The sequence below is a fragment of the Aotus nancymaae genome, unplaced genomic scaffold, assembly GCF_030222135.1.
Source record: "Aotus nancymaae isolate 86718 unplaced genomic scaffold, 86718_ANA_hifiasm-v0.15.2.pri h1tg000048l, whole genome shotgun sequence".
In the NCBI taxonomy this organism is placed as follows: Eukaryota; Metazoa; Chordata; class Mammalia; order Primates; family Aotidae; genus Aotus; species Aotus nancymaae.
Window position 1 is genome coordinate 16,876,973 of NW_026988462.1, and position 576,716 is coordinate 17,453,688.

Sequence of the window (576,716 nt, forward strand, 5' to 3'; positions counted from 1 at the left end):
TTCTGTCTCCTATGCAATGGTTTTTGTCCATTTTCTTTCATGGAACTTCAGGCTTATTTTATAAATATCATCTAAGCCAGCAATTACACATACATATACATAATTATTTATAATTTACACACATAATTATTTTACATATATATGCCTGCAATTATTTTAAGAGGTTGCTTTCTTAAGCTAAAGACATACATAACAATGCTTTTTAGGTTCATGAAGGATTTAAAGAATATATATTAATAATCTTATAAATAATGCAAATGAAATATTTTCAATTGTTTATTTGGGAAAGCACAAAGACAAGGAAACATAATCTGCTCAATATAGTGATAAAAAGGAAGTAAACTCCACTTTGAAAAATCATCAAATTTACTATCTAGTTGATATATTCACTAATTTATTAAATTTATGTTATTATTTTATAAATTATTAGAATATATAATGATAAATATATATTATTATTGTCTGGTCCTAATAACCATTTTGTACACTGAAGAAACACAATGAGACTGTAGTCTTTCAAGTTCCAAATCTGAAAACAGGAATAACAACATAGCAGAAATGTTATTAGAAATTAGTGTTGTTATCATAATCCTATAAATTCATCCAAAGTTGATTTTTAGTGGTTAGATCCTTAAAGAATCTAAATAGAAATAGAGAACTTGCTCATTTTAATGTGGGGAACTTTTTATCAGAAACAGGTTACTAACAGAAGACTTCTCACCTTGACAGCTTTAAGGAGAGGCCAGACATCTGAGAGAATTTCCTTTTCCCAAGGCAAACAGGCAGGAGTTAAAATAGATGTAAGTAAGAAGAATAAGCTGTCTTCTTAATACTCTTCCAGAACATGATTTTTCTGTCTCTTTTGTAAGAAAAGACAGGCTTGACTAAGATAGGACAAAATCTGAAAGATATTTATGAACCACATCCTTACAATCACATAGAAAATGGATGGATAGGCAGAAATTGAATGTATAACAGGTTATGAAAATAGAAATTTATATATACATGTAATTATACATATAAATATGTTTAATATTTTTAAAAGATGCATTCTTTTAACTTTGTCAATATGTTAAAATTAAACTGTGTTGAAAGTTACTTAACAGTTGACAGGCACACTTACAGAGTTACATATAAAAAAATTTTCTACATGATCGAACGTATGAAGGGTGTGTTTCAGTGGAGAAATATTATTCTGAGGCCACATAAGCTGCAGTATTACCAAAAGATGGAAAACAGAGATTTTTTTTTTTTTTGTGGACAAATGCATCTAAATGAGAAGAAATAAACACAAGAGAAAATTTGATTCTCTAAAAAAAAGAGCATAAGGCTTCCAAGTAAGAAGAATAATGAATCGACTTAGTTTGTTCTTTTTCTAGTTCCTTGACGTGTAATATCCAAATCATATTCAAAGCATTGTTAACTAGAGAGTTGAAAGATTAAGACCCACTGGAAATATACTAAAAAAGTAATTTATTACTGTTGTAGGAAGTTGTATAGTATTAGAATGTATAATGCATATATATGTGCATACCTCACCGGTATAATTATATATGCAATTTTAATATGTAAATTTTCTGCAGCAATAGATTAAATGAGTATTTGTCCTGTTTCTACTAGTCCTTTCTATTGAAAAATAACCAAGGTTGATGGAAATAAAAGCCAAATATAAATGTTTATTTACACAACTGTGATGCCAATCTGTCGAAATATTAGAAAAGAATTATGAGTAGAATAAAAAAACTATAAAAATCCAATGATATTGATATCAGTTCTGATCTTGTTTCTCAAAAGGCAACATAATCCACTGATGACTAAGGACGTCTTTCTTTCATTGCATGCTCTACAAGTACAGCAGTACTAAGAATTTAATTTCAGTGTGGAAACAATTCACAGACCTGTTAGAAAAATACAATTATATCTAAATCTTTACAGAGGAGTTTATGGATGATATTTACCTCAGCATCTATGTGCTATTCTAAAGAAATCGTTATTTTTTTACCATTGAAAAAATCAGCAACGACTGCAATAACATTACTAAATTTGTAATTGGTATTCAGAAAAAGACATGCAGAGGGCATTTGCTACAAGGTCGGTTGAGTCAAACAGAGAAGAATATTATGGAAAAGTTAAATGTATTAAAGGATTGACATGTTTTAGTAATGAGGAATGGTTTTATTAATTGCTCCATTACAGTAAGCACAGAAAGTTCAATCAAATATTCTATATCAGTGGTTCGGGGATTTTGTAGAAAAGAGGATCTTTTTTTTCCCCCTCATTTTATTTATGAGTTTAATTTTCAAAGTCGGCTGGAAGGAAGAATAAAGAGCCTAGTATCTGTCCTCTTATTTCTTAATAGGAAAATGGTTAATGCAAGATTATTTCTATTACCCTTGGACTCAAGATATCATGGCACTAGGATATGAATTCCACTATCATTCAAATATAAAGCAAAAGTTGGCTTACACTCTCTAAAAGAAGGTATACAATTACTAGTGGTCAAATGATGAAATTATTGTGCCATGGCAATCATGTAGTTACAAGTAAAATTTTCAGTTACCAAAATGTGGCATATACACTTTGGGAAAAGGGATTCCTATATTTATGAGTGAAGAGTAATTTTGAACATGTATCAAACAGAGGAATTGGGATAGATATATTCACTAAAACAAACAGATAATTAATTTAATCATCACCCTTGACATACCCTTGTTGAGATTGTGAAGATAGAAAAGTACATAATCTATAGTTTAGGTAAAGCAAATGCTTACACCTTAGACTAGGAGCTACAGTATGTAATTAAGTAACATTCAGTCTACCTAATAAAGCAGCAGAGGTTCAAAATGACTGCTATTCACTATTACTCCATTTGTGTAATGCCAGACATATGACATAAATACACAATGAATGCATGCTGAATATAACTATAAATAATATTTAAATTATGTATAATACCAACTTATTTTCTTATTTCATAATCTGTCCTATACACTTTTAAAATAATTATTGTTCATCATGCCAATATTTCTTCATCAAATAAAATTCTTTAGAAAATGTATATAGATACTTGGGTCATCTCTCCACAATTAAATTGGACAGTACTGCAGACTGTCTATAGAAAATCAAAGTAAGTTTCTTACTGTTACACTTGAGGGACAGCATAAACTAACCACAGTTCAAAAACCCAATGGTTTTGTTTCTTCTTCCTTCTCCTTCACTGAAGCCAATGTTCTAAATAAATTCACTTACTTTATAGTTCACCAAATTATACTTTCTTTTTCTGCCTTTAGCAACTTTGCTCATATTGTTTCTTCATAATTACATGCTTATTTGTCATATAGCTAAGTATTCTAAGCAAATTCTGTATGTTTTTCAGAAGCATGACCATATACCACCCCTTTCTGATCTTCCTTGATTATCCTGGTGAGCATATATTTACCTGTTTTAAGCTATGTCGGGAAGAAAAGATTAGCAAGAGAGTGAGGGTGTCATTAGTTCAGCCCAACTGGTTTAATGAAAAGAAGCCTCAGAAGGTAGTATCTAATTCATCGAATTCTCCAAAGTCCACGTTTTGACCTTATAGGTTCAGAAATACAAACTTGCAATACCTCAGAGTTAATTGGATTCAGGCATATTATCCAAAACTAACAAAGCTCATAAAAATGGATTTAAAACCAGTGTTATGGTTTAATTTACTGTGTGAAATATGGGTGTTAGGCAGATAGTAATTTTGTGAATTTGTGCCTACTATCTCCCCATAGCCCATGACATGTAGAGGTAAATTATCTGAAGAATGGGCTGGTGAGCATGTAATCAAACTAAAGTAAGTTATTTTATTTGAATATCCACCAGTACCAGTTTCTAAAAGGCTGCTGCATTTATTATAACAAGAGAAATATGTGTAATATGAATTAAAAATCCAAGCAATCTGATTATCTAGTCTCCTCTTAGATTGACCCTTCAATGTTCCTTTCTGTGGCTTTCTATTTTTCTTTACCTTGAAGACCATTTTATTTTCTAATACATATATTATTTAATTCATAGGTTTAAAACAGTTTTTCTAAACCTTGTTCACACCATCCGCATTTGAATTTCTTGAGTATTTTGTTTAAATTGTGGATCACTGGGCTGTCGTGCAAATTTACCAGAATCTTTGACTGTGGTGGGGTTTGGAAAGGCATGTAAATACATGTAAATATGAAAAGAAGGAATTGAACTATCTCACTTCACTTATGATATGATATGAACTTAGAAAACCCTAAGGGTTCCACAAAAAGTCTCCTAGAATTGTTAAACAATTTTAGCAAGTATTAAGAATAAAAAATTCAATGTACAAATATTGGTAGAATTTTCTATACACCAATAGTGTTCAAGGTGAGAGATAAGTAAGGAATACAATCCCATTTACAACACACACACACACACACACACACACACGATTCCTAGGATGACATCTAACCAAAGAGGTAAAAATTCTCTACATGGAGAACTACAAAACACTGCTGAAAGAAATTAGAGATGACACAAGTAAATGGAAAAATGTTCTATACTCATGCATAGGAATAATTAATATTGTTAAAATGGCCATACTGCCCAAAGCAACTTACAGATTAAATACTATTTCAATCAAGCTACCAACTTTATTCTTCACAGAATTAGAAAAAACAGTCTTTTCATAGGAAACCCCAAAAGAGCCTGAATACCCAAAGCAATTCTAAGAAAACACAAAACAAAACAACCAAGAAACAAAACAAAAGCAAAGCCGGACACATCATACTACCCACTTCAAACTGTAATATAAGGCTGCAGTAACCAAAACAGCATGGTAGTGCCAGTACACAAACAGACACATAGATCAGGCAGACTAGTGGAACAGAGTAGACAGCACAGAAATAAATCTGTATATCAATAACCCACTAATCTTTGAGGAGGCCAATGAAAGGAAGAGATAGGGAAGAGTCCCTTTTCAATAAGTGGTTATGAGATAACTGGGTAACCATATGCAGAGTAATGAAATTGGCCCTTACCTTTCACCATGTACAAAAATGAACTCAACATGGATTAAAGATTTAATGTAAGACCTTAAACTATAAAAATCCTAGAAGAAAACCTAGGAAATACTGTTCTTGACATGAGCTTTGAAAAATAATTCTTTGGTATAATGACATGGTTTGGCTGTGTTCCCACCCACCACATCTTGAGTTGTAGTTCCTATATTATCCCTACATGTCCTGGGAGGGACCCAGTGGGAGGAAATTGAATCATGGGGTGGTTACCCTTGTGCTGTTCTCATGACAATGAATGAATTTTCACAAATCTGATGGTTTTATAGAGGCTTTTCACCCTTTTTGCTGGGCACGTCTCCTTGTTGCCACTATATGAAGAAGGAAATGTTTGTTTCCCCTTCCACCATAATTGTAAGTTCCTGGAGGCCTTTCCAACCATGCTGAACTGTGAGTCAATTAAACCTCTTTCTTTTATTAATTTCTCCATCCCACATATGTCTTTATTAGCAGGGTGATAACAGAATAATACAGGTAAGCCTCCAAAAATAATTTCAACAACAATGAAAATTGACAACTGGGGACTAATTAAACTAAAGAACTTCTGTACAGCAAAAGAAACTATCAACAGAGTAAACAGACACCCTACAGAATGAGAGAATATTTTCACAAATTATGTGTCCGACAAAGTTTTAAGGTACAGAATTTATAAGGAACTTAAACAAAAAATAAATAACTCTATTAAAAATGGGCAAAGGACATGAGCAGACACTTCTTAATATATACAAGAGGTCAACAAACATAACCAAAGCTCATCAACACTAATTATCAGTGAAAAGGAAATCAGAGTCAAAATGAGCTACCATCTTGCACCAATCAGAATGACTATTATTAAAAAGTGAAAAAAATCACAGATGCTGGCAAGGCTGTGGACAAAAGAGAATGCTTATATTGTGCTAGTTGAGTGTAGATTAGCCCAGCAAGTGTGGAAAGCAGTTCAGAGTTTTCTCAAAGAGCTTAAAGCAGAACTACCATTTAAATCATCAATACCATTGCTGGGCATATACCCAATGAAAAAGAAATCATTATAACATAAAGGTATATGCACTTGTATGTCCAGTGTCATGCTTTTCATGCAGCAAAGACATGGAATCAACCAAGGTGCACATCAAGTGTGAATTGGATAAACAATATGTGGTTACACCATGAAATACTGCACAACCATAAACAAGAATGAAATTATGCCTTTTCAGCAATATAGTTGGAGCAGGAGGTCATAATCCTAAGCAAATGCAGGGCCAGAAAGCCAAATACTGTATATTCTCACTTTGAAGTGGGAGCTATATATTGGTACACCTAAATAAAAACACAGAAACAATAGAAACTGTGGACTGAAAGAGAGGAGTGAAGTGTGGATTGAAAAACACTATTTGGGAGTCTAAGTCTCTGTAGGTCCTTAAGAACTTGCTTTATGCATCTGGGTGCTACTGTATTGGGTTCATATATATTTAAGATCGTTAGCTCTTCTTGTTGCATTGATCCTTTTACCATTATGTAATGCCCTTCTTTGTCTCTTTTGATATTTGTTCATTTAAAGTATATTTTATCAGAGACTAGGATTGCAACTCCTGCTTTTTTTTGCTGTCCATTTGCTTGGTAAATCTTCCTCCATCCCTTTATTTTGAGCCTAAGTGTATCCTTGCATGTGAGATGGATTTCCTGGATACAGCACACCAATGGTTTTGACTTTTTATCCAATTTGTCAGTCTGTGTCTTTTGATTGGGGCATTTAGCCCATTTATATTTTAGGTTAATATTGTTATGTGTGAATTTGATCTTGCCATTTTGATGCTAGCTGGTTGTTTTGCCATTAGTTGATGCAGTTTCTTCATTGTGTTGATGCTCTTTACCATTTGGTACATTTTTGGAGTGGCTGGTACTGGTTGTTCCTTTGTGTTTAGTGCTTCTTTCAGGAGCTCTTGTAAGGCAGGGCTGGTGGTGATGAAATCTCTGAGCAATTGCTTGTTCATAAAGAATTTTATTTCTCCTTCGCTTATGAGGCTTAGTTTGGCTGGATATGAAATTCTAGGTTGAAAGTTCTTTTCTTGAAGGATGTTGAATACTGGCCCCCACTCTCTTCTGGCTTGTAAGTTTCTGCCGAGAGATCTGCTGTGAGTCTGATGGGCTTCCCTTTGTGGGTAACCCAGCTTTTCTCTCTGGCTGCCCTTAGCATTTTTTCCTTCATTTCAACCCTGGTGAATCTGATGATTATGTGCCTTGGGGTTGCTCTTCTTGAGGAATATCTTTGTGGTATTCTCTGTATTTCCTGGACTTGAATATTGGCCTGCCTTGCTAGGTTGGAGAAGTTTTCCTGGATCATATCCTGAAGAGTGTTTTCCCACTTGGATTTATTCTCTCCGTCACATTCAGGTACACCTATCAAACATAGAATAGGTCTTTTCACATAATCCCATATTTCTTGGAGACTTCGTTCATTTCTTTTTGCTCTTTTTTCTCTAATCTTGCTTTCTCATTTTATTTCATTGAGTTGATTTTCAATCTCTGATATCCTTTCTTCTGCTTGGTTGATTTGGCTATTGAAACTTGTGTATGCTTCTTGAAGTTCTTGTATTGTGTTTTTCAGCTCCATCAATTCATTTATATTCTTCTCTAAGCTGTTTATTCTTGTCAGCATTTAGTCAAACCTTTTTTCAAGGTTCTTAGTTTCTTTGCATTGGGTTAGAACATGTTCTTTTAGCTCAGAGAAGTTTGTTATTATGCACTTTCTGAAGCCTGTTTCTGTAAATTCATCAGACTCATTCTCCATCCAGCCTTGTTCCCTTGCTGGTGAGGAGTTCCCTTGCTGGTGAGGTGATCCCTAGTTTTGGGTATTTTGATACTTTTTGCACTGGTTTCTTCCCATCTTTGTGGATTTATCTACCTGTGGTCTTTGTAGTTGGTGACTTTCGGATGGGGTCTCTGAGTGGATGTCCTTTTTGTTGATGATGAAGTTATTTCTTTCTGTTTTTTAGCTTTCCTTCTAACAGGCAGGCCGCTCTGCTGTAGGACTGCAGGAGGTCCTCTCCAGACCCTGCTTGCCTGGGGATCACCTGTTGTGGCTGCAGAGCAGTTAGAGTTGCTGCCAGTTTCTTCTTCTGTTATCTTTGTCCCAGGAGGATAACCGCCAGATGTCAGCCTGAGCTCTCCTTTATAGTGGGAGACTTTAACACTCCACTGTCCATATTAGACAGATCAATGAGACAGAAAACTAACAAGGATATCCAGGACTTGAACTCAGATCTGGACTGAGCAAACCTAATAGACATTTACAGAACTCTCCACCCCACATCCACAGAAAATACATTCTTCTCAACACCACATCACACCTACTCTAAAACTGACCACATAATTGGAAGTAAATCACTACTCAGCAAATACAAAAGACGGAAATCATAACAATCAGTCTCTCAGACCACAGTGCAATCAAATTAGAACTCAGGATTAAGAAACAAACTCAGAACCACACAACTTAATGGAAACTGAACAACTGACTCTTGAATGTTGACTGGATAAACAATGAAATGAAGGCAGAAATAAAGATGTTCTTTGAAACCAATGAGAATGAAGACACAACATACCAGAATCTCTGGGACACATTTAAAGCAGTGTCTAGAGGAAAGTTTATAGCAATAAATGCCCACATGAGAAGCAAGAAAAGATCTAAAACTGACACCCTATTGTCAGAATTGAAAGTGCTAGAGGAGCAAGATCAAAAAAACTCAAAGCCTAGCAGTAGACAAGTGGCAACCAACAGAATGGGAAAAAATTTGTGCAATCTACCCATCTGACAAAGCACTAATATCCAGAATCTACAAAGAACTAAAACAGATTTACAAGAAAAAAACAAACCCATTCAAAAGTAGGCAAAGGATATGAACAGACACTTTTCAAAAGAAGACATCAATGAGGCCAACAAATGAATGAAAAAATGCTTATCATCACTAGTAATTAGAGAAATGCAAATCAAAACTACATTGAGATACCATCTCACACCAGTTAGAATGGTGATCATTAAAAAAAAAAAAAAAAAACAGATGCTGGAGAGGATGTGGAGAAATAGGAACACTTTTACACTGTTGGTGGGAGTGTAAATTAGTTCAACCATTGTGGAAAACAGTACAGCAATTCTTCAAGGACCTAGAAATAGAAATACCATTTGACCCAGCAATCTCATTACTGGGTATATATCCAGAGGATTATAAATCGTTCTATTAAAAAGACACATTCACATGTATGTTCATTGCAGCACTGTTTACAATAGCAAAGACCTGGAACCTACCCAAATGCCCATCAATGATAGACTGGACAGGGAAAATGTGGCACATATACACCATGGAATACTATGCAGCCATAAAAAATGATGAGTCTGTGTCCTTTGTAGGGACATGGATGAACTTGGAAGCCATCATTCTCAGCAAACTAACACAAAAACAGAAAATCAAACACCACATGTTCTCACTCATAGGTAGGTGTTGAACAATGAGAACACATGGACACAGGGAAGGAAGCATCACACAATGGGGTCTGTTGAGGGGGACTAGGGGAGAGACAGTGGAGGGTAGGGAGTTGGGGAGGGATAACATGGGGAGAAATGCCAGATATAGGTGATGAGGATGGAGGCAACAAACTACATTGCTGTGTATGTACCTATGCAACAATCCTACATGTTCTTCATATGTGCCCCAGAACCTAAATGCAATAAAATATATATTAAAGTAATAATAATAATTAAAAAAAGAAAAACACTATTTGGTAATATTCTCACCAGCTGGTTACACTATACCTATGTAACAAACCTGTACTCCCTATATCTAAAGTAAACATCAAAAAGTTTAAAATAAATATAAGGAAGAGAAAATATATTTAGAGTACTGTATTTACTGATACCATAAGTTTACATCATCTGTTTACAAGATGAATTGTCTATCTGAAATGGTGGGTAACCACAGCTGCAGACATCAATCTATGGTGCAAATGAAGCAATTCAACTTTTTCTTGTTAAAAAAAAAATTACTGAAATGTATCTTTCATGGTATTATGTATGTTAAATAATGTAAATAATTGGTCATTTTATTTTATACTGATTAATTTTACTCACTTAAAGTCTTAATTTTATTGGGGTATATTTGTTCATGACTTCCTGAGCAATAGTCGAAAGAAATCAATTATTAAAACTTTGCTTATCTCAAAATAATTTATTATTTCAACTTGATACTGTATGAATATCTTTATATTATTTGAACTTGTCTAGAATTCAAGTATTAATATTATCTTACTCTCCAGTGTAAAGTTTTGATGCATTGTCTTCTAAATTCCAATGTTGTTATTTGAGAGTCCAGTGTTATTTGAGTATTCATAGGTTTTATATACATTTTTTTCATCAGGAAATGTAAAAATATTTATTTTGTCCCTGTTGTTATAAAATGCCATGATATTTTACTTTGCTCAAATCTATTTATTTTTATTTTTATTACACTTGTCTTTAAATGAGGGAGACATTCTTTCTAGGAAAGTATCTTGTTCTATTTTTTTTTTGAGATGGAGTCTCACTGTGTTGCCAGGCTGGAGTGCAGTGGTGAGATCTTGGCTCGCTGCAACCTCTGCCTCCCAGATTCAAGTGATTCTCCTGCCTCAGCCTCCCGAGTAGCTGGGGCTACAGGTACGCACCACCACACCCAGCTAATTTTTTGTGTTTTTAGTAGAGACAGGGTTTCACCATGTTGGCTAGGATGGTCTCCATCTCTTGAACTTGTAATCCACCCACCTTGGCCTCCCAACGTGTTGGGATTATAGGCTTCAGCCACCGTGCCCAGCCAGCTTTATCTTTCTTAACACCTTATTATTTGGCTACTAGATACCTTCCAGTAATTTTTGGACACTCATTCCTTTTTCTGCTACTGGCCCATGATCTCTATATTTGCTTTACATACATTCCAAAAGCTATGTTATGTTATCTGGCTGATATTATTCATAATGTTTTCTTCTTACTGTATCGATCCATATGTTCTCACCTGTTATTGATAGTATTAATTACACTTCATAGAAAATCTTTGGTTTCTATGATGGTCTCTGTTTCTACTTTATTCTTTCAGAATTGTTTTGATTTTGCTTTTTGTATAATTTTTTTCCCTGAATATCTGGTCAATTCTGACTCTTGATTATTTTTATAAGAGAGGAGAAAAGGCTGTAAGTATGTGCGAAGAGCTGATTAACAAATGGTCTTGTGGTGATTTCATTTGAGAGCAACTCCAGTCTTCTAGTGGGATACTTCTTTACCTCTGTCCAAGAAAAGTCTGTGTAGAAATCATAATATTACTGTGACTGCTTAAGGTCAGTCATAATTTCAGCCTTGGGATCTTTATGTACTCTATGACTAAATTAGGCAATTTGATCAAGGAAGGAGGTGAGGTGCAGGGAGAATGGCGTTTGTTTGGCAACACTCTCTTGCACCAAACCCAGACTGCTTAATTTTGAATTGCTCCTTTTGTGAGATAAATAATCTTATTTCTGAAATCCAATTTGGAATTTCTGTTTCAGTACTGGGTGTTCAACATGTTCTTGAATGATAAGCCACCCTAACTAAAATAACTGTACCATTTTCTTTGTTATACAGGCTTATCATTTCTATTTTTTAATATTGCATGCTCAATATGTAAAATAGTGTGCAAATACATATTTTTAAAATTTGTTGTGTGTTTCACTAGATGAAGTTATAGAGGGAAAGAGTTTTGGCCTATTTCACGACTGAACCATCAACTAGTGAAATCATGTTGGCAAAGTTAGATCTTCAGTAAAAATGTGCTAAGTTATTTAATGGAAATATATGTGATATATTGTTAGTTGGAAAGAGCTGCAGAATGAAAAGCAGGCAAGACTTATCGGCCACATGAGCCACCTTGTTTGGCCATCAAAATTGCTATTCCCTTAGGAGGAGCATAAAGTTTTCCATTTGTGATAAATGACCAGCCCTAAGACTTTATTGATTTTGATTATCTTCTTCCTCAGAGGCATACATATGTGGTCGAATTTCTTGCCTCTAGGTGATAAGTCTCTACATAAGTGGCAAGTACATTTACTTTTCAATATTTTCCAATTTTCATTTATTGTTTGAACTATATATCTAGGTATACGCATTATTTTAAAGTAAATAAGGATAATTCACAGAAAGTTGTGTTTTTATATTACCATGCTATCTTGGCTTTCTTAAAGAAATAATTCATTTGAGTCTATAATTCATTCATTCAAATATATTCTTCAAATATATTTGAATAATACTAGCAGAAAAAGATACTATTAGCTAAGATACACTTCTTTGAAAAGATTGTGAGTATAAACTGTGTAGGGAAAATAATTAAAATGTTTTTGGATATTTTAGTTTATTTGGAATAATTTGGTATTTATTTCTTAATATAGAAAATAATATAGCTAATTCAACATCTATCATTCATTATGTGTTTTTGACTGAATTTTATAAAATAAAGGTATATTATTTCAAATACTCAGAGCTTAAAGAGGATTGTTGATTGGTGTATACGTAAATATAGGTGGTTTGATTTGACCTAAATTTTCTCTTTTCAGTTACATTCTATTTAATAAGTTGTTCTATAAACCATATATTTCATTTTCTCCCAAATGATGTATGATTGTGAATATAACTATACAGTGATATGAAATATGCCTTTTTATTTTATTGTATTTTGGCAGTCCAGCATTACTGACTAAAAATCTGAGCTAGATTCTTTTTAATATAAAATTACTGAATTAAATATTGGATTAAAGAATATTAAAATCTGTTCAACGGTTAATTCAATGGTCCCCACTGAAATAATCAACACTGGCTTAACATGAAAATAAATTGTTTCAGTTTTTTTTTATAGTTATAATGCCATGTGAAGCTCTGAATTTTTGAAGAGATATACATTAATAGCTTGAATATCTTTTTATTGTAACCAAATGCTTTTAAATTTTAATAATACACTCTCATTAAATGTTATCATTCAAGTTTCTCCTTGCTTAAGGATGATGGTAAAGTTCCTTTTGCCCTTCATTTACTATAACTTGGATCCTGCTTTGTGAAAAGGGTTAATCTAATTTTAATTAAGTTTATTTAATTAAATTTCAACCTGTTTTTAATAATTGAATATTTAATGGAAGTCACAGTTGCAGAGAACCAAATCATTTTTGCAACTTGTAGTTCTTAATTGGAAATAATGTAACATTCCTATAATGAAATATTGTTAGAGCGATTATATCATATGCTGCATGAAACACATTTAGATCAGATATCAAAGGAAGTTTTTACTTTTAAAAAGCAAATTACGTGGTTCATGAAAAAAATTGATTTTATTAGGATAAATTTTAATAATTTAAAATTTTATTTAGAAAGAAACAAAGGGAGACAGGTGAGAAGAAAGCCAAATGATGTGAGCTATTTAAAGACAACAAAATGTTACTAACGTGATTCAATACCGATAGCTGACAAATGTTACTGAAAATTTTAAATCAAATTTTGTTTTAATGTTTAATAAGTGTAACAAGTGACAACTCACTTAATCTTTTCAACAAATTTCTTTCAGCTGTTTCTTAATGTGCAGATTTATCAAACCTTCCTAAATATAAGTATTGATTTGTTTCATCTTTATTCTTCTGTATGATAAAGCCAAACAACAGTATATCAACAGTCATAGAATTATTTTAGTGTAGTAATTCTTCAAATCTGAGTAGATTTTATTTCACTACATATAAAATGAGGTTTGCTAATCTGAATCGGAACATCTATCTGGTTAGTTGATGCAAATGTTCAGTAGACAAAGTTTTGAGAATTGTTTCCTAAATAGAAGGCATTTTGAGTTTCTTGAGGTACCACTATTTAACAAGAAGTGGATACATTTATAGCAAGGAAGTTAATTCTCTTCCCCTGAAAACAAACATATAGTTACAAAGCTTATCTTGCCTTAAAAGAAATCTCTACTTTAACAATTTACCAGATCTCCTGATAGATAAGAATGTTCTACTACAAAACAAATCATTAAATTTATGTTAGAATTATTTTTGTAAAACTCAGGTTCTATATTTCTGAAATATACAAACATTATAGTTAATCTAAGTATTCTATATGATTTAAGATATTCTATATGCATTTAGTATTAATTCTGGACTAGTTCTGGATTATTCATGCCAATACATTTTTATTATTTAAAATACAATTTGGCCATCTTAAAAGGAAAATTGAAAACCTTCATAAATGCTGGTAGTCAATATTAACGATGGAAAGACTATTACAATTGAGTTGTATACTTCATATTAATGATAATTGTTGATAGGAATACAATAGAAATCTATGTAAAATATCTGTATCACATTTGGGAGGAGATTATTATTTTTAGAATAATCATTCTTTTTTAATATGATGACAGGGTTACAATTTTAATTTTTTTCTATTTAGAAATAATGTACAATACTTTCATAATATTACTTTTTAAAATTATAGTACATATCTATTCCAATTTAGGAATTTATAAGTATTTCACATGTTTAAAGTAGTATGCTACATGACATTTCTTGGAAGCATACTATCATTTTAATACTGGTGATCATTCTAAGACATAAAGGTTATTGCTTTTAATTGAATTATTTTTAGTTATATGCGATTTCTTCATTATTAATGCAATCTTTATAATTTATGCATTAAAATGATATTTTGAGAGGTTAAGTGGCTTGTAAAGTATAAAAGGAACTAAATTAAATCAAGACAGAAGATTAAACTCAAGTACCAGATACCCAGGCCATTTCTCCTCTCTTACATATTTTCTCTCAAAGAGATAGGATGTCAGTCAAGTAAAACCCAATTACTTGCTAACATAGCAACTAAAATACTGTATTTTAAATATTGTATTTGAATTTAAAAATATTTAGAAACATAACTTGCTTTGAGAAATACACTAGAACTTCAATCTAGTATAATTTGGAGTCAATGTAATTGTTATAAGTAAATTTTAAGAGGTCTTTCTTATATTGATTTAATTTTGTCTGAATGTGGTTGAGTAAATAAGACTGAACAGAACAACAGGACTTTCAATCTATGTTTCAGTCACTCTAAGCAGTATTATAAATATCCTTACAGCAAAGATTAAATTCAGAATTTCAATCAAATGCAAGCAAAAGGGATACCTACATTTTGAGAGAGACATTTCACATCCGAATGACAGAAATATGAAAAGTCACAAAATAAATGTAATCATAAAAATCCTTGATAACCGGATGATTTTAGTTAATTTTTAAATAAAATATGCAGTATTCACTGAATTTGGGGTTTTCATTTTAATTGACAAATAACAATTGTATATATTTATGGGGTACAATGTGATATTTTGATACATGTATATACAGGGTGAAATGATCAAACCAATCTAATTAGCAAATCTATCACCTCAAATACTTATGTCGCTGTAGTGAGAACATTTAAAATCTACTCTTGTAGCAATTTAGAAATATATGTTATTATTAACTATAGTCATGATGCTGTGCAATAGATTGCTAGAACATAGACACTTCTCGTCTCCTTTTTTATCCCTAGGCATTTTGCAGACTGGGAATTGGACTTTTACTTTATTCAACTATTTATTCAGCCTTTTCTTATTATACATGATCATCTTGCAAATACACCTCTCTCACAAAACACCCCACCCCCACCAGGCGTTGAGGGGAGAAGCATAGAGGAAAAAAATGGAAAATGTTGGTAAAAGGGTACAAAACTTTAAGAAATGATTACTCTGCCATATTAGAATAACTATTTATATGCTCTTGAATTTGTTAAAATATTAAACTTTACCAAAGAAAATTATGGAACTATATTTGGTTTGTCATTATGCAGAGTAATCATTATAACTTAGTTTAACACATAAATATTTTAGTCTTTTTTTCATATTTTCTAATGATTGGAAAAGATGTAGGATGTAAAATGCATTTTGTTAATCATTTGGATTAAAGACTATTCCCAAAGTTTTCCGTGTGAACCATTTCTCGATATTACAAATATTATTATTTCTCATGTTGTGATATAATATTTTTTCCTCATATACAATGTTCCAGTTCAAATAAACCTGGATGAAAAAGTGGCTGGATGTGCCATCTGGCACAAAAATGGTAACCAGTCAATCATTCAACCATCTGGGCCCAACATAGTCCTGACTGAGTTTTTGTACCTTGAACCAAAGGGGACCAGCTCAAATATTATAATTAACAGTGGGAAGAGAAGCTTGTGTTCCCATGTTGCTCCCTATTCTGGGCTATTGGCCATCAACCTAAAGCACAGGCTTCCTCAGCTCAATTTACATTCAGAACTTCTAGCTATTCACAGATAATAGAATTTAGTTTAAGTAAATTATATCTCTGGTATTTTCAGTGTATTGTTCAATCGTGACCTCCAAACCTGGCTGTACTTGGTATAATTTTCTTTTAAGAGGAAAATCTGTAGATTTTGGCAGCCACCAGAAAACACTTAATATAGTAAAGGTATTCTGGAGATGTAGCTGCATATTTTCCAGAACAGGTACTGGCTGGAAGGCAGTCAGGTCCACCCCTTCCATCTGTGCATAGTACAATTCTCCTATGGATTCCCTCTGCAACTTTCTTTTTAAATGTGACTTTAGCATGTAGCTTTTCCAATTTTTAAAGTTATGAGGATATTTACTGACACATCCTCACACAAATTTAGTCATATTTATCTTGCATTTAGCCTTTAACAGTGTTAATATAGAGTTTTTTTTGAATATTCCAGTGACCTTGAAATGGTAGAAGCTGAGAGGCTCTCACAGAATACTGAACCTACCTTATAGACACAAATGTGAATTTCTATTGTAAATTTTATGTTTATTTAAAAAATGAGAGCTTTACAGTCTACTGGTATTTGAATTTAAATGATCTAATGGTGTCCAGATATCAGCAACAAATTGAAATTTCAGATTTCTATAGAATTAATCAAAGTTTTAAAGTTATTGTATCTAAGAAATGTCATGGTAATAATCAAATTAATAATTTGCCCTTAAACTTGCATTTCTATATCAGATTCTTTATAAGAGTCAATATCAAGGCAATAGAAAGGAATATCTAAATAAAAAAACATTTTATTTAAATTATAAGATGCTTAACTCGTAGTTGTTATTAGCATAGATATTGGAGACAGTCTGCCTGAGTTTAAATCTCAGGTCTGCTACTTACTAGTTCTGTGCCTTGAGCAAATCTCATCTCCATGCTCAATTTCCTTTTCTTTAAAAATGAGAGTTATAATTATATACACCCAAGGGTTTATTATAAGAATTAAAGGAATTATATGTAAAGTCATCAGAATAGATGTTTATTAATACACAGCCAGGAAACAGTAGGCACTCTTCTCAAAGGTCTCTGTAGTGAAATGCTGCCAGGGTGTAGGAATGTCAGAGAATAGTGTAAAACCAATGATGTATAAAAGTAAAACATTTCCCAGAGGAGTTATGTTGTGCGTGATGCTGAAAGAGGGAAGAGTTCAGCCAAACTGGAAAGATACCTCTCAGATATGCTGTAGGGCGTGATTCTACCTCAAAAGAGAGGTAAGACTAGTAAGTTAGTCAAGGTTCTTCAGAGAAATAGAACCAATAGTCTAATAGGAGATGTACGTGTGTGTGTGTGTGTGTGTGTGTGTGTGTGTGTGTCATCTTCCTTTCTATATGTATTTTCTCTCTCTATGGAGAGAAAGATTTACTGTAAGGAATTGGCTGGTGCAATTATGGAGGCTGAGGTGCCTCAAGATCTACAGTCAGTGAGCAGGAGAGCAGACGTTATTATTTCCAATCTCAGTCCTAGGGTGTGAGAAGCAAAAGGCTGACTGTGTAAGCTCCAATCTAAGTTAGAGTCTGAAGGCAGAAGAAGACCAATGTTTCAGCTCAATGACAGGCAGAAAGGTAATTTTTTTTTCTTACTGAGTTTGTATTCTATTCAGGCCTTCAGTGGATTGGAAGAGCCCACCCACATTAAGAAGAGCAATCAGTCTATAAATTGAAATGTTAATCTCATACAGAAAGACCTACGCAGACACACCCAGAAATAATGTTGGACTATTGTCCAAGTATCCCTTGGTCCAGTCAAGTTGGCACATACAATTAACTATCACAACCAGTATGTCTCTAAAATTTCAGTTGACACCAAGATCTAATAAAACATTTTTTTTAAAAGGTAACTTCTTTTGAGTTTATTTTAAATGAGTTTTAAAATTCCTTGCATTGGAGTATTTTCACAGACATAATTAATTTGATGCATTGATTTATGTGCACATTCCAACCATACATTTCCAAATTTCAAGTTGTTCAGAATATATAGGCAATTTTCTACCTATTTTAAAATATTTTAGCATGATATCAATAATTATGACTATCATATTTAGAGATAAATATTAATATGTTAATTTACATTAAGAAAACTAGATATTTCTATACCCATTAAGAAGCATTCATAGTTTTTTTATTATTTCTTTAATATTGGCTGAAATCAAAGCTCTTTTGACATAGGCTAAATGTGCACTTTTCCTGATTTACATTTATCAGTGTAAAATAAAACTCAAATCCTTATTTTCATGTGGGTATTCAGCCTAAGCATTTTGATTTGAGACAAGTACTCTGGTTAGTTTCTGGGTTATGTCACTCCAATAACTGCAGGGAAATGAACTTGAAGTCGTGCCAGTATCTTACTGGTATAATTTTTAAAAGGCAACACTTTTGAGTAATAGGTGCATGGCCATGAAACTAAACCTAATTAAAGCCTTGTCAATAACAACATGTCCTGTCCTGATCTATAGAGTCAGAAAATACAAGATTTACAAACCTGAACGAAGTCAAGAAGGTGTTAAATCCTGACTTAATATTGACCAAGATAGAGAAAGGTGCTCATTTTTTTTTGATTATATAAAAAAGATCTATCTTATTAAGATAACATATTTTCTATTATATAGTTTTGGAAAAGTAGATGGTTATCATGGGTGTCTTTTTTGTAAATTAAAGCTAAAAACTTGAGATATAGCTATAGACATTTTACCAATATGTAAAGAGGAAGTGGAAAAATAAAGAAAAATTTCTTAAAATTAAAGGTGGAAAAATCTCCTTGTATATCCTGTATACTTTAAGACATAGAAATAGGTATTACATGTACTTTTATGTTTATTTTAAAACTATCATAATAATTGATCTTTAATTTTAAACAGTTAAACTTCTTTATGTTATATATATTTATGTATAAAAGCCACTCTTAGATAAGATTCCCAGAAGGACATAAAACACTGTTAAGGAAATGTAATACATAAACACCATGGAATACTGTGCAGCCATAAAAAGCAGTGAGATCATGACCTTTGCAGCAACATGGATGGACCTGGAGGTCATAATCCTAAGCAAACTAATGCAGGGACAGAAAACCAGATACTGTATGTTCTTACTTACAAGTGAGACCTACAATGGGTACACACAGACATAGAGATGGGAACAATAGACACTGGGGATTACATGATGGCGGAAGGAAGGGGACAAGGGTTGAAAAACTAACTATTGGGTACTATGCTCACTAGCTGTGTGATAGGATATATTGTACCCCAAATATCAGCATCACGCAATATACCCATGTAATACATCTGCGCATGTACCGCTTGAAGCCAAAGTACAATTGTAATTATTAAATTAAAATCATGAGTAAAAATGTTATTTCCAAATTTTATTTGGTGCTATATTGTTGTACAAAGATAGGTACTATAGTGGGCCACTCTTCCTGGGCATCATAAGTTATTAATACTTACATGATACTTTTGGAAACTCAGATTCATGATCAATGTAAGTAATATTTACATATGTATATGCATGATATGTGTAAGCACATAGGAAACCTTCTGAATATATCAAATGGCATGTTTCTCCTTCTGGTTTTTGGATCTAGGATGTAAAATATAAAGAGAACACTAGGAAAGTTCACACTACAACAGGAAACACTCAACCACTATCACAGGAGAATTGTCTGTTTGGGCCTCTGAATTCATAGCACCTATCCCAATACCCAACACAGCTGAGGTATTTATTGCACCTTTGTTATCTGAAGGAATTGAGTATAGTCTTTAGTATTCTTTTTTAGAATATGATCTGGGAATGAGAATAATAAACAATTCTTGGGATATAAGATTATAATTATATTCTTTTTTTGTAATTCTACTTGCAGACTAAAAGAAGAAATAATTTTTGAGAAGCTAAAGATGCTACTGTGGTCCTTATCAATGATCAGTATATATCTATCAAATTTTGGTCATAGTAGTAAAGACTTTAGAATTTTAAATTCACAATATAAAATTGTTAATTTTAAAATTTAATCCATTCACAAATGAAAAAAAGTTGTTTGTTAAAGTATTAGGAGCTTTGAAAAAATTATTTACAATTTATTTTATAATGAACTTATACAAACAAGAAACTACTTGCAAATTATGATTAAATGAAAAATAAGCTGTATGTTATTTTTCCCAATTTTTCAACTTTAAGCGTATGTTTCTTTAATTTTTTTTTTAATTTTAAGATACCTTTTACTGGAGATAATTGGTTAGATTTATAAATTAGTTTTAAAAATTATGAGAAAATAATTCTTATTTTTCTAAAAAAGCATGTAATTATTAATAAAGCATATTTTAATTTTAATTGCTTTTGAAATTTTATGATTATTGGTTTAACATTGTACTTCTGTAATTATTTTTGCCATGTCCTTTGTCTGCTTTTTCCTTATAAATAATAATAGTTTCTACTATTTTGAGTGATCTGAAATTTTTATCCTGTCAAGTTTACTATTCTTAGCTTTTATTCTTTTTTTTTCCTGTATTTATGCTTAGAAGTGTTGTTCTCAACTTAGAAATCGCAAACTTTTTAACTTACTCCCTCCTGTGCTTATTTATTAGTTTTATATTAGTCTTTGTAATCTAAGTTTCTGTAATAAAGTTTCGTGTAATACACTTGATTATTACATGATTACTTTCCAAATATTTAGTCAATTTTACTACTAGCTGCTAAATTATGCATCTATTCCTTATTAATAATTTTTTCTAAAATAAGTTTTTTCTAAAATTAACCTTTTAAAAGGTATAATTTACCTGTGAAAATGCATCCATTTGAGTGTAAAATGCAGAGAATACATATGTCTGATATACATATGCTTGAGACCATTACCACAATCAAGATACAGAACATTTCTATCACCTTTAAGAGTTTCATGGGTACTCCAGAAAGTAGTCTGCAGGAGACATGTAGTCTACTTCTTGATGTCAAAACAATGTTTTCAAGGGTAGAGAGGGATGGTCACTCCATATTTTTTTTTCCGCTGTCATTAGTTTATGTATTTTTATTGAAGAGTAGTATTCCAATGTATGGATTTACAAAATTCTGTATATCCATTAGCTATTGATAAATATTTGACTATATCCACGTTTTGATTATTATGAATAATTCTACTCTGAACATTAGTTTAAATGTCTTTGTGTAGATATATATTTTCTTTTTTATTTAGCAATACTTAAGAGTGAAATAGTTAGAATTTACTATAGATGTTGTTATACCATTTAAGAAATTGCCAAACTGGTTTTATGAAGTAGCTAGACCTTGTTATTTTTTTGCCATCAGTCTGTGAGAGTTCCAGATCCTCCATGTCTTTTCAGACAGTTGTTATTACCAGAGTTTTTATTTACCTATTTCAATGGGAGTATAATGTCATGTCTAGTAATCTAGAACATGCTTCCATGTGCTCATGAACAATTTCATATTATTTGTAAGGTATCTAGTCAAAATTATAGCTCATTTTTAAACTGGGTTATTTGTCTTATTGATTTCGAAAAGTTTTATGCAAAAGAGTGGACATAATCAGGAAAATAAAAATGAAAACCACAAAGCAATATCACTTCACACCCAATGAAATGGCTATTAGCAAAAAGATTGAAGATCACCCAGTGTTGGTGAGTATGTGGAGCAAAGGAAACCCTTGCACACTGGTGGGAAAGTAAATTAGTACAGCTATTGTGGAACAGTATGGAAATTCCTGAAAACAATAAAAGTAAAAATATTGTATTTTGGAATGTTTCATACTATACTGGGTATACTATTTACTACTGGGTATATACCCAAATCCACTATGGGGTATATATCCAGTGGAAAAAATATTAGAATGTGGAGATATTTGCACTCCCATGATGATTGCAGTATTATTCACAATAACCAAGATATGGAGTCAGTCTATATTTGTACTGATGAATGAGTGGATAAAAAAATGTGGTATGCATACACAATGGAATACTATTCAGCCACAAAAAATAATGAAGTCTCGTGGTTTGCAACAACATGGTTAAAGCGATAATTATGTTATGTAAAATAATCCAGGCATAGAAAAAAATACCTCATAATCCTACTTTAATCTCACTTACATGTAGAATTTTTAAAAGTTGAACTCATAGACATGTATAGAGTAGAATTGTGTTATCAGGAGCTAGGCAGCAGTGACGGTGTGGATGTTTGAGAAATGTTGGTGAAAATATACACAATTTCAGTTAGACAGGAGGAATATGTTCAAGAGATCTAATTTACAATATGATGACCTTGTTAATGATAATATATCATATTCTTAAAAAATACTTAGGGTAGGCCAGGTGAGGTGACTCATGCTTATAATCTCAGCACTCTGGGAGGCTGAGTTGGGCAGATCACTTGAGGTCTGGAGTTTCCAGAGGAGCCTGGCCAACATGGTGAAACCCCATCTCTAAAAATAAAATAAAATATAATATAATAAAAAGCCAGGTGTGGTGGCTTGCACCCGCCTATCATCCCAGCTATTTGGGAGGTGGAAGCAGGAGAATTGCTTAAACCAGGAGGCAGAGGTTGCAGTGAGCTGAGATTGAGCCACTGCACTCAAACTCGGGTGACAGAGTGAAACTCCATCTCAAAAAAAATAAAATAAAGATTCTGAGGGTAGATTTTAAGTGTCCTCGCAACAAAAATTGCAATGTTCAGAGATAATGTATATGTTAGTTAGCTCAATGTAGATATTATTCAATGTGCATATTTCAAAACCTCATGCTGTAACTGATAAATATATGCAATATTTTTCTTTAAATAATAAAAAACTAAAAAACCTGATAAATGTCCTTTTGCAACAGATGTATGTTAGAGTTGGTTTCTATCTGTCTTTCCACTGCCTTTTAAATTTATATAAAAATATCTGAAAGTTGTGACTGACTTTGGAACCAAGAAATGAATGAAAATCCTTAATTGCCATTAATGGATTTTTTATTAGAAATCTGGACTTCGAGGATATTGCTATTAAACCCTGAAAAGGAAGTTAAGAATATGGTATTGAAAAATGGAAGAAGAGATCCTTTTATGTAGTAAAAGAAAATTTGCCAATACTATTTTGTTTGGTAACATGGAAAAACATACACACTTAATGAACTGTGTTATCTAGCTAAGGAGATTTCTTAGCTAAGTTTTGAAGTTGTTATTAGATTTCTTCTTTCTGCTTGTAGTAAAATGTGAAAGGAAAGAGATACATTGATGTAAGACTTTTTTTTTTTTTTTTTTTTTTTTAATGAACCTGGACTTGATGGTTTTGAAATTGCTGAGCCTCTCAAACAGGCAGGAGATTGTAACATTAACAAATTGGTTCTGAGCAAAATTGAAATCCAGGACATGGTCCGGAGAAAGAGCTCTATATTGAAGCTAAGACTATTATTCTATAACTCTACGATTTTTTTATTTTTCAGAAACATCAAAGGTTTTATTTCCAAATAACTTTGCTACAAAAAGAGTCATTTGTAAAGAATAAGGACATGTCTCAAAGATACTCTTAGTTCAGTAATAAGGCATCTAGTAATCTTAAGGCTGTTGTCCAATAGCCATTTCAGGAGCAGCATAAGGTAAAAGAAGGGCTTATAGCAAAGGTATTTGTGTGAGTGTCTTTTGCCTAACTGACTCAACTTCAGTAAGATTCATAGGTGCCTTATAAAGTGTCTGAAATCATTATATTAGTTAGTAGATTCTTGGTTTAGCGTGAAAGTGACAGAGGCAATGTGAAATTAAGACACTATTGCGCTCTAGAAATTTCACTGGCAGAAACCAGCCTGAGAAAATGACTTAGCTCCCAACATATACTACATTTCATAGAAAAGGAAGACTTATTCCAAAGGCAGAAAACAGAGCTCAGAACCATGGAGAGCCATGACTAGGCCTTGAGATCTTATCAAGATATTTATAACATTTGCCTGAAAAGATTGCTATGAATCAATGACTCTTTTGTGCCTTCAGTTTTCGATCTTTGGGGAAAGAAATGCTTATATTGGTCACTCTATGTCTGTTCTGACATTGTATTCTGGTTGTGAAGATGGGTAGATAATTTGTATTTTTGGTTTCATGATTTACAAATTAAGAGGAACTGTATCTGAAAAACTACACATAGGAAACATGCCCAGAGTAGCTGGGCATGGTGCCTCATGCCTATAATCCCAGCACTTTGGGTGGCCGAGGCAGGTGGATCACCTGAGGTCCGGAGTTCGAGACCAGCCTGGCCAACATGGTAAAACCCCCATCCCCACTAAATACCCCCAAATTAGCTGCGTGTGATGGTGCACACCTGTGATCCAGCTACTCAGGAGGCTGAGGCAGGAGAACCTCTTGAACCTGGGAGGTGGAGGTTGCAGTGAGCTGAGCTCACACTCACTCCAGCTCTGGGTGACAGACTGAGACTCTGTTTTAAAAAAAGAAAAAGAAATACGTCCAGGGAGGCTCGACCACACCTTGATTTTATTTAGATGTAAGGATCCTCAATTTTAAACTGCCGGCGTAATTGGAAAAGATGATTAGGACCATGGGAAAGGAAGAAGTGTATTTTGTATGTGGGGATACATAAATCATGGCAGGTCAGAAGATGGACTGTGATGGGCAACCTCTGAAATAGCTCCCAGCGATCTCTGCCTGCTGTAACTCTTGAATTAGTAGAAAACATTCCCCTCAATTGTAGGCTGGACATAGTGAGTCATTTACAATGAAAAGAATAGCATAGAATAATAAAATGTCACTTCTGAGATTAGGCTACAAAAAACTTTCTTCTCTCTTTTTCTATCTGTTTGTCTCCTTGAATGCTTAATTTGTATGGGAAAGCTTCCATACTCTAGTTCTGTGTAGAACTCTCTGTATCAAGAAAATGATGTCTCAAGCCAGCAAACAAAAAGGACCTAAGACCTACCCAAAGCTAACAACTTAGAAGCATATTTTAACAATATTACCATGGAAACATCATTGTCTCTTTATCATTTCATTGACTTTCACTCTTAGGGTTACTCTTTTCTTTGTGTCGTTTTTGTGTGTGATTCCTTTACTCTTTTTCTAATTTTCAAGGATACTGATTTGAGACCTTTCTTGTTCTAGTACAAGCAAATGAAACTAAAAATTTTCTTGTAAGATTTTATCTTCTTCCCTCAAATGTTATTTATATTACATTAGAAGTTAAAATAAAAGAAGGTGGTTTTCTTCGTGTTATTTTTTTTTTCTCAGCAAGCTCTAGCTTGGCGAATAAACACCAGAAAAAATGGTCAGTCTAGAGTTATTGGGAGTAGTGTGCCAGAAATGTCAGTTACATCAGTGTGGTTGAGAACATTGTTAAGATTCTACAAGTATTCGCTGATTTTTGTCTATTTTCTCTATGAAATGATGAGAGAGGGGTGCTATCACTTATATCATGACTGTGGAATTCTGTTTCCCCAACTAAATCTAATTTTACTCCATGTATTTTGCAGCTGTGATATTAAATAGATACACTTTTGCAACTTTTCTGTCTTTCTCAGGAATTGAATATGTTCACATTATGTATACTTCTTCTATTTCTCTGATACTTTTTCCCAAGATTATCTTATACTGTATTAATATTGCTATATTAATTTTTTATGTTCAATGCTTTGTATCACATTAGAATTTACTTTCAACTTATTGGGGTATTCATATTTACAGCACCTCTCTGAAAACTGCAGAGTTTGGTTATGCTTTATTTTTTATTTAAATAATTCTGCATTTTAATTAGAGCATTCAGTTCATTAACATGTAACGTCTATATAGTTGTATTTTAATTTTACCATTTTTTATTGTGTTCTCTTTCTCTTTGTCTTCTTTTGTCCCTTTTGTTGTTCCTTTTTTCTTGCCCTCTTTTATTAATAATTGCTTTGATGATTTTAAAATTCGCTTTTAATTATATTTTAGCTTTCGTTACATTGCGTTTTGTTTTTTAATTTTTATTTTTAGTGGTGTTTGAAGAATTATAAAATGTATTCTTAAATGCCTCAGTCTACTAACTGTAAATATATCCATACAACAATATAGGTTGGCATGTTTGCTTTATAATATCTTCCAACAAATCATCGGAGTCCTCTTTTTTTATTTTTCAGTTCTGTCTATCTCTCTTTCCCTTGGCTCAGGTGATATCTACATCTATATATATATATCTTCAGGTTCAGTGATGTTTCATTTTTATCACAAAGGAACTGTGTTTCAGATTTTTTTTTATTTAAACATTTCCATTTTGGTCTGTTTTAGGGTTTCAATTATTTCTCTGCTGAGACATATGCTTACAATTATTATGAGAATAATATGCTTTAGCTAATTGAACATATTTATAATAGCTATATTAGGTTCCTTTTTGAAAATTCCAGCATGTGTGCTATTTCATATTTAGACCATGCTTATGGTCATTTCCCTTTAAAATGAGTAACATTTTCTTGTCTTTGCATGCCTTATTATTTTGTGCTTTCTTCTGTACATTGTGAACACTATGAAATGGAATTTGCTCTCTCTCTTTCCTCTAATGAGTATTATGGATACTCATAGAGGAATACTCATAGTATTATGGATAGACCCAAATATAAACTCTGTTTCCTTATAAAATTAATTTTATTGTGCATATTGAAGGTATACAATATGATGTTATAAAATACATATATACAGGAAAACGGTACTATAGCAAAACAAATTAACATATTCATCAGCTTACATAGTTACCCATTTATCCCCACGCCATCACCTGACTCCCTGTCCTGTGGAAAGACAAGCTATAATCTACTCATTTAGCAAAAGTTCTGAATATGATACACTATTATTAATATAGCCCTTACGTTGTACACTGGATCTTTTGACTTGTTCATTCTGCATATTTTCTACTTTGTATCATTTGATCTACATCTACTTATTTCTTCACTTTCTCCCTGACCCTGCTAACCACTGTTCTATTCTTTATTTCAGAAGGACAATCTTTCTTAGATATCAGTTCCGTTCTTTTTCTTTTTCTCTCTCTTTCCTGAGTTACCCTGTTTGCACCCTGTTGCACACATATATTATTTAGACATGAGCAGAAATCTTGCAGAGTTTATAAATAGTACTGAGGCTCATCTTCTTGCGTACTCATCCTTTGGGATTTTCCCCTCACTTCCCGGGAGCTATTGCCAGTGCAGAATCTGTTAGTGTCAGGTCGTAAAAACAGCACGTTTTCTATTAGTCTTTGGTCACAATAACCTTACTGTCAACATTATCTCAAAGACAGGAAAATCATTCTGTATTTGCCAGTTCCAAATTTTGGCTGTCCTCCAAAATCTGTCTTTGTTCATTTCCCTCATCTTTCAAATAGTTAGGCAGCTGCCTTAGTATTTGGTCAAGAGTTACGTTATCCACAGAAAGAGCTATCTTCAGTAATTTTTTTCTCCCAACTCTCAGTATAAATACTAGTTTTTAAATTTATTTATTCTGCTTCTTAATGTAAAGAGTCTAATATGTATTATATTAGCTTTCAAGGGTATACTCTTCAGTTTATTCTTCTATTAATGTTTATATAAACACTAAACAGTTTAGATTATGAAAATCAAAATACTGATTTAACATCTAGTAAGATAATTTCCTTCTTCTTTCCCTTTTCTTCTTATTACCTGTAATGAGAAAGACTTTAGTTGCTCATCCATATACTCATTTTGACGTATCACTCAATAACAAAGCCCTGAGCAATGGAATGGTGTGTGTTGGGGTGTTTGTGTGTGCATGTGTGTGTATGCTGACCTCAAAATTTTCAACCTCATGCTCTGAAAATACAGATTTGATAGCTTGGATTTAGCACCTTGATTACATTATGAGGAACCATTCAAGAGAAAAGCTATAAGATGATGAAAAATAATAGAAAGATCCTAAATCTTTAATGATCGTGGGGCAAACAAATTAACTTCAGAGTGCCTATTTGTGGAGTTATAAAAAAACTTTAATCAATATGTGTTTCTTTCATTTCATTAAAAATAAAGTGTTTAATGTGGTTAGAATCACAGTAAAATAATGATTTCTTGAGTTAATTTATTTTCAATATTTGTAAAACCAGATATGAATCTCTACTAACTCTAAGCTTCTTCCAAATCTTGGGAACTGCTTTATTTTTTTTTCATATGGGCTCAGTATATTTTTTGTGATATTTATTCCTATAAGTATTATATTTGACATGTTAGTGTTTTTTTTAATGGGGTAATTTTTTCCCCCATAGCAATGAAAACAAATGCAATCTTATCTCATATTGTCCCCATTAAACCCATCCTGTATTTCTCTTTGAGGCTTTTGATTGAAATATATGTATTTTCTATATCTTATGTCATATGTCTACCATAGGTATACCTGTGAAGAATAAAAATATTTTTAAAAAGATGTTAAACCTTCCCCCATTTAAGGCATGTCCGTGTGATAATACTTGTGTTTTTCATTGTAAATTGTTTGTGGAGTAGCGTAGATTGTAATTAAAAGTAATTGTGCACTAATTTTTTTGCATATGTCACCCACCAAACAACGAAAAACTTAAAATATGAACCATGTATAGCGAAACTTTTTGTTCAAAAGCACCTAGTATACTACTGTGTAATTATTTCTATGTTCATACAACATACATGTAACAGTAAGACAGCCTGATAGCAAGCTATTAATAAATCTCTTTAATATTTTCTCTTTCATTCATACTAATTTATTTTAAGTGGTAACTCATTTACGTGTCCTCATCTCTCTTTCAAAAACGAAAAGAATTTTAGTTGGTCTGATGCATACCAATGATAGTTCCCTTTTGAGAATTTGAGTAGTTTTATGTTCATATTTTTTTTCAGTTCTTTTTAACTTTGGTCATATAAAACGGTTGGATGTGACTATGATACATTTGGCAACATAGAAAATGGAGAAATATATAAAAGTCAGTTGAAGAAATAAATGTATTTCAGAGCTCTGATGCTGTATAATTTTATAAGAAAAAATATCTGGCTAATGAAAGGGAATTGTTGCACATAAAACAAAATTTTTTATTTTCTCATAGTTTAACCCTTGACTTAAATTAGTGTCCTTATTTTCAATATGTGTGTGTCATAGATGTATATGTTCTGTATCTCTACAAGAGCTATAAACAGGAGGAATATATGGCAGAAGTTTTGCATTTACTGAAGCCTACAAAGATTTTTCTATAGAAAGATGTTTATGGTTACAAAGGGAAGGAAATTATTTCATGTAAATCAATGTGTAAAACAGTGTCTTAAGAATTAAGCCAGCATAATTAATAATATAATACAAGCAATAGTTATAATATTTGTAATAACTGGCCAGGCACGGTGGCTCATGCCTGTAATCCCAGCACTTTGGGAGGCTGAGGCAGTCAGGTCACCATGAGGTTGGAGCTCAAGACCAGCCTGACCAACATGGAGAAACCCCATCTCCACTAAAAATACAAAATTAGCCAGCGTGTGGTGGCGCGTGCCTGTAATCCCAGCTACTCAGGAGGCTGAGGCAGAGAATCACTTGAACCAGGGAGGTGGAGGTTGTGGTGAGCCGAGATTGTGCCATTGCACTCCAGCCTGGGCAAAGAAGCAAAACTCCATCTCAAAAAAAAAATATATATATATATATATTTGTAATAACCAATATTATAATTGGTTATAATACAGTGCAATTTCTTAAATTTCAATTTTAAGAAAAAGCAAGTTAAAAATAATGCTTTTGTAGACCCCAATTTTTTTTTTAATTTAGAACTTTATCTTCAGGATAAATATGTATGTATATAATAATACATAAATACATAATAAATGTATTATACATATAGTAATATATAAACATATTTACAATTATATTTTCTCAGGTATCCCTTATAATGAAACTGTGAGATGGGCTAAGTTTACTAATGTGCACAGCCAATCATTTACATTTTTTAACACCTCAATCTTAAAAATATATATTCAAATTTTTTTTACATATTAGATAACTGCAATGAATAAAAATGATAGTAACATTAAAGAATAAATGTAAGATAAAAATACAGTTAAGATTATATATTTTTAATTTTTAATTTGGTTTAGGCACTTAGTGTATGTCTAGGTTTCTGTCATTATTAAATTTGATCTCAAAAAAAAGTCATGCACGAGGTGTGCCTAATTTATTTTTAATTATTTGCCAGATGAAGGAGCTGAAAGATTTTACAGAAATTTCAAGTTAAACTTTACAGCAGAGAAAACATTTACATTAATGCATCTGTGTGCACTCCTGACACTTGCAAACATCCCAAGATGACTTCAATACTGCATGAAATTTGCACACTGCTATAAGCAGTATAACATAATGCCTAAAGGAATAGCTTATTAGCTGGTGAAATAGGTCAAGTCATTACTCATATTTAGTTAAATATGAATAGTTCAATGAAAAATAGTCCAATAATTTTATTCAAGATAAGGTGAACCTTTTACCCTTTAAACTTTTTTATTAGAAACTAAGACTTATGCATCCACATTAGCTGAGGCCTACACAGGGTCAAGATCATTAATATCACTGTCTTCTGTCACCACATCTTGCCTTGTTCCACTGGATGGTTTTCAGAGGAAACAAAATGCATGGTGCTGGGAAGTCTGATATCAAGATGCCAGCATCTTGCAAGGTCTTCTTACTATGTCATTATATGGTAGAACACAGTCTGAAGGTATTCTAGAAGTGTGTGTGTATGTGTGTGTATGTGTGTGTGTGTATAAAAGGGGTACACTCTAAAGTAACAATAAAAAAGTATAGTATAGTAAATTAAATGCATACTGGTAAGGATAGTCTCCTAAATATATATATATATATATATATATATATATATATATATATGTATATATATCTCCTCCTAAAGATATTCTATGAGTGTGTGTGTGTGTGTGTGTGTATATATATATATAATCCATACATAAAAATCATAGTATAGTAAATGCATAAACCAGTAACATAGTCATTTATCATATTTATCAATAATTATGTACTTGACATAATTGTATGTGTATAATTTTGTTTGACTGGTAGCACAGTAGGTTTACACCGGCATCAACACAAATACTAAATAATATGTATACGATGACATTATGATGGGTATGACATTACTAGGTGATAAAAATCCTTCAACTTCATTATAATCTTATAGGATCATCATCATACATGCAATTTGTCATTGACCAAAATGTCATTATGTAGTACATGACTGTAATTTTAAATATTAGATTGATTATACGGAAAATGTTCTAGATATATGTGAAGGAGTATGTTTAGTGTACTTTGTGTTTACTATAAGAGAATACTACAGACTGAGTAATTTCCAATGCACAAAACTGTATTGGCTAACATTTCTGGAGGCTAGGAAGTCCAATATCGAGGTGCCAGCATCTTGCAAAGTCTTCTTACTAAGTCATTATATGGTAGAATGTTGAAGGTCAACAAGAGAAAACCTGTGCCAGGAAAACTCCTTTTTAAAAATGTTGAAGTTACATGTAAGCACAAAGACCTCATGGCCTAATAATCTCTTTAAGGCCCCACCTCCCAATACAATTACATTGGCAATTAAATTTCAACATAAATTTTGGAGGGGAAAAGCATTCAAACCATAGCAGAGAGGATAAGAACTTTAAACAGACAGATATGGATATAAGATGCTAAGATTTAGGTTTTTTTTTCTTAACCATAAGTAATTTCAGAGTCAGTATCTAATATAACTGTTTTCCTTTTATTACCATATTTACACACACGCACACACACACACATATATTACACAAGATGTGTACATTTTATAAGAAAATATATATAATACTTTTCATCAATGATTTTATTATAATCCATACAATAAATTAAAAGTCACTACTGCTTGTATACGTTAATACAAACAAATGTAAAGAAAGAGATAGGATAGTTTCAGGAATATACATAATCAGTGACTTTGTGATACTGATGGTGTTTGGTGGAAAGAACAGGAAATTGCACTGAATTTAAACTGAAATTAAACACATCTAATTCATCTGAAATTAAACTCATCTAATTCATCTCAAATTTCTTTCATAATCAGTTATTCAACTGAAAATATCACTCCATTTCAGAATTTTCCACATCCTTTGTGTTCCAGATTGTTCATGATTTGTGGTAACTCATCAGATTATGAATAACATTATGCCATGTCATATGCATAATTTTGAATATGTTAAAAGGACAAATAAGAAAGAAAAAAGAAACATTATATTTTAAATAACAATTTAAAAATACTACTGATTCATTGCTACTTTATTTTAAAAGCCCATTATTTTATGACTTTCTGTATGAATTATCATTATCATTGAGAATTTTAAAAAATATTCCAAATTCTATTTTCCATTCCCCGCATGCATTGTGTATTATTTTAGTGAGTTTAACACAGCTAACCTCTGATGTGGTTGCTGTACCTATGATTCTAAAATTTTCAAAAGGGTGAAAGATAATTGTGTTCAATTATTAGAGTAATAAACTCAGGTGACACACACACAACTATATCCTTTGGCTCCTTTAAAATTTAAGTTAATTACTTGTTGTTCATTAAGGAATTAATATTTTTTATTTATTTTGTATTTTTTTGGAGAAAGGGTCTTGCTCTGCTGCCCAGGCTAGAGTGCAGTGGTGCCATCTCACTTCACGGCAATTTTTGCCTCCTGAGCTCAAGAGATTCCCTCACCTCGGCCTCTTAAGTAGCCTGGACTACAGGTGTACTCCACCAAGTCCAGCTATTTTTATTTTTTTTTATTTTCTAATTTATGTGGACACAGGGTCTCACTCTGTTGCTCAGGCTGGTCTCGAACTCCTGGGCTCAAGTGATCAGTCTACCCAGGTCTCCCAACGTGCTAGGATTATAGGCATAAGCCACCATGCCTGGCCAGATTAATCTTTTTACATGAGATCTATATGAGTTATATTGATATTTTTTATTAGATATTTAATCCTGTTATTTGTGTTCTTAAGCTGGCAAAATAGAACAATTGAACAACTGTATCACTCCCTTGTTATTCAATAAACAGATTAATATGGAAAAATCACATTGCTTAGTGAATGACTAAATATTAAAGAAACCTTGATGTGCAAGTAGCAAAAACTGTAACAAACTTATCCAAAACATTTTTACTTTGCTCACATTACTAGATGCTAGTAGATAACAGCTAGTTGTATTCTAGCAGATCAGGAAGGGGATGATCAGAATATGCCTCTGTGTGTAGCTTGGCTTTTCCCTTAAGGTCACAAAAGAACTGCGTGGCTACAACAACCGCAAATGCTACATATTTACACCACATTTAGCACAGAGAAAGCTGTCTCAGGAAGAGTAGAAGTACTCTGGCATTCTGTGTTCTTTTCAGGAAGTAAAAGTTTTCTCAAGAGCTCTTAAATATATCTACTTAACATTTTACCCACTAACCTGCATCAAAGACAAATTCCTATTGCAGGGGTTGGACTTCCTGAGACTAAAGTATTTCTTCTCAATACCTCAATAAAATCTTATTCCTATTAGCATCAATAAAAGAGAGTAACCATTCTGGGACTCGACACAGAGAGTGATATCCTAAGATATGGATATGATACCTGTGTGTGTGCTCACAAATGCATTTATAGACAGAGCCTTAGAAGCTTATGTATCATGAGTGATGTTTGTGCTACTAGGTAAGCCTAGACAAGAAAGGCAGGATCCATTTAACAGAAGAAAAGTGAGTGAAGATTTGAATGAGCATTTTGTATTAACATTCAAGAACACTACCCACCAAATGGTAGACTTTTAACTCCTTTTACAGCTATGAATTTTTATTGTAATTATAATTATTCATGTCCTCAGTCATGTAGAGATAGCCATAGGGAAAGAAATACAAGATGATAATATTTTAAAACCACAAATGATTATACCACTGATGTTTTTTCACTATATTAGATTTCTTTGCTAAATTTGGTAGCAATGTGTAATAAAAAATTGAGAAATAAAACAGTATGAGGTAAAAGGTGATATTCACTTAAAGTAACATATAGACAAAGAGTCTTGATGGGATTAATAACATGTAAGTTTACAATATAAAAATAAAAATGATTTTGTCAGTAATTGGAAAGAGAGGTTGATGAGTAAATACTCTTGTCTTTCACAGTAGGGAGGCAAATGATACTCTATAGTTATAATATTGATTTAAAATGATCTCAATGCCTCTTATGTAGTCACTTTATTAATTTTAGAAGAATCTTTAAATATCTTCATTCATTATAATATTTTGGGAAATTGTTTTTGAATTATTCTTAACAGCTTTATTTATGTGATATTTGGGTTTTAGCTAAATACACAAAATATTTTAGATAGAAAAAATTGAATATTTTAAATAACTTTAATTAAAGAAGAAATATTTTACATGGAAAGTTAAGCAAATGCATGCAATTGATAGAGAAAATGTGATGTGTTTATCACATCTATTTTCACAATTCTCCCTCATCTGTCATTCAGAAGGTATTTATAATTTTAGTTATAAAAATATAAAAATACAGACTTCTTGTTATCACTTTATTTTGTCATTAACTGAATAAGTAACTTGAATATTATATATCTCTTAAAAGTACATGTAATACAGTAAGTCAGACTGTTTTTTGTCTGTGTCCCTATTTTATTTTCCAAAGAGAAGCATAATTACTATTTTACTTTACTTTTATTGTATTTTCTGTGATATGCTATTAAATCTATTTGCTACTTAGCATTGAAATATACTGGTGTATTAGACAGGGCTCTCTAGAAGGACAAAAATAATAGGATATAACATATATACCCTATTTTCTTAATCATGGAAGCTGTTATATACTAAGCACTGAGAATACAAAGATGAATAAAATAAGATTAGTAATGCATTCACTTTGATCATAATACTTCATATATGTATATATATGGGGGAGTTTATTAAATCATGTTGACTCACATAATCACAAGGTGAGGTCTCACAAAAGGCCATCTGTAAGCTGGAGAGCAAGGAATCCAGTCCAAATCCCAAAGCTGAAGAACTTGGAGTCCTGTGTTTGAAGGCAGAAAGCATCCAACACTAGAGTAAGGTGTAGGCCAGAAGACTAAACAGCCTAGTCTTTGTTCTTCTGCCTGCTTTTATTCTGGCTGCACTGGCAGCTGATTAGATGGTGCCCACCGAGATTGAGGGTGGGTCTGCCTTTCCCAGTCCACTGACTCAAATCTCCTCTGGCAACAGCCTCACAGACACACCCAGGAACAATACTTTGATTCCATCAATCGGATCAAGTTGACACTCAATATTAACCATCACAACTGGTCAATTTTTAAAAGCATTTTATATTTTCATACACTTAGACCTTGTAAGTAATTGCTTCTCTGCCTTTTGGCTAAAATCAAGTATAGACCTTGTAAGTGTAAGATTTAGAACATGTATTCTTTAGTTTATCAAGAAATAATTGGAAGCTGTTATATATTAAGCATCAAGAATACAAAGATGAGTAAGCATAATGCATGGACTTTAAGTTGCAAAAGTCTAACCGTGACTTTGGCAATATAGTTTGATAGCTAAGAATATACGCAGTATGGTCTTCAGAAAGAGGAGGTAGTGGTTAATTTGCTGAAGATGCTTAAAAACATCTTGGCTCATAGGTATGTTTATTTTGCTCTGTAATTGGAAAGAGAGAAAAAAAGAAGGTCCAGTATGAGACATGGAAAGCATGACTCGCACAGCTACATCATGGAAATGCACGCAGTTAAGAATTACTAGATGTGAGTGCCAGAAGGATAACAGTTGGAAAAGACCATGTGATAAAGCTCTGGTATAATGTGATGATAAAGAATACAGTGTTTATTGATTAGGCTCTGAAGAGCAAAATTTGTATTTAACTAGGGTAATGGCAAGGGGAAAACTTTTTTTTTATAAAACTATAGAGGATGCCTTCAAGAAGAAAGAATATGGAGATAAAATGTGAGGTTACTCTAATAACTTAAGTAATAAGGGTCCGAATTAAATTTATCATGAAGAAGGAAATAATTCAGAACCTAGAAAGAGTCAAGAATAAAAAAACCAAAGATGATTACTTGGTTTCTATTTTGTGCAAATGGGTAAAAACAATAAGTGAACACAGGAAGTTGCACAGCCTATTGGTGGAAATACTATTAAATATCACTTACAGAGTTTGAAAAGTAATGAGACCAAAGATGTTTCATGAAAATGGTTGATTTAAGATTGGTTGCTACAAAAATGAAATCTGAATCCCTGAGAAGACATAAACTAAGAAATTACTACCATATAAATAGTAACCTAGAAAAAGAGTATCGTGAGAAAAATGGTAACTAAGAATTCATCATTTGCACTATAAAATTTTATGAAACAACAAAAAAAGAAGCATGGCCATTGGAAAAGTTTGCATGGGATTGACCATCAGTACAGAAGAAACAGCTGAGGATGATTTTGAAGTAAAGGAAAGAAATGATAGTAGAGAAAAAAAATCAACAGTGCTAAATATGAAGTCAAGTTTAAGTAAAATAAGATTCATCATGTAGTCACTTGTTTGATCGTGATACTTCATTAGAGATCTTTAGCAGAGTAATTGTTTTGGGTTTGGGGGCAGATGGAATATTGCTATGAGTTGAGAAGCGAACATTGCATTAGAGAGTAGATATAGCACAGATAGAATGTTTAAGAAAATGCCTCTGAAGGAACATTAAAAGAAATTTGGTTGCTAAAGATGATATGGTATTTGTCTGTGTGTATGTAAAGAGAATGAGTTGTTTTTGCTTAAAAAAAAAAGAAATTTGGTTGCTAAAGATGATATGGTATTTGTCTGTGTGTATGTAAAGAGAATGAGTTGTTTTTGCTTAAAAATGAGTAAATCTTAAACTCATTTATAGGCAGAAATAAAAAGGTATCCAAAATTATGCTAATATTTATTGTTAAAAGTAAATTCATATAAAAGTGAGATAACAGTATCTAAAAATATCTTGCTAAAATCAGTAAAAATATTCCCAATGTTTTATTTTACAGTTTAAAGAGAATTAGACAATTTTATATCATACAAGGCATCTTCGGCTTTTAAGTACATAAAGTGATGGTAATATAACTCAGTTACATTTTGGTATCTTGAGAGAGTGTATAGAAGAAATAATCTTATTGCCTCTGTAATTGTGGAAATTTACAAAAGTGTTTATCTCTTGAAATTCAAGTTGCTGTTGAATTTGCTTTGTTCAGTTCTCAGTGACGTGGACTACCTTAGTGAGCACTTAAATACCATATGGTTTCATAAAGTTGACAAGTACAACTGCTTGACAATTTTAATCCCAGTTCATCAAAGGAATCATAATACTATATAAAGTGAATGAATTAGGAATTTTATATTGATTGAATGTTTAGGAAAGTTCATTTAAAGGAAAATAAACTCTGATTTGCAGTTTCATCCATAATATAACAAAATACCGAGTCATGGATAGTTGCTTTACTGGTTATCTGAGTATAAAATTGTACTCTGAGGAATTACAAGTAAGATTTCTTCTTTTATTTTAATTTTATAGGTAAGTTTTATGACCTTAAAATTAAGACTTTTCTGTTTTTATGATATATTGTGTAAATATTGGATATGTCATTTCCTTTTATTCATGAAACTTTGTGTAATTACTAGTTCCAGCTTCCAACTAAGTCATAAACTCCAGTATCACCACCTCCAGCCTGATGACTAAACATCAATTGAGAGATTCTCTCCAGCCTCATTTAAAAAAAGGTCTTTAGCATATATTGTTAACTAATACTTGTGCTATGAAGCTGCAGGGCTTTGACTCCTGGGTACACATATCTCATCTAAAAATGAACACTGACTTCTACTAACTGTTAAATGTCAACATTGGTATCTGGCACCAAATTCAAGTTCACCAAAGCCCTATCTTCAGACCTGGGAGAAGATGACAGTCAAAGTAAACTGCTTTCATGGGACACTGGAACAGGCCTGTATATGAAGGGATACTCATTGAATAGGCCAGGTACAATACCTGATGCTTGTAATCTCTGAGGCCTGTACTTTAGGAGGCTGAGGCAGGAGAATTACTTAAGGCCAGGAGTTTGAGATCAGCCCTGGCAACATAATGAGATCATGTCTCTATGAAATTTTTTTCTTTAAAATTAGCCAGGTGTGGTTGTATGTGCCTGTAATTCCGGTGACTTGAGGGGCTGAGGTGGGATCATCACTTGAACACAGAAAGTCTGAGGCGACAGTGAGCCATCATCATGCTGTGGCACTCCAGCCTATGCAAAAATGCAAAACTCTGTATCAAAACAAAACTCATTTAATACATTTTCTTCTATACAAAGTAATGTAATTTGTTCTATGCCTTAATACTGAATCATTTAAATATTTAGCTACCTATGACATTCCTTCCTTTTCCATGGTCAGACCTAGGCAGAGCTTATGTCCTTTTTGTTTAAAACATTGGTAATTCTATCTGTAGCTTACAAAATTGGACAAAACCACAAAGATTAACTTTCTCTCTCTACCTGATATCTTCAAAATTTAAAAACCATTTAGAATCCCACTGGGCCTGATCTATTTTCACTGCTAATGCCCTGCTGCAAAATCTATATAAGCAACTTCTCAGACTCAATTGCAAAATAGGTGGGCATGTGAGATTTTAAGGGTCAATTTTGAGGGATAAAATTAATTCAGATTCTCTAAATCAAGGAGGCACACAAATGCCTAAACATAGAAACAAAATAAGGGGCTTTTTCTCCTGAGTCCTTACTTGGCTCCTAAACCCACCCCCATGATACGTAATATTTGCTAAATGGGAAAGGGCCATTTTTGTGTGGAAGGACAACAAAATAATACAGTAGAATTCTACGACTTTTTCTGTAACAAAATCTCTTAAACTTCTATTTTAAGTTTAGGGGTACACGTGCAAGTTTGTTACATACATAATTTTGTGTCATGGGGGTTTGTTCTAGAGATTATTTCATTGCTCAAGTATTAAGCCTAGTACCCATTAGTTATTTTTCCTGATCCTCCATCTCCTCCAACCCTCCATCCTCCAAAAGGTCCCAGTGTGTGTTGTTCCCCTCAATGTGTCCATGTGTTCTCATTATTTAGTTCCCACTTATAAGTAGAACATGCTGTGTTTGGTTTTCTGTGCCTGCATTAGTTTGCTGAGGATAATGGCTTCCAGCTCCATCCATATACCTGCAAAGGACATGCTCTTTTTCATTTTATGGCTGTCTAGTATTCCATGGTGTATATGCTTACAATCATGGTAGATTAATAAAGGCTAATGGAATATATCAGACAAATGTGAGGTTTTTCCTCTTTGCAAGATGCAATGCATTTCAAAATATTTTGTAAGACAACTGTCTAGAGACAAATGTAAGTACAGAACAAATATTAGTAAGTCTAATACCTAAAAAAACTTTAAAAAGTAATTTTAATTATAAAAGGACTTTAGAAAAAAGAATAAGAAAGCATCAAATCAGTATGAAATACCTGGTAGCAACAAAGTGGAATGAAATGTGCAGAAAGCAGAGACTGGACCCCTTTCTGACACCTTACACTAAAATTAACTCCAGATGGATTAAAGACTTAAACGTGAAACCTAACACCATAAAAACCCTAGAAGAAAACCTAGACAAAACCATTCAGGACACAGGCATATGCAAGGACTTCATGACTAAAACACCAAAAGCATTGGCAACAAAAGCCAAAATAGACAAATGGGACGTAATTAAACTCCAGAGCTTCTGTACAGCAAAAGAAACAATCATCAGAGTGAACCGGAAATCAACAGAATGGGAATTGTTTTTTGCAATCTACCCATCTGACAAAGGGCTAATATCCAGAATCTACAAAGAACTAAAACAGAAAAAATGCTCATCATCACTAGTCATTAGAGAAATGCAAATCAAAACCACATTGAGATACCACCTCATGCCAGTTAGAATGGCGATCATTAACAAATCTGGAGACAACAGATGCTGGAGAGGATGTGAAGAAATAGGAACACTTTTACACTGTTGGTGGGAGTGTAAATTATTTCAACCATTGTGGAAAGCAGTGTGGCGCTTCCTCAAGGACTTAGAAATAGAAATTCCATTTAACCCACCAATCCTATTACTGGGTATATACCCAAAGGATTATAAATTGTTCTATTATAAAGACACATGCACATGTATGTTCATTGTGGCACTGTTTACTATAGCAAAGACTTGGAACCAACCCAAATGCCGATCAATGATAGACTGGATCAAGAAAATGTGGCACATATACACCATGGAATACTATGCAGCCATAAAAAATGATGAGTTAGTGTCGTTTGTAGGGACATGGATGAATCTGGAAATGATCATTCTCAGAAAAGTAACACAGGAACAGAAAATCGAACACTGCATGTTCTCACTCATAGGCAGGTGTTGAACAAGGAGAACACATGCACACTGGGAGGGGAGTATCATACACTGGGGTCTGATGGGGGAGGCAGGGGAGGGACAGTGGCAAGGTGGGGAGGTTGGGGAGGGATAACATAGGGAGAAATATCACCCAGATATAAGTGACAGGGGCATGGAGGCAACAATCCATATTGCCATGTATGTATCTATGCAACAATCCTGCATGATCTGCACATGTACCCCAGAACCTAAAGTACAATTAAAAAAAAAAAAGAAAACAGATTATGAGGAATGTTCATTTCATGATTCTATTTTTAATGCATCATTATCCATGATTTTTATAAGATGATGGTAAATGCCAAAGTAAAATTAACTAATGTTTTGAATCCTTTGCCTTATTTATTATGGTTCACCTGGCAGATAGCTAAGTATATTAAATTCACTTGTGATGGTCTCCTTTGCTAACATTGTGAAGTGGTCATTGTGACTGATGATACCTAATCTTGCAGCTTTTATCAGTCATATTCTGCATTACTTTACCCTTTCTTAGAACCCAATGATTAAATTTTAAAAGTAAAAAAAAATGCATGAAACAGTCTTATATTACCACATATAATCTAAAGGGTCTTATATGCATGTGTCCTAGAAGAAAGTATATGGCTACATTGGAACTGTTAAAGAATATGAGTATTTACTGCAAAAGTTTCTGCATTATCAAATACGCAATAAATGATAAGAATTTTCAGAACATAGCAAACAGAAATAACTGATTTTAAAATAGGTATTTTACTAGGAGTCTTTTTAAAACATTCCCCTTTTCATTTCTAAAATATGATTGGAGAAAAAAGAAAAATATGCAGCTATTTAAGCTCCAAGGTCCACACACCCTTACCCTCACACACATGCACATATACAAACACTAGTAAATATGAAACTGAGTGCAACTCATTTACTGACTAAGCCATGATATTCCACATCAAATGAGATAATTTTAGTCCCATACAAGAGCCAACTATAATCAGAACTCCCCATAGGCTTTATTAGCTGAATTCTTGTCTGAATCTTCCCCTTTGCTCTTTTCTCTTTCCATGGAGATGCTTTGATGAAGTGTTTCATTTAAATAATCAAAAATTCCTGTGGCTCAGTTCTATGTTCAGAAGAGCTCTGTGGGAATGGGCTAGAAGTACAGAACATGTGAACAGGGAAACAACTAAGAATGAAAAACAAGTTTAAACTCACCTAAAATCTGTCTTTAATGCTAATTGGAAGGAACACACACACATGCTCACATGCACACATACACGCACTCACAACACTTCTCCTCCTTCAGGCTAGGAGCAGGTTTCTCACAGTAACATTTCTCATTTGATCCACAGGGAAACTGGGATTTGGTATTACCAGTGTCTACATTGGATTTGAGGAAAAGAACTTCAAATCAGCTATGCAAACTAACCCTGGACCCACATTGAATAAGCCACACAGCAGGTTGTGAGATCTAATTTGTCCCTATTCCCCAGTTAATTTATCCTCTAAGGCGTTTTACAAAATGCATTTTATTATGACATTTTATTTCACTTGGAGTAAAGAGAGGCTTAGAGTTTTATATTGCTTTACTAAACTTTCAATGTGAAAAAAGTGAGAAAATATTACTATATCATGATCAATAGTAATTTGCAACTTTGTGGCATATATTCTATTTATTACTAAGTCATTAATATTAATACTTTGTTATTTTTATTATTAATAATAGCATAGAGAACAAAGTGTCTGCTTATGAATGTCAGCAGTGCCTCCATTCGAAGAGTGCAATCTTTTATTGATAATGAGTCCTTTGAATGAGAACTTCCTTCTACTAGGTTAAGTAAGATTTTCTTTTTTCTTTCTTTCTTTCTTTTTTTTTGAGAGAGAGTTTAGCTTTTGTTGCCCAGGCTGGAGTGCAATGGTGTGATCTCTCTCTGCTCACTACAACCTCTGCCTCCTGGCTTCAAGTAATTCTGCTTCAGCCTCCCAAGTAACTGAGATTACAGGCATGTGCTACCAAGCCCAGCTAATTTTGTATTTTTAGTAGAGATAGGGTTTCACAATGTTGGTCAGGCTGGTCTCAAACTCCTGACCTCAGGTGATCTGCTCATCTCGGCCTTCCAAAGTGCTAGGATTACAGGCATGAGTAAGATTTTCTAAAGAATGAAATGACTCCCCTACCCTTTCCTCTGTCCACAGTCAGAACCAGTTTGGGAATAACCACAACCAGTTCCCATTCTCCCAACTGTGAATATCATCTTCATTAGTTCTACTTGGTCAGCAGAGATCCTACCTCAGCACAGAAAGTCCCATGTAATAATATGAATTTTGGTTATGCTTTTACTGAAAGCATAGAGAACTTTATAATCATAAAGAAAATATGTTTGATTTGGTTGGATTTTTCATGTAAATACTCTGACAAGAAAACAGGTCCAGTAACCTTCAGCTTTTTTCACTTTTCCAGCATGAAAGGACATTTGCACTGAAAGAGTTTGTGTCATGTTGTTGATTTTGTGCCAGTGAGGTTCAGATTGATCTCAGCACATTCTGTGCCTTTATCTTAACCAGCGGCAGTGTTCTTTGAAAACCCCAGAATGTGTCTAAGTTACTGTGAGTCCTAAGCTTTATTCTATTAACCTTTAATGAAATCAATGAATCATAAACTTCTGAAATTATTGTCACAAAGAAACCATTGTGTAACTAAAGCTATTATGGATCCATGAATTATTCTTGTTGGCAAAGAAAATGTAATTTTGTTTTTGTATATCCTTAGCATCTGAATATTTAATAGACACACAGGAAGATAGTTTATCATTAAGCAATCTAGATCTAAAATGTGACCTAAAATACTATTTCTTTTTCTCCCAGGGCCTCTTTTCAAGTTTTTAAAATAATTTTCCAATAATGCATTTTATCAAGCCATACTCTGAAAAATTGATGTTTGAATCAATCTTACTTATGAAACAACCAGAGCAAAAATTAATCAATTCTTGGTATTAGAAAGTGATTATGAAACTTAAGTTTTAAAATATTGGCCGGGCGCGGTGGCTCAAGCCTGTAATCCCAGCACTTTGGGAGGCCGAGGGGGTTGAATCACGAGGTCAAGAAATCGAGACCATCCTGGTTAACATGGTGAAACCCCGTCTCTACTAAAAATACAAAAAATTAGCTGGGCACGGTGGCGTGTGCCTGTAATCCCAGCTACTCAGGAGGCTGAGGAAGGAGAATTGCCTGAACCCAGGAGGCGGAGGTTGCGGTGAGCCGAGATCGCGCCATTGCACTCCAGCCTGGGTAACAAGAGCAAAACTCCGTCTCAAAAAAAAAAAAAATTGTTAGGCAAATATATGATACACTTATCTTGTTGGAGATTGGTTCTTTAACATGGAGATCAGGTTTCTGTTCTGCTGTCTTTAGTGGTAGTTTTCTTGCTTAAGATTAAATTCTGTATGTTGCAGTTTTAAGTTATTTTATATGTGTTTTATTTAAAAATTTATACATGGCTTGGGTGGTGGTTCACGCCTATAATCCCAGTACTTTGGAAGGCTCAGCTGGGGGGATCGCCTGAGGTCAGGAGTTAGAGACTAGACTGGCCAACATGGCGAAACCCATGTCTACTAAAAATACAAAAACTAGCTGTGCCTGGTGGTGCGCCATGTAATCCTGGCTACTCGGGGGGCTAAGGCAGGAGAATCGCTTGAACCCGGGAGGCGGAGGTTGCAGTGAGTTGAGATCGTGCCATTGCACTCCAGCTTGGGTAACAGAGCAAGACTCCATCTCAAAAATAAAAATATAAAAAAATCTAGATTCACAATGGTTGATACTCAGCTCAACTTGCAACAAATCCTACTACTATTTATTCATACTTCCTCAAAATTGCACCATTTTCTAAATCATCATCAATGTATCAGCGCGAGCTCAGTCAGAGAAGCAGAGACAGTATAAGTAAAAATGAGAATTGTTATAGAAATTAAACCTTTCACAGCAAGGAGATAAACTGTGGAAATGAAGTAGCTGCTATAATGAACGAAAGCACATTGTGCTGTAGTATTATGTAGAATAGGCTTCAAATAAGTATGTTGAGTAATAAAGTGCTTGTGTCAGCAATATTTAAATAAATACTGGGAGGAAATAGAACCCGTGTAACAACTTAGATGTATACAAAATATGCTCTCATTTTTTTGAGACAGAGTCTGACTCTGTCGCGCAGGCTGGAGTAGAGTGGTGTGATCCCGGTTCACCACAACCTCTGCCTCCTGGGTTCAAGCAGTTCTCCTGCCTCAGCCACCCAAGTCACTGGGATTACAGGCATGTGCCACCACATCTGGCAAATTTTTATATTTACAGTAGTGATGGGTTTCACCATATTGGCCAGGCTGGTCTGGAACTCCTGGCCTCAAGTGATCTGCCTGCCTTGGCCTCCCAAAGTACTGAGATTACAGGAATGAGCCATTGCATCTAGTCAAAATATGCTCTCTTTCTGTTGTATTCTCTTTACAGATAACATACTAAGCAGTAGGAAGACTAGAGGAAATAAAGCCTCTAGAGACAGAGGTTTTTTTGTTGTTCTTTCTCTCATCAGTTTTGTTTCCCACCAAGAATCTCCCTACAATTTCCTTGAAGGACATGTTGGCATGCATTTTGCACACTGAAAGGTATGTGGATTTGTATTCTGCACAGATAAGATGTTAAGATTCTGCATAATAAGATGTTATTATGTGTCACATCTACAAGTCAGCCTGGGGAATGCAGGCTAAAAGAATGGGATTTGGGGTTACTTTTATTTTGTTTTGTTCTGTTCTGTTATGTTTTTGAGGTGAGGTGAGTGTGAGGCATGAAGGTAGTTGCTTTGAATGCACTGGACCTATTGGTGAAAGTTTTACCAATATAATATTGTTAACTGCCTTAAAACATGTTACAGGTTATTTTTTGAAATGTAGTTGTTTGATTTTTTTTAACAGTGAATTTTTTTCAGGTCAGAGGGAGCGATGGACATCATTCCTTTAATTATAGATAGCACTGTTTCCTGCACCAGGAAATGACTTGAATATCAAAAGCATCTTCAATACAAAGTTCAACATTTCTGTTTGCTTCTTCCTGTACATTTTTAAAGCTGGTTTCTAGGTTTCTGGAATAAAATAAAAGTATGTCAAGGCAACAACATCCTGAGAAGCAGCCTGAACTAAAGCTTCAGATGAATTCACTGAACTGTTACTTATAAAACACACTTATACCTACGTAAAACAAATATTTTATTTACTCTTTAAAATTTTCAGTTATATTTCTAATTTGAAATATAAATTATGCAACTAGATACTAATATGATATTTCTAATCACTCTTTACTATTTGCCAGTACAAAAGAAGCAATTTAAACTATTTCTGTGTCTTGAAACCTAAAAATAATACTTCTTAAGGAACATTGGTAGACCATCATTACAAAGACATCATAAAACTCTTTCCAACTCCATGACATTAATTCACAATTATTGCCATAGTCTTATTGCCTAAATTCAGCACCATTTCATCATGGAATGACATGACATCAAAACTATAATATGGTAATACATCAAGGAAGAAAGCATAGTACAGTGATATTCACCATATGAAAGACATATGCTTCTGAATCTGCATTTATCCAAGAAGAATTAATACAAAATACATTTGGTTGGAGGCATTGGGAAATTTACAGATTGAGAGAGTAGCTGTCAAATGAAAGGCAGTCCTGGCAACTCATAAGATGATAAAGCATAAAAAATTGACTATGAGCCTGTCAAGGCAGCAAGGGTTTGATGAACTAATATTTTAAAGAGAAACAAGGGAAAAAGAAGTATGTTGTCCATTCATTGCTTCTCTTATATGCCAATTATTTCTGTATCCATGATCTTCCCAGAAGTGGTTGCTAAGAAATGTAAAAAAAAAATGTAATGGAGTTTTTGGAAGTCTCCCACCTTGGGGAGAGAGAAGAATTGAGTTCAAAACTTCTAAAAAGCAGAGGCAGGGGTAAACACCATATATTCTCTGTTGAGATTCTTTAAAGATTACATACTATTAGTGAAGGCCAATCAGAAAAAGCATCAGTCTTTAAAAATTGAAACACGTGCAGTCTCTGACTGAATTGAGATCGGCCTGCTATTGTATATACCTATTAAAGCATGGGGTTAAGATTGTATTGTATATACCTATTTTATATGCCTGTTAAAGCATGGGATTCTTAAGAAAAACATCCTCTACTACCTCTAAAATTTCTCACAAAATATTTCTGGGCATTCCATTCAAAAGTTATCAACAATCAGTAAATTCAAATTAGACAATATAAGCAGAGTTGTATAAGACCACATTTTAAGAGTTAACAAATAAGTACTTTAAAATAGCTTTGATAAACATTTTCAGGAGAAATAGAAGACAGTATAAAAATTTTCCCAGAGAACAGGAAGTTATATAAAAATAAACCAGTCATTGAAATCCTAGATATTAAAAATAAAGTGATTGAAATGAATTACAGAATATTTTACATAGATAAGCTGAGTATTAGTTGACTAGAAAAACATTAGTGGACTGAAGCAGAGATTTTTAAAAGAAGAAAAAAAATCTATGAGATATAGAAATTATACTGCAAAGATCTAATATCTATCTAATTAGAGTCCCAGAATTGGAAGAGATAAAAAGAACACATCATAAGTACTGATGAGATATCTTGTCAGAGATATAAAAATCACTACATCTTCATCATAAGAAAAATAGATACAAAGATAATCTCACTTAGATATTGCAATATAACTACTAAAAATAAAAGCCAATATAAAATGCCAAACAGCACCAGAGAAAAAGACATATTAACAACAAAAGAATAAACAATTAGACTGACATTTGAATTTCAAGAGTAATTATGCAAGTCAGAATATGATGAATGGCAGAATTAATATAATGAAATCATTTAACTGTCCATCCATAATGCTATAAACATTGAATGTATTCCTCAAGATGGGAAAATTAACTAAATGCAGGGAAGAATTATGAACAATATCAAGGGTGAATATGTAATATATAGTAAGTCTAATTCTAAAGATGTTGAAGAGTTTGTAATGTTATATTATGGGATATTATGTACCAAAAATTTAAAATAAGTGGAAAAACACTAGTAAGACACAAATTATCAAAAAAATCACAAAAAAGTAGAAATTCGAGTAACCTTAGAAATCAAATATGTAATTAGGCGTTTCTGAAATTTATCTTCCACCTTTTGGCATAAAATTGTCTAGCAAATTATATAAAGTAGTGTCTCCTTCTTGTTCACTAGGTCCAGTAAGATTAATAGTATCAATGTAATGGACCAGGATGGTACTATATGAAAAAAAATTGGGGGTACCTATGGACTCGATTATACCATAAAGTTAGAGAACTGATATACTGCTAAGGTAGTAGGAGAGTGGAGATATAATGCTGTCCTTATTTGCTGAAAGTGAATTGCTTTTGGTGGTCTTTTTTAAAAAGGTACAGAGAAAAAGTATTCCCCAGATCAATAACCAAGTGTCATAAGATTTATCGATTTACTCCTACAATGAAACCACAATTGGAGCAGCAATTACGACTGGGGTCACCACCTGATTAAGTTTACAAAAATCCTCTGTCATTCTCTAAGATCAGGCTGTCTTCTGCAGAGGGCAAATAGGCTAATTAAATCAGAATATGATGGGAGCTCCACTTCTTCCTCTTACAAATCCTTGATGGTGGCACTCATCCCTGTAATCCATCCAGGAAAGTGATATTACTTTTGGTTTACCTGTTTTCCAAGTTGGAGAAATTCTTGTGGCTTCCACTTATTCTCTCCTGTCAGGACTATAGAACATCTCTTTCCAGCAAGGATGAAAAGATTCATCGATAAGAAAATTTTAGGAGACATCCACATTCAGAGTTATGCTGTATCTCTCTATATTGTGTGCTCTAGCCTCCTCTCTTACCTTGCCCTAATCCTAGCCCTGCATAAAGTCTTTATTCCATAGTTATTCCATAGACTAGGCTGCCATTTTAGTTTTACAGAAACCACGATCAACTTACTAACACCAAAGATATCTCTGTGAGATTTTTTTTTTTTTTTTTTTTTTTTACTATTTTGAATTGCTACTCATTAAGGTATTGATGCTTCCCTTATCTTTGGTGACTGTGATCACAGTTGGTCCTTTTTACCCAGTGATCCCATCAATAAATAATAATAGTTATTAACTTTACTAAAATATTAATGTCATATTAAAGTTTTGAAGTTGATAGCCACAGGCCACAGTTCTTTTCTGGTACACATTGCACAAGTATGAATTTGTTTACAACAAAGAATCAAGAAGAAAAAAATACCACCTGCTTAATATTTAAGCAAAGATTCACCAATCTGTACAATCTGGGGAAAAAACATTTGATGCGTCTTGATGAGAAACCTGAATTAAGAATCATTTTGAAAGCATATTGTTTTTATTTTAAACAAAATAATTAGAAAAATCATACTACTCTGCTGATTGCTAGTGATCCTGAGTGCCTTAGTTTTAGTTACAAGTAAACAGGTTTATTTTTCTATTATCAAGATAACTTTTTGTATTTTATTTTATTACATTGTTTTTAACATGCAAATTATAAGTCACACTGCCCATACACACACACTTAAAATAACACAGAGGCAGAGGCATATGTTATAAAGGAAATGACCACCTTTAATGCAGCTTGGGAACACATGGATACATACTTTTATATAGTTAAATTATAAAAACCGAAATGTCAGTGGCTGCAGCCTTAATTAAACATATGGAAATGTTGTCCTTAGAGTAAAATTTTCTACTAAAGCTGTTTTCCTGCCAACTTTTTTTATGATTTACTTTTCATCAGCGTTTTGTTAAATGAACATTTTTATTAAAATAAGTTGTAAGAATAACTCTGAAATAAATCTCTGTAGCTTTTAAGACTTTCCTAATTAACTCTGACATTCAAATTTAAAATAGTATTTTTCTGGAATTATCTAAATATATTAAACCACATTTTGATGGTTAATATTGTGTGTCAATTTGATTAGACTGATGGGTGTAAAGTATTGGTCATGGGTGTGTCTGTGAGGGTGTTGCCCAAGGAGATTAACATTGGAGTCGGTGGACTGGGAGAGGCAGACCCACCCTCAGTCTGGGTGGGCACAATCTAATCACCTGCCTGCGAGGCTAGAATAAAAACAGGCAGAAGAATCTGGAAAGACTATACTGGTTTAGTCTTCCGGCCTACATCTCTATCTCATGCTGCTGCCTCTAGAACATGCCTCCAAGTTCTTCAGCTTTGGGATTCGGACTAGCTTCCTTGCTCCTCAGCATAAACTCCCCCTTATATATGCATCTAAACTATTAGTTCTGTCCCTCTAGAGAGCCCTAATACAAACATATATTTATCTGAATTTAAAATAATATTTTCTTGAATTATCTAAAAATGTTATATCACATATATTTATACTGTAAGTACATCTAATTTTTAAATTTAATTTTATACATTAAATATATTTCTCATAATATTAGGTACAAATTTATCATTGAGAATATTTCTTATGAGTAATTTAATAACTTTCACCATAGTTATTCATAACTTCAAAACTGTCAGAACATTGACATTACATAAGCAAAACTTAGGTAATGATTAAATTGATTAAAATGCAAACTTGCAAACTTTTATCAGTGTATCCATGCAGGTAGTTCATGTAGTCACAAAGCTAAATGATACATCATTTTTATCCCCTTATAGCATGTATTTAATATGAGACATGAGCCCCATTTTAGTCATATTCTATAGGAAAGAAAGAAAGAAAGAAAAAGAAAGAAGAAAGAAAGAAAGTGAGAAAGAGGAAGGGAGGGAGGGAGGAAGGGGAAAAGTAGGCAGAAGGAAAGAGAAGAAAAAAAGGAAGGACATAAGGAATAAAGGAAATAAAGCAAGTTGTGGCATTTGTTCTTACAGTACAATATTTAAAATCTAACACTGGCTCAGTTTTCTCAGATTTTATGAGATGTTCCTGACATACAGAGGTATGCACAATTTCCTCTCCAGCACATCAAATTACAAAAAACAAAACAAAACAAAAACCTGTGTTGATTTACATTGAAATAGAAATCCAAATACAGATTCTAAAATAAAGCTTATTATTTTTCTTAAGTGACAGTACATTTTGATGTGGCCATGAATACATTAAATAGGCACCCACAAATCCACACTTAACCATCAACCTGCTCAGTCAGTGAGAGAAAATACATCCTAGTTAAAATGTAATGCAAATAAAATACTTCCAGTATGATAAAACCCAGGCAGTTTGTATATTCAGGATTGTTGAAATAGAACAAAAACAAAAGAAGGTATAGATCTCACAGGAGACACACACACACACACATACACACATACACCACACTTGCAATCTCTAATTATATCACCTCAGATCTTCTCCATCAACGGTTTTAAAGTCAGTTGTCTGTTTTTGGTATTTTCATAATATTTTCTTGTATTAATTAAAAATGATCACACATGACAAAATATGCAATTTTAATTTTTCAGGGCTTCAAAACAACTGTCTTATTTTTTGTTATAAATGGGTGTGGTTGTTTCAAAATAACAGGAGATTAGAAAATAGTGAACATAAGATAAAGGTCTGTTTCTGGGCTCAACAATTTTATCATCCTTAACAAGTCATTTTGCCTGGTGGAACTTCAATTTCTAAATATAAAACAGGAGCAAAATTGCTTTGTAAATGTCTATCTTAAAGGGTTTCTGTGAAACTCAGTTACGGATGCTCAAGACCCCAAAGTTATTTCCTGATTCGTATCCCAGGACATGGTGACCAAAACACTTTTATGTGGTGTTCTGAGGTCATCTTCTTAAATGTGTGGGCTCTAATCAGCACTATTGCCTAACTTAATTCTCTCCTTTGTTTTTTTCTGGTTAAAGACATTATGTCTTTTTTGTTTCCTGTTTTTCCTTAGGATCTATTTTGAAAATGTGTTTGACACATAATTATATTTTCCCAAGTACTATGTTCAGTGCATATTAGTTTTTACCTCTTAAGAGAATTCAGACTATACCTTATACTCATTTTTATTCCTTGTAGCTCAAGGGTAAGCTGGGCACCCACTCACAATAAATATAGACAGAACTGAACTAAATAGTGTATTTTAGTAGTAGATATTTTACACAATATGAATGCTGACATGGGTTTACATTAAAAGTTATTCCATGTATTTAGTATTAATTAAAAGTCATTCTGTGTACTAATATACTAAAAATATTAATACCATGCATACGTTTTGCTAAAGCCTGCCTGGGGACAATTCTGTATGGGTCTCACATTTTCTGCCTATCTTTTGAGCAGAGGTACTGACTGTGTTTTTCTGCACTATCTTCCAATGATATTTGTGTAGTAAAAGCCTTTGAAGACCAAAATAAAGTTTCTCTTTGGGGAAGCATGTGTATTGCTGGTCATAATTATTTTCTTTTAAATTAGGGTTTCTAAGCTTAGGTTTCCTCTTTGTCACAAAATCCCCTGTCGACCCGGTCTTCTTTGTATCACCCTGGGGAAGAATAATAAATTATCATTTGTTTCTATCCCAGGAGTCTCTTGTATTGCATCAGTATCAACAAAATTGTGACAACTTATCTCAATAGCTTATAAGTAGGCTCAAAATATGTAGCCTTTCACAGCCCTTGACAAAGTCTGTATTCATAAGCTACTTCTTAGTAAGAAAAATCAAATATTTTTAAGATGGGGTGGAACAATTAGAACTCAGTTTCAGAACTGCCCCATATCATAAATGAAAACGTTATATATTAGAACTTAACTGACTTTCTGAAGTTCATTGTATGTTAATGGAAGGGCATAGACCAAACCCCAGATTTCGCAGTTACTATAAATGGCATTTCTCCCAAATGTTACAGAATGATATCTAATAATACACATTCGAACTTCTTGAATAACACTCTATATACCAGCTTCTTTCTTTTCACTTTTTCAGAATCAGTTTGTGAACACTATATTAGCTTTGACCGATTGATGCTATATAACAAAAAATCTTAACTCACTGAGTATATGTATATGTAGAGAGAGGCAGAGAGGGAGGGAGGGAAGGAGGGAGAGAGAGAGAAAGTTGAAGAAATATATATATGTAATTTAATCTTCATGGCTGTAGTGGAACAGTTGTGACTCTGATGTGTTTTCCTGGCCTTCAACCTGATTTGGCTTAGTTCAGATTTCTCAGGCTCACCTTGGTTTCACTGGACTGAATTTGACCCTAGCTTTCTTGGCCAGGCTGAACTTTATGTATCTTCTCACTTTTACTTTATGATCCAGGCTAAAAGGGAGTTCTCCATGTGAGACATGCTGTTGTAGTAGAGAATAAGTGAATGAGTGCCCCAAACAAGCTATTAAAAACACATATCTTTTGTTAGAAAATGGCAAATGTCGTATCTGCTTATATACTGCAGTTCAGCACAGTTCACAGTCAAGCTGCAGAGTCAAGGGGATGGGCAAGCTTAGAAAGGGTAAGGAGAAACAAAAAATTGTAAAAATTATGTGAAAATAATAAAAACTACTGTCTATGCCCCTAAGACTTCAAGTTCAATGTTAAGTGCTTACATACATATTACATATGGTATATTTATATATACAATATTTATATACTCAAGTGTTATATGTGTAAAATAGGCCACACATATCTGCTGACCACTGTTGTCATCCAAATACAACTGAATTTTTTTTCTTCCAAAGGATCCTGGTTTTTTTCCTAAATTATCCATTCTGTTTCCTAATTATAAAACTGAGGAAATGGTTGTACAATCCTCTGAATCCTATCCCTAAAAGCAACCTTTGCCAAGTGCTTTTAACCATCAGTTTATTGAGATATAATTTATGTACAAAGAAATGTGTCCATTTTAATGTATATTTACTTTAGTTTTTACAATTAGCGCACCGGGTAGGCTAAAAGCATGGAAAGTTCATTTGACTGAATTGCAAGCATACATCTTTCATGTTTCCGCATGACTTGTGATAGGAGCAGTGCCTTTTTCTTCCTTCCAAACCATTTTTATGAGGATAATTACACAGCAAAAGGTGTTTGTGCATTGTCTAGTATTATAAAGATAATTACCCTCTGGGCAAATGTCAAACTGATTAACTAGTTATTATGAAAAATAATTTTTCCAAAGCATGTGGTTGTACTCTTTTATTTCAGCTCTATGCAGGTATCAGATTGTCCTATTTGCCTCACCCTGTGGATCTGTGGCATGTCGAAAAAGCACAAATACTGATGTTCTGACTACTGTTATTGTTGTGACTAATAAACTGTTGTGTCTGACCCAAGTTTCTCACGTTTGCTGCTATCACCTATGAAAATGTGACAGATTACCTTGTTAGTGTGAAATAAGGGTAAAATCTCAAATGCTTCACTGTTCTTGACAACTGAAAACGTCTCTTTAAATTCATGACTCTTGTTCCTAACAATTCACTAAGTGTCAATGCAATCAGAGGGATGATAGTATGTTCTTTCAAGCCTGCACTATTTCTAAGATGCTGTACTCTCCACATAGTTAAGAATTCTTTTTTTCCACTCATTTTTATGCTCAGCAGATAAGCTCACCATCTATTTTTAGAAAATATAACCACTGAAAGATTCAGTTTGCTTCTTAGTACTAAATCTATCAGCCAATCTTTTCTCTTTTCCTTCTTTCTTTTCTGTTATGTTCAAATGAAATAAATGTCTCATTTCCTCTGTTCTTCAGGTCCTCTTCCTGTTCTTTCTCAAAAGCATACACATTTTCAAAAAAATATAAATTTAGAATTCTAAATTCTAGCAATTTGAACTACGGAATGAGATGGAAACATGATTCCTGAAAATTAACAACAAAAAAAGATAATTCCTGCACTTGCCATTCTAGCTACTATCCTTATCTATAGAAATTTTCTTCACACTCATCAGTAGGAAAAAGTGGATTAATTTGCTTTTGAATTTTATTATCTTTCATTGATTCTTCAATCTGCCCTCACTATTACAAGAAAATTAACATTAATAACTTATAGGATGTTATAACCAATTCATACACATAATTTATAATTTTTCTTTCTATTGAACATTGACAGTTAACTACTGCATCTTCAGAGACTTTCTATTTGCATCTTTTAGATGTCAGATCATACTCATATCTCTGCTACCTCAGTGGCTGTTGTTTCATTAGATTTGGTAATATTTTAATCTTCCTCTGAACAACCATTTAACATAAAGATTTTCAAATCATAATCACTTACACTCTTCTAACTCTGTCCTCTAAAGGTGTAAATATCCCAATTAAAAATAAAGATTGGGGATACAACGCAGAGCAAGATAGTCAAATAGCACCCTCCAGTGATTCCTCCCAGCCCTCAAGAATACCAACTTGAACAACTATCCACACAAACAAGAGCACCTTCATAAGACACAAAGATCAGGTAAGTGACCACAGTACCTGGTTTTAATATCAAATCAGTGAAAAAGGCACCAATGAGGGTAGGAAAGACAGTCTTGAACTGCCTACACCAACCCTCCCTCATCCTCTGGCAGCAACCATGCCATGTGGAGAGAAAATGTGTGTGCTTAGGAAAGAAAGAGCAGGGATTGTGGACTTTGCTTTAGAACTTAGTGCTGCCTTGTAAGAGCAGAAAGCAACACAGGGCAGGATTTGGCCAGTGCCCACCAAGGCAGTAATGAAAACAGCCCTAGCAGGGGAGGAATTATCCATCCCAGTAGTCAGCCACAGTGGGATCATATATGTTGAGATTAAAAAAATAATGTACCAGTGTAAGTTCCTTAGGATGTACTTTGAAAAGACAAAGAATTATCCTGGAAAGAACACTTGAGATAGAAGAGCAAGGATGGGAAAAATAAATACAAAAGCCAATAATCTTTAAACATGTGGATGAATGTAAATAAAGTAAGCTCTATCTTTACAACATGATAATGATGATATTGATGATGCTATCTAATGCATATGAGGGAAAAGTACAATACAAAGTACCGTAAACAAACAACACCCAAGGAAGCTGAGGAAGACTGGTATGAACCTTTTTGATAACCTTGTGTTTTTTAGAATGATAGTTAATATAAGTTTGCATTTTTTTACATATTATGATAGCATTTTCATAAACCCTATGGATAAACTGAAGGAGACCAAATTAACATCCAAACCATTAAAGGGAAAAAGAATATATTTTTAAAGAAAAAATAAATTGCATACAGAAAGATAGAATAATTAGAAGGTAAAAAATAGCATAAAATAAGAAAACATTGTATCTAATCACAACAAACATAAGGACTAACCACACCAATTAAAAATAGATTAAATGTAAAAAGTAAAAAAAAAAAAATTCATTTTAAAAGGGCACTATTAAAACACAAGTTTGTAAAGTACATTCAAGTAGTGAGGATTGAATTGGGTATTATTGCTTGGGAGTTTGTTTGCATGCATATGCAAAAGTAGACTGTGATAGATACATATGTAACTTCGGTTACCAGTTGGTCAATTCTCATGATATTGAGCTTTAAATATACATTTCTCAATTTATGATAGGTGAAGCAGACAAAAATTTAGAAATATAGAAAGCTTCAATATTGTAATCAACAAAACTTATTCATGTTATATAGAACACCACAATTGATGATTTAAATGGCACCTCTGATTATATATATTTTGATTTCAATTGAATACAATATTTATAAAAATGGACAGTAGAAATAGCTACACAGCAAATCACAAAAGAATTTCAAATACTTGCTATTACCTATTTTTTTTATATATTATGTTTAAGTTCAAATTTCATTTAAAGACTAAAAATAATAAACATATGTTGTCAGTTGAAGGGTGTCTCTTCTAAAAAATTGTTGAAATCCTGACACCAGGTGTCTATGAATGTGACCACATTTAAAAGTAGGATCGAGCTGCTATAAACAAGTTAAGAAGAGGTCATACTGGATTATGGTGAGCACTAATTCAATGACTGTTGTCCTTATACGAAGAAAATTTGAAAACAGACAACCGCAAAATAAGATAATGTGAAAAGGTAGTCACACAGCAGAAAGCATCATGAGAAGACAGACGTCAAGACGAAAGCTACAGATCTACAAGGCAAGAAGCCACAAGCATTGTCAGCAAACCATAGGAACCAGGAGAGAGGCATGAAATAGTTTCTCCCTCAAAACTTCCAGAATGAGCCAACTCTTCTGACATTTAGATTTTGGACTTCCAGTTTTCAGGACTGGGAGAGATATTTTTTTTTTATTGTTTTAAACCACCCAGTTTGTGATAATTTGTTATGGCAGCCCTAAGAAAGTAAACACAGTACTTTTGAATATTGAAACAAAACACTGGTAAGTGATAGCTTGGAGAAAAAAATTGAAAGTTTAAACACATATAACCAACAATTGTTTAACACAATTTAATTGCACATGGAAAATTCACCAAGGAAGACAATATAGTAGAACATGAGCAGATTTTCAATAAATCATAAAGGATCTTAAAGATCCATATATCTTATTTGACCACAACTAAATTAAATAAAAATATGTAGTAATAAGATATCTATGAAAACCTCCAATTTTTGAAAATTAAACAAGTCTTTTCTAAAGAATACATCAATTATAGAATAACATGCACCATTTACTGGGTTATGTTAAAAATACAGTGTATCAGAATTTTTGCTCCATCTTACAATTCTGTAGAAGAAAATCTATATTTGTAAAAGTTCATGTAACGTGGGGAAAGAATCTTAACATTGGTTATCTAAATACCTCCTTAAAGCATTAGATAAAGAAAAATAAAGCAAGGAGTAAGCAGAAAGTAAGAAAGAATAAAATAAGGGCAAAGAACTGACAAGCATTAGAGAATGCCAACTAAGCAAAAAGTTGGTTTTTTGCAAAAAGGAAAAAGAACAAATTTACCATATAATAAAAGAGGAAATAGCACTACATATCTCACAGGTATTAAAAGGAGAATAAGAAGAATGTGTATGTTTACAACCCATAAATTTAAAATGAGTAAACTGTAAAATTCTAACTTACCAAAATTAACATTATAAAAAAATGAAAGCTCTGAATAGCCCTTACAGATTCAATGAAGAGAATTTTTGTTATAAAATTTCACACAAACTAAACTATTGGCTCAAGTACTTCACTTTCACCAGTGAATGTAATCAAATATTTTAGGAAGAAGATTGCTTACTTAGATTTTGACATTTTCAAAAAGTTTATGAAGGATGCTATTACATTCATATGCTAATACTTTTGTGAGAATAATAATAGATAAGAATAAGGGCAAATGTGCTTTTTTCTCAGGAATATCTGGATGGACACAGAAAACAAGGAATGCTTCAATCCAACAATGTTGTTTAGAATATACATCTTCTATCCCGCTTGTTTAAGAATCAGGATAAACCAATAGATGAGGGGAAAAGTGAATTTAAATAATGTGATATTCAACAGAAAATAATATAAATAGCTACCATACAATCAAATTGAATTTAAAAAGTAACATTTACTCTATATTCTCATGCCAGAAAATGTTGGATTTTTTTTTTTTTTCTCAAATACAATTTAGCCTTACGCTGTGGGGCAGAGTAATAAGATATAAGAGAAAGTGTTTGACAAAATATAATGTTACGTTCCATAACAAAAGTTTTGAACTTTAATTTTCTCATTTTGATACTCATTTTTTTCGTGGGTATTTGGTGATTAAAATTAAATAAGATATAAAATGCAAAGCATTTAACATGTTATACAGTAGGTTATTAAGATGTATTTTTAAGTAGCTACATCTAAGAGATTGTCAAAAGAAAAATGTGTATTCTATACAAATTCTAAATCACCATCTGATGATAATTGGCTTTCCAACTATTTTACATTTTTGACTATTGTTTTATTTTTGCATAAATAGTATTTTGTTGATTCTTCACATCTCATCTTATCCAAATACTTTTTCTGTTCCTGTTTATATTCCATCAGTATTTCTTGGACTTAAAGAAATATGTTCCAGATATCTGTCATTATTAGTAACACAATCTCAGACACTATTTTTTCCTTACTATATGACACATAATATTACCTCAGATAAGTATATTTTAATGTATACTTTCAAAGGACAAGTTAGTTCTCACAGTTCCACACCATGAACTGTTTACCTTTTGCATTTCTGAAGGACTTTTGTGATTTTAAAGAAGTTTTTTTTTTTTAGATTTTCATCATGCTTTTTATCGTGTTAGCATAATGTGTGACTTACCAAGAAAAGGAATACAGATTTCAAGATTTCCAAAAATCATTTAAGCTTTAAATGTTTTGCATGGAACACTCATTACTGTGTGACAGAACATTAGCATTCTTTATATTGGAAATAATAATTGCAATTGCTCAGCTTTTATTTTCTATCATGAAATCATGCTATTTTTAACACTTAAATGTTAATGTTTTGGCAATAAACCATTTCTGCTTCATTAGCAGTTCCTCTGCAATATATTTTTACTTCCCCTTTCAAACTATTTGAGCCCTAATTGCTCATAGCAAGCCCTCCAGGACGTCTTTTTCACTTGCCTCCTAAAAACCCACCCACTAATGCATTTGCGGCTTTACCCTCTTCCTTTACCCCTTCCTCTGAATACTGACTATAAACGTCTTGGGAGGAGCTCCCTGAAGTGCTTATAGAACTGTTCTTTGTGTAGAGAAGGAGTTGAATTAAGAGAATTGTATCCCTTCTGGGTTCATTGGAAGAGAAATTAAAATTGATGAAACTCAGATCAGGCATCCAGAGTTGAGAGAAAGATTGGTTCTAAAAACATATCTCAAAGGATGTGAAGCCAGAAAGAAGTAAGTTACTGAAACTTTACCAATCTTTTTATGTTAATTGAGAAAAAAAGAAAAAGAAAAAGAAAAAGAAAAAATAAACTCTGCAGTACACCACTGAAATCCAAAGAAGCTGTAGATAAGGTAATGGTTACAGTGACATTTTATAGTCTGTCATTTTCTGTTTATGTCAAATAATTAATTGCATTGATTTTAAAAAATACGTTCTGAGAGTTATTAAACAAAACATAAGTAATAATATAGGCATTTTGGAAATTACACCAAAATATATAGTGAAAACATTATTGCTGTTTTGATCTTGTGTGAATACCTTTAAACAGTTCATGAGTAAATACATTATCTGCAGTACAGTTACATTATTTATAGCTACCAGAAATTCTATATAATGCACAGTGCCGAATATTGGTAGATATTTGATAACTTCAACAGCCTTAGAAGAAGGCATTTGTTTACCAGAATGCCTTAAGAAAAATTACTTCCTTCTCCTCCATTTCTCTGATCTACTGCCAGAGCATCTTGTGACTAAAATAAATGAGAGCCAGAAAGCATTGCAGAACTGTCAGTCCATGCTTCTGAGAACCCCGGATCAGAGTACAAGTTGGAATTGGTGCATAATTTATCTGGGGAGATAATAGCCAAATATTCAGTACAGTACTACGTAAAATTTCAGGGTCCTCTTGAATATATTTTCTAGATTAAAAGTTTGTGTTCCAGACTGAAAGGATGACCAAAACCATATTAATGTATGCTGATGTTTGCTTAGCCATCTCCTCACCTGAAAACTGAACGTTAGCCACACATACTGGTTTTCATATAAGAGAGTGGAGTAAAATGGAGGTGAAAATAATAAGTGAGTAACAGAGAATAAGATTATAGTTCCCATATTGTTTCTACCCCTGATGTTGATGTAAAATTAGTTGTGCCCTTTATGTTTACAAATTCCATTTTTGCCTTGGCATCTCCTAACACTTTGACTGTAATATCTACTTTACTTGATCATGTGACCTAAATCCTTATTCCCACAGCATCATATTTCTTGCAATCTTGTCTCCATTGGATTTCTGGTTTTCCTTTGACTAATATTAATGAGCAAGAGTATAATAGAAGAAACCCTAGTTAATATTTGGTCACACCATTGTTATCTATACCGAAGTACAAAAATGTTGAAAATTATTCACTTCTTCCCAACTGCAGATAACTTTCCATTGTAATGTTGTTGCTCCTTCCATAAACAATTTGAGTCCTTTTCTTTATCCCTTAACTATGGGGTAGCCTCTGGATTTGCTTTGGCAATAAAATACATTGGAATTGACATTGTGTGAGGTTTGAATCCAGACCTCAATATTTATAAGTTTCTGCCCTTATTTAAGAAATTTTGTTGAGCTGCCATTTGCATTGCTATCTAAGTTACAGATAATATACCTTAACTAGCGGACTGTGCATTGGCCAAATAGATGAGTTAAAGGGAGATATGGTGGAAATTAGCAACCGCGTATCTCTGAAGACTCTAATTGGTTGAGATGGGGCACATGGATTGGGTTCAGTGTATACTGCTCGGGTGATGGGTGCACCAAAATCTCACAAATCACCTCTAAAGAACTTACTCATGTAATCAAATACCACTTTGTCCCCAGAAACCCATGGATAAAAACATTTAAATTAAAAAAATAAAATAAAAATAAAGACTTTAATTGGCATTGATTTCTGCAACTCCTGCACAAGTGTGACATTACTTTCAGCTTACTATTTCAGCTGAAAGAAAGAGAGACTCAAACATAGGACTTCCATTTGGGCACATTTGCCCAGAATGTCCCTCACTCCATGGGTTAAGAAATCTAAGTGAGCATTCTGTTGTACATCAATTATGGAGGTTCCAGGTATCTATTTCAGAATTGGAGAAACAATTCAAGGAAGCAATTGCCTCACTAAAACTACTTTAGACTCAGAGCAAGAATTCCTTTACCAGATAACTGCTACAAATCTTTACTCTGGGTGAAAACTACAGTAGTAACCAAAAATCAGCTCCTATTTGGAGTCTATATCTAACAACCCCTACCTGACTATTAGACTAGCTGTTACTGTAGTCAAGTTAGTTTTCTGCTGAGTAGATTTCAGTAGACATAAAACAATTTTTGCTACATTAAGTAAGCAGTACTTTTGGAAGCTGAAATTCTATTTAATATTTAGGAACTCTGAGATCATTTAGTTATTGTCACAAATCATTGAGCTTAAAAAACACCTAATTAAATTTATGCTAATGTAGCTTAATTGTGGTAATTGTAACCATGCTGGCCCTGATGGTTAATTATTGACAACTTGCCTCTACATCTTTAGATCCTATTATGCCAATGACATCAGGCTACGTGTGTCCAATGTATTATCACTCTAAGTCATCTCCGACATGCAGAGCTCTTCAAGGTCAAAATGCTCTTCTTAATATTTGGTAATGGAAAGTCCTGTTAGGAGATATTCTTAGGAGCAGCTGAGCAACATGTACATAATAGACCAGCTTTACATTTCAATATTAACTTTTCAGACTCCACTCTCTTTAACATACAAGGAAATTCCAGCATTTTCATGTTATTAATGTTACTTTTTAGTATAGCTTTCAAGAGCACAACCAGTAGATTATTATTACTGTCTGTGAATCTGGTCAATATTTTAATGCTCAAATGATATACTCTATTTTCAATATATTTGATCAAAACAGGTTTTTATGATGTTTTTTTTTGATGCGTCATGCTAGAATCACTTCCATAAATGCTTCCCAGGCTTATAGGTCTTTCAATGTCGAGGCGATTTTCTCATGGCTCAAGACTTGCACTTCTCTATCAGAGCTTTGTTGTGTTTGACTCTCATTAGGAACCTGAAGGAATGAAAGGCAATGTGGGCACGTCTAAGAATATTTGACTTCAGTTTCTGAGTAAAGTGCCTGACTGTAGCCATTAAAATATTTGTATTCAGAGATCATATCCCTGGATAGGGGTAGGAGCAAAGGAAATTCAGGAAAATGTAGAGTTTCAAGGTTCTTAAACTTATCAATATATTTCCCCTAAATCTCATCCTTTCTCTTAGTGGGGTATCCTGCTTTTGTCCCCACGAGAGTAAAGTAAGTACTTTAGCACAAAATGTCTAAAATGATAGTGCATTCAATTTTGTGCTGCAGCTCTGCAAGATGTATATAGATTCTCATATTAAAAGTCCTTCCCTGTTATTACAGAAGCTGAGATTTTTTTTTGAAAAGCAGCTTTGCTCTGTCACCCAGCTAGAGTGCAGTGGTGCCATCTCGGATCTTGGCTCACTGCGACCTCCACCTCTTGGGTTCAAGAGATTCTCCTGCCTCAGCGTCCTGAGTAGCTGAGACTACAGATGCCTGCCACCATGCCTGGCTAATTTTTTATTTTTATTAGAGACAGAGTTTCCTCATGTTGGCCAGGTTGGTCTTGAACTCCTGACCTTTTGATCCACCCTCCTTAGCCTCCCAAAGTGCTGGGATTACAGGCATGAGCCACTGAGCCAGGTCACTGAAAGAACTTTATAAAGCTTACTTTTCTAGGTGCACACTTAATTGGATATTGATAACCCCTTTCTTTTCCCTGTGTCTGTTCTCTAGAACTGTACAAAGAAAGATGATTCTAGTATCTTTGTAATCACTCTAGTTGCTATAGTAACTAAATACCACAACCACTTTCTCTCTGAATATTTTATCTTCTACCTATAATTCATTCTATGTTACTACCGGTGACAATATGAGAAATTGTTATACCCATTATGCTATGGATTAATCCTAGGTGCCAAGAATTTGGCTTGAACATGCATTTGCCTTTAATGTTTGAGCCAACCAACCCTAGAATCCTATTATGAGTTCATATTTTCTGGGATAATTCTAATATAAGTTATTTTCAAAGCTACAACTATATAAATACAATATAATCAAATTAGGATAATTAGAATAATTACGAAGGACTATTTTATGAAGGTATAGGTTAGATAAGACTAACCATAATGATTAGCACAGGAACCGTAAGCTGGAAGAGGGTAGATTATCAGCGCCTGCAAGTCTGAAGGAACAACGGGAAGGTGAGCTTCCTAGAATTCATAACGAGTCAGTAAAATGAAGTAAGTTACCTTGAGAGACGCAATGACCTTCTGTCCAAGTGACACAATAAATCCAAGTTAACCTCACAAGAGAGAAATTAAGGAAATAAAAATTGGTACAAAGAAGAAAGAGGACACAGGAGCCTTCTGATGTTACTAATCATAACGGTCTCCTGCGCAAGATGAGTAAAGGAGGATGGTGGGTCCACAAGACAGAGAGGATTCAGGATGCCTTTATAATACTCTTATTCAAAATAAAATAAATAGAAACAGATCAGTCTATAGAATGATTAATATCCTATGGGAAAATTTAGGGAGCTAGAGTTAATTGTCCTTTAGATAAGATGGAATGATCATATTTTCCATAGGCCCTATGGGATATCATTACACACACACACACACACACACACACAGAGATACACACACCCAGACATACACACCAATACACATATGTGTGCATGTGTACTTTATGTTATTTATTTATTTATAAAGTTAACAAAAGATATATTTTCAGCACCCACTGCCCAGGATTAAGTTCCATAGAGGTAACACTATTTGTTCTACCCAAAAGGCTAACCTTGTTACAACATTAAAGGTAAGATCACAATGTTTCTCTAAACCTATTTCCACAGCTAATCAATTGGTCTTAACGAGCAACATTGATCAGAGGCAGACAGTTGGCTAAAAACATGTCCTTTATGAGACAAATACCAGAAATTTAAGGAATGTGGGAAATGTTTAAGTAAACATGCATTCTGCTTTCAGAGCTTCTATACCACTTCCCTATGGAGTAATATTTTCTTATTCTCTCTCAGGACTCCACTCTTTTAAAGCATTTTTAGTTATCAGAGTCTGTTAAATACTACTGGTTTGCATGGTGATACACAGATATTTAAAAGGCTGACAATCATTTAAAACCATTGCATTCTTTAGCACTGTAAGTCCAGGATTACATTTTCAAGCTGATAGACCGTTATCTATTCAAAATATTTAATGAATAGCCATGAGCTATTCGTTTATAACTCTTGTTTAGAGTTTAAAAATAATTAAGTCTGTCTCAAGATAGTAACAAAGCATGCATTTATTTATTCCGGTGATTGTCTTATTAATTAACTTAAAATATTAGCTGAATATAAACTTAATATCAGCTACTCTTCTTGGGAATGATGAGATAATAGTGACAAAAACAATAAAAATCACTGCCTTTGTGAAGTATATATTTTCATGAGTACCTATATTCCATTGAAATGGAAGAGAATCTGATATTAAAATAGCTACACATACATTGTCAGCTGGGGCACTTCACATGAAGAAGGTATACAAACAAACTACTGGGCAATGGAGCGTAATGGAGAGGAGGAATCAAAGGGGTAATGTGAAATTAAGCTTCTACCAAAAAGCACATAGAAATTAGAGAAGCAGCATTTAATAATAGAAAATAATTAGAAACTTACAGTAAAATATTGTTTTAAAATGTTCTACTTGTCCACACTCAAATATTGATCTATTATTATTTACATTTTAAATTTCTGTATATCTATATTATATATTTTTATAAATATATATTTATTTTCTTAATTTGTCTCTTGTGAGTAACATTTTGATACGTTTTGTCACTTGGACAGAAGATTACTCTTGCTCTCAAGGTAACTTACTTCACATACACATATACATGTATAATAATATATTATATAGATAGATAGCAATTCATCCAATTATATATGCAGTAGAGATACACACTTTGTCAACAAATGGCAAACAGACATCAGAATATGAACAAAAGATACAGAAATAGCAATATCAAAATTTCTTCCACAGGACTTTGCTTTCAAATCAAACTGGAAGAATTACCTTTTAATTAATTCTCACTCTTACGGTGAATATTTTATAGGTTTTTTAGCTGCTTCCATTTGTAGCACTGACTTTTCTGAGGGTCACTGAGTGTCCTCAGAACATTATATTTATTTAAATCATAAGAAAATGGTAAATAAGCACTTAATTTTGTCTCTTCATTGAGATGATAATTTAAAGGTAGCAAACACTACTTACTTGTGAGAAGCCTTCTAAGTTATATTTTTAAAGCATTAATTATTTCCTTGCTAAAATAATTCATCATGATGGTAAAGAAAATGAGACTCAGAAAGTTAAGTAATTTACTCATCAGATTTTCATCAAAGAGAATTGGAAGACTGACTTAATTTAGATTTTAGTGGCTGTGCTCAGTCCTCTTAATTCCATCCGTGTTTAATGCTATGGTTTCTAAGGAAACAAAAACAAAACTGTATACGTTACTACTACTAATTATTATTTTACATCTCACAAGACTGTACACTAAATGAGAAGAGAAATGACTGCTGAACTCACAAAGCTTTGAACAGTACTTGGTACATATTACTGAGCAACTTGAACCAAAACTATTTATTGAAATGACCCTCAATACACATTGCAGCGTTAACCAATGTAAATAATACAAAGTTTTCTTTAGAATGAAATTGAGTTTGTGTCTATGTGTATGTGTAAATGATATACAATTGCACTCAGAAAACCTGAGTTAAAGCTACAGCCCTTACAAGCTTCAAATTACATGTACCTGGTGGAACAATAATGTTTTTCACCTTAGCAATAAAATAATAGCAATAAATCATTTAAGAATGTAGTTGAGAATAGCAAAGTGGGATAATGGGAACCAAAGTGGTTGATGAAATGTGAATTAATCTATATTTTTGGTGTAATTATTGCTATATCTGTGTTTTAAAAATAAAAAAATAATTGTAGCCAGCGAATTATCCTAAAGGTGACAAGAGTTGTATTTGTCAGGAACAAAGGGCTGTTGAAAAGGGAGTGGGAAAAGTCTCTCTGTAGGGAATTTTCAGCAGTGCTAGAAGATAACATCTGTCTAATATTCAGAAGAGTCATACAGCCTGGCAGAGAATAGCAAAATGAATGAGTTTGCTAATTAGCACTAATTAACCTGTTTGGGTGGAAAATTTGGTTTAATTCAGCGGATCTACCACATGCTGATATCAGGCTGAATTTTAACACCAAGTATGACTCTTGCTAATTTAATTGATCAAAGTTTGAATCTCTAAGCATTTATTTGATCATATCTATACAGATTCAATAACCAGCTACAGCTCTAAAAAATCAGAAAAATAATTTTATTGTTGCTGTAGTTATTGTCGATACACATAGTAAAAACATTTATTTTTACAATTTATAAGGACTACTAAAATTCAATTCAAATAATTCCTGGAAAAATGAAAATTGTTGTTAATTCTATCCTCACAGATATAAACTATACTAGCAATTAAATACATGTATTCAGGCGTATTAATTTTATACGCTTAATGCAGTGCAACTGTGTTACAAAGTAAATCATCTACTTAGCTTTGTGAGTTTTCAAAAATTATAAAATATACACTGAATGGCAGTTTTAAAGTACCCATAATTCAATATTTTAATATAAAATGTACATTAAGAACTTGTCTCAGTTCACATGGGCAGCTATAATAAAGCAATAATACCTTAGACTAGGTATTATATAAATAGCAGAGATTTCTTTATCACAGTCCTGAATGCTGGGGAGTCCCCGTCAAGGTACCAGTAGATCTGGTGAAGCCTCACTGTCTGCTTCGTAGTTAGTGCTTTGCTGCTGTGTCCTTATGTGGTAGAAGGACAAAAAGGAGCCAAACACATTCCCTCAACCCCTTTTACAAGGATAGAGATTCGTGACTTTATCATCTCCTCTAAGTGCCTCTTTGTAATACTATTGCATTGGGGATTAAGTTTCTACATGAGTTTTGGAGGAACACAAATATTCAAACCATTGCACTACTCCTACAGGTAAGTACCAGCAGAAATTATTACAGTAATATATCCTTACTTAATTTTCTCTAAATTTATAACAAAAGGCACCAATTAGTTTAAAACAAGAAAGCAACCATAGTTCAAAAGTTTTAATTCAATCTTGTGCAAACATACATGAGAATATTACTGTACATCTCATAGAAAAAAATACTTTTTGTTTTTAAAATCTTTTAAATTCAGGAATATATGTACAGGGTTTTTATGTAGGTAAATCTATGTCCTGGGGGTTTGTTGTACAAATTATTTCACTACCTAGGTATTAAGCCTAGTACGCATTAGTTATTTTTCCTGATCCTCTCCCTCCTCCAGCCTCCACCCCACAAAAGGCCCCAGCGTGTGTTGTTCCCCTTTATGTGTTTGTGTGTTCTCATCATTCATCTCCCACTTGTAAGTGAAAACATGCAGTATTTGGTTTTCCGTTCCCATGTTTGTTTGTTGAGGATAATGGCCTCCAGTTCCATCCATGTTCCCACAAGAGATATGATCTCATTTTTTATGGCTGCATAGTATTCCATGGTGTATATGTACCACATTTTTCTTATCCTCACCTCTGATGGGCATTTAGATTGCTTGCATCTCTTTGCTATTGCAAATAGTGCTGCAATGAACATTTGTATGTATGTATCTTTATGGTAGAATGATTTATATTCCTCTGGGTATATACCCAGTAATGGGGTTGCTGGGATAAATGGTAGTTCTGTTTTTAGGTCTTTGAGGAATTGCCACACTGCTTCTTACAACAATTCAACTAATTTACAATCCCACCAACAGTGTATAAGTGTTCCCTTTTCTACACAACCTCACCAGCATCTGTTATTTTTTGAATTTTTAATAACAGTCATTCTGACTGGTGTAGATGGTATACCATTGTGGTTTTGATTTGCATTTCTTTAAGGATCTGTGATGTTAAGTTTTTTTCGTGTGCTTGTTGGCTTCAATCCTTATTCAGCAAGGGAGGTATAATTCAAATTCATTGTTCAGAGCTTTTATCTTTTGTTTTTCCTCAGGATTATAAACTTGTTGGGGATGCAAGCAGTCTTTGTTTATAAAGACACCAAGTATCCTTCCTTTCATCCTTTGGGTATAGAATTTTTTTTCTATTTTAATGGAAGTCGGGTACATAGAAAACATTCTGTAGCTGACATGTCAATCTGACAATGGAAACTTAAATTGCTGGGGGCCTTAGGGTGTAGTAAATATATATATATACACACACACATTCCTCCTTCGCTCCTTCCCTCGCTCCCTCCCTCCTTCCCTCCTTTCCTCCCTCCCTCCCTTCCTTCCTTCCTTTCTTGTTTCAAAACATTTACTCTGACATAATAGGAAATTAAGCTAATATGACTGAGAAGGATAGTCACCCTTACTTCATAACTTTTACTTCAAGTTGCAAAAAATTCTTTCTGTCTTTGGGAAGATAATATTTACAAACTCTGAGAAATTCAAGAGAGTATGGATATCTCCTGATCCCAGCTAAGAATTGTCTATATTTTGCTCTCTGATTTACATTCCCAAGAGATTAATAGTGAAAAAAAGCTCTCTAATACTTTAGATCAGTATCACAGTTTTCCAAAGAGAAGGCATAAATGAGAATGCTAGTCATTGACTAGTTTCCTATACTTGTCTCTCTTACAACACAAGGCTACATCAATTTTTGTCTTATTTCATAGTTGATGATACAGAATACCCTAAAATGCAGTTATCAGTAATTACTATGTTCTAGAATTCCACAACATTTTCACAATATTATATCTAAATGTTCTTCATTTTCATAACTAAATATAGTAGTGTCCCTATTTTTGTTTTTTATTTTATGACAACCACTAACTACAGCATTTTGAGTCCATTCTTCTCTTTATTAAGTTTTTTTTCTTTTCACTGCACAAACCCCCACTTAGTTTCAAATTTACACGTCTTTGGGTAGAAGGTATAGTTGACTAAGAAATAAAATTCAGCAGAAATGATTTAGTGAATTCTTAAACTATAATTACCTTTGAGGTATATACTTATTTAAAATAGAATCTGATAGTTATTAATCTTTATTGTGTCAAACTGCCAAATAATAAATAATAGTGCTCCTATATTTTCTTGGGGATACAGGAGCCATTTGATTTCCTGTGTGAACTTTCTAGATGTCCAGGAGCAAATTAAGAATTTTTAATCTAGGAGCTTGAGTCAATTAAATAAATTTGAATTTCTCAGGGGCTGACTCAAACTCCATCATCTGATATGAATCACATCCAGCCAAAATTTCATCTTACTCACTGCCTAAGCGGTGACATTATTCCAGTCCCAGAGAGTTGCTTTCCTGACACACATAATTTGAAAACTCGAAATAGGTATTGTAATTTGTATTTGTTTTTGAGTGTGTTTGTTTTTAACCGTACTCACCATCTTGGTAGCTAACTTCCCATTGCTTTGCCTGTGATGTTTGACGATATTGCTGTTCTTGCTCTTGGTTTTGCCATCAACTGAGAGGAGTTGTGACTAAGTTAGACACATCAGAATTTGTTTTTCCAGTATTCTCATAAACTTCCACATGAACAGATACAGTGCTTTCTTTTTGTCTTTTATGTATCACAACATTTAAAAAATAATTTATGATTTATTCATATATTACTGCATAGAGTGCTCATGTTTATATTTTGACATAAGGGGGTCTGAAATTATTGTATTGACAAAACACCTTAAGTCTCTTTATGCAATTTAAAGAATAAAGTATACATTTCAATTCAAAAATATAATTCAGAAAAACTATACTGTAATTGTAGAACTAAATATTTACATTTTAATAACACTTTGTATAGATCTACTTCGTATATTCAGATGGCAAAATATGTCCATTTTATGACTTAAATTTCAATATCTGGTAAGACTAGTTACATAAAGAAAATTATTTTTAAATAAGCACATAGACAATTTACATTTATGTTTTAAGAATTGCTTTTGTTTAGAAATGTCAGTTTTTGTTTTCCTTAATACTGTATTATTTGTTGCCATTAGACAACTAAAGAAAACAATAATTCTGCCTCGTTTGAACATTTCAGGAGTAATTAACATTTTTAAAATATAATTGTTTTAGATGTCTAAAAAATCTTTACAAGGTGTTTTTTCTCTTATAATTGCTGTCATGTTTCAATTTTACAAGAAATATAAATTGTTTCTTACAATATTTTTCATAATTTCTAAATAAAGTAAATACATTATATGCTTACCCTTTGTTTTTAAAAATGGAGTTCTCTAAAACAAGCAGAATTTGTTATCACTTTTTCTTGGGTCTCTATGATAATAGCTTTTTATTTGTTAAGTAGTAATATATGCAGGTTTTGGAATTTACAAGAAAGTTTGGTTGCTCCTGGGCTGAGAAACTTTGTAACTACCCACCTTAGTTACATTTTAAATATTCTGTATTTGAAATGTCTGACTTGACCTCTTTTTTGTCTTTTTGTGTAAATGGCATTTTGATTATTTTAATAAATTCTTATGTTATTCTACAACAAACACTCTTATTTCCACTTGTATCCACTGCCTAGATCAATAAGTGGCATGTACCATCCACTTTAGAATCTATTTTGATTTTTTCATATCCTTCCCTCTCCTCATAAACAACTTTCTTATTTGCATTTGTATATTTTTAAATCTCTCAGATATTACAATTAGGCACTATAGTTTTGCCTATTTTTTTAAAGTAGGTATTTTACATTCCTTTTAATCTGTGGCACCCCGGTCTCCTTCTTTTTCTTTAAATCAATCTACTAATGATTTTAAGATATTTGTATTATAGTATTCTCTGCACTCTGCATTTTGCTGACTGCATTTATTGCTGCAGCTCAATATATTTCTTTTTTTTCTGTATTTCCCAGCAAACTTGCACCTGCTTCCAGAGAATAGATCAATCTTAGATTTAATATTCTTGGCAAGACTCAAACTCTGACTATACATGGCCATGCAATACATAGTATATGCATATGTATATGTATCACGTACATATGTGTATCCACACATATGCATATGTGTATCATACATATGTGTGCATCACATACATCATATATATGTATCACCTATATATGTGATATATATGTGTGTCACATATATAGGTGATTCATAGTAGGACATACATATGTGATACATAGTAGGACAACAAAAGGCAAATAATGCCTAACTTTCTCTAATCTGTGATGTTAGAAGCCATTGATGCTTAATACTTATTTCAATTTATTAATATGTAGTTTGTATCTATTTAATGTATTCACTATGATAGTGTTATGATTTTATAATTTCTTTTTTATTCATTTATTAGTTGATATTTTGCTATAAAGGGATGCTTCCTTCATGTAAAATTTGTTTTCAGGTATTATTTGGTACAGTTTATGCAGGAAAGTCAAGACAAATGCTTGCTCTTTATTCTATTTATTAGTTTGCAAGATGTTGATTTGCTATCATTTCCCGAAGGTGACCACATTATTTTAATTTTTTTTTTTTTTTTTTGAAATAGAGTCTCACTCTGTCGCCAAGCGCCAGGCTGGAGTGCAGTGGCGCGATCTCGGCTCACTGCAACCTCTGCCTACCGTGTTCAAGCAATTCTCCTGCCTCAGCTACCCGAGCAGCTGGGACTACAGGCGCATGCCACCATGCCCAGCTAATTTTCGTATTTTTAGTAGAGACGGGGTTTCATCATGTTGGCCAGGTTGATCTCGATCTCTTGACCTCCTGATCTGCCCGCCTCAGCCTCCCAAAGTGCTGGGATTACAGGCGTGAGCCACTGTGCCCAGCCAATTTTAAATATTTTTATAAACTCATTAATTTAACTGTATTATGTTAGTTCCAATCCATTATAACTGTTGTCATAATTAAAGCTCAAAACTTCACATCTCTACCTAGTGGAAACTTTCTAGGTACCTTCAACAATATCCCTAGATGTCTGCAAAATATCTCTTGAGATATAAATGACATCATCTTGTATATTTTCTTCTTAATGCCTGAAATAAGCTATTTCCCCAAGATGCCTGAAATCTTCTAGTGAAGAAAGTCATTGCAACACCACAGTCTTGAGCGTGGATGCTCATTTTTGGTTAGCAACCATTTCTAGAACTTTTTGAGACAACTCATTGATTCAAATGATGTTTAATTCAAGTTGAAGACAACAAGATGTTCATTAAAATATATTCTTAATATACCGCTGTCTCTTTTCTTTCATACCAACATTCCTGATTCTCAGGCATACAGGGATAATAAAAGTATATCATTCTATGATTATTTACTATTTTTTCCTACCTTCAAGCTCATTTCCACAGCAGGCAAAGGGCCTGTGTGAAAGTTTCTCTAATTCATATTGATTGTTTAAATTATATTCATTAGTAGAGTTCTCAGGAAGAGCCCATGCATAAATCAAAGCTTTTGCTTTTTGGTTGAATTAGTTGAAAGTCAGTTTGGCTGGATATATAATCGTTGCCTTATATAGTTGTTCTACCATAAAGTATTCTTATGGATAGTTTTGAAATTTATCAAATTTTTATTTCTCTTATAAATACCATGCTGTTTTCTCCTGTATATATTTACAGATTGTGACACTAGGACTGGCATAATTGATGAGGCCTGGTGCAAAAATGAAAATGTGGAAACAATTATTCAAAAATAATTAAGAATTAAAGATAGTGATGGCAGAGCATTAAACCAATTCCGGGACAAGCAGAAAGTGACATGTCCTTGACGCAGTCTCTGTCTGGTGACATGTAGGTCTGACTCTCTTGGTTTGTCCTCAGTCACTGGTGTTCTGTCTTTCACAGAAACATGATCAGTTAATTTTCTTTTAAGTTTTGCCCATGGAATTTAGTCTTGTTATGTTTTGTCTTTTGTAAAGTAAAAATTATTCCGGATTGAAAAACTATGGTCACTGTCATCTTCTCACACACCTTCTATTTAAAAATAAATAAATAAAATAAAAAATCCCACTAAAAACAAAATTTTTGAATATTAAAGCCCTATTTACCTGAAAATTAAAATTGTCTATAAGATTTAAATGAATATTGGAATTTTTTTATATAACAAAGTTTGCATTCTACTTTATTTTATGAAAAAAGTTGGTCCACCATTTTAAGAATTACCAGTGCATCTAAAATATAGAAGCATTTTTGTTTATACTAATGTACTACACATCTGTGTAACTGTAGTTTAATAGTTCATATCTTTAGCATAAAACATCCAATTTTCAGTAGCAGAACAAAATTGAATCTTACTTCTTGCTCAGATTACAGTTGAATGCAGTTAGTTTGCTCAGCAGTTTAAGTGGCTAGAGTCAATAGAAACTGTGAGGGGTTTGGGCTGAGAGAGGACCTTCTCCCGTAAGTGTCTCACAAGATTGCCCTGCAAGCCTATAAAACCAGAACAGGAAAGAACATAAAAAACTGAGTATATATATATATATATATACACTTCTGTCACTAGGTGATTAGAAGGATATATGTGTGTGTGTGTGTGTCTGTGTGTGTATCTATATATATATATGTATATCCTTCTGATATCTATCTATATATATATGTGTGTATCCTTCTGAGATATATATATATATATATATATATGTCCTTCTGATCACCTAATGACACTCATTACTTATGTCACTTAGCTGTAACTCTGCTAAGTGGTCAAAACCAAGATAGTCTGATAATTTTTCTCCAACTGCATGGTTCCCCACCAAATTACACAGATTTAATGAAAAGTCGATGTTTTAATTTTCTAGAGTTGCCAGAACATATTACCATGAACAGAGTGGATTTACAAACATAAATTTATTCTCTCATAATTCTGGAGGCTGGAAGTTTGAAATCACGGGGTCACCAGGGCCATGTTCATTCCACAGGCTCTAGGGAAAATCCTTCCTTGCTTCTTCTAGCTTCTGATTGTTGCCCATGGTTTTCGGCATTCCTTGGTTTGTGAAAGCATAACTCCAAACTCTGCCTCTTTCCTTACAAGGCCTTTTCTGTGAAACTCTCTGTATCCCTGTGTCCCCAAATCTCTCTCAAGGACACTAACCACTAGAATCAGGGTCCACCCTAATCCAGTATGATCACAACTTTATTAAATCTGCAAAGTCCCTATTTACAAATAAAGTCTCATTCAGAGGTACTGGGGATTAGGGGCTAAACATTATCATTTATGCAGGACACAATTCAGCCCACACCAGTCAGATAATCTCTGCCCCACTCAGTTGTGACTTCAACTTTAAGGCTTTTTCACATGAGTAACATAAACTCTTTTCAATTTAAAAAGAGAAAACAAAGATATTACTTGAATAATATCCTAAAACATTTTTAGTTGTAGATATTATCTTCAATATACTGAAGTTGTGATTTTATCTTTTTATAAAGACCATGTTGGCACATTTTGTAATCTCATGATGTCTAAATAGTATGTGATAAGCTCTTTTCCTTGTCCATTAATGTCCTGCCAAGAGAATATGAATATTTCAAAAGTTGAAAATTGTAAGAGAAATCAATAGAAGCAGTATTTGTTCACTGATAAAGTGATATCGTCAAGGACATCTTGAAGTCCAGCATCACATTTCTGAGGTTGTAAAAAAAAACAGTTTTAAATTTTTAGTAGACAATAACCGAGTATTATGCTGGATATTTGAGGAATGGCATTACTCAAAATGGTTCCACCTGGCAGCTATTCACCAGGTAATGCCTTTTTCTTTGGTCTTTAAATAAACCCTTAATAACATGACACCATGCTTACAGTATGTAGTCTTTTCTTACCCTCCAGATTAACTAGGTTAATCTTTTGTCATTACTTTTTAAACACAATGTATTATCTTTTTCTTGCCAGTTATAGAGCAATTACCAGATGAAAAATTTAAAAAACAGTTATTAATATGGGTTTTTAGGAATACTTCTCAAGTGGCCTATAAACAGACAGAGTAACATTAAAATAAAACAATTTCTAAAATATCAATTTCTGTATACTTTGTATATTATACCTTATATGTTAAAATGTATATGCCAGAGAGTAAATTTGTGTTTAAGGTGCTATATGGCCTCTTTCTCCACTTTGTACAAATAAACATCTGCGATTTTCCGTAACAAAGTTATCAACTACTCTGAATCTCACTGAAATGAACTGTACCTGGCAGAGAACAAAGAACATTTAAATACTGGTTGTCATATTTAAAAAGTTACACTATTAATTGACTGAGTAAACCCACCTGTTTGTACTTAATGTGTTTTCCAGTTACTTACTTTCAAAAATCCTGAAGAAAGATATAATTAAGTTGTAAAATAATGAATAATTTAAAAAATACAGTTGACTATATAATTTTTGCCCAGAATTTGAAAGGAGCTCAAGGAAACAAATTTCATTCTTAAAACATCTTCTATTCTTATGATCTTATTTATTTGAGCAAAGGTTTTCAGAATTCATACTTACTAAAAATGAAAACGAAGAATTAAGTATATACTAAAAAACTGTTGCATTCTAAATTTTAAGACATAGTGAGAGTCTGAAATTTACAAAGTATTAAAATAAATAAAGCAAACCTCAAATTTTCACCTAATGTGGATGTAGGTTACAAATAAGAAACAGGGATATCTATTTTTATGTTGATTGTACAGTCTACACCAGTATAATCTGGTCTGGATTTGTCATCTGTAAAGGTGAGATCACCTTAGTATTACCGGACATCAGTGAAAATGATGGAGTAAAAACTCCACCTCTCCATAAAGGCAATTTAAAAACGGACAAAAATCAGTGAGAATCAAGTTTTTAGAGAACTAGAAATAACCAAAAGTATGCAGTGTAGGAGGACTTTTTCAAGAAAAGAGTTAAATTTCTGTTTAAATAAACAGCATATGCTATGGTATTTTAACTTACCAAAGTCCCATTTTCCACTTTCCAGCTCAGTAGTAGCTGTGAAGGAACAGCCTGCGCTTCCAGCAGCAGTATCAGATGAAACATAATGGACCTCATTTTTAAAGAATTGCAATTTCTGTTTTGACCTGTTTGGTGACTCCTTGGAAGACTGGCTGAAAATGCATGTATTTGTCTTGTCATAGTAGAACAGGCCCGGTGACGAAGCTTCTATCCAGTGGGTAATTGAAGAAAACCTATGTAGGCAAATGCTTTAGTCCTGTCTAAGGCAAAGAGTTATAGTTGTGGCAAACAGCAGAATAAAAAAAAGCTTAAGAGGAGAGATTGAAGAACGAGATGTTTTCAGGAATAAGGGCTTTGAGAAGATCTGACGTATTCTTGAGAATTTATAAGGCCAAGTGCATGCCCAGAATTGTGCACATGTTCAGGAGACTGGAGGAAGCACTAATGTCTAACTCCTTCTTCTTCTTTTTTTTTAAACTTTTAGTCTCTGTGAAAGTGGGAAATAAGGGTAAAGTGAAGCTATAAATGATGTGGCTTCATGCTGGAGGTATTTCCAACCTACCACAGTCACTCTGCGGAAGTGGGGAGATTTTATAGTTGTCCAAACACTAAAGGAAATTTCTTTCCAATCATTAGATGACCAGTAAGCTGATGGAAAAAAGACACCTGTAACCATATGCAACACAGAATATATCCCAAGCCAGTAGGCGGTGGGATGAAATATTCAAATTTCAGAAGGAAAAATACCTGCACAATTTCAACTAATAATTCTATTTCTTTCAAAAACCACTTTTCAAAAATGGAGGAGATAATACTCATCCCTTTGAATATGGGTGGAACCTATGAATATAATGAGATCTTACTCTTGTGATTACGTCACATTGTGTAATACAGTTGACTTTAAAAAAGGGAAATTATTGAGGTGTGCCTATCCTAATCAGCAACAACACAGCTAACATAATCCCACAACTACAAGGAACTGAATTCTCCCAACATTCCAAATGGTCTTAGAAGTGATCTTGCCAATGTAGAACCTCCAGATAAAATGGCACAATCACTCAACGTCTTGATTTCAGCATTATGAAATTCTGAACAGAGAACTCAGTTAAAGCATCCAGACGCCTGACACGAGGGAAATGCAAGATAATAAGCATGTGTTGTCTTGAGCTGCTAAGTTGGTGTTTGTTGTTGTTGTTGTTACACAGCAATAAAAAACTAAAATACCATGTTTTATGAGTTCTTCTTGGGATTAGATGATTATAATTGATAGAGCTTTTAGTCCCCTGAACTCCAAGGGATTTATTCCTCAGGTGACACTTTGACCGAAGCATGGACAGAAGACCATCCTTGTTTTTTTTTTTTTTGAGATGGAGTTTCGCTCTTGTTACCCAGGCTGGAGTGCAATGGCGCGATCTCGGCTCACCGCAACCTCCGCCTCCTGGGTTCAAGCAATTCTCCTGCCTCAGCCTCCCGAGTAGCTGGGACTTCAGATGTTCACCACCATTCCCAGCTAATATTTGTATTTTTAGTAGAGATGGGGTTTCACCATGTTGATCAGGATGGTCTCGATCTCTTGACCTTGTGATCCACCCACCTTAGCTTCCCAAAGTGCTGGGATTATAGGCGTGAGACACCACGCCAGGCCTCATCCTTGGTTAATTAATGTTGAGACTATTTGGCATACATATACTTTTCTTTTTATGTATTTAGGGAGGATATTTTTTAATCTATTTAAGTTTGCAAATATGTAATTTAGTTGAGCCTAGGTATCCTGGGGTTTTTGTTTCAGGAACTCCTGTGGATACCCAAATCCATGGATAGCCAGAAAAATGGTGCTGTATTTGTTTATAACCTATAAATGTCCTCCCCTACACTTTAAATTACTTACAATACTTAGTTACACTGTATTACTCAGGGAATAATGACAATGAAAAAAATGTCAGTACATGTTTAGTACAGACACAGTCATCCTTTTATCTTCCTAAATATTTTTGATGTGTAATTGGTTGAATCCATGAATGAAGAACCCAAAATAGAGAAGGTTGATTATACATATACATGGGTCAGAAATCAAATATTTGACAATATATTTAGTGAGAACTTTCCCAGCCATTGTTATGGTCATCTGCACTGTTCTAATCTGTCTCCTCTTCAAATAACCAGTGCTTTCAGTTTCTGTTATTCTTTTAGAGTTATTTTAAAATGGATACCTGTGAGAAAGACTATTAATTATTACCAGTATTCATTCTCCTCTTCTTAAAAATTAGTAGAATTTTTGATTGGGCACATGACTGAAAGGAGTAAAAACTACATTCTTAAACAGCTACATCACAGTTAGATGTAGCCAGGTCGAATATAAACAGAAGCATATGTGGCAGCTTCCAAGAACATTCCTTGATATACACCCTTTGCCTCTTCTGTTTCTCTATCCTGCTTTCTGAAAAGTAGATGGTAGCTTGGATCAGAGGACAAGACCATATTCTAATGATGAGCTGGTGAATTTGAAGCAAACTGGCTCCAGAAAGTCTCATAGAACAGAGCCAAAAAGCCTATCATAGTCTACCTGCCCCCAGACATTTACAAAGGGAAACAAAGCTATGATTAAAAAAGGAGAAATTAAGACTTCCCGACATGTGCAAAAACTGAGTTAGTTTATCACTGGAGGACCTGTACTACAAGACAAGCTAAAGGGAGTTATTTAGGCTGAAACTTAACTTTATGCTACATAAAAACTGCCAGATACACAAGGTCACAGAGTGTGTGATTCCATTTATGTAAAATTTTAAAAATAGGCAAATTCATAGAGACAGAGAGTATATTAGTGGTTTCCAGAGGATGAAGTGAGAGGAAAATTAGGAGTGCAGGATTTCCTTTTGGAGTGATGAAATTGGTCTAGAATTAGTAATGATGGGTGCACAAGATTGTATGAATATAGTATAAAAAATAGTTATATATTTTAAATGTTTTAAATGGTAAATTTTATGGTATGTAAATTGTTAAGTAAATTAAAAACTGGCACTATTAACTTCCTTATCTATATTCAGTGTCTGTGCGTGATGTCTATGTGAAGATAATACACACAAATCGCTAATGATAACAGATCATGTTCAAAATAACGTATCTCTAACCATTGTAAATATGGCAACTATGGAATTTTCTGTAATGTGGGAATATTTGTTGTGAAGATATTTTCTTTCAATTACTATTTCTTTCTTAAGGAAATTCATGGAAGGATAGAAAAAAATAGAAAATATTTGATGTCATCAGATCATTCACTGAAAACAAATTGTCTGTTGTCTTTTATGTGTCAGAAAATATTTCAGGACTTTGGAATACATCAACAAACAAGCATAGATCCTTGTCCTCAATAATCTGATAAAGAAAAGAAGAAACAATGAGTGGTGATAATATGAGACAACATGTAAGGTGTAGAATTGAATAAACTGACAATTGCTCTGGAATAAAAGAGAAAAATAAAATGTTTACGGATACTCGGAAAACTGGCTTAGTAGATAAATTAGGCAAGGGAGAAGCATGAAATTTTGTACTTTGTTTCTGTGTGGTATGGTCGCTCACATGAGCCTCAGAAGTGTCCTCTTCTGGCGTACCTTATGTTGCTTCCCCAGCTCCTTGCTCAAGGATATTGACACCAATATCTAAGTTCTAGTTTATCAAGTTTGATATGTTGATGTCACAATTGATTCTTCACTGTCTCTCTGCGGCCACGTATTTACTATACCCTCCATAGCATGTGTATATATACCTGTTACCTCACTTTATTCGAGTAACCGAAGATGTGCAAGAACATCCTGAAATGTCTTCCTGTCTCTAGGCTCAATGCTTGTTTTGTTTCTCTGTCTATATCTTGCAGTCAGATTGAATAAAAAAAGACAACTTTTATCTGACTGTGTCTATTTAGTTAAAAAGCATCCAGTGGTTCTAAATCACCCAGATCAAGTTTTAAGTGGCTCCACACAGCACCTGTGCCTTTACTTCATTTCTTGTCACAACATATTTCAAACTCTCTTTCAATTACCTCGTGCTACAGCCACATCAAATCCTGTTATTTAATCTGTAACAAAGTCTCTTTTGTCTCGTTTTAGTACCGGGCAATGTATTTTTTCTTATACTTACTCTGATGTATTTTTTCTCTGTTTTTGCTTGGTAATTGTAACTAAGGTCACATTCATTCATATAAAAGGGTCACTTTAAATATAAGTTGTAGCTAAAATCATTTTATATTCCCCTCTCAGTTCAAGAACTAAAATGTCAAAATGTAAATAAATAAATAAATCTCAGAAGTTCTCAGTGTTTTGTTTCCTTGTCACAAACTTTCAACTCTTTCACTCAGGTAAAAACTATTTTAATGTTTTAATAGTCTTGATACATATATAACGTCCCTATACAGTATGGCCTGACGTTGCTTATTGTTGGCTAGTGTATACATAAAAATCATATTGTGTGCATCATTTTACAAAATGTCATTCTCACCCAATTATGTGTTTGTGAGAGTCATCTGTGCTTTTACATGTAACTGTTGTTCATTTATTTTATCTAATATTGAATCACTATGAATATGTCCACATTTATTCTTCTATTTAATCTTGATAAACAATTGAGCTGCTTCCCTTTTTTGTTTATTATGAACCATGTTAATATCGATTTCTTTATTAAGTATATTGTAGAATCCTAGAGATATTTGCATCTGTTTCTCTCGGTTATATACCTAGGAGTGGAATTGCTGGGTTATAAAGTTTGTGTATAATTAAGGATTTTCCAAAGTGGATGGACCGGTCTATATTACAGACCACGAGGAAGAAAAGATCTCATTGTTTTTGCATTCCTACCAGAGCTGTTGTTAGCCATCACTGGCGTTTTCTACAGTCTGGATTTGTAATAGTATTGCACTGTGGGTTTTTAAACTGCTTTATTTGTATGTAATCTACATACTATATGATTAAGTCATTTATAGTATACAATTCAATGGTCTTTGTTACAGATATGTGCGACCATCACCACAACTTTAGAATATTTTCATCACCTCAAAATAAACTTAGCACCTCTTAGCTATCACATTCCTAATGCCCCTAATAACCCTAAATTCACCCCTAAGCAGCTACTAATCTATTTTCTGCCTTTATAGTTTTCCCTATTCTGGACTTTTATCTGAATGCAATCATAGAATATGTGGGTTTTTGTGGCTATTTAAAAAATCTAGAATAATATTCTCAAAGTTTCTCCACATTTAAAGCATATCGTAGGATGATTATTTTTTGTGGCTAAATAATATTCTATATGATGGAGCTATCTCATGCACACATTCATGGGCGTTTGGACCATTTCCAATTTGTAACTATTATGGATAATGCTGCTATCAATATTGATTTACAAGTTTTTGTAAGAGTATATGGTTTTATTTCTCTCAGGTGTATATCTAAAAGTGAATTTCTGGGTCATAAAGTAACTGTTGAATTGTTTGATGAACTGCTAGAGTTTTTCTCTACATGGCTACAACTTTTTCATTCTCACCAATACTACATGAGGGTTCCAATTTTTTACAGTTATACTAGTGGAAATGATACCCAAACTAGTTATTATCATTCATTTTAATTCTAATTATGATATAAGGTGTAAAGTGATATCTCACTGGAATTTTATTTTTTATTTCTCTGATAACTATGACATTGAACATCTTTTTATGTACATATTGGCAATTTGTTTATCCTCCTTGGAGGAATATCTATTCAGAATTCTAATTTTCACTTGAAATATTTCTCTTTTTATTCTGAATTGAAAGATCTAAAGATCTTAGATCTGCATATTCTAGATACAAGTCACTCATCAGATACATGATTTGCAAAGATTTTTCCATCCTGTGTGCTATCTTTTTCCTTTCATTTTTATTGATATAAAATAATTATACATATTTAATAGGGATATATATGATATTTTAAAAGATGCATAAAATATGTAATGATCAAATCGGGTATTTTGGATATTTGTTTTTTTATCATTTGTGTTACATTTTAAATATTCTCTTCTAACTGTTTTGAAACAGAAAGAAATTATTGTTAACTATAGTCATTCTCATTGCTATTGAATGGTAGAACTTATTGTTTCAATCTAACTTTATTTTTGTACCCTTAACCAATCTTTCTTCATCCTCCAATCTTTCCTAGTCTCTAGTATCCATCATTCTACTCTACCTTCATGGAATCAACTTATTTAGCTCCCGCATATGAGTTAGAACATGCAATGTTTGTCTTTCTGGGTCTGGCTTATTTCACTTAACGTAACACCTCCAGTTCCATTCATGTTGCTGCAAATGATAAGATTTCATTTTTATTTACAGCAGAATAGTATTCTATTGAGTATATGTATTTATTTTCTTTATCCATTCATTCATCTGATGGACAGTTAGTTCCATGTCTTGTTCATTGTGAACGGCACTGCAATAAATATGGAAGTGGAAGTATCTCTTTAATATACTGATTTCCTTTCCTTTGGATAAATTCCCAGCAGTTAGATTGCTGGGTCATATGGTAGTTCTGTTTTTAGTTTTGTGAGACACCTCTGTACTGTTTTCCATGTGGTTGTACTAATTTACTTTCTCACCAACAGTGTATTAGAGATCCCTTCCCTCTGAATCCTCACCAGCATTTGTTAGTTTTTGTCATTTTGATAATAGCCATTCTAACTTGGGTAAGACAGTATCTTATCATGGTTTTGATTTACATTTTGTTGATGATCAGGAATGTTGAGATTTTTTTTATATACCTGTGGGCCATTTGTATGTATTCTTTAGAGAAATGTCTATTAGTGTTCTTTGACCACATTTTAACGCAATACTTTATTTTTTTGTTGTTTCCTTGCTTGAGTTCCTTAGATATTCTGGATATTAGTTTCTTACTGGATGAACGGATAAAAAATATTTTCTGCCATTCTATAGGTTGTCTTTTCACTCTGTGAACTGTTTCCTTTCCTGTGCAGAAAGTTTTTAGCTTAATACAGTCCCACCTGTCTATTTCTTAAAATTTTAATTTAGAGACATGATCTCTCTTTGTTTCTCAGGCTGGAGTACAGTGGCGCAATCATAGCTAACTGCAGGCTTGAACTCATGGGCTCAAGTGGTTTTCTTGTCCCAGCCTTTCAAGTAACAAGGGCTACAGGCTTGTGCCACCATGCCAGGCAAAGTTTCCAATTATGTTATAGATATGATTTTGCTGTGTTGCCCAGACTGGTCTCAAACTCCTGGTCTCAACCCCCACTCCTTGGCCTCCCAAAACACTGAGATTACAGTTGTAAATCACCATGCCTGGCCCCCATTTGTCTATTTTTGTTTTTGTGGCCTGTGCTTTTGAAGTCTTAGCTGCAAAATATGCCTAGACCAATGCCCTGAATAATTCAATCTATGTTTTCTTCTGGGAGTTTTATTGTTTCAGGTCTTAAGTGTGAGCCTTTAATTTATTTTGAGTTGATTATTATATGTGGTTGGAGATAAAAGTCTAGTCACAATCTTTTACATATTGATATCTAGTTTTCCCAGCAACATTTATTGAAAAGGGTGTCTTTTCCCCAATGTATGTTCCTGACACCTTTGTCTAGAATCACTTGGCTACAAATATGTAGATGTATTTTTGAGTTATCTATTCTGTTCCATTGGTCATTGGTGTTTGGTTTTTATTTTAATACTTGCTATTTTGGTTACTATAGCTTTGTAGTATATTTTGAAGTCAGGCAGCGTGATGCTTTCAGCGTTGTTCTTTTTGCTTAGGATTGCTTTAGTGATTTGGGGATTTTGTGGATCTATATAAATTTTAGATTTTTTCTCTATTTTTGTGAAAAAATGGCATTAGTGGGATTGCATTAAATCTGTAAATTACCTTGGGTAATTGTAAATTATTATTTATAAAGTAAGTGCAAATTACCTTGGATAGTATATTCAATATTAATTTTTTCAATCCATGAGCATGAGATGTCCTTACATTTATTTGTATCCTCTTCTGTTTCTTTTTTAAGTGTTTCATAGTTTCATTGTAAACGTCTTTCACTATCGTGGTTAGATTTATTCCTGGGTATTTTATTTTTGTGGAGCTGCTGTACATGAGTTTGCTTTCTTGATTTTTTTTTCAGCTAGTTTGTTATTGGTGTATAGAAATGCTATTACTCTTTGTATATTGATTTTGTGTTCTAAAACTACTGAATTCATATATTAGTTCTAAGAGCTTTTTGGTGGAGTCTTTAGGATTTTCTCCATAAAAAATTATGTCGTGCAAAGTGAGGTTATTTGGCATTCTGTTTTCAAATTTGGAAGACTTGTATTTATTTCTCTACCCTGATTGCTCTGGCTAGGACTTCCAGTATTTTGTTGAATGGTAGTTAAAGTGCACATCCTTGTCTTGTTCCAGTTCTAAAAAAAAATTCTCAGTCTTTCCCCATTCAGAATTATGTAAATTGTTGGTCTGTCTGTCATACATGGCCTTTATTATTTTGATATCCTCCTTCTTTGACCAGTTGATTTTATTGAGGGATGTTAAACGTTATCAAATGCTTTTTCAATATGTCTTGAAAAAAGTCATATGGTTTTTGTCTTTCATTCTGTTGGCGTGATTGTTATGTTTATTGATTTGCATATGATGAAACATCATTGCATACCTGGAAAAAATCCCAGCAATGGGATTTGATTGTGGGAACAATGGGCTTTAATACTTGATAATGAGGAATTATCTTTTTGATGTGTTGTTCAATTTGGTTTGCGAGTAAAACTTGGAGCATTTTTGCATCTATGTGTATCAGAGATATTTGAGAGAATCATAAAGAATGATTCTCTTCTGACCAGAAGACATCAACTCACTCCTCTATAGAGAAATACAGTTAAAAGCATGACTCTGTGTAACTAGGCATTATCATAATATTGATATAATTTTATTGGGTATTATAAAGATTAATTCTTATAAAGCTCTACTTTTTTTAGAAAATGTATGAACACTGTTATGTCTCATATTATCAAAGACAAAAGTATACAAAATAGAATTGGGAAATAGGATATAATTTCAGGTAGCATCTTAAGCAAACATAGAATTTTGTTTTGAAATTTATGATCGCTTAAGAAACATCATTTGAGTATTAGGAAAAGAACATTGAAGATTTATTATTTGATTTGCTTGAATACTTCTTTTCATAAGGCACTGCTACACATCTGTTAAAATGACTAAAAGATGGAAATTGGCAATTCCTGTTGCTGCTGCTGATGATATGAACTCTTGTTCATAGCTGGTGGGAATGCAAAATGGCGCATCCATTTTATAAGATACTTTGATAGTTTCTAACACAGCTAAGCAGTCTTGCCACACAATCCAGCAATCACACTCTTAGGTGATTTATCTTTTTGGAAAACTTATTTCTACATGAAAACCTGAAAATAAATGTTTATTGCAGCTTTAATTATAATCACTCAAAATTGTAAGCAACCAATATGTCCTTTAAAAAGTGAATGTGTTAAAAAACATGGTACATTCACACAATAGAATAACATTCAGCACTAAAATGAAATGAGCTATGTAGTTATGCAAATACCTGCATAAATGCATGCATATTGCTAAATAAAAGGAATCGTGAAAAACCTACATATTGTGTGATTCCAATCACATAGCATTCTATAAAAGGCCAAACTATAAATATAACAAACACATTGATGTTGCCATGGGACATGTTTGTGTGTATTTGGCAGGGGGAGTTTGAGTAGGTAAAAAAGTGAATTTTAGGTTAGATGAAACTATTCCATATCTTTCTGTAATGATGATACATTACACTGCATTCATCAAAACCATTGTATTTTATAGCAAAAGGGTGAACTTTAAAGTGTATATGTATATATATATATACATACACACATGTGCATGTAAGTATATAATATATATACATATATAGCATATAATGCATACACATACATACATATCCATGTATATATATGTATATACATACCCATGTATGCAATATATGTATGTATATTGGTGAATATATGTGTACATATATATGTGTATATATACTTTTTTTAAACTTGTACTTTAAGTACATGGGTGCTTGTGCAGTTTTGTCACATTAGTAAATGTGTGTCAGGGGTGTTTGTTGCGCAGATTATTTCATCACCTAGATATTAGGCCTAGTACCCATTAGCTATTTTTCCTGATTCTCTTCCTCCTCCCACCCTCCACCCTCCAAAAGGCCCCAGTGTGTGTTGTTCCTCTTTATGTGTCTGACTTTTCATCATTTAGCTCCCATTTATAAGTAAAAATATGTGGTATTTGGTTTTCTCTCCCTGCCTTAGTTTGTTAAGAGTAATGGCCTCCAGGTCCATCCATGTCTCTGGAAAGTACATGGTCTTGTTCTTTTTTATAGTTCCATAATATTTCATCTTGTATATGTACCATACCTTTTTATCCAGTCTATCGTTGATGGGCAGTTAAGTTGATACTGCATCTTTGCTATTGTGAATAGTGCTGCAGTGCATAGATGCATGCATGTCATGTGTCTTTTAAATAGAACATTTTGTATTAGTCTGAGTATATAGCCAGTAATGGGATTTCTGGGTCAAATGGCATTTCTATTTTTAGGTCTTTGAAGAATCACCACACTCTTCCACAATGGTTGAACTAATTTACAGTCCCACCAACAGTGAATAAACACTCCTTTTTCTCCACAACCTCACCAGCATCTGTAATTTTTTGACTTTTTAATTATAACCATTCTGACCGACGTGAGATCATATCTCATTGTGGTTTTGATTTGCATATCTTTAATGATCAGTGATGTTGAGCATTTTCTCATATGATTGTTGGTCACATGTACATCATCTTTTGACGGCTGTCATGTTCTTTGACCACTTTTTAAAGGCGTTTAAGAGATCAAGGGAACCTAGGGTAGAATACAGAGTATGACGAGATAATCTAACTGCGTTTTAAATGTATGAAACAATCTTACTGAGGAAAGATGGCAAGGAGCAGTGCCGACCTAAGTTATTTTCTAAATGGATACTATAACGCTAAAGGTAAAACAAACTGCACAAATGATCATACTCTAATTGACAGTGTTGTTTCCCACAGAAGTACAGAAGACAACTATAATACTGCTCTACATGTATAAAACTAACTAAATTAATTGCAAATGTTGAGAAACAATTTCTTATATTTACAGTGGGATATTACAGATAATCAATGAGAGAATGGATAAGCCATGTTGTAATGGATTAAAGGAATATCGGTATGAACTCATGTTCTGCTTAGTGTAGATATGGATAATTATATAGACATATTTTTAGGTGTGCGTTCATACACAATTTAGTATACACACATATATTTCACTTCTGTGAGTTAAAATGGTCTAGAAGTGATAGCATTTGTTATGGCTAGGCTTTGTGTCCAAACTCAAATCTCATCTTGAATTATAATCCCCATTATTGCCATGTGTCCAGGGAGAGGCCATGCAGAGGTAATTAAATCACGGAGGCAGTTTTCCCCATGCTTTTCTTGTGATAGTAAGTTCTCATGATATCTGATTGTTTTATTAAGGACCCTTTCCCCTTCACTTGGTGCTTGGGGGCTTCTCCTTCCTGCTGCCTTGTGAAGAAGTTGTCTTGCTTCCTCTTCACCTTCTCTCATGATTGTAAGTTTTCTGAAGCCTCCCCAGCCATCCTGAACTGTGAGTCAATTAAATCTCTTTCCTTTATAAACTATACAGGCTTAGATAGTTCTTTATAGCCGTATAAAAACAGACTAATACAGTAAATTGGAACCGAAGTAGTGCGGCATTGCTCTAAGGATTCCTGAAAATGTGAAAGTGACTTTGAAACTGGGCTACAGGCAGAGGTTGAAACAGTTTGAAAGACTTAGAAGAGAAACAAAGATATGGGAAAGTTTGGAACTTCCTAGAGACTGATTGAATGGCTTTGACTGAAATGCTGATAGAGACATAGAAAATAAAGTCCTGATGAGGGTGGTCTTAGATGGTGATAAGAAACTTCTTGGTAACTGGAGTAAAGTTTGCACTTGCTATGCTTCAGCAAAAAGACTGGCAGCATTTTGCCCCTTCCCTAGATAACTGTGGAACTTTGGAACTTTGTACCAGAGAGATATGTTTTAGGCTATCTGGCAGAAGAAATTTCTAAGTAGCAAAGCATTTAAGAGCATTCTTATACGCTTTTAACAGCATTAACAGGTGCTCTTAACAGCATTCAGTTTTATGCATTCACAAAAAGATTGTTTGGAATTAAAACCTATGTTTAAAAGGGAAGCAGAGTACAATATTTTGGAAAATTTGCTGCCTATGTGAAAGAAAAGAAGAACCTATTTTCTAAGAAGAAATTCAAGCCAACTGCAGAAATTTGCATACATATCCAGGAGCCAAATGTTAATCATCAAGACAATGGGGAAAATGTCTCAAGGTCTTCATGGCAGCTCCTCCCATGGTTAGAGGAAAAGAAGGGATAAATGGTTTCCTACACTGGGACCAGGGCCTTACTGCTTTGTTCAGTCTCGGAATTTGTTGGCCTGTGTCCCAGTCATGGTCAAATGGGCCGAAGTACAGCTCAGGCCATTGCTTCAGAGGGTGCAAGCCCTAAGCCTTGGTGGCTTACACATGGTGTTGGGCCTCTGAGTACACAGAAGTCAAGAATTGAGATTTGGGAACCTCTGCCTAGATTTCAGATGATGTATGGAAATGCCTGGATATCCATACAGAACTTTGTTTGAGGGGTGAAACCCTCATGAAGAACCTCTGCTAGGGCGGTGCAGAAGGAAAATGTGGTGTTGAAGCCCCCACACTGAGTTCCCACTGGGGCACTGCCTAGTGAAGCTGTGAGAAGAGGGCCACTGTCCTCTGGACCTCAGAATGGTAGATCCACAGACAGATGCACCGTGTACCTGGAAAAGCTGCAGACACTCAACACCAGCCCATGAAAACAGCTGGGATGGGGGTTGTATTCTGCAAAGCCACAGGGGTGGAGCTTCCAAAGATCATGAGAACCCACCTCTTACATCAGTGTGACCTAGATATAAGACATATATGGATATAAGACAAATAATCAAGGGAGATCCTTTTGGAGCTTTAAGAGTTGATTGCCCTGCTTGATTTTGGAGGTTCATAGGCAGAAGGAACTTACTTTGTCTCAGATGAGACATTAGACTTGGACTTTTGGGTTAATGCTGGAATGAATTAAGACCCTGGGGTACTATTGGGAAGGTATGATTGGTTTGAAGTGTGATGGTGACATAAGATATTGAAGGCAACAGGGGCAGAATGATATGGTTAGGCTTCATGTCCCCAGCCAGATATAATATTGAATTAAAATCTTCATACTCCCTACATGCCAATGAAGAGACCAAGTGATTGAATGATGAGTTTCCCCCATGCTGTTCTCATGAGATCCGATAGGTATATAAGGTGCTCTTCCCGCTTTGCTTGACACCTCGCCCTCCTGCGACTTAGTGAAGAAAGTGCCTTGCTTTCCCTTTGCCTTCCACCATGTTTGTAAGTTTCCTGAGGCCTCCCAAGGCATGCTGAACTTTGAGTCAATTAAACCTCTTTCCTTTATAAATTATCCAGTCTCAGGCAGTTATTTTTAGTGTTATAAAAATGGACTAATAATACTCATTGGTAATGAGAACATCTAGCAGCCAGATTTTGGTTTTGAATATTATTATTCAATAAAATAAAGTTTTTGAAGAAATGGCTGAATCTATCACAGGAGAAGGAATCTACAGGATTAGCCTGAAGTATCTAATAGTTGTAGAAGTTAGCAAAGTCCACAAAACACACACACAGACTCTTTCTGTCTTTCTATATCTTTCTTTCTTCTTTCTTTTTTCTTTCTTTCTTTCGTCTTTCTTCCTTTTTTTCTTCTTTCTTTTTCTGTCTTTCTTTCTTCTCTCTTTCTCTCTTACACACACACACACACACACACACACACATACACACACATACAGGGGATATGTCAAAAGGACACCTGCCGACTGAAAGATTTTTCAATAAAAAAAATTTCTGGACCAAATTGAGCAGAAAATACATATTTTGGCATTGGAATATATATCTACATTTAAAATAACTATCCCAAATCCACACAGATATAAAATAAATGACTGAAAAATAAGTAAATGGAGAGAATACTCAAATCCCATTTCCAGAAAATTCCAAATAATTTTTGTACCTTCTTCTTCAGTGTGGTAGAATATAACTTCCCTATCTTTAAGTGTGATTGCCAACATGATGACATACTACTGAAGAGCTTTCTTTCATTTGCAGTTGGTGATTGTGTGTGTAATTGTGTACTTTGACAACATAACAGAATTACAGAAATTTTAAATAGAAACAGTTCCCCATAATTTATGGACTTTATGGTTTTATTGAAATCATACATTGCTTCCCATTTCTTTTGTCATTAAGGAATTTTCTGGCTATTTAAAAGAACATTCTTGCCTACAGTGTGAAAGTTCAAATAATATAACTGTTGTTCCATTTTTTATTTAAATTTATGTTCCAGGGTGTTCAAAAAATGTTTTAAATGTGCCACTTATCTTTATCAAATTATTATTGAACAAATAAACAGAACAACTGATAATGCTACTTACCTATCTTTGATTTTTTTCTTATTCTTTATATCTTTATTATTCTGAAGAGTAAGAGATAGAAGGAAGAAAGGAAGGAAGAAAGGAATAAAGATTTTTTTTCACTCATGTCTTCCAAATCTGCTGTTCCTTTTCTATCTGCTGAATTATTATAAAAACATTTCAATCAATTCTTTGTGTTTGATGTAAAGAAAATTCACATAAGGTGATGTTCATGGAATTATTTAACAGATTTTTTTTTTCTCCATAGAAAGTTTAAGGAGTTAAATGGTGCTAACTTATGTATAAATATATCTTACTTTTAGAGATACCAGCACAATGCTGAACATTCAAACACAACAAAGCAAATAAATCACACACTTTTAATACCTCCATGATATACAATGTTCCCATGATAATTCATAGCGAATTAAAGGATATGCTCTCAGTGTCTAGCTTTCTTTATTGCCTGAGTTTCTAATGCTACTGTCATAAATGTTAAGACTTATGAAGTCTCTTGACTTTAAATGTACCTGTGATCTTTTCACAGGCAGAAGTAAAATGAATTCCAAGGACTTTTTCCCTTGCATGATCTATCAAAGACCAGTAATAACTGCCAAAAATTAATTCACATTATTCTGATCTAATCTTTGTATAATTAATTGCTTCTAAATCATTGAATACATTCATGCTCCTTACTCATCATTAAAGTAGACATTTTGTAATAGAAAAAAACAGTGACCTCTCCTTTCACATCTTAATTGAAATTCTAGTATATTTTGGAAAATGTATCAAGTGCTAGGGGTGGAAGGAACAAGAGCCCATATGCATTTCTAAAACATAAATGATTAAGTCATTTTTAATTATATGGAATGATGTGGCCATATCACAAATATTCTACAAAGTCACATAATTGATGTCCTTGCTCATGTAAAAATGCAAGTTTCTGGACTGCCAATCTAATGTTCTACCCACTGAATTAAACTCTCACTGTATTATTTACATTAGTATACCTGTTTCAGATTTATTAATATTACATCTTCTGATTGTATGCTCTTAGGGAAAAAACAAATAACAACCATATAGGAAATTTGTCTAAACAGCCAAATGCTTAGTTATGGGTCTTTGTAGGAAATGAAAAATTCAGGCTACTACTAATGTATGGAGAACAAATCTCTAAAATCAAAATTAGGTCTATTGACTCGTGTTATATTGATGGAATTTGGAAATAAAATAAAATAATTGTTTTAATTAGCATACATAAACTTTTGTTTTGACAAAATCATAAGATTATTCCCATGCTTTTAATGGGATGTATTTGTATCCTTGTCATCCTGTGTGTGTTCAGAAACTAAGGACTTTACGTTGGTGTCTCCTTCTCTGTCATTTTTCTATAATGTATCCCTTTTATCTCTGCTAGAATGGTTAAGTTTTCTCTCACACATGCTCTTTTTCTTAGTTTCTGACATGAATCTTATTTTGCATGTCTACAGTGCACTGAAAGCCATTTTAAAATAATATCTATAAAACAGTTTAACTCCAGTGCTTATCTTTACCCATCAAGCTTGTAGACACTCTACTAGTTTCAAAAAATGACATTTATAAAAGGTGACTTTTATTTCATCCAAGTGTTCCTTCAAGCTAGAAGAAATATGTTAATATTTGTTTAATACTTTAAGAAGAGTTTGAATAAGATTTAATATCTAGGGAATATCCATAGATAAGAAACTAATCAGGGCCTTCAAAGATTCTATATGTTTTTAAATGCATTTTAAACACAAATATTTCATAGAGAGAGGATAATTTCTGCAGTTATTTTTTTCCAATAACAGAAAATGTGGTACTTCAGTGAAAAATAAACATAAAATTGATACTTTTTTCTTTCTGTCCCATGTTATTTTTCTTCTTGTTTTCTTTCTACCAATATTGCATGGAATCACTAATTTGGAGATACCGTTTGATTTAACACTTGACAAAGGAAAATAAGATACAAATGCAAATAAAACAGCATATTATCAAAATAATTTTACAATTCATATATTTTATAATATTTTTGAATAATTTTTAAATAATTGGATATTTCCTAATGGTATATGTACAATTGAAAGCATAAAGTCTAAAAAAGAATTCATCCTTAGGTAGCAAGTGTATACAGCACTAAAACTTCAACTCATATCATACATACATTTTTACAATAAAACTCCTATCATATGATTTAGATAAATAATATGTATTCATTCTATTTATTACTGTGGCTGGCACCATGAAAAGTTGCAAATATATTGGAACAATATTTCTGGAGTCATATTCTAATAATGTTTTCAATACCCTAAACTTAGTATTAAATTATTTATGGCAATTCTTCAGTAAGGTTCAATAGATATGTGAGCTCAAATTAGTTTAAATGTTACTTGCACGGTTTTACTGGCAACAAGAAATTCCATAATACTACATAATTCATACTATTTCTAAAAGCAAACAAAGCTGCATTTTATAGTGGAGTTGGAAATGTGGTTTCTGTTCATTGCATGGTTCAAGGAGTGGTGTCGTTTTGTAACATTAGTATTGATTCAAGATAACACATCCTTGATGGATGCAAATCCTAAATCCATGTCACTTGCATATTGACTGTTCTGGCTATAACTTTATATTGGTTTAATCCATAAATATTTTCTATTTGGTGAGCACTGGTGCAGGTTTTAAAGGAGAGTTTTCAGTGTTAATGAGATTATTGTAAAAATAAATGTAGAAATAATTCTTTTTTACAGTCTTATTTTTTACAGTCTGAAATATAAAAAAAAATCTTCATTCATTTTTACAGTCTGAATTATCTACCTGAAAATTCATTTTATCAGGTAGTAATATTTTAAAAATTGTGCTAATAATAAAATAGATTTTTTTTTCAATAGTATATTCATAACTTTTTTTCTTTTCTTTTTTTGCAAATAGTATATTCATAACATTTTGTCTTCTTGCTATTTCATGAAATGAGAAGATAAATTTTAGTTTCAAGTATAACAATGTTCTTTGGGTAATATATTACCAACTATTTTGTCTTATCTTTTATCATAAAATTTTATGTTTATATTTCCTTAATTTTGAGGATAAAAAGAAAAGCCTATTCTATGTATGACATTTTCATTTAAGGAAGTAGAGAAATTATGAATTTATAATTATGGTGTTATTTATTAACATCAATTAGATTAATGGAGATGAAAACTATTATTTCCATTTCAGATCTGACTTAAAGACATAGTGTAATCAGTTATTTGGGAACACCTAATCATAGAAAGATTGGTATATAACATTGTACACTAATTTTTGACAATCAATGGTCTGTTTAATATATTTTAAAAGTTCTAACAATGTATGTCAGGTCCAGAAAAGTCCTAAAGTCCACACGCTTTACTTTATAAAGGCTTGGTTGCCATTTAATACTATCATTTTCTTTCCCCACATTTCAAATCTAAATTAGTTAACTTATTTCAATTAATTGAAAATGGTTTAACTTGTTGCCCAAGTTCATTGACAAGTCAACTTAATCAAATAAATGTAACAATTTGCAACTAGTTTCTGACTAGTCACTTGGTAAAAAAATATATAATTAGTTTTTGTATTGACTAAGAATTTGTATTTTTCCAGAAACTAAACTGGAATATATAAACACTTAAGTGTACTCTAAAAATGTAAATAAGGAGAATCAAGTTTCTGTGGTTTGAACGTGCCTCCCAAACTCTATGTGTTAAAAACTTAATTGCCATTTTAACGATGTTAAGTAGTGAGGATCTAATAAGTGATTGAACAATGAAGGTGAAGCCTTCATGAATGGATTAATGTTGCCACAACAATAGACGAGTTACTGTGAGAGTGTGTTATAAAGCAGGTTTGGCCACTGGTACTTCTCTCTGTCCTTTATGCTTGCTTTTGCCTTCTGCCTTTCCACCATGGAAGGATCTTTACTGAATGCCACTGCCATGCTCTTGAACTTCTCAGCCTCCAGAACCATAAACAAAATAAGCTTCCTTTATAAATTACCTAGTCTGTTACATTCTCTTAAAGCAACAGAAAACAGAAAAAGATGCATGGTTTATTTATTTCCATTACATTAAAGTTTTGACTTGAGTAGGTTTGGGACTACAAACGTTTCCTTCATTATTCACTTTAAAATTATACCAAAGATCAGGTTTCCAAAACAACCAATTGTTATTTCCAAGCACTCATAATATCTTACAGAAGTAAATAATAATGTGTATGGTGTATGGAATTTTTAAAAAGCAAGGGAAGAAAATAATATAGAATAGATTAACATCAACTTTCTCCTTCTGCCATTACTCTTTCATATCATCAGGAATGAAATCAATATTGAAAGTTTTAGCTGTGCTCCTTTATATCACTTGCTGAGCCCATACATTAATTTTTATGTGTTTACAGGTAAACATAAAGTCATTCTTTGATGTAATTATTTCCAAAAATATAACTTACTACACACTTTTTAAAATCTTCCTTTTCTCATCCAGCAATGCATTGTAAAATTATCCCAAATGTACTAGTGATAATAATGACTAATAATAAACTAGTCTACTTAATGACTGTAGTATTTCATGACAAATAAGTAGCATACTTTAACAGCTTTTTAAAATATTGATTTTCATTTTTGACCTTTAAATAGAAAGTATTTTAATAAATTATTCAGTCTATTCTGGTAACATTTGTTTGCTACATAATATAAAATATGTAATCTTAGAATGTAAGAACTGAATAATACTGATGAGTTGTTGAAATATTTTAAAATTTTAACACTGGTTTGCATATAGCTTTCTAAATTTGTTAATAACTTGTGCCATTTCATTCAGCAATGTATAAGATTACCCTTTTCCCTCACTCCTGCCAAAAAATACACCTCTATGTAATGTATTACATAGTTATATTATAATTTGATACTTGTATTATTCCAAAATTATATATTATTGTTGATCTAATTTTCATTCCTCATCAGTAAATTTGATCATGTTTCTATGTTTGCATTGACTGTTTGAATTTGCTTCACAGTAGGATTCCTCTTCATATTTTTTCTCTATTTTTCTATTGGATTTGGCTATTTTGTTTCTGTCAATATTCAAATAGTTTAATTGCCTACACTTTATGATCTCTGTTAGAATACAAAATTTAAAATTTATCTCATTACCTTTTATGTAAAACTGAATTTTAAATAACATATTTTACTTTTCCATAGTTGACATCCTAAGGGGTATGTATAATACCTATTTTATTGTTTCACCCACTCTTTTTAAATATTTTGAAAATGAGAGAAAACATCTCCTCTTGCAATGTCATCTCCAACCAAGGATTGCCACATTGCAATGTTGACTATTTATTTACTCTAGGAATATGTCTTAAAGTCAAACAGATGTTGACTCTAATTGAACATGCTGTTAGATAGCTTAGCCCATTCTCTGCATCAGAGATTAAAAAATATTTTTAATATATGCCTCTGGTTATTGTTCTCCCCATTAATCACAAAAACGTCTTAGTTATCTGATATTCTTTATCCTTAATCCAGGGAATAGCTCTCAGGGTCTCATATTAGCATGTGAAATTCAGGTCTCTTCAATTGATGTGCTTCATTATTTTCAAAAGATCAGTTGAATGATCTCAAAGATGACGCAATCTATTAAAAGAATTTTAATTTGTGCAACATTTTAAAAAGTGTTTTTAAATCACATTTTTTGTCACTGTAAGCATAAATTTGCTAAACTATGGACGCTTATCACTTCTTATAGGAAGACCCATGTTAAAATCACTTAATTATTTATTTTCTATATTTACATAATAAAATTTAAATTGTTGAATATGATTTTTGGAAATCCTTGCAAACAGTTGTTTGGCCAAATGTACTTAAAAGTACATAGTTGTGTTTCAGTAAAGAAATATTAGCCCAATATGAAAATATATAACATACCAATATATCCCACCATGAGTGAGATGTTAGAATTAAGGTAGAACTGTTCAAGTAAAAAGCTATTTTGTCATACGTAGAAACCCAATATCAATTGAGGAAAATTATTAAATATGTTAATTTTATTAAGTTTGAAAGTATTGAACTCCATGGACACCATAATAGATATGCAACCTTAACCTCTAAAAGAAAATATATTTAAACATGATATGATATAATATGTGTCAAATTGAAGATAACAAGCAATATTGTCTCTATGAAGTAAGAATGTCTCAAATACACATACACAAAAAAATAAAGACACATTAGATTTATGCATTACCTATATTTATTTAAATTTATTGAATAATATAGTACTTTTAGAAATAAGTTAACAAATTTAGAGTGACTTAAGATTTAAACAATTATTTTTATTTCCTGAATTTTACTTATGTACTAATATTCATAACAGACAAAAAGTAGCCAGAGATTTACTTCCAGGCATGGAATTATATGGGTGTTTTTCTACAAAACTATAATAATCTAATCCAACAGATTAGTTATGAAAATTAATTCAAGTAGATAAAAAATTAGTGAAGTATTAATTTTTTATTTTGAAAATAATTCTTATTAAAATTTAAAATAAAAATACATTCTGATTCCAATATATCTAAAATTTAAAATAAATCTTTATTTCAGGAAATTTAAATAAATTATGGATAATTATCTATATAGAGTTACCTATATATGTAATTAGTTTATATAGATAATTATGGATAATTATATAGTTATCCATAAACTAATTATATATATAGGTAACTCTATATAGATAATTATGGATAACTATATAATTATCCATAATTATCTATATAAACTAATTATATATATAGGTAACTCTATACAGATAGGGTGACATTTTCAAAAAAATGTACAATATAAATGTTATGTCCAAGGTTCTTCTAATTATTTAATCACTATATAAATGGAAATTTAACCTCCTTTATAATTAGCTATAATATAAATAAGTCATATCAAGAATAAATAAAATTTGAAATTGTATTCTACTTTGGTATAAAACCAGAGACTTTAACAATAACAACAAAAGAATATAAGAATATTTTCAGAGTAGTAATATATTTCCCTTAGATCTCTGGACTAGAAATAGAGGACACAGGTGTCACTCTGGGAGCAATTCTGTCAACGGGATAGTGAAAATGACTAATGCCAGTGCCAATCAAGTTTAATCTTATACAAGCAGAATTTAATTGTATCAACACACTGTGCTTCAAAAATCATCTGTGAGGTAAATCCTTTCAATTAAAATCAAATAGAGACACTGAAACAGACTCCTGGTAATGGCAATTAAAAATGTATAGTCATGTTTAGCTTCGAATCCGTAGATATATTTTTTCATGAAATATAAATGCTCTCATATATCATCTATTTTGAAACAATTTTGAACGTCTACAAGCATCTGAGAACCAAGATATGGTAAATACATACGTGTCAGAACTGTGCTTAGGAATATACACACCTAAATTTCATGAGCATCTATTACTGTCATTGTGCTGTGTGTTATATGTGTATGTTTGTATATGTGTGTATGTAAATTTACCACAGCTGTTACACAATATACTAATATACTATATTTAGCTTATTTGAACAGATGAGGAATGCCTGGCTCAGAGATTCAAAGTAAATTCTACAAGAATACATAACTTGTAAGAGCTAGGGTCAGGATTTAAACTCTTCTTCCCACCTGTAGTGATGGCTTTTTTTTTGCATTGTGATAAAATACAAAATAAGTGGAAAAGAAAATATGAGAAAGGTGAATAAAAGGGGATTTGACAATCTTAAACACAATTTTCCCCCCTTTCCAAAATAGAAAAACTTGCACACACTTATTTATGTATCCTACAAATAAATCTAGAAATAGCAAACTATTCCTCACGGATGATGATAACGTTTATATATATAGGTAACTCTATACAGAGTTACTATTTAAGTAAATCTTTTATTTTTTTCTCAACTCCCATCTAAAATACATTACTGTTTTCATATACATTTCTGATCTTCTGTCTCTAAATCTTGAAGAGAGATAAAAACTTTCCTGTGATAGCACACTAGCTCACGTATCTGCATTTCTTATATGTTGGGTAATTTGCATCTGTCACAATTCCCATTGTAGGCATCTCCTTCATGAGAAATACACTAAAATAACACTATACACTATATATAAATATGTAAATGATTAACATTTGTAAATTTACCAAACAAATCAATATTACATTTTTATAGGTTTTATTACATACATTTAGATCCTGTATTTTTTTTAAATGATGTCTTTTCAAGAAATTCTCTGTTACATACATATCTTAAAATCTCTGACCTAGAAACCACAGCTAAGAATTCAAAGAATAAATCAGCTTGTGCATACATCACTTCAAAGATAAATTCTATCAGGAAAAAATGTCTTTCATTTATGCAACTCTCCGGCTCACTATGTGTGGCATTCTCAAATACCTACATCTTAAAATGGCTGTAAAAGAAAAACCTGAAGATTTAATATAGGACACTGGCAATTTGCATAAGAGACAAAATTATGTGCTTATGTAGCATTAGGATGAGGACTGAGTGACTTTGTAGAGAGGCTGAAAAATCTGCTCTGATTTCCCATCACTGGGAGATTACACAGTAACTTGTTCAATTCTGATGTCTGTCTGGGAATTTTCAGTATGTATGTCCTCCGTGGAATTAAAAAGAATCTGCTTTAACAAAATACACTCTACTCCCTATTTACATTCCTTAATTTTCAAACTATTTCTAACAAGTAAGGATGAATGGTTAAATAAAACAGATAAATGTAATTCTTGTGACTTGTTGAAACCACATTTTATTTTCTCAACTATAGCTCATGACAACTAGATTATGAATTGTTCTGTTTCATAAAGATTCATCTTTCATTGTCAGAGCTGACGGTACAATATTAAGTAGCATAGTTTTAGAAAAGTAATACCTAGAAGATAATAAAATCAAAATTCTAAAATGTAAATCTGAAAGAATTCTTGGAGATATCTAGTCTATTACTCATTTTAAACATAAACAAGTCAAGGTGGGCCCTGCTTGGTATAACTGACAACTAGGACACATACTTGTTTATATAAATGTCCTCATCCTTTATCCTTATTTAGTCTAACTGCTGAAGTGTTAATATTATCTTAGAAATGATTGAGGCATTTTTTTAATGATGGGTTTATTTTGGGAAAAAAGAAACTATTAATAGGAATATTAATACTATCATTCCGCAAGCACGCTACTTTAAATTTTTCTCAGGAATGTGAGTAAGACTATTTTTTAGGGATTCTTACAATAAAATAATATAGTCCTTCAGGAAAATAAATCTGCAAAGCACACTAACAATATTTCTGAATTACATATCAACTTGAGTAAATGAATTAAGGTGTACGTGATTATGAAACATTATTTCAAACAAAGTTCTTCTATAATTAGAATTATAAGAGAATTGTAAGAGATAAAACTAATGTGTAGTTGTGCCATTTTTTTTCTATTAAGTCTTTTGCTTCTCTGAAAATCAGTGTCTCCAAGAGTTTTATGAGAGTTAGATTAGATGATACATGCCCAGTGTGGTAGAAACTCAGTGCCTGTGGGCTCCACTAGAGAGAGAATTCAAGAGGCTGCTGAATCAACATAGAGCATTTCAATTCTACTTGTCATTTGAGGATTTATTTGCAGGCTTAGATTACTTCATATTTCACTTTTCTGGCTTTCCATATTATGGGAGGAAAAAAATCAAGAATGACATCTTATTGTATTGTTCAAATATATTACCAAGTAAAACCAAAAGAAAAAGTCATTCAAATAAAAAATGACAATGCATTTGCAGAAGCTATCAACTAAGATAATACACTAATAATTTTGAGAAAACAGAATTGAATTAAATCAATAATACATTTCTTTCATGAATCTATGGACATATTTGGATAAGTAAAATCATTGATAATTGGCATAGTCCATATGATTCTGCCAACACAATGTGAGGAATTCAGGTAACAGGTATTAATGGACAGTGAGCATTTTTATACTATCCCAGGCCATTACAGAGTAATAAATTTCATAATTCCATCCTGTGAGTATTTTGGACTTAATTTATAAACTCCTCAATGTATCAATATAATATTTTACCACCAGCGATAGATGCAAAATTAAAATTTTAACACTAAAGTCACTCAAGTTTACTTATTTTTGAGCTAGTTTAGTTGATTCTAGAGAACAAAAAATAAGAATAGGGATTTCCTACTCAAGGATAAGTTCAACTTTAATAGACATTAATCATACTATTTGAGAGGATATGTAATTGTTAAGTATAAATCTAAAACTGATAATTTTGAGAATACCTAAAACATCATTACAATCTCTGGGGAAAATCTGAAAGGTAGAACCTAAATGGGATGATGACTTTCTTAACCGAACCTGATATTTTCTTCTCTGAAAAAAGATTGTGAAGTGAATGAGGTGGCAGTGAGTGAGCATAACAAAATGAAGCTATTCAGCCCTTTGTTAGCAGTAGATTTCTGACACTATTAAATGAAAACATTTCCTGGCTCATGTGGTCAGTAATTACGGTCTCTGGGGCTGGGCATGGTGGCTCATGCCTGTAAGTAATCTCAGTACTTTGGGAGGCTGAGGCAGGTGGATCACCTGGTGTCAGGAGTTCAAGACCAGCCTGACCAACATGGTAAATCCACACCTCTTCTAAAAATACAACATAAGCCAGGCATGGTGGTTCACACCTGTAATTCCAGCTACTTGGGAGGCTGAGGCAGGACAATCGCTTGAACCGGGAAGGCAGAGGTTGCAGTGAGACAAGATAGCACTACTGCACTGAAACCTGGACAACGAGAGCAAAACTCTGTCTCAAAATAATAATAGTAATAACAATGGTCTCTGGAATGGTCATATTTCTTCTGTAGAGAAGAATGTATCAGGATATTATAAGTTGATTATACTGGTTGATTGACTCAATATGGATAAGAAATTGGTCTAGTGCAGTTTTAACCTCTAAAACAACTGCATATGTAGATACTACTATAATCATCATTGTACAGCTGAAAAATATAAAACACTGAGCAGTGAAGTAACCTGCCCAAGGTGATATAGTAGTTTTCATGTTGGAGTCAGGATTTGCATTCATTGTGACTGGTTCAGTGTTCATGACCTTCAGCCATTATGTGTATTGCATCTATAACTGCTTCTCATGCTTTTGAATCACACCACTCTCCTCTCTCATTTTCAATTAATGATTACCTAGTACTCTTTTATTCCAGTGTGACTTACTGTGAAAATGTGCCATTAGGCTATAGTGTATCTATAATTCCAATTTAAATGTCCTGGTCATTGTGATATTAGCATTTATTTAATTTATAATTTGGAGGTAAGGTAGTAAGTAGCATTATTGATTTCCTGCACCAGCACATTAAAGTGGATATCCCAATTTCTTTAGTTAAATAAACCAAACAATCAATATTTGGATGGACAAAACATAAAATGAAAGGAAAATAAGAATATTATAATTGGCCAAGGTGCACGCCTCCTCTGTCTCTCTGCCAACTTCTTGAATTTAATATTGACTAGATTAATCATATATTTTTCACTACTTCAAGGGAGTGATCAAGTATTTTAAAAGTTAAACATCTAGTTTTTATAAAGTGAATGGCATCTTTTAGGTGGACATATATATTAATTTTAAAAACATATATCTGCTCAGTTAATTAGTTACTGAGAAAGAGCTAATGTTTTATTGCTATTAACTCGCTTTTCCATATTTACTCTAGTAACGTGTTTTCCATACATGCTAAGATGGTAACCACTCTACGAAAATTTTATTTTTTAAAATCTTTTATTTCATAATGGTGGACAATTGTCTGAATGGTCATTTCAATGTGAGATACATTAAAAAGAGAGAATGTGTACAGGTTCTTGCACACATATCATGGTTGTCTTATCCTTCTACACTTCCTGGAGTCAAATATATCAAAGTCAGGAAAAGAAAAGTATCAAAACATGTCCTAACCTGGGCAAGGATGGCAGAAATTTCTGAGGCTTCCTTAGCTTGGGAACTAGGAAAAATATTAAGGAGTTCAATTCTGGCACAACAAAACTATAATGGAATTTAAAGACTGAAAGATGGAATTAAACATAGGGTAGACCGTATTTCAGGACTTAGAAGAGGCTGATTCAAAACAGCGAGAGAAATGGAGTATAAAAACAGGAGACAAAAGGTCTAAGAAAGTGAATTTTGCTCTTGGGAAGCCTTTCATAAAAAACTACCGGGCCGGGCACAGTGGCTCAAGCCTGTTATCACAGCACTTTGGGAGGACGAGGTGGGCAGATCACCTGTTCGAGACCAGCCTGGCCAACATGGTGAAACCGTCTCTATTAAAAACACAAAGATTAGCTAGGTATGGTGTGTCGGGCACTTTTAATCCCTGCTACTCGGGAGGTTGAAGTAGAATTGCTTGAATCCAGGAGCGGAGGATGCAGTGAGCCGAGATCGTGCCACTGAACTCCAGTCTGGGTGGCAGAGCAACACTCCATCTTAAAAATAAATAAATACAATAAATACACAAATAAATAAAAATACATAAAACAGCAACCACCAGACAGATGGTATATTATTGAAGGATAAAGATCCTATGGCTATTGTACAATTCATCAGATGCACTCACTATGATAAACAGCATAGTATAACTATTTTCTTAAACTCATTTTCTTGTGGAATCTGCAATGCTTCGAAACTTCATCAGATCTCCAGATTTAAAGACAATTTTGCATATTTTTTGAGTGTGTGTGTCTGTGTGTGTGTGTGTGTGTGTCTTACAGAAAGATCATTTATGATCAGGGACACCACCCTCCCCTGACACTAGGTTATATCGCATTGCAGTACTTTCAGAAGGAAGCTAGGCTTTTTGCCAAAGGACTATTAATGGCACAAATAATCAGCCAATTCTTGGTAACTGGATACATTTCCGATAATGATCGTAATCTCATGATCATTCAAGGTAAGAGAACATTAGTAATGTAGTACAAAATTATTCTGAAATTTAGTAGATTTTACGAAAAAAGTCAAATATATCACAGAGATTAAAAGTGAGATACAGGTTAAGGGTAACTAGAATTGTTTTGAGAATATTTGTAAGTGCATAATAAAAATTCTATGATTCTCTTCTCATTCAACCTTCATCACAATCTCGGATCGAAATTTGGACTTTGTTCTATTGATTAACAATCTGTACTATTGTTATAAGTGATCATACATTCTACAGCATGACGTTGTAGTATGAAGAAAATGTTCCATACATTCTCACTGTGCCCTTCTTTTCTTCCCTTCCTACTCTTAGCACCGCCTGTGCTATGATTTTCCCAAATGCTCAGATCTTTACATTGTCATGAGCTTTTATTTCCACTTTGAACTATTTTTGTAATTATGTGATTCTACAAAGGAAGAAATGGTCTTGTGTAAGAATTGCCATTAGCAGCTATTTTCAAAACAATATACTGCAGAAAAGGAAGAGGAAGACAACAGTGACCTTTGAAAAGGCTTACTGTTTTTTTTCCATTTTTTCCCATGAATATCACATATATTTTTCCAATCAACGAACGTGTAAGGAAATTAGGTAATCAGTTCAGCCTGGCTTTATATTTAGTGATAAATTTGAAAGGGAAAATATGTACAATTTTCTTGCAATAAGCAGACCTCTACAAATTCTGGGCTATTAGATCAGCTTATTTATTCTCTTTTATTTTTGTTTTCTTGATCCTGTATTGCTGGCAGGTAAAGATAGGGAAGACTTTTAAAAAACTTTTATTTTGTTTGGGAGATCAGAACCTGTATTCTGTCTTTGTCCATATAATACTGTGAACCTTGTTATAATCATGAATGAATGATAAATAGCTACAGATAGCCACAGGATAAGTTGAAGGAACATATTTGCTTATTCTTGCTCTTTGTTCATTTTTCTGTGACACTGCTTGGTTTGTCTTTGATAAATGTTTATTATAATTGCCATAGTAAGTCATGAAAACTTTGATCTTTATAAAGAAATAATTAACCCATTTATGCCTGAGGTTGCATTTTTTTTGTGTGAAAATATCAGAACTTGGTGATGACCTTGAGCAGTAGGATATAAATAAAACTCCCACATGCTATTTTCTTGTTTCTTTTCAGATCGTATAAATAAAACTCCTACATTTAGCATTCCAGTAATGGAACACTAAGCATTACTGGACTAAAGACCTGCAAGTAAACCCTACAATATTGGAAATCAGGTGAAATCAAGTGACTAAGTAAACAAGAAAAGGAACAACTATTTGGACACAGCAGCAACATCTACACATTTTTTTACATAGGCAGTGGAGGCTACTTTATCATCATTTGTCAAAAAAAGCCTATTTTATTTTATTTTTAACTTTTAAATTCAGGGCTACATGTTCAGGATGTGCAGACTTGTTAAACAGGTTAACTTGTGTCATGTAGGTTTGTTGTATAGATTATTTCAGCACCCAGGTATTCAGCCTAGTATCCATTAGTTATTTTTTGTAATTCTCTTCCTCCTTCCACCTTCCACCCTTGGGTAGGTCCCAGTGTGTGCTGTTCCCTCTGTGTGCCCATGTGTTCTCATCCTTTTGCTCCCACATATAAATGAGAACATGTGGTGTTTAGTTTTCTGTTCCCGTGTTAATTTGCTAAAGGTAATGACCGCTAACTCCATCCATGTTCAGGCAAAGGACATGATCTCAGTCCTTTTTTTGGCTGCATAGTATTTCATGGTGTATATGTGCCACATTTTCTTTATCCAGTCTATTATTGATGGGCATTTAGGTTGGTTCCATGTAATTGCTATTGTAATTAGTACTGCAATAAACATACATGTCCATGTGTCTTTATAGTAGAATGATTTCTATTCCTTTGGGTATATACCCAGTAATGGGATTTCTGGGTCAAATGATATTTCTGCCTCTAGGTGTTTGTGGAATCACCACCATTGCTTTCCACAGTGGTTGAACTAATTTACACTCACACTAACAGTGTCAAAGCATTCCTTTTTCTCCACAAGCTCACCAGCTTCTATAATTTTTTGACTTTTCAGTAATAGCCATTCTGACTGGTGTGAGATGATGTATCATTGTGGTTTTGATTTGGCTTTCTCTAATTATCAGTGAGGTTGAGCCTTTTTTCCTACAATTGTTGGCATAGAACATAAGGACATAGGACTTGTCTTTTAAGAAGTGTCTGTTTATGTCCTTTGCCCATTTTTTAATGGGGTTGTTGGGTTTCTTTCTAATAAATTTATTTAAGCTCTTTATAGTGGTTGAATATTAGAACATTGCAGAGATTGCAAAAGTTTTCTCCCATTCTGTAGGCTGTTTACTCTGTTGATAGTTTCTTTTTTGTGCAGAAGCTCTTTAATTAGATTCTATTTGTCAATTTTTGCTTTTGTTGCAATTCCTTTTGGTGTCTTCATCATGAAATATTTGACTGTGCCTATGTCCTCAATGGTATTGACTACGTTTTCTTCTTCATAAATTATCAATTAAAATAATAAAATAATGATGATAATAAAAGAGATATAGCGAATAAGGCAATGGAAGGTATAGAAGAGAATCCTAAAAATAGTAAGGAAGAAAATGAGGAACATAAAGAGAAAGGAAATATCAAAGTAAATAGCCAAGTGACACACTAAAAGCCAGCCCTACCTATAATTGTGTTACGTATGAAATAATCTTTTAAATTAAAAGATGGATATTATCCTGATTTGGTATTACAAAAAATCCTCACAGTCCTAAGCATATGATGTTTTCAACAGATGCAATGCAAATATAAAAGTAAAGATGACATAAAAGTGAAATGATGAGAAAAGAGATGTTATACAAATGCTAATCATAAGAAAGTTCAAGTCATTATATTAATATTACAAGTAGTATGATTAAAGGTTATATATAATGAATACAGTAGAATATTTCATAATGAGGAAAAGTTTAACTTATCTGTAAGACATAAAATTTCTTAATATGTGTGTATCTGATAATGGAAGTTCAAAATACTTAAGCCAGTCTTAAGTGACCTAAAGTATAAAAATACAAATTTACAGTTACAGTTAGAAATTGTAACATTCTCAGTAACAATAGAGCAAATCTATAAGTTTTGTTCTAGCTAGTAATTAACAGATTTACACACATATATTTGTGTACGTACATATCCATCTATCCTACACCACACAAACACACACACACACACAGAAGTATATAAAAATCTGAATATTATCAAACAACTTACCTTAATTGACACTTATGAAACACTACCTCGACACCACCAACATACACATTAGTTCAAAGTTTACATAAAGCAAGTAACAATATTTAGCATAGATTATAACTACCATTAAAAAAGTCAATACATTCCAGAATATTGACATAATTCATGGTCTATTCACTGACCACCACAGAATAAATTTAAAAATGATAATAAAAAGTTACATAAAAATATTTGAAGCTAGCTTGAGTCCAGTATTTTTCTACCCTCATTCTTCCTTTTTATATGTCTGCAACCTAGGGAGAGATAGGTAAGCTCACTTAAGCATCCTGGTCTAAAACACCTGTTCAAAACAAATTGCCAAAACACCTACTCGTCATGAGGCAGAGACCTCACTTGCCTAAGGGTAAATACAATTTCACTTTTTCTTTAGTGATTACCTTTGTGTGCACAACTCTCTGAGCTAGAAAACTTGGGGAAGTGTAGTAGAATTCAGGTATGAAACCTACTTGGAATTAGTTCCAAGATCTTATTACCAAATTAATTTTTCAAAAATTTAAAATTAATATCTTCTGCCTCTCCCTATCTGACTTCAAACTATACTACAAGGTTAAAGTCATCAAAACAACATAGTACTGGTACCAAAACAGAGATATAAATCAATGGAACAGAACAGAGACCTCAGAAGTAAGACCACACATCTACAACCATCTGATCTTTGACAAACCTGACAAAAACTAGCAATGGGTAAAGGATTCCCTGTTTAACAAATGGTGTTGGGAAAACTGGCTAGCCATATGCAGATAGCTGAAACTGGATCCCTTCCTTCTACCTTATACAAAAATTAACTCCAAATGAATTAAAGATTTAAACATAAGACCTAACACCATAAAAACCCTAGAAGAAAACCTAGGCAGTAGCATTCAGGACATAGGCATGGGGAAGGACTTCATGACTAAAACACCAAAAACAATGGCAACAAAAGCCAAAATAGACAAATGGGATCTAATTAAGAGTTTCTAGATGGCAAAAGAAACCAGCAACCAACAGAAATAGAGTAACCAACAGAATTAGAGCAAACTGGCAGCCAACAGAATGGGAAAAAAGTTTTGCAATCTACCCATCTGACGAAGGGCTAATATCCAGAATCTACAAAGAACTTAAACAAATTTACAAGAAAAAAACAACTCCATCAAAAAGTGGGCAAAGGATATGAACAGACAGACACTTTTCAGAAGAAGACATGTATGCAGCCAACAAACATATGAAAAAAAGCTTTTCATCACTGGTCATTAGAGAAATGCAAATCCAGTTAAAATGCAGATTGTTAAAAAATCAGGAGACAATAGATGCTGGAGAGGATGTGGAGAAATAGGAACACTTTTACACTGTTGGAGAGAGTGTAAATTAGTTCAACCATTTTGTAAGACAGTGTGGTGATTCCTCAAGGATCTAGAAATAGAAATACCATTTGACCCAGCAATTTCATTACTAGGAATATACCCAAAGGATTATAAAACATTCAATTATAAAGACACATGCACATGTATGTTTATTGTAGCACTGTTTACAGTCCCAAGGACTTGTAACCAACCCAAATGCCCATCAATGATAAACTGGATAAAGAAAATGTGGCACATATACACCATGGAATACTATGCAGTCATAGTATTGGTTAAGTTCATGTCCTTTGCAGGGACACGGATGTAGCTTGAAACCATCATTCTCAGCAAACTGACACAAGAATAGGAACCAAACACCACATGTTCTCTCTCATAAGTGGGTGTTGAACAATGAGAACACATGGACACAGGGAGGGGAACATCACACACTGGGGCCTGTTGGGGGGTGGGGGTGCTAGCAGAAGGACAGCAGGGGGTGGGGGATTAGGGAAGGCTAACATTAGGAGAAATACCTAATGTAGATGAAGGGGGGATGGATGCAGCAAACCACCATGGCACATATATACCTATGTAACAAACCTGCACTTTCTGCACATGAACTCCAGAACTTAAAGTCTATTAAAAAAAAAGCAATATCAGATTTGGTTGAGTCTAGGAAAGAAATTTAAAAGATAATATTTAGTAATTCTTGTAATATAAATTTTGTCCCTGCAATTTGTTTTTCTTCTTTTTTGGTCCTTAAACAGATTAGTCAGTAGTCCTATAGTAATGTCAACATTTATGTAATTGGATAATGATATTTCTTTTCTGGCTTTAATTTTATCATCAAATATTCCTTAAGTATTATGCTAATGAAAAACTCAGAATACTTCTAAAGGTAGATAAAATCTTTTTATATAAATAACAGATGAAAATGTCAATTGGATTTTTCAATTGCTAGAAAAAAACATATGGTATCATATTAGAAATTAACACAAATTAAAGACATATTTATTTATTTTTAACAGATTTTGAAGCTTATTAAGCTGAATTATAGGGAGGATCAAGGGAACATAAAAATTAAAACAAAAAGACAGTATACTGCCTATTTGTTTTATTATTAATTTGAAAGTAATACTGTTTCCTTTTCAGATAAAAATAAAATATATGCAAATTATTAAAATAGGTAAGCTATTGCCTATCCATTCTTTTATTATTTAGTACTATTTTAACAAAATGTTTTTAAAATTTTGTTAAAGTTGTTAAATGTTTAGAAGTCTAACAAATAAGAAATCTTATTCAATTTGTTTACCATGTTTCTTCAAAAAAAGTACAATATAACTTTCTTTGTCAACATAAAATTATAGTCATTTAGATGTGGCTAAAGAAATGATAAGAAGTCACAGAAATAAAATAAGTCATTGCTTGCATAATAAGAATTCAGTATCTTCCTTGGCAAAAATAGAGATTGATAAAATGCTTTGATTTAGGGCTTGACTGTGATGTCAAGTTCAGACAATAAATTAAGAGGGAATCTTATAAAAATAAAGAGATAAATAGAAAAACACCTAGAAAGATAAAAGGTGTCATAGAAGATGTTATTAAAATCCCATTTTATAAATCCATTATTTTTATAAGATTTTTGCAATAACATATTTCATAAAACTCATAAGCAGAGAAGAAAAATTGTGGATTGCTGGTATAGTTTCCAAATCTTTCTACATGTATTGAAATAGGTAGCTATGGTCATATGTACTTGGTTATCTTGATATAGTCCCATCACTACACTGAGCTACAGTATTTTCTAGAAAAAGGCATGGCCAATTTACCATCTCAGTATTTATGAAAACTCTAGTTAACACTGCAGTTTCTAGAATGGTGCTCTTCAACTCAATATAAGCCTGGAATGAAATAAACATTTTCTCTAATTCACGTGAAATGTTGCTCTTAATTATAATACGGATATGGAAAATTACTTTCATGGAAGAGAATAACAGTGCCTGAGAATGCCAGTGCAGTTGGCTCTCCCAACTGGAAGAAATCCAATTGTACACAGTGAATCACAATTATAGACAAACATAAACCAGAAGCCAATGTGAGCCACAATCCTGTAGCCAGCTTGACTGAAAGATCACTTAGAATTTGTTTTATTCCATTTGAGTATGTTCTCTTAAGCCACTCAATGGCCAAATATTGTATATTTACTCATTTTTAAAACATATTTAGTTTTAAAGCACATATTTGCTTTTCCTGTGTTTTATGTTTCAAGATATAAATTTCATATTAAAAATAAGTATAATTTAAGAATAGAACATGACATAAAATTGCTGTTGCAGAAAGAATTATTTGCAACAGAGGGAATATAAGCAATATAAAGGTGGGAAAGATACTACATTTATCGAGTGAAAATGAAAGATTTAAAGAAAAAATTTTAAAAGAAATTGTTATGGATCAACAAGACAAAAAGCAGCAAAGTGGTGTAGGGAGAGAGAGACAGAGAGAGAGAGAATAAGACTGAACGGGGAAACTAGGAAGAGGGGTGGAGTCATTTAGATTGTTTTGTTTTCAGCACACAAATGTGGGTTGCTAAGGTCCTAACGTTATTTCTACCAGATAGAATTAAAGCCTGGGCCAAGCTGCCGTATTTTACTTCTTATTGTTTTAGCAATAAAATCTACACTTGGTGATAATAAAATTACAATGTAAAAAACTGCATGAAAAAAAAGAAAAGACAACTGTAATTTGATCATTAGCTACATATAAGCTGGTGAGTTGCACAACAACAGAAGGTGTGAAAAGAAATGGTACAGTTGAGTTTTTCTACATAATCTGATGTCCTTCTATAACATAGGAAAAGGACTTACGTTCTTAAATGTGTTGGCTTGAACCTGTGGGCCAGGAGAGATCTTCTAAGTCAGGCTGTTCCTACTCTTCTCCTGCCTTGTCAGGGCTTTAATCAGGGCGCTAGGTTTCTCGTGTTTCTTTCCCCATAAGTAAAATCTCGGTGTTTTTGGGTTTTTTTTTCAAAGCCTTACTCTGTCACCAGACTGGAGTGCAGTGGCCTGATCTCGGCTCGCTGCAACCTCCGTCTCCTGGTTTAAACGATTCCCCCCCTGAGTAGCTGGGACTGTAGGTGTGCACCACCATGCCCTGCTAGTGTTCTGTATTTTAGTAGAAACAGGGTTTTACCATGTTGGTCAGGATGGTCTCGATCTCCTGACCTTGTGATCCACCCGCCTCAGCCTCTCAAAGTGCTGCGATTACAGGCATGAGCCACCACACCCAGCCAAAACCTCAGTGTTTTAGTCTCTTTGTGCTACCTTAATAAAACACTCATGACTGAAGCAATTTATAAATAATAGAAATTAATGTCTCACAGCTTTAGAAACTGGGAATTCTAAGATCGAGTCACTGGCAGGTTCAATGTCTGGTGAGAGCTCCATTGGTGCTTCCAGGATGGCACCTCTTGTTGCATCTTCATGGGGCAGAAGAGACAGAAGGGCAACGGGGCAGGAGTGGAGAACAGCTTCCTCACACCTCTTTTTTACAGGAACTAACCGCGTTCATGAGGTCTATTGTCCTCCTAAGGGTTCTGCCTCTTAATACTATCACATTGGGATCAAATATGCACATTTTGGATCACAATACTCAGATATCAGAAATGCGCAATGAGAAACCATGGATGTTCCCTCTTCCAACATATTCTGTAAGGCAGGAGTCCCAAAGCCCTAGGCCACAGACTGGTAGCAGTCCCCGGCCTGTTATTAACAGGGCTGCACCACAGAAGCTGAACAACAGGCAAGCAAGGGAAGTTTCACGTGTATTCACAGTGGCACCACACTGCTCAAACTACCACCTGAGCTCCTCCTCTTCCTGTCAGATGAGCAGCAGCATTAGAGTCTCAAAGGAGTGCAAATCCTATTGTGAACTGTGAATGCGAGGGATCTAGGTTGCACACTCCTTATGAGGATCTAATGCTTGAACAAGCCCAGGCCTCCCAGTGATTCTAGGTTATGGTGAGTTGTATAATTATTTCATTGTATATTGCAATGTAATAATGATAGAAATAACATGCATAGTAAATGTAATGCACTTAAATCATCTCCCACTATTCCCCAGCCACTGGTCCATGAAAAAACTGTCTTCCACAAAACCAGTCCCTGGTGCCAAAAAGGTTGGGGACTGCTGCTCTATGGGGCTCAGAGTAATGTACATAGCCTTTAACTCAGAAAATTCTTCCGCTTTTACTTTTACTTTTACTTTAAAGGGGTGGGCCTACTCATAAAGAAGGTGTAAATAGGGAGTCAATAGCTTTAGGGAAGTCCACAAACATGTGATGATCTAGGATCTGTGGAGCTAGAAAACCAACCTGTGCTGATGTCCATATAAATGTACTCTGTGAGTGAACAGCATGATTTCCTGGGGTGTAATTTCATTAGATTGTGCACCTAGGTCCAAAACTTCTTATTTTATTGCAGGAGTGTTTTAGAAATAGCAGAGATCCTTGTCTCTCAAAGAAATATAGGGAAGAGGTGGTGAGTTAGTAAAGAAAAAAAAGAATTTCATCAAAGGAGAAAAATACACCTCAAAAGTGTGGGTATCATGAAACAGTTTCTTACAGAAGATATAATCATCATGATATCTCAAAAGATAAAGCAAAAAATAGAAATGGAGATGATATCTATAAGATATGAAGATGGTACAGCCAGGGGCTGAAAGATAAGATAAAACAATTTTTAAAAATCTTGTCTCTCTAGCACCTAGAATAGGTATAATACAATAAAATAGGAGGTTCTTAACAAGTATTTGTACTGAAGAGAATAATGGGACAAAAAACCATCTTTGGTTCCTATTTTCCCCTGATTTTATAGTTTACTAAATTATATAGGATACTCTTCATTTACTGTGTTTTTAATTTGCATAATTTTTACTGTTATAATATAAATTTTGTAAGTTAGCTGAACAGAATGCTTGCTTTGTGCTGATTTTATTTCTTAACAATATTTTTTAGTAGTCACTAAACTTTATCTCTTAACAGTCTTTACATATAAAAGACTTTCTCCCTGAACACCACTTTCCTCTCAATAGTTCTCATAGTAAAAATAGTGATATCAATACTAAGAATAATTATAAATTGTATGAAAAGATATGAGTATACCTAGTAGAAATAAAATTTTGTATTTTCAAAAGTTATTTTTTAAATATAACCATTATAAAGTACACATATCTTAAGAGTGCAGTAAAATAAATTTTGCAAAACTAAGGAACTCATGCACACCTATTATATTTTTATTCACCCTGTATTTGTTGATGTTTTCCCTCTTAGTCATTACCTACCCTCAATATCATTATCTTATTTTGTTATAAATCTAATAACCCCGAGATATTCCTTTGTGTCTGGTGTTGCTCAGCCAATATTATGTGTGAGATTCATCTAACTTTTTTTTAATATATCAGAACAACATATAATTATAGGAATAAACCTGTTATTGTTTTTTTCTCCTATTCTAAGGTTGATAGGAATTTGAATTGTGTCCAGTTTGAGGTCTTCATCTGTATTCACAGATGTGAATATTGCTGTTAACATTCCTGTACATGTCTTTTCTGCACATATTTATGAACTTATCTTATATATGTCTCTGGGAGTGATTTTGTTGGCTATAGGTTATGAATATGCTAGCTTTCAACAGTTGCTGCAAAATGGCTTTCCAATGTCTTTAACAATTATATTTCCAGAACACTTAAGACAGTAATCGAGCTATTTTTGTATTTTTCAACCCATTGTTCAGAGTTGCATATTAATTTTAGCCATTCTGGTGGGTTTTTATTGATAATAAATTTTGAAGCTTGTAAAATAAGATGCATGAAGAATAAAAATAGTTCCCATATTCTAAAATAGATATTGAGATTTGTCTTCAAAGCATAATTTTTCCCTCAGTAAATGTGATTTGCTGGGCTGCTAATCATGAAGAGCAATTCATATGGAAGTCATAAGTCATAAATATGGAGATATGATAAAATTTTAGTGCTTCAGAATGAGGTGTTTTTCAGTATTCTATTTTGTAATATTATTTGAAAAATAAACAAAAACAATAGGAATATACTCTGAAAAGTAGGAGAATCTCTTCCACTTTAAAATAATTTATTATATATGTACATATATTATATATATGTCCTAGAACAACCACTAAATGTATATGTGTATGTGTGTATGTGTATGTGTGTGTGTGTGTGTATATATATATATATACACTGCTAAAATTAATATACAACTGTCTAATGACTTAATACTTGAAACAGCTGGATTACTGCTTTAAGGGTTCCAGGAATATAATTGTTAAAGGTACATAGGAAACCCATTTGTCAGTTACTATTAAATATATATATATATATAAAATATATATTTACATATACACATACACAGTTGTTGCTCTAGGACTTATCATTGTATGTCTTAACACAATCTAGTTTTATATTACAAGCAATCCCACAGAAATGCAAAAGTTCTTCAGAGACTGTTATGAACACAAATTAGAAAATCTAGAGAAAATGCATAAATTCCTAGAAACATAAAATCTTTCAAGATTGAATTAAGAAGAAATTGAAACACTGAAGAGACCAATATTGAATTCTGAAATTTATTCAGTAATTAAAAAAAATACCAACAACAAAAAAGACAAAGATGGATTCACAAATTCTACCAGACTTACAAAGAAGACCTGGCACCAACTCTACTGAAACTACTCTAAAGAATTGAGGAGGAGAGACTCCTCCTCTCTAATTCATTCTAGAAAGCAAGCGTCACCCTGATACCAAAACCTGGCAAATACACACACACAAAATAAGGAAATTACAGGCAAATATCTCTGATTAACATAGATACAAAAAATTCTCTACAAAATAACTAGCAAATCAAATTCAAACAACATGTCAAAATTTATTCACCAAGAACAAGTAGGTTTCATTCCTGAGATGCATATTTGGTTTAACATACAGAAATCAATAAATGTGACTCATCACATAAACACAATTATAAGCAAAAAACATATGATCATCTGAACAGACACAGAAAAAAAAGTTATTATAAAATCCAACATTCCCTAACGATAAAAACTCTCAACAGACTAGACATCCAAGAAACATACTTTAAAATGAGTCTTCTATGATGAAACCACAGCCAACATCAGACTGAACAGGCAAAATTGGGAAGCATTTCTCTTGAGGACTGAAAAAAGACAAGGGTGTCCATCTCATCACTCCTACTTAACATAGTACTGGATGTGCTTGTCAGAGCAATAAAGCAAGAAAAAGAAATAAAAGGCACTGAAATAGGAAAAGAAGAAGTCAAAGTGTCCCTGTTCATGGATGAAATGATTCTATACCTAGAAAATCCTAACAACTCCATCAAAAGAGTCCTGAAAGTGATAAACAACTTTAGTAAAGTTTCAGGATATAAAACCAATGTGTAAAACTTAGTGGCTTTTCTGTACACCAATAACATTCAAACTGAGAGTCAAGTCAGAAATAGTCTCATTTACAATAGCCACACACAAAAAATAAAATACCTCCAAACACATCTAAACAAGGAGGTAAAATATTCGACAAGGATAACTACAAAACACTGCTAAAAGGAATCAGAAATGATATAAACAAAAAGAAAATCATTCTATGCTGATGGATTGGAAGAAACTGTGTCATTAAAATAGTTATACTGCGTCATTAAAATAGTTATACTGCCCAAATGAATCTACAGATACAAAGCTATTCTTATCAAAATACCAAAATCATTTTCACAAAATTAGAAAAAAACTATTTTTTAAAGTTCATATGAAATCAAAAATTATCTCAAATAGTCAATGCCATCCTAAGCAAAAAGAACAAAGTTGGAATCATCACGTTACCTGACTTCAAACTACACCTTAAGGCAACATTAACCCAAACAGCATGGTACTGGTACAAAAACAGAAACATAGACCAACAGAACAGTATAGAGAACCCAGAAACAAAGCCACACATCTACAGCCACCTGATTTTTAACAAAGCTAACAAAAATAAGCAACAGGGAAAGTATTTTCTATTCAATAAGTGTTGCTGGGTCAGCTGGCTAGCCATATACAGTGGAAAGAAACTAGACCCCTTCTTTTTACCATATACAAAAATTAATTCAAGATGAATTAAAGATTTAAATGTAAGACCTCAAGCTGTAAGAATCCTACAAGAAAATCTAAGAAAAATATCATCCTAGACATAGGTCTTGAGAAAGAATTTATGACTAATTCCTCAAAACCAATTACAACAATTGACAAGAAGGACCTAATTAAACTAAAAAGCTTCTGCACAGCAAGGGAAGCTATCAGCAGAGTAAACAGACAACCTAGCAAAATGAAAAAAACAAATACTTGCAAAATACACATTCAACCAAGGCCTATATCCACAATCCATAAGGAACCAACAAGCAAAACCCAAATAACTCTGTTAAAAAAAATAGGCAAAAAAACTGAACACTTTTCAAAGGAAGGCAAGTGGCCAACAAATCTGAAAAATGCTCCATATTGCTAATTGTCAAAAATCTCAATTCAAAACTGCAATGAGATACCATGTCATACCAGTCAGAATGGCTACTACTAAAAAGTCGAGAAACAGCAGATGCTGGCAATGCTGTGGAGTAAAGGAAATGCTTATATGCTGCTAGTGGGACGGTAAATTACTCCAGCCATTTTGAAAAGCAGTTTGGATATTTCTCAAAAAGTTAAAACAGAACTACTATTTAACACAGCAATCTCACTACTGAATATATAGCCAAAATAAAACACACCTTTCTAACAAAAAGACTCCGCACTCATATGTTCCTCATAGCACTACTCACAATAACAGACATGAAATCAAATTTGATGCCAATAAACAGTGGATTATGAAAAGTAAATACGATACATACCATCATGTGATACTATGCAGTCATAAAAAAGAATGAAATTATATTCTTTCCAGCAACATGGGTGCAGCTGGAGACCATTATCCTAAGCAAATTAACACAAGAACGGAAAAGCAAATACTGCATGTTCTCCTAAGTTAGAGCTAAAGACTGAAAACACATCTACATAAGGACGGGAACAATAGAAGTTGAGGACTACTAGAGGAGGGAGGGGAAAGAGAGGAAAAAAGTCTTAAAAAACTATCATCTATCGAGTTGTATTTTCAGTACCTAGGTGACAAGGTTATTTGTACCCTGAAACTCAGCATTATGCAATATAACCAGGTAAACAATGAGTGTATGTACCACCTCAATCCAAAATACAATTAAAAAAATAAAAAGAATTATAATTAATCTACTCTGCCTGTGCTCTAAAATGGAACAGCAAAGTCTGGATAACAGCACATTGATGTACAGCACGGTTGACTCAATATTTTGAGACCTGCTGCCCAAAATAAAAGATTCCTTTCGAAATATTATTGTTCGTTCACGTCACCTGGAAATATTATTTCACATCACATCGAAATATTATTGTTATTTCACAACAGCTGTGATGCGGATGTACGAAGAGATCGATGCTGTTTTCATGCCAGCTCCCACAACCAGTTATTCCATAGTCCGTGGATCAAGGAGTAATTTTGATGTTCAAGCATTATTTTAGAAAGACATTTTGTATGCCTATGGCTGCCATAGATAGTGATTCTGCTGACATAACTAGGCAAAGTAAATTGAAAATTTTCTGGAAAAGATTCACCATTCTAGATGCCATTAAGAACATTGGTGATTCATAGATGTAATTCAAAATATCAATATTGACAGGAGTTTGGAAGAAGTTGATTCCAACTCTCACAGATGACTTTGGGGTATTCAGGCTTCAGTGGAGAAAGTGACTGCAGATGTGGTGGAAATAGCAAGAGAACTGGAATTAAGAATTAGATTCTGAAAATGTGCCCCATTGGCAGCAATCTCATTATAAAATTTGAAATGACAAGGAGTTGCATCTCAAGGGTGAGCAAAGACAGTTAATTTCTTGAGATGGAATCATCCTGATGAGGATTTTGTGAACATTATTAAAATAACAACAAATGATTTAGAGGATTACATAAACTTCATTGAGGAAGAAGTGCAGAGTTTAAGAGGATTGATTCCAATTTTCAAAGAAGTTCTACTGTGGGTAAAATGCTATCAAACAGCAGTGCATAATAATTTTTCACGAAATGAAGAGTCAGTCAATGGGGCAAACTTCACTGTTTTATTTTAAAAATTGCCTCAGCCATTTCAACCTTCAGCAATCACCATCCTTATTAGACAGCAGTTGTCAACATTGAGGCAAGTCCTACACCAGTGAAAACTCAGTACTCACTGAAGGCTCAGATGACCATGCTTGTTAGCATATGTTTAGCCATAAAGTAATGCTATTGCACACTTAATAGACTACAGTATAGTACAAACCTAAGTTTCATATACACTGAGAAACAAAAAAACTGTGACTATCATTATTGCAATATTTGCTTTATTGCTTTATCTACAGTCATCCTTCAGAGATACTGCATCCAGAACAATATCTCTGAAGTATGACTATAGTTTTCCATTTGTTTTCCTCGTCTTTATTTCAAGAAGCTAGCATTGAGAAATTCAAACTCAAACCGTTCCTTTTTTATGTATATGTATATTTTATACCATAAATGATCTCCAAAAGCATCAAACAGATAAACATCAAGGACTCTATGTTTTACCTAAAGAAGATAATTACCTGTTCAAAGTTTGAATAAGAATTTTAAGGCCTAGTTTATGTCTGACAATGATGATGTTCACTAAGCACTTTGAGAGAGGAAGAACAAATTGCAGGAAAATCAGTACAAATTAGTGTTTATATTATCAGTATAGGTGATATAATTCCTATATAAAAGAAGAAAATTGGAGAAGAAATTCAAATACAAGGTTTTTTTCAAGTTAGAAGAACAGATGAGATTGCTCTATGCCCAGTGACAGGCTTATCTTCTCAACTGTTTCATGATAATCACATGACGATTAGTTCTAGATTCTTGTGATTCTCTACAAAATTCTGTTCCTCATCCACATGGTATTTTGTTAAGCAAAGTACATTATTTGCTTACTGTATTTTGACTAAAAAATGTAAATCACCCAAGTTCTTAGCATAATTGCTGAGCAGGAAGCAATTGACTTTGAATTTGGGGGAAAATATGCTGCCTGTTTGACACAAATGCTGTTTAGTTTTTAAACTTTAGGGTTCTTTTTTTTTTTCCATTGTGCTTACATCCGTATTCATTGTTGTATAGAGAATGAAAGAATGTAAGTGGCAGGGTAATTTTTTTTCAGTTCTTCCAAATAAATGTCTTCATTACAAACATTGTAATATATTGAAGGAAGAAAAAAATAATGGAAAAAAAGGAAGCCACTGGTGCTACCTGAGTGTAAAAATAACTAATTGGATTCTTTCTTCAGCAACATTTAGTACAATTATTAATATAATTGGATATAGGTCTATCTTTTTAGTATTTGTGTGTTCTATTTATTCACTCTAATTTTTATTCTACTTACCTGTCTCTTTTGAATTACATGATTTTCTTAGAATTTAATTTTAATATATTTATTGTTTTAGTTATGTAAGCTAATTTTTGTGATGCCGTAGACATATCAATAATAATTTTTTTTTTTTGAGACAGAGTTTCACTCTTGTTGAGCAGGCTGGAATGCAATGGCACTATCTTGGATCACCACAACCTCTACCTTCCAGGTTCAAGCAATTCCTCTGCCTCAGCCTCCAGAGTAGCTGGGATTACAGGCATGCGTCACTGCACCCGGCTAATTTTGTATTTTTAGTAGAGGCGTGGTTTCTACGTGTTGTTCATGCTGGTCTCAAACTCCTGACTTCAGGTGATCCACCTGCCTTGGCCTCCCAAAGTGCTGGGATTACAGGCATGAGCCACCACACCCAGCTGCATGCATAACTTTTTACAGTCTACTTAGAGTTAGTATTGTATCACTTCACTTAAAACAGAATACTTTCCATCATTCCATTTCCCATGGTCTTAAAAATGTATTAACATAAGCTTGTTTTTGGATAGATGGGTTTCAAATATTTTCTCTGTCTTTATGACCCTGTTTTATATAACTTTGGTTGCTAATGTCGTATTTCAATGATAATTTCTTAATTTTAATATGCCAGACTTTTAAATTATTTCATCTGTAGTATATTTTGTGTTCTATTTAAGAATCATTCTTAACACAGATATAATTGTTATACACTCATCTATTATCCACCACACATTTGCTTCTTTTTTCCTTTCACATATACATCTACACTCTGCTAGTCTGTTTACTGTTCTTGACTTTGTGATGAAAGAAAGGTCATATTTTTTCATGTTTTTCATATAGATATTCAATTCTTTATTGAACTTTTATTGAGCCAGAATCCTTAATTGGAAAGAATAATGTTAACTTTGTTCTGAAAGTCTGGCTTACTTTAAATAATTAGGTATATTTACTTTGTTCTGCTTTAAGACTCAACTCTGTTTCATTGTCTTTTTGTTTATCCTTGTATCAATGCCAATTGTCTGAACTTATTTAATACATGTCTTAGAATAAGGTAAAGTATGTTTAACTACCATGTGCTTTTCCAAGATTGCCTTGGCTCTATCTGGCACTTTGTATTTCCATATTTATTTTAGAACCAACTTAGGCATTTTTACAAAAACACTTGCTGGGATTTTAATTGTGGTTGCATCATATTTATATACAAATGTGGGGAAATTTTCACCTTTACATATTAATGTTCTAATCAATAAACAGAGTGTACGCCTGTAGGTGTACACTCTGGTATTCAAAAACTACTCTTAATAGCTTTAAATTTTACTTTGTAGAGATTTTACACAGATTTTATTAAATTTATTTTCATTCATGTGGTGATTATAATGTTTCAGTCATGTGGTGATTTAAATATTATTGTTTTAAGCTTTATTTTTGAGTGGTTTATATTTGCTTTATAAAAATAAAATTAAATTTACAAAGTAAGCTTAAATCCATTACAGCTGAAAAGTTTTAAAAAATTCTAGCAGCTTAATTGTAATCTTATCAAGTTTACTTACTTTAATTAACAAGGAACAATTACAAACCTCTACTCATTCCGTTACTCATGTCTGATGCATTTGTTTTAATCCCTGTGCCATCATTCCAGTTGAAACCATTTACATGTTATCTCATCTTATCGACTGCACTAGGATAATTCTACATTCTCTGATTTCTTCCAATTTCTCAGCAACATAGCAAACAGGCTTATTTTTTTTCAAATCATCTGATTTTTTGTTGTTGTTGTTTAAAATATTTAATAGTATCTATCACTGTTTTCAGTTGAATATGTTTTCTTTCTGGATGTGTCCCTGCACAACCTCACATCTGGTTGGATGAGTTGCAATGGCTTTGCCTTCATTGCCATACCAGGAGGGTTACCATACAATATACAAGATGCCCAGGTAAATTTGAACAGTAAATATTTTCATATACTATTCCATGGGCCATGATTATATTTTAAAGTATTTGTGGTTTATCAAAAATAAAAGTGCAACTAGGCATCTTTTCCCCCTAAATATGATAATTCTACCCCAAAGTAATCTCATGGAGTCCAGTAACAAATCCGATGAACTTGACCCCTTGAAACCAATTATTGATGCAGAAATAGACCTGTGCCCTATGATGGGACCAGATTCACCCTGGACATAATCCTACCTCAGTCTATACCATACGTACTTTTTTCTCTGCAGTTTCCTTCTGTAGCATGGTATAAACCTTGATTTGCTTGTGGACATCTTTACCTTATGAAAGAAAATAAAATAGAGGCAGTTTGATCTGGAAGATGGATAGAGAGAGAGAGAGAGAAGGAGCAAGAGATGACGAATAGCTTCTGTGAGGCTTTGAATTTAGTTGTGGAAATAAAGACCAACCAAATGAGAACAAAACCAAAGCTATTTATTGTGAAATTGTTGTAGCAAGATAGTCAGCACCTTCACTTGCATTTCAGCAGAGACTCAAAGGTAGGTAGAGAAGTGGGAAAGTTTTGTCATAGGAAAAAAGGGAAGGCTTTAGTATGCCCAAGTTGGCTGCTGTTGGCATATGAAAATGTAGGCAGGCTAATAGCAGAGAATTCTGTTTGTTAGGGTATTCATTGAAGTGCATGTTTAAAGTTCCCTAGTTCATTTTAAACTGGAAGCAGGGACAAAAATTAGGGAAGTTGCTAGTGACTCATGAAGTCTTGACTATTTGGAGCACGTTGCTACAGGGATTATTGTTTGGCTTCCTAGATTGTCAGTAGAGATGAGAATATGGCTCTCTGCAAAACTTATTGCAGGCTGGCCTCCTGGGCTGGTGACTTTAAATAAAGGGTTTCCTGGATAGATAGATGCAAGTTATAGGGCAGAGTTCTATTTTTATATATGGTCTGGCTATTGTCCATTTGTGTATTCAATCTATCACAATAAAATACAAATCATAGACTTTTCAGTATGTGAGTCTATAAATTCTCTGTACACTTAGTTTGAGGTGAGTTTGAGTCAGCTCCCTGAAGAACTCTGACTAGTATGAAATCGTCCCCCACATTGTTCTTAGCATAAAGCATAAATTATCAACATGCCCTGTGGTCCCTTGAATAATTAGCTTCTGCCTCTCTAGTCTATTCCAGCATCACACTATCAGCAACTTACAGGCATTCAACTGCCATATTGACTTTCATTCAATTCCTGTAATAAACAGAGTATTTTTCTTCCTCAGGGATTTTGCTTTTCAACTTTGTTTTTCCAGGATTGTTGTAACACGTCTGCTTCCCTTACCCAATTAATCACTATCATTTTTTAAGTTAACTCTTTCACTCTCTTGAGCTTTCAAAGTAAATCAACTTTCCTTAAGAGAGCTTTTCATTGACCTTTAGGATAACTTCAGATCCCTATTATACACTGTTTCATGAACTTAAACTTTTCTGATATTTATAATATCACACTTGTAATCAAATACAAAATGTTTAATTGATTATTAAATATTCATCCATCCTGCTAGGGGTGAAGCATCTTGACATGTTGTTAATGCTATCCATTACATAAAACTTGGCTAAAGACAGTGATTATTAGGTATTCATTCAATAGATGAATGTAAGTTTTTCCACATATTTTCTGAAAGTACATAGATTATATAATATGTCGCAAAATGTTTAACTATATACCGGACCTTAGTGCCTATAATTCCAATTAAATATCAGACTATCAGCTGTAAAATGAATATTTTCCTTATATAGTAACTTGTTAAGTTGATAATGTGGGGTTTTTGATATAAATTAAAATAATATTTAACAGAGAACTGAATTATGTTCTGAGTTTGGCCTTTCTGTTATTTATATATATGGTGTTACTCTATAAATCAGTTATCTGGGGATTCTCCTATATGTTTAGCAGTAAAACAAAACCTTGTACTTTGTTTTTCACAAGTATATATTCAATTTTAAGTTGAAATGTCTCTTCAAATTATCAAATATGTCTGAAATTGCATGGTTCTTTTCTATCATATTTCTATACTATCTTATTTTATATTTTATTTTTGACAATTTATTAATTCCTGTATATTTTTCTAGCTTGTTACCAGAATTCAGTAATTCAGCATTTTTGATGTTACATTGAAAGAAGAAAATGGGCAGAGAAAGAAAAAGAAACAGAAATAAATAGCTAAATCTACCATTTTTGTACTGAGTTATGTTGAATTATAATTTACAATAGAGCCAGGGAATATATCCAATTATGCATGTGGAGGAAGATAATATAAATTCTGCTTATGCAACTTCTTGTCTGTTATTTAGTTCTGTGGTATGAGACTTATGGTGCTGTCTTATGTCCTATAATTTTTTCTAGTTTATAAACAGTCATTTTCATTAATCTAAGTTTAAGGAAACTGCTGCTAGAGTGATAAAAAGGACATCTTACACTTTTCTCTTTTTTATATAATGGAGAAAAAAATTATTTGTATTAGAACTTGCACTAATCTTGACTCATAAGAAGTGATACTGTGTCCAGTGGCAAAATAGTCACTCACTATTGAATTTTCTAGTTCTTGTCTTTAGTCATAAAGTAGTTAGTAAGCTAATTGCAACAGAAATCAATTAATAGCAACAATTATAATTTATATGAAGCTCCAGACTTCTCTTGACAAATTCCCTTTGATGATAAAAAAGAAAAAAGTACTTGACATTTTGCCACAGAAAAGTTAATTGCTCTACAGTTCCAATTAGAATGACACATAATTTGAACTGAATTGCTTAATGGGTTGTTCTAAAAAAACAAAAAGACATATAACCTAAAGTGACCATGATTTAGTAGTTTAGAGCCACAATCCACACAGAGGTCAGTAAAACTAGAAATTTCCTGTCTGATATGACTAGTGATGTCATTCAGGGTATATATCAATTTCTTTTGATGCCAAAGTTCAAGAAGCACCATGTGTTCTAATGTTGACTAATATGAGTTTTGGGGGAAGTTTCCTAATTAAAGGTTCGGACAGTGAGCCTTAACATTTAGCAATAATAATAATGACAGTGCTAAGAAAGGAGAGGAAAATATAAAATATGATTTCATTTTTTTCACAAGATTTATTCTTAATGATTCTTACCTTAGCTAATTACAAAATATATTCCAAGACAGCAGCAAGGGCTATAAAAAACTAAGAAAAAGATCAGCATAGGCTGACACATGAGAAAACAAGAATTTGACCTGGAAATTGAAAGATAAAAGAAAACAAAAATATAGCAAGGCTTATTGAGTGACAATGGCAAATGGAAAAAAAAATAGCATACTGATCCTTAATAACAATTATAAAAATTAATCACATAAAGTTTTATAATTTTTGTAATTGAGCTTTTATGTTCCACAAAAAGAACTGATAACACTTTATTGAAACTGATAATAAACTTTTTTATTTTATATATATACATATATTACTGATGTGTTTTCATATTATCCGCTTACATAAATAGTACAAATCCAATAGTAAGTAAAACAGCTGGCAGAATAGAAGAAAGGGTGAGGCAGAAATTTGCAGAAAAGGGACCACAGACGGAACTCCTAGACTTCTACTGTGCAAAGAGATAGGACAGGTGGCCCTTTGAATCTCACAGGCCCAGCTGCTCAGGATCTGATGGAGCAAGAGAGCGGCAGTGGGACAGTGGGACAGTGGGAGGGAAGAGCCCTCATCTCTTCAGCTCACTTTTGAAAGGCAGTGGCATGGATCTTTTCACACAATCCATGGCGTAGAGTGTTGGCCCTGGATTAGCAACAAAGCTAGGGAAAGTATCCTAAAGAGCATCCTCTGAGAATGACTCAGTCACCTTTCCATCAGAGAGCATGTATGACGGAAGCTGGGATATGTCTCAATGGGTAAAGCTACTACCTAAGACAGGCATGGAGTCACACTGGGTAGAATGAGGCAGAACAGTTCTAGCATCGTCAGAAACCAGAGGGAGAATTGGCAAAAGGGCAGAGTGGGCAAGAACAGGAGTGGTCGGTGGACAAGCGGGCACATTTCTATGGTGAGAGGACTAAGACTACTGGCTATTCAATCTTTCTCACTACCTTTCCCCTGCAGATCATCAACATATACATAATGAACATCTGAAAAGGCAATACTCAGTAAAAAGTGGGTTCATCCCCAGGTCCTTTCGCCCAGGGCAGTGAGGCAGATTTGCCATGGCTCTCTGTGCTGTATTAACTTTTTCAAAAGCAAAGTTTAATTCAACTTTTAATTTTAATAGCATTTTTATATTTTTAATACATTTCAAATAATGTCTATCTCTGAAGAGATGTTATGAATCTGACCAAAAAAATCTTGTATATATATATATGTAGGAATAATTTTTGTGTTTTATGGAAAGTAAAATATTACATCCAAAAGATGTGTTTTGACATTAAAAGATTGTAAGTATAAAAATGTTAAAAGTTCTAATGCTGTTGTCTTATCTTTGGAGTTATTGTCCATGAGAAAATTATTTTGAAAGCTGTCATTTAAATAGAAAACTCTAACTTTAAAAATAATGAATGAATGTTTCTTTAACAAAAAATTGAATTTTTTTTTTTTTTTGAGATGGAGCCTCTCTCTGCCACCCAGGTTAGAGTGAAGTGGTGTGATCTCAGCTTACTGCAACCTCCATCTCCCGGATTCAAGCCTCCCTAGTAGCTGGGACTACAGGTATGTGCCACCATGGCCAGCTAATTTTTGTGTCTTTAGTAGAGATGGGATTTCACCATATTGACTAGGCTGATCTCGAACTCCTGACCTTGCGATCTGCATGCCTTGGCCTCCCAAAGTGCTGGGCTTACAGGCATGAGCAACCGAGCCTGGCCAGAAATTCTTTCTGCTTATGATTTTGTACTTTTTTTAAGAAAATGAACATATACAAAGGTATGTAAACAAAAGTTTTGATGAGTTTATTAGTTAAATAACCTCTGAGCAACTTCAAATAAATAGTCAATCCCCCAACTCATTGATAATTATTTTTTATTAGATTGACTAAGTTAAACCCATGGTTTTGTAAATCTCATTCAAAGGACATGGCACAAAAACAATCCTACTTTAACTTTTCCTGTGTTACCATTTTCCTTGTTCACTGTTACTTTTCAAAGCAAATCCAAAAACAAGTTTCAAGTTCTAACGTGTACAAAAGAAATTAATGTAAGAAAACTGTTTTTTAAAAACATTTTCATTGAGCATATTAATATGTTAGCTGAAAATGCTAAGATTGGCATAAAGCATCACATTCACTATTCAAACTGTAAACAGATCCATCTCAGATTCCTGGACATATTGCCTCTGATTTAAAGAGGTAAGTTGCAAATTGTACAGTTACTGTATCAAATTAATGAGGTAAGAGAGAAGAACAAGAGAAGGGAAAATATTAGAATACAACTTAGAAAGGTTGTGTTTGTGGCAGAGTGGGAAGGTATGTGTGTAAGAAAGAGAACTGGTTTACAATACACTGGATTTCATTTGGTTTTGTTGTTGTTGTTCTGTTTTGATTTAATGTGAACTTTGGTGAAAATATTTTGAAAGCCTATGATAGAAAGTGGTTTACAAAGGTGAATCATAGAAATTCCTCAGGGATTATCCTTCAGAAATGAGATTTGTTTGCTTATTCTTCTCTGGAGATGTTTTCTTTAAAAGAATGTGGATAATTTTGTGCCTGTATTGTTGATGAGACCAACTTCTTTGTCATAGGCAGGTAAGTTTGGTGACCTCTCACAGGACTTTTACCATTTTTTTTTCTATTATACTAATTTTGTATTTACATTAGAAGAATACTGTATATTCACATAATTATATACTTAAAATTAGGTCCTCTTAGTGTAAGAGGGGGAGCGGGGCCCTCCAAAGATTCTCCCAATTCCCCAGTTGGAGATTTGTAGCCTCTCTTATCCAGAATAATGGGGAAAGGGGCTCCAGAGGCATGGTGAGTTTGCCATTCAAATAAATATTGTGGACTCAAAGAGTTTTTCAGAGAGCAATTTATTAGACAGAGAGAGAGAAAGAGAGACAGCTCCCACACTGCCATGGGAGGGGATCCACAGAAGGATTCTGTATAGAGAGGGAGCAGTGGGATTATAACCCTTGAGCTATTCCCTCCCCATTCATGTTCATATCCAATGAGAAGAGTTCTTTCAGACTTCCTCTGGAGTGACTGATTTTTGATTGATACCAGATTGGCTGCTCGGTCCACAACAAAGCCCCTTCCTCACAGAGCTTGCTTTGGGCTTTTTGGACAAAGAAGCCCACTTGGATTTTTCCTCCTAGCCCATGCAGGAAACATAGATAAAGAACTTTACATTTGAAACCCTTCTGGTTCCCGGATGGAGGGTGGAGCTGGGAAACTCATGTCCCTGGTGGACGCAGGAAGAGAAGTTTCTCTTTAACACAGTCCCTCAATAGGAGAGAAGTCAAGAAAATTTGGCATTTACTTTTCAGCAATACATGATTCAAAGAAATGGTAAATACATTAACATTAAAAGGAAAAATTTATTCACATTTGGGAGTATGTTTTTATCTCAATGGTTCCATGTTAGTCAAATGGCACCACAGTAAAAACACAGTGGCACAACTTCCACAATGAAGAGCAGAGTGCCTTGCTATTCACAATGGTTTAATTTTTACACAGGTACATAGTTCTGGATTTTGTCTTTTATTTAGAAAATGTGATAATTTGGTAAACATTTTTCAATCACCTGAAATGTAGGTTCAAACAATGAGATTATTTGGCTGCAATACGCCTTTATTTTTCCAAAGAAAGCAACAAAATATAATATTTAATTGTCTTGTTCAAAATCTGTACATTCAGAATTATTTCAATATTTTAGTGCATCTCCTGGGAAATCATTAATATTTTACAGCTTCTAAATATTATTACGTTTTTGTAATGTTCCAAATATTTTGATGTTTAATAGAACAAAGTAAACTTTAAACTCTTAAAATAATGTGGGCAAATAAAACATGTTTGGAACGATGCAAATTCTTAAGAGTAAGTAATTAAAGACTAGAAAGCAAAAGAGATACAAAGAATAGTAATAGAATAGAATATACAAGGCCACAAAAAATATATTTGCTAAAAATCCTAGTTAGACAAGTGTGGTTGACTAAATAGTAGCCCTGAAAACCAGAACTCTGAGAAAATAACTAATTAGTGCTCAGTACAAATTAACTAACTAATGTTCAGTACAGTTAGAGGAAACCAAAGTGAATGTTTCTTCCAGTAAATCACACTTTCAAACCACACTTTCGTAAGAAAGCTTTCTCCTTTTAGGGCTAGCTCTAAACATTGAGTACTGAGAATTGTAAGAGCCCTTCTTTGATATCTGTCAGGTCTATGTTCATGTTCTGTTGTATATAAAATGAGGATAAAAATATACTAATTATTGTACATGGGAGCTCAATTAAATGATACACCTACAAAGTCTCTAGTAAAGCTACTGACATAAAGTAACAACTTGTCTGCACCTGAAATATACTACTGCAACTGATTTACATTTCTAATGTTCCTGTTCTTTGCTATTCAACCCTTCAATAAATCAATATATTGTACAATATTCTGCCTAGGTTGTCAGTGTTACTCTCTTTCTTTTTTTTTTCAACAGTCCCAAGAGATGACATTATTAAGAAAATAAACCTGATACAATTAGAACATTGTCAATTTCCTGTTTAGAGTAAAAAAGTAAACTACAAATTAGGAATTTCTAGATGGAAATTGGATTAAAAGTATTCATCAAAGAAACTGAAGAGTAAAGCTGTTTTTATAAGATTTATCCCAAGATTGCAGTTTTTTCATAAAATTTACCACTATAGAATGCTATTCTGGGAGCTTAAAAATGTGTGACTGATCTTTATGTGCAATATGGGAAATATAAAAAAATAAGACTGGAAACCTAGACAGCCAAATGAAAAGATTCTTTTCCTTGAAAGTTATAGAAGAGTTTCTCTTTTCTAGTTTATGAAGACATTTGTACTCCCTTTTCTTTATTCATTTATTTTGACTCCCAACATGTGGCTTCACAGTATGCTTGTTAGTATAGAAAGATGTCTGATAAACCCTTTCTGGGGTATGAGGAGAGAATCTTTAATTAAGAATCAAATATAAACAGTCTGTCTGTCCATATTTGAGGTGCACTATTCAAGAGTTCATAATTAGTTCCCTGGGGAATATGAAGCATTATGCCATTATTTTCCTAAAACATTATATTCGCCCAAATTTTCTGTCCATTTTTAGTATTTTTATTATTTTGCATGATGGAGCACAGAACTTTTGACATTTTCAGCCCTTTCTAAAACTATGCCTTTTGTGTTTTCTCTTTTCATTGCAAGTGTTCCTCTGTGAACAAATGTATAATCCTCTCCAATTAGTAAACAAACAACCCTCCTCTACTTTCCTGGATTAAAGAGAAAGCTGATAAACCTCAGCATAAAATACCCATACATTTTATTCACAATTTTTGGTCACATTTAATACAGCTTAATGATACAATCTTTGTTAAAATAGCATGTCAACATAGTCTGAATTGAACCAATTTCTTTTAAAAGCAGTTTATATTAGAAGTTCAAAAGCTGCAGTAAAATTCAGGATGAAATTCTCATTTAAACTGTATTTTTTTCCTCTGAGTTTTTTTTTTTTTAATTGCATGGGTGTCACTCCCAATATAATGCTTGAAAATGTTATTGCTTCTGGGAACAACAGTATAAATGCTGATGACCTGCAATTCCTCAAGCCATTACTCTTATGCAGCTGTTGCTAGTTCAGCAAAGTTTGAATATATGTTTCTACTAATTCAATTCCACATTTGTTTACATCACATGCTTGGGGATATTGGCTGGGATAACACTTCTGATTAACACATTTCTGTGTTCACAATATAAAACTAGAGTCATCCAAAATATGTCCACTATAAACATGAAGAATACACCACGTCCTTTCTACACATTTCCCTCATCTGTGTTTCTTAATTTTATTCCCCAAATGTCTAACATATTTTATTATGAGAATCATTTTTTTGTGAGATGCAAGTAAAATTGTCTTCAGAAAACTTCAACTGAAATACACAGTAGAAATTTGCTTTTCATTTTTTAGCTAAGAAATCTAACTACCTTTCCTCATCCTAACCTTCCTGAATTTTGTATATATTTCCATCAACTAACAATTTCCACTTTCAGTGAATAATTTTTTCTGTCTGCTTTTCTCCATCTTTATCTTTTATTTCTTCGTCAGTTGACTAACTGACTTCTCAGACTTTTCATTCCTTTCTTCTTCCATCATAATTATTTTTATTTTCTGTAGGATTGTGTCCTGTGTCCATTTTATTACTACATCTCATGTTAATGTCTCACATTACAACAATGCTGATTTTCAACACAGAGCATCTACATCCCAAGGTTTATCATCATCTTTAGAAAATTTCTTAAATTCAAATTCTGCATTCCCAAGTCTCTTGTGATAATCTGTGTGATTTTATTTGATAGGATCTCACTTTAGCCATATGGAGAGAAATCTGAGAGTCACCTTTATATCTCACTTTCCTTAGACTTTACATAAATTACTAACTGCCTTCTGCTAAATCTATCCTTTTTAGTGGTTCCTACATTTTCTCTCTTGTATTTCCACTGTAACCATCTTCAGTCAAGTCATCAGCTTTTTTTCTCCTGTATTGTTGTTTTTATAGGCATATATTATACTTACCTTCAAAACGTAATGGCAAAAATTATTTACTTCCACTTCGTTTCTCAAATCATGGACATGCTTATTCTCTGTCCCACTCTTGGCTCTGATTGAGAAACGATTCTCCTGAGGGATATGATTATGGGAGAAAGTGGATTCCTAAGAAAAATAAAAAGTAAAAAAACAAAAAATAAAACAAATTTTGTGATAAAACAAAAGGGACAGTAAATGAACCCTTAATGGCAATTAATGGTGGATAATATTGCTGTCCATTTCCCTGTCATGATGATTAGAAAATGAAATTTAACTAAATTAATTAAACTAAACATCAAAATGACCAACTATATTTTTCTGACTTTGTAAGTCTTCTGAAGAATGAGTATGATTTTCAATAATGATTAATATTGAGGGAAAATGCAGTGTAATATTTTTTGTATCTGTTACTTTTTTATGGAAAACATATACAATTTACATGTACATATATGTGAAATTTTACCTCCTTAAAGATTTCTGCTTCTACCTTATGAGAACATTGACTTGAAGAAATATAGTTGGGAAGAAGTTAGGAAGATGTGAATAGCATATTCTTCCACTCTGGCTTTCCCATAGGCATATAGTATTTGATATTAGTGATGCAGTATCTTTTGTTAGTTCAGCTAAAATCCAGGTTCTTGTCTCATGACAAGGAATAATTAGGCAAGCAGACCCGCTGAAAGATGAGGAGGGCAGATTTTATTAAACAAAAGAAAAGCTCTCATCAAAAAGAGAGTTTCTGTAACAGATTTTCCTCCTCACAGAATTGAATACCAGAACACCAAACACGAGCCGAAGAGGCTAGGCTCTTGCTCAGCATAAGGCATGAATTCCGCATAACTTTACCCCATTCTTCCAGAGCACATTTGGGCTTTTACTCTGAACTGCTCCACATTGATTTGTTTCCCTTACTGTACTTGTGTTAAGGATGAAATTTTTCACCATGGGCATGTTCAGGCAAGCCCCCTGTGCACAATGACCTAGGGGGTTGGAGGTTCTCCAGGGACCCTTCCTCATCTGCCTAAACATTTGGCTGTCTCCTGCCTCTATCATTCCCCACTCTGAAGAAGCACATCTAATTCCCATTAGGATAATGATAAGGATAGAGATAAAAGGATAAGGATAAAAATAAGGACTATGCTTATCTTAACTGCTTCCTGCTGACACGGGGTGCTGTTTAGTAAAATGACAGTCAGATCTCCCTCAGAGGCCTACCTAAGGGTCCCTGGTTAAAGGAGGTAATTATTAGAGGCTCTGGTAGCATGACTTTGGATTTCAATGACCTAAACATGACCTAAACCAGGTTATTAGAATGACCTAAACGTGACCTAAACCAGGTTATTAGAATAAATGTGTCAAAATGAAACAAGGGGTGGGTGGGTAAGGATAGCTCAGAAATCCTGAGGCTGCCATCAGGCCCAGGTAATCTGGTGGCTATACTTGGCTATACTTTTGCTAAGCTTAGTGTCCATGGGACTTGGCTCTTGTTAGCTCTCTTGGTCTTATTTTCTCAAAAAATAAACCTCTGGGTTATGGGCACCCTATTTATTCCTATCATCTGGCAGAGTTTATAGGATAATTGTCCAAAACTAGAATATTGATCCAAATTTTACATTACCCATCCCATTTGTTTCTTCTGAGCTGCAGTCAGAGATCACTGGTTGGTTCACAGGAATAAACAGGATAAGTCTAAAATGTAGGACAAAAACTTAAAAACAGCTGAGTCTAGAATTTAATGACCAACGTGTAAATTTTGAAACATAATTTCTCTCCAGTCGTCATTTTTTTAAATAGCAAATCATGATATCACTGAGTGGTTTGCAAAATAAAATTGAGTCTTATACTTGACCTACTTATTGCATGAAGTACAGCAAGAATAATTATTTTTACATAGGGCATTAAATTAACTTTGATAGAAGTCTTTACCACAAGGAACCTTAGATAAGATCTTTTAAAGCCAAGCCCAGCAATGGGATTGTACCCTCAAATACCTATGAGTTGAGTAAACTCCTCTCTTTTTGAGGTCCCAAGAACATGCGGTTCCTGGGCCTGTCAGTCACATTCTTTACTCATACAGGTTAGAAACCTTATACAGAGACTGTGTAGACAAGGTATGAGGTCAGCTTTCCCAAGAGGCTTTTATTAGCTCTGCAAATTTGATTCCTTAAAGGAAAACACACCCTTCTAGTCAAAGCCTTGGTAAAACAACCACTTTCTCCAATTGTAACCTGTTGCCAAAGAAAATGAATTCTTATTGCACTGATGCAAATAACTATATTGCCATAAGTTCAGAATACTCACTGATAGTTTCCAAATTCTAAAGGAAGCAGGCACAGAGAAGCAAACATGCTCAAACTTTTGTTTACAGGAATATACTTTACTCAATTATTAAGGACTGTAAATAACTCAAAATAAAAGTTGCCTTGACTCTGAAAAGCAAAACAAAGATTAGCAATGTTTTAAGCAAAAGTTAAAAAAAGATTATCTCAGTTTTCTATTAGTTCACTCCATTCAGTCAACTCTTGTTGTGCTTGATATTTATAAAAATTGCAGCTCTTCATGAGTCCTGCATGTTTTTCTTTTATTCCAATGTCAAAATCTCTAAAGTTATCAGAAACCTGCATTTGAGAGTATCTGTCAAAATTCTGTAGCTGATTATAAACCATTTTTTGAAGAGGATAAAAACAAGACAACAATTGTCTGCAAATAAAAAAAATGTCCAAGGTAGTTACAATCAAAAACACAATTGACAAAGAAATTTGGTTATCTCTGTGGTTTACAATAACTTAACACCCTTAATTGTGATTGATAGCATATGCTCAGACATTAGAATTTTAGAAATCCCATACATTTTGGAATATATATAAATATTATTTACTAAAACATAGCCTGAAGAATATTAAATATCATTCTGGCAATCCAAGCAACGGAACACATCAGGTAATCTTAGTTTACCTCTTTTCTGTATGCTTCAGGTGTTCAGGATGCATTTGAAACGGGGACAGACTGCTCATAAATGGCTACTCATCTAGAAAGAGGGGAGCCAAGAATCCCTGTTTCCTTTCTCTTCCTAGTGAATACACAGAGTATGTGAGGGGGAGAAGGAAAAGATATCCTCTTTCCTTCCTGCATTCTTATATCCTTGAGTCTCAGCAAAATCAACAGGGTGTTGCCCATGGGTGCCCATGCGGCTTTCACCCAGGCTAACAGGGGGCCTAGCGGGTGCAATTATCCACTCTTACCCATGTGCTGCCTTTCTCCCTGCTGTCAGTAGCTTTCTAGTTTCCTAGACCTCATTTATGCCATGGATACTAGCATGACCTTTATCCATGAAATGGGAGGCTTGGCTTAATCCGCAGGAATTAGCCATGCTCAGCTGTGCTGTACCTATTAATTTCTGTTGTCTGCCTCTGGATCCCTCAGATCCAGTTTTCTTTCACAGGGCTTCCACCTGAAGCTTGGAATTTAGTTTAGGACAAAAGAATTGCCTCAGGGGGGTGCACGGATATATCAAGCCCCAGGTGTCTCTCATCAGACTGCAGCCAGCAGCCAGCAGCCAGCAGCCAGCAGGGTTGCTCCTTCCCTGCCTCCTAAACACGGGAGAGAAAGGGTGTCTTGTGAATAGGTGTCCTGGCCTAATAAGACACTTTCCAAAAGAAAAGAAGGAGAAAAAAAAACCCTCCAGCATAGTGAAGGGGGCTGTGTTATTATGTTGGTGCAAAAGTAATCGAGGTCCCTGCCATTCTTATTAATAGGAAAAAACACAACTACTTTCTTACCTGCTCAATGACTCCTGACCTGGTGGAGAAAAAAACAAACAAAAAAGAGCTTAAATGCAGGGCCGTGTTAACTCCTGACAGGATGGAGAAAAATAAAACAGACAAACAAAAAAACCACCTTAAGTACAGAGCTGTGTTAATTGCTGACAGATTGGAGAGAAAAAAAAAAAGAAGATGCCTAGAAAAGAAATCTCTTATTCTTATGCAAATGGGTTTCTCCAACGGGAAGAGAAAATTTTAATTGCTGTCAGACTGAGCTGGATCCTGGATCTTTCAGCTTGGAAAGGGGAAAACACTGTAGACAATGGCAGTGAATGCTGGCCAGCTGGCCATGTGGAGCATGGGTCCCCAAGGCCATCTGTGGCTCATTCCTGCCCTGTGTAGCCATTGGACGCTGTATGCACATGTGGCAGGAACAGCCCTGTTCCACAGCTGGGAGGGAAAGGGGATGGGGAGCTGCCCCTTGCCCATCCATCCACTGTATGCACTTGTGGTCAGTGTGGTTGGGGTGGAACATCCCAAATATTGTAAAAGAAAAGATGGGTGCCATTATATTCCCCAAAAAGAAGTAAAATGCCATAGAAAAGACTGAGTTGGATCAAGGCCAACATTCTCGACCTCTGAGAGGGACACTGGTGGGGGGTACAGTTTCCCCTGCCCTCAGAAAATGTCTGTGAATGAGAAAGCTCAGAAACAAAAGGGAAAGAGATTTTGGGGTCCACATTTTACTCACCCTTCCTCATGTCCCCATACAAGCCACCAAAATGATGCAAGATTTTTTTGCTCCTTAGGTTCAGTTAAATCTGGATTCTCATCTCATGACCAGGAAAAATTAGGCATGTGGACACCTTGAAAGAGGAGGAGGGCAGAATTTATTAAGTGAAATGCAAACTCTCAACAAAAAGAGCGATCGTGCACACAGGTTATCCACTTCACAAAACTACCACACAGGAGCTGAAGAGGCTATGCTCCTCCCCAGCATAAGGTGGAATTCCTGGTGGTTACACCCCATTCTTCCAGTGTGCATGTGTGCCCTGAGTCTGAGCCATTACTGCACATTTGTTAAGGAACAGAAGTTTTCACTGTGAGCATGTTTAGGCAAGCCCTGTGTGCACCATAACCTGGACAACATTTGGCTGTCCCCTGCCCCTTATCACTAGTGCAACTCTTCCTTTCCTTAACTCTTTACAGGAATTACTATGTGCAGTCACCCAGTTAATTCTAGTTATTGCTGGTCATTTAAAGACTTAAGAATGGGATTTAGAGAGTATGTATAGTCAGGGGTCTTGGCACACACCTGTGGTCCCAGCTACTCAGGAGGCAGAGGCAGGACAATTGTCTCACCTCCACTAGGAGGTGGAGGTTGAAGTGAGCTGCGATCATGCCACTGCACTCCAGCAGTCTGGGCAACAGAGTAAGATTCTGTCTCAAAAAACAAAAACAAAACAAAAAAAAGGAGTATTTTATTTCAGCCAGGAACTCAGTTATAAAACTTAGGTAGGGCCTTGGAGTGGACAATATTGAAACATATGTCAGTACTTTCTTTCCTGGGTATTTTTGCTCCTGGTGTTACCACAGCCATATCAGTACTTTGTCACTTTGTCACCACTATTATTCCTGAAGAACCCACTTCATATTCCTCTGGAATAAATAATGTTTTCAACATACCTTGGACTGTCACTGTAGTTTGCCGGTTAGCAATTTCTTCACTTCCTAATATTGCGGCTTCTATAAAGGTATTTTTAGTAGGACTTGCAGTTATATCTAAGATAAATATGTAAAAGTGATAGCTTTAAATTATTAATTTTCTTTTGGGTTTTCTTCCGTATGAGTTAAAAAGTCAAACCTAAATTCTTGCATAAATCATACCATGTTTCAGTAAGGTATTTAATGGCTATTTATTTTTTCATTCGTAATATATACTTAGTAAGCTATATTGAATTAAAAAAATATTTTTCTATATAAAAGTAAAAACAAAATTAGCTGGGCATGGTGGCACTCGCCTGGAGTCCCAGGTACTTGGGAGGCTGAGGCAAAATTGCTTGAACCCGGGAGGCAGAGGTTGTAGTGAGCCGAGATCACGCCATTGCATTCCAGCCTGGGTAACAAGAGCAAAACTCCATCTGAAAAAAAAAAAAAGTAAAAATGAGTATATATAGATAGATAGATATAATAAACTGAAATAAACTAAAAATAAAAAACTATATATACACCCATTTGTGTATATATGTATATACACTATTATCTATAATTATATACACTATACGAGTGTGTATATATAGATTTTTTTTATTTTTAGTTTATTTCATTTTAGTGTGTATATATATGCTAAAATTATTTAATTTATTTCCTTATAGTGTATATATAGATGGTGGAGGTATACACACACCAAATGTCTATATAAATGTGTGTGTATACACATATATACACAAATATATATATATATACACACTTATTTATTTAGTAATAGTAAGTGCAAGGGCCTGTCTAGTCACTTTTTCTCTTGACAATTATCTCAATTAACAATAAGCCTAATGAAGGTAAAAATGATTTTAAGGCTCATTTATGGTGCAAAGTTGAGTTCATAACTGACCTTTGCCAGTGTTGAGGCTACAATGTTATGGAAGAGACTAATACTAATAACAAATAAACAAAAGTGTTATTTCAAGGAAGTTCATAATGCAGTGAAACCTCTTTTAGGGGAAATTGATTCAGTCAAGGAGGATAAAAAAGTCTTTCCTGAAAATGAGATGGTATATCATGCAATGAAGATGGATATGTTTTAATTTAGATGAAAGGAAAGATAGTTCTTGAGGTAATTTAGAAATGTGCTGGAGATCGGGAGACTGAAAGTATATAGGCAGACTAGACAGCAGGTTAAGGGAGATGTCTACCTGACAAATGACAGTAGTTCAGACCAACAGAGGATGGTGTGGAAAACTTTGAGGTATAGTTGAGTGTGAAAGGTAATTTGGGGGCTCAGATGGCAGGGATTTTATGGTTGTCAAAAGTAGAAAAGGACCTCCCAATCTCCTTAACTCAGTCTTTAGGAACTGATAAATCAATGTCTCTTTCCCGTTAACTAGTTATTCTTTCTTACTCATCTCCGTATCAATCAATTAATTTAAAGGGTGGCATTCCACTGTGAAATGTTTGCATTGTGATATTCTGTTTTTCCTTAGAGCCTCATGTGTCTTATTCTTGGTAAGTGCTCAATGTTCACTGAACTAAATTTAATTTACTTTATTTTTTATCAAAAATCATTATTACTATTGGCCAAAAAGCATGGTTTGAAAGAATCTGATAATTGTTCTTTTATCTCTAGAGTCCTGTGGGTTATGGTACAAATACAAATGAGGAGGAATCTGTGATTATGAATACAGAATACATGCTTTGATAAACTAAACCTTTAAGCTGTACTAGGACTTGGAATCAGCCTAAGGGCATTCAGCTAATTATCTAGACATGAGATGGCTTGACCATCTTGAACCAATGAATTGTCCCTGAATGTGTCATAGCATAATCACATCATATTAAATCACAAGATAGTTGTTAATTCTTTTTACATATATTCAATTGAAAACATTCCTGTATTATCCTTAAAATAAGGCTTTCATAATTTGTGTTTAATGATGTTCCACTATCTTTTACAACATTGCTAACGGAGATACTAATGGAAGTACCAAATCTACAATTGTATAGTAGATGAGTAGTTGAGTTCTTATGGATCCTGCCATAAGAAAATCCAGCAATAAGAAAATGCTAGGTAGTATGTTAGCTGCTTTTTTGGTATCAGGCCACTTTATATTTAATCTACTACTAAAATTTAGACCTAGAAAAGCCTATTCAAATATATGGGCCAAATGTGTATTTAAAAAAGCATACTTTTTTTCTGGCATGACGAAACATAGGAATAACTTTTTTTTAGATATTAATGGCTTTCTATGTATGTAGAGGAAAAGTAATATCGCAGTTTGAACAATGTTTTAATTTGCTAAGGTCTTTCTCATCAAAATTTTAGTCTTAGTACTTAATATATGAACTCATCTACTATGCAATTGCAGATTTGGTTCTTCCATTAGTACACACACACACACACACACACACAAATGAAATAAACTAAAAATCAAAAAATATATATCTATATATACACAATCATATAGTGTATATAATTATATGTAATATAGTGTATGTACATATATACACACACTAACAGGTGTATATATATATAGTTTTTAATTAATATGGCATCTTAAGAATACCAATTAATAAGAAATCAATATGGTATCTTAGGTATTGTGGGCCTTTTCATAATTCACATAGAAAGCCCAAGATTATTCCCTGCTAAATTGCAGATAAGGAAGAATAGTGTTTATTTAATGAGTATTAACGGAATAAATGACTTTGAAATTGTAATTGAAACATTTGTTATGCAATTTAAGTTTTGTGAAGTATTCAGAAACCAATATGTGGGATATTTATTTGTTGTCTCTAAAACAGCTTTAAAATATATTTTCTTTTACTGATAACAATATTGGCAATTTCCCAAATGTTTGCATAGTGTATAATTGTGTTATCAGTAATGAAATATAGCAGCCAAATTAAAAAGTTTTATGCTGTAGCACAATTTCTGATCTCCAAAATACACCATATTAAACCCAAGTTTTTAATCTGGCTATTAGTTCTCTGTTTTAAATTCTGCTTTTAAGCTAATTCTTAATAGCAAACAAATGATTTCACTCCCATTTTTTACTTCTATTATATGCTTTCAACCTAAAGTAAAATATTTTATTCTGCATGTAGATAGATAATATCTACTTGCATGTGTGTAAATAATAAATATTAGCTACCTATTTTTCTAATGTGACACAGTTTTCTCAATCTTGTTTGATATCTTCACTGTTCAGTTATTTTCCTGTAATCTTAACTTCTTAGACATTTGATGAAAATGATTAACTTTTCCTTCACTAATCCACAAACACAATAATATTTTCATCAATACTCAACTCCAAATTCGAAACCTATTTTTTTCTCTCATTTCTAAATGAATAATAGAAGATAACAGGTTCTGATAGAATTCACAATCTCATAAATATCTTTACCATTTTTCCTAAATAAGAAGCATCTGAATTTACTTGGTTATTTTTTCTTCTCTCAGTTTTTGGTTTTAAGCTTTCAAGCCATACATGAGAAAAGAAAAAGGGGAGTCGGGTTAAGGGATGGTGGTCACCTCCTAGATATTGAAGTCCAACTGGCCTAAAGATACATCCTTTCTTGCCAATACTAGCTGTTTAAAATTGGGGAAATATTTCTGCTTAACACTTCAGTATTTTTCTATCTAAGATGCAGAAAATATCTGGCTTGAAGTATTGTTGTGAGGATTAGAGGTAATTTATTCTCATATACTTAGCAAAAAGCTTGGCTAAGAGAAAGTGCTCAATAAATGCTTGTTTTCTGTGTGTGTTTGTTTTCTTAAGGAGCTCTTCCACCTTGGAAATCACTCACAGTTTTATTGCCATTTTGGAGCAAATTTAATAATATATGTATATGATGAAAGAATCTACTTTAACAGCTGTCTTCCTTTTAAATATAACTAATTGGGAAAGATCATGAATAATATTGCTAGTCAGAAAGCAGTGTGTTAATGCTGCTGTATGTATGCCATAGTGGCAGAATGTTATTTAGTATTCAGCGTGGGGATGACAGCTGTGGGGATTGCTGAAAAAAGGTTTTTTTGAAGTTACTGTTTCCATGTAAGGCAAGATAATTATTCCCAAGTTTTAAGTACCTTTGAAATATAATTTTTAAGAACACATTCATTATTTTGAATGTAAGAGCTTTCCTTTTACTTTTCTAAAATATTAAATTATAATATTATATACTTTATTGTCATTTCTTTAAAAATATTTTGGACATTTGGTTGAATAAGATACCACAAAAATTAAAATAAAGAATTTTAAAAATGGAAAGACTGATATAATAAAGAATCATAGTTACATTTCAATTTCAAAATTTGTTCTTGATTGGATTAATAATTTTTTTACTTACAATCTTCAGTGCAAAAATAACTTTTCATTTCTAAAGGTTTTAAGTTGGTTTTGGTTTTCAAAATACAGTGACAAACTTCCCTAATTGTTATTGAATTTGGGAGACCATCCAAACTGAAAACAAAGAACTATAGTTTAGACATTATAAGTAAAATGAATGGAACAGTATTCTGTTTGAAATTAAAACTAATCCCTTTGTTTTGCCTTTCAGCAGAAGAACATGTTTCCTCATAAGAATTTGATGTACTTTGACATATATTTTGAAATGATAATTTATGTTTCTTTAAATTAGTATCTTTACTAAAATTGTCACACATTTTAAGGAAATGTTTTGAATTATATACAAATATGATGAAATTGCTGTTTTATAATTTGTTAATATTGACTATTTTCATATTTATTATTTTTAAGGACATTGAAGTTTCAAAGCTCATTTTGGCTATTTATTTTAAAGTTATATATTTGGAGAAAGGGAGAAGAGAAATCTGATTAAAGAGTCTGTAACACTTTAGTCATCTTATTACTCCTTTACTCAATCAAAGTTCCAATTTATACTTTTAGTGTTTGCATAAGTGTGCTTAAACAATTCCTATGTTTATATTCAATTCCTCACACTGAGTTGCATGGCCGTTAATTTTATCTTTCTCAATGGGGTTTGTAATTATAGCGATTAGATATTGTTGACATGGTAACACATTCAATAACTATCATTTTTTTCACTACTAATTCCAAAAGCAGTCTAGACATAGTATTTGTTATTTTTACTTTTTAATTTTTTTCTTTGTGAAATATCATTATTGAAATATAACTTACACAAGATGTACTTGTTTTAATTGTGGAGTCCCATTTGTTTTGACAATTGCTTTGGATAAATAACCTTTAATCACCACAATAATAAAGATATAGGATATTTGCACTATCACCAAAAGTTTACTTTCGAGTCAGTCCTCCACATCTCAGGCTCAAGCCATCAAAGAACTGCTTTTTGTTAATTTATCATGATTTTGACTATTCTAAGGTTTCATATAAATGGAATAAAGAAGTATTTGTTAATTTGCATAAGGATCCTTTGATTCAGAATGACACTGTTGAGATTAATTCATGTTGTTGAAGAGATCTCTAATTTATCTTTTTTAATGCTTAGTTTTGTTCCATATTGCAAATACATAGGATGATGATCTCTCATTCATCAATTGATGAAGGTACGGTTTGTCTTTCCCAGTTTGGGGCCATTATTATAAACACCTGCATTCAAGACATAGAGACGCTACTTTTTTTTTTTTTTTGTCTCTCCTGAGTTAAGGATTCTTATTTTTAAATGGTAAAGTTTTTTTCGTAGTCTCATTTCTTTTATTTTTGTTTGCAATTGACACAACGTTATACATATGAATGGGGTACATTGTGGTGTTTTGATATGTATGATCAAATCAAGGTATTTAGCATATTCATACATATATGATTTCTTTGAGGTGATAATATGTAAAACACTCTCTTCTAGCTATTTTGAAATGTAAGGTACAATATTATTAACAATTGTCACCCTACTGAGCAGTAGAACACCAGAGCTATTCGTCTATCTAACTGTAACTTTGTACCTCGTAACCAATCTCTTCCTCTCCCGTCCTGTCCTCTACCCTTCTCAGCGTCTTGTAATCACTGTTCTACTTTCTCTTTCTATGGATTCAAGTTCTTTAGATCCATATATGAGTGGGATCATTTAGTATTTGTCTTTCTCTGTCTGACTAATTTCATTTAACATAATGTCCTCCAAGTTCATTAATGTTGCCAAAAATGAGAACTTTCATTTATTTTTATGACTGAACAGTATTCCTTTGTGCATGCTTACCACATTTTCTTTATCATGTTGACATCTAGGTTGATTTAATATCTTCGCTATTGTGAATAGTTCTGCAATGAACATGGAAATGCAGATGTCTTTTTGACACACTGATATCATTTCTTTTGAATATGTAGTGGGATTGCTGCATCATATGGTAGTTCTATTTTTAATTTTAGAGAAACTTCCCTACTGTTTTCCATAATGGCTGCACTAATTTACGTCTCCGTCAAAAGTGTACAATAATTTATCTTTCTCCACATTTGTGCTAGTATTTGATTTGAACAATTTTAAGTGCACCTTTTGAAGAATATATTTTAATTTTAAGAAAATATGTGTATAATTTTGAATAATTTCTCACACAGACTTGGAGGACATGTTGATAATACATGTATCTGAAAAAAATTGGTCTTAGAATATATAGAGAAATCGTACCACTAAATTATAAATCATCAATAAAGCCATAATGCACCTTTACATTTTCTTAGCTCTTTCAAAGAGCAGAAGGTTCTTTTTTGTATGCATGTAATATCATAAAGCTTTGCTTATTTTAAGGTAACTAAAATTTTCTCCTATGTCAGATTCTAGAAAGTAAACATTTTCATTTAGATTTATAAGTAATATCTTATTGATTTTGTTTATTATAAGTAAAAACAATTGACATTCATTTTGCTCCAAGTGGATATTGATTTGTTCTGGCAATATTTGTTTAAAACGCTTACCTTAGTACTTCTGTTAATTAAAAGTTGACTATATTTTTGGGGTCTATTTCTGCATCATTTATCCTGTTATGCTGTCTTATGCATATGATTATACCAAAAACATACTGCCTTGAGTACTAAAACTTCAAGTCTTAAAACTGAGTAATTACTCCAACTTTGTCCTTTTTTCTAAAAGTTTTTGACTACTCTAGTTGTTTCTATTATACACATTACTTTTAGAATCAATTTGTCAATTTCCACAAAATTAAGTTGGAGCAGATATTACTGACATCTAAACTATAGATTTAATCTTGGAGAATGCATTGTAGATTGGTGGCAGGAGAAGCTGCATGTAACCTCTCTCCAGCCAAACAACCATCACTACACGTGAATATAACAATAAAACAAATTAAAATATCTGGAAATCCTATTGTTCCACAGAAAATGAAGAAACATTTATTCAAGAATGTACACTAAATTGGGAAAGAGCATCCAGCGTCTATGTCACTTGAGACAAGATCTGTTCTCTTTTGCCACAGCTCAGTGTGATGAACTTCCTCTATAGGTTGATGCAGATAAGAACAAAGGCCTCACTCTGTTCACAGGTGTCATTCTAGCAGTACAATATGTCCCTGGGAAAGATGGGCCACCAAGATTTCTCACATTCCCCTAGTTTTAAATTTCAGAACCTTTATAGCAGGAAAAAACAGCTGGGAGTTCTGGGGCTTACTTCCTCTATCCAGCCCACCTTTCTCCATAAAAGCTCTGTCCCAGGCATGGTAGGCAAATAATACTAGAGTGCTAATTGTCCTCTCACATTCTCATTTTAAAGGGAAAGTCTCATGCCCAAATAGAAAACCCAAGAGTTAAGAGGCTACTGCTGCAATTCAGCACTCTGCTTATAAAACAGGGTTGTCAGTCTGAGATAAGTGTGCCACCACCCTCATACTCAGCTCTGGAATGATGGTACAGAGGTTTTGCTCAGGGGAGGGGAAACATGAAAACCATAAGCTCCAAAGTCCTCAGTATTGTCAGTCTGAGATAAGTGTGCCACCACCCTCATACTCAGCTCTGGAATGATGGTACAGAGGTTTTGCTCAGGGGAGGGGAAACATGAAAACCATAAGCTCCAAAGTCCTCAGTAAAGGAACTGTGTTTATTTGAAGATCATGGAGAAATTCACACCTACCTAAGTGTGGTGTGGAAAACAATAAGTGTTTTCTTGATAATCAATTAAAAGGAGGCTTATAGCAATGTGAGAGTTAGAAGCTAAACCCTAAACTGTTTAGACACTTGACAGAGACAAGCAGGGAAAGAAATAGATGAGAAGAGCCCTGCTGGGATCTGAAAGAGAACAGACCTAATATTTATCTCTGCAAAGAGGACTGCATTTAATTGGAACAGACTGATGGGAAATTTATTCCCCCAGAGTATTATTATTAGTAGTAAAAACAATAGAACACTCAACTGGAAATGGCTATCAGATGGGTGTGATAGCAACAGGAGAGACACTGTTACAAATAAAATCAGAGAAGCAAACAAACCAAAAGAGTTCTGCTAAGACCACTGTCATCCCAAGGAAATTGTCCACATGCTCAAGGCTGTGCCTTTAAGAACATCAGAGTCTGCATAGTCTGGAGACATCACTGATATAGTCCCTCTAAGAAACTGAAAGTATAAACAGTCACCAAAAATAATAAGATGTCTTGGAGAAAAGAGGATCAGTATACAGAGTAGTTACAAAGCAGTATTTAAAGGGCCAATTGTCAACACAAATTTGTAACAAATACAAAAAGAAAAAAACCTGAAAAGTATAAACCATACACAAAGAAAAAGATATAGTCAACCCTATGACCGAGAAGTCCTAGTTGTCAAATTTAACAGACAAATGAATATCTCAGAAAGCTATTATGTATAAGTTAAGTTAACTAAAAGGAGCCATACTTAAAGAAAAGGTACAGTGGCAATGTGCAATTAAATGGAGTATATTACCAAAAGAGATGGGAATGATAAAGAAACACTAAATTAAAACTCCAGAGTAATAAAATTTAAAAAAATTTAAAAATTAGAGAGGATTAACAGTAGAATGCACTGGCAGAAGAAAAAACCAGCAAAGATTAAGACAGATTAATAGAAACTATACAATCTTGACAACAAAGAGAAAAATAAACCAAGGAGTATGAAACAGAGCCTTTGCAAAATATGGTACTTTATTAAGCACACTAATATAACTGTTCTTGGAGTTTCATAAATAATGAAGAGAGCAATAGATCAGAAATGTATTCAAACAAATAGACAGAAAATGAACATCTGATGAAAAACATTCATCTGCATACCTAAGAAGTTCAGTGATCTCCAAGCAAAGCAAAAAGATCCAAACTCAGATATATCTGAGTGTGGAAATGTTGAAAGTGAAAGGCAAAGAAAAAAATCTTGAAAGCATGAAGTCAACAGTCACTGATCCCATAAAAGTTAGGCCAATAAAACTTACAACTAACATCTCATCAGAAACAATGGAAGCTATAAAAGGTAAGTTGACACACACAGAGTTTGGAAACAAACAAACAAATAAACAAAAAACCCCAGAAAAACTGTATTTCAAAGATGGGAGCAAAATAAAAACACAACCAAATTTTGTTGCTGGTAGATCTCCCTTACAAAAAATACTTGACAAAATTCTTCAGGCTAAAATAAAATTATTCACGGCTGATCAATTCCATATAAGAAAAGAAACATAGCATAACACTAGTAAAGACAATTTTGTAATAATAATGAAAGCCAGTATAAAGGTATATTTCTTCTATCTTTAATCAATTTCAAAAGCAATTGTATAAAATAATTCATACTGAATGTATTATTAAGTCTATAATATATAGGCACACAATGTATTTAGCAAAAACAGCACAAAGAAGGTGGTGGGAGTAAAACTGAATTAAAGTAAGGAAATGACAGTGTTTGACATATTGACTCAAATATGCATGAAGAAATTAAGAGAAACATAAAAGTAAATATTAAAAGTGAATTTAAAAAATATTGTTTCTAATTTGAGCTTCTTTAAATGGCATAAAATTTTACAAAGTAATAATCATAATGTAGTTTTGAATTTGCCATGACTATAAAAGTTTTGTATATTTATAGGTAACTTTGGTATCAGTAGAGGAAAAAAGACATAGAGCTATATAGAATTAACATTTATACATTTCACTGGAATTACGTTAGTATAAAACTAAAACAGAAACTGATAATTTACAATGTATATTTTAAGCTGAAGATCAACTACTAAGAAAAAGATTCAAACAAAGATAGTGAAATATAATTTAAGAAATTATGATGATACAACAGAATATATTATTTTAAGGAATAATAAAGCAGTAAAATAATAGAAGAACAAACATGATATAAAGATACCACCAAGAGTCAATCCTGATATAAACTGTGGGCTTTGGGTGATAATTATGTGTTTATGTATATTCATCAATTTTAACAATTGTACTATTCTGGTGAAAGATATTTATAATGGTAGAGGCATGCATGTGTGGGAGTATCAGGTATATGGGGCATCTCTGTACCTTCCTCTCAATTTTGCTGTGAAACCTACAACCACTGTAAAAAATAAAGTCTTATTAAAATAACATGAGGTATAGAGAAATCAAAGATAAAAAAAGCAAAGTAAACTCACATATATCAATAATATTAAATGCAAATGTTTTAAGAAATATAACGAAAAGTAGAGATTTTGAAATTGTTTCAAACAACAAATAAAGACTAGAGTATGTTTCAACCATATGCTACAGGAGCCACACTTCAGATTTAATTAAACAAATATGTTCTAGGTGAAAGGATGGGAAAATGCATAATATGCAACATGGAACCAAAATAAACAAAGTCTGTGTACAGTGGCTCATGCACGTAATCCATGTACTTTGGGAAGCCAAGGTACATGGATCACGTGAGCTCACCAATTAGAGACCAGCCTGGGCAACATGGCAATACCCTGTCTCTACCAAAAATACAAAAAAATTAGCCAGGATGATGGTGCATGCATGTAGTTTCAGCTACTTGGGAGGCTGAGGTGGTGGAATCTCTTGAGCCTTGGAGGTGGACGTTGCAGGGAGCTGAGATTACACCACTGCACTTCAGCCTGAGTGACAGAGCAAGATCGAGTCTCAAAAAATAAAAAAAAGTAAATAAGAAACCCAAAGAAACCTGGAATGGCTGTACTTATATCAGAGTCTTAAAGATGAATATTGTTACTTGAACAAAGAAAAACATCTTAAAATGAAAAAAGATATGTTTATCAACAAACTTATATGCACCTAGCAATAGAACTCCATAATACATAAAGCAAAACTGACATAAATAAAGGGTGAAAAGAATAAGGCAACAATAGTAATTGCAGCCTTCAATAATAATACAGGAATACCTCCATTTATTAAATTTGATTAACTGTGCTTCACAGATATTGCATTTACTAAAAATTGTTTTGCGGCAACTCCTGCATCAAGCAAGTCTATTGGAGCCAATTTTCCAACAGCATGTGCTCATTTCCTATATGTATTAGCCTATTTTCACACTGCTAATAAAGACATACCTGAGATTGAATAATTTACAAAGAAAAGAGGTTTAAATGACTCACAGCTCCACAGGGTTGGGGAGGGCTCAAAAAACTTACAATCGTCATGGAAGGGAAACTAAACATGTCCTTCCTCACGTGGTGGCTGGAAGGAGAAGTGCCAAGCCAAAAGGGAGAAAAGCCCCTTATAAAAGCATCAGTCTATGAGAACTGTCATGAAATCAGCATGAGGATAACTGCTGCCAAGATTAAATTGCCTCCTACCAGGTTCCTCCTGCAACATGTGGGTACTATGGGCACTAAAATTCAAGAAGACATTTGAGAAGAGATGAAGCCAAACCCCATCATTATGCTTCTGGCCCCTTTCAAATCTCCTGTTTTCACATTTAAAAATACAATTATGCTCTTCCAACAGTCCCCCAAAATCTTAACTCATTCTAGCATTAACTCAAAAGTTTAATCTGAAATTCTCATCTGAGACAAGGTGGGTCTGAAACCCAATAGGGCAGTCATTAAATTTTTAAGTTACAAAATGATCTCCTTTGACTTCATGTCTCATATCTAGGTCATGCTGATGCAAGAGTTGTGCTCCCACAGCCTTGGACAGCTCTGCTCTTGTGGTTTTGCAGGCTACAGCCCTTCTGCTGGCTGCCTTCATGGCTGGTGTTATCTGCAGCTTTTCCATGCACATGGTACAAGCTGTTGATGGATCTGCTATTTTTGGGTCTGGAGGATGGTGGCCTTCTTTTCACAGCTTCACTAGGCAGTGTCCCAGTGGGGACTCTGCATGGGGACTCCAACCCCATGTATCCCTTCCACACTGCTTTAGAAGAGGTTCACCATGAGGGCTCCACCCCTGCAGTACATTTCTGCCTGGACATTCAGGTGTTTCCATACATTATCTGATCTAGGCAGAGGTTCCCAAACCTCAGTTCTAGTTTTCTGTGCACCTGAAGATCCAACACCTTGTGGAAGCTGCGAAGGCTTGGGGCTTTCACCCTCTGAAATAATGACATTAGCTGTACCTTGGCCCCTTTTAGCCATGGCTGTGAAGTTGAAGCAATGGGATGCAGGGTACCATGTGTTGAGGCTGCACAGAGCACGATGGGGAAGCCCTGGACCCGGTTCACCTCACGAAACCATTTTTTCCTTCTAGGCCTCTGGGTCTATGATGGAATGGGCTCCCATGAAGGTCTCTGATATGTCCTGGAGATGTTTTCCCATTGTCTTAGTGGTTAAAATTTGGCTCCTCATTACTTACAGAAATTTCTGCAGTCAGCTTGACTTTCTCCCCAGAAAGTGATTTTTGTTTTTTCCTGTTGCATCATCAGGCTGCAAAATTTCCAAACTTTTTTTGCTCTGCTTTCTCTTGAACATTTTGCCACTTAGAAATTTCTTCCACCAGATAACCTAAATCATCTCTCTCAAGTTCAAAGTTCCACATATTTCTAGGGTAGGGGCAAAATGCCACATTTCTCTTCACATAGCAAGAGCAACCTTTATTCCAGTTCCCAGAAAGTGCCTCCTTTCTATCTGAGACACCTCAGCCTGGACTTCATTGTCCATACTACTGTCAGCATTTTGTTCAAAGCCATCCGACAAGTCTCTAGGAAGGTCCAAACTTTCCTACATATTCCTTTTTCCTTAGCCTTCTAAGTCTCTAGGAAGTTCCAAACATTCCTGCATTTTTCTGTCTTCTTCTGAGACCTCTAAACTGTTTCAACCTTTGCCTATTCCGAAGTTGCTTCCACATTTTCAGGTATTCTTATAGCAGCACCCCACTCTATCAGTACCAATTTATTGTTTTATTCTGTTCTCATGCTGCCAATAAAGACATATCAAAGACTGGGTAATTGTTAAAGGAAAGAGGTTTAATTGTCTTACGGTTCAGTATGGCTGCAGAGGCTTCAGGAAACTAAAAATCATGGCAGAAGGGGAAGCAAACATGTCCTTTTTTACAAGGTGACAAGAAGGAGAATTGCTTTACTGAAAGGGGGAAAAGCCCCTTATAAAACCATCAGATCTTGTGAGAACTCACTATCATGAGAACAGCATGAGAGCAACTCCCATAATTAAATTGCTTCCCACTGGGTCTTTCTCACAACATGTGGGGATTATGGACATTACAGTTCAAGATGAGATTTGGGTGGGGATACAGCCAAGCCATATCACTAGTTGTGTGACACATTTTGTAATTCTTGAAATAGTTTGAACTTTTAAATTATTATATCTGTGATGATGATATGTGATCAGTGATCTTTAATGTTACTACTGTAATTGTTTTGGGAAGCCTCAAACCATGTCCATAAATTTAATAACAAGGCAAGGTTGTCTCTGCTTTCACAAGTGTTAGCCAAAATCTTTTTGGAGGTTTACAACAAGGCAATTCAGTAAAAACATGAACTAAAAGTTATCTAGATTGTAAAGACACAAAATAGCTCCATTTCCAGATAACATAATCTTGGAAGTAGAGAATGTTAAATATCAACTAAAATTCTATTGGACTTAATACATGAGTTTAGGAAAGGTCACAAGGTACATGGTCAATATAAATAAGCCAACTGTATTTCTACATACAATGAACAATCTGAAAAAAATTAAGAAAACAATTTTGTTTATAATAGCAGGACAAAGAGTAAAGTAACTGTGGATACATTTAATCAAAGAATCCCAAAACATATAATCTGCAAAATAGAAACATTGTGGAAAGAAATTTAAAAGGTATTAGCTATCAAGGAAATGCAAATCAAAATAAAAACCACAGTAAGATACAACCTCATACTCACAAAGATGGCTATTATCAAAAGAAAAGATGTGAAACCCCGTCTGTATTAAAAATAGAAAAATTAGCTGGGCATGGTGGTGGGTGCCTCTAATCCCAGCTACTTGGGAGGCTGAGGCAGGAAAATCACTTGAAACCAGATGGTGGAGGTTGTAGTGAGTGGATATTGTGCAACTGCACTCCAGCCTGAGTGAAAGAGTGAAACTCCATCTCCAAAAAAAAAAAAAAAAGAAAAGAAAAGGAAAGAAAAAGAAAACTGTTGCTGAGGCAGTAGATACACTGAAACTCTTATGCACTGTTGGTGGTAATACCAAATGATGCAGTCATTTTGGGAAAATAATTCTGGCAACAAATCAAAAGGCTAAACTTAATATATCATCCAGCAATTCCACTCCTAGGTATATACCCAAGATAATTGGAAAAAGTTACCCTTGACATTTGTACATGAATAATCATGGCAACACAATTTCTAATGGTTAAGTGAATAAATACATAAAGTGTAGCATATCCCTAAAATTGAATATTTTTAAAAAATAAAAAAATGAAGTACTGATATAAGAAACTACATTGATGAACCTTGAAAACATTGATTAACAAATATCCAGTCACAAAAAAAATCAAATATTGTATGATTTCATTTACATGAAATGTACAGAATAGGCAAAATTATAGAGAAAGAGAGAGATTAGTAGATTAGATTAGATTACTGGGACTATAAAAGGGGGTAAGGAACAGTTGGGGTTATGAAAAATACAGAATTATTGCTAATTAATGTGAGATGATAAAATAATCTAAAGTTAATTATGGTGGTATATTTACAAGTCTATGAAAATTTGGGAAACCATCAGATTGCACTTTGTAAATGTGTCAGTTCTATGGTATGGAAATATACCTCAATAAAGTTGTTAAAAATGAGCCTTCTAATTCATTAGCATTGTATATCTCTTCAATTACAATCTTCTTCAGTTTCTTTCAGCAGTGTCCTGTAGTTTTCAATGTATAGAACTTGCACACATTTTATTTGTGTGTGTGTTTCCATTCTCAATATTATTTCAGTAGCAGACAATATTATTTCAATTTCCAATTATTAATTACCAACATATGGAGATGCAATTGACTTTTTAGTGTTCACCTTTTACATTGAATATGTGCTAAATTCACCTTTCAGTCACTTTTTTGCTTATTAGTTTTTTCTACAAAATATATTATTATACATAGACACACTTTAAAAAATTATTGTAGATGTGTATGTAGCGCATTTATTTTCATTACCTTATTTCACTTTCAAGGACCTGCAGTACAAAACTGAACAGAATATTAAAAGCAGGCAAGTTGTCTATTTTTAAATTTTAGCGGAAAAGTGATAAACCTCTCAACATTGTATTTTTAATCAAATTGGGGAAATTTCTTATTGGATACTTTAGAATCTGACTTTTAAGTTTCTTCAGGTGTAGTTAGAATAGGTTTACCTTTTTATTGTGGAAATTACATTTAACATGAGATATATTATCTTTAGAAAATCTAAGTTTACAATAGAGTTCTCTCTCTGTTGTTTTATTTTATGATTGACATATAATCGTACATAATTGTGAGGTATTTTTCATATTTTGATATATGCATTTATTGTTTAAAAATCAAATAAGGGTAATTAGCATATCTATCATCTTAAATATTTATCATTTATTGGTAACAAGAACATTCAAGAACCTCTCTTAAAGCTATTTTGAAATATACAAATAGCTATTTAGTATTGTATAATCATATTGTATGAGTATATACAATATAATTAAATCATGTGTATGAGTATACAATATGATTTTACAATACTAAATTGTATGACTGTATGATTGTACAATACTAAAATTGTCTTGTACGTTGTTTGTTTTATTGTATATTGTATTGTGTATTGTATGATTATACAAAACTAACATACAATATACCACATTCTTTACTCTAGTCATCCTGCTATGGAATGGAACACCAAGACTTATTTTTCATATACAACTGTAGCTTTTTCCTGATGACCAATCTCTCCTCTTTCCCTTCTCTTCTCCATATTCTGGTAACCACTATTCCGCTCTTTACTTTTTTGAATTCAACTTACTTAGATTTCACATATAAATAAGATCATGTGGTATTTCTTCCTCTGTGCCTGGCTTATTTCACTTAACGCAATGTCCTTCAGGTTCATTTATGTTCCCACAAATGCCAGGATTTCATTTATTTTTGTGGCTGAATACTGTTCAATTGTGTAAATATACCATGTTTTCTTTATTCATTTGTTGATGGACTCTTAGGTTGATTCCATATCTTGGCCAATGTGAAAAGTGCTGTAATAAATATAGGAGTGAAAATATCTTTTCCATATAGTGATTGTGTTTCCTTTGGAGAGATACCAAGAAGTAGGATTGCTGGATCACATAGTAGTTCTATATTTAATTTTTTGTAGAAGCTACATAGTTTTTTCCATCGTGGTTATACTAATTTTCATTCCTACAAGCAGGCAGTGAGTAAGGGTTCCCTTTGTTAGTATGTCCTCTCCAATATATGTTTTGTTGTTTTTTTTTGATTTTTCAAAAGTAGTCATTCTAACTAAGATAAGGTGATATCTCATTATAGTTTTGATTTTCGTATCCCTAGTGATTAGTGATATTGAGCATTCTTGTTTTCATATATCCATTGGCCATTTGTATGTCTTCTCTTAGATGTATCTATTTGAATCTTTTGCCCATTTTTAATTGGATTGCTTTGTTGTCGTTGTTTTGTTGCTTACCTATTTTGAATATTAACTGCTTATCAGATATAAAGTTGACAAATATATTCTCCCATCCTACAGGTTGTCTCTTTGCTCTGTTGAGTGTTTCATTTGCTGATGTAACCCCATTTGTCTATATTTGCTTTTATTGCACCTGCTTTTGGAGTTTTATACAAATAAGTATTTGCCTAGACCAATTCCATGGAACTTTACTACTATGCTTTCTTCTAATAGTTATGTAGTTTTTGATCTTACAGTTAAATCTTTATTCCATTTTTGTTGACTTTCATATGCAGTAAGAAAAAAGGGTCTAATCTAATTTTATTTTTCTGCATGTGGATATACAATTTTCTCACCATCATTTATTGAAGTGGTTTTTCTCTCTCCATTCTGTATATTTAACACTTTTATCTAAACTCAGTTGCCTGTAAATGCATTGATATATTTAAAGATTTTCTATTGGTCTATGCATCTCTTTCTACGGAAGTACCATTATGCTTTTGTTGTGATAGCTTTGTAGTACGTTTTAAAATCAGATAGAGTGATGGCAACAATTTTGTTATTATTGCTTAAGATTGCTTTGGGCATTTGGGGTCTTTTGCAGTTCCCTATAATTTTAGTTTTCATTTTCTATTTCTGTGAAGACTGTCACTGGTACTTTGATAGGGATAGCATTAATACTAGATCATTTTGTTGACTATTTTATATAAATGGAACCGTTCACATACGTCTGGATAAATCACCCCTTTATTCTTCTGTGGCTGACTTGTGTTACTTTGCATACTGTCCCCAAAGTTCATCCATGTTGTAGCATATGGTACAATTTTTTCATTTTAAGGCTTAATAATATTTAACTGTATTTTTATACTACTTTTCTTTATCCATTCACCCAGTATTGGACATTTAGGATGTTTCTGTACCTTTGTTGTTGGCAATAATGCTGCCATAAACATGGGAGTACAGGTATCTCTTTGAGATCCTGATTTTAATTATTTTGGATTATTGCCCATAAGTGGGATGGCTGGATCATAAAGTCATTTTATTTATAATTTTTTAGGAACCTCCATACTATTTTACATAGGGGCAGCACCATTTTGCATTTCCAACAACCATATACAGTAGTTCCAATTTTTATATATCCTCATAAACACTTTTTATCTCTCTCTCTCTCTCTCTCTTATTTTAAAATAACAGCTATCTTAACAAGTGTGAGGTGATATCTGATTGTGGTTTCTATTTGCATTACCCTGATGATTAGTGAGGCTGAACATCTTTTCATACACATGTTGTCCATTTACATGTCTTATTTGGAGTAAGTCCTTTGCCTGTTTATAAAAAAAATTGATGATTTTTTATTTTACTGTTGATTTAGAATAACTCTTTATATATTTTAGATATCAAATACTCACCAGATATATGGTTTACAGATATTTTCTACCATTCCATATGTTCCCTTTTCACTATTTTGATTGTTTCATTTTCTGTGCAGAAGCTTTCTATTTTGATGTACTCTCTCTTGTTTATTTTTGCTTTTGTTGTCCGTGCTTTTGGTATTGTATCAAAAAAATCATGGCCAAGACCAACATCAAGAAACTTTTTTCCTATATTTCTTTTCTAGGTGTTTTATATTTTAAGTCATGCAAGTAACTAATTCATTTTGAGTTGATTTTTGAGTATAGTATAAGCTAAGTATTCGCTTTCATTCTTTTGAATGTAGACATCAAAGTTTTCCAACATCATTCATTGTAGAAACTATCCTTTCTCCATCCATTGTGTATCTTAGCACCCTTGGCAAAGTCCAGCTGTCTGTATTTGTGTGGGGTTATATTTTGAAATCATGGAGTACAATGCCTCTGACTTTGTTCTTAAGAACAAAGTTTAATCATAATTATTATTTTGATGCTCTTGTAAATGAAATCATTTCCTGAGTTTCCTTTCTGCATAATTCACTGCTAGGGTATATAAACTCAACTAATTCTTGTATGCTGATTTTGTATTCTGTAATGTTACTGAACTTGTTTATTACCTCTAACAAATAAAAGATACACAAATTGGAAAGGAAGAAGTAAAATTATGGATGCTTTCAGATGATATTATCACATATTTAGAAAACCTGAAGCACTCTATGAAATAGCCTTAAATTTAAGGCTAATTAACCAGTACTATAAGTGTGACCTTTTTCAGTTCTCTACTAAAACTTCCAGGTTTTAACAAAATCTCTCCATGCTGCACAGTCATAACTTGTTTGTCTCCCTGTCCTACAAGGTATCTGGGATTTTTTTTAGCTTTTCCTCACTGGTACTTATTCTTCCCCCATTGCTGTTTTTGCCTGGCCTCGTAAAATATTACCTTACATACTTCCATTTACTATGAGCCAGAGACACAAGCTGTCCTCTATGCAGATGTCTCAAGTTCTTTCTCAGAGTAGCTCCCTCCTGTCTGGTATTCTGCCTTCAATTTCCAGCCACCTTAGATCCCTTGAATTCTGACCTCTGCATCTCCTCATCAAAACTATGTTGCTCTGCTCAATTCCCCATCTGTGCACTGAAATCTGAAGAGTGTCCCCAGGAAGAAAGCCAGAGTGACTCTATAACTAACCCTGATTATTCTTTTTATGGATCTCATAACTGACCCTTTTTCCCTAATGTGTGTAAAAATTGTTTCATATATTGTGTCCAGGTTTTTTTTGTTGTTGTTGTTGCATATGGTGGGATGACAGTCTAGATTTCATTATTCTATAATGGCTGGAAACAAAAGTATTTTCCATACCCAAAGTTTGTTGTCTAAAGATTCTTATAACTTTGCCCAGACATGTTCATATAGAAGTATAAAAAGGACTTACCCTTACATCAAAATAGTGACAAATGTAAAATGTATTAGAGGGAAATATAAATTCAAAATCTATCCCTGAAGTTATTTTATGTATTGAGTCTTATACAATGTTCTACAAATAGTTGTTCTATAGCTTTTAATCTGCAAATATACCTAGAATTATTATTTTTTTCAACATGATAATCAACAATTTATAGGATACCACATACATTTTCAAGATTGAAAAAATATCCAAGCACAAGAAGCATGAAGAATTTAAACAAAGCACTCATAATAAAATGAGGAGTCATATATGATTCTTCTTTCAATTATGATAAAACATACATGTTTATGTTTTAAACGTGCACAATCATATGCACAAAATACTTCATTCATTAATATCCTGTGCAAAAAATAAATAAATAATGAGAGTTCTTAGTTCTCTATCATCATTTTTTTATTTGCTCAGTAAAGTTAGTCAACTGGTAATTATTCTATCAACACATTTTACTGTCAATCTGGAACATTTCTCCAATGACACTGATTTTCAAACAAAGCCATCTGCATTTCCTTCTACCAGGATGCATATTTTATCAGAATTATTTTAGTGTAAAGTTTCAATAATAACAAGGCTTAGCATGACGCATCTATATACCCAGTGCTATTTTGGCTTTGGTTCTTACCCAGTGTGGTCCTTGCGGTGGTGACCACGAGGTTGCTTGTCTCACCTCTTGCACAACCCCAAGCAGTTCAGCATGGAGAGAGAGACTCCATTTGTTTGGAGGATAGTAAAAAAAAGAAAAAAAAGAAATGGATTTTCTTTCATGTAATAAGATGGCAAGCAATAATAAGCAGAACCTATGAAGAAGAAGCTGGACAAGCAAGGGGAAAATGACCAGTGGAGTCAACAGGGGCTTTTGTGGCCAGCTGATTCTTAAAGGAAGCTGATAAGGGAGCCATATTTCACTTTTTTTGTGAATCTGCTCAATCTTGGTTTAGATGCTTGTAGGAAAGACAGAGGCTGAGTAAAGTTTGGTCAAGACAACCTAGTTGGTAAGAAATGGACAATTGTGAGTACCTGGTCAATGTGTTGTTTGAGAAATTTGATAATATGGGTACATAATGGAACATCACTAGAATTATTTCTAAAGGAGAAAAGAGGAGGAGATCTAGCTTAGAAAAATAAAGGATGACCTTTGCAAGAAGCCAGTTCATTTCATACAGGAAAAGAGTTTTTTGTTTTTATTTTTCTTATTAAATTTAGCTGTGATTCTCTTTCTTTCTGAAATGTACTTTGTTGAATTACCTACACTTTTTCATGAGAGCTAGTATTAAGTATTTTATATCATAAGCCCTAAGTGATCTTATACCCTAATTTCCCAAAATGATTTTTAATGTTCTCTATGTTTTTATTTTGATGTACAAATATAGTGATTTTCTTAGTTACAAAAATGCTCCTTTAGGTACTTCATTCTCAGATGAAGAAATTTAAAATATTCAATCTCATTGTATGTTTAAGAAGAAAAAAGAGAAACAATTTGAACATTCAGTACATTTACATATTTAGGCCTTTTCAAAAAATTTTCTAAAGAGGTATAGTTTACTTTTGATATTGCTAATATCTCATTGTTTTCAGCTTTGTGAATTACTATTTATGTTTACTGATAAAGTATATATATTAACATCATAAAATAGCTAAAAAATGTCTTATAAGTCTGCTATTTTGTTAAAAATGTCCTATCATCTAATTTAGATAGAAACAGACATGTAAATGGAAAATAATGATTTCTCTCCATTAAAGTGCTATTCTAACTTTAATAAAATCTTATTTGCTTCTCTAGTATTTTTAAGATAAAGTAAAATATAATAGCTGATGTAGCTCCTCTTGCGAGACTTTATTTTCTCACTTAGTAATTGTTTTGTTTTTCTTTTTCCATCGCATTTCCATTTTTGCCATTTTTTTCCGTGGGTTTGACAATTATAATACACTTCTTTGTCTCAGATTCACTTATGTAATTCACACACAATTGAACATATTAGTTTAATATCGTAGTCAATGTAATTAGTCTAAAGGTATGCCTCTCCCTGGGGATTGTGCATAGAGGAATCAATGACTAACATGGGTGTATAAATCACCACGTGGAAAAAGTGGAGCAATAAGAGAAAATGAATGCAGGGCAAATATGGAAACTGTTCCTAATTTTTGTTTTCTTAGCTATGTTAACCAAATTTTTAAAATTAGATTTATTTTGTTTGAGTTTGTTGTTTTCAATTGATTGAATACTTATTAAGCCAACATTTTGTATACATTGTTTTTTCTATTTGTAGAACTCTACTTGGACTATAATTAAAATCTTGGTTTTCTCACTGATCTTGTTTAAAACAAATGGATATATGGAGTTAAAATTATATATTTACGTTAAGGACTATTCCATAATTAACTAAAGTTCACAGGATTCACCATATTTCAACAAATTACTTGAAGTTTTCAAGATAGCAAGGTTTCTGGATATATTAGCAGTTTGCCAATTTAGTCAGATATGTTGTCTAAATATTTTGTTTTATTTATTTTCCTATTACTGAGGAATACTTCCTATTATTTTCTGCTTACTTTAAACTCAAAACACCAATTCAAAGTCAGTCTTTTAATTTCAGCTTTTTTGAAGTAAGTTTTACAATTGGGTTGATTATTTGGCAAAGATAATCGAAGCTAGCAGTTGATAATCCATTCAAAACAGTCTCTCTGTAATATGCTTGTAGCTATATTCAAAAGGAAAGAAGACAAAGTCATCTTGCAACTTATAAGCACATTAACAAAGTGTGGCAATTTTAAAAGCCCTAGTCAAGGTCATTTCAATTTTCATAGTAGTAACACAATTTCAAAGATCAGACTCTTTTCCTCAGTGTTACTAGACTTTACAATATAGCATGGTAAATATCCTTGTTTGTGAGTCTATCACATCTATATATTCTAACACATTACTAATAGTGCCAGAAAAGGAAGTTGACTGTATTCTAGATGGTCTAACTTATTTTTAGACTAATATGCTCATGATTTCTGTGATTTTTTTCCTTATAGGAAGCTTTCGGAAGACATGTTTACACTAAATAAATGTATCACTAAAAGATAAATTTAACTGTAAAGTTGAGTTGTTTGGATAAATACATACACATATTATATATACATATATATGCATATAAAAGTTATTTTCATATTGAATATAATATAATAATTGAATGATAAAGAAGTATTCAGAATTAACCTAAAAGAAGTGATGCTATTTAAACTTTACAATACAGAATGAAGTGACTAATTACATATATATTCAATTTCATAGTCCAAAACATGGAGAAAGATTTCTAGAGAATGCCTGGAGGAATCTGCTTCTAAGAGTAACATATTTCATAGTTTTAATTGCTAAAGAAGCAAAGAGAGATGGATTGAAGATTCTAATAACAGAACTCACAGGCTCTTTCTTTCCTAGAAGTCTGTAAAATGCTATTTGTTTTTAGATTACTATTTAATTATTGCCTTTATAATGGTTCTTCTCGTCATTTTGCTTCTATACTCAACAAATTGTAATTATATTATTTTGCAGACTTTCTGAGAGCAAGCCTTAATCCCATTTTTAACAAATACTGTATTAAAGCCTGATCTTTTGTTAGTTATGAAGGTGAGTGTTTTAGATATATCCATTTGTTATTTGCAGTTATGAGGAATTTCTAAGGTTATACAATTATAACTACACTTTGGTAAGATTTTTACTCTTATTGGACTTCCCACATTTCCATTTTTACCAAAATAGTAAACTTTTACTCATCGCTTATGTTATAGTTCTGGTTTTTAGATAATTATTTCTGAGAGCTAATTACAATTTAATTGACCAGTTTGATCCATTACCACAGCAGAAAATAACAGCAGTAAAAAATTTGTAAAATAAATATTGTTAAAAATTAGAGTAGTAGTACTAATGGTAATTCTTAAATATTCTTACTGTAGAATGATAGTTTAGATAATCCATAGACCAAGAAAAATTCTGAAATTTAAAATAATAAATCTTACAACTTTTAAAGTTTCAGTGAGGAAAGAAAACATTGCTTAAAACAGTACTTTTAAAAATAAGACATGGACACAGGGAGGGGAGCGTCACACACTGGGGTCTGTTGTGGGGGAATGGGGAGGGACAGTGGGGAGTTGGGAGTTGGGGAGGGATAACATGGGGAGAAATGCCAGACATAGGTGATGGGGGATGGAGGCAGCAAACCACATTGCCATGTATGTACCTATGCAACAATCCTGCGTGGTCTGCACATGTACCCCAGAACCTAAAGTGCAATAATATATATATATATATATATATATATAAAGACAGTTTTAAAGGAGCTTAAAGCAAATTTAGTGTCCCATAATATCATAAATTAAACAGTATCCTCTGTTATTTTCAGCAGAAAATTATACATATTACATATATCTATATTTCTGTTTGTATTATAGTAATTATTTATGATATATAATTAGCCTTTTAACATTATACTAATTAAAATAAGTCTTTTTTATTTTCTAAAGTCATGCCCCATATCTTACATTTGGTTCATATTCACACTGTTTTGGTTACATTTTCTTCTCTGAGTATAAAAAGATTTTTACTGCTTCCAAAGATCATCAAAAAGCTAAATGTGACATCAAATAATGCCTCCAGGTTTTTGTGATGTGTATGACATCAATCTGATTATTATTTAACAACAACATTCATAGCATGATAGCTTAATTAGCCATATATTAACTTATTTTGGAATTTCTGTAAATATTTATCTAGCTATCTTTATGTCATTAACTTTAGAGAAGTGATTTTTTCCAACTTTCTAGGAGCATAAGGGTCATACTGCAGCAATTCTAACTGACTTGAATACACTTCATTTTAAACCTGTGCCAATTTCTCCTCATGATTTTCACTCTATTTTTTAAAATAAAGTGTGAAACTTTTCATTGTATAGTGTGACCAAAACAATAAGAAAAATAAATATTTTTTTTCCAAACTGTATATGTACCATAATCTGTTTGGACACCAGGGCCAAGGTTTGTCAATACTTCAGTCTCCTCTTCCGCTTGCAAAACTCTTAGCAATACTCCTTACTTATGTCTACTATTCTATAGATACAGATGGAATCATGTTTATGAAAGAAGCTCTTATAGAAAGATGTGGCTCACTGATCTTGTTTGAAACAAATATATAAGAATAATATATGTACATTAATGCATATATTAATGGGGATACAAATGGGGTCTTCATGGTGTTTATTTTTCTCCCAGAAAACTATAACTGTAAGAGAAAGATGTTATACATAACTATCAATATCATTGCCAATTACAGGTTTAACAATTATTGAGAACTTAATTACCTGCAAAGTACAGCTTGAATTACTTATGCATATTAACTCAAGCATGAGATTCTATGAGGTAGGTACTATTATTATTGTAATGGTATAATTAAGATAACTGAGCCACAGAGAAGATTAATTATGTGCCCATATTCACAAAGCTAAGAGGTAAGAAGCCAGAATTGTAATTGAAGTGTGTGCCAGAGACTGCGTCATCAAAGATAAAACATTGTAAACATTTGTATTTCAAGTTAATGTTTTTTTAAAAAAATTGTTAATGTTGGACTTTTTGAAACAAGCTATTTGAAATAGCCCCCAAGTTGTATAAGACTTAAAAAGAATACCCCAAACTCCAATTTTCCTCATCTAAATTTCCTCCTTAGAGTCATGCACTTTCAACCTTTATGCTGTTTTCTCTACCTCCATCTGTAGCTGCTATTGCTTTCATGTTCAATGTGAAGTAAATCAATTGGCTTTCTATCCTTTTTCTTCGTATGAACTTCCTTATATTTTCCTACTTTGCATGACTAGCATGCAATTCATCTGCATGCTATTTACATTCTTTCTAAAAGTCAAATGACTGAGGGATTAGACTTGATAATACTGGTTAGAATCAAGTGTCATAATTAAAATTATACTTTCAACCTGTAAAAATACAAACCCACGTGTCCATTGACATCTGATAGTGTGAAGTCAGTTGAGTTGGAGGCACTGAGACTGTTTTACTGTCTATATTTCTTAGTAATTTGTCATTACAGCATTATTTCTATCTTTGCATATGACAAGACAGTACTGAATATATTAGTGTCTAGGCTTAGAAGTCTGCTTTATATGATCTAATGACTAACCAACTAAAAAGTTCCTATATTTTTCCCATAAAAGCATTTTCTCCTATTTTCAAAAAATTTTTGTTACTACAGCTGTGGAAGGTCCACACTCAAGCGACTGAAACATCTTTCATGGACCTGCATGTAAATCATTCTCCTAAAATTGTCAAGTAATAATGTATGTTACAACATTTTGGACATTACAAATAGCTCCTATGTAGTTAATAAAGCTTATCCCTGATAGGAATAATTTATCAGTTTTCATGATTGCTTCAGGACTATTTATGAAGAAGATGTATTATCTATATTTATTTATTGGCTTAACAATGCTCCACCATCTTGAAAATGTGACCTCCAAAGTTGCTTTGTGAATGAGATAACAAATAAAGGCATGGAAGCTTTTTGATAACAGGGCTGGAAAGTGAAATACATCATTCCTGCCCACATTCCATTGCCCATTAATTGGTCATAACATTAACCACACCTGTAAGAGTTACAGAACAAGTAAGACTGGAGAGGAGCTAGCTGTCTCTGTTACATGATTTAAACTTCTTTTTTTAAATATTAGGTTAACTAATTTGTTTCTATGTATATGACATAACGATTGTACTGGGGCATATTATATCACATTATGCCTTTTATTTCTCTTGTATTGTTTTTCTCTGAGCCTTTGACTTGATCTCTTTGTTTTTTTCTGAAACATAGTCATTTATTTCTGTATTTACTAAGGTTTTTTTTTGCGTTTTATTATAAAGTTATATGATACCTTTAATATTATGTTTATGTAGGCATAATCTATAATTATCACTGAAGATCATTATATTCTTTTCCATTACCTATGTTTTATCAATAATAATATACTTGTTTTTCTTTCCATGGTTCTATATGGTAATACTGCTACTTTGCTTGTCAGCTTTAATACTTCTGACACTCAGTTATTACAAAGCAGGCAATTACAAAACTTATTATAGTACCCAAGTTATTTTATCTTCTTCAATACAGGGTTTTAGTGAGTTTCCAAAAAAATTAGAGCTTAAATATTTACATTTTTGCTCAATAATTTTAACTCCCACATTATTATACTTAAGTATTATACTTAAATATTATTATACTTAAATATACGTGATTAAACATATACAGAGTTCAAAGCCAGTATTTCTGTCCTGGTATCATAGTAACTACTTGGTTGCCTAAACTATATCTGGAATAATTTCTTCAAAAAGAGTTAATAGGTAAAATATTCTTGACGTTTTCTATGAAAAAAGAAATGTAAATTATAAGCCATTTTCTTTTAGCATATTAAAGATTTGACTTCATTGTTTAAGAACTTCCATTATGTGGTAGTTAGGAGACATTATTCCCACTAATTCACATGCTTTCTGTGTAGAATTAGACATCCACAAGTTTTTGCATGTGACTTTACAATTTCCCCCAACTGCAGTAGGCAAACTATACTTTCCCAACTATTTAATGCAGATCTCCTTTAGCCAATCGAATGTCAGCCAATAAGACTACAAGTTAAGCTTTAAATACTTGTGCGATTTGGCTTGCCTCAATGGTCCATCATAAGAAGAGGCTGCTCCCTGTAGCTGCTGTTGCTTCTTACAGGGATCCAGAAAGAACACAGGGCATAGATCTTACCTGTCTGCAAGTCTTTAATCCACACTGGTCCAACAGATAAGCCCTGCTGAGATTAGGTGAACTGCAGTTGATTTACAAGACACAGGAAATGAAAAAATAAAGAATGGTTGCAATAAACCACTGAGATTATGAAATGGTTACATACCAATATTTCAAGGAAAAAACTAATATATATTTTTAAAGTTCATCTTCCTGTTCTATAGTCCTTTAAAGATTTTTTTTCTGACTCTTTATAAGATTTTTTCATTGTAAATATCAAAAAAATTAACCGTTTTCTGTCAAATGTCTATGAGCTATTCTCTTTATATTTATCCTTACTAAGGCAAGGGTATATAGGATTTGTTGATGGATGATTTTCACTAGCATTGAAAATTTACACCCATGATCTCTTTGGCTACTTGTTAGTTCCCAATTCTTTTTTTTTCTCTGTAGTGTTCATTAGAAATATATTAATCATCTTTCATAGTGTTTTATATTTTTCTTTTTTACATGTTTTTCTATTATAATACTACTCTATGCTTAAATCTGGACTTTTTCTTGACCTGTATTCCATATCACAAATTTCCTTTGAATTATTTTCTAAATTTTGCCAATTCCATTCAAATAATGCTGAATTTCAGTTTTTAAAAATCGATTCTTACAGAATCTCCTGTAATTGTTTATAATATCGAATGTATCTTTCAAAAAATGTTTCATTCACAGTTATTTTAATCTACATGTCTGGCCACTCCAATATCTACATCTTCTATGGTTTTTAGTTTTATGCTAGTCTCTGAAATTTTTTATTAATTGCTTCTTCTTTTATGCTTACCTACTTTTGCTCTGAGTGCCAGACATTTGATATGAACATTTGTAGAGAGAAGTTATTTCATAATATGAATCTGTGTATGTGTGTGTGAGTGTGTGTGAGAGTGTGTGTGTCTGTGAGTTGTGTGTGTGTGTACCTGGTGGTACTGTTGGGATTGTCCTTGTCCTTCATCTCCTCCTTGCTCTTTCCTCTTCTTTCTCATCTTCCAGAAGAACTCCCTTCCCTTTCCCCTTCCTCTTCTCCTCTCTTCTTCTGTTTTTCTCTTGTCGCTCATTTTTGTTTACTTTGTTTTCAGCATGAATATTTCTCTTTTACAAACCACTCCACTGCTTGAAGTAAAGCTTCTCTTTAATTCTATTCAACAATTTCACTTAGTCCATTTATCTAAATTGTTCTTCTCTTTCATATTTTCATTTCTCACAGTATCTTTCTCTATCTACATTTGTCTTGCCCTTCTTATGATTAACACTATTTTTTCTAATGCCACTTAATTCTGTGTACTCACTTCTAATCCCCTTTGTCTCACTAATTCTTTGCTACATTCATGTTCGTCTGCTTTGTAATTTTTCAGAGAGAACATTACGTTATTAACTTTAATCTAAACCTATTAATGGCAACCTATTTCAACAAAACTAACATTTTGTGGTAATAGTTCAGCATTTTTCTACTGTGTGTTTATGATTTACAGGTACGATTTAAAATTTGTTTTTCCTTATAATGTTACTGTATCTGTGTACTAATTTTATCTTACTTTTTACTAACAAATACATAAAATAGATTCTTTTCAAAGTAGATATTTGAAGGCAATTTGGGATAATCATGAAGAGGAAGAGGCACAGTAGCCTTTCAGTATTAATAATCCAAAGGCAAACTCCTTCCGAATTACAGAGTCAAACAGACTACTTTTATTTGAGCTACCTTGTCTGAGTCATTATTAGTATAAGGCTGAATTATCTGTTATCTAACCAAAGAAGGTCCCAGGAACATTCTGCTGGTGTTCAAATTCACATCACTTTTCAACTTCTTTCAAAAAGAGGAATTAAAAGATCATTTCATGACAAGATTTTACCTTCATAGAGTATATTTTGTCTGGTTCTTTCTAAAATTCATCACCTTTGGGTTTTTTAAACACTGTAACATATTTTCTTTACTTCTTCTTTCTGAAATTCTACCTGATCTTAGCTCTTTCTATAATCTTTACCAAAATTTGGAGTATTTGATTTTTCTGTGTTCTGAAAACGTTCTTTTATTTTCTTTTGTCATTTCTCTTGTTGCTTTTGTAATGGTATAAGGTGGTGACTGAAAGATTGTATTCAAATCAGAAATCCTGCTAACAACCACTATTAGAGCTTCAAGAATTTTTTTCTACTCTATGCTTAAGTTTGGATTAATAAACATTAAACCAGCTAATTCAAAGTACAGAACTAAAATTTTAATAGAAGTCTGAATGAGTTTCGAAGTCAAAGGCAATGTAACATTAAAACATATATAATTTACACATTTCTTACCCTCAACATTACATTTTTGTAATTCTATTCTTTAAAGTTACAAACAAAAGACACACTTCCGTTCTCTTCTTGATGGACATTTTAATTGATATATAATAGACAAATATTTTTGGTGTACATGTGATATTTCTCTACATTCACATAATGTGAAAGGGAATATATGTTGAGGCTACTAAGGGAAATAATGCAGTGAAGAAATCTTTCTCCAGTGCAAACTTCAGATATCCTGGGTAACTGAATTTCTCCTTACAATGCCCTGTCAATAATATGCCATAATTGAGATGTAGTTTACTCAGACCTCTGCTTGTCTTCTCCACAATTCAACTAGTGATGCCTTTCCTACTCTCCATTTTACCTAGGAATGTTTGATTACTGAGGATTCTGACTACAGTTTCTCTCTCACTATTATGCTGCTTCCTGTCTCCTGGCTTCTGACCTTCTGCTGCCTCAATTTTCTGCTGTATATCGCCTATTAAGAAGTTCTCCAAAAACCGTTGTTATCAATTATCTTATTCAAACATTGTCATTACCCTTTAAGAGACAAAAAAACAGACATTTTTGTCCTCTATTTACAGATGAAAAATAAACTCATAATCATAACCCTAGAATGTAGTAACCTAAAATTGAATTTTGGCTTTGTTAACATTAGCCTTATGACCTTTAGCCTTCTATGCTATACACTCTAAGGCCATCTACATTTTAGTGCAAGAATCATACAGTTTGCAAAACTTAAAATGTATATATTGAAAGAATGTGATGAATTTTCATTTTATCAGCTGTAAGATCACATTGAACAAGTCAGAGGTACAAATACAAAAATGTAGCATTTATCATTTTCTTTAACTTCTTAAAGCATTCCAGGTATACTAAGTTATAAGAAGTATTTAATATTAACCAGTAAAAGTACAAGCTCAGCTACACCATAAAGATATTATCTCCCTTCAGTGATTGGAGAGAATGATGACCTGTACTTGGATTAATTGTTTTTGCTCTAACTTACTACACACAAGGTGACAAGCACTTCAGAAATGTACGACAAAGGTATATAAACAATTGAGCTGACTAAGTTTGTGCTTTTTTTTCCTAAGTATTTTCCATTTTAATGACCAGTGTAGTCTGTAGGGAGTGAGAAAACCCAAGATGAGAAAGGCTGATACCAGAGGCTTCTGCTTCTTCTGCGGTGTTAAGTTGAGGTGGGAGCACAGAATCCCTCAAAGAATCCACCTGTGTTTATGCAGCTCCAATGCTGCACCAGCTAAATGATTCTAGATTTGATTTCTTTGTATTATCAAATGTACAGCAGTTGTGGACAAGACTTAACATAATGCATCCCCATCTCTGTCAAATAAACAGAATCTCTTTAAGGTAAGTTAAGTGTGTTACAGAAACTAATGAACAAAGAATACACCTTGATATAATCTGTGTGTGAAGGATGTCTATACGTCTTCATGACAGCAATTTTGAGGGGAAGGATCTTTCTTGTTTATGCTCATTTCTCCTGATGTTGTCTGGTCTTTGGTTGTGCTGCCTTGTCATCCTTGTTTCTCTGAACTTTAACCTATGTCTTAATTGACTCTACTGATGATCATAATAAGTTCCATTCAGCGTCTGCATATGTACCTGTATCTCCTGCTCTCTCAGCCTGAGTTCTTGGTGGTGAGATTTCACTTTCTGGATCCCCCATTTTCGGATCCCAGGCTTGTTTATTTGTCTCTTAGCTCTCTGATAACTCCCTGTGGGTATGTAGGAAAATATTGGTCTCACGCACAATAACTGCACCATTATCCTGTTTTGTAGAAATCTGTCTTGATTGGTGCCATTCTATTGTGTTTGTGGTGGATGTTTGAGTATTAGGAGCACAGAGAGCTAAACTGAACTGAGTGATTCAAAAAGTGCCCCTTACCTTGCCTCCTCCTGTGATTCTTACCCTGTTTTTCCTTTGCACTCATCATCTCATTAGAAGGGGTATGTTGGCTTCTTATGAGAGGGAACACTTTATTTCATATTTTAGATTTTTCTGCCTTTTGCCTATTATAACACTCTATTATCCAAGTTGTCCAAGTGTATCCAGTAACATAAAAGGAGTTGTTGAAATTTAGAAAATCGATTTCTCCAGTTCTAGTTGTCTACTGCTGTATAACAGTTTACCCTAAAATTAAGTAGGCTAAGACAAGAACTACTTCTTATGGATGACTCTGTAGGTTAATTAGCCCCGCTTAAGCAATTCTTCTGCTCCAAGTGTTGTTCAATGAGGCTGCAATCGTCTGGAGGCTCAACTGTGCTAGAATGATCAAGATAACTTTGAATATCACTGTCAGGTGATGCTAACCATAGGCTTGGAACTGAGCTAGGGCTGTTGACCAGAGATCCTTGTTGTTTTCCTTGTGGCCTACCATGTCTTTTATGCTTTTTTTAACTTTAAAGGTGGGTTCCAAGCATGCAAAAGTGGAAGCTTCATCTTTCTTAATGGTTCAGAAGTTAAACAGCATCACTTTTGCGATATTCAGTTAGTCAAAGTATGTCACAAGTCCGGCCCAGATTTAAGGAAAGGAAAAATATTTTTCATTTCTTGATGAGAGAAGTGGCAAATAATTTGTTTTCATCTTTAATTCCCAACCACCCTAATAAAACCTATCTGCAAAGACTGCTGAATCAGCCTGGACCATCCCCAAAGCTAATCTCCCGGCCAACACTCAGCAACAAGACTGTGGTTTGAATCTACTTTTTTGAGAAGCTGTAACATTTTAGTTCAGCATATTTGTATTAAGATTTAGGAGTCATAAAACATGTCTGTGTATTCTTCAAACATATTATCTTGTTGGAAAAAAATGAAAATTAAAATTATACTTTGGGCATGGTGGGGAGGCTCACGCCTGTAATTCCATCACTTTGGGAGGCCAAGGCGGGTGAATCACGAGGTCAAGAGATCGAGACCATCCTGGTCAACATGGTGAAACCCCGTCTCTACTAAAAATACAAAAAATTAGCTGGGCATGGTGGTGCGTGCCTGTAATCCCAGCTACTCAGGAGGCTGAGGCAGGAGAATTGCCTGAACCCAGGAGGCGGAGGTTGCGGTGAGCCGAGATCGTGCCATTGCATTCCAGCCTGGGTAACAAGAGTGAAACAAAAGTGTAACAAGAGTGTTCCTTCTAATTTCACACTCAATAGGAAATTGTGTAAGCAAGAAAAGTCAACATTTCCCATCTGTCTTTTGAAAACATTCAGGGAAGCTCTCTTTTATAAAATCCAAATTATTGGAAGGACAAAAGCAGAAAAGAATAATGGCAATGTAATTTAAAAATAATAATTAAGTCTATTTCTAATATTGATCTTTTAAAATGACATTTTATATTTATTTTATTAAATAAAAGTTAATTTTAGAAATTATGAGTGAATATTAATTAATATAGGTATCATACGACATAAATCTCTTGAAAATGGGCTGAGTAGAAGAGGCTCACACTTCTAATCCCAGTGCTTTGGGAGACAGAGACAGGAGGATTGCATGAGGCCAGGAGTTCAAGAACTACAGGCAACAAAGCAAGACCCCCATCTCTGCAGAAAATAAAAATAAAAAATAAGTGAGGCATGGTGGTGAATAGATCATTGGAGATTTTAATATTGAGGAAGCTTTTACTGCTACAAACCTCAGAACTACTTACAATACCACTGCTACACCTATACTACTTCTAGGTTTACATAAGCATTAACTGCTTTTAAAAAATCTTAAAACTGGGCCGGGCGCGGTAGCTCACGCCTGTAATCCCAGCAACTTTGGGAGGCTGAGGTGGGTGGATCACGAGGTCAAGAGATCGAGACCATCCTGGTCAACATGGTGAAACCCTGTTTCTACTAAAAAAAAAAAAATACAAAAAATTAGCTGGGCATAGTGGCACGTGCCTGTAATCCCAGCTACTCAGGAGGCTGAGGCAGGAGAATTGCATGAACCCAGGAGGCGGAGGTTGCGGTGAGCCAAGATTGCACCATTGCAGTCCAGCCTGGGTAACAAGAGCGAAACTCTGTCTCAAAAAAAAAAAAAAAAAAAAAAAAATCTTAAAACTATATTACCTTTTCTAAAATCTTCAAATTAACTTCTTAGGTTCTTATTTATACCATAATTTTTTAAATTCATGTAAATGGAATTATACACTATGTCACATTCTGGTATTAAACTTTTTCACTCAGCATAATTCTCTGATGAGTCATTCACGTCTAGTATAAATTATAGCCAGTTCCTGTATTATTATTGAGATGTATTTCATGTTATAGATTTTCACCAGTTTGTTTAGGCATTCACCTGTTGAAACGACATCAAGGCTGATTTCAGTGTTTGGTTTTTATGAATAAAGCTGCTATGGACATTTGTGTACAGGTATTTGTATGAACATGAGTCTTTATTTCTTTGGGATAGACATGCAAGAGTGCAAATTTGAATTAAAGTATTTTCAAAAATGTTGAATGTGATGGCTGATTTGTTTTGGCATGATAATAATTGAGTTTGTAGATAATTGTAATGAGAATTCTTAGGACATTTGAACTTATTTGATATATTTGTCATTGCATTGATTTATGGCATAGAATATTTTGCTAAGAAATTTTAAATAATTATGCCATCCAAAAAAGTTTTTGAACAGTAATCAAAATGGATTCTTGAAACTCAATAATATTTATCATTACTTTCTTTACATAAAATGACTTAGAAACAAAAAAGTAATTCCTGTAATAATTAGGTTGACCTTGAACAGTGAATAGGGGTCATACTATTTAGAAAGATGCAAAAGGTAATTGTATAACAAAGTATATATTAAAGCCTTAATTATAATTAGAGTTGATTCAAAAACATAAATAATGATGCATGCAATTCTTCCAAAAAGCTTATGGGTTCTGTACAGGTAAAGATATATCAAGTAGAATTTTTAAAAATACAAATTTAAGTATAGAAGCATTATTCTTAGTAAATAAAATGTAATCAAGAAATCAGACTCAAGCTGGAATAATTATAAATTTAATTTTCTTTATGAATTATTTAATTGTGTTTCCAATGTTTACTGTATATTTTTCCAGTCTGCAATAGATAATCAATGTAGCTATATTTTTTTGAATTTAAATGGGTGCCTACAAATAATTAATGATTAAATTATATGATGACATATCTTGTAAAAAGTGTAAATGTATCTGTCAGAAATGTAATAATACCTAGCTAAGAAGAGACTATATGTTTTATGTGATAGCTGGTTTTAAAATATAATGTCAAGGGACCCAAAGCTAAAGGTACACACTAAAATTGGCTAAATTCTACCACCTTTTATAAATATATATGCACATATTTATATGCAAAGTTTTTTAAATGTAAGCAGTTTTATTCTGCTAACTAAAACTATGTGTGTGTATACACATACTCACATGCTTACGTATGTGCCTGTGTACACACTCTGGCTACTTTTTGGCTGTGAGTAATAAATAGTCTTTTATCTTCTATAGTGGTCTGGTGTTTCTATAAAAAACAAACATTTTATTACACAGAGCACGAAAACAAGACAAGATAGTATTTGTCATTAGTTCCCCACACCCAATTTCCAACAGAGTAACAGTGAGGATGAGTGGTTCTTCAGCATATGTATTGGGTTTGTATATAAAGGAGAAATTCCAAAATCATGAGATTCAGAGCTAACATAGGAGCTGCTGGCATATCTGTCATCATTTTCTCTGGAAATATATGAAAACCTTATCTTTACTTCTATAAACTAAACAAATTCTCTTTGGTGAGTCTAGGGGGAGGTCTCTAGTTTCTTACAATCCTGAAATGCAGTTCCAAAGAGTGTGTGGGTAAATGTTTTCTATCTTTATTATAGTTTGTCAATTTCCTCTGCTCAGAATGCATGGAATATGAGAAACCCAAGGAGAATTCTCTCTCCAAATGTCCACTTCCTGGTTTTACAATGCCCTGGTTCTTGGCAAATTTTTCTAATTATTTCCCACTCCCTCTGCTACTCTAGTATAATTCGCTCTGGCTGGTACCAAATCTGTTCATCAGCTTGTCTTGTGTAACACTTATTTAAGACTAGTGTCAAACTCATACTATTGAACTCAACCATGTCAAGGGGCCTTGATATAGCAAGTGAACAAATACCATACACCTTCAGGGTCAACTTCAGAAATCCGGGTAGTTTTCCATATAGATTTCTGTAATGACTTTTCCAACTTGTTTGAGGCATTAACAAAGTCATAGCATGATAGCTACTTCCCTCTTAATCTTTTGGTTGGAAGGTGAGAATGTTGTTATCATTCATAATATTTCTGTCAAATGAGTTGAAGATGGTTTAAATGCCTTCCATGGCTAGGAGGGTGTCATCGATCATTCTACCTAAGTCCAGACACATTTTATAATATCCTTTATAACTGAATGACTCCCATTGTAGTTAAAACTGCCCACATAGTACAAGTAATTAGTCTGGTACTATGTGGGGAGTTCCCTGAATATCTGAGCGTAGCTTCATTTTTGAGAGACCTCTGCAGTTATCTGAAGGCTACATGATCCATTTGTACATTTTCTTTAGATAATCCAATGTCACTAACATGCCCTAACATACAAATCACCATGTCTCTTGTGAGGGAAGCAAGTCAATACCTGGCTCTCATACAAGAAGGGCAATCCCAAGGATATATGTGGTGCCTCTGGAAATAATTATTCTTTATAGTTGTCTCCTCCTTCTATCCAAGTGAGATATTCATCAGTCCATATCCACAGCTTAACAGTGCCATTCTCATGCTTCCAGTGGTTTTTTTTTTTTTTTAGCAGGGTATCATCTAAAAGCAGTCAGTTCAATGTGTCCTTCTTGTCCAGTACACCAACTTATTGACCGGCATGGAATAGCTAAGCATGAAGATAGGAACAACGTAGAGATATTGTTGGTGCAGGACAGGCTGTTTTGTTATCAGTGGCATCTGGTTATGAATGAGAAACTCAGTGGAGAGTTTAATCCACAGGTCTCCACAACAGTTTGCAAGAGTACCACCACACTGTTTTCCTTTGAGAAGAAGGCTCCAGAGGGGGTTTAAAAAGATTAAAAGAATTAATTTCTCCCCTTCCCCATAATTCAAAAATCTATGATAATCCTTCCCAAAGTGCAAAGGATTTTTCTGCATTTCCATCTGTACAAATTCTGCTGGTATCATTTTAGTAACTGTACCTGCTCCTCTTTTAGAATCATCCCAAACTTTTACCTAGACCTTTCATCTGGAATGGCTGAATAAAAGAGGACCAAAAATATTTTTAGATGATTTAACTGGAATTAAGTTTAAATCCCCTAAGCCCTTTTTAGTCAAGCTATGAAATAGCTGGGTTTAGATTTGCCTCTAAGATAAAAAATGGCAAATGATGCTCTGGAATGGTTAGGACTAAATTCTGAATTTTCACATAAGTCATTATAAATCAGACTTTTATGATCCCGATCATTATTCAGTAAACAGCTTAGAAAAGATCACCTCTTTTGGGGGACGATTTCATTTAATGACTAAGCTGCCTTAATCATTCCTGGTAGTCTGTGTTAACCAGGAAAATGCATAGTAAGTATAGACAGATATAATATTGGGTGAAATTTTGAGGCAGCATTCCAATGCTCAATAATATCTTATGTCTGTGAATAGTAAGGAACATAGAATATCTATTGAATACCTTGACTTTCAGCCTAAGGTCTTGAGTGGCTTTTATTATAAAATAAACATTCTTGACAGACTTCCAAGAGTTTAGAAAGCTAAACTCATAACATAGTTTTCAGAGCTGCAATAGTGCAACTATAGTCATGTGTCTGGAGCAGGACAGCAATTTCACAATCCAAAAAGGCGTTAACAACAGCAACATACCACCAATAGCCCTGAGATGGGAACAATCTGATGTAAGTAGTCTGCTCAAAATGAGCGTGTGTGTTAGGGGGTAGTCACACTATCTGGAATGTGGCCTCTCTAACCTTGGGATAACCAGGCAAATTGTTGGCAGGAGACACAAGTCTGCCAGGCAGTGGTAGCCTCTGCATCAGAAACATAGAGTCTATGATGGTGGAGAGGTTGCCATGTCTAGTACAGTGATTAATCCATAGAATGATCATGACAATCTGGACAGCACAGGCTGAAAGCTATCAATTCCACTCAATCTCATCAGAGAATGGGCCCTTCCCATGGTCATTTACAAGAGTAACCCAGATAGTCCGATCAGCAATCATGATGTTTCATGGTTCATAGTCTAAGGAAGAGGTGTCTATAATTTGCAATAATCCGACTGCCTGAGTTCTTCCCATTAGGAATTACAATGACCGCCCTCTTACATCCCAGCATAACTGGTGATGAGGCTGAAACAGCTACAGCAGACACCACTGGGCTTTGATTTAGCTTAACATCCTTAAACAAAACACAGGTATGAAAGGCACCCTTCTGTGAACCTAACATCTTATTGAGCTAGTGGTTTTGCTTTAGACAGTGAATTGGGAGTCATGTTTTACCCAGAGAAATAGCTGCCATTTTTTCTTGCAAAGTCATTATTTCCCTGGGGATTAGGTATCCACATTCCTCAGTTATTCATGTCCATTTGACAATGAGGCTTTGGGGGCCGTTCCTGTTTTACTAGTCACGAAGAACTAACTAAAGCAACCCCCAAGTTGTCAGGTCTTTATAAGTCAAGTGCTGCTTTTCAACAAGAGCACTGTGGAAAGTCAGGAGTTGCTTTTAAAGTAGCAGATCTAGTAGCCATATCAAAACCCTAAGTTCCAAAAGTCCAAGAAATTATTTCTCTGAAAGCTGTCTTGTTTGTTCAGAGATAAAAATCAACAAAAATTATCATCAGTTAAAAGAAAATTGCGGCCGGGCGCGGTGGCTCAAGCCTGTAATCCCAGCACTTTGGGAGGCCGAGGCGGGTGGATCACGAGGTCAAGAGATCGAGACCATCCTGGTCAACATGGTGAAACCCCGTCTCTACTAATACAAAAAAATTAGCTGGGCACGGTGGCGCGTGCCTGTAGTCCCAGCTACTCAGGAGGCTGAGGCAGGAGAATTGCCTGAACCCAGGAGGCGGAGGTTGCGGTGAGCCGAGATCGCGCCATTGCACTCCAGCCTGGGTAACGAGCAAAACTCCGTCTCAAAAAAAAAAAAAAAAAAAAAAAAAAAAAAAGAAAATTGCTGGATCTCCAATACCCCAATAATTCAATAAGGTCCTAAGCCTCCTTTTTAATAAAGGAACAAAGGCACAGCAGTATTTTCTTGACTTGCAAGAACATCAGTGACTTGAGTCAACTGCTGTAAATATAAATTGTCTCACCAGTGGGAAATCACTGGGAGGTCTGTCCCAGGAAGAGAGTTCTTTACCTGTAGACTTTTTTTCATTGAGATAATTCCCTGAGAACTTATGAGAAGAAGAATTAATAGCACTTATTATCCATTTCTACCATAGATTTAAATGTAGAAGCAAATAACCACCCAATACATTAAATCAGCCTAAAGGACTTTGATCACAAAATAACTTTAACCATTTTGTTTCATTCACTGCAAGTTTTGCTCAAACCCTAGAGGCTGAATTTGGCATTTCAAGGGCTGTCTATCATCACAGCTGCCGGAAGATCCCAGTGTTATCTCTCATCTGGGGCTTTGAAGCAAAAACAGACACAGAGTGGTAAGGCTAAGTGATGGGAGTGTGGGAGGAAGACCATGAACTTTCTTTTCGGTATTTTGTTCTCTATTTTCTTCGGGCATCTGGGGTTGTATAGTTGGTGGGGGGCTCTCAGGGTCAGAGACTCTTCCTTTCTGTCCTTTACCTGCCAACAGTGACCTGCTATACATTCTTTAACATCTTCATTCACCCATATACTCAGCACCTCTCCCCAGCAGAATTTGACCTGATGGTGATATGGGCACATGTTTGCAACACAGAGTCCCTCCTGTCCCTGAGTTCCACAGCATATTCAGATGGGTGGAAAAACTTCCAGTTTTCCTTTGCTATAGTGAGACTAGGAAATCACCACGAATCCTTCAGGCAATTGGGGTTTGAATAGAGGGGGAAGAAAGGAACGGGTAAATGCACAAGAGTCTTCATGCTAATAAGTAAGTTAGGTTAGAGCAGTGCAATGACTATTTACGGTTCAACTACCAATGTTCTTGGACAGTCTTCAGCTGTACAAGAGCTCTGGAAGCTAATGATCCCTTTCTGTTCTTGTATGGTAAAGAGAGCAAAGAACAAAATAATTTCTCACCAAAAGCCTTATACAAGCTTTGGAAATTCCTTGACCTTTTCTCCCCCTGATCATTAGGGCTTCCCATTCACCTATTTCAACCCTACCTCTGGACCTGGGCCTTCAATAACCTTTCCTTATTAATGGACAGCAAAGAGAAAGCCTGGTTTTACCTAATTGAACCTACAGTTGGTCAACCTGTCTGCTGCTGATTCTCATTGACTTTTGTGGTTCTTGTTTTCCTCTACAAAGGTCTCCAATGTTGTATCAACCTCGGTTTCAAAAATTTTGACTGAAATTGTGAAAGATCTGAGATTTTAGCCCACTTACAAGCTAACAAGTTAGCCTGCCAGTTTTGTACCACATATGTTGGGAGAAATACCATACCTCTGGATCAGAGAGTGAACTGTTTATAACTCACAGGAAAACAAAAACAGATAAAACATCCACTGTAGTATCTTGTATTGTTTCCCACGCTCTAATTTCAACAGGGCAACTGAAAACCAATTTTCATGTGTATGTGCACATAAGAAAATGAAAAGAAATTTCAGTTATATATTTAGAGGCAGGATCTCACTCTGTTCCCCAGGCCAGAGTACAGTGGCATGATTATGGCTTGCTGTAGCCTCAACCACATGGGTTCAAACAATCCTCCAATCTCAGCCCCTAGAAGAGCAGGGAGCACAGGTACATTCCACGGTGCCCAGGAATTTTTTTTTTTTTTTTGTAGAGTTGGCATCTCACTGTGTTGCCCAGGCTGGTTTCAATCTTGGCCTCAAGCAATCCTTCCGCATGGGGTTCCCAAAGTGTTGGGATTACAAGTGCGAGCCACTATGCCTGGCTGAGAAATTTCTTAATACAATATATTGTAAAATGCTGTCAGATATCTAGACCAATTTTCACTTAAATTATCTTTTATAGCTCTTTTAATTTTATTCTTTCTCAAAGTCTAATCAAGTTTATTCATGCTATAATTTTAATTTATAGTCAACCTTTTTTCCCCATAATGGCAAATTTTTAGAGTAAACAAGTAGGGTGACATATAGAATATATGGGTCATATATGACATATAGATTACATCAGCATGTATTAATCACTAGTCTTTTTAATTTTCTTAGACTTTTATTTTCTGATTAAAACTGATTAAATCTCTGGCTAAGCAAGGTGACTCCCAGCACTTTGGGAGGCCAAGGTGAGAAGATTGCTTGAGGCCAGGAGTTTAAGAACAGTCTGGAAAACAGAGTGAGATCTCATCTCTACAAAATAAATCCTAAATAATTAGCAGTGTATAGAGGTAGACACCTCCAGACCAAGCTACTCAGGAGACTGAGGTGGGAGGATCACTTGAACCTGGAAGGTTGAGGCTGTAGTGAGCCATGATCACACCACTGGACTCCAATCTAGATGATAGAGCAAGACCCTGTCTCAAAAAAACAAAACAAGACAAAAAACTGGTTAAAATTCATGATTCATGCTCATTAGATGTATTTTATTAGACATCTTCACTTAAATACTAATGAAGTAATTTGAAAATGACTTTCTTTAGGACTTTATTTTCTTTAAAAGGTAATGTGACATTTAATGGGTATAAAAATAAAATAGAGAATGAGAAAAGGTAGGATATCATATAGAAATCATGAGATTGGTTTGCTAATTTAACAGCCAACTGCTCAGATACTGGTTAACATACTTTTATCTAGCAAAAATACAAAATTTAACATATTTTAAAATTTGTTCCTAAATGTCAAGAATTATGGGTGGTGAATGCAGGATTTTCAAGAGTGTGTATTATAAAAATGCTCAAACAAAGATCTTAACATCCTTTCATGTATTTAGTCACAAATGATTGTTCATCAAAACAGACATTTTCCCACCCTCAAGAGTTACTTAATCACTAAAATGTTTATCAGGAATAAAGCATTGAAGCTTTCAGATGACTTGTAGGGGAATTCAAATATAAAGGAAAAGAGAAACAGACGGAGATTTTAAATCTGTAGCACCTTTAGTATCTAAACAGTAATTGATTGATCACAAGGCAGTAATTAGTTGCATAGTAAAATGCATAACAAGTTGACACAAGGCAGTGAGATTTTACAATTTAAAACAATCATGAAAATGTTCAGAAAATATGTTCTACCAGAAGAAGGCTAAATTGTGTGGAGAGTACAGTGAGTGCAGCACAGAGGAATGAACTTGCATAGAGCTAGAAAAGCGAACCAGAGAGGAGAGGAGCCATCACTGTCAATCTCAGTCGCTGAAAAATTTAAGAGGCCCTGAAAGTGCCTGTTGCCCAAATGATAAACTGAAAAAAACTGTGATATTCCTAGAGATATTTTTATACAACTAAGTTACTATATACCTAGACAAATGAGCAAATTTGGTTTGGTTGTTGCTTCTGTAGAATCGACTTTTCTCTTCTTTTTCTGGATAAGAATTGGATGATACATAAAATAGTAGGTGACTTCAAAACAGGATAAAAAAGTAAAAGGGTTGTAGTATGTCGGGAAGTCCTGGCACTGAGGAAATGTTGAATTAATTGGTATAATATATAAATGATAAAGACACAGATCTCTTATTTTAAATTATTTATTTAATAAAAAGTTTATTGAAAACTCAACTGGTAAATGATTTCTTCAAGTGTAACTGAGTGTGCAGAATGACAAGTTAAAGAGGAAAAGAGAGCCGGGCGTGGTGGCTCAAGCCTGTAATCCCAGCACTTTGGGAGGCCGAGGCAGGTGGATCATGAGGTCAAGAGATCGAGACCATCCTGGTCAACATGGTGAAACCCTGTCTCTACTAAACATACAAAAAATTAGCTGGGCATGGTGGCGCGTGCCTGTAATCCCAGCTACTCAGGAGGCTGAGGCAGGAGAATTGCCTGAGCCCAGGAGGCGGAGGTTGCGGTGAGCCAAAATCGCGCCATTGCACTCCAGCCTGGGTAACAAGAGCGAAACTCCATCTCAAAAAAAAAAAAAAAAAAAAAGAGAAAAAGGGAGTAACTAAAGGTACTTACTCCATGACAAAATCCATCTAGAAACACGATCAAAATTTTTTCTTCTTCAAAATTAATTTTTTAAACATCATAAGATTTGCTTGGGAAAAATGTGCTATTGTATAATAAAATATGGGTTCTGAGTAATGAATCAGATGAAAATGATTTTTCATAATAGGGAGTATTAGAAAATACACTAATAATACTAAGCTATCATTAATACTGGATGAACAACATTTCCTCCTAAGTTTGAAAACATACCACCGGATTTTTCAGTAATACTTATTTAAGCTGAATGTATTCATATTATGCAGAAAAAAAAACTCTACTATTTTTAATAAATGAAAATGAAATAGTCTTTCCCAAATTGAAGCAGAAAGAGAGCAAAGCAGCATTTTTGTAATTTGCTCCTTTTTAAGCTCCTTTGTTAAGCAGCATGTACTTTAGTGACCTCACCCCTCACCTTTACATTTTATGTTATTGTATTTTAGGCTTTTTAAAAACAGATTATTCCATTAGTTTTAATTATGTGTAATTTTCTATTTCATAAATTTATTTTTAAAGATGAAACAGAGGAGTGCTGTTTTGCCTACATCTAGATTACTCCTACAAATAATACCAGCTGACAAATTTTTAAATACAAGCTCCTTTAATGTTATATATTCAACCACTTAGGTTTTCTTTATTTTGTTCTCATTGCTGGCTGTCACCAATTCACCTTGCAGAAATAAAATTGATAAATTATTTTGAAATATTATAATTTTTAAAAAACTCTTTGTTTTTGACATTGATTAAAGTAAATTAAATCATAAAAAGTAGTATTAGCATTACCTCAGTGTAGACAGATGAGAGTGATAGTTTTTCTAATAGGATTTATCTGTGTCTCAGAGTATCATAAGATATTTAAATAAAAAGCTTTGTCAAATATTATCATAAATAAGAAAAATGGGATTATAGTGAAAACAATTTTTCGTGTTATTATACAGCTTTACTTTCCCAGAACACAGTCTGCACATTTGTCATCGGGCAAATTCCTTCCTATTTTTAAGAATCAATTCATACATAACTAACACACGTTGCAAAATTTTTCCTGATTATATCAAGTTGATCTTTCTATTCCTGCTTTGTCATCCAATCCAAGACGTGTCACATTCACCTTTATATCTCAAACATTTGCTGAATGAAACAAATATGAGTTAATAAAAGAGGTAAATGGAATGGCATTTGTTTAATTTAAGAGTACCTTGTTATTATACATAAGATCTTCAATGAAGGGAATAAAATAAAAAGAAAATTCTACTTTATTAATATAATATGAAAAAACATTGAATATAAGAAAAACTCAAACATATAATAAAAGCACAAATGCCTGACATAATAATGCAATTGGATGATCTGAACTGCAAATATCCTAAGTTAAACACATAGTACAATGATACAATATAAGTGATAGCTCTTTCAAATACCTTTTCTGCATTCCCAGACTGACTACCTAGTCTCAGACTCTATAACAATTTTTAAATATTTTCATCCTAACATATAAAACAAAATATTGTAATTTTTTCTTCTTTTCTTCCACATTTGGAGATAAAGTCTTAAAACAATGGGACACTTCAAACTTATGGTTTTATATTTTTATTTCCAGCATAAATCTACTTATTTCATACCCACACTTAATGCTGAGTGAATAAAATAATAAATTGATTCATTTAAACTTTATTGCTAAGTAATAATTACTTCTACAGACATTAAACTGTAGAGTTTCCTATGAGAATTCCTAATTGAAAAGGTGAGAACTCAAAATCCAGAACACTGACAACACCAAAGGGTGATGAGATTGTGGAGCAAGAGGAACTCTCCTTTGCTGCTGGTGGGAATTCAAAATGGCAGAGTCATTTTGGGGGACAGTCTGGTGGATTATTGCAAAACTAAACATACCTTTACTGTATGATCTAGTAAGCATGTTCTTTGGTATTTACCAAAAGGATTTAAAAAGTTATATCCATACAAACCTGCACATAGATGTGGATAGCAGCTTTATTTAATCATCTAGTATGTGCGTCCATGAATGGATAAATTGACTGCCATACATTCAGACAGTGCCATATTATTCAGCACAAAAAAATAAGAGTTATCAAGCCATGTAAAGCCATGGAGACAATTTAAATGTATATTACTCAGTGAAAGAAGACAACGTGGAAAGGCTAGGTACTGTATAATTTCAACTGTGTGATATTTTGCAAAGGCCAAAATCATGAAATAAAAAGATCAGTGGTTGCTGGATTTTTGATGGGGGAGGGCACAGTGACGAGGCAGAACACAAGGGATGTTAGTTCCGCAAAAATGCTAAAAGGAAAATTCCAGAAATAAACCATTCATCAGTTTTAAATTGTGCATTGTTCTGAATAGTGTGATGAAATCTCCCAATGTTCCACTCTGTTCCTTCTTCCTCACAAGAGGATGAAAAGTAAGCACAGCATAAGATAGTTGGAGAGGGAGAGAAAAACCTTATTCACATAACTTTTATTATAATACAGTTATGTTGTTATAATTATTCTAACATTAGTTATTGCTGTTAATCTTTTGTTGTACCTAATTTATAAACTAAATTTTACCATAGGAATTTATGTATCCTAAAAGGTATAAGGTATACCTATAAGGTATAATTTATGTATCCTAAAAGGTGGAACATGTGATATATAAAGTTCAGTACTGTCCCCTTTCAGGCATCCATTGAGACTCTTAGAGCATACCCCCATTGTATGAAGGGAGACCACTGTACCCTGTAAACTAGTGCAACACTGGATCTAGGTCACCATAAATCTGTCTAATCACATGGAATGTACAATAGTAAGAGTGAATCCTAATGTAAACTATGAAATTTTGGTGATGATGTGTCAATGTAGGCTCATCAACGTACCACTCTGGGGGGCTGGGCAGTGAGGGAGGGTTGGTAGCGGGGAAAGCTATGTAACTATGGTTATAGGAAGTATTCATATATGGGAAAACTCTGTACCACTTTCTTAATCTTGCTGTGAATGTAAAACTGCTCTAAAAACTATTTTATAAAAAAGAAGATGAAAAGCCAAATAAATTGACCTTTGTCAGCCCACTTAAACAAACATGGTGTTTTAAATTCATTTTTAAACACTTTTTTAAAATAAACTTTAATAATAAACACTAATTTAATAAACTACATGAATTATGGGTTTAGGATAATATCATTTGAGTTATATAGAATATACTTGTGTACATATGTGTGTGTGTATGTATAAAGAAAAAATGAAAGCAGCATTTTGTGGCTTCTGAGAAGAGTTATGATTCTTTATAAAATGATGGGTATGAAGTTTTTTCTGTTAGTTTATACTTGACTATTATACATTTTATCACTGAATATATTCCTTGTTTGCTTTCATAACCAGATAGTTAACATGCAAATATTGCCTCAACACTAAGAATTATAATTTAATGTGGGCTGAGAATGCTTTTACCAAGATCTTTTTTTTCTTTCTTAATCATGTAGTCTTTTAACCCATAACTATACTTCTGATTATTATTATTAGTTTTTAATTGTATGCCTCTTTCTATGCCAATGTAGATCGTTTAGAGGCCAAGTTAGTTATGTGAAGGTGAGAGTAGGTTTTCTTAGCCAATATGTTCTGTTTAAAGCTCATAACTGTAAAGTGTACAGTAAAATATCAATATATTCTTTGAAGTTGTTATACTGTTTATTGGCACACATAGGAATACCTCTTGTTTCCTTCTTCTAGGTTTAGAATCTCAACTTCCTTTGTCACAGATGCAAGACATTTTCAGGGTCCTTTCTCAGTAATACATGAAGAAACCATTTACCTTGCCAGTTTTTGACTTCCCGGGATAGAAGAACCCTAGATGAATTTGCCAATGAGAAATCTGCTTAGTCATCTAATACAGACATCTGTATTCTTGGACCTGAACTAAGACTTATTTTTGGCTGTTCAGAAATTTTGCCAAACTGATGAGTAATTTGCTGTCTCATTCTTCTGTGATTATTTTCCCTTGGCAAAAGCAACTTCCTATTCCTTTAACATTGAAAAAGTTTCCAGGAAAGGGTCTTAAAGTATAAGTGAAATAATTAAATGGATGGTGGTTTACATGGGGCCTATTTGTTGACACTTCATTCTTCACCATACCACAGCATTTCATTAGTCCCTTACAGGAGATATAACTTATAGTTTTAACCACTAAATGACCACAAGCATGTATTTTTTGCCCTAATGGCCTGGTAGAAAAGCCTGTTAATAAGGCACAATAACCTTGGCACAGAAGCCTCAGAGATAGCCCAAAAATTTTTTAAAGCAATCTGTGTAAAACATGAATTTGATAGTATTCACTGAACTCTTCTGTGACTTGGGTAATGACTGTGTTCTTTAGATTAGTTGTGCATCCTGGATGAGTTTAGAAACAGCACCTGAATCTGGTCATTAGGTGAAGACTGTGTGCCATGTGTGTTACTTTCCTCAAATCTGTGGCCTTCAAAACTTCAGCAGCCTAAATCCCAGACTCCATAAGTTGTTTTTAAATCCAAATATTCACCCAGTAGACAGCTACGCAGAGACCTCCATCTCTTCCCCACTTGATAGCAACTGAAATGTAGCTGTGAGACCTAATTTCCAGCCAAAGAAGGAGGAACTTGTGGTTATCTTGAGAAGCAGTGTCAATTATATAGGAGCTCCATGTTGAGATTTAGAAAACTTCATTGGACTCACATGATTAGGACACTGAGGTAAATAAGCTATTTAATAAGAGGGACCCAACTTTTGAAACTTCATCTGCGCCACTAGGAAGACAGAAATATCTATGCTCTGAGCAACTGCACAGCTCTGAGAGATACATGAGTACTGAAGAGAAGGTGGTATTATCACAGCCGGACAGCTGGGGTGCTTTCTCGCAATTAAGATGTAGTGGTTCTTGTTTAATTGTATCTAAATCTGCTAGGCTTCTATATGTTGCAGATGTTTGAAATGGTTACTTTGGTTTACTCAAACCTACATGATCTAGTATAGAGAAATAACTACTCTTAAGGGGTGAACTGCAGCAGGGAAGTTTGAGAGACACAGTTGACAAATACCAGAATTAGGGTTTACATGTAGGGCTGTCTGGCTTGAAATTTTATGCCCTTTCTATATATATATATTTAATTTTTCTGATATATTGTCACGCTAATATATTCCCATGCCTAAAATCTATAATTTTGACACTGCCAGATATTATACAACTCTGTGAGACTATAAGGCCAATTTGACAAGAGGGATGATTCTGGAATGGTTATTTTTCAAATAAGGTATTGTTGCCTCTTTTGTGAAAAACAAAAGTAGAAGTGTGTATTTGGTGTGTGTTAGCATGTGAAAATATTTAGGAAATAAAATGGGAGCCATTATATTTCTAGATGTGATACAAACAGGGTTCTTTTAATATTAAACCATTTGTCTCTGATACCATCTCTGACAACATCTAACAATTTAGAACCAACAGGATAAAAGAGCTGGGGGCTAGAAAGACAGTGGATCTTATTTCTGTAAGATTCTATTTAGAAACCTGTCCTAAAATAAGCCACTGAATGTGACTCAACACAGCTAGATCACGGAGTGGCGCAACTATAGGTTCATCCTGTTATTGCCATATTTGCATATACAGAAAGAAAAACTTCACGAAGGCATTTGAAACTGACACCTGAAAGGAAGAGAGTAGTAGATAAGAGTTAGTTCCATAAAGACACATCTATGTCTAACCATGAAATTCCAGACTCTTAAGACTAGGCTGAATATTTATGTGATTTTTGTGTTTCATCTCTTAAAAAGTGTTTGCATGAATTTTGTGTGGAGAAGAGAAATAACATGTAGATGGTATGATAGTGAAAATCTGTTTTGCCCCACACTGTATGTAAGCCTAATTGAAATTAAATAGGGTCATGTGAATTAAGGATTGCAGGTGTGTTTCCTATCGAACTAAGAAGTGGTCACGTGACTTGCTTTGGTCAATTAAATGTGAGCACTTCTATGCCAGTTTTTACAGGCCAAGTTTAGTTTTGCCAAGTTATTTTCTCTTTGCCACAAGACCAGTCTGAACCAAATTGGGACTTTTCTGTTAAACTAATACTCAGTGTAAACACACACTACAGAGACATTCTTGACCCTCAACAGACATGTAACTTGAGTGGGAAATAAACTTTTATTTCATAAGCCACTGCTACAGTAGGGTCATTTGTTATAGGATAACTTAAGCTGAATGAAAGAAGAATGAAAGATGAGTAATAAGAATACCAAATATATAAAAATAGTATAAAAACTGCTAACATTTTTTATAACACAGCCATAGAAGAAAAACACTTTAATAAAAATTCTTATTAGTAAATAAAAAAAATTCAGTTTTGGGTTTGTACATTATACGTAGAAAGTATTGAATTGAGATTGTAAGAAATAAAATCATTTTTTTTGTAGCTAAAATTAGTAGCATTGCCTAACTCTATAACTAAATATATGTTTATCCTTAATGCTGATTAATGCAGTTTAATAAACCCATGAAAGATATAAGACAGACAAGCACATTATTAAAAAATGTTAGTTAATTCAATCTGCATATTATGTGATTTCACATAGGTACTTGTATATATGAATATATTTAACTCATGATTAATTTAATATAGCAGTTAACATATCTATAACTAATGCAATGCCATTACTTTTTAAAGTGTTATATTCTAAAAATAACCTTATAAATTTTATTTCTGTATGTGAAACCTGCATGTAGAATATGATTTTTCCATAAAAATAATGATGATAATAATAACAGTAAATGAATATAAAAATTTCTAAGAGCTTCTTCTGTTGCAGTCTGTGTTCTGAGTCCCAAATGGAAAATTATGATTATCATTTCTTAACAAAAGGGAAACTGGGTCAGGAGATTACAGAGTCTAGAAGACAGTGTAGGGATTTGGACTTAAGTAGTTTTCTTCCAGGTCAATATTTACTGAATATTCTCTCCCCCCACACATATGTAGAAAATTAATATAATTTTAGCTATGCGAGTGTGTGCATATACATACACATATATACATATAACTAATCAATCTAATTTTAGCCTTCTAGAGAGAAGGATATTTTCTTAGCCAGGATTATTCATTCCCTGCATTCTCTAAGAAACAGATTCTGAATGAAAAGTTTATGTGCTATCACTTTCTTCAAGTGGTGCAAAACAGAGAATAAGACGGAAAGGAAACAGGTAACTAAAGTAGGAATTGGGGAGAGCAAATAAAAATAAATGTTACTGAGCTGGACATTGCAAGAATTCAAATCTGTTAGCCTAATCACTTGAAACATCTCCACAGAAGATGCATGAAATCATTTTGTGCTGGAATAATCTATCTTGAGAAAAGGGGATATCAAATAATTTTCCAGTCTCCCATTGGCCAGAGTCCACTTTTTGGGCTTCTATGTGACAGTCCCTGGATAAGCCAGAAACTTCATATGTTCAGTCTAGTGAGGGTATGAGCAAAGTGGTCTCTCCTCAATCGGTAGGAGAGGTGCTGGTGACAACCAGCGCTTTACCTTCATGAAATAGTGTAAGCTATTGTGAGGGCTCTTCAAGTCTGGATTCAGGGCAGGTGGTGAAAACCTGTATCGTCTTTTATGACTGAGCATAGAAAATCACATAGTGTTATTTCCAACGCATTATATTTATAGAAGTAGTTACAAAGGCACATCCATATTAAAAAATAGAGGACATAGATTCCATTTTCTCAGTAAGCTATGGCAGTGGCTGGAAAAGCATGTGCAATTGAAAATATATTTATAGTCATTTTGAAAATTAAACTTGCCAATGTCTTGGTCAATTTTATGCTGCTGTACAAGAATACCCGAGACCAGGTAATTCATAAAGAACAAAGATTTACTTCTTATACTTCTGGAGGGTTGGAAGTCCAAGGTCCATCTGGTAAGGACCATCTTGCTACATCATCCAGTGGCGGAAAACAGAAGGAAGAGCAAGAGAACACAAGCAAGTGAGAGGTGGCCAAAATCACTTTTATAACAAACCCATTCTCGTGATAATGAAACAACTTCTGCAATAATGATATTAACTCATGAATGGGAGCAGATCCCTCATGACCTAATTACCTTTTATTAGGCCCCATTCCACCACTGTTGCTTTGGAGAGTAAGTTTCCAATGCACAAACTTCGCAGAACACATTCACACTGTATCAGTCACTGTCTTCTGGACACACCAAAAACAAAAAATACATTTCTCTTATTTGCAAAATACAGTCACCATTGTTCCCAAACCCATCAACGTTTTACCCCTGTGACATCATTGGATTAGCTTAGTGGCTTGAGAATTTTGTTATCTGTGTAAGATCCAGGTATAGACGATTCTTCTCAGTCTCATATTAGGATGTCTCAGTGTAACTCCTTTAGTTTATCAACTTTCTCATTCAGAAAACATGCAATATAACAGAACAAGCATTTTCCACACACACTCCCACCATACGCTGCTGGACTAGGTATAGTATACCTGCCATATGCTTCCCAACATAAAGGAGAAATATAACAGAAACACTATAGTCAGTGACTTGACCACGACAATTCTGAAATTCGGTCAGATGTATGCTGTCAGTTCCTTGATTACTGTATAGTGCTATGGAGAATTATAGCATTGGAAAAATTCTCCAAATTCTTGACTCAACCCTCTGGACCTCTCTTTTATCATCTCAGTTGCTCTTTATTTTATATAAAATTATCCCCTAGTTCATAATTCATTAGTTTTATCATCCCTCTTGTTGCCCACAGAAATTGGAGAGTCCAAAAGCTTCTCCCCATTTTGTGCTGTACTGGTCCTGTTAAATCTAGCTAATACAGTTCATTTGAAAACTGTTTGAGTTGTTTATGAACGAGTGAATAATCTGTAAAAGGAGTTAGCATTTTTTTCTGTAAAGGTCGGAAAAGAAATATTTCTCTTTTTGCAGCCATATGGTCTCTGACACAATTATTCAGCTCTGTGGTTTTAGCACGAAAACAACCATAAACAGCATGTAAATGAAGGTGTGTGGCAATGTGTGAATGAATTTTTACCTACAGAAATATTCAGTGAGCTTGATCTGGCCTTTTGTTTATAGTTTGCTGATGCCCTCCTCCACCCCTAGCAATTACATTAGACATAAGTCATTTCCACTGATTTCTTATTGAAATAAGTCTCTTCCTGTTGACATTCCTGTTAAACTGCTGTATGGCAATGTCCTTAAATCCAAAGGAGCTCTTTTATTTAAAAGAGAGGATTTGCAAAGAACAACTCTGTGATTCTCAGAAGGCCTTTTGTCTGTTTGGAAGAGTCTTTTGTATATTTATAAGACAGTCTGTGAACCACTGCCTTAAATATTTCTGAGTTCCTGGCTAAAGGTTTTGAGCAATAACCTTGGCTTCATTTGTCTGTACCACTCAAATCAACGAGAGGGAGCATGGCCTTGGATTTGGTTTTGTGTAAAAGTAATTTCTTACTTATAGCATCATTTACCTTTTTGAAAGGCAGGAATTGCATTAAGTGTTTACTTTTCTATCCTAGCAATTTTGGGTTCCTTTATATTTAATAGTTTTATCTTCAACATACTTTTATTTATTGGTTTAGTTTGCCTTGAAAGCCAGTCAACATATGGTATAAGTTTTGAGGCTACATTGAGAAGCCACATCATGGTGTTTTCAGTGACAGCCTCAGCTAATGTCCCTACTGACAACATCAAATCCCTGGCCAAATAATTAAATATTTCCTGTCCCTGGCCTTTGAGGCCTCCAGGTTTTGCAGAATAGAGCAATGATAGCCATGCCTACTGAATTCCTACCAAATTGCATATTCATTAGTAAAATAAATGTTTATGTCATTAAATTTTGGTGTTGTATTTTTTTAAGCTGCAATAGATAAGTAGACCAATATCTACTTTAAAATATCTGTAAAGATCTCCTCATCAATTTCTCTGAATGAATTAATATTGACAAGCTGTAAAAAAATGAAGTTTCCTAAAGCACAAATTCTTCAGGCAATTAATCATTACAATACAAAAAGTTACATCTTCTAAGAAAATATGCTTCCATGTGGAAACTGGAATATTCTTTTATTAGCTCTCAGGAAATTATGCATGATTCACTCACTCAGTAATGTGATATCAACTGACTGAGAGATTTTAATAGTTTCTTGATTGTAACATACTGAGCACTATCATGGGCCTTAAACATTTTAAAGTTAACTTTGTGCTTTATAGATGATATGTTCCTAAATTTTGAAAGAGTTTTCTCCAATGGGTAATTTAGCTAGCTTATTATTTTTTACTGTTTAAACTTGTAAATCTGTAAATTGTTACTCTGTAGGGTAGTTATTTTTGAAACTGAAATAAACCTATGTCCTCTCCAAGGAAATTTTGTTCCTCACAGAAAGAATATGTTAGAGTAAAATGATCCTTTAACCTTTGCCAAATTGTATCAAGAAAACTATCTGCACTGATTTTTTTTTTTTTACATTTTTACATTTCAATGATGGCTGCGATTTTCTCTTTGACTTACAAGATGTTATACAAAGTAGAATTTATTTACATTACTCAATTTAATTCAGAAACTAAAAAGAACAGGACCAGGAATGAATCACAGATAATAATTATTGAAAACAATTATAAAGTCCTCATTTTTTCCTGGGAATTATTCTGAGTCCTTTATATCTATTTAGAATATTTAATCCTCAGCAGTTGCTTATGAGATTGGTTCACTCATGATCCCCATCTGACTGATGAGGAAACACATATATATATATTTCCTCACTTGCCACTTGCTACTTCCTAGTCCAGTGACCTTTTATGTGTTTCTCGGTGTGTGTGTGTGTGTGTGTGTGTGTGTGTGTGTATAAAGTGGGAAAATCAACATTCAGACCATATTTTCACTGATTTGAGGGTTCATGATCTTAATCACCTAAGCCTGCTTCTGTAATAGTCCTTGTACTTGCATCTATATTATGTCATATGGTTTGGGTATGTCCCCATCCAAATCTCATTTTGAATTGTAGCTCCCAAAATTCTCATGTGTCATGGTAGAGACCCAGTGGGAGGTAGTTGAATCATGGGGGCAGGTCTTTCCTCTGCTGTTCTTGTGGTAGTGAGTAAGTCTCATGAGATCTGTTGGGTTTATAAAGGGGAGTTTCCCTCCACAAGTTCTCTTTCTCTTGTCTGCTGCCATGTGAGATGTGCCTTTCCTATTTCACCATAATTGTGAGTCCTTCACAGTTAATGGAACTGTGAGCCCATTAACCTTTTTCTTCATAAATAATCCAGTCTCAGGTATGTCTTTATCAGCAGCATGAGAATGGACTAATACATTATGGTTTACATTCTTTTTTTTTTTTTTTTTTTTTTTTTTTTTTTTTTTTTGAGACGGAGTTTCGCTCTTGATACCCAGGCTGGAGCGCAATGGCGCGATCTCGGCTCACCGCAATCTCCGCCTCCTGGGTTCAGGCAATTCTCCTGCCTCAGCCTCCTGAGTAGCTGGGATTACAGGCACGCGCCACCGTGCCCAGCTAATTTTTTGTATTAGTAGAGACGGGGTTTCACCATGTTGACCAGGATGGTCTCGATCTCTTGACCTCGTGATCCACCCGCCTCGGCCTCCCAAAGTGCTGGGATTACAGGCTTGAGCCACCGCGCCCGGCCGGTTTACATTCTTTAAACATTTCTCATTATTTATTTTAATTAATATTTTAAAATAATAATTCTCAAGTTATAACTTGAAAATTCCAATATCTTATCTGTAGAATAGTATGGAAATTGAGGCTCACAGTGAATTTTTCACAGCATTGAATAGTGAATCTTGCCTGTCAAACCAGTTCCTGGTTTAGCCATGTCTTCTTTTAACACATTCTCAGATCTGAGGTTATTATGTTATTCTTTATTCAGATTATTGTTAAGCATTACTTTCCTTCTTCTTACAAACCATACTTAAATATACTAACATCGCTTACTTGCACATGCACACTGCATTTCATGAGCTTTTAAAAGAGAAAAGTTTCTCTTTATTACACAAGTCTTGATGAATCACAAAATGCCTTTGGCATTTATTATCAAAACTCATCTTTATGACACTTTCTTGTTTTCACTTGACTCTCATAAAGAAGGGTCACCATGTGTTTGCTACTTAATCAGTTATAAATAATCTCATCAAAATCTCCTTCTAGCTGTCTACATATTTCATTTATGAGATGATCTTTAAGTGAGTTACACATTTTGTCATGCTACTATTTATTCAATGTTGGTTTAATTAGAAAATATTAATGAGTTGTACATATCATAAAATTATGTATTTGATAGCTTACATTTAAAAGCCACATGAAAATGTTTTGTCTGACAGCCATGGTTAATGTCCCTACTGACAGTCAGGACCAACTTCCTGACCAAGAGTTGAGATGATTCCAGCATCTGGCTGTTCTGGTGTGGGCTCAGACAGAAAGGAGGAGAACTGGAGTGAAAGCTTTCATCTTCTTAGAGAGTATTTAAGTAATCATGAACAAACTGTTGATAGAAATATAGACATTTAAGCCCATTTTGGTGATGTAAATGCAGGAAATGAAGAACATGTTAGTAGACAAACGTCACTTCCACTGATCTCTTTGAAATGAGTCACTTCTTGTTTGCATCCCTGTCAGGATGCTGTAAGGCAATGTCCTTAGATCCAAACGATGCCTATTATTTAAAAGAGACAATTTGTAAAGAACAGCCTTAAGATTCTTAGAGAGTTTTTTGTCTGTTTGTGACAGTCCTTTCTCTATGTGATATGGTCTATGAAGCACTGCCTTAAATCAGTATTTCTGAACTGTTGGCTAAAGATTATATAATAATAACCTTGGCTTCATATTTGTACCACCAAATCAAGGTGAGGAAACAATGCCTTGGATTACATTTTGTTTAAAAGTACTTTTTTTAGACTATAACATCATTTGCCTTTTTAGAGGCAAGAAAAAGAGTTAACTTTTCCATCCTAGCAGTTTTTGACTCCCTTATATTTAATAGTTCTGTCTTTAACTTACCTTTATTTTCTTGCCTTCAAAACCCACTTAACATACTGTGAGAGAAATTTGAGGATACACTGAGAATTAAAAAAAACATGGATTGGAATTATGGTAGAAATATGGACACTGAAAGCTAATCTGAGGAGATTATAAATGGCAATTAAAAACATGTTATTGGAAACTAGGGAAACAGTGATCTTTGTTATGAAGTTACAGAGAACTTGACTGAATTGTGTTTATGTTCTAGCATTTTGTGGAAGGTAGAACATGTGAGGAATTAAATATTTAGCTGGGGAAATTCTAAAATAAGTGTTTCAGAAGTGGCTTGGTTTCTTCTGACTGCTAATAGTACAATGTGAGAAGAGAGAGGTTAAGTGGTTCTATTTTAAGTTATTTGAGAAGTCTGGTATGAGGTGGTACCTTATTGTGGTTTTGATTTGCATTTCTCTAATGATTAATGACATTGAGTACTTTTTCATGTGTTTCGTGGCCACAGAAATGCTTTTTATTGAGATGTGTTTCTCATGTTCTTTGCCCATTTAATAGAGTGTTTAGCTTATTAATTGTTTAGATTCCTAATAGATTTTGAGTATTAGACCTTTGTTAAAGCATAGTTTGCAAATATTTCTCCCTTTCTATAAGTTGTCTGTTTATTCTGCTGATAGTTTCTTTTGCTGTGCAGAAACTCTGTAATCAGATCTCACTTGTCAAGTTTTGTTTGTTTTACAGTTGCTTTTGGAGTCTTAATACATCATAATATCTTTGCTAGGGCCCATGTCCTAATAATATTTCCTAGGTTTTCTTACAGGGTTTTTATAGTTTTAGGTTTTACAGTTAAGTTTTTAATGCATCGTAAGTTGACTGTTGTATATCGTAAAAAGGAGTCCAGGTTCAAACTTCTGTATATATCAACCTATTATCCCAGCACAATTTATCGAATAAAGAGCCTGTTACCCATTGCTTGATACTATCAATTTTGTAAAAGATCAGATGGTTGCAGATGTGTGACTTTATTTCTGGAATGTCTACCCAGTTTCATTGGTCTATTTGTATGTTTTTATACCAGTACCATAATGTTTTGGTTATTATCGCTGTGTATTTTAGTTTGAAGTAGAGTTGTGTGATGACTAGCTTTTTGCTTTCTATTTATGATTGTATTGGCTCCTTGGGATCTTTTGTTATTACAAATAATTTTGGAATCATTTTTCCCAATTTTGTGAAAATATCATTGGTAGTTTGATAGCAATATCATTAAATCTTTAAACTGCCTTGGGCAGTGTAACCATTTTAACAATATTGATTCTTCCTATTAATGATCATGGAATACTATTCCATTTGCTTGTGTTGTCTCTGATTTTTTAAAATTATTATTAGTGTTTTCTAACTCTCATTGTGGATATATGTCATCTCCCTGGTCAGGTATGTTCCTAGGTCTTTTATTCTTTTTGTGACTATAGGGAATGAAACTGTTTTTTTGATTTGGCTCTCAACTTGGATGTTCTTAGTGTATAGAAATGGTATTGATTTTTTACATTGATTTTGTGTGCACTAAAACTTTGATGAAGTTTTTTTTTTTTTTCTTTTTTTTTAAATTAGGTTTGGGAGTTTTTTGAAGACTATGCACTTTTCAGGTGTAAAATCATATTGTTTGCAAATAGAGGAAGTTTGATTTTCTTTCTTTCTATTTAGATACCTTCTATTTCTTTCTTTTTACAAATTGCTCTGGCTAGAACTTCCAGTACTACATTGAGTAGGAATGATAAGAGTGAGCATCGTTCTGTTGTTTCAGTTCTCAAAGGGAATGCTTCCAGTTTTTGGTCATTCAGTATGACATTGGCTGTGTCATAGATGGCACTTACTATTTTTAGGTACACTCCTTAAATGCCTGGTTTGTTAAGGATTTTAATATAAAAGGATATTAAATTATATTTAAAGTATTTTTTGTGTCCACTGAGATAATGATGTCAGTTGTATTTTTAGTTCTGTTTATGTGATAAATCATATTTATTGATTTGTGTATGTTGCACCTACCTTGCATCCCAGGAATAAAGCTTACCTGACTGTGATGGATTACCTTTGTGATGTGCTGCTGGATTTGGTGTGCAGTCTTTGAGAATTTTTTCATCTATATTTATCAGGGATATTGGCCTGAAAGCTTTATTTTTATTTTTATTGTGTCTCTGTTAGGTTTTGGAATTCAAATGATGCTGGCCTCAGAATGATTAGGAAGACCCACTCCTCATTTTTTTGGAATAGTTTCAGTAGGACAGGTACCTGTTCTTTTTATACAACTGTTTAAGTTCAGCTGTGAATCCCTGTGGTCCAGAGCTTTTTCAGGTTGGTATTTTTTTTTCTGATTCAATTTTGGAATTCATTATTGGTCTGTTCAGTTTTACCATCTTTTTCCTGGTTGAATCTAGTACATTATTTTCTTTAAATTTTTATTTTTGGAGACTGAGTCTCCCTCTGTCACCCAGGCTGGAGTGCCATCTCATCTCATTGCAACCTCCTCTGCCTCCTGGGTTCAAGTGATTCTCATGCCTCAGCCTCCTGAGTAGCTGGAATTACAGGCATGCACCATCATGCCCAGCAATTTTTATTATTTTCAGTAGAGATGAGGTTTCACCATGTTGCCCAGGCTGGTCTCAATCTCTTGGCCTCAACTGATCCACCCATATTGGCCTCCTCAAATGCTGGGATTACAGGCATGAGCCATCATGCTTGGTGCAATCTATTTCTATGCTCTTAAAGGACAATTTTGCTGGGCAAAGTAGTCTTAGTTGGCAGGACTTTTTAATTTAAATTTTAGTGCTTTGAATATATTATCTCACTGTCTCCTGGCCTGCAAGATTTCTGCTAATAAATTACTGAGAGTCTAATAGACATTACTTTGTATATGACAAGTTATTTTTCTCTCACTACTTTCAAAATTCTCTCTTTGATTTTAGAAATTTAGTAATAACATGTTTCAGTGTAGAATTTTTTTGAGTTCAACTTATTTGTAGATATTTGGGCTTACTAAGATTTTGATATCCATTTATTTGCCTTGATTGAGACATTTTCGGTCATTATTTCTCTACCTGCTTTTTCCTCCTTCTCTGATTTACTTTTGGCACTTCTATAATGTTATATTAGTCTGCTTTATGGTGTCCAATAAGTACTGTAGCATTCTTTACTTTTTTGAATTCCTTTTGTCTCTGTTTTTCTAATTGAGTAGTTTGAAAAGACCTGTATTTGATTTTGTTGTTTTTTTCTTCTGCTTAATAAGCTCTTCTATTGAAACTCTTTTGAATTTTCTAGTTTAGTCATTATATTCTTTCATTCTAGGATTTCTGCTTTTCTTCTTCTGATTTCTGTTTCTTCTTGAATGTTCAATTTTGTTCATATATCTTTTACAATATTTTCAGTTGTCTGTGTTCTCTTGCAGTTCATTAAACTTCATTAAGATGATTATTTGTTAAGTACTTCATGGGTATCCATTTCTTTAAGGATCAGTTCTTGAAGATTTATTCATTTTCATTTGGGTGTTGTGTTTTATTGACTCTTGATGATTCTTGCATTGTTTCTGTAAATTTAAAGGAGAAAACTTTTCTTTCAGTTCTTATAGACTGGTTTTGGCAGAAGAGGATCTTCTGTATTAAAGCAGGGCTGGCCCTGGTCATGTAGTAGGTCTTCAGTGGGTGAGCCTGTTAAAAGGGGTATAAATAGATGAGGCTTCTGCCATGTCCAGTTTGCACAGTACTTCCTCTGGGACCATAGATATTTGGAACTGGAGCTGAATCCACAAGCAGAATAGAGATGCTTCCAGGTTTGGAGCCAAGTCCCTGGTGGTTGACCCACTACTGGGGCATGAACTTGACTTCTCAAGAAACTTTTCTTGGTCTTGAACTTCAGTGGGTTTTGACTACCTCTTACTTAGGTCAAAAAACTTTCAAAAGTTTCTACTTTTGTCTGTGGATAGTTGCCAAATTGTTGTTTATGTAGGTTGGTAATAACCTGGCTTGTCCTTATCTGTCATCTTGCTGACTTATTCTCATTTTTAAAGATTATTGGTTTTTAAGCTATTTTTGGGTGTGTATAAGGACTTCAAGTGCTTGTAATATGTCTTGTGTGGCACCAGGGATACTAGAAAAAATTCTAGATATTTAAAAATTCTCCAAGTTAGTGTAAATATTGAAAGCTAAACCATGAACATTGTCAGCAAATTAAAGACAAACGCTAAATATGAGGGTATGCATGGGTGTTGACTAATTTTTTCCAAAAAATTTGGGAAAAAATTCAGAAACAATGTAACATTGAAAATTGCACTGATATGTTTTTAGTAGACTTTCATGTTGAAAGAATAACATTCCATCAAGACCAAAAAAAGTTAATGTATTAAAGTGAATGGCTTTTTGGAGTATGGTAAGATAAATTAAATATGGATTAGATGATAAGAAAGAGTAATTTATGTAGCAAGTTTTGTTTTAAGAGAAACTATATAGCATCTTTCATTAGTTTTGAGTATTTCGTTTGTAAAGCTCAGCTTGAAGAAGGATCCAAATTCTAGAAACTTGTTACAGTAAATTGAAATTATGTCTTAGAATGTCACCAGGGTTTCCTTTTTTTGCTTTTTCTCTTCTTTCTTTTTGTTTCAAGTTTTCATCATTGTCTTCAAATATGAATATCTGTGATTTAAACTCCAGAAAAGCTTATTCTATAGTGTAAAGTGAAGTTATCAGGATCATTTTGGTAGACAAAATAATGTCCCACCAACGATTATCATGTCCTGTACTCTTCCACCTGTGTCTGCATTACCTTACATAGTCAAATGACTTTGCATACATGGTTTAGTACCTTTAGGAAAATTGTTCTGGGATATCTGAATAGACCCAATGTAACCAAAAAGGACATTATAAAAGGTAAGCAAGATGGGCAGAGTTAGAAAAAAATAATTTAATTAACAACGTAGGATAAATTTGGAGATTCTACACTGCTGGATTTGAAGATGAAAGAACATGTAACAAGGAAAATAGGTGTCCTTTAGAAGCTAGAAAAAGCAAGATTCTCCCCTAATGCCTCCATTAAAAGAATACATAATCCTGCCAACACTTTGATTTAAAAAATATGAATTTCATAATTTAAAAAATTACATATTTGTGTTATTTTAAGCCAACGATCTTGTTATACTTTATTTCAGCAACAATTAGAAACTAGTATAATAATTATTTTTAATAAGTCCAACCCCATGTGATCCTTATGTACGTGCTCTAAAGACCATTCTAAGAATCAGTAAAAAAGAATAAAACATTCTCATAGGTCAGAAAATCAATTCCCAGAGACTGGTCCCACTCGAAACAATAGTAAGCATACTAATCACAGGGTTTCCAATACAGCACCAAAGATATATAAACAACTTTGACTAGTTTAGAGAATTATTGAATCTTGAATATTTATATGCAAAAATTCATTATTAAATCAAAAATTAGTTCTCGTTTGAGCAATATGAAGCTAGCAATCAAAGCTAGATATTGATTAAAAGCTGGAAATGGTAGAAGGTAAGGCACTATTAGCAGAGTTCAAGAAGGTCTGAGGCTAGCATTAGTGATAAGTATAACTTAGATAAAATGCATTTGAGGCTGGGTATGGTGGCTCATGCCTGTAATCTCAGCACTTTGGGAGGCCAAAACGGAAAGATCATGAGGTCAGGTTGAGACCATCCTGCCTAATATGGTGAAACCCTGTCTCTACTAAAAATACAAAAAATTAGCCAGGCATGGTGGCAAGTGCCTGTAGTCCTAGCTATTCTGGAGGCTGAGGCAGGAGAATCGCTTGAACCTGGGAGGCAGAGGTTGCAGTGAGCCTAGTTCATGCTGCTGCTCTCCAGCCTGGGAAACAGAATAAGATTCTCTCTCAAAAAAAAAAAAAAAATGCATTTGATCAAACATTCTAAATTTCTATTAAGCCCTGGATCAATTAATTGGTTGAATAAAATGTAATCAAGAGAAACAGAAATGACTTTTAGCTTTGTGGTTGCAATTGCTGTATAGCTAGTGAAGGTTTTGACAGAGAAAGTATATGTGGGAGAAAAATTAGGCTTTTAATTTTTATTTTTTGTATTCTATTAGGTAAAGGTATAATTTAATCAAATGATGTGCATGAAAAATTTGAATTGCCTAATGTTATAAAAATCTTAGTGTCTATTTTAAAATCAGAACCAGTGAACCACATCAGAGAGTTCTGGAGTTAAACATTTAAGAGTTTGTTTGGCAAAATATTGATTGCCTTTTAGTAAGTTAAAAATATTATTTTATCTCTTATACCTTTACAGTTTTGGATAAACAGATGGTGAGGAGGAATCTGGCAATACAAAAAAAAAAAAAAAAAAAGATGCTGGGAAATGATTACTTGGGGCATATTTAGTAAGAAAAAAATATATTATGTAGGCTCATTTCTAAGATGGAAAAATATTTAAATAATATACACAGTGTAAGTCAAAATATAACAATGAATTATATGGAAGTATAAACATTTTTATTGCACACTAATTAATTCAACAATATAATTAGGAGACCTTGGAATGTTTTGGCTAACCATTTATTATTGATCCAGAGAAAGATAAATGGAGATGTATATTCCCACAAAGCATTCGACATTTATTATCACTTTAGCTGACAAAGAGTATGCTTAATTTGCAAGGCATCAGAGTTCAAAATTAGTCATATATTTTTATCTATACATTATATTAATGTTTATTGGCATTGCACATATTGACCTTGAAGATTAAAGAAAACTCCATATGTTTATACATATTTTAACGGGTCTGAGTGAAGGAACTGAATACAAATAATTGCATATAACAGCAAGCAGCTGCATTAATTCAAGATAATGTCTGTGATTCACTCTGCATTATCCATTTCTATGCTTGTCAACAGAGCAAATTATAGGCCTGCGGCCAATTCATGGTTATGCATTACTTTCCACGCTATTATTAATGCAGAATTCCACAGTGCACATACTACAGATTTTGTTATTAATGAAAGAGAATAAAATGAAGACATTTATTATAATTTATATGATTATGACTTATAGCATATATTTTTAAGTTTATGTTGATGGGAACTACTACAAACTCATGGGAATTTTAGTGGTGCTATCTCTGATACAAGTATTAACTAATGTAGACCACATATTTTATTCTTTATATTCCCAGTGCCTAGTCTTTAATTTCAGAGATAGTAAGTGCTTAATAAATGTTTGTTTAATGTATGCATTTATTCTAACTGGAGATTGAAAATGTGTAATTTTTGAAATCCTTTGGCACTTCCTGAGAAAATGATACAAGTTTTCATTACTCTCCCTTTCTGCCTAAACAATCTTTATTTCTCAGATGATTGCTTTAGACATGACTGGAATTAGGCGTATGATATGAACTCTGATCTGAATCCCTAATTTGTACCTCAACAACCCTCCTGCATCAGTTAAGTGTCTCTTGTATCTTTAAAAATAAAAGCTTAGCCTGCTCTGATTGCCACTTCTCCAGTATTTTTCATTGTTGCAGACATGTCCTATCTCTACTCTTTAATAGTTCTGTCAGTGCCGCACTAAACTTCTACAAAGCTCTCCTTGACTTAAGACTACCTAGTACATTGGTCTTCATTCAATTTTTTTTTTTTTTTTTTTTTTTTTTTTTTGAGTTGGATTTCGCTCCTGTCTCCCAGGCTGGAGTGCAGTGGCGCGATCTTGGCTCACGGCAACATTCACCTCCCGAGTTCAAGCGATATGCCTGCCTCAGCCTTCGGGTAGCTAGGATTACAGGCGTCCGCTACCATATTCGGCTAATTTTTGTACTTTTAGTACAGACAGGTTTCACCACATTGGCCAGGCTGGTCTCGAACTCCTGACTTGAGGTGATCCACCCACCTCAGCCTGCCAAAGTGCTGGGATTACAGGCATGAGCCACCGCTCCCGGCTCATTTCATTTCTAAAAACACCAAGCACAGGAACATGGCATGTACAGATTCCACAGCTGGAAACGTTCTCCCTACAGCTCATTCCACGTTTGCCTTCAATGTTATCTTTTAATTTTCAAGCTGTGTCATTGTTTTCTGTGGTTTGAATGTGTTCCTTCAAAATCATGTGGTGGAAGAATAAGGACTCTACTGTGAATGAAATAATGCCATTATCTTCAGATAGGATTCCTTATAAAACAGTGAGTTTGGTTCCCTTTTCTCTCTTTCCCTCTCTTACTTTTTCACTTTCTGCCATGGAATGCCACAGCAAAAAGGTCCTTACAAAATGCTGGCCTCTCAATCTTGGACTTCCCAGACTTTAGAACTGTGGTAAATTTCATTTCCATATACATTACAGAATAACAGCTGTATGCTGTTATGGCAGCATAAATCGGATGAAAATAATGTTCCAGAGAGATTTCTGTTAACCATCCATATAAAAGTAGAATTTCATTTCTCAAAGTTTTGCATCCTGTTCTTTTCGTATGCTTTAGATTAGGTATTAATATACAAGCTATGCTATTAATTTGTGATTTGACTAATGTATTTTCTGATAGCTCCCAACTTTCATGTAAATTCCATTAAACTACATTTATTATACATATTGTTTGCCACTGAATCCACAGTTTTTGTAATAGAATCTGACTAAAAGTAGTTCTACGGTAAATATTTCTGGAATGAATACACCTCAGGAAGACATCATGAATCTTGCTACATATTCACATTTCTACCTTATTCGTATAATGCATAGGAATCATATAGTAGTAAGATAAGAAAATGTTTTTAAGACTGTGTGTTGGAAAATCCAAATATGCTTGGACCAATCCTCTCTATTACTTATTCATAGGTGGTTATTCACATTCTACATGGCTAAATCATGTGACTAGAAACTCACAACTTTATGAAAATATTCCTTTTATCACTATTTACAAATCTCTTTGAAGAATAGAGGCAATCTACTCCTAGAGATCTGACTTCTGACTTCCCCTAAATACTAGAAAAAGAAAAAAAAAAAGAAACCTCTCACAACATATTCATGTTTCACATCACTCTTGCAGCACAAGTCATGATAATAAAGCCTTTTTACCCGAGGTCTTGCAATCATTTTCATTTAAATAATTTTTTTTTTTCAAATCTAGGTGTTTTCAAAGATACCCTCCCCTTTTCACTTCTAATTTTTTTTTTGTCTGTTTGCAGAGAGCTGTACTTTTTGTGGAGATCTTGTCCACTTCTATCACTGGCCACTGTCATTTACAAATAATTTGACAGTTAATACATCTTTTGAGTTTTCCTCATGAAATTCTTTTAAGTTTTCTTATATAATAGATTTTTAGGAATTCCAACTTGAATGTCTTGCTAGCATTGTTCAAAATTCTTAGTAAAATAGCTCCAGGATTATTAGAACAAATAAATTGAAGATAGTAGAGCATAAAGTTAACTACTTTTGTATTTGGAAAACCTAGTCAAAAGAATTTACTCTAACAATAACAAATGGAATTTAAATGGGTATAATTGCCAATTATGAATAACTATGTAGTATATGCCCTGAACTCTGTCAATAAAAGAATTCAACTCATTAGAGACTCTGGTATCACAACTAATAAACCTTGGTAGCTCATTCATTAGATATCAGAGTGGAGTAATATAAACAGTCAAATTGTCCCTGCCATAAGTTTCCCTCTATATATCCATCAACCTTGACTTCCTCCTATATACTTGTCAAAATAGAATTTAATTTACCAAAATTTCTGAAGTGGATGCTTCTTTTTGTGATGTATTTAAAATTATACATTATATAGTGAGAATTATAAAAACACTATGTTTTCTAAAAGTTATGAATCTTAAAAATAGTCTGGTTTATGTTTCAGAAAAAGATTTTGTTTTAAAGGTGATTTGACAGCAATGAAAAAAGACAAAAAATAGATCAGGAGAGAAACATGTGCTGAGAGACACAGGAAAAAAAGATACGATGCTGAAAGAACCTTTAGAAGTAGTTCATTTTCATAGAGTGATTTCCTTTCTTTTGTTAACTCAAAAAATATTCAAGGTTTCTGGTATTACATGAGTGTTTAGAGATTTTGTTAGGCAAGAACAGACCTCAAAATGGCCCAGTATTATTCCAGTTACTTTTGAGTCACTGTTATTTCCAGAACCACCACCTCACGAAAGCCATCGTTATCACTACTTCCTTCATCTGTTGCAATTCCAGTTTCCCTGTACCCAGTATCTTTTCTCCAACTCCCCATAAATAAATAAATAAACATATATATGGGTGTATATATACATTTCTATGTGGATATATATCTGGCTTAATGTCCTTTAAGTGCTATAACATACTTTATTCTCCTGTCTAAGCTATTGATTCATTACTTCATTTATTTTTTACCTAATTATGTCACTTTTAAGCCAGATACTCAGGACAATATATAATACATCAACATCCCAGTATTATTTCCTGCTATTCCGCTGTGGATAACACATCACTCAAAGCAAGCTAGTTACAGTTACATAGGTTGCTAATTCTTTCAACACATTTGACACTCTCTAGTATTTCCTGCTGTTTTTTTTTTCTATAAGGTCTTCAATTACATCTAAAATACCATTTCCTTATTAACTCAAGTACATATGAATTCTGTACATTTTGAAAACATAACAGAAAATTTTGTAATTTTTATAAGAACTATTAAAAGTTTCCTGATGTAAGTTTATTTCTGTGTGTATTTTCTTTAATAGGTTGTAAGATACTTGGGATAAGTAATTAACTAATGTGCATTTATTCAAAATATTTATCCATAACTCAATGTGAGCAGAAAACTATAAAACATATTTCAGTAATAATTTCATACAAAAGGCTCCTCTTATCACATAGTTTATCAACCATTTTTGGAGCTTATAATGAATATATTAATCCATTGTAACATCAGATACAATGTCATGAGCACAGTGAGAATTATTACATGTATTATTTTGAATTATTTGTTTTAATTTATACATTAAAATTGAAAAATAATTTTGATTGCAGAATTTTCCATTTCCATAATTTTATTTTCTGCCTTACTTCAGTGTGTACTAAGCTTTTAAAAAAATATTTATTTCCAAATAAAATATTCATATTGTAGAATACAAGAAAATTATCCAGTAAAGCAAAGTCGTATAACAAAATTAGTTAACCCCTCACATGTAGCAACCATATTTAAGAAAGTTGCTAAGTTCAAAATATTTATGGATTTTCTTGACTGAGTTAGGCTTTAAACCTATTCCTTCTCATTCATAAATTTTATTCATGGCATTTGAGAAGAGATTTTTTTTCAAATTGCAGTATAGAACCTAGGTAAATGCATACTATTTAGAAAAATGGATTATGCCTAAAAGTGTTCAGATAACACATACTTCTAAAATGATAATTTACGGAGTTTTGTGCAATCCTCATATTTTTAGCTGGTCTATGACTCTGCTGCCAAGTTGTCTGTAATGTAACCTCATGGAGAGTTAAAAGGTAGGAGAAATGGCACTGAGGTGTGTACTAAAAGAAGCTGTTTCTCCTTTGGCAGGTACTTTGTAAAACTGTGCCAAGCACAGATGGTAAAGATGTTCCTGGCTTCTTCCCACTATCCTGACAGTCCAAACGCAGTCAGAGATCAGTGGAAAAGGGTAAATGCCGCACCTCCCAGCTGAGGCAGCAAAACCTCTAGCCGCTTCCTAAATGCTTTCTTCAGAACATCAGGTTCTTGTCCATTTGATTTTTGTTAACTTGCTGACAAAATAAATTGAACAGAAGTCTCTGAGTAGGATGAAAAGAAGGTGGGAGAATAATCTCAACACTCTTAGCAACAATTGTGTTGTAAAAATCACCATGGTATCTTGGCACATTCATATAGCTGAGGGAATTATTTATTTTGAATGTACATTTTATTCCATTCTCTATCCAGTCTTTAGCAAGATAGATTAAAAATAAGCTTTATAAATTAATAACATGCTTTTTATAATACTAAAGAAGTTTATCTCTTTAACCAAATGAATTCTATCCAAATAAGAGCATTCAAAACTGACACGCTAAGGTCACATTAAATCAGAAATCAAGTGTGGTATCTAATTTACTCACTAAGGAGATGAGACAAGCAGACGAATGGCAGAAAAAAAAGAAGGAATTAATTGTTTTTTCTTAATTTTCAAAACAATAGCCATGACTCAATACAAAATAATTTTATGAGGACAGGTTTAATGAAGATCAAAGAGTTCTGGATTAGTAGGGTTAATTACAGTTCCTAATTCAAAATTATTTTTCATCAAAAAGACAAAGTGGAACACATGTGATAAGTAGTCTTAATATAATATAGTCTACTTACCTATTGGATTTTTTTCTAACTATATTTCAGTCTGAATTAAACTTTATTGAATTAGCTCTTGATATAAACATCTTAATGCCTTTGATATTTTATTTGGGTATGCAACTTTTTTAACTTGGTAGGCAATAACACACTTTCTCTTATGTTTCTCCCAAGCAAGGGAATTTGAAGGATATTTTTGACTCAATTTTCATTATTCTATGTATTCAAATTGATTGATTAAAACATTTATCTCTTATCTCTCCACCAGTTTACACATGTAAGTCCTTGCATAAGCATATTTCGTATTTGTATTACTAAAATCCTTTTCTGCCAAAATCTCCCACTAAAAGCCCTTTAACAAATTGTGAATGCACAAAATTATCTTCAGTGTCTATTAATTTCATTGCCCAAAGTCACAATCATTGAACATATTTCTAAAATGACACTCCACACTATTTCATGATATGAATTTTGTGGACAGAGAAGTGCATTGGTTGGCTTATTCTGATTTTGAAACAGGAGGGTTCCCTGATTCTTCTTGCAGGGCGTGAGACAGGGGTGTGACTTGCTTGTTCACTCTTTGCCACTGCTCACACCCCTTGCAGGAGTTGGGGAACGCAAATGGGCAGGTTCAGATGCTGGGGCAAGCGCTTTGGGCTCCAGCCCCATGGTAGTGTCTACGAGTGGGTGCCTGCAACCCCAGTGTTACAATGCTCTCTTAGCCTTGTCATCTGTAGATAGCTTTAAGTGTTAATCAGCTCAATGAATGCTCTGCCTTTTTGCAAAGGCAGAGGGCTAGTGTTGACAGCTTTCTGTATCTTGAGCTCTTGCCCAGCATCCCAAAAGAATAGGGTCACACGGGGGTTTGAAGAATGAATGTGAGATTTTATTGCATGGTGGAGATGGCTCTCAACAGGATGGATGGGGAGCTAGAAGGTGGATGGAGTGGGAAGATGATCCTCCTGTGGAGCTGGGCAGTCCAGTGACCAAACTCCTCTCGGACTATATCCAGTCGAACTCTTCTCGGTGTTCAGACATTCCCCCTCTTCTCTCTTTCTCTGCCATGTTTTCTGCCATTTGTCTGCTTGTCTCATCTCCTCATCTGCTGGTCTGCTCTGGAGCCTGGAGTTCGAGGTTTATATGGGTACAAGTTAGGAGGCATGTAGGCCAAGAGGAAACTTTTTGGGCATGAAAAAGTAATGCCTGTTCTCATTTAGAGTCGCAGCTATCCTGGTTGAGAGTGGGGCGTTTCCTGGGGAACTACCCTCTTCTATCAAATGTTCCTGTCTCCTATCCGTATCAATTTGATAATTCAAACACTTTATTTTTAATAAAAACGTCTGCTGGGATATTTTAAATTATCCTTAGATTACTTATTATTTGAGTTCTTACATTATATATTAAGTTCACAGTTACATTTCATACATTACATTAGCAATAAGATCTATATTTACAGTCCTCCATGAGTTCTCTACTCTGTACCACAAATGTCTCTTTTCAATAGTTCTATGACCCTAACAATAACTTCCAATTAATAGTAATAAATACTATTTACAGCAATTACAGCAGAACAGTTATTGCATTAACAAATCAATTACAACAATGTAGTTCACTGAATCCGTCATAACTGCTTCCATTTGACCAGTTATTTAAGGTCAGATTCCAAATTGGTAAACACAAAAAAGAACTGCAGCTGGAATTCGTATAATATGTCTTTTATCCTGAGGAATTACTTTATTAATCCAGATTTAATGAGTAGATGGAAAAATGAATTCCTAAAGGATCTGGAATCTGAAACTTTGCAGTTGAGGTGAGGAGAATATTGAACAGGAGGGAAATGTCTTGGTGATATCCACTTTCGTATTCATAGCTTATCTTACAGTTGAGAAGGAGTAAGTAGTGAAGAACAAAATCTAATTTTATAAATTACAAGAATGAGAGAAAGGTTCTCTCATACCTTCTTTTCCTATGTGCTAGGAAACTATACAATGTTTGCAACCTCCATCAATCCTGTTGGAGATCTGTTGTTAATGTTTAGCATAAGGATGAATGGCAAAACAATTCAAAGGTGATTTTGGAAAGGTTATTCTTCAATTGTGCTGAGTGAAGTGGTAGAGGGTAGCAATATCAAAAACAGTTTTTTTACTATTTGAATTCATTTCTATTCATTTATCTTGGTCAATAAACTTAAAAAAATCTATATTTGTACTGAAAATAAATGGTAAGCCTCAATATAAATCAGAAGGTGCAATATGGTGCAATACGGTAATATACTTATGGCATAAAATATAAATAATTTGAAATGACTGAGAATTACGTGTACTCATGTATAGATTACTAGGCATATTTGTGAAAATAAAGCAATTTTTAAATTACTTTCAAATCATCATGCACAAATGTTTTATCTTCATTTTGGAAGATTATATACAAACATCTACACATATATAGACACATACATATCTATATGTATAAATATTTATAAGTATGTATAACATTAAATGTTTCATATTACTTTATACTGAATGCTTATGTATAGAAGTGCATGAACACACACACACACATACACACATTCTTTCAGCTTATCCATTAAAAAAAGATAGAGGTTGGTAGTTAAAAGCAGATTTTATTCTTAACTGCAATGTTTTATTATTCTAAAAGGTGAAATGTATTTGTTAATTATTAGTGTGTGAATGTAAAAATAACCAAATTATTAACTAAGATTATATATATATATATATATATAAAGACTGAGTATTTATTAATACAGGATTGGTACCAAATCATTAGTAGTATTATTTGAGGAAAGTCCTTAAAAATATTTATCTTCTTCTTTTACACAACTCTTTAAAAAAAAAGTTTTTTTTCCTTTCTGAGAGAAGATCTCTCTCTGTAACCCAGGCTAGAGTGCAGTGGAACAATCTCTGCTCACTGTAACCTCAGCCTCCCAGGTTGAAGCAATTTTGGTGTCTCAGCCAACAGAGTAAGTGGATTACAGTCCCATCCTACCACGCCCGGCCAATTTTTGTATTTTTAGTAGAGATGGGGTTTCACCATGTTAACCAGGCTGCTCTTGAACTCCTGACCTCAAGTGATCAACCCGCCTTGTCCTCCCCTCAAATTCTGGGGCGATCCACCATGCCTGGCCTCTTAAAAGTATTTAAACCACCATGCAGTTTCAACTTTTCCTAAATACAAAAACTAACACTTCATCTACATTTTGAGTTTGTGAATTTACATTAGAGTAATATTTTACATTTAAGTTATTGCAGTTTTTAAAAGTCATTAGCACACTAATCTGTATCTAGATATAAATGGTCTTGAAACCACATTATAAAATAATAAAGCTGAAGAACATTTAGTGTTGACAACTAAGGCTGATTAGATCAGATATAGATACAAGTGTGTCCATACATTTAGTTGAAGAGAAATATAGAAGAGAAATAAGATGTAGTCAGCATGTTTAAAAACTACATATAAGTCCAAGTTGAAGTTACCCAGGAAAAAAAAACCTGGGTATTTTCTATAATTCTCCCTCACATCCAATTAATCAAGCTTTTCATCATTCTCCTAAATTTTTCTCAAAAATTTGGATGTCTATTTATCCTTTCTTCAAATACACTCATTCCAGCTCCCACAGTCATCCTGTTTACTAATTTTACCCAATTCCTGTCCTGTTTCTCTCCTGTCAGTTTTCCACACTGCAGCAAAAGTAATGTTCCAAACAGTGATTTTCATTATTTCATTGTGTTGCTCAGTATCTTTTAAAGTCCTGATAGTTTTCTTAGAATAAAGCCCTAACATTGCCCACAATAGCATTTCAAACACAAATGCTGAATGATGCATCCTCATATTCTTTTTAAATTTAAATTTAAATTAAATTAAATTAAATTTGTATTTCTTTCTTTGAAAATTTAACGTTAAGTTCTGGGATACATTTGCAGAACGTGCAGGTTTGTTACATAAATATACATGTGCCATGGTATCCGTCATCAGGGTTTTAAGCCCCGCATGCATTAGGTATTGGTTCTAATGCTATCCCTCTCCTTGCCCCCACCCCCTGACAGGCCCCAGTGTGTGATGTTCCCCTTCCTGTGTCCATGTGTTCTCATTGTTCAACTCCCTTTTATGAGTGAGAACATGCAGTGCTCGGTTTTCAGTTCCTGTGTTAGTTTGCTGAGAATGATGGCTTCCAGCTTCATCCATGTCCCCGCAAAGGACAGGAACTCATTCTTTTTTACTGCTGCATAGGCATAGGCAAAGACTTCATGACTAAAACACCAAAAGAAATGGCAACAAAAGCCAAAATAGATAGATGGGATCTAATCAAACTAAAGAGTTTCTGCATACCAAAAGAAACTATCATCAGAGTGAACAGGCGACCTAGGGAATGGGAGAAAATTTTTGCAATCTACGCATCAGACAAAGGTCTAATATCCAGGATCTACAAGGAACTTAAGCAAATTTATAAGAATAAAAACAGACAACCCCATCAATAAGTGGGCAAAGTATATGAGCAGACACTTCTCAAAAGAAGACATTTATGTGGCCAAAAAGCATCCTCATATTTTTATGAATGATAAACACTCTGGCTATCCTGAGTCTTTTACTTCTTACTTAAATCTATGAGTTGTTCAACTTTGGCCCTTTGTGGATCTTGTTCTTTTTACATTTTATCTTCACCTGAATAAGCCATAGTCTTCATTTGAAGTCTGCTTTCCCAGAATAGTTTATGAGTTAGTTGGTGAGTTTTCATTATTAAGTGTTCCTATGTCATTACATATTTCTGTTATAGCCTATATCTCATTATTGGCACATACTTTTCTTTATTCCCTGTAATGCAAAAGTTATATCATGGTCACTATTATATTTCAGACATAGTACACCATGACATGAAACAAGGATTCAGTACTCTAGCATGGCAAAATAGAAGCATTCAAAAGGGATTAATTAACCAATCAATCAATCAAGTTATGGTAGCAAGGTGGCAAACCTTAAAAGGAAATAAAACTTTCTATCAATTACACATGCACAATCACTTTCAATGAAGTAGCGAGTTTTATGCTACCTTTAGTGTCCAAACAAAGGTAGCTGTCAAATTATGTGATTTTTTTAGCCTACATTAACTTATTAGTATTTTGAATAACTTAGAGTCAAACAAATTGTTTCTTTTCAATGGTGAATACCTTAATTGGTACTAAAAACATTATATATTTTATTGAGTATGATTATTTTCTTTGTTAAAATTTAATTTTGTTTTGATTTGATTTTGTTAGTGTTTATACATACTATGGTTTTTTTTGTTTTGTATAATGATGTCAGAATTGGAATGAGCCTTACATTTTAATATTATGTCAGTTAAAGCATTTGAGCAAAATGAGGTTATTGCTTGGATAAAGTAATAGTAAAATGCAATGGCCAAAACCAGAAATAGTTGAGCAGGATAATATATAGATGAGGAAAAGTTTTTATTATAAGGTGAAAGCAGGACATTAAAAGTAGCGTCTGATGTTCAAATGTGTTTTATTGAACCTAAGAGGACCATTAATATTCCACCGTTGTCCGTATAAAATATTATGACATTGCAACATTTTATTTTTAAAAATTGAAACGTGTCTGTGGTACAATTTGATGCTTTGATACATATGTTGCATAATGATCAAATCAGGGTATTAAGCATATGTATCACCTCATAGGTGTTTCCTTTTTTACGGTAAAAAAAATTCAAAATTCTCTCTTCCAGCTATTTTGTAATATACAATGCTTACTGTTATTGATCATCACCTGCTGTTGAAAAGTCACCAGATTTTACTCATCCCATCTAATTGTTTTGAATGACTTGGTACCAATTGACCAACCTCTCCCTGCTATCCCTACCCTTCTCCCCTCCCCAGACTCCAGAATATTGTTCTAATATCTGCTTCTATGATATCAACCCTTTATTCTTTTTATAATTCCACATGATTAAAATCATTTGGTATTTGTTTTTCTGTATCTGGTTATTTCACATAACATGATGCCCTATAGGTCCAACTATGTTGTTGTAAATTGTAGAATTTTATTGTTTTTCAATGTTGAATAGTATTCCATTGTGTTAAATATATTACGTTTTCTTTATACTTTTATAATTGTTGGACACAGGTTGATTTCATATCTTAGTTATTGTAAATAGTACTACAGTAAACATATGAGTGCAGATATCTCTTTGACATACTGATTTTTTTTCTTTTTCCTTTTGGTTATATATCCAGTAGTGGATTGTTGGATCATATAGCAGCCCTCTCTGTAATTTTTATTAGGAATCTCTATGCTGTTTTTAATAGTTGCTGTGCTAATTTACTATCCCACCAACAGTGTGTAAGTGTCCTTCTTCCTCCAAATCCTCACCAATACTTGCTTTCTTTCGTCTTTTGATAAATAGCCATTCTAACTGGAGTGAAGTGATATCTCATTGTGATTTTAATTTGCATTTCCCTGATCATAAGTAATGTTAAACATTTTCCCATTAACCTGTTGGCAATTTACATGTCTTCTTTTAAGAAATGTCTGTTTTGTCCACATCCTCACTCATGTCTGTTATTTTTTGACTTGTTAGTAATAGCCATTTTGACTGGAGTATAATGGTATCAGTGTGGTTTTAATTGAATTTTTCCGATGGCTATTAATATTGAACATTTTTTTCATATGCATTTTGGCCATTTGTATGCCTTCTTTTGAAAAATGTCTACTTGTGATTTTTGCGCATTTTTAATGATGATTTTTTATTACTGTTGAATTGTTTTAGTTTCCTGTAGATCCTGGAAACTAGTACTTTGTTGGATGCATAGTTCACAAGTATTTTCTTCCATTCTGTAGGTTATCTGTTTTCCCCACTGATCATTTCTTTTGCTGTGCAGAAGCTTTTCAGTTTAGTTAAGCCTCATTTATCTGTTTTTGTTTTGTTGCATTTGCTTTTGAGGCCTTATTCATGAAATCTTTGCTTAGGCCAATGTCCAGGAGTCTATCTTAAAATTTTTTACAACATTTTAATAATTCCAGGTGTAGTATTTAAATTTTTAACCTATAATGGGTTAATTTTTGTATATGGTGAGAGGTATGAGACCACTTTAATTCTTCTGCATATGGCTATGCAATTTTCTCAGCCCCACTTTTTGAATAGGGTATTCTTTCTTCAGAGATAATTTGATTTCCACTTTTCCAATTTGGATGCCTTGTATTTCTTTCTCTTGCCTGATTGCTGTGTCCAGGACTGCCAGTTGACTGGGAGTAGTGAAAGTGGAAGTATTATTTTCAATTCTTAGGGAGAATGCTTTTAACTTTTTCCCATTCAGGAGGCCATTGGCCGTGGGTTTGTTTTATGTGGCTTTCATTATATTGAGATAGTTTTCTTCTATGACTAGTTTGTTGAGGCTTTTCATCATGAAGGAATTCTAAATTTTATCAGATGCTATTTCTGCATCTACTGAGGTGATCATCTGGATTCTGGTTTTTAATTCTGTTTATGTGGTGCATCACGTTTATTAATTTGTGTATATGTTGAACCGTCCTTATATCTTTGAAATAAAATCCAGTTGACTGTGGTATATTATCCTTTTGATGTACTGGTAGATTTTTGTTTAATGTCAACCAGTTTGGGTACAGAAAGCAGTTCTCTTTCCAAGTTGGGTAACTTGAGGCAAGTTATTTAATTCCTCTAAGTCTTAGTTTCTAATGAAGACAATAAAATCTTCTAATTCAAATTCATAAGGTTTCCAGGAAGAATAATTGAGTCAATATATATAAAATTCAGGTAAATAAGAATTTAATACATGTTAGCATTGAAACTGAATTGCACTGCACATTGTTTATCCATTTGTCTTAACTAAAATTTCTGAACAAATAAATAACTCTTCTTAAACTGTATAAACATCTTAACTTGAAATTATTACATTGAAAGTAATGTATTCTATTACCACTTCAGAATTATGACACTAATTACACAAAGGCAATTTCATATGTCTATGGAAATTTTTCTATTAACGTCCATGGGCAAACATTTAAAATATTTAAATTATCAACATTATAGAAGTTAATTAAAAATAATTATTACTGAAGTTTAAATTTTGAAGCAAAATAAAATGTACATATTTATTCACTTTGCATCATTTCCAGAAATAATCACTTCTTTTTAATATTGTTTGCCACAAAAATTAATTTAATTGTACTTCCATTTTCAAGAACTTCCTTTAAGTATAATTTATTTACCTAAAAAAGCATATTTTAGGTAATAGCATTGACTTTCTGGAAAAATGTAATATGGCTAGCTTTTACATAATGAAATATTTCAGAGTGCTTTGGAAAAGACACCAAGATATTTTTGCAATTTAGCTACTGAACCAATTTACCCAAAATAATAGATTTGTTTTTCTATAAATCAAACAGATGCTGCCTTAATTTTAAAATTTCACCAAGAAATAATTAAATTCATGGAAGTTTTAAAAATACATACTTTAGACATACAAATTCAAATAACATTTAATAACACAGAGAATAAATTTGTGTACAGTTACTTTGTTGAAATCAATGTTTTAAATTGAGGTATAGCAAACATAAAAAAGAGTGCACAAATCTTATGTGAGAAGCTCAGTGAATTATCAAAAAGTTAATATAAGTATGCAATCACCACATAAATTTAGAAAAAATAACAATATTAAGACTATACATATTTAATCACATTTTCTCAATATAACTATAATACTTAATTATACTTTTATGGACTCATTTTCTTTCTTTTGAACTTTATGTAACTGGAATAATCTAGTATCTAACTTTTGCTTCTGGTATGTTTTAATTAATATTATGTTGTTTCATATAGCAACATTCCATTTATTTTCAATGTTATATAAAATTATATAAGTATAAGGCAATGCATTTTTTTTCAATTTCCTATTGACTATTTGACTAATTTCCATTTATAGTATGATTAAACACATCTACACATTACTTTTAATGCATTGATGTAAAGGTTACTGTTGTGTGTATGCCTATGAATGGGGGCATTTTGATCAGTTATGTAGACTCAAAGTAATTTACCCTAAACAGGAGAGTTACAATATTACCATTATTTCATGTCTGTGCAACCATTTTAAGCCATTCTAGTGTATTTTCAGTGAGATATTAATTTTATCTTCTTAAGAATTAATACGTGAGAACTTTTAATATATTCTACTTAATTGTCTTATTTGTGACATCTCTGGTGTTGTCTTTTGCCCATTATACTCTTAGACCTCTGTTTTTGTTATACATTTATAGGGTTTCTTCATACCTCAGAATAAACTCACTGTAAATTATGACAATTACAGATGTCTTCTTATATTCCAGGGTTGTACCCTTACTTCCTCAATGGTTTCAGTGGACAGATACTAAGGTCACTTCCAATGATTATTCAGCCTCCTGGTGTCCATGCCTTTGGGTTATCCTACCCCTAACTTATTTTTAACAGGTAGAAAATAGTAAAGCAGAAGAAATGTTACTTATTTGATTAAGTCATATTGCATGGAATTGAGATCTCTCTCCTATGATTATGCTGTTTTGTAAGACCCTTTGATTAAAATGGAATCAAAATTCTTATTAGCTTGATGAAGTGAGCAGTCATGTTAAAGAAGCCCACGGTGCAAGGAACAGTAGGCGGCTTTTGTGACTTGAGAGAAGTTTTTATGAGTTATCCAGAAAAAAGCCAGAGCTCTCAGTCATGTGGTAGAAATAATTAATTTTGACAACAATCTGAATGAGCTTGTAAGTGGATTCTTCAAACTTCTTCGTATGCCAGCAGCCCAACTAATATATTGATTGCAGCCTTGTAAGTCGCTGAGCACAGCAATTAAACTATGCCTGAACTTCTCATCCACAGAGATTATAAATATGCATTTTGTTAAGTCATAAGGTTTTTAGTAATTTATCATATAATGATAAAAAACTAATACGATTATGTTTTTTAAATACTAGCAAGTCTTATTTTTAATTCAGGTCAATATATCTATAGTGCTTCCATTATTTTTCATGTTCTGTGTCCTATTTAAGACATTACTGGCTATTTCAAGATCTTGATTCTTTTTCTCCTGCTATTTCTAGTAGCTGTATTCTTTTGTCTTCTATTTTAAAATTACAGTCTATTCAGAATTGGTTTGGTGTATGGTTGCTGGTAGCATTTATAATTTATTGTTTTTTTTATATAGCTATAGATTTGATTGAACACCATGACTTTAAAAGACTGTATATTTTAAAGGGCTAACTTTTCAGTACATGAAGATCCATTTTATATAGGTCTCCTTTTGGAATCCTGAATTTGTTTTATTGATTAAATTGTGTATTCTTGGACCTATAGCACTCTGGTTAATTCAGTATCTGTGTATTAATTATAAATTAATATATAGTGGACATTCTTCTTTATACTTGTTTTGGCTAATTCCCTAACTTTCATTTCTATATAAATTTTAGATTCATCTTATGAACTTTCATAATCATATACACACAATATGTACATTTATACATGATACAGATACAGCTACTTCCAATATGTTATGCATCCATAGCAATGGGAAATGCATGTTCACTTTTGATAACATACAGTAATTTGCTCTTAGTCATAGATACAAAGTTAGTCATTGTTCTAACTGAAGGTTTTCTGATAAACAGAAACCTTAAACAACGATAACAACAACAAAACTCAAAAACTACATGGAAAGAAAAAAATTGCATAGAATAAGAAATAATGAAATTTATATATTATATTTTGTCCTAAAGCAGAAAAAAAAAGAAAATAGCTTCAAAATGACTAAGTGACACAAATGAAATTTCTGTAAGAAGTCAAAGTGTGGTTTATTCAGTCTCAGAATCTAGTTGACACTAAGTAAATTGAAACAAAGGTATTGCTTCTCTACTATTCACCAGGTTTTATTCACAGCCATTGATTCTTTTGTATCTTATACCTAGAAATTCCTACTTTTATGTGTCTCAGAAGTATTCAAAGGTTCACCAAGGGAGCAGAGTAGAACAATTTTCTTAAGGGCACTGCCATGGATTGATGTTAGTTATCTAATTTAGAGAGTAGAGGGAGCAGAGTAGATGTGCTAAATAATATTTCTTTTCAGCCTAACATTCTTCTATTTGGCAACACAACTGTTTTATTTGAAGTCAGGTTGATTGAAAATTAATTTTGTTTTTATCACTGTATTATCAGTATGACTCTGGAGAGATTACTAAAATTCTTGCATTTGAGGTTGAACCTGTGCTTTCTTCTTCTGAATCTGAGTGGGATCTTATGTCTGCTTTGACCAACAGAATATGAATGAAGTTATAATTTTGTCAGTTTTGAGGCCCAGAACTTAAGAGACTCGCAGTGTACACTTTCCTGTATGTTGAAACAGCCTCTCTGCTCTGAGAAGTCCATATATACCAGTGAAGATGCTTTTGAGTTTTCAGGTGATGTCTGAGCTGGTAACCAATGAAACCTGCCAGCCACTGAGTGGTTGGTAAACCACCTTCAATGTCCACCCTCTAGCTTCAGTCAGTCTTCTCACCTGATGTCACAAAAAGAAACGGAAAGAGCCTAATGTAATATTTGTTCAAATTTTGACCCCTATAACTGCTACTTTAAGCCACTAAGTCTTGGCATAATTTTTAATGCAGCAATAAGTAAACAAAACAATTAATAGTACAGAATTTTCTAATTAAAGTGGAGGATATTCATTGTTGCAAATAATTGGACTACTAATGGGGAAAAATCAGTCTATACTATCATTTCCGGCATAAGGATAATTTACTACTCTCAAAAATATGTCCAAATATTTTGTACAATATGCTTTAAGGTATTGGGGATATTTATTACTAATTGAGGAACAATAATAATTATAAATCTGTGTGTTAGTCTGTTTTCACAATGCTGATAAAGACAAGGCTGACACTGGGCAATTTACAAAAGAGGTTTATAATGAACTTACATCCACATGGCTGGGGAAGCCTTACAATCATGGCAGAAGGCAAAAGGCACATCTTACATGGCAGCAGACAAAAGAAGAGACATTGTGCAGGGAAACTCCACCTGCCCTTTTTCTTAACATTTAATCCCATAGGTCTTTTTTTATGGTTTTTAAAAAAATTATTATTATTGTTATCTTTTAAGTTCTGGGGTACATGTGCAGACTGTGCAGGATTGTTACATAGGTATACACATGCTATGGTGGTTTGCTGCATCCATCCCCTGTCATCTACATTAGATATTTGTTCTAAGGTTATCCTTCCCCAATCCCCCCACCCTCTACTGTCCTTCCCCTAAGCCTGCAACAGGTCATGGTGTGTGATGTTCCCCTCCCTGTGTCCTTGTGTTCTCATTGTTCAACACCTCCTTATGAGTGAGAATATGCAGTGTTTGGTTTTCTGTTCTTGTGTCAGTTTGCTGAGAATGATGGTTTCCAGCTTCATCCATGTCCCTGCAAAGAACATGAACTCATCCTTTTTTATGGCTGCATAGTATTCCATGGTATATATGTGCCACAGTTTCTTTATCCAGTCTATCATTCATGTGCATATGGGTTGGTTCCAAATCTTTGCTATTGTAAACAGTGCCACAAGGAACATATGTGTGCATGTGTCTTTATAGTAGAACAATTTATAATCCTTTGGGTATACATCCAGTAATGGGATTGCTGAGTCAAAAGTTATTTCTATTTCTAGATCCTTGAGGAATTGCCACACTGTCTTCCACAATGGTTGAACTGATTTACACTCCCACCAACAGTGTAAAAGTGTTCCTATTTCTCCACGTCTTCTCCAGCATCTGTTGTCTCCAGAGTTTTTAATGATCACTGTTCTAACTGGCATGAGATGGTATCTCAATGTGGTTTTGATTTGCATTTCTCTAATGACCAGTGATGATGAGCTTTTTTCATGTTTGTTGGCTGCATAAATGTCTTCTTTTGAAAAGTGTCTGTTCATATCCTTTGCCCAATTTTGAATGGGCTTGTTTGTTTTTTTCTTGTAAATTTGTTTAAATTCTGTGTAGATTCTGGATATTAGCCCTTTGTCAGACGGGTAGGCTGCAAAAATTTTTTCCCATTGTGTTGGTTTCCAGTTCACTCTAATGGTAGTTTCTTTTGCTGTGCATAAGCTCTTAAGTTTAAACTCCCCTTTTTAAAACCAACAGATCTTATGAGACTCATTCACTATCAGGAGAACAGTACAGGAAAGATCCATCTTATAATTCACTTACATCTCACAACATGTGAGTATTGTGGAACTTACACTACAAGATGAGATTTGGGTAGGGACACAGCCAAACCATATCATTCCACCCATGGCTCCTCTCAAATCAAAACCTGTCATGCCTTTTCAACAGTCCCTCAAAGTCTTAACTCATTTGAGCATTAACTCAAAAGTGCACAGTCCAATGTCTCAACTGAGACAAGGCAAGTCCCTTCCACCTATGAGCCTGTAAAATAAAAAGTCAGTGAGTTACTTCCTAAATACGATGGGGTACAGGCATTGGGTTAAAAACAGCTGTTACAAATGGAAGAAATTGGCCAAAACAAAGGGGCTGCAGGCCCTATGCAAGTCAGAAATCCAGCAGGGATGTCAAATATTAAAGCTCCAAAATTATCACCTTTGACTTCATGTCTTGCATCTGGGTCACACTAATCCAAGAGGTGGGTTCCCATGGTCTTGGGAAGCTCCACCTCTGTGGCTCTGCAGGGTACAGCCTCCCTCCTGGCCGCTTTCACAGGCTGGTGTTGAGTGTCTGTGGCTTTCCCAGGCATACAGTGCAAGCTCTCAGTGGATCTACCATTCTGGTGTCTGGAGGACAGTGACTCTCTTCTCACAGATCCACTAGGCAGTGCCCCAGTAGGGACTCTTTGTGAGGACTCTGACCCCGAATGACCCCACATTTCCCTTCTGCATTGCCCTAGAAGAGGTTCTCCATGAAAGCCCTGCCCCTACAACAAACTTCTGCCTGGGCATCTAGGCATTTCCACACATTTTCTGAAACCTAGGAGGAGGTTCCCAAACCCCAATTCTTCTATGTGCTCACAGGCTCAACACCACATGAAAACTACCAAGGCTTGGGGCTTGCACCTTCTAAAGCCATGGCCCAAACTTTATGTTGGCCCCCTTTCAGCCATGGCTGGAGTGGCTGGGATGCAGGGCACCAAGTCCCTAGGCTGCACACAGGATGAGGAACCTGTGCCTGGCCCACAAAACCACTTTTTCCTCCTAGGGCTCCAGACTTGTGATGGGAGGGGCTTCCATGAAGACCTGTGACATACCCTGAAGACATTTTCCCCATTGTCTTGAGGATTTACATTCAGAATCTCATTATTTATGCAAATTTCTGCAGCTTGTTTGAATTTAACCTCAGAAAATGGGATTTTTCTTTTCTATGACATTGTCAGGCAGGCTACAGATTTTCTGAACATTATGCTCTGCTTCCCCTATAAAATAGAATGCCTTTAACAGCACCCAAGTCACATCTTGAATGCTTTGCTGCTTAGAAATTTCTTCTGCTGGATATCCTAATTCATCTCTTTCAAGTTCAAAGTTTCATAAATCTCTAGGGTCAGATCAAAATGCCACCAGTCCTTTTTCTAAAACATAACAAGAGTCACCTTTGCTCCATTTCCCAACAACTTTTTCATCTCCTTCTGAGACCACCTTAGCCTGGACCTTATTGTCCATATTGCTATCAGGCTTTTGATCAAAGCCATTCAGCAAGTTTATAGGAAGTTCCAAACTTTCCTACATTTTCTTGTCTTCTTCTGAGCCTTCCAAATTGTTCAAACCTCTGCTTGTTACCCAGTTCCAAAGTCACTTCCACATTTTTAGGTATTTTTTCATCCCACCTGACTTCTGGTACCATTAGTCTATTTTCACGCTGCTGATAAAGACATAACTGAGACTGGGCAATTTACAAAAGATGTTTATAATGTAGTTACAGTTCCATGTGGATGGGGAAGCCTCACAATCATGGCAGAAGGTAAAAGGTTCATCTCACATGGTAGCAGACAAGAGAAGAGAGCTTGTGCAGAGAAACTCCCCTTTTTAAAACCATCAGATTTTATGAGACTCATTCACTATCAGGAGAATAGCACAGGACCCAACCCTATAATTCAATCAGCTCCCACAACATATGGGAATCGTGGTAGTTACAATTCAAGATGAGACACAGCCAAACCATATAAATCTGCATTATGGTAACTTTAAAAATATTAATTACAGAAATTTTAGAATTTTTTTTTTTTTTGAGATGGAGTTTCACTCTTGTTACCCAGGCTGGAGTGCAATGGTGCGATCTTGGCTCACCGCAACCTCTGCCTCCTGGGTTCAGGCAATTCTCCTGCCTCAGCCTCCTGAGTAGCTGGGATTACAGGCACGCGCCACCATGTCCAGCTAATTTTTTCTATTTTTAGTAGAGATGGGGTTTCACCATGTTGACCAGGATGGTCTCGATCTCTTGACCTCGTGATCTACCCGCCTCGGCCTCCCAAGAAATTTTAGAACATTTTAAACATGGAATATAAGAAAAGAATAAAAAAATTGGCCTTATTCCTATGAATTCATTAAAAATTAAATAAAATATAGATGAATAAAATAACACTGTAAACTATTTGTATTGCTAAGATTAATTTTGATAGGATAGTAGAATAATAAACATTATCTTAGGGAGAATATAATAGGTAAATTTCAGCAAATTCCCACATTTTCTATAGTAAAACTCTTTAGAAACAAATTTTTTTTTCATCAAAAAGCAATTTACTATTTGAATGGAAGAAAAGTATAAGGTCAGCTATTACTTAGTTACATTGTCCTTTAAGTTTGAGAATAACAACAGGTATTATTGGAAACCACTTTCTTTACCCTTGTTGAGGAGATAACACACATTTTCTTTATCACCTCTGTCTTTAGTGACAAATTTTCTCTCTCTGGCTCTGAAAGAGTGATACCTAGATTCTTTCATTTTTCTCAAACATGGCTAACAACTTCATTCTGCCAAAATACTTTTATTCTTCTATGATTTTATTTACATTAAAGGTCATATATTTCCATGTCTTTTCTTTGGGTGTCACAACTCAACATTAGATTCCACGAATACAGATATTTCTATTAACGCTGTAGGGTATTCCTTGCACTTAATCCGTGTTATGTATCTAGTAAACCCTAATGTTAATTTGTTCACAATTTATAATTTGGTTACTCATTTGGCTTTCCTAATATAAATAAGATGATTTTTGCTTTAAAAGTTGTTATCATTGCCAGATTTACAAAGTATATATAATACATAATTCTGTTTTCTGAGATATTAACAAAAAATAGAATAAAAGTTATTTGTAAAATAAAAAAACAAATAACTTTATTTTAAGCAAATTCTTTAAATATTCTTTAAAGTAATCAGTTTGAAGACAGTACATATTCCTTGCAATAATAACAGTATTGCTCAAAATATTTTAGATCTACTATTTTAGAAATGTTCTTGTCTTTTTCTGAGCCTTCCAAATTGTTCAAACCTCTGCCTGTTACCCAGTTCCAAAGTCACTTCCACATTTTTAGGTACTTTTTCATCTCACACAACTTTTGGTACCATTAGTCTGTCTTCACACTGCTGATAAAGGCACTGAAGACTTTAAGAATCTTTTTATTAATATGCAGGCCAAACTGGACTATAATAGTAATGGCTAAACATGAACAGTGATTATAGCAACAGGAAGCTTTTATTGGTGATGCTGAAGACAATTCAAAAGTAGAGGTGTTCATTTATAATTTATAGAAAAATTGTCTACTTTACGTTGAATATAATTTATTAAAGAAGAAAACTATACATAGGAGAATGATACAAAATTATCCTTTTAAGTGTAAGCAATGGTAGCAACATTTTTCACATTCAAACTTATGCTTGCTGAAAGCCAACTAGAAGAAAATGAACAGATTCTTCAAAAGGATAAAAATGAATTAATGTCTTTTTTTAATCAGTTTTTTTCAATTAAAAGTTTTTATTTTCTTCCAATTGATTTCAGATGAACAGAAAGCACATAGATACCTGATGTTTCTGAAGATTATCAAACCCCAAATGTGATCTGAAACTGCATTCTGAATAGCAGGTTTAACTTAAGTGCCAGACTCAGATCTCTCATTTGAAAATCCCTTTGGCTGAATCTAAAGGTAGTGGCTGTCATGTGAAACTGATGTTTGAAAAATGCATTAAAATTCTGCCTGCAGATGTTCTCTTTAAAAACTCTTATATCCATATTTCACAAGAAATGTCCTATTGCCTCATGAATATTTTTAAAATGAGTAATATCCTTTGCTTAACTACCTGTTTATTTGGAGATATGGTAAGTTTAACTTCCAAAAAAGAAAATCTGGGGATGTTTGAATGTAATTAAAACTGTTTCTAAGTACAAATAAAAATTATAATTAAGTAGATGGTCTTAAAATAGTTTTAGATGTGTGCATCACATACTTGTGAAAAATTTTGCTATTATAAAGTTCTATACCATATGTATGGCTTTCATATCTCTTTCAATATTACATGAGAAATATATTCCTATAAACATAATGCCTCATAATTTAAGAATTTAGAAACCAAATTTATTATAAAACAAGAAAGGTAGATGGGACATTGTTAACAAAACTAAAGAATATGTCCCTAATTACTTGATACTATACTGGGTATATGAGTGCTCGTTAAGATCTTGTCCCACGTATCAACTTATCAAATTAAATAAACTATCAATCACAATTCAAACATGTAAGAATGGAATTGTTTTCTAACCACATTTAACCAGTGAAAAATATTATTTTGAGATTAGGAAGAAAGTATTAGTATTTATAGGTAAATAATAACATTTTAATATCAAATATGATGATGGGACATATGTTTCAAATCCTTTCTTTTTAACCTCCTAGTTAATGTGTACTTTTGATGGCAGCAGTAGCCTGTCTGGAGCAGCCACTGCGAGGATGCTGGCTGCAGCAGGTAGGGCGTGGCCAGGGCTGTGTGCTTTGCAGAGCCAGCGGGAGCCAGGAATGGGTGAGAGCCCTGCCCCCTACCGAGTTGGCAGGGTAGGAGCCCATGCTCCCGGGAGCACAGCCACAGCTGCCCAGCCGGGGCTCCAGATTCCAGCATCCCTGTGCTCTCAGAAGCCCAGAAAGCCCCTACCCCCACAGGCTTGAAAGTACCTGCTCCCACTCCCTGGCCTCTGCCTGCTCCCAGCACCTGCTCCAGGGCGGAGCAAAGTTGTGGCAGAGCCAGGGCACTGTTGCAACCTGACCAGGTGTACGTGCACTTGGGGTGGCGCTCATGTTTCAGCCTGTACGGGAGCCAGGGGTGCTGAGGAAAGTTCAGGCTAGGCCTGCAAGCGACTCAGCATGGACAGCTTGGGTGCTGCGGATGGCATGTTAAAGGCAGATAGGTTCTTAGGTGGGAAGGGGCAGGACCCTGGTGAAACCTCACTTTCAGGCCAGGGAAGGTATGAAGCCTGGGGGCCAGGCTGCCAGTTCCTGGGGAAGTTCAAAGCTTAGAGTGAGAACTTCGTTGATGACAATTTGATGATGGTGTTTTTTTCCAGGCTTACCTGTGGCCACCCATGGACCAATCAGCACGCACTTACTCCATTCTGAGCACATAAAATCCCCAGACTGAGCCAGACTCACTCACCTGTTGGGATAACCTGCCTGTAGAAAGGAGTTATTCACTGCGGGTCTCTGCTGAACTGTCCTGTTACTCAATAAAGCTCCTCTCTGCCCTGCCCATGCTCCAGTTGTCTGTCTACCTCCTTCCTGTATGCAGGACAGGAACTTGGGACCCGCTGAATGGCGAGACTAAAAGAGCTGTAATAAAAACAGGGCTGAAACCCGCCCCCTCCCCTCCTGCTCACCACATTGCAGGTGACCAGAAGGAGAGAAGAGCTGTGGCCTTTCAGGCAGCCCAGACCTACCCTCTCCCACCTCCCCGCTGAGCCAAGGCTCTTACACCCTCTTTTGGGCTCTCAGGTTTCTGGTGTCTCCAAGCTTCCCAGCACCACTGCATACCCCTTGTCCAGATGCAGGTACCCACAGCAGAGGCCACTTGCAGTACATCTGATCCAGCCATAGCCTTGCATGGTGCAGGCACCTGTGCTGGCACCTAGAGCTGCCTGCCCCACAGCCGCAGCTGGCGTGCCTGGCTGTCGCACAGTGGCTGGACCCCACATTCACTTGCACATACAGCCCTCACTGCTTCACACCTGGCTCACCCTTGGAAGGCTTGGGATCCAGGCCAGTAGCATGAGCCGAATGTGGCCTGCTGAGTGAATGGAAGGAACCCAGGAGGCCCCAGCAAATTCGGGAAAAGGCGCCACTGTCAACAGTGGTTTCGTTTCCAGCTGGAGAAAAGACACCCTAAGGATCCTGTGACACTTTCATTCATATATTCATTAGGTCATTCAATCAGTGAAATGCTGTCAATCATTAGATAACACACATGAACACAAACACGCACACACATATATGTAAGCACTTTTGTAACAGTTAAGTAAAATAAAGTTCCTGTATCTGATAAACTGATAAACCAATATAATTATTTTATTTTTGTTTTAGTATGGACATAGTTATAAAGTAGAACCTGCTAGTTACACCCAACGTATCATATGAGAAAAAGTTTTAACAAAGACTATGTATAATGAAAATAATCACCACAAAAGAAATGAAAATGAAACATCATTTGTTCAACGAATACAAATTTGCCACACTCCTTCCCGTCAAAATTAAGAAGTATATACCAGGAATAAGAGACAGCATTAGCAAAGACACAGATAAATTAAAAGAATTATGTACTCAGTGATCCAGAATAAGAACACACTTGAAGAAGTGTCAGGAAGTCATTGCATTTATTAAAAGCCCATTATGAATTAGACTATTTAGTCTTTCACATGAATAACTTAATTTAATCCTCATAAAACTTTATTTGGGGATAGACATGAAAATCTTTCAAAAAGTAGAAGGAAAAAAATCAGAGATGTTGGGTGACTGGAGAGTAGTCATTTTCTCAGGTAAGTTTTAATTATTGGTACGCCTGGATAAACTCTCCTTTCTACAACTCAGTGCTTCCTCTAAAGAGATAGGCCTGCAAATTTGAGGCCTGAGCACAAATGCTGCTATTGCCTGGTGAAGGAATGGGCTTGAGTGTAGTGAGCAAGCTACATTTTAAAAGAGAAGTCCAGAAGACAAGTTGGTAGTTGGAGAGTAACTGTCCTAAATTCAAAGAAGGGGGGAAAAAAAGGCATTCAGAGAAAAAAATGAGATGAGCGTTAGTAAACCTTGAATAATGGCAAAGACAGTGATGTTGGTTAGAAAGCTAGAGTTCTAGATAATTAGATGGAAAAAGAAAAGGATTTTCCTGCTCGTATGTAAAGATGTAAGATAATAAAACTAAAGGATAAAATAGGATTTTTAGATTAGTCAAAAATAGTATAAGGAAAATGGCACATCTAGCAAGAGTGATTTATTTTAAGTGTGAGTAATTTCATATAAGTTGGATGATTATACGTATATATTTAGCAAGAAGTAAATTTTTATTGCTTAAATCATTAATATTCAGATGTGTTTGCTAGTGCACAATAAGCCTAGGCCTACCTGACTGATACAGAAATAGATATAATGGCTATAAAAATGTGTGTATGTATGGTTTATAAATTGCACTGTAAGTCTAAAGAAAAAAAAGTGGCCTTTATATGATTGTCATTTCTAGTATAAAAAGGTATTTTCAAAGGAGTAATTTATTGTATAAATAACACAGTGTTGCTGTTGCCTCAATTTTAAAAACAATATTATAGATAAATCCACTTTTAAAATAGGTACAGAAAGATTAGCAAAATGTTAGTAAAATAAGTCCGGTGATACAGAAGAGAAGATGAAATATCAGTATAATGTGAAGTGACGTTTATGCTAGTTGTCAAATCAGATTAAAATTTCAAAATAAATTAAGGTAAGAAAAGTCATATCATCATCTCGATAGATACATAAGAATCATGATAAAATCTCTTAGAAAACTCAATACAAGTTTATAGTTTTAGCAAACATCCTACAAAGGAATCATCAAAATCTTTTCCTCTTATTGTAAATAAGGCAGGGATGCTTGCTTTCAGAACTCCTGGAGCACATTACTTAAGTCTTGTAAGGAGGAACAAGACAGAAGAAAATAATAGGCATAATGCTGTTATGTCTATAGCAAATAGACATAATATTGAAAAAAATGGAATTTTTCACAAATGAGATGAGAGTATACTTAAAAAATTGGAAAAGAATAAATTGAATGCATAAAATTAACTAAATGAAGAAATACACCATGTGAATAAAGTAAAACATTGGATGCAGTTGACATGTTATTTCTCCCTAAATTAATCTATACATTCCATACAATTTAAATCAAAATGTATGAAAATTGATAAAGTGATTTATATGGACAAAGAAAGAGCCAGCATTCATTAAGGCAATTTTAATAAAGAAGATTAAGCTGTAGGTTACTAGATTTCAAAAACAATTTTAATACTATATTAATTCAGACGTTGTGGGTTGGTATGAGGATCTAGGAAACACAAAAGAATCCAAAGACAGGCTCACACATACACAATCAGCGGAATTATGACAAAGGTACCAATGAATTTGTGTGGAGGGAAGATGAATTTTTTAATACATGGCTGTGGATTAATTAGACATCCATATAAAAATAAAATGATTTCTACCTCATACTATAAGTACTAAATTCTTGATAGATTTTGGATATTATTGTGAGAACTAAATTAATAAAGATTTTAGAGGATAATGTAAGGGAACACAGTTGCTAATTTATCAATGATTTCTTAAGCGAGACACAGGAATAATATATTGAAACTTTGCAGTATCATAATTAAAATCTGTTTTTCAAAAATTAGGTTTAAGAGAGTGAAAAGTTGATGGTATCACAGACACATGGACATACACAGTACAGCATAATTAAAAATCAGAAGAAGACAGTAATAAATACTCAAAACATGGTATTCTTAGTGGCCATATAAAAATATGCTTAAACTCAGTTGTAAGGGAAACACAAATTTAGGTACAGAGTACCATTACTCTTTTACCCAAAATGAAAAACAAAGGCTAAAAATGTCAAGTGTTTACCAGTAAGTAGACTTACTAGAACTTTCATACACTGCCAGTGAGAGTGTAAATGGTACAATCACTTTGGAAAATTGTTTTTAGTAGGTATTAATGCTGAATAAATACATTCTCTATAACCCAGAAACTCCTATCCTTAGCAGATAAGCTATAGAAGAGTATTTAAATATTCAAAAAATGTTATGTGCAAGAATGCTTATGGCAAGTCTAATAAAATAGTAAAAATTCAGAATATCCAATATGCACCAGCATCAAAAGGGATAAAGTGTGATATACATATACAATAAACTATTATTCAGCAATGAGAATGAACAGTTTAATCTACATCCAGCAATATGAATAAATCTCCCAAGATAGTGTTGAGCAAAAGAAACCAAATACAAATGAGTACATATTATAGGATTTTCTTTACATGAAATATAAAAACATGTAGGACTGTTCCACAACATTTAAAGTTAGTAATGACGTCATTGAAGGAATGTTAGGGGCTGGGCGCCAGAGGGCAGGTGGGATGGATGTATAGTGCTGGGAATATTGTTTATTTATCTGGGTGCTGACAACAGTGGTATGTTTAGTTTATGTAAATCTACAGAACCAAACATTGATTATATGTGTAATTTTCTTTATGTTTCTTAGATTTCAATACAAAGTTGAAAAATTACAAAATAAATGTCATGGCAATTCACATGCAAAGCTTTAACCCAGCTATTTGAGTCATGTTCTTTCTGTGACTAATAATCATAAAACTGTGAAGCTAACTAAAGAAAAGAAGAAACTCAGAATAAAAAGACTATATATACGTAAGCAGAGGATGGCGTCTATTGCCTTCAGATAAATTCACATCTGTATTTTGTCTGTAGGCATTTGGCAGAATCTTGTTTAAAAGAGAAAAGTTATCACATATTCTATGGTGCTATGTATCTGAGATATGTACTGAATGTAAACTTGAATTAGGTTTTACTCAGAGGTTTATAGTTATAACATATCCTCTATACAAGAGTAAATGTATATAAAAATGAAAAATTACAATAGTTTTTTGAAGATGACATGCATAATAAAAATACGTTTACTTTATTCAGTCTATTAAAAAAGCTACTTCACAGTGGCAAAAAATATTTTGGTTCTAAAATGTTACTATGATAATATCTCAGGTTCCAGTCATATTCATACACCAAATACTGTATTATATTATCAAATAATTAAAAGTTGATTTTGTCTTCTATATAATTGATGCTGATACTTAAATAAAAGTAGAAAAATAAGAAGAAATTTTTTCATAAAATGCATGTTGCAGTAGCTAACTATGGCATGTATTCTTGATACACTCAGTTGAAACTCCCTCTTCTTGATCTGCTCAACAAATCGTCAAAAAGTTTTTCCCCACAATATGCTGCTATAAGCTATTTATCTGAAGAAATTTGCTTACAGACTCAAATAAAGTAAGTATAGAAATGAGCGTGATAAATCCATAAACACAAACTCTTTCCTGTACTTCTTCTTTTCTCTAAGTGATATAAAGAGAAGAGTCCCAGAGACAAGCTAATCTTAACATACCACAAGAATTACTGATGACATTTCTACTCCCCTCACCTTAATTTCCCCAACCAAGAAGTGCCTTCCCCTTAATACTTACATATATTGTACACAAAGTTCATAATTTCCTTTATGAGAATTTTCTGAACTTTTTGTAAAACCGTGTCTCACTTTCATAGGTATCTTGATCACTGTCACCCTATTTTACCATTTAAATATATATATATATATGTATTTTTCTATTTCTATTTTTGCTATTATTATATTTTCCTTCAAATCTATATCAAATAGGAAAATAAAAGTTGGGAAAAGTCATTTAAATAATTAAATGTCATGCATTTTCTTGCTAGTATCTGTATCATCTCCTATATTATTAAATTATATTTTTACATAAAATTTTTCAGTGATCTATATTTTGTAAGAGGTCTATATTCTAAAATGTTTGATTGTGCATAATTTGATAAAATAGTATGAATTCTAACCTAAAAGTGTCTTAGACAATATTAATCTTGAAATAATTGTGTAAGACATAGGGGCAGATACAGTGATCTACATTTCTTTTTAACCTTTAAGTTCGAAATAACCCAGTTTTACTAACATGGATTTGCCATATAATATGCTCTTTTATAAGGATGAATATTATCTTAAATATTAGTCCATGTAAGTCAAGGAATAACTATCAGAGAATGCCTATGCAATTCATGAGTTTGTGTGTAGAAGGTATGGTTTTACTTTGGACTCATGTCTTTAAACTGAATTTTGTTATAGCAAAATATGATCACTAATAAGAGTTGGAAGACATTGATGTCAACCCTCATGGATAACTTTGAGGGGTTCAAGACTTAAGCAGAGAAAGTAACTGCAGATGAGGTGGAAATAGCAAGATAACTAGAATAAGAAATTGAGACTGAAGATGTGACTGAATCACTACAATCTCATGTTAAAATGTGAATGGAATAGAAGTTGTTTCATATGAATTAGCCAAAGAAGTAGTTTCTTGACATGGAATCTTCTCCTAGTGAAGATGATAACAAAGAATTTATACTATTCTATAAACTCAGTTGATATGACAATGGCAGGGTTTGAGACGAATGACAAATTTTGAAAGTTCTACTGTGGTTAAAAAGCTATCAAATAGCATTGCATGCTATAGAGAAATCTACTGTGAAAGGAAGAGTCAACTGATGCATCAATGCAGCGAATTTTATTGCTGTCTTATTTTAAGAAATTGCCCTAGCCATTGGAATCTTCAACAACCACCCTGCTCAGTCAGCAGCCATCAATATCAAGGCCAGCCTCTGTACTGGCAAAAAGATTTTGACTTACCGAAGGCTGAGATGATGGTTAGCATATTTTTTAGAAATGAAGTATTTTTAATTTATATATATATATTAGTTTATTAGATATAATGCTATTGCACATGTAATAGACTATGGCAAAGTGTAAAGTAACATTTATATGCACTGGGAAATGATACATTTCTGCGACTCACTTTATTGCAATATTTGCTATATTGAGGTGGTCTGAAACCAAGTCAACAGTATCTCCAAGGTTTACCTGTTTATCTGGATACTTAGCAGATAAAATCATTAAATCTTGTATATAATAATATTCACTATAATTGGTTTATACATCTTAATATATGTGTTAGAAGAAGTTTACAAATTTCTTTAAATTTTTTTTTTGGATTTTGGCTCAGATTCAATAAATCTTGAACAATTTGATAGTACTTGATATCTCATAATGTGTAGTGTCAAAATATGAAGGTACTAGGCTGATGAAATTAATAAACTCTGTTAATAGAGCTATCAGAGGTTTACATTTTTTATAGAAGTCTTACATATTATTTTTAAAATTAATATATATTTCATATTTTTAATTATTCTGCATTATATGAAAATATTACATACATTTACAGACTGTCCAAATGCAACTGAATTTTATGTAATAATTTCATATCAAGTGATTTTGTTATACTCTTTTAATTCTATTACTTTATATGTGGATACTTATGGACTTTATAAATACACAATTTCATCTTTTGACAATGAAACTTTTAATACATATATTACTTTTTTTAACCATATTGCACCTGCCAATACATAATCACAACTTTGTAAAGAAGTTATGTGGAGTGTCTTCATTTTCAATTTCAAAGAAAATTCTATCATTTAGACATATCTGCTGTAGGATTTGTAGATAAACTATACTAAATTAAGAAAGCGTCTACACCTGACTAAAATATTTAAAATTATGGCTTGAATTTAGTATATTTGTAAGTACTTATTTTTCTTCAGAAAATGTGACTTCAAAAAAATTTGAAATAAATTTATGTCCAGATTATAATGCACTCCGAAAATCAACATAGCTCTTTCATGTGTACTACAATTTTAATTTTTGGAATTCTGATTGACATATAGTGAGATTGACCTAAAATTATCCTGTTTTATTGTCTCTTCCATGTTTTGATTCAAGATTATATAACATGAGTTGGGAAAAGTCCGTTGCTTTTAAATTTTCTATTTTATTTAGTAATAAAATAATTTCTAAATTACAAATTCTCTTCTATTGTCAAAAACAGCTTTTGTAATTTTGAATTTTTTTTCACTTTTGGCATATCAAACTGGTGAAATCACTTAGAACTGGAGTTTGCATAAGCGGTGACAGTGGGAGAGGTATTTCAAAACTGCTACATAATCAATTCGTTATTGATTATGTAAGTACTTTTTAAGTTTTGTTATTTCTCCTTTAGGCAATTCTGGCTCATTTCATTTTTCTAGATTTATTTTCTGTGTCATATAAGGTTTCAAACCTATTAAATATTATTAGATATTTATCATGTCATCTTATTGTTTGTTATCTTCAACGTCTGTAGCAATGTCCCACTTTTTTATCAATCATGTTTGTTATGCCTGTCTTCTCCATGTCTAAAACGTCTTCTCAGATAAAATTGTCTTTTACTATGCCTGTAATTAGTCAATGATATTTTCTTTCATATTATTCATATTTCTCAGATATCTATCCATCTATCCAATAAATTTTTTTACTATGGAGATTTTATCATTTAGTTTTTGTTTTTATTTTGCTTTTGAGATGGAGTCTCATTCTGTCGCCCAGGCTGGAGTGTAGTGGCATGATTTTGGCTCACTACAACCTCCATCTCCCTGGTTCAAGTGCTTCTCCCACCTAGGCCTCCAGAGTAGCTGGGGTTACAGGTGTACACCACCAAACCCAGCTAATTTTTGTATTTTTTGGTACAAACAGGGTTGGCCATGTTGGTCTCAAACTCCTGACCTGAGGTGATTTGCCCACCTTGGCGTCCCAAAGTGCTATGATTACAGGCTACTGTTTAGATTTTATTTCCCCACTCTTCATAATCATGTTTTCCCTTAAAACGTGGATCTTTATACCATATCTAAAAGGTTTTTGAAGGGATATACTTGCAGCAGTACTAGAACTTACCTTGTTTGGTTCATTTTACTCATGAATCGGTCCTGGGCTGACTGTTTACCAATATCTAAAACACTTTTTAAAAATATATATTTTCAGTTTCCTTCCAATTTAAAAAGGAGATGGAATATCCGCTATCAGTTACTGCAACATGGTTGGAAATACGAGTTTATACTAGCCTGTCTAGTTGTTTTGAAAATTTTCTATGGTACTTTTATGGTTTCTAATATATTTTATTTTTTATCACCAAAAGCAATAATATACAATGATAATGTGAAATTTAGTAGGCTATTGATTATGTATGATATGTCTTAATTGCTTATATATAAGCATATATATACATAAGTATATAATTATACATATATAATTGCTTATATTAAGCAGAATATACACATAAGCAATTAGATATATATTGTGCTTATACATTATAAATAGACTGTGGCTTTACTAAAGTCAAACATGTAGCAAAGTACTGCTTTTCCAGCACAGATTTTCATGCTAGAGCATATAAATAATATTACAGGATAATCACATCATCCATATTCCATTAGAATATAGTCCTACAAGAAATATTTATTTTGAGCCTCAAATATTTCTTCTTTTACTCTCTAATTCCCATGTAAGCCAAATCCTTATAATAGTTTTCAGTATTGTAATATTGAGTTTAATCCACTATCAACATGAACTGAACAATGTTATTTTTAGCATCACATGAGGAATTGCTTTTGGTGAAAGTAATTCTAAACGGTAAGTATTCCACAGGGAAAAGGGTTTGAAAGGAGGAAAACTTACTTGGTTATATACAGAAGAAGAAGACTATATTGGACTTTTAGTCTGTCATCATTCAAATGAATCAAACCGTTAGAACCACACTTATAAATCTTGGAAGAAGTGACAGAAGGAAGATCTTCTATAGCTCATGCCAGTAAGTTAGCATTTCCTTAGCAGCGAATTTTTGTTACGCTCCACTACTTAAGATATTGTTAGGAAATGTTAAAAGAATTTACCATGATAAATCCACATGGTTAGAACTATGGAATACAGAAATAGCATATCCTAGAAACCATTTTTTTTTAAAAGTCTTTCTCAGGTTTATAAAACCATATGAGCAGGACACAAAACAAGGAAGCAAGGAACCACTAAAATTTAAATTGCCTATTCCATCTCTAGGTATGAAATTAAGGTTGGTTTATTAACCTATATTACAAAATAAATGAAAACAGTAAATTAAGCTATAAATGATACATGTGTTTAATTCAATATGTTTATGATAAATTTTTACCTATACGATCTCTACATCATTATATTGTGCATAGATAAAATGCTAGAAAATTATTTATATTGTCTGTTATTTGTTGTCGCAAAATATAGTAAGTTTATTAAATTTAAAATATATTTTTGGGGTTGGTTTAATAATATTTAAAAATTGTTTCAAAACATGACTAATTGTATACTAAAAAAAACCCTCAAAATCCAATTGAATTTAGTATAGATGCTCTTCTATCTATGATGTGTTACTTGTCAATAAACCTACCATAGATTGAAAATATTATATATAGAAAACACATTTACTACATCTAATCTACCAAACATCATGGCTTAGTCTATACCACAAATATACTCAGAACACTTATATCAGCCTACAGCTGGGCCAAATCATCTGACAACACAGTACATAGTAAAGAATGAGTGGTTTATCTGCATGATCCCATGGCTGACGGGAGCCTCAGCTTTCTGTTGCTGCCCAGTACGAGCAGAGTGTCTCTAACCTCTAGAAAGATCAAAATTAAAAATTTTAAGTATGATTTCTATAGAATACGTATCATTTTTGCACCATCATGAAGTCTAAAAATCATCAGTCAAACCATCATAAGTTAAGACCATTTGCATTTACGTTTAGATAATTTGAAAATATATTCATTTGGTGAATTAGGGAAACCCCAATTCTAACCGAGACTCTATTTATAACTTTGTAACTAATGTCACTAGTGGGCTACGCCTGTCATTTGTGGATAGGTTCAGTTAAAACTCTAACATTTATTTCATACTGAAAAAAATACTGATGGCAATTATTTGAGAATTTCGGGTTTATTTATGTTCAGCTTATAGCAGTAAGAAAGCATAACACATTGCACATGTCCTTAATTTGTCTTTCTTAAGATTACAAAACAGTCATGTTATAAACAAATCCCACTTTGTATAGACAAAACGTATATAAAAAGGACAGATACACTTCATACATGAATTAACTGACAGTTTATGTAAACAAATTTTTTAATGAACTTTATCCCATCGTCTCTCGTCCAAGTTCTACCCTCCTCAGTAAATTTCACTTAACGTCATTGCACCAATAAAATTTTGTTGTGACTTTTGGTTTTGACCTTAATCCTTTTACACACCAACTTTTTGATCACATTAGAATAAACTTCAAATTCTTACTCTCATATAAAAATACATATAAAAATACAAAACTAAAACATACATTAACTATCCCACAGCTTTTGCTCTAAGTGAACTCCTGCCATATCACCCCTAGCCCACTCTACTTTAGGAAAATTTATGTCTTTGCTCTTTTTTGTAATTACAATTTAATTATCAAATCAATAAAGTTTTTCTTTTCTCTATGCTAAGAATGATCTCTGTTGTTATTTCTTATAATTTTATGCTGCCTTGGCATTAATTTTGATTATAAGTTAAACTTGCTCGTACCAGAAGCCGGACCTTGTTATCCTCGATATAGTTCCAGTTTTTTGTCTTCTCCCATTTCCTCAGTGCGTTTAATCCAGATGTCTACCTTACACAACCATCTCCTGGCGACCACTTTCCTATGAGACAGCTAAGTACAACCTGTTTGACTTCTCCTGCTGACCCCACACACCACATGGGCTGCACAGTTACGCCACCATGACTACTTCTCAGTCATGTGATCCCATGGAACTCATACCTGCTTGCTCTAAACCGGCCAATTATAACTCCCCATAGGAAACCTGTCTAGGTAACATCCTGGACTCCAATAAAGGCTTTCACTTACAGGTCTCTCACTCTCTTTCTTGCTCTCCATCTGCTGGTTGAGCACACGTGTTCCAAACAGCTCCCCATTTCCCACTGGCCCTGCAAGGTGTGCTGTTCTCTTCTTTCTGGGATTTACAAGTGATACATTGTTTCTGTTATTTCATGTGTCTTGAGCTGCCTCTTCTGTGTCTCACCTAACACGCTAGAATCTAACTTCTTTCCTGTTCAGTGCTCTCCTAGAGAGTGACTGTCTTGGCAGGAATAAACTGGATACAGGTCAAACAAAAGCCACAAGGACGTCTGCTGGTGTAAACAATTATTCTGTGTCAGGGACACCTGAACACAGGTCGGACATGGTGGCATTAGGCTGTCCACAAGGATCAAGCAGTATCTTGTGAAAGGCAAACTGTAAACATGTAGGACCAAATTCCGAGTCTCATCAGGGTAGGGCTAGAGAGTATAGCCACTCCTTGGAGGGAAACCTCAAGACTAAATTAGAAAGAAAAAAGGAAAACAATTTCCTCTTGCTTCTCACTTCATTCAGTGCCTCCTCAAATGCCACTGCCTTCCTGGACTGTCCTTATAAAAAGAGTCTCATCACTTATCACTCTTCATCTTCTTATCCTGTCCCATTACTTCTGAAATTATATTACGTTGGTTTGTTTACTTATTAATGACACTCCCTACTAGAATGTAAGTTCCACAAGAGCAAGGATTTTATAAGCTTTTTCTTGGCACATAGATGGTGTTTCTTTAAAATGTTGAAAGTCAGTGAATGTATCAATGCAGAGCAAAGGGAATTCTCCTCTAAGTATTTAAGACTAATTTTACCAGAAAGCTTACAACTAACTATCTGGGCAATCTATAAGATAATGGCTCATAAATAGCTTGCTTGGAAAGAAGTTGGTAGAAACAAATAGTAACAATTCTATTTGGAAAGATAAAAATTTACTTGTAATGCAGTGTTATTATCTCCATATTTTAAGTATGTATTTTTAAGAAAAAGATACTTCTGAATATTTACATTTAGATATTTTATTTGATTTACAAAGAGCTGTTTTAATGTAATCTAAAAGGGTGGAGAGAAACCAAAGCCTGCCTATCTTCTTCAATTAATCAAAACTATGTATTCGGTGGCAGGTCTGATAGAGATCCTTTATATAAATAAAAATAAAAAAACATACAGTTCTATTTGCTCTTTAGAGATGTTCAATACCTGTGTTTTATAAAACTATATTCATTTAGTGCAAAAGTAATTGTGGCTTTTGTTATTACATCATAGGATTAAAAAAATTTAGTAAGGTTATTGTGACACAAATACATAAGACTTCCAGAAAGGTAATTAGGAGAAATACAATTAGAAATTTCCAAATAGTGAAGAAATATTCAAGCGAACATGATTGAAATAATATATTCCTAAGAATTAGGGTAATTTTCATATAATTTCATTCACAGTATGCCATTTGAGTGATACTCTGGCTGCACTGTCTGTTGAAAGAAGCCAGTAACAGAACAGCACCTTTAGTTTGACTTTAACCTTGTTACATTACACATGGCACGCTGTCCTGTGAACTTTATCAATTACTCTATTAAAATTGATTTATTACATTAGTTTGCAACTGTGCCACTGAAACTTGTGCAGACAACTTTTTATTCAGTTCATCAATCCCTTCTTCCAAAGGATCAATTACTTTATTATATTTCTTAGCCCATTACCTGGGATTAAAATAAGTCTAACAAGATAATTACTTAGGTTGTCCTCTCCACTACTTTTAAATCTGAGTTTATTAACCTTGTTTAAGCCAAGAATAAACAGGATTTCTAGAGATTTATTGACAACTCTTGTCAATATTTTCACCATCTGTCGCAGACTATTTTTCTTCCCTAAGCCTTTCGTAATCATACACTATCTCCTTTTAATATATGATTAAGTATCTTTTGAGCTTGTATCACTATTTTATCTGAAACATAGCCAATTAAATACATTTCAACATGCCTCACTTAGAAGCATGAAAATATTGTTAAAGAGAGGAGAAATAACTTTTTTTTTTTTTTTTTTTTTTTTTTGAGATGGAGTTTCACTCTTGTTACCCAGGCTGGAGTGCAATGGCGCAATCTCGGCTCACCGCAACCTCCGCCTCCTGAGTTCAGGCAATTCTCCTGCCTCAGCCTCCCGAGTAGCTGGGATTACGGGCACACACCACCGTGCCCAGCTAATTTTTTGTATTTTTAGTAGAGGCGGGGTTTCACCATGTTGACTAGGATGGTCTCGATCTCTTGACCTCGTGATCCACCCGCCTCGGCCTCCCAAAGCTGGAAACAAGATAAAAATTCGTCCACTATGTTCTAATGATAGCAAATAACGATAGGAAGTCTTTCTGATGATAAGGACTTTTTTTCCTTCTTCATTTGCAAGATTTCTGTTTACACTGGTTTTGTGTTATCTGAAAGTACCAGTCTGTTGACCATTCTATATACTATTACTCAGTTTTTCTTTAACAATTTTTGACATATGAATTCTGAAACTTAGATGAAAATTTGATTGGTTTTGGGAAAAGGTTATTACAATGAAGCTAATATTGTATCCCCTAAATATTTTTAAAGATAATCACATGCAAAATGTGAGCATAAGGGATTTTCTTATAATATTAAACAAAATATTAGCATTCTTTTATAAGAAAAACTATGGAAATAATGAATAGATGTTTGGTACTTTTATACTATCATTGAAGACCTAGTCAGTGCAGGTAAACAGTGAATCAAATAAGAAGTGTAAGTATTGAAACAGAAAAACAAAGACAAAATTGTGATTGTATGCAAATAAAATATATGTGAAAGTCCGTGGTAAAACAGTAAGATGTTTTAAAAATATTAGAGATTGCTATGAATTGGCTAATGACATAATGAACATACACAAGCAGAGTTTTCTATGCCAAAAATTAAGTGAGCAGAAAATAAAACAGAAAACAGACACCAAAAACAGTCAGTATGTTAGAAAAAATAAAATGAGAGACAAAAGAGTACAAAAACTGTTTTACTAGAAGACAAAAGAAACCTTCATGATATTTTACTTTTGGAAACAAAATTCATATTCAGCAGAATCTCGTTACTGTTGTTAACAAATTGTTTTATGCATTATTTTGGGTTATTTGTTCTGAGTAATTTAAAATACCCATTTCTTTTGATCTAGGAATTCTACTTCTATGGATTTGCCTACAAATATGCTACAAAAATGAAAAAAAATTAATCCATAAGGTATCTCAAAATCTTTGATTTTGTTAGTAAAGTTTTGAAGACATTTTAAATATCTAGTAAGAGAACATGTTACGTAAATTATACTATACAGAAAGCATTCCCTCAGTTATTAAGTACTATAGTATAATGAGATTATTTTAAAATAATTATTTATATGTATACAAATATTATATGTGGAGAACAAGTCACATGTAATATTATCTCATTTATGAAAAATTATATGAAAACATGTACATATGTGCATTTAGTGAAATCTGGAATAAAGTTCAAAAAAAGTCATACAATATTATCTTTGAAAGTTGAATTTCACATAATGAATACATTCCTCTTTTTTATTGTGTGATTTACACTGCAGATGCTTATACATTTATCATTAAAAAAAAATCTGTTTATTAGTTAAAAGGTGAAAAATAAAATAGAGATAAGAATATACTTTTGTTTATGTGGTTATTATGCATCAGTTCAGAAATAATCAGAACAATATAGTACAATATGGTCTTAACATTAGTATGTAAAATAGATGATACATTACTTTTAAAGTTATTACTAGGAATTTAAGAGTATTTATTTACCAGATACTATATTTACATTTGAAGCTATTTACTGAGTTATTAACATGCTGTGCAATGTATACTTCTTTAAAAGATACACACAAATTATAGTAATGTTGGGAAGTCATTTTCAAATGTATCAAAAAAAATAAAACCTACTGCGAAAAGACCATGGATATTTTTGATTGCTGGCCTGAAAGGGCCAGATGTTTACTGTAGTTTTTAAAACTTTGGCAAAAGTCTTTATTTAAAAATGAACATTTATAATATTAAAATGTGTATAACTGAAAAAAAATCAATGCCTGTGTAACTATGAAACTATGGAGTAAGATATTATTTCCTATTATTTCTGCTTATGTTTTATTCTCTAATTATAAACTAAGTTTGAACTTTTGTTTTGCAAATCAAGAACTACTCACATCATAAAAGAAATAGAATATTTCAGTTATTATTCCACTTTCTATTTTTTTGTAGTTTTAACTTAATCTCTGCTTTATAAAAAATCATACTTCGTCCCTTTTCCTTCACATAAAACAGCTTTAGACTCATAATTCAAAAAATATTCATTCATTTTAACATTCAGTGAACATTTATTTGCACCATCAGCATACCAAATACTAAACTAGGCACAATGGTCTGTAAGAGAAAAGAAGGACTGAAAATTCCTGACTCTGAGACAGTCTATAATCCAGTAATTACAATAAAATGTAATAGGTATTTTAATACCATAATATATGATTGTTATTGTTATATATTACAAAGCTCACAATGGAGAGTTACAGCAATATCAGTACATGGAAGGAAAAATAAGTACTCCTATAGAAATTATTTACAATGTTTATGCAAAGGTTGAAAGATACAACATTGCCTCTAATTCATAGAAAACATATGATGTAACTTTATACAAATTCAGGTAAGATCTTTGTAATTTCAGTGTTTTGGAAGATACTAACTTTGAGTTGCAAATAGAGAGCTTAGTGAAAAAGTTTTGGTCTTTCAAGTTGTATCTCTCTAAACCTGTGACAAAGATTTGAAAACCGCCCTCTGGTGACGTCTTAGGACTTCCTCTGCACCATCTGTGCTTTTGAAATGTCAGCACTATAAGTATCTGATACTGAGAACAAGCTGCAAGGAGCTCACAGAAATAGGACTACTAACTTTTATCAGATTCAGCCCACTGCTTGCCATAGATGGCAACAGAAACAATCTGATGTCCTTTACTTGATGAAAATGGTCTTTACCAGAAACTGTTAGAAGTGTAGGTATTCCTAAGAAATTTATTGACACAATTTTAAAAGATTTTAGAGAAGAAATTATATACGATAAATAAAAATGTTACGACTTTTTTTGGCTGAAATACTATAAGGAATTCAATACATTTGAATATATCTAATGTTTATTAAACTTTGAAATATTTGTTTTGACCAAAGACTGCTATTTGCCTGTACTTGAATCAAATAATATTGATAAATGTTTAATCAATAAAATGATATTAATTGTATTGTGTGTATTACTGATTTAAAAAGGAATAAAAAGTAAGTAAAAAGAAAATATTCAATTTTATTTTGGTTGAATCCCAATTTTATCTGCAATCAAAATTTGGAAAACATTTGAGTTAACCACATTGTAGGAGGTTACAAAATAATATTCATTTCTATAAACATGTTCAAATAGATTTTTTAAACCTATCCTATAAATATCTCAAAATAAAAACACGCAAGCTAAAGTGTGAAGATCAGTGTGGTTGTATTTTATAACCAGCCATGTAGAAGTAATTCTATTATCAATTTAAAATGTTATGGACTTTTAAAATAATGTTTTTAGCATGAAAACCTTTTCCTATAGTACAGTGTACGTTGCTTAACAAAAGGTTACATTCTGAGAAATGTGTTGTTAGACAATTTTGTCATTGTGTGAATATCATAGAGTGTACTTACCAAAACCTGTTGGATATAGCCTACCATATACCTAAACTATATGGTATAGCCTATTGCTCTTTGGCTAGAAACTGTGCAGTATGTCACTTTTCTGAATACTATAGGCAGTTCTAACTCAATTGTATTTGTGTATCTAAACATTTAAAACGAATAGAAAAACTCTAATATTATAATCTTATGGGATCAGCATCATATATGCAGTCTGTTATTAAGCAAAATGTTATGGAGTGCATAAAAATGAAGTTAATATTAGTATATCTGTTAACTAACTTAATTTAGATAGTGTAACTGTTAACTAACTTAACTTAGCTAATCTCCATTAACCAAAATTTTACGTCAAAATGTAGAATCATTAGAATGTTTTTCAGCTACAAAAAGGAAACCCTGTCATATACTACAACAGTGATCCCCAAACTTTTTGGCACCAGGGACCAGTTTTGTGGAAGACAGTTTTTCCATGGGAGGGGTTTGGGGAGGGATGGTTTGTGGATGAAACTGTTCCAACTCAGATTATCAGACATTAGATTCTCATAAGGAGCACGCAACCTAGATTCCTTGAGTGCAAAGTTCACAATAGGGTTCATGCTACTATAAGAATGTCACACTGCCGCTGATCTGAGAGGAGGTGGAGCTCAGGCAGTAATGCTTCCTTGCTCAGCGCTCACCTCCTGCTGTGCTGCCTGGTTCCTAATAAGCCTCAAACTGGTACAGGTCCATGGCCCACGTATTGGAGAGCTCTGTGCTACAACATAAATAAACCTCGAGGACATTATGCTAAGTGAAATAAATCAGTCAAAAATCACAATGTACCATCATTCCACTGATATAAGGTATTTAAAGGAGTCAAACTCATTGAAGTAGAAAGTAAAATGGTGGTTGACAGGGGCAGTGTTGGCGGAGTAATGAGGGCTTGCTGTTCTTTGAGTATAAAATTTCAATTATGTAAGATGAAAACGTTGTAAAGAACTGCTGCATAATATTGCAGTTATAGTTCATAATATTTTACTGTACACTTAAAATTTGTTAAGAGGGTAGATCTTATATGGTTTTATCACAATAAAAGAAAGAGAAGTTGTTAATTTTGCTTTTGTGTAGAGTTAACAAGTGTTTCCAAATATCAACCCAAAGAGTTGTATAACATACCAATGGGCACATAATCAAATTGTGAGATGCAAAGTAGTCAGTTACAGTAGAAAGAGCAGCACTGCCTGCATAAATAATCAGTTTATGTTCTTTTTTTCTTTTTAAACCTGTCAACCATGACTAATATGTCTTTTTTTGGTGCATTACCCGATTTAAGGATTTGTTGGTATGTTCTTGAGCAGCTTTTGCTACTTGTATAGCTTTGAAATATGAATTAAAGTTGTGTGGTGCATATGAATACACAACTAATGAAAATATCCTTCAGTTACTTCTTCTACCCTGGAGGACAATAATTATCACCTAAAAATCAGGAACCATTAATAAAAATATACACATTATATATAAATCTTTGCATTATAAAAATGGATCTTAAGCAAGAATTATGGACAATAAATATTGATCAGGCATAAACATAATATTTATATTAACAAATTCTAATTTTATTAAACGATATGCCTATATAGCCACCAGTTATGTGGAAATGAAGTTTCAATAAACATTATTTCCTGAGAGAAATTACATTGCATAATTTATAAAACAAGCATTTATAAAATGTTCAATAATTTTTTAAATTTTTTCTGAGACAGAATTTTGCTCTCATTGCCCAGGCTGGAGTGTAATGGCATGGTCTTGGCTCATTGCCACCTCTACCTCTCAGGCTCCATTGATTCTCCTGCCTCAGCCTCCTGAGTAGCTGGGATTACAGGCACATACCACCAGGATTGGCTAATTTTGTATTTTTAGTAGAGATGGAATTTCTTCACGTTGGTCAGGCTGGTGTTGAACACCCAGCCTCAGATGATTTGCCCACTTTGGCCTCCCAAAGTTCTGGGATTACAGGCACAGAGCCCAACCATGTCCAATAATTTTTATCTTAACTAATTTACATTGTTTATAATCAAAGTCTGAATACTTTGAGTTTATATATTTCTAATATTTGGTGCAAACTAGCATTGACACCCTGGAACTTTTAGATTTAAGCATTAAATGACATTAAAATTAGAAATGTGTAGAGTTATTAAAAGAGTTCAAGGGTTAATTGTAATACAAAATTTGAAACAAATTTAGTTTTATTTTTAATATCTTCAATTATTTTTATATTTTAGAGACAGATATATTTTATAAGAACTTGGATATTGGTAATAACCTTTTTTCCAAAAGAGTCATAATGTATTTTTATTTATTTTCCAATACCTAGGAACACATTATATATATTCTTTAAGCATAATTCACCAATCTATAAACATAAACATACAATTTCTGTAAATATAGGTTCCCTGTAGCTTACATAAAAGTACCTTAGGTCACTTCTCAGTAGCGGACTTACTTTTCCCTCCTCCTGACTAGGTAACACCAAGCTAATTAATGTTTTTTGTATTATGTTCACTTTACTGACTTGTTTGCAACTCTTTGTCACACAACAATGCAAAAAGAAACATATCCATTTTTTATAATCATATATTATTTGATACCAATGAAAACAAATGTAACTGACATAATAATAAATGTACAGATAATGAGTTAACTTCAAAACCATTAACAAGCTGATATGGAAATTTTTATTGGTTGTCATCACTAGTTTTTCTACATAAGGGGTTTCACTTTTTTTCTTTCAGCCAAGGTTCTAAGACAAACGCCTATCAGGTAACTCAGGGTAAAAAAAACAATCGCAACTCATAAAGAAAATTAAGAAGTATTGAATATTGTATTTTCGGAGAGCACCACATTTAATATGAGAGTAAATTTCTAAGGGACAAACCTTTAGAAGGACAATGATAAACTCTGGACAAAATACATAACACAAATTATAAATTAAGAAAAACTTCCTGAAGTCTACATAGAGTGAACAAAGGAAGACAATCTTAAAACAGAGTTGAAACTTTCAAGAAAGCAGAGGATAAATTACTAAATTAGGAGGCTTTGGATCAAGGATGTGGTGGAAGGCAGGGTAATATTTGGTGGTAAAAGCTCCAATAAATAACCCGCCATTAGTTGGGCTCAAATGACAGAGCAACGTCTGCCCACTGCAGCAGAAATCTAAGATGAAAATCCAGAAAGACGAAACCCCAGTGTACCTATTTAAACTTTGCCAAGTCACAGGCTAAAACTCATATTCGTAGGTTGCCACCAAGCTAAGGCTCAAATAATTAAACTGAGATAAGTTTTTTTCTAATTAATAATAGATCAATTTAATTTTTTACTTAACAAAAACATTGCCACTATCTAGGAGAACTTAACAAAACTGAGAGGCTATAAAGTTAACATCACAATGTTCAGGATACAAACCAAAGAAAGAAAAAAAAGTGACACATGCAGATCCTGGAAAAAGCCAGCATAGATCATCATCCAGATGTTGGGAGTTTAGGCAAAGACTTGAAAGCAGCTATTATATCTATGTACAATGATATAAAAAAAATCTTGTAATAAATGAAATTTTAAGAAATGTAATGGATGTGTGAGTCCATGTTAATACTTCTCTAAATCCATACCTGAGACTGGGTAATTGATAAAGAAAAGAAGTGTAATTGATTCACAGTTACACATGACTTGGGAGGCCTCAGGGTACTTAAAATCCTGGTGGAAGGGGAAGCAGGCATGTCTTACATGACAGTAGGCAAGAGAGAGCAAGTACAAGAGAGAGCAGGGAAATTTCTCTTATAAAACCATCAGATCTCATACGAACTCACTCACTATCACAAGAACCGCATGAAAGAAACTGCCTGCATGACCCACTCACATCCCACTGTAACTGGGTTTTTCTCAGATGCCGGTGATCGTTGTTGGTTCTTGGCCTCCAACCTCTTAAGGAATAAGTGGTGGGGCCACTGCAGGTGGACCGCATGCTCCTAAAGTGAATATTGGACCTAAAAAGTGTTGCAGAAAGGTGATTTTATTTAGGTAGAGAAAAAGAGAAGGAAAGAGAAGAAAAAGGATTCCACGAAGGAATGTGGAAGGAGATTCCAGAGGGAAAATCCCAGAGGGAGCTCCCACCGTGTGGGAGGGGATTCCAGAAAGTTGGAAATCTGGCGCAGGTGAGGGAGCACGGACTTTTATTCTGGGAGAAACCCCCACCTTCTCCAATACCCTGGGCCAATGAAAGGCGTTCCTTAGAACTTCCGCTGTTGTGATTGACTTTTAGTTTCTTCCCGTGCCCTCGAAATTCAAACATAAACCTAAACCGTTGAATCTCCCTGATGGAGAGAGGTGGGAGGGGGGCATGGCACCCGGAAATTCTTGCCTTTAAAGCTACGCCCCCTCATGGACCTGGGAAGAGAACACATTCCCTCACCACCAGGTCTCTCCCTCAACACCTAAGGATGACAATTCAAGATGGGACTTGGGTAGGGTTATAAAGCCTAACCATGTCAGTAGATAAATAGAAAATATTTTTTAGAAGAGACAAATAGAGAATTTGTAATTGTAAAATATAACATTTGTAATAAAAACCTCACTGGAGGGTTTCTAGTTTTAGCTCCAATATCTGACGGGCTTGTAAATTTTTGTTCTCGTTTCACAAAACGGAAAGGCAGGACAAATTAAAATTCACTGGTTTTTCTTCAATCCATTAGAGAACTGAAGTCATGAGACAAATTGCTACCCTTAAATCTGGACAGAAAGTCATACTCAGAGAGTTGCAACAGGCAAGATCTGCTTATCTGAAACATAAGTCACTGGAGCTATAAAGTGGCATGAACACTGAACTGGTAATATGGATAATACATTGAAAAATATGAGAAAATTCAAGAGACTAGGTGTGGGCTATCGTGAGAGTGAGACACTCCTGAGGACTACTTCTGATAAGAGAGCCACTCTTTCATGGGGATTCTTGAAAAGAATCCCATCAGATTCCTTTCCCCCCACCATCTGTACTGAGGTATAATTGACAAAATTGTATAACTTTAAAGTGTACATGTGATGATTTGATATGTCTGAAATAGAAAAGAATTATTTCCTGTTTTCCACTTTTGTTTTTGTGAATTAGATTTAAATATGGAATTCATTTGAAAGATATCCTACTAGACTATGTAGAAATGAATAAATATCATTTTTTAATTTTGATTTTCAGGTACTTACGTTATAGTCCCACTGCCATTTATTGATTAATTTATGCTTCTTCCTTCACACATGAGATGAGAGTCACCAGCACATCACTCATGTAAGTAAGTCTGTGTCTGGGTTATTCCTTTGCCAGTAAATCTCTTAATACTTTCTCTCTTACCACACTGTTTTATTTAAGACTTTCAGGTATTACTATGATATGTTTTAATATGCGGTAGGCTAAACCTATTTTTAGTTCTTTCTAAAATGCATTACTGGCCATATTGTTTGGTAAATTTTTTATACAAACATTAAAACACTTCAGCTTTTAAATATTTTTTCTCTTCTTCAGAAAAGTTTTAAGGTTACCTTTATATTTATTTATACATTTATCATGTAGTTTTGGTATGTTTCTTTTATTATTGTTGTTGTTATTGTGATAACTTGATGTTTTTGTGTCTATGAATTGCATTAAATGTCAGATGTTTCGTTGAATCTCACTAATTACCAAACCTGTTGTTTGAAGCAGTATCCATTTATTTTATTTTACAGAAATATCATATGTAAGTGAGTATTATTGTTTGTTCATTTTAACTTATGTATTTATATTTCTTTTTTTATTAAAAATTCCGTAGTATTAACTCATGGCAGTGACAGGAAAAACTGCTCTTCCTCTCTAAAATTTCTGAGGCTATTTCAGTTTGGGTATCTATCAAACATGATGATATAGCCTTTGGGTGGAAATAGTCACTTTTTTTTTTTAGCAGCTTGTATTATCTATTCTTTTTAAATAAGAGTTTATTAATTTAATTTAACTTTTTACAACCAAGGTCTTACTCTGTCACCCAGACTGGAGTGTAGTGGTGCAGTTTTAGCTTACTGCAGCTTCGAACTACTAAACTCAAGAGATCTTCCTGCCTCAGCCACTCCACTGAAGTAGCTGGAACAAGCACATGCCACGAAGCCCATCTGAGAATTTATTTTTGATTAAGAAATGATGTGTTGGCTGGGCACGGTGGCTTATGTCTGTAATCCTAGCATTTTGGTAGACTGAGTCTGGAGGATCACCTGAGGTCAGGAGTTCGAGACCAGCCCGGAAAACATGGTCAAACCTTGTCTCTACTAAAAATACAATAAAATTTGCCAGGCGTAGTGGCAGGTGCCTGTAATCCCAGCCACTTGGGAGGCAGAGACAGGAGAGTCACTTGAACCCGGGAGGTTGAGGTTATAGTGAGCTGAGATCATGCCATTTTATTCCAGCCTGGGCCACAAGAGCAAAACTCTGTCAAAAAAGAAAGAAAAGAAAAGAAAAAAAAGGAAAGGAAGGAAGGAAGGAAAGGGAAAAGGAAAGAAAAGATGTGTTCTATATTAAATGTGTATTTGGTATCTTCACTGAGGAATATGTATTTCTTTCTCCTTTCATCTATTGATTTGTAGAATTATTTAATAGAATGCCTCTAATATATCCATGTTCACATTGCTAAGATAATGTTTACTTGTTCTTGAGTGATTATCTGTTTAAAATGCTGCATGGTTTTGTTTCTTAAAGTTTTTGCATATTATGAAGTGAGTAATCTTTAGATTTGTTGTCAATGTTATATTCTTCTCATAAAAATAACCCGGATAATTTCCTTATTTCTTCCTGGTCTAAAAACTTTGTATTACTCATGGAATCATCTAGTCTATGAAGACTTAGACTATTTTTTCTTGTAAATATATCTGTGTATGTTGCATTTTAAGGGGCAACAAACGTTCTTTCATGTAACTGTATGTATTTTGTAAAGTTGCTCTATTAGATATTTTATTCCTTCTGCAGTCAGTTGTAGTAAATTAGATCTTTCTGTTAAGAAAGTATTTAATCCAGTTATTAAATATTGATTTGAGCCAAAAATGTTATCAGTCTTTTAATTTTCTCTTTATCTGTAGTTATTTCCTGCAATCCATTCCTGTTTCGAGTCTAGAAACCAGCAATTGATGCCATGAGTGCATTTTTGCAGTAAGAGGAAAAATAAGGACCCTTTAAATTGGAATTGTTCAGGATTCACCAGAGGTTTCACACACTGGAACTGAGACCCTGTTTCCAAGATCTTTTCACCTCTGTTAGCAGCAGTCAAGAGGTAACTCCCGCTTCTATCTGTCGCTACATACAGAACATTATCAGTTTCACACTACCGAATGCCTTGAAATCACAATATATAAAGTTATACTCTACCATAGTTTTCCCAGGTGCCAACTGTTGTCTTGTAGTCTAATCTTTACATGTACTTTCTATTCTGTTTCTTTCACCTACCCCCCACTTCTTATCCACTTTCTGCTCTGTTCTCTGAAACTTATGGTTCATATTTAATGAAATCTCCTGTATCCCCAGACTTTTCTTTGTTCATAATATAATGGTATCCAGAATGTCTCTGGAGAATATTGATTTTCCTACATGTTCTTAATGTTTAGCTATTTAGTATTTTCGTACTAAAATAAAAGTACTAAATACTAAAATAGAAGTATGAAAATACTAAATAGCTAAACATTTAGTTTAGCATGTTCTTCCAGAGCTCTCATACTGGTCCTGGAAGTGGTATGAATCTCTTCTTTCTTTTCTTGGCCATATTTAAACTGTTTTCCCCCTTATGTCCAATGTTAACCAACTTTGAATGTCATGTCATCAAAATATAAGCTAACTTCCCTTATGTTGTTAAGTACTTTACTCCAGAGCTGTTTCCTCTCATTTCTCAATGATTTTATTTTGTGGCTCTATTGTTCTACAGATCCTTTCAATTCAAAGACTTTGAAGCCTAGGTAGATTGCAATTGATATTGTCAATAACAGGAATACTTGAATAAACTCCGTTTATTGGAATGAGCTTTCTGACTAGCATGTCCTGTCTTTTCAGTTTTTCACTCCCTTTAGTGCTCCCAATTCAATTACTTAGGATCACAGACACTTTCAAAGCTCTTGATATCCTCTTTGCCATCATGTTTTTGCTTAGCTTCTGAGATCACTTGAGATCAGTATCAGCTGGAATCGTAAAACAACAACCAAAAGAAAAGCTCTTGAAACTTGGATATTTCTTTTCCCCAACAAATAATTACGATGATAAATAACTGTAGGCTCCATATAGGAAGAAATTGGAGAATATAGGTACATACATAGCTACACACACACAAACACATAGATACACACACACAGGCATACACAGACTCTCACACACACACAGACACACACTTGCAAGGTCATTACTAAGTCTTTCCTCGAGGAATCTCATCTCCACTGAATTTGGAGGCATTGAGAGTCGTAAACAATCTTAAGCTAACAATTTTTTGCATAGGGGTGTCTCTTGTCAGCCTTCAGCTCACCAAATATTGGTTTACTTTTTGTTGGTGTTGTCACACGGGATTCTATTACTAATACTCTCCTACTCTGTTCCTCTGTTCTACTTTCCCTGGAAACCTGGTGATCCGTTAGTAATTTTCACAGATTCTGGAAGGTCAGGGTACCTTAATTTCCACTCTGGTCTTATTTCCCATTGTAGTAATTTTGACCATTCATCTGTTGTTGAGGACCACCATCTAATATCTGCCATTCTAGAATCTTGTTATACTTCCTTATACAGGGGAAAACGGTTCCATGACAGCACCTCCTACAGCACATCATTGTCTACAGAAGACAGCAACCTTCAAATGTTCAGAAAATTAAATGTAACCTTCACCAGAACATTTCTCATCTACTTGATAAAACGATGGTCTTTTCTGCCCTCCAGGAAACACATACAAGTATAGTGGGATCTCTGGTCTTATAATCAATCCGGTCTAACATTCCCATCATAGTTTTACATGTGTCCTCGCTCCTTCTATCATTGTAGGTGATAGTGGTGATGGGAGTGGTGGTAGTTGTTTATACCCCTAAAGTCAATGCCTAATTAGATGTCCAACTGGGGAATGAGACGGTATTGCTCTCTTAATTTCGCATTTCCCCCTCTTCTTCCTCCTTCACCTCCAAGGTCTTCTCTTTCTGATGTTACACTCTCATCCCCACAAAGGCATGAATGAAAGAGAAAAGGAAAAAAGAGGCCCTGAGATAAATGTGAGTCTTTCAAAAGTACAGAAAGAAGAGATTACTTTAAAAATGATCTTAAAGCTAAGAAAAATTCTGAAACAAATTTAGCATCCTTTGAAGAACTAAAAAGTTATGTGAATATGGACAAAAATGTATTAAGGAAAAATTTTTATAAGTGTATTATTTTATCTTTTGTCATTTGCAATAAAATAACAAAGAACTATTAATTAGCACCATACTTGAGAAATAATAAGTATGTTTAATGTATATTTGTTGGACTCATTAATGCAAAGGCATTTTAATATATTTAAGCATATATAAACCAATTTATCAAACATGGACATAAACATAAAACAAATTTATAAAGTTATTAAATACACTATTAAGCTTTATCTTTAAAAGGTGGGATTAAAATCATTTAATTATTTACTTTTATTTATTGACTTTTTAACTTTCATAGTAATTATCTAATACAGTTTCAATTGTAAAAAATTATAAGGCAAAATTGCACATATGTTTCAGACTAACAAATTGGATATATCTATTTTAATAAAAATTTCATTAATTTTATAAAATAAAATTATTTGCAATAAAAATTAGATTCTTTCCATTTTGAAAGAGAAAGTGGGATAGGCAGCAAGATCCTGTAATACTACTTGACATTAAGGGACACTCATGCTTCTGAAGAATAGAAGAACAAAAAAACTTCCAGAGCATCAAAGGAAAAAAGCAAATTCATTTTTATTCCACTAATCCTCATCTATGGTGAAATAACAAAAACCAATTTCCCACAGAGATCATCCTAGAGATTAGTTATGAGCTAACACCATTCTTGGCTTAGCTACACTGATATGTTTTAAAAGACATTTGATTTTTATTGGGGAATGTTCCTACTTAGGTTAATTAGTAGGTGTATATATAGTCCTCTAAGTTTATTATTTCTCCCAAGGTTGCTGTGTTGCATCATTCATAATTGCTTTTGACTAAAACAATTTGGGGTCTTATTTTTCTCAGATCACAAGGTGTCCAGATGGAGGCAGTCTACAGCCATGGCACACATTCAGAGGAATTTTCCAAGCACTAAGTACTTTTGGCTGCATTTTATATCATTCTAATGAGTATCTTTTATGCTCATGGTAGCCAGATGTCTGCTCCTTTCCGGGCATTCATTTGTTTCAAGCTGGAAGAAGTAGGGAGGAGATACAAATGAAAGACAAAAGGCGCATGCCAGCTGAGCCTGTGCATTTGCATATTTTTCCAATAATCCTCATTCAATACCTCAACTGGACAGAGGCACATTGTTCATTTACATCATTTTTACCTGCATGGGAATCGTTGGAACTTATTATTTAAGTTGATCTGAATGCTGCCACACTGAATATTATCAGTGTTCTCTTTGTAAAGAAAGAAAACATGAACAGAGAACACACAGATAGCATTGTCTGCACGGATACAAAACTGACACATATTCATATCAGATACTTTAGTTCATTGCTTGGGGGAATATCAAGGTTGCATAATACGTTAAATACAGCTAGAGGGAACCTGTGAATTTTAGTAAGGCAATTCATAATTAAAGGATAAAATGTTCTTAAAATTGACATGGTAAAACATTGTAAGAATAAACAAGGAAGAGCCTGGTGGTTCATACCTGTAATCCTAGCATTTTGGGAGGCCGAGGTGGGAGTACTGCTTGAGGCCTTGAGTTAGAGACAAGCCTTAGCAATATAAGTAGAACCCTCAGATCTCTATAAATTAAAAAAAAGATTAGCCGGCATGGTGGCTCAGGCCAGTTATCCCAGCTATACAGCAGGCTAGGGTGGAAAGATTGCCTGAGCCCAGCTCAAGGCTACAGTGAGCCATAATTGGGCTACTGCACCCCAGCCTGGGTGACAGAGTGAGACTCTGTTTTGTGTTATGATTAATTCACTGTTCTTTCTTAATATGCCTACTTAAACCTTCCTTTTTAATTTTCTCACCTGCCCGTTCACTAAAGAAGTATTATATTCCATCTTCTATAGAAAATCACAATAAGTTATATTAATGGTAATAATCATTGACATCAATATCATCATTTTGGAAACACTTGAACAAGTTTCTATTAAAACATAAAGTACTATGCATGAATAAATAATATACATATGTAGTATTAATATGTATGAATATTCACATAATCACTTGTTTCCTAATAATTGCCTTTCATTTATTTTTCTACTTGCAATAATATTTGATGAAACACTGGTTTCTTTTGAATATTGGTATTGTATATAATTTTGCTTGTATTTGCATTTTTACAGCACATACTTTAAGATATACACTTTAGACCTTTAGAAAGAAACCAAGCATAAGAATCCTTGAGGCACAAGAAATTTATTACCTCTTCTTTGCAAAATCACAGTGCAAGATGACAAATGGGCCCCATGCAAAGAAAACATATATTTGAAATAAACTTTTTAATTGAATTAGTTCATGGTTCCAAATAAACCATTTTATTTGAAATATGATCACAATTACCCTAGCACTCAGTTCTTAATATATCATCAAACAGTCAAGTGAGAGAGTAAATAGCATGGTACTGGAAGTATTTAATTATTTTCATTTAATGAAACTTCTGTAATGGGACCCTGTGGAATCTATCCTTGTTATCTCTGCCAATTCTTATATTGGTTCAAAATGAATATATGAGAGAGTGAGAGGATTTGATTTAATTTGGAGGTACTGGTGAGCCTAACAGTGAACATTATGAAAATACCCCCTGACATATGTGATGTGAGGACAAGTTGACCGTGTCATCCATTATACTGCTTTACTGATGTGACTGGCTAAATGCCACTTCTACAGTCCCCACTCCATTTGCTTCTCTCATAAAATGAAGTATTTAATTTGATATGATCACCTCAGCCAGAAGACGATGTGATGTGTTTGCCCAGTTAGAATCTCCCAGCAGAAGTAACATATCTGACCTTAGAGAATATTGTCTGTGACTTCTGGAACATTCCTCAAGTGAAATTTGAAAAGGTATTATTAGAGACCATCCATTTAGAAAACATAGAATTGTTTTCCTTTCATCTTACTCTTCCTTGTGCAATCCGATGCCAGAGGAAACATATTTTAAGTCAAATAATAATAAATGCCTCAATTAGTGTTTCTGTTCTCAAAGCATCATTTTATACTTTTTTTGTTAGCATAATTACATATATATTCACTAGGCCTCTAAAACAAGTAAGAGGAAATGCGTCTGTACAAATTGAATGTTACATTTTATAAACTTATTGCCGCTATCAAAGTCAGTTTTCTTAAGCAATAACATTAGACTGTTAGAATTAAAAAGATCTACATAGTGTTCAAAAGAAATGACAGACATAGAGTTCTCCCTTTGTAGTAAACCCTTCTCTCACCCCACAGACATCCTTAACCTTAGTGTTTCTGATGTTGTTAACAGAATCATAAGAATAGAAATTTTTTTCAAAGCTCTTTGGTAGAAACTCTGACACAAGACAGAGATAATAATACTCTCATCAATAATGGGTGTAAGGTCCCTGCCTAACTGTAGTTATTGGAGATTCTTCATCACTTGCAATGCAAATGTTTTTCCTTTGATCTCTACCTGCTAATCCTTGTTCCTCCTTTTACACTGTATGTGAATAACCAGACTTGATCTTCTCTTTCTAGAAAAATTGCACAAATATTTGAATGAAGCCAAATTGTTGACACAGCATTTAAAAATTATGTTGGCTCTAGGTTATTTGATTTGCTGTTGTTGTTATTGTTGAGTTTTATAATCTAGATAACAATGCTTTATTAAATATAGACATTCTCCAAAGGAGATATAAAATGTCCAATGAGCACATAAAAAGATGTTTGACTCACTATCATTAGGAAAATGCAATGCAAATGAAAACTACAATGATATACTACTTTGCATCCAGTAGGCTGGTTGCTATATAAAAATCAGAAATTAACAGATAGTGATAAGGATGTGGATAAATCGGAACTCTTGTTAGTGAGAACGTAAAATGGCATTGCCACTATGGGAAACAGTATGGGAGTTCCTCAAAAAATTAAAACTAGAATTACCATGTGATCCCACAGTTCCAAGTCTGGGCATATACTCAAAGGGATTGAAAGTAGAGTCTCAAAGAGCTATCTGTACATCCATGTCCATAGTAGCATTATTCATAATAGTGAAAACAAGAAGCAACCCAAGTGTCCATCAGTACATGAATGAATAAGCAAAATGTGAAATATACATACAATGAAAAATTATTCAGCCTTTAGAAGAAGAAAACTCTAACATATGCTACAATAACATGGATGAACCTTGAGGCCATTATGCTAAGCAAAATAAGCCATTCACAAAAAGACGTATACTGTCTGTTTCCAGTTCGATGAGATACTTACCACTGCAATCAAAATCATAGAGACAGAAAGTAGAATGTGGTCTCCAGCTGGTGGGAGGGAAAAATAGAGAGTTATTGTTGTTAATGGGTACAGAGTTCCAATTTTACAAGATAAAAACAGTTATAAAGATGAATGGTGATCACTGGGACTTATGAATATATTTAATAATACTGAACTGTACAATTAGAAATGGTCGAGATGGTAAATTTTATGTTGTGCATTTTACCAAAACAAAACTATTGAAAAAGATATATTTGCAAACTCACAAAACATATCTATCCTCATCTTTCATATTTACTGCTCTGTGATTTCAAAATAGGGTATTGGAAACAAGTTAACATTCAATTTTAAAGTGAAGGAGATGATCAGAAGTATGGAAATGTTTCCTTACTTGAAAACTCATAAAGCTTAATTTAAAAATACTGCAATAATACCATCTCAAGTTCTAGAATTTATGTGGTTTCGTAGGATATTATAAAATTGCACATGGAAAATGTTTATTTTTCCTTTTAATAACATTATATTGAGAGTTTTCAAATGTGGGTTGTTTGTATTCTAGGTAGGTATAATATATGTACATCCACCACCTATCAAGAGAAATTACACTTCTGTGTGTATTCATCCATAGAATGTTGCATTGCCTCTAATTTGATGAAATGACTGAAATGAATGTGGCATATACATTAGCCCTTGTCACTGATCACAAGTGATGACTAAATTATACTAATTGCAAACTGTCATAGCACCAATATAATTTTGTACAAGATCTCTATTAAACAAAGTGAAATTTAGAATTAATTGTTCCAAACTATAGTATTTAGATAGTTACAAGAAGATTAATTATCACTCTGAAGATTGTCTTAAAGAAAAAACTCCTTATATATTCTGGTTATTAATTCTTCATCAGACAAGTAGTTTGCAAATATTTCCTCCCATTCTGTAGTTTGTCTCTTTATTTTGTTTTCTTTTTCTTTACTGTGCCAAAGCTTTTTAGCTTGATGTGAGTTCACTTGTGCTTTTTAGCTTGATGTGAGTTCATTTGTTCTTTTTTGCTTAGGTTGCCTGTGCTGTTGAGGTCTTACTCAACAAATCTATGTCCAGACCCATGTCCTAGGTGTTTCTGTAATATTGTCTTCTTATAGTTTCATAATTTCATGTTTTACATTTAAGTATTTTAGCCCTTCTTATTTGTTTTTTGTATATGGCAAGAGACAGGGTTTAGTTTCTTTCTTCTACACATAGGTATCCAGTTTCCCAGCCTCATTATTAAATAACCAGTCCTTTCTTCAATTTATATTCTTAATGTCTTTGTCAAAAATGACTGGATCCAGTGATCCCACTGCTGGATATATATACAAAGGAAGAAACTCAGTAGGTAAAAAAGATCTGTACTCTCATGTCTATTACAGCATTATTCACCATTGCCAAGATTTTGAATTAACCTAAGTCAGTGTCCATCAAGACATCAATGGTTAAAGAAAATGTGGTACACATACACAGTGAAATATTATTCAGCCATAAAAAGAATGATATACTGTTATTTGCAACCATAGCATAAAATGAACCAGAAAACATTTTGGCAAGTGAAATAAGGCAGGCACAGAAAAACAAAGTTTGCATGTTTGTACTCATATGTGGGATTTTTTTTAAAAAAGATCTTTTGGAGATAGTAAGAAACAATCGTGGTTAACAGAGGCTCAGAAGGGTAGTGGCAGAGGATAAGAAGGGAATGGTTATTGGGTACAAAATGTAGTTAGCTAGAAGAAATGCAATTCAGTTTCAGGTAGTACAATTCAGTGACTATGCGTAACAATAGTTTACTGTGTATTTCAACAGAACTAGAAGAATGGAACTGGAATGCTCCTATCACAAAGAAATAATCAAAGCTTGAGGTGATGGATATTCCAGTTAGTTACCCTTATCTGATCATTATATGTTTATATCAAAATATCACATGTACTCCACAAATATGTACAACTGTTAATGTATGTATAAAAATTTAAAAATAAAAATAATGTGTCATATAAATTTTGACTAAATAGAACAGAGTTAATTTATTTTTCTCATCTATACATAGATCTTCTTGTTATATAAGATTAATCATAGAGTAATTTAAAAATTATGCTTTCTAGGCACATCAGCGTTATAGTGGAAAATAAATTTTACAACTCTATTGCATCACACTATTTATCAAGTTTAATGATAATAAATTGTACATTTAGAGCTTAAATGTTATGTATGGAAAACTGAAGAACATGATTGCTAAAATTGCTTTAAAAGCAGCACTCCATTCCATTATAAAAGTTGATATAAATGTTATATTTATTCTCTAATTCATTGTGTCTCTGGTACTGTCTTTATGGTCTCTGGGGCTAATATGTGTCTTTGTTTTCACCACAATAAACTAATAACTTAAATTTTTTGTACTGCTGAATTTAGTCACTTACAAATAGAGTATCTATTCCAACCTCAACTAAAGAAGAAGGAAATTGCGTTTGTATTACATATATGTCTCTGTATGTATGTTCTTATTTAAATCTATAGAAATAGTGACATCATAAAACAGAGATTACAAAGGAAACTAAAATGCAAAAAGTGATCCACAATTATTTTAAACAAAAATATTTTATTCAAATATAGAGGGTAAGATTTAAATATCTTCTTATGTAAGTATGTGATGCCCTAATATATTTGCAGAGTTGTGTTAGGATTATACTTTTTGATTTATTAAACTTATATGAATACTTCTAAGCTAATATATTCTTTTAATGTCAATTTTACCAGGCACAAATATGAGAAGATAAGAATGTTCTTTCACTTGCATGTTTAATTTTAATGCTTTTATAAGCAAACAAGAATTGAAAAACTCTTTTGTTAGTTTAAGATAAATGTTGCAATGACCCTAAAAAATGTCAATGTTAGAAAAGTCAACATATATTATTAAGTGAATTCCTTTAACCCTGGAGGTGGGCATTGCTCTGAGCTGAGATCACACCACTGCACTCCAGCCTGGGCGACAGAGTGAGATTCTGTCTCAAAAAAAAAAAAAAAAGTTAATATGTAAGACACAGAATACAACACAAAATTTGCAACACATTATTAACAAAAACTTTTATTAAGACCATATTTGAAAAAAAAACTGCAAATCAATAATAAAGGGAGAGACAACTTTTTGAAAACAGGCAAAAAGCAATACAATTTCTTTGTAAAAATTCTTGTGAAAATGATCAGTAACATTACAAAAGAATATTTGAAATTATTTGCAATCAGGAATTATAAATCACTGTAAACTTAGAGGACTAGCTGTGCCACGTTAAATTATATTGCACTGCCTGACATTATATCATATAACATATTATATTAATAATTATATTTTATTTATGGTAGAAATATAATTGAATATTATTTAGACGTTTATGCAATGATGTTAAGTAAATTTAACTCTTGTTCATTATAAGTGAATGTACAATTATGTAAAATTTGGGCAGAAATATGATAGTTTTATTAAAATTTATTACAAACTTTTACATCCCTGGAACTAATATACATTTATAAAAGTGTTAATAGTGGTTAATAGTCAATAATGGGAAATAACCCAAGATCCCATTAACAGTGCAGTAGAAAAATACTAAATTGTCATATAAATTAATGAACAACAGCTACAGAAAACAATTATAGAAAATTTTACCAACACAATATTGAAATAAGTACATAGTCTTTGGCACCTTTTATATTAAATTTTAAAAGGTCAAAATTAAACTAACATGTTGAGTACTGAGATAATGTTTTCCTTTTTGATAAGAAGAGAGGGACAAATATTGGATATATGGGTGTATTCTCAACTTGTGCTGGTTATATTTGTCTTGTAAAATATGTTGTTTGCTTTTTACTATAGCTTAATACAGCATTTGTTTGATACTAATGTTCATTTCAGTCAAATTCAGAGGTAGAGAAAGAATGGAAGAGAAAGGAGGAGGGAGGGAGAGAGAAAATCAGCTCTTCATATTCAGTGAAATGTTACCTTTGATATCAAAATAAGTTATAACTGTTGGTTTTTGTTAATTCCAATGTAATCAGTTAATTTTAATATTGAAATCAGTCTTAATCCTGTATATTTTGAAGTGTGCATTTCGTTGTTTGTCTTAAATGCACATAAGAAGTGAAACATTATTTTTATCTGTATGCACTCTTTATTTGTCAAAACTTTCCCTGATTTAATAATGAAGTGCTTAAAAATTGCACATTGTTTATACAATTATTTTAGATTTTGATAAAATTTAGATAGATGCTATTTTTATACACATAATGAAAGTAATATATTAAAACAAAATAGCTAAATAAGTAAAATTAGTAATAATCTCAAAAGAAAATTTTCACAATTGCTTCAATAACTGAAATAATTTACTTGTAAGACGTTTAAACAGATATTGATTCCAGATAGAATTATAGTTACATTGTATTGAATAAATAAGTTTTTTTAAGTAACACATAAAAGTAACTTTATGTGGAACACATTAAAGTGCTTTAAAATAAGGCTGTTGTTTTCATACCCATAATATTTCTTTCTTTGGGTTGTATCATATTCGTGGCTATTTTTCCCTTAAGTAAAACATGTGAATGGGTTCTGAAAGCCATTTCAGTAAAAGTGCTTCTAGCATCCTTACACTCTACTGGTAATTTCCATTATTTTATATTTTAGGTTTTCACTTGAAATACCCAAAGACTATCAGAAATAAACTAAAAGTGAAAGAAAATCAAATTTTTAAAGTTCCGGGGTACATGTGCAGGATGTGTATGTTCGTTACATAGGTAAACGTGTGCCATGGTGGTTTGCTGCCCCATCAACCCATCACCTAGGGATTAAGCCCACCATGCTTTAGCTATTTTTCCTGATGTTTCCACACCCCCCACCCCGCCCTCCCTGACAGCCCCAGGGTGTGTTGTTCCCCTCCCTGTGTCCATGTGTTCTCATTGTTCAGCTCCCACCAATAAGGCAGAATTTCATCTGTGTAAGATGAGAAGAAAAGATGTGAAAGTAAAATTGTGTTTCACTATAGTAGAGAACACCTGAACAGATGGAAAGAGCTAATCCTGCATTTGTTGTGGATATCAGAAATATTCTCAGAAGCATTATTAATATAATTTAGCTCTCAAGATGTCTGGTAAAAGACAAAACTTTTCTAGAAGCTATGTAATTAATGAATTATTTTGCATTGGTTTCAACTTTCTAAAACTGTAAATAAATTGACAGAAGGAACTGTTTAATTCTGACTAGCCAGGAGAAATGCTAATAAAAGTGGTAATATCTCTTGGGCAAAGATATCTGGTTAGAATGTAGAGATAGGGTTAGAATTGATGCCTAAAATTATACTTTGGAGATGCATTTATATTTCTAACTTAGATGATTTTATCTTTGCGGGCTTCATCTAACCAACATGGCCTTTTCTTCAGAGGGAAAATGAAGTGAATTTGTCATTTTAATTCCCAAATCTTTATTTCTAAATTGTTAAAGAAAATCTGTGATGGATAAGATAAAGAGGCTGATTTTTATTTTGTTTTATTCTAAATTTCTGTTTATTTTTATGTATTTTGTTTTACAAAAATTCTACTAAGTCCTTTCTTTTATGATAAAATTAAATATGTTGTTATTTGTTTCCATCTGTCCTTGAATTGATTGTTATTGCTTTCTACATGAGTCCTCAATGTCATCCTTATGTGCATTCATTTTCTTGTCTTTTTTTTTCGATTTTTATTTTAGTTTCAGGGATTAAATGTGCAGATTTGTTACATGGGGAAATTGCATATCACTTAGGTTTAGTGTGAGAATGAACCTGTCACCTAGATGGTGAGTGTAGTACCCAATAGGTTGTTCTTAACCCACACCTTGCTCCCATCCTCCCACCTCTAGTAGTCCCCATGTCTACTGTTCCCGTCTTTATGTCCATGTGTACTTAATATTTAGTTTCTACTCATAAGTGAGAATTTGCAGTATTTGATTTTTCATTCTTGCAATCATTTGTTTAGGATAATGACCCCCAGCTGCCTCATCCGTTTTGCTGCAAAGAACGTTATTTTATTCTTTTTTAATGGCTGCACAGTATTCCATGGTATATGTGTACCACATTTTCTTTATCTCACCCACTACTGATGGGCATCTAAGTTGATTCCATGTCTTTACTACTGTGAATAGTGCCTGAAAGAACTGTTCAGGCAAATATTATATTTAAGATACATCAGGTAAGTTTTTGTTTAGTATCGAGTATAAGAACATCAACTTGGAGCTAGACTCTGGGGTTATAATTCTGGATCCACCCTTACTTGCTGAATTATTTGGGGATAAAGTATTGAACTCCTCTGCCTTGCAGAGTTTATATGTAGGCTGGCAGTGGTGGGAATCCCTTGAGGCCGGAAGTTCTAGACCAGCCTGGGCAGCATGTAGAGACCCTGTCTTTACAAAAAATAAAAATTTGACAGGCATGGTAGAACATACCTCAAGTCTTAGCTACTCGGGAGACTAAGGTGGGAGGATCACTTGAGCCCAAGAGTGCAAGGGTATAGTGAGCTACAAATGCACACCTACACTCTAGGGACAACACGTGACTCTCTAAATAACTAAAATAAAAAAGACTTTATCTGTACATGGGGTTATAGAATTATAATTAAATAAGTCAATCCATGGAAAACTCTTACAGCAGTAAAAGTATATGAATTATTAGTAGATAATAAATGTTATTATTTTATATTTACTCATGTTTTGCAAGTCTCTATTGTTAGTTACCTTTCTAACCTAGACTTTATAGCCTGTCACTGTGTTATGCTTCATGCTCATTTCTAGCAATAACGTCATTTATTCTCTCCGGACTGTTGCAATACTATCCCACATATTTGCCTTCTCTATGATTAGACAGTGATATAATTTAATATTCCATAAATGTTAAAATATGTTTAAAATTTTGAGACTTCATAATGTGCTATACTTAATTGTTATGAACAAAAGAAATACTGATGAAAAGGGCTAAATTTTAAAAATCAGCTAAAAATGAGCTGAATCTGTTTCTTCCTAAACCACAACAAAATCTACTATCTATGTACTTGTGAAAGGTTATTTAACATTTTTGAAATCTCAATTATAGGCCTGTGATGAGCACTAAGTAAAACACTGATGAAAATTCCTACACATTCCATAGCATGAAGGACAAATAAAATGGCATTTCTTTCATTTTATTCATTTTGTTCTTGCAGTGTTATTTTATCAAGGCCTAGGCTGTGTTTTTTTAAATCTTTGCATTCATATATCGTTCACCATATACTTCATAGTATTCTGTAACTGTCCAGTTAACATTTGTTTAAGTGAACTGATTGTATAATTATGATTATGGAGAGTTATAAAAGGTTATTCACATAGAAATAAAATACAGCAAACAATCAAGTTACTTAAAATACATATTTATGGAATTTTAATTTTACTTCATTAAATAATGATAAATGTTTTATTTGCTTTATGCAAGTATAAGTGTTTTTCTACTTTATTTGCATAGGCACTTACTCCTTTCCAGCTGCTTATGGAGTTCCAGCTGGCAAGAAATGGAATTTTCCATGTGTATTTGTTACAGGTATTGAGAACAGGTGCAAACCTCACCTGAGCACTAACACTACTCAAACTTCCAGATTGATTCAGACAGTTAACATTATTTACTCACACTCTTTGCAGAAATCTATCTTTACAGCTAGTCAAAGTCTAAGACAAATACAGTTGTCTGCTTGAGGAAGTCAACTGGAAATAGTCTACGCTCTTTTCCGGAGCTTCTGGCAGTTTGCTTAATGAAAACTATATATGCAAAGCAAATCTATGCTTCACAAGAGAATCATATAGTAGGCTTGAAAAGAAAGGAAATTGTCCCAGTTATGCTGATTTTCCTATTGCACCATATATGCTAAAAATTAAAGAGATGCTTGTAAAGGTTTGTAGTACATTATTATTATTATCAAAATAACTTTCTATGAGCAAGCATATTTTGTAACATCAGTTTTTATTGTTCAGAATTCCTGGTTGCTCAAAACAGAATCCTCTCTGAGTTACTTAACCAGAAATGTAATTCATTAAAAGACAGTTGGAAGCTTAAAAGCTCTCTGTTAAAACCAAAGAGCCAGGCAGAGGCAGCTGCAATGCCCTACATCACAGAGGTTTTTCCGACTTAAAATGATTGCCATTATTTGTTGACTTCTAAGGCATTCAGGAATTAACCACAGGAACTCTTGCTGCCACCCTTAAGAAACAGAGCACCCTCATCAGAGTAGTTGACAGAAAACTGATCTTCTGTTAGATGTTGATCACTGCTATAGCCAAGACTTGTTTGGTTCACTTCACTGGAGAAACTTATATTAAATGCTTATAGTCTACTTAGAAGAAATCCCGTGGACGGATCTGGATTCTGTCTGAGGAGGTAGAACTTACAGTGTGAAAAATTGTCAAGGTGTAGAAAGAGAATGCAAAACAAATTGGGTGGCTTTAAGTAACAGATGGCATCAACAGGGTAGAAAATAATATTATAAAAGGATGGATTTGACTTTCAGGAATACATGCTTTTTTAACAAAACAATGAATGATTCTTTATAACACTGAGAGATTTATTTTGATTGTGTATCTAGCTATTAAATGATCATATATTTATCAACTGTGTCATTGTAATGGGTACTAGTGCCAAAAAGATGTATAGATACCCTTCTGAACAATATACAATAGAGAACAGATATATGATTTTATGCTTACAAAGTAAGGCAAGTTTCTCATGGCAGTACACACATGAAAAATCAGAGGGGAAATTTCTCAAGTCTTCTTGGAATGCTAGAATTATCTACAAAAAGTTAATATTTGCAAACCTGGATTCTTGTGACAATACAAATGGAACTGCTCTCAATGTTGACACAGGGACAAAAAGTATGTTTTACTCAAGAGAAACATCATGCAGTTGAAATTAGAACGTATCTAATTATGCCAGAAGCTCAGCATTCCTGCAATACACATGCATTTGGGCATGTTACATGATCTCAGACTAGAAAGATAATGTGACTTGATCCTGAGCTGTATTTTACATGATGAAAATCAATATGGCAAATATTTTGAAATATCAATAAAATTAAAGTCAACTCAGTAATATTATGAATATTATTGAACAATTAATTTACTAAGTATTAGTAAATTAGTCAATCAAATATGACTTTAATGCATCTATAATTCAATAAGTATACATACAATTCATTCAGGAAATTAGAAGTTTAAATTTTGACATCCTCAACTAATGATTAAAGACTCATTAAACTCAGTAAATTACATATCCTCACCTTTAGAATTGGAATAATAAAACTTCTACCACAGAACAGTGTCTGGCTTCAATAGAAACAATTCAGTGAAATTATTTAAGACCTGATCCTTTCTTTCATGTGCTCTTCACTTCGCTACTGTCTGGATACAGTCCTATTAAATCTATTCTTGTCAAGGATACCAGTAACTCCAAAATGATTAAATAAATATTCATCTATGCATTTCCAAGTAGAACATTCTGTCCAGTTGTGTATTTTTGCAGTAGTGTTTAAAATCAGTTTAAATAGCAGTGTGTTTTTCTCCTCTTCCATCTTACTGATTGGTTACTAGGTTCAGGAGATGCCTAGTTGGCTTTTTGTAATGAAAGAATGATACAAGATATCTGGTCCCATATTGACTTATGTATTGATTTATCTGATATATTTCCCCTGCTGTCTGAGGCCTGCACATGTCATACATTCAGAAGATCTAGAGCTTTTCTATCCCAAAGCTGGAGATTTACACCACTTTCTCTGTGATGAGTATGAGATCTCTCAGACCTGCTGGAGAGTTTTTGGTTGTTTGCTAATCCCTGTGCCTTTTTGAGAGCGGAAAACTTGGCTTCTTTATTTAACACCATCCTGGGTGGAAGGATGTGAAGCGTTTTTTTCAGGAACATCTACTAATGTAGTTTGCATGGCCTCTGACACATCACGTTCTCAGTGCTTGTCAGTCCTTTGCTCCAGTTCAGCTTTGGAGGCAACACTCTTTTTCATCTCAAGGAGAATCAGATGAGCAGGTGAGATCCTACCCAATAGGAAAATTCTAACCACAAAATCCCCAAGTGTGTCCAGATGCATATCTTTCAAAGTGTTTACTTCTCTCAAATACGTTGCCAGCAGAGTAATATCGCTTCCAACTTGTTTCTCTTTCCCAAGGTGGTTACACAAATCACAGAAAAATGTTCCCAATTTTAGTCCCAAAGGCTCAGTTGCAGTCTCAAATTACAACCTAGAGAAGATAAGCCCAATAAATCAGAATAATTTTTCTGATAGTCGGTTAATCAGCACAAATGTATTTTTGATTCACATTGTTTCCTGAAATCAGCATATACTAAATTGTTTTCTCTCTAAGGGTGATATTTCTCTCTCTCTCTCTGTCTCTCTCTCTCCCCCCCCACCCTCTCCCCCCCGTCTGTGTGTGTGTGTGTTTGCATATGTGTGTGTGTGTGTGTGCATGTGCCTGTGTGTGTGTTTGGATAGATAGATGAACAGATAGACAAATACACAGGCACCACTTAGGTTGGTCATGTCAGTAAAGTCAATTGGCTTCTGCTACTGATGGGATGGTGGTGGGGGCTATGTATTTAAATGAATGACAAGGCAGAAGAAGTTAGGATGCTCCAGATATTGCAGATATGCTAGAAAAATATATTTAAAATATTGTAGAAGAAGGACAGCTACAAAAAGTGGAAAATGAGTGGCCCCTAAAGTAGGGGAAATACCTATAAAAAATAATGTTTCATACAGATTAATCACGTCAAAAACAGCTGGGTACAAGAAAATTGATGGGTGAAACCTGATTATTTTTTAAAGTTATTAATAACTTTAACATAATTGATTGAATAGAATTGTAAGGGTCAAAGCCATGTTTCAATAAATTTTGTAATGGGCCCAAAGTGGAAAAAAAAGTTTACAAAGAATGGTGATGAATGGGTAGAAAGATAATTAACTGCAGGGGAAGAAGGGATAAAGACAAAGTTGCTATTTGTTTTTAGAATGCCCGTGTAAAGCCATTGAAAGATCAGCTACAGACTTGAAAACAGCCTCAAACCACATATACAAAAATCAATAGTATCTAGAATATATGAGGAATTCTCCAATCTCAAAACAACAACAATACGTGCAAAATATATGAACAGACATTTCAGTGAATAGGAAATACAGATTAAAAAAAATGATGAGAAGGTATTCAACATCATTTGACATTAGACAAAAGTAAAGGAAAACCAAAATGAAATTAATCTACCTGTTAAGATGAGAAAATAAAACATGATGTAAATCATAATATGTTTAATTTTTTGTCAATTAAAATAAATTAATACATTTTAAAATTTGGTGACAGCAACAAATTCAGGACAAGGAGAAACTAGATCTCTCATACTTTGTTGGTGGAAATGTAAAATCATACAGACACTATGAGAAACAATTTGTCAATTTCTTATCAGAATAAACATGCAATTACCATATGACCCAGAAATCGCATCTATCCCAGATAAACAAACATAATGTTTATAGCAGCTGTATTTATAATAGCAAAGAATTGGAATCAGTTCAGATATCCTTCAAAAGGTGACATGATTAAGCAATCTCTATTACATACATATTATGAAACGCTAAACAATAACAAGGAGCACACGTACACATGCAGAGATCCAAATATATATTTGTATTTGTTCATTATATATGTAATTTATCTTTGTCAATAAATTAATTAAATTTATAATAAAATAAAAATTACAATAAAAGTTGAGAAAGAAAAGTGAGTGGCATACAAATAGTATAAAAAGTTAAATGTGATCTAATGGAGAAATGGCTTCAACTAGATTAATCACAAAAGTAATTACAATAGAATGAAGTGTTGAGATAGGATTTGACAAACGGAAACAAAAATCTGAAAACAGATAATGAGTCTTGATGCATTTGTTTTCCCAGGATCACTTTGCCCAGTTATTGAAGGTTTACAATTTTCTCCTTTTTAAATTAAAATCTGTATCAAAAATAATCTGAAAAGTCATATTCTGAACGGTAGAGAGGGGAGCAACTGCAGCTGATGCATCCATGAAAACATTACAAACCTTTCCAGCCGATAGCAATGATTGTGCACATACTCTGGATCAGACATTGGTCCTGCTTTCAGGGATAGGAAATAAATGTAATTAATATTTTCTCTGTTATCATAATTTTACAAACTAGATTAAAAAATATGTACTGCATTATATAAATTACAAGACACAGAAGTTATGACTTTTGTTCCTGAACAAAGAAACAAAATAGTATACCACAATCAGGTTTGTAACAATTAGACCTCTGTATTGGATGACAAAATAAATTAGAATATTGTGGATTTCCCTCTCTCTTTCTCTCTCTGTATCTCTCTCTCTCTGTCTCAGGGTGTATATACATATGTATATCTATATATGTGTATATACATATGTATATCTATGTGTATATATATACATATGTATATCTATGTATATATATACACATATGTATATCTATGTATATAGATATACATATCTCTCTGTGTATAATATATACATATATAATACATACATTATATATGTATATAATACATATATACATATATAATGCATACACAGAGAGAGTACATATATACTTCTCTCTCTCTGTATATATATATACACACACACACACATATATAGACATCTTTCAGTGTGTATACATATATACATACACACACTGGGAGAGAGATGCGAACATATGAATATATACATGTATATATACAGTGTATATGAATATACATGTATATTTATACACTGTATATATACACTCTGTATATTTACAAATACAGAGACATATAGAGAGTATATATCTCTCTCAGTGTATACATATATGTACATCTTTCAGTGCACATATATATATGTATATATGCACATACATACACACACATATAGACACATACATTGCCTATATTCAACCTCCCTAAACCCTTACTCTGATTTTGTATATGTCTGACTTTATTGAAAAGCTAGAAGCCAGCAAGATAAACTCCATCCAGTTTGCATGACCAATTTTACCCCTATATGTATCCATTTGTTAAAGTTTATTTTTCTGTTTCATCATTATGCAAGTGTTCTCCTTCATCTAAACTAAGCTCAATTCTTAACACTAGGTGTTTCAAAGTCCTGAACTTCACTGATGTCCCTTTTTCCTAGTTTTCCAATTTCTTTTGGTAAAATTTAATTTTTTAATTTGTAAATGATTGATGGAATTCTCTAGTAAAACCATCTGGGCCTAGAGATTTCCAGGCACTTGTTTAATTTTTATTATAGTGTTGTTTGTTCTTTTCTTTTAAAAATAAACTTTTAAAATGTAGAACAGTTTAAGTTTACAGAGAAATTGCACATACTCTAAAAGTACCAAGGGTTCACCATGGTTTCTCCAATAATTAACATTATTATGGTATGCTTGTCACAATTAGCAAGCCAATATTAATACATTGTTAAATTTCATGCTTTACTAAAATTTTCCTAGTTTTTGCTTAATATCCATTCTCTGTTTTAGGGTAGCATACTGTATACTAGATGACATTTACTCATGATGCCCCCTTAGGCTCCTCTTGTCTGTACTATTTCTCAGACTTTCCTAATTTGTAATATCCCTGAAACTTTTGTGAAGTACTACTTAGATATTTTGTAAAATATCCTCATTTGGGATTTATCTTTTGTTTATTCTCATGATCTGGCTATTGTTATTTGTTTTGGGGCAGAAGGCCATTCTCATCATATCACATCTAAAGTATTAATACATTATATTAACATTGCATGTCACCTGTGGTAGACAGAATAATGGAATCCAGATAAGAGTTAATCTCCTAAATCATGACTATATTTTCTTTCTTGGAAAAGAAAACTCGGCAAATATGATTGAGTTAAATATCTTAAAAGAGGGTGATTTCCTGGATTATCCAGTTGGGTTTAATGTAATCACGAGGTCCTTGGAAGACTGAGTGGGGGTCAGAACAGTCAGAAGAGCTATGATGAAGAAAGCAGAGTTTCGAACCATATGAGACTGCTGGCTTTGAAGACGCAAGGGGGCCAGGAGCCAAGGAAGCACTAGAGTTTCCAGAAGGCATTCAGCACTGCCAACAATTAGATTTTTATCCCCATAAGACTGATTTTGGGATTCAGACCTTCAGAAAGGTAAAATAATAAATTTGTGTTTTTTGAAACAAGAGCGCAACGATTTGGGTCTTCACGGATACACCTGCATTAAGTCCAAATCTCTTCTGACCAAATTATGACAGTAAACTGGTGAATTTAGATAAACCCTGTGACAGTAGAGTAAATGTAAATTGGAATCTGTTACACATGAAACTGCTGTTGGTACTTTTCAGGGATTAAGACAGAGAAGAAAGCATTTGTGAGATAATTCACTATGCACCAGTGTTTTTTAACATCTTGTAGTTACTGCATTATGGAAACCATGTCTGGGATTGCTGAGGCTATGTCAGGTACAACTTAAGTTAAGCCTCACTAGTCTGTTAGTCTCCATGAGACATTCATTTCTTTTTTTTTCTTTACAGGCCATACAAGTGCTATTATACCGAAAATGTATTGTTACCAGCATTTCAGCTTCTAGCATATTGCATTAGTCAGGGTTCACCAGAGAATACAGAACCAATAGGACATATATATATATATATATGGTATTCATAGATATATAAGAGTGGATTTACTATGAGAATTGGCTTGTATTGTTATGGAGCCTGAGAAGGCCCACAGGATGCTCTCTGCAAACTACAGAGCCAGGGAAGTTGGTGGTGTAGTTCAGTCTGTGTCCAAAGGCCTTAGAACCAGGGAAGCTCTCATATCTGAGGGCAAGAGAAAATATCAATTTACAACTCCATAAAGAAAGCACATTTACCCTTCCTATTTCTTTTCGTTTTATCCAGACCCTCAGTGAATTGAATGATGTCTGCTCACATTGGTGAGAGCAGATTTCCTTTATCCAGTAACTGATTGAAAAGCTAATTACTTGCAGAAACACAAGACACACCTAGAAATAACATTTTACCAGTGTCAAGTTATTCCTCAACCTAGTCAAGTCACACATAAAAGTAACCATCACTCATGTTACTAATTAAAATGGTATATTTTATTGCCCACTAGGTATCTTATATTGTTTTAAATTAACAATTTCTATGGGCTCTGGAAGTTCTACTGGTTCCCAGATAGCTTGTTCAATTAAGACTAGTCAGAGAAGATTTTCATGCCTTCTATTTTACAGTATTAGGTAGGAAAAGAAATACCCAGTGTAACAATATCTATTTCAATAATACATTCAGGCAAAGGATATGTGACAAAACTCCCAATTTTTATCCAAACTTTTGCTCTAATCTCATTAATCGTTGCGCCTCCATAGGCTTCCAATCTAACCTTAGTCACCATTAAAACTTCACTAGCAGTTTTCAGAATCACAGTGCATTTGGCTCCGGGAAGTAAATGTTACTAAGCAACCCAGTCTAAGGTGTTTGGTTACAGCAACCCAAATGCAGCAAGACAGTGAGGACCAGGCATATTCAGTGGGTGAATATCCCAGCTGTTATAAAAAGCCAGTCCCACATAGATTGCATAGAAAGTATATCAACTGCTTTATCTGTAGTGTTTGACCTGGCATTTACAGATAAATTTGGAAAGTCCTCTTTATCTGGTCCACAAGCCTGGTTGTTCCCTTGGGAATAACTTCCTGTGTAACTGGATCACATAGAGCTATGTGTAATTATTCTAGTGAATTGAAAGTCTTGTGTCAACCCAAATATGCTCTTCCACTCTGCAGCATTTAAAATCAAATACACTAATTCCAAATTAGTCATTCTCAAAATCAATTTCAGTAAAGGTTCTTCAGGAAGCTGATGATACTGACCTACAATATGGGACAACTCCTTTAACTGGTTTCAGTAATTTCTTAGTTTAGATTCCTTCCCTCATGTGGATCATCTTCTTGGTCACTAGAAGTTTTAGAGGCACTTTCTGTTGTTATGGCATAAATTTCCCTTTTGTAGGCAGCTTTCATGCTACTGGCTGAAACCCAGACTAACAGAAGTCTGAGCTCCGTTGAGCATCAAGGCTTGACCCAGACCTTTCTTCATCTTAGTCATTACAAAAAAACCATAATCAAGGGATTGTATGTTTAGCATGTTTCTTATTATTTTGTATTTCCTCAGTTATCTAATGAGCTGACTTCTTGAGAAGTGGGTCTACCACCAATTCTAACTGTGGTGGTAACTTTTACCTTTAGTAAGTCATGGCAGCACAGCTGCAATTTATACCACAGGTGACTAGGTAGGCATCTAGAGATCAAAGTTCCTCAGTTCTCCATCTTTTCATTCTTTCTCTTCTCAAAGTATCTCACAAACTGTGTTAGCACATCTCACTTCTCTGACACCAACTAAAAGAAAAGCCACTTCTGTACTTGAAACACTTCCAACATCAAATGTGTATGGTTTCCACACCAAGCAATTCTCCAGTTTTCTGTGCACACCAACTGGATGTTCTACAGCTTGATTCAACGTGGAACTAACTACTCAGAGTTGACACAGAACCCACAGGTTAAGGAGTCAGTCATACAAAACAACGCCCACTTCAAATGCCAATCACAAGTCTAGACCTCCTGTATTTCTGACAGACTGACAAGTTGAGCGTTTCCATGACTTCCTTCTTGGTTCTATAGCTTGCTAGGATAGCTCACAGCATTCAGGGATTACAGGTTACTTTGTATTAATGGTTTCTTATAAAGGATATTATAAGGCATACAAATGAATTGCCAGATGAAGAGGTGCATAGGGCAAGGTTCAGAAGGATCCCAAGTGCAGGAGCTTCTCCGTCTCTTGGTGTTGGATTTAACCACCCTCCCTTCACATGGATGTGTTCACCAATCTGGAATGTGCCTGAACACCAGAATTTAGGCACTTCATGCAGGGTTCATCATATATACATTATTGATAATTAATTCAATCTTCAGCCCCAGTGGATAAGGACTGGGGGTAACTGAAAGTGCCAAGCTTCTAATCATGGTTTGCTCTTTCTACTGACCAGCCTCCATTGAAAAATGGTCCATAGTCTCACCAAGAGAAACTTCATTAAACAAGACACTTATATCACCTGAAATTCCAAGGGATTTAGGAGTTCTGTGTCAGGTACTAGGAGTAGAGCTAAATATATGTGTTTCTAAACAAATTTTGTTGCAATGTAAGATCAAAATTGCCTTATTTGAGTAGTAGGACCCAAGATGCCCTGTCTCTGTGCTTTTTGTCTAGTCCTGAGATCCCGAATTAGCTTATCTTTTTCTTACTACATTTCAGAGTCATCTTTTGATTATTTCTTGTAACATTTCCAGGGATGATCATGGTAGTTAGTGAGGAGAAGCCAGGAAAAAACTGTTTTATGTCACCTAGTTTGAATCAGAAATTGCCCAAGTTGCCTTTTCTCTCTTTAAATAGAAAAAAAAAAAATTAGTTTTTACAAAAATCTACTAATGTTCCCAAAATGTATAATATGCCATCTGTACAACATACCACAGTGTACTACTTTTAGGAAAACTCATTCAATTTCTCATGAAAAATGTAAAAAAAAAATCAATGTCTACTAAATTATGAATCATGTTTGATATTTCAAATGCACAACTCTGGAGCTTGAAGCTGTTTTTCAATATTGGTATCACTTTCAACTTAAGAATTTACCCTGTGATGAAAGTTACATAAGCCAAGTGTAAAACTACTATGAAAAGACAAAATATACATATGTATGTATGTATGTCTTTGTAATCTATAAAAGCAGTTAGCTAGTTGAGTGGACAAATAATTGTATCAGACAGAATTTAAGGGACAAACCATTATTGATCTGTAAAGAGGTTGTGTGTTTAAATATTGATATTCACTCTATTAAGGCATTATATTTTGAAAAAGTTTCATTAACACTGTCAATTAATATTGGGACAATTTTATATTTTACTTATACTTAAGCAAGGCAGGTACTTAGAACTCAGAGAAATCTGAGTCCCACTGCTAAATAGAGCTCAAATGTACACAAGAACACTTGGAATTATTTGTTTAATACAAATGAAGGTTTGAAGTACCTCCTGAAAGTGAGATAGTACTCTTATTCGAAAGTCAGTTATGCTACTCTGGTGTATGGAATAGAAAAAAAAATACCCAGCCGTTTATATACACAATTATTTCTCTATATGTGAAATACACACTTAATGACAATCACTAATAAATGGTGTTGGTATTTATAAAATAAAAAATTGTTCAAAGATCTCAAAAATTTTTTGTTGATGAGAAGACAGAGTGGACTTTGACATGAAAATGTTCACTTAATAAATCCTTACAAAATCTTCTTTGTCAGTTTAAATTCAGAAAACTTAAAAAAGAAAAAAATAGTAATTATGTTGACAGAAAACTGTTACTAGAATTGTCTGCCTTAAAATCTGGAGCCATATATTTAATATTCATTTATCAACTTGGGTTTAAATAGTTCTACTTAAAAATATATTCAAATATTTATGAATAAATTGATTAATGTGCATTACTTACCAAACATATTGCATTTCCATGAAATAGCATTTAATGAAGCTATTTATTTAAATTTGGAGATATAGTATTTAACATAAAGTGAGAAGTAAAGCTTTGTATCCATAAATAACTATTTTTTAATAATTTCTCCCTGTCTAAACCATGTATATATGTGTACATGTGTAAAAACACAGCAACTACCTGAACTCTATCATGTGAAGTTAGAAGAAAAAAAATCAAAAGCATTGTTTATAGAATTAATATCTTTGAATCACCTGGGGAGTTCTTTGAAATATATATTCTTTAGCAAAATTAGATTTACCATAAAGCTAATAAAGTTTCATGGTAAACTTACCATATTATCCACCATCCACCACTGAGTATATATCCTAAATAAATGAAATACGTATCTCAAAGAAATATCTGAACTCTTATGTTTCCTGCAGCATTATTCACAATAGCCAAGAGATGAATCAACCTAGGTGTCCAAAAGTGGATAAAGAAAATATGGTATATATACACAAGGGAATACTATTCAGCCATCTATAGAAGGAATTCCTGTCATTTTATTGACAATATGGATGAACCTGGAAGACATTAAGTAAAATAAGCCAGGCTCAGAATGATAAATAATCATAAAATTTTACTTATGATTGGAATCTTAAAAGCTAAACCTATAGAAACAGATAACAAAATGGTAGTAACCCAAAGTGAGAGGCTGGGGAGATGTGGATCAAATTATACAAATTTTTGGTTAAACATGAAGAATAAGTTCAAGAGACATATTATACCTCATAAGGTAAGAGTGTTCATAACAATGTATTTTATATCAGAAAATTGCTAAGGTGATAGATTTTAAGTATTTTTACCTCAAAAGTGGTAAGATAATGAATATACTAATTAGTTTAATTTAGCCATATTACAATGTATACAACAAAACATGTTGTAAACCACATGTATCAAAACATGTTGTAAACCACAAACATAAACAATTTTGTCAATTTGTATGTGAATGTATATATCTCAAAGCTGTTTTTGTTAAAACACATTTGACTATATCAAAGATAAAGCCACCTTTAGAATAAAAGACTCAAGTACAGAAAGAGAACATACTCTCCAGGTAAACTAATAGTAATGGAAAACTCTTTTTAGAGTCGTGAAGCTGGGAGGATGAATGACAGTTTAATGGCATTGGGGACCAGCAGCCTTGACAGATCCTCCAAGTTCCTCAATCAGAGATGAGCGGACAGTGTTAAGATCTAAGGGTCACGAGAATAAACAAAACAAAGTAGAGAGAGTTTTGTCTCAGGAGAAGAACAAAGGCTACTGAAATACACCGGTCACTAAAAGAAGTGGCAATAGATGAGTAAAACATCATCTCATAATAAACGCAGGAGTAACCTAGTAAGTTATTAACTGAGTAGTTTATTAAATGTTCCCAGATTGTAGAAAGTCATTTATCTTCACAGAAGAACGTCTATGATTAAAATTCAGCAGATGGAATTCCCAAGATGGAAGAAATATCTATTTTTATGTATAAAAAGTGAGAGGGGTACTTTTGCATCCACTTGCAAAACAACTATTCCTGTCTTTTGCCACTTCATAGCACTGAGAACAATGGCTTCGAATGTAGTTAAATTACAAAAGAGAAAACATTTCTCCACAACTCAAAGCAAAAATACCTAAACTTTGAAACATGGTTAGTATTCAAATGAAGATGTTTCCAATGCTCTATTATAGCTTTGTTCTGGAATCTACCCTTTATTTGAAATGTTTTTTCTGTGTAAAGTTTCATTTAAAATTTCTAGATATTTTAGAAATTTGATTTGAGTGCTTTCAATTTGTATCAAAATTAGACACAGACATAATGGAGTTTAGAAATTTACACAAGCTTGAAGCATTCCCCCTTCCTAAATTTCTTCCAAGAAAAACTGTGTTAAAATCTTTTATTATGTTAAGAACAAAAATGTGTTCTTAACATAGCAAAATTTGTGGAGAAAAACTAATTTGCTTTCGTTTACTTACAAGATCTGTGTAGTAATGGAAAACAAAGATCTTCTATGATTTAAATCAATTATATTTGGATTTATGAAAAATAGTTTACAAATAAAAACAATATTAATAAAATGTATCTGAAATATTTTAAAGATGTAGCATAAAAAGCCTTTGAAATAAATTTGAAAACAATATTAAGACAAAAGAAGTCACAAAACTTTAACAAATACAGTGCTTAATTGCAGACTCAGAAAGTAATGAATACATTAGCATTTTAGCTCCTAGAGCTATGTTTAAAATTAAACTACTCACAAACAAAAGAATAAAAATAGTGCTGAACATCACTATTTTTCTATTAATAATTTATATAAATATAATAATTATTTTCTTAATCCTGACATGACCCTTTGTGTTAGAATTGACAGACAATATTTAGTAATGTTTCTTAACCGTCTTGATAGCCTTATGGTTATTGATTTAGTAGCAAATACAAAATGTAAATAATACAGGCTCTATGTGTTTTCAAGAAAAAACTAGTATTTAAAATCAAACTAAAATGCTTCTTCACAGCAAAGGAAGCAAACAACAGAGCGAAAATATAGCCTACAGAATGAAATTTACTTCTTTGAATTTTTTACCACCTATCTATCTATTTATCTACTCTATATCCCAGTGAACAGAATAGTGCCTAAATCACAGTGGACTCTCAATAAATATTTCTAATATAATAATCTGTACAAGCAGCTTTCATATCTGAAATTTAAAACCTCCTTTATGTTATAATTCTAAAACACTATTATTAACCATTTACTGACATAGAAATATAAATTTAAATATTCAGTGATTTACTTATTTATTAAAATGTATAAATTATTTATAGGAATTATTAATTATGATCATCAATAGATATTTATAAGAAATAATTACTAGTCAACAATTGATTGGTAATGATGGCCACTCTTCATAATTTATTTATGTTTCTTTATAAATCATTTACTGTAGAGATAAGACTTTCTAAAATATGATTCATTAATTGGAGTCCCATGTATACCTTCTAACCATGTTCTAGATGCATTATGTTTGAGTTCATTACTCAATTTCTTTAAAGAGGAGTCAGTCATCTTCTAATAACATCATTTTGCAGTGTTTTCTGCCAAATAGAAATTAGGACTATGGCCTAGTTAGTGTTTTCTTAATATTTTCTGAGCCATATTGTCCAAAGGCTTATTTGGAGAAAACAAAATCAGAATACAACAATCAGTAGTGTTTCTATACACTAAAAGCAAACTGAAAGTTATATTAAGAAAACAATTCTATTTACAATTGCAATACAAATTAAATATTTAGGAATAAATTTAACCAAGAAAATCAAAGATCTGTATACTGAAAAATAAAACATTCATCAAAGAAATGAGACACAAATAAATGTGAAAATATTATATGTTCATTTATTGAAAGAATTGATATTAAAATGTTTATACTACCCAAAATGGTGAAAAATTCAACACAATTTCTATCAAAATACCAAGATAATCTTCATAGAAATATAAAATGCAAGCTAAAATTTGTATGAAACCGGATAAGACCCCAAATATCCAAAGCAATCTTAAGCTGAAAGAATAGAGCTAGAGGTATCACACTACCAGACTTAAAAAGGTATCATAGTTATCATAGGCTATAGTAACCAAAGCAGAATGACATCAGCATAAAAATAGACACATAGGCCTTTGGAAAAGAATATAGAGCTCAGATATGAATCTCCACTTATAAAATCAAATATTATTATTGTTATTATTTTATTTTTTTGAGGTAGGGTCTCGCTCCGTCACCAGGCTGAAATGCAGTGGCTTGATCTTGGCTCACTGCAACCTAAGCCTCCCAGGTTCAGGCGATTCTCCTGCCTCAGCTTCCAGAGTAGCTGGGACTACAGGGGCGTGTCACTATGCCCAGCTAATTTTTGTATTTTTAGTAAAGGCAGGGTTTCCCCATGTTGGCCAGGATGGTCTCTATCTGTTTCTTTGTGATCCACTTGCCTTGACCTCCCAAAGTGCTGGGATTACAGGTGCGAGTCTCGCCCGGCCATTATTTTTATTTTTGAGACAAGAGTCTTGCTCTGTTGCCCAGGCTGAAGTGCAGTGGCGCCATCTTGACTCACTGCAACCTCCGCCTCCCAGGTTGAAAAGATTATCCTGCCTCAGCCTCCCAGGTAGCTGGATCTACAGGCACGTGCCACCATGCCTGGCAAATTTTTTTGTCCTTTTTTTAATAGAGATGAGGTTTCACCATTTTAGCCAAGCTCATCTCGAACTCCTGACTTCAGGTGATCCACCCACCTCGGCCTCCCAAAGCCCTGGGATTATAGGCACAAACCATGCACTAGACCCAATAAATGTTACTGGTAAAACTGGATATCCTCATACAGAAGGATAACATTACACCTGTATTTCATGCCATATTAAAAAATCAACTCCAAATAGATGAAAGACAAGTATATGCCCTGCACCTATGAAACTACTAAAATAAAACAAGGAAAAATCTCCATGACATTGATCTGGCCATTGTCTTTGTGGATATGTTCACTAAAGTACAGGCAACCCTAACAAAAATAGACAAATGGGATTACATCACACTAAAAGATTCTGCATAGCAAAGGAAACAACTGACAGAGTGAAAAGACGGGGTAAATAGTGAGGGAAAATATATATGCACATCTGATAAAAGGTTAATATCCAAAATACATGAGAGAATCAAACAACTTACTTGTAAGAAAACAAATACACCAATTTAAAAATAGACAAATAATATAAATGAAAAATTCTCAAAGTAAGACATACTAATGATCGGAAGGTACATTAAAAATGCTCAACATCACTAATAATTAGGGAAATGCAAATTAAAGCCACCATGATATAACATCGCACACGTATTAGAATGGCTATGATTGAATAGGTGAATGGTGAGTATTGGCAGAGATGTAGAGAGAAGGGTATTCTTGCAGACTGTTGGTAGAAATGTAAATTAGTACAGCCATTATAAAAAAAAATGTATGGTGGTTCCTCAAAAAATTAAAAATAGATCTAGCATATGATCCCATAATCCCACTACTAGGTGTATATCCAAAGGAAATGCAATCGTGCCTAAAGAGATATATGCACTCTCATGTTCCTCTCAGCATTATTCACAATAACCAAGATATGGAATCAACCTAAGTGTCCATCATTGAATAATGGGATAAAGAAAATGTGATCCATATACACATTGAAATACTCTTTAACTTTTAAAAATATTAAATCCTGACATTTGCGACATCATTGATGAAACTAGCAGACATTATGTAAATTGCAATAAACCAGGCACAGAAAGACAAACACTGCATGAAATCCTAAAGATTAGATTTTAGAGAAGTAGAGTAGAATGGGAATTGCCAGGGGCTGCGGTGATTAAGAGTGTGTTTGGGGGAGATGTTGAACAAAGGACACAAAATTTCAGCTTCATACAAGAAAACAGTTCAAGAGATCTTTTGTGCAGCATGGTGACTATAGTTAAAAATATATTATATTTTGAAAAATGCTGAGAGGATGGATGTAAAGTATTCACACCACAAAAATGGCAATTATATAAGAAAATGTATGTTTATTAGCTAGATTTAGTTACTCCACAATGGAAATATACTTCAAAATAATGTTCGACATAGTAAATATATACAATTTGATTTGTCAATTTAAAAAATATGTAAGTAAATAAATAGTTAAGATAGGCCCCAAGGGCAGATAATGTGTAAATTTCTTAGAAACAGGTGAGGATGTTTGCCATGAGGATATTAGAGAGTAAAATAAATTCCTACAGATAACCTTTAATTATTGCCCACAGATAACCTTTAATTTTTTAAAAAATTTTGAGACAGTCTTACTGTGTGGACCAGGCTGGTGTACAGTGGCACAATCTCAGTTCACTGCAAACTCTGCCTCCCCAGTTCAAATGATTCTCCTGCCTCAGCCTCCCAAGGAGCTGAGATTCCAGGTACCCACCACTACATCTGGCTAATTTTTGTATTTTTAGTAGAGACGGGGTTTCACCATGTTGGCCAGGCTGATTTCGAACTCCTGACCTCAAGTGATCCACCTGCCTTGACCTTCCAAAATTCTGAAATTACAGGCTAATTCTTATTTACTTAATAATAGTATTAAGGTTGCATGTGTTAGCTATATTTTGGGAAATGAATCATGGTATATTATCTGGTAACTATATATATATATATATATATATATATATTCATATGAGGTAACTTGGAAATTGTTAAACTCTAAAATCTCCAATATTATATAAAAAAGAAGAATAGTATCATTTCTGTTTTTCTTTACTTTTTCTTCTTTCCTTCCTATTTTTTCCTATTCATATTATTTCTCGAAATTCTATTTATGCCATACATCTTAGTTTAGTCTAAGGCCCTAATAGTGAAATACTTTAAATTTAGAGATATAAATTAATTATATTATTGACAGTAATTATAATGGTTGGATCAACCAAAAACACTCTTTTCTTATGAATTGTTACTACATACAGTAATGTTTTCTACTGAATTAAATTATTTTATCTATAATAGTACCTAGTTAATTAATGCAATTTAAAAAATAACTTCTGGTCTCAATGAAGTTTTCACTTAGGCCAAGAAATAGTTTTCAGATGGAAAAAAAATTACAAATTATCTGTGTAAACACATACAGGATACTCAAGAAAAATTAAGATAGCCATATCATAAATTTATATTCTTTCTTAAATTGTGCTGTAGATATCAACTATATATCAAATAGCATTCCAAATAGTCACTTTTTATATTATCATTTACATTCAAAATGTAATATTGTTTTTAGCTGTCAATTGTTTTGAGTACTTGTTTTGCTTTCTGATAATGTTTTGATATATGATTGGAAAAATTTTTATCAGCATGTGTTTGCTTTTAATTAGACAGCTTATTTATGTGGATAGACTGTTATTTAGAAGGGCAAAATGTCTAATTCACAGAGAATACATTATTAGCTTAAAAATAACTATTCTTATTTAATTTATCTTCACTTTACAGTATTACTTTTTATATCTCTGTTTTGTGTTTTGTTTATCCTATGCCCGTAAACTTTAAACTAGTCAATCAATTAAGATCTCATTGGCCTGGTTTTTTAACATGTATTTTAATATTACCAGAATGATAATTCTAGCAAATAGAAACATCTCAATAAATGATTGTTGACAAAATACATTGAATGCATCGATTTTTTTACTTTTCCCACTTTTTTCTGTAACTTTCAACTTCTGTATCTGCCTCCCACAGAATGCTCTATTTCTTTGCTATCTCCCAAGTTGTTGAATTTTCCAATATATCAATTTGTAGAAAAGCTAAGTGTACTATGCAAATTTTCACCACCTAGAACACTGCCATTTCTTCAGCAAAATAAAAATATGTTGCAAATTTATCTTTTAAAATATCAGTTTTGAAGATGTCTGTTTTCTCATGAAGAATCAGTGATAAAATGATTCTAATGATGAATCTTTGGAACTGGAGACATAATATAAGAAATTTTACTTCATTTCAAATTATTCCTAGTCCCTACTTTGTTTTTTCCCCCAAACAAATATGCCAATGTAGTGAATGTCTTTACATCATGACATTCAGATGTGATTTCAATGTACTGAGTTTATTTTTATGATTGCATTAGATTAGATTTATTTTCAAGTTCACAAGAGGTCCTGAGTCAATTCTAAGGCCATGAAGTGTTCAGGCACTCACCACATTAAGATTACAATATTTTATTGCTGAAAATGTATTAATTATCTATTTTTTTATTGTCCTTTTACAAGTACATTAAGACAGACTGCTGAAGTAATGTAGTAAACAGTGCATTCATAGTTATAAAGAAATCTAAAATAATATTTATTTTTTCTAATTTCTGTCTACTGTTCAATTTTACTCAATAAGGTGGGAGTGCATAATTTATGCTTATAGAATTTGATGTAAAAATAAATGATCAAAGATTATTTTTATTTTCCTAGGTGAGGGGACAGAGTCTCGCTCTTGTCCTCTAGGCTAGAACGCAATGGTGTGATCTCAGCTCACCGCAACCTCCATCTCCTAGGTTTAAGTGACCCTCCTGCCTCATCCTCCTGAGTAGCTGGGATTACAGGCACGCACCACTATTCCCAGCCAATTTTTTTTGTAGTTTTAATAGAGGCAGGGTTTCACCATGTTGGCCAGGCTGGTCTCAAACTCCTGACCTCAGATGATCCGCCTGCCTCAACCTCCCAAAGTGTTGGGATTACAGGCATGAGCCACCACGCCTGGCCTGATCAAAGGTGTTTTGATCCTAGATTTATTAGCTAGTGATATACCTGTTAAGTGGATTTCAAACTATATTATTTTTTGAAAACATGGCAGGTCTCTGGTTTTCCAAAATTTGTGAATCCATTCTAATGTAATCATTTATAAGCAAAAAGTACATTTTAGAATACATTTCAACATAATGGTTTGATAGGTAATGATTTTTCTCCTGAGGACAATTCACTTTCCTGTAATTATTGAGTGTTAACAAATTTAAAAGATAATGTATTTTGTGTTTGTCTTTCACTGTAATGGGGCACTGTTCTTACTTGATCACCACTATAAAAGAGAGTGAAGTCTAGGTAGAGTCAGGGAATTAGTTAATTAAATACTTTAGCTTTCAGGGGAATGGCTATACTTGCCTTGTATACAAAACTAGATATAATGCATTTACATACACATTCATCTAAACCTTTAAATAATTATCCAGTATTGTCATAACTAATTTCAATATAAAATGGATATTGTATTATTTATATGTTTATTTTAAAACTCTTTTAAATTATACACCTTTATGAGAGAGTTGTCCATCCTCTCATATATAGTCTTCTAAAACTTACTTTAGAAAAAAAAACTCCCTTGTAATTAAACCTAAAGTTTAATTACAAACAATATAAAAATGTTGCTTTAATGGAAGGCATGCTTATTAACTTAGATATAAAACAATATACTCCTAAATTCTTATTAATTCTTTACTAACAATAAATGTCATTTGCAGAACTTAAGAATCAGAAAACCAAAGCACATGAACAGAAAACAAAACTACAAGTGTACTTGAAAGCATTTTATTTAAAAAAAATCAAAGGATAAAGAGCTTAAAAATTCCTAATTTTCATGTATTTTAATCGTTTTGTTATTCTTTCTTTATTCTCTAGGTCTTGCATTTTTCTTTCATCTTAAAGAAATTGCTTAATGAATTGCTGTGTCAATTCTTACTTTCTGTCTTTTGTTATTATCCTTTGAATAGTGTTATTCATTTAAGTTTGTTACTTTTGTTGCAGTTTTAGTATGTTTTGTTTGCTTTTTGAAAGCAGCAAGTTTCAGCTTAAATACCTAAATACTTAAATATCAAAAACAGTGAAAGACATTTTATTGGAACATATTTGTTTTGAACACAACTTTGAAATAATTACTTCTTATAAGATTTACCAAAGAGAAAAATGAAGACTTCTTTAACTAATCCAGTATTTAAAACTGGGACTTCATTTTATATCATCCTAAATAATCTCTGCAATTGGTTTTTTAACATCAAGAGAAGAAAAACATTTGTGTATATATAAAGAAGTACATTTTATGTTTTGTTTGCTTTTTGTACTGTTAAACTCATTCACAAACTTGCAAACAAAAGATCCAGAAATTTATATTCAAAATAAAATTTATAAATATATAGGAACATATGTATCCATGAGTAAATTTAATCTGAAGGTTATAGAAAATTAGGTCTTTTGGTGTTTTCTTAACATTTTATTCTCTTGAAAAGTATATTTTTTCACATATAATTTGTTAAAGTTTGATATAGACAAAAATGTGATTGGAATGCACCATTTAGATACTTTCCTACTTTTCTCTATGAAATGATAAAACATTTTCTAAACTTATATTTACACACGTTGAATAAAAAATTCATCTTTCCTTTAATTATAGACATTTGACTTTTCAAGCAGATTAGCAATGTGAGATATTAATTTGTCAAATAAAATTCATTTGTTTATGAAAATATCAGAAAAATATGAGTTACCATGGTCTATTTGAAAATTTTTTAACATTAAAGAGGCTTTATCATCATCCAAAAATATGATTCCTCACCATACATAAATACTTGTTTGGATTTACTAAGTAACCTCAATATGAAAAAGTATATCTTAATGTCTTTAAACAGTTTTGTTTTCCATTATGTCCTCTAAAGAAAGATGAAAGTAAAAATTAATGAGATAAATTAAATGCTAGAATAAGATTTTTTTTCAGGTGTTTTTGAGTTTTGGAATACCACAAAATATTGTATTATATGATGTTTCTGGCCCCCAGGAACAAACTTTTACCCTTTTGTTCGATATTGCCCTGCTCAGAATTGCTGGTATATTCTGAGTATTCCCATCAGTGTTCTATTTTTCTGTTTCTTGTGTACCATCATCTGAAATTCCATAGAACTTATTTATTTGTTTATTTTATATCTCTTCTTATTTAACAGTAAACTCTATGAGAACATGGATTTTTTATTTTTTTTAAGTTTGTTTTTGATTATTCACAGTGCCTGGAATATTGCTTGATCTATAAATGGTAGGCACTCAGTATACATTTATCAAGTCAAATTTGGTATTAATGCTTGCATAAACACTGGATGTAAGAAGTTTTCCTCAATGATGCATTCAGTTAGTACTTAACAAATGTATTAGCCTGGTTTCATGCTTTTGATAAAGACGTACCTGAGACTGGGAAGAAAAAGAAGTTTAATTGGACTTACAATTCCACATGGCAGGAGGCAATAGGCACTTCTTACATGGTGGTAGCAAGAGAAAATGAGGAAGGTGCAAAAGCAGAAACCCCTGATGAAACCATCAGACCCTGTGAGACTTATTCACTATCCTGAGAATAACATGGGAAAGACTGGCCCCCATGATTCAATTACCTGCCTCTGGGCCCTCACATAACATGTGGAAATTCTGGGAGATAAAATTCAAGTTGAAATTTGGGTGGGGACAAAGCCAAACCATATCATTCTGCCCTTGGCCCCTCCAAATTTCATGTCCTCACATTTCAAAACCAATCATGCCTTCCCAACAGTTCCCCAGAGTCTTAACTCATTTCAGCATTAACCCAAAAGTCCACAGTCCAAAGTCTCATCTGAGACAAGGCAAATCCCTTCAGCCTATGAGCTTGTCAAATCAAAAGCAAGCCAGTTACTTCCTAGATACAATAGGGATACAGGAATTAGGTAAAACATCCATTTCAAATGGGAGAAATTGGCCAAAACAAAGTGGTTACAGGGCCTATGCAAGCCCAAATCCAGTAGAGCAGTCAACTTTTAAAGCTCCAAAATGATCTTCTTTGACTCCTGGTATTGCATCCAGGTCATGCCGATGAAAAAGGTGGATTCCCATGGTCTTGGGCAGCTCTGCTCCTGTGCCTTTGCAGGAAACAGCCTCTATCCTTGGTGCTATCATGGACTGGTGTTGCATATCTGTAGCTTTTCCAGGCACATGGTGCAAGCTGCCAGTGGATCTACAGTTCTGGGGTCTGGAGAACAGTAGCCCTCTTCTCACAGCTCCACTAGGCAGTGCCCCATTAGGGACTATTTGTGGGGAATCCACTCCCATATTTCCCTTCTGCATTACCCTAGTAGAGGTTCTCCATGAGGGCCCTGCCCCTGCAGCATACTTTTGCTTAGGCATCCAGGCATTTCCATACATCTTATATCTAGTCGGAGGCCCCCATACCTAAAATTCTTGACTTTTGTGCACCTGGAGGCTCAATACCACATGGAAGCTGCTAAGGCTTGAGGCTTCCACCCTCTGAGGTCACAGCCTGAACTCTGCATTGGCCTCTTTCAGCCATGGCTAGAGTGGCTGGGACACAGGGCTGCACATAGCACATAGCTGCACATAGCACAGAGACCCTGGGTCAGGCCCACAAAACCACTTCTTCCTTCTGAGCTTCCAGGCTGTGATGGAAGTGGCTGCCATGAAGGTCTCTGATGTGGCCTGGAGACATTTACCCCATGGTCTTGAGGATTACCATCAGACTCGTTACTTACGCAAATTTCAGCAGCCAGCTTGAATTCTCCTCAAAACATGGGCTTTTCTTTTCTACTGCATTGTCAGGCTGCAAATTTTCTGAGCTTTCATGCTCTGTTTTCCTTATAAAACTGAATACCTTTATGACAGCACCCAAGTCATATATTGAATGCTTTGCTGCTTAGAAATTTCTTCCACTAGGTACCCTAAATCATCTCTCTCAAGTTCTAAGTTCTAAAAATCTCTAGGGCAGGGGCAAAATGCTGCCAGTTTCTTTGCTAAAACCTAACAAATGTCATCATTGCTCCAGTTCCCAGCAAGTTCCTCATCTTCATCTGAGACCACCTCAGCCTGGACCTTACCATCAATATCACTATCAGCATTTTGAGCGAAGTCATTCAATGAGTCTCTAGGATGTTCCAAACTTTCCCACATTTTCTTGTCTTTTCTTGAGCCCTCCACACTGTTCCAATTTCTGCCTGCTACCCAGTCTCAAAGTCGCTTCCACATTTTCGGGTACCTTTTCAGCAGTGCCCTACTCTACTGTTTCCAATTAACTATATTAGTTCATTTTCATGCTGCTGATAAAGACATATTTGAGACTGGGAAGAAAAAGGTTCACTTGGACTTACAATTCCACATAGCTGGGGAGGTCTCAGAATCATGGCGGGAGACAAAAGATGCTTCTTTTGTCTTACATGGTGGCAGCAAGAGAAAATTAGGAAAATGCAAAAGTGGAAACCCCTAATAAATCTATCAGATGTTTTGAGACTTATTCACTATCATGAGAATAGCATGGAAAAGACTTGCCCCCATGATTCAATTACTTCCCCCTCGGTCCCTCCAACAACACTTGGGAATTCTGGGTGATACAATTCAAGTTGAGATTTGGGTGGGGACAAAGACAAACCATATTAACAAAGTAGCAGTACTTAACTAAGGGCATTCCTAATAATGGATAATTAAAACTATTCAATATGCAGAAAGACTACAATGTCTTAACTACTTTCTAGTGAACTCTAGTTCCTCAAGCAAAGGAGAAAAGAATTGTTAAGCTTTTGCTAGAAGACACAGTATTTACTTGTCGAAACAATTTATCATCTATTTATATACGTATGCTGTATATATTTACTTCTTAAGTGGATTGTGGTCTACCTCAGTTCTGCTATTGACTTCTATAGAATGCAATAAATCTCCTTCTCTGATAACAATATCTGTAAACATAATTTAAATTGCCACATGTACTGTACTTTAATTATTAACTTTTAAATTAGGTTTAAAACAGTTACACATACTCTAATAAATTAAAATACTTCTGACAAGCATCAAATTTATTAAAATATTATATAATGATAAGAAATTTGGTATAAGGGAGAACAATTTATGCATCATATTTCAGTGGGCTAAGCAGTTTTCCTGCTGTGATGCAATTTCAGGAGTTCACAAAATCACATTTAAGATACCATGTTAGAATTTAAAACATTATCAGTGGGAGCAAGTTCAGCATTTTTAATTAAACTTTTTTTTTCTACAATGAAAATCATTTGGTTTGGAGATTGTCCATTATCAATCTTATAATCCAGTACTAAAACATTAATTTCATCTCAAAACTGTGAAAAACTACACCTGAACGTCATACTTATTAAGACTAAGAATAGAGACCACTTTTATCAACATGATTTAGTTAATTTCCTATGCCCTTTACCCAGAATAGATAATACTTTATAAATCTACAATAACTTTATTTTTTGTTTCAGGAATCTCATGCAGAGTAGTCTGCTTGGCTAGACAAGTAGTTCATTTATCACACAATAATTTACTTACCAACATTTATTTCAAGACCATCACTACTCTAATCCACCACTCTAAACTACTGTCAGAACTATGGCTAAGCCTACACTCATAGATCCAAGTTAAACCATTTAATTTGAACTCTCCAAATCCTATAAATACTGCCCTCTGATTTCCCTGTTTTGAAATAGTGCTAAAACTGTCAGGATAATATTCTCCCTTACTGCAATGAGTTCTAGGGAAAGCAATCTCAATGTTGATAAATGTTTCTATCACATTATTTTTCTACTCGAAGGCCACAAAAAGACTGCTGTAGATTAGTGAAATTCAAAGCACTGTTACAGTTGAGACTGAAGACTCAGCCAAGCAGCGTAAATGAATCTGGGTCTGGGCAATGTGACTTTTTGGTTGCTGAGACAGACAGCTTGCCCAAGAAGGTGCATCGGTCACTCTTCTATTTCACCCATGTTTAGTCTGGAGATTGATTTCATTTGGGAATTGATGCTAGACTTGCTTTTTACTGTGGCTGAGGCAAACTTTCAGCTATGTGCTATTTTGCTAGTTTCTCACTAGGCTAGCCTTTCCACATCAATTGAATGGCAAGATGGAAGACGTTGGTTTGGTTTTGGAGGAAAAGATACAAGATACTGTTTGTCTGCCTCTGACTCCATAGCCTATTGACAAAGGGAGAAAGTCCTGATCATGTCATCCAGCTAACATTATATAGCGGACCTCATGGAGGTTGGAATTTACATTCTAGTGTTTTTTTTTTTTGTAAATCTCTTTTTTTGCCATCCTTCTCCTATTTTTCCTCCTCCTTCTTTTCATTTCTAATGCTCTTTTACACTTAAGGGTGGATATTGCAAGACAGTGATCAAAGGTTAAAGATGCTTTCACTTGTTATCTCTTTCCCCATTTCTTTGTATTTCTATCCATTGCAAGGAAAATTTTAGTCAACCCTTTATCTGAAGTAGAAGGTTAAAAATAAGCAATTTTGCATGTTCTATTTACATTAAAAAGTCTTACATAATCAAGCTAGATTCATTCTTGACAGAGCCCTGCAAATTAAGTACACCAAGCTTTAACATTTTGATGTATAAGTATTACATAAAAGAAGGGCATGTATTGACAAGACTAATATAGGTTATTATTTTAAGAGAGATAATTAAAAGTATTTGAGGATTTCACCCTTAAGTAATATTCAGTCATTGAAAACTTCGATACTTTGCACAAAAGCATACATGCTGATAGGTATTATGCTAAAAAATAGACTATTGGTTAAATAGATGATTATTACTTGATTTTTTAAAATGTGAACATTAGTTTTCTCCTTTCTATACTTTATTTCCCTGTCAAAAATTCCACTTTGTTTCTTCTACTTTAACGAATATGTGATTATGACTTGTTTATTTGATCAAGTTTACTTCATAGCAATTGTTCTAGGTAATTTTTCATTTCTTCTCAGTAAATCACAGTCGGTACTTTTAGGAACAATGTACTGGTTTTAAAAAATACTGTTCTAAATACTTATGACAAAATATATCAGGGCTTGGAAATATCTATGTTGTTAAATTTATATCAATATGCATGTGAGACTTCTACATGAAATAAAACAATGTAATTTAAAGTGTTACTGCCTAGGACGTAAGTAAAAGAAATGTTATTTTTACCTTTTAAATAAATCTTTAAAATAAATCATTTCATGATTTTTGAAATTTATACACTTAATTAGATGTCCAACATGTGAAATAAAAAGGTGATGTTAATTAGGCAATAGATATATATTATCATCATAATAGAGAATTCACAGTAAAAGTGTACTTTCAAAAATAATCACATTTTGTACTGATGTATTTGCTATTTTATTTATGCAAATTTCCTGAGCTCCCATTGGTTTGTTAAGACCCAAGTAAATATCTGCTTGTAATAATCTACTTTGAAATTTAAATGTTAATTTAATAGGTGATAGTCAATTATAATACACTATATATTGTTACATTATAAATACACAGTCATCCCTTGCCATCTATGAGGTATTGGTTCCAGGTCATCTCCCCATCCACCCACCCAAATCTGCAAATGCTCAGTCCCCAAAGTCAGAAGCAATGAATACCGGAAGTCCACCCTCCATATCTGCAGATCTGTGCATTCTCTAAATACTGTATTTTCAGTCCTGGTTGGTTGACTCCTAGGATGTACAACCCACAAATGCAATAGGCTGACTGTGTAATTATATAATTTTCTTTATTCAGAGGCTATATATTTTCATTTATTTTTAAATTTATAATTAATATATAATTGCACATATTTATGAGATACAATATATTTCAACACATGTATATATTCATAGGTTATATAGTTTTCTGAACATTATGTGTTTTGTTGTTTTTTACAATTTACTCATACTTAAATGACCAACCAAACTCACAAAAGGAGACAATTAAGGGGAATATCTATTGGTTTAGTCACTTTGAGTAGTTTTTGTCAGTAACCACAACAATTATATTAATACTGTTTTTCAATAAATTGGTAAATGAGATTCTAAAAATATTGCGTATGTCTGAAGCCAATTCTGTGCCTTTAACTCTTCTTAAGTCCTTACTCGTGAAGAAAATGATAGAAAGCAGTAAACCAGATTTGAAATTCAGAGTGAAACATCTAAGATCAGTAAGTGCACCAATGTAACTCTGCTTTTATTCCTATATTTTTACTAGCAGCAGGTCTCTTCCAGGCTCAGCCTAAAGGATACAAACTTTTATGGGTGCCATTCTAAGGAACTGCTTTAAACTTGAAAGTTCCAGAGCAGGTTAAGGTGATCTATAAACTAGAAAGTCAGTCCCTGAAACGTTTTGTTTTATGGAAGTTCTCAGGCTGTTTGCCAAGTCTTTCTAAGACTTCAGGAAAATTGAGACCATATAGACTTATCCCTTTAAAAAGTCATCTTCTTAGCCTGTGGGGAAAAAATATATAGACAGAAGGAGTCCCCTCCTTTATACAATGGAGCCTAAAGACTTTTCTCATAAGAGCTAGGAAGGTTTCACTATATCTCATAAAGAATGTATGACAGAAATATACACATTTTTCCAGATGTATGAGGCTACTACATTATGTAGAATAAATAATAAATAAATTCACCTTTATCCAAATGTGAATGTGGGCATTTGTATTCTACACAGGGCAAAGTAAATCCAACCTAGGTTCCCATTTATCCAAATGTGAATTTCCTACTTGACATATTTAAGGATAAGTTCGTTTTTAATGCATACATTTTAATAAGGTCACAAATAACTTTGAGCGTTGTTTCATAGAGAACTTGAAAACAGATTTTATTTTATGTAGCCATCAAATACACTGTTAATTAGTCTTATAGTTTTAAGACTTTTTCTTAAAGAAAAAATGCTTTTTTGCAACCTCTGCCTCCGGGGTTCAAGCGATTCTCCTGCCTCAGAAAAAAGAAATAAAATTTTTAAAAAATGCTTTTTTTCTGTCTTATCAGCTTAGAGTTAATTTCTCAGAATGCAGTAGAAGACTTAAGAATGTTCAGTGTTATAATCTAATTATTCTAAGAGATATTAGGTTGGCACAAAAGTCAAGCTTGTTTTTTCCATTAAAAGTAATGAGAAAAACCACAATTACTTTTGCACCAAAATATTTATGCTATCAAAGATATACAGAAATATTTTTGTTTGTTGATTTTAATTGAGTATATTAAGAAGATAAAGTTACTTCAAAAGTGTATCTAAAAGTGTATCTAAAAGAATCTTGTTTCAATTGAGGAAAGGATTATACGTAGTAAGTGCCCATTATAATTTACCGTATGAATGAGGCTCTACAATTAGTTACTGTAGGAGGAGACCTAAGTCCTCAGTCTCCACAGTGAATCTTATGCTGGGATTCCAGCCTCATGCCTTAAATTCATCCCAAAACAGTCTATTTGGTATTGCTCAGTCTTGTCACACTCTGCTATTTTTGATCATTTGTTCTCAACAGAGGACTCATGGTGTGAATAAACACACGTGAATTTAAGTTCTTCAGGATCAATTGACCACTACTCACTCTTTTTTTCTTTTTCTTTTTCTTTTTTTTGAGATGGAGTCTTGCTCTGTTGCTTAGGCTGGAGTGCAATGGTGTGATCTCTGCTCACCGCAACCTCTGCCTCCCGCGTTCAAGTGACGCTCCTGTCTCAGCTTCCCAAGTAGCACCCACCACCACACCCAGCTAATTTTTGTATTTTTAGTAGAGATTGGGTTTCACCCTGTTGGCCAGGGTGGTCTTGAACTAACCTCAAGTGATCCTCCCACCTTGGCATCTCAAAGTGCTGGGATTACAGGCATGAGTCACCATGCCTGACCATGTCATAATGTATATTTTTGGAAGAAATTTTAAATTCAGTTAAAATGAAACATCATATAAATAAATAAAACTATCTTTTTATTCTATTCCCAGGACACAAGTTTATACAGAAATTCCAAAATTACAGAAACTTGAAATGAATCGAGACAACAGACGATATTTGCAGCAGAAAAACAACTATTACTATAAAACCATAATTAGCTAGAACCTATAATTAGCTAGCATTTGTTAAAGACTATTGGAATCCACACATATGGTATATACAGAAATAACCATGTACATTTTATTTGGAAAAATGTTTCTGCAAGGTCATTTATGATAAAGAGAAACATGCCCATAGATATAAGCAATTGTAATGGTATTTCTATGTAATTGAACACATAGTAAATATATAGAGAGAAATCGGGCAGCTAAACCGTTTTGTCAGAATGGAATGACATCTGTATTATGCAAAACACCAGATTCATTGTCTGCCAAAAGATTCCCCTTGACCACAGTTTTCCTGTTTTGTGACAAAATTATAAAACAGCAAAAAGGGAATGGCAACAAAAACCTTCACAGCTGTCTCAGGAAAAGAGGGCATACCATTTGTGATAACAAATGCTTATTCTATTTGTGATATATCAAGTAATACTGACGTGAAAGACATTTCTAAAACTGACAAATATCTAAATTCCCTAAAACTGTTCAAAATATGTCAAACGTTTATTAAATATTTAGTGGCACGGTAAGTGAGTACTGTCAACTTTTCAGCAAAATTTAATGATGGTTTACTCAATGTTTCTAAAAAGTTGCTTACTTCTACTTTGAGTAGGAATAACTGTAACTTTCCATAGCCAGTAATGGCATTGTTAGGTTATATGATAGTTCCATTTAAATTTTTTGAGAAACCTTCATAATGTTTTATAAAATGGAGATGTTGGTCAGTGGGTGCAAAGTTACAATTAGACAGGAAGAATAAATGTTGGTGTTCTATTACAAGTATGGTCACTATAGCAAATGGCAATGTATTCTACTTTTCAAGCTAGCTAAAAAAGATTTTGAAAGTTATCACCACAAAGAAATGATAATGATTATTGTGGTGGATATAGTAATTACCCAAATTTTATTATTATACCATGTAGACATGCATTGAAACATCACATTGTATCCCATAAATATAGATGCAATTATTACATGTCAACTATAAATTTTTAAATTACATTAAAAAATAAGACTTTTCAAGTCTTATACTTGAAAATGTGTAAATCATTTGTTGTATGTAGCATCTATTTAAGGTCATTAGAAAACACCAAGTGCTAGAATTTTTGAACACTTTAAGAGGAAGATTAAATATCATCAGATACTAGATAAAGCAAAAAACAAACAAAATATTACAAAGGTTAACTTACTTGAGATAATATATAACATTTAGCTTTTATATTTAAGCTTTTATTGCATTCAATCCCATTACTGAATATGTATATATATGTCCAAAGGAAATGAAACCATTATGTCAAATGAGACATCTGCACACCCATGTTTATTACAGTGCTATTCACAATAGCAAAGAAATGGAATCAAACTCAATGCCCATCCAATGATGAATTAATAAAGAAAATATAATGTATAGAGATGCATATGTATAACACATATATACGTACATGATATACATATATTTGTCACATTCTGTTTCTCTAAAGAATTCTAACATGACAACTAAGATACGTGCATTTATTTGCAAACATTTTAGGGCTGGATAAGTTTGTTATTCTAGTAAACATTGTTCACCAACTACATGCCAGGAATTGTTTTAGGTACAGGACAAAACAGGAAAGGTAAATAAGACATGGGCTGTGCTTTTAGGTGAGTTGAAATCTATATAACAAAACATAGATATTAAAACATAAAGTTTTAACTATTAATAGGAATATATTTAAATATAGATGACAGCATTGAATATGTTAAAGAATTGTTCTTTCAATGTTTAAAAAACCTTCTTAAAGAGTAAACTATAAGGTAAAAGTATCTGGAAATGAGGTTAAATATAAAAAGCATAGAAGATTAATTATGAATGCCATGGAAAGATACTGAATTTTATCCTGTATTTACGGCACTCATTGAAAGTTGTTAAATTTGGCAATTAAATGTATTCACTTAACATGCCACTGAATAATAAACATTTGACATATTTTGAACAATTAAATGTTTTGATTCAGATTTTTGGATTTTCTTTCTGATGATAATATAGATGGTGGATTTGTACAAGTTGGAAATAGAAGAAAGAAAATACAGGAAATTTTTGTAGTAACCTAGGAAACAGATAATAAACACCTGGACTAGTAGAGATGGAGTTAAGAGAACATATTTATAAATATTAATGAGATTGACTTGGGTAGATTAATTAATGAGGTGATGGGAATTTAATCTATTATTAACTGCTCCAAGGTAAGTACTTCAGTATATGAAGTTTGGCAAGTGAAACAGGTCTTTTCCAGTCATGAACGATTGAGAAATTTTCTATTTTATTCCTTGAATAAAAAATTCACATTACTCTCTTTCTATAGGCTTTAGAATTAAGCTATTTATAATGGAAAAGAACCTATTTATTGGGTATTTCTTTGAATTTCTTGGATAATGGATATTTTCTCCTTCTGTATATACCATATGTGTGGATTCCATACATATGGTATAGAAGGCGGTCCCGCCCCCACCTGCTGCTCCTGGTTCCTCAGCCCCTCCCCTGACTAGCTCTGCTCAGGGAACCCACTTTTAAAGAAAGAGACAGCTGCGGGGGTCAGGCTGCACCGCCACAGAGCGCCTGAGGTGGGTTATGAAAGATACTCTCTCCGAAGGACAAGGCTGGTCAGCACAGTTCCTCCCGCAGCCGACGGTGAGGGGGGTGCAAATTCCTTCCTTCCTTCCTTCCTTCTTTCCTTCCTTCCTTCCTTCCTTCCTTCCTTCCTTCCTTCCTTCCTTCCTTCCCTCCCTCCCTCCCTCCCTCCTTCCTTCCCTCCCTCCCTCCTTCCTTCCTTCCTTCCATCCTTCCTTCCTTCTTTCCCATAGAATCTTGCTCAATTGCTCAGGGTGTAGTGCAGTGATGACATCATAGCTCACTGCAGCCTTTACCTCTTGGCCTCAAGCAATCCTCCCACCTCAGCCTCTCAAGTAGCTGGGACTTCAGGCACATGCCCCCATGCCTGTTTAATTTTCTTTCTTTGTAGAGGCAGGAACTCACTCTATAGTTCAGATTAGTCTTCCACTCATGGCTTTACGTGATCCTCTTGCTTTTGTGTTGAGATTAAGTCATGAGCCACAGTGTCTGGACAGATATTGGATATTTTCTAACTAGTTCCCTGTATTAGTCTGGCTTCTTCAAAGAAACAGAAAGCAGGGGTGGGAGGAGAGAGAGAGGAAAAGAGAGAGAGAGAGAAAGGAGGGGGGAAATTATAAGGAATAAGACTATGTGGATCATGTGATTATGGAAATTGAAAAGCCCCATGATTTGCAGTTAACAAGATTTTCAGACACAGGGAAACATACAGTAAAATTTCCACCTGAATCTGAAGTAGGAAAACTGATTGTGTACGTGTATAAGTCCCAGTCTGAGTCTCAAACTAAAGGTAGGAGAAGACTGAGGTCCTGCTAAAAGACAGTCACCCAGAGGGAGAGGCAATCTTCTTAACTCAGCTTTTTTGTTCTATTCAGTCCTTCAATGAATTTGATGAGGCCACCCACATTAGGGAGTGCGATTTTTCTTTACTCACTCTACCAAGTCAAGTGTTAATCTCATCCAGAGACATTCTCACAGACACACCCAGCATAGTTAACCAAATACCTGGGCACCTCATAGCCCACTCACTTTTACAAATAAAACTATGACATCTCTCGAATGCAAACTGCTACATAATTTATTTCTTTCCTGGCACTAAATAAAAAAGATACTGAATTAAAAAGATAATAATTGTTAGAGCACTTAAAGATAATTTTCCTCTATATCTTTCTCTTTTATGCGGCATATTTGGTTATCATGTTGGAAAGTTGGAAAGATTCTCTCCTTTTTCATCTAGAATTTTGTTGTTCTTATTTTTTTCAATCAAAGAAATACATATATAATTTAAAAATGTATACAGAGACAGGAATTCAAAATTAAGAGATTATTTTGAAACTGCCTCTGTGTAGCTCTGAAGTATATATTATATTGCCGAAAAGTGAGAAACTGTGAAATCTATACTTACAGCCTATCTCAAATTTTTTTGTAGGAATAAAGTTTGATATATATGAACACTTCTAGAAGATGAATTAGCACACTATAAATATTCATTCAATTTTACCAAATTAGATATTCTTTGGTTGTAAAAATTTTTTAAGCCATTGCTCCAAATTTCTTAGTTTGAAATTATTATAGGTACATCATGGTTGTATATAATTATGGGCTACATGTCATGTTCTGATATAGAAATACAATGTGTTATAACCAAGTCAGGGAAATCAGAGTATGTATCACCTCAAGCATTAATCATTTCTTTGTGTTAGAAACATTCCAATTTTAGACTTTTAGTTATTTAAAAATACACAATAAACCATTGTTAACTATAGAGACCCAATTGCACTACTAAATACTTGAAATTGTTTATTCTCTCCGATTTTATTTTTATACTCATTAATCATTCTCATTCGACCCCTCTTTCCTCACTACCCTTCCCAACCTCTAGTAATCATCATTCTAGTCCCTATATCATTGAGTTAATTTTTTTTTTTTGAGACAGAGTTTTGCTCTTGTTGCCCAGGCTGGAGTGCAATGGTGTGATATGGGCTCACTGCAACCTCTGCTTCCTAGGTTCAAGTGATTCTCGTGCCTCAGTCTCCCAAGTAGCTGGGATTATAGGCATGCACCACCACACCCAGACAATTTTGTATTTTTAGTAGAGACAGTGTTTCACCATGTTGGCCAGGCTGGTTTTGAACTCTTGACCCCAGGTGATCCATTTGCCAAAGTGCTGGGATTAAAGGCATGAACCATGGTGCCTCACCCATATTTTTTTATTTTAATTTTTATCTCCACTTGAGAACATGTCAAATTTGTCTTCTGTGCCTGACTTATTTCACTTAATATGTGTCAGTTCCATCTATGTTGTTGCAGATTACAAATTTTCATTATTTTTTATGGTTGAATAATATTCCATTGAGTATACCATATCTTCTTTATCCATTCATCTATTTATGAACACCTGTCTCCATTTTGTGAACACTTTCAGTTTTATCTTTTCATAAATTTAAGTAAATCTAACTCATTTTGTTTGTAAGGAGAAACATACTGAGATTTAACAGTTAAAGGTGGTTCATCCAGGAGGCGGAGGTTGCGGTGAGCCGAGATCACACTATTGCACTCCAGCCTGGGTAAGAAGAGCGAAACTCTGTCTCAAAAAAAAAAAAAAAGGTGGTTCATTTTTAGGTCATGTAGACAAGTTGTTATTGTAACATGTTACACTGGATTTTAATGGATTAATTATTATATGGATATACTGAGATAAATATTTCTCAAATAAATATTATATATTTATTTGAAAATAAATATAGAAGAATTTGGAAAAAGAAATGGTGGCAGAGGGAATAAAGCACAAAAATTTATACAAACTCAGAGGAGAGGTGAAAGATATATTTTATGAAATTTAAAATAAAGATTTTAATTTTATCAAAATAGTGTTAACAAGATGGATAAGAATATTTGCAAAATGTTTCTCTCAGGAAAACCATATGTCAAGATTGCTGTAGAATCACTCATGCATTAAGAAGAAAACCATATGGAAAATTTTAAAATAATATTTCTTTACAATTCTGAAAAATACTGTTCTTGACATCTATTTATAAGTTTTTATACTTTTGTTGTAACCATGTGGTTACAGAATAATGCCTCCCAAAAGTGTTCATATTTTAATTCTCAGAACATGTGAACATGTTGGGTGGCATAGTAAAGAGGCATTAATGTTGAAGTTATAATCAAGATTATTAATCAGCTAGCTAATCTTAAAATAGAGAAATTAACCTGGAATTTCAAGGTGAGGCCAATATAATAACAAATTCCTGAAAAGTGGAAGAAGAAGGCAGAAAAAATGAGGATCAAAGAATAAGACGTAAAGATCAAGTGGGGGAAATGTGAGGGGCTATGAGAAGGATTTCACCTGTCATTGCTGGCTCTGAAGAAGGAATTAAGTTTGCTAATCAGTTGACATTAACCTGATTATCCAAGTGTGTTCAATTTATTCACAAGACCCTTATAAACTGTAGGTCAAAGGGAGAGAGAAGAGAATGAAGCAAAGATCAGAGTACAGCAGATGATTTTCTGCTGGCTTTGGCTTTTAGAATACATTCTCAGCAAATTCTTAAGATCACAGACAGACAATCCTAAACCCCACTTAGAAAAATAAAAATAAAAATAAAAAGAAGTAAGTACAGACAGAAAAACTCAGCAAATACTAGATGTGTGTTTTTTTTTTAAATCACTGTGGTCTAATGCATTTAAGTTTGTGTAGGCTCAATACTATTAACTTCATGATGCTGCATACATTTCTATTTCTATAAAAATAGGCAGGCCATTAATAACTAAGTTTAAATGATGCATAAAAACAAATATTATGTAATTAAAATATTACAATAGTTTGTTTTCTAGGCAATAGAAGAATAAATGCCAGATATTTAAGAATAAATGATAATTGGAGTTAGAAAAATGCATTATTTGAGAAAATTCTGTAATTTTTCTATAAACTGCTTATTGAGCATAGTGAAGAGAACGATTTCCTAAAGAACTTTAGCAACATGTACTATTTTCAGATCTTGTTTGGGAAAAATGTAGTATTTTGTAAAATATACTAGAAGAAAATAAAGCATTTTGTAGCAATGAAGGTAACTATAACTTATCTTCAACACTATTTAAACAAATCAAACATCCCAGCAGGAGCAGAAGAAGAAGTATCTCAGAGCCAACCCTGAACACTCTGGTTATACTGAAAGCCCCTTGGACTCAATCTTGATCTCCCACTTTCTTTTACATAGTCCTGTCACAATTATTTATTCACTTACTCTGGTAAGTTTACTGGTTGTCTGTTTCCACTAAGACATAAGCTTCTCAAGGTCTGCAACTTTTGTCTATTTTGTTAACTAATGTGTCACAAAATGCTTACAATATGTTCTGATTAGTACCAATTTCTCAAAAAATTTTATGTGGAATGAAATAAAATAATTTATGGAAGGATCATTTAAAACAGAGGATCAATACAAAATATGACTGACACAATTATCAACCAAATCCTTTTTGTTCCCACACATTTCTTCTTAAACAAATGCAAAATGTTTGTGCAGCTAAATTTCTGACTTTTCTATTCTGTTTCATTGATGTATGTGTTTGTTTCTGTACCAGTACCATGCTGTTTTGGTTACTGTGGTGTTACAGCATAGTAGGTCGTTGAGTAGTATGATGCCTCTGGCTTTGCTCTTTTTGCTTAGAATTGCTTTGACTATTTGGGCTTTTATGCTCCCATACAAATTTTAGAATAGTTTTTTCTAGATCTTTGAAGAATGAAATTGGTAGTTTGATAGGGATAGCATCAAATCTGTACATTTTTTTGGGCTGTATGGTCATTTATCAATTGATTGTTCCAATCCATGAGCATGGAATATTTTTCTGCTCTCTTTTATTTTTTTTTTCAGCAGTGTTGTGTGGTTCTCCTTGTAAAGCCAAACATGTACAACAATCTGATCTTTGACAAGGAACGGAAAAAGGCAATGTGGGAAAGAATTGCTATTCAATAAATGGTGCTTGAATAACTGTCTAGCCATATGCAGATGATTGAAGCTAGACCTCTACTTTTTATCACATACAATAATAAACTCAAAATGTAGATAGTGGGGTTATGGATGCAGCAAACCACCATGGCACGTGTATACCTATGTAACAAACCTGCATGTTCTGCATATATACCCTAGACCTTTAAGTGTAATTTTTTTAAAAAAAGATTTAAATGTTAAGATCCCATACAATAAAAATTTTGGAAAACAACCTAGGAAATACACTTCTCAATGTCAGCCTTGGAAAAGGATTTTGGCTAAGTTTCCAAAAGCAATTGTAACAGAAACAAAAATACACAAGTAGGACCCAAATATGCTGAAGAGATTCTGCATAGCAAAATAAACTACCAATAGAGCAATCAGTCTACCTACAGAATGGAGGAAGATACTTGGAAGTTATGCACTTGATAAAGACCGAATATACAGAATTTATATGGGAACTTAAATCAACAAATGAAAAACAAATAACCCCATGAAAAACTTGGCAAAAGACACAGACGATTCTCAAAAGAAGACATGCAAGTGGCCAAAAAAATAAAAAATAAAAATTGCTCAGCATCACTAATCATTAGAGAAATGCAAATCAAACCCACAATCGGATAACATTACACAACAGTCAGAGTGGCTATTACTAAAAAGTCAAAAAAAAAAACAGATGCTAGTGAGGCCATGGAGAAAAGAGAATGCTTAATCATTGGTGAGAAGGTAAAACAGTCCAACTACTGTGGAAAGCAGTAGTTGGAAAAGTCTGGAGATTTTCCAAATAATTTGAAAAGAGCTACCATTAGACCCAGAAACCCCATTACTGATCATATGCCCAAAAGAAAATGTATTTTTCTACCATAAAGACACATGGACTTGTATGTTCATTGCTGTGCTACTAAAAATAGCAAATACATGGAATCAACTCAGAAGTGCAACAATCATAAATTGGATAAAGAAAATGTGGCACAGATCCACCATGGAATATTACACAGTCATGAAAAATAATGAAATTATGTTTTTGTGCAGCAACACAGAGGGCTCCGGAGGCCATAATCCTAAGCAAATTAATTCAGAAACAAAACCAAATACTACATGTTCTCACTTATAAGTTGGGGCTGAACATTTAATTTATACTAGTTTATTTTCACATTACTATAAAAAAAACTACCTGAGACTGTGTAGTTTATAAATAAAATAAGTTTATTTGACTTACAGTTCTGCAGCCTATGCAGGACACATGGCAGGGGAGGCTTGAAGAAACTTACAAAAATGGTGGAAAGCAAAGGGGAAGCAAGCACATCTTCACATGGTGACAGGAGAGACAGAGAGTGAAGGTAGAAGTGTCACACCCTTTTAAATCATCAGATCTCATGAGAACTCACTCACTGTCATGAGAAGAGCAAGGTAAAATCTCCCGTGCCCAAATCACCTTCTACCAGGCCCCTTTACTAACACTTAAGATCGTAATTCAACATGAGATTTGGATGGGAACACAGCCACCCTTGAACCCTTCCAAATCTCATGTTCCTCTCACATTTCAGAGCAGAATTATACTTTCCCAACAGTTTCTCAAAGTCTTAACTCATTTCAGCATTAATTCCAATATCCATGTCCAAAGTCTCATCTAAGACAAGGGAAATCTCTTCTGCCTATGAGCCTGCAAAATAAATAAATAAATAATTTTTAAAACAACAACAACAAAAACAACAACAAGTTAGTTCCAAGATACAATGGAGGTACATGGATTGGATAAATGCTCCTGCTCCAAATGAGAGTAATTGGCCAAAATAAAGAAATTATAGGCTGCATGCAAGTTCAAAACCTAGCAGGGCAGTCATTAAAGCTTAAATCTCTCATATAATCTTCCTTGACTTCATGTCTCACATCCAGGGCACACCGATGCAAGGGATGGGCTCCCAACGACTTGGGTAGCTCCATCCCTGTGACTCTTTAGCATACAACCCCTGCAGCTTCTTTTGTGGGTTGGCACTGAATGCCTGTGGCTTTTCCAGGTGCATGGGGCAAGCTGTCAGTGGATCTACCAATCTGGCGCCTGGAGGGTGGTAACACTCTTCTCACAGTTCCACTAGGCAGTGCCTCAGTGGAGACTCTGTGTGGGGGCTTCAAGCCCACATTTCCTCTCTACACTGCTCTAGTAAAGGTTCTCCATAAGGGCTGTACTGCTGTAGCCAAATTCTTTCTGAACACTCGGGCATTTCAGTACATCCTCTGAAATCTAAGTGGAGGTTGCCAAACCTCAAGTCTTGCTTTCTGTGCATCTGCAGGCTCAACACCACATGGAATCCAACATGGCTTGGGGCTTGCACCCTCTGACACAATGACTTCAACTGTATCTTGGCCTCTTCTAGTCACAGCTAAAGCTGGAGTACAGGGATGCAGGGAACCATGTCTCAAGGCTGCACAGAGCAATAGTGCCCTGTGCCTGGCCCATGAAATCAATTCTTACTCCTAGGCCTCCAGGCCTGTGATGGGAGGGGTTGCTGAGTAGGTCTCTGAAATTTCTTGGAGGCATTTTCCCCATTAACTTGAGTATTAACATTTAGCTCCTCTTTACTTATGCAAATTTGTGCAGCAGTCTTGAACTCCTTCCCAGAAAATGTTTTGATTTATTTGTTTGTTTACCACATGGTCAGTCTGCAAATTTTTCTAACTTATGCTCTGCTTTTCTTTTAAATATGTTTTAGTTTCAGGTCATTTCTTTGTTTATGCAAACGAGCATAGGCTTTTAGAATCAGCCAGGCTAAATCGGGAATGCTTTGCTGCTTAGAAACTTTTCCAATTAGATGTCCTCAATCATCTGTCTCGAGTTTAAAGTTCCACAGATCTCTAGAGCAGGGACACCACCAGTCTCTTTGCTAAAGCATAGCAAGAGTGACCTTAGCTCCATTTCCCAATAACTTTCTCATCTCTGACTGAGACCTTCTCAGCTGGGACTTGACTGTTAATATCACTACTAGCATTTTGGTCATAATTATTTAACATATCTCTAGGAAGTTCCAAACTTTCCTTCATCTTCTTGTCTTCTTCTGAGCCCTCCAAACTGCTCCAACCTCTGCTTGTTATTCAGTTCAAAGTCACTTCTGCATTTCCAGGTATCTTTATGGCAATACCTGACTCCTGGTAACAATTTTCTTAGTCTATTTTCACAGTGCTATAGAGAACTCACTGAGACTGTGTAGTTTATAAAGAAAAGAGGTTTAATTGACTCACATTTCCACAGGCTGTACAGGAGTCATGGTTGGAGAGGCCTTAGGAAACTTACAACCATGGTGGAAAGTGAAGGGGAAGCAAGGACACATTGACAGGAAAGAAAGAGAGCAATGGGGGAAGTGCTAAACACCTTTAAACAATCAGGCCTCATGAGAACTCACTCACTCTCAGAAGAATATCAAGGGGGAAATTCACCCCCATGATCTAATCACCTCCCACCAGGCCCCTCTTCCAACACTAAAGATCATAATTCAACATGAGACTTGGGTGGAGCCAAACCATGTCAACATTGAACACACATGGACATTAATATGGGAATAATAGACACTGTCACTACTAGAGAGTGCAGAGAGGGGAAGTGGGTTACAGAAACTACCTACTGATTCCTGCACTCACTATGTGACAGGGTCTGAACCCCAAACCTCAGCACTACACAACATTCCATGTAACAAATGTGTATGTGTACCTCCATATGTAAAATGAAAGTTGAAATTATTTTAAAAAGCAACAAAATTCACAGGGTTAACTGAAAAAAATTAGATACTAAATATTAAAATCAACATTCTTGAGCTCATAAAGCTGAAATCCAGGTAAGTCTGCAGTAGTTTATCCTTATCTGAGGGAATATGGGGAGCAATAGGTTTCAAGACCAGCAGTGTCTCTCTAAAGCTTCAGACAGTTCAGAACCCTACACCTATAATAAAGTTTAATTTATAAATTAGACACAATATAAGATTAACAACTAATAATAAAATAAGACATAAAACAATTATAAATATATACCATAATAAAGTTATATAATATTATATTTCTCTCAACATATTTTACTGTAATCATCTTTCTTCTTCTTGCGATGATGTGAGCTAATAAGGTGCCTATGTAATGAAAAGAAGTGAAGTGAATGATGTAGGGATTGTGATTTAGCATTAGGCAATTATGGAGGATTATTTGCCTCTAAATTATCAAGCCATGAAGATGCATATGGCTGCATATCAGGAGTAACTATGTCAGTGTCTAAGGGGCATGTATTACATACAGTGTGGATGACCTGGATGAAGGAATGATTCACATCCTGAATGAGATACAGCAGGACTGCAAGATTTCATCATTCCACTTACAATGTTGCACAATTTAAAAACCATGAATTATTTCTGGAATTTTCTATTTAATATTTTTAGATCTTGATTGACCATGAAAGGGGAATACAATAAATGTTTAAGTTAATATTTAAAAGTTATGCCTGTTTTTGTATAGCATGACTAAGATTTATGATATGTAAGTATGAACGTAAATCCATCAACTTTATTTTTAAAATTCAGTGTTTTCTGTGTTTTCTATTCTCTCCTTCAATGTCAAACTAGGGGGTTACTTTCCTTTTACAAATTTTATGAAATTGTGTATTTCACTTTGGGTCTTAGCATATAAAAGTCTCACTATTGAAATATTTTTATTCCTCAATCTGATCATTTGGGTCTCACTTTCTTCTTTAATATACAGGTGTAAATTCATGTCATAGAGGAGTCCACTATAATTTATTTTTTGAATTACCTTAATGTCCACTCAGCAGTTCTCTCATACTCAATTAAAATATAAATTCTACATTTCAACTTGGTTTCTCTAGCAATTATATTGGAATATATTTTAGCTCTCTTAATGAAGTAGAATTCCCTGAAGGCACAGACGTATTTGTTCTGCCTCTCTTTTGTTTTAGACTTCACTGCACAAACTATCTACTTTAATATTTATTTACTGATGGTTAGAAGTTAGAATTGGTGACTGGATTTGCAGAAGGTTAATCAAGGTTGACTCGAAATAGTATTAATATATCTCCATGATTGCTGAAATGGAGTTGGTAATTTTTTCCCACTTGGAATGAGTTGAACATGAAGCTCTTTGTGTTATCTTTGAGTCGTATGTTTGATTAAGCTCTCCCAAAGACTAATAAACACATAGAAACTATTTAGGATTATATAAACATTCTTATCTCGCAAGTGAATGCAAGTGAGAGCACAGCAACTCTTTCAGTAAATAATAGGTGATAGTAAAACTACCTGATGAAAATGCGTGCAACATTCTATACTTTGTTCCTTATTTTTTACAATTGAACTCTGTCTTTTTAAGTTTCTGTAATTCAGTTTATTCTTGAGCACTGTGAGGAAATTGAATAATATGGCAAATGAATCTTAGAGCTATAAAATTTCATATATCAACAACAATAACCATCCTCTATGTCATTTAATGTTTAGATTAATTTCATCATATAATTTGATTATTGGTATCAGACTAGGTTTAAATAATTTGCCTTTTATAATCCTGCTGAAATTATCTGGATAATCTGATTTATGCACAGAAAATTTTATATTATTTGCTTTGTTTTTTACCAGAATCTATCATCATATATCTAAAACTGGTAAACATTCTACTTATTCATTACATATTTCCAGATTTGTACATATCCATCATTTACCTTACAATGCTTTGATACTCTCTTCCTCAATGCCAAATAATGCTAGTTTATGCTAACTTGCTGCTACCTTTCTACCTTTCTGGGATTCACTATTCCAACATAAGTTTGTGCTTGACTCATTGGTAAAGCATGCCTATAACTCTCAAATTATTTGCTCAAGTTAAATCAAATTATAATTCTTTTTACTAGAGACTACTATTTTTCTGTGTAAATTATTTTGTTTTATTATTTTGCTAAAGTCATTTTGGGACCCATATTAATCTTTTCCTGCTGCGCTTTCTAGTAAGTATCCTGTTCTCTCACCCTTGAGTTTAACGTCTCTTGTTGTGTTGTATTTCAAATAGTGTACCTGCTACTTATTAAATGTATTTGTTAGAAAAGGCAGCCTCATTAAAGAGTGTTTCACTGGCTCAGTGACCTGAGAATAGACCTTGGGCCTGGAACTCTTTCTTACCAAGAAAAAAACCATACACACAGCCTGTACACGCCTTATCGACTTGTGTGAGAATATCTTTCCCTGTTTCAGATTTAGTGTGCTCCTTTGTTCTCCTTGAGCATGTCCTCAATGGCCCTGAGGCATACCCTCAGTTTTTATTGTTTCAGACTCCACAGAGGACTGGCCAGAGTACTTCTATTGCAGAATGAGAGGGGTACATGTAAAAATGGGAAGTGGGAGGTTTCCTGCTAGCCCTGGGAGACTGATGCTATTGCAACTGATTTTGTGCTATTTCTTCTCTATGTGAGAAAAGCATTGTTTCATATGGTGACTGACTGTTCTGTTGTTCTTACAATGCAGTAAGCAGAAGTGTTTGGACTGCTCTTCCTGGTGGTTGGCATAATAATGATGTTGCTATCTTTTGTGTAGTTGGAGTCCTCTCCTGACATTTGAAGCCATGCACATGCTCTGCTGATGAAATCGTGTATACAATAAATATATTTGTGCATTTCTGCAAATAACAGACATGTTAAGAGTAATAAGGCTGAGTCCTCTTACCAAGGTATCACTTTCTGATGCTGTTCATCTTATTGTGTGAATATAATCCAGCTAACAAGCAAAAAGTCTAAATTGGTCAAATACGTTCTGATACAGAAGTGGGAATTTGAGTTAACCACAGGTTATTGACAGCGCAGCAGCATTTTTTTTTCCTTAGGATGAGAAAGAAGTTATTTTTTGATCACCAGTTGGGTAAAATCCACATATAGCCAGGTTACACTGTCACTCTGACAGATTAACTTTAGTTAATCCTTCACCCAGAGGGATTCCTGATGCTTGACAGTTTCATTGTGACAAACAATGCTGGTCATCAAATAACAGAAACAGAAGTCACATATTTCCTGAAAATGTTGTAATTATTCCTGTATTAGAAGGTTAACTTATCATAGTATTGTTATTTATTTAATATAATTATAATAATATCAGTATAAATTTTTGTTGCTATTACTCAGAACATACACATTTTTCTACTCTCAAAATTTAAACTTTAAGTTATAGCCTGAGTTTAAGGTCTATCTTAAAGTAAGTAAAATTAGTGAGTGAAAACAGTAAACAATGAAAAACAAAATTAATATTAGACAATAGTTATGTTTTTGATAAGAAGAAAGCAACAAATATCTAAAATAATTGACAATGTATAACACATCCTATCACAATTAAATATCATATTCAGAGAGAATGTTATCTTTGGATTACCCTCTCTGTGTTTATGTGTTTTTGTGTGCATGAAACATAAATTCTAATATGTCAATAAATAAAAATATTCAAGTATACAGTTATATCTTTAAGAGTTAAAGAAAAAGGAAAGAAACATGAAAAGGAACTTAACAGTCAATGACAGGTTTATTTTGAAGAATAAACCTGAGAGGGGCATCTGGTCATTTTTGGTCAGGAGCATTCTCTCTTACAGATTAAGCATATTTATTGGTGAGAGAGCTTGGAATGTTTCTATATGGGAGAGAAGCTTATGGCTGGGTTGGAATGTCTCTGGTAGGAGGGGAGGTAATTTTGGGGCTGACATCTCTCCAGCCAGAAGGGAGATTATCTCAGGACTGGCATGTCTCTGGTCAGCGAGGAGTTTGGAATCTTTCTGGCCTGAGATGTCATTTCTGGTTTATGATCATGCTGACCTTAGCCATTAGGCTGATACCCTTTGGAGCTAGGCAGTTTTTGATTAAGGTGAACTTTAGAATGGCAGTGCTTGTCCAAGATTGTGATGTTCCTGCTCTGTCAATATCAATCTAATTATATACAGATGTAACCAGAGCAACTGCAGCTGTTCCACACCAGGAGTTGAACCTGGGCCACCTGGGTGAAAAACAGGAGTTCTAACCACTAGACTACCACAGAAGCAAAGTTACTGCAGCTGGAACTTAGGCTCTTGACCTTTCTAACCTATAAGAATTGGAAAAAGGGCCTTGGTGTTGCAGTGAGTGTTACAGTTCAAGTAGAACTCGTGGACCCAAAGAGTGTGCAATAGTGCAATTTATTAGGCAGAGAGAAAGGACAGCTTCCACCCTGCCATGAAAGGGGACCCACAGAGGGTGCCAGTCCAGGCTGGGGTGGCTAGAGCTTTACCCCTGAGTTATTCTCTCCCCATTCATGTTCTCATCCAATGAGAGGGGTCCTTTCAAACTTCCTCTGGATTAATTGATTTTGAATCCTTACCAGATTGGCTACTATTTTACAACCCTGAGTCACAGAGCCCCCACCTCCAAGAGCCAGAGGTGGGAAAAGCCCCTACCTTGCCTATCAGAGGTAGGAAAATGGAAATAAAGGCCCCTAGCCTGCCAAAGGTGGGAAAGTAGAAACAAAGGACCCTAGCTGGCCAGAGGCGGGAAACTCGGAGAAGTCCTGTGCTGGAAACACAGCCCCCAGATGACTCCAGGAAGTCCCTCTAACACAGTCCCTCAGAGAGATGAATAATATAGTTGATATCAACCATTGTATCAGATGTTGTGAGTTGTTACATGGTATATTTGTTTGGTTACCCACTTTTTACTGCATTTTATATTTTCAAAATTTTTCACAGTGCTGTACACAAAAGTGATGAATGCAAGTTTGGGAGTGATGGAATGGTTATCAAGTTTAGTAAAGTTAAATAAACCTCTTTTTGAGAATTTTATTGACTAACTTTTGTGAAAAGCCTTCCTCAAAACATATTTTAATCAAAAAGAAGTCGAGTTGTAAATAAAAAGCTAAAGTCACAAAAATTTCAGGGAAATGCCAATTGTCCAAAATTTAAAAGATAGCTGAAAAACAGAAAAATATACAGGCTAACCTCATTATATTGATCTTTGCTTTATTGCACTTCACAGATACTGCATTTTTTACATACTGAAGATTTGTGGCAACCCTGTGTTGAGCAAATCTATCAAAATTGTTTTTGCAAAATGGGCAGAGCATACCTCATGTCTCTGTATGGAGACATGGAGCATTCATTCCATAGCCCATTGATCAAAAAGCAATTTCAACTTTCAAGTTTTATTATTTAATAAGGCTATAGGTGCCATGTATAGTGATTCTTCTGATAGATATGAGCAAAGTAAATTGAAAACTTTCTGGAAAGAATTCACCATTCTGAATGCGATTTTATCAGCTATTGCCATGGTTTTTTTTTTTTTTTACATTACAATTATATCTTATAGTGATCTGAAATCAGTGACATTTCCTGTTATAATTCTAAACATGTTGGAGCACCACAAACCACACCCATATAGTACAGGCAGATAGAATCAATAAATGTACATGTTCTGACTGATTCACCCACCAGCTATTCTTGCATCTCTCAACCTCACCATGAGCAACCATATTCTCTTAGATACAAAAATATTAAAATTAGGCCAATTAATAACCCTAAAATGGCCTCTAGGTGTTCAAGAGAAGAGTCTCATGTCTTTAAATCAAAAGCTACAAATGGCTAAACTTAGCGAGAAAGGCATATTGAAAGCAGAGACAGTCTGAAAACTAAGCCTCTATGCTAAAAAGTTAGCATTGTTGTGGATGTAGAGGAAAAGTTCTTGAAGGAAATTTAAAAGTACAATTCCACGGAGTGCACAAACGATGAGAAAATGAGAGATTTATCGCCAATATGGAAAAAGTTGTCATGATTTGAATGGAAGAACAATTCAGCCACAATATTCCCCTAAGCCAAAGTCTAATCTAGAACAATGCCCTAATTCTCTTCAATTCTGTCAAGGTTGGGGGAAGTAGGGAGGTGGCAGAAGAAAAGTTTGGCGAAAGCACAGTTTGGTTCATATGGCTTAAGAAGCTGTCTCCAAGGCCCGGCATGGTGGCTCACACCTGTAATCCCAGCACTTTTGGTGCGTGCCTGTAGTCACAGCTACTCAGGAGGCTGAGGCAGGAGAATTGCTTGAACCCAGGAGGTGGAGGTTGCGGTGAGCCGGGATTGCACCATTGTACTCCAGCCTGGGTAACAAGAGCAAAACTCCGTCTCAAAAAAAAAAAAAAGAAGCTGTCTCCATACCATGAAAGTGAAAAGTGAAGAAGCAAGTGTGAATGTAAGAGCTGCAGCAAGTTATTCAGAAGACCTAGCTCAAATAATTAATAAATGCTATACTAAACAGATTTTAGTGAAGACAAGAAAGTTTTATATTGAAAGAAGATGAGATCTAGGATTTTCCTAGCAACATAGAGGAAGTTAATGTCTGGTTTCAAAACTTCAAAGCTTCAAAACAGAAACTGATTCTTGTTAGTGGTGTGAAAGAAAATATTTGGGCCCCCAAAATCACTAAGGCAAAGGGAAAATTTGAGTTGGGAACCGCTTAGGGCAAACCTGCCTACCATTCTATTCAAAGTTATTCCTCTGCTCACTGAGATAAATGCATATCTGATTGCCTCTCTTTGAAAGGCTAATCAGAAAACTCAAAACGTTGCAACTGATCAACTCTCACCTGTCTGTGATCTGAAACTCTCTGCTCAGGTCAAGTCTTCCTTCCATTGTTCACATTGCTCTGCCTTTCCATACTGAATCAATGTACTACTCACATATGTGGATTGATGTCTCATATCTCTCTAAAATGTGCAAAACCAAGGTGTGCCCCGACCACTTGGGCACATGTCATTAGGACTTCCTGAGGCTGCGTCATGGGTACGTGTCCTCAACGTTGGCAAAATAACCTTTCTAAATTAACTAAGACCTGTCTTAGATGTTCTGGGTCCACAGGGGCTAATGCAGCTAGTGACTTTAAGTTAAAGCCAATGCTCATTTACCATTTTGAAATACTGTGTCCCTTATAAATGATGATAAATCTACTCTACTCTGCCTGTGCTCTATATATAGAACAATGCCTAGGCTCATAATTTTGATGAGCCACCCAGGAGTACATTGGACTTCAGAGTGGTGAGTGATATCGGACCCCTTTCGCTTGCTAATCTGTTCTTTCAATTCTTTTAAATTTGTTAAGGAGGAAAAGACTAGGTGGGCGCAGGGGTGGCCAGTGAGGAGAGACAGCAGAGGCAAGGCTGGGTGGGTGCCACCTGTGGAAAGCACAGGGCAGCCAGATCTGCATGGGGCTACTTGCAGCTGGCAATTGGGCCCAGGCGGCTTGAGTGGCTGCCTCCTATGCAAGCCATGCACAGCCTTTCAAAAGTGCGGATGCCTGTCTAAAGACGCAGGTGTCAGGCTTTCTGGGAATGGATTCTCCAAACCCCAGCTGGCTCTTAGGAAATGGGAGCATTGGTCAGCCCTGAACCAGCTTCGTTTCTTGCTGTTCTTTATTTCTCTGGGCCATCTAAAAGTGACAGCAGTGGCTGGGCTGGGTGGCTTTAGTGGCAGCTGCTTATGCGAGCCATGCCCAGCTTTTCAGACCCCAACCTCCTGGGTCCAGATTTCCATGAGGCAAACTTCTTCCTGGCTCTTTCCTCTAAGACATTTTCTACACATGAGGCTCTTGGGGTGGCAGCCCAGGGACACTTGAGCATGGTGTCCTCAGGCTTATGCCTATGAGGACCTCCTACAGTACACACGGCCGGTTCCCTTAGTCCGCAGCGGTAGGTTATGTCCTAATACAGCAAGAATCTATCAGTGGATACTGGAGGCTATAGGACATGGTGTTTTTTGTCACCCACAATTTCCCAATACAACTCAGTGGTGCCAGAACCCAATGATGTACAATTTGTCTTGCCTAGGATTGGCTCTGTGTACAGCAGAACTTCTCCATCTAGAATACTATAGTCAGACCTGGGTCCAGGGCTCAAATAGTTAATTATAGGCCCCATAAACCCAGGGCATATTCCTATAATGAAAGGTGGGGTAGGAGAGAAGGCCCAGGTCCCGAGGGCATTGTTCTGGCCTTGGCCATGCAACCAGTGATTACCTTCTTTAAGACTGTTGTGCTTAGAGACCCCTCCCAAGGAGTTCATCCTCCTAGGGCAGTTTTATGGTCAGGTCTATGTTAACTGAACTCTTGCTAGGGAATATTGGCACCCATTGCCCAAGACTCACTGGCCTAGTTCTTCAAGGACGTGCCGGTACAGAGCCACTAAGCCTGGCAGTCCCCATGTCCTTAAGGCGGCCATAAGGACATTAAACAGTGAGTGTTTGCTCATGATGCCAGTAAGCATGATTAAACCTGGCACATGGGAGGCCCAGAAGATGATCATACATCTAGGGCAGAAGGAAACTACAAGGTGCTATAACTGGAGGATGCCTCGGGACTAGCAGTTGCAAGGAATAACTGGAGATGTGGGCAATCCTGTGTTCGATTTTAGATGGATACTACTCTTCCCAAGGCAAAATCACCCTTAAAGTGTATCCTGAATAACCGGGATCAATTTGACCCACACTCTTTGAAGAAGAAGAGGCTCATTTTTCTCTGCCAAACAGCATGGCTGCAATACCCTCTGCTGAGTGGAGCAACCTGGCCTTCTAAGGGAAGTATAAATTATAACACCCTTCTACAATTAGACTTGTTCCGTAAGACAGAAGGCAAATGGATTGAGGTCCCCTATGTGCAAGTTTTTTTTTTCCTAAGGGATAATCTTCAGCATTGTAAGGCCTGTAACCTATACACTACTGGCCCCTCCTCAGGACTACCCCCATATTTAGGACCCCCTGTGGCTCCTCCCACCACCGATGCTGGCCAGGTCTCCTCAGCTCCTATAACCCAAGAGGAGTCAGGGAAGGCCAAAATGGCCAAGGCACCTAGGCTACTAGGATGGCCCAGCTCTGCCCCCTACAGGCAGTATGAGGAGAGTTTGGCCCAACCAAGGTACATACTCCCTTTTCACTTTCTGACTTAAAGCAAATCAGGGAGGACTTAGGAAAATTTCTAGATAACCTGGACAAATACAAAGATGTTCTGCAGGGCCAGGGTCAGTTCTTTGAATTAGATTGGAAAGATATCATGTTACTGCTTAGTCACACCCTAACCAGCAATGAGAGAGAGGCTGCTCTAGGAGTGGCTCAAGAGTTCGGGGACACCTGGTACCTTAGTCAAGTACATGAACACATGATGCCAGAGGAGAAGGAGAGATTCCCTACAGGTAGACAGGCAGTCCCTAACATGGACCCTCGCTGGGATCTTGACTCAGAATGGGGGACTGGAGTCATAGGCACCTATTGACCTGCATAACTGAGGGATTAAGGTTAACTAGGAAAAAGCCCATGAACTATGCAATGTTATCCACCACAACTCAGGGAAAGGAAGAAAACCCAACAGCCTTCCTTGAGTGGTTACAGGAGGCCTTAAGAAAGTATATTCCCCTGTCACCAGATTCCATCAAAGGTCAGCTAATATGAAAAGTCAAATTTATTGCACAATCAGCAGCAGACATTAGGAGGAAGCTCCAGAACCTGGTGCTGGGGTCAGAACAGAGTCTAGAATCATTAGTAAATCTAGCAACCTCGGTGTTCTATAATAGAGACCAGGAGGAACAGACTAAAAGGAACAAAACAGACCAGAGAAAAGCTGCAGCCCTAGTCGTGGCCCCTTGGCAAGCAGACCCAAGAGGCTCGGAAGAGAGAAAGGCTTGGGTTAGCTGCCAGTCTGGCAGAGGTTACTACCACTACAGCCTATGGGGACACTTTACTAGAAATTGTCCGCAGAGGAATGGACCACCTCCTCATCCTTGCCCACTGTTCCAAGGGGATCACTGGAAGGCACACTATCCCACGGGATGAAGGTTCCCAGGGTCCGAGGTGGCTAACCAGATGACCCAACAGCAGGACTGAGGGTGCCCGGGGCAAGCACCAGCACAAGCCATCACCCTCACTGAGCCCCAGGTAACGCTGACCATAGAGGCCCAGGAGGTCCATCTTCTCCTGGACACTGGTGTGGCCTTCCCGGTTTTGCTTTCCTGTCCTGAAAGTTGTCCTCCAACTCTGTAACTGTCCAAAGAGTCCTAGGACAAGCAGTGTCCTGATATTTCTCCCAGCCCCTAAGCTGTATCTGGGGAGATGTGCTCTTTTCCATGCCTTCCTCATCCTTCCAGAAAGTCCCACTCCCTTACTAGGGCAAGACCTGTTAGACAGAGTAGGAACCGTTATCTATATGAACATCATCAGGGAGAAAATCCCTCTCTGCTGCCCATTATTTAAAAAGGGATTAATCCTGAGGTTGGGGCAATGGAGGGACAATTTGAGTGGGCAAAGAATGCCTGCCAAATTAGAATAAGGCTAAAGGATCCCACCTCTTTTCCTTACCAAAGACAGTACCACCTAAGACCAGAAGCCAAAAAGGGGCTGCAGGATATTATAAGGAACCTAAAAGCTCAGGGTCTAGTGAGGTCCTGTAACACCCCTTGTAATACTCCAGTTTTAGGAGTACAAAAACGTAATGGTCAATGGAGGCTAGTGCAGGATCTCAGGCTTATTAATGAAACTGTGGTCCCTTTATACCCAGCCATACCCAACCCACGCACCTTGCTCTCTCAAATACCAGGAGAGGCACAATGGTTCACAGTCCTGGACCATAAGGATGCCTTTTCCTGTGTTCCATTCCATCCTGACTTCCAGTTTCTGTTCACCTTTGAAGACCCTTTAGACCAGAATTCTCAGCTCACCTGAACAGTGTTATCCCAGGGCTTTTAAGATTGCCCCAACCTGTTTGGCCAGGTTCTAGCTCAGGACCTTAGTCATTTTTCATATCCATGTACCCTAGTTCTTCAATATATGGATACTTACTTTCAACTGCTAACTCATAAACCCAGTGTCAGCAGGCCACCCAGGACCTTCTAAACTTCCTAGTCATCTGTGGATATAAGATTTTCAAGTCAAAATCCCAACTTTGTAGGTAAGAGGTAAAATACCTAGGGCTTGTCTTGTCTAAGGGCACTTGGGCCCTTGATGGAGAATGTCTCCAACTCTTACTGGCCTTCTCCTATTCAAAAAACTTAAGACAGTTACGGGGATCCTTAGGAATAATTGGTTTCTGCTGATTGTGGATTCCCAGATATGATGAAATAGACAACCCCCTATACACTCTGATTAAGGAAACCAAAACAGCTAACATCCATCTAATACAATGGAACCCTGTAGCTGAGGCAGCCTTTCAGACCCTGAAGCAGGCACTACTGCAGGATCCAGCTCTAAGCCTTCCTACAGGGATTGACTTCTCCCTATATGTTATGGAAAAGTCAGGAGTGGCACTGGGAGTCTCACCCAGACTCGGGGACCATGCCACAACCAGTGACATACCTAAGTAAGAAAATTAATGCAGTAGGAAAAGTCTGGCCACTTTGCTTGCAAGTCATAGCTGCAGTGGCAGGAAGAGCCAATTGACAGTGCAAACTTTATTGTTTCCTTATCTCAAGAAATTGCCAGGGCCGCTCTAACCTTCAGCAACCACCTCCATAATCAGTCAACAGGACTGAACATCCAGGCAAGACCATTCACTAGCAAAAAGTGTAGGACTAAGGTTCAGATCACCATTAGCATTTTTAGCTACCTTTTAGTATTTTAAAATCAAGGTACGGGCATTGCTTTTATGGACATAATGCTATTGCATGTTTAATAGACTACGGTATAGTGTAAATGCAACTTTTATGTACATTGCAAAACCAAAAAGTTTATGTTGCTCCTTTTATTGCTATATTCACTCTATTGCAATAAGCTAAAATTGAACTCACAATACTTCTGAATTATATATAGATATAATTTACAGAAATTTTATTCTGCCACAATCTGCACAAACCAGTAATTCCTAAGGATAATTATATAATTATATAATATGTATATACATATATAAATTATATATGTATATATAAATTATATACATTATATATATAATTATTATATATTATATATAATTTATATATATAATTTTTATATATGTATATATAAATAATAAATTATATACATATGTATATATACATTTATATATACATATATAATTTATATATGTATATATAATATATATACATGTATAATTATATACATATATGATTATATATATAATTAGATATATATAAATTACATATAATTTGCCTGTATATATTTGCCATTTGCCAATATTTGTAACAAAAAAAATCTACAACTTAGCTAACAAATGTAGAAAGACACAAAATTATATTATTTATAAAAATGGGAATTACAAAAATATACCCACTTTCAATGAGGAAAACATTAACGCTTGTCTGGGTGACTAAAACAAATTTATATGAGAATTAATATATCCTATTCTGATCTTAGGTGGTGAAATAGTTTAGCTGTGTCCCCACTCAAATCTCATCCTGAATTGTAGTTCTCACAATCCCCATGTGTCATGGGAGAGACCCTGTGGGAGGTAATTGAATCATGTATGTGGGTTTTCCCATCCTGTTCCCATGATAGTGGATAAGTCACGTGAGATCTGATGGTTTTATAAAGGCAGTTCCCCTACACACACTGTCTTTCCTGCCACCATGTAAGATGTGACTTTGCCCCTTCTTAGCCTTCTACCATGACCCTCAGGCCTCCCCAGCCATGTAGAACTGTGAATCAATTAAGCCTCTTTCTTTTATAAATTACTAAGTCTTGGGTATGTCTTTAGCAGCAACATGAGAAAAGACTAATACAGGTGGTTTTGAGGTTTTCATTTTAAAAATGGATGATTCAGTTAATTGCAAGCAACAAAATAAATACTGATGCAAATTCTTGTAGGTAACACCTAGGTAATCAAATGGAAACTGAGACAAAAATGTCTCTGGAGAGACATACCCTCATATCAGGCACAAAGATTTCCACAGATAAAGCCCTAATGAATACAAACTCTTAATTATAAATTATAATCCTTAGAAGGAAATAATCTATCATGAAAATCAGCAGAAAGAGTAAGTAGCAAAGGTAGGCTTACAGAAAATTTAATTATTGAAAATATAAATATGTTGATAAAAGAATATAAGCATATTTACCTTGATTAAGTTTAAGTGGTAGAATCTCAAATGGACAAAGTGGTATCAAAGTAGTCTAGATGTTTTTAAGAAAGACCAAACTGTAAATTCTAGCAATGAGCATGAACAATAATTTAATTAAAACCTAAGTTCAATGATGTATATAAAACAAATTAATATAGCTGTTAATAGAATTTGTGTACTGAGATATATCTTTATAATTACATATTATTCCTCTGAGATAATTATCTCTGAGATATAATTATCTCAGAGGAATAATACATAATTATATATATATACAATTTATATATTAATTATATATATTCACTGATATATATCTATATATAACAGAGAATAGTATAAAAAATATAAAGGAGAATAAGAGACATATAGAATACAACAAAATGATGGATGACAGGACTTCTAGAAGGTAAGAAGAGTAAAGAATGGGGAAAATAACAAAGTTATAATGACCAAGAATTTTGCAAAATTTAGTAAAAATTTAGAACTTGGATTTAGGAATTCCGAAAAATTCCTAAGGTAATAAGAAAACATAATTCCAATGACATATTGAATGTGTTAAAGGAAGTTGTAAAGCTTTCTGAAAGCAGATGCTTCAACTAAACAATTGATACAGAGTAATATCTTTAAAATGTTGGAAGAAAAATCTGCAACACAAACTGTTTTTATTCACCTAAAGTATGAATGCATTTTTGGGAAAAAGAATTTTAGGTAAAATAATAAAACAGATAATTTTAAAAAAGCATGCCCTTAAAAGAGATTATAAAGTTCATACTTCAGAAATAAAGAAATTAAATTTAAAAGAATAAACTGCAAACAGCAGCAGTTAGAAAACATATTGCCAATTATGCAGGTAAATTGAAGCACAACTGAAATGCCTACAATGAGAGTCATAAAATTTGAAGTAAAAGTAGATTTAAAATACTGGAAAGAGTAAATAGTAAGACACAAGAGTGTGAACAGAGTTAAGACTTTCAGATTCTTAGTTTATCTGGGAGAAGGAAAGAGACAATGAAAATTGTGTTTGCCTAAGGGTAGCCAAGATAAGTATAGAAATAAACTGGTAAATTTCCACATTATAGGATTAACTTTCTAAATTGTTATATAAGGTTAAACAAAAAGCTTTAATTATAACTGCACCCTTTTCATGAATAGATATTGAAGCATTTATAATGTTAATTTATACAATATTTAATATAATACCTAGGACATTGGAAAGTGCTTTCAGCTGTTTAGTGGTAGAAATAGCAAGTACTAAATCTTGTAAGGTATGAAAATTTTACCAATTGAAATAAATCCCCTGAATCTATGCAAATTATTTCATTCTGATGACATACAAGTATAAATATAAGTATCGCATTTAAATATGAAAATGAATCTGTTATACTTACTGTGTAAAAGCCATACAATATTGATTCTTCCAGTTCATGAGGATGGAGTGTTTTTCATTTGTTTGTGTTATTCCTGATATATTTTAGCAGTGTTTTATAGTTCTCTTTATAGAAGTCTTTCACCTACTTGATTAGCTGTATTCCTAGGTGTTTCATGTTTTTTTGTTTCTATTGTAAATGAGCTTGTATTCTTCATCTGACTGTTAGCTTGAACATTATTGGTGTATAGGAATGCTTCTGATTTTTGTGCATTGATTTTGTATTCTGCAACTTTACTGAAGTTAAGTTTATCAGTTCCAGAGCATTTTGGCAGAGTTTTTAGGGTTTTCTAGGTATAAAATCATATCATCTGCTAAGAGAGGTAGTTTGACTTCTTCTTTTCCTATCTGAATGCCTTTTATTTATTTATCCTGCCTGATTTCTCTGGTTTGGACTTCCAGTACTATGTTGAATAGGAGTAGTGATAGTGGGTATCCTTGTCTTGTTCAAGTTCTCAAGGGGAATGCCTCCAGTTTTTGCCTATTCAGTATGATGTTGGTTGTGGGTTTGTCATAGATGGCTCTTGTTATTTTGAAGTATGCTCTTTTGATGCCAAGTCTGTAAAGGATTTTATTATGAAAAGGTGTTGGATTTTATTGAAAGCTTTCTCTGCATCTATTAAGATGATCATATGGCTTTTGTTTTGAATTCTGTTTATGTGATGAATCACACTTATTAACGTCAATATGTTGAACCAACCTTTTAACCCAGGAATAAATCCTATTTGATTATGATGAATTAACTAACGTACTGCTAGATTTGGTTTGCTGGTGTTTTATTGAGGATTATAGCACACTATTCAGACTTCAAACTGTATTATAAGCCTACGGTAACCCGAATAGCATAGTACTAGTACAAAAGCAGATACATAGACCAATTGAACAAAAAACTCAGAAATAAAGCCATGCAGTTACAACCACGTGACCGCTGAAAAAGTTAGTGAACACAAGTACTGGGAAAGGACTTCGTATTCAATAAATGGTGCTGGGAAAACTGGTTACCTGTATGCAAAAGAATAAAACAGGATACCTACCTTTTACTATTCACAAAAATTAACTTGAGATAAATTAAAGATTTAAATGTAAGAGCTCAAGCAATACAAATCCTAGAAGAAAACATAGGAAATATGCTTCATAACACTGGCCTTGTCAAAGTATTTTTGGCTAAGTGTTCAAAAAACAAAAATTGACAAGTAGGACCTAATTAAACTTCAGTTACTACACAGTAAAAGAAACTGTGAACAGAGTAAACTAACAATTTGCAGAATGGGAGAAAATATAATTTTTTCTTTTTCAGTATATTTATTTTTTAAATTTAAATTCTAATTTACTTTAAAATTTTTTTTGAGTTATTATACTTTAAGTTCTGGGGTACACGTGCAGAACATGCAGGTTCATTACATAGGCATACACGTGCCAAGACAAGGTCTAATATTCACAATTTACAATGAACTTAAAGGATTCAACAAAGAAGTCATAATCATCTTATTAAGAAATGGGCAAAGGATAGGAGCAAACACTTCTCAAACAAAGACATACAAGTAGCCAACAAACGTATGAAAAAAATGCTCAACATCACTAATCATCAGAGAAACAGAAATCATAGCCACAATGATATACCATTTTACACCAATCAGAATGACTATTATAAAAAGTCAAAAAAATAACAGATTTTGGTGAGGCTGTGGAGAAAAAGGAATGCTTATACATCAGTGATGGGAATGTAAATTAGTTTTACCACATAATCAGTTCAATTATGCAAATAATTCCAGCATTTAAAAAACCTCAGAGGACTGTAAGAGAATCCAGTAAGATTTTTCCTAGAATAAACTAAAGGTGAATTTAAAAGAAATGTAGAAGTTTGACTTTTTTACTTGGACAAGGACCATAATAATAGAGAAAGTAAAGGAAAAAAATCAAAAACCTTTAATATTTAGGATCATGCCCGATATGTTAAGAAAAAGTAGAAACTAAATGATAGGAACTCATGAACACAAAGAAAGGAATAATAAACTTTAAGGCCTACTTGAGGGTGGAGGCTAGGAGGAGGAAGAGGAGTGGAAAAAAATAGCTATTGAGTACTAGGCTCAATACCTGGGTGATGAAATAATCTGTACAGCAAAATCCCATGACATGAGTTTACCTATAATACAAACCTGCACATGTACCCCCGAACCTAAAATAAACAGTAAGAAAAATTAGTTTATCTAAAGTAACAAATATTTTATTTATATTTTGAAGTCTTTAATGTTATAACTTTCAATATTTAAAAATTATCGTGTATTTTAATATTCATAAATTATAATTTGGAGAAATATTTCAATACTTTTGGAAAATATAATACTATGTATAGTGACAGTATTATAGTATGCATAGTTTGTAATCTCATGTTAATTAATCAGTATAATACCCATGGCAAACACAGAAAAACATTGTCTACTACATAAAAGTTGAGAAATAAGAGAAAATAATTTCAAGGTTATACAATTTTACGTTTAAAGCAAGTACTGGCACAACTGTATTGCATGAATTTACTTAAAGTATTTATGTTATCTTCTGGAATAATAATGATAAAACTACTGTAAAATACCTTTGTGAAGATGAACTGAGATGGTATATAAAGAACTTAGAAAAGTGTGTATCACATTGTAATCTTTCAAAATGGATTAGCTCTTCTTAGTTACTGCTAGCAAAAATCTTCCTGGGGACAGAGTGAAACACTGAACACATAGTATGGGGTCCAGAATCAGATAAAGTAATTGGATTCTTAGAAAAATTCAGGTATCACATTGTGTTCACAGCAGTGACAACATTGCTAAAGAAAATGGAGAGTAGGATACACATTTCTTATACTGGAAAAAGTGGAAGATACTAAGAATTTGGTCCTAACTCAATGCCTTTCCCTTTTCCCATTTCTCTATTTCAGAGATTGGTAATTCCTGGGATGCATCTGGTGCTGGGATCCACGTGAGAGCTCTTGCTCTTGCAGACCACCAATTCACTAAGGATTCACTGAAAATGTACCACCCTTGACTAAAGCCTGAAAGGCTGCAGAAGGCTAGAATGATCCTGGTGATAATGACTGACTCTGTAGTTTTCAGATTCTTTCTGAACACATGGAGAAAAAGGATTGTACCGTATGCCTTGCGGGACAGCCTTGACTTAGACCAGAGGTCAAAAAAAGGGTCAGCTCCTTTTTCTTCTGTAAAGGTACAGATAGTGGCTATTTTAGGTTTTGTGGACCATATGGTATAGTTTGCCGTTACTAAACACTACAGATTCAGCATAAAAAATAGGCATAGAAAATATGTAAATGAATGAGTGTTAATGTGATCTGTCATTTATGGACACTTAAAATTGAATTTTACTAAATTTCTACATTTTTTCCCTTGATTGGTTCTTAAGCAAAAAGACTGGTATATGTTTCTAGCCAACTGTACAAGAATAACTGAATTATAATGTCTCAGGGAGGGGTAGCTTTCTATATTTTGAAAAGAGGTTGAGTTCTCCTAGCCACAAAATAGAAAATTAGATTTACTTCTATTTATATACATAGGGCAACTTTTCATGAAATATGACAATAATGAGGAAATTTCAAAATGGACCAACCAGTTCAGCTTCTGAACTTGTCTCTGATGGCAACTCCATAGGTTGTAGTAAGAAACACAATGTTGCTGTTTTTCTCTGAAATAATTTAAACAGCTACATACAAGTCAAGACCATTCAGAGATATTAATGGCTGTCATGCATGCCATCATTCAGATCATAATAAATGTATTTATAATTTCTGCCTGAAATAACTTCTGATTTAAAATATGAAATATCAACTTACTATCTATCATGTACATTCTATTTTACTCTGTCTTAAATATACTGCATTGAATTCTCAAGTTTATTACTTTGCTCAAACATAAACAGCATGAGGCAAGTATTTCCCTCATCTGCAACATTCACGGGAGTCTTCATTTGCATTGTTTTAAATTTTATCTACCTTTTCTAAGCACAAAGTACTGAAATTTGTAGTCGACCTTCTTAAGGCAACCCACTCTTACCAATTACTAATTATTGTATAGGGATAGCTGTATAATGTCTTTTAAAATAACATCCAGAACCTACAAATAACTAAAGCAGTTTTACAAGAAAAAAACAAACAAACCCGTTCAGAAATGGGCAAAGGATATGAAAAGACACTTTTCAAAAGAACACATATATGAGGCCAACAAACATATGAAAAAGTGCTCATCATCACTGATCATTAGAGAAATGCAAATCAAAACCACATTGAGATACCATCTCATTCCAGTTAGAATAACGATCATCAAAACGCTGGAGACAACAGATGCTGGAGAGGATGTGGAGAAATAGGAACACTTTTACACTGTTGGGAGTGTAAATTAGTTCAACCATTGTGGAAGACAGTGTGGCGATTCCTCAAGGATCTAGAAATAGAAATTACATTTGACCCAGCAATCCCATTACTGGGTATATACCCAGAGAATTATAAATCATTCTATTATAAAGACACATGCACATGTATGTTCATTGTGGCACTGTTGACAATAGCAAAAGACCTGGAGCCAACCCAAATGCCCATCGTTGATAAACCGGACAAGGAAAATGTGGCACATATACTTCACGGAATACTATGCAGCCATAAAAAATGATGAGTTCGTGTCCTTTGTAGGGACATGGATGAATCTGGAAACCATCGTTCTCAGAAAACTGACACAAGAACAGAAAATCAAACACTGCATGTTCTCACTCATAGGTAGGTATTGAACAATGAGAACACATGGACACAGGGAGGGGAGCATCACACACTGGGGTCTGTTGTAGGGGGATAGGGGAGGAACAGCTGGGGGTGGGGAGGTTGAGGAGAGACAACATGTGGATAAATGCCAGATATAGGTGACGGGGGGCGGGGATGGAGGCAGAAAACCAACTTGCCATGTATGTACCTATGCAACAATCCTGCACGATCTGCACATGTACCCCAGAACCTAAAGTATGATTTTTTTAAAAAAGAAAATGTGGTATATACATATATAATGGAATGTTATTACACTTTAAGAAAGAAAGAAATCCTGTCACATGCTACAGCATGGATGAACCTTAAGCATATTATGCTAAATTAATTAAAGCAGTAACAAAAAGAAAAATAGTATATGATTCCAATTATATGAGGTATCTGATGTATTCAAATTCATAGATGCACAAATTAAAACTGTACATACAAGAGGCTGGGAGGGGTAGTGGTAAATGGAGTTTTTGTGTTCAATGGCTATAGAGTCAGTTCTGCAAGATAAAAAATTTCTATAGATATATTCACAACAATGTGAATACACCTAACATTAGCAAAACTTTAAAAATGTCTAAAGTGATAAATTTCATGTTATGTTCATTTCTACAACAATGAAAAATAAAATAAATGAATAAGAAATTGAGGCATTCAAAAAAATGTATTTAGAAACATTAAATTTTTGGATATAGGCAAATAATATAAACAAACATAGAATAGATACTAATTAGAGTAATTAAAAAGAAGAGAGGAAAGAAAAGAAGAAATAATCAGAGTCTTGGAATCAGAAGATCAATGAGGAAAATTTAACTCACAACAGGAAAAAGGATTGGAATTGATATTTGGAAGGGTACCAACGTAAAAGCAGAGGCTAGGCATGGAAAGGGAATGAGGTTGGAATGAGAAGGAGGTTTTCATGCCAGAAGGAAAGCAGGTATTGGGTTCTGAGCCAGATTCAGTTACGAGGATGGTGGCACCATTTCCAAGATTGAGTTATGGCTGGAGAGGGTAACAGAATGTACCTGGCCAGGAGCAGACACATTGGCACAAAACGGCAGCACGTGAGTGAGAGGAATGTGTTCAGAGCTGTTGGAGGTTGTGGTTATTTAATCACAACTTTGTTCCTTCTGGTGCCGGAAGACTGATGAAACTCCCTCCCACAGAGGTCAAACAAATGGTTTTCTCAACTCACTTAGTCAATTATCCACCCCGTGAGTAGAAGGTCAGGATGCTGTCTAACTGCAATTTAAGACAAATGAGATGCATTAAATGTGCAATTGTGTGCAAGGTGCTTATGACTGAACAATTTTAGGGTTTTTAAATACTGCTCTGCCAAGATCAGACTAACTGAACGGCCAGTGTAAAGTATTATCACTTTGTATTCTTATAATATATACTTCTTGAGAATTACATAAACTATTAATTATAAACACTATATAGAGAAAGAATAGGTCATCATTAACATGTCTTAATGGAAATTATTACCAGCTATCGACCAGAAAGATGTGAAATGAAATCCCAGGTATTTTATTTACTTTTTGAATTGAAAAGTTAACATCTCAGCACCCCAGTGTTCTACAACTAATATTTGATTACAATATTAATGTATTTGATTATAATATATATACACCCCACATATATAAATAAGTATGTTTATATGTGAGTGTATATATACATCTTCCTTTGTCCATAGCTTAAGAAATTCACAATGTAAGCAGAGAGAATGACAAAATATTTAGCAAAACCAAAGCAAAGTATGTAATCAGTCCTGTAAGAGAGTAAGACCAGAACAAGCACATATTCTGCTACAGTTACTTTCTAATTCATGTTTAAAATATATCACACAAAAATTTAAATAAATTTAAATAGAGGTATATCTAGATATGTTTAATTTCAAATAATGTCACAGTAAAGCATTTGTGATGATTTTAGTACAGTTATTCAGTTTATTAATTATTTAATGAGTCGCTAATATGTGCCAAACGCTGTTGTAAATGTTGGTGAAAAGCAGTGAGCAAGGAAGAGAGTCCACAAATATTAAATGAATATATGTATACGTACCTGATTTATTTTATGTAGTAATAGGCCATGAAGATATTAATCAGGGGCAGAAAATAGAGAGTAAGTGAAATGGGATGGCAACGTTTTGGTAAAGGTTTTAGAGAGCATTCTAGAGAAAGAGACTTTTGAACGGGGACCAGCTGATTGAGGAGTGACCTATGTGAAAATATGGGGAACTAATTCCTGGAATAAAGGAATCAGCATTTTTAGAGAACCTAAGATGAAAAGAAGTCGGCATCCTTGAAAAACTGAAACGAGCAGAGTGTGGCTGGATTGGAGTTAACAGGAGGAGAATGGTAAAAAGATAATGGTGTAGAAGTGATGCCAGGGAGAGTACCATAAGTAAATAAACAAAAAATGAGACTTGATAAAGAAATTGGCTTTTACTTTAGATGTGATTGAAAGCTGCTAAAGGGTTTTAAAAATGTAAAAGACATGCTCTGAATTGCCCTGGGAGTACAAGAGGGAACAACCATGATGTTCTACTGGCAAGAGGGGTGGCTACAAAACAACCAGAACGTTCCATTAGCAAAACAGAAAAACAGAACAAATCAAAACTATGATTCCTCAAAATCAGTGTTTACTATAAAGATGTAAAAACATGTCTGCTTATGGATATGTTCTGAACATGGAGTAAAAAATATGTACACAGATATGGCAAATAATAATATTAGATTACTCTAATATTTTAGATACTAGGTTATTGAAGGTTGTATAGGTAGTAATTCACCTGGATGTAATAGAAATAGTTAAATACTTTGCTGGGAAAGTTCATTTTTTCCTGACCTCAACCCTAAACCATTTTCAACATTTCTTTTTCCTGCACTAAGTCAGCAACAGCTGAGACAGGAGGAAGGTTGACCCATGACAACAGGATTCCTTGGACTCACTTACCAGTAGACTTCTCATTGCTTTCACCAAATTGGAAGATATTTTAAATACTATTTATTAATGGATTATATATTTCTAGGAAATAAGTTTTTTCTTGTTTTAGGTTTATATGTGCAACTTGCCATTCCAAGCAAATACTTCAAACTCAAAATATTCCAAACCGAAATTCCTTGTAAACATGCACTGCTGCCTGGTTATCTCTTGACAAGTCACACTAACATTCTATAAAACCCTAAATTTCAAAGCTATGAATGCATTTCTCTGACTATTAGCATAAAGCTGTTAATGCAGTATTTGTACAGTATATATAGTATTTCAATGTATTTTTACTAAACATTTCTTACATAGGTCACGCTTAGTGTCTTTTCATGGACATACATCATTTCTTGCCTAGAATATTATTCTAACTCCCATTGCCCAAATGAGTTTTCCAATTATTAACTTAATGTTCCTATAAAAATTCATATGTTTCATTTGTAAAATTTTCAGCGACATAATACTTGCACAACACTCTAGGATAAGGTCTATATGTATTTGTTTACGCATAAAACTGATAAATTTCTGGCCTTGAACAGTGGTACCTCAAGCTCAATTGTCATTATACACACATACTTGTCCTTAACAGGCACACACAAACCCTTCACATTGAGATCCAGTGAAAATAATTATATTTGATTTTATGTATACACAGCATTATTTCCATCTACCTCTTGCTTGGATCACTCTTTCCCACTGGCATATAATACTTTTGAGCTGATTTCCTCCAAATACTATGAGAGGTAATTTGCTCAAAATTTGCTTCATTATCAAACTATTCTTTGTCTCAGTTAGAATTATTTTATTTATTCTTGATGCCCACAAATGAATTCTAACTTCTATAGTTATATCTTTACCACATTCTTACAAATTATAATTTTTTTTAATGGAGTCTCGCTTTGTCACTCAGGTTGCAGTGCAGTGGCAAAATCTCTCCTCACTGCAACCTCCTCCTCCTGGGTTCAAGCAATTCTCCTGCCTCAGCCTCCTGAGTAGCTGTGGTTACAGGTGCACCCACCATGACCAGCTAATTTTTTATATTTGTAGTAGAGATAGGGTTTTACCATGCTGACCAGGCTGGTCTTGAACTCCTGACCTCATGACCCACCCTCCTCAGCCTCCCAAAGGGCTGGGACTACAGGGTGAGCCACTGAGCCCAGCCACAAATTATAGTTTTATTTCTCATTCTTTTCCAATCAAATAATAAGCTATTGAGGAAAAGCATGGTATTCCCCCAATAACCTGGTTAATCTTAGGTTTATTATGTTATCAAATCAAATGTTTCCGTCTGAAACTGTGAAATTTGATGTGTAATTCAGATAAATTATTAGAGTTTTGCTCTTGTCCTTGATGTTGTCACAATTCCACCAATGAGACTGGCATTTCAGCAGCTCTGGCATCCAGAGGAGTAGCATCAGCAGAAATTTGTAGTGATAACCTCAGGAGCAATGTGCTCCATCTACTACTCCTCAAACCTTTACTGTTGTTTCAGTTACCTCCTAAAATATTTGCTGTATCATTCGTCTTCAAATACTTTGATCCACTTAATGTATATTCAATACATGTATTTTTCTAATTTATTTAGCTAGAGTAAATTTCAGCTAGGAAAAAAGAACCTTGATTGAAACAAATTTATGTATTCAGCACCAAAAACAGGCTTAATATTATTGAAGCTTAATTTATATTCGTGGACTGTAGAAATGAGTGAATCAGTTGTCTGCTTAAATATTAATAAGGTAAAAAAAGTTAACATTTATTGTGTGTTCAGTTTGTATAAAGCATTTGCAACAATCTTTGCAGAAATGAACATGTTTACTCCTAACTTCATTCTTTTGAGGTGGGTACTATTATTTCTGTTTTACTCTGGAGGATATTGAGGCACAGAAAAGTTAGTTGAGTGGCTCAAAGTCACCCCTGGTAAGTTATGCAGCTGAGATTTGTACTTAGACATCTGTCTCAAGAACCTCCAACCAGTCTATTATTCTACACTGTCTCTTAGAGCAGAATAAGCAGTTTGCTTTTCATTTGTGTTTGTTTCTTCATTGAGATTATTGTCATTTTAGCAAAAAGAAATGAGTACTGTGAATATATAACATTGGGCCATATTTTTCAACTGCTTTTTCCCCAAAATAAAAGAATATATGTGAAACATATAGTTTGATCCAAATTCATAAAAGTGAAAAACAGTTTTAATGATCATCTTCTGAACTGTGTGGTTTGCTTCTTAATCAGCATGATCCATAAATACATCAGTTGATATTCATAACAACATCTGAGTAAAGAATATACACCTTCAATTTTAAAACTCTAGAATCAATAAACTCCAGATAAATGAGAGGTATAGTAGAATCGTATAAGTATTTAAGTGTGTCTTATTTTATTATATAAATATATGCATACAATATATACATTACATGTGTATATGAATATATCATTGTAAATGACTCTACATTTAATTTTCATATAAATCAGGTTTTTATATCCTATGTCTTTACACAGGCAAAGCCTAATTCAAAATAAGAATTAGTTTGGCTCAGTATAGACAGAATACCAATGAAGGGCTATCTTTTGAATTTTTTCTAAATGTTCTTATCTTCAGCCTTTGTCAGAACTGGAGGAACAGAGCGTTCCAAAGCCTAGGACCCTCACAAAATCTCTTCTTCTGAATTTTTCATCATTTATCATTTAACTATAAAATGTCAGAAATCAAAAAGACACCACCAGAAATTTTTCAGATCCTAACTTTTCACCCCAATTATGGCCTTAAGAATAAACTATTAAAAATTTCAAGCACAGAACTGAAAATAAAAAGGAACTGGCCCATTTCCAAAAGACTTGCTTTCAATTGTATAAATTCGAGAGAGCATTAGCTTTAAAAATCAATATTCTACAAGCATGACTTTTTCTTCACCTATCAAAAAGTTGAGACTATAGAAATTGTGATTTTGTAAAAGAAAAGCTTAATGCTTGATATTGTTGCATGTATTTCTCCAAGTAGTAGCATGTAATGTTTATGCACTTATTCACATTCATTTTTTCAATATGAAAAATTTTTGAGGCAATATCCTGTATTGAAGTCTGTGACTGCAAAGAAATCAAGAATTTTGCATTCAGATCTACTGTAAACACACGTTATATAAAATATACAAAGTATTGAGTGTCGGTGATCTACACTGAAGTCAGGACAATCGTTGACATAAATAATTTTCCAAATTAACCATTTAAATATTTCAACATTTAATGTGGTTGGTAGATGTTAATATGTTTTAATTAAAATCTCGACAAGGAATTTTGTTGGTGCAAAGGGAGAGGTGGTACTCAATTCATTATGCTTTGTTAGTTTCATTTTTGAAACACTGGGGTAAACAGATATCTGGAAGGGAATGGACTGTTGCATGGTAAACACATACACACTTACATATAATAAGTATAGCAATGAATTTAATATCTGAACCAACCTCACACTTTTAAATATCATACTAGCATTAACACAAGTGCATTTCCTTCTTGGACACATGATTCTTGTATTCTGTATTCTCTGGCTCCCTGTTTTGATTTGTTCCTTTGATTTCTAGGCCTGCAGCTGAATTTGCACTCTCAGATTTTGTTTCCTTGCCCTCCTGAGTTTGCTCATCTGTTTCCTGGAAGTCATGTATTTCACTTATTTGATTTAAGACAAATAAACAAAAATAATGGAGCCTTAAGGAGTTCATCCCAGAGGAATTGGAGGAAGGTACTCACGCACATCCCTGCAAATCTAAAAATATGCTTATGTTACTCTACATTGATTCATATTCTGGCAGAATTTGATAAAAATAAATACTTGGATTCACTAAACCCAATTTTTAAAATCTATAAAATATCAGCTTTAAAGTGTACATAGAGTATTAAATAAAGTATATGAGAAGAAAATTCAAATAGCTACTTAGTATAGTAAATTTTTAAACATTAAGACATACTTCTGAAGAATTCTAGAAACACAAAGCAATTTATTAAAAGTTAAGAATTAATTTTAAGAGCAACACTGGTTATAGAAAATCATGGGTTAACATTTAGCAGGGTTTGAAGAGAAAGAATTTATTATTTTGATATGAAATAGTCAAAATAAACATACACAGAGCCATCAAAGAACCTCAAAATATTAAACAGCGTAACTTATGATAAATTACCTATGGGGAATAAAATGAAATTACAGCTCACTAAAAAATGGGTATTAAAAGTAACTTGTTTTGGAAAACTATAGTAAACATCCCACAAGCAAAAGAAAAAAAAACTTTGAAGAAATTATGGCTTATTTAGAACTGAATTACCATAACATGTCACAAATAGCTAAAGGGAAAATGTTCACTTGGAGGCTATTTTTCAGAAACAAGGAAATTTCAAAACTGTGACCGCAGTCTTTGACTCCCAAAGTTAAAAAACTAAAAAAATAGAATGCACTCCTTCAAATAAGAAATAATATAGAAAAAGGCATATCAATGAAATAAATAAAAACTAAACAATTTTGTTTGCAACTCCATACAAAATGCACTTAATCTTAAATATTTCATTAAATATCAGTAAATTACAAAATCTTAAATGGATCAAATATTATTTTCAAATAGATTTTTGAAAATATATATTTTTTCAAGTTGATTCTTTTGAAATAGATTTTTTAAATAATTATTTTCTTAAAAAACTTTTATTTTTAAATTTCTTTTTCAGTTACATACTTTGTTTTTTGAAGGTTAAACATGATTTATTATTTAGCAGGAATCAAACTTCAAAAGTTTGAAATAATACAGGAACAATTTCTTAGCTTTATCAGTGTTCCTATAATCATAATACTGCACATTGCAATTTTAAATATGAAAGTCTACTATTAACCAAAGTCAGATGAAGAGCAAGATTATTTTGGCTAGGTCTCCTAATATAGGATACTTCTGATAGTGATGTCATCATCTGTTATTAAGCTTCCCTTCCTGTCTAACAGGGACTAAGTCTTACCTGCTCTTCAACTACTAGACTTGAAGATTTGGCCAATGAACATGATTCTATTTCTTTTAAACAGGGATGTGTTTCATTATTCAGACATTCAGGCAATGTTGACTTCATTAGTGTTGACAGAAAATAAGCATAGAAATGCAAAACATTGCTGGTTTAACCTGAACATACCTGCATTACCTATTATTGACCAGTTTGTGTTGCCAAAAGACTTATTCCTTGCAATACAAATGGAGCACTTAAAAGTATTGCTAAAAAGCAAATATCTACAACATTGGTATTTGCAGCAAATAAGTGTAATTATACTTTTAAAATATTTTAAGTACATAATTGGATTAATATACACATCTTCTTATGTATATTGAGTTCAGATCATATAAACACTGTACAATCTAAAAAAACCCTACTGAGAATAAAACTAAATAGGCTTATGTTAAGAAATACAGATATTGCATGTATTTACAAATACCATAGATACACAAATTTGGTCAAATACTGTAAAGAAAGAAGTGGTTTCACAATATAATGGCCAAAACGTCCATCTACCTTGCTCAAAGCAAACAGAAATAAAAACTCAGTATGCAACTCCTGTAGTTTAAGACATCATGAGAGTATACAGAAGATAGAATGGAAACTGTTGATCAAATTGCACAGCAGATGTTTTCTAGGTTGAGTCTAGGCCTTTGAAACCAAAAAAGATCATTCATAGGATTCACAGCAACGATGATCAACAATGTAATGATTTGTGATGTTCATGTGGGTGCCTAATTCATCAAAAACAATGCATTAAATTTTTAGCTAATAAAAACAAATTACAAAGTACAATTAAATCCCTGTAAATGCAAAAATGAAGTAAAAAAATGTAGATTTATTTACTTTAATATACATCTTAAATGTTACCTTGAGACAATAAAAATAAATAAGCATGCCTGGAGGCACACACTTAAAGACAACGAAGAGACTGCATGGAAGGAATACCTGGCCAGGAAAACAGAGTATTATTTTAAAATAAAAATGATTACACTTTTTCATGAGAAAATTTCCTTTGGAAAATTTCTGAAATAAAACAAAAATTCTTATATGACATGGTCAGTTTCATTATAAATTTTACTCAACTGCAAAATATTTTGGAATTTGCGAACAACGCAAATCAAATTAACAGTAGTCTGAAAAACATTGACCCTTGTTTTATTTCAACTATTTAGACATTACAATTAAATATTTCTATCTCTGTCTTTCTCATTGTTTCTCTCTGTCTCAACTCTTCCCCTACCAGTTCAAGAAAACAGTTGTATCTTTAAAATGTTAACACAAAGAAGTCAGACAAATCATACTTGGTAAACACTATATACTTGAAATTGGATCCCCACTAGGTTGAAATCTACGTAAAAATTTCCCTTATTTTTTTCTATTTTATGAATCAAATACTTTATGTCAAATTTACTGCGTAGACCTTTGTTATGCCTCAAATTATGTTGTATGGACATCGCTGTCACTGTATTTTCTCTTAAGAAAAACAAAATGATGTTTTGACAGAATTTTAACATATAACATAGTAATCGCTGGAACAATTATTTGCCAAAAACTATTTTACCCACTGATTAGACTGTTTTCTATGTTATTTTGTTGCTAAATACTAGGAAAGTTACCTGCTGTCATTACTAAGTAAGAAAAAGGTCAAGGAAGTTAAACTTGAGAATACATTTCTATTGGAAGAGGATAAAATGAATTTCATTTAGAATCATATATAAATATATTAGAAATGAATTTGTTATACTGTAATATGAGCACACTTAAATAATTTAGACATGAATTTTCAGATTTAATTTAGTTTTCTAAAGAAATATATGTTTAAATATATATTGCATATATCATTTTTATATACACACACAAATATATTTGAATGTATATGTGGATATGCTTGAATAATGTTTTCTGGATGAATCCAACAAAAATTAATTTATGGACTAATGACTCTGTACTAGCACTTATTATTTACTTAATCACTAGCTCTTCATCACTTGGAGCAAAATCTGAATTCACAAGTCATTCTTTCTGACAATCAAAAATTTAGCTTAGAAATAATATTTTAGCTATTGCAGTCCCATTTTCATAGACATTAAGATACGTAGTCTTTCCAACATTCATAACATCCCTGAGTTTTAATCCATAATGGCGTTTTTAAGATTTAAGACAGACTTTATCTGAGCTTAATTTAAACAATGGTTTTTAAACCCTATTCATCATTTTGTAATTCCTCATTGTCTTTGACTTAGTCTCAAGCATCAGTTATTCCGGTCCATCATGGATCACATGGAGCATGTAACACATGGTAAGGTAGGAGAAGGCCACCCAACCTTTGAGCTCTCAGCTCCTCATTACCCGCCTCACAGGTGTTGCTGTGCTTAATTCCCATATTGTCTTCCTCTTACCCTTAGCCTCTACTTGGCCTAGAAAGCTTTATTCTATTTCTTCTTGATATACTTATTATTTTCAAATGTTTCTTCAAGAAATAATATGCAGTTAAAAGCAAGAAGGCTTTTTAATGCCGTACTTATTTCCTCCCATCTAAAATGTTCTAAAATGGAAATACTGATAGTTATCTGTCATCAGTTACCATCTGCTTCTCTGAGTCATTGCAGTCTAGTTATTGATATAGACTTAGGAAGATGAAAAGCTGAGGCTTACACTTGGCTACGCAGCATGCTGTGCCACTTTTATGTCTCATTTTCTCCATTTGTTAAAACAACAACAAAATCCTGTTGTAGATTGTTTTCAGAATTATGTAATAAGTAATTACATTAAAATAGTAGTTACAACAGGTAAGTTCACTCACTGATAATAGCATTTGTAAAGGTCTATCTACAAAAGTTGAACATTGATTTAATTATTTCTGTTTTTACAGAATTTTATTGAGCAATGACTTTGATTATACAGCGTATCACGTATCACTTAACTGTGTACAGTGAGTAACAGAACATCAGCTAGGAATATGTACTGCTTTTTAACTTAGTATATAATATGTCCTATGATGTGCTTTGACTCAAAAATGCCTATAACTGAAACAAATATAAACACAATTTGTATATGAATACATATTAAAATATTAAGCTTAAGAAACTCCAGAAGAATATTCTGCTCATCAGTGATGAACCTACATTTAAAAAACTAGATATTTTTAGCATATTTTAAAAATAAGCACTATAATTTTAAAAAGATAATAAAACTTTTTAAATGGCAGGCTGGCATACCATTAAAACTGTTTGAGGGTACATTAATGATAAATTTTTAAAAGCACGAAGTTCCATAGAGCAAATTGAAATATACCTTATCATTATCCTTAACACAATGGTGATATTAAATTTTGATATGAGTCATTTTCTACAAAATTCATCTGGAATTCTTTTATTTTATTGATTTTATTTGCTCTGGCATCATGCTTTGTGCCTGCTGGTGCTAATGTTTCTGTAAGATCAGCGTATTTTTCTGAGTTTTGCAGTGCTACATTTGTTTTGTTTTTTTTTACTGCCATAACAAAATTGTCTGTAGCTTATTTGCATAGTTTCCTTCAAACTCCGTAAGTTTAACCCTTCAGTATGCAAATAATGTCACACAGTTTTCAAAATAGACTTTAGATTTTATGTACTACTTTTAATTTAAAAAGTATTTGTGCCGTCATCAACTTATTTAAAGACATATAAAATTAAAGAATCCTGGATTTTGTTTGTCTATGTAGTTTATTACTGAATTTTAGCAATGTACTTCTATTTGTATTTACAATAAATTTATAGTAAGATAAAAATCACAATGATATAATTTATCAAACCACTTTAATACTATAAAAAAATTATTGATACTAAACAACTTCTGATATATTTATTATAATACTTTCTTTTCTACTTCACACAAATATTGAATATATTTGAATTAGTTAATATTTAAGATAATACAAATGTATGTTTATTTGTGTTAAAGTAGTTGTCTCTTTCAGTTCTGCTTTTTTGCACCTTACACCCTTATATATGAATTTTCTTTTTAGAATATAACAAGCAGTCCCATAAATTTGCTTTATGGAAATTTCCTTTATGGACAAGGAAAGTCCATGGCATGTGTAATGGGAAAGAAACTATGCCCACATAGTGTGTTTCAAAGATTAAAAGATACATTTTCATTTTTTATACTGTCCCTCTACAAAACATAACCTTCAACAAAAATGTAAAAGGCAAGTAAGATTCTATCAGTACATGCATTTTTTAAGTAATTCTGTTAATTTTACATTAGTATACATCACATCTTTCCTCCAGATTAAGTGATATAGTAATGAGGTCCATGTTTCATACGCTATAGTGCCGAAACTGACAAAAACCTGACAAATGGATTAGCTGAATATTACATATTATTTCAAAGATAACTCTTTATTTAATACTGTGAAGAAGAAATTGTTTAAAATTTTTCTTTATAATCTCCATCGATGAAATTGTAGTCACTGTGATTACTGACCAAAATAATTAAATTGAATTAATCTCAATATTATTTTATATTCATCATCCACTTACTCATTAAGGCCAGAGATTTACTGCATACATTCAAGTGCACAGTGGTATCTTAGACACTGTAAAATTATCTGCTTGCATGTAAATATTTTAAGAATAAGATGCAGATTTTTTTTTAAGTTTGCAACCAATTTTTTAATATTCTTTAAGAATAATGATTAGTTTATATTTAAATATTTTCACCTTAAAAGCTATGTACCTACTAGTATTGAAAATGTCACCTGATTGAAAATTATGTATTACAAACGTAAAAAAAAGTGCCTACAAATTTTGAACAAATATATAAATTTAGATCTTTTGACATTACACTCTTATTTATGTAAATCCTTGTTAGAAAAAAGCATACAACCATATATGTCTCCATAAAATGATATTCTATATGGGTTTTCTCCTCCACAAAATTCAATATTCATTTTAATCAATCCCAAAAGTGCCAACAAGTATCAGAATAGATATATCCATCTTTCCAGTATGATGGGTTCTAAATTTGAATATCAATGCATTTTAAATAATTACCTAGGTGTAATTTAACCTTCCTTAATCTTTTATACACCTTAATTTTCTCAATGATTTAATTCTACATTTCTTCAATAAGATAAATACCATCAATCCTTATATGCATTTTTTAGCAGCATTACATAGCAGAAGGTGGAGAATCTTTTTATCGTGAGATTTAATTAGTCAAGCCAAACACAACATGTGATTTGAAGTATAGTTAGATGATTATATCTGCCATGATATATACTTTTCTGAATAGCCCTTGCCTATGCTCATCTTTTTCTTTGAGTTTTATAGGCAGTAAAACAATATCATCAATATTCTACTCATCATATTTTGTCTCATATAATTCTTAGCAATTTGTATATTTTTTCTCATTTAAGGAATTCTGTGATTGAAGTGCATTTACATTGACATGATAATTAACAATACTGAGTTAGACACTTAATACACACTAAATAAGAGCTTGATTAATGATTTTTAAAAGCTGAATTAATTTGATAAATAACACCTTTTAAGATTGATGTTAGGATTATATTAAAAAAGTTAATCACACATTAATTGAATATATCACAATCTAAAGATAGCAAAAAAAAAAATTAAAGAAAAAAATGAGTTCATTGTTGTTATGGACTGAATTTTCTGCCCAGCAAAATTCATGTGTTGAATCCCTAGCCCCTAGTATGGAGGCATGTAACTATATTTGGAGATAAGATTTTTAAGGAGGCAATTAAGTTTAAATGAGATTATGGAGTGAGGCATTAATCCAATATTACTGGTTATTACTGTTATCCTCCTAAGAAGAGAGAGATACCAGGGAAGCTTATGCACAGAGTAAAGACATGTGAGGACATAAGAAGAAGGGACTGCCATTTTCAAGCAAGTCTTTATGAAAAATCATACCTACGAACACCTTGATCTAGACTTTCAGCCTCCAGTAACGATGAGAAATAAATACCTGTTGCTTAAATCACACAATTTGTTGTATTTGTATGGTAGTCCTGGCAACCTAATGCAACCAATCAAAACAAAATATTTTCTACTAAATTTGGCATCGGTGAACAGAAACGGCTATTATTTCTATAATTGAAATATAACAAAGTTTATATTGCTTAATTACTGTCATTTCATGTCATTTTCAAATGGCACATTTTCTAATTTTGCAATAAGACTACTACAAAATTTCCTTAATGCAAAGTTTCTAATTATTTAGATCATGGTGTGGCATAGAGAAATAAATCTTTTATAAAAGTGCTAAGTGGAGAAGTAGTAAATTATTTTGAATTGAGGTTTTAAAGATTATACAATATAAGCAATTTTTAAATAAAGTCTGAAGCAAGTGCCACCTTAAATAGAAAGAAGATATCTCAAAATATTAGTAAGAGAAAACATATTAGACACAGTAATTTTACTTTTTAAACTCAAAATTCAAAAAGCTTTTATAGTTCAAACCAAGGCATATTTAGTAAAGTGTGTATCTTTCTAAGAAATCAAGTACCTTTTGTTTCTTAGTATGTAATTAAATTGTCAATTCCTTTCAGGTCATATAACATCAATTAAAGTATAATATTGCAGGTTTTAGTTCTACCTTCTTTTTAGTATATGAAAACTTTGATGCCCTCTTAAAAATCTGCGTTTAATATTTGTTGGTAAATTATTTTTTCTAAGTTAAAACTTCATGTTTTAAGAAATTGTGCTAGTAAAACATTGTAGTCTGTGATGTAGGAAAGAGGATGTTGGATTAATAACCATTAGAGTTATCTTGGTCTACTTTTTCCACTTACTAGCTTTGTAGCTTGAGACAGTCTTTTATCATCTTTGAGATCATTTATGCATCTGCAAAGTACTCTAACCATCCCTCAAGGACATTTCATTATATTACTTGTACTAGACAGAAGTTAGTAAAATGTTTTATTCAAATAAAAATTATTTGATAGTGATTAAAATATTTTACATATTTTAAAAAGGAATAACAATAAGCATATTATAATTCTTTTTGTTTAATGCTAATTTTTGCATAATTTGTGTTATACTCATGTTAATTGCTCCGGGAATTTTTTTTTTTTTTTTTTTTTTTTTTTGAGACAGAGTTTCACTCTTGTTACCCAGGCTAGAGTGCAATGGCGCGATCTTGGCTCACTGCAACCTCCGCCTCCTGGGTTCAAGCAATTCTCCTGCCTCAGCCTCCGGCGGGATTATTAATTATTTCTTTACTTCATATGTCTCAAATTATAAGGTTAGCTGTTCAGGACACTCTCACCAAGGTAAAATGATAACAGCTGTTTCACTTCATGCCTCATGGCTAGTCCAATACCAATAGGTCTCTTATTCAGGATAACTAGAATGATGGTAGGAGAACCTTTCATGAAGCTCTCTCTCTGATAGCCTAAGCTGCTAACGTGGGTATTTTTATTTCATTGAGACATCAGTATTTGTAGAGAAGACAAAATATACCTTTATTTCTGAGGTGTGGTGCTTTGGTAGATGACCAATTCAGACCTTGCAAAGAGGGATATGGAAATCAGTTGTATGATCCTTATTGAGACTGTAGAGTGTGGTAACAAAATATTTGAACAAAATAATTCTTAAAGATTGTCTCTGTCCTCTATATCACTTCTTTCCCCACTTTGACGGGAAAGGTAGAAGGATGCCTTCCTCTTACTGTCAACGAAATGAGAGTACTTACAGGGGGATCTCTGGATAGCTTATGTGAACCATGACATTTTAGCAGGTGTTGCATTAAAAGTCTACAGGCAAGAGACTGAAATGACCTGTGACATGTCAGTAGGCAAGATTGAAACTGAAGTTTTACTTTTATCTGGCAAAAATGAGGTCCCCATAAAGGAATATAATCAAGATTTTCTTAAATCTTTTAAAATACAAGACAAGAATAGGTTTGTAACCCCAACAGAAGGTGAACTACTAAATGTCCAGAAGTTGAATGAGCAAAAATAATCTCCCAGCAGCATGAGAGGCATTCCATATCAAAGTGGATTTGAGAGACATCATCACATGTGCACAAAGACATTTTCTAGACTTGCCTCTCTGTTCTCCCTTCTGCTCTATTTCTAAAGAGTTCAGAGTCATCCACATGAAGAAAAATGAGAAGCATACAAATTTGAAGAAAAACAGAGTGAAATCTATCCTCAAACAGTTTATTTTCTCCTACCGGACTTCAGTGCATGCTTTTCATTTTGAGCTGAGATGGGAAAAGCTTTCCATTGGATATGATTATGTCATGGAAGTGGACATTGTAATAGCTTAAATGAACTTGTGATTGAGGATCAAATTCTTGGTCGTCATTCTGTTACTTACAAGAGAGAGTGGGAAGATTTATGAATTCTATCAACTGTCAAAGAGAAAACTGGGTCGGAGAGTGGGTTTAAAGCAGAGGTGTATTCCTCATCTGTCACATGGTTTTCTTTAACAATTTGTCATACTAAGCCATGTTGTCTTGAAGTCTTTGTTTTTCTTTTAAATGGCATTGATTTTGTTTTGTTTGCTTGTTAATTTGCCTGTCTATTGTTCTTGTGAAAAATAAGGAAGCTTGACTAAAGACAGAGATACATAACAAAAGTAAGGCAAAATACAGTACATTTTGCCTACTCTGGTGGCAACCATAAAATGGAAATTTTGGATTTTGGCAAAGTACACTCTTAACAAGAACCTAGTGACTATCTCAAGAAATCACTGCTAATGGAGTTCAGGAAAAAAAAGTACACTTAGATACTTCAGTAGCTTTTCTATCTCATCATCTATTTTTATTGAAGGAAATATTACTACCAATTACAACACAATTAAATGCACCCATTTTAAGGGTACAGATGAATGATTTTTATCTCATTTAATTATATATTTCTCTCTCTCTCACTTTCACACACACACACACACACACACACACTCACACATCATGCACCCAAGTAAATATAATGATAAGCAACATACAGATCACATCTGTTACCCTGATGATTGTCTTCTATGTCACCCATGACAAAACTAGCCTTGTGTCACTATGAACAAGATTTGCCTTTTTAAATCTTCCATATAAATGAAAGATCTAGTATGTTCCTTCTTGTATTTGGCTGCTGTCACTTCGCATAAGACTCTGATGATTTTCCATGTTATTTCATGTATCAGTATATTATTATTGCTATAAATGTTTTATAATATATGGATAGATCAAAATATGTTCAGCCATTCATCTGTTGTTAGATATTTTTGGTGTTTCTAACTTTTGGCTATTATTCAAAGAAAGTTACAATTTTTGTACAGATATTTTTAATGATATATATCTTAATTTCTCCAAGGTAAACATCCAGGAGTAGATTTACTGGACGTAAGGTAAGCATGTGTTTAATCTGATAAGTAATTGCCAAAATATTTAGTAGAGCGATCATACCATTTTGAATTTAAAGTAGCACTATATAGGTTATAGTTAATCTACATGCTTGATAACACTTTTTTTTCTCTGTTTTAAATTTTAGCTATTCTAGCAGAATATGGTGATATCCAAGCTTGGATTTAATTTGCATTTCCCTTATGACTAATTATGGTGGTCAACTTTTCAATCCTTACTTACAATTAGCCTATGTTCTTTATTGAACAGTTTGTACAAAATCTTGTAATTGGGTGATCTGTCTTTTTTATATTTGTAAGAATTTTTTTATATATTCCAAATGTAAGTCATATATTATCAGATATTAATATTGCATACAAACATTTTCTTTCAGTATCTGCTTTCCTCTTCGTTTTCAGTGTTTTTTAATTTAAAAAAAAGAATCTTCATATTGGTGAAAGCCAATTTTATTTTTTTTTAATGTTCGTGTGTTTTTCCTATCCCAGAATCATAAATACTTTTTCTATGTTTTATTCTGGAGGTTTTATAGACTTAACTTTTACTTTTAGATATATAAAATATTACAATTTTTTTTTGTTTGTGATATGAGGTCCCACAGTTTTTGTTTTGTTTTCTCCCATGTGGATATTGAGTTGGTCCATCAGACTAGTTGTAAAGATTAGCCATTCTCCTCACCAAATTACCGTGATAACATGACTGAATATTATTGTACATGTAGAGCTCACCTGTGGACTCTCTATTCTATTGATCCATATGTATGTTCACAAGCCGTGTCATGTCTTAATTACTGTAGCTTTACTATAAGTCTTAAATCACAGTGAAAACCCTCCAACTGTTTTCTTTGCTTTCAAAATTGTTTTGACTATTCCAAGTCCTTTGAAGTTTTATATGCATTTTTAAAATTAGTTTGCATATTTCTACAAAAAAATCTGATGAGATTTCAATTGGAGCTTTGTTGACTTTGTAAACCAAAAGGTATCTGAGACAAATCTCAGTCAATTTAGTTTATTTGGCTAAAGTTAAGAACATGCCCATGAAACAGCCTCAGGAGGTCCTGAGAACATGTACGAAGTGGTCAGGCTACAGCTTGGTTTTATACATTTTAGGGAGCCATAAGACATCAATCATTACACAAAATTCTAATAAAGAAAGAACATTAATCAGCCAATATATTGTTCAAATTATGTTCCCTGGTAAATTAAGTTATCCAATAAAATTATTCAATGTGTGGTATTTTAAAATTACAACATAACCTTAAAAATAAGCCCTCTGATAAGCTAGTCAAATATAGTTTTAGAAAATTTTATTTAAAATTTAAAACTGAATTTGGCTAATTTAAATTTGTTGTTTACTAATCTGAAACTTAGCATCTTACTTTATATAATTTAAAATATTTCCTGCATATAGTAATAAATATATATTAAAAAGAAATTAAACACAGTTCATAAAACCATTAAATTTATTTTGTTTAATTATATATCATCCTCTAAAAGAAGTCTAATATTTTCCTCTAACTTGATTCTGGCATCCATCAAAAGAATTTATTTAATGCTAGAATGAGAAATAACAAACAATTCTATTTCACAACTGAGTGCATTTTTGCAATAGTCATTGTGTACCTCAGTCTCATCCAAAACTGACAATACATATTTTTCTCATTAGTCTTTTTGTGTGGTATGCAACACTGATTTTTTGGAATTGGATATTTATTTCTAACTGCTGAAAAGAAGTGACAATTTAAATTCATATGTTCTTTAATAGCTAATGCTAAAATAACATTCTTGAGGTAGACATGCAATTCTTCCGAAACATTTTATTTCTAAATAAACACATGGTTTTACTGGGACATACTAAATTCAATTCATGGAACACTTTCCTGTCCTTTGGTTCCAAAATATGTTGGTGCCTTGAGCACAGTAAGTATTCAAAACATGTTCACTGATGTTAATTATTTAATTTTTATTTGCTCTGTAAGAGTATGTCCAAAGTAAAATATATTGCAGAATTAAATGCAAACAAAAGACATTTATAAATAAAAACTTTAGTATGTATGTATGTACATATCTATATATCTGTTTGGACATATGTGTATCTGTTGAGAAATAGATCTATCAATTTGATCACACAATCGCTAATTGTGTGACTATGGCATGTAATTTAATCTCACTATATTTCAGTTTCTTCACTTGCAAAATAATTTTAGACTGTCAAATAAGGTTGTTTTAATAATATGTGAACTAATAAATGTTAAAAACAGATCTATTTCTCAATAGAAATATCTATTTCTAGATAGATAGATAGATATATTTATCTATCTACCTAGTCTTAGACTGTTTGTGCTGTTACAACAGAAGAGCACAGACTGGATAATTTATAAATAGTGGAAATTTATTTATCTCAGTTCTGAAGGCTGGGAAATCAATGATCAGGGCACCAGCAAGGTCAGTGTCTATGACAGCTGCTCTTTCTGTTTCTAAGATGGCACCTTGTTGCATCCTCTGGAGGAATGCAACACTCTGTCCTTACATGGCAGAAGATAAGGAAGAGAAAGAGATACAAATTATCTCCGAAGCTTCTTTTATAAAGGCACTAATTCATTGATGAGTGTGACGCTCTCATGAGGTAGTTACTTCCCAAAGACCCTACATCCTAATACTACCACAATAGGGACTAAGTTTCATATGAATTTTGAGAAAACACACATTTAAACCATAATATATATGGTTATGAGTACTTATTGAGATAATTTGAATTCAGTTCCAGATTTTGAAACCAATGTCCTAAATTCCAATTATAATTTAACTAGCTGCTAATTGTGTGACTATGTGTGTAATTTAATCTCACTATATTTCAGTTTCTTCATTTGCAAAATCTCACTATATTTCAGTTTCTTCATTTGCAAAATAATTTTAGACTGTCAAATATGGTTGTTGTAATAATATATGAACTAATAAATGTTAAAACATTGTGATAATATTTGGAATTTAGGGAGTGCTAAAAGTGTTCCTGTTTTTATTTTAGCAAAACCCACAAACTACATATATACATAAGTATCTTCAAATGATATATCTAACAAAATAAATCACTTTATTAATTTGCATTCAACTCCTACAGAAAATATTAAAATGGAAATTTATTAAAAGGTGTTCATATATTTGATATCAAATAGCAAAAGTTTATGAAAATTAATTTAGTAAAAGTTCCATATGCAAAATCATTATATACATGTATATATACGTCAGCTTCTCAAAGAAAGAAGAAAACAAACTACATAGCGGTTCATTACAGTAAAACCAGAAAAAAAAATTATGGATCCGATTTTGGGGTTTAATTCCCCACAGTAAGATTTTTGCTACCATATTATTTCCAATGTAATATACTGTTTTTCATACTTAAGTAAAAAAAAATGCTTTGCATAGAAATTATTTTAAATTCTATATTATTCAATATTAATATAGCCATTCCATCTTTTTTATAATTGCTATTTGTATGGTATCTTTTTACATCTTTTCACTTTTATCCTAATTGTATATTTGAATCTAAAGTGTCTTCTGCAGACAGCATGTAGTTGAATTTTGTTGGTTTTTTTATTCAATCTGAAAATACAACTTTTAATTGGATTATTTAATCCTTTTAAAATCTAATGTTATCATTGATATATTTGTCTGTTATACATTGTAATAGTTATTATTTTATATAAGTGCATGTCATTTACAAAAGTTTATCTAAATCACAGAGAGTAAGTTCATATCTGTGGAGTTTGTTTTATTTGCATCTTATATACTATTTCTGGTCCTTTTCATTTTTATTTTTCCTGTAGCTTCAGTTACTTTCGGTATCATTTTCTTATTCCAATATAATTTTCCTGTTACAATCAAACAGTGCTGTTATAATCAAATATACCACATTTCTATGTAAATCCAACAATACAATTATATACAGACATATTGTTTTATACAACTGTCTTTCAAATCAGCTGAAGGAAGAAAGAAGAAAAATTATGTGATTACACTGTATTTTGAGTTACATAATTACGTTTACTGGTGTTTATTGTTTGATGTGAATCTGAATTTTTCTCTGGTTTTATTGCTTTCAGCCTGAAAATTTTCTGTTAGTATTTATTTTAAGGTGCATTGGGGGTTTGTTAATTTTTCTGCTGTTTACTTTTTTCTTTGTTCCGTGACTCTGCTGGACTATCTCTATGAAATCTCTTCCCCTTGCCATGGAAAGCCTTGCACCCTTACCATGTTGCTTCTTGGTGAATAATATTAAACATATATAGAATCCCCTGTGTTGGCAGTGGTTTTAGATAACCTGTATTTCACAGTCTCTTTACTTGAGCTTATTATTGTTATTTTTTCTTGAGACAGGGTCTCACTTTTTTTTTTTTTAGCCTGGCTCTGTCCCCAGGCTGGAGTCCAGTGGTGTGATCTGGGCTGACTGCAACTTTTGCCTTCCTGGTTCAAGCAATTCTCCTGCTTCAGCCTCACAAATAGCTAGGATTACAGGTGTGCGTAACCATGCTCTGCTAATTTTTTTATTTTTTATTTTTGATAGAGACAGTGTTTCATCATATTGGCTAGACTGGTCTTGAATTCTTGACCTCAAGAGATCTGCCTGCCTTGGCCTCCCAAAGTGCTGGGATTACAGAGGTGTGCCACTGTGCCTGGCCTCTGTTTATTTTTTTAAATAAAATTTACTATGTATATTTGGTATTTATAACATACTGTTATAGAATACAGACAGATAGTAAAATAGTTACTATAGATATCTGCACTTATATGCTCATTTCACCATTATAAATAATTGTCAAGATATAGAAACAACCCAAATGCCCATTAACTGTTGACTATTTTTTTAAATGTGCTATAGATAAACAATTAAAAGCTATTTAGACTTAAAAGGATATCTTGCCATTTGCCGTGCATGGATGGACATGGAGGCCAATCTTTGAATGTTTGTTTTCTGACCACATGAGGGATTTCCTAGCTGTGTTTTCTTAAAGAAAGAAACTGAGGCAAAATCAGTATAGGTACACAGCTTATTTGAGCCAAATCTGAGGAATGCAGCCTGGGAAACATGGAAAAGTGCCCCAGAGAACAAAGGAGAAGCACATGTTTTTAAGATAAAAAAAAGGACAAATCAGGAGAGGAGGTGATTACATAAGTTGTTTGTCAGAAATTCTCATTGATGTACAAAAATAACATTTATTAGTGGTTGCCTACATGCCATTGACTAGAGGATATAAGTTATGGTATACACTGTATGGCATTGTTAGGTTAATGGATAGCTATTTGTAGCAACATTTCATCTAGAATTTGTAGAGTGGGCAGCTTTTTAAATGATTACTTAGCTCAAAGGAGTGGAGTAGGCTATGACTACAGTCTCAGTTCAATTACTCTCTAGGCTAGATAATTTAAAGGGGGCTTGCAATTCTCACATACAAAGTTCCTTTTTCTTTTCTCAGTTGTGTGTAAGTTAGTTTTACAGGATCTTTCTACAGGGAAGGCTTACCTCTGGGCATAGATTTCTCTAGGAAGGAAACATTTCTTTCTTCTTCATAAATTGTAAGTAGCATTAGCATCTAAAATCTCAACCACTGGTAAGGACTTTTAGCATTAAAATAAGAAAGGGGTAACTATAAATTGGATTTTAAGTCAAACTGAATGTAGTGATGGAGGGAGTGGGAGAGGGCGGTGGAGGGGAGGCCAGGAATGTCCCTAACCCCCTGAAGTAGAAATGAAGTTAATGGCTTCTTGGGTCTGTTGTTACTGATTGGATGAAAGTTACGTAAGCTAGAGCTTGAGTAACTGTTGCTGTTGTTGTTGTTGTTGTTGTTGTTGTTGTTGTTGTTGTTTCGTTTTTGGTTATCCCCCCTCCAAACCATATTAAAACAAGGAACCAACCAGCCTACCTGTCTCAGTGTAAAGCTTAGGGCATTCTCATGAACCTGCTACTCGTCCTAATTGCTTACCATTAAATTCTCTCTTGTTTTTGAGAGGATCTTTAGGTTTACACTTTCATGCACTCTATTCAAAATGAGTCAATTTTCTTGGTGAAAAATTTGGTGCTCTCTGTTCTCATGGCCTAAATTTTGCACCGGGCAAAACTTTGAGTTACCACTTTGGAACTAGGTTTGGGGTTCCTCGTTCATTTCTCTTATAATAACACATCTGGGGTATAAGTAGGGTGCTAGAAAGAGAGCGTAACCTCTTGTCTTCTCTGCTCGGCCCTCTCGATGTAAGTGAGCTATGGTGAAGGCGATTGGAGAAGTATTCTCAGTCTGCCTGGCCTGGGGTAGAACTTCAGGTGTTTGCATCCAGCTAGGGTGGAGAGGTAGCCCCCTTTCTCTCAGCTGTACTTCCTGGACTTTGGCTTCAGCAAGAAAGAGTTGCAGATGATGAGATATGATGATGATTTTCACCTTCTGAAGAGAACTGTAGCCCTTACCTGGGAACGAAATGGAGAAAAAAACATCTCTTTCTGGCTACAGCTGCTCAGAGTGAGTTTTTCCTCATGGTGAGCAGAGTCAATGGGAGGAAGGGAGCAAGTCATGGCTCAAGTCTGCATTCCCTGCTTATTCTTACAAAAATTTAGTAGATTTTCTTGAATAAATGTTTCTTCCTTTGCTTTATGCTCTTAGTATAATCTCCAGTGACTTATTTTAAATGTGATTTTATCCAGTTATGGTGTTCTACTCAGGTGTGGTTCCACAGAACTCCCGATGGCACCATTTCAGGCATGAAAGCTGGTGTATTTAACTAATGCCAGCCATCACACAGAAACATAATGCAAGACATAAAGTCCAGTAAAGAAATGCAGATAACTCCAAAGAAACTCATTTCAAATAAACCTAAAACTAAACTTTGTGACACATGATACATTACCTGCATAAGCAGCAACACAACTTTAAAAATTATTTATGTGACACATAATGGCAGTAGGAGTACTGATACCTTCTTTTAAGATTGTATACTCTCAATTTTCCCTTTACTTACTACATAAAGCATTTAAAAATCTTGTTGCCATGGTTACTGATATTAAAGCAAACACACAGAAGAGATCAGAAATGGAACTCTGTCTAAGCTAATATATTGTACTCAAAATAAAATAAAAGTCACTACTGTGAAGGATACCTACATGTAACAGTTTTTCCCTCTGACTTTATTTTTCTTCCCTGAGAAGATATAATGATCAAACTATGTACGACCCTAAAAGGTTGCAGGATTTAAATAACTGCATGCCATTTTCTTAAGAGTCATGTCTCGAAAGAAGAAATGACATGACATTTATAAATATATTGTTTAAATACATTGTTTTTAAAGTAGATGATGAGAACACAGGAAATATATTGCATGGTAATTTACCCAAAACACAAATTGTAACATACTCTTTTTCTCACAAATATATGTGAGTTCTGATGAATATTTTCGGTAGCAATCACATTTATTTGTTAACTCATTGGTATTCAATTGACATTTTATCAGAGAAAAATAAAACATAGTACATAAACAGCATTTTAAAAGCTATATTACGGTGTGTGACTCTGCACAGTATGGTAGCCCATTGTGTAAGGTTATTTTGAACTAAATGAAAAGGTGACCTGTTATGAGATTTGATGTTGCTCTTAACAGTATGATGCCACCAATTATGAATAGATAATAAGATATTGAAGAAAGTAATTTAAAACCTTTAAAATGATGCATCTAGGTTTTGAGTTACTTTCTTTGCCTTTTTTTTTTTTCGTCAAAAGAGCAAACAGAATAAAAATGGCTTTGAAAAAACAATGTGAACACTTTTTAAATAACCAATTCCTTGTGGCTGAAATCAGCTGACTTATTTTGTTTTATTATTTAAATTCTATATATTACACGTGAAATCTTTGAATGTATAAGATTTTTCAGATTTTCTGCACACTAGAGTGTATCAATACCTTGATGGTTAGACAAATAGATGCATAGATAGACAGTATTGATAATTATATACAGCTATATAATAACACATATGTAGATATCATATACAAACACACACATACATGCATATATACATAGTGGAATGGTGCCAAATTTAGAAGACCAGAGAGAATAACGTTTTTTATCTTTGAATCTTACTGCATTCTGTTTTCTACAGTGTATCACACTTAATGTATGGCTTAAGTAAATTATTTCTTGATTGATTTGTCAAAGAAAATCCAAAAATTTGAGCAGTTTAACAGGTTTACTATTTAAGACCAAAAATTATTAAATAAAAAATTCTGCTTTAAATTCCTCTGCCATCTAGAACTTGCATTCACTTGTTTTCTTCAACAGTGATTAATTTTAGATATCCTATTCTTTCTCTTCTCTATTAATAAATTCTGTTCTTATATATGCAATTTTTTGCTTCCTATCAGCCTCTTCAGTCTCAATGGAAATACAAACACAAAATACTTAACTCATGAGACACCCATGAATTTATTCTGCTCATCCTCTGTCATTGATACACACACCTGGAAAAACTCATACCAAAAATTTGGGAGGGACTGCTATCTCTCTTTCTCCACGCAATCACCTTTTATTTCTTTATTACATCCATGAACTATTTTTCAAATTTGTCTGTTTTTCATATAGAGTGCCATGATTCTAGTTTGAGCCACTATCCTCTCATTTAAGCCTCTGTAATATGCTGAAAACTCATCTGCTCTGTCCTCTCTTATAACTCTTCATTTGATTCATCACTGAATATCAGAACAATCTTTACAACTATGATTTAGATGAGAGCATGTTCTTGCTGAAAACTTTACAATGGCATCCCATTTTCATTACAAAACCTTGTATTAAATGGCTACAAATTTTATCTTCAAACCAACTTCACTCTGTTTTAAAAGCTTTCATTTTCTAACATATACAGGTTTCTTCATATTTCCAGAAATTCAAATCCTTCTCTGCCAGGCATGCTTTTTCTCTTATATCCATGGACTAATCTTTCTTTACCTTTACTTTTTAAAAATCCCTTCAGAAGTCATTCTTAAACTCCATGTTAGTGTAGACCACCTCATCATACATACAATCTAATGACACGTATTTTAACAAGAATTGTTTGCATATGTTTTTAAAAATATACCTCTCTTATGAGATTCCCAACTTCTTCAAGCCAAGGAGAAAATCTACCTTGTTACACTTAATTCCAGCACCCAAGTTGACCACCTAGTAATGGGAAAGTACTCAATAATATTTGTGGAATAAATGAGCCCATCAATCAATACCTTATTAGAAAAGTATACAAGGAGATAAATAAAATTTGACAAAATAGAAATGTACATAGAGTTCTTCTAGCACTCCCACAATTGTAAGGGTTACTGTTTAAAAATTGTCTTTTCACTCAATTCCACTTACCTTTCTGAGAGCGCTGATGTTAAATACTAGCAACAGGAAAAACAGAGCTTTTGTTTGATTTTATAAGACACAGATAAACTGATATTAGGGCAAAGAATTTAAACCAAGGCAAATACCCTTTCTTCCCACCAGTACTATACTAGATGTTATTTCATTCTGAGAACCTCTGCAGGTTCTGGGATAAAGAAGTATAAGCAGTGTTGACAAATTAATTGAAATTTCAAACACAACAAATCAATTCAGTGGTCATTTTGTTGAACAGCTCGATAGGCAAAGGCCTGTGATAGTGTGTGTGGAGGTACAGTGGTAAATAAAGCACACATACAGCTGACTGTCAAGGTGGCTGTAATTAGGTCCTCTGATTTCATCCGCAGTACTTCTCTTTTTTTTATTGTATGTTGATTCTCTCAAAACCTCTCCCACAATTGGTATACTTGACTATGCATTCTTATGGGTGCGATTATGGAGTAATGGAGATGCTACAGTATAAAAACAGAGTTTTGTGTCTAGGCTTATCACATGCAGTGTTTATAATTTTTGAGTTTAGTTTGTTTAATATATAAAATGAAAAATACTGTTTCTCTTTAAGGCCACATTTAGCTATAATCAAAAGTTTTAATGCTGTTAATATTACACATTAAGCCATGTAAGAGTTTTTGATCACTTAATCATAGCAAGTCTGTCCCTAAAAGTATGCCTGAAATTTCGAACATGAGAGGGAAAGAAAGTCTAGTGTTTTGCAGTGGCCTATTCTACTCCAAATCCTATAGATTTAGAACAAACCTGAAATAGCATGGACATTGGAACTGTGTAAAGGTCAGCTATGACTTCATAAGTAACAGTAAAGGACACTATATTTTTATCTTGGTTGACATGACATCCGTCCGCTTACTTTTTATGTTTTGCTTTCTCTTTAGAATCCTAACCTACATTTTTCAGAAACTCCATTGCCCTGAATTAATTATTTCCAGTTCCCCGTTATACTACTTTGTGGCTGCTTTTGATGCAATAGATCTCAGTTAGGTAGCTGAAGGAAAATCCTATCTTCCATAATCAGTTATAGAAAGTTTACTATACTTACCACCAAATTTTTGGAATTATCTTTGCACTATATTATCTTATCCTTTCAAATTTCTGTCTAGTATCTCTAAGTATAATTTTTACTTTATAATTTTTGTTCTATTTTCCTCAGAGGTACCTAATCCAAGATTATTACCCTGCTCTCTGAAATAATAATAATGCCAATATGGTAGTTCCTCCTGTGTATAAAGTTGATACAATTACTCCTGTATAATACTATGCACTTCACATTCATAAAAGTGTTGTATACTCACAAAAAATATTTGTGTAAGTACAAAGTCCATTGATATTTTACAAAAGAAGGTGAGACTCAGAAATTAAGACATTTGTTTAATGTCATAGAGCTAGTCAGTGGTAGTGGGTTAAATCTGAGACTAATTCTAGTGACAACAGTCTGAATTATTATGCAGTAAGTACATTAACACTATTGCTTGGAAAAGCTATTTGCATAATTTATAAAGTGAGACTACTCTTCTTAGATGATTTACTCAGTTACATATGTAAAGTTACAGTAAAGGTACATTCAACTAAAATACAATTAAAGTGAATTATTAGTCTTAATAATAGTGATTTTCTTAAGAAAGTGACCAGCTTAAGTGATGAGGGCAAACCAAAAAGCAATTACAAATTAAGAGAAGCTTGGTTGAAACATTTTTTGAACTTCTTTCTAGTACTCTAAGCGTAACTTCATACAACACACTCTCCCAAATGATTGTCATAATCACTTTTAAGTACTCACCACTCCCTGGACATACCTGGATCCTCTGAGAAATTTCCTCTGTAGACTCTCTTTTTATTGTCCCCATTTTTAAAATTTGTTCTCAATTAAGGTTCACATTGCCAGATAAAATGATGACTAAAGAATGTTAATGTATTTACGTAAGGAGCCAGTTAGCTGAATTATGTTAATTTTAAACAAAAAAAATGGGTTCTTTAAAAATTATTGAATGAAATCCAATTATATATAGTGAGTGGTCAGTAAATGTTTAATAATTAATTAATTTAAAGTAGAATTTCCAGGATAGGCAATTGGAAATACAGAGGAATTTTTGGTCAAGCCCCATTCTCACCTCTAAGATACCCACTGATAACGGTTTGATTCCTAGTGATATGGTTTGATGTGGTTTTTCCCCCACCCAAATTTTATCTTGAATTGCAATCCCATAATCTCCATGTGTAAGGGAGGGATCTAGTGGGAGGTGATTGTATCATGAGGGTGGTTTCCCCCATGCTGTTCTTGTGATGAAGAGTGAGTTCTCATGAGATCTGATGGTTTTATAAGTATTTATTCCTCCTTCAGGCACTTCTCTCTCCTGTTGCCCTGTGAAGAAGATCCGCACTTCCCTTCTGCCTTCTGCCATGATTGTAAGTTTCCTGAGGCTTCCCCAGCCCTGTGGAACTATAAGTCAATTAAACTTCTTTCTTTTACAAATTACCTGGTCTCAGGTAGTATCTTTACAGTAGTGCCAGAACAGACTAACACACCCACCATTCATTCATACCATACAATCATCTTTTTCACTGTTAGGAAGTAATTATCCATGATGTCTTTAACATTTCAGCAACTCCTGCAAATAAAAGCACAAACAGCTTTTTATTCCCCCTCTCTCTTCATTACTTTTCAAGGCTGTTATGTAGTGAACAGCATTGGAAGATAAAGACAGTGTTTTCTTTGAGAACTGAGGGCAGGATTGTTTCCTGCTCAATTTAATAAAGATAAGTTGTCCATCTAGGAAAGCAATTGGGCAAGTTTATTTGCACTTTATTACAAAAGACTGAGATTTTGTAATATTGGGGTATACCATCTGTGACATAAACACACTGTGTGTGCCGCACACACATCAACACACCTGCATCACATTCTGAGGGTCTGGGTTATAGTAAAAGTGTAGGGGTAGAAAAATTGATGTAATTATGAAGTTTGTCCATCTTCCTATTCACAAATTAAAAAACAAACAAACAACAACAACAAAAAACACCTTTGTCTCCGATATGGAGTGCCTCTCATTTTCTCTCAGCAAACCTTAGAACTATGGAAGGATAACTTGCTAGCTTGAAAGTAGGGTAAATGTCAGAGTCTTCACCCTTCTTGACACCATCCTTTTTACAAGTTAATCCCATGATGGTCATGAAGTAAGCCTCGGAGAATAGCTATATCTGCAGTATCCATCTGTGTGTTTCACTTATTTTAGCTTTCTGTATATCTAAGACTTGTAACAGCATAAAATTCTGGTTATTTTTTAAATAATGTTTAATAATTTATAAAGAAATCTAATAAGCAAGGGTGAAAAATTAATGGAGTTAGTAATTCATATATGTAAAGGAAATATTGCTGAATTTAAATTGCACAATGTATATATTTCTTTTCATATTTTGAAGGCAAGGGTTCTAATAAGCTAATATAAGCTATATTCATGATTCTCAAATTATCCTTTATATTTGTCAGGGTACCTTGCTGATACTTATATGTATAGTAGAAAAAGTGGAAATCTAAATATAGTACAGGGGACTTAGATACACTTTGTCATTATTTCCACTGAAACGGAAGATAAGGATTAGGGGTAAAATATTTTTCCCCTATTAAGGTTCCAGAGATCCTCAAAATTTCTTCTAGTGGGATTCACACAGTAAGTTATTGAAAGGAGGCATAAAGATCTATCTTCACACTTCCTTACTGAGGACGCAATGTATCATAAAATTTAATAAAAGAGAATGTGGCAGAACCTCATTCTATTCCTGGATTTGGCAAAACAGAGGAAAGATCGTCAAGTGATATTGACTTTTTTCCTCTAACAAGGAATAACATTTGCAAACACTAATGGAATTTTGAGACCCCAGGATCTTCTTTGAGTACTGGTGGCCACGTAATGTTCAGCTTATAAAGGAAAGTTTTGCCTCTGATACATATGGTCCCAAGGAGAGACTACCAGCCATTACATTACAGAGCTTGACCTGTAGCCAGTTGCCTGAGATGGTCAGGTATTACCAAAGTTTCAATGTAAACATACTTTAGAACTTCCTAACTCATGCTTTGTTGATTCTAACTCCCTTTTGGTAATACTTTTTTTCACTTATGAGTCTTTCTACCCTCTTACATTCCTGTGTCTTCTTAAGGAATCTAAAATGATTATTCCACTTACCAGGTTCAATTATACTGAAATTATCACTGGAGTGAACCAGTGTGATTTTCTGTGGAATATTTTGCGGAAGATCAAAGAAAAGAAATTAATAGCCAGATTGGAACTGAAATCCATATATCTGTCTTTACAAGCCTATATGTTTAACAAATTAGAGTATTTATTAAGGTATTTTAATATTTAAAAAGCTATGGTTTGAAAGATTTTAATTATTATTTTCTTTCTTTCATTAATATTTTGAAAAAATCTGAGGTAGGCCTGAGAATCAAGAAAGAGATACGATCGAAAAATACATCTGTTTTCAATGAGTTCATGCTGAAAAGAAACAAAAACTGATATAGGGATGCTAAAAGAGAATTTCTATAGATCATTCAAATTCATGTACAAGATTTGACTTTTACCTGAAAGTATTTAGAGAGACTTTAAAAGTCTTTTCAAAGTGTGAGCAGATGTTTATTTTTAAAATGTCATTTTTCATTGCCATGTCAAAAATGGATACTCCTCTGCAGATGGTATAGCAATTCATTTGAAAATTGTCAGCATTTTAAACGTAGGTATAAACTGTAGTTATAAAAAGATTGCAGAAGTATTTAAAATTAAAATACAATGAACTTAATATATTTTTTAAATGAGAGGGTGGGTTTATGAGAAAGCAGGGAGAGATTTAGAAAGACTTCTAAATCTGAAATACTAACCTAAGAAACTAGTTTGATTAAAGTTTCATCACATGTAGGCAAACTTTGGAGGAATATAATCAGTTTAATTTTGTTTTTATTGACATTGTGGTATATAAGAAGTATGAAACGGAAGTATAAAATGGGAATTTTTAAATATGGGTGTGAAATCAGTGTATCAAAGAGATACCTGCTGTTTCATGTTTATTGCAGCACTACTCATGATATCCAATATATGGAATCAACCTAAATGTCCACTAAAGGATGAATGGATAAAGACATATTTTTAATTATTACTACAGAACAACTCCTTTTCTTTTATCCAGCCAAATAGCTTGAATACATTTGCTATTTTAAATTACTTTTGCTTATTAATATATAGATATATTTAAGATATTCTGAAAGTTTTTCACATATGGCTGTTTCTATTCCAACCCAAACCTGTATAGCTAATACTAATAAATTAAATCCAAAGAAAAATAAATCAGAAGGCATTTCTAAGATGGTCCATGCTTGTTTAAGAAATCTACAATGGAACCACAGCCTATAGAATTCAGGCGGAATTGAAAATGTAACAATTAAGCACAAGAAGAATGTCTGATTAAATAATATTACTTATTTGATTCACTCAGTTCTATGATTAATTCCTTAATTGTCAATTTCTGGCCAGAAGGCAATAGGACTTTGCTATAGCATCATGCAACCATAGAAAAATTTGTCTATCTTAGCCTTAATTTATTTGAAACAATCCTTAAGTATACTTAAAACAATTCTGTTCAGCAGTTCAATAGCTGGTTGACTTCATGGTATTAGTGTGATAATAACTTTAAATAATTTTATATTTCTTTTAAGATACTTCATTGTTAGTGTACAGAAACAAAACTGATTAGTGTACAGTGATCTTGTGTCTTATAATTTTAATTTGTTAGTGGTAACTTTTTGTGGAATCTTCAGTGTTTTCTGTATATAAAATTATGCCACCCTCAAACAAAAATAATTTTACTCCTTCATTTCCAATTTGGATGCATTTTACTTCTTTTTGTTGCTTAATCGCTCTAGCCTGGCCTTGCAGTACTATTTTAAACAGAAATGGCACATCTGCATCACTCGCTTTCTTCCTAACTTTAGAAGAAAAGATTTCTGTTTTTCAACATTGAGTGTCATGTTAGATTTTGGGCTTGTGATATATGGCCTTTATTACATTGAGGTAAACTTCTTTTTCTCCTACTTTTATTTTAGATTTGGAGGTGCATAGGCAAGTGTGTTGCAAGGGTAAATTGTGTGTCACTGAGGTTTGGTGTACACATGATCCCATCACCAATGTGGTGAACAGAGAACCTGATAGGTAGTCTGTAAATTCCTTCAATACCTAGTTTGTTCAGTTTTCAATCATAAACTTGTGTTAATTTTTGTCAAATTGCTTTTCTGCATCTATTGAAATGATCAAGTAATTTTTATCATTCATTCTGTTAATATGTCGTATCACTTGATTTGTGTTTGTTGAACTATACTCACATCCCAGGGATGAATTCCACTTAGTCATAGTGTATGATCCTGTCAATGTGTTGTTGAATTTAGCTTGTTAGTATTTTGAGAAAAATGTTTGCATTTATATTTATCATGGATATTTACTCACAAGTTTCTTCTCTTGTAAGCTTTGTGTGGCTGACCTCATAAGATGAGTTTGGAATTGTTATTACCTCATCAATTAGAATTGATGTTAATGCGTCTATAAGTGTTTGGTAGAATTTCCAGTGAAGCCATTTAGTTCTGGTTTTTCTTTGGTGAGGGTTTTGGATTACTGATTCAATCTCTTTACTTATTGTTCATTTTTTGAGAATCAAGTTTATAATAGTTTCATAAAGGAATAAAGTACTTAGGAATAAGATTAACCAAGAAAGTGAAATACTAATACACTGAAAACTGCAAAACATTCAAGAAAAAACTTAAAGTTATAAATAAATAAAAAAAATTTCATGTCTATGAATTGGAAGATTTAAACTTGTATAAATATCCATATTACACAAAATTGTCTACTGATTAAATGTTATTCCTATCATTTTTTCCAATGACATTTTTATGGAAATAGAAAAGCTACAATAATGTAAAAGTACAGTATTATAGTAAAGACAGACACATAGATTAATGAAACAGATTAAACGATTCAAAAATATATCTGTTCATATATATACAAGTGCCCCCTGACAGGGGGCAAGGAAGACCCAATGAGGAAGAAATAGTCCCTTCAACAGAAGACGTTGGAAATATTGGATATCCATATGCAGAAAAATAAAATTGAGTAATTATCTTACACCATACACAAAAATCAACTCAAACTAAAATAAAGACTTAAACATAAGACTTGAAACTGTACAATTTCTCGAAGATATAACAGAGGAAAACTTTCTTGACATTGGTTTGAGCAATGACATCTTGTCTGTGACAGCAAAAGTACAGATTATGAAAGCAAAATTAGACAAGTAGGACAACATCAAACTGAAAAGCTCCTTCAAGCAGAGAAAATCAAGAGAGTGAAAAGGCAACATAGGGAATGGAAGGAAACATTTGCAAAACATGTATATGGAAAGGGGTTAATTTTCAAAGTAAGCAGGGAACTTCTATCACTTAAGAGCAAAAAGAAAGCTAAGTAAAAAAATCCTAAAGGGACTTCAATAGATACTTCTCCAAAAAAGACATAAATATGGCCAACAGGTATATGTAAAGATGCTCAATATCACTAATCAGGGAAATACAAGTCAAAACCACAATGAGATTTCACTTCACACCTATTAGTATGGCTATTTTCATACAATAAATAAATAATATGTATTGAGGATACGGAGAAACTGGAAGCTTTGCACACTGTTGGTGGAAATGTAAATGATTCAGCCACTAAGGAAAACAATATAAAGGTTCCACAACAAATTAAGAAGAGAACTACTATATGATTCAGCGATAATACTTTTCTGTATATATCAAAAATGTTGAAATCAAAATCTCAAAGAATTATCTACAGTCCTATATTCATTACAACATTATTCACATTAGTCAAGATATGCAAACAACCTAAATTTTTGACTCATCTATAGATGAATGGATAAAGAAAATATGGTCTGTACATATGATGAAATACTATTTTAATAGAAAAAAACTTCCATATGTGACAACATGGATGAACCTGGAGAAAATTATGCTAAGTTAAATAAGCCAGGCCCAGAAGGATAAATATTACATTATTCTACTTATGTGAGATATCTTAAATAGTCTAGTAGAAGCAGAGAGGAGACAGTAGGTGAAGAGATTTGTTTAACAGTTATAAAACTTCAGTTATGTTAGATTAATACATTTCAGAGATCTATGGTACGGCACAATGCCTGTAATTAACAATACCATATTTGACATTTTAACAACTTGAGTATAAATTTCATGGCAACTATTCTTGCCGAATGACAAAAACATAGACAAAAACAAGAAATAAAAGGGCAAGAGAAAATGTTGGGAGTCCTGGATGTGTCTATTCCCTTGATTGTGTGGATGGTCTTATGGGTGTATGCCTGTGCCCAAACTCATCAAATTGTATGCAATGCATATGTGCAGTACAGTTTTCATAAACCAAATGTACTTTAGTAAAGCTATTGAAGATTAAAAAAACATTATTTCTTAGCAAGGTTTTGGTCATATGCAGAAAAATTTAAATTTAAATTACTACTCTTTTATATCTGATTCATGTACTGCTAAGGATTCCGAGGAGAAAAAAAGACAATTATCATTAAACTTGGTAGTTAAATAACTTAAAATTTTGGTAGTCATTTCAAAAAATATCTTAAAATGTTATCTTATACTAGGGAAAATGATAAATATACAAATAATTACATATTTTAGGAGGTAGCTCTTACTTAGGGTTATGTTTCACTGCATAGTTCCAAAATAGAAATCTACTGTAAAGGTCTTAAAAGGCAAGAATTTTAATTTCACATACATCATTGATGAAACACTAATTGCCATCAAATTTCTATTTTGAAGACATATTTTATATTTTATCCAACATTTATTTTATATCATATAATAAGTTTGATCAAATAATTTATAAGAAAAGCAAAACAAACAAGATAGGATGCTTTACGGGAACTATCAACTAAATGTTATAATAAATAATAAAAATTTATGCTAAAATAAATCTAAAGACCATTACAGAAGCATAATTCAAATGTGCAGATATAGGAGCATTATAAATCTTATATGTAATTAGTTGAAAAGAACTTCGGTAACTTTATCTGTGATAAATCATATCCATAAAAAATATTAGAGCTAGAGAAGAAAGCTAATGGAGCAAACTAAAATTAAAGTAACTGTGAAAACAGTAATTTGATTTGAAATGATATTTCATTTTAGTCATTTTGAAGTAGTCACAACAATTTCAAGCATAAGAAAATTTAGATATAAATGAACTGAGAAAAGTCACTTGATGTAAAATTATTATTTTTTAAAATAATTAACCTAACATTTGGCATTAAAATCGTTTCACTAATATCGAAGCTATATTTTAAAGGTCAATAAGACATTCTGAAGGATATTTTGGTTAGATGATTTAAAAATCCAGTTTTTTAATGTAAAGTACAGTCACTCCTGGATGCTGGAAGACAAGAAGAAAGCCATACAATTGTGCTTTATTACAAAACTGAATCTAAAATTAATTTTGAAAGAATTGAAGCAATTATACAAAAACTATTTTGAAAATGTTAACGGAAATTTTTACTTATGAATAGAGAAATACTGGGGCAATTTAAAACACCGTTGAAGTTATAGTCAGTGCTCTGTCCAAATAGTGTCAGTCTCGCTAGTTGCTGTGCTTTTCCACATCAGCCTCTCTTGGCCTGTAGGCATTTTCCAAAGCCTCAAGTCCTCTGCCAACTTGCACTGCAAACTAATCCTACTGTTCGGAAATGCTTCTATATTTTTACATTTTAATTTTGATTCTATAACGGTCTATTCTATTTTAGCAAAAACTTTTACTATTTATTATAATACTTAATTATTTGAGACCTCTGAGATCATCCTCTCTATGGACTGATAATAGTTTTTATACATATACCAGCTCTCTTCAGAAAGAATTTAAAGGCATGTGCTTTCCACCATTCTTGAGAACTTACCTTTGAATTTAAATTCCAGACATTTAGAATAGTAACTGGATAGATAGTGCATCTATTATTAACTTTAATTCATCTCCTTCCTGACTTCTTCACCCTCATACTGATGTTTTCTGCCAAATAAATGATTTTCACTTATTTTCTTTTTTCTGGAACTTGTTCTGGGAGAAGCCAAATCAAGATGCAGATAATAAAAGTCTGCCTGTGCTCAGTCACACATTTTCAATAATAAGGAGTCTATATTAAACATCAATGGACATGTCAAATTGTATATTCCTTGGGTAGCTGAAACTCAAAAGGTCCAATATATATCAATCATCACTCCAAATCAATATTACCTGCCCTTCTTTTCCTTCTGTGTTGAACATAAAGTTTTCCCAATAAAAACATTAAATCGTATTCTTAATCTGGTTCTTTTGCTTCCCCCCATAGAGACTTCATTGAAAGTACATACTTTTATTTTTTTTAAACACTGTTGTTACATGTACAATTTCCAACCCACCATGTCTCTCTGAGCATAAACTACCACAATCTCTCATCAGGAATACTACCAGATTCCCCCAACTGACCTATCTGACTCACTCTTTTCTCTTCCAGTCTGTTTTACCTGAAGTAATTTTTAAGCAGGTGATGCTTGATTTAATATCAAAGTTAAATTTCAGCCTCTCATCTTGTCCCTGTAACATCAGTTCCCAGCTTCACATTCAAATTATGTTTGTTTATACATCTCTTCAATGCCATTGTTTGTGTGTTCTATTCTTTTTTTTTTAGAGTTATGCATTTTTAACCTTAGTGATTTTTTTTTTAACTTTTATTTTAAGTTCTGCGGTACAAGTTCAGGTTTGTTACACAGGTAAATTTGTATCATGTTGTTCAGACCATTTCATCAACCAGGTATCAAGCCTAGTACCCATTAGATACTTTTCCCGATCCTCTCCTTCTTCTCACCATCCACTCTCTGAAAGGCGCCAATTTGTGTTGTTCTCCTCTATATGTCCATATATTCTCATCGTTTACCTCCCACTTCTAAGTAAGAATAATATGTAATGTTTAGTTTTCTGCTCCTATGTTAGCTTGTTAAGGATAATGGACTTCAGCTCTATCCATTGTTCTTTTATTGCTTTATTTATATTGACAAATAAAATTGCATATATTTATCAAGTACAGTGTGATGCTTTGAAATATACCTTTTGGAACATCTAAATGTAGCAAGTAACATATGCATTGCCCAACATACTTGTCATTTTGTTATAAGAATACATAGCTATGTTAACATCTTTAAAGAACACTGTATGTTTTTAACTATGGTTAGCATGTTGTAAAATAGATCTCTTGAACTTATTCTTCCTATCTAACTGAACTATTGTATCCTTTGACCAACATCTTTCCACTTCACTCCCAACCACTCCAGCCTTTGATAAATACAATTCTACCCTCCACTTCTATGAGTTCAAGTTTTTTAGATCTAACATATGACTGAGATCATGCAGTATTTGTATTTCTGTGCCTCACTTATTTCAAACAAAATAATGTCCTTCAGGTTATTTATGTTCTTGAAAATGACAGAATTATTATTATTTTTAAGACAGACTCTCCCATAGCCCAGGCTGGAGTATAGTGGCATGATCTTGGCTCACTGCAGCCTCAACCTCCTCTGCTCAAGCAATCTTCTCACCTCAGCCCCTCAAATAGTGGGACTGCAGCTGTGTGCTACCCTGCCTGACAAACTTTTGTATGTTTTGTAGAGAAAGGGTTTCATCATATTGCCCAGACTGGTGATCTGAGCTCAAGTGATCCACTCACATTGGCCTCCTCTAGTGCTGAGATTATAGACACGAGCCACTGCGTTTGGCCTACTTTCTTGTTAGTAGCTGAATAGTATTCCATTGTGTGTATATACCATTCTTTCCTTATCCATCCATCTGTTAATGGACACTGGTTGATTCCAAATCTTGTCTATTGTGAATAGTGTTGCAATAACATGGGGGTGCAGAGATCTCTTCAAGATTCTGATTTTATTTCTTTTGGATACATATTCAGTAGTGGAATTCTTGAGTCTTATGGTATTTCTGTTTTTAATTTTTTGAGGAATCTCCATAATATTTTTGAAAGGCTAATACTAATATACATTTATACCAATAGTATCTAAGTGTTTTGTCTTCTCCTCATCTTCCAGAATCATTGTTATCATTTGTCTTTTGATAATTCTCATTCCATCAGGTAGGTGATATTTGATTTTAATTTTCTTTACCCCGATGACTAATGACGTTGAGCATTTTCCCATGTATCTGTTCACTGTTTGTATGTCTTCTGTTGAGAAATGTCTATTCAGATCTTTGCCCACTTTTAAATTAGGTTATTTGATTTCCTGCTATTCAGTTGTTTGGGTTGCTTTTATATTTTGGACATTAATTCCATATCAAAAAAATAGCAAATATTTTTCCCCTTCTATAGATTGTTTTCTAGCTACTAAGTTTGACTTTACTATTCAGGCTATTAAACACATTTTAGATATTTAGTTTGCAAATATGTTATTCCCTTTTGTAGTTTGTCTCTTCACTTGGTTGAATGTTTTCTTTGCTGTGAAAAGAACTTTTTTGTTTGATATCATTCCATTTGTCTGTTTTTGCATTTATTGCTTGTGCCTTTTGTAGTCATATACAAACAAAAAATATTGCCTAGACCAAAGTCATAAAGATTTACACTGCTGTTTTCTTCTAGTATCTTTTTATTTTCATATTTACATTTAAGTCTGTAATTCATTTTTAGTGATTTTTGTATGTGCTATGAGATAAGGGTCTAATTTTATTTTTCTATATGTGGCTATCCAATTTTCCCATATGTTGAAGGGACTGTTCTTTCTTATGGGAATTCGTCAAAAATCACTTGACTGTAAATTCATGGATTTATGTCTGGGATCTCAAGTTGGTTTTATTGGTCTAAGTGTCTGTTTTTATGCCAATGCCATGATGTTTTAGTTACTATAGTTTTGTCCTATATTTTGAAATAAGGTCAGAAGTTTGATGCTTCCAGCTTTGTTCTTTTTGCTCAAAATTGTTTTGTCTACTGGAGGTCTTTTTTGGCATCATGCATACTATGAATTTTTCTATTTCTGTGAAGAACACCGTTGATATTTTTATAGTAATTGCATTGTCATACATATATTGATAGTAAATAGACTGAATTGGTAGATTGCTTTGGTATAAATATTTTAAGAATACTAATTTTCCAATCCATAAACACAAGGTATTTTTATATTTATTTGTGTCTTTTCAATTTCTTTCATCACTGTTTTATAAGTTTTCAGTATAAGGTATTTCATTTGTTTAGTAAAGCTTATGTCTAAATATTTTATCTTTATTTTAGGCAATTGGAATTGTTTTCCTTGATTTTTTTTTTTTAGATAGCTCACTGTTGGTGTATAGAAACAGCAGTGATTCTTGTATGTCAATTTTGTATCTTGAAACTTTACTGCATTTTTAATTAGTTCTAAGAGACTTTTGCTGGAGTCTTTAGTACTTTCTATATATAAGTTCATGTCATCTGCAAACAAAAATGATTTTAGCTTTTTCTTTCCCATTTTGTTCCCTTTTATTTCTTTCTTTTGCATAATTGCTCTAGTTATGACTTCTAGTATGATGTTGAATGAATAAAGTGTCAAGAGTGGGCCTTCTTGTCTTGTTCAAGATTTTTGTTTTTCCAAAAAAGCTTTTAACATTTCCTGTGGAGTATAATGTTAGTTGTGGGTTTGTCACAAGTGTCTATTAATGTACTGAGGTTCGTTCTTTCTATACCTTATTTTTGAGATTTTTTAAATAATAAAAAGATGTCAAATTTGGTTAAATGCTTTTTTCATTATTATTTGCATCTATCGAGATAGTCATAGGATTTTTGTTCCTCATTCTGCAAGTGTGACATATGACATTTATTAATGTGTGTATGTTGAATCTTCCTGCATCCCTAAATTGAATCTCATTTTATAATGGTCATTTAATGAACTGGTTGATTTGGTTTGATAGTATTTTGTTGAGAACTTTTGTGTCTATCTTTATAAGGAATATTTTCCTGTAGTTTTCTTTGTTTACAGTTTTATTATATGACGTTTGTATCAGGGCAATCCTGGTCTTATAAAATAAGTTTGGAAGTAGTTATTCTTTTTTTAGTTTTTTGGAAGAGTTTTAGAATAAATGGTATTACTTTTTCTATATTGTTTAATAAAATGTATCAAAGATGCTATTAGCTCTTGGGCTTTTCTTTGATGAAAGAATTTCTAGTACTGATTTAATCCTCTTTCTTGTTAATGTCCTATTTTGACTTTTTATTTCTTAATAATTCAATGTTTACAGGTTGTGTCAAGAAATATATAAATGTCTTCTAGGTTGTACAATTTTGTTGTTATATAAGTTTTCAAAGTACCCTCTTCTGATTCTTTGTATTTCTGTAGGGTTGGTTGTAATGTCTGCATTTTCTTACTGTTTTGTGGATGCTTTGTTCTCTCTTTATTTCTTTCTGTTTCATATATGGCTAAGTGATTTTCTTAAATGGAATGTTTTGATTCCCTTGTCTTTATTTTTTGCATATCTTGTATTGGTTTTTGTTTTGTGGTTACCATTAGGCTTAAAAGGAAATCTTATAATTACAGCAGGTTGTCTTAAACCTGCAGTTTAAGATCTCTTATAACAACTTAACTCTGATTAGAAAATTTTAAAAGCCCTTGTACAGTAATACTTCACTATTCCCACATATATTTTGAGTTTCTAATATCATAATTTACATATTTTTATATTTTTCTTAACAAATTATAGTAGATATAATTTTTAATAGTTTTGTCCTTTAACATTTATACAAAAATTTTAATTTTTTATCTCAAGCTCTGTATTAAATTTCTCATTTTGGTCACTTGTTGTCTTCTTATGTTGTTGAATTGTTCCTCTTTGCTTTCTTGGAGGTTGTTAAACTTCCTCAAAAAAGTTATTTTGAATTTTCTCTCAGGTAGGTCATAAATATTTATTTCTTTAGAGTTGGTTACTAATACCTTATTTTGCCCCTCTTGTGTTGATATTCTATTTTCCTGATGGTTTTTGATCCTTGTAGTCATGTACTGATGTCTGCACATTCTAATAAGTAGCTTTTTATTCCAATTTTCATATACAGACTGTCTTTATCGGGGAAAGCCCATCAACAGGCAGCCCATCTAGAGATTATGGGCAAGCCATCTGGTGTGGTCTCAAAGCCTAAGGTCTCTGTGGTTAGTACGGCTCTTGGTCAGGCCAAAACCCTGGGAAGCTGGCCAGTGTGGCACTGGAGCACACCAGAAGCCGAGGGATTTACATAGCTGTTACAGCACTGAGTCGTGCCTGGATCTTGGGGCCACTGAAGCCTGCTTATCACTGTTGTCTGCCAGGAGTTTGGGGCCACTACAGTTGGCCCAGTGGTAGTGCAGGCTGGAAACAGAGTCGGCCATGCAAGCCTAAAGCCTGGGGATTTGTAATCCCCCATGGTAGTGGGGGTGGGCTTAGAGGCATAGTCTACAGTTATATTCCTAGAATATGGAGCCCTACAGGTCTTCCTCATGCTTTGTTTTACTGTGCTGGACTCACTGTTGACGTCCAAGGCCAAGTCCCATGCTCAATTCCTCATTTTTCCCCTGAGCAAATATTATTTCTCTGTTGATTGTGCTGAATGTGCTTGGGGAAGGGGTGACCCAATAATGTAAAAGTGTCCTTCCAACCCTCTTCAAATCATCTTTTTTTTTAATGCTACACATAGGTAGCATTGTCATTTTTCATCTTGTTTCTTTAACTTTTATAAAGATATTTTAGCACATGGATAGTTGTTCCAGCTGCTATTTGTGTGGCAGATTATTATCACTGGGAAGACCTATTCTGTTATCTTACTCTATCTCTTTCAACAAAATGAATTTGACCACCTACAATGGGTCAAGATTTACTGTAGATGCTAAGAATAAATAATACAAAGAAAATGTATGCTTTCCTCGGTCTCACACAAATGCATACAAAGAACTAAGTGATATCAGGCACCCTGATGAAAAAAATGAATTATAGTAAGGTGGATAAATATCATAAGGTGATAAAGTGGTAAGGCAAACGATTCTAATGAGATGGATTTCTAAATAGAGATCTGCATGAACTGAGGGGATAAACCATACAATTATTTAGGAGGAGCAGTTTCCAAGATACAAGAATAGCCAGAAGAAAGATGCCCTCAGGAAAAGCAAAGATCCCACTATCTTGACATTTTTGGTCTCTATTATATAACCCTTCTCTGAGCTCTTAAAAAATATTCTTTCCAAATCATATAAACTGATACACTTTTTATAACAATCTGCTTGGTTGACTATTTTTTTCAACAGTTATGCAAGCACTTAGACAGCAAAGTCCCTGCCTAAATTTTTACTGTTTTTGGTACACAGTGTCTATGTAAAAAAGCTAAGAATATATGTTGTCAAAAATGAAAATATAAGCAAACATTCACTTATCAACACAACTACGTAGCATGTATGAGTATATATATATTCACTTAATGACATGGATACTTTATGTGTCCTGTGTCTTTAGGCAATTTCACTGGTGTGCGAACATCACAGAGAGCACTTACACAAATGCAGGTGGTACAGCCTACTATACCCCTAGGATAAATGGTATAGTCTATTGCTCTTAGGCTACAAAACTATACAGCATGTTACTGTACTCAATACTGTAGGCATTTGTAATAAAATATGAAGGATTTATGTATCTAAACATATCTAAATGTAGAAAAGGAACATTAAAAGTATGTATAAAAGGCAAAAACTTTTATACTTATATAAGGCACTTACTGTAAATGGAGCTTGCAGGACCGGCAGTTGTTCTGGATAAGTCAGTGAGTTAATGGTGAGTGACAGGGAAGGCCTAGGACATTACTATACAGTACTGTAGACTTTCTAAACACTGTCCAGCTATGCAACACTAAGCTTATCAAGTAATCTCTTTACTTCAAAAAGTTAACAATAGCCTACTGTAATTTGTTTTGCCTTATACACTTTTTTTTTAAAGTTCACTATTTTGTAATAACACTTAGCTGAAAACACAAACACATTGTACAGCTGTAAAAAATACTTTATTTGTATCCCATTCTTTAAGCATTTCTCTATTTAAACTTTTTTTTTTCTTTTTAAACTTTATTGTTAAAAACTAAGACACATACACAGAGACATTAGGCTAGGCCTACACAGGGTCAGGATCACAACATCACTGTCTTCTGCCTCCAATCTTGTCCCACTGGAAGTTCTTCAAGAACAGTAATATGTATGGAGCTGTCATCTTCTATGATAAGAATGTCTTCTCCTGAAATACTTCTTGAGAGACTTGCCTGAGGCTATTTTACAGTTAACTTTTTAAAAGAAAAGTAGGAGTACAATCTTAAAAATACAACCTAAAAATATAGTAGAGTAAATAAGTAATTAACATTGTTGCTTATTTTATTATCAAATATTATACATGGTATATAATTATAGGTGATACTATTTTATACTACTGGCAGTGCGGTGGTTTTATCTAAATAAGCATCACCACAAACTCATGAATAAAGAGTTGCACCACCACATTATGACAGCTCTGACATCACTAGGTGATAGAAATTTTTTAGCTCCATTATAATCTTATGGTACTCACCATTGTATATGTTGTCCATCATTGACTGAAACATTGTTATATGGTATAAGACTGTGTATATATATATACACACACACACACACACACACACACACACACAGAGACACACACCCCTATGGATATGTATTGTTTTATACACAGGCATACAACCTATTTATTATGTTTCTCTCCCTGAAAGAATCCTTAATGATACAGACTTTGATATTGAGAGTCATTCTGAAAGAACAGAATTATATTTTCTGAATTGATCCTTCTAGAATTTGTTCTTTAATCTGATTAGATTTAAATTCATTAGTAACTGTTTCCAGTGGTAGAGATGGACTCTTTCCACTGGTAAAGATGGCATTGATGTCACTATTGTGCTGTGGCAGTAGAGATAAGCAAAATATTATGAATATTTTTGTTGAAAACTAAACATAATCAAATACTTACAAAAGGTAAGTTTGGGGTGACTATATATTTGACACCTTACAACACATTTGCCATAATAATAGGTATAAAAAGATTGACTAATTGCTAATAATTTTCCTGGGAAATATAGAGAAAAATAAAATAATATATTTAAATTTCTAGTTTCAATCGAACTTACATAACATGAAAATTTCTATATCTGGCCTGAAATAAACCTTTGTCTCCTATAGCCAGAGCTGAGGTTTCTGATAATGCAATCCAAATCTTACAAATGATATAATTAGCAAATCTTACAAATGGGTAAGTTATAATCCAAACTGAATGCTCCATTATAATCTTATGGTACCACCATTGTATATGTTGTCCATCATTGACTGAAACATTGTTATACAGTATAAGACTGTGTGTATACACAGACACACACACACTCACACACACTCACACACACATCCATAAAAGGTATTTTCTTTTAATGTTACAGTATTGATTAAGAAGGGAATTCTGAAAATTGGAATGGGGGACCCAGGAAGGATCCTGATCAATCTGGGAATATTGAACCCCTAAATTCTGCTGAGTTCTTATCAGTAGATGCAGTTCTTTAATCTCATTCTGAGTTAACCCCCAATTGCCTGACGAAGCTGTAATGGCCTCTCCTGAGGTAGTTGCCTCAAGTACCAGGTGACCAAATGATGACGAACAAAGAATGACCCATGAAGAAGTGCACACAATCCAAAAGAACCACGTGACTTTTTTTTCTTCATGCAGACAAAAATCTGTAGAGTATGTGTAGGAATTAATATTAACAGCATTAACTGTTTGGGATAGTGGTTGAATGAACACAGCATTGGATTAGACCAAGTTTATTCATGTAGGCCAAATAGAGATTCTAGAGTCAATGATACAGCTTAATTGGTTAAAAATGACTCGAACAGTTTGTCTGGCTGGTTGTCTGGGACACAGAAATAAGTTATCCTATACTAACTATATTTGATAGTAATGCCAGGATTTGCCTTGGTGTACTGTAGAGGAATGTGTAGTGTGAAGTGTGACAGGTCTTTCAACGGGTTATGTAGGTCTGTATATCTGATACCTAAACCCTGAAGGCTGGGCAGTAAATAAAAACCATGGTGCCCAACCAAGGAACAGGTGTCCCTGAGAGCCCATACATCCTGGAGAGTATCTGAGAACCTACAAAAAAAAAAAAAGTATTATTGCTCAAGCCATAAAATTAGCTTAAAACCAGGTTAGAGATGAGAGGTGTGCAGATATCTAGAGCACGCCTGCCACCGTCCAGGAGTACCTTGTATATAAGTCCTAATAAACTCATCTACCCATCAAATTGGACTTGTCTGAGTCACTCTTTGGTCTCTTGGTTTATTCTCGATTTTAGGGGGATATTACAGTTCCAAGTTTTCTCATAACACAACATATTAAAAAGTTAAGGGAGATTGGAATGTTAGAGTGAATTTATCATGTAAGACATGCTTACCGCCCCCCTCCGAGGAGGATCCTAAGGATACAACTTTTGCCGCAATTGTGAGAAATATATTTATTAAGGATTCCCAGGATCCTCGAAGAGCTCTGGGGTTGCTCTTCTTTGTAGGCCAGAAATTATAATGGGAACTGCTGTCACTGAACTGGGATCTTTAAATACAGCAGTGATAATTTGAATCTGGGATAATGGGAACTTACTTAATCACTGAAGATAACATTGGAGTGGTTACCATAGTGAACACACTTGCAGAGACATATAGCATTAAGTTATTATGGTGTCCATAGAAGAGAAATATGTGAGAAATTGATTAAATTTTTTCTTGATCTGTATAAGTGAAAGAGTTCTAGTTTAAGCTAACAATAGTGCTGCTTGATCATTTAATTTTAAGACTTGAGCAATAAAGTCATAAAGTCTGTAAGATTTTAAGATTTGTAGACTCAGAACTCCTTGAGTGAAAAAAACTAGGTCCCCTAGAGGAAAGACCACGCAAGGCTCAAAATAGGTACTGGTTATCTTTTTCCCAGTTTTCTCAAAAAGACTTATGAAATTTTATCATGTTCATTCTGCATTGAGGAAAAACAGATAATCAGGTTTGGGGAAGGTTATCAGACACTGGCTCTGAACTGACATGAAGTTTAGGAGACCCAAAGTGTCACTGTTGTCCATCAGTCAGAGTTGAAGTTTATGGGGCTGAGGAGATGAGGAGTCTTAGCTCAAGTCCATTTCACAATAGATTCAATGGCTTTCTAAACCTGTCTTGTGCTTATTTCTCAGTTCTGGAATGCATACTTGGAATAGACATATACATCAACTGGCAAAGTCCCCAAACTGGTTCTCTGATTTTCAGATTGAGGACCACTGTGGTTGAAAGGTCAAATTGGAACACTAGAAATGCTTCTACCTACACAAATACTAAGCTAAAAGTGGTAACACATTTCAAAAGAATTGTCGACATTAGTATCATCTCATGGAAATGAAAGATGCAAGGGTGGTATTACCATTGTCTCCTCATTCAGTCACCTATTTGGTCTGTGCATAAAACGGAGGGATCTTAAAAAATAGTAATGAATTATCTTAAATTTAACCTGGTAGTGACTCCAGTTGAAGCTGGTGGTCAAATGAGGTTTCACTTCTTGAACAAATTACCATAACTCCTGGTACCTAGTGTGTGGCTATTTACCCTCTCTCTGGATGCCAGCCAGTCTCTTTCCCCAGCTATGCCTTGTATTGCTCAGTGGGTTCATGAACAATGTGGTCAGCATTGACAGGATGGAGGTAAGGCATGGGTTAAGAAACATGGGCTTCTATGATATGACTGAGGGCATGATGTGCCAGCAGCAGAAATTAGAACTGATTCTCTGCTATGGCATCACTCTCCAGCATGATTAGATTATCTTGGTGGCAGTTTGATTGCATTGAATGGTTTTCATCCTGGAAGTGGCAGCATTTTGTTCTTACTAGAATAGACACTCACTCTCGATATAGATTTACCTTCCTTATATGCAGTTAGCAAAAACTTCCATTCATGTACTTGCAGAATGACTTATTCACACCATTGTGTTCTGTACAGCTATAGAGCTGTACAGTTCTAGCTGGCTTCTGTGAAGTAACTCCTTGCATGGCAAAAAAAAATATGGCTATGAGCCCGTGCTCACAGATTTCAATGGCCCTACCAATTCACTTATCTTCCTGGAGTAGCTGGCTTGAAAGAACGATGGAATGATTTATTGAAGACTCACCACAGCACCATCTCGGTGGCAATAACTTGTAGATATGGGACAATATTCAGCAAAGTTTCTATGTGCTTTTAATCAGCATGTCATATATGCTAACATTTACCCTGTAATTAGAATTCGTGAATTCAGAAAACAAGGCATGGGTTTGGCAGTGGCTCCACTCACTATTTCCCCCTAGCAATGTGCTAGAAGAACGTTTGCTTTCTTTTCCCACCTCATTAATCTGTATTAGTCATCTGAGAGAGCTTAGTTTCAAAGGCCTTCCACAAGCAGGTACAACATTCATTTCACTAACCTGGAAGTTAAAACTGCTACCAAGCACTTTTGGCTCTTCGTGCCTCTGAATCAACTGGAAAAAAGAAAGTGACTATCCTGGCTCAAGTGATTGATCCTGATTATTAAGAATAAAATCAGGTGGCTGCAACACAGTAGAGGTGAGGAACAGTATGTTCAGAATACAAAAGTTCCTGTAGGGCATGTCTTAGCATTCCCATGCCCTGTGATTAAAGTCATTGGTAAATTACAACCACCCAGTTTAGACAGCAGGATTAGAAACGGCCCAGACTATTCAGGAATAAACATTTGGGTCACCCCACCAGGTAAATCAAACAGCAGAGATGCTTGCTGAGGGCAGGAAGAATGTGGGCTAAGTAGTGGAATGTGGTAGCAGCCATGAGCATGTGACCAGTCAGTAAATGAGGACTGCTAATTGTTATGAGATTTATTTCTTATTTTGTTATGAGTGTGTGTGTACATAAAATATTTTGTTTCTCCCCCACACTTCTTCTCTTATTATATAACATAAAACATATTAATAATAGTTAACTTTACATCACGGTATTTTACAGGATTTCAAGGAGAAGGGTGACCATCACCCAAGGACTTTACATCCCCTTTTGGGATGAAGGTTAAAATCTTTTCTATTGTATGTAGAATTATTGTGTCATGTTATGCAAAAACACGACTTTGTTTTTGTCTTTATTTGGATATTTAGTATGGTTTAAGTAGATGGGTATAGATGTTAAGTTGGCAAAGGGTGGACTATAATGACAAATTTCGTGCCAACCTGAGTAGGCTATAATGCACAGTTATTTGATGAAACATTAATATAGGTGTCACTGTGAAGATATTTTGCGGATTGGTTAACATCTAAAATCAATTGACTTTAAAGGATATTATCCTGCATAATGTGTGTGACCCTCCTCTAATTATTTAAAGGCCTTAGGCTGCATGTGGTGGCTTACACTTGTAATTCCAGAATTTTGGGAGGCCTAGACAGGAGGATCATCTCATTCCAGGAGTTGGAGGCTGTGGTGAGCCATGAGCGCACCATTGTACCCCTGCCTCACCAGACAGAGACTCTGTCTCAAAAAAAGGTTAATAAAAGAGAAAAATCTAAGGTTTTCTACAAAATAAAAAATTCTGCTCTCCTGACTACAGCATCAACTGCTGCCTGATTTTCCAGCTTGTTTTTGGTCTCCTCAAATATATCAACTTGACAGACCCAACAATCATGTGAGATCTGATCCGATTTTTTAAAAATCTCTTTATCTTCTTTTAATCTACTCTATTCATGGTTACTTTTCTCTAGGGAACCCTCTGTGCTACAACGATGTAAATACAGATAGTATTTCTTCAGAGAAAAAGCAATTTAAAAAGGAGCAAACACCCCTAAAACTGCAGTGGAGAGCATTATCATTAATGGGAATGTTCAGACTCAATGTTATCTGGTCATCAGTATTTACAACATTGATTTTTTTTTAATCTCTTACTATAAGCTTTATTCATAGGGCTTTCACTGTTTAAACTTTCAGATGCACTACCTTCTAAACAAACCTTGTACTTGTTTACATTACTGGCATTGTTCCTGCCATTTGAAATCGCCTCCTATGGTTCAGTGCCTATTCAAATGTTATGTACACTTCAGGGTCCATCAAATACCTCCTTTTCCAGAATGCTTCCCCAGTCAGTGAAGTGATAAAGCAATACTTATGTTTAAGCCATTTTATAGCCATAATACTTACTGCCAGAACTGGCATCAAATCCATTTTCTGGCTTTAAAAAATATCAATATTTCTTGGGTATTAGTACTTGTACTTTCTGTAGCTAACTATTTACTCAAAAGTCTTTAGGCCAAGTGGGAAAACATGTAAATATAACAAACTACAGATATACACTGTCTACAGCTGATGACTGTTATAACACTGGAACTACAGGCAATCTCACTTATCTTTGAGTAAATCAAATCGCCTATTTTCAGCATGCTACACTTTTTGCTCAAACCCACCTTATTTTGTTGATACTATTCACAGTGTAAGACATCTACATTTTGAAAAGTTCTTCCCTGGAGAATCTTTATAATTCAACGTACTCTTTCCCATTAATATCATCCCTCTAGGTACTCTCATATAATGGCCTGTCCAGATAACTGTAACATGACCCTCTGTAACTCCGACTTTTACACTGAGCTCCAATAAGACATTTTATAGACCTCTTAAAATTGCCATAGTAAAATAGGACCAAGGATGCCTTCTAATATTTAAGTAGAATATGCTGCCATCTTCTATCTTTTTTATCTCAGTCAATGGGGCCAACACGAACCCGGTTATCTTCTGAAAAACCTAAAAAAAAAAATTCTGTTCTCTGCTTCATTTCCCAAACCATATTAAGCTTATATTGATTTTCTTTCCAAAATTATTGCCCTATCTATTGATTTCCTATAGTCTTCAGTGCCAATGTGTAAACCACTGTCACCTTCGATCTAGGCTACTAAAATAGACATTGGCCATATTTGTTCTCAACCTACAATTCTATGATGACTCAAAATTATATTTTTGCAGTTCATTCCCTTTGTTAAGCCCTCAAATGGGTTTTCAATGTACTTAAAAGAAAATTTGACCAATTTTATCTGGTACCACTCTCCAGTCTCTGAGTTCTTTACTCATTGGTCCATGTTCAAATTTCCTAACACAGCCAGCCCTCGCTTGACTAAAGGCTTTAAATTTGCATAACCCAAGTTCCTTCTATAACTGACTACTTTCCGCTGTCCATGTCTCAGAATCAAATCTAAATTGACAGACATTTTTTCTACTTTTTTGTCACTTCTTCCTGCTTTATTTTATTTTTAAAAAGCTACAATTATCATAAATAAAAGCACATTTATAAATTTGCTGTCTGTATCTCTCCCACAAAAATTCGGTATCCAAATTTAAAATTCATGAGAGTAAGATTTCATCTGTCCAGCTGAATCACTAACAAATGAAACAGATCTGCCAGGCACAGTGGCTCACACTTGCAATCCAGCATTTTGGGAGACTGAGGTGGGTGGACTGCTTGAGATCAGAAACTCAGGATTAGCCTGGGAATCACAGAGAGACCTCCTCTATACAAAAACAAAACAAAACGACAATAACAAACATTAGCTGATGTGATGGTGTGCACCTGTGGTCCTAGCTACTTGGGAGGGTGAATTGGGAGGATTGCTTGAGCCTGGGAGTCTGAGGCTGCAGTGAGCCAGGATTATGCCACTGCACTCCAGCCTGGAGGAAAGAACAAGACTCTATCTCAAATAAAACAAAACAAAATAACATAAAATAAAAGGATCTTGATACATGTATCTATTCAGTAAATGTATATTTAAACAAAGAAGTAAAAATGAAGTTCCAAGTTATGAATATAAGAGTAATACTGTTCTACTGTAGACATAATTCATAATAATTTCTGAAAATTACCTATTTTAATGTTGTCACATGGAGCATGACATACTAAAATACTATATAAAAATTCACATTCAGAAATTACATACCTGAACTATGTAATTAATGGATGTGAATTCTTTGAGTTGTAGAGAAAAATATATTTCAGAAATTAAATTATTTTTTAAAATAGCAACTTCAGTAGCTATTTCACAAACATAACATTGGCAACTATACATGTAGTGCCATTGGAAAAAACTTTTAGAGGTCAGCTGTTTATACTTTCACTGGAGGAAAATATTGGTTTCCATATATAAATGGGTAGATTTAAGTAGTCATAATTTGTTTTCTTATACAATTTCATTTTCAGCATAGGTTCAGATATCTATTTTCATCAGAGCTCTAACAACTTTTAAAAGCTTGGATAATTACAACTTTAGGATAGTAAAGTATAATATTGCAAAAAGATATGAGAGAGATTTAGGAATAATTATTTCTATTTTTTAAAGGGGCTCTGGTAACAGACAAAACAAGCAACAATAACAAAAGAAAATAGGAACAACAGAATCGACCAAATGTTCACAAACAGAGAAAAATGAAATACTGCCTAACACCAAATTCTTTATTAAGATGTAATAAAAAATAACATGAAGTTCACCACCTTCAAATGACCTGATAATGGAGGGATTCAGAGCACTGGGCTTGAGGGGTTGCTGGCTACTAACCTGGGTAGAACCAAAGGTGTAGACAAAGGAAAGTATTTTTTATTTATATCTGCATGTCAGTGTTTAATAAATAAAGGTATTAAATGAAGCTACAGGTTTGAGAACTATTGATTCTCTTATGTGGATGAAGTATTACAAACAATGTAACTGACTATAATATTACTGTATGTTTTCTAAAAACCACAATAGGGCCGGGTGCAATGGCTCACACCTATAACCCCAGCACTTTGGGAGGCTGAGGCAGGCGGATTGCCTGAGGTCAGGTGCTTGAGACCAGCCTGGCCAACATGGTGAAACCCTGTCTCTACTGAAAATACAAAAATTAGCCAGGTGTGGTGGCATGTGCCTGTAATCCCAGCTATTTGGGAGACTGAGACAGGAAGAGGAGGAGGTTGCAGGGAGTCAAGACTGAGCCACCTCACTCAAGCTTGGGTGACACAGTGAGACTCCCTTTCAAAAATAAATAAAGTAATTATTATAATTAAAATAAAAAATAAAGACCACAATAGAAAACATGAGCTGGGGACATGCTAAAATACCACTCGCATAATATGTGCTTTCTGGTAAAAAATGGGCAAGTGGTAGCTTAAAACATGTACTTTTTTTTTAAAAAAAGTAAAACTTTCCAATTTCTTTCCAAAGTAAAATACATATTTTATCAAATCAAAACCACATTGAGATACAATCTCACACCACTTAGAATGGTGATCATCAAAAAATCTGGAGACAATCTTCAGACATCAAAAAATCTCCAGTTACTGGAGAGAATGTGGAGAAATAGGAACACTTACACTGTTGGTGGGAGTGTAAATTTGTTCAACCATTGTGAAAGACAATGTGGTGATTCCTCAAGGATCTAGAAAGAGAAATACCATTTGACTCAGCAATCCCATTACTGGGTATATACCCAAAGGATTATAAATCATCCTGTTATAAAGACACATGCACATGTATGTTTATTGTAGCACTGTTTACAATAGCAAAGACTTGGAACCAACCCAAATGCCCATCAATGATAGACTGGATAAAGAAAATGTGATACATATACACCATGGAATGCTATGCAGCCGTGAAAAACTATGAGTTCATATTCTTTGCAGGGACATGGATGAATCTGGAAACCATCATTCTCAGCAAACTGAAATAAGAACAGAAAACCAAACACTGCATGTTCTCACTCATAAGTGGGTGTTGAACAATGAGAACACATGAGCACAGGGAGGAGAGCATCACACACTGGGGTCTGTTGTGGGGGCTAGGGGAGGGACAGCAGGTGGTGGGGAGGTTGGGGAGGGATAACATAGGGCATAATGCCAGGTATATGTAACAGGGGGATGGAGGCAGCAAACCACCTTGCCATGTAAATACCTATACAACAACCTGCATGATCTGCACATGTACCCCAGAACCTGAAATACAATTAAAAAAATATTTAAAATATGTTCAAGGTCCTATTGAGAACTAGAAGCTACATCTAACATGTTTATTCTAGTCACATTTTCAATTCTGAATCAAGGCAAGTGAAGATACACTTCTATCACATTGTTTCACTTTATTAGAGCCTCTAACTTAAAATGGAAATACGTGGTCTAGGACAACACATAATGCTTCTTAGTGTCACCCACAGCATCCATAGGAGGAGGTTATGGAGTAGAACCTTAACAATAAAATAATGACATGATCAACTGTTTTTTATTGATTTATAAACTATGGAATGGTTGACTTACGATGCTATTATTAAAACACTGCTTATCAGATTTGAGGGGTGATGATTACAAAGAAACTTGTTTGATATTTTTTTAACCAGTGGCATATTCGCTTTAAGAGAAAGATTCTTCCACAAGTTCATACATATATTTGAATATATGTGTGGGTATTCATGTGTGTGTATATAGAAATGATGTGAACATAAAGACGACGGCAAAGGTAAAGTAACTATTTCATTGATGCAAATGCTTTCCCTACAACAGTGCCACGTGCAGTAGAAGCACATACTTTGTTTACTGATGGAACAATTTGGATTCTAGAATTTTAAAAAATAGAGTACATATTGATTTTACTATTAACAAATCATAGAAGAATTAACTGGGTAAATATTGACTCAATAAGTCTCTGGTGATCTTGTAGTGCTGTGTCTCTGATGAATATGGAATTTCAGTGGCACTCAATTATGACATTATTAACCATAGATGGTTTATTTAAATTTCCAGTGAGATGCCGAATTTAGTCTAAGGTATTTTTTTTCTGTCCAAAATAGACAATGAAAAAAAAAAAAAGCACTTAGGCAGACTTTTCTAAATACAAAATAATTCCATGGAAGTTAGATTCTCTCGTCACACTTGTGCACAGAAAGAATCTATTGCTATACATTTATCCAATTTTTACTTTAAAAAATTAACTTTATCTTAAAGAATCCATAGTCAATAAACTTCATTGTATGGTTTTTGTATGTGGAATAACTTAAATCAAATAATAACTTCATGTTCATTAATGTAGTATTATATGATCAAAACATGGCTGACTCAGGGTAATGTGGGTATACATCACCTCAAGGCCTTATCATTTATGTTAGAAGCATTCCAATTCTACTTTTACAGTTATATTAAAATATATAATAAAGTATTGTTTGTGATGAGAAAATAAATAAGTAACTTAAAAGCTTTATTGGGCCAGGCATGGTGACTCACGTTTGTAATCCCAGCACTTTGGGAGGCCGAGGTGAGCGGATCATCTGAGGTCAGGAGGTTGAGACCAGCCTGGCCAACATGGTGAAACCTCATCTCTACTAAAAAAATACAAAAATTAGGTAGGCTTGGTGGCGCATACCTGTAATCCCAGGTACTCAGGAGGCTGAGGCAGGAGAATCACTTGATCCCTGTAGGCAGAGATTGCAGTGAGCTGAGAGCATGCCACTGCACTCCAGCCTGAGTAAAAGAGTGAAACTTCGTCTCAAAAAAAAAAAAAAAAAAAAAAGCTGTATTGACGACTGTTTGTCCAGAACAGTGTGTTAAAAATAATCCTGTCATGTAACGTGGATAGAACTGGAGAACATTATATTAAGTGACATAAGCCAGGCACAAAGAGTCAAGTACCCTGGTTTATTACTCATATGTGGAACAAGAAAAAAAAAAAAAACTCATGGACATAGATGATGGAATGATGGTAGCCAGAAGCTGTGAAGGGTAGTGGGGAGAGAAGGGATAAAGTGGGGATGGTTAATGGGTATGAAAATACAGTTAGAATGAACAAGATGTAGTATTTGAGAGCACAGTAAGATGACTGTAGTAAACAATAATTTATTGTATATTTTAATGTAACTGTAAAAGTGGAATTGGAATGTTGCTAACATAAATGATAAGCCCTTGAGGTGATGAATACCCAAATTACCCTGAGTCAGCCATTGCACATTGCATGCCTGTATCAAAGTATTACCTGTTCCCCATAAATATATGCAATTATTATGTATGAATAATAATAAAAAGCATTCTTATTCTATGTGTGAGAATTTCCTGAATGGGGAAGGAATCAATAATATGATAACTATAATAATTTAGCACTCTGGAAAGATCACATTCCTCCAAAGGTGGACTTCAAATACTAATAGAAAAAAGAGAGTTCTGAAAGTGTGCACTTGAGTATTCAGTTGAGACTGGGTATATGGTTATCTCATCTCTGTAAGTAATCAGATGGATTAATCTTCCTTGTGCAAACCAATCAACTAATCCACAAAATTGAAGAGGATGACAACAAAACAACAAAACCTTGTTAATTATTCACCATAGGAATTACACCCAATGAGAAGAGACAGATAGTAATTACCTCTAAATGGAAAGTATATTACATTGTTTTTGAGAAAGTAAATTTTTCTTTAGTTGTCTCTACTGTCTCTGTGTATAGATGTCTCCTCTCTTAAGACAGACTTAACACATAAAGGAGAGAAATGAGAAAAGAATTCTAGCGTCTCTGCACTTAAAATGTCTCCATTAAATATTAAAATTCAACATATGTCATTTGATATTTCTGATTGTGTTTATTTTGAGGGAATAGCTAAGAGTAAAACTGCAGCAAAAGATATACATTTTAAAACAGATATCATTTATTCAATACTCAGTTGATACAGATAAAATATAACAGATTGTTTTACTTTCAACATAGTTTAATTCATCAAGGAATCATTGATTTTCTCCCCTGTGAAAAGTTTGGTCCTTGGTATTAAGTGAGGTAGAAAAATGAATAACCTGTAATTCCTAGTTACAATGAGCTAATAGACAATAGAATAAAACAGATTTATACACTGGCATACAAAATATTAAGTAGTGATATCGTAAAAAAGAGAAATTCTCTCAAACTTAGGCATCAGAATTACCAGGAGAAATTATTAAAACATAGATTGATTGATTTCACTCCCAGAAGTTATGATTTAGTAGGTATAATGAAGGACCCAGATAATTTAAATTTCTAACAAGTTCTCAAGTTATGCTTATGCTGCTGGTTGTGGAATGACACTTTAAAAATTATTGCTTAAAATGATGATAGAGATATTTATTTTGACTTAGCTGTGAAAGGAATAATTCCCAAGGGATGTGAACTTACTGTTTAATAAGTTATTAGAATTTGACAGGAAGATGAGAAAGTAGAGACTAATATAGAAACAAAATAAGTCAATCACAGGTATGAATGAAACAGAATGTTTTAATTGTGTGTAGAATGTGTGGTTGGAGTATGAATTCATTTGATTAATAAAATGAAAACCTAGAAAATTATGCAATAAATATTTACTAAAAGTTTATATGTGACTATCATACTACTACTTATGTTTAGTGAGGCAGTGCATCGCACCAGTGTGGCTAGAGTTACATTAAATAACAATATCAAGTTCTGACAATGATCAGTTGCAACTAGAACTTTTATCCATTTCTAGTTGATGTGTAAAATATTACACAATTTTTCAAATATTATTTGTCTGACTTTTATAATGTTAAACAGACTCTTAACTTATGACTCAGACATAGGCTGAGTTTTATCCCTAGATATGTTGCCAAGAGTAACAAAAAAGTCAACAAAAAGACAAATGCATACATGTTCAAAGTTTAATCATATCAGATCTTAATTTCAAATTGTAATTAACCAGAGTTCATCAACGAGTGAATGGGGAAAGAAAACGCACAAATATGGGTGAATCTCAAAATTATTATGCTGGGACTACAATGGAGTACAAAATGTACAGTTCTATTTTTTTTAAGTTTTAGAACAGATAAAGTTAATCTATGATGATTGAAATCACATTACTGGTTTTCTAGGATAGGGAGTGGGGATAAGTAAATAGAAATCTACATGACAAAAATTTCAACGTTATAAAAATCTTCTCATATTTGATAGAGATGGTTAGGTGGAGTAATCTTACTAAAATTAAACTAATAGAACTTATCAAAAGACCAGCTGTTGTTGGTAATGGTGAAAAAGAAAAATTTAGGACAACTTATGATTTAAGCCTACATAGTGAATGTATGATATTAGTAAGTAAAGTTAAAAAAAGCAAAATCCAAAAATAAAAGTAGTATTTCTAGATCTCTTGGATTTCTATTGTTGTATGATAAATTACAACAAATGTAGCGGCTTGGACAACACTCCTTTACTATTTTATCATTCTATGGTTCAGGAGTCCAGGCAAGACTAAGTTGGGCTATCTGTTTCAGGACTCCCAAGGCTGACGTCAAGGCATTGCTTAGGCTGCACTCTCTGTCATCTTGAGGCTTGCCTGGGAAATGATTGGCTTCTGAGCTCTCTCAGGTTGTTGTCAGAATTTTTTGCCTTGTAGCTATAGGACACGTGGCAACTTGGAACTTCAAAACCAGCAATAAAAAGAGAAAAGGAGAAGAACCCAGTGGGAGAGAGAACATGCGTGTAGGAAAGAATAAGAGGGAAAGATGCTTGTCAAATAGGTTTTACAATCTTACCAGTCTTCTGTAATTATATCAGTGCAATCACACACTTCTCATCACCTTTGACATGTTCCATTGGTTAAAAGTAAATCATAGGCCTTTACACAACCAAGGGAGGGATTATCCAGGCATGTAAAGAGCAGGAACCAGGAATCATGAGGTCACCTAAAAGTCTATTCTCCGTCTTCCACACCAGAGGAAATAAAAGGTTTATTTTGGACTTGAATTTCTGTGTCTTTTCTGTACCTCTGTCAAGAAGATAGTAGAAAACGCTATCTTGATTGGTGATTTGTGATTAAGATTACAAAAATTACAAAATATTTAAATGGCATGCTGAGAACTGTTCATATTTCACATTGATTTCATATTGTTTTAATTATTTTCTGGATTATAATATAGACTAAAATATAAAAGTATAAAATACACAAATAAAATTCAATGTAAATTTCTATTTTTATAATAACATAAGTTCATTTTTAATGCAATGCAAACAAGGAGAGAAATAAATTTGCCTTTTATATCAACTGAGGCATGGAAATTAAATTTTTTTTTCCTGGAAATGATGAGAGACAAAGATATTCACTGCTATAAAACAAGAGCAAGGGAGAAAAGATTGAACATATATTCTCCTCTCTGAGTGTAGAAAAAAGGTAAATCATTGTTACAGTGCTGACAATCAGTCTGTCAATTCTCTAGAGTACTGGTCCAAATCCATCCTAAAGGATATTATTAAAAAAACAAAACAAAAAAAAACTACGACCACTTGATCCAAGATTATCTAGGCAGAAAAATAACAAAGTCATGGACTTTGTAAACTCTCTGGCAGTTTTGATAATATGAGAAAATAAATTTTGTCTTGGGTCATGAAATTTGTGGAATTTTGGTTGGCATATTTTGGTCGTATTCACAGTAATTTACTAGAAGGAGGTTAATAAAATAGCACATTTTTGATGGAATAATTGGATTCTACTTATATAAATAAGGCAACTCTAGGTAGGTTCTTTCTAAGGTGGTATGAGTAAAAATGTAACACTTGAGAAGATAATCATTAAAAAATTGAAAATATTTAATGACAGTTCAAGAATAAACTTAGCTAAAGCAGATATAATAGCCTGGTTAAGATTTTGTGGAAGAACAGTTCCAATAGGAAATCCTACTGAAGTGATCAGCAACAGTGAACACGTTACGATTTCAGGTAGAATTTCACTTTTTCTGAAAAATGTCATTGTCTTGGGAAATATAATATTACAGAAAAAGTGTCTCTGAACTTATGGGAGGAGTTATAAGAGGTAGAGCCAGATTAGTATGAAACTTTACCTTCAGTTACTCCTGTAGTTGAGAATATTAGGCAGTAACATTAGAAGGAAACAGAAACTAATATTGGGGCAGAGAGCAGCTGTATTATTTCATTAATGCAAGATGAAGAGAAGTTGCTATTGAGAGTAGAATGGTATTTCATAGTATGTACCTCCCAGGAAAGTGTTTCATCAACCCTCTGAAATTTAAATAGACTTTCAAGTGTCTATGTATGGGTACATTTTTCAGAGAATAATTTCAGAAAGGTACAGAAAATGCTCACAGGAAGACATTACCTCTAACAAGTGTGAATGACGATACACACTTTCAGCTGTGAGATGAAAAAGTCTTGAAGATCTAATGTACAGCATGGTGACTTTTGTCAATAATACTATATTTTACACGAACTTTGCTAAGAGGGTAGCTTTTAGCTAGTCTTACCATGCATACACACGCACACATGCACACATATAGTAATCATGTGAGTCTATCGGTGTGTTAATTAACTTGATTATTAAAATAATTTCACAATGTGTACATATATCAACTCATGTTGTGCATCATAAATATGTACAATTTTTGTCAATTATACTTCAATAATGCTGAAAAAGTGACAAGAATTTTCAAACAACATAAAGATGAAAAAAATCAAGTGTAAGATCTGAAACTCTATTAAAAATTACAATTTTCTTAGAGAAACCTCTTTTTAAGTACAGAGAGGACCAAAGATACCTTATGGGCCCCACATGAAGAAGAACCAAAGTCTAGCCCTTGTCATATTTGTCAAGGGAGAAACTCAGAACAGTTGTTACATGTAGACTGATGTGTCAGAATACAAGTGCTGACTTTCTTCTGCAGATTTCTATTTTTTTTTTTTTGTCTAGAGAATAAAAATTAAGGGATGACTAGCTACAGCTCCTGAAAATAAAACACATAAATAAAAATAATTGAACTTCTAACCATTAGCAAGTTCTCAGGCAATTTGAAAAACCCCAAATTACCACACTAAAGTGTAGTCAGATTATGAAGTTAAGGTTTTGTAGAAACAGACTCTCCAGAGATTATTCTGTATAGTGATTTTAGACAAAGACTTGGTAAAGAAAAATTACACTGATTGAAGTTAAACAGGCAAGGATGACATTTGTCTAAGATTATATTGCAAAGGAGTAAAAGATCATAGACATAGGGTAGAGAGATTGAATTCAACTCCCCTGAATAAAAGACAGAAGGAATTTTAAATGTATGGTGTATTAGTGGGCAAGTATTAGAGGATGTTAGGAGAAAGGAAGGTTGGTCATTGTGCTTAGGCCATCTGTGTTTGCTAACTGGTACTTATCTAAGTTAGGTTCTGATACTTCAACCAAGACTGACAGGTTGGAATGCTATTATTTCTTGATGATAACATTTCAAAGTGATGAGTCCCAGGTACTTGAGAAAGACATCTATTGGTTTACACAATGTGAAAGAAGCTGAGAGAAGATTTACTTCTCAAAAGAATAGAGAAAATGTTATAATTGCAACTTTTCTGAACTAGTCTATGAGAAGGGAGGTGCTACGATCTAAATGTATATGTCCCTGCCAAATTCATATATTAAAATGTAATAACCAATGTGATAGTATTTAGAGGTGGAGACTTTGGGGAAATAATTAATTCATGAGGGTTTCACCCTCATGAATGGGGTCAACCATATAAAAACGTTTGAAGAAAGCATCCTAGTTTCTTCCTCTCTTTCTGCCATGTGAGGACAGAGCAAGAAGGCACCATCTTTGAAGCAGAGAGCAAGCCCTCACCAAACAATGAATCTGCCAACACTTTGATCTTGGACTTTCTGGCTCCAGAGCTACATGCAATAAATTTTTGTTGTTTATAAATTACCCAGTCTAAGATATTTTGTTGCAGCAGCTCAAATGGACTAAGCAAAGGGGTCAGAGGTCTATACTCAGGGAAAAACCTGTCTAAAGTTTAGTTGAGCTGAGGGAAACTACAAAATGACTTGGTCAGACTCCTGTTTTTCAATACCTTCTCTGGATAAAAGCTATATATGCAACTGAAATAGCTTCAGCCCTTATGTGGAAATTTAAAATTAGTGTTGTTTTCTTTTAAACAAATTCAATGGAAGAACTTAGACTTGGAGCTACCATACTAAACACAATTACTATAAACAGAGGGCAGTGTATTTCTATTTGCTACTTTCAATTTACGAAACCATGCAATTTTCTCTGATGGAAAAAAATATATATTATATATACACACACACACATATTTGAAGAGCTTATTTTAACACATATGCAGACTGTGTAAATGTTTCCACTAGACTTTCAAGGCTTTTGCTGAATTGGCTGAATTTTGTACTTTGCAGTAAAGCTAACTATTCTTTTGCTTACACTGCTGTAAATTTTGCTTATTGTTATGTATAATGTATGAAGAAGCACAAATATACATTGCATCTTCTGCAAGAAGATTATAAACTAAATCAAAATGTTTCCAATATAAATAATAAAATAGAAAAGACAATTTACAATAGAGCTAGGAAAGCTTAGGCAAACAAATATAATTTCCAGAGCCACTTCTGAAAACAAATTATCTAAGGCAGACTTGTGGGGACAGGGTTGTTATTAGAATTTATTGCATATATTTTTGAGTTGATATGTACAATTTAATGTTGAAACTTAGTTTAATTTATGATGACAGTTAATCACTCAATTTTTTGCCTTCACAATAATATTTAATATCTGATTGCAGTAAAATAATAACATATTATCCACTAGGGAAAGGAAGGGGTATTTGTGAGGGAGAAAAGCTTTCTAAACCATAACGAGTACTTAATACTCAAACTGCAAGCAGGGAAAGCTATTCAAAGATGCCTCCAGGTGAGTGCCTTGTTAGACACTGGGTAAGGCCAATATGACATTGGTTTTAGCATGTTATAGAAAATGACAAAGGAATAAACGACCCTGAATAAAACTGACTTTTACTATTACTTCTCTCAATTTAATATTGAAGAGATCTTGAAATAGAACCAATTCTGAACCGCACTTTGGAAGCAGTATTTCTCAGTGTAGTAACATTGTTGTCTGCATAATCTGGACAACGAACTCTTAAGCAGCACTCGAATTGTCCTGCTGCATTTGCTAAATGATGGATGGTGTCCAGTTCTCTCTTGGCTATTATTGATTAGAAATATTTAAAATACTTTTAATGGCATTTCAGAAAGAGAAGTTTTAGTCATGAATCTCAATGGTATGCTTTCAAATTAAATATACACAAACCAATTGTCCTTGAGAAGGGCAATCTGAATAATGGCCAAATTAATATTTTACAGGAGAAACAGACTATTATCAAATGAATGTTTCTGGAATATTGTACTGTACTAAGAGACTGAAAGATGTGTATGTACATGTGTCTATATATACATATATACATAAATATTTATGGTTTTTATTTTTTTACATATACTAAAATTGTTTACTCTGCATGCATATAAATTTCAGTATTATTATTATTCTGTTTTACTGCCTCTATACTTATAGTCATTTAATATTTGAGTCTGTAACAAAGATTATATCAATATTTCTTTCCACTTTTAAATATCTTGATTTCTGCCTAAATTCCCCTTTCTTTTCTTCCAAACATTTATGGGTGCTTCATTTCCTTTCTTCATAGATGCTCCAGGAAGTCATGTTTCATTTTATATCATTATGTGGAGAAATTTACCTCCTCTTATTTGTTTATAATAGGCTTATCCTTCTTAACTTGGTTTGATATTTTAAAAAATCTTCTCAATTTATTTTTCAATGTATTTTCCTAATAATAAAATTATATACTTGGGTACAATTATCCACTTTATGAAATGGAGAAATCAATGGCACTTATACTTTTGTATTACAAACAAATTTGGCACTATTTTTCAAATTTTATGTTGTTAGTTCCCTTAATATATTCTTATGACCCAATATCTACATGTTTGATTATTTATTAACATTCACTATTTGTTTTCTTATAAATTTTATGGGTTATGATTGTTATTTCCAAAATAAATAAATGATGGATGGTGTCCAGTTCTCTCTTGGCTAATATTTTAGCTTTTCCAAAAGAAATAATAATTATAATTATGAACAAATGAGAACTTTATGCATATGCATATAAAGAATGTATTCTTTTATTTAAAACATTTTTAAATATTGAAGTTAGCAGTGGAACAAAGTTGAAGCCCACAATATATTAAAGTTTGACATAAAGCCTGTACTGTTAAGGCAAAAAGAAAACTATAGACTATTAAACAAACAGGATATATTCTGCTGGATTTTCAGATTTATGTCCATCTTTTCCTTGATTCTCAGAATTTAACTGATATTATTGCTCACATTCTACTCATTTTAAGTGTAGATAACATTTTTAAAACACGAGAAAGAAAGGGAATACTTGGAAATTCAGCTGAGGGAAATAATGCAGCAGAAGAAATTGGTAGGGCAAAAAAAAATGAACAGATACCTAAAGAATGGTATTTTAAAAAGTCTGGGCACAGAGACTCATGCCTGTAATCCCAGCACTTAGGGAGGTCGAGGTGGGCAGATGAAATGAGGTCAGGAATTTGAGGCCAGCCTAGCCAAAGTGGTGAAACTCCATCTCTACTAAAAATACAAAAAAAAATTAGCACACCCATAATCTCAGCTGCTCTGGAGACTGAGGCAGGAGAATTGCTTGAATCCAGGAGGCAGAGGTTGCAGTGAACCAAGATCCTGCCACTGCACTCCAGCCTGGGTGACAGAGCAAGACCCTGTCTCAAAAATGAAAAATAAATAAAGAAAGAAAGAAAGAATGAAGAATGAAAGAGTCAATGTTTTGAATAATAAATATGCACTATCTATGCTGTGAGTTGATGAGCAACTTCAGCAAAGTCTCAGGATACAAAATTAATGCGCAGAAATCACAGGCATTCCTATACACCAATAATAGACAATCAGAGAGCCAAATCATAAGTGAACTCCCATTCACAATTGCTACAAAGGGAATAAAATATCTAGGAATACAACTTACAAGGAATGTGAAGGACCTCCTCAAGAAACACTACAAACCACTGTTCAAAGAAATAAGGGAGGACACAAACAAATGAAAAATCAATTTATGCTCATGAAGAATCAATATCATTAAAATGGCCATACTGCCCAAAGTAATTTATAGATTTAATGCTATCACCACCAAGCAACCATTGACTTTCTTCACAGAAAAAAAACAAAACAACAAAAAAACTACTTTAAATTTCCTATGAAACAAACAAAAAAAGAGGCTGCATAGCCAAGACAATCCTGAGCAAAACGAACAAAGCTGGAGGCATCACGCTACCTGACTTCAAACTATGATACAAGGCTACGGTAACTAAAAAGCATGGCACTGTTACCAAAACAGAAATATAGACCAATGGAACAGAACAGAGGCCTCAGAAATAATGCCACCCATCTACAATCATCTGATCCTTGACAAACCTGACAAAAACAAGCAATGGGGAAAGGATTCCCTATTTAATAAATGGTGTTGGGAAAACTGGCTAGCCATAAGAAAGGTAAGACCCCTCCCTTACACCTTATACAAAAACCAACTCAAGATGGATTAAAAATTCAAATCTAAAACCCGAAACCATAAAATCCCTAGAAAAAATCCTAGGCTATACCATTCAGGACATAGACATGGGCAAAAACTTCATGACTAAAACACCAAAAACAATGGCAATAGCCAAAATTAACAAATTGGATCTAATTAAATTAAAGAGCTTCTGCACAGCAAAAGAAACTATCATCAGAGTGAAGAGGCAACCTACAGAATGGGAGAAACTTTTTGCAATATATCCATTGGACAAAGGTCTAATATTCAGAATCTACAAGGAACTTAATTAAATTTACAAGAAAAAAAAAACAACCCCATCAAAAAGTGGGTTAAAGATATAAACAGACACTTCTCAAAAGAAGAGATTTATGTGCCCAACAAAAATATGACAAAAACATTATCATCACTGGTCATTAGAGAAATGCAAATCAAAACCACAAAGAGATATCATATTACACCAGTTAGAATGGTGATCATTAGAAAGTGAGGAGACAACAGATGCTGGAGAGGATGTGGAGAAACAGGAAGGCTTTTACACTGTTGGTGGGAGTTTAAATTAGTTCAACCATTGTGGAAGACAATATGGCAATTTCTCAAGGATCTAGAAAGAGAAATACCATTTGACCCAGCAATCCCATTACTGGGTATTTACCCAAAGGATTATAAATCATTCCTCTATAAAGATATATATACATGTATGTTTATTGCAGCATTATTCACAATAGCAAGGACTTGGAACCAACCCAAATGCCTATCAATGTTAGACTGGGTGAAGAAAATGTGGCACATATACACCATGGAATACTATGCACCCATGAAAAAGGATGAGTTCATGTCCTTTGCAGGGACGTGGATGAAGCTGGAAACCATCATTCTCAGCAAACTAACACAGAAACAGTTCATTCTCCATACAACATTTGAAATGATCTATTAGTGACCCAAATAGTATTGTATATTATTCAGACTCCTCTTTTCCACACATGTGCTTTCTCTCTCCATACCTATCTACTATTATTTTCATTCATTTCTTTCCTTTGTCTCTGGCTTATGTTGATTATCTTGGCAAATAATATTTTCTCAGCTAAGCTCACTCTTCTCTTCCTTTTAATTTGTTTTGCAAGCATTGTATCCTCAATATTAATGTTAATACCTTAGGGAATTCTTTCTTTATCATAAAGTCTAGTCAAGTTCCCCTTGCTACATAATGTTCTAAACATTCTTCTTTTTTCTTCTGCTCCTTCTTCTCGTTGTTTCTCTTCCTCCTCTTCATTTTCCTCCTTCTCCTTTTTCTTCTTCTCCTCCTTCTCCTTTTTCTTCTTCTCCTCCTCCACTATACCTAAAGCTAAATAAGGAATGAAACCGCAGAATTTTGCTTTATCATAGATTTCCCCAAAACGCTAGGCACAGTCCTTGCCACATATTTTGTATTTAATAACAAATTGGTACGTCCCAAGGGATTCTAGAGAAGAAAAAAAAAAACCTTAAGAGAGAAGATGATGTATTATTCATGGTCCAGTCATAAAATAAAAACCACGTAATAATTAGAACATTAAATTTTTAATCTAAATTTATTTACTTGTTAATAACAGATTACATATTAGGGAAAATGAAGTCATAAAACCTACAAGTGTAGTGTATATTGAGAAAAATTACTACCTTTATTGCCGAAGCAGAGTACAGAGGAAACAGCAAATTTGGAAGAGCCTCAATCCAAGGCTGAAATTTAGATCTGACAAGAGAATATGAGAATATCTTCTACTGCATGGCAGAGAAATTGTGTATGATTTCACAAGTCAGGATTGGCAGGCAGCAAATGTCTATGTAGATGTTAAAACACTTGCTGAGAAGCTGACTGAGGTGAGAGGTGGAACTCACTGAGAAACTTCCCGTGGGGTTGCTATAGAAACTTGCTGGATATCCTTATTCTAGAGCACCTGCAAAATTCACTTGGAAGCTCTCCAAGGAGAAGCTGCCTGAACTTGGCTAGCATATATAAATAAAAATATATATTACAACAAAGAGGAATTATAACCAAGCTTAAGTGTGTCCAGAAGTTACTGTAAGTTTCATGTTCAGGTGGCTCAGAAGCTTTCAACACTGACTGCCATTGTATTAGCTCCTTTCCTACAATCTATGGCTATGGTTCCCTGGGGTGTTCCTTATGACTAATTGGCTGAAAATAATCCTCACAATGGCTGCTTTACATATATGTAACATGATATGCTGGTACCACCCAAAAGTGGACAACAGTGGCACTACAGCTTCACACAAGAATGCCCCTGAAGAATAATGGAAAGACAAAATTATCCTAGTTGGCAAGACTTGAAGCAGTGCATTTAGTTGTCCAATATGTCTAGAATGACAGAGGCCAGCAGCACAGATCTACATTATTTATGAAAAGTTGATAATGATTTGGTTGAATATTCAGGGCTTTGGAAAAAATAGGATTGGAAAATTGGTGACATAGAAATCTGTAAAAAAATTGTCCACATGGGCCGGGCTTGGTGGCTCACTTCTGTAATCACAGCACTTTGGGAGGCCGAGGCGGGTGGATCACGAGGTCAAGAGATTGAAACCATCCTGGTCAACATGGTGAAACCCCGTTTCTACTAAAAATACAAAAAAATTAGCTGGGTATGGGGGCGCATGCCTATAATCCCAGCTACTTAGGAGGCTGAGGCAGGAGAATTGCCTGAACCCAGGAGGCGGAGGTTGCAGTGAGCCGAGATCGCGCCATTGCACTCCAGCCTGGGTAACAAGAGGGAAACTCCGTCTCAAAAAAAAAAAAAAAAAGTGTCCACATGGACAATTTAGAATTGGCACAGACTGTGTATATATTTGTTCCAGTGTGAGTATCCACCAAAGGATATTCCCAGGAGATGAGGTTCTAAAGAATCAGGTGGGTAAAATAAAATGCTCTATGGATATTGGTTAGCATCTTTTCCAAGCACATCTAATGCTATCTCAATAGGCCCATGAACAAAATGATCATTGTGGTAGAAATGGAGGCTACACATGAACTCGACAACATGGAATTTCTCTTAGTAAGGCTTACCTGACTAACACTAATGCTGAGTACCTAATATCTTAATATGGAGGCTAACAGTGAGGACTAGATACGATACCATTACCTTGGTAGGCTAAATAGCCTCATAGCTGTTGATTAGATTGGACCTTTTCCATCATGGAAGGGCACAATTTTTTTTCTTATTTAAATAGATATATTTGGGATATGAATTGCCTTCTTCCCACATAATACTTCGCCAACACCATCTGCTTTTAGTCTGTTCAGGCTGCTGTTACAAACTACCATAGACTAGGTAGCTTATGAATAACAGAAATTTATTTCTCACAGTTACGGAGGCTGGGAAATTCAGAATCAAGTTGCTGGCAGATGTGATGTTTGGTAAGGGCCCATTTCCTGGTTCATATATAGCACCTTCTCACTGTGCCCTCACATGGAGGAAAGGGTAAATCAGCTCTCTTGAGTCTATTTCAAAAGGACACTACGTCCATTCATGAAGGCAGAGCCTAAGTACCTCTGGCAAGCCCCACCGCCTAATACTATTATATTGTGGATTAGAATCCCAAGGTATGAATTGGGGATGGGGGCAAGGGGCACAAACATTCAGATCATAACATCATCATTCATGATCCTCCAGAATACTTTACCCACATTTACGACATTCCTCATGGCAGCATTGATGAAGAAATCCATTTCTCAGCAAAGGCAGAACAGCAATGGGTTCGTGCTCATGAAATAACTTCTTGTAACATGTAGCCCAATCCACTTTTGGATGAATAGTGGCTCAGTTAATTTAAAAATAAAATGGCTTATTGAAGATTTTGTCATGGTACCCACTGGGAGATAACATTCTAAAAGGATGTACCATGTGACTTGTATCATTTTAATCAGAAGACACTATAATTTTTTGTCATCTCAAAAGTCACTATGCATGAGTCTAGAAGTCAAGTAGTGGAAGTAAGGGAGACTCTGCTCATTCTTATTTCTAAATAATCTCTCTGAATATTTGCATTCTCTCTTGGAAAGCTTGTGCTCTGCCTGTTTTTAGAGGTATTAGTTCCTAAGGCATGGATGCTTCAAGTAGGAGACACCACACTCATTCAATTGTAGAATGAGACTGCCTTTATGCAATTTGGGAATGCTTTGGAAGAAGGAAGCTGTAGATATCAACTACTATATAGTAACCAATTAGAGAGATAATAAACATAATAGCCTTGCATATTTTCTCTTTCTCTCTCTCTCTCTCTGTGTGTGTGCATGTGGGGGATGTCTTTTATATACATGAAGGAAGGAGGGTAAGAAGGAAGGAAGCAAACGCAAACAACACACATTTATCTTCTCTCCTAAAATAGTTAGAACTACACATCTGCTTTTGAGAAGGTAAAAAAGGGGTTTTCTCCTTTTCTACCCATTGTGCCGCAATCTCTGGTCTCCTTCAGGGCAAAATTTTCTTCAGTGCTAGTTCCCTTCATAGCACAATTAATCCCGTGCTAGGCTCCTTCTGGGTAATGTTTTGTCAGTGATACACTATGACTTCATCCAATTCCAGCTCCTGCAGAGGGTGAATTCTCTTGTTCCTGGTTTCTGAAGCACTTAGTTTTAAGTAGTATCCTTAGGCCATCCTACAACGGCTTCACAGTAGCATGCCACAAGTGAGGCCCCTTCCACCCTGCAAATGTTCTCTTTGGCTCTTCTTCAGGGGGCATTGTCATGCATTCTAAGGTGACAATCACCCCTGTAAATGGATTCCCCCATTAGCAGAGATAATACATTTTAAAAGACATCTCTAACATTTTCACCATCCAGCAAGCCACAGAAATGCCTCCTTTCAGCCTTCGGTTGGTGTGGCAGGGATAAGGATCAAAGTGCAGGCAGGGGAGGGTGTCTGGTGAGGGCCTGGTCTCCCCTTCCACGAACAGCACCTTGAATGCTGCATCTCCCAGAAAGGAGAAACACTGTTCCTCACATGACAGAATCCACTCCCGTTAGTTCGTTTTCATAGTGGTATTAATTTATTCATGAAGGAAGAACCCCCATAGCCTTATCACCTCTTAAAGTTCCCACCCTTCAGGACTACTAACATAGCGATGAAATTTCGATGTTAGTTTTGGAGGGAATAGGCTTTCAAAATATAGCACTATCTATCTTTCTTTTTAGTTCTCTTTAACTCTTAATAACCAATCCCTCATTAGTAATTCTTTACATCAAAGTTTATGTACTGAAATTACTGTGTCATTTCTACCAACTGATTTGAATTCACTCACCCAAGAGACTTTGGATCTTTGAATTATCTAAGGTGTAGAAATAGATATGGTGACTCTATCCTATGGCAACAGGGTTTTTATTACCAGATTGAAAAATTTTTTGTGATTTTCTAATGTTAATCAAGCTTTAATTAAGCTGTATTCTAGTAACACATCCATCTAGTTCTAACCTAGGAGCAATTAATTAAGCAGGACCAAAGTTTCTTACTGGCTAAGTCATTATGCATACCAGGGCGCCCTTGAGCTGCCCTTCATGATTAATATATCAACTTCATCTTTGGCAGTTCAGTGCTGTGACTCGGCCTCTGGTACCCCAGGATCCGATCTTCCATGCTGAAATAAGAAAGAACATAACAGTTGCAGTATCCCCCACAGTCATAAATACCTATAAAGGAAAACAATCACAGGGATTTTCATGGATTCAGGTGTTTCCCTCATGAGTACATTTCTTGCTACCTTAATAAAGGGGGCGACTTCTAGGACTACATGTTTCACATGATCATTCTACTTCAACATACCCATCAACTAAAGCCCCAGGATTCCCTCTTCCACATCACACCAGGGAAGCTCTAACATATAAATTCTCATGAAACACAGGCCACTGTTTTGTCCAAGTTTTCCTTAAAAGAAAAAATCCATGGTTAAATGTATCTTCAGGTCCACAATCTACCACATTATATCCAGAATCTATAGTAAGTATACCTGTATTAATAAATTGAGCCCAATTTAGTGTTTGTATCCCAATGTCCTTTGTCTGAAACCCTTAGAATCAAGTTAAAGAATAGGCTAGGCATGGTAAACCCTTAAGATTGGCTGGCTTGATTATTATCAGTAGACTCTTGGCTATAGAGGTATCCCCAGTTGTCTAATACCTGTCCCTGGAATAATTTAGGGCAGGCAAAATATTGGCTTGGTGTGTGAGAGTTAAGTAAAGAGGTGGTTGGGAGTATGGATCTTGGATTTGTTGGTTTGCATGTAAAAGATGTGCTAGCAGCAAGTTGTTTACTCTCTCTAGGAACTAGCTAACCATGAGAGGAGCAGTATTTCTAGCATTAGCAAGGCCCTGAGATGCCAAAGCATCATAAATTACAGAAAATTACAAATAATTCATACCATAGACAGGAGCTGAAAAGCAGCAAACTTCCCACTGGGATGCCAAAGAAATGCACTGATTCTGACTGGTTTCCAACTGAACCCACTGAAAAGCCACCCTTGTGGTGCTGCTGAAACTAATTAAGAAGTCAACCTCTGATATGCTGGTGGAACTCACTGGGAAGCCACCCATGGAAGTATAACTAAAACATGCTGAGAAATTACCTGCTAGGATACTTGCAAAACTTGTAGCAAGGCCAACTGTAGTTCTAACAAATTGCTGGGAAATTGCCTGGGGCTATGTCACTGAAGAGCCATCTAGAAGGTCGTTATCACTGGGTATCTCACAGGAACTGGTCTCCACACACTGCAGGAGCAAAGAAGACAGAGGAACCAATCAGACTGGCACTCGTTAGTGACCCAGCTTGATATCATGTTAGCTGGCAAAAGAGAAATGTTTACAAGGTCCATTTCTAGTATCACAAAGCAGTAAAATACAGGTGGGTTTGATCTATGAGGGAATAATTTCATGATGCAAATCTGGCATGCAATGTTGTAAAAACATTAATATTTGGAATGATAAGTTAAATGTCAGTCAAATATTTACTCTGTGGTACAAAACCTGCTACATACCCAACACACATGTACCTGCACACACATACACTCATAATTCCTGATGGATTCTCTCACACAAGCTGAAGTGTATGTATTTTAGGTCTCTTTTCATCTAATTCTTTGCACTTGTAATTTAACAAGCTATCCAGTTTGAACTAGAGAATTTGGAGGCATCTAAGATCCTTTATTATTTTTTTTATTGTTCATCCAATTTGTTACAAATCTTGGCCAATGCTAGATCTCTTCATATTTATCAACTGATTTAAATAGCATAGGGCATACAATGAGTACAGTAGCAGCTTTGTTGAACGAAATGTTTGAAGTAGTATGTATCAATTCCATTGTAGTTTTACAAAGCCTAAAAATAATTTATCTCATTTTTTTTCTTCTGCCAGGGTGATCTTGGAAGCAAATGCTAAGATAAAGCTATTATCAACTGGAATCGAGATTAACTGTAATGATCTAAATATGCTGCTAGTGTGATAGACTCATAGTGTTGATGGGAAATAAATTTATGTAATGCTAAGCCGTGAGATGTTAAGATTGCTTGTTACTATGCAATACCCTCAGATATACTATGGCCAATTCCTCGTTGTATTAACCCTATTAAGATAAGAGTAGGATTGAGATGTGTTAACAACTGCCAAACAACCCATAGTTTCTCTCAGTCTATGTCTGCTTATCTTCAGGGACATGCTAATGTTTTCATGCATTATTACCCTTGAAGCACTTTGTTTCCATGAAGGCATCTCCCCTTCTTTAATAATTTTTTTCTTCATCTTGTCTTCTCTGTCTTACATTTTAACCACTTTTCCCAGATTATTTACAATGCAGGTTCATTTGTCATTTCATGCAGGGTGCATGACTAACTCAGGAAAGACTCAGTCTTTTGTTGTATTATGACCTTCAACTGATTGGATGAGGCCTACTATGGAGAGCAATGTGCTTCACTCAGTCTACCTATTTAACTGTTGTTCTCATCCAAAACCACTCCCACAGAAACACCCAGAATAGTGTTAAACCAGTCAGGTTGCCGCATAAAATTAAGCAACACAACATATAATTAATTTCATATCGCTAATTTCTTTGTTATTTGGAAAATGTATTTTTAATTATCTCCTATATCAAAAAATCAAGTGTTACGTCAAAAATATTTTATTTTCATTATATCAGAGTGATAAATGCAAGATTAATATGACAGTTTTATAATATATGTTGAGTCCCTTTCAAGAAATAAATAAATAATTGACATTTTAACATAATATATTATAGTATTTTAATATATTCAACAGAGCTTCTGTCATTCACTATATGACATGAATAATAATAAAGTAGGAAAAAAATTGTAAAATTATTTGAATAGTTCATGAATAGATAAGTACACATTCTCTGTTTTATAATACCAGATACAGTATTGTAAAAGATGATAAAAAGAAAAAATTGATATATTCTAATTCAATTTGATTTTAATGTTTGCACTGTAAATGTTGCCTTGAAGTGTTTGTCAATATTTACTTTATCAGGGGAAATCAGATTAAGGCTCCGAAGATCTAATTTCTAATCCAGCATTTAAAAATAATTTGGATATGAAAGTTTAATTTATATGTTTTGTGTTAAAATAGATTGCTGACTTTTTTTTTTTTTCAGTGAAAGGGGAAGAACTGGGGAAATATCTCCAACATCAATAGGTACAGGGGAGGGAAGGCACTGATGATAGCTTAGATAGGCACTCCTACTTTAGCCTTCCTTTAAAACAAAAGGCCATTTCATTGCTTTCAAGGAGTATTGCAACGGCTTTCAATTTAACTAGGTGTAGGATTTGCCATCCCCATCAGACAGTTTGTATCATGATTTGATACTTTCCATAATTTTAATAGTACTTCTATTGAAAATAGTAGGAGTCTGCCCTAGCTTCTACATCTTTCATGAAAAACACCCACATGTACCCCTGGACATATGCCCACATACATCCTCATTGTTATCACTCAGTGATTGAATGATGTGCATAAATATATATCATATATATTTATATATATATGATATATATTTATATGTAACTAATGTAATGCATATTATCTATATCTATATCTATATCTATATCTCCTGCCTACCTAGGATGAAAATCAATACTAGTTATTACAAAGGGGTGAACTTGAAGCTGACTATCACATTAACAAAATCTAAACCCAGAGAAGAGTTAGTAACAACTAGGACAAAATTTTGCCACCAGTATTTGAACCTATTAATATCCAGTGTACATTCTGCAATCTCACCCCCAATTCTTCCATATTAATAGGTCATAAAGAAGATCATCTAGTACACATCCTACAATCTCATCTCAAAGTTGTCCATATTAACAGGAAATAAAGAAGATCATTTCCTACCCAGTAAATCAACATTTTAGACATGTTTACTACCAATACCCAAGGAATTTTATAAAATCCCATTAATCTGCCTCCAAAGAGCCAATATTATTCTCTTTTTATGAATACTTATCAATGTCAATATTCCATCTTCATAGCTAAAATTGTCAAGATCTAGGAAAAATTTGTGATTTTATTCTGCTTGCTAGCTAACATATTAGGTTGCTCTAGTTTTATAGATGCTGGAAGAACACACATGAGACTCATGTGTCAGACACATATAATTTTATTGCTTTATGGTAATCAGAACAGCATAAGCATTTGTGTATTTTCTCAGTCCTCTTTGCCACTAAGTCCCATGAGAGCAACCCAGCTGAACCCAGATGGATGCCTGCAAATGTAACTGTTTACATTATATGAAGGGAAACACTCATTTAGGAAACAAATCTTTTATAATGAGTAGTAAGCCTGCCTGCTCCATGGTTAGACACTCTCTGTCTTCTTAGCTACTAAACAAACATCATTAAAAAGACGTTCTAGAAAAAAAGCAGCCAATGTCTCTGAAAAATGACAAGAAACTGGATAGATCCATAAATAGTTGCTTCTCAATATTGGCTTATTAGATTTATCTACTCTTCTATTTTTCTATCTTCTCTCACCTCCCTCCTTCCCTCTGTATCTCATGCCTTCCTCTCCTTTCCCTTTTTCCTTCCCTCCCTCCCTCCCTCCTTCCCCCCTCCCTCCCTCCTTCCCCTTCCTTCCCTCCTTCCTTCCTTCCCTTTCTCTCTTTCCAGATGAAGTTCTGTACTTGACTTTAATTCACTTCATAAAGATAAGACTAATATACACTAAAAATTCAGATTCTCAAAGCATTTCTGTAAAAATTATAGTCACTGGGCCTAAAAAGATACCTAGATATTCTATTTTTAAGATGGGGCCATGGGAAGTAAATATATTGAAGATACATAAAAGCAAATGACACACACTTGTATGTGGGTCCACCAATGAAAAAATTGTAAGTTCAGCCTAAATTAATCTGCTTAAATAATGAAATTAAGGAAATAAAAATGTAGACTATTGGCTGGTGTTGATATTCACTCAATATCAACAGGGCGATATTTAATATTTTGCCAGGGTGACTGGCAAAATATTAAATATTAGGAAACGTTATAGATTGTAATCTCAAACCTTTTGGAAGGTCAAAAGGTTTTATTGGGGCAGGATGAAGGCAGCCACTCATTTACATTAGCATAGGAAAGAGATGGAGATGATCAAAGGCTTTACCCCCACATCTTTTTGTCTCTATTCCTGTTTACTCATGTAAACTTTATCCTGGGTGGTCCTCTCAGGGGAAGATCAAAGGGGAATTACCCGTTAATAGTGTTTACTCTGGGATCCTGAATCTAGAGCTTTTAGCAGTCCTAAAACCACTCTCTTAACATGTTAATTATCCACAAGTGTGTTAATTTAGAACCTCTATTATAAAGTCTATGGAATAAAAGTGTGGATGTACAGGAATTCTTGATTGATTGGTTGCATTTCACCCTCTGAAAGCAGCAAACAGCCATTCCAAGACCACTTGTATCACTGTGATGGTGTGAAAGTGTATTTATTCATCCGGTATTGAGTCAGAGTCTGTAGGACAGACCTCTGCAGGTGACTGTCAAGGTCTCAGGCCAGGTGCAGTGGCTCCCGCCTGTAATCCCAACACTTTGGGAGGCCGAGGTAGGTGGATCACAAGGTCAGGAGTTTGAGATCAGCCTGGCCAACATGATGAAAACCCACCTCTTCTAAAAATACAAAAATTAGCCATGCATGCACCACCATGCCTGCTACATGGGAGGCTAAAGCAGAAGAATTGTTTGAACTCGGGAGGTGGAGGTTGCAGTGAACCTAGATTGCACCACTGCACTCCAGACTCTCATTATTGGCTTATTAGATTTATCTACTCTTCTATTTATCTATCTTCCCTCACCTCCCAGAGGTGAGGGAATTTTTAGATAGGTGATCCAATTTTTTTTTTTAATCAAATGGGAGTAACAAAAGAATAATCTACCACTTGTAATGTAGATCAAGAATGTAGTAAAAAAAAAACAAAACTGGTTTTATAGACCTATCTTTAATTTGATTGATTAGAGTATCAAAGCTTTTGATTTCTATTTCCTTGTCATTTCAAAGCAAGGGGATTTAGAATACATTACCTTATCTTTAGATCCTATAGAGGGGGCGGTGAGGGAAGATAGAAAAATAGAAGAGTAGATAAACTACTCTTCTATTTTATCTATATAAACACAGGGGGACTCTGTCTCAAAAGAAAAAAAAGGAAAGAAAGAAAAGTAGTCTATCAAAGGGTAGATATCTAGCAATTAAGAAATATTTTGCTGTTTAAATATTTTAGAGAATCAACAGGAGGACTTAAAGTCTTTTCCTCTCTTCAAAAGATGAAGATGTAAATTATGCTTATTGTTATAACCTATGTTTCTTAATGATTACAACCTAGTATATATAGATATAACTTTGTTTTGATCAGTATGATTTATCATTTCATCACATTCAAAATATTCAGCTATTCAGAAAGAAATTTTTCTTATTAATTATGCTGAAGTGATATTGTCTCAGTATCTCTGAAATAGTAATTAAGGGACACATTTTGTCTTTAGAGTAATGTTGGATACAGCACAGATTTTATTTTCTCACATATTGGTTTGTATAACTATATCTGATTGCTTTCAATGTAATTGGAAAAGGCTATTGTGCTAGCATATTATTATTAAAAGAAAATATTACTTATATTATTTCATAAAAACTTTGGCTCTCACACCATAAATTCAATGTGTGAATTCTCACAGAATTTTTCTTAGGATATTAGATTTTTTAAATATTGCCTAAAGTGTTATCCAAAAAATACAAGCTACAAATTTACTCACTTATGTCACAGTGATATCAAAGCATACAATTTTTAGTTTTAATAAATGTTATGTAGGTTATTTAGCAGAGTAAAATGGTATTAAAATTAATGATTCCCTTCAAGTATAAAATATAAAAGAATAAATTATTTTTGTGAAAATAATATATCAGCTTTTACTTGTGAAGACTATTAATAAAACACATTATACTACATCAAATATATAGGTAACTATTTGTACGCTATCAGAATGTCAGAAGAAAATGTACTTAGTAATCAAATAATTTATGATATCCCTATTATTACACACAAATCTAAAACTATACTTGTTAGATCTTTATTAAAATTTGGGATAGCCTCTTTAGGCTAGTAAAACTCACAAAATTAAACCATTTAAATTTTTAAAATGTATTTTTAGATTTACCATTCACCTCCAGTCTTTACTTTTAAATGTAAATTATTAAATAGCCATTGCATTTTACTTATGATGAATTTGAAACACGATAAGGGACAATAGTTGACCAGAACAGCATTGTTATTATGAGAATTTGTTTTAATTCAGATGACTAAATGTAGAAAAGTATTTCATTTTAATACAATGTTATAAAGAGATTAAGTTTATATTGTGTTTTAATCACAAAGTAAACAGAGTTTCCCTTTTATTCAATCTACTTGATAACTAAGCCTTGGTTAGTGAACAAAATTAAGTGGAACTGATTTCTTCTTCCTCAAAATATTCTTAGAGTACATAAGGGGTTTTAGGAAGGAAGATGTGTGTGTGTGTATGTGTGTGTGTGTGTGTGTGTGTGTGTGTATTTTTAACTTAATTTAAGATTGCAAACATGAAAAACTAAAATTATTTCTTGTGTAAAAAGAGGGAAAACACCAAAGTTAATAAATCCAACACACTCTCAGATCTAAATTTTGCAAGTTTTATTACAGGTGCTTAAAGACAACCCTAAAAAAATGATTTGATATTTTAAGCACTTTTTCTTTTTTTTTTGAGACAAAGTCTCACTCTATTACTCAGGCTGGAGTGCGGTGGTATGATCTCCCCTCACTGCAACCTCCACCCTCTGGGTTCAAGAGATTCTTTTGCCTCAGCATCCCGAGTAGCTGGGATTATAAGGGGCTGCCACCATGCCTGGCTAATTTTTTATATTTTTAGTAGAGATGGAGTTTCACCACACTGGCTAGGCTGGTCTTGAACTCCACACCTCAAGTGATTCTCTTTTCTTGGCTTCCAAACTTGCTGGTATTACAGGCATGAGCCACTGCCAGGCCCACCTTTATTTTTTTTTTTAATCAAATGGGAGTAACAAAAGAACAGTCTACCACTTGTGATATAGATCAAAATGTAGTAAAAAAAAAAAATTAGTCTTATAGACCTATCTTCAATCCGATTGATTAGAGTACCAAAGCTTTTAATTTCTATTTCCTTGTCAGTTCAAAGCAAGGTGATTTAGAATATATCATCCTATCTGTAGATCCAGAGAAAGTATTCTCTGTAAAGATTATTCATCATAGATATTTTCTTTTGACTTAAATGGTGAAAAAAAGACTAGCAAGCTTTACTCATGTGTATTTTGACATGATATGGAAGATGGGGTTGGTTTTAAAAAGATAGAATTTAGAAGGCGTTATAGCTCAAGAAACAGAATAATGCATGGTAACGTATCTTAGTGCTATGTTCTGTTTTTATGAAATTGTTAAAATGCTAAAGGAGAAAAACTGGAATGCATAGATAAACTTGGATACAATACAATAAGCTAGGAATTGGTCATAACAATTCTTTAATATTTGTATCCATAGAGTTACTTTAACACTTATCTATTTTAGCCATATGTAAAGATACCTTAAAAATCTAAACACACACACACACACACACACACACACACACAGCACCTGAATTTTTATACTTTGGTTTAGAAGAATACCTTAATGTACCATCATAAGGGCTAAATAAAGGAAGGCATAATGATAAAAAGCATTGAAATCCTTTGTGTATTTTAAAGGTAGTCACGTATTATTTTCATGGGGTAGGGGATGTTGCTGTGGAAATGGGAAGAAGAATATAAAGCCAGTTTGGCAATTATACATTATTAAAGCTGAAAGATAAAAAAAAGGAAAAGAAAGCAAAGCAAGACCATGAAAGAATGATGAATACGGTGATATGGCTTTAGAAAATGTGAGGTAATGGGGTTCCTTAGATTTTTAAACATTATACATGTGTCTTTAAACATGTTTTTTTTAATTATACATTTGTCTTTAAACATGTTTTTCATGCATTATAGTGTGGTGAACATGTTCTTAAATGGGGTTCTTTAGATTTTTTAAAATTATACATGTGTCTTTAAACACATTTTTTAAAATTATACATGTGTCTTTAAATATGTTTTTCATGCGTTATAATGTGGTGAATATGTTCTTAAAATATCATCGATGTCAACTTTGTATGCAAATAGCACTCTTACTAATATCTTATATGTATGTGTGTCTTTAAACAGTTTTTTGACACACAGAACAGTAAAGTCAACACATCCATTCACCATGATAACACTGTTCTCAACTTTGCATCCAAGTAGCATTGCAGGAAACATCTTATGCAGGCATACATATCTTAATATATTTTAAAGCTACTTGAAATGTTGCAATATATATTTCTGTCACTCCAAAGCCTTATTTATGCTACACAAATGAGTTCTCTCATGATCCGTATTTTTGTGAATGCTTTGAAAAGTGGACAAAGAGATCACTTGTACTTAGTCAGACTACATTATAGAGACAATATAACACAAATTTCATGAAAATCAGTAAACAACTATTTTAGTTTATTTTTTTCTTTTGAATTTTTTTTCTTTTTTTTTTATTGCATTTTAGGTTTTGGGGTACATGTGAAGAACATGCAAGATTGTTGCATAGGTACACACATGGCAGCGTGATTTGCTGCCTTCCTCCCCTTCACCTGTATCTGGCATTTCTCCCCATGCTATCTCTCCCCACCTCCCCACCCCCCGCTGTCCCTCCCCTATTTCCCCCCAACACAACTATTTTAAAGTGCATAATCTGAGAGAGGACGAAGATGGCTGAAAGGGAGCTTCTCCAGAGTGCAACCCCCAGCCAGTGAGACACAGAACCAGAGCTATATCTGCGTCTCTGAACAAGGTACAGCGTTTGTTCCAAAGGGACTGTTTGAACAGTGGGATTAACCCAAAAAAAGGCAGCAAAAGCAGCCCAAAGGGGGCGAGCTGCAGCAAGGCTGGGAACTGCCCCACCTGGGAAGTGCATCTGGCATGGAGGATGGCAGGAGCGGGGAGCTTCACCTCCTTGGTACTCCGATTCAGGTACAGCACTTCACTCCATGACTTCAGCAGCTCACAGCCCAGGAAAATGCCACCTGGCTGAGAACCACCCCGAGTTGCAGATCTGGGCAACAGCCCAGGCCGGAAGCCCTGGCCAGACTGGTGCCTTGTCAGCACAGACCAAGGTGGAGACTTGGACTAACACCAAGAAGTCTTGTGAGAAGAAACTGCCTATCCCACAGAAGGGAGAGTTGAAAGCGGGGAGAGGGATACGGCCAGACAGGTCCCACCTCCACAAGATCCAGCAAGCAGAATCCCTCTCCCAGGAGAGTTTCACAGTTAACATATCAGATGGAGCTCCATCTGGGAGCAGCAAGTTCAGTGGAGTGAAAGAAGCCCACCACTGGGAAGGCAGGACTAGGGGAGGAACAGTAGGAAGGAGGGTGGGGAGACATATCAAGTATAGGTGATGGGGTGATGGAGGCAGCAAACAACCTTGCCATGAATGTACCTATGCAACAATCTTTCATGGTCTGCACATGTACTCCAGAATCTAAAGTACAATAAAAATAAAAGATTGCATAATCTGCCAGATTCTATAAATTCACAGAAATACGTGGAAGGCTTCAATATTCCCCGTATTTTCCAATGAGGTTTTAGATGTTCTTACCACACTTTAAAATACGTATCATGTCTTGGGTTACATATCAATTAGTTTCTTTTTTAATTCAAACAACATTTTTTAAACTTATTTTCACTGTGTTGCTTCCCTTTGTGTCATTAGTCTTTAGTCTAAGCACTAGATTTATATTTATTCTTGGTATTTAAAAACAAAACAAAACAAAACACATCCTGAGCATCTCTAAATGTACTTGTAAAATAAGGATCCTATTTTATCTGTGACTAATGTTCAGTTTCTGCTTAAAATCACTTTTCTCTTAGTTTTACCACCTGAACTGTTGTCGTCCAGGAGACTTTGATCAAATGTTACCTGGGTAGTCGTAATTGAAAAATGATCACTGTGATAAAGCTATGTCATTTCCAAAACAGAAATTAAGAGGGAAAAACCATTTTCTTTTACCAAATCAGATTTAGTGGTTGGGGCTGCAAATAACCTGACAAAAGACAGATAAACAGAAGAAATGACAAAGTTTACTCATGGAGGCTCACTGAACAGCTAGAGTTAGGGGTTTATTCATCATCCTTAGAAGAAGGAGGTTAAGACTTCAAGGGAAAGAAAATGGTGAGAAACTAATGAGAAAACAGTGTAGGGAAACACGTGGAAGTTACACAAGTTTTTCATAGGGTTTTGCCTCTGAAATTTCTCATCCTGGTGTAAATGTTCTCTCTCCTTTCTGACTGTAAACCCCCCAAAGATGGCTTTATGGTGGCTTTATTTTGGGGAAAATTTACTGGGGAAAATTTACTTAAGTCAGCAAAAGAAGTTAAGTTTGTTTTTTGATTTTTGTGTTTTTTTTGTTAGAGTTGATGTTTATTTAGGAGTTTTCATCATAAAATAATCTTCGTATCTTATTTTGTTCAAGTGAATCCTATCACAAATGATATACTCTCAAACTGGTTGAGAAAACAGAATGGTCTTTATTAGATATGGGGAAAAACACATTTGATTTATTTTGGTGATGTCTTATTAATTACATTAGCATGATTTAGAAACTCATTGGAGCATAGTAACTGAGAACAAGTAATTGCAACCTCCCCTGACTTCACAACTCATGTAATTTGTAATTGGTTAATGTAGGGATGTTTTCTAACTTTCCTGTGTTTCAGCCACTTATCAGGAAAACAAAATTGAGTATATGTTATAAAAAAAAAACAACAAATAATAAGGATTTAAATGGACTATGAAATAAATTAGTATTTAATTTCCAAATAAAATAAGAGTTAAAAAGGTAGGTTTTATACCATGTGCCAAATATTTTTAAAATATATGATTTTCCATGTGTCTTTGTCAGAAATGCTTATGATTGTATTTATTATAAGTCTATCATCATGAAACGTTTACATGGGAGACTTTCACTTTCAAAATGGCTTTGTGAAGAGCTACAGGGAACTACTCCCCAAAGAAACAAACATAATTGGTGAAAATTATATTTTAAAATGTAATAATAAATACATTTCTGGAAATTGATCTAAGAGTATATGGAAACTAAAAAAGATAAGAATATCTTCTAAAGTCAGTAAAATAAAACAATGGCCACAATCTGGTCTCTTAGCTCAGCATGACTAAAATTCCACTATGGGTGGGTACAGTCAAGAACACAGGGCTTCTCTCAATTGCAGTTGAAAGAGATGGTATCTCCAAGGGAGGATCAGGCAGCTAGCACTTCTCATCCCACCCAGCTGTGTGTTGCAGAGGCTCAATTATAGGCAAGTATAGCCAAGAGGTGTAGTATTTCATCTTCTACCCAGCTCCCACTTGTAAACTAAGGTTCTACCCCAAGTATAGCAAGCTAAGGATATCATGGCACTGGACGCTATCACAGCACCTTGCTCAGTGGGTAAAAGTTCCAATCTAAGGGAGGAAAACCAAGAAGATAACAGTCTATCAATCCTGTCTTGTGTCTCGCTTGTAATAAAGGCTTGTCACTCCAAAAGAAATAGGCCTCTGTCTCCTCCCCAATTTCCAGAGCAGTGGTTCAGACTTTTTGCACAGGAGGAGTGATAATCCACAAGAATACTGAGTTCTAAAGCTGTAATGACCACTCTAATGTTATATACTATGAGGCTGAGGAAGGCACTTTTTTGCATCAAAATCCGTGGACACCTTATGGCCATGATGGGCTATCCAGATACTCCAAAAGACATGAGAGTAGATTGCTAAAGCCTCTGCAATGAAGAAGGCTTGCAAGGAGAGGCAAAGAGCACAAATAGGAGTGCTGGCTGTATTGCAACTGAGCCAGATTCTAGAGTCTTTTGTTATAGTGGCCCCATTTACAGTGGGCTGATTTGCCTGGAATGAGTTTATATAAAACTTATGAGTGAAGATTATGTTAGCTTACCTTGAAGTCAATTTTCATTTTATAATCATAAATAATTCTAGCCATTACTATCTTCACAGTTTAATTATAGCTTAATTACTATAATTCCAGTTACAAAGCATAGTCTTTACTTATTTTGAAAAATAAAGATGTAATCACTTTCAAAAGTTAAAAACCTTAAAAATGCCTAAAGAGGGGCCGGGCGTGGTGGCTCACGCCTGTAATCCCAGCACTTTGGGAGGCCAAGGTGGGTGGATCACAAGGTCAAGAGATCAAGACCATCCTGGTCAACATGGTGAAACCCCGTCTCTACTAAAAATACAAAAAATTAGCTGGGCATGGTGGCGCGTGCCTGTAATCCCAGCTACTCAGGGGGCTGAGGCAGGAGAATTGCCTGAACCCAGGAGGCGGAGGTTGTGGTGAGCTGAGATCGTGCCATTGCACTCCAGCCTGGGTAACAAGAGGGAAACTCCGTCTCAAAAAAAAAAAATGCCTAAAGAAAGTTAAGCTCTGACTTTAAAATTATGCTGATAGTTCATGCCTTTCTGCTTTCATATATATTATTCATAATAAATTCTATTTATTTGGAACAGATATTATTATTTGTTTAAAGAAGCTTGCACATAAAATATTTGTTTTTCAAAATATTTTTATTTCATACTGTTAAAATATTTCAAATGCCAACATCTAAGAAGCTACAAATTAGATCATTTTAAAATTCCTTTTCATATGTAATACATGGACAAATAGTATAGTGTGTGCTAACTTGTATGGTCTTCAAAAAATATTAATGCCTAACTTAATGTGTAAAAACTTGAGGTAATTCTCACATTTTCACATGTTCCAAGGAGTCTGACTATTTTTTATGTATACATCAATGTATTGTTATTGTGCAATAGTTGGGGGTCTCACTGTCCAGAGATATCAACATATTCTCATGTCTGGATCTTGTTTTTTTTTTTCTTGTTTAATTGATTACAACATATAAAATATGTCATGAGATGTATCTTAATGAATCAAGTTCTGGTGACCCAATACAAACATTAAAAACACAACTGTTTTATCTTAATCAGCTCCAGAATAAGCAAAGAACAGATAAACAGAAAAAGATCAATCGGTTAATAAAGACTGGCCTCCCAATACTGAACTGACTGCTGAAATTTGCTCGGCAGTCCCCACCCCACATCTTCCCTTCCCGTGTGTGTTGTTGTTGATGTTGATGTTGTTTGTAAGACTAATGGGTACATAAATTATTTGAAATTGCTTTGCTTCTGAAGTTCTTGCACTGTAATTCCTAAGACTATTTCCCAAACTATCTGAAATTAGAATCTCAATTTCAAAACAAGAAAGAATCTCTGTATCTGGAGATTTAATGAAGAAGAATACTAAATATGACACTCCAAGCTATCACTTTTGTTGTAGATACCCGCTGAGAAAAGAAAAGAAAAAATGGCATTTTGAAATTCCTTTATGGATGGAAGCAATATGAAGAGATATTTAATCGAGTTAAGTTAATACTGGCTCAAACAGGAATAACAGATATTTAAATTGTTATAGATACAATTGAACTGTCAAATAATTTCAAACACAGTCCAACTCAATCACTCTTTTTAAAAAATTTTACTCTAACTTCTGGGATACATTGCAGAACGTGCTGGTTTGTTACACAGTTATACATGTGCCATGGTGGTTTGCTGCACCTATCAACTAGTTATCTAGGTTTTAAGCCCCACATGCATTACATATTTGTCCTAATGCTCTTTTTCTCCTTGCCTCCAGCCCCTGACAGGACCCAGTGTGTGTTGCTTCCCTCCCTGTGTCCATGTGTTCGCCCTGTTCAGCTCCCATTTTTGAGTGAGAACATGAAATGTTTGGTTTTCTGTTTCTGTGATAGTTTGCTGAGAATGGTGGCTTCCAGCTTTATCCAGGTCCCTGCAAAGGACATGATTTTATTCTTTTTTATGGCTTCATAGTATTCCATGGTGCATATGTGCCACATTTCCTTTATCATTGATGGGCATTTGAGCTTTTTTTCATGTTTGTTAGCTGGATAAATGTCTTCTTTTGAAAAGCATCTGTTCATAACCCACTTTTTGAGGGAGTTGTTTTTTTTTCTCGAAAAATTTTTAAGTTCCTTGTAGATTCTGGATATCAGCCCTTTGTTGGATGGGTAGATCACAAAACTTTTCTCCCATTCAGTAGGTTACCTGTTCACTCTGATGCTAGTTTCCTTTGATGTTGTTGTTGTTTCTTTCTGTTTGTTAGTTTTTCTCCTAACAGTCAGGTCCCTGTTTTGCAGGCTTGTTGCAGTTTGCGGAGGTCTACTCCCAATCCTGTTTGCCTGGGTATCACCACTAGAGGCTGCAGAAAAGTGAAGATTGGTACCTGCTCCTTCCTCTGGAATCTTCATCCCAGAGGGGCTCTGGCCTAATGCCAGCTGCAGCTGTCCTGCATGAGATGTCTGCAATCCTGTTTAGAGGTTTCTCTCAGTCAGGAGGCATGGGGGTCAAGGACGCACTTGAGGAGACAGTCTGTCTCTTAGCAAAGCTGGTGTGCTATGCTGGAAGAATCTCCCTTGTCAGGATCAACTGCTCTCTTTACAGCCAGCATGCAGGAAAGATTAAGTCTGCTGAAGCTGTGACCACAGCCACCTCTCCCCTCAAGTGCTCTGTCCCAGGGAGATGAGAGTTTTATCTGTTAGCCCCCTAACTGGGGCTGCCGCATTTCCTTCAGTGATGCCCTTCTCAGTGAGAACTAATCTAGAGAAGCTGTCTGGCCACAGTAGCTTTGCCACACTGTGGTGAATTCCTCCCAGTCCAAACCTCTCAGTCCCCTTAGCACTCTCAGGGGAAAACAGCCTACTAAGGCCTCAGTAATGGTGGATGCCCCCTTACCTCACCAAGCTTGATAATTCCATCTCAACTTCAGATTGTTGTGCTGGCAGTGAGAATTTCAAGCCAGAGGTTCTTAGCTTCCTGGGCTCCGTGGGAGTGGGACCTGCTGAGTGAGACCACTTGGCTCCCTGGCTTCAACCCCCTTTCCAGGGGAGTGGATGGTTCTCCTGTCTTGTTGGGGTTTCAGGTGCCACTGGGGTATGAAAAATCTCCTCCAGCTAGCTCAGTACCTGCCCAAACAGCTGCCCAGTTTTGTGCTTGAAACCCAGGACCCTGGTGGTTTAAGCTCACAAGGGAATCTCATGATCTGATCTGCAGATTGCAAAAATCTGTGGGAAAATCATAGTACCAAGGGGTGGGTAGCACAGTCCCTTACCACTTCCCTTAGCTGGGGTAAGGAGGTCCTTCAGCTCCTTGCACTTCCCGGGTGAAGCAATGCCCCACCCTGATTCTACTATCTCTTTATGGGTTGCACCCACTGTTTAACCAGCCCCAATGAAATGAACTGGATACCTCAATTGGAAATGCAGAAATCACACACCTTCTGTGTTGGTCTAACTGGGAGCTGCAAACCAGAGCTGTTTTTATTCGGCCATCTTGCCCCTCCATCAGACTCAATCACTCTTAATAAATGCAATACAATACTCATGTATATTTGAAACAGTTTATGAAAATATACATATTTGTTCCTCAATACTCAAATCGATTGTTTTAGGTACTATTGTAATATGCAATATGACAAATGAAACAATTAGGAATGCATTAATTTTTCCCAAGGCTCTGAAAACTGTAGAATACATATTGAAAATATAATGGTACAGTACTTTAGGGAATAAAAAGATTTTCTTTCTCCATCAACAACATAATGAATTTTTCTTATTTCAAAAAAAACTCTGCATACATTTTTACTGAAAACCCTAAAATATAGAATTTTAGAAATCAGTAAATTAATGATTATATATAATTAGTTTAGTTCACAGAATTATTAATCTTCAAGTTTCAATAGAGTATTTCTTGTAGCTCCAAAATTTATATAAATATATTTATTTAATTTGTTATATTCCTTTATATTGAGAATATTATTCTCACTGAACATCCTGCTTAAAAGTTTATCATTTTACCTTTTGAAAAACATTGGAATAAAAAGCAAGCAATACAGTTTCTTATTTTTAATAGACAAGCTTACAAATAACTACATTCTTTTTATTATTAAATGGATATTTATTGGATATTATTATTGGATAATAATAAATATTTATTTATTATTAAATGGATATTTATGCATTTACAGCAATTGTAAATGCAATGTTTCAGAAGAAAACACATGATGTATTAGAAGGTTGCAAGAAACCTTTTTCATCTTTAAGCACAAATGAGTTACATAATTTTATGGGTAACAGTGTCTCCCAAAGAAATATTCTCTAAGGTGGCTTTAGGGAATGCCAGGGGTAGACAACTCAATTCATTTCATTGCAAGTGTTAAAACAACATGCAAATTGTGAACAGCATTTTGTGATTTATCTTGTTGGTAATTATTATAATTTGTTAATATTATGCTAATATAGTAGAACACAAATAAAATGTATAAATAAATAAATAATGAAATTATGTTTTCCAATTAATTTATTGCAAACACATATTATTAAAAACGTTTGGAGATTTCTACTCTGAGGAGTTTAAGAACAGAGAAGGTGTTAGAAGAGTCTTTGATCTCAATAGTTGTTTAGAAGAGAATGCTCAATATTGTAGCCCCCTCAAAATTTCATGAAATGAATATTTCATTGAATTTATGTTATTCCAGATTTTTAATTCTCCAAAATAGCAGATAGAGCTAAAAGTTACTTCTTTTGAATTAGATATGTTAAAATATCCAAAAATATTTTACTATCTGGTTTACAATATTTGAGCATTTAAGCTTTTAATGTCTTTTCCAATTACCTGTCAAAATTTTCTACTTAAAAAAAAAAAAGCCTTTAGTTTGAGTCTATTTTCTCCTGAAAAACCCTGCTGCTAAGTGAACATCTGGTAAGTAACTTAAGAAATAAAAATTTTAGGCCGGGCTCAGTGGCTCACACCTGTAATCCCAGCACTTTGGGAGGCTGAGGGGGGCAGATGACAAGGTCAAGAGATAGGGACCATCCTGGCCAAGATGGTGAAACCCTGTCTCTACTTAAAACACAAAAAAATTAGCCGGGCATGGTGGTGTGTGCCTGTAGTCCCAGCTACACAGAGGCTGAGGCAGGAGAATTGCTTGAAGCTGGAAAATGGAAGTTGCAGTGAGTAGGGATTGCACCACTGCACTCCAGCCTGTTGATAAAGCCATACTCTGTCTCAGGAAAAAAGAAAAAAGGAAAAAGAACAATGCTATTCATTGTAATGGGAAAAATTATGATATATTTTATTCCTTCCCCAAATATACAATTATCACAGAAAAAGCACATAATTGAAAAATGAAAACTATTTTGCATGTTATAGATATGTTGAAAGTAAACAAATAGAAGTAGTACATAATCCGTAATGTAATGTAGGGAACCACCAAAGAGGAAATGAAAATTTGATTGCAGGTAGAGGATGGTGAAGGCGGGGTTAAAGGAGTCATTCTTAGAAAGATACATCCTTCTTTCTGCACTATTTTCTTAATTAATTTTTCTATCTTTTGGAAGCTCATGGTTAGTGTACACTCAAACTTCATATAGAAATATGGCGATATCACAGTAAAGCAACAATAGAGCTAAACAGAGCCCCCCGCAAGCCCCCCAGAGAAGAGTGTTTGTAAACATCTGGAAAGACCAAAACTAGTGGAGATACAAGATGAATTGTGGAAGAGGTTATATCTTCAATCTTCTCACTTGCTGTATGTGTGAAAACAAAAATGGTTTTGGATTATTTTTACACAATTTGGATTTGTTTCACAAATCTTTTCTTCTACAAATGCATGTGCTGAAAATTTTTGTAGTTGTGATATCTCTAATAATGCAATTTCAAAAGAGCATCTTGCATATTTATTTACTATGCACGGAGTGAAAAATCCAGTATCAGGTCTATTCATGCATATATTACCACATCAATATCTTATTTTGTTATATATATATGTATATTGTTCATAATTTTATGTTCATTGTTCATGAACATAAAAAATTGTTCATAATTTTATGTTGTCATATATATACATATATACATATATATACATATGTGTATATATGTGTATATATACATATATGTACATTTATATATGTATATATACGTGTATATATACATATATACATATATATATGTATAAATGGCTAAATAGGTGTTGGTTTACTTTTTTATATTCTCAAACTTTGTTTTTGTTTGTTTGGAGATGGAATGTCACACTTGTCGCCCAGGCTGGAGTGCAATGGGACCATCTTGGCTCATTGCATACAATACAGTGTTTTGTAACTTTAAAACTGCTATGTATAAGTTAATAAAATAGAATAAGGTGGCAATTTATTTTAAAGTTTTTTTTTATTGTATTTTAGGTTTGGGGTACATGTGAAGAACATGCAAAAGTGTTGCATAGGTACACACGTGGCAGTGTGATTTGCTGCCTTCCTCCCCTTCACCTATATCTGGCATTTCTCCCCATGCTATCTCTCCCCACCTCCCCACCCCCCGCTGTCCCTCCTTTATTTCTATTATTAACTTCTGAAGTGCAAGCATTTCACCTTCAATGATAACCAATTACTACACATTTGTGTTATAGGACTTTCTCCTTAGTTCAGCTTAATTCTGATACTGCAATTCCACGTATTGTAGATATTTTGATTTTGCCCCACAATGCTTGAATGCACTGTTTTTGTTTCACTTTTACCCCATTTTCTGAGATTTTTTTTTTTTAGAAACTTTTTATTGACTTTCTTAATCTGTTTTGTAATAACAGAATACCTGGACTGAGTAATTTATGAACAGAAATTGATTGCTTCACAGTTATGGAGCCTGAGAAGTCTAACATCAAGGCACCAGCACATTTTGTGTTTTGTGAGCCCATTATCTTCTTCCATGGTGTCTTGCCCACCGTGTTCTCTGGAGATGAGAAAGGCTAGATGCTGACGTGGCAGAAGGTGGGAGGACTAAGAGAGATAAGCCACTCATGAAAGCCCTTTTATCAATGTATTAAACCCAACCTCATGGCCTAATCACCTCTTAAATGTCCCACTTCCCAATACTTCTACATTGGCAATGAAATTTCTACATGAGTTGTGGAGGACACACACATTCAAATCTTAGCACTGACCTATCATCAAAGTCACTCCTGGGATATGTGTTTTCTCTATTAATGAGTACATCAAAAAATTATTTCACAAGCTTTTCTTTTTGATCTCACAGTTTCCATCTTTATGCTGAAATCCCCTATCTAGTCATGCATGTAGTTTCCATTACAACATGCTTACTTAACAGCCGTGTTTTTCTCCATTGCTGTACTTCATTCTATCTCTCCCTGGGATTGTAGGCCTACTGGTTGCCCAGAAACCTCAGCTTTCTGATTATTTTTTAGGAAATTTTTCATAATTTATCTTTTTTTTCCTTCTTCCTCATTGTTATGGTGTAGGCAGTATTTTCCAACCTTTAAAATCCTATGTAGAAACAGAACACTAAATGGTTATTCAAAGTAGCAAACATCTTTTTTTCCTTATAATATTTTTAAATTGTAATCATTGTACATATTCAATTTTATTTGATTTTAGCACATGATAAAATTAAGCATGGTTATTTAACCAGTTAAAAAACTATGACTATTGATGGTTATGACATTCATTGTCTCTGTATCTGATTTATTTTATGTTGTCTTATAAATTAAGCATATTTAGGAAAAGCTACACTTTATTCTGATTATCCTTCTTCCATAGTATGTGTATACACATTAAACACTCAGACAAAATATATGGCAAGAAGTAGTGCATATTCAATCCTTCCCACCCCAAATTAACATGAAATTAATTGAACTGGGAGACTTAGTATTAAATATAATTGGAAATCAAGTAGGGTAATAATAGTTACATAAAATAAAGATTAAGAAGCAGGTCTTTGATGGTTTAAAATTATTTAGCATAGGCTGCACATGGTGCCTCACGCCTGTAATCCCAGCACTTTGGGAGGCCAAGATGGGGGATCACTTGAGGCCAGGAGTTCAAGACCAGTCTGGCCAACATGGAGAGACCACGTCTCTACTAAAAATACAAAAATTAGCCAAGCGTGGTGGTGGTCACCTGTAATCCCAGCTATTCGGAGGCTGAAGCAGGAAAATCACCTGAGCCTGAGAGGCAGAGGTTACAGTGAACCAAGATTGTACCACTGCACTCCAGCCTAGGTCACAGAGTAAGACTCCATCTCAATATATATATATTTACCATAGAATCATAAGATCTAATCTATTTGAAGTAAAGGAATGGTTAACAAAGCAGAAATGTTAAAGATAAAACTTGATTATATAAAAGTTTAACTTAGAATAAATACCAATCCCAGAAAACAGGGAGGAAAGTTGCAAACACTAAGGAAAGTGACTTTTTTTAAGAGCCTTGGGTTTCTAAGCAGATATTTTACTAAACTTGGATTTGAATGCATTCAAAACTGATAAAACAACCAGTCTTGCTGGTGTTGTCATTGTGTCTAAAATATTTACGAGTAAACACCAGGGAAACAATGGAGAGTAAAATTTATGTCTGTCATTTAATCAGTATTACAAGTTTTGTAAACTTATAGTTTGTTAGGTCATTCAATCATTCTTTCACTATAAATTAATCTGATTAAATGTCTCTACATTATCCAAATAAATTATGCAATTGTAAGATGGGCATCTTTGTCTGTGAACCTAACTGAAACACTAAATCTTGCCTCCTCCCTAAAGTCAGTTACTGGGAAAAACAGATTGACTCGGAAGGCATACAACTTTCATTTCTCTTCCAAAAATTCTGAATAGAAAACTTTTTTTTCCCTGAATAAGAAACTTTTTTTCTAATTCAAAAATAAAGTGTCTGGAGATTAAAATATTACCAATTTGCCAAACTGGATAGTAACTTTACTCAATCAAACTGAAGAATTCAAACAGAAAATGATGAATGATGCTGATAATAAGTTTGTTTTAAGTCATAGTCTGTAAGAATTGGCTAGGGTCTTATCATGGCGTTTCAAATTTAAACCTTTTTCTCATATAGGCTATTTCACTTCTGCAGCATGCAATTATATTAAACAAATTCATACTAACATTAATATCCATGTCTTAGGCTACATAAAATTTTGTTTTTGTAAAAATAATAGAAAATCATTGAACACGAACACAAAATCTTTAGCCATATATTGCACCTGTGTGCAATATTTAGGCTATACCAAAATAAAGAAAATTCTCCGTAATTAACAAATAAATATAAAATGGAATAAATGGTGACTAGTTAATATAAATTTAATGTATCAGGCCCATATGACTTAGCAAAAGGTTTGAATTATAGAACAAGTTTAATATTCTATAAAATGTTTAACATTCTGTAATTATGTTTAAATGAATTAGGTTTTGTTATTTGTAGATGAACATTACAATATAGAGTCTGCTATCAAAATGCAAACACAAAATTAGAAACAAAACAGAAACTGAAATAGCCCTGCATAGCTTCTCTGTTTTTTTTGAGAAATTAGACTATGTCCACACATTCCTCATTTTTGTGTTTGCTTTTACATACTTCTACACAACACCAAAAAACATTCAATGTGCTTGTGGCAGGAAAATAATTACTAATTAAAAAATAGATTTAAGAGAGACCTTTTTGATTATTTAGATTTAAATACTAAGCAGATACTCAGAAAGCTGAGTTCTTTCCCAAGGTCACTCAGCAAATTAGTAGGTAAACCAGATATTTTACTCTAGGGATAGTGTGCTTTTCAGGATACTAGGAAAGATGATACACAGAACCATTTTTTTAGATGAACTAAATAAAAATTATCTTCATAAGATAAGCTTGCATTTTTACACTCATAATATACTGGATTATTTGTCCCAAGTTCTCACTCTGTTTTTGTCAAAGCCATACTTCAACGTACTTAGGGACTCCCATTAGAATAGGCAATGTATATTTTTTGAGAATGACTTAAGGATTGAAAATGTGAGTTACTTTGGCTAATGGAATATTGGAGAATGTGACACAGGCAGAGCCGTTACTGTGTTGCATAGTTTCACTTGTCTTCTTGAGCTTCTGTCATCTACCCTGAGTAAACCGTGCTCTGCAGGGTGAGGAGGCAAGTGCAGTAGACACAATGCAAACATTGCAAAGGTAATTAACGCAAGCGCTTAGGGCATTAAGCGTCAGTAGATTTTGTCTTCCTTGAAATATAAACGTAACTTGGCCAGAAGGCCTTTTAAAGTAAGAGAGAGTATGAACCCCCAGTTTGCACATAACTGTAAAATTTTCAAAATTCTAATATTGTCTGTGATTATTACTTTAAATAAAATTTTAAATTTCAGAACAGATCTAATGTTACAAAAATGCAAGTTTAGTATAGACTTCTCTTATATCTCCTATTCATTTTCTCCAATTATTTATATCTTACATGAAGATGGTACATTGCTACAATTAATGAAGCAATCCTGATATGTTATTATTACCTAAGGTCCCTGATGTATTAAAATTTCCTGTTTTCCCCCGACACGCTTTTACAAATGTTTTTAAAGTTTTTATCTTCAATTCCATGTTACCTTTAGTAGCCATGTCCCCTTACGTTCCTTATTTTTTGTTACGACCTTTGGAGTTTTGAAGATTATAGATAAGATATATTATAGGATGTTCCTTAATTGTTATTTGCCTATTTTTTCTCATGGTTAGATCAAGATTGTGTGTGTGTTTACCTTTTTTTTATTACAGCTTATTGAGTTATGATTAACACATAAAGAACCACACATATTTGATGGGTACATTATGATTCATTTGGACATTATAAACATCATGATATCATCATCACGGTCAAGGTAATAGATACATCCCACACCTCCCAAAGTTCTCTTGAGTCTCTTTGTGTGTTTGTTTTTTTTTGTGTGTGTAACAAGAAAACTTAACATGAGATCTACCCTCTTAACAAATTTTGAAATGCACAATATTGCATAGCTAACTATAGCTACTATGCTGTACAGCAGATATCTAGCACTAACATTCATCTAGCATAACTGAAACTTCATACCCATTGAACAACTCCTTGTTTCTCCCATCTCCCAGCTCCTGGAAACTACTATTTTTTTCTTCACTTCTATGAGTTTGATTATAATAGACACTTCATATAAGCAGAATCACGCAGCATTTATTTTTCTGAGACTAGTTTATTACACTTAGCATAATGCCTTCAGGTAATGTGCTTTTGAAAAAAAGACTGCAGAGGTAAATTGCCATTCTCATTACATGTTGTTAAGGGAACATAACATCAACCTCACTGGTGATGTTCACCTTAGCATCTGGCTTGAAATAGTGTTTATCAGATTTCTCCACTATAAATTTACTCTTTTGTTTTGTTTACTTCCCTGTTCTTTCCTACAATGAAAAAAAATCAATTAAGGAATGAGGATTTATGTCAAGGTCATTAATGACAAAGTAGCTTCATAAATTAATTAGAATTATTTCTTCTGCATGGAATATTTGTCTATACTTCTCCATTTACTTATTTATACCATCTTTTTTTGCATTAGCACAGACATGAATATTTACATTATATTTAGGGTCATAATCTAATAATCTTTAAATTCAAATGATTCCAACTTACACCATTGGGAGATTCTCCACATAGTGCCTATGTCTCTGTAACATGCTTGTATTTGTTTATTGGTCTTCAGATAAACTTAATTGTCAACCAGAAAATGTTTAAATTTACCTCTAGCTTGGAAGCCCCCGCTTTGAGTTGTCCTGTCTTTCTCAACCAAACCAATGCATTTCTTAAATGTATTTGATTGATGTCTCATGCCTCTATAAAATATATAAAACCAATCTGGGTCCAGTGCAGTAGCTCACACCTGTAATCCCAGCACTTTGGGAGGCTGACGGAGGCAGATCACGGGGTCAAGTGATGGAGACCATCTTGGCCAACATTATGAAACCTTGTCTCTACTAAAAATACAAAAATTAGCCGGGCATGTTGGCGGATGCTTGTAGTCTCAGCTACTTGGGAGGCTGAGGCAGGAGAATCGCTTGAACTCAGGAGGTGGAGGTTGCAGTGAGCCAAGATTGTGCCACTGTATCCCAGCCTGGAGACAGAGTGGGACTCCATCTCAAAAAAAAAAAAAACAATCTGTACCTTGACCACCGTAGGCACATGTTCTCAGGAGCTCTTGAGGACTATCTTATGGGCCATGGTCACCCATATTTGGCTCAGAATAAATATCTTCAGATATTTTACAGAGTTTGACTCTTTTCATTGACAAGAGGTGTACATAAATCTTTCTCAGTTCTATATTGTGGGTTGCAAGAGATAAAGCCCATTAAATTATGTCTTACCCTCCCCCAACACTTTAGCCTTTATGAATTTCTCACTATCATGTTAGTCCACACTAAGCTTCCAGCAATTCATCAACATTACCGGTTAAGGGTCCTACCAGTCTTTGGTTCCAAGAGCTTTTGCTCTAGGTCAGTAGATCTCAACTGAATTATGTCCCCAGATTTCAAAGTAGTGGTATTGTTACCCAGAAAGGGGTACCAATCCAGACCCCAAGACAGTGATGGTTCTTGGATAGCATAAAAAAGAATTGGAAGCAAATCCGTAGGGTAAAGTGAGAGCAAGTTTATTAAAAAAGTAAAGGAATAAAAGAATGGCTACTCCATAGGCAGAACAGGGGTTTGGGCTAATAGACTGGTTATACTTATAGTTACTTCTTGATTATATGCTGGACAAGGGGTTGATTATTTATGAGTTTTCCAGAGAAATGGGTAAACAATTCCCGGAACTGAAGGTTCCCTCTTTTTATTAGATCATATAAGGTAACTTCCCGGCATTACTATGGCATTTTTGAACTGTCATGATGCTGGTGGGAGTGTCTTTTGGCATGCTAATGCATTAATATTAGTGTATAATGTACAGTGAGGATGACCAGAGGTCACTTTCTTCATCATCTTAGTTTTGGTGGGTTTCGGCCTTCTTATTTACCACAACTTGTTTATCAGCAAAGTCTTTTTGACCTGTATTTTGTGGCAACCTCCTATCTTACCCTGTTACTTAAGATGCCTAACCTCCTGGAAATGCAGCCAAGTAGGTCTCAGTTTTATTTTACTCAGGCCCTCTTCAAGATGGAGTCACTCTTTTATAACATCTCTGACAGTTTGTCATGTGGCCTAAGTTCCCTAATAAATCCATTAAAGGTCATTGATTTTCTGTTTTTCCTGCTTTTTCAGTCTGTGGTAGAGGTAGGGGCAATAATTTTTTAAGCTCTTTATGTTACCACCCAAGGGGTTCTTTTGCCAACTGCATAAAATAAGACCACAACATTATAACAGAGAAAGAGCTTAATATACATCAGACTGTCCATACCACCTGGGAGATGAAGTTTATACTAAAATGATCTATTCCAAAACTTGGAGGTTGGAGGCTTTTCAAAGACAGTTTGGGGGAAGGTGTGGGCGTGGCAGGGTGGCAGGTGGTTGCCACTGATTCATTGGAGTGGAGATAAAATCACAGCGGGTTGAAACTGTCCCGTCAGCAGAATTGTTTTGGCTAGGGCCACAGGATAGGGGTTGGCAAGTCCAGGTGGACGCATAGGTGTCAGATATTGAAAAAACCTAAAGCAGGTATCTCAAAAGGCCACTCTACAATAGTGGTGTAATTTGCAGGAGTAATTGGGGAAGTTACATATCTTGTAACTTCCAGAATAATGGCTGACAATTGTTCGTGTAGGAGACTTAGCAGGACTCAGGCTACCCTCCTCCCTGTAGGCTGATGCCTCCCATTAGATTTATAAAAGCCATTGAGTTTCAGGACAAGGTCTATCATCACTTAAACTATAGCCTACATGTCTCTCAAAGTCAGCTTGGCCTATTAGCTCAGAAATAATTTAGGAAAAGACAAGATGGAGAGGAGGGTTAGCTCAAATCTCTTTCACTCTCACTGATATATAATTTTTAAAAAGGTGTTTTTATTTACATAAACTGAAAAGAAAAACAATTTTTAAATTTTTATAACACTGTATAAACAAAAGAAAACCTTTTGGGGGGTATTCTCTCTTCTACCAGTGTAGAAGCTCTGCTATTAATTTTTATGGCTAACCAATGATGTTTATAATGCTAATTTGATGCTAACATTAATAATGAAAGCATGCCACCTTTCATATCAGGATAATAGTTTTTACTAGGTACAAATTAAATGGAGACAGATAGAATGTGTTGCTCATAATCATACTGCCAGTGAATGACAGAAGTAGGCAGTTAACACTTCATATTAGAAATTGCATTAATGCAGTTTTCTCTTTAACATAATATGTTCCCTTCCTCCTTAGGAGGTTTCAGGCAGAAGAAGAAAAATAAGAGAATAATAAAGAAAAATGAAACAACTTTCTTATTTAACCATATGATTCTTGATATTATGAATGTGATGGAGTAACATACATACTCCCTTTAAAAACACAAGAGGCTGGGCATGGTGGTTCACACCTGTAATCCCAGAACTTTGGGGGACCAAGGCGGGAGGATTGCCTGAGTTTGGGAGTTCGAGACCAGCCTGACCAACATGTTTTGACTTTTTATCCTGGGAGACATTCCCACCTTCCCAAGTTCCTCTGGCGAAAGAAAGGAGTTCCTTTAAACTTCCACTGGGGTGATTGACTCTTAGTTTCTTCCTGCGCCGCAAAATTCAAACATAAACCACTAAATCTCCTGGATAGAGAGAGAGGGGAGAGGGACATGGCACTGGAAATTCTTGCCCTTAAAACTAAGCCTCCTCATGGACCGGGAAAGAGAACACATTCCCTCAGGATTGCTACCAATTCTTCTTTGTATGTCTCATAAAATTTAGCTGTGAATCCCTTTGGTCCAAAGTTTTTTTTGTTGGTAGGTCTTTGTATTATCAATTCGATTTTTAAATTTATTATTTATCTATTATGGGTTTAAATTTTGCCATAGTTCAAGCTTAGTAAGTTGTGTATTTCCAGGAATTTATCAATTTTCTGTAGATTTTCTAGTTTGTGTACATAAGGGTGTTCATAATCATCTTTTAGAATCTTTTTTTATTTTGATGGGACCATTTGTAATTTCATCCTAGTTACTTCTGATTGTACTCATTCAGAACTTCTATTTCCTTTGTTAATCCAGCTAGTGGTCTATAAGTATTGTTTATCATTTTAAAAATATTTTTGCAAATACAGTTATTTGCATCCCAACTTCATTTATTTTTCCTCTGATTTTAGTTATTTATTTTCTTCTGCTAGTTTTGGGGATAATTGTTTGTGTTTTTTAGTTCCTCTAGATGTAATATTTGATTGTTAATTTGCTATCTTTCCTACCTCTTGATGTGGGTGTTTACTGTTATAATATTTACTCTTAACACTGTTTTTTGCTTCAGCTGAGAGATTTTTGGTATATTGTGCGTGTATTTTTATTAGTTTCAAATATTTTATTATTTCTCCCCTAATTTCATTGTTACTCAAAATTCATTCAGAAGTAAGTTGTTTACTTTTCATGCTCTGGTGTGGTTTTGAGAGATCCTCTTGATATTCATTTTTACTTTTATCTTACCATCATTGATAGTATGCTTGATATGATTTTGCTTTTTTGAATTTATTGAGACTTGCTTTATGACTGAGAAAGTGGTTGATCTTAGTATGTCTTCCATGTACAGATAAAAAATGTATATTTTTTAGTTGTTGGTGGAGTATTCTGTAGACGTCTATTTGGTCCTATAAAGCAACAAGTTTAGGTCTAGAATTTCTTTGTTTTCTGCCTTGATGAACTGTCTAATGCTTTCATTGGGATATTGAATTCCAACACTGTTATTGTGGAGCTATCTAAGTCTTTTTGTAGATCTACAAGTACTTGTTCTATGAATTTGAGCATTGCAATGTTGGATGCATATATACATATATATTGAATATTTAACTCTTCTTGTTGAACTGAACTCTTTATCATGTAATGGCTTACTGTGTCCTCCTTTACTGTTATTAATTTAAAGTCTATTTTTTCTCATATAGGATCAGTGACCTGTGCTCTTTTGTTTTCCATTTGCATGGAAATAAAAAACAGATCTTTCTGAGATCTTTCTGGATTCTTTTACATCATGCCTGTGGGTGTTACATATGAGGTGGGTCTCAAAGAAAGCAAACAGTTGGGTCTTGCTTTTTCTATTCAACTCGCCCCTCTATGACTTTTTTTTTGTTTTTGACATGAGCTTTCACTCTTGTTGCCCAGTCTGGAGTGCAATGGCACAATCTTGGCTCACCACACCATCCGCCTCCCGGGTTTAAGCAATTTTCTGCCTCAGTCTCCCAAGTAGCTGGGATTAAAGTCACCCACCACCACGCCTGGCTAATTGTTGTATTTTTAGTAGAGTTGGAGTTTCACCATCTTGGCTAGGCTGATCTTGAACTTTTGAACTAGTGATCCACCCACCTTGGCCTCCCAAAGTGCTGGGATTCCAGGTGTGAGCCATTGTCTCAGCCTGTAAATTTCTTGAATCTTCATGTTGACCTCTCTAGTGAGATTGGAAAATTTTTTATGGACTATATCCACAAATATGCTATTGAAATTTCTATGTCTTTTTTATTCTTTCTCTGGAATGCCAATGAGTTGGTTTGTTCACTTTATATAATCCCACATATCTTAGAGCTTTTGTTCATTTTTTAAAATTCTTTTTTCTCTTTAATTTTTGTCTGGCTTAATTGATTTAAAGGACTAGACTTTGAGCTCTTAGAGTCTTCCTTCTGCTTGGTCTAGTCTATTGGTAAGACTTTCAATTGTATTTTGAAGTTTCTGTAGCAAAGTTTTTAGTACAAGAAGTTTAGTATGGTTCTAAAAGAAATTTGTTTAACACATATTCTTTGAACATTTTAGCAAGTGACACACATGGAAGTATCTTGAGTATCAATACTGACTTTTTTGTTAATTTTTTTTTAATCTTGGGTTTATGGGGCAGCTACTGAAATTGAGGCAGGAGAATAAAGTGTGGAGGCAGGAAAACTAAGGCTGATTTGTGCTTACTTCCTAGAACTGAATCAAAAGGAAAACCCCACCTCTTCACCTCCAAGTAAGAAAAGAATCAGAGGCTACTCCCTCTGCACTACATGGCAGATGAAAAAAGGAAAATACCACTGATTGGTGCCTCCCACAACCAATCAGACTGGTCATGAGCCAAAGCTTCATGTGTAACTTTGTAACTTCACTTTAGCCTCTAATTGGTACCTTTCTACAACCAATCAGATGTTTGCATAGGATGGAACTCTTTTACTTTACTTCATCCTCAGATTGGTCACCTTCTGAAACCAATCAGACTGTTGTGGGCCACTTCTTCTTTTATATAGGGTGTAAAACAAGTAACCAGTGGGAAACCTCTAGAGGATATTAAAACTCCAGAAAAATCTGTAACCAGTGCTCTTGAGCCCCATGCTTGAGCCCGCGGCCACTCTGTGAAGTGTACTTTCAATTCAATAAATCTGTGCTTTTCTTTTGTTGCTTTGTTTGGGAGTTTTGTGCAATTCTGTGTTAAAAACGCTAAGAATCTGTACACTCTCCACTGGAAACAAAATCACATTAATTTTTAGATTTGATTCTTAAAAACCTCCAATAGTTTGCTATGTATAAATCACCTGCGAAAATAGGTCTGTATCATTCTACTGTTGGTCTTTTGATTATATACTTATATTTCCATAAGCAGTGAATAGTTTCTACTTCCTTAATTCCCCTCCCTGAAAAAGTTACCCTGAGGCATGGTAGGGATCCTCGACAATAAAGAATGTAACATAGAAGGGGACATGGAAACACAGTTGAGTGTCTGTTGTGATAATAAAAATGAGCACAGTGTTATAGCAATCTTTATTTTCCACACTCCAATGTGTGTAGGAAATTGAGAATGAAAATTTTCAAGTCATGCAAAATAATATAGAAAACTAAAAACACAATTTTAAGCACTGTGGTGTCAGGTTGAGCCACACTACTTTATGTCAATGATTTCATTTCCTCTGCAAGGCTTTGACAGGGAAGTCATATATCTTTACTAAACAAGAAAGAGAAGGTGGAATATATTTTATCTCATTAGAACATTTTGAACTAAAGGCACAATGGGACCACTTGGAACATTAGATCCTGCTGCTGATTTCATATTTATTTCATTGAACTGACAGCAAAGTAACTGATCTTTATCTCAGTGTGCAAACAAAGAGTAACAAAACAAATAAACCTACTGGGGAGACCATAAAGTGTTTTGAAAATTACAGAAAACTGCATCCTCCTGTCCTTTTAGAAATTGTTAAGTAGCGAAAATAAAAATACATGTTTAATCACAAATTAACTGTTTTGCGTTAAAAACCTATAAAATGAGCTCTATTACAATCTAAAGAATGAGACGTCTCCGGTAAATTTTGGTTTAAAATAGAACCATCCTATATTATCCTATATTTATGTAATACTCATTTTTGTTTATCTTATCACCTTGAAGGAACACAAAATAATACATTAAGAGTAATATTTATTTGATATATGCGCTTTCTACCATTTCAAAGACTCCTTTAAATATTTTCAGATGTTTTCAGGGTGTGTCTTATATAAGTCCGCACAACATATTACCATCTACCTCACTAGGCCTACAGGTGCCACTGTTGGTTCTCGCCTCTCTTTTGCCGTCCTTAACTCTCATACACACCACTGCTTTTCATCAGTGTCCCTGAATACTACTACTAGTGAACTGGAATCTTGAAATCAAAAAAGAATATACCTTTTCTGAGTTTTTATCACGTATCATCTACTGGGAGAAATATCAAAACAAGTCCTCATACTACTAGCATCTTAGAGAGCTGAAATAAAACAGCTTTTTCTAAGTTTATTTACAGTCCTTTCTCTGAGATCTGTTCACTAGGTTATGGAGCTAGGCTGGAATGTTTTTGAGTGGCATGTATCACTTTATGTGAAAATGTTTCTTCTGTGAGGACTAAGGCATTGTTACTGGATTAAATTATATGTGCTTAATTTTTGCTTTAGTATAAACTTTGTCCTAGGAACCTTGTCAGTAAATCTCATACATGGTATTATGAGGCAAGCTGCAAACTTTCACCAGACAAGCATTATATTACTATGCGCCATAGTAATGACCCAAGTAAGCTCAAAAAAATTCATAAATGTCTTATATTTTTCATAAATGGGAGCCCCAGAGTCAATATAAAATACCTGCATGTAACATTTTGATGATATAATACACTTTATAAGTTACAAGCCAGTATTTTACTCAGAAGTTTTCTTTTTTAATATAAGAAAATAATGGTTACTTTAATTTTTAACTCCATTGCTCTAATTTCATAACTATCATCACATGTGTACACTTTATTAGGAAGCTGTCATGCAGCAGTGTGAACTTCTCTGAAACAAAATAAGAAATGTTGGAATTACTTCTAAGGAATGTTTCACGTGCAAAATGAGTCATATTCTCAAGGAGTAGGTTATTTTTACCAATAATATTTTAATCAAGGATGCTGTGTTTTCTATAGACTGTATAAACATTTTTGTTTTGTTTTCACTAAATTAATAATAAACTAAACATTTCTTCTGATTTAGAAATACACAAATTAAACCTATAACTTCTGCATTTTTTATTTCTTTGTTTTTATTTCTAGCTTCAGAAACAATGTGAGCTCTGGGTTTCATTTGTGTTCATGTTACAAATAATTCAAGACTTTCTTTCAAGTTGAAATAGAAAACATGTTTCTATGAAAAAGCATAATTAGCACCATTGTAGTCAAAAAGAAGATTTTTAGATAAAGATTTGGTGTTCTGTGATAATAAAAATTCCCAGAGGCTGGCTCCACAACTTTGGAAAAGAATAGTATCTTACCAAATTCCTAACAGACCAATGGAAAGATACTTAATCAGATTTGGGGATTGTCTATGTATAATATTTGTTTTATATAAAATGTCTTTTTAAAAACTGTTGAGACAGTGATTTAGAAAGACAGATATTCCAAAATTCTAAATAAATTTTATAAATGTGAATGCCTGAAATGCAGAAAGAACAAAAGGAAGATTGGTTATATATCTTCTACTATTTTTATCCCTAGATCTAGAACTTTAAGTTTTGATATGTAAGTCAGATTAGTGAAAGGAGGAAAGAAGTAAGCTGAAAAATAATTTGCTCTCAGGGCCTTATGTAATGAAGCAAATGTTTTGTATCTGGGCAGTCTATAGAGTAGTCTCAAGCTCCATATAGATTCTGCACACGTGAACTGTGGCTAGTATAATTGAGAAACTGAGATTTTCTTAAATAAAAATTAAACTTTATTATAAAGTTTATTAATTATTTTTACATAACTACTTTATTATATTGTAATAAAATTTAATATTTTGATTTTTAACAAAAATTAAACTTCATTTTAGAATGATTGTAGACTTTCAGAAATAAAAGTAAGGGTAGTTCAGAGTTCCCATATACTTTACACTCAGTTTTCCTTAGTAATATCATCCAGCTTAGGTAAGGTCAATTTGTTACGTATAATGAGCTAACACTACTATATTATTATTAACCAAAGTTCATAATTTATTCATATTTCCTAATTGTTTACCTAATGTCTTTTGCTAGTTCAAGAATTTATACAAGGTACCACATTACACTGTTATGTTTCCTTAGGTTCCGCTTGGCTGTAACAGTTTCTCAGACTTTTCTTGTTTTTGATTGATTACCTGGACATTTTGAGGAATACTGGTAATCAGGTATTTTATAACATGTTCCTCCATTATGATTTTTCTGATGTTTACCCAGATTGGAATGGGGTTATGAATTGTGGAAACAAAGACCCTGAGGTAATGTACCATTCTCATCACAACACATTAAAGGTAACTACTATCAACATAACTTAGCATTGTTCATGTTAAGCATTATGAGCTGGCTGAGGCAGTGTTTGTTAGATTTCTCAAATGTAAAATTACTCTTTTTTCCTGTATTTCCATACAATAATTTTTGGAAGACTGCCACTATGTGCAACCCTCACTTAAGAAATATGGATTTGAAGTAAACTTCCTTGAGTGGGACGTAGCTACACAAATTATCTGTAATTTTTCTGCAAGGTAGATTTGTGTACTATCCTCCATTCATTTATTTAATCATTTATTTATATCAGTATAGATCTATGGATGTTTATTTTATACTGTGGGTTATAATCCAAAAATATTTTAATTATTTTGTTACTAACATTTTTCTAACTTCAGACTTGGGAGAATTTTCAGTTGAATTACGTGTCCCTTTTACATAGCCCATTTTGTTCCTACACATCCTGTAGCAGTCTTAGACTCAGCTGTTAATTCAAGAAGCCCTTCTTTCTCTTATTGGGGAACAGTGTTAATGCTTAAAACATGGAAAATAAGTATGCTCACTGTCACTGAGATGTTGCTACTTCTAAGCAAAATTGTTTCTAATTATAATTAATTCAATTTTAAATTCATATATTTCCATGTGGCTTGTCATTCTATTGTGTTAAACAACTTCAATTGACAGATAACACATTTATGTAGTTCTTGAGTAAAAATATAAGGCTTAAAATTTAAGATCTTCCACTTACTAACTAAAAAAGTTTGTCCAAGTTAATTCACACTTTGTTTTATTATTCCTCCACAAAGGGATTTATTATTTTATTTTCTTTAAAATATTTTTATGGATTTTATAAGAATATTTATTGGTATATTCTAAATTCTGGGAAACACTACTCAGCCTCAGTGTTCTAAGAAACTAGGCTTGCACCCAAAACTAGCCTGAGAGTTTCTCTTATTGAACATAATTTACCTCATAGAACAACATCAGATAAATTGATACGGAGGCAAGATATTTTAAAAATTTTATTCTTTAATCTTGTTTGAGAAGAAAGGACAACGTCTATATGTACGCCATAAAAATGATTCACTACTCATTTGTCTTTGACTAATATGTGCAACCCTTGCTTTCTTATCAATCATAGATTAAGCCTTTCTTCTAGATAAGATTCATATAGATATCAGTGGAGGAATTAACTGCTTCTTGACAGCAACCCATTCAGAACAAAGCTCTACTCCCTGAACCTTCTGTAAAATCAACACAAGCCTAACCACCTAACTCATGTCTCACATGAGTGATATCCTTCTCTGAGATGACAAAAATCCAACTTTGTCTAGTGACTACTGGTACATACCCAGTAGTCTAGCTGGAGATCATTAACACAGAGGTAGTATTGTTTCTATAAAGGTGAGCCAAAGCTGTTGCTAGTTACCGTGGCTCTCATTCATACATTCCATTGATTATCTGTTCATTAGACTCAGAAAATATATATCTGCTATTTAATGTAGATTAAAGGATGGATCTGACAGGATCCTTTTGGTGCCACTTCACCAGCAGGGCCTCTGCTCAAGTTTTGCTAAAGACCACTGGGCTGGCTCCACCCACTTGGTCTGGCAAGCTGTGCTTGGTTTGCACCACCAGCCCAGATCTCATGCCCATCACAGGCGAGCCAGTCGTGGAGTGGGGAGGGGTGTGTGAGTGAGTACACATGAGGTCCAGCCACAGTGCACAGCCGGGCATGCCAGCTGCTCAGAGGGTAGAGCAACTCCAGGGGCCAGCACAGACACAAGCTCCATGTGAGTCTGTGGCTGGACCGTGTGTGCCTTAAGCAGCTTCTGCCTTGAACAATGATATCTGGACAAGGGGAACACATGGTACTCAAAAATTCAGAGATGCCAGCAAACTTGGAGTCCCAAAGAAGGTGTTACAGCATGTTACAGCTCTGGCTTGGGAAGCCCCAAGGTCTGGGCCCCCAGGAAGCGTTATGGCTCATTCATGTTACAGCTCATTTATTCCCACCTGTCCACATGCTTTGGCAAAAGGGGGCGTGTCCCAGCTTGTTCATTCCTCAGTCTGGCCTGTGGTTCCTGGGCTAGCCTGGCCCTGCTGCCACTTCCCATCATGTGAGGAGAGCATCCAGTGTGGGTGGAGGACAAGAGGGCTGCAGCATTACAAATCCTTTCACACCTACCGTTCAGCAGGTCCCATGTTCTTGTCCTGCATCCATGAAAAACGAGGTTAGGCAGACAACCAGAGAGGAAGCAAGGTGGAGAGGAGTTTTACTGAGTGATAGAAAAGCTCTCAGTGGAGAGGGGACATGAATTAGGTAGTCCCTACCCAAAGGCGTGTAGTCCTCAAGTGTGGCTGAGTTTGGGGTTTTTGTGTGCTCAGAATGGGAAAGTGCATACTGATTGGTACATGGGCAAGCCTGTAAAAAGCATCATTTGATTGGCTAAAAGGCATCAAGGAAGTACATGGAATTGTTTGTTTGGTTTTCAGGTTTTAAAACTGCCTTTGGCTTGAAGGTTTCACTGGGTAGGAATTTGTCTGCCTTCTGCTGCTATCATTACTAAGGTTGAAGTGATATCCTTATCAATAGTAATAAAATACTGAACATGACTTCTTCCTTTCTATCAGGGGCTAAGGAATTAGTAAAATTCACTGACACAAAAACCTACCATTTTAATGAATATAGAAAGTGCTATGCAGCCGTATGATGTTTGGAGGTGATTCAGTGCAGGATGAGAAATTTAGTCTGGGGATGGGTTGGGGATGACTGTTGAACATGGTCTAGAATTATTTTAAAAACAAAATTAATCTTTTATTTTTGCATTTTCTGGTTGAACTTTATCTGTTATCTTAACTTTTAAAAAGGATTATAAAATATAAATCTCTGGTGCAACGTAAGAGGAAATTTTCCTCCTTTGGTCAGAGATGGGCCATAGATCCATAGATCATCCTTAGATCTTTTGATATTTGTTTTTCAAGTCCAGTTTCAATTGACGCTTTCAGTATGTGTTTTATATTACAATGAATTATTCATGATGACATGAAACTTATTAAATATTTATATACTCCTATGGTTTCAGGAAAAGTGAAATGTGTATATTATTTGGCTTTCCATAAAAATCCTGCCTTTATAAATGTTATTTATGATAATTTGTAATTCAGAAAGAAAAGCATAAAATGAGAACAACATATTGCAGTAACATACTATACATGCTCTCAAATAAAATAGGGTCAATACATCAGTCCAGGAACACAACATCAATCTAAACATCAGTGATATTCCCCAAATGAAAAATAAATGCCAGAGGGCTATAGCTAAGGTTGTACCCACCTTTCCAGGAGCAGTTCTGTGATGCTCAGTTAACCCTTTTCTTTCTTCTCTACCTCTTTTCTCTAACATCTCTGCAGCATTCCCTCACTTCCCACCTTTGCCTTTTGTGCTAAGCAGTTATTCTGTGGAATGGCCAAGGCAGAAGCAGAAGCTGGAGGGATAGAGGCAGATGAAGGACATTCGTGCCAGTTAAATGTTTAATCACCTGCTTCTGAAGCATGAGCATTTTAAACTGAACACAGACATTTATTTTATAACTGTAAGCAAGATTAAAATATATTTGAAGAAGTAACACACTGATTTCCAATCATTCTCATTTGTTAGCAATCATTTCAAGTCTTTTCTCCCAAGAAGAGTTTGATAGGTGGCGAGGTGAGAACTGCTAAAACAGACTTTTAATTCACGTCTTTGCCTGGAACCATCCTAGACAGACTTTTAATTCACATCTTTGCCTGGAACCATCCTAGACAGACTTTTAATTCACATCTTTGCCTGGAACCATCCTAGACAGACTTCTTTTAATTCACATCTTTGCCTGGAACCATCCTAAAGAACATGAGGAATGTAATTCAGACAGTTGTTTACTTACCTGTTAGTGAAAATCTTAGATTGTCTGAATTGCCAAAACAATCTTTGTCATACAAAAGCTAAATGTTAGCACATAACATTTGTTCATTTAAGTGAAGTGCTCTACAGCCACCTGTATTTCTGTTGGTGTATGTGTCCCTGGGGTACAGTCAGTAGCATATAATAATTCAGAAATGATTGCCTCAGCCATTTTATTCTACTCAGTTAACTCAGATAAAATACATAGAAAAAGAAAATCTTCCAACAAACTTGCTAATTTTCAGTCTCATGTGTTTTTTGCCTATATAGACCTTGTGCAGTTAATGGGAAGAAATATTGGTAGAATTGGCTTAATAATTTGTCTAGCTATCGAAATTCAGTAATTTAATTTTTTCAGGAATTATAAAACAACCTGACCCTTCAAATAAGGGCTCTTTTAAATATTCAATGTTGACTAGTTGCTCTTTGTAAAAAAAACAAGTAACCTGTGTATTCAGTTGGGGGACATAGAGCACATACAGACTCATATTAAGCACTAATTAGACAAAAAATAAAAATAAGTAAATGAGTGTTGTTTTGTTAATTAAGCTTTCACCTCATTGAGATCATATTGCTTGATAGAAGCACAGAAATACTAAAGGAATTTTTCCATATAACCAGGTGGATGACATGACAAGCAGATATTACTAGTAGTAGTGATAGTGGATTACTTATGCCATTAAAGGTGAAGATGGCAATCTCTTATATAATAGTAGTTTCAAAAGGATCTGTTTCAATTGAAATAGTCAACTCCTCAAGAGATAAAGGTTCTGATCAGTTCCCTAACAGATGTGCCTCTCCAGAATCCTAGAACTAATTTCTTATAAAGATGGCAAGATTTAGACTGTAGAGATTCACACCAGAAATCAACATTTTATTGTCTTTTGTGTTCTTCCAATCTACCTCTTTCTGTGTCTTTCTCTCTATGTCTCTCTCTTCCCACTCTCCATCTCTTTCTCTCTCTAAACTCCCTCAATCCCCAAATAATTGCTACTTTTTTCTCTCCAAAATGCTCCCTTAAATATAATATTTAGGCAAAAATTTAGACTTCTATCAATAAGTAACTAACTATGTTTACCTTTGTATTTATTTTCGAATCCTCCCATTCTATCTAACTCCTATATGGGTCTGGTGTTAAATTTATTAAGGGAGATATCATAGAAAAAAGAGATGAAGAAAGAGACATTGAAAATTGTTATATTGCTAAGATGTATATATGCTGCTGCAAAGTCTCAGAAGAGGATGAAAAGTTCAAGTCATTTGTTGAGATTTATGAGACATTTTTAAGAAGAGAATCTCCAGGCACAATTTACATACAGCTAGAGATTTCCCCTCTGATAATAAATATTTAGTTCCATTTAAAAGTAGGTGGAATTGATACAGGTGTTTTGTTTTACTGCCCTAACTTTGAAAACAGAGAAAAGTTTTTTTTTTTTTTTTTTTTTTTTTTTTTTTTTTTTTTTTTTACATACTGAATGTGGAAAACATTAACTCGGATTGTTAGAATGTAGGATATTTTATCTATTAACATTAGGAAATTTGAAAACAATAATACTCTGCCATTAGCACTTGCATTAAGGAGGATGGTGAAAGGCTTAAGAAAATGAACTCAAGTCATGAAACTGTTTGAATCCTCTCTGTCATTTAGTGCAAGAAATGATATGAGACATACTGAAGCTCCCCAAGACATGTTTTCATCTGTGATCTGATGCTTGATAACAGTAAATGACTCACAGAGATGTTTTGGGAGAATTAAATGAGTTAATTTGTAGTGTCTGGTAAAGTGTACGAGCTCAATAATTGTGACTGGCTAAGAGAATGTCACTATAAGGCAGGTGAATTGAACTTATAAACACCGTTAGTTATGTCATTTAAAAACACCTATAAAACTTAAAATCTTCAATAAATATTTTAACTCTTCTGTTTGAATCTCAGTCAAGTGTTTCACATATAATTTTTCTCTCCTTGAATACAGGAATTACATTTCTTTTTACACAATGTAAGCCATGATGGATATTTGCTGAATTGATACTAAGAAAAAAATATTGTCACTTATAAAATTCCAAGTGTCTTTTATGCCTCAAATAACTCATATTTGCCTGCCTTAACCTATTACTGCTATGAGTGGTTTCTTTCTATCAGTATTAAGTGCATATCAGTATTAAGTGAATATAAAATATAAATGTATAGTGCTATGGCATGCTGGTACAATACCATGATGTAATGCAATGAAAGATAATATTTGGGACATAGATGCCTGTAGTAGGTCCAAGAGTTATGAAAAACAATTCAAATTGGACAGAACACAATCACAGGATTAAGAAAAGCAATTGTCACTTGCCCTGTGTGGTTATAACAAGAGCCAGAATGTGCCAGATGCACAGCTTGTCTGCAGCTGTTGTTATTTGAATCTGTTTTGCAACATCCATTTTCTCTCATAACTGTGTGGGATTTATTAGGTGCAGAGTTTATCAGAATTGCTTTTGTGCAGAGAACACTGGTATAATGGTTCTTAGATTTAAACCAGGCATGGGAAAATGTAATCCAGAAATAATTTTATACATACTGCTTAAGTCAGCCCAGATGCCTGTGTTGGATAAAGTTGGATATAAATTTAAAGTACTAATTAGGTCATGTTATGGACATTGCCAACTTGAGCAGGAACCATATGAATTGCTAAAAAGCCACTTAGTATAAGCATACGTTTTAAATGCAGTCTTCACCTGTGTATCAGCAGATCAACCTTCACCTAATAGACATATACATTAGATTTTTACCATGCTCTTAATGGAAGATATTAGCTGGATAATACACTTGAAGAGTATATAAATGCACTATATACATAACACATTTCAGAACCAGAGGTTGTAAAAGACACTACAATTTCATGAATGTATTCCTTGCTCTCGTGTATATAGATACATCACCTTCGTTGACTAAGAATTTGACTTCAAACTTTCTGACTAAAATTATCACTTCCATAGATAAGCAAGTCATCTAATTACCTATTTTGTTCCATGTCTAGAAAAGTAGCTTGAGAGAATATTATAAGCAATAATTTGTGGTTTGGTCAACTTTGACAGACTCTTTCTCAAACTAAAGCAATTTCAAATCTTTTGTTTAGATTAAGTTTACATCTAAAGATACTTAGGGTCTTCTAAATGGTGTCTTTTTTATATACTGTTAGGATCCTAGGGTTGTTTTATTACTATTATTATTACCTGTCACAGATAGATTCCAGAATACTGCCTCTTGTTATTTGAGTCTTGTTGCCAGAATTGCTCAATTTATGAACATGAACTAATAGTTTACTTTCTCTGTTCTCACAGACTCAGGGATAAAGCCACATTGTATCATCTGATTCATAGGCCACCTCCAATAATACTGGAAATTATCTATAATGGAAAGCTATAAATCCATTTGTATCTACGTAGCCCCTCTTTTATAGGCTGAGTTAGCATATGAGGGTGTGGCTGTTGGTAGGAGAACAGGAGAGAAAATCTTGGTAAAAGTACAGATTAAAAAATAACTTTTGTTCTCTGATGCATAAGAGTTTGTAATTTGACACCTTATGGACAATATATAGTATAATTTTCAATTCTAATAGCTTTTCTAATATACCCAAGTGAATTGACTTTTAAAAATCACTCTCTCACTGTATACTGGCCCAACAAAAACCCAGTAGTTCTCTGAATTTCTAAAACTACCTGTGACAAATAGATTATTTGAAATCTTCAAAATACATTTTAATCTATTTGTCCATTTTCACACTGCTGATAAAGACATACCCAAGATACTGGGAAATTTACAAAAGAAAGAGGTTGAATTGGTTTCACAGTTCCACAGAGCTAGGGAGGCCTCTAATCATGGCAGAAAGCAAGGATGAGCAAGTCATATTTCCTGTTGATGGCATCAGGCAAAGAGAGAGCTTGTGCAGAGAAACTCCAGTTTGTAAAACCATAAGATCTTGTGAGACCCATTCACTATCACGAGAACAGCACAGGAAAGACCCACCCTCAGATTCAGTCATCTCCTACTGGGTCATTCCCACAACACATGAGAATTATGAGCTCTACAAGATGAGACTTAGGTGGGGACACAGCCAAATGATATCATTTACAAAATTTAAAATCACAATTTCCATCATGCATCACACCATCTCTGCTTGTTGGTATACATGGTCAGCTTAAAGGACTGATACATAACTTTAGAATCTTTACTTTTGCTATGCAAGATAACAGTAGAGAGAGAGTTTGCTTGATCTCAGTGTTATTCCAAGTTACAAGTGACCTATGGCTTCAGAAGTGGCCATATGTCCATCTTTTCTGATTCACTATGTTTAGATGAATAAGGATATGTCATATAATCATAATTGGCATGGATATCTGTGGACAACAGCACATTTTTCTATGATGAGGAAACATTGGGAACTATCTTGATAACTCAAAAAATACATAATAAAAAGAAGAATGCACTTTTTATTAAAGACCACTAGTGTATATTACCTTCGTAGTCAGAACATAGAAATATATGTGCTTGATAAATGTAGGCTATTTTATAATCAAAGTAATTATACAGTATGAAATCTGGCACATCTGTTGAGAAGTATAAACATTGATTATGTTGGTAGTCGATTGCAGTAACTGATGTCAAAACTGCGGGACCCGAAATTAGAGACAAGGATGCTGGTTTTTCCAAGGAATAAAGAAACAGAATGTGTGTGTGTGTGTGTGTGTGTGTGTGTTTGTGTGTCCCTCTTAATTAGTGTGATGCTAAGAACAGTGAATCTGTTGGTTAAATTAAGAAATTACTATGTTTTGTGTGAACATAAGTATTTTTAATGATGCCTTGTTATATGAAATTCAAATAAAGTATTCCTCCCTGGAAAACCACCAAATTTCAAAGTCACTCTCATTAGCTTCCAGACTTATCTTTGATTTACTCACATACAACTAAAAAGGAAGTAAAAAACAAGGTAATTTAATTTGTGACAACTGTGTTTGTAATTAATTGATTTTTTCTTCATCAATGTCTCTGATAATTTTTAAATAATTGCATAATAATAATTTTTTTCACATTTTGTTAAGGGTAGGGTCTTGTAGGTTAATATTGCTTTTTATTGTATCTTCTTTGATAGAAAATTTAGATCCATTATCTCACCCAAAAAAACAGAAACAGCAGATCCTTAATGTCAGATTTATTTAAGTGACTGTCAGGTTTCCACAATAAGCTTTTTCAAACATTTCCAGAACCTCCTTTGAAGAATAATAGCATGGTTCTATGAGAGTGGCAATTTGGATTTATAAATAGCCAATAATTTGGTTATTTTATAGTTCACTTTTTGAATTATAACCCTTTGCTCAAAGACTACAAAACTGTTTACCAAGAATTAAGCTAAGGAATCAAGATCAATACACGCTTAATAAGTTTTGCCTTTAATTTTGAAATGCAGACTAATGGAAACACCCAAAGTGCCTTTTTTTTAAATTATACTTTAAGATCTGGGGTACATGTGCAGATCTTGCAGGATTGTTACATAAGTATACAGACGCCATGGTGGTTTGCTGCCTCCAACACCCGCCCTGTCACCTACATTAGGTATTTCTCCTAATGTTATCCCTCCCTAATCTCCCCATCAGCTGCTATCCTTCCCCTAACCTCACACCCCACAACAGACCCCAGTGTGTGATGTTACCCCTCCCTGTGTCCATGTGTTCTCATTATTCAACACCCACTTATGAGTGAGAACATGCGATGTTTGGTTTTCTGTTCTTATGTCAGTTTGCTGAGAATGATGGTTTCCAGATTCATACATGTTCCTGCAAAAGACATGAACTCATCCTTTTTTATGGATGCATAGTATTCCATGGTGTTTATGTACCAATTGTCTGTATCCAATCTATCATTGATGGACATTTGGGTTGGTTCCAAGTCTTTTCTCTTGTAAACAGTGTCACAATGAATATACGAGTGCATATGTCTTTATAACAGAAAAATTTATAATCCTTTTGGTATATACCCAGTAATGGGATTGCTGGGTCAAATGATATTTCTATTTCTGGATCCTTAAGGAATTGCCACACTGTCTTCCACAATGGTTGAACTAATTTACACTCCTGCCAACAGTGTAAAAGTGTTCCTATTTCTCCACATCCTCTCCAGCATCTGTTGTCTCCTGATATTTAAATGATTGCCATTCTAACTGGCGTGAGATGGTATCTCAATGTGGTTTTGATTTGTATTTCTCTAATGATCAGTGATGATGAGCATTTTTTCATATGTTTGTTGAGTGCATAAATGTCTCCTTTTGAAAAGTGTCTGTTCATATCCTTTGCCCACTTTTTAACAGGGTTGTTTGATTTTTCTTGTAAATTTGTCTTAGTTCTTTGTAGATTCGGGATATTAGCCCCTTGTCAGATGGGTAGATTGCAAAACTTGTTTCCTATTCCATTGGTTGCCAGTTCACTCTAATGATTGTTTCTTTTGCTGTGCAGAAGTTCTTAAGTTTAATTAGATGCCATTTGTCTATTTTGGCTTTTGTTGCCATTGCTTTTGGTGTTTTAGTCATGATGTCCTTGCCTATGCCTACATCCTGAATGGCATTGCCTAGGTTTTCTTTTAGGGTTTTTATGGTGTTAGGTCTTATGTTTAAATTTTTAATCCATCTTGAGTTAATTTTTGTGTAAGGTAGAAGGAAGGGATCCAGTTTTACCTTTCTGCATATGGCTAGCCAGTTTTCCCAACACCATTTATTAAACAGGGAATCCTTTCCCCGTTGCTTGTTTTTGTCAAGTTTCTCAAAGATTGGATGGTTGTAGATATGTGGTCTTACTTCTGAGGCCTCTTTTCTGTTCCATTGGTCTATATCTCTGTTTTGGTACCAGTACCATGCTGTTTTGATTATTGCAGCCTTATAGTATATTTTGAAGTCAGATAGTGTGATGCCTTCAGCTTCGTCCTTTTTGCTTAGGATTATCTTGGCTATTCAGGCTCTTTTTCAGTTCCATATGAAGTTTAAGGTGTTTTTTTCCAGTTCTGTGAAGAAAATCAATGGTAACTTGATAGGGAAAGCATTGAATCTATAAATTACTTTGGGCAGTATGGCCATTTTCACAATTTTGATTCTTTCTAACCATTACCATGGAATATTATTCCATTTGTTTGTGTCCTGTCTTATCTCCTTGAGAAGTGGTTTATAGTTCTCCTTGAAGAGGTCCTTCACATCCTTTGTTAGTTGTATTCCTAGGTATTTTATTCTCTGTAGCAATTGTGAATGGGAGTTCACTCATGCTTTGGCTCTCTCTTCGTTATTGGTGTCTACGAATGCTTGTGATTTTTGCACATTGATTTTGTATCCTGAGACTTTGCTCAAGTTGCTTATCATCTTAAGGAGATTTTGGGCTGAGATGATGGGGTCTTCTAAATATACAATCATGTCATCTACAAATAGAGACAATTTGACTTTCTCTTTTCCTACTTGAATACCCTTTATTTCTTTTTTCTTGCCTGATTTCTCTGGCTAGAACTTCCAACACTATGTTGAATAGGAATGGTGATAGAGGGCACCCTAGTCTAGTACCAGTTTTCAAAGGGAATGCTTCCAGGTTTTGTTCATTCAGTATGATATTGGCTGTGGGTTTGTCATAAATAGCTTTTATTATTTTGAGATACATACCATGGATACCTAGTTTATTGAGAGTTTTTAGCATAATGGGCTGTTGAATTTTGTTGAAGGCCTTCTCTGCATCTATTGAGATATGTGGTTTTTGTCATTGGTTCTGTTTATGTGATGGGCTACTTTTGCAGACATGAATATGTTGAACCAGCCTTGCATCCCCGGGATGAAGCCTACTTGATAGTGATGGATAAGCTTTTTGATGTGCTGTCGCAATCTGTTTGCCAGTATTTTATGGAAGATTTTTGCATTGATGTTCATCATGGATATTGGCCTGAAATTTTCTTTTTTAGTTGTGTCTTTGCCAGGTTTTGGTATCAGGATGATGCTGGTCTCATAAAATGAGTTAGGAAGGAGTCCCTCTTTTGTATTGTTTGGAATAGTTTCAGAAGGAATAGTACCAGCTCCTCTTTGTATGTCTGGTAGAATTCGGCTGTGAACTCATTTGGTCCTCGACTATTTTGATTGGTAGGCTATTAATTGCTGCCTCAACTTCAGACCTTGTTATAGCTGTATTCAGGGATTCAACTTATTCCTTGTTTGGTCTTGGGAGGATGTACGTGCCCAGGAATTTATCCATTTCTTCTAAATTTACTGGTTTATGTGCAGAGTTGTTTGTAGTAATCTCTGATTGTAGTTTGTATTTCTGTGGAATCATTGGTGATATTCCCTTTATAATTTTTATTGCATATATTTGATTCTTCTCTCTTTTCTTTTTATTAGTCTGGCTAGCAATCTATTTTGTTAATATTTTCAAAAAACCAGCTCCTAGGTTTATTGATTTGTTTGAAGGTTTTTTTGTGTCTCTATTTCCTTCAGTTTTGCTCTGATCTTAGTTATTTCTTGTCTTCTGCTAGGTTTTGAATTTGTTTGATCTTGATCTTGCTCCTCTAGTTCTTTTAATTGCTACAATAGGGTACCAATTTTAGATCTTTCCTTGCTTATTATATGGGCATTTAGTGCTATAAATTTCCCTCTAGACACTGCTTTAAATGCGTCCCAGAATCTGGTACGTTGGTATGGAGGAATATTTACCAAGGAAATGGAGAGCAAAAAAAAGCAGGGGTGCCATCCTATTCTCTGATAAAATGAACTTTAAAACAACAAAGATCAAAAGAGACAAAGAAGGGCATTACATAATGGTAAAGGGATCAATGCAACAAGAAGAGCTAACTATCCTAAATATATATGCATCTAATACAGGAGTACCCAGATACATAAAGCAAGTTCTTAACGACCTACAAAGAGACTTAGACTCCCACACAATAATAGTGGGAGACTTTAACACTCCACTATCAATATAAGATAGATCAATGTGATAGAAAATTAACAAGGATATCCAGGACTTGAACTCAGATCTGGACTAAGCGGACCTAATAGACATTTACAGAACTCTCCACCCCAAATCCATATTCTCAACACCACATTGTACTTACTCTAAAATTGACCACACAATTGGAATCACTCCTCAGCAATTGCAAAAGAACTGACATCATAACAACCAGTCTCTCAGACCACAGAGCAATCAAATTAGAACTCAAGATTAAGAAACTCACTCAAAACCACACACCAACATGGAAACTGAAAAACCTGCTCCTGAATGACTACTGGATAAATAATGAAATGAAGGCAGAAATAAAGATGTTCTTCAAAATCAAAGTGCCTTTATAAGGGGTATAGTGGTCTCTTTTATATCATGAGGATAACAATAATAATGATTAATCGAGTTATTTTCCCAATAAATATTTTGAGCATCTACTGTTTAGGAATTTTGCTAGATTCAAGGAAAGAGTCATAACTAAGACAGAGAAAAGTATTTGCTTTTAATAAACATATCTAATATTAACTATATTTCATGGGAAGATTAGCTATAACAATTGATAATAGCTGTGTTTTTTCACTTCAACTGAATGTAATATTAGTTTAAAATACATTTACGGTGTTTAAATTAAACATGCACATCTCTATTACTTCTGTTGGCAATAAAGGCAAGGTAGCGAAAATAGTATTGTTGATTCATTGGTGAAAAAATTTGTAGGATTTTAACCTTCAATATGTTGCATTCAGAGTTCAAGAAGACTGAGAAATATCAGTGAAACTCTAGCATGAGGCTAAGGCAATAAAATTACTAAATGCGTATGTAAAATATTTTTAAATTCTTTACATGTCCTTGGTACAAGCTTAAATTGTGAGAAATAAGGCATATATACACTCAGTCATGTGGTATAATAGCTTTAATACATGCGAATAGGAAGTAACATATTATGATAAAGTTGTAAGCAAAAGGTTTTTTATTTAAATAACTGCATGTTTCTTAAAATGCCATTAACATTTTCTATAAATGTAATTCATAGTAATATAATCTTAGTTTTCCATTATAATTTTGCAAGTAACAAATTTTTAAAATAAGCACTAATTAAACTCTGAAACTAATCAAAACTATTTAGTAATTGGTTTCATTATGTATGTGTGAAATGTCAATTGTCTCTTAAAAATAGAGTAAGAAAGTTTTTTTAAAAACATTTGCCTAAATTAGATCTATTCAGGGATTAAAATTTAATTATACATCAAAGAAATGTTCTGTTTTACAATGAAATTATACCATCACTAGACATATTTTAATTATTAAAATTTCTAAATATAAAGTCTTTTTGAAAATATCAATTGCAATTTACATTTAGGTATATTGACCCTATCTTCATAAAGTATTTCAAAATATATGTTCAAATAAATATTTTGGTTCAGAGTGTTTTCATGTGTATCATACACAGAATCATAATGTGTTCATTCAAAAAATATCTTAAACATGATTTGATCCAACCTCTTTATTTAATAGGTGAAGAAACTAACATCTGGAAAGTTCATGAAATATTTATAGAAAGAAACCAGGTGTTTTTACATCTTGTCATATATATCTTTTGTTATATATTTTGCTGCTTCATGAGTTATTGTTCATCAAAATAAAATGCTGTAAAGTCTCAATATTAAAACTATTTAATCATTCTATTATATTTGATTGATGATTTAGGTAACATGTACATATAACATTTAAATATAATTTATTTTTTTCCTTTTGTCGTTACAATTTTCTGTACCTTTATGGTGTTTAGTACTTAAAGCAGAAACTATGTATTTCTTCTTATGCCTTTAAGTACCTTTGGATGGTGTTTAGAATTCTTACAGTAGCATTACACAGTTGCTTTCAAGGTGGTAAAAGAGGTGACCTATCTACCTAGTTTGAAAAATTTGTCTACATTATGCCAGCCCATAGTCCCCATTCTCATACAACTAATAGGATTATAATAGTAATTATCCATATATTTTAATATATATTCCTCCTAAGGAATGTCTTTGTTATGAGCAATGAAGATAACAGTAACTTTTCTCATGGGATTATTAAGAAAATTATATGAAATTATATAAAGAGTAATGAATTACTTATCTTCAGAAGGTAAAGACATTCAGTGTCTCTCTGTTACTGGACGTAATAGACAAACCAGAGTAGCACAAGAAAATTTGTAAGATTTCGTTGGCCCAAAATCTGGCCAGTGATGAATTCCCCAAATACATTTCAAACACATCTCATGTAGGTCATAATATATTTAATGTTCTCAGTCAATAATACAATATTGTATCCTAAATTCAAATGCCCTCTACAATCTGAAGCAGTTATCCTGAGATGAAAAGGAATTCTGGTAACTTCAGTATAAGTGAATGATGCTTTCAATAACTTTGAGAAATTTTCTACTATAGAGTATCTGGCAACTTATGATCTTCAGCATCCTAAATGTCACCAAACAACTCTTTCCCATAACCAGAATAATTAAAGTTGATGTATACCAACATTTTAAATTTATGTGTCAACACGTACTCCAGCATAAGAAAATACAAGAGTACTTTAATATTGATAAAATATCACCTAATTATTAAAAAGGAAAATAAGTTATGCTGAAACAGAATTGTTGGACTTTAAGTAAGATGTTGGTTGTTACTTCTTAATTTCTATTCCTATTTCCCTAATAAAGATTTATTAACACCTGTCTGGGTGTCTGATTACAAGGAAAGTTCAAAAGGAGACATCTTTGTGATTACTGTTATTAGCTATTTTGTTGTTGACATGGATGAATAAAAATTCAGTATATATGAGCACCAATTGAAAAGACTGCTATTGGTAACAAAAGCCAAAATAGACAAATGGGACCTAATCAAACTCCACAGCTTCTGCACGGCAAAAGAAACAGTCATTAGAGTGAATCAGCAACCAACAGAATGGGAAAAAATGTTTGCAGCTTACCCATCTGACAAAGGGCTGATATCCAGAATTTACAAAGAACTAAAACAGATTTACAAGAAAAAAACAAACAAGCCCATTCAAAAGTGGGCGAAGGATATGAACAGATACTTTACAAAAGAAGACATACATGAGGCCAACAAACATATGAAAAGATGCTCATCATCACTGGTCATTAGAGAAATGCAAATCAAAACCACATTGAGATACCACCTCACGCTAGTTAGAATGGCGATCATTAAAAAATCTGGAGACAACAGATGCTGGAGAGGATGTGGAGAAATAGGAACACTTTTACACTGTTGGTGGGAGTGTAAATTAGTTCAACCATTGTGAAAGACAGTGTGGCGATTCCTCAAGGACCTAGAAATAGAAATTCCATTTGACCCAGCAATCCCATTACTGGATATATATCCAAAGGATTATAAATTGTTCTACTATAAGGACACATGCACACGAATGTTCATTGCAGCACAGTTTACAATAGCAAAGACCTGGAACCAACCCAAATGCCCATTGATGATAGACTGGACAGAGAAAATGTGGCACGTATACACCATGGAATATTATGCAGCCATCAAAAACGATGAGTTCGTGTCCTTTGTAGGGACATGGATGAACCTGGAAACCATCATTCTCAGCAAACTGACACAAGAACACAAAATCAAACACCGCATGTTCTCATTCATAGGCAGGTGTTGAACAATGAGAACACAAGGACACAGGGAGGGGAGCACTATACACTGGGGTCTGTTGGGGGGAAATAGGGGAGGGACAGTGGGGGGTGGGGAGTTGGGGAGAGATAGCATGGGGAGAAATGCCAGATATAGGTGAAGGGGAGGAAGGCAGCAAATCACACTGCCACGTATGCACCTATGCAACAATCTTGCATGTTCTTCACATGTACCCCAAAACTTAAATGCAATTAAATAAATAATTAAATAAATAAAAAGACTGCTAAAATCCCCCAAACTAAAATACTTACTATAAAATTTAAATATGCATATGTTACAAGATTATGTTGAATAACAATTATCACAACTTGGAGTGTCTGTTAATGTATCTGAAATTGTTTTTGCTGCCTTAAGGGAATCTGTGAATGAAAAAAATTTTAGGCCGCACGTGGTGGTTCACGCCTATACTCCCAGCACTTTGGGAGGCTGAGACGGGTGGATCACGAGGTCAAGAGATTGAGACCATCCTGGTCAACATGGTGAAACCCAGTCTCTACTAAAAATACAAAAATTAGCTGGGCATGGTGGCGCACACCTGTAGTCCCAGCTACTTGGGAGGCTGAGGCAGGATAATTGCTTGAACCCAGGAGGCGAAGGTTGTGGTGAGCCGAGATCGTGCCACTGCACTCCAGCCTGGGTAACATGCGTGAAATTCCATCTCAAAAACAAAAAACAAAAAACAAAAACAATTTTAGACATTAGCTTAAGAATTCCTAGGTGAATCAAGATAATCCATCACCCTTTAAATTCCAAATGCTTCACAAATTATAAAACATAAATGAAAACATATACCAATGAAATACATATATGATTGTTTCATTTTATATTCTAGATATATTAGAGTAGAACTGCATATATGCATGTGTGTATGTGTGTGTTTATGGGTGACTTTCTCTCATGTAAGTTTCTTCAGACTACATACATAACAGATTTCTAAGGGAAACTTAGCACTCTATCTGCAGCCTAATTATGCTGCTTAAAACTATTATATAATAGTTATAATACTGTGTGTGCCTTGCCCGCATCTTGTTTAGAGCCTAGTGTGCCCAGCCCTCAGTTACTGTGGGTGTCAGCTGTCAGTAGCTCAAAAGTGTACGCTTAGACTGAAAAATGCTCCTGGCTAACTTGAGTCATTTGAACCAACCAGAAATATCTCACACTTTTGCTTTTCCCTCGACAAAGTGTTAGGTTCACAATGGATAAATATAGGGATATAGAAAAGTGGCCACCTTCCCTCAAGGTAGGACAATTTTGTACTACTATTCACACACTTCGGATCTCAATTGGGTCAGGCTGAAGACAAAGGTCAACTGAAATCACATTTTTATCTATTTTTTTTTTTGTACTCAATCTTGCCTCCTTCACTCCCCCATGGTTTCCACTTGGCAGATTTCCCTCAATCTGTCACTTGCACAATGTCTTGTTTTAGTCTCTTCTTCTAGGGAGCCTGAAGCTGGAAACCAATCCAGCTACCAACTTCTGATAGGAGATTACAGTCAAAATTGGGTATTTCAAGTCAGTGCTCATGCAATTTTGTTTAGTTTTTACTTAACCTCCAAAGAGGTCCTAAAGAAGCTCAAGATTATAAGGAAATTGGGAGAACATTCCCCATAGGTCTCTCATGTTTCTGCACATCTTTTATCCACTTTCATGCTGAACTATGGTTTCAAGGAGATTAATATAGTGAACAACTTGGAAAGATAGTGTGAGTGACAACCTCTAAGACAGAGTGCAGATTTGTTTACTGTCCAAGGTATACACATAGTATCATCATCTGGGGCAAGGTTTGGTCAGGTTTGCTAGCAGCTTCCTTATATGATGGGGAATCCCTTAAGCTTAGGGTTTCCTTAACTGTGATGTAAACTTTCTGTGTGTGCAGCATCTAGACCTGCTCTCCATTGTTCTATGGGACTTGGGAGTAGCCAGGGGGAGAACGAATAGAAACACAGAGGCCATGCTGCTGCTGCTCTGCTGTAATACAATGTCTCTGCCCAGGAAGTCTCTTGTATTTTGCCAGTATCTCTAAAATAAGAAACCTATGGGAAATGTTTCCCCAAATTTCCTACTATCTTACCTTCTTTAGGCCCTCTGGAAACCATTTGGTAATAACAATAAAATCAGGTAAAATATCAGACCTTTGTGATATTTTAGACCTTTTCAAAAGGACCCTCCTTAGGCATATAACCTATCTAATAAAGAGAAGTAGATAAAATTGTAGAGATTATGCTAACACCATATCTGCAGAAACAGATTTATGAAAAGGAAACAAAGAATGAACATAACATCTTAAGGTATCTGTAATAATTTGATCAGTGTCAGATTTAATTGTTTAATGAGATCTTCCAATATGAATGTGATCTATCACAGAGTAGATTAGCAAATGATAAGAAAATAAATGGCAAACTTACTGGTAATGTATACATAGAAATACTCAATTCGGGGTGAAAGGCTCTCATCTGATATCCTGAGCTCTGAAGACTTCTCATACCCATACCGTGCAAGAAATGAAACAATCAGCTACATGAATTTAGACAGTGCTTTTTATAGATTTTTACAAATCTGATGGCCAAGCTGATAACTATACAATACATACAATTGTGACATTAGATAGTATCTAAATTTCTCACTAACTTGTATTATTTTGGGGGAGGTTGGGGTGCAGGGGAACGCTCAGCTCTCTCCCCTGTGGGCTCCAGGCCATTGGTCTTCCACTCTCTCGAGAAAGGGAGAGGGGACCACGGCAGGTGCACTCGTAAAGTAAATACTGGGCCCCAAAAGTTTTTTTTCAGAAAGTGATTTATTTAGGTAGAGAAAGAGAAAAAGGAGAGGAAGAGAGAAAGCTTCCACAAGAGAGTGTGTGGAAGGGGACTCCACAGGGGAAATCCGCCTGGATGAGGGAGACAGGGACTTTTAACCTGGGAGGAATTCCCACCTTCTCCAAGATCCCTGGCCAATGAAAGGAGTTCCTCAGAACTTCCACTGGAGTGACTGACTTTTTGATCCTTTCCCGCACCCACAAAAATTAAGCAGAAACCGTTAAATCTCCCAGATGGAGAGAGATGGGAGGGGGACATGGTGCCGAGAAGTTCTTGCCCTTAAAACTACGCCCCCTTGTGGACCCAGAAAGAGAACACATTCCCTCATTATTCATTTGCATTCTCCACTGAAGATTCGGGGAGATAAAGGCATCATTTGGTTTTTCACATTCCATTCCTACAAGCAAAAGGTGGTGGAGGAAGAAAAGAAAAAAAAGTGAGCGAAGTAGAAAGGATGAATGGTCCACTAGTGGTGAGAATAATTCCAGCTAAGTGCAACTTGAAGACGAAGATAAGGTTTATATATGCCCCTAAGTATTAGACTCTTGCTAGAGAGGAAATTTGAACACTGTCTCACAACACATGTTCAGCCCAAGGTGTCATTTTCTTTTAATGGTTCATACCTCACGTATGTGCACAACATGTTATCTATTTTTCCTCAAATTCTTAAGCTTAATAGGAAACTACATTTTCAGATTAAAAGTGAAAGGACCAAATTAATGAATGGTCTAACATGGGGTTGAAGATTCTCTAGAGATAGGTGCTAACTGGAAATACTCTGCCCAGAATTGAGAATTCTTTTCTGTACACTGTTTTAGTAACATTTAAATAGATTTTATTATTTGCCAAAAATATCTATTATAGATAACATCTAAGACTGAGCTTTCATTCTATGCCCAAATCTGACCAAATCCAATCCCTTGAATGATATATTAAGAGTTTTGATGATGATATGGTGCTCACATGTAATCATTCCTTAAAAGTTCTGTTTTACTCATCATACCTCAGATGCAGATTATGTTGTAAATAGAATTTTAACTACTTCAGAGAAAGAAAACAGTAATGAATCAAATGCTGATCTTGTCTTCTATCTCTATTTACATCCTGACTTAGAAACTTGATGGGCATTTTAGAGTACATTACTTAAATCAGTATTCCCCTGTACTAGTGGGAAGCATGGAATCCCAGGTCCCAACTTAGAATCATTTAATCAGTATCTCCTGGGGAGGAGTCTGAAAAACTGAATTGTAAATATCAACCCATATAGGTCTTAAGAACAGACATTCTCGAAAATTAATTGCTTTATCTTTTCTATTATTTTGCAAGCTGTACAGTGTTGACATGGTAGTGTTTCAAATATTGTTAGTGAATAATAATATTTCCTCATATTCTTTGCTTAAGTTTTTAAAAAGGGTAAATAAAGAAATGAGAATGGTCATAAAAGGAAAAAAGAATGACACGTGTGGTTTGAATGAAGTATGAGAGACAAGGATAAACGGCGAATGGCAGATTGGACAATAACTGTCCCCAGATTCCCAAGTGAGTAACAAGGACACTTTTTTTTCTGAAAGAAAGTATCGATCTAGGTTATGGATGGCAGTAATAAATATCACTGAGTTGAGAAGGAATCACTAAAGACATCTTTTATTTCTCCTCTTCAGTTGACATAATCCACTAAAAACCAACAACCATTTGTTCAGCCTTCTCAATAATTTTGTAGTCGAGGTCATATATTTCCCGGGTGTTTAATGTTATGGCTGGCAAGAGAAAATCAGGAGCCTTTCTAAAGTTGATATAGATTATGTGTACTGCCTTGCTTTGATCGCTCATATCTGTCACTCTGTCTTAGGGAAAGATAGGTTATTTTGACAGGGTTTCTTCTTTTATATTCTGGCTAAATATGGCCAAGTAACATATTTCAGGCTATTTGTGGTAAATAATTCACTGCATATTTCTTAATAGAAAGGTGTTGTTAAGCTAACAGATTCATGCTTACTGGGCCATCTTTTGTGAAGCTAAACTTTTACTTCCTAATCTTAAAAATAGTGGCCATCAGGCGCGGTGGCTCAAACCTGTAATCCCAGCACTTTGGGAGGCCCAGGTGGGCGGATCACGAGGTCAAGAGATCGAGATCATCCTCGTCAACGTGGTGAAACCTTGTCTCTACTAAAAATACAAAAATTAGCTGGGCATGGTGGCGTGAGCCTGTAGACCCAGCTACTCGGGAAGCTGAGGCAGGAGAATTGCTTGAACCCGGGAGGCGGAGGTTGCAGTGAGCTGAGATCGTGCCACTACACTCCAGCCTGGCGCCTGGCGCCTGGCGACAGAGTGAGACTCTGTCTCAAAAAAAAAAAAAAAAAAAAAAAAAAAGTGGCCATGCGTTCCTACATCTAGTAGCTTGAAATCATCATTTTCAGAGTTGTGGTTCTTTGTAAATAATTGTGTTTCTGTCTTTAAACTAACGTTTTATTTCATTCATATTTTGAAGCATAAAGAGGTTTTTAATTTTGCTTGCTTTTAGGTTATCATAGAAAGCAAGGTAAAAGTCCAGGCTTGTGAAAGACGTCTCATTCAAATTGCATTTTGGTATGAGAAGGGAGAAAAAAAGTCGAACCTATATTTGGAGGAGAACGTCATGTATTTGGAAAAGAATGTCATGGTAACAGATTATATAGAAAAATCTCTTACATTTTTTGACAAAATTAAGAATTTTGATAATTTGACCATTGGTAGAAGCATTGTAGTAGGGTGTTTTTCATCTATCATGTATCCAGCAGACAGATGATAAACCAAAGCAGATGGAGAGCCAGGATCTGTGAAAAATGCCTGGAGTAGTTTCTAGGTGATAATTAATAAAAGTAATATTTAGAGAAAGAAAAGTAAAGGGCTTAAATTGACAGTGATATTCATTATGGGCCATAAAATATTCTTTGTTTGAAGATTTGCTTTGTAGATTATAAACTTATAGTTTTTTTCTTATTTTACAAAGAACAAGTAAAGCTACTATTTTATGTTTTGACTTCTAAACAGTTGATTCATTTTATAAAAATCATTAGTACTGCAAACTTTCTTGAATCAAGCCACCTTTATCACCAACCAGGCAGGAGGCCCCAGAGGTAGATGACATGTTGGGGAAGAATATTAAAGCATCCCTACTGCTATCTCTAAAACAGAAACTTTACGAGAATTGAAAATACTGTGCCTTTCTATTCAGCCTTAAGGTTATTTCTTTCTGTGTTAATGTGTTGTTCATTGCTGTGGCAATTATCACCTATGCGCTTAATAAAATGCAATCTTGTTCTCAGCTAAATCCTTTCGTTTTTGTTCCTTCTTCAAACTTGGGAAAACTGTTTCTGTTTGATCAAATACTTGGATATTAGAAGGAACTAAAGTCAACAACATAAAAATAAATGTTAGTAATACTTTTAAAGGTAAGCATGCTAAGCCAGTCTTTACCCTGTCACGTACATTAAAAATTAAGAAAAAGGTAACTAAGTGAAATATTTGAAACTGTTTTCTTGGACGTTATTTTTTCTGGAGGGAAGGGAGGATGGAGTTGTTTTGATTCTGTATAGTAACAAGGGTGGGGGAAAGACTGGCTTCTGCACTTAGGTATATAATGGCAAATATCTCCTTTTGCTCTCGTGAGAGGATGACATGTTTCTGCCTTTACTTCAACTTGGAGTTGATGCTCATGATCCACTGCAATCACCATGGACTGGTGATGTTTTCTTGCCAGTAGTGATATCAGAACCTTTGACAGAAATCATCGGTAGGTTAGCTCAACAATTTCTTCCAAGGTTTTTGAATCATACTAAAGAAAGAGGGAATGGTACATTTTAACTGGAAAGCTTGGTACACTTTTATGGGCCCCAGAGATACAGAAAAATCTGGAAATAAAAGTTTTTTGTGTGTATGGATCATTCAAGAGTATGTGATCCCCAAGTCTCTGTGCTTTACTTCTTCCAAATGAAAACCCTGATCTTGAAAAAGCAGATTTGCTAGGGTTGAAAATTCCACCATCTAACTAGTCCTGTCACCACCATTGTAATTTAATTCTAGCTCTAATTTTCAACTTTTGCTTTCCTCCAGAATAGGGAAGTAGTCCTTATATATGCTCCAAATACTAGCTGACTTTCACACATGGCTTTATAATTCAGATGGCTCTGCAGAATCTCCGTGAAGTATGTAGGACACATAAGTGGTTTTTTTTTTTTTCTTTTGCCTGAAGTAGATGAACTACATTAGATAGAGGAGGCAAGTTGGTAATTTGATTAACTACATTTCACCACCAGCTGTTGTCCCTCTTTTGTGAAAACCTGGTATCACTCATTTCTGCTCTCATGTTTGTATTGAGCTGTGAGCTTTGTGATTATAATTTTTACTGTACTTTTTAATGTTATTTTTCTGTTAAATTGCAGCAATAAGAAAATAAAGGGTATATCACAAGTCATGCCAACTGCAAGTACATAGCGATAGGATCACCACGGACTGGTGAATTTTTCTTGCTAGTGATATTGGAATCGTTGACAGCAGTTACAAGTAGGTTAACTCAACATACACTTTACCAGGTCCCCAGAGATCCTGAATCAATGCCACTTAATTATCAATTAGAAGTAGAAGTTACTGTGGATTTGAGGAATTTGTAGCCTGGGTTTAGCATGAAAGGTCTTAAGGAAAGCACTCCTTGTCTCAGAGCTGAGGATATTTATTCATTCTTTCCTTGGTGATTGACACAACATTGAGGAAGTTTAGTGGCCTGACTGCTCTTCATTATGACCAGATTCCACAACATGGACCACCTGTTTCCACCTTCCTGATTCTTCCCCAGTAATTCTGACTTTTTGCCCCAAGCATGTTTCCACTGCTTAATCTTTAGATCCTTATCCTCATTGTATTTCCCAACCTCATTGTCAATAGTCTCTTTCTTTTAAAATCTTTACTCATAGAAAGTTTTAGAACACACACAAAAAAACCCACAAAACAATTGAAGAACAAAACACATTTTCTTCTTAGACTAATTATTTCTAAACACGTAATTGCAATAGGATACAGGCAATTATACTTTTTTACAATAAACTCTAGCCATAGATTGTGATTTCTTCAGTGTTTATAATTGCTTATTTTAATAGTTGTGCATATTATCTCTTCATTACTGGGTTCTACCACATTTCAATATTGTGCATACTCCACAATAAAAATTCTCATGGAATACAGATTTTGTATTACACTGAATGATTTCCTTAAGGCAAATTGTAAATTGTGTATTAAAATTTGTGGCAATTTTTACAATTTTGATAGGTATTGCAATCTTTTATCTTTTATGTAATAATGCATACACATCATAAAAATTAGTACAGACATTTTATTACAAAATAATGCATTGCAGATCTCCAGTATTACTTCTAAGGGACAATAATTTTTGAACATTATATTTTAAATATAGTTGTGTCTTCTATTTGACTAATTAATGTGCTTTTATTGCTAATTATTCAGTTAGCATTTATTATTTTATTTGAATAATGAATTTCTTACTATCAAAGATGAATTTTTATTGTTACTTAAATTTTATTTTTTATTTTTTTTATTTTTTGAGATGGAGTCTGTCTGTCACCAAGGCTGGAGTGCAGTGTTACGATCTCGGCTCACTGCAACCTCCACCTCCCAGATTCAAGCGGTTCTCCCTGCCTCAGCCTCCTGAGTAGCTGGGATTATAGGCATGTACTATCAAGCCCAGCTAATTTTTGTATTCGATGGGGTTTCTCCATGCTGACCAGGCTGGTCTTGAACTCCTGACCTCAGGTGATTTGCCAGGTTTGGCCTCCCAAAGTGTTAGGACTATAGGCATGAGCCACTGTGCCTGGCCTGTCATTTGAATTTTAAATAATCATTTAAATGATAATAATAGAACAAACACGTTAGCCATTCTATTCCTCTCTGCGTTTATTTATCTTTATTCTCTCTCTCAAATTCTGTCAGCTTTAATTATAATTAGACATTTTTGAACTGGTAATATTTAATTTTAGCTTAGTAATTGTAGTAATAATATCAATTTTATTCATAATTTGCCAACAAGTATATTGTATTAACTTTAAATAATTATTAAATATTTATTTAAACATGCATTGTATTTTTACCGTAAAGCCATAAAATGTACTGAATTACTTGCTTCCTTTGGAGATCAATGTGATTTGATTCCTATGCTACTCTGAAAAGATTGGGTTCAATTTTTTTTATATGCAACCTCTTATTGGGAAACATGATATAGTACAAACAATATGTATGTATTCTTTATAGGTTTTCTGTTTACTTAGTGATATTCTGAAATTTAGTTTGCATACATTTTTGCCATTGTTGGGGAAAAATTATATGCCTTTGGTCCTATTTTATTCCACTTTTAACTATTCTATCTAATGAATTTGGTTCATCTACTTTAGGAAAATAAAACCACACTTATGTGTACTGTATACTTAATGGAGATTCTGAGGAGTCATCTGAAATATAAAGCCACATGTGAAAGTCAGTTAGTATATTTTGGAAACATATATAAAGACTCTAATTCCCTGTTCTGCATAACAGCAAAAGTTGAAAATTAGAGCCAGAATTAAATTATAATGGCAACAAGACTAGTTAGATGGCAGAATTTTCAACCGTGGCAAACCTGGTTTTTCAAGACCAGGATATCCATTTGGAAGGAGTAAGACACAGAGACTTGGGGCTCAGGTACTCCTGAGTGATTCACACACACAAAAACCTTTAATTTTCTGATTTCCTTGTATCTTCAAGGCCTATAAAAGTATCCCAAGCTCCCCGTTAAAGTGTAGCATTCCCTCTTTCTTGAATATGATTCAAAGATCTTGCAAGATGGCACTGAATTCATTTTCTATACTTACCTTCCTTTCTTCTAACCTGAACCATGATTAGGATTAGTCACAAAACATCCTACAAAGAAAAGTATTATGCCTACTAAAAGAAGAAAGGAGCTATACCTGGAAGATGCTACAAGAGAATTATGGGACTGGAGCTTAACATACTGGATCAAGAGGAGTAAAACATAAGGCTTGATAACAAAGGGTTCATCCATATGTGAGCAAACTCCCAGAATACAAGATTTAGCACCTTGACAAGCAACCCAAGGGAAGGTGTTAATTGCTGTTAGAATAGCTTTTAAACCTTTGGGTAATGTGATGGGCTACACTAGAGAAGTAGAAATTCTGGAATGACCATTTTAGAATTAATGTTTATGTGTGTAAGTTGAAAATGATAATTTAAAAGTATGGTAAAATAAATATATAAACCAGTACCATAGTTGTTTATTATCCTTATCAAATATTATGTGTTGTACATAAATGTATGTGCTATACTTTTATATGACTGGACGCATAGTAGGTTTACTTACACTAGCATCTCCACAGATGCATGAGTAATGCATTGCACTACAATATTACAATGGCTCTGATGTCACTAGGTGATAAAAATTTATCAGCTGCATTATTATCTTATGGATCAAGGTAGTGTATTGATTGAGACACCGTCATGCAGTGCATGACTGCAGTTTGAAGGGACTTAGACACACGATATGTATATTCCATAAAGAAGCATCTTAACCTGAATGACATTTTGTTAACTTGATTGGATGAGCAATAATTGGCAAATACATTGGAGAGCTCATTAAGATGTGTGTTCTTCAGAGCCTGGGAGATAAATATGAATCTATGAAGATTCAGGAGCTCACCATCTGTAAGGAAGAGTCTGTCTCTATTTGTTAATGTTTGGCTGCTGATAGATTTTAATCTTCATTCCTTTCCCTTCCCTTATATTGCATATCTGAACAAGTTGATAAGAAAACCAGGATGCTCTCTCCTTTGGTGCCAGTGAGCTTAAAACCACGTTTAGGTGATTCTCACCTGAACCTCACTCTTTAATCACCATAAAATCTTTAAGTACGTCTTCTCCTTGGATTCTCAAGATCTTCGGACCTGCCTAGGAGCCACCCTGCTTTCCTTGGAAAGTCCTATAATGTAAATAATAAAACTTTTTGTATCCTTGTAGATTGTGTCTGTATGTAGCATCATCAGTATGGCCAGCTGTCTAAACTAAATTTAGGGTAGGAGTTCATTGTTCACAGAATAATCACAAACCACCACATCAGTAGTTTTAGTAGTTTAATGTTATGAAAGCATGAAGCCTTTTTAAAGCACAGGTATGGTAACAACTTGATGATGTAAACCTTGAAAAGTGAGCTACCATTTATCAATGCGTTATGTTGTGGTACATATTCCTATTATTGACAAAATACATGTCCAAATAATAAAGGGTGGAAATAAAAATATCCCAGTTTAGCATCTTTCCCAAGGATTTATCTGTCCACTCACCCCTAGTCTCTACAGATCTAGTGGTAAAATGCTTCTGCCAGAAGGCACAGCAAGACCCCCACTCAACTATTTTTTCTTTATTTTTTTCAATTGACATGTAATAATTTCACATATTCATGGAGTACAATGTAATATTTTGATACATGTGCACTTTGCATATAATCAAATTAGAATAATCAGCACATTGATCTCCACCAAGCTTCATCAATTCTTTGTGGCAGGAAAATAGAAAATTCTCTCTACTGTCTATTTTGAGATGTAGAGTACCTTATTGTTGACTACAGTCACCCTATTGTTCAATGGGACAACAGAACTCATCCTTCCTTTTTAACTTTGTAACTGTTGACCATTCCCTCCCCAGGCCCCACTTCTCCCTGCTCTCCTTAGTCGCTACTACTTTTTTCATTGTTTCATTCACTACTTTCTACAAGATCAACTTTTTAATATTCTGCATATGAGTGAGAACATTTAGTATTTTTATCTCTGTAACTGACTTATTTCACTTAACATAATGTTCTCCAGTTTTATCCATGTTGTTGCAAATAATAGAATAGAATTCTTTTTTAAAATAATATTCCATGTGTTTATATCCCACATTTTCTCTATCCATTCATCTGTTGCTGGACACTTAGGCTGATTCCATATCTTGGCTATTGTGAATCGTGTTGCAATAACCATGGAAGTTTAGATGTTCAGATATCTCTTTGACATAAGAATTTCATTTCACCTGGATATTGACTGTAGAGCGATTGCCATTATATATGGTAATTTTCAAAAGTTTTTTGAGGACTCTCCATACTGTTCTCCGTAAGGGCTGTTCTAATTTACATTCCCATCAACAGCATGTAAAAGTTTAAGTTTTCTTACACCCTCACCAACACTTGTTATTTTTTTGTCTTTTTGATAATAGCAATTCTAACTGGAATGAAGTGATATCTCATTGTGGTTTTGATTTGCAATTCCTTGATGGTTGGTGATGTTGAGCATTTTATCATATAACTCTTGGTCATTTGTATGTCTCCTTTTGAAAAATGTCTATTAAGGTCTTTTGATCTTTTTTATTTATTTATTTTTTGTTTTGTTTTGATTGGGTTGCTTGAGTTTCTTATGTATTTTGGATGTTAACACTGTGTCAGATATATTGTTTGCAAATATTTTCTCTCATTCCATAGGCAGTCTCTTCACTCTGTTTATGAGATTACATTAAACTAGAAAACTTCTGCACAGCCAAAGAAATAATGTCGTTTGTCTGTTTTTGCTTTTGTTGCCTATGCTTTTGAGGCCTTATCCAAAAAAAAAACCTTTGCCCAGTCCAATGTTGTGAATCATTCCCCCTATGTTTTCTTCTAGAAGTTTTATAATTTCCTGTCTTACATTTAAGTCTTTAATCTATGTTGAGTTGATCTTTGTATATGGTAAACGATAAGGGTCTAGTTTCATTCTTTTGCATTTCAATATCCAATTTTCCCAGCACCGTGTACTGAAGAGACTGTCCTTTTCTCAATGTGTGTTCCCTATACCTTGGTCAAAAACCAGTTGGCTGTAAGTGGGTGAATTTATTTCTTGACTCTATTCTGTTTAACTGATCTATGTGTCTATCTTTATGCTAATATGCCATTTTGTTACTATAGCTTTGTCATATATTTTGAAATTAGGTGGTGTAATAGTTCCATCTTTTTTGTTTTTCAAGACTGCTTTGGCTATTTGGGTTTTTTGTGGTTTCATATAAAGTTTTGGATTTTTTTTCCTCTTTCTGTAAAGAATGTTATTAATATTTCGATAAAGACTGCATTGAATCTGTAGATCATTTTGAGTAGTTTACCCATTTTAGTAATATGAATTCTTCCAGTTAATGAACATAAGATAACTTTCCACTTATTTGTGCTCACCTCAATTTTTTTTTCATCAATGTTTTATAGTTTCAGTGCAGAGATCTTTTACCTTCTGGGTTATATTTACTTCTAGGTATCCTATTTTTTGTAGCTATTCTAAATAAGATGGTTGTATTGATTTCCTTTTCAGATAGTTTACTATTAGCATATAGAGAAACTACTAACTTTCATATGTTAACTTTTTTTCTGCAACTTTATTAAATGCATTTACTATTTCTAATAATTTTTTGGTAGTCTTTAGGGTTTGCTAAATACAGAATTATGTCATCTGCAAACAGGGACAATTTGAATTCCCCCATTCCTATTTGGGTGCCTTTGATTTCTTTCTCTTGCCTGATTGCTCTGGCTGAGACTGACATCCAGTACTGTGAAGGATAGAAGTTCTGAAAGTAGCATCCTTGTCTTGTTACTGATTTTAGAAAAAAGCTTTCAACTTTTTTTTACATTTGTTATCAAGTTAGCTGTTGAAATGTCTTACATGGCTTTTATTGTGTTGAGGTATGTACATTTTATACCTAATTTGTTCAGAGTTTTTGTCATGAAAGGGTGTTTGAAGTTTGAGAAATGCTTTTTCCACAATTGTAGAGATAATCATATGGCTTTCATTTTTCTTTCTATTAATTTGGTATGTTATATTAATTCTTATATGTTATACCATCATTGTATCCCTGGGATAAATTGCTCTTAATAATAGGAAATGATTTTTTTTTTTTGAGGCAAGAAAATCAGTCACCAACCTGCCAGGAGTTTCACATCCTTCACATTAGGAAGTTTGTAACATTTCTTTGTTGCTGTTTATTTCAAATCTGGGGCAGATAAGAATGTATTTGTCATGTTGGCAATACTTTAGTGCATCTCTTAAAGGAATCTTGCCTAATTTAATGGAAAAATATATAAATTTGTCATTTATGTCCTATGAAGTGCATAGCGATGAGAGAAACAGACAATTCAGTGATTAGTGGCTGTGTCACCCCAGTAGATTAGCCGCCAAAGCCTGTAAAAATGCTACTTATTAAAAGAGGTAATCTAGACTTTAGAGTATAGGATGAAAACTTGAGCTTAGTTTTGACCCCATAGCCAAATTCTGAGGCAGGGATTATATCTTCTCTTACTAATATATTTTAATATTTCCTAAGTAAGGAGGGCTGCCAGAATGCTAGAGAAAATTTTCATTAGTTACAAACTTATGAAATCAGTAAGCTTTCATATACACTTACAGTAAATCAGTGTATCTGAGCAGGATGAGGAGTATAGTATAGTACAAGCTATAGTTTGCTTCACTGATTTTCCTCTTCAAAACTGAGCCACCTCACATGGAAAACATTGTTTGCTGAGGGTGCAATGCTGCTTGTCTCTCCTCAAAGTCTCCAGAACAAAGGTTCTATACCACCCAAACTTAAGCTACACTCTGTGATGAATGTTGTAGATGCATGAGTAGAAAGGCCTGACTTCCCTTTTTTTATTTTTATTTTTTAAATTTTACTGTAAGTTCCGGGTTACATGTGCAGAATGTGCAGGTTTGTTACACAGGTATACACGTGCCATGGTGGTTTGCTGCACCAGTCAACCCATCATCTAGGTTTTAAGCCCTGCATGCATTAGGTATTTGTCCTAATGCTCTCTCTCCCCCCGGCCCCCGCCCCCAGAGAGGCTCCCATGTGTGATGTTCCCCTCCCTGTGTCCATGTGTTCTCATTGTTAAACTCCCACTTAATGAGTGAGAATGTGCAGTATTTGGTTTTCTGTTCCTATAGACCCCTTGTTTTTACTTGCAACATCTTTGAAGGGAAATTTCCACTTTAGAACACCTCATGGGATCCTCGGGCCACCCTCTTGTATCTGCATTAAAGTTCAGCCCTTACTATTATAGAATCACTTTTACTGAGGTATGGTTGAAATATTGTTGAGGTATCAAGAACACTGTCCAATTGATATCCTGCTTTCAAATTCTTATCTAACTGTTTATTTTTAGGAACATGAGACACCAGTCTTAGCCCCATTCATACAACACAACCGAGCATAAGGACTCTGAGGATAGTGTCATGAAACTTGCCCATAGTATGTGGATTGTAAACATATAACATATACTTGTCATTTCAGCATGATCAGATAGAAGAAGGCACCAAGACTGCTCTCCCCATGTATTTCTCCCTTATTCAATAAATTCTTATATTATTTATCCATCCAGCTGCATTTATTGATAAACTCTTATATATAATAGCACGTTACAATATAAGCTAGAACAAGATTCAAGGTTAAGGAATTGCTCATCTTAAAGTCTCCAGTTGTTTCCCTTTATTGTAAATATATTTCAGAAAAGAGTTAAAGTACTCATGCATATTCTATTTTTACTACTCTTTAGTGATTCTATTGCTGCTTCAGGGTATCCTTAATCTTGTGAACAAACAAGTTAAAAATGTCTGCAAATCTATATTGCACAATCTGTGGTATAGAACTCTCTTACTTTTACTCTGTAAAACCAAGTAAGTCATCTATTTTGTTCATTGCTTCATCAATAGTAGTGAGGTACTGCACAGCTTACAGGTATTTTTCACAGTAAATGAAGAGGCAGTAAGAAAATATCACTATTCTGAACTGATGTAAATTTCTACTTCGATAAATAATATAGCACATTTGAATAACGACATTCAATAGCATAAACAGAGGGTTAACAATAGTGTTTACTTTTTAAAGTCTTTGTCAAGAGTTTACATCGGAATGCTTAGAATTTTACTTCTAAGTATTAAGCTTGTTGAAAATTCATCGTTAAATAGATCAGCCATCAAATTTTGGAAAATGGAGCCAAAATTTTGAGCTTTTTCTAATAAATAAAAATATTTATTTGTGTGTTTGTGTTTGATTACCATTATTCAACATTTATTACAACAAAAGGAGAAAGTCGTTTTCCTAACAGCTAAGGTATACATGTTACATTTGTTTATATTAGGAGGAACATACTATCAATGCTTTAAAGGTACACATACCACTACCAGTTTTGTAGATATCATAGAATGGTATTTTTTAGTGAAATCAAACCTTATCATTCGTGCTAGGCTAGAATACATATTTTCATGTCTTTTTTTTATTTTAAAAAATAATGTGTTTCTAAAACCATACAAATGATCTGAAATCCATTGAGGTGACTCAGAAGCATTACTGCTTCCTATATAAAAAGTTTTCTTTTTTTTTAAATTTCTTAGACTTGCTGAAGAAAATTTTCTAAATTTAAATTCCCACAGCCAAAATGTCATTGAAATGAGCTAACGCACTTTTTAATAACTCACAAATCTACATACAAAAGAACAATAACTTAAATAAATCAACCTACTACAGTTCTTTAAACATTTAAAATCTATTAGGATTGAGTTGTTTGATTTAATTTTATATTTTCTGCCTTTTTAACTGATGATTAAAGAAACACTATAATAATATAATTGAAAGAATAATATAATAATTTTGTAGATGTCTTAATAGAAGAAGTCTCAAGATAGCTGTATTTTGAGAGGTCAACATTGACTTGGTTTAGAGTCTTTGACATCCAGATGGTTAACTTATTTAGCTGTTTGCAACTAAATCAGCAGCAAAAAAATTACTTCCATTACTAAAACTCAGTGAGACCACATATATGTAAATCTAATTTGTCAGCTGAGAGTAGAAGATGTATCTAATGCAACATCTGGGAGCTGGCGTGTGAACAAAGTGCTTCCTTTCTCGCATATGCATGACTGATAAATAAAAATACAGCCTGAGTACAATTTATTAATACAGAGTCAGATTATAATATGTGGATATGTGTAAAAATATGCAATTTCATCAAATTATCTCAGCCTAAGAAATTTCTCTACATTTAAAGTTATATTTCAGTGTGAAAAACCAGAAACCTCTATTGGGAAATAAAATATTTTTTCTATGATTTTATACTATATAAATTGCATAGAAATTGAGGCGTTTCAACAGTTTTATAGCAGAATGTCAGTACATATTAACTACCTAGTGAAGCAAGTAAATTTTAAAATTAAATACAAACACTCTCTTATTAGTAAAGATTGTATATCCTGCATTAAATTAAAAAATATGTTGCATATTAAGAAATTCTAGTTTTATTAGAATTATCTATTTTTTCCAGGGAGTTATAGTGCTTAAATTAATTTCAATATTACAGTTTGTACTAATATTGTTGATGTTCATTCAAAGTAGGGAAATTACAAAATTTGTCTAGTTTTTGGTTTTTAATTTCTACAAGTTTTTAATTTATATATAAAAGTCTTAAGGTCTAAGAAGTTACTCAACTTCCCACAACGGAAATTAGTATGAAGTAAGTAGAGAAGGGTTTGGCATAGGTACCTATAGCTCTCGGACGTGTCTATTTCTCAAATAGATTTTCTATATACCAAACAGTGGTAACTGGTAAGCCATCAATACATACAATAATTAAAATTACAGCCTTTTAGTTGATTATTAAAGTGTGATGTTTTCCCTGTGAAACTCTAGGTTTAAAAAATCCTTTCATTAATCTGTTCATCATTTTTGTCTGCAAATAGTTCCCTTCATCAATCTCTCAATTTCTTACTATGTAATGGAAAATATAAATATAAAATCACAAAAGTAGAGAATTTGCAGATTTATCTTACTCTTTTTTAAAAATTTTAATCCTGGGTTGTTCATTTACTAAATAGGAAACGCACAAACCACTACACCATTTTGTAGCAAGTCCTGTGGTTTGGCTTGCTCAGTATTGTTTTTAGAATATTTCTGATATGCTTTTCTTTTCACCTGTACTGAGAAGCAAACGCTACACATATGGGACTCCTTAGCCCTAAAGTTACAGGTGTAGTTGAGTTCTGCAAATCAAGCACAACACAGGAGATTTAAATTTTCTATTTAGTTAGCCCAATGGCAACTGATTCCTGAGCCCACAACCAGAACACAGGTGTCTATATTTGATAGGCTATTTCTTGTCTGTAACATAACAGTTCCTTCCTTCACAATTCAGTTCTGTGAAATGAATTTAGGTGTCACAACTTGTTATGGGTGGTCTTGTTTTCCCCTCAAAATGTATATGTTGAAGTCTTAACTTCCAAAACCTCTGAATGTGACCCGGTTTGGAGATAGAGGTTTCACAAGTCATTAAGTAAAAATGAGCTAATTAGGGAATATCCCAAGCCAGTATCATTGTGTCTTTAAAAGAAGCAATTTGCTCCCAGCACTTTGGGAGGCTGAGGCAGGCGGATCACGAGGTCAAGAGATCGAGACCATCCTGGCCAATATGGTGAAACCCCGTCTCTACTAAAAATACAAAAAAATTAGCTGGGCGTGGTGGCGCACGCCTGTAGTCCTAGCTACTGGCGAGGCTGAGGCAGGAGAATTGCTTAAACCCGGGAGGCGGAGGTTGCAGTGAGCTGAGGTCACGCCACTGCACTCCAGCCTGGCGCCTGGTGACGGAGTGAGCCTCTGTCTCAAAAAAAAGAAAAAGAAGAAGAAATTTGCACACAAACACAGTGAGAAGAAGAGGTGAAGAAAGGGAAAGGATAGCCATCTACAAGCAGATAAGAGAGGTTTGGAACAGATCCGTCCCTCATGGCCCTCCGAAGTATAACCAGAGTAACTGCAACTGGATTCCCTGTTTCCCACTTCGAGAGTTGAACCCGGGCCGCTTGGGTGAAAACCAGAACGCCTAACTGCTAAGCCGCCACAAAAGCAGAGCAACTGCAGTGCGAACTTAGGCTCCTGGCCTTTCTAACCCCAAAGAATGGGGAAAAGGGGCTTCAAAGGCTGGTGAGTATTACAACTCAAATAGAATTCGTGGACCCAAAGACTGTGCCATAGTGCGATTTATTAGGCAGAACAAAAGGGCAGCTTCCAGGAAGGGGATCCGGAGAGGATTCCAGCACAGGTTGAGGCGGTTAGGGCTTTAGAGCTTGTGCCCCGGAGTTATTCCCGCCTCATTCATGTTCTAGTCCAATGAGAGGGGTTCTTTCAAACTTCCTCTGGGGGTTAATTGATCTTTGAATCCTTTACCGGATTGGCTACTGTTTTATAATGCTGAGTCACAGACTCCCCACCTACAAGAGCCAGAGGCAGGAAAATCAGAGCCAAAGGCCCTACTTGGCCTGCCAGAAGAGGGAAAATAAAAACAAAGTCCTTACCTGGCCTGCCAGAGGCAGGAATGTAGAAATAAAAGGGCCCTAGCCAGCCAGAAGCGGGGAAAGCAGAAACAAAGGCCCCTAACCGGCCTGGGAAGTGCCTTTAACACAGTCCCTCAGTAGGAAGAAATCCTGCAAAAACTTTGACCTCACATTTGCCTCCAGCACGGTGAGAAAATGATTTCTGTTGTTTAAGCCTCCCAGTCTGTGGTAATTTATTATGGCAGCCCTGGCAAACGTATAGAGACCTGAAAACTCAGTTTAGCGTCTGTGTATTCGGTCTTTAACCATTTTCCAAAACCATTTGATAATCAGTAAATAAATCCCTTTATGCTTAAGCCAGTATAAACACTTTTAATTATCTGAAAGTGAAATCAGACTGATAGTTTCCATGCTTTTGTTTGCTTTTAGTAAAGGGCAGACAATAATAGTGCCTAACCCATAGGGTTTGCATAAAGATAAATTAATGCATATATTTTAAGCAATTGGAACACTGCCTGATACATAGTAATAAATGCTAAATAATTGATATGGTTTGGCTCTGTGTCCCACGCAAATCTCATGTTGAATTGTAATTCCCAATGTTAGAAGGGGAACTTGGAGGAGTTAACTGAATTAGAGTGGTGCTTTTCCCTCATGCTGTTCTCGTGAGAGTGAGTTCTCACGAGATCTGATGGTTTAAAAGTCTCTTGCACTTCCTGCTTTGTTCTCCGTCTCTCCTGCTCTGCCACGGTCAGATGTCTTTGCTTCTCCTTCACCTTCTGCCACGATTGTATGTTTCTGAGGCCTCCCAGCCGTGCTTCCTGTACAGCCTGTGGAACTGTGAGTCAATCAAACCTCTTTTCTTTATAAATTACCCAGTCTCCAGTAGTCTTTTATAGCATTATGAGAATGAACTAATGCAGTAATTTTAGCTTTTTTTGTTATTCTATTTTAGCTATCAAGAATAAAATTGTCAAAATTAAGTAAAGTAATAATACTTTCACAGGTAAATAATTGAAAACTGAATACAAGACACCTCAATGCACTTAAGTAACTTGTGATAAAAAATGAAATTTTCACAGGAAACTCCCCACGTTTATCTCATTGGTGTATAATTTTGTGAGCATGCTCATTCTTGCTGAGACAGGTATCACCTGTGCCAAGATAAAACTAAGACTTTTAAAAATATATTTTAGTAGTTTTCAATAAAAATATCTTCATTAAATTAAAAACTGTTTATGTAAAATATTAGATCTAGTTTGTTTCTATTTAAAAACCTACAATGGCTTCTCATTTAAAATAAAATCTAAACTTCTTTTAATGACCTAAAAGATACTCTATTTCTAGCCCATTCCTATCTCTCTAATTTTATATCAGACTCAATCCCACCAAATAAGGTCAAGGCATTCCATTCTTCTGTCTATTCTTTTAACGTCCCATGCTCATTTTCTGCTGCTACTGTTTGTATTTCCCTCCTAGGCCATTCCTTTATGACTGGCCCTTTCCACATCTTTGCTCTCAACTGAAATTTCATCATTTCAAAAATCTTCCCAAGCATGCCAATTTAATGAAAGCTTCACCAAGTCACTATCACATTATTGCATCTAACATTTGATTATTTAACTACAGATATGAAATTATCTTGTTTATGACATTAGCTTTGTGCATTTGTGTGTGTGCTTTCTATTTCATAAGACATGAAATAACAAAATATATTTTTTACTGTATTCACAGATCTGGCACATAGTACTTAATAATGTTTCTTTCATTAATAAGTAAATAATTACATAAATGTGCAGTATTCACATTAAATTTGTAGTTGGAATTTCAAATAGAGAATTTTCTTTCTTATTTTTAAATTTCCACTTGACTGTACCATGTAATAGTGGTAAAAATTAAAAGTTAAATGTCATTAAGGAAGTTAACAAAGCTGCATTGCTGCTATCATTTTATTTCAGTGAAGTTTCCTGGGTCTTTACAATTTGATGCCAAATGATGATGATGAGGAGGAGGTGGTGGAGGATACCTAAGTGCATTAACTAATCTTATGTAAACTATAGACCAAAACTATATAACGTTCTCCTAGTTCATTGGCTTCCATCACCAAGTGATTAAGAGGTCCTGTCTGGCCCCTTTGATCTTTCTAATTGACTGCCCTGAGCCACCATAATGAAGAAATAAACTATGAGCCAGTCACACATAATTCATTCAGAAACCTTTACCTACTCAAATGCTTTCAGTGAGAAAGAGCCAATCATAGGTGGAAAGTGGATAATCAAAATGCATTTCCATACATTTAGTAAAGTAGGGGAACCAATCTGTTGTTCCACATTTACTGAAGCAATTGAAACGAACAAACAAAAATGGTGCATGATGTGTAGCTGCTAATTTGAACTTTTTAGCAAAGATCACTGAAGGCAGTTTAACTGGCAGGGCCAAGTATAAATCTCACTGTCCTGTCTTAGGCTAATATTTACTGTCTAGTCCTCATTTGTAGTATAATCTGTAGGAGTCTGATGTCCTCTCAATCACAGAAAGCATGGGCGCTAGTCCATGAAATTCATGTTATGCTAACTGGAACTGGTGTAAAAGAAGTAGAAAGCTATTCTACTTATTGGTAATGAGACAGAGTAGGGGTGGGACTAGGCCTCTGTTCTCTACCAGCTTTACTACAAGATGGTGGGAGGAAACCTGTGGCCAGCAAGGACCCCAGCCAGACCATCCAGACCTTGCACCATGAATCTTACTCAAAGTGCCATACCCACTGATTGCGGGACTTTGAAAACTAAAATAAGCCACATCCAAACATAAATATAACTCAGAAGAGTTAACCTATTTGCCCCTGTTTGCACAAGTCCAGAAGAATGGCTTATCTTTAACCCCAGCCTCATTATGACTCTAAAATATTTTCCCAGAGAGGGGATTATCTACCATTTTCTGATTATGCAGTGTATATGCTAGCATGATTTTTCTAATGCATCTGTGTACTCTGCACCCCACCCGGCACATATAATGATATTCATCTACTTCATGAACTATGTATGTTACCCTCCTTAGGATACTGCAATGTATTTCCCTTTGGAGTACATAAGCTTCCCTGTGCTGTCTCTTTAATGTCTAGCCTTTCTGGGTATAAGTCTTAATAAACCTGTCTGGGAAGAGTTTGCCTTGTTTCAAGTTAACTTCTATTACATTGAGAGCCAAGAATCTTGCATAAGTAACATATGTCATACAGTGGAAAATAAATCTCAAAAAATATGGGAGCTTCCTTACCCCATACAATTTCCAGGTATGAGTAGTCTGTGACATATTAAAATGTTTCATCAAAAGAGGACAAATTCACACTGCTGTCTCTGGCACTACCCTACCACTAAGAAAGAGGAAAACTACTTAGTAAACAATTTTGTTTTTGAAGGCCCATACCTATCTCACTGAAAGGCTTTCAGTTTTGAGAGGAGTGGGAGAGCAAGAGAACAATATGCATTATTTCAGTGACGTAGAATAAGCTCCTCTATCAATTGGACCATATGACTGAGGAGACACAATAGTGCTTGAAATGTAAGACTCAGGTAAGTTTGATATATGCAGCAAGCCTTTAGCAGGTCACTTTGGGTGAATCCAGCATAGACCTTTAGGGTTTTGAAGTAAACACATGCCATCCTTAGCCAATACAAAATAGCCCTTTGAGAAACACCTTTTGAGTCATAATGGAAACATAATATGAGACCATGGGCCACAACATGTACTAGGAGTTTTTCTAATCTTCTATACCTTAAGGTTAGATATATGGAGAACTATCATATCAACTAGTGAAAATGGTACATACATACTAAATAAGCCTTACAAATATTCTGAAGGGACAAGTAATTTGCATAAACAAGTGGTTAAGCATGTTTCTTGCTTCTCCCTCCACATTGGTAACTTCTAGAGGCGATTATGACAAGCAGAGGAATAAGATAATTTAATGCTGTTAAAAATATAGTTCTACTTCATTTACCAACAACATCAAATGGATGTTTGTAACGTTATATCCCCCACTCATGGGTAACTCTATGAACAGGAGTGAGTGGAAATCCCCTCAGTGGCTGAAGATCTACCTGTTATTTGGCCTACAAAATGGAAGGCTGAGATATGGATCTACACTGATTTAGACAATGGCTAATGATTTGGATGGACGGCCAAGACATTAGAATAATTTGATTAGAAAAGTGCTGGCAAGGAGGCTGTGGAAAGAATTATGTGGATTAACATCTTTGAATGGCCTCAAAGAGTTATGTATTTGTTTACCCTGAAAATGCTTACTAAACAGCATCTTCAGAAGACAAATATTTTAATAATCAGTTGGGCAAGATGATCCTTTCTGTGGATATCAGCCAACTTCTCTTTCCAGTCATCCCTGTTTTTCAGCAAATAGCTCAGTAAAAATGTGGCTATGGAAACAGGGTTATGGCTATAAAAATTAGTCATGTTATCAGAAACATCTAGTCTAAAAACACAGGGTGACCCTAGCTATTGCTATTTTCCCAGCCTGCCTATAGTAAAATCAAAGAGCCCTTGATATAACACTGTACCTCAATAGCACAGAGCCTGTTACATGGAAACATTAAATATATTTGAAAACTTTCATTATTGATAGAGCCATGTGTTATTTTGTCTGGAATGGATGGTTAATCTGCATTTGTTTACATTTCCTGTATGAAATACTTCTTCTAATATCACCACCTGTGACGTTAAGTGTATTCACCATCATCATCTACCACATAACACTTCTTCTGACCAGGAAAATAATTTTAAATTAGTGAAGAGTGGAATTTGGCTTATTCTTATGGATTTGGCAGTTGAACCATATGCCCTATCATTCTGAAATAGCTACCCTGATAGAATATTAAAATGTTCCTTTAATTATACTGCAGACTAAGTGGCACCTTGTAGTGTTGGGATCTCCAGGAGGTAAAATATGTTCTGAATTAGTGACTAGTATAAAGTGTTGTTTCTCCCATATTGTGCCAAGATAACAATATTTGGATTGTGCTGAAATTTACTGTGTAAACTGGATAAACTGAAGACTACCAGTGGCTTTCCCAGAAGCCACTTCCCTAAATGTTCCAAGTTAGCAGCATCTCAAAAATGTACCCCAAATTCTGAAAGGTAGAAGTGAAACAGCAGCCATAAATCTTTGGAAGGTTGTCACGGTTAGATATGGTTAATGACAGATGCCATAATGACTAGTTCTTCAAACTTATCATTGCTCTTTACACTTCAACCTGCTGCTGTATTTTTAAAGCAGATAAAGAGCAGGCCTGATCCACAAGCATATGTGGCCGTATATCTAAAGTAATGGTGATTACATATCACTATTTCCCATCACCCTCTCCACAGGTCTCTCCTTTATAGTTTCACTGTGTTTGCAGCTAGATGTGTTTGATTATTGGTTACCTTGCAAAGTTGTACTTTCAACTTGATGAAGCATTAGACAGATTTCATCTAGATTCTCAGCTCCTGACCTTTCTTTTCTTATAGCACTATTTAGAAACTGTATATGTAAATTCCATCTCTGTTCCTTTGAGTTGTAAACCTTTATAAAAAGTCTCTTGCCAGTCTTACAACCCAGGAATGTATTTCTCAAAGACCAGGGCCATCCTTTTGAAAGGTAATAATCAAGGAATATAATAATGCCTCTATTTGCCAGTCTCAAGTAACCTAACTTGATGGGTTCCAATTAGAAAATTTAGATGGCCTAATCCTATTTGCAAACTCAGGAATAACTCAATGTGTGTATTAGTCTGTTCTCAAGCTGCTAATAAAGACAGACCAGAGACTGGGTAATTTATAAAGGAAAGAGGTTTAATTGATTCACAGTTCCACATGGTTGGCTAGGGACCTCCCAATTATGACAGAAGGTGAATGAGGAGAAAAGTCACATCTTACATGGTGGCAGGCAAGAGGGCATGTGCAAGGGAACTCCCCTTTATAAAACCATCAGATCTCATGAGACTTATTCACTATCACAAGAACAGTATGGGAAAAACCCACCTCCATGGTTCAATTACTTCCTACCTGTCCCTCTCAAACACATGGCATTATGACAATTAGAGGTGAGATTGGGGAGGGAACACAGAGCCAAGCTGTATCAATGTGCTTGAAATATCCTGTAGATCAGCCTTCCCTCAACATCCTCCAGTACTTTTCCAGTAGCTTACCTAGTACTAAAAAACTTTCTTGCCTTTTTTTCAGTGAAGTTCAGAATGAGTTATGGTGTTTTTTTTCATGCTACGTTAGGCTTAGATAAGTCTTCCTACCCTGTTTAATATTTTTCAGGTACAATTTTTTCTTTTACACCATAAATCAAGCTGACATAGTAGAACTAATCATAAGCAGGGGATGAACGTCCTACACAAAAACCTTTGTCATGCATTGTTCATGCTCAGCGCAGAGGTTGTTAGTTTTACCACCTGTAGCCACTATAGTGTTACAGTCACCAAGAATAGTGGTGAAAGTTGTGTGCTGAGTAAATGAAACGTCTCAACATGAGGGCAGCACTTTTTCCAGAGACCCATCAGAGTGACATAGAGTGACAGCTGTCCCTGCAAATTTGGAGAGAATGAAGGGATGGGACAAAAGGGAAATAAAAAAATAATTGAAAGACTAAATATCTATTTAAAATGCTAAGCTTACTTAAAAATGAGATAACAGTTACAATTTCCAGCTCTTCAAAATCCAGGGTAGACTTAGAATGAAAAGAAAGAGGATATCCCATTAATGATTTTGTTTTGATTATATTCTGTCTTTTCTACTAATTTTTAAATGTGGCTTCTAGAAAACTTAAGCTTATGTTTATGACTTTCATTAAATTTTCGGAGGAAAGTACTACTTTGAGCACTTAATCTTCCCCTGGGGAATTTCCCTCTTACAATGATGCCTTATTTGCAAGGTGTGGCTCATTATTACTCCAGAATAATAGCACGTAATATTTGTTTGGAGTACTTTATTATTACCTAAAGTAAGACAAGGCTATTATCTTTGCACCACAGAATGGAGTAAAGGTGTTCTTTATTCTGGCCTAGATGTAAACAGAAATTGAGACACATCATTCGTTTTGGTTTTATCTGTTAAAAGGCTGTTACCTGGTAGAAAAATTTATTTGATTCATCATGACATGGTCATTGAACACTATGGTAATTTTTTTCCTGAACTTTATCCTCTGTGTATTTATGAATTGAAATATACTGGTTAAATCATTATTGGATATTGCCTAACTACAACAGTAAGTTTAATTATGTGCATAGGTCAATGGTTGCCTTGAAAACCAGTTTTTTTTAAAAAATTAGAAATTTGTAGAATCTATAATCTTTTTAAAACATCCAGAAACTTATATTTATTAAAAATAATTGTCATATTTGAACTTCAGATATTTTAAATTTTGAATGTCCAAGAGAATTATGAACACCATAGAATACCATGTGCAACTTAGCTTCTAAAATTCTGAATCAGAATTTCTGGACTTTCAATAATTATTAATTTCATGGTAAAGCTCTGATAATACCTATTTGATGGGAAGATTTGCAGTTCACTGAGCTTTTGAGAAAAAAAACTAATAAAAGCAATAGTAAAAAAAAGCTATAAGATTTTCCTAGATAGAAGTCCAAATTATTTATTCATTGGATTGAAACAATTGACAATAGTAGGAAAGCTAAATGTAAAAGTTCTGAGTTTCTAAATATAAATGCACAGACTCTTATAATAGGTAACTGACACCAAATTAACAGTGGTCTTACTGAAATGCAATCTAATTTTTTTCTTTTGCACTTAAATTTAAATTTCTTCATTAATTTTGAACATATTTACATGTCAACCAAGTTTAAACTATTTAGCATATCATTTTTTTTCTACTGTTTAAACTATTTTGCCTATCATTTTTTTCAACTGTAATTATGTATCACACATTCAGTTTACCCTTAAAGTAGCTTTCCCTATAGCAGGGTCAGAAAAAATATAACACTTAGGACAAATCAGACATTTTTTTTTAAATAACAATGTATTATTAGAGTATTCTTATAATTTTTAGAAAAGGATTCTGTCGATGGTTGACTTTTCTCTATAATGGGGTTCAGAGCATGTTACCCGAAAATGTAACACAGTGGCATATTTAATATTTTATGTTGAAAAAATTTCAGTGAAATCATGGAAGCAGAAAGGTAACTCTCACCTTCCTTTTCTACCTATCCCCTGAATCAAGCAGTGGAAAAAATGAAGGGTGTTTTGACATTTCCAAGAGCAGTATTCAGGAGACCTTTATGTGGAAAGTACCTTCCCAATTGTTAGATAAAAGGAGCATCCTTATGCCCAAAGACAAGTCACAGTGAAGAATCTGAACAGGTCTCGCTAAGTTTTCCAATTTATTATCAGATCATATCCTTTTGGCCTATATTTCTCCACATCTATCCAGTCTTCATCAAGCCTACCATAATAAACACTCAAATTTATTTCTTTGGGTCTTATTTTCCTTATGAATGCTTCTGCATCACATACTACTTATGTTAAATACATTTGCGTGTTTTTACTTTGTTAAGCAGTTCCTTGTTAGACGGGCCTTAGCCATAAGCCTAGAATGGGTAAGGAAAATTTATCTTTCCTCCCCTTCAGCTACAAAAGTAAGTTGAATAGTTCTGACAGATACTCTCCAGCTTGTAAAGCTTGAATTATTTCCTAACTGGCCTTTGTCAGAAAAAAAGACTTGGTGACCTCCATCATGGAGGGTGGTTTGGTTTATCCACCTAAGGTTACTATGTACTCCCTCTCTACTTCTATCTTACTTCCTACACATTTCTTTTTCAAAGAAAACTCTTTAAAAGTTAAACAGTTGCTGGAAAACATCATTCTCAGCAAACTGACACAAGAACACAAAATCAAACACCACATGTTCTCACTCATAGGTGGGTGTTGAACAAGGAGAACACATGGACACAGGGAGGGGAGCACTATACACGGGGGTCTGTTGGGGGGAGGGGGGATAGCGGGGGGGTGGGGAGTTGGGGAGGGATAGCATGGGGAGAAATGCCAGATATAGGTGAAGGGGAGGGAGGCAGCAAATCATACTGCCACGTATGCACCTACGCAACAACCTTGCATGTTTTTCACATGTACCCCAAAACCTAAAATGCAATAAATAAAATAAAATAAAATAAAAAAGTTAAACAGTTGCTTAATGAATAACTTTGATTACTAAGATAGAAAGAATCAATTCTAAATGTATATTTAGACATTTGTTTCACTATTGAAGGGGTTTGTTTTTCTATTATTAGCTGTATTCATTAGTTTGGTAATTCTGTGTTCTTTCATACATCTTACAATTTTAAACAGAAGAAAATTATGAAATACCTGATCTTACAGAATAACGTATTCAATTATGTGGGCTGCAATGATCAGTCATATTGGCCAAGCATTCAATTGCTAAGCCTCTCACCAAATTGAATTATTTTTTTGAATGGATGATGTTAACTGCTTTTCTATCATAATATCCACCTTCAGGATATGTGGTATACTCCTACATCCATGTAAATGGCCTTCTTAAATATTAATGAGGACTGCCATATATATAAATTTATCTTTACTATTGTTTACTGAGAAAATAGAATGCATTGTCTACTGTGTAAGTGTTTTACACGTGTGACTTCGTTAAGTCTATACATAAATATGAATTGGACCTGAAGCAGGGAAAGGTGTCAAAGACCAGAACTCATGCAGCTTCATTTAAATGGCAATGGTCTGACTCCCTATCTTCTGCACTTACACACCACTCATATTGTTTCTAAATCACAGCTATTTTAGAGTATCTGGCAAGACCACCAGGAAATTTCAGCAAACAGAGCTATTAAGATAATCGTCTAAATGGGTTGAATCAATCAATCAACTCTTAGTTATTTAAAGGTTGCTTATTTGGCTCTTTATGCTCTCCCTTTTCTCTCTGGCTTTCTGCCTTTGGCCATTTCATTGCTCTTTAGCACTGCCATTAGAGATTTGGCATAAAAAGATAAAATAAAAGATGAAAATTATATGAGACTATTTAATTGCCCAATAGGCTTAGCAATTCTTATATATTCCTTCAGGGTTATAGGATGTACTTTGAACTATCTCACCTATGCATTCAGAAGGTCACAGACTTTTTAGCATTACACATTTTGCTCATCAGAAAATAGACAGAGGTAAGTCCAAATGAACCTACTTCAAATTACAAAATCTACCATTTCAAATGTTTTCAATTTATTAAGATCTTTGACTAAACCAATTAATTTCGATTATTTATTTTATTTTATATTCAACTTTTTCATCATATTTTACATACGATAAAATTTACCCATTTCAATAAACTCATTTCAAGTGAATTTTAGTGACTAGAATGAGTGGTGGGACCATTAACATAAATTGATTTTTAAGCAATCTTATTCCCCCATTAAGAGCTCACATAGCAATAAATCCCCACTCTCATAGCCAGCCGTAGTCACCTCTAATCTATTTTCTGTTTGTATAAAGTTTCCTCTTCTGACTGTCTTACGTAAATGAGTCATACAGTACTTTGTCTTTGTGTCTGGCTTCTTTAATTTAACATATTGCTTATGACGTTTATCCTGGCTTCTTTAACATAATGTTTATGACATTTATCCATGATGTAGCGTGTGTCAGTAGTTTGTTCCTTTTTATTGTTAAATAGTGTGCCTTTTTATCAGCATCCCATGTTGTGTCCATCCATCGACCATTTGATGGGCATTTAGATCAATTCTAGTTTTTGGCTATTATGAATAATGCTGCTATGAACATGTATGTCCTTATGGACATGTTTTCATTTCTCTTAGTTATATAGTTCTGAGTAGAATTGCTGAGTCATATATTGGTTCTGCTTTTACTATTTTGAGAAACTACCAAACTGTTTTCTAAAGCTGGTTGTAATTGACTTTTATACATTAGTATAATTAATAGTATATTTTTCTGAGCTACAGCAACATTTATTTGAGCTATAATATTGATCTAATATGTGCAAATACAGATTTTTACAATGGTTCTTGATAAATTTTATATATTAATTTTTTGAGAAAATATCATTAAATCTAATTTTGTAGGACTAGCAGATGCATTTGTAAGATATTAAATATGTATGGAGAACTTGATCTGAAAATGTCATGCTACATGGTAGAATTTTAATAAATAACGTTACTTGATAATTTTAATAATTAAATGCAAATAATTACATATTTGAAAAAATTTTAAAATTAGAAGTAAAAAGTTTGCATATGTACTCAACAAACAACTGAATAACTTTAAGACATTCTCCATATTCCAAAAGTGTTCCTTTGGAAAAAGTAATAACTAATACACCAACTAAAGTGTATCAATACCCAAAACCAGAAACCTAAAAAGTTCCTGATTGGGTGATTGCAAAGTAACTTATATTAGACAAAACAATACTGCATATAATATTTATAAACTCTGCAGTGGAAATCATGTTTTTAGGCATTGGAGAGTAACCCATAGCTTTGGTTAACCAGAGAGTGTATAACATTAGAATAAGAAAAGCACTGGTTAAGACTTATGTTTACATGAGAGCTCTTCCCAGTCTACTTTGGAGGAACAGCTATAGTTTCTTTATAATAGATGGCTTGTAAACATAAAAACAGTTTGAAAGTTAAAGAATGAAAAAGCAGATATGCTAACTCTAAACAAAAGAAAACTAATACAGAAATACTAAAACAGACAGTGCAAAACTTAGAATACAGAGTATTAAATCACAGAAAAAGAGAGAATATTCTTAAAAGATTTTATCAAAACAGCCTAACAGTCACACCCCAAATTAGAGTTTAAAGCCACATAAAACAAAAATTTGCAGAATGAAAGTTTTTGGATAAAGTCTACAATCATAAGAAGGAAATGAATACCCTTCTTAGTAATCAATAAAAATAAAATGAAATAAAATATTTTAAAAAACACAAAAGTAAAGATGTAGAACATGTGCACAATTCTACCAACCAACCTGATCTCATTCATATTTCTAGAATCCTTTATCAAACTTCTGTGGAATTATTTTCCAGTTCACAAAGAATATTGATGAAAACAGATAATATTGTGGGGCATAAAATAAGTCTTAAAAGAAATATATCATGATGAAATAGTATATTATTTGACTAAAAGTTAATTAAACTAAAAACGAATCAAAATAAAATTACCAAGCAAATTCCTAAATAATGAAGTAAAATTATGCATTCAAATATATCAGTAGCTAAAAAGAATTGCAGTAGAAATTAGAAAGTATTTCAAAAAGAATAATAATAAAACACAACATCTAACAACCACTACAGTATTACTTACAGAATAATATATAGCTTGATTTGCTTACATTAAAAAATAAGAAAGGTTTAAAAATCAACGGTTTAGACTTTCATTTTAAGCAATTAGAACAAAAGCAAATTTAACACAAAATAGAGAAAAATGTAAAACTAGAATACAATAAAAAAGAGAGAAAAATAGAGAAAATTATCAAAGGTGATATTTTAATAATAATAATAAAGCAAATTCCCCTGCATACTTATTTGAAAAAAAACAGAATAAAACACACATCTAACAATCATTAAAAAAAAATGTGTATTAGTATCTCAACAATGTGATGTCAATACGTCCTGCAAATTAAATGAGATGGTCAAATCCATTGAAAGACACTGCTTAAAAGATGAACGCAGGGCCGGGCGCGGTGGCTCACGCCTGTAATCCCAGCACTTTGGGAGGCCGAGGCGGGTGGATCACGAGGTCAAGAGATCGAGACCATCCTGGTCAACATGGTGAAACCCCGTCTCTACTAAAAATACAAAAAATTAGCTGGGCACGGTGGTGCGTGCCTGTAATCCCAGCTACTCAGGAGGCTGAGGCAGGAGAATTGCCTGAACCCGGGAGGCGGAGGTTGCGGTGAGCCGAGATCGAGCCATTGCGCTCCAGCCTGGGTGATGAGAGCGAAACTCCGTCTCCAAAAAAAAAAAAAAAAATTTGAATAAGCAGGATAATTTAAAAGCAAGAACAAGTTTAGAATTTCTACTGTCCTCTAGTAACATGTAATTGCAATAAAGCAAGAAGAAATACAAATGTCATAAGGAGCACAAAGTAAAAATTAAAATGGTGTTTTCATTTTTTTCTTCATTTCTTTAAAAGAAAAAAATGGGATACATGTGCAGAACGTGCAGGTTTGTTATATAGGAATATGTGTGCCACAGTAGTTTGCTGCAACTATTGATCAGTCATCATCCTGATAGCAAAACCAGGAAGAGACACAACAACAAAAGGAAATCTTCAAGCCAATATCCCTGATGAACATTGATGCAAAAATCCTCAATAAAATACTGAGGTTTTCATTTTTTAAAGACATAATTTGTATTGAAAAAAATCTGAATAAATCTTCCAAAAATCAAGACTTTATTAAGGGAATTTAACAATAAAATTAATAAAAGTTCAAATATACAAAATGCTATTGTATTTCCGTATACTAAAAATAAATAATTGGAAGTTTATATTTAACATACAAAATATAATATAATGTTACTAGTTAGGAATACAGTTAACAGTATTTAAATGTTTGTACATTATAGGTAGAAATCATTTCAGAGAAGTGTTGAAGACAGCTGATGTAAATGAGTAGACATACTATTGTTGAGATGTCAATTCTTGTTAAATTGGCCTAAATATTGAATACCATTTTAATCAAAATTCTAAAAGGTTTGTGTAGAAATTTACATTATTATAAATTATATGGTATCAAGGAGGTCACAGAATAGGAACAGTGCTCCTTAAAAAAGTTGTGGAATGTATATATCTGATTTCAGGCCTTGCATTAATTTACAGTAATAAAAACTGTGTGGAATTTGTATAAGTATAGACATAAAACATATAAAAATGGACTTGAAAATATGTAGTTACTTGATTTTCATCAATGGCACCAAAGTTAATCAGTGGGAAAAGAATAGTCTTTTGAACAAATGATCTTGCAAAAGCTGGATATCTGTAAGGGAAAAATAAAATAGCTTTGACCCATTTCTCATGACATACAAAAAATTTTAGTTTGAGATGATTAGAGACCTAAACCATAAAAATTCTGGAATAAAAATTGAATATTTTCACTCTTTTTGGTTAAAGATAAATTAATAAAAACAAAAAAGCAATAAGATTAGGAGAAAATTAAAAACTGAATTGTTTTCAAGATGAAACCCTTGTGCTCTTATACATTAAAATGAAGAAGAAAAAGTTAAGACACAGGCTGGAAAATATTTGTACATTGTATTTAGCAAAAAACTTCTATGCAAAATAGTTTTAGAGTTTTACAAAGCCATGTTAAAAAGGCAACACAATACCCTTGAACTGACATAGCTAAAATATATGAATTATCAGTAATCAGAAGAAAAGGTGCTCATCAAGGTACTGAACTGAATGCTAAGTTTACTTGTAGGTTTTTGTTTTTTGTTTGGAACATCCATACTGTACTACACACAGTAACTGTACTTGTTAACATCCCTACCAGCAGTGTATAAGATTTCTTTTTTTTCTGCATCCTTACCAGCTTTTTTTTTTTTTTATAATAATCATGGCGTGAGATGATACCTCAGTGTGATTTTGATTTGCCATGTTAGGATGAATATAGTTAACAATAATATATTGTATAGTTTCAAATAACTACAAAAAGAGTAGTGAATGTTTCCAACACACACACACAAATGATAAATGTTTGAGGTGATGGGTATGTGAATTACCTTGATGTGATTGCTATACATTGTATGTATTGAAACATATTGTGTACCTCATAAACATGTACAATTACTATATGTCAATTAGAAACAAATTAAAGTAAATAAAAGGAAGATGTAAGATTTCAATTATGAAAGAGAAAACTTTACTGAAAAACAAGAAAGAAAAATTTGAATAAATGGAGAAGTAGAACATGTTAGAAAAAAAGATCATTAATCACTAGAGGCAAAATAAAATCAAAATATTATATCACACCAATCTCACCAGAATAGATACAATTTAAAACGTGAAAAATATCATGTTAGCAAGGAGGTAATATAATTCTATTCTCAAATATGCAGGTAAGAATATAAAACATTACAACTTTGGAAAATAGGTTTGCACTTTCTTATATATCTGACTTCTATATTTACCCAATAACCCAATAGCTTCACACTTATTGTATCCCCAATAGTTATTAAGACACATACGAACAAAAAAAAATCCTAGTAAAATAATATTTATATCATCTTTTTTCATAAGAAAAAGCAACTGAAAAAAATCCAAATCTTCATCAATAAGAGTATAATTAATTACCTTGTTCTATGTTTATTCTTCAATTGTAAATGTACCTGAGCAAACAGGAACTACTGATGCACATAAGAAAATCTCAAAATATATTATGTTTAGGGAAAAAGAGTACAGAAACACATACATATTAGTCATACATATTAATTCTACAGGAAACTAAAATCTAAGCTATGGTGATGAATTCAGAGCAGTAGTTTTCCATTCAGGATGTAGGTATAAACTTGGAAAAAAAATAAAACTTACTGAGGAAATTGAAAAATGAGTGTATTCATTAGAGAAACTCATCATTTGATGATGTGTAATTTATACTTTAATAAATTTTTAAATGTACTTAAAAAGTAATTAAAAAGTTGTTTTTGAGGAAAGCAATCACAAAAATAATTAATATATAGTTATTGTCTACTTTTCATCTAATTGTGTGAATGCAACTAATTAATAAGACTAAATATATCAACTGAAATATCTTTTTTATAAAAGACTTTCTTGTAATATATTAAATTAGTTTGTCAACTTTTTTTTGTTAATTGTAAAAGCTACTAGATAAGCAAGTAACTTAAACCTTGAGTAATTTAATTGATGTTACTGTTGATATTGAGAATAGGCCTAAAAGATAAGCAGCCTTTAAATACTTCAGGTTTGAGGAGAATAAATTTTGCAATGATATGGACTGAACTAGACTGTTACTATCTTTGCATCTAACTCCTACACTTTCTCATTAATCTGTTTTTATGTTAATTGAGAAAAGCAATTAACATAACCGAAAAACTTACGGAACTGGGCTTTCTAAAAATGTCTTCTATGGGACAAATCATATAATGTTAGTGATAGGCACTATACCAAATTATTACCAGTAGTAGCTATTAATATGTACAAATGCAAGCTGGCACATTGGTATGCACCTACAGTCCTAGCTACTCAGAAGGCTGAGGCAGGAGAATTGCTTTAGCCAGAGTTCAATGCTGTAGTGAGATATGATCACACCACTGCACTCTAGATCAGGGGATGAAGGGAGACCCTTTCTCAGATATGTATATTGCGCACACACACACACACACACACCCCCTCACCCCACATCCCAGATTTGGATTATCCCCCTTAGATAAAACCCATCAAGAATTTGAATATGAACCTAAAGCTTTCTTCTGCATATAAATGAATTGGTAATCTATCACCACATGTTTGCTAGCCACTAGTTGTATGAGAAAAAATATGTATCCATTAAATTGTTTAATTCCCTTTGAGGCTTGCTGATAATGTCATACAATTTACTAATTTGATACAGATACTTTGCGTTTGATACAGGGTACCATGGAGCACCATTGATGTTGTCCACAGGAGCAGCATCATTTGTTTGTCTCTGTTGGTGCCATATCCATTAGTCATTTTCATTCACTGTCATATGCTCCTTGTTCTCATTACCATCATCTAATTTATTATTGCATCTTTAAATAACACCTTGCAGGTTTGGTAGAAAGAATAGTTTTTCTTTACTTTTTTGTTTTGGTTTTTTTTTTTGTTTGTTTTTGAGACCAATTTTCCTCTTTTGTGCTCAGGCTGGAGTGAAGTGGTGCAATCTCAGCTCATTGCAACCTCCGCCCCTAAGGTTTAAGTGATTCTCCTGCCTCAGCCTCCCGAGGTGCTGGGATTACAGGCATGTGCCACCACACCCAGCAAAATTTTGTATTTTTAGTAGAGATGGGGTTTTGCCATGTTGGCCAGGCTGGTCTCAAACTCCTGACCTCAGATAGTCCACCCACCTCGGCCTCTCAGAGTCCTGGGATTACAGGTGTGAAGCCAACATGCCCAGCCTTCTCTTTAGTTTTCACAGTGCCTCCTGCAACATTGCATTCCATCAAGATACTATCGTGTGGGCTTCCTTAAAATAAGTTGGCTATTTGAATACTGGGAAATGAAAATTGGACAAATATCTTCTAAAGTTTTGAAATACAAGATTATACTGACAAATTCCATATTACATTTAAGTTTTGTAATATTTTGCTGTAGGCTAATACGAAAAAAGGATTTTTATTAATTGTTATCTTGCTAACATCTTTAGGTAAATGAGCTATGATATTTGTTAGCCAAAGTTTCCAACAAAACTAAATTAAAGCAGCATATGAGAAAATCAGACATTAAAGCTATGGCTACATTGTATTTGTAAAAATCTCAACATCTTAGTTTATAGTTAAGAGATAATAGACATAAAATGAGGTGAAAAACATACTGTACTTGTCAGAGCCATGAAAGCTAGTAATTATTTATTGAATTAAATATAATATCAGTCCACTTACGGAAGATTAATGTGGGCAACTCTTTTAAGAAAGGCGTACTTTCCTGCAAAAATTGACTTTTTCTCATTTTAAAATGAAGTGGCCTTGAACAGATATTAGAAAATAAAAGCTTGCACTTTGTTTTCTTGTAATGATTATGTGGTTTAAACGCAGTTTTGTTTTGGGAAGAAGATAAAAAATGATTTTCTGACACATTAAATGTTTATATTCATGCTTCTTCTGTTAACTTGTGACTCACATGCCAGCCTTCTCACTCGTGTTCTCCTCTCTTTGCATCCTGTGGAGCCTGCCTGGTTAGGTACAGTGTATTTCTATCAGCTGCTACTCTAATCACAACTGATTATAAAGTCAGCAGCCTTTAATTTACAAGTTTTATGACTTTGATCAAGTTAGAACAGATTTCTTAACTTCAGTTCTCGATCTAAAAATGAAGATAGTGGTTTCAGGAATGTTGTGGGAATTGTGTAAGATATAAGATGTAAACTAGTACAGCATTTGGTACAAAGAAAAGGGTTGATAAGTGATAACTATTATTATTTGCATGAACCAGACACTTGGCAGTTGTTGGGAATACACAGTCATCATCAATGCTACAAAGGAATACACAGATGGAGGTAGGAGGATGTGTGTACAAATAATCAATGTACTGTGTTGCATTACTCCAAAATGAGGTTGCACTGCTGAGTTGCCTGCTCATATTTGATTTCTCACAATTTTATTTTTGGTAATGTAAAAAAAGTGAATCAAAATTAAATGGAAATACATTCTTCATACACATGTATTTTGTTTTTACATTTGCTTCTTGTCTCTTACCAAAAAAAAGTAAAATCTTTTAAACATTATTACAAAATTAACTCTTTCTTTCTTCTATCCAGTGACAACCATTACTATGGTAAGAATCCTTCTGAATTGTTTATAGGGACATATTTTTTTTTTTTTTACTTTGGTCCTTATCACATTCTTACATTATAAAATTGATATTAATCCAGCTTTTAAAAAATTCAAAATTGTTTTGTGAGATATAATTTTGGTATATTTGTATTAGTGTCTGAAATATATCCATCTGTTCTATCTATCAATCTATATCTGTCTATCTGCTTATCTTTCTTTCTAGATTTGCAAATACTATAGTGTTCATACTATATTCTTTTAAATTCTTTTTATTAATATTTTTAATTATTAATGATTTTCATATTGATGAACATAACCATGTTTTTCATTTTTGATATAACCAAAAAGCTGCGCTGCCCTAGCAAAGGTTCTGCATGAGGGCTCCACCCCTGCAGCAGACTTCTTCCTGGGCACCTAGTTATTTTCATACATCCTCTGAAATTTAGGCAGAGGTTTCCAAACCTCAACTCTTGTCTCATGCCCACTCACATGCCAAACAACATGTGGAAGCTACCAAGGCTTGGGGCATGCACCCTCTAAAGAAATGGCCCAAGCTATACCTTGGCGCCTTTTAGCCACAGCTGGAGCAGCTGGGACACAGGGCTCCAAGTCCTGAGGCTGCATATAGCAATGGGGGCCTGGTTTAGCCCACAAAACCATTTTTACCTCCTAGGCCTCTGGGCCTGTAATGAGAGGGGCTTTTGCAAAGATCTCTAACATGCCCTGGAGACATTTTCTTGGTTATTAACTTGATTGACTTGGTTATTAACATTTGGCTCCTCTTTACTTATCAAATTTCTGCAGCTGGCTTGAATTTTCCCAGAGGAAATGGGTTTCCTTTACTGCCACATGTTCAGGCTGCAAATTTTCCAAATGTTTATATTCTACTTCCCTTTTAAACATGTTATAATTTCAGACTATCTCTTCATGAACACATGTAACTGAACACTTTCAGGATAAGCCAGGTTACCTCTTGAATGCTTTGCTGCTTAGAAGTTTCTTCCACTAGATACTCTAAATCATCCTCTCAAGTTCAAAGATCCACCAATCTCCAGGGCAGGGACAAAATGCCACCAGTCTCTTTGCTAAAGCATAGCAAAAGTCACCTTTATTCTACTTCCCAATAAGTTCCTCCAGCTGACAACCTCAGCCTGGACTTCACTGTCCATATCACTATGAGCATTTTGATCATAAACACTCAAATAGCCTCTCAGAAGTTCCAAACATTCCCTTATCTTCCTGTCTTCTTCTGAGCCCTCAAAACTCTTCCAACCTCTGTCAGTTACCTACTCCCAATGCTGTTTCCACATTTACAGGTGTCTTTACAGCATTGCCCCACTCCTTGGCACTAATTTTATGTATTAGCCCATTCTTGTACTGCTTAAAAAAAATGCCTGCATTCTCTTACCACTCCTATTCAACATAGTATTAGAAGTTCTGGCCAGGGAAGTCAGGCAAGAAAAAGAAATAGAGGGTATTCAATTAGAAAAAAGGAAGTCAAATTGTCTCTATTTGCAGATGACATGATTGTATATCTAGAAAACCCCATCATCTCAGCCCAAAATCTCCTTAAGATAATAAGCAACTTGAGCAAAGTCTCAGGATACAAAATCAACGTGCAAAAATCACAAGCATTCATATACACCAATAACAGACAAACAGAGAGCCAAATCATGAGTGAACTCCCATTAACAATTGCTACAAAGAGAATAAAATATCTAGAAATACAACTAACAAGGGATGTGAAGGACCTCTTCAAAGAGAACTACAAACCACTGCTCAAGGAAATAAGAGAGGACGCAAACAGATGGAAAAACATTCCATGCTCATGCTTAGGAAGAATTAATATCATGAAAGTGGCCATACTGCCCAAAATAATTTATAGATTCAGTGAATCCCCATCAAGCTACCGTTGACTTTATTCATAGAATTGGAAAAAAACACCTTAAACTCCTATTCAACATAGTATTTAAACCATCAGATTTCATGAGAACTTCCTCACTGTCATGAGAACACCGTGAGGAAAACCACCCTCATGATCCAATCACTTCCTACCAGGCCCCTCTTGCGATACATGAAGATACATGTTACAATTTGAGATGAGATTTGGATGGAGAAACAGAGCAAAAACATATTACTTTACTCTTTTTTTGCCTCTGCCATGATTGGAAGGTTCCTGCAGCCTCCTCCAAAGCAGAAGCTGCTATACTTCCCATACAGCCTGAAATCTGTGAGCCAATTAAACTTCTTTTCTGTATACATTATGCAGTCTCAAGTATTAATAGAAATGCAATTGAGGGGCTGTGTTAAACGGGCTTCCTGGGTTGGCTGGGGTCATTGTTTGAGTGCAGGAATTCTCCAGTTTTCATGCCTATGACTGACTAGGGCCCTTTGTTACTATTTTCCCTCCTCTGGCTCCGAGGTGGGGGCTTTTTGACTCAGGGTTATAAAACATTAGCCAACCCAGTAAGGGAGTCAAAGATCAATCAATCCAGAGGAAGTTTGAAAGAACCCGTCTCATTGGATAAGAATATGAATGGGGAGGGAATAATTGAGGGGTAAAAACTCCAGCTGCCCCAGCCTGGGCTGGAATCCTTACTGGATCCCCTTCGATGAGAGCGTGGGAGCCGTCCTTTCACTCTGCCTAATAAACTGCGCTATAGCACACTTTAGGTCCATGAGTTCTCTTTAAACTGTAAAACTCACAGTGTCTCCAGGGCCCCTTTCCCCATTCTTTGGGGTTAGAAAGGTCAAGAGCCAAAGTTCCAGCTGTAGCTACCCTGCTTCTGTGGTGGCCTAGCAGTTAGGACTCCTGGTTTTCACCCAGATGGCCCAGCTTCAACTCCTGGTTTGGGAACCAGGAAATCTGGCTGCAGTTACTCCAGTTACACAATAACAGACTAACATGCCACCCTTTTCCCTTTTAATATTGAGGTCCCCAGATTCTCTTTTGGAAAAACCATGCACCAAAATTTTTCCTATAGATCCATGGTCTTTTCCAGGTGTGTCCTTAAATCTTCTAAATAATGAGACTTGGCACATAAATCTTCTAATGAGACTCACCATGGTCACTTATTTTGATTTAAAGAATGAATGTTTTTCATCTTAGTATCCTTCAGTTTATTTTTTCTTCCTTAAAGATAATGGTTTTGGTATTCTTTTGAAATATTTGCCTACTTACATTGATAAAATATTTTACTATTTTAAATATTGTCATACTTTTTCCTTTTTTACAGTAGACTTTGAGTACATCTGAAATTGAATTTTATGCGATATGAGGTAAAAAATAGTAATTGTTCTTCAGTGGGAATTTGACACATTATTATTTATAAAAAAAGAGCATCCTTTTCATTACTGCATTGCAGTGTCATCTGCTATCTATGCTAAGAAGCAGTTGATAAACATTTTATTATCTTACTGAATTCTCTATACTGTTCTATTTCTTAATATACGTGAGTTCCTGTCAATCTCATACCATTTTAATTAAAATTGCTTTACAAAAGGTCTACCCGTGTAGCAGTATAAATTTTTGAGGTTTTTAATATTTTATTTTTTATTTATTTATTTATTTATTTATTTTTGAGATGGAGTTTCGCTCTTGTTACCCAGGCTGGAGTGCAACGGCACGATCTCGGCTCACCACAACCTCCGCCTCCTGGGTTCAAGCAATTCTCCTGCCTCAGCCTCCCGAGTAGCTGGGACTACAGGCATGCACTACCATGCCCAGCTAATTTTTTTGTATTTTTAGTAGAGACAGGGTTTCACCATGTTGACCAGGATGGTCTCGATCTCTTGACCTCGTGATCCACCCACCTCGACCTCCCAAAGTGCTGGGATTATAGGCGTGAGCCACCGCGCCCAGCTATTTTATTTTTATTTAGTACTCCTCCTCCTTCTTTAAAACTGCCTTGGCAATTCTTGGTTCTTGGCATTAATATATAGTTTTTGTAAGGAGCTTGTTAAAAAAAATTACTAAAGTTTTCATTGAGATGTCATTGAACGCTTTTCATCCTTGTTAAATATTTTTCATGATATTGTATCATTCTTAGTTTACAAGTATTGCACATAGGAGTTGAACACTGTGATATAGTGACCTGTTGCTCTTTCAATAGAGGATCCATTGTTCCAGATGCTGAAAGGGTTTTTAGCCTTTTTCAAAATTGCCTTACTTTCAGAATGCTGCCTTGTTCAAAATCACACGTCTTTCCTCAGTGTAGCCTGTATACAATGGCTATTTTCTGTTGGGTGTAAAGATCTGGTCCTTTTTCTTCTATTTGTGTTTCCTCTGAATAACCATTTTAGCTTGAGAGCTCCCTATGAGGATATTTATGGCCAAAATTGGGCCTTCATTGCATATCAGCTTTGCTTTCTTTCCTTTTTTCCATGATCATTGATCCTGGGGAGAGTCCCTAACAAACATGCATGCTAGAATATCCATCTCAAAGGCTTCTTTATGAAGAACTTCTCTTCTACAGAAATACAAAAAGTAGTCCAAGGCAGTTGATAATAAAATGAAGTTTTGCTGCTGAATCACCCTCTACATGGCCGACAGTGAAAACATAATTACTAGTGTTAACCGGAGAATGGAATTACTCTGGCAAACAAACAGTGGTGGTACTGTTTCTACAACAGTAACCACTGATGATTTGCAGTGCTTTAATAGTTAACAAGAATGGATTACAGATTATAACATATTGGTAATTACAGAATATGGCAAAGTTACAATTGTAATAGAATTGTGTGGCTCTTGCTAAGATCCAGACATTCTGGATAAAGATAACAAAAAGCTGAGAGATATCAACTTTCAAAAGAAAGTTAAGTGTAAACACCAGAGTGCTTCCTGGGTCGTACCCAAAGTGGCCTTCAACTCCTGCAGGAGGAATATAGGGAATTCTGAGTACTAGGAGAAGAACTCAATATTCAGATTATCTGTGCTCCAAAGATGGTTACATTCCCAACAAAACTACATCTGCTATTTTAAGGTCAACACTGTTTGGGTTGATGTTCTTTAAAATCCTGAATGTGAAATTTTTTTCTAAAAGCTCTCAGCCCATAGAAATAACTCAATCTTTTCTATTATAAAGGTATGTTCCTTTTTGGCAAGTAGGTTTACAATTTTCAAAAAATTAGAGATGAGATCTTATTATGTTGTCCAGGATGAACTCAAACTCCTGAGTTCAAGCAATCCTCTTGCCTCAGCCTCCCACATAGCTGGGACTAGAGCCATGCACACCAATGGGTCTATAAATAATATTAAACTTCGGCATAATTAGAGTCATATTTCTGCATAGCCCAATGAGGACATATTGAACATTAGAAGGGACTATACAAGACTCAGCCAAAATGTACTGAAGCCACTAGGAAACTATATGCAGATTTGGATTCTGAGGATACTTGATTAAGTAGGAAAGAATAAAAGTTTAGATAAGACGGAATTTATAATTATTGAGGCATTCTTATAAGGCGCAATATTCAACACTCTGGCAAAAATTCAAAGAGGTAAAGCACACTAGCTACAGGATGATCCCAGAAATATGAAAAAAAGTGAAATGTTATATATAAGGTGGATGAAACATTATTAATGCCATAACAGAGGGTACACCAAGTACACATAAAGTATGTGCTGGTGATAGAGGCACAGATGTCACTGAAATGTTCAGTATTGACTTTTCTCTCTAGCACAAGCCTGATCTTAGAAGAGGCAGTTCCGTAACTAGTATCACTGAAAATAAAGGACATAAAGGACTCTCTACAATAAGAAATTGTGGCAATTCTTAACTGTCAGAAGATAGGTGGATACAATTATCAAAAGGTCATAAAGAGCAAATGGTGGGAGTTTGGGGACCTTGACCCACAGAGAGTCATGGAAATTCTTAACAGAACATAGTATTCCTGGAGGTTGTATAGCAGGGCACACAGCAAGGGTACTGCTCACGTTGTGTCATATAAAAAAAAAAAAAAAAGCAAAGATGAATTAACGGGATGCTAAGGGTAGTCACCCAGTTTTTGGATCTCAGCCCAGACTCATTAAGTGAATAAGAGAGGAAGCTAAGTCAAGTGTACATGAAAATCATTTATATAGCCATTCTCCAAAGGGACTGTTATTTACTCGGTAACTGCACATTGGGGAAAGAAGAAAAACCTGATACTGGAGGAGGAATTAATTCCTAGAGTCCAAAATCATTATGAAACCCAAGTGTTTGTGTTCTGTCTGTTTTAAAACACTTTAAGTATACCTTTCTTTCAGGAGTTCAGATGGAGAGATAAGAACTGAAGTGAAATTCCTTGGTTGTTTTCAATTTGCTAACTTAACCAGTGTCACTACTAGGCTGTCGAAAGTTCTGTTTTAATTATAAGACTTGGAGATTACTAATGTACAACTAACTTCATATTTGTTTATACGTTATAAATAAAAGCCAAAACTCATACCGTATTGTTTACTTGTCATGGCTTACTTAATTGCAAAATTTTATTTAATATTCTTTCAAAATATTGTTTTCCTAAGAAGGATAAAGATTTGGGGATAATAATAATTAGAATCATGACTTTAATGAATTAATTTTAGTGTAACTAATATTTTAGGAGGTTAGTCACTATTTGGAAAGAAAGAAAATCGAAGCAGATCCAGTTTCTTATATAGGAACTGAAGTTAAAGAAAGACAGTATATACTATATTTAAAATGTTGCCAGTAGGTGCGCCTTCCATATGACATTTTCTGCATGTTCAAAGAGATAAACTCAATTTCCCAGGGAAAATAAATTTGTTTGACCCGATGTAGCATCAATAAAAAATCAACTGACCACCAATTCTTTTTTTTTTTTCAATATCCATCTTGAGAAAGAAGTCAGATATTATCATCTATTTTAACTGGGACATAGACTATGAACTCATGAGGAAGAAATTTATGCCACTACTTTTTCTCAATAGCACTAAATAAATCAGAATATTTTTCTCATGAAAAAGCTTCAAATTAAAAAGGATCAATTAAGTCAATTCATGTGAGAGTTAGTTCGAAGAAACTGTTTTCTAGCATTCTTAATTATTTCAGCTAACCAACTATATATCCAAGACATTGCCAGAGAGTAGAAATTGAAACAAAACAAAAGTATGTCTTCCCTGAAACAGAATCAGAGTAAAATATATACTTGTTTCTTGCTAAATAAATTTATCATATACCAATGTCCTTTGTTATGCTTAAAAAACTCCAGGCCCACAAGGATCTTTTGAATTTCAGAGTAGAATCATGATTAATATATTTATTTTTATCTGATTTTAGTCTTTAGAAATCTTGGAAATCTCTTCTGCCAATATGGAGGAGATGGTAAAATATAATTTATCCTCATGATGAATATAGCATCATATATTCCGGTGAAACCAGTAATGTGAGCTTGAGATAAACTTAATTGGCAGGCACAAACCTCAAACATAGGACCAATCTAAAATTTAACATTGGAAGTTAATTAGCTCAGCAAATTAAATAGAAAATACAATGTGTATGCATACAAATGGTGCAACTTTATTAACTTTTAGAATATGATTTATCTGGAATAAATGTAAGTATATTCTCAGAATGCGAATCAGCTAGCTTTAACAAATCTGGACAGCTGGAATACAGATATTATTTTACATAGTTATTGCCATGATGTAAATGTTCTCCATAACACTAAAATATAGAGGATATTTTCTAGCTTTAGGATTACCAGTAAAGTTTTGAACTTTCTTCTATATTCATCTTTTTTTATTCTTTAAAAACACTTTAAGCAGCAGGTGCCTTTAATTGTTCTAAGTCAAAACAAACTTTCAAAGTTAACTGGAGCAATAAAGATTCTTAGAAATCTGTGGTAACATGACTATACCTTTCATGCTTTATTAATTGTAATTGGTTGACCAAAGACAGAGGAAAAAAAGATAACATTTGCAGTAACTCCAAAATATTTTTAAACATAGGATTAAAAGAAATTAAATTATTTCCAGTATAGCCTCATTGTTTGTCTGTAACATATCTCATCAAAATTATTCTGAAATCAAGTTTAGATCTTCAATTATTATTTTTTATTCATGTAATTTTTCTGATTGTGCATGACTATTATAAAGAGAACAGTCATGCTATTCAGAAAAACCAGAGCAGTACATGCACAATTGAACCTTCTGTGGCCTCTGCCTATTTGGCCAATTCCAGCTGCCTTTTTGGTATAGTTTCATTTTGTAATCACAAAACATAGAACAGGTCACAGTTCTGTTGGCAACTTATTCATGTATGTGTGCATAGATGTATTTCTGTGAATGCAGATACTTTTAAATATATTTTATTTAGACAATTATTCCTATGAAATAACACTGACAAAATTTCTTACCAACTACATAGTAAATTTTTCTTCTGTATGTTCCCTGTGATGAAAATTAACTTCTCAACTCTAATGATGAGCAGCAATTCAGAAAACAAACATGGCTAGATGAACATGTTACAAATGGAGTATTTAACTATTTAAGATAATGTATTTGTTTTATGAGTTAATCTACTACTAGGTGTTACTGTGTGGAAAAAAAAAAACTCTACCAGTGGATTTACTTTATCTCACTGGCAACAATATCAGATGTAAAATGTTTGAGCTTAGTATTTGTTACAATTCTAATCACTACTAACAATGGCTTTTTCTAGCTTATGAAGCAAAAGAAACATGTACAAATTCTACATGACTCCAAATCACACTGAACAAAAGTAGGAATAATTTATTCCTTATGCATTGAGTCCTTACTGCTGTGTCCTATCTCCATTGTGTCCCAGCTGCTTAGTTCTCACTTATAAGTGAGAATATGTGGTATTTGGTTACCTGTCTAAGCTAAATCCGTTTGACTAATAACTTAAAACTCTCTTAAATAGGTAAAGGAAATGGAGAACAAAGGAAAAGAGGAAGTTGCTTGTAAAAGGACTTACAAGGGGCATAGGCTGTGAGCCGGGATGTGCCTGTAAGCATGTCCAGCACAAATATCTTGGTTAAAGTACAAGGATATATAATGTACTTATTTCCTTATATCTAACAGCTACATAGGCTAGAACTTAACAAAGAGTTACCAGCAAAAAGCAAGAAAGCTTTGAAGAAAGTTAGTCTTTAAAAGAAACTATTATTTCTAACATTTATTATTATTATTATTATTATTTTAATAAGAAGGGAAACTTTGAAGAGGAACTTTTTACTTTCTACACAAAACAACTTGGTACTGATACAAAAACAGACACACAGACCAATGGAACATAATGGAGAGCCCAAAATAAAGCTGCACATCTACAATCATTTGTCTATTCAATTAATGATTCTGGGCTAACTAGCCATATGCAGAAGATCAAAACTGGATCATTTCCTTACACGACATAAAAAAGTCAACTCATAATGGATTAAAGATTTAAATATAAAACCTAAAACTATAAAAGCCCTAAGAGAAAGCCTTGGAAATACCATTCTAGACACAGGCTCTGGCAAAGATTTTGTGACAAAGATGCCAAAAGCAATTGCAATAAAACTAAAAATTCACAAATGGGACCCAAAGAGCTCTGCACAACAAAATAGATAATCAACAGAGTAAACAGACAATCTACAAAATGGGAGAAAGTATTACAAACTATTCATCCAATAAAGTTCTAATATCCAGAATCTATGAAGAACTAAAACAAATTAACAAGCAAAAAACAAACAGCCCCATTAAAAAATGGGCAAAGAACATGAACAGGCACTTTCAAAAGAAGACATAGATACATCTAAAAAGCATATGAAAAAAAGCTCAAATCACTAATCATTAGAGAAAAGCAAATAAAAGCCATGTTGAGATACTATCTCACACCAGTCAGAGTGGCCATATTAAAAAGTCAAAAATAATAGATGCTAGAAAGGATGTGGAGAAAAGGGAATGCATATACACTGCTGTTGGAAATGTACATTAGTTCAGCCACTGTACAAAGTAGTTTGGAGGTGTCTCAAAGAATGTAAAACAGAAATACTATTCAACCCAGCGATACTATTATTGGGTGGGTACCTCCCAAAACATACATTTTTCTACCATGCAGACACATGTATGTCTGCGTTCATTATAGCACTATTCACAGTAACAAAGACATGGAAATGCCCATCAATGGTACACACACACACCCCATGGAATACTATGGGACCTTAAGAAATGAATTAATCTCCTTAGCAGTAACATGGATGGAACTTGAGACCATTATCCTTAATGAATGAACACAGGAACAGATAACCAAATATCACATATTCTCACTTATAAGTGGGAAATAAACATTGAGTACACATGGACACAAAGAAGGGAAAAATAGACACCAGGACCTACTTGAAGGTGAGATATGGGAGGAGGGTGAGGAATGAAAAACTACCTATCAGGTACTATGCTTATTGCCTGGGTGACAAATTAATTTGTACACCAAACCCCTGTCACATGCAATTTACTCATGTAAGAAACCTGCGCATATATTTCTCAAACTTAAAGAGAGAAAAAATGAAAAAAGTAAAAGTGGATATTCTATTAATGATTATTTTTTCACTTTTGACATTTTTATCTATATTATTTCTGGTATTTTATCTTCATACATTTTTTCACCTAAATAATTTTGCTTGTATGTTAATCACACCTAAAATTTCTTTTGACTTCTAAAGTACTCTATGTAACTACTTTTAAGTTCGTACAGAATGCTAACTAATTTTAATTTTTTTAATGAACATATTGTAATTATATATTTATAGGATGCAATTTGATATTTTGATATATGTACATGTTGTATAAGGATCAAATCAAGGTAATGAGTTTATCCATTTCATAACTTCATGCATTTGGTGTTTATATGTCCATAAGGCACAAGATGATATAATTAGAAATACATAACAAAAACATATTTAAATATCCCCAATACCTGAAAATAATAAAAAATGACTTAAAGTTATTCATCAGTAAAATAAATTAACACAATGAATATTACAAAATGCCTAAAATTACATTAATGGCAACAAGCATACTATCAAAACATCAAATAAAATCAGTAGTACATAAATATTGTTTAGCTTTAAATGCTTTTCAATGTACATAAGAAAGATTGAACAATGATGGCCTAGAAATTCAATCAAGCTGCTAATAAAACTACAAAGTATATCCAAAACAAATAAAAATAATAAATAATAAACATCAAGTAAGAATTGTATAAAGTAGAAAACACAGAAACAGTGAATCATTGAGAAGGAAAGAACAACAGAAAACTGACAAACCTGACCAATATATTTAAAAACAGAAAAAATTAACAATGTTTTAAAAAATCATTAGTGACCAGCATTTAAAGAAAATTTAGAAAAACGATTTCACCCACAGCATTAAAAAATGTAAGCAATTGTCAAAACCACTTGTATACAAACATACACACTCTCTTTTGAATTAGGCTAGCTACTTTAACTATGGAAGGATGAAAAAATTCCAGTACCATATTAACTTCTCTAAGAAAGATGAAAAATACATTGTAAGTTTTCTAATAAAAAAAAATCTAGTATATCTAAGTCCCACATATAAACATAGATGCTGAAAAATAAAATATTAGTAATGTTAGAAAAATTCTGACACTAGTTAAAATGCTAAAGACTTTATTTAAAGTTATTGCAATATGTGCCATGTCTATAAAAATAGGAGAGAGCGATTAGACTCAACTCTAAATACAATTAAAGAAAGTGGGAATTAATAGCCAAGGAGCAGGTTGGGGTTGGTTGTTGGATGAAAAATTACTAAGAACAGACATCAAGGGAAGGAGGAATTCTTGCTAGACTGACCAAACAAGACTTTTGCAGGGATCAAGCTAGGGTGATTAGATATTAAGAGTGGATGGATTCTCCCTGAACTTATTTAGCAGGCTTCTTACTAAGGGTGAATTCTGCAAGAATTAACAAGAAGTACAAGGTTGAGGTCTAGTTGAGAAAAGAGCTTACAGAAGCCTTACTAAAATTTGATCAAGGAGAGAATTGTCTTCAATACTCTGTCTGGAAGGATGACAAAATTTGAATACAATCACCCCTACTTTTAGCAAATTTGAAAGAAAGGCAAGTTTGTCAATGCTATTAATGTTATCAAAATGTTACAAAAAGTGAAATAGTAAAACATCAGATGTCTTCAATTTAAAGCTAATATTGTGTCAAAAAACCTTTGCTAACACTCTTCCCACTGGATATTCTATTGGAACACTGACCAGTTGGATTAGTGGAGACAGAGCAAATGAAAGGTGTAATACTTGAAATGAAAATAAACAGTCTTCTGTAGTTCACAAAGTAGATATTCGCCTGCATAATAAAGATTCTACAGTTTATCTTACCTAATAAGGTTGTTTGGCATGTTCCAAAATATTTGATTAATTCACCACAAGCATGGAAGGAATGTTATTTGCCTTTTTAACATTATGACTGAAGATAATTCACATAAGCTGCATATCAAGGGACGAGACTTTTCAGAAATAATCATTTGCTTAAATATTATCATAGAATTAACTATAAAAATAGAATTATATCTATAGTAGCTTTTTATTATATTTACATTAAAATAATTGAAAATAGAAATGTTCTAAGACATACTCTCCTATGACGTTAGGGAAATAATTTTGTTTTCTAAAATGTCTATCAGTGAACATATAAATAACAAGGAAAATTGTTCCCACAAGAATTTCAGTGAATATGCATGTTGATTAATATTAAACTCTATACCAGTTCACTATTGGTTTCACCTTTAATATAGCCATTAAAAATGACCTGATCCACCATTTCTTTGGTATGCACTCAAAGCACAGTCCCGAGATTTACATAAATTGAGGTATTTGCCTAATATGCCCTAAGTGTAATGTAAGTAATTAACAGGTTAAGCTCAAACATCACATTATGTGCTTGACAGCAAGTCTCTGCTGAAAAGAATAAAATTTAGAAGCTTAAACATGTGTGGAATTGAAAAGATAAGAGTGTTTCACTGCAGATATACCTTTCATGATGAACAAAAATATTTGAATAAACTGCTAGAAATATATAGCTATAGCTTTAAGCAAGTACTCCCAAGCTGTCTTCATTTAAATACATCAGAAAGATGCCAGGTAAAATAAGTTATCACCTTAAAATAATAAATATAGACAGGATATACACTTTCTACTTGTTTTGAGTACATACATGAATGCTCATCCACATCCAAATGCATGATTATGTAAATATATGTCTATACACATTTGTATGTGTCTCTGTGTGTGTGTATAAGCAAAGCTTATGTTGAAGAGCTTAATGTAAGTATACATTGACTACATCTCTATTTCCTTCTCCTTCCCAATGTTTTAAGTTTTTTAGATAGAAGTGGTGGCTGCATCCTTAAAGACTCAACAATCTTTCACCTATTACAGTAGGAAACATCCCAATGCCACCTTGTGCTTACAATAGGTGAACTTGTTATCTGACTCACCCCTTCTAAGACATATATACCCTGCTTCGAAAAAAAATCATATGATCACAACAAATGTTTAAGAAAGAAATAATGAAAAATAGTTCAAGACTAACTTAAGAAACGAGAAATATACCACGTGGGATGACTGGCAGATCAAAGACATGAAAAGAACACAGAATAGCCACAGGCAATGCTTTGATTATATAATTGTCTCTTCTGGAATGTTTAACTTCCCTGTAGAGAATAAAACAAGGTCCTTTGAGACCCATATTCATAAGAGACTTGAGCAACTGAGTCAATTTTGCCTAGCATTAGAAGATACAAGGTATTAATGTAGCTACACTAATGGATATTTATAGCCATGCATTAAAAATACATGTGTGCACCTGTAATGATCTGGTACCAAGCTAGGAGCTAAGTAACAGAGATACAAAGGTTTGAAAAAAAAAGTCAAAATGAGTTCCAGAAATTAAGAAAAAAAAGACATTGTGAAAGGGTAAAGTCCCTGAAAACATTTGAGAACCAAAGAGAGGCCAGTGTGATTAGAAGCTGCCCAGTTGAGACTTAACTGGTATGATGACTTTAGCATAAATATGTTTCAATGACATCAAGCTTTCCTTGTGTGGGAAGGAAGAAGTTGGGCAGCTATGGACAGAGTGAGCATCATATAAAGGCCATAAGAAAAATAAAAATTATAGCATATATGTGATAATATATTGCAAACAGAAATATTGAGAATGAGTGGTTTACACAATTTGACTATTTTCTCAACTATTTTATGTATTTTGATTCAATATAAAATATACTATGTAAACATCAATTTATTGTGTATAAGATTTTGTTAAAACATAGAGAATTATATGAAAAGATGAGAAACAAATTGACATTACAGCAAACTGTAATTGTGAGAGTAGAAAAAAGAATAATTTCTTTTACACAATCTGTTTTTGTTTTGTTAAGTAAATAGTAATTATAGATTGACAATTATTTTAATCTGTGTGTTTCAATGCACCATTATATGTATCAAAAATATAATTTTAAATATATGCATCTGGTCTTGTGAGATAAAAGAAAATGAAGCAGAAAACAGAACTGAGATTTAAATGTGCCATTTAACTTATTTAAAATTCTACATTTAATTGAAACCAAAGTTTTAGAAAAATAGTTTTAAAGAAAAATAAATATTTGTTGACTATTTGAAACTAATATATTACAGAAATCACTATTTCCAGGTTTATTGGAAAGTACATTATCATTGGTTTTATCTGGGATTTTAGTTCACTGTCTAAGAGGGGTTGATTGAGCGTTAATTCTGCATAACAAATACATGTGTATATGTCAGTTTAATACACTAAAATATTGTCTGACATGCTGCAAATCTACTGTCTATAATAAAATTGAATCTTCTCTGCAGAACAAGGACATTCTCTCATTTTTTCTCACTGAGACTTTCCAAACAGCATCCATCTTTCTGCTTTCCTTCTCTACTTAACGTTTTCTAAGCCATTTTTCTACACTGTAAAAGTGATTATTCTTTAAATATTCAGCTGATCAAAATGCTCCCCTGCACAAAATTCAAATGGCTTATCATTACTTACAGTGTAAAATCTATTCTCCTATGAGCAGGCTATAAATTCAAGTGGCAAATGTTTTGTTATATCTCATCATTTCAACACCTGGAAAAATACAAATACATACACACACAAATATATTTACATACATACCTATGCATTGATCTTCTTATGATTGGTCTTCTTTCTGATGGCACCATGCAAGTAATATGATCCTGCATTTCTTACAATAAGTAAATAATTCGTAGTAAATTGGTTTATTAACAAATATGTATGTAAGGGAGTTGGGTTTAATATGGAATGAATTATCATTATGCTTTGAGGAAATTTGAGTAAATTATAGGAGATTTTTAATGATATTCTAAGATACAAAAATGCATGTGCATATGTATGTATATATCCCTATTTTCACTTCTCTTGCATTGCAGATGCATGAATTATTTAAAGTCCCCCTCCCATATCCTATGAACCTTTTTATTCCTGTGTCCATTCACAGGTTTTTCTGGATGTTTCTTATATTTTTAACCCTCTAATTTGACAGATATATTGTTTAAATATTACTTCTATGTAAAATTCATTTCTTGTGTTCCTTTGCACAACTGTACAAAGATACATATGAGATCCTACTATAATTATTTTATTGTTTTAAATTTGAACATACTATAAAATTCCAATGGGAAAGATTCTTAGTCTTATTTGAAATACTGATATTAAGCAAGCTTTATAAAGTTTAGGTTTGTTGAAATCAGTGCAAATAAAAGCCGAATTATAAATAGATCTCAGATTTTCAATGCTAATCTAAGAAATAAATATTTAAAGAACTTCATCAAGAAACATTGTGCCTTCTTATTAAAGTCAATGTAAAGATGAAGTATCTCAAAAATTGTTCTTAAAATAAATATGTAGTATAAGTCTTGTTACTTGCATTGTAATCATAAGTTCCAGCGGTTGCCTGAACATTGAATAAAGAAATACAAAAGTTTAATACAAACCAAATAGATCATATCTGAGATTTTTCAAATTGCTTTCAAAATTAAATAAAATTGCCTCTCAAGAGGTTGGATTGCTATTCATTTTCCCTTTTTATTGAAAAATAAATTATGATGTTTTTCTGTAAATCATGGCACTGCATGTGATTGATTTATTACATTTTCTATTCAGCTAAATAAAGGCTAAATAGTTATCACTAGTCTTTCATGATGGTACCATGCAAGTAATATTATCCTACATTTCTTACAGTAAATAAATTATTTGTAGTAAATTGGGTTATTAACAAATTTGTATGTAAGGGAGTTGGGTTATAATATGGAATGAATTATCATTGTGCTCTGAGGAAGTTTGACTAAATTATAAAAGAGTTTTAGTAATATTCTAAGATGCAAAAATAGGTTTAAATACATTAAATTTAAGAGCAGTGATTAAATAAGTTTGAAATAGAAAAAGAAAGTCATATTTATAAGAGGAATATATGAATTACCAAAGAAAACCTATGCCATTGGATATAGCATAATATCAAATATTTTATTTTAAATATTGAACTCTAAATAAGAAAGTGCAATGTAATGGTTGACTTGAAGGTAGACTTCATTAATGAAGGTGTGTCAAATTGGTAACACATTCACCAAGTGACTAACAGTAACCAACCAAGAATGAATGATTGGCATCATCTCAGTGACCTGAATCTTCCTGTTTTGCCTTGTAATAACTGGTTAGGCACTAAAGATTACTTAAGAGTAAAAATAAGAATTATTATTTCACATAATCTACTGAGATTTGAAAATTTAAGTAGAATTTAGATACTGATATGATTATCAGAAATTGTTTCTAGGTCAGATACACCAGGAAATTGATGCTGTGTTTAAACAGGTGACTTTTTTCTAATCCCCAGCTGTACATTAGAGGGTTGACATTAGAAAATGAGAGAAAGCAAAGAGCTTTACAAGGTAGGGCTTTAGGGAAACGAGGCAGAGTTTTCCAGAAAACAATGATTAGAAAACATTTTGTTTACCTCTAAATCTATCAAGGTTTCACAGCTACAGAAATAACATACTGGTCTTCATAAGAAAAGGGGCATTTGGTATTTCTTCTTATAAATAAACCAGTAGAGGCACAATTCTAACAAGTTATGGTTTGTGAAGCTTTTTAGATATAGCTATTAACATGTGCAATAATAACAGTATAGGTACCATACCTAGCATATGGAGAGTAGAGAATGATTTACTCTGTCTTTAAAGCTTGAAGTTTAATAAGTGTCATTAGAGAGGACGAAAACTTGCTCTACTGAGTATAAAAACTTTGCATTTTCAAAGAATAACCACACTAGCTTAAAGCAGATGAAGTATAAATCAGAAAACAAAGCAGAAAATACTGTATAAACTAAGTAACACAGCAAGAGTGGCAGTGAATTGGTATGCAGAAATTGGCTAACAAAGTCTTTATTATTGGGAAATTAAAGGCCTACTAATATCAATCATAGCAGGGAATAGGAGTCAATTACAGAACTTCATTTTGGTAGTAAAAATATTATTTTTATAAATTATTTAATTTTGCTGTAATAACATATTTACATAACAAAGTTATTGTTTGCAAGTAGAGGAGAGAAAATTAGAGCATTTAATACCCTTTTTGTTTTTCTAAAGTTGCAAAGGATTAAAAAAAAAAAACAAGTATTTGGCAAACAGATATTGGAGCCAAGTAAATAAAACATTTTAAATCTAAATTCTCTTTTTCCAGAAAAAAATTGTTGAGAGAAGCTTAATGCCTTATTGGATGGTTTCAGAACAGTGATTATATCTTATTTTGCATTTTTTTTGACACTAGGCATTACACTATATATTCTATAACATATAATTGGAAGCTTCCAGGTGCAGTGGCTCATGCCTATAATTCCTACACTTTGAGAGACCGAGGCAGGAGAACCCCCTAAGGTCAGAAGTTTGAGACCAGCCTGCGCAACATGGTGAAACTCCTGTCTCTACTAAAAATACAAAAATTAGCCAGGCCTGATGGTGGGTGCCTGTAATCCCAGCTACTTGGGAGGGTGAGGCAGGAGAATTGCTTGAACCCAGGAGGTGGAGGTTGCAGTGAGCCGAGATCAAGACATTGCACCCCAACCTGGGTGACAAGAGCAAAACTCCGTCTCAAACAATAACGGCAACAACAACAAAACTAATTGAAAACAGTTTTAGCCCTTAGTGTTTGTATAATTATATAGAAGACATAAAACAGGCCCCAATAAAATCACATACAATCTGATCAGTGAATGAGAGATTACAAATATTTTGTCATTCTGTCTTGGGTAAGGAAACCAGAAATATTTTACAGGATGAAAAGAAATCCAAATTAAGCTTTGAATTGAGTCTAGAATTTCAAGCATTAGACAGAAGGAAGGGGCAAATAGAGCATTACCTGTATTTCTGTAAAAGTAGCTTAGAGTTGGGTGAGACCTTGCATTTCAGACCAACACTCGGCCTGTGTTTAATAAGCAAACAAGAACTAGTGGCTCTTGCGACTGGGTGTGGTGGCTTACGCCTGTAATCCCAGCGCTTTGGGCTTTGGGAGGCCAAAGTGGGCAGATCACTTGAGATTAGGAGTTCCAGACCAGCTGGGCGAACGTGGTGAAACCCCATCTCTACTGAAAATATGAAAATTAGCCGAGTGTGGTGGCGCACGTTTATAATTCCAGCTACTTGGGAGGCTAAGGCAGGAGAATCACTTGAACTTGGGAAATGGGGAGTTCAGTGAGCCGAGATCATACCACCTTCAGCCTGAGCAACAGAGCAAGACTTGGTCTCAAAAATAATAATAATAATAACAAATATGAGCTAGTGACAGATGAGTGAAACTTGTTTCTATGATCAGAACTCAAGTAAATTAAACATACAACATCAATAGTCTCAAGACCCCCTGACTTGTGGACAAAAGATTGCATAAAATCATTCAAGTGAAACTTGGTAAAGACTTGTAATAAAACAGTAGAAGAGGAAATGTAGAAGATGAAACAAATGTGATAAAAAGGGGAAAGAGTTCATAGTATTTGGTCACTTACTGAATGTGGACAAAATAAAGGAATTTAAATATAAAGAAGGGATAAAAGTAACTGAATTTTGAGTCCATTGCCTGGGCACCAAGATGGTAAAATAAATTGTGTTCGGAATACAGGTGATGGATTTTATTGCTAAGAAATGTTTGTTGTTAGTCATGGCTATATCTCTAGTATGTAATAAAATATACCTATAAATACGTAGTGTATAAAGCCATATCTAATTGCAAAATAGTATAGCATTGAAGGTGTTAATATTGCAATTATGTCATTTTATTTTATTTAGTGATTTTTATTATTTTGCTTTATTTTGCATAGCAACTTTTTTATATGACAAATAATATTTAACATTTGAAATTGAGATATTAACATTTTTACTTCTCTTTCTTCATTTTATTCCTACGAGTAATATGAGAGTTAACTGAGAAGCAGTGAAATAACTGCTATGTCAGTGTAACTTTCTGTGTAAATTAGTACAATAACAGATTCCTAGAATGCATTTGATAAGCAAGGAAACCCAGGTGCTTTGGTTAGAAGATTCTAGTAGATTAATGTGAGCAAATGGAATGCACACAGTAAAATTTTAGCTGTTATCTGGCTTACAAGACAATATATGCTTTTGCAGATAATCACATCTGTCCTAATTTATATAAAATTTACATTCTGAAATATTTCAATAAGCTTTCTGTACAATGCTTGTAAATATGTACATATTTAAAATATCATTTCATTTTACTAATGCAGTAGGGCATCAGTTAATGTCTACCCAATAGTTAAGTATGATTAATAATATTTACCTTTAAATCGTAAGTAGGCTATTTCAAAGCATTCATTTTATTGATTTACATATTATATTAATATTTTAAAATACATAATTACTACCAAATTTAATGCAAAATATATGCACTAATTCATATGAAGAGATGTGAATATATACAGAAAAAGGAAATTTATTAGATTTCTCTTTCTTCACTGTCACTTGAAACAATAAAACTCTTGGCATTTCTATAGAAACAGTTTAGCAAATTTTCTAGACTTTTTATCTCAAAAAATTGATAATGTTTACCTTTTAGTTGGTCAGTTGTATAATTAACTATTACAACAATAAAAGCATTGTGATTCTTCTACAGAAGCATTTTGACAAATATGAAAGATATTACTGAATCTTAATGTATTTATTGCACACCATACATGAGGTACAAAGAGAAAACCATATCAAGGAAAAATGTTATATATTGGGTAGTTATTACATGTTAAACTAATATTAAGAGTAAAATAAGATGGAAGAAGTTATAATGAAAAAATCAGCATAAAAACATAGATTTTTTTTTTCATGGCAATGAGAAAACCTAGCTCTGAACATGCAGATGATTCCTTATGTAGAAGCTTCCTTATGGCTCATCTATAAATTTTAACTAATATTTGACAAAATAATAAGCTCTAAGACACAAATATAAATCACAGACAATGGAAAGATGGATAATATGGAGACTGATTTTAAGTGAGTGCTTTATTTAAAAGCCATTTAAAATAAAGTAAGATTTAAATTGTTTTGAAAAATATGCAGATTTGAACGAGGAAACCATATTTGTATAATGTAGTCTTGGTGCAGAAATAAAGTGAGACAATTCAAAAAGAGTTTTAGGAATTGAACTTGTCTAGAACAGCTATTTTTAAGCTTTGAGATTATCAAAATCACTTGTGATGATATTTAGAATAATGATTCCCAGGCACTAAATCAAATTTACTAAATAGCAATCCCCAATGTTGGGCAGAATAATATTGAGTGTGGAAGAATGTGTTGTTTAATACTGTATAATTACTGAGATTATTTCATTTAACCTAATGAGAAAGGTACCAAATGTTAGCATAAAAATTACAATATAAAATTTTTATCTTATAAAAATAACTCTGATTAAAATGTATATAATTTATGGAGAAGTGAATAAGTGAAGGGAATATAAAGACCCGTTTTTAAAAAAAACGGGTTTTTAAAATTGTATTTAGATTGGTGCAAAAGTAATTGCAGTCTGGGCCATTAAAAGTAGTGGCAAAAACTGCAATTACTTTTGCACCAATCTAATAATTTCATGGTTGAACAATAGTGAATGATGATACAGTATACTTAGTTACTGAAATAACTGGAATAATGAGATGGCAAACATCTTAGCATTAATATCAGCAAAATATGGTATCTAGTTAGTTCAAGAGAAAGAAAAAAATTTTAAATGTTGTCAAGGTAAAATTTTTCTATAATTTTAATTTATTTTAAATTGATAAATACAGATTGTATATATTTATGGTGTATAACCTGATGTCTTGATATATGTATATAATGTGGAATTGCTAAATCAGGCTAATTCGCACTTCCATTACCTCATATACTTACCATTTTTAAGGTGAGAATAGTTAAGCCCTACTATAGGCAATTTTCACTTATCTAATACATTGTTATTAACAATAATTAATCATATAAAATAGATCTTAATGATTTCTTTTACCTAAAATGTTGTATCCTTTGATCCATATGTCCCCAATCCTCTCCTCTCAACTCCTGATAACCATCATTCAACCTTAAACAAGAAGGAATTTCTGTCATTTTCAACAGCATAGATGAAGCTGGAGGATATTAAGTGAAATATGCCAGACACAGAAAGACAAATACCACTTGATCTCACTTATCTGTGAAATCTGAAAAAGTCAAACTCATAAAAACACAGAATAGAATAGTGGTTACCTAGTGAAATGTTAATTTGATTCTGAGACAAGGGAAATGGACAAAAATTATATTTAAAATTTGTAGTAATATAGTTGGTTATGATCTGAACATGCTCATTGTGGAATACCTTTCAAAATGCATGTGGAAATTCTATTCAGTCATTGAGGAGCATTAACAGAAGCACAGGGACTAATAATCAGAGTAAGGCTAAAGAGAAAGAGTTTGGAGTGGCTGAATTAAAAAAAAATGCAGAAGCTGAGGGTATATGTAGAAGTATCATTTTATCTTTAAAATGGCACTTTAATGAGGAAAATAAAGTTATGTGAAGTTGATATATTTTCTAGTTTACAAATCTATCAATAATAGATATGCCCATTAAACATATGTTCTAAGGATGGAAATAGGCAATAAACCATTTAAAAATAAATGAATGGTTAAATACAGCATAAATTGTTAGGTAGAAGGTAACCAAAATGGAGAAATAATAACTTCAGTTATTTCAGCTGAATTATGTAGGTTATAATGTGCTTGGGAAACAACTTTTCAGTCTAAAACAACACAAACAACAACAAAATATACGTTACAACTATTTAATAAAAAGATAGGCTGTGTGTGTCTAAAGAAAATGTGGCTTCCCTATAGTGAACAAGGTGAAGAAAACTAATGTACTCACAATAAAAGAAAGGAAATTACAAAAATCAGAGGTAGTCAAAAACTTGATAGTTAAGCAGGTCTTAAAAGTAATGGCTTTCTGGGAACTTGACATTTAATGAGATGTCTCTATTGTCTTCAGATAATAGAATTAGAAGAATTTAAGTATAAAATAATGCTTATTCTCAAAGCATGAAACACAGCTGTCATTGCCAAGTAGAGAGTTGATTAGGTTAATTTGGATCTTAGGAAATGTGTGTGTGTGTGTGTGTGTGTGTGTGTGTGTGTGTGGGGTATGTTTGCATGTGTTTTTGCCAACACATGAATATATGGGTATCCAGATATTAAAGTTCTAGGTTCACATGTTAACTTGTTATTACATATATATATACGCACACACATACATACGCACACACACGCGTGTATATATATGTGGAATAATGAGATGGCAAACATATACACATATATATGTGTATATATACATATATATAACTAGAATAATGAGATGGCAAACATGTATATGTATACATACATATCTGCATATATATATATGTATATATATGTATATATAGTTATAACAGAGGCCCAGAAAATAGTTTCAAATTACTCCAGAATTATAGAAGCTAGGATGAAAAAGAGGAGAAAAAAATATGGCAAATTAAGAAGCAAGTGAGAAATAGAGAAAAACGGGAGAGTATAATGTCGGGGAATGGAGACAGAGTGCATAAGGAGAGGAATGTAGAAATGCAGGCCAGGGTCAGATACACATTTGAGGCTTGAGGTCATACAATTTTGGAAAAACAAATTAATGATTGGGTGATTTTTTTTACAACAATATTGAGTTATTAAGGTGAAAATATGAATTTGTTTTGTTTTGTTTGATTGTTTTTTCCTTACTCTGGTTAGCTATAACTTTTATGGCTTTTTTCCCAGATGTATGATAATGAATGTTAGAATAAAATAGATGAGAATTTCCTTTAAAGTGATCATAGGGTATTGCTATGCCAAACTGTGGAATCTAATTTGAAAAAGTGAGGCTTTTGCTGTAGCATAGAAAAATTTAATGGTAGCAGCAGTGAACTAGAAATTTCTACGTAATTAAAAACATTGGTGAGTAGGAAGGAAAGAGAAAGTATTAGGTAGAAAGAAGTGGGTAGTTTAAGTCAGCAATTCATATATAATTCTGCAATCAGTAACAACACATTCAAGAGATAATCAGTGATGTGGGGTAATGAAGAATAATGTAAGAAAATTTTTTTTGTGATTTGGGGTAAAGGATTTGACAAATGTGTCTGTTGAGTGGTCATCTAAAATGGTGATAATAGATGCTATGGTAAAAGATGTCACAAAATAATATGTGTAAAAACATTAATCCATATAGAAAGCTCTACAGTAAGTGAGGGGATATGATTGAAAAGTCAGTAATTGAAATTGAGAAAGAATGGTAATAGAATAGCCAGAGAGTATGGAGTCCTCTTTGATGAAACTCAAGCCTGTGAACTAAGAAGGAAATCTGGTATTTTGGATACAGAAAAAGAGAGCAAGATGGTTCCATTTTTTTGGACCTAAGGTGTGGGTAATGGGAGAGAGAAAATACTCTCTGCTTGAACAAGTTCTGTTATACAGTGTTGTCATGGATACTTTATCTTAATTTCCTTCTATTAAATGGATATTCATTTATATTTCTTTATTAAAAGGATATTTTGTTCTATCAAAGCTTCCATCTTTATCAAAGTACACTCTATTCCTTCTTTATTCTGGAACCTGGTCATCTTTCATCTTCTTAAGGACTAATCTCTTAAATATTACTTTTATATTTTACTTTAAATATCTCATCTAAACATTAAAGACAAGAAGAAAGTTAAAAGAACATTATAGAAATGGCTTAAGACATGAGGAATTTTACTAACCATAAATGTAATGTTATAGAGAGCTGTGAAGATGAGGGAATTCTGTGACATTAGTAATTACACAGTAATAGGGGCATGGGAATCTTGGTCGTAGTGGTGGTATGGGAGGATTTGCTTTTTAAGGTGTTGGAAATAAATATAAACATCAAGCCTAACAGGAATAATGCCTCTTCTATAAGAAAAAGCATTCCAGTCAGTTTAACTTATGAAACTGAGAACATGGCCTGGGGTGGGGTGTTGTCTGGAACTATCTGTGAAAGAATGCTGCAGAGTTTGTGTGTGTGTGCATGTGTGTGATGGGTGTAATTTTCTGCATGTTTGAACAAGTTATTAACCTCTTTGGCTCTAATAAGTAATGTAATAGAACTAGAAAATTAAAAAAATCAAAGTTCTACTAATTTAATTTTCTCACTTAAATTTTAAAAAGGATATCAACTAGCAGCCCATCTCTTTACTTATATGAACATATTTTTTAAAAATCACTAAAAAAACTCTATACAAAAAGGAGAAAAATTAGTCATTAAGAGCCATAATTGTAAATGTCTTAAATGTTAATGAATTTCGTAAAATATTTATGAATCAGATTCAAAAGGCATGCAGATTAAGACTAGAGGTCACAAAAGCCAATTAAATAATTAAGAAATATTGCTGCAGAATACATTATATAATATACCAAATGCTTTTATCATCAAAATGGTCCTCATGAAAAGTATGCGATTTGGGTTATAAATATTAATTACTTTTATACAAATATAATAAAAATTTAAAAGTCGGAGAAAAGTCTGCTTACTTTTAAACTAGAAACAAATATTTGATTTGCAAGAAATTCAGAGTTCAAAAAACAGCTAAGATATATTAAGGAATGAATAAATGCCAGTATCTAAGTCAAATATAAATAGAAAATTAATGTAAAAACTAAGTTTTTTGAGGCAGAAAGATGGTCTTCTTTCCTGTCTTTCATTTTCTATTTTGGAATATAAATTTCCTTTTTGGAATGTAAATCACAGCTTTATATTCTGTGATTTTGCCCTATGCCCATACCACATTCAAGAATTACCAGGCCCTCCCAATTTAAATGAAAAAATATGTGGAAAATCACATTTGTTTTTCTCATAGTGTTATTTCTCATACCCCTCAAAGGAATGTATTAGTCACTGGGAATGCAATATGTATATTATATATATACATATAAAGTAGATAGAATAATGACAAATTTCGCTTTAGATGTAGATAGTATGAATATTAGTTCAATAGTGGTAAATATGGAACATCCATATTTATGCTATTTTATGCAATAATTTGCATAATTTTAAAAAATATTAAAGTCTTTTCAAATAAGGTGATTCAAATGATTTTCTATCCAATTCTATTTCAGAGATTAGGATAATTCCTTAAGAAATTGGCTTTATAATATTTTATAAATAATTGATTATTGAAGAAGTTCCAGATATGTTTAAATTTTCTATTTCTGCACATTTGTCTGTATGTCTTACATGCTGGTTAGTTACACATCACTCACATGTAGTTAATTCTCTTTTTTATTTCTCAGCATTTGCCATGCATGTGTAGAAGCAGAGCAAATACTTTACAGCTAATGATAATTATGTCAATTGTTCAACTACTAATTCTTAAACAGCACTACATCAGTTTGCATATTAAGCCACACACATACATATATATATATAACATTTTTACATTTTAATTTCCATTTTCATATTAAGCCACACACACACACACACACATATATATGTATATACACACACATATATGTATATACACACACATATGTGTGTGTGTGTGTGTGTATATGTGTGTGGCTCAATATGAAAATGGAAATTAAAATGTAAAAATGAAGAATTACTTAAAATCAACTAAAAAAGTAGCTTGTCAATAAGATAGTCATTTACTCAAGTAACAAGTTTATGGAAATACGGTCAGTCCAAGTTTGGATAACTTAGAGGGACAGCAACATTTCAACCTCCTTTCTTTATCACTTTGCTGTGCAATCCTCAGAATGTCCTTCCAGTATGTTTTTAGTATGGTAGCATATATATTCTGGGCGTAGTGAAAAAATAAAAATATCTAAGAAGGAGAAGAGAATATTCCTGGTGAGTTCTACTTTTTTATTAGCTAAGAAATAAGTAATTTTCTAAAACCCTTCCAGTAGACTTTCAGTTTTTTTTTTTTAGCAAGAAGGGTCACTGATGTAGGAACAAAAATAAAATAGCAAAGGAATAGAATAATCACCATTGTCCCGAGAAAATTATTTTGCAATTTTGATCTTAAATAAGGTCTCTTCTGTGGCACAAAGCCACTGACAATGAACTTTCAAACAAAATCGGAGCCATGTCAACAAGGACAGGATGAAAGGATAGAATAGGAAAGCAAAAACATTGGATCATTAAAAATAAACTCTGTGTTATTGTTGTTTTTAAAGGAACACTGTTTTGGTTAGTATGGTGTAACCTGATTTGGCAGTTATCCCAGTTTCTTGTTTTTTACATTCTAGTAAACATTGTCTGATCACAGTTCTTGGAGGTTCTGGGTGATATTCATTGCTTAATTCTTCACAGATTTTTACTTCGTTGTGTTCTAAATTGGAGAAAATGTTATAGCCTTCTATTTTCCTACTTTAGAATTGAGATCAAAATTACACTTACTCCCTAGCCATTTACACTTGAAAGGATTCAAAATTGAAGGTTCTTCCTCAAGAAGAGGGGTTTGTTGAACTAACCTCACTCTATCATGGCAAAAATAAGTGGGAAAATCATTTCATTTTCATCATCATCATCAAGTACCGTTCTTAATCCAGCAGGACAAAGTGGCCTTTGGTGTTGAGAAGAGCAAAGCATTAATTGTAGAAAAAAATACTCATTCTAGAAATGTGGACAAGTTGATAATTTTTTCTCAACAGTTTCACCAACCTTATCTACCACTTACCCTTAGAAAAGTTGGAGTTCAACAATGAGACACTTTTTTTTTGATCAACGACACCAAAAAAGCAAAAAGACAACTTACAGAACAGGGAAACTGTTTTCAAGTCATATCGCTGATAAGTCTAGTATTCAGAATATATGTATAAAGAACTCTCACAGTGCATCAGAGTGAGAAAGGAAAAGGGTGTTTCATTCCAGCACTTTCACATTCTGGAACCTTCATCTGGGAAGCCACTACAGAAGCCAAATCCCACACCCAACAGAACAGGGCTACCTCTAAGTTCAGAATAGCTGAACCAAAGTGTCCATGGATCTGGTCAGATCAGAGTTGTGTTGCATCAGGAAATTCAAGCTATCTGGCAGTGCTGGGAGATTAGATGACAGGAATGAAAAGCTAGGCTGTTTACTGGAAAGCATCCAAAAACTAGGAGACAAACTAGCCTGAGTAAATTTGGGAAGGTGTGTAAATCAATGCTAGGTGTTTTACCTCTTTTCATAAAGAACTGTGCATATTTTCATCAGACATCTCTCTAATACTACAAAATTGGGTCTCCATTATTGAACATCAATGATTTTAATTGTTCTCCAGATAGTCACAGAATCTTCTTCATAGTTATTTATATTCAGTCACACTAGTCTAAGAAGTCTTCAAGAGTTTTGTGAATCAGGACACTTTCTTAGTTAATGCAGTTGGTCTAGAGTCTAGACATGACATCCTTAACTTTGTCATGAACTCTAGTATAATTGCCTGACCCTCAGTCAGCGCTTCAGCAATTATTTTTGTTTGATTGGTACGTTAATCCATTTGTCATAACTTAAGGTTACTTACGTTATGTTTAGTTGCTTTGCACTCATTAGGCTTAGTTTGATGGAATTGCTTATTGACAGTTGTAATTGGGTATGGACTACTAAGAGAAACCCTATTTAATCCCCCAGGTCCACATATACTGTACCTGTTTACTAGCATATATAAATCTTTATAAAATCAGGTTCAAATACCACAGTGTAACACAATTCAAATGCCACAAAATAGTAACTATTTTGTTGCCTGCTGACTCACTCTCATGATCGTCCAAAATGGCCAACTCATATTCAGAGCTTAAATTCAATGGGATCTTTAATGTATTCCATTCTGGGTCCCCAATATATCAAAGTATTGATTTGCAGATATGAAATGTTTACAGTCCAAAACGGGGTATGTTTTACTGATGGCGAGAGGAAAGTCCCATTTCTACTTTCACCTGTTAATCCTCAGACCTGTATATTTAGCTACTGAAAACATAGCATCATATATCAGCTTTAGGTTCATTACACATCGTATGCCTGGAGGCAATGTCCTATATTTAAGAGATGTCATTTCATATTTTAGCTGAATGTTTACCAATTCAACAGTGTTTTATAACACAATCAGATTGCCTGCTTCTAGATAAACACACCCATGTATGACCAATGAAATGCATCATCAGTCTATTTTGATATCTCCTTTGCTCTAAAATGGTCTGAAGAACCTTTGAATAATATTTGGTAATGGTTCAGGTATTTTGTAAGCTTCATGTGGTGCTGTTTTCCCCCAGAGGCACTTAAGCAGAGAAGAAAAATGCATATCTAAAATAAGTGTACATTCTGGGAAGGATGATTCACTACCAGCCCACTGAACTTCCCCCAGGTGACTAGATAATCTCCCCCACAAAATGGTGTTTGACTGAATTATCTGCACTGGTCTTTTCTGGAATAATATACTCAGCAGTGGCTATAGCTAGATCATTTTGGTGAGACAGCTCATGTTTTATAGCTCATGCAGAACATTCATCTTTGCCAGTACATTCACTCACTTATAGAACCATTGTATAAGCATTGAGGTTCCGTGAGAACAGGCTGGTGTAACTACAGAGGATGGGTCACCTTGTCTTTTATTAACATTTATTTTAGTTTCAAGGTAAATGTACATGTTGATTCTATAGATAATCGCCTGTTGTGAGGGTTTAGATTATTTTATCTGGGATAAATAATTTATATTTTATTTTATCTGCTGGGAAATAAGCAGAGTACCCAGTAGATAGCTTTTGGATCCTCACCCTCCTCCCACACTCCACTCTCAAACAGGCCCCGGTTTCTATTGTGCTCTTCTTTGTGCCCAGGCGTACTGAATGTTTAGCTCATACTTGTAAGTGGGAACAAGTGGTGTTTGGTTTTCTCTTCTTGAGTTAGTTTTCTTATGATAATGGCCTCCAGCTTCATTCATGTTGCTGCAAAGTACATGATCTCATTCTTTTCTATGGCTGAATAGTATTGTATCGTTTAAATGTACCAATTTTCCTTATCCAGTCTACAATTGATGAGCATTTAGGTTGATTCCATGTCTTTGCTATTGTGATTAGTGCTACAAGGAACATATGCATGCATGTGTCTTTTTGGTAGAAAAATTTATATTCCCTTGGGTACATACCCACTATTGGAATTTCTGGGTCAAATGGTAGGACTCTTTTAAATTCTTTGAAAAATCACCAAACTTCTTTCCACGGTGGCTGACCTAATTTATATTTCCACAAACAGTAAATAAGTAATACCTTTTCTTTACTCCAGCATTTCTTATTTTTTGACTTTTTAATAATGGCTGTTCTGACTGGTGTGAGATGGTATCACATTGCGATTTTGATTTTCATTTCTCTAATGATTAGTATTTTGAGTATGTTTTTATATGCTTGTGGGCCATGTAAATGTCTTCTTCTGAAAATTGTCTGTTCATGTCCTTTGCCCAGTTTTTAATGAGGTTGTTTCTTTTTTACTACATAAATTCCTTATAGATTCTGGATATTAGATACATATCTTGTCAGATGCATAATTTGAAAATATTTTCTTCTATGAGTTGTCTATTTAATCTGCTGACAGTTTATTTTGCTGTGCAGGAGTTCTTTAGTTTAGGTCCCATTTGTCAATTTCTGTTTTTATTGCAATTGCTTTTGGAGTCTCTGTCACAAAAATCTTTGCCAGGGCCTATGTCTAGAATAATATTTATTCCTGATAGAAAACCTAGGAATTACCATTTTTTACTTATAATTTTTGTTTTATATTTAAGTTTTAATCCATCTTATTTTGATTTTTGTATATGGTATAAGGAATGAGTCTAATTTCAGTCATCTGATTATGGCTAGCCAGTTAGCCCAGCACCATTTATTGAATGGGGATTCTTTTCCCTATTGCTTGTTTTCATCAACTTTGTTGAAGATCAGAGGCTTGTAGGTATGCAGCTTTATTTCTGGGCTCTCTGTTCTGTTCCGCTGCTCTATGTATCTATATTTGTACCAGTACCATGCTGTTTTGGTGACTGTAGGCTTATAGTATAGTTTGAAATCAGATGATGTGATTCCTCTTGCTTTGATATTTTTGTTTAGAATTGCTTTGGCTCTTCAGGATCTTTTTTAGTTGCATATGAAATTTAGAGTAGTTTTCTTTCTAATTCTATGAAGAATATCATTAGTAGTTTGATAGGAATAACACTGAATCTTTAAATTTTCTTGGGCAGTAGGGCCACTTCAACAATATTGATTATTCCTATCCATGAGCATTAAATGTTTTTCCATTTTTGTCTTGTCTGTTTTCTTTGAGCAGTGTTCTGTGATTCCTGTTGCAGAGATCTTTCACATCCCTAGTTAGCTTATTCCTAGGTATATTATATTTTTTGTTGCTTTTGTGAATGAAATTGTGTTGTTGATTTGGCACTCAGCTCAGATGTTACTGGTATATAGAAATGCTAGTGATTTTTGTAAATTAATTTTGTATGTAGAAACTTTGCTGAAGTTATTTATATGATTTAGGAGCTTTTGACCAGAGACTATGGAGTTTTCTAGGTACATCTTTTCAATACAGTGATTTAATGCTTTTAGTGGAGCATGATTGCAGGTGAATATTAACATGAAACAGAGTTCTACATATCATATTCCTGTGCCACAAATTTATTGATATACTTCTATCTTAGAACCACTTGTCATTTTTCTTGAATTTTATTCCTTCTCTAACTCTAAGTCACTAGCAAGTTATTTGCCACTGCTTAGGGGTCAGTATATATCCATGTCTAAGACAACCTCTCTCTCCTTATGAAGATAACCATGTATCCCATTCTTAGTAATAGTATTGGGAGAATTTGCTTTTATGACCTCCTTCAAACAGTCTAAGAATAGTGTAGAGAGGATGAGCTTTCTCAGACAAAGAACATCTCCAGACAAGCATGTTCAAAAGATACTATGTAGTATATGTAAGTGAAAAATTATGAAAATATGATATAATAGAGGTATTTTAAATAAAGTGGGCATGTTAGTAATTTTAAATGGAACAAGATGTAGCTATTGGAGATAAGAGCTGAGAAACTCTAGATTCATATAAATAGAATGAGCCTTTCAACATTTTAGGACATCAAAACTAAATTCCTTTTCTTATTTTAAAGTATCTATGTGGTGCCCTTAATAATCACTTTAGGAGATAGTGCTTAATTGCCCTCTCCTTTAGTGTGAGTTAGGATTCTTCTAATAACTAGAAGTGAAAGTGATTAACTTATAAGGGTAGACTATAAAAATACTGTGATTTAGAGCTTGTTCTCTTGCATATGTCTCACCTCAGCTGAAGTCATCTGTCATGTCATGGACACTTAAGTAGCCCTATGAAGAGATCTATGTGGTGAGGGTCTGAAACTTTCTACCAACTGTACCATTTTCAAAACATGTATTCTAGCCCCATTAAAGATTTCAGAAGAGAGGAGCCACAACAAAATTCTTTACTGTGGCCTCATGACACATGTCATCAGAATCACTCACATAAACAGCTCCTCAATTCCTGATACACAAAAAGTAAGATAATAAATATTTGTTGTTTTGCATTTCTAAATTAGGGATAGTTTATTGAATATTTATAGATAATTAATGTACTCCATTTAAAAGAGTGATATGTTCTTGGCATATTATGTTATTTTCTAGCCACTTAAGCTATTAAACTAATATAGTATATTCAATTACATAGCACATGTAAAGATTTGCCTTTCTTCCAATGAAGGTTAAACTTTAATTCAAGGAAATTAGAATTTTTTCTTATTTGATCATCTGAACACTAGTTCCTCTGGACAGATATCTTTTTAATTGTAATGTTTATGAAAATGTAGTTTGCTTCTGGTTGATAGTTACTCTTCGGGGGTGCTTATATTGATTGGCTGCAGATGTTTCTGAATGATGTTAATCCCAATGCTGTCCTTTTGTTGGGTGCATACGTGGATTCATAGTGTGTACCTGCAGACCTACCCATCTGCTCAGTTTGCTGATGTGGAAGACCTGGTATTGGCCCAGCATCTTCTATCTCTACATGTCCAAACTCAGCTCCCACCACTGTTAGTCCTTAGTCTTAGCCTCTTATTGCTAGAAATGTTTACCTTTTGACATATTTAGGGTATTATAATGCAAGCAAACTATACCTATTTTCCACAGTGTTTTATTTGATTCACCAGAAAATAATATATCCTTTCTCACACGATATGATGGGACTACTGGCAACTCTAGTGCTAACCATCTTTCTGCTTTTTCCTGTCTCTGCAATTTTCTTTTTCTCTACTCCAAAATGAACATGAGCAGATTTTTAAAGCTCATACCCATACAGATTAGAAATGGAAAATTAAATGCCTGTCTATGATTCTTTTAGTCACCCTCAATTTTTCTAAATTATTTTCCCAGAAGAGCCCCTCTATTGTTTATATGAAGACAATAATAAAACTACTGTCCTTCCTACTACATAGTAGATTTTCAGCAAACACAGACTAGCTAAAATGTTGATGGTAATGTCTCCTTCCTGTTCTGACTTTGAAGTGGCTGCCACCTTAGTCCATTTGTGCTGCTATTACAGAGTACCTGAGTCTGAGTAATTTACAAAGAACAGAAATTTTCACTGCTCTGGAGTCTGGGAAGTTCAAAGCTAATGTGCCTATATTTGGTTTAGTGAGTGCCTTCTTGCTGTGCTCTCACATGCCAGTATGTGCAAGGGAAAGCTAGTTGAATGAGGTTTAAAGCCTCTTTTAATAGGGCTCCAATCCCATTAACAAGAGACATCCCTCATGGCCTAATTAATCATCTCTCAAAAGCCCCACCTCATAACACTATCACATTGGCAATACCTGAATTTTAAAGTTTACACATTCCAGCCATAGCCGGTGGGGACTTAATGGTTTGGTATTAAGACCCCTTCTGCTTTATTTTCAAATGTTCTGTTAACAGTATCTTTGTGGACTACTGGTTGCCATATTAAGAACATGGGGACACTTCATAGTTTTTAAAAAGATGTTGGATCTTAACTGCAGTTTATATGGTATGTGTTTAGCAGCCAAGTAGAAACTAAGTGGGCATTTTCACTAGTTATTTGAGTTTAGGTTAGTCACTTAATGTTGCTAAGACCCAAGTTCCTCCGTAGAGAAACGTGTTAGATTTGATGATAACCAGCTCTAACATTGTCTGACTATATTTTTCAGTCTTTGCTCAGGATGAGTCATTGTATTATATTGTGCAAATAAAATTTCCCTGAAAACTATTTCCTTTTAATGGTGTGTGTTAGTGTGATGTATTTTTAAAAATCAATTAAAGGGTTAAAGAAACTTTATTAATGTCAGCATATGAATTACAAGGAAATAGCAAATTTATATTATGAGCCATATTCTATATTTAACTTGAACCAATAGAAATATTTCCTGTTTCACAAAAACAATGCCTCAACTTTGTAGATACTTGGCATTTCTCTAATTTTTCCTCATATTTCTAAATATTTCTACTTTTTGAGCAATTCAAGTAGTTTGTGTTCATTGAATTTTAAGTGAAATTTTCTTTTAAGTCACGTGTATTATTAATATTCACAAAAACCTCCTAATAAATGATACGTTTCAAGGTACATAGATTAAATACTAGCTTTCAAGAAGCTTTAGTATAAAGTTATATTTACTCATGCACAAGCCCAGGTCAAATACTCGACCCTTTGGCAGTATCTATCAACACAATCTTACTTACAAAGTTTATCATTCATACTGCATAACTTGTGGCTGTGGAAAGGTCACAAATTTCTGTGAACCTGAATTATAGTCTGTCACTCTCATGCCAGTGACCTCTTTGTATGTTACTTAATATTTCATTTAACTTGCCACTAGTATTGAATAAACACAGTAACCCACATTAGAGCTATTAAGATAAACTAAAATATTAGTTTATACTTAAATATGTCATTCACATAAGATGATATTGAACAACTCAAGAATGACTTGATGTAGAATAAGAATTTCAGTGGTCAGTGCTCACTTCGTATACTCTATTAGTCCCATTCCTCTAAATGCCCCATAATACAAAATGGAGGGCTTGAAATAAAAAATAAAATAAATGTAGATCTAATGAGAAAAGTAAGACAGCACTTGTGAAAGTACCCATTTGGTCTTATGTACTAAATTCCCACATTCAACTTTTTAATCTTCTGTTAGCTATCATTACAGATATTTGGAGATCAATAGTATATTAGAAAATGTGAAATTTACAAAACAACCTATTATTTCTTTATTTAAAAGTAATATAAAAGTGTTTCTAATTTGATTTTAATTTGAATTCTTTGAATAGTTAATGTATTATAGGATGGAAAAATCAGAATGGAAAAATTTAGTGAAAAGGATTCCTTGCAATCCAGTCCATATTCACCAAGCTCTTACCTGCCTTTTCCCAGAGGATCTGCTGTCATTGGTTTATTGTACTTTTTTCATAGATATTTCAAAAAATATATGCCATCAGATACAAACATATATGTACTTTTTGTCCCTGTTTGCTGTGAAATAAATAGAATTACATTCTACAGCCTATTTAGTATTCTGATTTGTCCCTGTTTGCTGTGAAATAAATAGAATTACATTCTACAGCCTATTTAGTATTCTGATTTCTTCTAACCACATGTAGTGGGGTCTTTCTATTTTAGTACTTATTCCTTTTTACCTCTTCATCATATTCTGAAAATAATGAGAAATAATTTATTTAACTACATTTTAATGATGGACATTGAACTCTTCCCAGATAACAATGTACAAATATCATTTTTCCCTTCTGTAAATATAGCTTAAGTCTAAAACTCTAGAAGTAGCATGATTCAGTCAAAGTCTACATGTATTTGTGTGAATTGCAATAATTTATACTCCATCCATATAAAAGATTTATTATTCCCTTATACGCTTATAAATATAAAAAGTAATTAATATTTTAAATTTCTGCCAATTTAATAGGCTAGTATTCTATCTTAATGTGAATTTTGTTTTCATTTTATTAGTAGTAAGATTGAGCATCTTTACAAACATGTAAGATAGATTTCTGTTTCTTCTTTTGTAAATTATGTCCATATAATTTTGTCTGATTTTTCACTGGGTCGTGGACCATTTTCTTAATAGTTTGTGATAATTTTCCACACATTAGGAAAAATACCCTTGTTTCAATGATATACAAAGTAAATATTTTTCCAATTCATTTTTGTCTTTGCTCATAGGATTTGCTTTTTCCCCCTTACAAATGTATACATATACATATAGCTGTACTAGAACAGAGTTGGAGAAATATCAAGTGCTTAGTATATGCTGTGTGCATTTGGCCAGGATCATTACTTTTTGGCCTTGAGCTACTTGCTTTTATTTAATCTTTGCAATGATCATAAAAGAGATGCCATACAGAATTTGTAAATTTTATATAACTGAATAAATTTTTTCTCAATGACTTATCACATGGTGCTTTTTGCTGTCATGTTTCATGAGCCTCCTTAAATCTGTGACAGTTGCTTATTAATTCATTGGGTTTTATAACCTTGATACTTTGAAGACTATTGACTAGTTTTTAATTTGGGATAGGTATGCTATTTCCTTAGAATTGATTTTGTGTTATGTAGTTCTGGTGTCTGACCAGGTTTTAACACTGTTAGGTTTCTTTCTTTCTCCTTTGTCATATCTATGTATCTATACATAGATATACATACCTCAAAGATATATATCACAAAGATACATCTCTCTGCATATATTTACCTTTGAGAGATATATCCTCATAGATATATATACACACATATATGTGTAATATATAGTATATAATATACAATATATATATTATATGTAAGATAGATATTTTATATATATTATATATCTATACCTTTGAAAATATACCTTAAGCTGTTTCAGCATCTTATTTCTCATCATGCTTATCTGAAATACTTCTTAAAGTGATATTCGCCAAATAATTTTTGTTATTAATATTTTGTCAAAATTAAATTTTGACAAAATTAAATATAATATTATTGTTTTCTACTTTTTATTCCTGGATTCAGCCATTTCTCCATGCAGATGTTATTCTTTTAACTACAGAGTTGTATTTACAAACCAAGAACTGGATGCTTGTGGAAAATTTGAAATTTGTATATTCAAACTGGTGCAATAATGAATATTTTAATAAGTGGTTCTTGGAAAACTTGTCAGTTATTTGGAAAAAGAGGAAAATAATCCAACTGTATACAAAAAAACCCCCAGATCATCAGAAATCAAAATATAAACTGTGCAAATACTAGAAGAAAACATGGCTGAATTTCTCTGTACCTCAAGTGTGGGAACATTCAAACTATGTCTCAATATGTAGAAGAAACAAATAATATATTAAAATAATATATTAATAATAAATGTGATGACTTTTTAATGTAAAACACTGTAAACTAATTTCAAAGGTAACTAGTAGAAAATGTTTGCAACATGTATAAAAGAGAGAAGCACAAAATTCAGACATATAAGAAACACTTAAGCTTTGAGAAACAAAGTACCACAAATGTGATGAACAAATGGGGAAAGTCAAAAGTAGAGGACTCGCCAAAAATGATATAAAATAGTCAATAAACACATGAATACGTGTCAAGTTAATTTTACTTTGGAGAAAGACAAAAATTAACTACATTGACATACCACTTCAAGCCCACTTCACTGCCTATAAGTTTTAAACAGTTTTGACAAATTAATCTGTTGATTGTGGTAATGCACACTTTAAAACATCCTGGAGTTGATTTTTTCAATATCTAACAAATATACACTTACTTTTAACTCAAAACTTTATATCTAGAATATTATTCTGAATGTATTTTTCAAAATGCAGAAATTCATATGAACAAGATTATTTATTGCAATAGTGTTTGTATTGCAAAATATGGGAGCAAGATGCATAGAATAATGGTTTAATAAGCTACTATATATATACACAGTTACCTCCTATGAAGACATAAAAAGCATGAGAAAGATAATAGATTGATATTCAGTGATTTCAAGAATATTTTCTTAAATGAAAATAAGGAATGTGAAAAAGAATAATTATAGTAGGCTATATTTATTGTAAGAAATAAAACAAAGAAAAAGAAAAGTTACACACACACACACACACGTGTATGTATGATATAGTTTGACTCTGTGTCCCTGCCCAAAATCTCATCTCGAACTGTAGTTTCCATGATCTCCACATGTTGTTAGCAATCAGGTGGAGATGATTGATGGGCGACAGTGTCCTCTGTCTTGTTATAATAATAGTGAGTAATTTATCATGATATCTGATGATTTTATAAGGGTCTTATTCCCGATTTGCTCTGCCCTTCTTCTTGCTTCAGCCATGTGAAGAAGAACAGGTTCACTTCCTCTCCCACCATGATTATGAGTTTCCCGAGGCCTCCTCAGCCCTGTGGTATTGTGATTCAATTAAACAGCCCCCCTTTTTTTAAATAAATTATAAATTACCCAGTCTCGGGTATGTCTTCAGTAGCAGCATGGGAACGAAGTAATACAGTAAATTGGTACTGCAGAGCATGGGGTGCTGCTATAAGGATACCCAAAAATGTGAAAGTGACTTTGGAACTGGTTAAGAGGCAGAGGTTGGAAGAGTTGGGAAGGCTCAGAAGAAGACAGGAAAATGTGGAAAAGTTGGAAATGTCCTAGAGACTTGGGGGGCTCAAAAGAAGACAGAAAAATGTGGGAAAGTTTGGAACATCCTAGAGACATGGAAAGCTCAGAAGACAGGAAGATGTGGGAAAGTTTGAAACTTCCTAGAGATTCATTGAATGACTGACCAAAATGCTGATAGTGTTATGGACAATGAAATCTAGGCTGAGGTGATCTCAGATAGAGACGAGGAAGTTGTTGGGAATTAGGGTGAAGGTGACTCTTGTTATGTTTTAGCAGAGACTGGTGGCATTTTGCCTTACCCTAGAGTCTGTGACACCTTGAACTTGAGAGAGATAATTTACGGTAGCTGGAGGAAGACATTTCTAAGTGGCAAAGCATTCAAGAGGAAGCAGAACATACAAGTTCAGAAAATTTGCAGCCTAACAATGTGATAAAAAAGAAAACCCAATTATCTGGGGAGAAATTTAAGGTTCAGAAATCTGGGTGCATAAATTTGTATAAGTAATGGGGAGCTAAATGTTAATAACAAAGAAAATGGGGAAATGTTTCCAAGGCATGTCAGAGTCTTTCATAGGAGCACCTCCTATCACAGGCAGGAAAAAATGTCTTTTTGGGCCCAACCCAGGGCCCAACTGTTTGAGGCAGCCTCAAAACATAGTGCTCTGAGTCCCAGCTTCTTCAGTTACAGCCATGGCTAAAAGGGGCCAGTGTAAACCTCAGGGCATTGCTTCAGAAGATGAAAACCCCAATCCTTTGCCTCTTTCATGTGGTGTTCAGACTGTGGTTGCACAGAAGTCAAAAACTGAGGTTTAGGAACCTCCACCTAGATTTCAGATGATGTCTGAAAATGTCTGGATGTCCTGGCAGAAGTTTGCTGCAAGGGCAGAGCTCTCATGGAGAAGCTCTGCTAGGGTAGTGTAGAAAGAAAATGTGAGGTTAGAGCCCACACACTGTCCCCATTGGGACACTGCCTGGTGGAGCTGTGAGAAGAGGGCCACTGTCTTCCAGAACTCAGAATAGTAGATCAATCAACAGCTTCCACCATTCACCTGGAAAACCCACAGACACTCAGTGCCAGCCCATGAAAGCAGCTGGGAGGGGGCTGTACCTTGAAATGCCATAGGGGTGGAGTTGCCCAAGTCTGTGGGAGCCCACTTCTTGCATCAGCATGACCTGGATATGAAAGATGGAGTCAAAGGAGATTATTTTGTAACTTTAAGGTGTAATAACTGCCTTACTGGATTTCCAAGTTGCATGGGGCCCATAGCCCCTTTGTTTTGGCTAATTTCTCCCAGTTGAAATGGTTATATTTACAGAATATCTGTACCCCACATTGTATTTAGGAAGTATCTAGCTTGCTTTTGATTTTACAGGCTCATAGGAGGAAGGGACTTCCCTTATCTCAGATTAGACTTGGACTTTTGAGTTAAAGCTGAAATGAGTTAAGACTTTGGGGTACGATTGGAAGGGCATGTTTGTGTTTTAAATTGTGAGGACATGAGACATGGGAGGGACCAGGGGCAGAATGATAAGGTTTGACTGTACTCCCACCCAAATCTGATCATGAATTACAATTTCTATAATCCCCATGTATTGTTGGAGGGTGAAGATAATTAAATCATGGGGACAGTTTTCCCCATCCTGCTTTCCTGAGGCTGAGTTCTCATGAGATCTGATGGTTTTATAATGTGCTTTCCCCCACTTTTCCCTGCAGTTCTCCTTGCTGCCACCACATGAAGGACGTTTGCTCTTGCTTCTTCCATGATTGTAAGTTTCTTGAGGCCTCTCCAGCCATGTGGAACTGTGAGTCAATTAAGCCTCTTTCCTTTATAAATTACCCAATCTCAGGTATGTCTTTATTAGTAGTGTGAGTATAAACTAATACATCATATGATTTGTTTTAATTGATAAATATTAATTGTCTATGTTTACAGGGTACAATGTAATACTTTACCATTGCAGAATAATTTAATCAACCGAATTAGCATATCAATTGTCTTATATGCTTTTTTTGTGGTGAGAAAACTTTAAATTTATACTTTGTACATCTGAAATACACATTGTTCACTATAGTGACCATGCTGTACAATAGATCTCAAAAACTTCTTCCGTCTAACTGAAACTTTGTCCCCTTTTACCAGCAGTTCCCAATTAAAGCCACTCTGCTTCTATCCTCTGGTAACAACCTGCTATGGTTTCACTGTGGTTTGCCTCCAGCCAAAAATCATGTTGAAATGTGATTTCCAGAATGGCAGTGGTGCCTACTGGAAGGTATTTGGGTTGTAGGAGTCTGCTCTCATAAATAAATTATTTTGCACAGTCTCTACTGTGTCTCTTTGCACATGTCCAATATCCCTTCTACTTTCCACGATAAGTTGAATCAGCAAAAGACCCTTACTAGATGGGATACCCACTCTTGGACTTCTAGCCTTCATGAATGTGAGCAAAGTAAACCACTGATTTGTTTTTATTTTTATTTTTTAATAAATTACCCAATCTCAGGTGTCCTATTAACAACAAAACAAAGACTAAGACTCTACCAATCTACACTCTACTTTTATTATTAAAATTATTTTTAACATCTGGAAAACTGAAACCTTAAATGATTCTATTTAATAGCAAATGTTTTGTCATTTGTTCAAGTTTACTTTATTGTTCATAAATGTTTTAAAATTATAGATATTGCACATCTATTGCTAAGTTTTTACTTAACTTTTAAGTTTTCTTGTTGCTATTGTAAAAAGTGTTTTCTCTTCCATTATACTCTCAAACTAGTTTGTATGTGTTTGTGTGTGTACATGAAGGCTATTTAATTTGTATGTTACTTAGTATTCTGTTAACACGTTGAACTCTTCTGTTTGAGAAAACTGTGTCGTTAATAGGGAATTTTAGAGATGGTGTATATAATTTGCTTCTTCTTGAACAAGTCTTATGTAATTAATTGATTCATTTTGCCTAATATATTTAGCTGATACCTCCAGTATATTTTTTAATATTTCTAATAATCTTCACTAATTCCGAATTATAATGGAAATATAGGGTAACATTACTTTATTCTTTATCTTAATAGCAATGCCTCTGATATTTTCCTACTGAGCAGGTCACTGTCATTAGAATGCTTTTTATTTATTGAGTGATGATCTTATGAAAAAAATTTGCAGATATCACCTTATTAATTCCTTGAAATAATTTTACATGGTAGTTAGTGAGACTCATATTTTACAAATAAGGTAACTTTATAACAAATTTTTCTAATTATTTAAATAACTTATCCTTCTTATTTTATGTGAAATATATGCCAATGAGTTGCTGAAAATTTGCTAGGCCTACACATACTTCACTAAATTATAAGGTGCCTAATGTAGTATTTGTATTATATATTCAGAACATGACTACTCTTTTTCAAGGACTGCCTGCTAACCAAACTATTTGGCTTGACATTGTTATAAACAGCAATGATAACAACAGTAACAACAAATATAGCAACAGAACCTGCTCTCTACCCTCAGGTCATTTTCAGTTCTAGATAAATGTTTAATATTTCTTTTAGAAAAAAAAATGCAAATATTTGCACTGAGCCTTCTGTGTGCCAGAAATACTATAAAAATGACTTGCTGTTATTTGACTTTGAAAAGCTAATTTGTTGGCCCTAGCTCAGACAGCTCTTGGGATGGTAGCATTTGAACCTTATCTAATCTAACATTAGGAGAATGTAGTGTTAACCATGGTGCCATATAGTTTCTCAACTTAGACAAAGGCCAATGTCTATGAAACAAATAAATGAACAAATGAGTGAATGAAGGATAAAATAGTTTTAGTGAAAAGTAAGATTTGGTCTTGCAAAATAAAAAGAACAGTTTTAATGCAGATATTTTTCCTGTAAAAAAATCAGGGAATGCTAAAATTATTGATAGGGCTTAAAACTTTTTGCTTACATTAGAGAAAATTCAAACACCATGTCAATATATAGAAATCTTGTAAATGATCAGAAAAAATTGCACATTAGATGATCAGAAAAAAATATTTCAGTGAGGTCTTCAAAAACAGTTTTGAGGCTGGGCACAGTGGCTCATGCCTATAATCCTAGCACTTTGAGAAGCTGAAGTGGGAGGATCACCTGAGGTCAGGAGTTCAAGACCAGCCTGACCAACATGGAGAAACCCCATCTCTACTAAAAATAGAAAATTACCAGGGCATGCCTATAATCCCAGCTAATCAGGAGAATTGCTTGAAACTGGGAGGCAGAGATTGCAGTGAGCTGAGATCATGGTGTCGCACTTCAGCCTGGACAACAAAGAGCAAAACTTTGTACCCCCCAATGCCCCAGAAAAAGAATTTTGAGGCTGGGAGCAGTGGCACACACCTGTAACCCCAGCAACTTGGGAGGCCAAGGTGGGTGGATCAATCACAAGGTCAAGAGATTGATATCATCATGGCAAACATGGTGAAACCCCATCTCTACTAAAAATACAAAAATTAGCTGGGCGTGGTGGTAGGTGCCTGTAGTCTCAGTTACTCGGGAGACTGAGGCAGGAAAATGACTTAAACTGGGGAAGTGGAGGTCGCAGTAAGCCAAGATTGAACCACTGCACTCCAGCCTGGAGACAGAGCAAGACTCCATCTCAAAAAAGGAAGGAAAAAAATTAAGTGGAATATGCAAAATGCAAAATGGTGTATTTTAATTTCTATATATCCTATTATTCTTAAGTTTTAAAAATAATTGCTATAACTCCACCATCAATGCCTAGCTTAAAGTCTTGCAAAACTTTCCTTTTTTATTTTCACAAAAATTCTTGATACAAATTCTTTCTACAAATTCATAGTAATTACGTTCTCTTTTTGAAAACTCTAAACACTAAGTGGATAAAAATTATGCATCATTTTACTTTGGCTTAGTCAAGTGAAGTGTTTTGCTTCTTTATTGTACTAAAACTAATTACAAAAGATGGAGAACTACTCATCTTTATTCATTTTTCAAAAAGACGTTAACATTCTACCAAAAATTATTAAATGTTAATTTACAGTTGCTAAAATATTTTTGATATAAGTCATTGACCCAAGAGGGTACCATAGAAAAATACAACTCTTTCAAATAGAGCTTAGAGTGGAAAAAACCGTTTTGTTTACCTACTTTGTTCTGCAAATTACAGGTCTATTTCTTCTCAAAAGCCTTTTTAGTGTATAAAACTATGTCAACAACTTGCTTTGTATTTTTGTTATTCTCTTCTTTATTTTCTTTTTATGTTTTCGACATTAGCTTGGTTTAAGAGTATTATTGGAGAAATGGATAGCTTCTTTTCTAAAATGTACTCATGGGGAATGTTAGTTTTAAAAATGAATCAAAGTATGAAGTAGTCGTAAGACTTTTTAATAATTATTTTGTCCAGAATCACAGAGCTGTCCAAATCAATTATAATGCGTATTTCACAGATGAACTCTTTGAAGAACTGTGGTATTGTAATTAACATTTAAATTGCCATACAGAAAGGAGAGAATAGGGTAGAATATCTGAAATGATAATAGCTAAGAAGAATATTCCTAGACTGAAGAAGACCTAAATTTACAAGCAGTAAATTCAAAATCAAACCACATGTACTCAGATTCATCACAGTAAAACTGGCAGATAGCAAAATTAAAAAGAAAATGTTAAGGAATCTACAGAAATACTACAGATTACTTACTTTTTTCTCAAAATTTTCCAAAGAAATAAACAATAGGTGATAGAAATCAATGAAATTAGATATATTCCTCATTCTTCATTTCATCCTTATGTTCTCTGTCAAGTGATAATGTTCTTAAAAAATAAGATAAAATAAATTTAATTTTTTAATTTAGTTTTTATTTTAAATTGAGAATTCAGGGGTACATGTTCAGGTTTGTCACAAGCATATTTTGTGTGATACTGAGGTTTGGACTTTTATTGATCCCATCACCCAGATAGTGAGCGTAGCACCCGATGTTTAGCTTTTTAGCCCTTTCTACCGTCTCCTTGTCTCCTTCCTCTAGTAGCCCCAGTGTCTATTGTTTCCATGTGTATGTCTATGTGTACTCACTGTTTATCTCCCACTTACAAGTGAGACCATGCATTATTTGGTTTACCATTTCTATGTTAACTTGCTTAGGACAATGGCCTGCAGCTGCATCTATATTGCTATGAAGGACATGATTTTATTTCTTTGTATGGCTGCATGTATTCCATGGTGTATATGTGCCACATTTTCTTTATCTCCTCCACCACTGATGGGCACCTAGGTTGATTTCCTGTCTTTGCTATTGTGAATAGTAGGGCAGTAAAAATATGAATATACGTGTGAAGACTTTGTTAAACCGGCTGGACATAGTGGTTCAGGCCTGTAATCCCAGCTCTTTGGGAGGCTGAGGAGGGCAGATCACCTGAGGTCAGGAGTTCAAGACCAGTCTGGCCAACATAGTGAAACCCTGTCTCTACTAAACATACAAAAATTAGCCAGGTGTGGTGGCACATGCCTATAGTCCCAGCTACTCAGGAGGCTGAGGCAGGAGAATCACTTGAACTCGGGAGGCAGAGGTTGCAGTGAGCCAAGATCACACCTCTGCTCTCCAGCCTGAGTGACAGAATGAAACTCTATCTTAAAAAAAAAGAAGACGACATTGGTAAACAAATATAATCCAAGATTATTGAAGTGATTTTTTTCAGGAAAAAAAATAATATGTGGAAACTTAGAGATGTTGAGAGAAAGGGAGGCAGTGAAAAGAGTAAATCTAATTGAAATTGTAATTAAAATTTCACCATATGAAATAACAGTATGGAGAGTTAAAATATATGCCTAGGTAATGTTAATAAAGTTAATAATGTAAATAAAGTTAACATTTTCTATTTTTATGAACCATGCACAATTATAATTCAGAACTTCAATAATTCAGAACATATGCTCTTATCTGTAGAATAACTCATAAAACATAGTTAATGATAGAAGAATATATATTAATAGTATGTGTTTCAGGTAGAAAGAGAGAAGAAAACACAAAATCTCTATCCAGAGGATTCATAGTAGTCTAAATTATTACTAAGTCAAACTTGGTTATTTATACAAGCTTCATTTTAGGTATGTGTGAGCCTCAGGTCAAATGTTTTCTTGTGCAATCATTATAGCTTGTCGCTTGGTAACCCTTTTTGGAATATCACTGCTTTGCTAAACAGACAGTCTTGTCCTCCTATATTGTGAGTACTGAATACAACACTACATTCATTGTTTTAAGGCTATATGTTAATAACATATTAAATACATAACACCACCAAAAGTATCCCAATTTTTATATTAGAATTAATTCTGCATTGAATATTTATTTGCAATTTAGAAACACATGTTAAGTGGACACGTGTCTTCCTTAGTTTCACTGTATTAAAAAGAATTAAAATGCATTTCATCAAATTTTGTAATGATGAATACAAACCCATACTAATACATCTATTATGTCATAAATCTAGTCACCTAGAATAGATTCCATAGTTTATTAGCTGCAGTGATACAAGGAAATTACACAATTTTTCTAAGGTTTTATAAAATGAAGATAAAAATAGTGCCTAGTTTCTAGAATTTTTAAAGCTTTATCAGGTAATTCATGTGCAGTGTCTAGCAACGTGCCTATCACGTATTAAATCCTCAACAGTTGTTAATTAGTATTGTTTTATAATTACCAGCTTTTCGTTCCATCAGGCAGACATGGGATACTCACTACCACAATGTGTTTTTTGTTTGTTTTATTAATATTTAATCCCCACTGACAATTTTATTAGCTTTAGAAATGATGAAATAATTCTTTACTACTTGTATGCCTTTATCTCATATACCAATAAACTGAGAGCATGTTTTAAGAGATAAGAAAGCTAAAATAGGATTAAAGTGCCAATTTACATTGAGCAGCCACTGTAGAATTCTAACTAGTTTTCTGAAATTTTTTTTTTCTGTTAAAGATATATACAGATATCGGAATTTACATTGTTTATTTCAATGTGTTTTATATTCTGTTATCTCGCCTAAGATCGTTGGTCTGTTCGAATGCTAATATTGGATAGGGTCCTACCAAAGGTTCAGACAAACATATTTTATGCAGAAAATAAATTTCAGAACCATTATTACAGCTATAAAGTTTCTGGTCCTATTTTAGACTCCACCATACACTTCTTGATATAGTATCTTTGCTACTAGTCAATAATTACCTCTGAAAACTATTTTCCTGCTTTGTTATTGTACTTGAGGAAACATCATCATATGACCTCTATGACAGGTTCCTGGTTTTTTGTTTGGTTCAGAAGTATTCATATTCATACATTGAATTCAACAGCAATTTCACATTTAAAATACAAAAACCTGTAGAATAACAGGTAAAGTTTTCAATGTCTATCCTGAACATAAAGTCTTTATTTTACTGATGTCTGCTTTGGGTTTCAAATCTTTATTTAATTTAACCTATCATAGAGAAAAAAATATGCTATTAATGTTATGTATTTAATTATTCTACAGTAGCAAATAATTGCATGTATTTAGGGGGTAAAAACTGATTTTTGAATGTAATATGGAAAGATTAAATTAAGCTAATAAAGATATCCATCACCTCAAATATTTAACATTTTTGATGATGACAACATTAGAAGTTTACTTTCAGTTATATTAAGATGTAGGGAACTCAGCTATTAACTATATTCTTCATGGTGTGCCGTTGATGGAACTAGAGGTCATTATGTTAAGTTAAATACTAACTCAAGCACAGAAGACAAATACCACATGCTTTTACTCACATGTGGAAGCTGAAAAACTTGATCTCATCTCATGGAGACAGAATAGAGACAAATACCAGAGAATGAGAAGGGTATGAGAGTAGAAGGGAAAAATTAAGAGTGGTTGATGTATGGATCTGAGCTTACAGTTAGATAGAATAAGTTCTAATATTTGATAGCAGACTAGAGTGTCTATAGTTAGCTGCAATGTGTGCTTTATTTCAAAATAGCCGGAAGAGAGGACTTGAAATGTTACCAACACATAGAAATGATAAATACTCAAAATGATTGAGACTCTAAATATACTGACTTGATCATTACTCATTCTATGCATATAGCAAATACTCATATATATCCATAAATTAGTTATGTAAAATATTCCATAATTATTTAAATATGTAAAATTCCTTCAATATGTAAAATATTATGAATCAATAAAAGAAAAAAATAAATGAAAATAGAGAAAGTGAAAAAATTGAAACTCATTCCTCCTGTTTAACTGAGGCTTTCTACCCATTGACTATAATCTTCCCACTCCCATTACCCCCTAGCCTCTGGTAACCATCATTTTACTCTCTGTTTCTGAGTTCAATTGTTTTAGATTCTACATGTAAGTGAGAACATACAGTATTTGTCTTTCTACTTTTGGCTTATTTTGCTTAGCATAATGCGCTCCAATTTTATACATGTTGTCACAAATGACAGAATTTCTTTAGTTTTTAAAGATAAGTAGTATTCCATTTTGTATATGTATTTCCTTAATCCATTCATCCCTGGATGAACACCTAATGTGATTCCATAACTTGGCTATTGTGAATAGCACAAGAAAATAATGAGAAAGAAAAAAAAAAACATTTAGCTGGAACTGGAGACATCACACTACCTGATATCATACTATACAACAATGCAATAGTACTTAGAACTGCATAATACTGGCATAAAAATATACACATCCACCAATGGAACAGAAAAGAAGGCTCAAAAAAATCCCCTCACATCTATAATGAGTTCATCTTGGACAAAATTGTTAAGAATATAAAATAGGAAAAGAAAGAGTATCTTCAATAAAAAATATTAAGAAAATTTGATATCCATATAGTATCTGTATTAGTCTGTTTTCATGCTGCTGATAAAGACATACCCTAGACTGGGCAATTTATAAAACCAAGAGGTTTAATGAACTTATAATTCTACATGACTGGGGATGCCTCCTAATCATGCTGGAAGGCAAGGCAGAGCAAGTCACGTCTTACATGGATGGCAGCAGATAAAGAGAGAGCTTGTGCAGGGAAATCTTCCTTTTTAAAACCGTCAGATCTCATTAGACTTATTCACCATCACAAGAACAGCACAGGAAATACTCACCCTCATGATTCAGTTACCTCCCACCAGATTCCTCTCACAACAAGTGGGAATTCAAGATGAGATTTGGGTGGGGACATAGCCAAACCATATAAATATCCATACTCATAAATGAAATTGGGCTGTCATCTCACACCATATACAAAAATCAACTTAAAATGGGTTAAAGGCTGACACGTAATATCTGAAACCATAGAAATACTTAAAGGCCACATGGGGAAAAATACATGACATTGGTCTAGGCAGTGATTTTTTAGATTTTACATCAGAAGCACAGACAACAAAAACTAAGATAGGCAAATGGGATTACATTAAAATAATGTCATTAAAGTAAGCATATATTAATATTAACTACATGGAGATTTCACACTCTGCCAGGAGTCTAGTAATATGCTTGTTTTCCATTAAATGAATACAGATCTGTAAAGATCTCTAAGGTTTCTATGTTTTCCAAATAGAGAATGGTATTTAAAATAGGTTGACAAAATATTAATAATGAACACAACAAAGATCAAAAGGTTACATGGGCTAACTATATTGCTTTACTTAAAATATTTTATTTTTTTCAGAAACTCCATATCCAGAGATAAATATAAATCTTGCTGATGGGGGCAATCATTTGCCCTGAGTCATCCATTTAATATCAGTCTATTCTTTCACTGGTATTGTTTGAACTTGGCTGGTAATTTCATATCTATGCTATGATATCCATATTGGTGTCATGGAAATGCAACTGTCCTTTCTGGGGATACTGGAAGACTTGTAAGTAGAAAGAATGCTCTGTTAGACATTGAATTTAGAGATTATACATATTTAATTACTGATATTTTGGAGGTATTGCATCAGATTCTTATACAGTTTTTTTTTGTTTTGTTTTCTAAAAAATCTCTAGAAGTGGGCAGGGCACTGTAGTCCAAACCTATAATTCTAGCATTTTGAGAGGCTGAGGTGGAAGGATTGTTTGAGGCTACAAGTTTGAGACCAGTTTGGGCAATGTAGTAAGACATTATCTTTACCAAAAAAAATTAATTAATTAAATTAAAAAAAAATTAACCAGGTGTGACGGTGTGTGCCTATAGTCCCAACTACCTGGGAGGCTGAGGTGTGAGGATTGCTTATGCCCAGAAGTTCAAGGTTACAGTGAGTTATTATCGTATCACTGCATGCCAGTCTGGGCAACAGAGCAAGATCCTGTCTCAAAAACAGATACAAACACAATAAAACAAATAAAACAACAACAACAACAAATGCCAAAACCTTTAAAAGGGAACAAATAATGCAATACAAATTGTTAAGGTATATGATATATATGAATGCAAATATATCATTATTTTTACTATGTAATCTTTACATATACAAGCTTAATATTAGTACATGTTTGAGACATTTATTACTATTTTTTAAGTTGAAATAGGCTACTTATTCAACTTTGAATTTATCCTTTGCTTACTAATTTTTGCATTTCCAGTAACATTCAAAGTGCCTGATACTGAGTATAAGTACATAAAAATTCCCAAAAGAGCCACCAAGGCTTTTACCCCAACCACTCTATGAAAGCTGTCCTTAGCAATAACTTTCACATTCCTAAATATAAAAGGGATTGAAAAGCTTTTCTAAAATCAAACAAAATCAAATCAATCTCCCAGAATGTCTGCATTATTGCTAAACCTCTAGGTAATTGTACTATAACTATTTTCTAATAAAGTTTTTATAAGTTATGGAAAGGTTGTTAGGAATTATTTTTAGAACAAGGAGGGAAAAAAAATCAAAGTTTTATAACAGTGAAAGTGAATAACAAGGGGAAGGTACACTTGCAAAGACTCTATTTAAATTATCCAGAAGAGAGATGATGTAGATCTTTGCTATAAGAGTACCTGAAGTTTTCCTGCCAGAACATTGTGGGTTCTATCCTGCCTTCAGTTGGAAGTTGTGTGTATTTACACCTATAAATTACTCATCCTTTTAATTTATGTAAGGCTTTTGTAAGCAATTCTTCATTCTTTAAGAGATGACAATTTTTGCTTTCTACTATTATGTGAGAACATTACACCCAAGCAACAGGTCATTACATAAACGAAAAATAAAGTGCTGCAGTTTTAAAAAAGAGAGAAAGTAATATATGTGTGTGTATATATACACACACACACATATATATATAATGTAAATAAATGAATGTTTGTGGATATTGATTAATACTGTTTCAAAATGTTAAGGGATTAAGACTGAGATTGTTCAAGCATCTGACTGTAAATGTGAGTATTATGATGTCACATACCCTCTAAGGAGATTTTGAAGAGAAAGAAGGTTTGGAGAAAATGAAGGGCACGGTAGATTTTGAGGATGATTTAATAATCTCTACACAGAAACAGAATGACAGCACCATTTACTGCACAAGCCTCAGCACTTTAGCATGGTAAGAACTGCTAAAATAACTAAAATTACATTAAAATTTTATCATATTGATGAACATATAAAATCATCCTTTCTGCATAAACGAAACTCTTCTAAAATCTGTACATGTTGTTAAAGTACATCAACAACAAATATTTTTATTAACTACCTGAGCAATAACAAGCACACAGATAATAATTATTGAAACACATGCACATAATTTTGTCAGTTCCCTCGCTCCCTCCCTCCCCCCACCCCTCCCTTCCTTCCTACCTCCTTCCCTCCCTCCCTTCCTTCTTTTCTTTTTCCCTCCCTCCCTCCCTCTCTCTTTCCCTTCCTTTCCTTTCCTTTCCTCTTTCCTTTCCTTTCTTTTCCTTCCTCTCTCCCTCCCTTCCTTCCTCTCTCTCTTTTTCTTTTTACTTTTCTTTTTTTTTTTGAGACAGGGTTTCATTTCTGTACCCCAGTCTAGAGTGCAGTGCTGTGATCTCAGCTCACTGCAACCTCCACCTCCCAGGTTCAAGCAATTCTCATGCCTCAGCCTCCTACATAGCTTGGATTACAGGTATGACCCACCATGTCCAGTCTGATATCTTAATGTTTTCTGTTATGGGCATTTTTATGAGCATTATTATGTGTTGCTGTATTTCTGAAGAACGTATTTTTTATAACTTGCTCTTCTTTTACACATTTTTTCTTTTTTATAAAATTGTCAGCTTTCTTATTTCATGTTGCATTTGATGGTTAATGAGCATGAAATTGTGGATACTTTCAATTGACTTTTTTTCTTAAAACATAATATTTTAGTCATCTCTTTTGAGCTATAAATTTCATATGATAAAATATAAATGCTTCTAGTGCATAGCTCATTGAGTTTTGACAAAATATAACACATATAACAAGCATCATATTTAAGATGTAATACATAAGCATAACCTCAGATTATTCCCTTGACTCCATTTATTTATTTATAAATCTGCTTTCCTCTATCATAATGGCAACCATTAATATGGCTTATATCTCCAGAAAATAGATTTGTCTGTTCTAGACCTTACACACAAATTGAATAATACAATATGTGCTCTTTGTGTCTGAATTCTTCCAGTAGGCATTTAAAAAATATATTCATTAATTTTGTGGAAGGTGGAGGGGCTTCATTCTTTTTATTGTTGAGTAGTATTTTGCTATAAAATTATATTAAATATTTAATCAAGTGTATATGGACTATTGGTTTGTTTTCAGTTTCTGGCAATTGTGAATAAAGCCACTATAACTATTTATCTATAGACTTTATATGGACATAGATTAGGTAAAATACTAGGATTTGTTATTTTATATGGCAAGTAGGTAATTAATTTTGTAACAAAATGCCAATCTGTTCTCATAAGTGGTTTTTTGGATTTGAACATCATAGGCAATGTTTGAGAGTTCTAGTGACTCTATATTATGAAAACTTGGTAATAACAGTCCTTTATATTTTACTCATTGTAATGGGTGTAAAGTAGTATACAATTATAGTTTCATTTTTCATGGCGATTCTGAGAATCTCTCCGTGAGTTTAATGTCAATTCATGTTTGTTCTTTTTTAAAGTTTCTTCTTCTAATTGTGTTGTCTTCTTTGACTGAGTTTACATTTCTTAATATTTCCTAGATATTATAAAGGTGTCATATATTTATATTAAACATATATTTCCCTCCCTGTGATTTATCTTTATTACTTTGAAGGCCAGATTTTAATGTTACTTAAATCAGATTTGTCCTTTCTTCTTTTTTGGTGGTATTTTTATAGTGTTCTAGCTAAAAGCCTTTAGCATACCCTAAGGAAATGAGTATTTCTTTTTTTCTGGAAATTTTATTGTTTTAATTTTTAGATTTAGACCTGTAATTAATTTTAATATGATATTTGCCAGTGGTGTAAACTAACAGTTGTAATGATTTTTCTTTTCTGTATGCTTTCTTAAGACTGTCCCTTCCCATACACTTGAATGACATGCTTGTCAAAAATCAGTTTACCATATGTAAACTGAAGGATCAATTTCTGTACAGTCTATTCTGTTCCATGTTTATGCATGTCTACTTTATGCCAGAACCCATTGGTTTGATTTTTGTAGATTTAGAGAATGTCTGCAAACCATTTAGTGTAAACATTCAGTTTTATCTACTTAACAAAATTGTGTTGGTCAGATGTCAGACTCAGTTCACTCTCTTCTACACAAATGTAATGGATTATGATTGAGTAAATCTAAAAATGAATTTAAGGAGCAAACACATTTTAAAAACATTCAGTCTTCAAATTCATGAACATGGTGCTTCATTAATTGAGTTTTTCAATATTTTAATCAGTCAAAAATTAAAGTTTTGATTATGAATGCCTAGTTCATTAAATATATTCCAAAATATTTCAGGTTTATGGTGCTATATCAAATGATAACATTTTATAAATTTATTTAGATAAATTAAAAGTATGAAGTAAGATATTTAAAGTAACTATTAAATAGCAAATAATTGTATAGAACTTTTATGTTCCTGACAACTTCAGAAACACACTACTTACCTAAACATCATAATGATTGTATAGGTGGATTCTACTGTTATGGTTCTTTTACCGGCCAGGAAACTGAGACTTTGAGAAAGTAGGATCTTGGTGAGATTTTTTTTTTTTTTTTTTTTTTTAGCCACCATAGCTTTACCTAAATTTAGTAATAAGGATGTTTTGATCATGCAAACTAAAAAGTCTCTTGTTTTTAAATTAGTTCCAATCAATATAATTGGATTTATTTGTACTAAAAACTGGAAGAATTTTAATGTACAAGAAGGTAAGTTTCTTAAGGACAGTTAGTAAGTAAGACAGATCTAGAAGTGTGGTGTTAAAGCATATTATGAGAAATGATGGCAGAGGTACATTTAGAAATGGGTCTTAAAGAATAATATTTTTATAATTACTGTACCATATTGTCTTTCTATCTTTTAGTTTTTAATTCTAGGTATCACTGGACTTTCATTTTCTATGGAATATATTAACGTGAAATAAACACACACATTTTGAATATAATTTTCAGTTGTTTTATATTTAAATATTTTAATAATAGCTGATATGAAATTATCTTGAAATAAGGTTAGCCCATAAATACAAACTCAAAGAATATAATTTTCCCACATTATTTCTTTTCGCAAAGCAGTACTATAGTATAATAGCATGGCTTTTTATGAATTCTATTATAATGTGCTTAAATGATGAGGGGTACTTTCTTATTTAATACTATTAGTTTTATACATATTTTAATGCAGAGAATTAAAGCAAGGAACACTTTTTGTATGTTAACATCAAAAATACTAAAAATAACTTACAATTTGAAATTAAAATTTTCATTTTTCTGTGCAGCATATAATTTTAACCCAATGATTTTAGAATATAGTATGTTCAGTTTCCTAAACAATTACTTGAATAGTACATGGAACAATTAAGAAAATCTAACTCTAATATAAGCTAAGCAAAACAATGCATAGATAATAGGTTTCCTATTATTTATTGTTTAAGGTAACCGATTTTGTTAGGCAACACAATGCTGTACATAGCACCCTTCCCACATGCATAATAAATTTTATAATACATGTCAGCCTGTAATGGAGGCTTCTAACAAAGAAACAAATGTTTTGACCTACATGTCATATCAACTAAATACCTAAGTTACAAATGTGAAATTTTGCCAGTGGCAATTTTTTCTTTCTGCATTGAGTGGTAACTTCAATAACAGCTTCATTTTAAGAACCATAAAAATGAATTTGTCACAGTAAAGGAAATTAAGCAAATTATGAAAATTATCTGTCTAGTGCTTGACATTGTAAATAAGACAGTCTTGTATAATTAGAGTCATAGATAGATTTTCAAGTTCGTGAATGTCTAACTGAATGAATCTATTTCTATGATAAAAATGATGGTCTCTATGTGACTTATGATCAGTTTTGACCTCTAGTATGTAGGATCCTGTATCTTTTGACCTCTGTCTCTCTTTACATCACCTCTTCCATCACTCCCCTACAGCTTTCTATTTCCCTCATCTCCAGCCAAGTTTCTTTGATTTTTTTTTTGTACCCACAGGCCCCTGCAATGACTGAAGTGGTTTTACTTCTACCATTTATACACAGTCTTTCCCAATTCACCTTAAGTTATCCCTTCATCTCGCCCCAAATGTTACTTCCCCTTGGAAGACTTGCACTCTTTAAACATGACCTAAGTATCTTACTATCTGATTTCAAAGCAATCTGTTACATTTTTGAGTTTTGTAATTGCTTGATTTTTATTTACCCCACTGACAACTCTAAGTTACACTAATTATTAGTGACTATATAATAGTCTCTTTATATTTTTTTTAAATTTATTTTGTATTTATTTTCAATTTTCATAGAGATGAGGTCTCACTGTGTTGCCCAGACTGGTCTCAAACTTCTGGCCTCAAGTGATCCTCCCATTTCAGCCTCCCAGTGCTTGGATTACAGATGAGAGTCCCTGTGCCAGACTGTAAATATTTGTGTGTTTTTTTCCTTTTTTTTTTTTTTAAGAGACAGTGTCTTACTCTGTTGTCCAAGCTGGAATGCAGCAGTGCTATCACTGCTCACTATAACTCCTGGATTCAACAATCTTCCTGCTTCAGCATTGTGAGTAGCTAAGACTACAGGTGTGTGCTACTATACCTGACTAAATTTTTTATTTTATTAATTAATTAATTAATTTTTTATTTAGAGACCCTGCCTGTTTCCCAGGCTTGTCTCAAAGTCCTAGACTCACATGATCTTTCTCTTATCTTAGACTTCCAAAGTGTTGAGATAATAGGCAGGAGTGACTACACCCAGCCCATAAATATTTGTTAATAAAGAAATGAATGCAAGGCAAGCCTTAAATTATTAATTGGTATTAACAAATCACACAATTGCTTATGTCGGAATCTAGAGGCATTGGTACCTCTTTTCCCTTACTCAGCCTCTCTAAGCAACAAGCTCTGTTAATTGTAACTCTAAGATATTTAACACAATATGTATTTCCATTTGCCCTGCCTCATTATTTTCCAACATAATCTCTCATCTGAAAAATTGCAATTGCTTCCTAATTCTTCTAGTCACATTTTCTTTGTGTTTCTGCAATCCATTCTGCATACAACTTTATACATGATTTTTTAAAATAACAAGCTGTTTTGTGTCCTCCTAATTTTTTTTCCAGTGGAGACTCATTTAATTAACAACTGTTTCAATATTGGTTAAAATATTTAATGGTTTTGCATTATCCTTATCTTAAAATCCAAAAAGTTAAATTAACTAGACCTATCTTATGACACTTTTGCACATTCCATATGGACCTTCTTTCTAATAGTTTGCCAAGTTTTTATTTCTATCTCAAGCAATTCATACTTTCTGTTTCCTCTGCCACAGACAACTTTCTTTTTTTTCACCCCTTCAACACTCTCAGACCACTCTCAAACTACTATTTATGTCTAACTTCTCACACTAAATGAGATCATCTGACTTTTAAGTATATATTTAATAGCTGAATTATTTCTGGAAGCCTCTCTTGCCTTCTTAAACTGGCATGCTTCATGGATAGCTATAGTCCTTGTCTTCTATACTCAAATTGAAACAGTATAGAAATCATTTGTAGAACATGTTTTGACTTTTGCATGTTTGGGCAAATGCTCTAAGTGCTCTTAGCAAATACTAAGTTACCTTAGGTAAACGTAATCTTACATTGTGTGATTTTTTTTTCACTTCTTTGAATATCCTCCAAGAAACATTGCCTTTTTTTTTCTGTGATAAAACTTAGGTAACAAGAACTTAGCCTTCCATTGTCATTATGTTCTTATTTTCATTTCTGTATAAAACATCATAGCAAAGACACTCAATGATGTCCACAAGCACTGAAACTATCTATGTGAGCCTACTTCAACATATGAGTTTCTAAAAGCAGAGCTCCTTCCCCTGCTGAGGTAAGTGTCAGAATGAGATGTGACTATGGAAGGAGAGTCAGAAAGATTCACCTTTTTCTGGCAAAGAAGACAGAAGAAAGGGACCATGAGTCGAGGAATGCAGATGTCCACTAGTAAAAAGAAATTCTTCAGCCAGTGCAAGGAGATTTACATCAGAAACATACATCTACATGAACAAGGGAGAGCATTATATAAGGAACAAATGAAGGCAAAATAAAATACTTTATTATTCTTTTTATTAACTATTCTAAAATACAACTGTTTAAATCAATAATAGAAATAATGTCATAGGTGTTTATTATACATGTGTAATTGAATTGAATGATCAAAGTGTCATAGAGATGAAAGGGAGGGACTTTAAATAATCTGTTATAATGTACTTGCATTACATCTGAAGCAGCATAGTGTTATTTTAAGGTAGTCATAGACTACTTTAAATGGTATATTGGAAACTCTAGACCAATCACTTTTTTTTTCAGAGTAACATTGACTGACAAAAAAAGGAGACAGGAATAAAAAACATGTTCAACTACATCCAGAGAAGGCAAGAAAAGAATTGGGGCAGAAAATAGAGGAAATGTATAGAAAACAGCTATAAATGTGTACAGATTAATCCAGCTATATAAATAAATGTATTAAACAAGAATGAAGTAAATGTACCAAATTAAAGATACAAGTTGTAAGAAAAAAATGATAATAAATATAACTATATTGTCTACTATAAATCACTTTAAATATAAAGACACAGGTAGATTAAAAGTAAAGGGATAAAGAAATATATACCATCTCATACTCATCAAAAGAAACCAGGACTAACTAATTTATTTCAGAAGCTGACTTGTGAAACAAGGAAAATTATCAGGAACAAAGAGAGATAAGTATATCAATTTTCAAAATAAAATATTCTCAACTTGTACATACCTAACAAGAGAGCATCAAAAAGGTCAAGTTAAAGACTGATCGAACTAAAAGGAGAAACAGACAAGTCTACTGTGATAGTAAGGGACTTCAATACTCCTCTTCCAGTAATTGACAAATCAAGCAGGCAGAAAATCAATAAAGATATAGTTGACCGGAACAACACTGTCAATGTACTTGAGCTATTTGACATATAAGAAATGCAGCAACCAACAGTCAGAAAAATACACCTTCTTCTTGAGGTCACATGGAACATTCATCAAATCAAACCATATTCTAAGATATAAAATCCAACATAAATTTAACAGAATAGAGATAATACAAATATGTTCTCAGATCACAATGGAATTAAACTAGAAAGAAATACCAAATAGGTAGCCAGAAAATTACCAAATATTTCCCAATTAACAGACTTCTAAATAACACATTGGTCAAAAAAGCAGCCCAATGAAAATGAAAAATATTTTAACTATATAAAAATTAATATAAGGGCCAGGTGTGGTGGCTGATGCCTGTAATCCCAACCCTTTGGGAAGCCAAGGCTGGTGGATCACCTGAGGTCAAGAGTTTGAGACCAGCCTGACCAACATGGTGAAACCCTGTCTCCACTATAAATAAAAAAATAAATTAAAAATAAAAAAACAAATTACTTGGGCATGGTGGTAGGCACCTGTAAGCTGAGGCAGGAGAATCACTTGAACCTGGAGGCAGAGTTGCAGTGAGCTGAGATGGTGTCACTGCGCTCTAGCCTGGGCAACAGAGTGAGACTTCATCTCAAAAAAAAATGCAGTTAATATAAATATTCAAATTGATGAGATCTAATGGCAGCATTATCGAGACTGAAATTTATTTCATTAAGTACATATGTCATAAAAGAAGAAATCCGTAAATTCAATAACCTAAGATTTTACCTTAGGAAACTAGCAAAAAAGAATAATCTGAGTTTAAAACAAGAAGAAAGGATAAATATTAGAGCAAAAATCAATGAATTTAAAATTAGAAAACCATAGAGAAAATCAATGAAATCTAAAACTCGTTCTCTGAAAAGATCGATAAAACTTATAAATCTCTATATGGAATAACCAGTAAATAAAGGGAGAAAAACATTACCAGTATCAGAAATGAAAGAAAGATCATAGCTAATGATTTCATAGTCATTAAATGGATAACAAAAAGAATACTACAAGAAACTCTATGTCGACAAATTTGGTAACTTAGATGAATTGAACCAGTTAGACTAGTGAACTAAGCAAAATAAAGCATATAAAGTTGAGAAAAATTTGTTCAGGTAGATGTCTGAGTTGTAAAACTTAAATGGTTCTGGTGTTGACCAGGCCACAGCAAGTTAACAGATTAATTTCAAGGGTTGTGTTTTGAGAGTCTTAAATGGATTTGTGACTTTCTGCCTGAGGTACTCAAAGAGGCAGGCAAGTCAACATCAACAAAATTCACAGTCTAGAAAGACTCCAGAAAAATAACAAGAGAATAGAAGCATATACAAGAAAAATTTCAGAGATTCAGAGAAGGAGTTATCTGACTAGAGACATAATTTGTGTGGGAAGAAATACCAGGAACTAGTTGGTTGTCAGCATTTTCAATCAGCAATTGCATGTGGTTGGAAATACTTTTCCTACAGAACATGAGATAATGGTTTATATAATTTGGCTGTGTCCCCACCCAAATCTCATCTTGAATTCCCACATGTTGTGGGAAGGATCTGGTGGGTGGGGAGGTAACTGAATCATGTGGGCAGGTGTTTCCCATGATGTTCTCATGATAGTAAATAAGTCTCACAAGATCTGATGGTTTGGAAAAATGGGAGTGTTCCTGCACAAGCTCTCCCTTTGCCTGCTGCTATACATATCCATGTAACATGTCACTTGCTCCTCTTTGCCTTCCATCATGATTGTGAGGCTTCCCCAACCAGGTGGAATTGTGTTGGGAGTCCATGAGCCCCACACATGGAGTGCCAGAACGCAGGGATCCATGAGCCCCACATTGGGCACCAGAATGTAGGGAGCCATCCCTACATCACCCGTGGGTACCCCGAGTTTGGTGGCGACAAAGGAATGAGAAAAAGATTAAGAGAGACAGTGGGACCAGGGGGCCATCACTTTATTATTTGAAGCAGTGAAGGCCCTGAGCTCTGATCATCCACACTATTTATTGAATACAATCACTTTGATCTATAGGGTAGGGGTGGAGTGATGTTGTAATGAATCAGTGAGCTGGAAGTGAATCAGTGAGCCGGAACTGGTATATCATGCTATGGATCGGTAACAGTCGTGGCTTGCAAGTTTCACAAAACAAGAACGTGGTTAACTTAGCTTATTATCTATGTACATCTGGTGGAATATGGACCTTACAGGGAACCTACAAGTCTGGCTTTGTCATAGTGCTACGAAGGAGTTTAGGTCCTTGAGCACAATGTTTATGGTAACAGAACCAAGGTCACCCTGCACAGGAACATGAGGCATGGAGAGGCCTTTCTCCTCAGAGGCCTCCTGCAGCCTTCAGTAGTTTGTTGTTCCTTGATTATATGTTACTCATAACCAATTTATGTAGGCACTCTGTAAGTCCTTTCTCCTTTGCTGCTTTTCTCAACAGAATTGTAAGTGCAATTAAACCTCTTTCTTTTTTAAATTACCCAGTCTCTGATATGTCTTTAACAGAAGTGTGAAAATGGACTAATACAATGGTAGACCAAAAAAGACCACAAAGAAATTTAGTTTGCAGAAAACATAGGAGAGCAACTGCTGCACTATGTTTTGTGTAAGGTAACATTGTGAAGTGATTCAGATGGGAAAGTAGATGAGGAAATTGTTATCATCAGGCTGTCATCACCTAAAGGTTTGAGAGTAGGTAACAAAATACTAGAAAGGAGTTCAACAAAATACTAGAAAGGAGTTTATCTGTAGCAAAGTAGAGCCATTGTCTTAGTCAAAATAACGTAAGAGGCAAGTTATCAAGGTAAAGTCTCACATACATAGGGGTAAGCAGCAAATTAGTTATCCAGACTGGTGCCTGAAAGCCAAATGAGGGGACTAACAAAATTACATAATGACAAGTAACAGAGAATAATAAATTAAATATCCTTAAAGTTTACCACAGCCAGCATAAAAATGTGTTCTAGAGACAAAGGTGAAAATAAATCTACAGAATGGACTCAGTGAGTTGCAGCAGTGTGACATATAATGTAGAAACTGGAAAATGGCTAGAATATAAAGATAATCCTGCATTTGTTTCACACTTAAAAAAAATCTGGCCTTAATGTGCTAATGATTTTAAGCATGTTGTTACATTTTCTGCACTGAATTTATGGAAACATTTGCACATAAATTAATAAATATACTATCATTACATTGAACTTATCATTTGTATTAGCAAACAAAGTAATACATTTCATTAAGAAATATGTTACATTCTATTAATGTAGAATTGAAATTTCTACTTTATCATTTTTTCACAATTCTAACTGCATATTCAGGCATAATAGGTTACGTGATGGTTAATAAATAAAACAATCGAGTAGCTCGCATGACAATAAGTTAAAATTGGAATGAAATTTTATCAAGTGACGTAACTGCTGGATGGATTCCCAAAAGGCCGTCAGTTAACAACAATTTCCCAATACTCCAAGAAATAACAATGGAAAAAAAAATCACTTCTGAGTGCTTAATTACACTTATAAACTGCTCTTTCATTTTGATATACAGTGTCATTATCTATCTTCTTCTTGCCCACCGTGTGAGGTAAGTAGTATTCATGCATAGCTGAAGCAACTGAGCATCACATAAATGATGACGCTGGCAAAACTAACATAATACTTTAGTGCTGGAGACACGAATCAAAATTAGATACTTTCAACTCATTCACTCAGTAAATAAGTAAGCACTTGGATCTAACTAAACCCAGATCAATCATGTTTAAAGTTCTGTCACAGTCACCATTTCATGTGTTGTATCTAACACAATGCCTGGCAAATATCTAATTCTCTCTAAGTAAGTGTTGACTTAATTGATGTGTCGGGTATTTTACTATGTCCTCTTTCTTCCTTTTATCATAGAAACTCATCATATTCCATATCAGTGCAGATTATGTACCAAAGAGTGACAGCTGATTCAATACCACGGTTCAATATATGTTAGAAACAACTTTTTTCTAAATATTGAATAACCTCAAACTCCGATTTTTATTGAAATTTGTGTGTCAATTATGGAGTGATACAATAAAGCATTTCTTAGGGTATTATTTTAAGGACCTAACAAAGTCTGTTTCATAGCCCAATGTGAATATTTTGAAAGATATTATGATATTAAACTTTAATAAATCACCATCTGTTTACAATAACACCATACTAACTAGAGATAATGAACAAAATAGATCTGTAATTATGTTGGTATACTTGTGAATTTTGATTGGAGAAACTTTTCATTAGAAGTTTCTCTACATCTTACCTTAGCATAATTACAACATTTTACATTTGCTTCTCATATTATTTGTAAGTTATGCTACTATTCTGGATTCTTTGAGGAAACTGACAGGAAGCATAAAAATTATTTCTAGCAACAACTGGAAAATTTAGAATTCTTTCTTTATTTTTTTAAGACAGGGTTTCACCCTTTTGCCCAGCCTGAAGGACAGTGGCAGAATCATAGCTCACTGCAGCCTCAAACTCCTGGGCTCTGTAATCCTCATGGTAGTAGGAGGGACTATAGGCATATACAGTGTGTAATCCCCCTGAGTAGCTGGGACTATAGGCATATGCCACTATGCCTACCTATTACTTTTTTTAGAGATGGGGTCTGGCTATATTGTACAGGCTGGCCTTGAAATCCTGGTCTCAAGCTATCCTTCTGCCTCAGCCTCCTGAGTCATTAAGACTACTGAGAGCCACTGTGCCCAGGGCCCTTTTTAAAAACCATTGACTTGGAAGCCCCCTGAAATTCAGAAACAGTAACTGAGAAGCACCTCCTGTGGATAACTCTTTAGGGGCAAAGAGAGTGAGGACATTCTCTCCATTTCTCAATCTCCAATCCTATGTGATGGTGTCTGCCGTGAAGAAGAAATATTCTTTACAACCTATTTGTCAATAGATTAAAAACATTTTGCCTATGATTACATAGGCTAGTTTCCCAGGTGTGAAGCTTCATTTGTGCTCTGCACTTTCAAAATCCTATCTCGATTTACTCCTTTATTGAAGTTTCCAGCTCATTTTTAGAACTGCTTTAATTTACTATGCTTGCTGAAGCCTTTATATCTGCTGAAACTGTTTTTACTTATTCAGCTAAAATTTCTTCTTCCTATTCCACTCCTTCCTCCTCCCACCTCCCTGCCTTCTCCCACAACCCCCGACTGCCCCACCTCTCACTCATTTTCAAAATTAACCATTCCACTTCACTCTCTTCTGGATATTCTTTTGAGTCCTCAATTGGATATGTGTGGAAAAATAATTCTGTTCCCAATTTTAAGGAATTCTACAACCCAGGAGGTGAAACATCATCACTAGAAGGCAGTACCTTTCTTAGGAATAAGCATTTAAAATGTGTTTATTTATATTATACAAATATATTGTATAAGGCTCAGGTGTTTTTCTTTGTGTTTTTTTAAGGCTCAGTTGTTTGAGTTAAAAGCAATGACGTTTTGGTTCTGTGATTTAATTCTCCAATTTATCTTCTAACTGTGAGCCCCATCTCTACTGCAGGCAAGTTTATCTAATTCACTCATTTTTTTCTCTATTCCAATAACAGCTTTCAATGATTTGGACTTATTAAATCAGTTACAGTCAGATTCAAAATTCTTTTAGACTTTCTTCTATTATTTATTCTGATGAGTTAATACTTTGGAACTTTGAGTATCACTGCCTACTGGAGAAAATATTGTTAATGAGAATTCAACCATTTTAGTGCTAGAATGGCTTTTCCTCTTTCTAGAACATGTCAAAATCAAATAAAATATAGAGACAAATCTCTAATTTCAAGATATTTTGTTTAGGAAGCAAGAATTGCAGTTTGAGTCATACACACAGACTGGGTGGTACTCAGGATGCCTGAAGAACAAAGAGAAGGTTGGGAACTTTTTTTAAAAAAGACAAATGTTATGTATTGTTTCAAAAAGAAACCTTATTGGCTGCAGAGAAGCTTTAGGGAGCTGGCAAGCTCTGATTGGTGAATGACAGCAGTAGGTAAAACCAGTCAGGTCAGGTGGTTTTAGCAACTACTAGGTAAAATTGGCTTTAGGATTACATTTTTCCTTTTCAGCAGCATAGTTTGTAGAAAATTTGATTCGTATAGCTGGTGCTATGTGCCTGGAGTACTTTTCTCCCTGGCCTCTTGACCTGATTTAGTTGAGTATCGCAAGAATGACACAGTTTGTATAATCTATTTTCACAAACATTTGCTTCATTAAAAAAAAATGTTTGGCACTGATTCTAACAAGTAACATCATTCTCAAGACAGCTTATTCTCATAGCTGTATTCATTGAGAAATAGCTCGTTTCTATCTACTGCCATTTTCTTAATTTATATCCACTCTTTCTGATACATAGCTTATTGGGATTACGTATGTTTTCATTATCACATGCCAAGTTAATTTCCATATCACTCTTGGCTCTTCACACAAGTTAGGTTTTAAAGTCTCAGACTTCTTGGCTAAATTTACCAATGTACATCAAGTCTAATGGTATAAGATATATCTAGGGGATTACCTCGCTTACACTACAGCTGGAAAGTGATAAGACAGTCTCTCCATTTCTTAGATAGTCCCAAACTTCATGTAGGACAATCTCCTAAATCCCCTGCTTCCCAAGCTTTTCTCCTTTGAGCTGCTGTTAAGAGTCAGGGACAACTTCACAGTTTTAGCTCCTTATATCTTCATTCATTTTCACTTAAACTTCTCACTTTTAACTTAAAAGGACTGTTGTACTTTCCATGTGTGAGTAGAAGCCAGTAGCTAGGCAAATGGTCATTGCTGCAGATCTCTTACAGGTTTTCACCAATTTTTAAAGATGCTATTCTATCTCACACTGAATTTCACATTATCTGAATTTAGTACAGAAAAATATGGTTGTAGACATGTCCCAAGGATAAATGAAGGGCCCATAATCTAATATACAGTTGAGGATGGCAATGGGGAAAATAATTTCTCAAGTGATCTGCCCATCACACATTAATACTCAAAACTTGCTACACCTGCTTGTCAAATTTAGACGTTATAATCACTACTTATCTAACTCTTGAAGAGCCATCCATTCTACCCCTACCCCCAGCAGGTCTTGCCCTGAACATCTTACTTTTTCCAAAATGTTATCAAATTCTTTCTTTGCCAGATACTCTGGATTGTTTGTGTTCTCTCAGCACTCATGGGAGCCTTTCTTCCTCCTCAACACATACTTTGATTTCTACATTTGCACACCAACATCCAGGATGCGATTTGACAGACGGCATTCTTTCTCTGATGGTAAGAATACTTTGACAGACAATTTCATGTTATGGTAATTTTTTAAGTTGTTTCTAGACCCAAGCCATAACTATTATTTCCATACACTTTATTTCAAAGACTCTTGCAGTTTCTCAGGAGTTATAGTTTATTTATTAATAATATGCTGTCTTGTCTTTTTATAAATTTTGTATTTATTTTCTTTATTTTTCTCTTTTTTTTAATTTTATTTTTTCTCATATTCTTTACTAGCTGGTTCCTATTTTTACTCTGACCTATAGTTTAGTTAGAAGTATGCTACTGAATTTCCAAAAACATGGAAAATTTTCTTTGCTGATAACATCTAGCTTAATTCAAATATGTTCAAATAACACGCTCTTCAAAATTCCAGTCTTTTATTGTTGTTGATATATGCTTTGTGTCACAATATAGTGTAACCTTTTTATATGCTTAAAAAGAAAGTACAATAGACATTCCATATCTACTGATTCAACTAGCCACAGATTAAAAATATTTGAAAAAATAAAAATAAAATACTATAGAACCATAAAAAGTAACAAGTAAAAATACCAATTATTTAAATATCACTTATATTAGGTATTATAAGTAAGAAAGAGTTGATTTAAAGCATATAGGAGGATTGCAGAAATTGTATGCAAATACTACAGATTTCAATATTTGCAGATATCTATGAACCAATCTCTTGCAGATATGGAAAGGTGACTGTATCATTCAGTATTAGGAGTGGGATTCTACACATGCCCATTAGCTCATACTTGTTAGTGGTATTGTCTAATGTTTCAACACTTTTACTATGTTTGGGTCTGTTTTTCTTTCAATTCCCTAAAGAGTGCTTAAATATCACCCACTATAATTATATTTCACCTCTATTTTGTCAATTTTTCCTCATGTATTTTGAAGTGTTATGATTAAGTTAAAACTATGGATTTACTTTTCTAAATTAAATCACTGATGCTAGTTTACACATAAATCTTTTATATAGCCCATAACCTTGCAAGGGATTCATGTTTATTTCCTGTTACTTAAAACAGATGAGTAGATTACTTGCTTTATAACCTAAAGTCATAATATCTTGATCACACCAGTTTCTTTCCAGTAATCGCAGTTCTGCATTTATATTTAATATACCCATAGATTAGTATATGCACAAGTACATATAGACAAACATATATGTCTGGTTGTGTATGTCTCTGTGTGTATATGTACGTATTTTATATGCTTAGGTTTTCTTTCTTTAGACAAAGGAAAAATGATACATGGTTCAAAACAAGGAATGTTGTAAAATTACCCTTCCCCTCCTCAGCAATTTGGCCAGGTTTTTTATTTTTATTTTTATTTTTTTAATTTATTTTTTTTTTTTTGAGACAGAGTCTTGCTCTGTTGCCAGGCGCCAGACTGGAGTGCAGTAGCACAATCTTGGCTCACTGCAAACTCCACCTCCTGAGTTCAAGCAATTCTCCTGCCTCAGCCTCCTGAGTAGCTGGGACTACAGGCACATGCCACCATGCCTAACTAATTTTTGTATTTTTCAGTAGATACGGGGTTTCACCATGTTGGCCAGGATGGTTTTGATCTCTTGACCTCGTGATCCGCCCACCTCGGCCTCCCAAAGTGCTGGGATTACAGGCGTGAGCCACCGCGCCTGGCAGGTTTTTTATTTAAATAAATGTTATTGTGTATATTTGAGGTTTACAACATGAAGTTAACTTTAGACCAGGTTTCTAAGAAGGGGTTTGTTGTAATTGCAAAAAAGAAAAAACTTGCATTTTACTTGAGGGCACATCCATAGCACCATTTCTAAGAATTTGGGAGTGGTAAACACGGAGTATGAACGTTTGCTTTCTACCATAGGAATTCTGAAGGCCAGATTTCGGGATTTTGGCTGAGAGGACTCTTGGTAACCCAGCACACAAAGAAATTAGTAATGATATGTGATTTCCCATAGGTCAAGGAATTATCCTGAAATGTATCAGTCCTCCTAGAGAAAAACAAGAGAAGCCTGCAGATGGATGGTCTGACTGCATGCAAGAATTCCAGTAAGAACATTTTATAATAGTAGGGAAAACAAAATTATGTGAATTGGAACTATAATAGTGTCTTTCTGAATAGCACAAAACAGCCAGATTTGACATATAATTCTGACCTACAACTATCTGTATTTTCTGACTGATGGATAATGAAGAAAAAGTAAGAAAGCTAAAATTAGGTTATTTTCATATTTTTTACTTGGACAAGAGGATTCTTATGATACTGTGATGCCATTGTTTGAGAAATTGATTTGAGGTGAAACAGACTTGTTGAGAATAAAACATAAACTTATCCTTAGAAATGTTAAATTTATGTTATAGTGATTATTTCTAGTTGAATTTAGGGAAAATTTCATATGTATATGACAGTAGCAGGAGGCAGCCAATTGTCTAGGCAGATAGGAGTGGGTACCCAGTGTAACCCCACCTCTAAGCCAAAGACTGTGTAAAGCCTGCAAACCAAGCTACAATTTAAATTATTATTCCAGGCTGAGAATTTGTCTTCCTATTTGTCATGTTTTCCTCTGATTAATCCTTACCCTTCACCTATTTTACAGTTAACTATTGTTTCCTATTTTGTTTTCTACACTTTCATGCCCACCTTTGCGTGGTGTCTTCACTTTAACTTTTTTGCATACTCACAAACCTATTGGCAGGCACTCCCCACCTGTGCCTGTAAAGACCCCAGACTCAGTCTGTAGGAGAGGGGATGGCCTGACTTTGGGAAGGGGATGGCCTGACTTCAGGGAAAAGAGACAACCTGACTTCAGGGAAGAGGCAACCTGACTTCAGGGAAGACAACCTGCCCTTCCAGTCTTCTCTCCAGCTCTCCTCTCCAGCTCCCCTCTCTGCTGAGAGCTGTTTTCATTGCTCACTAAAATTCTCTGCCTCCATCATCCTTCAACTATCCATGTGATCACATTCTTGGATGCTGGACAAGAGCTTGAGACCCACTGATGTAGGTACACAGAAAGGCTGTCACACTGACCCTTTTCCCTCACTGATGGAGGGCAGCTGCCCCATGCTACAAAGCAAGGGGCCAACTGAACTGCTAACACACCCAGTGGAACTAAAGGACCACTGTAACACCCATTCTAGGGCTTTAGGGTCACAGGCACCCTCACCTGGACTACCACGTTCCCCATGAGGTGACACTTCTGGCACGTCCAGGAGACCCACCTGGAGCTTGCCCCTGTGTTGATGCCCAGAGCAGCCAGCTGGGTACCACACTTGCTCTCTCATGTGCTTCCTCCCACAAGGGGTTGAGCATGGCTGGCTGAGTTGAGGCAGACACCCCTGCCGTGAGTCTAGCAAAGGGGTAAGAAAAATCCTGCATCACATGTATGGTCTAGTTCATGTCTTTTTCTATCTCCATCTCCATCTTCATCCAAAACTATATCCATACCTGTAATATCTAGCTTCAGTTTATTTGATTTCTTGTTGAAACTTGAAGTTTTAGTTCAGATGACACCCTGACATTGTGTCAGGATAATTAGAACGTATGTAATTCTAGTGGTAGAAGAGATAATTACCACTCTTTCTTATGTCCAGTAGTTTCCCAATGTTTTGATGATGCTTTGAATTACATAATTACATATAATGTTCAAATCAATGCTCCTGGAAAAGTAAAGATGATTGACAACTGAGCAGTCAACTATTAAACCTAGGTAAAAGGCCAGTATAGATGACAGTCAGAAATTTGCCTAAAACCAGTCTTCAAAAATTTTTTGGAAAAAGAAATACCTCAATAACATTTTTAAGTCATAGTAACATAAAATATATGTTACTTCATTCTCCTTAATTAAACCTAAGGGCCAGATAATTTATTGAACAAGTCTATGTACATGTAGGTATTTAGAAGTAAGCATAAACATACCTAGGTTTTTTGTTTATTTCTAGTCTAAATAATTTTTCTAATTATTGACTCTGATTTTTAATATTACTTGTCTTTTGTGTAGATTTATAGCCAACTATATTTAACATGCATTATTTTATCTAGAAAACAGCTAAAATGATGACAAATACATTTTTCCTTGGTTTTATGGCTTAAATAAGCTTGTGTAATAATTTAATAAGCCTGCCAACAACATGCAATGATACTTTGAGATATATTAGAGATGTTAAACCAAGTTTATGAAAGCATCTTGGAGGGGACTCTGATATCCATCTACATATATTATGCAATTCTTCTCAAATATCATTATATCACATCAATCAGTAATACAAATAATGCCAGAAAACACAAATCTAGTTCAAATGACCAAGAGTACTAAAAACTTTATTTGTATAAAAATGAATGTGGGAAGCATGTTGCATATTATACAGAACAACTGCTAAAAATAACATCATTTATACTTACAATACTTCTCTAGTATCTCTGCCCTCTCTAGCATTTGCTTGTTTACTTTCTCAAAAACCAGAGATCTTATTGCAGGTAATTTTTTTTTTTTTTTTTTTTTTTTTTTTTTTTTTTTATGCATCTGACATTGTATTTATCTGTCCTAAGGATCTAGTTAAAAAATATGTAATGTTCAAATGTTGACCTCTTTTCTAACAGCAACAGTCTATTAATAGCATTAGACATAAGCGGTTACATTTTGCAGTAGCACATTTGTATTTAACTTTTATTTTTTATTGCATTTTAGGTTTTGGGGTACATGTGAAAAACATGCAAGTTTGTTGCATAGGTGCATACATGGCAGTGTGATTTGCTGCCTTCCTCCCCTTCACCCATATCTGGCATTTCTCCCCATGCTGTCCCTCCCCAACTCCCCACCCCCCCGCTGTCCTCCCCACTCCCCCCCAACAGACCCCAGTGCATAGTGCTCCCCTCCCTGTGTCCATGTGTTCTCATTATTCAACACCCACCTATGAGTGAGAACATGTAGTGTTTGATTTTGTGTTCTTGTGTCAGTTTGCTGAGAATAATGGTTTCCAGGTTCATCCATGTCCCTACAAAGGATGTGAACTCATCGTTTTTGATGGCTGCATAATATTCCATGGTGTATATGTGCCACATTTTTCCTGTCCAGTCTATCATCGATGGGCATTTGGGTTGGTTCCAGGTCTTTGCTATTGTAAACTGTGCTGCTATGAACATTTGTGTGCATGTGTCCTTATAGTAGAACGATTTATAATCCTTTGGATATATACCTAGTAATGGGATTGCTGGGTCAAATGGAATTTCTATTTCTAGGTCCTTGAGGAATCGCCACACTGTTTTCCACAATGGTTGAACTAATTTACACTCCCACCAACAGTGTAAAAGTGTTCCTATTTCTCCACATCCTCTCCAGCATCTGTTGTCTCCAGATTTTTTAATGATCGCCATTCTAACTGGCGTGAGATGGTATCTCAATGTAGTTTTGATTTCCATTTCTCTAATGACCAGTGATGATGAGCATTTTTTCATATGCTTGTTGTATGTTTTCTTTTGTAAAGTATCTGTTCAAATCCTTCGCACATTTTTGAATGGGCTTGTTTGTTTTTTTCTTGTAAATCTGTTTTAGCTCGTTGTAAATTCTGGATATCAGCCCTTTGTCAGACGGGTAGGCTGCAAAGATTTTTTCCCATTCTGTTGGTTGCTGATTCACTCTATTGTCTGTTTGTTTCGCCGTGCAGAAGCTGTGGAGTTTGATTAGGTCCCATTTGTCTATTTTGGCTTTTGTTGCCAATGCTTTTGGTGTTTTGGTCATAAAGTCCTTGCCTGCGCCTATGTCCTGAATGGTTTTGCCTATGTTTTCTTCTAGGGTTTTTATGGTGTTAGGTCTTATGTTTAAGTCTTGAATCCATCTGGAGTCAATTTTAGTGTAAGGTGTCAGGAAGGGGTCGAGTTTCTGCTTTCTGCATATGGTTAGCCAGTTTTCCCAACACCACTTATTGAACAAGGATTCCTTTCCCCATTGCTTGTTTTTGTCAGGTTTGTCAAAGATCAGGTTGTTGTAGATATATTGTGTCACCTCCGACGCCTCTGTTCTGTTCCATTGGTCTATATCTCTGTTTTGGTACCAGTACCATGCTGTTTTGATTACTGTAGCCTTGTAGTAGAGTTTGATGTCCAGTAGTGTGATGCCTCCCGCTTTGTTCTTTTTGCTTAGAATTGACTTGGCTATGTGGGCTCTCTTTTGGTTCCATATGAAGTTTAAGGTGTTTTTTTCCAGTTCTGTGAAGAAGGTCATTGGTAGCTTGATGGGGATAGCGTTGAATCTGTAAATTACTTTGGGCAGTATGGCCATTTTCATGATATTGATTCTTCCTAACCATGAACATGGAATGTTTCTCCATCTGTTTGTGTCCTCTCTTATTTCGTTGAGCAGTGGTTTGTAGTTCTCCTTGAAGAGGTCCTTTACGTTCCTTGTTAGTTGTATTCCTAGGTATTTTATTCTCTTTGTAGCAATTGTGAATGGCAGTTCATTCTTGATTTGGCTCTCTTTAAGTCTGTTATTGGTGTATAGGAATGCTTGTGATTTTTGCACATTGATTTTGTATCCTGAGACTTTGCTGAAGTTGCTTATCAGTTTCAGGAGATTTTGGGCTGAGATGATGGGGTCTTCTAGATACACAATCATATCGTCTGCAAATAGAGACAATTTGACTTCCTCCTTTCCTAATTGAATACCCTTTATTTCTTTTTCTTGCCTGATTGCTCTGGCTAGAACTTCCAGCACTATTTTTATACAAAATGATTGAACACATTTTCTACGTTCAGAATTTTAGGTCTACTTTTTCTTTCAATTTAGCAAAATCTAAGAATCCATCTTCACTTGAAAGATTAAACTGCAGTTATTAAAAGTATTTTTAATTTCAAAGGGTTTTTTTCTGTCAGATTTACAAATATATTGAGTTGGTGGAAATTATCAATTTGATTAAGCTATTTAAGTTTAACAATAATTATTTTGCTATGTGTTATTTGTGTATTCATACAGAAGAAATCTGATTCAGCAACTATCATGAGTTTGCATAATCCACTGTACACAGGAAGGGATAATGGTGGACAAGATAGATGAATATTCTACCATTGCTGAGTTTAAATTTTAATGAAGTTAGACAATAAGTCATATTAAATTGAAGCATGTTTTGATAGAGGAAGAACAGAGTATATTAGAATAAGCAGTAGTAAAAAAAAAACCACAATATCTAAGGGATAAAAAAGTCTAGAATAGATACTACTTAAACTGAAATTAAGAAGATGAGTAGATGTTGATTAAAAAAATGCTGATACTGATGACATTAGAAAATGATATAATATGAGAGGTTAAAAAATTGGAATATGTTCCTGGGACAGGGATCCAATTCCTAAAGGGAATGACACCTATACCAGTTATTATGCCTGCATACAAATTACAGCAAAATTTAATGGCATAAATTCCTGTTTGCTACACTCAGATTTTGTGGGTTACAAAAAAATTTGACTTACATGTGTGACAGTTGATACTGACTGGTGACTTTGTACTTCAGTTCCTCTCTGTGTGGGAAACTATTTTCTTTTTACATGAACTCTTTTGGGCTTCTCATGGCATGATGCTACTTTCTACAGGTGAGCTTCCTGATAGTGCTAGAGTTAGAGCTAGAGATGAGGAGAAGGAGAGAAAGAGACGTAGAGGAAATGGAGATGGAGAGAGGGAGAGACAGAAACAGAGAATGAAAGGAGACAGAGAGAGGAAGAGACATAGAGAGACAGAGAGCAAGATGTGGAAACTCTTCGTTTTTCATGACTAAGCCTTAGAAGATATCTAGGATCATTTCTGTTATACTCTACTGGTTAAAGAAAGTGCAGACTCCCACTCAGATGCAAATAGAGGTAACAGAAACTGTCCATCTCAACCACAGGAAAGCCAGTCATATATGTAACAGTCTTCTTTGGAAAATGCAATTTTCCATGGTCCACTTGAGTAGTTTAAAATGTTTAGAATTACTAAAGCATGATGTGAAAGATAAAGGGAATTCAATGATTTATAAGATACGTGGAAGCATAATTTCACTTGAAGGATTCTGGTAGGATATTGATGAGTTTCATGTAGGAAAATGACTTCAGCAGATTAGTATGTTAGACAGATCTCTTCGTGTGATTACTTTGTTAGAAGGGAGCAAGTCTAAATATGCAGAGTATTGTACCTGCATATTTGAAAAAATTGTATGTTAGGACAAAATCAGAGCACTGAGAAATAAAAAGAACATACTTATAGTACTTAAAATGGGAAGGGTGTGTGATTAATTAGCCATGAGGAGTTAGGAAAAAAAGGAATCCAAATAACCAACATATTTCTGACTAACCAACTTGGTGAATGATGGTACCATATAAACAAAGCAGAAGAGGAGTATATTTAAAGGAAAAATTATGAGTCAGTGATGTACATCCTTGGTTGTAAGTGGAGATTTTCAGTAAGAAATAAAATATTTTCAAAGTCATAAGACAAGATAAAGCTGGAAATATAGATCAGAGGAATTTTCAATATGAAGAGAGCAATTGAAATCATAGGTGCTTAAGAAATGGATTTATAGTACTACATAGAAATGGAAGAAAAACAAGTCTATGAATGGTCTTGTGACACAGCGACATTTAAAGGCTGATAATGATAACAAAAATGTATTGGCATTGTTATTTACTATGTTCCAGTCAATGTTCTAATTGCTTTACAATTTTGGTCTTGTGTAACCTTACAACGATCACATGAAGTAAGTGTTGTTATTATTCTCATTTAATAGTTAAGAAACAGAATTGAGACAGGCTAAGAGATCATGCATGAATTCCAACTTGAACATTTAAGTCCACAGCTTATGCTTTTCTTGACCACTGTGATTTGCTGCTAATTAATTGAGTGAGAGAAGATGGAAGGAATGAATAGCACAGGTGCCAGAGTGACAGAAAGAGAACCAGTACTGAACAGTGTCAACAGGATAGAGAAGGAGCATTTCAAAAAAATAAATAATGTGTTAAGAATTTCAAATATGTGTTTAAAGCCTTCAGGTGATTTGGTAAGTTTGGGGCAGATGAGCTACAAATGAGAAGAATAAAATCCTGTTTTATTAAAATCACACAATATTCATATTATTCCAGAGATACAAATATATTTATGTTAAATTATTCAACCACATATTTCATCCTTAAAATTTGAAGCAGGTGTTTATTTCAGACTATAAATCAAATATTTTCAAAAATATTAGTTATTTAAAGTTTAGATCAAACAATAAATTCAGATGACTGAGGATATTGGGGCAACATCTTTTAGTACTTATTTGAGCTCATATATTAATTTGAACCTTTAGGGAGATTTGTTCCCTCTGCTAAGTTGTATTGACATGTTTGTTTAAATGTAAAAATATATTAAATTACTTGCCAAAGTACAAAATTGATGTGTATATGAAAACAAGAACCAAATTGAATCTTTGACACTAGCTGAAGAGTTGTCATTGTGCCTCTCAAAGATTATAACCTTAAAGGTCTACATTATTCTAGTGTTCTGGGCAAAATTTAGGACTCGAACTAGATTTTCATTGGAGATTAATGTTGCCCTTATAGTATAAAAATGTTTGCAGAAATACGATTTACCTTTAGGTATTTGCACATGTTTGTATATGCAGGGTAACCCTTGTTTGATGTGGGCTATGAAAAAGCTTGAGTATATTTCATATTACAGTGAAGTCACTCAGACTATGTCCAAGTCACCCATACAGCTCCCTAAACCTCAAAGGGTTTGACTGAAATTCTGCCATAAAGCAATGTGTGAATACAGAGAAGTGATTTACAGCAAATGAGGAGATACATTCCCAAAACTTTCCGAATGTTGTGGAAGAAAGCTAAAGCCCTTTCCCCTCAGGATCTAAGAACTGCATCTTTCATATCTTATATTAAATAACATCATCTGGAAGGGGTAAAAAGGGAAAGGAAAAGGAGAAAACATATTAAAGAATCTTAGCTAAACTGAGATTCTTAAAATTTCAGGAAATAGTTAATATTGAAACATCAGTTCCCAGATACAGAAATCTTCAGATGTTACTGTACCCATGTTTAGACACTTCTCTCAGGTATTAGTATATTCATCTATACTCAGATTTCTGAAGCTATGATTGGAACTCTAAAGAATGTTTTTTTACAGATTTCTTCTGTCAGCTTGCTTCTTTTTAGTTTCTAACCGTAGTAGGCACTAGAGGAATATTGGAAATCAGAAGAAAGGAATACTCCTTTGTATATGGTTTTCATTCCTGTCAGCATCTCTTCAGGATCAGAACATCATGCTAGCAGTGGTTCCCACCTCCAGCTTCTTCCATTACACCTAAAACCAACCTTCATGCACACTTTTTGAGGAGGACACGGAGGATGGGCCACACCTACTTCTCAAAGCCTAAATTCGACCTGTATATTTTCCTTCTGAAAATCTTCCAGATCTTTTCAATCCCCATTTCTGAACCTTTTTTTAACGGCAGTAAGTCTTTATTTTTCATACAGGGTGCCACTGCAGCATTTTAGTATTCTGTCTTATTGTATGTAGAAAACTGGTGAACATCTTCAGACACTAAGACCAGGAAATAAAATGGGTTAATGCTATTTGTTGATACATTTATAGATCACTCAGCAGTGTTAATAGAGGCTATCTTTACCTGAAGGGAGAATTGCAATCACTCACTCTGGCAGCACAGGGCGATTCTAAAATGCAAGTCTAGTGAAAGGTACATATAACCAGCAAGCAAACAAGGGACAGATACCATGTCCTCTTCTGAAGGGAGTGACTGATTTGGAACGAGGCTCTGCAAATTTTAAGAATTGATATAGCCACCTAAACCGCTTAATATTCAGTTTCCCTTACTGTGTATGTTGGCAATCAGCAAAAGTGAGAATTTCTGAAATGTGCTAAATGGGATTAAGAAGCAGAATACTGTCCATGTGACAGAATTGCCAATTCACAACTTTTGCCCAGTTCTCACCTGTTGTCCTGTAAAAACCTCTCATCTGATGAGTTTTATTGAAAGCCTCTTGAAGTCATAACAGACTTTTGTCCACCCAGCTGCTGTAGATACTAAGTACTAGGAACACGTGTCCATAGGAAATAGCAGTGTTTCTACTGGAGGTGTCAGGTGTCCCCTTGATGTTGTCAAAGGAATCTGCTCCCATATAATCAGCCTGGCCCTATTTCCACCACTCCTTCTGTTGTTCCAAGGATACAAAAGCTGTGCCATAGCTAGAATCTCCTGAAGGGACAGATGAGATATACCTCCTGAGATACATCCACATTTACTTATGAGCAGGTGTCTTTGACAAGGCCAAATTGTTTTAGCAGAGGTAAAATGTTGGTGGTAAAAATGCTCCACCACAGGATGAAAAACTCTGGATGAGTCATGTTGGGATCATGGGACTCACTTTTGACATTTTTTGTTTTTTGGGATCATAAGTATAATTCCATGGTTTGACTCATTCCAGGAAGTACACAGCTTTGGCATTTGAACCAAACACTTTAATAAATGCTGGGAGGTAGGAGTATATAGAGATGTTGCTTATGTTATAAATAAACAGCAGGTGTCTTCTGATATCTGTTGTTGCCCAGCTGCTAAAAAAAACATATTCAGTAAGCCTTGGTCTCCACCATCAAAACTACCTTGCTCAGAAGCCAGATGAAACAGCTGATTTTATATTTCAACTGAAGGCTGACAAATGAAGACTCTAAAATTGAAGCACTTAGGCGACCCTTGGTCTGGTGCTGCTAACAATTCTTCTCTCTCAAAAAGATCAGTATTTGCTAGGACCAGCCATGAGTACACATTTTGAATACTGCGTAAGTGACTAGCCATGGAGCTTTGCCAGTGTTGCACCCAACTCTGGCCTCTTCATTAGGGTTAGATGAGTAGAATCGCTGCTGTCCAAAACATCTAGCATGATTACTTTATCAAAGACTGTCTCTAAAACATTTCTCATGGAGTTGGAACTTTCAGAGTGGTGACCACGACCAGCCTCCTGGTAGTCTTATGCTGTTTAAGAGGTGAGCCCTGGGCCGGGACACCTTTGGTGTAGGCATAGTTTGTGGTCAGTATCACAAAGGCCTGATCTGTCATGGTGCTACCAGGGGTGCAGGTGGCCAGGGCAGCTGCAGGTAGGTTGCTGAGAGAAGCCAGCACCAGGAGGGATTGCGACCAGTGAGGGGGCGTGGCATCTGAATCTATTCCATCAATAGAATAATTGCTTCCTGCAGTAATTTCTTGGTGGCTCCTATTTCCTTTCTCTTTGCTTCTTCCATCTTCTTTGTAATCCGCTACTTATATTCGCTTTTTAAATATCTAATGTTTCTGTGTTACTGATCAGACCCTAGTAGTAAATATTGAACAATGCTTTCTGATTTGTTTTTCTGTGGTCACTTCATGGATTCCCCAGAATCCAACAATAAAGACTTAATATTTCATAAATGTTTTACAAGAAATGCCTAGGAGACTTACAAATTTTCAGCCAAAATTAAAGAAAATATTTTGTTATATTATCTAGACATATTATTAGCATGTTTATAAAAATGGAGATTTAACTTTTAATTTAAAATTAATGTATTTATTTCCTGGATATACATTAGTGAATCTATAGTCATAACATAGCTATTTCCTGATTGCTGCTTTAAAGAACTTGCCCCTAATTGAATGAGTAAGCTAAAATGACAGTAAATCCTATGGTAGTCTATTCATATAAAGAAGCTAAATAGTCTATCACCATCTTACTGACTTCTAAGTAATTATTTTGTTGAAGATTTGTTAAAACACTTTTAGTACTTTTCTAACATTAACAGTATGCCATGTTGAAAACACTATATAGAAAGTTAAGTTATTAAATGTTAAAGTTTCCTATATATACTTGTAATTTGCTCGTTTAACTAACTGTGATAACCAAATTTTATGTAATTTTACCCCTTATAAATACCAGAGTGTACCTTACTAATTAGGCAAATAAAGTGTCACATTGAGTTTTGTGGCCACTAACATACCATTGACTAATATTCATGCGTGTGGTGGATCCTTTGGAAAAGGGAAGTAACTAAAAAACATTTCTTGAAGACAAGATACTTCTGAAGTAATGTACTGCAGAATTATTGAAAGAATCTTTAGAACTGGGAAGTTATATTGAGATGCTATTTTGATACTGATAGCATGTAAAATATATTAAATTCACACTGACATTTTAAAAAAGAATGAAAAGGATGAACTTCCTATTATCTGAACTGCAGAGCTTTTATGATATAATACTCTTATTTCTAAAACTATGATTAAAACTGCACTTCAAAAGTCAAATCTTTTCAAAGAAACTCTAAATTACCAAGTAAAGAGTTTGAAAATCTTATCTAAAGTTCTTCTGAAAAATTCTCTTGACCTTTGGTTTGACATTGAAGAGTATTCTTATTTTCTAAAAGCCTCTTTTGCTCTATTCTCTTCATGAAAACAAATTCATAAGGAAAAAAATCTAAAACAAAATATTTGCCATTGTAAAATGAAAGTAAAAATTGTTGTGTTTGTGTATGTATAAATAAAATTTTGCATGTATATGTATTCAGGCAATATCATTGAGAATGCATTTATATAATTAGTATCCAAAATATTTAAATCAAAAAACACTCTCCTAATTTGCCTTTCTTTGCATGGTACATTAGAAGCAAATTCCTCAGACCATGGTTTTATTTAAATGAATAAATTAGCAATACTTTCACCTATTATTAGATGAATTGGTATGATTATGTTAAAAAATATATTATAGAATTAAAAATATGAGCTTTGTAACTATATTATCAGAACAAACTTTGTAATGAGTTGTTTAATTTGTAGAAAATGTACATTAGATCTGGTGTGCCTTAGAATCTCAGTATCTCTGATCTGATGACACAGAATTATGACTTGGATGGGGGCATTTCTATTTAAGCATTATGTATTGTCTATGTTAACATATGTTCTAACCCAACTGACATTAAGTAATAATAAAAACAAAGACAATGGTGGGAAAATCTTCACCAGAAGAAAGCTTCAAAGAGACATTTTGGATGCAGAAAATTGAAAAGGGAGAGCTCATTTTCATGCAGAACAGGCCAGTGATGAGAATAGAAATAATTACTTCATATAACCCTTGAGAGTCTCAGAATTTAGATAAATTTAGAATGATGCATGTAGCTAAAAACAGGTGGGTTGTTAAAAGCTATTGATTGCCCTTTGCCTCTGCCAGATGGGATACTGATCATTTATTTTGTGAAAAATGTAACAAAAAGTGCCGTGGGTTCCAGAATTCAAGTACAATAGAAGAGGCCTGCGAGAAAAGGCACAATGGTCCAAGCTTTGTTTGCCATTTCACTTCCAATTCATTATTCTCTATGAGCTCTGTAAAAGGGAGAAGATTGCCATCCAACCCTAGAGTATATGCCCAGTCTTCCTGGAACAAGAAAGGGTTGTAAGGAACCACTGTGCTGGGAAAAATAGGAGAATAGAGTATTCTAGAAGCAGGATAGTAAAAGCAGTAAGAGAGATTTTTATGCCTGCCACTTTTTATTATTAGAAATCATTTATACTATGGCTTGCTGTTTTACACGTTTCATCATGAAGGCAGTAAGGTCAGAGCATCTTTGGGAGAGAATACTTTATATTAAAATATAACTGAAATTGATCTTGCTAGGAAATGGATTGGGCATGCATACTTAATAGTGATCTCAGACAGCCTCTCAGTGTGCCGACCCCTGAGGATTAGGTGTTCAATACTGAGGGAGACAGTTCTCTAAAATAGCATTGTCAGGGTAAATATGGGGAGTTTAACACTTGATGATCTCTTGAATGAACTTTGTTACCTGCATTTCCCTAAAATTATCTACAAGAGCATAATCTAGTAGAGTGCCGGCCTTGGCATTATTTCCGTCTCGTGTTGTTATCACTTGCTGATGAATTTTGCTTGGGGATCTAGAGTTCACAGAGAAAACAAATTAAACACAGAGATTTTCAGTCACTGTAAAAAAAAATAATAAACTGAAAAACTTATATATGCTGATTACTGTCTATCAAGCCCCGCTTCATTCTTCTTCCCTTCTGCCCCTCCCTGTACCCTAAAACAGTGGTCCTCAACATTTTTTGTCACCAGGCATTGGTTTTGTGGAAGACAGTATTTCCTTGGATGGAGGGGGGATGGTGTCAAGATGATTTAAGCACATTACATGTATCATGCACTTTATTTCTATCATTATTACATTGTAATATACAATGAAGTAATTATATATTCACCATAATGTAGAATGAGTGGAAGCCCTGAGCTTGTTTTTCTGCAACTAGATGGTCTCATCTGGGGGTGATGGGAGACAGTGACAAGTCATCAGGCATTAGATTCTCAGAAGGCAAGCACGACTAGATCCCTGCAGTTCACAACAGGGTTCATGCTCCTATGAGAATCTAATGCCACTGCAGCTTTGACAGGAGGTAAGTTCAGGTGGTAATACAAGTGATGGGGAGTGGCTCCAAATATAGATGAGGCTTTGATGGCTGGCTTGCTGGGGGCTCACCTCCTGCGTGTGGCTCAGTTTCTAACAGGCAATGTAGCATGGCGTGCGAGTAGCTGTCCATGGCCTGAGGGGTGGAGACCATGTCCTAAAAAACAAACAAACAAAAAGACCACAGATTGCGTTACCATAGTGTATTACCATCAAGTTTTGAATTAGGTTCTGCTAGGGAGATACAGGTTTCTTATGCTTTTCAACATAATAAAGATAGTGTTTTTTTTCTAGGACAAGAGGTAGACAAGTTTACTTCCCATTATAAAAGCTTTTGACTCCCTGAATTAGGCTACTTCTTTAATTTAACATCTTGCATGCAGAGTGCTGAGTGCTATCTATTAGATTATGTGCAATAATCTGTTTTTGTATACATATGTACAATTAATATCTTTGTATTGGCTAGACTATTTTATAGCTCTATGGAGGGAGAAATAAAGCAATAGAAAATACCTATGCAAATGTTTGTTGATTATTGCAATGTAAATAATTTCTGCCAATGGCAATGTGAATGAAACTTTAAAAACATACATCTCTCTATGTCAATTCTCATTTAAACTAGTTTTTAATATATTATTTGCATCCTCTTTAATGAGTTAGATAAAATCTTTGACACATTAATTTTGTATTTGTATGAAGGTCATGTTTTTACTATTTAAAACTGTTACTAGGACTCCATATATAAACACTGATTAAAAGAACAGTGCCTCTAAACACATGTATATATCAGTAGGAACTGACAGATTTTTATTACCTTGAGATGATATTTTATTATGTCTTGTTATATAAAATTTAGAATAAGTCAGGAATTGTGTTCTAGGATAAAAATGGCTCAGTAGTTACCTATCTAGTGTCTGATTTCTATTAGTGCTATTTAGGGAATTGCCATAAATAGGCTGAGGACATGATAAGGGACTTAAATGATTTATATTTTATGCTAATAATACAATATACAAAATTTCTTTAGATATGTTAATAACCAAAATGTCTTAATTTATGTCTTATTTTCAAGAAAAATGCCAATAGACCTCCAAGAATTTATGACTTTATGAGACAAATGACCGTTGGAAGATTTTTTTTTTCTTTTTTCTTTCCATTACACCTTCAAGTGCAATGCACATGTGGACAGTCATAATAAATATAGTTATTTGTTTCTGGCAGACTCTCATCTTAAATCTGTATAAAGTTGATTCACTGCAGCAGAAAATCATTACCCAAATGTTAGTAACCATAAAATGCTTCTATCATTTACATTAAAAAATAATGATAATTGAGGTCTGGAATACATTATTTCAGTTGATAGTAAAGTCTCCCAGTATGTGTGATTTTCTGAAATATTTAATGATATAATGTATAGTCTATTTTTTATTAGTATTGTACTTCGGGCTCTGGGGTACATGTGTACATTCTGCATCCTGCAGGATTGTTACATAGGTATATACACGCCATGGTGGTTTGCTGTCTCCATTCCCCCCCAACCCGTTGCCTACATCAGGAATTTTTCCCGATGTTATCCCTTCCCATCTTCACTGCCCCCAGCTGTCCCTCACTTCCGCCTCCTACCTAGCTCTGTGAGTGTTGTTCCCTTCCCTGTGCCCAAGTGTTCTCACCGTTCATCACCCACCTGAGTGAAAACATGCAGTGTTTGGTTTTCTGTTCTTGTGTCAGTTTGCTGAGAATGATGGTTTCGAGATTCATCCATGTCTCTACAAAGGACATGAACTCATCATTTTTTATGGCTGCATAGTATTCCATGGTGTACATGTGCCACATTTTCTTTGTTCTGTCTATCATTTATGGGCATTTGGGTTGGTTCCAGGTCTTTGCTATTGTAAACAGTGCTGCATTATATAACATAATCATGCATGTTGAAAGATTTGTTACAATTGTCCACAATCAAAATATATGAATGATGTAATTACCTATGTAAAGATAACCTTTGATTATCTATGTTTAATAATTGCATGGCTATATTTGAAATTATGCTGAAAATTAAACAGCTAAAAAATACTTGTCTTTTTATGGCATCCGTATAGAATATTATTTTATTGTCTTTGCTGAAAGCATGCTGTAGAAACTTTCAAGGCATGGTAATTAGAAAAGGATTAATAAAGAAAATGACAAAATATTTTATGAGAAATGAACTCCAGATTAGAGATTGATTAAGTTCCCCCAAAAATATTTTTGACCTCATTGGAATAAATCCTACAGATTCAGAAAACTCTGTATTAAGTTTAAAGAATATGAAGATTTCTGTCATATTTCTTGCCTAAAAGGAAAATGAGATTGATAAGAAAAGATTAAAACATTAATAATAAAAGAGAAAATGATAAATGGCATGGGAGAATTGTTACTATTTATTACAAATGTGTTGTAAAATTCTCTTTAATGCTGTTTTGTTCTGCTGTAACAAAATATCTGAACCTGAGTGATTTATTATAAACAGAAATTTATTGCCTTTATAGAGAGAAGACTTCTAGTAATAACATCACTTGTCATATCTGGCAGTTACATGTACTTTGGTATACAAGTCTAATTTCCATGCCCTAAGCTTTCTCTTCTATCTGCTTTACTATCTTATTACAACTCAGACAAGATATCACTATCTTTGTTTTGAAGATGAGAACTCAGTTTGAAAATTTATTTATCTGTGAGAATCAATCAGGAAATTAATGAACGATTTAATCGCAATCTCCAGTATTGTGTTTGTTTCAGTTTTCAGTATTGTGTCACTTTCTCAGGTGTTCTTTGTCTATTATGGTAACCTGCATTTAGTGAGCACTCATTTTTTTACATTATGAGTGATCAGTGTTAAATGTTTAAAATTTCTCTTTTCCAACAAATAAACTTGGTGAATATATAACTAAGGCATTGAGTAATATTTGAGAATTGTTATGTAACTATAAGATATAGCAATAAGTAACTATGAAATAATAGCAATAAATGGAACTGATATTTGGTTTAAAGTGTAAAAATTTCAAAATTCTTTACACCCGGTCAAAGAGAAACATCAAGAAGCGGGTGATATATACTGATTTCTTTGCAGTCAGAGATTTAGTCCTCTTTCTCTCTCTTCGTATATATACTTAGCATCTGTCATGCAACAGTGCAAATTTTTTTAAGTGCAGAATTTTTTCATGAGAACTAAAATATCTCATGAAAAATTGATAGCTATTTCATCAAAGGTTTTACAACTGCCTACTCAGATATCAGCAATGCATTGTAGTGCTCACATAGGACAGAAGGATCAAGTTTCTAAAGGGAGTAATTTTTCTGATAGAGTTGAAAAAGCTGTTAAAACATGACAGACACCAAATTTAGAAACTTCGCTTGTAATACAACAAAAATTTTTATTCATTTTCAAATATGTGTTTCACAAAAGAAAACAGACAAATGCATTATATAGGAAGCTATAGAAATTTGACTGAACTATGGCAGTTACCTAACAAAATTTGTATTTTAGCATTCTTTATTTGCCTAGTGATGCTGTGTCATCAACAAAGTTATCTAAATTAAAGAGCAATTTTAAAATTACCAGACTATTATTATGCCTATGTAGAGACCAAGTGTTCCCCTTGGCCCTCTGAAATTTCACTGAAAAATCAATGTGCAAAAGTCAGATTAATAGGAGAAAAGGCATACAATTTTATTTAACATGTACACATGCGAGCCTTCAAATTGTAGACTCAAAGATACAGGGGAAATTGTCCACATGTATACTTATGTTCAATAAAGTATGGATAGCAGTGGAGAAGTAAGATTGGACAAAAGTGTCTAATCCAATGTTAGTAGACAGATTGGAGAAACCCAGCAAGACCTGTCTATCTAGATTTTTCTTTACTCCTCTGAGCATGCATGCCTAATTAAACAGCTAAAAAATACTGGTTGTAGGGCAGGGCTTTCTGGAATGAGGATCTTATGACCTACAGTCAAGCAAAGTAGGTCAGATAATATTTTTATGGCCAGTTTTTACACCAAAAAGCAGAATGAAAGTTTGAGTAATGTTTTTAGGTTTTATGGCTGACTTTGGAGAAAAGGGGTTCTATAACCTGCCTTGGCAAGAGGGATTCTAGCTTCTATCACTAACCTTGGAAGAAATAGGACTAAGAGACTGGAGGGCAGGAGTAGGTCAGATAAAAACTTTTGCTTCTGATGCTTTTGTTTAGGGTATTGTTTTGAGCCCCAGCACTGGAATTCTGCAACCTAGTATGGTAAGGTGGCTAGAGCTTTACAACTGGCTTTGTGAAATAGTGCAGTGACTGACAAGCACAGGACCTCTTCCTTTAACCTTATGTTTTCCAGGCCTATGAATTTGCTTCCGAAAGCATATTCTATGTCTCATTTAACTGGATGTTCCCATAATCACATTTAATACTTAAAATAACTTCTTTCTTCTATAGAAACCCTGAGGCAATAAGTCAAAAGGATCCAGGAAGACCTGTTAGAAGTCTGCAATCTTATTGACTAGAATTTTGTCTACAGAAAAACTCTTCTGCAGAAAAGAGAGGCCATCGCTGCCCTGGACAAGGCACTTTCAAGTGCTGCCAATCATTCATATGGTTAGCAAAGTGAAAACCACAAAACAAAGCAATACTGGATTTATGCTCATCATGTGAGGCTTACCACCTCAGGAGAACTGGTCTATAATTTCCACAAATGACTTAAAACTTATTTTTTTATATATTAAATGGTACTAGTGAAAACAAGAGGAGATATTCTAGCAAAATAACTACTATGTCATATATTGCCTTGCTGTCTTATTCACAATAGTTTTATTTCAATTGCTTTACTGAAAATCACATTTTATTATAAAACAAATACATTATTTGTTACTTTACTATTTTCTTTCTGTAACTCCAGTAATAGTTCCCACAATCTCTTTTCTGATCAGCTATAAATTACAATCTCAGTTTAATAGAATGTAGACTTTGTTGAAAACATACCATGAGATCTGCAAAATAAAAAAGCAAAGCTGTTTTCTATGAAAAAGCAATTTTCGCATTGGAGAGCCTCAGCCTGCAATATAAAATGAAAATGTTCCCTGAGAGGGGTTGAAGAGTTAGAGATTATAAAGGCAAAGGCAGTAGAGCAGGAGAGAGGAGTCAGGGAAGTGAAGGGCAGAGTTTTAATGGAACCACATTTAAGCCTAACATCACTAGTCTCTCTCTTAACTGGCTGGTTCCAGAAAATCTGTGGGTTGATACCAGGTGATCTGTTAGTGATCATCTGGGAAATTTTTAGTTGCAGTCTATATCAGCATCCACAATAGGAACTGGTTTGGCTTCATTGTAGAAAGGGATGTCCTGTGACACATACATAACATTGTTGCAGGACTGTCAGGTTTATATGCCCATTGTGTGGCAATATACCAATACAGTGAGACAGCAGGGCTTGCATTAAAGAAAAAGTTTAAAAATTGCCAAGGCTGCTGAACAAGGAAATGGCAGGAATTCTCAAGCATCAAGTCCATTTTCTCATGGGTTCTGGGCAAAGGACTTTAAGGAAATTATGGAGAGTGAGGGGCTGGAAAATTGGGACCATTAAATTGGGGTAAAAGGGGTGAAATTAGCAGGGTGTAAAAACCACATTCTTCCATAATTCTTCCATGAGTCAACTTCCTACTTGGCCCTTCAGAACAGCTGCTATCAGTAGTTTTTTCATATGCAGAACCTAAAGAAGGAACTCAACTAGAATGTTTATCATTTCACAGTGCCTTAGATTTCATCTACAGAAAATAAAAGGAACAGAGTCTTGTGACAAGGGCTATGTTTTCCTGGGGTACTGTATTAGTCCAATTTGACACTGCTGATAAAGACATATGTGAAACTGGACAATTTACACACACAAAAAAAAGAGGTTTAATGGGCTTACAGTTTCACATGTCTGGGGAGGCCTCACAATCATGGTGGAACTCAAGGAGGAGCAAGTCACATCTTATGTGGTTGACAGCAGGCAAAGAGAGAGTTTGTGCAGGGGAACTCCTTTTAAAACCATAACATCTTATATTTACTGAATCTTATTTTACTGCATAAAAATATAAGACTTAGACTACCCAATAGTACATTTAATAAATAAAACCATCAAATCTCATGAGACTTATACACTATTTCAAGAACAGCATGAGAAAGACTGACAACCATGATTAAATTACATTCCACTGGGTCCCTCCAACAACACATGGGAATTGTGGGAATGCCGCCAATCTCTTTGCTAAAACATAACAAGTGTCACTTTTGTTCCAGTTCCCAAAAATGTTCTCATTTCTATCTGAGACCACCTGAACCTGGACTTTATTGTCCACATGGCTATCAGCATTTTGGTCAAAGCCATTCAACTAGAAAGTTCCAAATTTTCTCACATTTTCCTGTCTCCTTCTGAGCCCTCCAAACTATTCCAATCTCTCTGTTACCCATTTACAAAGCCATTTCCACATTTTTAGCTATCTTTACAGTAGCACCCCACTCTACTGATACCAATTTACTATATTAATTAGTTTTTACACTGTTGATAAAGACAAACCCAGGACTGGGAAATTTACAAAAGAGAGGTTTAATGGACTTGCAGTTTCACATGGCTGGGGAGGTCTCACAATTATGGAAGAAAGCAAGGAGGAGCAAGTCACATTTTACATGGATGGCAGCAGGCAAAGAGAGTTTGGGCAGGTGACCTCCTCTTTTTAAAGCATCAAATCTCATGAGACTTATTCACTATTGCAAGAACAGCACAAGAAAGACCCGTCCCTACCCACCATGATTCAATTACATACTGGATCCCTCCCAGGACATGTAAGATTTATGAGTTTTGCAATTTAAAATGAGATTTGGGTGTGGACACAGACAAAACATATCAGGTACCGATCATTGATCAGCCTCAAGGAAGAGGACCGAAAGGAAGTTGGCTTAAGGATTGCTGCTGATTACCCAGCAAGCCCACTTAAATTTTGTTTTATTGACCCTTAGTTGACTTTATAAAGTTTTATTTGGGACAGTTTTAACCTCTTTCTGAGAAGACACAGCACATGACACTCCCTTACCCAACATGGCTGCCTAATTCTGTTGACCTTTGAAAAGCCCAGTTACCCTTGGTGATATGGTTTGGATCTGTGTCCCCACCCAAATCTCTTCTAATTGTAATCCCCAGTGTTAGAGGTGGGTCATGATGGGAGGTGCTTGGATCATGGGGATGGAGTTATTTATTTATTTATTTTACTTTAAGTACTGGGATACTAGTGCAGAATGTGCAGGTTTGTTACATAGATATACATGTGCCATTGTGGTTTGCTGCACCTATCAACCTGTAACATAGGTTTTGTGCCCCATATGCATTAGCAATTTGTCCTGATGCTCTTTCTCCCCTCCCACCTCTGACAGGCCCTGATGTGTGTTGCTCCCTTCTCTGTATCCATGTGTTCTTATTGTTCAACTCTCACTTATGAATGATAACATGTAGTGTTTTGTTTTCTGTTCATGTGTTAGTTTGTTGAGGATGATGGCTTCCAGGTTCATCCATGTTTCTGCAAAGGACATGATCTCATTCCTTTTTATGGCTCATAGTATTCCATGACGTATATGTACCACATTTTCTTTATCCAGTTTATCATTGATGGGCATATGGGATGACTCTATGACTTTGCTATTGTGAATAGTGCTGTAATAAATATGCATGTTTATGTATCTTTATAGCAGAATAATTTATATTTTGGGGGGTATATACCCAGGAATGGGAGTGCTGGGTCAAGTGGTGTTTTTGGTTATAAATCCTTGAGAAATTGCCACATCATTTTCCATAATGGTTGAACTAATTTACATTCCCCCTAACAGTGTAAAAGCATTCCTATTTCTCCGTAGCCTCTCCAGCATCTGTTGTTTCTTAACTTTTTGATAATCACTATTCTGAATGACATGAGACGGTATCTCATTGTGGTTTTGATTTGCATTTCTCTAATAATCAGTGATGCTGAGCTTTTTGTCGTATGTTTGGCCACATAAATATCTTCTTTTGAGAAGTGTCTGTTAATATCCTTTGCCCACTTTTTGATAGGATTTTTTGGTTTGTTTTTGCAAATTCATTTAAGTTCCTTGTAAATTCTAGATACTAGACTTTGGTTGGGTGGGTAAATTGGAAAAAAGTTCTCCCATTCTGTAGGTTGCCTGTTTGCTCTGATGATAGTTTCTTTGGCTGTGCAGAAGCTCTTTTGTTTAGTTAGATCCCATTTATCAATTTTAGCTTTTGTTGTAATTGCTTTTGGTGATTTCTTTGTAAAATCTTAGCTCATGCCTATGTCCTGGGGTTTCTTCTAGAGTTTTTATGGTTTGGGGTTTTACATGTAATTCTTTAATCCACCTTGAGTTAAATTTTGTATAAGCTGTAACAAAGAGATCCAGTTTTAATTTTCTGCCTATGGCTATCCAGTTTTCCCAGCACCATTTATTAAAAAGGGAATTTTTTTCCCCAATGCTTGCTTTTGTCAGGTTTGTAGAAGATCAGATGGTTGTAGATGTGTGGTCTTATTTCTGAGGGGTCTATTCTGTTCCATTGGTCTATATATCTGTTATGGAACCAGCTCATGCTGTTTTTGTTACTGTAGCCTTGTAATATAGTTTGAAGTCAGGTAGTGTGATGACTTAAGCTTTGTTCTTTTTGCTTAGGAGTGTTTTGGTTTTGTGGGCTCTTTTTTGGTTCCATATAAATTTTAACATTGTTTTTTTCTAATTCTGTGAAGAATGTCAATGGTAGTTTGATGGGAAAAGGTATAAATTACTTTGGGCAGTATGACCATTTTCATGATATTGATTCTTCCTATCCCTAAGGATGGAATGATTTTCCATTTATTTGCATCCTCTCTGATTTCCTTGAGCAGTGGTTTGTAGTTCTTGAAGAAGTCCTTCATTTCCTTTGTAAGCTGTATTCCTAGGAATTTTATTCTCTTTGTAGCAATTGTGAATATGAGTTAATTTGAGATTTGACTCTCTGCTGGTCTATTGTTGGTTTATAGGAAAACTTGTGATTTTTTCACACTAATTGTATATTCTGAGACTTTGCTGAAGTTGCTTACCAGCTTAAGGAGTTTTTGGTCTGAGACATTGGGATTTACTAAATGTAGGATCATGTCATCTGCAAGGTAAACAATTTGACGTTCTTTCTTTCTTTTTTTTTGTTTTGTGTGAGACAGAGTCTTTCTCTTGTTGGCCACGCTGGAGTGCAATGGGGTGACCTTGGCTTACTGCAACCTCTGCCTCCCAGGTTCAAGTGATTCTCCTGCCTCAGCCTCCCCAATAGCTAGGATTACAGGCATGTGCCTTGTTAATTTTGTATTTTTAATAGAGATTTCTCTGGGTTGGTCAGGCTGGTCTCAAACTCTCCATCTCAGGTGATTCACCTGCCTCAGCCTCCCAACCTGCTGGGATTACAAGCGTGAGCCACTCTGCTTGGCCTATTTTTTCTCTTTCGATTTTAATACTCTATATTTTCTTCTTTTACCTAATTGCCTTGGTCAGAACTTCTAATATTATATTGAATAGGAGTGATAAGAGAGGTCATATTTGTCTTGTGCTAATTTTCAAAGAAAATGCTTCCAGTTTTTACTCATTCAGTATGATATTATGTGTGAATTTGATATAAATAGCTCTTATTGTGAGATATCTCTATCAATACTTAGTTTATTGAGAGTTTTTAACATTAAGTGAAGTTGAATGGTATCAAAGGCCTTTTCTGCATATCTTGAGATAATCATCTCACTTTTGTCATTGGTTCTGTTTATGTGATGGATTACATTTGTTGATTGCATATGTTGAACAAGTCTTGCATCCTGGGGAGAAAGCTGACTTTATGTTGGATAAGCTTTTTGATGTGATGCTATATTTGGTTTGCCGGTTTTTTATTGTGCATTTTTTTAATTAATATTCTTCAGAGATATTGGCCTAACATTTGTGTGCGTGCGTGTGTGTGTGTGTGTGTGTGTCTGTGTCTGTGTGTCTGTGTCTGACAGCTTTTGGTATCAGGATGATTCTGGCTTCATAAAATGAGTTAGGGAGGAGTCCCTCCTTTCCATTTCAACTCTTTGGAACAGTTTCTGAAGAAATTGTACCAGCTCTTTTTTGTAGCTCTGGTAGAATTAGGCTGTGAATCTATCTGGTCCTATTTTTTTGTTTTTGTTTGTTTGTTTGCTTACTTTTTCTTGATATGCTATTCCTTCCTCAATTTTGAAACTTGTTATTGATCTATTCAGGGATTCAACTTCTTTCTGGTTTAGTCTTGGGAGGGTGTATGTATCTAGGAATGTATCTATTTCTTCTAGATTTTATTTTTGTTTATGTAGAGGTGTTTATAGTATTATCTAAAGGTAGTTTTTATTTCTGTGGGGTCAGTGGTGATATCCCCTTTATCATTTTTTATTGTGTCTGTTTGGTTATTCTCTCTTTTCTTCTTTGGTGCTCTAGCTAGTGGTCTATTTTATCTTTCCAAAAATAAAAGCTCCTGAATTCATTGATTCTTTGGAGCATTTTTTATGTCTCTATCTTCATCAGTTCTGGTCTGATCTTAGTTATTTCTTGTCTTTTGCTTTTGGAATTGTTTGCTCTTGCTTCTCTAGTTCTTTTAATTGTGATGTTAGGGTGTCACTGAAATCTTCCTTGCTTTCTGATGTGGGCATTTAGTGCTATAAATTTCCCTCTTAACACTACTTTAGCTGTATCCCAGAAATTTTGGTACATTGTCTCATTGTTTTTATTGGTTTCAAAAAATGTCTTGATTTCTGCCTTAATTTTATTATCTACCCAGGAGTAGTAATTTTGAAGCAGTTTGTTCAATTTCCATGTAGTTATGTGGTTTTGAGAGTTTCTTAATCCTAGGTTCTAATTTGATAGCACTGTGGTCCTTGAGACTGTTATGATTTCAGTTCTTTTGCATTTGCTGAGGAGTATTTTACTTCCAATTATGTGGTTGATTTTAGAATAAGTGCCATGTGGCACTGAGAAGAATGTGTATTTTGTTGTTTTGGGGTGGAGAGTTTTGTAGCTATCTATAGGTCCACTGGCTCCAGAACTGAGTTCAAGTCCTGAATATCCTTGTTAATTTTCTGTCTTATTGATCTATCTAATATTGACAATGTGGTGTTAAAATCTCTCACTATTATCTTGTGAGAGTCTAAGTCTCTTTTTAGGTCTCTAAGAGCTTGTTTTATGAAACTGTGTGCTTCTGTATTGAGTGCATATACATTTAAGATATTTAGCTTTTCTTGTTTAAATGATCCCTTTACCATTGTGTCATAGTCTTCTTTGTCTTTTTTGATCTTTGTTGGTTTAAAGTCTGTTTTGTCAGAGACTAGGATTGAAACCCTTGCTTTTTTCTGCTTTTCATTTTCATGGTAAATTTTCCTCCATCCCTTTATTTTGAGCCTATGTGTGTCTTTGCACATGAGATGAATCTCTTGAATACAACACACTGATAGGTTTTGAATCTTTATCCAGTTTGCCAGTCTGTGTCTTTTATTTGGGGCATTTAGTCCATTTACATTTAAGGTTAATATTATTATGTGGGAATTTGATCCTCTCATCATGATGCTAGCTGGTTATTTTGCACACTAGTTGATGCTATTTCTTCATAGTGTCTTTATGTTTTGTGTGTATTACAGTGGCTGGTACTGGTTTTTCTTTTCCATATTTAGTGCTTCCTTCAGGAATTTTTGCAAGGCAGACCTGGTGGTGATGAATTCCCTCAGCATTTGCTTGTCTGGGAAGAATTTTATTTCTCCTTTGCTTATGACTTAGTTTGCCTGGATATGAAATTCTGAGTTGAAAAGTCTTTTCTTTAAGAATGTTGAACATTGTGCACCCACCGTCTTCTGGCTTGTAGGGTTTCTGCTGAAAGATCTACTGTTAGTCTTATGGCCTTCCCTTTGTAGGTGACCTGGCCTTTCTCTCTGGCTGCCTCTAATGTATTTTCCTTTATTTTGACCTTGGAGAATCTGATGATTATGAGACTTGGGGTTGATCTTCTCATGGAGTATCTTAGTGGAGTTCTCTAAATTTCCTGAATTTGAATGTTGTCCTGTCCTGCTAGGTTTGGGAAGTTCTCATGGATGATATCCCAAAGTGTGTTTTCTAACTTGTTTCCATTCTCTCCATTTGTTTCAGGTACTCCATCATAGATTTGGTCTTTTTATATAGTCCCATATTTCTCAGAGGTTTTGTTCATTCCTTTTCATTCTTTTTTCTCTAATCTTGTATGCCTGCTTTATTTCAGCAAGATAGTCTTCCATCTCTTATCTTCTCTCTTCCACTTGATTGATTCATGTATTGATGCTTGTGTGTGCTTCATGAAGTTTCTGTGCTGTGTCTTTCAGTTCCCTGAGGTCATTTACGTTTCTCTCTAAACTGGTTATTCTAGTTAGCAGGTCCTCTACCCTTTAATCAAGGTTCTTAGCTTCTTTGCATTGGGTTAGAACATGCTCCTTTACTTCAGCAAAGTTTGTTATTACCCACCTTCTGAAGCCTACTTCTGTAAATTCTTCCATTTCATCCTCTATACAGTTCTGTGTTCTTGTTGGAGATGTGTTACAATCATTTAGAGGATAAGAGGCAGTCTGGCCTTTTGGGTTTTCAGTGTTTTTTTTTCATTGATTCTGTCTCACCTTTATAGGTTTGTCTAGTTTTGATTTTTGAGGCTGCTGACCTTTGGGTTAGGTTTTTATGGGGATTTTTTTGTTGATGTTGTTGTTGCTTTCTGTTTGTTTTTCTTTGAATAGTCAGGTCTCTCTTCTGTAGAGCTGCTACAGTTTACTAGGGGTTTTCTTCAGGTCCTATTTGTCTGGTTTCCTCCTGCAACTGGAGATGTCACTTGAGGAGGCTGGATAACAGCAAAGATGGGTGCCTGCTCCTTCCTATGGGATCTCTTACCTCAAGGGACACCAAACTGATGCCAGTAAGAAGGCTTCTGTCTAGGATATCTGACAACCCCTGTTGGGAGGTCTCACCAAGATGGGTGGCATGGGAAGCAGAGCCCATTCAGTGAAGCACTTTGGCTGTACTTCGGTGGAAGATGTGTGCAGCTCTGTGGAGAAAGCCACTTGTCTGGGCTGTCTGGATACCTCAAAGCTAGCAAGAAGAAAGAATAAGTCTACTAGTCCATGGAAACTACAGCCACCCCTCCCCATAGGAGCTCAGTCCCAGGAAGAGCAGAGTTCTGTCCCTGATTCCCTGACTGGAGTTGGAGTGTCTGCAGGAAGGCCCTGCAGCTGCACTGTTGGGGGCTGTCCCTCACCCAAGAAGCTCAGATGGCTTATACAGCAGGCAGCTGCAGCAGTCGTGATGGCCATCCCTTCTTCTGGAAACTTCACCAGCTTAGGTCTATTCTAGCTGAGTGAGAATCTGCACAGCTCCACGGTTGAAACCCAAGGCCCTGGTGGCATAGGCTCAT

General features: G+C 33.9%; 1 pseudogene; it reads right to left on the reverse strand.

The window, feature by feature from the left end:
* Nucleotides 1-559,150: 559,150 nt before the first annotated feature.
* Nucleotides 559,151-559,863, reverse strand: LOC105712360 (glycogenin-1-like; annotated as a pseudogene).
* Nucleotides 559,864-576,716: the final 16,853 nt, after the last annotated feature.